Here is a 576,716-nt window from a genome sequence, read left to right on the forward strand (position 1 = left end):
CACCTTTGAATATACGAGTGTAAACAGAGGAAACTGCTTGCTCCACACAGCATAATTGATGCAAATCTTGTGAATGTCACCCAGCATGTGGGAACAAATGTCTTTGTAAATACTGTAAAATACACTTTTTTCTATGAAGCCACCACTGGGGGCGTTTAATACAAATGATGTCTCTACCCGGTGCTACGGTATCCAATTAAAAAAATGCTGGACACCCATGCAATAGTTTCCTTGTGTTTGATTTGTTTGCTTCAGGATTTACAGGACATTAGGTGTGTAATTGATTTAATTCAACATATGCACTGCCAAAGGTTCCTTTAAGCATTTTATACCACGTGTGCTGAAAAAATGTAATACCGATTATTTCTGAATGGTTATTTTAACGGCGTCACCTCATTTGACGGAGCTGGCAGTCCAAATGTTAGTGGCTCACAACCCCAGATAATTGACGGTGCTCCGATGCAACAACTGTGTGTTGTGTTGTTGTGGCTTTTGTCAGTTGTGGCTGTTGTCAGTGATGCAAAAAGGCAAAGTCAATCGACAAACGTCTCTGCTCCTGCTGCAGAGGTTTGAAAATATCCCACAGAATCTATGCACATGCAACACACCGCTAACGAGGAAAAAGCAAATGTAAGCAAACTTGATGCTGAGAAAAGTATTCCCTCTTTGCGCGAGTCAAGGCAAATAATGCAGCATTGATGCACCATCGCATATCTTTCAAAAGGTCAGATAATCATCCAGGTCATTTCATTATAACTCCTTTCCTAACTCGGACAACTACAGTATCTAAATCTATTTCCCTTCCAATTTGCATAATAGAATCGAGAAAACATGCATCTTCAAATGATATGCTTTCCAGAACTCAGTGGGGGAAACCATACATTTCAAGCATCACTGAAAAAACTCACTCCTTGTATATACGGGCACAGAAAATCCTATGTGGATTCATTTCCACTAATCCCTCAGTGCGCCTTTACATTCCATCATCTGAGAGAAGCCCTACAGCGGGGAAGACCGCGTGGATGATAGTTATAGACATACGAGTACTGCGTTTCCTTTGTGTGCAAACAGGAGAAACAAGGAATTAGTCCCTTACCAATCCCTCTGTGGAGAGAAAAGGCACCAATCGGAATTATGTCAAGCCCCTTTTTAAGATATTCAGATTCCTTGGGGAGTGCTTATTGAGGATTGAATTAGGTGTGGCAGCGATTCTTCATATTGGTTGCCATGAAATCCGGCAGCTTTCTTGTAGTGAGATGTGGAGAATGTAAGTCAGCTCTACAAGGCCAAAAACGTTCCGGGACTACAACATGAGCAAACACCTTTGAGTCAACACCTACATCAAGCTTTTATTGCATTTAGTCTCACGGTAAAGCAGGTGATAAATGCAATGACGTTTTAAACTAAAGCAAGAGTGATATGGTTTCAGTATTTACAGCCCAGAGATCTACCAATACTGACAAGTTGTGAAAGGTACTGATACGTGACTTTAATATTTCTATTTTCTGCTTCTTCTTTATGCGCCTACTTGTCAAAAGTTCAGAAGGAAATGTTGTTGACTCTTTTGCCCTCTATATATCTATATTTATCTGTCAGTTATAGTCTGTTGTGATTTTAAGCCTTTTTGCTCGCATCAGTTGTTATCACTTTCACCAAAGAGACATTTCTCCTTTTCAGATGGTTTTGTTTTAGATAAATGTTTGAACATTAAATTGGTCAATATTTCCGTTATTTTAGAAAAAGCAGGAAATCACTGGAATAAAACAACCGTGTAGCAACTGTTAAAAATAGCTCAAATGGTTGCTGCAGTAAAAAGATATTTACACATTGATGCACACATGCATCCTGCAGGACAAGTATTTTAGATGCTACATTTTACAGATAGTACCTTTGTATTTTAATTTCAGTGCAGATTTTTATTTATAAAATATATAGTATAGAGTATTTGCATTATAATAAGGTGCTAAAGGATCACTATACCTCCTCCAACACTTATAAAAAGCACTTCAGTATAATTCTGTCTCCTCTTTGTAACTTCTTTGCTTTGCATGTGATCACATTTCTCACCCTTTTCCAGACTTAGTGCAAAAAAAGAAGCTCTATATATAACCAGTTGGACCTACAAACTGACATCTGATGTATAGTGGGTGCGTGTCTATGTTTGTGGCCTTGCGTACTTCCTCAACACAGCTCCCGCCCCTCATCAACCCTGCTCCCCACGCCTCTGCTCCTCTACTTTTTTCTGTACCCCCTTTTCTGCCTTGTCCATCAGACATGACTCGAACCACTCTAAATGCCCAAGAGAGCAAGAGTTGGCGACGGCTCACTTTTTCCTCTGCTACTCTTATAATGCATTTATGCGCACAGGCATGTGCATGTGGACGCAAGTGTGTGTGAAGTTGAGGCACGTAAATCTCTCCTGGCTTCTCACCAAGGAAAGGAGAGAAGGGCAAAAGACACAAAAACATGTTCTTTCAGTGCTCTTAAAAGAGCGTCCGTTGCTTTTCATTACTTTTTTGCACAGCAAGCACGCAGAGAGACAGACTGCTGAGAAGAGGAAACCTTCTCCTGAAGGACTCCTTCTCCTGAGGTCATGCATGAAGATCTTATGAGCTCAGTTGATGCCACACTACTACACACATTCTTCGGCTCACAGAGACTGCCACCTCTGTGCTTAGTTCACTCTCTCAGTTGTGCGTCGGAGTTTCAAAAAGCAGAAACCGAAAGGCTGCACTTCACACGTCAGCACTGTTTCAAGATTTTGCTCAAAAACAGCACCTCAGAATGTTTTAAAGGGCTGACGTCTGCAATGCCTTTTTCACATTTCCCACACTTCAATCCTGTAGAGCAGTAACAGTTAATCGATCAATCGATTAGTAATCGACAACTAAATTACAGCCAACTAGTCTGATAATCCATTAATAGGTTCAGGTATTTTATGAAAACAAAAAGTCAAAATTCTATGATTTCAGCTTCTTAAATGTGAATATTTTCTGGTTTATTTGTTCCTCTATGACAGTAAACTACATATCTTTGGTGTGTGGACAAAACAAAACATCATCTTAGGGTTTGGGAAACAACATTTTCCACAATTTTATGACATTTTATGGACCAAATAATGAAAATAATCGTTAGTTGCAGCCCTATAATACACGACAAAGAATTCAACTCAAGTCTGTCTCAGCTGAGTTTGGCACAATCAGACCGACCCACTGAGAAAGAATTCAAGGTACTTGCTGCAGTGCAAACGTACAACAGCGCAGAACTGAATCTGCAGCTTACCAGAGCTAAATCTAGACATTTCACACTGATTATGTGCAATTACGTGGATAATTGAAGGTGTATTAGTTGATGGCTACATACCAGAATTGTCTGCATCCAGTCCTTCATCTTTGCTGGCTTTCTTAAAAAGCTACCATGGCAGCTCCTGGGTCTTGACAAGCTTTCCTGAGCTTCTTCCGACACATGCAGCAGTGAGTCCAGCTCTTTTGACTGAGGGCCAGGTTCTCCCAGGAAGGAGCTGTCTCTCTCCAACACTTGGACGTACCCCTCAATGCAATCGTCTGCTGTTACTATGGGTGGTCACTGCCATGTCATGAAATCTTTTGCAGTATGCCTCATTAAATTAGCTTCTTCCTGCTGCACATGTAGCTTTTCCTCTGCAGGTTGTGTTGCTGGTCATTCTGAGACACTCGTTGCTGTGTCACTGGCCACAGAGTTGGATCTGAGCACAACGGAACAATGACATTCTTTAGTGTCAAAGATGTTCTGTTTAATAACAATTTCTCTCATCAGGTATTCTCCCTTTTTCCAGGTATATCAGGTATAAATTACTTAGAATTGTTATTTATATTGTGGGTAACAGTCAAACTGAATGTCTTATGAAATAAAAAATGCAACTTCATTCATGTATCATAACACACTTGCTTTACACAGGAATCCTAATCCAATAGCTGCAGCGATACACACTGTAAATATGATCATCAAGTTATCATGAATGGTCCCACTTTACTTGAACAATGTTCACCATTAGCATTACACCAGACATCAAATAACACAATATGTTTTGAATGTATATTTTATATCTGTAACCCGAATCTCTTTATTTATCATAAATAAATTCAATCAATAAAATCACCGACATGGCTTTACCAGATTCAGTAATGATTTTAGGTTGTACTGATAACTCCCCATCAACACACACACTCTTTGATATACATTTCATTCATATTTCACTTCATTAACACGAACACCATTAGACAATAACAACGAAGGGACCCATAGCTCGAGTCTCCAAGAAGACTTGCTTTTCTATTAGCTTCCAACAGGATACACAGTCACCTGGCTTAGCCTCACTAGCACAGGCTAGCTGCCATTAGCATGCTAAACGGGCGACTATTCCTTTACAAATTTGCACCTTTGACCACATCTCACATTCACTCAGCTGTTGTGAAACTTTACCCAAGTCGTCAATGTATTAAACCGTTTGCATTTTAAACAATTTTAGAGTTTTACAGTTTACCCACCTGAGAACAACGATAGGAGGTCCCAACACTCTTCAGCACGTTCTAGAGGTTCTGGCAATGTTCCGGCCAGTCACGGGTAAGTTACACAACGAAGGGGTTTTATTTACCCAAAAAGAAGCCAAGTAAACATTTTACAAAAAAGAACTAAAGTTCTGGGCGCGTAAAGAGGTCAACTAAACTGAACTTTACTAAGGGCACATATATACTGGCTGATCAGACCAGGTTTTGACACACAGGGTGAACTTAGAAAACCAAACATTACTAATTAAACTACAAACAACAATCGGAACAAAAAACGTACTCAAAAAAAGATTTTAACTTATTCAGACATTAATCAAAACAAAAATACTTTGTCTAATGTAAATCAACAACCAACAAACATATCCAACAAAGAATGAAGCTCCCCCGTGACATAGCGAGGAGTGGTAGGGTCCAATTTGGCCCCCTGCCCTATAAAACAGCTCTTGCTCCAGGTGGCGCCCTTTTGCCCAGCCGACAGCAAGGATCCATTCCAGGAGTGTGGAACCTCAGACACTGGTGAGTTCAGAGAAAGAAAAGTTTAGAAAGAAACAGACTGCACAAAAGTGACTTAATGTACCCGCTACAAAAAGATACCTTGGCACTGTCAAACAAAATAAATGAAGGATGTGCATGTAAAACAAAACCCATTTGTCCTGTAAATTATTTTTAATTAACTGTTAATGTTTGAAATCCAAAAGCATGCATGTGTCCAAGAAATCATATGAATCAGCTTAAGAAAAAATAACTGCCTTGGCAAAATAAAAAGTGTAACGGTAATGTGTGGCCATGACTGTAAATCTTATTTATAGTGAATTCATAATTAATTATATCCATAGATGTAGATATTGGACGGATAATGAAGAAATGTTAGGTTCAAGTGCTGTAAACTGAACTCATCATAAGAAAAAAGACGTACTCTCCCCTTTAAGGGTGACAGGCTGTGACAACTCATAAAGGTCCTTTTTTCCCCTTCCTCTGTGCTTATTAAAAGTGGGTGTCACAGTGTCAAATATCATGTATTGTGGAGAATGTCAAAGACAACATGCTAATGAATGCATGTGATGTCTTTAAAACATAGCCTTTCCTTCTTCTTCTCAGAGCTGAGCCTGCACAACCCTGTCAGCCTGCTGATTCTTCCACTTTTTAGTGGTGAATTAGTATGCAAACAAATATGTCTGACCTAATATATTCCAACCGATATTATCACAACTAAGGTGATTTAATTCCAGAATAGCAGAACCACATGTTGTATACTATTACCACTACTACCTGAACTTGTTTAAAAAACACTTAAAATATAATTTCCCAAATGGTTTTACTACCATGAAGTCATTTTGCATGAGCAGTTGAGGTCGCTTTAGGTCTCCTCCGGATGTAAAAACCAAGACAACACCGCTTCCCATTGCCTTTTTCTCCGGCACGCCACAGTCGACTCTACCAAGGATGGGATCTCAGCTCAGACCTCATGAGCCCTGCACCAAATGCCTCTGGCCCTTATCCATGCTGAGGTGACAGCCACACTGAAAGCCTGTTCAGTGCTCGCTTGATCTCCTGCAGCGGCGTGATTACTGTGAGAGTGGTCGTAGGTCTCCCAAGCCCAGTCCTGCTGCCCTGATATCTTTGTGGTCTTGCTCTTAGCAGGGCCCGGGTGACCTGAATAGGATGGCCTACTCAGGACAACAAGACAGTCCTTCTGAGTAATTCTGAGTAAAAAAACAACATGGTTTTCTGGCATCGAATCGTTTGACAATTGTCTCTGTTCTCCAGGTTTGAGCTGGGGCTGAGAGATGTTTATTCTGTTGACATGTCAGTGTCACATTAGGGAGGGATATAATCAGGGTTCACCTTTCAAGCCTTTTAATCACCAACACCCCCGTAGTGTTGAGAAGGCTCATTGTAATTGTCTGGTCATGCTTGATGCCAGCCGAGCGCCTCTTAGAGAGGGCTCCCTACCTTACAGGGTTTAGAAAACCAGTGTGATGCACTAACATCATGTACATTCCTTTATATTTATATTCATTACTTTTATAGTTATATGGTTCTCATATATTTTTGTTTAAGTTTGTTACTTTTTAATTTATTTTACGATGATGCATAACTATCAATCCTGTATTAAGCACAGTATTGATAGTGCTTTACACTGTCAAGTGTTAATTATGAAAAGGCAATAAAAATAAGTTTGTCTTCCTGGGAATAACAAAGGCCAAGTGCCTCTAGTGTGTGAAAAATGTGAAAACTAAATGTTAAACTTTTTCGGTCAAGTTAAGGCACCTCAAAAAAGCTGATTGTGTAGAACACAGCGAACTCAGCTCCTCCACTAAGTCTTGTTGCCTTGGAAACAAACGGGCCTGATAAAAGGACAAGAGTGAATAATTCTGAGACATTGGGCCGGTGTTGGGGGGGGGGGGGGGGGCAACCAGTCTACAGGGGCTGAAGCATTAAGGTGTGTGTAATGCAAGTGTGTTTGTCCTTGTGTGAGCGTACATGATACATAAGCTTGTGTTGGAGTGAAGAGACTGTGCTGTTCGAAGGAGACCAACACCTTTTGAGTTGAGCTTTTTTAGTTATTTATTCCTGCTCTAAAACTCCCGCCGTCATCACTATGGGCAGTCTCTGCTTCAAAAATAAACATCACATTTTTCTTTGTTACCTCAGAGTTGAGCTTTGCATCTCAACACTCGGGGTGGGGGGAGTGGGGGGTTTCTGCGCAGAAGCATTCAGCACATTGAAATGTGAAAGACGAGACTCGGGAGGAAACGCTCAGCAGGCGCTACCGCACCTCTCCGCTTATTCACTGTCCACTTCCTGCTGAGTAATGGTCTGTCCCATCCAGTTACCCCCCACTACACACACCTCGTCCAATGTGTCACTGTGACTGCATGGGCGTGAAAATTCTGTACAAACTTGCATTTTCCATTTCGCTGCCATTGCTCATTATATAGAGATATTAAATGTGTAGTCAACGGCCATTTGTCTAGCTGCTCCAAGTGCTGGATGCTTCTCCATACGGTCACAAAGTATCTCTTCAAATCACTCTAGACAGGGGAATATTTCAGAAAAGTTGTCATTATGTTGTGGAAGTTTTTATTTTAACACATGAATAATTTAAAATGACATATGAGTTGAAACATATTCTTATTTTTAAAAAGCTTGAAGTTGCTATGGATTAAATGATTGTAACCAACAAAATGAAATTTACCACCCAACAGTAAATATTCTATCACAGTTTTGCTCCGACATACAACTTTTGTACCCATTTATGGTTCCTCTGCAAATGCCCTTTTTTTTATACATGAAACAAAAAATGCATCTGTGACAGGAGAGCCTCTCAAAACATTGGTTAAGTAATTTGAAGACAGATGATCAGGAATATACCTTTTAATTTATTTTACCCTCTGGTTTCACCAGAGAAAAGTAACACGAGCGCTCCAAAAATTTTATTTTTAATATTGCATCTGCTCTAGTAAATCAGAGCAGACTGGGGATTTTTGAGCTCAATGATGCCATAATGTCTCTGCACGTCTGTTTTGTTTTGTCTGTTTTTAATAATTCAATGACACATTTGCACATGTCATTGAAAAAAACAGACATTTAAAACAGAATAATAATAGTCACAACCTCTAATCTCTCTGTCGGATGATTAAAGCGCTGTGAATGGCCTTTTTGCATTGACCTACCAATGCCTCATCAGCTTTTAATTTGAAAACAACTCTGCATTCAAATTTCAGCATCTTCCAACACAGAAAAAAATGTATATCTAATATGTTAAAAACTCATTTGAATCCAATTATGCCTTTGCCATTTCATTCAAGTGGAGAAAAAGCTTACCGCTCAAGTGTAACAGGGCTAATGAGCTGCAGCCTCCTCCTCCGCGTGTTAGGGAGGTTCACAGGACTGTAAACAATCGGAAAGGTGTTTAGAGCATGGGGATATGGTCATGGAGTCCCAATCAGGGAACTCCTGCATGCACAATGATAGCGATCTTGCGTTGGTTACCATGGCGACAGTGATAAAACCCTATACCCTGCATGTTTTCTTGTGTAGACCCTCTAAAAATCCACAGAGAAGCCTATATATTCTTGCTTACATCTGTATTCCTGTTCATTAAGGTCACATGGGGTGTTTTGCTGTCATAAAAGATAAGGTTACTGGTTTAACTGCGTGGTTTAATTCAACCTGGCTGGCTCTTTTTAAAAACCTTTTCCTTGTCTCCACTGCGCTCTGCACGACCAGGTGGAATAATAAGACCTGATAACCTGCTTCCCTTAGGCTATTTCTTATTTCCATTGCCAAATAGAGCACTATAACAATACATTTCATGTGATAATAAAGACGTAGAAGGGTGTGCGTGACATTATTTGTTTTTCCTCTCAGAGTAAAGAGCGTAAAAAAATAGGTGCTCCGGGCTGCAAACCCATCCAGAGAAATCAATTTGCAGGTTTGAGGTAACCTGAGACATATTGAACTCCTACACAGAAACATTTCTTCAGGTAATACAGAGGCAGTGTCTCAGAGAAAACTCAGGCAGAATTTTTCAACCTCAAATGAAAAATTGAACAGAAAGTAGTTCTACAGCCCGAAAAAAAAGACAGGTACTCAGGTACAACATTGAGCGCAATCAAACTTAAAGGTCTTTGGTTTCTGATGAAGTCTAAAGCCTCATCTATCCGCAGAATGTTTGATTCCGCTTATCAAAGCTCTGGGGAGGTTACCTCTATGCGAGAGGCTCAGACCTGCATCCATTACGCAGATGGAACATTTGAACCATGAAAAAGGCTGATTTCAACCCACTTGATGTAAGGCAAGCAGCCTCTTGTGTAATGTCCAGCGCTGCCATTGTATTTCCCGGAAAAAAAGAGGACATTTAATCATAAATAACCTGCAGATATTGTTGACTCTATAAGCGAGGAAAAAAAATACCCAAAGAAAGGTCACTCTGTCTGGAGCTTGCGCTGCAAAACTGGTGAAATAAAACAATGATTGGCAGTGATGGAGGACTAAGGACTCTGCGCTATTCAGCAGTTGTGGAAACAGTCCTTTAAGGAATAACAACTTTTGACCTCATTGCTTTGTTTTTGAGTTCAATTTGAGGGGGAATGTATACTGTAGTTTCTCTGTAACATGCAGCTGCGAATTAACTCCAATAAATATTGAACTGAAGAAGCCTCTTGGATGAGAGGTCCAACGTCTTTAAGAAAGTTCTGCGGAGTCCAGTTGCGCCTGATTCAGCTGCCTGGTGGATAACTGTGACCTGGATGAATGAGAATCTCCACAGACAGCGAGGAAGAAACACTGATTTTTTTTTTTACATGAATCTGCTTGATTACGTGATTTAATCTCTGGGCCTGTTTGTTTTAGAAAGGATGATACCTCTGTGGATATTTCACTCCCCGATTAAAAACCTCCAGAACTAATAATACTGAAGGAATCCTGGGCGTGAGAGGCGAACTGCAATGACGGCAATGGGAGTGAAATAAACCCCCCACGATCCAGCGCTATACTTCACAACATCTCCAAACTCCATCTTTTGATATTGTTGTGATTGAGACCCCTAGTGGTAGAAAAAAGAAATACACATTTTGTGTTTACAGGAGCCTTTTTCTATGAGACGTTGAACAAAATTGTATTTGAAATGTCCTTAATCCATCTGCGTTGGCTTCAATAGACACAGGCATGACAAATGCCACGGAGCAAGACTCAAACAGACGCCAAGTAGAAAGCCTTAAAACCTCCTTGAGTGAGTGTCCTACACACTGAGCCAAACAAATCATCGATTTCATCAGAAATGTACTGCCTCTCTTGGCTTGATATTGATTTTGCAATTCACTTTGTTTACCAGCTACAGTACGGAATGCATTGTTTCTATCTAATTATTGTAGAGAATGTGGGTCCTCAGTGGCAGGATTAGTCCTGGCAGGTCCGTGCTGCTTTTGTTACAGCAGCCAGAGCGAAGGTCAGCCATTGTGTACTCCCCGACTTTTTAAGGGCTACGAATTGAATCATGTGGCGATTATGCTATTAAAATGGATTTTCTCAAAACACAGTGAAGTACCCTCTGCTGAGGCTCCGTGACTCTCTCCCTCCACTGGGGTAAGCTGCCTCTGAGATCATTAGTAATAATATTTCAGATGTAATCACAGAGGAGACGATTACTGAACACCATTTTCACATTGGCAACAGAATAAAATCATAATTTCCGGGACAGAGATGCAACAAATGTTTGAAGCGCTATCTGGGTCTGAGAACAGAGGATTGGAGATTTTCTTTTCTTTCAGAAAAATCACAATGCTTGAATAGCAAATATATTTGAAAGGGAAAAAACAGAAAGAACAGGGGTACAGTTAAAGCCTTTAGTTATGAGGCAGTAAATAATCTATTATGAATATTGGTTGATAACGATTTTCCCCTCCACTGTGCCTAAATCTGCAAGGGAACTACAGGGATGCAGAAACCCACCCGATGATAAATTCTACATTTCCCTGTCTGTCTGTGTTTCAAATGTAATTTCAAGTAATTCATCCGACAAAATATTTAAATACAGACAACACATTAGCCCTTTACTCTACTTTGCCTTAATCTGTGGGTTACAAGATATGCAGCTCATGCAACATGAAAACATGTTGTTGATCCAATACGGAGCCGAGAGGTGTGTTCAGCTTCACAAAGACCTGACAAATCTCTGTTTGCACAACATGCTTCCCAGTGGCACTATTATTAAAGACTGACTGATGTGACTCACATTTAAGAATTGCTCACTCACATTTATGACTTAGTAAGAATGAACCATTGCGTTGTATGGGGAACCTTATTAATGATATTGATGATTCAGTTTTGAATCACCATAAAATATAATGGGTCATTCTTACTACTCACAATGTAATTAGATTAGTATTAAATGCATACCACTACTACAGCATTTTACTGGGGCCCTTTTTTAAACAAGACATTCGTACTTGTTCTCCTTGCTGTCACGTCATAAATGTACACTGTAAAAAAAATAGAAGGGGAAAATGACTCTCAAATACCCAATACTTGGTGCGAAGAATTGAACTACATGCAAAAACAACAACAGCAAAAACCTACAAAAACAAAACAAAACCGCAGAACAGGGAAATGTTAAACTTAAATGAATCTTTAATCATAAGAGTAAAACATTTATTTAAATGTTAGGCATATTGATAAAAAAAAAAAAACTGACCTGGATAATATCACCTCTGGAGAAATGTACAGGTCATAATCTTGCCTCTTATGGTTATTACCAAAAGCCATGGCAGACACATTCACTTCAACAAGGACCTAATTAAAGTAGCAACATGAGCGTGTGTTGGCTCCTTCCCCTGTGACAGTCACATAAACAACTTAAGCAGCTAATTACAACAACAATAAAGGATTTTCCACCCAGGGTATACGTGTGAGCCATCCAGCCTTAGCTGTTGTATTTATCGAGGCACAACTTCTCGATGGCATTTGCTCACACTGGCACCTGTCCCCATAGATCAACACAATAAAGTAGCTCCTTGACAAGATGTCCCGTCGTAGCACAGCCTTCCCTTTCATTTCATGCCCGTACACTTCATTACAAAGTTTCCAACATAAGTCAGCCATGACAGTCTCTTCAATTACGTGACGCCGGCCAAGAACATGATGGATTGGTGTCAAAGCTCTGGGTGGGGAGCCACATGAATAAACCCGATAGAAAACATGGGCTGCCCATCTGTCAAAACTCTCAATTAAGCAAGAGGCACGCTGCTCTTTTATGCTGCAAAAAAAAAACACCCAAGGGTTTCTACCATGACGACGGGGGAGATCCCATTTTTACAAAGAGAAAACTGTGTGTTCAAGTGAGCTGGATTGGTCCATCCATCAGCAGGGGGGTGAGTCAAATTGAAATCTGACATTTAGAGCCTCAACACCATTGCTCACTGGCACTGATATGAACCTTAGCGAGTGATAAATTTGTTTGTATCACCTGTCCCTGGGTGATGCCTCTGACAAGGTTTAGGCACCCCTGATATTTCGCTGAAAGGTCAGGTTTTGTGTTTATTAATGCTCCCTTTTTTACATAAACTTTGCAGTGGGCATGCATGTACAATAATTGCAACAGGGGACATGGGGACATGTCTGCCCCCAATGTACAAAAGAGGGAAACACTTTTTTGAATTAGTACACTTGGTTGAATGGAGACAAAATTCATTGTGCTAAATGTAATGGCTTATACCACAAAAGGAACAAAAGAAAATCCTCACGCATACACACGCACTCTTCCCGCAAAGTCGAGCAAAGAGGAGTTCGCCCTTGACAGTGGGGATGAGGATTATTCAATCTGGGTTTGTGCCAACTCGTGAATGCTGCCTGGTTTGACTCCTCTAAATTTTGGACACGACGAGTCATGCACAGCAGAGACAGACCGTCGACTGTCAGGAGCAAGATCACAGGACGACTTCTAGTGTTGCAGTCTGCCCATTCAAATCGTGTCTCGTCTCTAGTTCTCAACTCCTTTTTGCCTTTGTACAAACGCTCCCCAAGTTGATCTGATGAGCAAATAAACAATTTGCAGTCGTCTCCCTACATTTCTACAAAGTTATTATAACAAATACAAAACACATCAGTCTCTCTATGTGTGAGAAAACCTCTGACAGTTTCATGAGATTAAACGTGTCTGGATTCATTTGCCTCTGTAGCAGGGTGTCCATTTACTGCTAAATTAAGAAACCTACTGATAAATAATTTAACGTCTGCACCAAACAAATTACAGTCCTGCATTATTGCTGATAGTGTGTTTGGCCTTTTTGATCAACCAGCTATCCTCAGGGAACAGTGGACAGTGGTAGTGTCATGGTGGACAGTGAGTACAAATAGATGCCCATGGTGTCCACCAGGTATTTCCACTTAAACTTGAGAATCTTGATTTATCTCTGTTGAAGTTAATGAAAGTGTATATAAAACGGGAAGCGATTATTTTTTTTATTACCGCAGACAATTTGTAGCTTTTCATTGAGATAAAAAAAATTGCATTACAAATAGATACGTGGTTAGCAACAATGCTGTGGTTAATTCAAGACCTAAAGCTCCTGCTGTTTGCACCGATTTACGTTGTTTTTGCCACAGTTGCATTTAATAAATTTAATAAATGCAACTTTGCAATGCAAACATTTGATTCTCATTCATCCAGCTAGATATCCACGAGGGCGTCAACACGGAATGGTTGCTTATGATTGCCTAAAATCCCAATTTTGTCTAACAAATAATAAAAATCCATTGCATTTGTGGTCCTTCTCTCTGGAACAAGCTGTGTCCACATTCAAAATCAAACTCAAAACGTTCTTATTTTCTCGGGCATTTGTTTGATTACCCTGTGCGTGTGTGTGTCAGTGTATAAATAAAATCGCCATTTGAATATCGTTATCATTACTGCAGCTGTTTGTGAAGGTTCCTCTATCTACTATGACACCCTGTCATGCCGAGTCAGCTGACTTCCGTGTCTATGAAACCTTGGCGCTTCCTTGTTTGTAGTTGAGGAATCCGGAGCCGAGCTGTCATTGGACAGTTTACAGACGCATTTGGTTTTCATTGGTCGGGAGTTACGTCAATCATCCGGGGGCGGGGCGGGGCTGAGAGCGGTGTACACGAGGAAATGGATGTTGGTGCAAACAAAACGCACAGTGTGTTGTTGTCGTCGTCGTCGTCGTCGTCGTCGTCGTCGTCTCCATGAGAAGTAGTTCGGGGTCGAGCGAGTCGAACGATGCGCGGCGCCGTGGTTCTCCTCGGGCTGGTGGGGTTCATCGGTCCCGCTGCCGAAGCCCTGGACAACGGCCTGGCGCTGCGGCCCACGATGGGCTGGCTGCACTGGGAGAGGTTCATGTGTCAGATCGACTGTGACAGGGATCCCGACAACTGCATCAGGTGAGAGGCTTCACCGGGTCGACGTCAGTCTGACATGTCTGTGGGCTTACACGCACGACAATGACTCCTGCTGTGGAGCATCACACGCCCCCTTGTATGTCACTTGTTCCACGTGAAGCCGTCCCATGAACGCAACACCGCAGCAGTGAATCGATGAGTGACTGACTAGGAAATCAACCGCCAAATATTCTGATAATCGATTAATCAGCTCAAGTCGAATTTTCATGATTTCACCTTCTTAAATGTGAAACAGTCAACTTAATATCTTTGGTTTGTGGACAAATCAAAACATCATCTTGGGGGTTTTGCAAACACGATCGATAGTTTTCTTTTTACCATTGTCTGACTTTTCTGGACCAAACAACTAGTCGAGTAACCAACAGTTGAATCGATAATGATCGATAGTCGCAGCCCTTTGGCTGATTTCACCCTAACCCAGATGATGAAAGCGTTTCCAGGGGCAGGGGGGTTTCGATTGGATCTAGGGGTGTGTCAAGGGACTTTGGGGCCCCAGGCGAAAGGGACCCGGGGGGGCTTCAGGGGCCCTTGAAAGGTGGCTATCTGAGAATTTAAGGGGCTTCTCACGAAATTGTCGTTGCTGTGATGTAACGTTCCTGGGCTGTTCCTGGGGGGCCTCACAGCTCGGGGCCCCATGCAGTTACCTGTTTTGCCTTCCCTCTTGCAACGCCCCTGGTTGGATCAAACAAAGTTACAGGTTGATTAAAGACAAAAACAGAAAACACTTGTGATAAAGGAAAACATCGACCTGCAGAGGCACAGTTGTTTCACAAAAGAAGATATCCCTAAACCTTCTTGTAATCAAAGCTCATCACCTTTCTCTATGCAATTCTTATCTCATTATCTTGAAATGATTCGATTTATCTAAGAACAGAGGATATGAAAGTAGCTATGACAACACAAGCGTGCGATTGTAACTGGCAGTCATGAGGCGGAGCCATATTGCGCTAATTTAGTTAGCCATTATTTGCTCTTTGGTTTCAGGCATTAGAAGATATTGCCATCATATATATATATAGTGTCAATGAGCAATGTAATAACCTTTATTTGCAAAGCACTTTGAGAACAAGGAAGAGGAAGTCGGAACACATTTCAAGAAGTGTTGAACAAATCTTGAAGGTAAAATTGTAATTTTCAGAGACAGAAAAAAAAATTGAAATGTAATAAGACACTTCACATTGCTGCAGCAAACAACTCTTCAGTATCAATCAACATGCTGTCTATTTTTTCCTATATATCGGTCAATCATTTGGTCCATAAAAGATCAGAAAACACTGAAGAATGCCAATCGATATTTCCCAAAAGTCAAGGTGACATCTTTAGAAGTCTTGGTCTGGTTTAACTGCCAAAACCCAAAGGATTTCAGTTTACTATAAGACAAACAAATGCTGGAACCAACAAATGTTTGGACTTCAGTGCTTGACCCATGAGTATCAAAATTACTGTTTATTTCATGTTTTTCAGGTGTCAACTCCTGATTAAGGTTGCAACTCTTGCGACTAATGATTATTTTCCTTATGGATAAGTCTGATGATCCATAAGTAACTGATTAATCCTTGAGACTATTAAATGTAAAAAGTAGAAATGCCCATCACATGTTTCTAGGTCCCAAAGTGATGTCAAACTGTTGTATTTTCATGTAATGGGATATTCCATTTACTTTCAAATATGACCCAAAAAAGCAGCAAATCCTCTCATTTGAGAATCGAGAACCATTTAGTCAGCTAATGATTGCAACTCTAGTGATGGCCAATTATGCATTTAGAGCACCAATTATGAGCTTATTGGTTGAATTGTTATTGCTTTATATTACTCAACAATGAACAACAGCAAAACTGGCATTCATTGTTACAGGAATTCCTTCTGCATGCTCACATTGGTGTCTGCCATATTGCTTTTGCACACGACATGGAACACTGGCATCTAAGCGATATCGTCCCCGCCTGTCTCCTCCTGTTGCCCTGGCAGTGAGCGTCTGTACATGCAGATGGCAGATGTGATGGTGAAGGAGGGCTGGAAAGAGGCCGGCTATGAGTACGTCTGCATCGATGACTGCTGGCCGTCCCGTCAGCGTGACGCCCAGGGGCGCCTGCAGGCAGACCCCAAAAGATTCCCCGGGGGCATCAAGAAACTGGCTGACTATGTGAGTGGTAGTAGGTACAAAGACTCCAAATGTGAATATGGTATTAAGGCCATAATTCCTCCATAGACATCAAAGTGAGAGCGGGTCAGGGAGACTTAAGGAAAGAGAGCAAGTAGCTGGAAGGACCAAATGAGAGTATGTGCTGCGATATGACTGCTTTATGATATTTTTCAGTATTTGAGCTGCATTTTGAATAGTATGCACAGTTATATAATGGTAAACCATGTCATATTTAACACATTCCCAGAGCAGTGCTTCCACAGGGTGCAGTGTTTCAGGAATCAATGGTGCAATGCATCTACTTTTGAAAATCTTTTGAGAAATAAGAACTTTGGGAAGAGCTGGTTTAAAAAAAACAGAAGTAAAAGTGATTACGTATGCATTATATATCCATCCAAGGCGACCTGCAATTATTTACATAATGAAGGGGAGAGAAGCAGAGGTAGAACCCAGGTCTCAGTTTTCATACGGATAGAAATTCAGCATCTGGAGCCGAGGGAGATGCCCGGGCATTAAATTGCCTCAGGTAGAAGTATGCTGTCGTTCACACTCTCTGCTTCAGACAGTCACAACACAGGAGTCTCTGCATTGTTGACCACTATGACAGGCTGATTGTTACGCCGGCACCTTAAAAAGTTATATACACCAGGAAAGGGATATATTTAGTCCTCTAACAAAAGCATCAAATTCTTAGCTGTGCAACACCGCCACCTGCTGGTACATGTACACAACTTGTCAAGAACTAAACTATATTATTGTAAACTAAATCAACAAATTCTGTATTATTTCTTTTCTGTTTTAAGATCCACTCTAAGGGTCTGAAGCTGGGCATCTATGCAGATGTTGGGAAAAAGACCTGTGCTGGATACCCGGGCAGTCTGGGATACTATGAAACAGATGCTCAGACTTTTGCCGACTGGACCGTGGACCTGCTCAAATTCGACGGCTGCTACATGGACTGGACCTTGCTGGGAGAAGGTGAGCTTTTAATTCAGTCCCCTTGAAGACAGTTCCTTATGACTGTGGCTGTATGGTTGGAGTCGCTGACGTGGTGCAGTATGAATTTGGGAACAGGAATCAAACGCCTCTTAGATGATATTGTGTCATGGATAACAATCTAAACATCTGAAGTGCCGAAAACTTTTGCCCTGTAGTGAACTGTACATGTAGATAAACTCAAGCTGTGGTTGATTGGAGAAGCTCGGGAAAATGTTCAGACCTCAGTGCAATTCTGAAAGCAGCTTTAGAAACATATTTCCACATGATAGAACTTTTAAATTACACATTACCACACCTAGTTCTTCTTCAATGGACAAGGTATTATAAACTGTTTAATCTAATTTCTCATAATCTATTCTGATTTAGGATACATGAACATGTCAAAAGCACTGAACAAAACTGGAAGAAGCATCCTGTACTCCTGCGAGTGGCCGTTATACGAGTGGCCTTTCAAACAGGTAAGAAAATTAGTTTGTCTTTATATGACTTTAAATTTCAATCAATTTCAATTATCAATCTCTGGTTTATTTTACACAACAATACCAGCATAACATTTAGGGTACAAATCAAGAATATTTATTAGTGATCTTCCACCTCACCATGAGATCATATGTCATATTTTACACTACATAAAAGAGCATTTCTGTGCCTGCAGCCTAACTACACAGCCATTCGTGAGACATGTAACCACTGGCGCAACTTCAATGATGTGTACGACTCATGGAGCTCTGTCAAATCCATCTTGGACTGGACCGCTTCTCATCAAGACGTCATCGTCCCCTCGGCTGGATCTGGGGGCTGGAATGACCCCGATATGGTACTGTGCTCTTCTCCAGCTCTTATACACTCCTCTTTTTGACCTCAAACAAAACATGGCCTTCAATTTCTCAGCTGTTTTATTATCGTGCTAACGGAACGGGTCACCATTTGCTATATTTTGAAGACAATGGAGTGCTGATTTGTTTCTCAACTGGAGGTCCAGTGGCACCGAGTCTCACATCTTGGAAAATTGACTTTTTTGCTTTCGTGCCGAGACTAGGAGTTAATTCCCTTGTAACCCGGACATTTATGATACCGTTTAATTTTCTCTAGCTGGTCATCGGGAACTTTGGCCTAAGTCACGACCAGCAGGAGTCTCAGATGGCATTATGGGCCATCATGGCAGCTCCTCTGCTCATGTCCAACGACCCGAGGGACATCTGCCCTCGCTCCAAGGAGCTGTTGCAGAACAGACGCATCATAGACATCAGCCAGGACCCACTGGGAAAGCAGGGATACCGCACTGCCAAGGTAGGTGACACAAAGCACGATAGCCCCCTGGAATGACAGCTGTCAGCATTTATAATTTGTTTAAATAAAAATCATAAAAACATTGATAATTTTGTTAAGCTGTTGTAGTCACAAAACTTAGACTCGAATGAAACCAAAATGGAAATGACAATCATCCGGTTGTGAACATTATCCATTTTTAAAACATAACTTGTTCTACAGGTGGACAGTTTTGAAGTGTGGGAGAGGCCTCTGTCTCAGAACCGGCTGGCTATCGCTGTTATGAACCAACAGGAGATCGGCGGCGCCCGAGGGTTCGTCATCAGAGCGGTTCCTGGCTGGAAAATCTGTGACCCCCTATGTAACGTCACACAGATCCTGCCTCAGTACAAGGAGTTGGGTGTTCAGACTCCGAAAAGCAAACTGGTTATTTCTGCCAACCCTTCAGGCACCGCTCTACTCACCGTCACTCCCATCAGTAGTAACTTTAGAAGGATGCTGTACAGGCAGGACGCAATCAAACAGAAGTACACCAATTTGTAATCCACTGGTGGTTTTGCACTTTATCTGCTTGCTCTATATTTAGTGTAGTGTAACTGTTTGGCTACATCGGCTGCTTTTCATGTTTAATAAATCACTGGAATTTTTTGGGATACTTAATGTCCAGAGGGAAATCTATCTACAGTCCAGTGTGTAGGATTTAGCAAAGATCGAATATTTGTAATCACCTGAATTAAAGAAACATGTTTTGATTCTATAGAATAAGTCCTTTTTATCCACATCAGGAGCAGGTCTTCGTCCATGGAGTCGACCATGTTTCATCAGCAGCCGAGAACAGAATGGATCTGGAGGGGGCATTGAGTTTTTTGTTGCCTTAAGGCCAGTGTGGGTTCTCCCACACTTTGAAAGGCAGGGGTTTTCAGTTGGTTGCAATATACAATTTCACTGCAAGGACAAAGCTTGAATTTTGTACATTCATCACGCATCATGAAAATAAAGGAAAACAGGACAACTTAACTCACAAGTTTGTTTCTTTTACTACATTTATTGAAAATTGTGACAACATCCAGAAGACTGGACCACAGTTTAGAACTGGATGACCTGGCCCTGTAAGAGAACAAAGGAAAACACTTTGTTACGGGTAGTTACATTTGAAAATTTATATAATACGGATATAGTTCTAGGACTTGTAAAAACAGCTTTAGTAAGAACAGGTTCTTTACATCAACACCTGTTGGTGTAACCCTACATCAAAAGAGGAAGCTCCATGATTGACATTTGTTCTTGATCTAATCCAAACATTTCAGGTTGAGGGAATACACACTGGTATAAATCAAATGTCCCAATATACACACTGTCAGTTATGTTTATGTGGCATTGATCTGATGTAATAACGAGCTTACATCATTTGACAACTCACTGCAACTTAAGTCAGCTATCAGATCTGCCTTTTTAACAGTGACCTCATTTCTTTAACAGTTTTCGTGTAGATTTGAGGGTTTATGCACAAGAGGGGTAGACTCACTGGATAACACGCTAGTAAGTTATTTAGGTAATCTTTCCAGGAAAGCACTATAGCATCTGCCCCCCTTACGCGCTATTTGAATACTAGTGTGTAACCGCCCAACAGGTTAAATATTTCACTGATATTTCATTGTATAACAGTTTATTTTGTGGTTGCTCGAGGCATTTCATTATTTAATGTTTCTGATCATTACAGTGACAAACATACTGATAGCAGGGCGTCGTCAGGTCAGAAGCTACCATACATTTACAAGGTTAATAGTATGTCAAGATGTACTTAACCATCAGTGGGTTATTGACAGGATTACATTATTTTCTATGCATGACCTGATTTTCTACTTTCAGTAAGTCATTTGCGAATCCACGGGTACAGAATAGTGTTTTGGGGTTTGCTGCATAGATTTGGACCTGATTCAGGGCACCTCTAACTACTCTGCAGCGCCTATGAAACATTGAGGAACAGAACCACAGACATGACAAAAACACAGCGGGACAACAATGACGCCTACCTTTCTCTTCTTGTCACCACCCAACTCGAAGTGCTTGCATCTCTTGATGGCCAGCATTCTCTTGGATCTGCAGTTGGGCTCCACACACTCAAGCCTCAACACAATTTTCTTTGTAGTCTTCGCCTGTAAAGAAAAAGTATAACATTTCAGATCCTACTTCTGCTACGCCATTAAAACACGCCTGGCCAAGCAGAACTCGTGCTTTACTTGCCTTTTTGCGGAAAATGGGCTTAGTCTGACCACCATAACCACTCTGCTTTCTGTCGTATCTCCTCTTACCTGCAAACACACACACACGCGTTCAGCTGCATTTTCATAACAGAGAACGTTAAACAATCGGACATCTGAGCGGCTCATCGACAGAATGTTCACCCTGTGCGTAGAGGGAATCCTTTCCCTTCTTGTACTGGGTAACTTTGTGAGGCTGGTGCTTCTTGCACTTCTTGCAGTAGGTCCTGCGGGTCTTCGGGACGTTCACCTGTAGAACGTGGGGGGGGGGGGGGGGGGGGACAAAAAGGAACCTTTGAGCAAAACATGCAGTGAGTCAGGAAGAAGTCCAGTCACGTCTCCCTGGTGTGTAGGCTGTACTGTGAGTTTAAGCTAACTCGCCAGGGAAATCACACGCACCGTCGATGTGCCTCATGAGCTGATGCTAACGCATTAGCCTCAGCGCAAATATGTGCTGATTAAACTTGTTAAAAATATCGCGGCCGTCGTGTTGAATTAAGGGCATTTTGTAATTTGTAGTTAATGGCGAGAGAAGCTGGTGTTCGTCGTTGTCCCAGTTCCGGTCGGCGTACAGGGCAGCTGACGTTAGCTAGCAGGGCTAACACTGCAGCTAGCTAACTTCATTTCAATAGGACGTGGACGTCCGGACGTGTCGCACTGACGAAATGTTTTCATCAAGCACAAAGCTGTTGTTTTTCATTGCTGCCACGTTGATATTCTACCGTTATTGCTCCTGAAAAGAAAGGCGGGTTAACGTGGAGGCGCGACTAGCATCGGCGTTCCACCATTAGCGACACAGGGCATCGGTTTTTTTTAAAGCAATCAAAAGGCGTAAAATAAACACAACATGGCAAATATTACCATCTGTACATGTGTCAAGGCACGTATCACACGTACGAGTTGACCAAATGCAAAAACGACAATTTAATCAGAGGGATTGGGTTCGATTGAGTAAAGTGTATTCGCGTTGTAATTCCCTACCATGGCGGCGGCGACCCGATGCAGAGGGAAAGAGGAAGACTCGAGCCGGAAGCACTCGTTGATATAGTGCTCAGCTGTGACCCGGCGGGATCCCGGTGTCTGCCCCCTAGCGGCAGGAAGTATGAGGAGGTTGGTAATAATGAAATACCAAAGAGCTTGAAACTAAAGTAAATGTCTTTGTTAAAAAAATTAAAATAAAATAAAGTATGATGAGCAGACTTTCTAAAGCATGCAAAAGTAATGAGTTTAAAGCTTGTTTATCTCCCTCCCATGCGGCAGTCAAATCAGCAGTTAGACTGAATAAGAAATTCTCTGAAATTAAGTGAAAGAGTGTAACCCTAACCCCAAAACCTTTCCCCTGAATATGGATCCTATGTCAATGTTTAGCCCTCAACCAGTTATCGCCACAACTGTCCAGAGGGCCGATATGAAAATGAGCAGGAAGAAAAAGAGGAAGTAAGGCTGAGTCGATTCCTCTCTGTGGGTGAGTTCAAGCTTCTTGCATCACAGACGAACACATTTAATGGAAGACGAGCCACTGCGGCAAAAGTTTCCAGCCATCGCTACAAGCCTCAGCATCTGTAGTTGTCTTTCTGCTGGTTTTCTTTTTCCTTTCGAGTGTCAGGGTAAGTGACGAAGCTCTCTGTATTTTCAGTCATGTGTTTCATTTGAATGTGGACAAAAGTAGTAGATTTGTGCAAGTGCTGGGTTAAAACCCAGCAATATATTCAGCTTGTGTGCAAATCCGAAGGTGTACTCAACACAGAATTACAAATATGTGAGTTAAATAATCATGACAATATGTACTAAAATCCAAAGATGGTGTCCTTGAATGTTGTGTTGACAGTGATGCACTGTGGTGAATTCTGCGTCACTTTGAAGGAGTTGTTTAGGAGCTGGATTGAACTCTGTTATAAATTGCACTGAACATGGTTCTTACCCTCTCTCTCACACACACACACACACACACGCGCGCGCGCACGCATATCCTACTTATCTGTCAGGAACTGTCAGGAAAAGAGAGCCTCTTAAAAGGTTCCTGTTGAACCAGCGCATTCGTGATACGGTTAAGTTTGCTGTGTCACATATAGCAAATATCACGCAATTAAACTGATTATTGTTTTCCATCCCACAACATGTTCATTAGTCCTTATGACTTGTTTAATATGAGCCTTTCCATTTCAATGCACGTATCACTGCCTTGTGCACAGGGCAATACTGACACAGTTGGCAATATTTACAGGTTTACAAAGATCTGTTGCCCATCACTCTGACAGCTATCCAGGTCAGAAATGGTTAACATTTTTGTTATGATTAGATGAACAATTGAAATGATTAATTCTTTTTTTATTTGGCTGCTCTTGAAAAGTAATAACTGCAGTTTTTGAGCTCAATTCAATTTTTATTTCTTAGAGTCAAACGAATAGATGCAGTCTGTGGAATTTCACGACCCAAAACCACACAACCAACTGAAAGTTAAGTTAGAAGATGAGAAAGAAAAAAACCCTTCTCTCCGCAAAGTGTTAAACTGTTGTTGCGCTGTGAAAATCTAAAGGAGGAGACTGTGGTGTATGGTTTTGAATGGAGGAGTGATGTGTATCAGCACATATGTAACAAATGCACGTTGAATGTCTTGATACATGATATATAACCATAACTGAGAGAGAGAGCATGTTAGGGTGAAATGCTGCAGGGCCCTTGGTTTCTTGCAGTACAACACTGATGCAACTTCCCTATCAGTTCAGTTTGTCTGTGTCAGCCACCATGAGTCAACTCCCTACAAAAAAGAAAATCTCCCTCTGGTTTCCATGATATAGTGAAATATGGACGTACAGTTTCAGTCGACTGACTCCAATTGACCCGGGATGGTACATCAGTGCGTTGATTGTCCATTATTGGACTTTATTGACCTCTACTCAAGTTAGAGATGTGAGAATTCGCTGGGTTTGCGACGAATGAGGAATGAGTAAACAATTTCGCAGAATAGGGAACACGGCTGTCTGTTCATGACGGCACAAACAAAACCAATAGGTATTGTCACTCTGGTGAAGAAATCGTCACACTCCTGGTTAGCAGGGGGCGAGAGAAGCTTCTGGTAGTGTTACGGTTCAAATGATATAAGGAAGTGCTCGCGAGCTGAAAATAGGCTGAGCTGAAGACAAACACACAGTGTGCGTTCAGCTGTGTGACAAGGGTGAGTTTGAGCATCTGATAGTCCAAGTTTGACGTGGAACTGTGGCAAAAAGAGTTTTTTCCTTTAGTGCACTGTGTTCTATCGTTATATTTTAGAACAATATGTGTCCAGAACACATTTGCTTGATGGAAATGCATCTGTGAATAATGCTTTGCGTTAAAAGCGGCGGTTGAATATGATTTGGATATTAACTCTGATTGCTGAAATTAGAGCTGATTTTATTGGTCTGTTTCACACTGACCTGTTACTTCTGCATCTATTGACGGTAAGTTCAGAGAAGTTTTTCTACATAACAAGGAACATTTTCATGAAACTCTCATTTGCTGATACTTAGAATGTTCTTTTGGGGAAGGGTGCATGTTTGAATGCGTTTACAGAGTCGACATAATTGTCTTCTATTAACAGACATTGGTGTTGCTTTGTCTCACTCCACTCTCACCTGCGATGGTACCAACTGAGGCCCTGACTTGTTTTCGAGGTGAAGGTTTCATTACGGAATGTGTAAATGTAAATGCAGAAAACAAAAGACGCATAAATCTTTAATGAAATAAGTAGAGAGACTTTTTTATTTGCATACTTACTGTTTTTTATAATGTGGAAAAATGTGATTATGTGTATGAGATGACTTGATATTTCATATTATCCAGTAAGCTTTGTGCCAAGATGAATTTATGTAACTGTGTTACTGTATTAATAACCCAGAGACTGTATCCTAACAACAGCAATCAAAATCAGGTTAGGAAAAGAAATATATATCTGTGAGTGTGAAAGAGCACAGTCAAAGAAGTTTACATTTATGTGACATGTTGGCGCAGGTGATTGTGCTAAATACAATATAATTTATCATAAATCAAGGAGGTGGATAAGAAATGGAAGAATAATTTGCAGACCAGGGACTTGTTGGACACTAATATCTTCTCGCACAGTACAAAAACAAACTGTACATTTGGGTCACGGTGACGATGATCAGGATATAAGAGGTGAGAGAAGCAGATGATGCCATGTTGGAACTGTTTGGGTACAGAGGATGTTACTGGCAGGTAACAGGGCTTATGCAAATTGCAGCTAATCAGGTGCCGATACCTGCCATGTTATGCTCTACAAAAGTATTTATTGTTCCTCGTTCCAATGTAGATCGCTTCTGACTGAATCATGTCAGACAGTATCCTGGAAGAAATCTTTTTTAAACGATCCCAGCAGAAGAAGAAGACATCCCCTTTGAACTACAAGGAGAGATGGTTTGTCCTCACCCAGGAAAAAATAAGCTATTATGATTTTGATCAAGACAAAGGGGTACGTATATGTAACTGCAAGAAATCCTCTATTCAAACACCAAGACATTAGTCTGATATAAATTTCGTTAGCAACCTTACCTGACTGTTTCCTCATCTGTTAAGCAGAAGCGAAAAGGTTTGAGAGGATCAGTCGACCTTGAGAAGATTAAGTGTGTGGAGGCGGTCCAGCCAGAGTCCAATTCACCGCTCGAGCGCATGTACGCTTTCCAGGTAGACATTTTTGTGTGAATTAGCTTCAGATAACGCCTCAGGACAGTCACAAAAAACACAGACACACCTGCAACAATGTAAATAAGCAAGAATGCCACGTATCACGTATCACAATCGTCCAATAGTTAATAATGTGAAAGTCCGTTGTTAAGAAATGAAACCATCTCTCACACTGAAATTAAGTTGGGACTTTCAGTGACTGTGCAGGTGTCGCACACATGTTGAATCCCTCGACAATCAGTAACAATGTGACATTACTTATCAAAGAGAAAGACACAGTTTATAGTTTGTGTCTTGAACTGCAGTGAAACATTTGTCACACAGTTTGCACTGTTTTGGAATACAATACATTATTGTAGAGATATATCATAGCTGCTAGCTTTTCCTTTTTTAATTTTTTAATTTTTGCCACAGATTGTTTATGATGAAGGGCCGTTGTACATTTTCGCAAAGACTGAAGATATTCGTGCTCATTGGATAACGAAGCTGAAAGAAAGTAAGTACACGCACATTGGTTTACAATTAAATCATTTTTTGGGGTAATGTATTTTGTCAGCCACAATAACGTATTTATGCTTTATAAGACGATATCTTAACATCACCCAATGCCTGCACAACAGAAGATATGCATACCTAGGCAAATTCATAAGTTAATTAAATGTAAATGTGCTTTGTGTGTGTGTCCCTGCTTGTGTATAGTGGTGCGCTTCAACAGGGATCTGATGCCTAAATACCATCCTTGTTTCTGGGTCGATGGGGTGTGGCTGTGCTGCCAGCAGGAAGTTAAACAAGCTATGGGTTGCAAGGTGCTGGATAGTAAGAACGGTGAGAACGAACTCCATTTGTGTTTGAAATCTGCAATAATCAAGAACCAAACCTTTTCATTAACTTGCGTACCTATGAAATGATGTCATTAAAAGGCTTTACATCTAAACCATCTCGACGAAGGGGATCAAGGAAACCACTTCCCCCGACCCCAACAGAGGTGCGCACCCAGTTCTTTCAGGTGTATATTCACCATTTTGAGACAGACTATGTTGCTCTGTAAATACAACCACTAATGTTTTGTTGTTATAGGAGAAGCCAGGTCGGCCTTTACCTCCACAGCCTCCTGGGCCGAATTCCCCTTCTGCTGGCATGACTGTCATAGCGGAGTATGACTACACACCCATGACAGAACAAGACCTGGAGCTGAGGAAGGATGAGGAGTACACTATCCTCGAGAGGTCTGACACTAACTGGTGGAGAGCCAGAGACAAATACGGGTGAGATTTTAAAAAACAACAACAAGTAATGCCAGAGGCCGATTACTGACAACAATCCAGCAAAGATCCACAGAGTTAAAAGTTCACAAGTTGAAGTTAAATATGCAGTGGAGCCCACATGGACATTTAAAATCCTGCATCCAGTTCACATCAAAAAACAGTGGGAAAAAATGCTGTTCAAATAAAATGAGCGCAATTTCCTCACTTGCAAAAGGGGAAATATTCAGTGGTGCCTTTGAAGAACGTCAATTAGAATAAAAGAGCAGGAGACAGGATTAAGAGGAGACATGCAGATCTGAATGTGTGTATCTGTATGGGTGTGTTTTTACTGGATTTGACCAAATTCATTTTCCAGGTTACTTTGTGGTTTGCTTTGTGCCATGTAATTGTGAGAGCAAGAAATAATAATAAAATACTGATTATCTCTCATTTGAATGAGTAAAAGAGTCCTTGGACCAATGATATGTTTGCAAGACGCAAGTAGTGTAGCTAACTAACTCTTAGCTTTTCAATGTCCAGCCAAGATACACATTTGGTTGCGTATTTGTGTGTGTGTGTGTGTGTGTGTGTGTGTGTGTGTGTGTGTGTGTGTGTGTAGAAAATACCTACTATGTGATTTGCTCTCTTTTGCAGCAAAGAAGGATACATACCTAGTAATTATGTTGTGGAAGCAGAAAGTGGGCTAGAAAGATTTGAGTGAGTATGGCTAGTATTGTTCTATCTTTATATCATTGCAAATATATCCTTTTTATGTTCTAAGATGAATATATATGATAATATGAAAATATTCATGTTTATTTTCACAGCTGGTATTGCAAGAATATGAACCGTAGCCAGGCAGAGAAGCTGTTAAAGTCTGAGGTAAACTCCATCACTGACATACATGTAGAAGGACAGCTTTGATACCAAGAGATTGCCTCAACTTTGTTGGACTTCATTTTATCTAAAAACTCATGAAATATGTGCTCATGTGTTGTTTCTCATGCTCAGAACAAAGATGGAGGCTTCTTGGTACGGGACTCAAGCAAGGCCGGGAAATACACTGTGTCTTTGTTCAGCAAGGGTGGCGGGTGAGTGTGAGTTCAGTGGTGTTAAAACACTGCTGCACGGTGCACTTCTTACAGTATAGACGTTATCCACTGGCTCCACTCATGTGTGAACGTGTCAAAAGAAGAACTGTTCATAATGAACGCGGAAACAGAGGGCGACAGCCGGAGAGAGATGTAAATTTTTCATGCAAAACTTGGACTTATCTGCCTGCAGAGGATCTCTATCTCAGAGCTCTAAGATGGATATCAGTGGGGAGATTGAATGTGATAAATGACTTGATGAAATCCCATTGACGAAAACCTGTTGACGAAATCTACTCTAAAGATACTCACCCTTTTCTCTCTACAGGGAAACGAGTGGAAGCTGCAGACATTATAATATCTGCACCGGCGCACAGGGCCAGTTTTATCTGGCAGAGAAGCATAATTTCAACACCATCCCAGAGCTCATCAACTACCACCAACACAATTCAGCAGGTTCATACAGTAGCTCTGAATATACGGATATCTAATTAAAGATGTTTGTAAAAAAAATATAGGCACATAAATAGAGTATTAAATTCATGTGAAATGTTGACCTTACAGGAAATAATGTGGTTTTGTGATCTCCCTCATTAGGTATGGTTAGCAGGCTGAAATACATGGTATCTAACCGGGCACGGCCTCCATCAACAGCAGGGCTTGGCTATGGTGAGAATATGACTATATAAGGCACAGGCCTGATTACGTTTGTCTAGAACTGCAAACAGAAGTTGAATGCACCTGCTTTCTTGGCTTCATTATATATTCCCGTCTTAATCCTAATTTTTCGGTGATTGACCTCTGTTTACTGATTATATATTTCTCTGTGCAATGTATGAACCACGAATCCTCTGAGTATATAAACGCTGCATGTATAACATAATGTTTCATTGTGGTTTGGAGGAAACAGCGCATTGGTTAAGTAATGATTGTTAAAGGAGTAGTTTGAGATTTTTGGAAGTACACTTCTTGCAGATCTGCATAGTTAGTAAATAAAGCAAATAAAAGCACCATTACCAAAAATTCTTTCAATGTGGATTCCATTCGTTCTTGTTCGCTCCAGGTGTGTGGGAGATTGACCCCCGTCACCTCACTTTCATCAAAGAGCTGGGCACTGGTCAGTTCGGAGTGGTGAAGTATGGGAAGTGGCAGGGCCAGCATGACGTGGCCATTAAGATGATAAGAGAGGGCTCCATGTCTGAAGATGACTTCATTGAGGAGGCCAAAATCATGATGTAAGCAAAACAGATGTGTCACACTGGGAAGTGTATAGGTTCTGTAACCTCTGTGAGGAAAAACCAACTCATAATACTTACCTTCCTTCTCCTTTTACCTCAAACCAGGAAGCTTCGCCACGAGAACCTGGTCCAGCTGTACGGCGTCTGCACCAAACAAAGACCCATTTACATAGTAACCGAGTTCCTGTCAAACGGCTGCTTGCTGACTTACCTCAGGGAGAGCCTGAAGCAGCACCCAACAGCCGTCCAGCTCCTGGAGATGTGCAAAGACATCTCTGAGGGCATGGCCTATCTCGAGTCACAGCAGTACATCCACAGAGACCTGGTGAGAGACATCGATCTGCCGTGTAACCGTGCACAACACATCCCACCACATTCCTGCGTTACTGCATCATGCTAATGTTGGGATACTTTGGGATTTTGCATTTGTAGATAAGGTTAGGAGTATAATGATTACACCTACCTTAATCAAGAGTGTTCTTTGTTTTATCCGCAGGCTGCCAGGAATTGTTTAGTAGATGGCAATGGTACTGTCAAAGTGACTGACTTTGGACTGTCAAGGTAAAATATTTCATGTCAATTACAGGACACTCCATGGCTACATTGGTGTTGAACAAAATATAAAACTAAAACCCTCAATGTACAATTATTAGTATTTTAGTGTTCTCTAGGTACATAGACATTGACCCCCCTTCATTTTAGAGTAAACTATTGTATTGTTTTACTCTAGTGCATTCATTTTACAGTTTCACTTACTACATATTAAGATTTTACATTCAAAGATTAACTTAACATCTGCTTAAACATAAAAAAGTACTCAAAAAAAACAGCAACTTAAAAATAGCTCCAGCTCAACAAAACCACAATATAACACTCACAGGACATCCCTTCTTCACATATTTCAAATTTTCAAACTTCTGCTTGGATTGGACAGTGTTTTTACACTGGTGGTAGTTGTACTTTCACACTTAAAAATAAAGATCTCCAACTTCTCTACCTCAGGTATGTCTTAGACGACGAGTACACAAGCTCAGTAGGTTCCAAGTTCCCTGTCCGCTGGTCACCTCCTGAGGTCCTCCTCTACTGCAAATTCAGCAGCAAGTCAGACATCTGGGCATATGGTGAGAAAACATAAAGTGCAGTATATATATTTCCTATCACATTTCTGGTCAGTTTCAAGTGTGATCTATATTTAGATGTCTTCATGAAACTAATAATTCACATCTGTGTTAAGGCATCATTTCTATTCTCTCACCAAGTGAACTATCTCTATAAATTCCCAGGGGTTCTCATGTGGGAGGTGTACACTTTGGGGCGGCTTCCGTACGAGAGGCTAAACAACACAGAAATAGTGGATCAGGTGTCACGAGGTCTTCGCCTCTTCCGCCCCCAGCTGGCCAATGAAAAGGTCTACAGCCTTATGTTGAGCTGTTGGATTGATGTAAGTAGAATTTAACTGAAATCATTTACTCTCAAGTACTTCAGAGTAACAAGGTACTTATACTTTGCTTGGGTATTTCCAATCAATAATTACTTTCTACATCTACTCCATTCCAAGTTATCTTACACATTCAGATCATTAGCACCAAATTAATCAACTTTTAAATTATGATAGATAGATAAGTCTACCTTACAGTATGTAAAGTACTAGCACAACCTGCTTACCCATTTAAATATGTTTTGTATACTTTACTTGATGCTTATACTTACTATATATTTTGAAGGCTGGCAATTTACTTCAAGTATTTCTATACTGTTACTCTGTATTTCTATTTTTACTAAATAAATGATCTGTGGACTATTTCCACCACTGACTGTTGGCCGTGTCATGACAATGAACTTGCACAAATCTCACAGTGATTCTTTGTTTTGCTCCTCAGAAAGCAGATGAGAGACCCACCTTTCAAGAGCTGGCCCTGTCCGTTCAGGATTTGCTATACGAGCTCCAGTAGATCTCAGGATATATCCTCGGACACAACCAGGCCACTTTCTGCACGTCCCTGGAAAGTGAAGACAAGTTAAAACAGCAGAGCCACTTTAGTCCTCTGTAATGTGAATATTATGAGTAATGTGAATGTCATTATAACTCACTTATTAGAATAGTTTTCCTGTCACATAAGTAGAGTCCTGTAGATCAGCATTTACAATGTGTATATTTTATTGGAGTAAAAATACTGTCCATATAATCTGTCATTATAGTATTCCCATTGTGGAATGTAGGCAACTTTGCAAGGTTTGTAAGAGCAGACGTACGACCCAAATAAAAGCTAAGTATACTCTGGCCCGGCTTTGAAATAAAAATTAAAAATCTAAAAATTATGTCAAATGAAAGTGAAAAAAACATCTAAGAAAATGACGGTAGTCATATACAAAGGTCATGTATTAAAAGTGAAAAAAACACACATTTTAATTAGGCCTTTTTATGGAGTAAAGTAGTAAATCTATTCTCGAGCTTTCAAATAATCCTTTATCCACATATTGTTATACACTTTATCAATAAATGAATTAAGTGACAGAAATTTTTTTTTTCTTATGTACAAACAATCGTACATTCTGTATATAAAGGGAAGTTGTAGGCCATGCCAATTAAGTTTTGTTTTTTTTAAAGATATAATTTGATTGGTTTCAATTTCTGAAGAATATCTGTTTGGAACATGAAATCATTAAGAAGTTTAAATTGGTAAAAAAAAACTACAGGATGAATACATTTTTTCTAATATACGCATGTATGACGACAAGCGACGTCAGAGAAGAACGCGCTCTGTGATTGGCTGAACTACTTCCTGTTTCCCGTCGTTCGTCCATACGCACACGTGAAGGTCAGAAACCCAGTCGCGCGGTGTCCATAAGTGGGACAAACCTCATTTTATCAGAACATGGACGGACAGGGGGCGACCGCCGACCCTCGGCTCCAGCAGTTCATCGAAGTCGAGTCTCAGAAGCAGAGATTTCAGCAGCTGGTGCATCAAATGACTGAGGTTTGCTGGGTAAGACCGGCTGTAAGCTAGCAGCGCCGCTCCGATGTCCCCATCCGTCTCGTGTGTGTGTGTGTGTGTGTAGCAGGAATTTACAGCTAACGTGTCTCAGATTGACGTAGAAGTTTTACTAATACAGGTTTGATTTGCTGCTGATGAATAGTGACGTTCACGTGTAGATGCATGAGACAAAACACACGGCCCCACTCGTGTCCCCAGGTGTCCGTACTGTCTTTTCCTACGCGTACCTGAACAGTGGCGGAAGAACACACAGGGTTCGAACGGGTGCTTGAGATCCTTGAAATTTGTATGGGATTTTTTTCCACAACAAACATGACACATTTTAAACCACATAACTTATGAAATCCTTGAAAATTCTTGAATTGTATGGGATTTTTTCCCCCCACAACAAACACATGACACAATTTAAACCATATAAGTTATGTGCCCTTTAATGTCTTATCCTTGTGTTATTACGAAACACGGATTTGGTTGTTTATAGCGTAATACCATCTCTTTAAATGTAAGTATTCGTAGAAATATGTAATTTACCACAGCTCTGAGGTGCTGGAAAAGCTGGAAAATCGACCGTGAAAATGCTTGAAAAGTGCTTGAATTTGACTTAGGGAAAGGTGTGTGAACCCTGAACACGTTCATTCATGACTTTAAAAAAGCACCAATAACACACTTTAAGAATACAAAAGCAAATATGGTATGTAAAATGTAGGAATAAAAGTAAAGTATATGCATGGAAATGTATTTCAAGTATTAAAAGTTCAAGTACACGAATCAGAAAAGATGGCTAACGATTGTTACACTCTCGTCATTAGATTATTAGTTGTAATTTAATGACGTATTACAGGTATTTAACTGAACGTTCGAAGTGGAGCTATGCTTTTATATAAGGCTGCAACCAATGATTGTTTTCATTAGTGATTATTAATGTGTAAAACAAATAGAAATGTGTAAAACAAAAAAAATGGACCCATCGAAATTACCCAGTCCAAGTTTCTCCGTAGTAATTTGTAGTTGAGTAAAAGTATAAAAAATCTGCAAGAATTCATGAAAATATTCAAGTAGATTTACTTCATTACATTGCACGATCATTTTTACACTCTGTGTCTTAAAATGTTTTCGTGATCTTAAAGATTATAGTACTTTTCTGAAAAACACTTCAGTAATGGTCAAAGTCCTGAGGGCGCAACAGACGAGCTTGTATACAAAATGTGATGTGCTATCATGTAGAACTGAAACTATTAATCAATCAAATCAAACCCGCAGTTTTTTTTTTTATCTATTAATCATAAATGGTTCCTTTTTGGTTTGGTTAATTTGTCAAACACAATAAGCTATTTATAGATATGATCTAAGGCTGTGGGAAATTCTGAATCATTTCCCACGATATTCTGATGTTTAACAGAACGAACTGCAGATCATTGCAGCTCTAACAATGTCACTTAAATTAACCACATATGACCTGACCTTTTTCTAAATTGTTCCGTCTCTGTCCCCAGGAGAAATGCATTGACAAACCCGGGCCGAAGATGGACTCGAGGAGCGAAATGTGCTTAGTCAACTGCGTGGAGCGATTTATTGACACAAGCCAGTTCATCCTGAACAGACTGGAACAGACCCAGAGGAGCCGGGGCTCGATCTCTGAGACCATGTCAGACTAAAAACTTCTGTCAGTTGACAGACAAGACGAGATTCAAGGCCACAGCTCTATGACAAGGCCGGTTGCCCCTGACACCGCTGTCTGAATGTTGCAGAACTGTCCAATCGTCTGCAAGAAGGAATAAGATGACGTGTTACTTTTGACACAAAGTGCCTGTGATTAACATTCTGTATTCAAAGGGGTAGGACTTTATTTGTCCTCCACTCAGTTGTTGCAACATGCTCATATTGCGGTCTGTTGCTAACAGTGACCGTACGTTGATTTTGTCAAGTCATCAAATTCAAGCTATTGCATTGGTCAGGGTGAGAAACTGAGCTTGAATGTGTTGTCAGCCACTGCTGTAACGAGTGGGACTGCAGAGAGATGGACGCATCTGAGACATTCAACGTGCCAACTGTTTTTGACAGCTACAAGGACTCAACCTCAAACACACTGCTGTTATTTAAGAGCTAATTATGTCTTGAACGAAGAATCTTGATCGACACCTTAAAGGTTCTGGACTGTACATATGCAATAAACAAAATGCCAAATACGTCTGTCCATCTCTCGTCAAGTAATGTAGTTAGGTTTTAATCAGCATTGTCATACAGTTACATCAGAGATATTTTACAGGTTGGCACATGTTGGAAATTCATACATGAAAGGAACATTCTTTGGTGCGATTTGTATGAGGTATTAAGAGTAACTCATGAATTATTCAATATTATTTATCAACAACAGATTGAATGCATTCAGGACAAATTGATATTTTGCCGTAACTGGTAATAAATGTGTTCATAGATCAAGGTTAAAAGTTCAAAACGATCAAAGGGTTTTTTTTTTCTCAAACAGAAGGGACAATGTGGCTAATGCCACATAAAATACTTTGAAAATAAATAAATATACATTCTACCAACCAAATGGGGAAAAAATGTGGATGTGCCAACAGAAATCTTCTATGGATTCCAGTGTGTTGACACCAACATTATGTTCATTTAAAGGCAACTTTGTTCTTCCAGTGCATACTGCATGGTGTTAAACAGATGTGAAGTTAAGATTTAGCAAACACACGTCACATTAAAGCATCAAAATTGCAATAAGCAACTGTCTTAGTTTAAACAAGACTGTTAAGGAGCTCTCTGGTGTGCACCCCACCCCGCTTTTGTGCTTCCTTCTCTTGGCAGCTTCATCTCATCCTCTGCTTGGATGTCTTGGCTAGGGAGAGCCACATAAGGCTGGTGGCCCCATGGAAAGCCCTGAGGACCCTTCCTCAGGTACAGTGGGAGGGAATCCCAGCTGAATGTTATGTCCTTGAAGGCATGGATGAGGAATATCCCTAAAATGATGGTGAGGAACCCGCTAATTGTCCCCACTACTTCGTCAGCAGCCATACTCAACCATTCCTTGAACAGGATAGCTGAGCAGGCCATGACCGATGTGGTGAAGAAGACGTAGTAGATGGGAGTGACAATGGAGGTGTTAAAGATGTCGAGCGCTTTGTTCAGGTAATTGATTTGAACGCTGACACAGATTACCAGGCAGATGATTAAGGACCAGAACAGGGGTTCCTTCAGCACTGCCATCCCAGCAAACAGCTCCTTAATGCCAATGCCCAGGCCCTTGACACAAGACACAGAGAGGGAGCCAATCACAGAGCAGATCAGGATGTAGACCAGCACATTCTTCTGTCCGAACCGAGGGGCCACAGCAAAGATAAGAACCAGGCTGGTTCCCACAACGCACACAGCAAACACAATGAAACCTAGTGGGAGCGTTCAAGAATGAGTTAGTACCCTGAAAGAAAATCCATCCAACCGTTACCAGGGATTTCGTTTGCGCGTCATAGTTAGGTTAATCAGATGACAAGGAAAGTCACACGAGTCAAGTGTGTGTCTCTACCTGGATCCTTGAGCTTCTCTGCCATGGAGGCGAGGGACGTAACCTCCTCTTCCTGTGGGGCGTGGATCACCATCACTGTGGACCCCAGAATGCACAGCAAACAACCAACTTTCCCATGCACATTGAGCCGCTCATTCAGAAAGTAAGAGGAGAGGACTGCACTGGAGAGAAAAACAATGAAGAACAAATAGTAAAATTAATACTTGAAGATCATTGTCATTATCATCATCAACAAAACCCAAGAAAAAACCAAAACAACAGCGTTCTCTACTTCGATGACCTGTTCCAGCGATCGTCAGATGCTGTGTGGCGGTAAAATCAACCTTTTAATGCCAATGTCACACAATACACAGTAGATCTATTGTTTATGACTTGGATTAATGGAGCGACGCTTACAAGCGAGTTCAGGCAGTCAACTGGAGCTGCACTGCTCTACTCATGTGACATGCTCTCTCCTGGAAGAGATGAGTCTTCAAGAGGTTTTAAAAGATAAGAGAGTTGGCAGCTCTTTCCACCACCTAATGACCTTACCCCTTCGCTAAAAGATTAATTAAAATGAAAAGGCTTTTATTATACAGCATTAAATCATTATCTTTGATCTTTCCGTGGAATTTGTTGACAAAGTATTATATCACACTGACAGCATGCCGTGATCAGCTACTACATCCGTGGTATGAAAATAAAAATTGAAGACATTTACCTCACAAGTACACTCAATGCTCCGAGAGGCGTCACCAGTGTGGCGGGTGCGAACGCGTATGCGGCGAAGTTAGCCGCCTCCCCAGTTCCCACTAGAACATATCAACATTCCCATCAGTGTGCACAAATTCATTGCAGCTGTTGAAATTATTCTCTTCTTCCAACCCACATGTGCAAATGAGTTCTTTGGGAGGAATGTGTGCTTCGAAGATTCGATGTGGGTCGTAGAGCTACTGCAACGTCACCGGCAAAAATACCAAACCCACAATAGGGTCATTGCTCCTTTGAAAAACAAAGGGCACAATGTTTCTGGGCTTGGCTGGTAGGCAGTGTAACCAAGTAAAACAAAAAAAAAGATCACTTACTTGAAATTAGTCCTGCCCACCACAGCCATTCCTTCAGGTAGGCATACCCCCCTTGACCTGCAGGACACAGACAAGAATACTGAAAGAGATGTTGCAGTTATATTTACAGAACTCTCACCTAAAATATTCGCTAACTGACTTTAAGTTATAGGGTCACACAGGACTTATGATGCCTACACGTCCTACGTACATCTTTAATAATCATATAGACATGTCTTCCCTTTCAGTAATATCTATCTTGTTTTTCCCTTACCTGTTTTGCAGTGGTGGAATATAACGAGTGACATTTACTTCAGTGCAGTATTTCCATGTTGTACTCCATTAAATTTCAGAAGGCAATTTTGTATTTTTTAACTCCACAACTTTCAATAAACATCTAAAGTTATTAGTTCCTTTGCAGATCAATACTCTACACATAGTGTGATGGTCAACCCATAACATATACATTGTTATCAATTGAACTACTCAGTATAAAAGGTAGCTGAAGTTAGCTCCATCTCTACCAGCTACAACAGACGCTTATACAGTTAGAGATTAGTAATAATCCAATAACGATTATGACAGAGCTGCAGTGATTATAGCTACTCAATAATTTTCCACCATTTTAATAATCCATTTATTGTTTGTTATTTTTCAAGCAAATTTGAGGATTGCATGCTTTTTTTGTCCAATGTGATAATAAACTGAATTGAATGGCATTTTAAACTCTTTATTGGACAAAACAAATATTGCAGGTACAGTGTAAGCACACGTGCATACACACACGCGCACACAGATCTACGCATGTACAAACATACACAATTTTAGCATTTTTCCCCTCTAAGATTCCCTCTAATAAATGTATCTGTGTCAATAATAAATTATGTGACTTCTCAAAGAAAAAGCTAAACATTATCTAGTTCCAGCGTCTATGATGTGAATATTTAACCCACGTCTTTTATGTCATGTGGTAGTTAGTCAACTAAAGATCTTTTGGATTCATAGCGTTAATTAGAACTCCAAATAAACCCAAAGAACCCCTTAATCTCAATTTCCATTCTGGACACTGAAATTCCAATACATTTCAATCAGAGCCCCATCTTACACCGTGATGGACGGTGGCTTCCATCACTTATTTGGACAGAGCAGACGCGTCCCCCTGTTTTTATATAAAGTTTTACCAACAGAGGCCAAAAATAAATTGCTGGGTCTCAGGATATTATAATACAACAACAGAGATGGTGACTGTTCATCTGTATAATGAGTACTTTTACTTTTAAAACGAATGCAGTGGAGTACTTCATGGTACTATTAGTTACTTAACGGAAAGTACGTATATATAAATAAATAAAGTATTTCATCCATCACGGACATGTAGGCGTGTCTAAAGTTTAGTTGTTGTTGTTGTTGTTGTTGTTGTTATTATTGTTTTAAAAAAGATATATAAATAAAAGCTTTTACCCTACCTGCTCGCATTGAGCCCTTGCTGGCCAATCGCAGGAGGCCTTTCTTCTTCAGGATGAAACTGGCACCGATGAACGCGCTGGAGCTCAGCGCCAGAGAGAGGCCGATGTAGAAGTCCAGGCGGCTCACCTCCATCTGGATGACACTATATCACCTTGCTGCGATCGTGCGCTTAAATAAGATCACTTTTTCTTCCCCGCCCGCGAGAACTTGTCAGGAGTCCAACGACAGCAGGCAGCCCATGTTCAACATCACATGACAGGAGGGCGTTCAGCTGCGAAGAGAAACGAGCGTTTGAAAAGTGACTATAAATGTGCCGATGACGGGAGAAGCAGCGAGTCCTCTGACTTGGTTTTAAAAGAGACTAATTTAAGATTCAACCGCCGTTTAACTGTACCCGTTATAAAAAAAATGTTTTGCCTCCGTTGTCAAGTCAACCCCCGTTCGTCGTCGTAGGCTGAACTTGCAGGAAGTGGAGGAGCAGCCGATTGGCTGGGCCGTCAGTTGAGGAGGACAAGTGGGCGGGGCAAGGGCGGCAACTCGGTCCTGTTCCTTATATACAGTCTATGGTCCTGTTCGGTGAAAAATTAAATAACATTTCGATAATTACGCCGTAATATTACGATATTAAAGTCGTAACATTGCGAGAAATAAATTTGCAATTTAGATGAAGAAGTCATGATATGACAAGAATTAAGTTGCATTTCGATGAGGAAAAAGACCACAGCATTGCAACAATAAAGTCGTAATTTAATGAGGTAAAATCTGTGGAATCATTGTTTTATTTTTTTTCCTCCTAAAATTATGATTTTATTCTCGTGACATTCTCAGGTGTTTGTCTTTTTACATCTTAGAAAAGTAGAAAAAAAGGCGACTTGGCTTCGACGAGGGACAATCCTCGCAATCTGATTGGTGGCTGGGATTTGTTGCTCATTTCTGATTGGACGAGCGATTGTTCACAGAAACCGGAAGTAGCGCTAACCTTGACGAGCTAGCGAAAACACATGGGCACAACGAATTCCCGTCGTTGTGATGTAACACGTCGACCAACAGCGACTTTATATATATATATTATTCCGCACTCTTGGGAGTAAAGACAGTTTGGCGGCCTTCATGTGAGCTGTCATCTTCTCGCCAGCGATGAGGTTCCCTTCCCTGTTTGTTACCAGGAGCTGTGAGGCTGTTCACAGACTGCGGCAGAGCTCGTTTCTATCACCCGGTTCAGCTCTGTCGAGGCACCAGAGGGTCTCTGTGTCGAGTCTCCTGTGCACAGAGGAGAGGAGTTACTACATAACGACTCCCATCTTCTATGTCAATGCGTCTCCTCACCTCGGACACCTGTACTCAGCTGTGATCGCCGACTGCCTGCACAGGTACAAGCTGCTCCAGGGCTTCAACTCAAAGTTTGCAACAGGTAAATCCCATTTACCGAACTATACATGTGCATGTCGCTTCTCCTGCATATGATAAACCACACACTTGGAGTTTGTTGTTTTTTTGTGTGTCATCGTGTAAATGCATTTTATTTCAAATTTTAAATCTTAAATTGTGTAATTTGTGCACAGGAAATTAAATTCCATAATAAAGCTTAACTACTACTAGGGCTGCAACTAACGATTATTTTCATAATCGATTGAGCTGTCGATTATTTTGTCGATCAATCAATTAGTTGTTTGGTTCATAAAATGTCATAAATGGTGAAAGAAATTCCCCAACTTAAGATGATGTTTTGTTTTGTCCACACACCAAAGATATTTAGTGTCCTGTCATAGAGGAGCCAGGAAACCAGAAAATATTCACAATTAAGAAGCTGAGATCAGAGAATTTTCCGATTTTTGTTTCAAATAAACAAGTTGAACCAATTAATAGATTATCAAAATAGTTGGTGATTCATTTATTAATCGATTACTAACCGATTCATCTATTAATTGTTGCAGCTCTAACTACTACTCGTTTTCCGGAAAAATGTAATTGCCATCTAACTTGTTGGCAATAAGTTAATTGTTTCAGTCATTTAATGAAAAATTGACAAATGTTCGCTGGTTCCAGCTTCTCAGATATGAAAATGTCCTCTTACTGTCTAATATGACTGTTAAATTAGATATCTTTGTGCTCTGGGAAAATTTGATTGCCACCTATCACTTTTTGTTATATTCAAACACTGGAGGATGAATTGAGAATATAATCAGTAGATATATTGATAATAAAAAATAATTGGTTGCACCTCTGATCCTGTTACCTTGCATTTCAGGCACAGATGAACACGGCTTGAAAATCCAACAAGCCGCTGAAGCTGCAGGAAAAGATCCCCTCGCCTTCTGCACCGACGTGTCTGAGAGATTCAAGCATCTCTTCAGCAGCTGCGACATTTCACACACAGACTACATACGAACCACGGAACCGAGACACCGTCGGGCCGTGGAGCATTTCTGGTCAGTGCTCTGGGACAAAGGGCTCATCTACAAGGGACATTACGAAGGCTGGTACTCCACGCAGGATGAGAGCTTCCTCACGCCGTCGCAGGTGGGCGATGCTGTGGACTCATCGGGCAAAGAGATTAAAGTATCGCTCGAGAGCGGACACAAGGTACGTCGAGCCATAACGGGATGATATGAAGCTGTTTAGTGCTCTTTATGTAGTGGTCCATCTTCATATTTAACAAACAGAGTGTTGATGTTCTCATTTGACTAAATAAGCATATTTCCTCAACTTTTCTAACTCTTCCTTTAAAACCTCTGCAGCTTGTGTAGTTTTACTCCCATCAACCAAACCCCTACACATCTCCCCTTCACTGTTTTGCAGGTGGAGTGGATGACAGAAGAGAACTACATGTTCCGCCTGTCTGCGTTCCGGTCTCAGCTGCTCGACTGGCTCAGAGGAAATCCCCGGGCTGTGCAGCCTGAATGCTTCCACCAGTTTGTTCTCCAGTGGCTGCAGCACGACCTTCCTGACCTCTCAGTGTCACGTCAGAGAAGCCGCCTTCAGTGGGGCATCCCGGTCCCTGGCGACCCCGAGCAAACCATCTATGTGTGGCTAGACGCTCTGGTGAACTACCTCACAGTAGCCGGCTATCCGGAGAAACACAATCAGTGGTGGAACGTGGTCCACCACGTTGTGGGAAAGGACATCTTACGATTTCACGCCATCTACTGGCCAGCTTTCCTTCTCGGAGCTGGACTGCCGCTGCCACAGACGATATACGTACACTCTCACTGGACAGCAGAAGGAAAGAAGATGTCTAAAAGTTTGGGTAATGTGGTCGATCCTCTTCAACGCTCACAGATGTTCACGACGGATGGTATAAGGTACTTCCTTCTGCGTCAGGGTGTCCCAGACTCAGACTGCGATTACACAGATCGTAAAGTAGTCAAGGTGCTGAACGCGGAGCTGGTCGACTCTCTGGGTGGTCTGCTTAACCGCTGCACAGCTCCAGGCCTTAACCCCGCTCAGGTCTATCCCTCTTTTTGCCCTCAGTCCTTCCCAAGAGAACAGGGAGGCAGAGCTGTGGTTGAAGACTACTGCATGTTGGCTGCTGTGAAAGATCTACCTGCTGTGGTGGAGCAGCACTACGAGAGCCTGCACGTGTACAAAGCTCTGGAGGCCATCGCTACCTGTGTGAGACAGACCAACAGGTTTGTTCAGCGCCATGCACCTTGGAAGCTGGACAAGAGGGACATCAAGGATCAGCGCTGGCTGGACACCATCATCCATGTTTCTTTTGAATGCCTGAGGATCTATGGCACCCTCCTCCAGCCGATTGTGCCAGAACTTTCTAACAAACTCCTGTCCAGACTCGGAGTGCAGCCCGGTGAGAGGAGCTGGGCCGCTCTGAACTTCCTGCCCAGCTATCGGGGAATGGAGTGTCCCTTCGAAGGACGAGCACTAGGACCCGACTCTGGAGTGCTTTTTAGCCGCTTGGGAAGTCAGAATGTAGATCAACAAAAACCTAACAAAGCAAAAAAGGCAGCAAAAAAAAAATGAGGAATTGTTATTTGTTCCCAGTAGACTGTTTCACTCACAAGTAAAAGTCCTGTGGCTCACGCCGACTTGTGTTACACGTTTTGTTTTCACTTCATATTCTAAAGGCTGGGGTTCATTATCATCCACATTTTTTAGATAGCTTTGCTGACAAATGTCAAGACAGAACAATCTGGTACCTTCAACATTCTTATCCTCACAATTTTTTTTTGACCCCGACCAATATGGATTTTTGGAGGCTTATGTCAATACTGATTTTAGGGGTAAAACTATATAGATACAAATATATTGCCCCACTTTGGATGTGAACTTCTGTTAATATCACTGGAACTGTTCTCTTCCAAAACTGCGACTTCTGAACAAAACAGTTTGGTATAATTTGCCATAATGTACAAGACACAGCTGAGAATCTGTAACATTGTTTAGCTTCAACCTTGGCCTCATGTATCCCCTTCAGAGCACGCTCTGCAGGACAAACTACGTAGTTACACAATTAAGTTTTCGCAGTTTTCAATATCTTTGTTTATCCTGTAAAACTAAATTTTCGTATTGGTGCAAACATGAATGCCGATAAGGATATATCTGCGAATGGCTCATATTGGCTGATTTAAGCAGCCAACGGAGAACCGGTCCGGTTCCAATATTAATTATTTTTTGATCTGTGAAAGCAGGAAAACAGACAGCTGGAGCTCACACAAATAACGGCTGTTAAGGCAGCGAGTGAGCGAGCACAACACTGGACAATCAAGCTGATGCATCTAAACTGTAATACAGAATTTATTATTATTGATTACACCTGTTTCTTCTCCGGAGGCAGCTCAAACTGTCGTGCCTTTGCTAAATTTCAAAGGTCAACCAATTACAAAAAAGATCCGTTTCAAACATTTTGACTCGGGTAAAAACACGGAAAACTGACTGTAAAAGATGTCTGACCATTACAATGATTTGTCTGAGGAAAAAACAGCCTGGTGTTTCCCCTGTTAGAGAAACTTATTGGAATAAATCTTGAGCCTCCTGTGTTGTTAACAAGCTGTCGTTTACATCATGATGGGTTATCATCCTTTCAGTCATATCTATTGATGTGAGTCAATAGATAGTTTAACTTTTTCCAAGTTGCTGTTTAAACATGGGATCAATATCAATTAATCAATGGCCAAAACAATCTCATCTCAAGAAAAGTAAAAGTTAGTCAACACACACACAAGGACTGTAATTTAGCATTTGTTTTTTCTGATCAACAGCAGCTTCAAACAATAGAACAAATCCATTGATCCCCTCTACTTTCATCATTAATCGTTTCATTGACAGGTTTTAAACACACTACAGGCAGCAAACACAAAGTACAAGACATAAAAAAACTGACATGATTTTTTAATGAGAAATACACGAAACTGAAAAAATTGTACAAATTGAAATAAAATAAAAAAATTGCATTATTCTTATAATTTCTGGTACTTTTTTTTACATAGACTTTTCCATTATTAACCATGATCTGCTTGCGCCCACAGCGGGATCCCTTCCTTTGATAATCCATAATTACATGACGGATCGTCGCCTCAGCGGTCGAGATGGGGTTTGGTTTGTCCGTTGTGACTTGTTCCCTTCCTAAGAGCCTAACACAGGAATGGACACATTCGTCTGCCAATCTACAGAGCTCCGCCTCCTTACATGATCCGGGCCTATTCTCTGCACTACTGTGAACGAGCACTGTCAGTAGTATGAATTGGTGCCTTGTCCTGGTTGTGTATCTGAAAAGAAAAGGCAACGTTGATTTATAAGTGTGCAATCTCAACAGCTGTGGGCCAAAACGAAATTTGTTGGAAGAAGCTTCTGACTTACTTGAAAGTTGCTGTTGCAGCTGCCTGACCAGAGCTGCAGTCTGCTGCTGCTGTTGAGTCTGCTGCATCCCCTGCCGTGGGAACTAAAGCAGAGACTCGGTGTTAGAAGAAAAGACCAGAGATTTCTCCACGTGTTACCTTTTTAAAAAGTTCCAGCCACCTTTACATTACATCACCACAGACCTTTATGCAAAATGGATACCAATTTGGTAGACCGATTTCTAACATTTAATCGGTGTCCAATCATTTTTGTATGTTAATAGAATTGACTTCGTAATTAATCCATCAGTTTCCTTTATTTTTTTCAAAACGAAAATAATGTGTGGGTAATCCTGGGCCATCCTGGAAACATTAAAACCTTGATTTAAGTTGATGAGTTGTCTGCCAAAAAGCATTTCATTTAAAAACGAGATATGACTTTAGTAAAGTGTTTCCAAATTTCCCTCAATGTAATTTTGATGGGGGCATTGTTGTTCAACTTTCGAGGTTGATTTTTTAAAAAGTACTAATGTACAAACAAAAGAGCTCTAAGGACAGAAGAAACTCGGCAAGGCTATTTGACTTCATGCCTAAACCATTACTTAAATAATACTGACATAAAAAACTTGTGTTGATAGACCACGTTATACAACAATACATATTGCTGTATAAATCTTTCTGACACCGACATGTGCTTCAACAAATAAGTGCCAAAGTCTCCGACCCGTACGGTCCCTGTCATCTGGATGGGACCTACCTGCTGCGGGGGCAGTGGCTGCATACCCAGGCCCTGGTTCTGTGCCTGGCCTGGCGGCTGCACTGCTGGCACCTGCTGCTGCTGCTGCTGTTGTTGTTGTGGAACTTGTTGTTGAGGAGGAACCTGCTGTGGCTGGACCTGCTGCTGCTGCTGCTGCTGCTGCTGTTGTTGTTGTTGTTGCTGCTGCTGCTGCTGTTGTTGTTGTACTTGTTGTTGTTGTTGTTGCTGCTGCTGCTGTTGAACTTGTTGGGCCTGTTGCTGTTGTTGTTGTTGATAACCCGGAAAAAGAGAACAGTTGCTATTAGAGACTTATGACCAAGTGGAAATGCACCATGACATCACCAGTTGGTTTGTGAACTGCCATTTTGAAGCCTCTAGTTTAGCAATTTTGGCCAGCGCCATCTTTGTTTTCTGAAACCAGAAGTAACCATATTTGGAGGAGCGGGGGTTGGGCCTGACAGAGCTGCTCATCTTTATCGTCTATTTTACTCTACATAAGACAATAAAATACAAAATAGCTTTATTGAGACTATTGGAGTCGCCCTCTGCTGGTCATTCTGCATTGGCTTCACTTTCCAGACCCGGTGACTATGTCCATTTTCATATACAGTCTATGCTTATGATTTTAGATTTTAGAATTGTACTGACTGATCTGGCCAGTGGCAACATTGCAGACCTATTAGAATTGTTGTCATAAAGACTGAAATTCTCAGCCTGAGGCCAGTGACTTTCAGAACCTCCTGCAGATGATTATGATATTTTTGTATATGTTTACATTCCCTTACATTCACACTGTAAAACTTAAAAATTAACTACGGAAGTTAAAAAGCGGAACCATCCTATTGAGTCTATCTCGAGTTTCCTCTGCTTCCTCAACACAACACAGAGAGACACAACATTTAGCTTTTGGGAAATTCACTGGCAAATACAGCAAAAATGTAACCAAACAACATGAATTTTCAGAAAGTAACAAAAGTCAAGCTTTAGGGTTACATGATTAAAAAGGTAGTGTCTACAAACGGCCTCCTTTTCACTTTGCAAGTTAATCATTATAATGAGGAAACATAACCAAAACAGAGCTAAAGGCCTAGCTAAAATATGGTGATTAAGTGACATACTCTGAGTGCTTGTTGTCTGAGGTACTGCTGCTGTTGCTGTGCTGCTTGTTGCTGCTGTTGCTGCTGTTGCTGTTGTTGTTCTGCCAGCATCTGATTGGGCCTCAAGCCCAGATGGACGCCCTGGCCTCCCATGTGGCCGAGACCGTGCATGATGGGATTTTGTTGGAGGGGCTGGTGGGCAAACCTGAGGTTTACAGGGCAGAAATATGAGGGCAGGTAGCAAATGTGGTTAACATCAATGCAGATAATACAATAAATAAATGTCAACCGCCTGGAACTGGACAGGAAACACAGTGCAGCAGCAACAGCCTTCCTTGTGACATTGCACTGACCTCTGTGCATTCTGCATACTGTGTGCGTAGCCGGGAGCCTGCTGGTGAACATAGCCACTGGGCCTCTGCTGCATTTGCCTGAGAGGATCCACCACAGCCGGGTTGGCTCCAGGATGGGCGCCCTGGAAGTTTTGGTTCCCATATGAGGACGGGACTATACCACCACCTTGGGGCGGATGCTGCTGCATCCCCATGTGTGATCCATAGGTGGTATAGCCTTGAGATATGTTCTGAACAGACAGAGACAAGGTAGAGGATTAAAACTGAGAAAGAGACTGTTACCAACAAGTTGATTGATTGATAGTGTTGTCAGGATTATTTACATGCTGAATCCAAACAAAGCCCCCAAAATGCACGTGAGCCCACATGTAACTAAGTATTTCTGTGTAGATGGCAACTGTTTAGAATGCAGTGTCTTGCATGCATTTCTTAACCAGAGAAAAGAAAAGGTGACATTTTACCTGAGATGCCTGCATTGGAGTGTACGGTTGGTTGGGTGTTATCTGTCTCATCTGTTGCCCTATCATGCTCTGATTCTGAAAAGAGAAGGAACAAGTCCACAAATCGCAATGATTCAATATCCTCTGGCCGAGTAAAAGAGGACTCTTAGTCCTAATTCAATAGCAATAGTTCTCGTCTTGAGCCTAATTTGGACAAGATTTATTTCTCTAGGGGAGGTGAGGTGATTTTAAATCCAGTGCCAGAAAGAAAACTCAATGATCCACCTGTAATTTAAATCCTGTCCGAAGCAGTTCAGTGTGAAATTTAGCTTTCGCGTGAAAACAGATGGATGGAAACATTTGGGAACTACTAAAACGGTGGAAAAAAATCAAAGTCATGAGGAAAGTAAAGCCTCATAAACTCATTAAATGGGCAGTAAGTATGATTATCGTCTTCTGGTAAGCCCACCCTGCTGTGACTGCATTTTTTATATGCTATAATAGCCCATGGAATTAATTCAATCAATTCACATACACTATTCCCTGGTACTGGAAGACAGATTTACAGTTTACGTATAAATACCACAAAATAAATTAATATATTCCATTAGTAAATGCTGCAGAATGTTTAAGTCTTTAACAGACCACACACATTCTGTATTTTTCCTAAGTTTAAAATCCTGTCCACAACAATGAGTTAGATTATCAGGAATCGCAGGGAATCCTTTTTCCGACTCTCACCCATGATGTTGGGGCTTAGGAACTCAAACAGGGAATCAAAGAAGGTGTCTCTTGATCTGTCAGTGCAGACTGACTCACCAGTCTGACCTGTAGCTGGTGGCGCAGTATCTGGCTCTGCTGCATGCTATTCTGGGGCTTATAACCCATTTGGTATTGCTTGTCCATTCCCATCATGCCGGGCATGCTCCCCTGCATACTGGGCATCATGCCTGGGTAGCTGGCCCGAGCAGGCATTTTGTTCATCTGTGGGTTGCGGGCGGGTCTGTAGGGAGGTTCTAAACCGGGACCTCCTGCGGAAAAAACAACAACAAAAAAATCATGCAAACCACATTCTAAGATGGTAAATAAGATCATTATTTTGTTTCAACCAATAGGCGGTGAACTGACCTGGAGGTAGAGGCTGGTTCTGTGTGTACATGCTCATGGCCTGCTGACTGTACTGCAGCCTGCCATACGGGTGGTTCTGCATCAGCTCAGGCGCCATGTTAGTCCCGTAGCTCACACCACCTTGTGTGCGGTTCCCATAGTCCTGGTGAGGAAAAAGTGCAAAATGATAAATATATCAACAATGACTGTCAGTAAAAGCGGGTTATTCTAAAATCATTAATACTAACTGACCTCAGTCTTCGGAGCAGCAGTTTTCTTCTTCTTGTTGGATTTCTTCTTGTTGGAGTCAGTGGGCACCGCAGGCACATTCTTCTCTGGCTTCACTGCCTCCATCATCTTCTTCTCGGGTTCCTGGGAGACAGGCGTCAGGGGCTCCTCCTCTTCGGGGGGCAGGGGGAGCGGCTCCAGGTAATAACTGCGAGGTTTGGGCTTCAGGTGGGTGTGGTAGAGCAGGAAGCGCTGCTGCTCCTCAAATTTGGTGACCTTGCGGTCCACGCGCACTGTACCAAACCAGCCCCAGGAGAGAGGGGCTGAGTGTTTGAGACCCTCAAAGACATCCCAAGGAGAGATCTTCTGTTTGGTCGAAACTTGAAGGCCCTGATGGAACAAAGACACAGCAGTGTCATTCAATTTTGACCTCAATTACAAAAAGGCAGCACTTCCCATGTTTAAACATTATCACTTGTGACCAAACAGTGCAAAACTTTTGTTTCTTAATTTTGTTTCTTAATTTTGTCGATACAACATGAGCAATGTGATACGCAACTTCACTCAAGGAGCATGTGATAAATCCGCTTTACCTCCTTCTCAAAGCCGGCGATCTTGTTACCCTTCGTGTCTATGAGCGACCCCTGAGGTTCACAGGTAATGACATCACGGGTTTGCTTGGGCAGCGGCAGCAGCTGGCGAACTTTTTCCAAACTCTCCGACTGCCGATCTCCAAGTTCTTTCTGTAGAAATGAAATGGCGACACTGAAGAACAGCAGCGAGCAAAGTAATTGGCCAATCAAGACAACATTTCGTTTCACTTTTGTTGACCTGATACTTTTGTGTTTCACACTTTTGTCACAGTTTTTAAAGGCGAATATTTTGGCAGAAGAAATTCTACTGTGTGTAGATTCATTTGAACTTGTTATTTAAACTTATTTTTAGCTGATAGCTGTAATTTTAGTTATAACCAATTAACCCCTCTTCTTAATTCAGAGCTAAAAAAAGCAAGAAAAGCAAATGGTCCTTGACTTTGAAGCACAACAAAGCCTATTGGCAGAGTCAACAGTCACGAATACAGGGAAAAAATCACATAGAGCATATATTCAGACTCAACACCCCGGCTGAGGCTGAGAAAGGCATGCGGTTATTACCCTGAGCTTCTTGACCAGGTTCATGTAGGCTCTCTTATTCTCCTCCATGCTGCCCTGAGAGATACTGGACATATCAGCAGCCAGTGTGCCATTAATCAGCACACTCAACATGTCCAGCACGGTAGTGAAGAGCTCACTGTTGGAGAGAAACGAACAGAGGATTCAGGTGGATTAAGTGACTGACAATTATTTTTGTTTTAGACAAACAACTCAAGTGTCCAATTAGAGGAATAAAGTGTGGACTGCACTTTGGAATGGGGCCTTCTCTGTAGTCAACACTCACTTGTTGGACTGCATGTCCACCGTGCCGCTGCTGATGATGTCAAGGAGAAGTACTGCCCACTCGGTTGTCTGCTGGGTGCTGCGCTGCACCGTGTCAAACATACCGCCCACCTTTGTATGGAGAGGAAAGAATGTCGTTAGTGTCCTCGTGGCGTGCTTGGGCAAACACAAAACAAAGGAGATAAATATATCAATATCTGTAGACAACTTGGTAGTGCTAGTTACCAGGGATACAAATCTAGAAGGATGCAAAACTATTTATAGACAGATTTCTTTATAAAACAAAAGATTCTGCACTGAAAAGCTAATTAAAGAAAGTCTTACAAGATTCAGGCGCAGTTTCAGAGCCTCGTGCATCATCTGCTTCGCCTTGCAGTCGTCCTGGTACTGGTCTTCTCTCCAGTTGGTGACAATCTGCTGCACTTGGCTGTAGAGTGAGGTGAGAAGACCTTCCCTCTGCTCATCCTGCCCCTTCAAGCAGGTCAGCACCAGAGACAGGAAAGGCTGCTGGCTTAGCAGAGACATACTAGGGAAGGGGGGGGGGGGGGGGGGATGAATTCAATAAAGAGGAAATCATGTTCAGATGGCTGATTCATTTTTGTTTTTGTAGCTTCCACAGCCTGTGAGAGTGACACTAAATGAAAACCTCCATGCAGCCATATAGTTTACCAGACGCTTTTTATCATGTAGAAAAAAACAGAATAAATCAAATTAGCCACTTACCTTTTCTGTTTCTGTCTGTCCCTCTCCTTGCGTGAGGAGGAGCCCAGGTGCTGTCCTTTCTCCAGCTCCTCTCCAGCTGCCTTCAGAACATGGCCCTGAACTGAGGTGGGCAGCTTGGCTATCAACGGTGCCACCAGCCAAACACCTGACCGCTCTGATGAGCTGCGGATAAAAGATCAAATAAAGAAGACGAGGAGAAGGGTTTAAGTTAATTATAACCTAGAAATCAGAATTAAAGAACTAAATTTGCTCCAATGTTTGATACGAAGAAAAGAGAGAAAGAAAAATCAGTAATCTGCTATGGAAAAAGGACAAACCTTAAAATCGGCTTCATCTTGCTTGTGGTGCTGCTGTTGTTGGATGCGGAGCCGCCTTGGACTGCTGCTCCGTTGCCTGAGGGGTTACTGGAGTTCATCTCAGCCGATTTCTGAAACACCTCGATGGTTGCCTTGGCAATGTTCTCCAAGAGTGAGTAGAGCTCCTGTTGTAAAATAAATGAGGAGTACTCAGATTATTCTGCCAAAGACAACACGTTCATATTTCATCCTTTCACCTCAAACCGCAGCTTACATTGTTTGTGCTCTGCTTGATCATCAGCTGCAGCTCCAGGGACGACTGCCTCATCGTCCATTGGTCCATGTTCTATGAAAGAGAAAGGTTTACTGTTTTTATACATGTTCCCATTTTCTTATTAAAAAAACAGTTCTGAGTTTGGACACTTCACGGCCAGGTGAGGGCAGCAAATCCCCACAGTTCTGATCCAAGAAAGACAAGGTTGGTATTATTTTAAAGAGAATAATCCAAGATGTTCAAGGCCTACATATGTATATGTCTTCATTAACTCAAAAAGGAATAATTCTCTGGCTCAAACAGAAAAAAGTTTGTGTATATATTTCTACCTGTAAGATGCGTTTGATGCGCTGTCTCTGCGGGTTGTCGCCATCATCGCTGTCCAGCTGGCGATGAGGATAGCAAATGAGCTGCAGCAGCCGCTGGGCCTGAATGTTCACCAGCACTGGGTCCTGGAGGGCACTGCTGTCTTCAGACAGAGATTTCAGGCAGCGCTCTCCCACCCACTCCTGCGGGACAGAACGACAGGGCAAAGCAGGGGAAGGAGGATGAAGTGGCAGAATGTGTAATGTGAAAGTAGTCAGTAAATTACATTTGCCATCAGGAGGACCTGCATTACAGCATCTTGATTCAGAGAGTGAGACTTCAGGGACAGCGAAGCTTATAGAAGATATAGAATCATGTAGCCTCATGATTCACGTGAAACAAGCTTAAACAAAATTGAGTGGGTGACGATGAAAACAGGGCAATGGATCATTTCTCGGGAAAATAACATGTCAGAGCCTTGCTGGGTAGAAACTGTGAAATGTGTCTGAAGTCTCTTAAGGTCTCAGAGCGGTTCAACCCTCTGAGCCGCTGCCAGCTCTCTCTCTCTCTCTCTCTCTGCCCTTCATATCCATGTGGCATAAGTAACATCTGGTGCAGAAAATGATCTCATTCACGCTTTTCATACATTTTTGGCTTACTGCACTTACAAGTACCTCAGAAAAACCAAGGGGGGCTTACATGAGCGAAAACAACAAGTTTGCTGTTTCTATGCACATTCACACAAAAGGTGTGAAGACAGAAAAATGCTCCAGCACTGATAATACTGAACATAAAAAAGGAAACGTGTGCACCGGTCCTTACACCTGTCGCCCATTTGATAACACTCATCTGTATCGTCATTTTCACATTTTCCATTTCACACACGAACTGGTGTAACAGTGCATTTCATTGCCTTAATATCTTTCACCTCATTTCAGCTCATATTCTCACCTGCTGGCAGATGGTCTTCAGAACATACTTTGCATAAACATCCAAGCTGGCAGTTTCTATAGAGACATTGCGTCCTTCAGATATGTCATCAAGGCCAGCAGGCTGCAACAGTACCGAGCCTCTTAGCTCAGCATCACCTAGAACATGAAGAAACCAGTAAAAATCTGTCAGTAAGATCCAACAGTGGCCATAAAGAGAAGAGCTTTGACCAGGAAACCCAACTAATTATTGATACAGTTTTTTGGCAGGTCCTGACCTTGAATTATTAATATGACAAACATTCTTACCCAGCATGAAGACAGCTTTTAGGACAGCAAATACTGCTCCAACAACAATGCTGTTCTGAGAGGCAGCAAGAAGGTGGCGATCACAGGACGACCGAATACCAACTGAGGATTTATCTGCAAAGTCATAACACTGTTACAATATCAATCAAGTGGAAACAAAAATGAGCTGGGGGGAAAAAAAATTGGGAAAAAGATTTTTGGTTGTGTTCGCTACCTGACTTCACACCATCTTGGGGTACAGGGTTGCGCTGTGGCGTCTTGAAAAGGTGCAACAGAATCCTGCAGGTGAGTCTGGCTCCTGGCTCAGAGTCCTGCTCACTGCAGGCTGGAGGTAAGTTCAGACACATAGGAACAGATTAGACGTGACTTTCTTCCTCTTCTTCATTTTGCATAGGATACACAATCTACTACATCAAAGCCTAAAAAAATCTAAAATTAAAAATCTAAATTTAAACTTTATCCTAAATAGACCTCTTATCAGTCAGGATGAAGTGGAATTTTCATGGAGCTGTTGTCGTGAAAGATGGAGTGAGAACAAAGCATTTAACCCAAGCCAGAGCGGCTGGCATCTGAAATGTTTAGTTGTGTTATGAAATGAGCCAAACCTGACCAAACAGCATGGCTGAGTGGAGCTTTGTCCGCGCTGTGAGAAGAAAGAGTAACAGCAGGGGGTGAGAGGCTCTTCTCTCGCCAGTGCACAAAGCACATTGATGTTTCATGGACCCAGATCAAATGTACTGCCTTTACCCTCCTCTCTAACAGAAATAGTGCATTATACAGGTTGGCGTTTCCTTTCTATGAGCCAAGTTGAAATGTACTGTTCACTCATTTATAGAAATCCTCATGGGGGGGATTTTATTTATAGATTATATAGATGCTTCAAGCAGTGGTTCCAAACCAGGGATACTCGTACCCCATGGGGTATTTCTGCAATTGACAGGGGTGTATATATATATATATATATATATATATATATATGGTGCCAGTGACTGTTTTCCACAGAAAGTAGCAGAGGGTCTGTTCAAAAGGTCTTTAGATTTGTTGCTGGTCGATAAAGGTATCAGACAATAGATACTGTTTGTGCCAAACACTTAATTCTCGGTGTAATGGTGTGACTTCATCACAACCTAACTCCATCTCTCAGTCGCTCATTCACATACATTTGGGCACGTAGCTCAGGACCACAGTCACTCCAGCCAAAAAAGCTAAAAGTTGTGGATACATGGTTGAAGAAATTAACAATAAAGGGTTAAATAGCTGAAATGTCGAGCTTCTCCAACAGGGGTAGGATTAATGCAAACTTGACTAAACCGAGATTAAATATTCTTTATTTTGCACTAATTTAATTGGCAAATCACACACAGTACATAACCCTTACCTGCATTGAGGAGGGAGGGAATGGCCACACAGCGAACCAGGTCTTCTAGGAGTAGGCACTGTCTAGCAATGAGAATTGCTACAAAGGTTGCCAGGGAATCGTGAAAGGACAAATCGCTAACCTGAAGGATACAAGAGGCGACTTTCAAAATAATGCAATAGGATGAGATGGTAAAATGTAGTATTGACATATATGTCTCAAACGCAGCAGTGGGCATCAAAAACCACGGTGTCCAAGGATTAGATAAAATTGTTCAATAAGCAAGGTAGAGTGCAAAATAAACAACTGGGAACTTACATCTACGTTACACAGCAAATCATTGAAGCCGCAGTTGCCGTTGTTAGAGGAGCAGCAGAGAGCCTTGAGGATACCGAGCCACTCGGCACTCAGGGAGCGGCAATAAGCCGTCAGCTCCGCACAGAGGATCCCGATATCGTTCACCCTGGAGGAACACAACACAACATCAACCACAGTCCCAACCATTAGTTAAAAAAACCCCAAAGCAGTCCGAGACAAACACAGACGCGACATAATCGTAACAAGAGTAAAACACCTCTCAGGGTCTCGGTGGTCCACACACACATCCATGAGCACATTACAGACGAAACTGTAGCGGTTGGCCGGGCTGTCGTTGAGGATCTTGCCCACCATGGAGTGGTTGAAGTTGTGGGCCGACGGGTTGGCGATGGCCTCCATCATGAACACGGGATCCCAAAGCATGTTGGAGTCTGACGGGTCGATGTTGCAGTAGATGGAGTTCTTCACTTTGGAGCAGAACTCACTGGACACAGCAGAGAGTAAAAGGTAAGGTTGGTGCTAAAAAGAAAACAACTAGAAATGAACAGTTGCTGGATTTGCCTGAAGGACACTGGGATGAAAATAAAACAGAAACTAAATAAAATAAAAATGTGTAGATGTATAGTGTACTATACTATTCAGTTTGTGTGTAGTTAGCTGCATGAAAAATTCCCTTTTCCAAGACAGCTGTTCCTGAGGAATCAGTCAAAAGTTTTTTTTAAGGAAAAACATTTTCAAACAGTTGGAGATTCGTTCGTACCTGAAGATCTCACCAAACTTGTTTTTGAGGTGACTGCAGGAGGTGTAGAGATCATACAGGTAGGCCAAGATGCAGCGCTCAGCAGACGAACAGTCTGCTGGGTTCACGCCTGATTTCACCACAATGCGTAACCTGTGAACACATTTACACACATGATCCACGAGCAACTACCTCAGCTACATATCTCAAGTGTATTCGCTTAGCGTTAAGCCTGGAAACTGGAGGAAACAGCCAGTCTGGCTCCGTCTGAACGTGACAAAATCCTCCAACCTCTAAAGCTCGGTAATTAAATCATTATGTCTTGTATTTTTAATCCATAGAAAATGTGGTTCAAGGCTGGCTATGTGTCTGATATTTTCTTGGCCAGGACAATACACATCCTAGCGAAAAACCCCAGCACAGTTAACTATTAAAAATTATTTTTGAACAATTTTTTTTGAGCATTAGAGATACAATTAGGAGGCTTGTGTTACTTTCTATGTTAATGCCTACATAAAAAAATACTTTAAACAACTTTAATTTCAGTTAATTTCACCGTAAAGATGAAAAAATCCAAACAGTACCAGGAATGGGATATATAATTCTATTTTAGGGATACTGTTGGCAAACGCCACAGTTCATAAATCACATACCCATCAAAAACTTGCGCTGTCTGCTCAGGATTGAGAATGAGGCAGGAGTGGTACCTCCTCAGCACAGCGACAATACACAGACAGAGGCTGGTTGTGTAGCTGCCCACCAGGCTGGACGACTTCAGCAGCAGCTCGGCTTCCACCAGACTCAACTCATTCAGAAGCTGCAAAACACACAAATGGCGACAATTAAAACGAGATGTATCTGAATTTAGCCATGTTTCAATGATTTTAGTTAAGTTGGCCGTACCTGAATAGCAAAGTCTATGAGGCCACTAATGTTGAGGGAGTACTCCATGAGGTCAAAGATGAACTGGATGTGCTGGACTAGAGGCAGGTGATAAGACATCCCTAAGGCAAAGCTGGTGATCTGTTCCAGCACATTTCTGGACACCTGCACACAAACAAATTATCAGATGATCATTAACATGTAAAAAACCCACAAAATTTCAAACCTTGACTATTGAGGCTACATCCTGCTGCTTTAACTATATCATGTGACCATTCGCGTTCACTGAGCATGTGCGTGTCGGTGTAAACAGGAAGTAGATTGTCAACTCTCCAGTTGGTTACTTACTTCAGAAAATACTAGGAGCAAGAAACCCCAGTGGTGAAAATTAAGATGAGGGGTTTCTTCTCTTGGACTGATGACAAGAAACCCGCTCTTAAAATAAGTATTTACAACATTTTGAATTCACCACGGGCACTCTCACATCTGTCAATTAAGTATGAAGCCACAGACACATTAGTTTATCTTTGCATAAATACAGGAAGCAGAGAGAAAAACAGCCTGCTTCTTGTCTTCAAGTTGAGAGTGTTATTGATTCTCTCATCTCACTCTTAGCAAGAAAGAGGGAAACCAACACAACCATAATGCCTTTGGAAAGTTGATCTTACATATGAAACTGACAAATTAACTGACAAAACAGGGCAACTCCCTGAACACTCTGAAACAAGCTTTGGAGTTCCTCTTGAGAGTTGTTGAATCTGTGTTAGTTTCATGCAGACCTGCTGACCCAGGGACTATTAGCCAGCTTGAATTGAGGGCACTTAAAATGCAAATTAAATGATACATCATTTTCAAGAGCTTTATGCTTTATAACCTATGAGATATTGTTGACTATATTGCATTTGGGATCAATTGAATTCTCGGTTACAACCTGGACTATCTAAAAATTTAAATACATTACGTTGTGCTGAGTTACAGCCATCCGAATGCATTATCCATTCAAATCGTATTCAGACATCTCACGAGAGAGAGATCAAATTATACTCAAATTACGTTTACATTCAAATGAGGCACCTTGGGAGCCCACTTGTCTTAGGCTGCTAGTATTTGCATTAATGAACCCTGTTGCTGCTGAGGATCTCTGGTTTCACCTGCGAGGTGACCTGATGCTGGTCAAAGTGGGAGAGGTGCTGGAATTTGGAGAAGATATCCTCTGCAGTTGGAAAAGCCTCCGGCTTACTTCTCTTCCTCTTTTGTCCTTCCTCCCCTCCTGTGTATGTGGGAAAGGGGGAAAAAAAAAAGAGAGATGAGGAAAAAACTATGAGAGGAAACAGTAACTCTGGACTGGTCAGCGGTATCCTTTCCAAGTCCACCAAACAGGCCAGCCGTGAAATCAAGTTCAACTCACTGGCCTGTTATCTTATTTCCAGCCTCCTTCAATTTGAAGCTTTACTGCAAAACACACTGTGATAAAAGGAACTTAGAGTAAATCAAAATGGTACTTTTTCATTTTTGAGAAACACAGTTGTGAGCTGAAGGTCATCGGGAGCCGACAGGCGTGTGCTTAGTTGGCACAAAACACTCCAATCTATGCAATTATAACTCAGAAAACCTTAAAGCACCTTAATAAGGTCACATGTATCTGAGATAAAGTGTCTGTGAACAGATGAGAGCTATTAGCATAGAAATTGGGTGGAAAGAAGACTGAGAAATGCAACCCCTCAGGATCGACATGGAAAGAAAAAAAAAGCTTGTTCTCTTAAGAAGAGCAAGAGGAAGGGAATACAAATGAAAAATATTCAAAGAGAATATTTCTTTGTAGGATAACAGCTGGATTGGCCACAGCAGGAAAGCGAGCAGGAAGTGTGTGCGTGAACAATGTTTTACCAACATCCAAGCATGATAGAGCTCATGCTTTCTACGAGGCAAAACATTATATTTAATGTTCTACCAGGATTATTCTACAGACAGCAGCATGAAAAGAATTGACTCAATAAATTTGGGAACATGCATAGAAATGTCAAGGCAATTTAAATGATGAAATAAAGTTGATGAAATGTAATTTTAAACGGGAGCTGGCAGCCAGACAAGCTGCACACCTACAGCTACAGTAATGTAAAAATATCAGCCTAATGGGAGACATAAAGCAATAAAAATAAAGCAAGAAATGCAGATAAAAATTGCGTTACCGGTCTCTGCTGTGCTTTTGCGGTTGAGAACCTTCAAGATGTCTTTGGTGATTTTCTTAATGGTGTGTCGAGCTTCATCTCTCAGTTTTCCCACACCATACAGGACCACTAACCGCTGGTTGCACTCGTGGCTGGCGCTTTCCTCCTGAAGACAGAAAGACCGAAACACCCTTATAGACTGCCAACTGTGGGAACCTGAGGAACTCTATGGTTCATATGTCCATTTCAGAGAATATTTATTCATTTAACAAGGCAATATTTGTCTTTAAATGAAAATTAAAGTTGAAACGAACAAGCTTGCCAACTTAAAAACAAAAAAAAACACAAAGGAAAAGTAAATTGTTAATATAAAGAGATAATGACCTTCATAAATGCTTTCCAATAAAATGTTTTGATAAGAGTTTTAAAAGACACTTTATTCTTTACGATACCACTAAAATGCACTATACACTATATTTCATGTATCAGGAATGGCACTTTACTGCTCTTCCACTCAATATATATTGAGTGGAAGAATATTCTGTATGAAACATTTGCTGATCCATAATATCTTATAAATGCAACTTGCTGGGATTTCTTTTTAAATGCGAAATCATGAGTGTTCTCACCTGAGGAATGGGGAAGTGCGTGGCGTACTGAATGTGCCGGGGTTGCTCGTACAGTTGAGGGAATGCCGGGTCCATGCCCTTGTCTTTACAGCCGGCCTTGCTGTCCTGCTCCGGAGCTTGCTTCTCTGGAGACGGGCTGCCCTTAGACTCGCAGTGCATCGGAGGAGAGAACATCTGCAAGAGAAAATCCGAGTCCGAGCAATGCCGAAATGTCAGTTCCAAATTATATTTATTAATGTGTCATAGCAGGACACTAAAAACTTGAAATACTGTGTTTACCTCATCAAAATTAGCACTCGAGTTGTGGTCGATTTCCATCGACTCCGAAAGGCCTGCATCCTGTTGAATAAACCGTACTCGCATGTTAACTTATTACACTGCACTGTTACACAAAAGACTCATCACACAACACCAATGAAAGATGCCTCCCAACGTACCTCCATCTTGACACTGCTGCCTGCCTCTTGCTCCTTGCGCTCTGAGTCATCCGAGGGCTCATCGCTGGGGGATCGTGGGCGCGGTAGGTGGGAGTCAGATGCCAGGTCACCGCGGGAAATGAGTGTGCACATGTAGATGTTGTGGGAAAAGACGTCGTGACGGATGAGCTCACAGAACAGGAGCACCAGGTTGGAGAACTCCACTCGTTCACTTTCATTCCCCGGCTCCGCTGCGGAGGAGAGAAGAGGATTTGAATAATTCAATAGCAGGTTTCCCTTGCCAAAAAAATTATAATAAATATGCACTGGGTAATGGAATAAGAAGCAAAGTCAAAAAGGATATAGAGTTCCTCCAATATTATACCGAGATCAAGTTGGACACATTTGAGAATCACAGCAGCAGAAAAAGAAATTGAGAAAAAAAAAAAAAGAAAGACTCACTCAGTGTGGGGGCCTGAGTATCAAGGAACTGCAGCAGAACATCCTGAAAGACTGGTAGAGTGGCAGCTGAGAGGGAGCCGGATGACACAGAGCCTTTCTCATCCACTACCTCCGACTCACCACACCTCTGCAAACACACACAGCAGACAAGACAAGACATAACACACAGCCTTTGAGTGCTCTGCCGTGTAGAGGAGCAATATCAGCTGTGGATTTGCAAAAAAACAAAAAACTAAAGAACTAAGCAGATCAATATTCAGACACGACAGTAGGGTTAATGAGACTTAAGTCAGTAGTTCCCATGGGGTCCAAAAATTTATCTGAAAAATAAGGGATAAAAAGGAAATAAAAACATAAATTTCTGCTGATAATTTTTATTAATAAATCTCTTCAGGCCTCCAAAAGTCATTTAAATCAAAATGTGAGCAGGAAAACTGAACTGTTCATAACTCATAGGCACAGTAAGGCCCAAACTTGTGACGTACAAGCGGAAGTCAAATCGAGGCTGGGAACCAATAACAGCCTCATGAAGTTGGTCACCCCTACTATTGTGGGAAAATTATTTTGGATATATGGTAAACAAGAAGGAGATAGAAGCATGTATCAGAATTCAGCTGCACATGGTTGCGTTTCTTACCTCTGCTTCTATTTCTGCCTGCCTCTTCTCCAGCAGCTTGGCCACCACCATGGCCCTGTGTCGGCCAGAGCGCTTACAGCACACCGCCCATTCACAAAGCAAGGTCACCACGGCGTCATCATCTGGGGACATCTGGACAGAAGTATGCTCGATGAGACAATGCAACTAAAAAACAGAATTGCTTGGGGGCCGAAATGTATTATCTGAAAATGACATGGTATAAGCATATAAACCTTATCACTCCACTTTTCGGTTGTGACAGATTAAAAACAATTTGCTCAACATTATTTTATCTTTATAAATTGCAGTGTATAATGTTACGTGTTTGTGCATAATACAAATCTAGAGATCCTTACTTCATGGCCATCTTTACTCTGGCCGGACCCAAAAATCCTGTTGTACAACGAATCCAGTGAGTTGTTAAAGTCAGACTTCTCAAAGCTGTGGTTGTCTAAAACCTCCAGAGTGTGAAGAACCCTTCCGATGGTGAACCCTGGCAACAGATAACAAAAATAATCTCAAACACTGAGCATGTTTCCCTCCCACAAACCTCCTTATATCGGCTGTCGGCAGGTGTCTGCAAGAGATAAAGGAACAGTTTTCTTACCCGCTGTGGTCTCCTGGCACTTATCAAATGACCACCTGAACTCCACCGCCTGGCCTCGCTCCTTAATTTGCTCCTCGATTTCTCTCAGCTTTGTACGGACCTGTGGTGAAAGACGGGTTCAGAGAACATTTATCCTGTCATCTGGAAAACAAAAACAACCCCCAAAATCAATGGAAAAATCAGCAGGGTGGTTACATAAGCCATTGCCAGAATATCCCCAGCTGTTTTCAGCAGCTTTATTGGGAGACAAATATCTCCTACCACCTGGTCCTTTCTGTCGAATTATGTTTTATCTTATTTTACCTGTATCATAAATTTCTATGTGCCTGGATTTGTTTTGTTCTGTTGTAATGTATCCTGTTTCATCATGTTTGTTATGGACTTAAAAAACTTAAATTGCAAATAAGGAACACCAACCAAGAGGCTTTTGTGCACCAAACTCACACATTTACAAGTGTCTTGAAATTAACACAGGAAAGAAAGAGCACTCTATAAATACCGATGGAGCTACCTGCTGTGTAAAGGCTGTGTTGCCTCCTGGCATTGGTAAGTTGGATGTGGCAATGGGCAGGAGGTCCAGAGGGGAGCCGGTCTTGTTTCTGCTGTCTGTTAGAGAGTAATGCCACACCAGGGCACTGGGACAGCACAACACTATGCTCTGATGTGACGAGACCGAGACACAAACAACAATGGAAAGAAAAGATGTAATAGAGGGATGATTAGTCTAGTCATTTGCACAAGCATTTTCAATTTATCAGAAAATAACAAAAAAAAGTGTCAGATATCCCATGTTTAAATCATACATCAGTCCAAAGTAAAAGTATAATACCTGTAACATGCAGCTGAGGCCAAACACCAGAGGCCTGTGCTGAGGGCAGATGTAGAAATCTGTGAAGGGCGTCTGGGGCTGGTTCCCTCCTGCTGGCTGGGAGGTCGGGGTTGGGGGAAGGGCGTTACCTTGCTGCGCCAAGATGCCATGTGCTGGATGTCCTCCTGTGCTGGGGCCTAGGCTCCCGTCGCTTAGCAACAGGTTGAGGCGGCGTGTGCAGAAGTAAGCCAGTCTCCGTGACAAGTAAGCCGACTGTACAAATTCCCCTGAGTACTGCAGGATGGAGCAGAGATTCACAGCATTACCCACAGCACTCAGAGTCCATTAACATCAGTCAGCTTTGGAAGCAGAAACAAAGTGAGAGGCCGTGGGTCACAGGGGCCACTGTCAGTAAAGGTCAACACTGTCAAAAGGCTGTGGATGGAGACATTTAACTTGGTCCATGATAAACTGTTGGCAGCTGTAGATGCCAACGGTTGTTGTAATACGGAGCAGCTGGTGTGTGCAACTGGGCACAGATGTAAGAATGTTAAGTAGGACTGTAAGTTTCGCAGATGTAATCCATCAGTGCAGGAGTGATGATGTGAGACTGATGTACAGATGTTGAGATGATAGTGAATGGATGAGAGGGTATACCTGTAGTAAAAGGGGGAGGAGGAGTCTGAGAAGCTCATCTTCACCAGGTCGAACCTTCTCAAAGCACTCCAGCACCCACGTCAGAAACTCATGTCTGTCTAACATGCCATCCTGAACACAGAAAAAAATCACATGTACATCTTCAACTCAACTAGCATTAGAACAGGATAATTACAATGTGAAATGTAAACATGCAGAATTAATTCATGGATTCATTAGATTGAAATATGCAGTGAACTCCATCTTCTTCAAAGAATCCAGTGGGTCAAACAACAGAAAAAGTAATCCATTACTAATTCCTTTCCTAAACAAATCTACCCAAATGCAATGTGATTATTTTGTTTGTTACTCAGAGAAAAAAAAATCATAATCATTTGATGATTTATGTTGTTGAAGTATTTGTTTACAAGATGCGTGTTTTAAAGCTGACATGGGCAGCATTTTCTCCAATAAGCAGCGTCTTTTTTTAAATAGTGACTTTTCAGCAACTGTTCAAAGAACGGACCTGAAACATGAACATTGCGAGCTTCTCGTTGTATTCCCACTGCTTCATGGCCGTCTCCACGTCAGCAGGAGTGGCCGGCAGGGGTGAGCTACAACCTTGACTGGGAAACTGTCTGTAAAACTCGGCCACCTTCTGAAGCTGCTCCCACAGGTACTTAGTAATGATCTGGGTCCATTCTACACACACACAAACACAAGGACACAGAAAAATCAATTTCAAAGCAAAAGACAAATCTAATGACTAGAAACACATATTTTAGTCACACAATCTAAGAACAAAAGATGACCTACATTATAATGTATTTTTGGCCAAAAGCATCAATGTTTCTTACAAAAAAAACTTGTGATTACCTTAATCACTTGCTTACCTATACAGGGATCAATGACATGCCTCTTCTTGACTTTAGTTTCTGTGATGGCTGCATGATACGCACAGGTCATCTTGATCATCCATGCTGAACGCATGACAGGGACTGAGTACTTGGCCAAGTATCCAAAAACCTCCTCCTTTTTGCTAAAGATGGGAACCTGTGACACGAGCAATGCATGTGAATCAGTAACAGCACAAATAACAAACATAAAAAGAACTTTGCCATAAAACAAAAGTCCATAGCAATTTATTATTTTTTTATTAGTACAAGAGTAGGGTTCTTTTTTTCCAAAACAGCTGACAGTACAACACATTTTAAAAGGATTAAACTGTGCTAAAATTCAGTCAAAATGCTACATAAACATGAGATAAACCTTCTAATTACATATAAAAATGCACTGATATCTGTGCATTCTGCAGTATGAGTACTGGGCGATATCAGCCTCAAGTATATGAAGTATATAGCTACATTAATTGCTTTTTAGCAACTGATATGTGTGAAGTGCGTTCAGAATGTAAATAGTGGAAACCTGCAGGAAACACACAAAACAAAAACAATGCACAGGAGACGGATGTGCAAAACATTGCAGTAATAATCCAGCTAATTCAATCTCAGTGCAGACGGTGAGATAACATATGTTCAAAAGAGATTTGTCAGTCAGACATCCCACCAGTTCGAGCAACATAGAGATCCATTGTTTAGTAAAAAGGAAGGATTTTAGTGGCGAAACACCGCGGTCTTACCTTTTTAGCCAGCTGTGTTAGGGGTTTAGTCCCAGCTAAATCCGTGAACCAGTTATTGATGGAGCTCTGGGACCTCGCCGTGACAAGCCAGAAATTATCCTTCTGGTTGACCTGTGGCTTACGCTTCCCCGTGTCTGGGAACGTGTTGTAACGCAGCTTCTCTGCGATGATGCTGCTGAAGTTGGAACTGATCTGCAGAGCGTTGAGCGGGAAACATGTGAGGGCCAAAACAATCACGAGCGCCGGAAGCATAAATACAACAGGTGATGCACGGAGACGCAAGGGGGTCCGTACCTTGGAGGGGTTGAAGTTGACATTCTTGGCACTGCCGTGCTCATCACCAGACACAGCTGGCTGGTTGTTGAATCCTTGCTTCACATTCAGTGCAGTCAACTCATCCTGAAGCAAACACAAACACACACACACACACACTTCAGTGCATATTCCCAGCAGGCCTGTCACGATAACGACTGTTTGTTGCACGACGTTTTGTCCCCGGAAGTGATTGCGATAAGCAACATCATTTTAAGAACGGCGAGCTTGCAGCACAGGCCTGCTGGTCGTTGAGACTCTCGTTTAGGTCCCAGACCAAAAACAAGCCAATTTTTTTTTTTCAAGACATGATGCCTCTGGAGAAACACAAAGAAACCCATGTGTTCTGACGTTTCATAAACCGTACGGACGGAGAGGACAGACGCAGCGAGTCGTCGCCGAGCTGTTGTTGACGTCGATTCTTTTGTCAACAAACACGCCCGTAGACAACATGGATGTCAGCGAGGAGGTCAATCGAAACACAACTGAGCTCATGTTCATGTATCTGACCTCGAGTCGATCGCGGAACTGTCGCGACGGGCCTCGTTCTCAGAGAAGTAAAAGCCACCAGTGTCTATCTGCAATCTGTCTGAATCCAGGACCAGCTAACATATTAGCATGGGAGACACTCGGGGTGTGTTGGGGGCAGCGGAGGGACCCACACCGAGTGTCCCCCACCCATTATTCGAGGCATCTGATCACCCTAAGGGGATTATTAGACCAGGAGGCGGCGGCAGCACTCGTCCAGGCCGAAGTCCCGTTTTACAGATGAGCACAGACGAGTCGGGTTTAGACGAGGGGCACTCGTACACACCACCGCGGGTTCGCTAGTGTGCGGCCGCCTCGCTAACTCGTTTGGACCCAAAACATGGGAGCTAACGACCCGCGACGCACAAAGCACGAACACACAGAAAGAACTGTCCACGTCGATTGGTAACTGCTATTTTTTTTATTTCGTCGCAAAGATGCATGGGTCGGTTGTAGTTTACTTGGCCGGGGCTAGCATCCGCCCGCCGACCAGCTAGCTTTAGCGAAGTCCGCCACCGGAGCGAGCCGGTTGTTTTCCCGAGCAGCTAGCTAACAAACTGACAAGTAGCTGCTGCTCATTGTTGTTGCTAGGCCCGAGTCGCTCGGAGGGGGCTAGCTGCTGTTAGCTCCTCGACTCCGGGCTTTTCTTCCCCCCCCCACCCCACACCCCCCTCCAAACCCCCCCGTCCCCCGTCCCCGTCCCTGCCTCTTTCCGACCGCGCATCGCACACGTCTGACCTCTTTTTGTTTCGGATCCTGAGGATAAACGTCCGGAGGGCCGAGGCGAGGCCGCTTCAATGGCCGGTGCTCGTAACTCAGGATCCCGAAAGCAGCCATCGTCCAGCGGCATCACAGCCTGGGCTTTCCTCTTCCTCAGAGACCGAGACCGAGCGACGACCGAGCGAGCACTTCCGCCGGGGAACTTCAAAATAAAATCCACGGAGAACAGGCACCGAGCACTTGCGTTGTTGACACCACTTCCGCTTTGACGTATCCACATTTCTTCAACAACAACAACAAATACACGAGTGGTGGATATATTCATTGTATAATTTTTCTCTTAGGATAATGCTCTTTTACTTAAAGTCAGTACTTGCTTTTTAATTTGCTTTTCTTCTGATTTTGATTTTATTTACTTGACATACAATTATAAAGTACTTTTACTTTTTAATTACTTTTTTTAAAATTGATTTAATGGTAGACCTGCTCCTCTGCAAGAAATTGAGTTTAGATAATAACACATATTATAAGATCACAAAAAACAAACCACAGTCTTGTCTTCTAAGCAAACAGGCTGTGGCAGGAATGGTGCGTCTCGGTGTCTCTTTTTAATTTTACAAACCGTTTGCAGCCCAAAGGTGTAAAATTATTAAATATGTCACCTAAATAGCAAAGATATAAAAAAAGATCGAAAAAATAATATTAATTTTTTGAGCAGACCCTTTTTTTTCCTCTCATCTCCCTTAATCATCTTATTACCCCTAAGATTTGGATAAAAATGGTATTAATAATCTAATATCAGATAGAATTATATTTATGTGAATGCCTGTTTTTCTGTATAATGTCTGCACTTTTAATTTCTGTAGCCTACTTTAGATACATTTCGTTGATCGGTGCTCTTAAAATACTATATTGAATGCAGTACCTGAAATATAGTTTTTCACACTCTGCTATGTTTACTTTTATGTAAGTAAAGGATCTGAATTCTTCTCCATCCATAAAATTGACAATAACATCAACAATTTCTGTGATGTTCAAAAAAATGCAGCTCCTCATTGATATAAGGATGAATAGAGGGAACATTCTGGGTTAAAATAAGGTTTAAAAAATGATTCTGTAAAATGATTTTCAGAAATAGAGAGAGAAGTAGGTGAATTCATGAAAAAGACTCAATAGCTGTTGTTTAACTTATATTTATGCATACATTATATTAACTGTGAGGTTACACAAAGACTGCTTTTGTGAACGTGACCACAGATTCACAGCAGAAAACTGTGTGAAACTCAGTACTAAACTTTCTCACGCTGTGTGTCTCGAGTACAACGTTCTCGCTGGCTCTTCTTCTTCAGATGTGAAATCAGAGCCAGATGTGTGAGCATCTGTGTTCATACAGCCACATGTATTTCTCATGCAGAGGTTTTACAATGGGTCAAATTCAACATCTGCCATGTTATTTGTGAACATCATTCCACCAGTTAAAAATCTGAGTTGATTCTTTACTTGCATAGTTATGGTTTAGGGCTGGATTATCAACTAGAAAACCTGACAACTCCAATGGATCTGAATACTCCTCATCCATAGTACCATGTCTTATGTAATATGATATAGACCTTAATTTTGGTCCTGCTTTAGTCACTCTTACTGTTTCTGTGTCAACGTTGTGTTAGGATCTCAGTATTTCAGTTTTGTGCATAGTCCCAAATTATGTTTAATCTAAATATCACAGCAAACTGTGTTTTTCCAGTTCAGATTATAATATGCGACGGTACAGTTTTATACATGTATTACATAAAAAGAAGAGCATATCAAACATTTCCCCACAAACATACTATATATGCACACATCACACATCATGTTTAGGAGCAGACAGTAAAGGAGGCAATTAGCTGCAAACTAAGATTAGGTTATGTAATGTGGTTGCAGCACCCGAGGTCAACCCTACAAAGGAATACAAAGCCTCTGAGTTTTTTTTACCATCTGATAAGAAATACTCATCAGCAAGTGATGACAAGTAGGTGAAGGCAGAATTGATACTGAGTCCACTTGTAAGTGAACTGTTTATTTTTTTTTGTCTCCCACACACACTTATCTGTGTTGCACTGCGTCACTTATTGTTGATTTCACATGTCATTTTAACCTTTAACAAGGTTACACCTATAAATGCTGATAACGCACCACATAATCCGGGGAGAGGTTTCAGTGTCATGCTGCTGGACTGTTGTTGATGACATTGATGTTAAACCACTGTTTACTGTCTATGATGCTCATACATGTGTTCATATCTTTATCTATAAAAGTTCACAAGTGAAATATACAGTATTAGACAACTGGACAACAGCATATACAAAAAATATCTTTATTGAAAACAAAAATCAAACATATATAAAAAATGATTGCAATATAACAACACCAAGTATACAAAGGCATCCTTGAAACTATATCAATGCAATAGAAATAGATATTGCACTCTTCCTGATTGTTCAGCACATGCTTGATCATAAGGCAGAAGTTTACAATCCTAAGCTTTGTGAAAAAACAAACATTTAAAGACACATCCTGATGTTGATCCGTTTCAGCGTTGTTGCAAGTTACTACTATACTGTACCATGGTTTTAAACCTAAATAAAAACTATAAAATACCTCATTCAACATCAGAGTTACCCTGCTGTTTAAAAGAAAACACCATTACCAGCAGTGTAAAATGTGCAGATTTTTAAGCCCAGCATTCGGATTTAGAGGAAATATTTTAAAACACAGTACTTGTCTAAAAGAGCTTAACTATAGGCACCAATTGCATCTGTAATAACTTACTAATAACATTGAACTAAATTCATGAAACATGATACGAAAGTGCCTCAATGGAAAGGTTAAAATGTATTTTTTTTAATATATTGAATAGAATAAACAAGAAAACATAAATTCTTGCAATAGCAAAAATGCTATGAAGTATATTAAATGTCAATCTGGTCCATACCATTCTCTCCTTAACAGTGAGTCCATGCACTGATTAGTCAACTTACAAAGAAAAAGGAAGCACCACATGTTATTCAACGTGTCCTCAAGAAAAATAAAGTGCTATTATCAGAGTCTCTGCTCGTTTCACTTTCAGTCAATTATTTGGCCTCCAAGAAATAACTCTTGTGATACGGCTGCAAAGAAAAGGAAGCTTTTATGTTCTTCTTTGCATAGTTACACTTGTTGAATCCTCCAGTCATGTGGACCATGGGTCTTTGGTGTGGAAAGGAACAGACAACGTTACTCAAAGCAGCTATGGCAAATGCCTCTGTATTACTTAACACATCACTTTCCCACCATGGCAGGATTAGGACAATTGTGTTTTTTTGTGTGCAATTCAGGTATTCCGCGGAATCTTTTATGTTGCTACAGACCACATCCAACTCTTTCACCGTTTATCTGCTTTGGTTTTCTGATGCTTCTATCATGGCTCTGAATCTTGAGTTTTCATCTGCCAACAAGGCAGAGGGACTGTCAAACTCCAAAATCTATGAGCGGAAAGATAAAACAAAATCAGCAGCAGCATATAAAATCTAAAGTTCAATGCACTCATTCTGTGAACTTGTGTAGGGAGAAGATAATCCCAGAAAATGTTGTGAAATAAGTTATTTCCTGCAGGCAGGGTATGAAAAGAAATTGACTCTTTGATGAATGACACAAACTGATGCCATTTCTGTTGACAAATTTTCTGACACAAATATTGATGCTACTGATGTGGAGACACTATGCAGTGGAGTGGCTTCCCCACAGCAGGGAGGTCAGGCAGGGTTACATGTTCGCCATGGCAACAAGTTTGGGGTAAATTCACACCATGAATCTCATTCTCATTCTATCCTGATACATTGATCACGTTCCACTCACACTGACGAACCCTTAGACAGAAATAAACTCAACTCGTTTACAGGGTAAAAGTGGATAAAAGTGTGGCAGTGAAACTGGAAATCATCTGTGTGCATTTCATGTTCACTGCTCACATCAAACATCGGCTTTTACCCAAGTAAGATGTGCACTGTCTCATCCAATCCATCACCTCAAAGGGACCAATTCACACAGCAAAGCAGGGGTGTTTCAACTTGGGAATGAATTTCAACCAAGTTGATGAATTGTGCGATCGTGCGATCAGTCATGTTACGTTTATACACACCTGGCCGTTCTCCAGGACCATAACCCTGCTGCAGCTCATCACGGTGTTGAGACGATGGGCAATGATGAGGGTGGTGCAGCTGCCAAACTCACGGCGAATGGTCTCTTGGATGAGACGATCTGTCTCAGTGTCTATGGCTGCGGTCGCCTCGTCCAGGATAAGGATCTAACAAAAAAGCAGCAGATGTTACTGGAGTAATACCAAATACTGAAGACAAAAAAACAACCTTCTGTAATAATATTGACACAAAATTAAGAAAAACACACAATATATGTTGTAGGCTGTTTGAGAGATGCAGTTTTGATGCATACCACCAGGTGTCAGTGTTATCACATGCAGGGACACTGAAACAGAGGTCTGGGTTTTTTAAATTATAAAACTGATGAAAATCTCTTACTTGAGCTGGAACTATCATCACCTGTACCAAACCAATAAATGAAAAAACAACAACAAAAAACAGCAGTTTATCCAATTAGTACCTTGCTGTTCCTCAGAAGCGCCCTGGCCACACAGAGCAGCTGTCGTTCGCCCACTGAAAAGTTCTCTCCATTCTCCGTCACCTCGGAGTAGAGGGAGTGAGGCAGCTGACTGACCTGAGGAACAAATGACAGGGTCTCATTCCATTCAAGCAGTGAATGTCATTCAGCATAATCTGACAGTGTTTGACAAGCTTGTCACTCACCATTTCTTTAATGTGTGTCTTCTCAAGAGCCTCCCATATTTGAGAATCAGAGAATTGATCCCATGGGTCTAAATTGGTCCTATTGGAAAACAAATCAGAATTTTGGTATTTATTATGACCATTTAACGTGAGGACAAGAACTCATCCTCAGAAAACCAAGAACAGTTCTCATCTGAGTTTATCTTAAAGCAAAACCTTAAGAGAGGCATGTATGTAAACAGGGTCACAGACTGACCACAAATAATACATATTGTTCTTTGTGGTGTAAAAAAAAGGACATTTATATAGTAGCATAAAAGTACAGGTTGACTGCAAGCACACCCTGTTTGCAGAATGCAATGGCTGTCTGTATGGGAAAGGAGCATTACACACAAACAAATACTCAAACAAAAAGTAGATGCCCATTTAGACCACGTTGTTGCACAACTTAACACTGAGGATTTTCCAAGAGGTTAACATTACCTGCCAAGCACCGTTTCTCTTTTCATTATCTCTGCTCTGCTCATTAGTCACAAATGCGATTTTTTTTTTCTAAGCCAGAGCAACAAGCTAGTCACAATTATCATTGGATTACCTGATGGTGCCGATGAAGAGCACAGGCTCTTGAGGAATGATGGATAGCTTGCTCCGCAGGTCATCCAGACCAATCTGCGCAATTTGGACCCCGTCAATGATAATGGAGCCTCCCGCCAGCTCCGCAAGTCTGAACAGAGCCACACCAAGAGAGGACTTTCCTGCAAAGGCATACAAAAAACCCCAACTCAAAACAGAGATACAAACATAAGCTGAAAATGCTGCTGGCTGGGGAATAGAAAGCATCGCTCATACCTGATCCTGTACGGCCCACAATGCCGATGGTCTCTTCAGGCAGGATGGTGAAGGACAGGTTCTTAAGCACCAGCGGCAGATTGTTGCGATAACGCATCTCCACATTCTGAAAGGTGATCTTTCCCTGCTGAGGCCAGGAGGGGGCAGGACCATCTGACTCAGGACTCTGTCGGGGTGCTTCACTCTCAAGACACTAAGATAAGGAACAGTGACGGTGTCAGACACTAATCTCTAAATCTCTTTGGAGTTGCATGCCCCCAGACTGATTTGTAGTGATTTTCTTTCTATGAGCTCTTCTTTGCAAAGTTGAGTTGATATTCATATCTTTGTGGTTTGATGGCTGTGTGAAAAAAGCCCTGTCATGTGCTCCGGAGTATGGAAAGACCTCATGCTGGATTTTTGTATCTGTTTCCTGCTGTGTCACACGCCACAGATATCGTACACATCGCACGTATACGATCACATGTGCGCAACTTGAGCACACAGCCCAACACTGGACATGCCAGCTGCCGCTGAATTTCAACAGCTCTTGTCGTAAGCTGGACCTGCGTCTGACGGTGTAATTCTAGAGGGTGTCTCAGTCTGTGACCTTGGACGGTATGTATGAGTGCCACATAATCCACCTCATTGTGCTGATCAATGCTCTTACCTTTACATAATGATTGATCCTCTCCACTGAAGTAAACCGAGCTTCAGTCTCTGTGAGCAGCCTCACCGTGAACTGAAACAAGCCGGTCAGCTGCACGTGACAGAAAAGCAGAGAGAGGTGGAAGGTTAACGATTAACACTGTCACATCGATTACTATGAAACACGGGGTAACATGAGCCGCTCCCCTTCGACGAATGAGCAGTAAAACATTGAAATATTTACAGCATAATAAATAGATCTGCTGATATGGCTGCTTCACCATCTAGCCAACCGATTTCGATTCTCTCCCATGGCTGTCAAGACTCTGTCGATGTTGACATACACTGAAGCAATGAGCATTCAAAAAATAAAATAAAAGCAAATATAGGAGTTAAATAACCAAGAAACTAAAAGTCCTTTAAAACATGCTGTGTAGATAGTCTTTCATGTAGGCAGTAATTTGATGCATCTTCTCCCAAAAAGAACAATGAGTAATAAAGTTTAATCTGGGTTTAACATGTTGGTTCTTTAAAGTATAGACTATAGCTGATTTCAGACATGCACTGAAATCCGGACATTTTCATGAATTTTTTTTCAAGGGGCTGTATGTGAGAACACAAATGTGTGAAAATGTTTCCCCATTATAAAACTTCACACTGCGTCAGAGGGTGTGCTGATGACTAACCCTTACCCTGACCCCAGCAGATTTATCATCACGTCCTGCCTCTTGCATGCTCTACCGAGACGCCACAGATTGTTCCGGAAATTTTCCTGTTGGTCTGAACGCGTCTGACAATCTCCTGTTTTGTTTTGTTTGGTTTTCCGTAGTTTATGTCTGAAAACAGCTTATGTGACATACATATGTTTGATTGCAAAATAGCAGTTTGGCAGCAAAAAATGTAAGCCATTGTCACAGTGGAAAAGTGGAGAAGAGTCATAAATGCAGTCAACTGAATAAGTAATGTGGATAAAAGAGCAAAATCTACCTTAAGTAACATTAACCACCATAAGCCACTGGTCATACCAGACCTTGTTAAGTCTGAGTGAACAGCAAATTGCAAATTGAACTCACTTTCGACTGAGTTCAAATTGCTTATGACTTCAACTTTTCCTTTATAAGAGGAATGTATAGTTTAAAAGTTACATAGTCTTGCAGAGTCGTTATGAAACAGAAGGCTTTAGGAGGCTTTTTTCTTTGTGCCCTTACTATCTGAAGCTTCAAATTAACAATGTCTTCAACCTTTAGACAACTAAGGCTGCCAGTGTTTCCATCCAATCCATGTCTCTGCATGTGTTTGTTTACGAACCTGCACTGCGTACGACAGGGCCAGGCCTGCGTAGGCCGGAGGTATCTGATTGTGCATGAAGACAATGAAAAGAGCAACAGCGGTGATAAGAGAGATGCTGATGAGGTCCAGGCGGACAGCCAGCCAACGCATTGCGCAACTGAAGAGGTAGTTGGAGGCCTGGTTTGTGTCCAACAATTCCTGATATCTGAAATAAAAGACAGATAAAACCATCTCAGCCTGAGCAAAAATAGCAAGCAGAACTCTATCCTGCCTTGCTTGCTGAGGGGACAATTTCTGGTATGACAGTCGGTATATTTACTAACCTGGGAGTAAACTGAAAAGCTACGAGCAGAGATAAGATGAAATTAAAGTTTAATCACCTCCATCTCTGACTCACACCAATATACTCACCTTTGGAGGAAGTCGTGCCCTCTTCCATATGCGTGGATGGTGGAGAGTCCCTGGAGACTGCTGGTGATGTGAGAGGTGAACGGTGATTGGCTGATGTTCTCTAGGCGCTTCAGCTCACGAATCAGGACCCTGATAAATGGACAAAGTGAATTGTTTAAATAGACCGTATACGCCTGCAGAAGGAATTCTTGTTTTGGCTCCAACATGGGAACTTTTCAAATAAATTACATTCAGCTGGAAACAATCATGAAGGACATTTTACTGCAAACATTTAAGTACAAAAGAGGCAGAATTTGAAAATGAATTGTGAAGTTCAAGCCTTTGTGAATCTATAAAAATAAAAGTTTTCTTGCCACAGACTTCTAAATCTTGAAAGGAGCACAGATATTACATCAGCTCTAATGACGCAGTTGTGTGGCAGACAGGTAATGATCGCACGTCGGACAGAGAGGGATTCGGTTCACAACATGGCAAACATTTCCCTGACAAATCTGGTCGTTTCCCACTCTCTGGTGCATGTGCTACATTGTGAGCAACGTCACAAACAGACGGCCGTACACTTGGCAGCCAGAGAGACACCAGACCCGCCGTCCACGAGGTAGTGTGAGCGAGAGAGGTTTATTGACAAAAGGTGGGGTCTTTCTACTTTTAGATGCCTGACCAGAATGGGTGTTGCATGCGAATTACAAGTCTCCCATGAATCATTTGGTTTTCTCATAAAAGCCGAGAAGAGAGAGGAGGGAAAAATCATGACACCTCCCTGCTTCAGGGCTATGACCCAGACAAACATGTTTATGCCATGGGCAGTTTCATTTCAGAATTCAATAAAGGCTGCTTCAGAAGTGGGTAATTTTAATGGAGTTTGATGTAACGTCCATAAATATCCAACAACATTGTGACTTTTTGAGATATAGTATTTCATTTTGTTTAAGCGGCATTTTGCCCACGGTGGTCACAACCTTTTGGTAACGGCTGGGGATCATCTCTTCCGCTTGGGTTACGTGCGGTTAATACTCTGTCTGGCTGTGTATCATTGACTCCAATTGCAGCACGTTCCAATCAAGTAGTCTCTTAAAAGATAAATGAAGATATTTTGAAACTGAATTTCTCCCTCAAGAGACAAACCGACAAATTTGATTAAAGAAGTCACGTGGGGACAAGATATCAAGTGATACAGGGAGGAGAAGTTGTGTGATTTGTAAGGAAGCGAAAAACCTCAGAAGTGAACCTTTAGCAGTTTAATGCTTTTACACTTCCCCTCTAAAATGTAGCCTTTTCAGATAAATTATTAATAATAATTTTAAAACTGTCATATGATATTTCATTTTATTTTTGTCAATGCTTCATATGACTTAATATATATATGAGAATTCACATAGCTTGTTTTTTTCTTCCGACTTTCAACCAGAACAACAATAACACAGAGCCATGTTCTTCTTTATCTATCAGACAGAGGAAATAACAAGATGCTGTGGTTATTTCCCAGGAAACCAGCAAGCTGTTATTCCCCTCGGTGGATTCACCTTTATTGCACAACTGCGGCAAAAGCGTTAATAATGACTAAAGCAGAGTCATCAGATCATCCGGGCGCTCCTACGACATTTACGCAGAGCAGAAGCTATGAAAAATTGAATCAATGACCAATAACGTAACGGTTATCAGTGCACATTTTTCACTGTCTCCTGTTTTATTCTGAAGTCAGTCTCTATTAAAGGCTACTGATCAGAAAAGGTTTTCATTACACATTATGATAATAATAATCATCATACTGTAGCACAATAGGTTGTTCTGCCACGTATACTGTTGATCAGTGATTCAAGGTGTTTTGTAGCCAATGCTCTAATTCCAAAAATACCCATCCTATTGCTTTATTTTGAACCTGCAAAACAATAAATGACCCAATAATAAATAGCAAATTAACTAATAGATTTATCAAGAATTACACTTACAATGTCATCAACATTTCTTGAGAGAATCAGCAAAGTCACAAAAACTTAATAACTCTTGTGGCTCATTATTCAGTTTTTTCCAGCTGTGCATTTACTATGGTTTTGATTGATGGTTCTGCCTGCCCAGGACCAAAGGGTGGGCTAACAAAGTTAACAACTAGAAATTAAAGGGTCCAGGGTTCGAATCCGACCTGTGATGATTTCCTGCATGTCTTCCCCCCTCTCTCTTCCCTTTCTCACTTAGCTGTCCTGTCAAATTAAAGGCGGAAAAAGTCCCAAAAATATCATCTTAAAATTTTTTTTTTTTAAAAGAACTTAAAGGAAATTATAGATCAGGCAGCTCAATGCCAGAGCCATGATAAAAACAGAAGTGATGTGAGTCTGACCTGGAGACACGGTTCACAACGCAGAGGAAAACTCCCAGCGGCAGGATGGAGATCAGGAACCATGGGAAGACGATGCCCACCATTCCCAAGCAGAACAACACCAGGGTCAGGTTCTGCAGCAGCATTTCAGCTTGCATGGTCAGACGAACATCCACTGCGGGGAGGAGACATATTATATGCCACGCACACACTGTGTTGTGTTGGATCAATCAATCTCTATGTGTGAAGAAAACTCTGTCTCTCTCTGGTTGTCTTTTTGTGTTTATTTCATAAAGGAGTGAAAAAGAATCTGCAGGTTACATAAAAAAACAACAAACCAACCATCCAAAACAGACAGCAACCCACAAATCAACGTGTCAAGCAAAGGCACCAGCGGAGTGGATAACGAAGAGCCACTCACTAGAGAAAATACTTGTCGAATCACTGTGTCTTTGCGCTACACCTTGTCAACCAGTGAGACTTCACTGACTGAGAGCCCTTTTGGTGGGAGGTGAGGTTCACAGTAAAGACAAATCAAGCCTCACCCTCATCCATGTCCCTGGAGAAGCGGGTCAGGATACGACCCAGAGGCGTTGTGTCAAAAAAGTGCATGGGGCTGAGGAGGAGCTGGCGGAACAGCTTGTCGTGGAGCGTAGAGGCAGCCTTCACCGTGCACTGTCAACACAAACAACAGCCGTGGTTCAACATGAGACCAGACACGTTTAAAAAGACAACTTTCAGAAGCATAAGGAAACCATCACGGCTACGATAAAGAGACAGTTGGAAGGAAATAGTGGGTGTGTTCAGCCTCAAACATAAAAACACAGTGGATAAACACAGTGGCACAAAACATGTTGCCTGCAGAGTTGCAAATGCTACATCACCATATGCTAAGCATGTGCACGGTGGTGGGTCGTTACTTTTTTTTCCTCGCACAAAGCAAGCTGTCAAATCTTCATTTATAATGAGCTTCTTGGAGGCAGACATAAAGGTCATGACCTAATGCACAAGAGACATTTCGCCAATTGGACAGAAATTACATGTGGCAGCGGAGAACAAATTAATTCTATTAATGGAATATTTAACACTCCCAAAGATCTCATCACAGCTGGGGGTAAAAAAAAGAGATTATCCATCTTTGAAAAATTAGCAATTTCAAGTGGCACACATTAACACGGGGACCTAACCTCTGCAAATGCAGTGTCAGGATGGGTTAGATTGAAAAAGAGGATGCCCACCCGAAGGGCCACTGACACGCACGCACATGCATCCTTCCTTTTTCTCCATCTCATTGTCTCCCTCGCGCTCACAGAGACACACACATTCAGCTATTGTAACTCTGTGAGACGTGGTAGTGGACAGATAAATGGATTTGGCCCACAGGCATTTTCAATTATAGCACTGGAACAATGAGAGCATGAATGAATGACAATAAAGACAATTAGGGAGGAGGGCTGCTAAATGTAAAGACCAAATATATCAACTTTTCGTATTCCTTTCAAAACCCTGCGATTCGCTGGTGACATGTCCATGGTGAACCCTGCCTCTCGTCCAATGTCAGCCCCTCCACGGCCCTCAAAGAATAAGCGGTAAAGCTAATGGATGGATGGATATTCCTTTCAAACATCACAATCATTTTATTACTTCATCGCTGGTTAAGAGGAGAAGGAATGTGACGGTGGGTAAGGGAAATGGTTGGGGATGACTTACCTTCACAAACACCAGCCCTCTCATTGTCTTCAGCAATAAAGCAGCTCCCATGGAGACAACGTAAACAGTTGAATAGTACTGAATGTGAGGGTTGAGTCTCATGCTGTTGCCTGCCATCGTTTCATTCACCGAGAATAATGATGTGTTCTGAGGGCAGATGGAGCAACAACATAAAAGGCTGAGAGGAGAGAAAAATCTTTTTTCTTCCCCACGTAGGAATTTTGCCTCCTAATGAAATTGAGAGAGGCACACTTTGGCATACATGAAAAATCAGTCAGTTCAATTATGTTTACTATTCCGAGCACATTTCTCAATAGCAGCCACTGCCTGCTTTCCTGCACATCTGTTTCTTCACTGCTTGTGCCTGTTTTTAATTAAGTTTACAATGGTGCCGTTACTTTTTCATTCACATTCAGATTAATGCTCGCTCATTTAACACAATTCACTGAAGCATACTAGGTATTTTTCTTGTGGGAGCAACACTAAAGGGAGGGCGTCCATTACAATAAAGCAGGATTGTCTCCTAACTCACCCCACTGCCCTGCCTGATCCAGTAGCTCAGCCACCAGTTACAGAAGGCTATGCTGCCTGTGGTGGAGAGGAAGAAGAAGACGTTGATGATGAAGACTACTGGACCTCCTGCTGCTTTGATGTAGGCCCCATACACAGACCAGGCGACTGCACCAGAGCCCTTCTCTTCTGCTTTCATCAGTTGCTCTAAATCAGATGCAAGAAATGAAGTGAAAAGGAAAGAAAACAAAGAAAAAAGTAAACTATTGTCGGAGAAAAAAAAAACATTGTTGTGCCCACAAGGATTCATTCAATACGTGGAGTATGAAAAGTGGCAGGGTCCCTCACCTCCTCCCTTGCTTTCCACCTTTGGTCCAACCTTGGCAATGTCAACACCACTGTCAGCCTTGTCTGGAACCGTTCTCTGTTGTTTGTTTTTTAAATTCTCTTTCACCAGAACCTAAAAGACAAAAAGGGAAGAAAATGAGTTTTGAAACATGCCACTGCCACAAATCCCATGAGCCGTAACAACAACCTGCAAGTCATTTAAACAGAGATATTGTTGACAGGCTCTTCAGCTGCTCACCAGTAAATCAATGCACGCATAAATAATGAAAGGCCTTGTATACATTGACATTTCCCTGCTACTTGGCCTGCCTTTTTGGGCTCATGAATTATTCAGCTTGTAATGTTGGATGTTTTTGTGTGGTGGGAGCAAAGATGCCTTTTTCAAAAGAGCTGACCTGGTGCCTCACGTGCCCCTGGCCTTACCTCCTGTTGCATGCTGCTGAATAGGGTGGCATAGTCACGCTCTTTAGCCATGAGCTGTGTGTGGGTGCCGTGCTCTGCAATCTGCCCATCCTTCATCAGTATAACGTCATCACAATCAGACAGATACTAGAGAATAAAAATATTAAAATAGCAAAACTTTAATCTTGCAGACATGTTGCAGATATTTAGAGCTTTAAAATTGAACCAGATAATTTGAGGATGCTTTGAGAACGGTCATTATTTTCACTGTGCTAAAACTACAAAAAATGTGCACATCAAGGAAAAACATTCGAAATTCACAGGCAGACCCTCACCTGCAGCTGGTGGGTTACAAAGAGCACGGTCTTGCCTTTGGTAACACCCTTGATGGCTTTATAAAAGACGTGGGAGCCCACGCAAGCATCAACAGCGCTCAGAGGGTCGTCCAGAAGAAGTATGGGGTGCTCACTGTAGAGGGCACGAGCCAGGCTCACTCTCTGACGCTGCCCTCCACTCAGGTTGGCACCTCTCTCTCCAATCTAGAATGAGAAAGTAAAAAAATATATAATACAGAACAGCAAAAACACAATACCGAGTATTTGGCCCAAAAAAAAGGAACAGATTTCTACATTCACCTCTGTCATGTCTCCATACGGGAGCTCTGCAAGATCTGGGAGGAGACAGCAAGCTTCCAGGACAGTATGATATCTGACGAGGAAAACAAAAGTGAAATTACAGGTAAATCTCAGCCTTTGTGGCTTTTGTTATTTACATCCATCATTACACACTGGCTGATCTTACTTTTCTTGTTCATACACATTTCCAAACAGGATGTTCTCCTTGAGTGAGTCATTGAGGATCCAGGCTTGTTGGGACACGTAAGCGAAGCCACCGCTGGCAGCTACATTACCCTCTAACAGGGTCATCTGCAACACAAAAAACGAAGTTTGGAAACAGGGACAATGTTCCTTTTCAAATTGCAGTTTGTTGTGTGGCATTGAGTTGGAAGGAAATCTTCGAAAAAGTTCAAGGGCTGTCCTTTTTGCCATTTTTCATGTATGTGTCTGTGAGAAGAGGAACCTTAAACTGAGTAATCAGTTGAATCTCACCTGTCCCAGTAGAGCGGACAGAAGGGAGCTCTTTCCGCTCCCGACACCTCCACAAATCCCAACCAGTGAACCCTGAAAACAGTGGCATTTTGGGAATTACATAATGCAAGCAAATGTTTATCCAACTGTTTAACTAATGAACCTTAATCCGCTTAATGTATGTTTGTGTTGTTACCCTCTTAATGGACAGGTTAATGCGGTGCAGGGTCTTTTGCAGCGGAGGTCGCATGCTTTGAGTCGAGGAGATGGTGCTTTGTGGACTCTCCTGCTCCATATTTGTGAGAAGACTTTGTACATTGGGAGCCTCCTTGTTTCCTTTGCCGTCCTCTGTGGAAATGTACAGGCTGAGCTTCTCCTTGCGTAGCACGCTCTTCATCCCCCCTCGCTTCTTTGGAGGAGGTTTGGCAGCTGGGGGACGCGCCTTTTCCCAAGCCAGTGTGGCATCTTGGAATTCTACTGCATCTCTAGGATCCTCCATTTTGGCCAAAATGACCTCTCTGTCATCCATCATGAAGAGTCTCTGTGGAGACAGACACAATTACTACTTCATGCAACATTTAGTTTTGACCACACATTGTGATAGCCAACTTGACCAGATGTCAAAAATGTGTGCTTGTAACTTGCAACAGCTGACATTTTTCCTTTTATGCATCACTAAAATTTATTGGAAAAAATAAACAAACAAAAAAACAAGCCTGTGGTTTACCACACTTGAGGCCGTGCTCTGTCATGAGATACTGGCACAAAAATACCACATCACTTAGTTCCACCTGCGCCTGAGTTCATCATGACTTTATAATAAAACACAGAATACCTCAAACCTTTTGGTACGTCCTTGGCAGACATACTTGCCTATTTAACAATAGCTGCTTCTGTGAAACCCTCTCCCACTAAGATGTGACTTTCAGTTTCTGTTTGGAATAAAGTATGTTGACAGTGCAGTGTTTGGTGTGGGTGGCTGTTTTTTTAGAATCAACAAAGCAACTTTAAATTGGCACTGAGCAGTGGCCACTGACATACCGTGTCCACATTCTCCACGTTACTTTAGTCAGTTGACCTTTACACAGTGTATGGTTCATATCATGACGAGTCAGATGGCATCATGTGCTTTGGGATTGCAGTGGGATAGTAAAATCCCTTTGTGTCTCAGATCACAAATGAAGTGTGTTAAATGATATAAATAGCAATGACGGTTGTGGCTGACAGACTTGATAATATTTCCCACCTGAAATCTTTTGACTGCCACAGCACCTTCCGACAGTGACCTCACTGCCAACGGTGTGACTTTCAGGGCAAAGGTCATGGAATTGTAAACTGCGACCACGGTGAAAGCCTGAGACAGGTTGTTTGGAGAAAGTGAAAGTTATTACTCTAATTGGTTTTCCTGGGGAGGTGAATCTCAAGCTGGAAGCAGAGATGACACAGTGACTACAGAAGCTTATTAAAAAAATTACCTCAGCTGCAGAAAGGTCATAGCCCAAAGTCATGTGTAGGGTGAAAGTGCACACACTAGCTATCACCACAACGATGGGAGCGACGCCCACTGTGAGGCTCTGGATGACCCCAGCTCTCTCCAGTATCCCCCTCTCTTCAGATCGCACCTCTGTGGAAGAGATAAGAAACAGAGAGATGATAAAAAAGGCAGCAATGAGCAGAAAGAGAGGGAGCAGAAAAAATGGCAATGGTTGAGTGACTTCAAAAGTGTTCTCCAGTGGACATTCAATCAACAACACCATAAGCGCCACTAACCGACACACACAGTGAGTAGACAGAAATAGATACAAGGAGGACGGGGCCTCACATCCATACATGGTATGAACAAGGCTTGAAAGCCTGCTGAACTCTGATAACTGCCCAGGTCTCATGTCCAAATCCTGCCCCCCTTCCTTCATGTTTGCAGCTCCCAAATGCAAGTGCACGTGCTAGCTGCTTTGTTATTCCAGCTCACTGGGTGCGAACACTGGAACAAAAAGCATTTTTGATTCAGTGTGGGCGAAATATGAGAACTCCCTCCCTGCTGATCCGTGTTATTCCCCACAGGATTCCCTTTGGATGCTGCGCATGTTTCTGCATGGATTATCAAGCTAGAGTCACAAGCCCCAGACAAAAACACTGTCATCCTCCATTTAGCAACAATAGCCATCGGAGGCAATGACATTGTAACTCTTAAGACTCATTGGCCGTTAAGTTGAAAGACAAATTTATTATTATTATAAGTAATCACAGGACAGCAGTGAAAATGAGCCCCGCCTGGCTAATTTGGAGCATGATTAAAAGGGGAAGATGATCCTTATCCACAACCTACAGCAAGGGCTTCGTGAGAAAAGGCCATTGCTAATTCGTGGATGAGAACAGCGTTGACGAGTCGTTGAGGATATCATAAGGCCCCAGACGCCTTGCAAATTAACCTTGACGCCAAGGGATTCAAACTTGCCTTGATTATAGATGATGGCACAGGCAAAGACTTACAAGGAGCAACCTAATGAAAATGGATTCAGGGTCAGGATCATCTTGCCAGTTAGCTAGAAGAATAAATCTAATTTCAGGTGACAAACCGACTATTTATGCTGTAATTTGCAACAGTGGCAGGTGTTCAAATGAGATGACCCTTTAGTCTGAGAGGACGGAAAAAGCCTGAACAAAGCAGTAAATAGCATGACGTCTGCATGTCTAAAAGAATATCTGTTCTTGACCACACACAGGAAATGAGCAGCGTGCGAGGATGTTGCTGAGTCATTGGGCAACATGACAGCCACTCACTGTGAATATTCTGTGCGAAGGCATCTTCCCAACAATACATCTTGATGAACTTTATGCAGCCCAAGATCTCGTTCATCAACCTCACGCGCCTGTCAGTCACCACCACACACTTCTTGCGGAAATACGCCGTCAGCTTCGACGCGAGCATCTGTCCAGACAGGAATCGAGGAAATGATGACCATAGAAATAAGTGGCAGGGGAGGAAATGAAAGCAGACACAATCACATTAGCCGTGCTGCAGGCCTGTCCGGGGAACCAGAGTGATAAATGCTTTTCACATCAATACCAGGGTCTCCGGCTGTCAGGCGTCAGCTTAGACTGAGTGTAACTTGAAAATAGCACCTACGAAGTTGACAGGAGATTGATAGCCCCAGAGTTATGATGCTTTTAAAAAGTGCTGGTTGTGTTCTTCAACAGCCTAAATTGATGTAAATGTTTTTAAGTGATGAGCACTTAAGTATTCGGCTAACCAAATTTCCGAAAAGTTCTACTCCAGGAAGTAATGAGTCAACAATAAAGAAATGGCTTGAGTTTGCAGTTAATATGTATGATCAGGACTTTTTGGTAATGAAATTGCATGTCACTGCTTCAATGGGTGTGATCATTGTAATCGTTTTATAAAACTATGTAATGAGACAAAGTTCTGTCCTTCACAGCAATTTACATTAAATTAAAATCATTTGTGTATTGTTATCAATTATCAAATATTCACATTTGTTGTCACAATGACAGTTTTACAAGAGCACTACAAAAACACCTCCAAACTCAAAAAGATATATCTCTTTTAGATATTCTAGCTGAAGACGTACCATTAAAGGATAGAAAATGATGAAGATGGCTGATCCCACCAGAGCAGTGGGGCCCAAGAAGTATGCGGTGTAGGACAGACCCAGTATTCCCACTAAGGGCCCCCCAGCCAGCAGGCAGCCCACCGACACAGCTTCATAGAGGCGTTGGCCGTCACTGGAGCAGATGTTGATCAGCTAGGGTGAGAGACAGCGATTCATATTACAAATCACATTAAACCATTTCACACTGAAACCTTGCCACTATGGCAATTTTACAAATTGAGTCGTCCTTATTCCCACATTTAACTTGTTGGACAATGATTCTTCTTAAGCCGTGTAATGATTAATCTTAGCCTTCCCTCCCCAGGCTGTGGGATTTGTCGAGATCTAAGCATGGTGTAAGAGCAGTAATTAAATCCATCTCAATCATCTGCATGTGGTGCCCTGCACTGAGGGATGATTAAGTTCATTTGGAGATGAGTCCCCTCCAGGGTTATGCCACCTACCTCGCCTGGACCGACGTCTTTAGTGCTGCGCAGGCGAAGGATTTTATGGAAGGCAAAAGTAAGAGCTGCGCCACGGAGGCGCGCGGCAGTGCGGTAGTTGACGGCCCACATGAGTGCCAGAGACCAGGAGCGAATCAGTTCCATGAGGAAGATCCCAGCCACCAAAGACAGGCCGTACGGCAACCAGGTCTCTGCGCTCTGGGAATACTCCAGCAGAGCTCGAACCAGGAGAGCCTGGGAACAAAAGGCAAGAAAGGGTACAAAATGAAAAAGGTCTGTAATATGAATAATAACAAAACAAAAATGAGCAGAAAACAACATGTTAAATTCAGGAACATGGAAGATTAGACGGGACAATGAGGAGGAAAAAGTAAAAGGGGATGAAAAAGAGAGGGTGCGATTAAGGAAATGCCATAGACAAATATGAGCGGGGTAAGAACCAGATGAATTAGAGGAAGGAGGAAATGAGGGGAAAATGAGAGAAAATATTTTAAATAAATTGAATAGTGATCATTTGAGAGAAGGATTACACACGATGGGCCGTGACTTAATGGCCTTATTTGAGATGGAATGAAAAGACCGACAACATTTTATGATGAATTAGACAAGAATATAATATAATTGAAAAGAATAAGATTGGAAGTTGATCAAATATATATACACAACGATGCTTTGTCAACAAGTTTACTGAACACATTTGGCAGGAATGTGAGACAAATGCATCATTGTGTAAGAGTTAAATCCAGTTAATGCTATTAGTTGTGGGTAGTAGCAGGCACATGGTGTACACATGCCACGACACCAGAGTCCATAGCTTAGAGCAAGAGGAACACTGAATAAGAAGTATCACAAACTTAGATTCCTCAGCATAATTTCCATTTAGTTGATGGTGTTTACCAAATTAATACAATAAGGAATGTTTAAAAACTATCAGGTTCTTGTTGGTGCTCATGTATGAGGCTTTTTTGAAAGGGAAATATGAATAAAGACAAAAGTGTGGCAGATAGATAAAAAAGAAAAAGAAAAAAACAATATATTTCTGTACCAAAGCATGACTGTGTACAAACCAGCTAATCTATGACATTAATATGGGTTTATCTATCTAAGGCTTTGTAATCTCCCAGTATGTTTTCATTTCAATTTCCAGACCAGCGTGAAACAGGATAAAGCAATCTTCAGAAAATACACCCGGACTCGGGTCTCCGAGCCAGCAACCGTGCTAAAAGGCACATTAGCCGAATCAGCAGAATATAAAAGCAGAGGAGGATTTGGACGGTACTCACGGGCCCAACAAAGCCTGCCACCATTGTGATGAGGAGGGAAAAGACGGCCACCAGCATGCGAGTTTGGCAGAACCTCCAGAAGACTCTTGTCAGGGATGCCCCCTCGCGCCCCCGACTTTTCAGCTCGTCGTGCCACAAAAACTCGAGCCTGGAACCAGAATTACTGACCTTAATTTGGGTTTCAACAATTGGTCCAACAAATTTTTCGTTTTTTGTTACTCAAGAATGCTATGCAAAATTACTCTATATAAAAGTTGGCATTTTTGAAGGTTGAAATTTTCATAAGTGAAAAGAATACTTTATGTATTGTTATTTTTCCTTGAATTGACTTGATTAAAAACTGGGGACTTGCACTCCCAATTAATCAGACCACCCGTAAGCACAGTGGGGCATATAAACAAACTGGCATACAATCACTGCAGTTGAAAACCACACACACCCACCCACCCACCCACCCACCCGACCACACACCCACACCCACACCCACACACACACACACACACACACACACACACACACACACACACACACACACAGACAGACACAGACAGACACAAACAGACAGACAGACAGAAATTAAGGCAGCAGTGCTAATAACAATGGAAAGGTGACCTACAATATACAATCATGAATGATGCATGACATAATTAGATTGATTTTACAGATGTGTTAATGTACTTTCATTGCTGTATAATGCCCCTTGAAGAGGGTAAAATATCTTGTTGGACAAATGCATCATGGCTAATGACTCCGTAAAGCAGCGGCAGAGCAGCTGCAGAAAGTAATTTACGCCCTAATGACTTTATTAAAAACGTATCAGAGATAGACAGAACATTAAACCAACCAGACCTTCACACAGCCCGATAATTACTACTGAAACTCAAATGGTGTTGAATCTTAGAAGCTACAATTATTTGCAGCCCGATCGGCGCGTAAAGCACTGATTGAAACACTGGCGATGAGACCTCTGTGTGAGTAAAATATTATGAGGCTAAATCCCATCAATGGAACAAGTGAGGAACAGTGAATAATGTACTGAAAGAACAGTGAAAGAGAACATTTTCAATTAATTTGTACCCAAATGATGCTGAATGCCAATATATGTCCAACGTGCATTTATTGCATACATTAATTCCACAGGGAGGAAGAGAAGACAAAATAACAATGGGCTCAAAAACTCATAAAATAGCAAAACTTCTGGGATGTGTGTAGTCACACACAAAATGGAAATGAGAGCAGCCGGGCAACAGTGTGGGAGCCAAAGGAGGAGTGATTTGCTTTTAAACAGGACTGAAATGTTCCTAACAGCCGCCGTCTCTGTTTGCCAGATGGCAGGCGAAGCTGATGTTTCGAGAGTGTGTCGGCCAGGACATCGCATTCGAGGTTCGCACCTCACTGAGCACCAACAAGTGTCAACTCTCCCAGGGTGCTTCCCCCCGCCCCCCTTCTCGCCACTATCTTTGCATTGCATCGACGTTGTATAACTGCTCTTGCTATGTAAACACAAAACCCTCCCATCTTCCTGCATACCATCGCTCAGCCACGCCAGTGCAATCGCTCTGTGCTCCTTCCCTTCTATGTGCTCTTATACTCACACAGCGAAGCAGCAGCACTGAACCCCCCCAGGCCCCGAGCCAGAGCTGTTTAACTGAACAAGTCATTTACAACCCACACTGTTGTCACCAGTTACAAAGCGCAAACTTCCTCAAAAATAGTCACCCTCCTCTGTAGTGCCAAGTCCCGGCACCGTGACTTGACAGCATGTGAGTAATGCGAAAGGCATTGGGTTTTCTTTTCAGTGAGCAGTTAAAAACTAAATTCCCCCTAATAGATTTATTCTATGTCTGTATTGTTTATTCATGGAGATGGTACGTGACTGCGATCCAAAATGGTTTGGCTGGTAAACAGCATCTGTTATCTCATGATTGGGCTCCAGCCTGGCCCCAGCCAGTGGCAGCTAATGAAGGTGAGATGGAGACACGGTGCAATGCAGGCAGGGGAGTTAATGACATAACCACCAAAGTCAGGCACTAACTCTCACTGTAATCTCTAATCCCTGCTAATCTTAGCAGCATCCCTTCCAGGCACAATGTTCCCGTGTTGGTATAGAAAGACTGAGGGGTTCATTAGTTAAATCCGACTGCACAGACTCACCACGTACTGTACTTTCAAAATCCTATACTGTGGTCCACGTGGCAGAGAATAGAATCATCATCACTGACGATTCTCACACTACTGTGAATGTACTGTAACCTTGGACTTGTATCTGTTATTCTGTTGCTGTCTACCATCAGTTTGTGTGTGTTTGTGTGTGAGAGAGAGGGCACAGGTTTATCACTTCATTTATCTTGTTCACACAAAGACCAGGGAAAGGGAAGGAGGTTTATCAATATTTGTTTTAAAAAGAAAAACTAATTTCAGGGTCAATGTGCAATTCAAACCGCAACAGTGAAGGAATATGTTGTAGATCTGTTCACTTTATACCCTGATAGAACAGGCTCCCCTGGTTACGTGAAAACAGAAATCATGACTTTTTCACCTCAATGGATCACGTGAACTCTGTATCACACGGAGACGCATTTCCACACCGGAGGACTGACCAACCAGCTAATGCAGACAACTGCAGGGAAGCCCAGGTCCCCGACATGTTACTTAGTAATTTGATTATTTCTAAATTAGTGAGGAAATTTTCTCCACCGTGCACATTATCAACTGGAGCAGGTCCTACAGTTGGTAGCCAATCTCGAGACTCTGTCCTTAAGAGTTTGCTTTATTCAGTTATTATGTATATGATGGTGCTAATCCCAAATAAAAAGTTGAGTTCCATCATGTTTGCACAAACCAAGCGACAGAAAAAAACCCTGGGACGAGGTTACACTAGCGTTAGTCAATCTCCAGGTGTGGGAGGATTTAATGTAGATGCCATGTGTAGAATGTGTATGTCAACAAATCTCATGGAAAGACGAAAAACAACTTTTGTCTCTAAAGTTTGTCCCTCAATACTTTGACTTCTGTTGGTGGCTCTAAGCCTTTTGCCAACCGGTTCCTACTGAAGATGAAAATCTCTGTAGCAAACACTAATACAATACAGACACAAATACAGGGTCCAAAAGTCTGAGGCCACTTTGACCCCCACTGGGTTTGCTTACACGACCAGTCAAATGTTTTAGAATGCTCCCATTTTCCCAGTTTATTGACATTGGAGCAGCTCCCTTGAATAACCCAGATAGATAGATGAGATGCTTCCTTGATCCCAAGGGAAATTTACTTTAAATGGTACAAAGGTGAACTGAAAACTACACAAGATTAGAAAAAAAGTAGGTCACCAAAATCAGGTGTCCCAGCCTTTTGACGATAACTTATAGATCCTGTTCCAGAAACACTGGGTAATTACACAGTAAATTTCAGCAACAACTGGCAAAATTGAGGCATTCTAAAACTTTAAAAGGGGCAGTAAGCGGCTCGAACCCGCATCCCCTGGTTTGAGAGACCTTCGCGCTAACCACAAGGCCACAACCCCTGAGTCGTAACATCTGTCGCTTGCACATCTCTTAAGGTGTCGGTGAGTGTTTACAAACTGTAGACACAGTGTTGTGCACATTGTTTTCAATTTACAGAGCCAGGGCTGTGCCAAAAAACTGGATTTTTTTTTCTGGCGCGCACACAGTACCGAAAGTTAGCGGACCTTGAGGAAATATTCGCAGCATTTTACAAAAAGTCCATTGGATGAAAATCGCTTTCTGCCCCTTTAACTGGTAGAGACAAAGACAAAAAAACAATAAGCCCAAGTAATTTCCCTAAAACAGCTGGACACTGCAGCTTTCAGCAAATGTGAAACAGCAGTAAATTGTGGACTATTTTTGGTTTCCAATTTGATGTGCAAGAGAGTATTCATGGCAGCCGCACGCTGTGCATGAGATTAGCTCAAACTAAACTACAGTGCCAATATTATTTTTAATGAAGGGCAACAGTGTGGCTTTCTGATTTTTTTTAAATAATTGTATGGAATAATGATGGACCCCCAAGGCCCTGAGCAATACCTGTTTGTGAATTGATGCATTGTTGATTTTGGTCTTTTCATTGGATTTGTTGACAGTAGGTATATATTTAGTATCACCATAATTTTCTGTTAATGGGACAGGGCCGACAGTGGTGGGGTCAATAGAGGCCATACGGCAAATTACTGCCCAGAGGACCTATCTCAAAAATCCATGACAAAGGCTGCATCTAATGAGTCAGATTTACCAATTATGAAAAAAAAACATTAAACATTTTTTTTGACTACTAATCAAAGTCAAACCTCACCATTAGTCAAATGCCTTTCATGTCATGTCTCAGCCAGGCTGATTCTGCCAAGTGCCTGCTGACCTGACACCAACATTTGGTATAGGGTGGCGAGGTTAGGGGTTAAGGTTAAGGTTAGGGTGAGAGTGAGGGTTGCTCTCTGTGATCACAAACGCTGATTGGCTGAGGCAGTTGTTGTCCCAGTAATCTCATACACATTGTTGGTGTCAGGTCAACAGCTACTTGGCAAAATCAGTACGTCCTCATGTCTCACCCCAACTATTCTGAGCATCAGCATCAAATAGACCCTTCGGAACACCGCAGGCCACTTTCATCAGGCAAACCTCAGCAGTGCCACAGTTGCCTCACCTTTGGCAGTTGATTTCAGAGGCTTCGTGGCAAGACAGTCCCCACACATCATCTATAGACAAGCTGGACGCCTTGTAGGCCTTCAGTGCCAGTGGGGAGAGCCAGTGCAGAGTCATAAATGAGAAGAGGCCAGCATTATCGACTGGGTGCTGGTGTCTGGAATAGAGAAAGAAGACATGGAAATGGGTGAGATGTCTTAAAGTGCAGGCACACACACAGAGGTGCTACTTTGGGGTAGTGGGCCCACGTCGGCTTCTGAGAGCGAAGCGGCGCCTTTGCTTGCCGGAGTTGACGAAAGGTGACTCATGCCTGCAGTGTTTGAACAGTAATTTGCACGCCCTTCACAGAAATCTGAGAGAGCAGCAAAAACGTAAGAAAAAGTTCAGGGCTGGTTTATCAGTCGGCATATGTTCAAACACGGGGCTGTATGTCACTGAGGGATAAGTTCCCGTTCCTTATCATGGCCTGCTGCTCCTCTCTACCAGTCAGCTCAAAGGAGAAGCAGCAAACACAAAAAAAGTGAACTTTTGTGTGTCTTTAAATGGCCGTCTATCTGTCAATGTCCCAGCCTAAAACTGTTTGTCTGTCTGTATGTCTACCTTTAGATAGCTCAAGGTCAGAGTCCCCACCGAAAAACTTAAATCAAGTTTTGTTTACTTGTGAGTTATCCTGAAGGGCTTTAAAAGCTGCAGGCTTTGCCGGTAGCGTCCTTGTCTCTTTGGCCCTCTCTCCACCGATGCCTCTGTCTCCTCTTCCTCCAGCTCTGGTAGCGGCTGCGGGGAGGAGAGTGGCAGGCCCTCCACCCGCCCGGCTGCTTCCAGGGCATCAGGGAACATTGCGGACCCTCTGGGGAGAGAATAGCAGAAAAACACATTGATCACAAATAAACTTCAGATAACAGCATGAAACTATAGAACTACAGATATTTACCCATTGGTACCTGGTCATTCCACTACAGACCTCTAACTCTTACATGTGTAGTTTTTAGAAAATAATGAAAAACAAGCTTGTTTTAGTTTTGATTACATCCAAGATCTGATCCCAAACTGCTTGTTTTGTCCAACCAACGGTCTAAAGACCTATGATTTTAATATTTAAAATTGTACAACACCACGAGCAAATAGTCACATTTCAACGGCTGGAATTTGACACTTTTGCTTGAAAAATTATTTACAAGTTTGTTCAATTATCAAAGTTGTTGCCAAGTAAGTGGTAACTGATTGACCAAATCAAGATAACCAGCAACCCTAACGCTCGGCATCTTCAAACAGTGGCAACACTCTGTCGGAATAATGTGTTCTACGGTTTACTATAGATTACTGAGAAGAAAAACAACAACAACAACAACAACAACAACAACAACAACAAGCCACACCCAACCTCACATTGTCAGCTAACCTCTCAGTTGGAAATGGGAGAATAAAACACTGCAATCTGCCTGTTGTGTCGTCCTCCAACCCGGAGAACCATTGGCGAAGTGCAGTGTTTTGCTGAATCACCATCTGAGACGCAGATAGGTTTGAGAAAATCACCTTGCTCACAGGTCACGGCCCCCACACAACTTAAGTACTTATCTATTTAAAGACGACCTGCCGGCTGCCCCGGGAGCTCGGGAGCAGACATCTGAGCTGCCGGTACCTCTGGACACTGTCACTGATCCCCTCTATCGCAGAGCTCCATGACTTTAGGTCGGCCTAACTCAGTGGAGGGTGCAGACTCACCGAACACGGCAGCAGTCAGCGATGGGATTCAATACAGTAGTTGGCAGCAGTGGAAAGCACAGAAGAGGCACATAACCGAAACGGAGAGATGTGCTCTGACAAATAGTCACCCTGTTGAATGTAAAAGTGTGATGGGAGGCCAACGCTGCGAGCATGAAAAGGCGTCTTGTGCTTCCTCTCTGCAGCCCTCAGTGTCTATATCATGTGAAGTTTGTCATATGGCTGCGAACGTCTCAGGGCTTTCTTGTGAGACACAAACAGCGTGGCAAGAACAGTCTTGCCCTGCATTCCGAGATTTGAATAAACCCTCCCCGGGATAGCAACTCAACCCGCTGGTCACTGCGTCTGTAGTGGACAACAACGTCAATTCCCACTGGTGCAGGACGAGGAGACACAAACTTATTAAGTTATTAAGTGGCGCTATAATAAACAGCGAACGAGCCATGTTAGCAGATGGAAGGTCAAAGACGCAGATGTTTTGTCAGCTGACCTTGGTCGTTGTGTCAGTGTTCCTAAGCGATCAGCACTGATCCGCGCTGTCTCTGTCGACGGACCACGAAGAGGTCCCTCGGCCCGAGGGGGCCAAGTGACAAGAAGCGACTCGGAGCCCCGGCGAGTCGACGCGCTCCATTCAAGCCCCGCCAGTGGCGAGGGGCTTGTCATGGGTAATACGAGCCGAAGTCACCGAGCGTTAGCTCGACTCGAGTTCCTCGCTTGACAGCACACTTACATTGACGTCGACCTTGCTCGTACTCGCCCTTTTGTCTGGCAGCAGCACAGGTCTCAGGTCTTGTGTTCATGAGCAGGAAGTGCTGATGAAGACGCGGCTGGCCATCGTGGTGTCTCTTGTTTGTTTGTTTTTAAAAAGTTGCTAAACTGGTCTTCGACGGGCAGGGGGGAGGACAGGACTGACCCCCCTCCTCCTCCGGCGGCGTTGGCGGCGCGTGGCTCGGACGGGAACGCGGGCAGGAAACACTGTCCGCTCGGACGACCTCACGTGTGCGCGGTGCGTGCCGCTCTCATCCGCGGCGCTGTGTGCGGCTGCTGCGCTGCGCCGCCACACGGAGCCCCTGCGCCGACAGGAATTCCCGTCCATCGCTGTGACGTCATTTGCGGGCCCCGACCAACCGGGCGACGGCGCCGCGCAGTCACCGTAGCAACGGCACTGGGGACGCGGAAGCGCACGCTGGAGCAAGGGGGCGTGGCGGGCGGGGGGCGAGGGGAATGCTGATTGGCCAGCCGCTTAAAAGGGTGTCCAACGTGATTGGTGACTCATCCGTCGCTGTCAGTGGTGGAACGAACATATGGGAGTGACAAGAGTTGGTGGTAGTTTCCTTCATCGGCCTCATCCGAGAGAGGTTTCTTCACTTAAGGGGGTAGTTCAGTGATTTTGAAGTGGGGAAGCATAAGTTACTTATGCAGAGTGAATATGTTACCTTGTGGAGATGGTGATCAGTGATGTCATTTAGGGGAAGTAGCGTAAGGGGAAATGGAAGTAGCGTAAGTCACAGTCCCACTGTTGCAGCGGGGACCACCGCAAAATGTCTTTTGAAATGAACTCGCTGATCACCATCTCCATAAGGTAACATATTAGCTATGCATAAGTAACTCATGCAACCCCACGTCAAAACCCCTGAACTATCCCTTTAAAGTTATTCATTTCTGAAGAACCCAGGAAGCCTGTTACTATGACCTGGATGAATGAGAATCTCCACAATCATTACGTTATATTCGTCGATGCCTTCAACTGACTGAAAGGTGACATATTATGCTCATATTCAGGTTCATACTTTTAAGTTGGGTGACCACTTTTAAAAAGGTTCACATGCTCTAATGTTCAGAAAAGCCATCAATGTTCTCATACTGCCCATTGCTGCAGCTCCTCTTTTCACCCTCTGTCTAAAGAAACGCCTGGATTTATCTTAACTCCCCCTCCCAATAAAGCCCAGTCTGCTCTGATTGGCCAGCTGGCCCAGTCTGTTGTGATTGGTCAACGGAGTTCAAAACGTGTAGGAATTGTCACGCCCCTTCACCAGAAGAGTGGAGATTCTCAGATTGCAGGTGGCGTTACCCCAAAAGAGTCCAAATGTGACATCAGAGTGGGAGAGAAAAATCTGAACAGGTTGTTCAGAACAGGTTTTAGCCAGCTCACAAAAAAACACAGCAGTTTGTGGGCTGGCGGGCTGCACAGATACACACATTTATGTGCACAAACACTGAAGAAGTGATTTTTGCATAATATGCTAATGGCCAACGCTAACAGCCGTTGACTGCAGGGGTGTGCATTAGCGAGAAAAAATGAGTTCCCGTCTGGGAAAATGGACGTGAACGCTACTTTAAATCAGAACAAAAACTTGGAAATTTGGCGAAATTTTTGGTAAACGAATTCCCAAGTTCCCAACATCAAACACACGAACACGGAGGCAGAAAGACAGCGTTTGATTGATGGTAGAATAGAAAACCTTTAGTAATGGTGCAAATGTACGTATTGCATCACTGTAATGGTTCGTTGCTGTCTACGTACAGTAGAGTGACCTAGATTATTTTAGTTAAAACCAATGATATTGACATGCCTGCCACAGAGGCCAGAGGCCAGAGGCCTGTACTACGAAGCAGGATTTGCGGTCATCGAGGTCACTTCAGCTTTAACTCGGAGTTTTCCGTCCTACGAAGCTGGTTCTCTTATAACCGGGGCAAATTACAGCGGTAACTTATGCTGAACGGCTATAACCTGCTCCAGGGCAGGAAAAGTTCAAGGTAAGAGATCAGAGCCAGTCACCAATCCAACTACTGACCAATCAGATTAACGGAAAACCAGCGTCATCATTCTACAGGATCATGACTGGGACAAAAGAGTTAGAAATAAAATGGCAAATAATAAAGCACAAAACAGTGACCCGCTCACTCATTGACGTTTCATAAAATCATTACATGAAGAGTTTTAAGCCTGGAACCCAGCCAATGAACCACAAGATGGATTGTTACCATTAACATTTAATTTGGAGCAGGGGGAAAAAAACGAAAATGGAAAAAAGGCAAAGGTACTAGACTGTACATAATTATTTTAAGAGTGAAGGAACTACTCATCCCATAAACCATTGCAAATGGCTTTCCAACGACTTCCAACCAATCAGAGGTGTCAGTCTCATTTAAAACATTTTTTTATTAAAACAATGTTGATATCATACGGACTTGTGGCTTCCACAGGTGCATATACCATAGTTTCACATTCATTTGAACCAACGTGGTATTCAAACACATAAAAACTAACACATTTTCTCCAGAGCGTCCATGTTGTTTTTTTTCCACAGTCACACACTGAAGTCGGAACAATGAGACTTTCCGAGGAGCAGGTGAATGCACAATATGAAAACACTGACGTCAAGTCAGACTCATCCTACTTCCTGTAGTGTGAGTGTGTAGAGAAACACAGAGCAACTGTTCTATTTTTTGCCGTTTTCAAATTGCTGTGTCGCAGCAGCAGGTCGTTCCTATTGTTCATTTTGGAGAAACTACACAGCTGTTCTGTTTTTTTATTTATTGAAAATTTGAGTGGTACCCTCAATACCCTCATATTTTTCTAAAACTTTTCCAGGCCAGACAAGTTCACATGAGTGTTTCGTCAAACATGAAATAAAACCGGTGTAATATTCTATAAAAAATTATTATCTTGGGCGATGGGTTAAGATATATGGCGATAGAGTCATGGAATACATCCGAGAGCAACACTTTCAGAGAGATAACTTTTGTTTTTCTTTCCATTTTATTAAGAATCATTGAGAATCATAGACTTGAGAATAAATCACAATGGGCACCATATGGCCTGGAGGTTATTACTTCTTTTACTATAACAAACTGCTGAACTAAACTGTTTTACAGCGTTCTTGCTGGAGATTAAAAAGTATAGTGTATGTGGCCACAAGTAAAAATGAGCTGCCAGAAGGAGGAGATCATATAAATTGCATCTCCTTTGGAAGAGATAACCATAAGGGATAATGGACCCATAGTTCTTAGAATAAAAATGTAGAACACATAATGCGTGTCAGTGAAAAAACATCAAGGCAATGAGGACGAATTTAATCCTCTGAATCTACAGCCAAACAATTACAGCTCTCCATCGATGCATTGCTCTGGTCTGGATTTACTCTTTACTGATAGAACTTTGAACTTACTGGCAATGTAAAACATATGGAAGGTCTCACTGACATACAATGTCAGAAAAACATAAAAAGCAGCGTTTCACTGTGTCTCACTAGAGCGCCAAAAAAAAAAAAGCGTTTTTGATTAATAATACGGTTTCACAATGGCATTCTACATTGGGTGCTTGTTATAAAACCAAGTGGAAAACAGCATTTTAATGGAAATTGTAAGAAAATAGGCAATTTATGGAACTTTTGGGTTTAGAAACATTCAGACATGCACCTAAATGTTCCAGATATTTTCCTGGTGACAGTCTCCTGCTGCGTTCTTCATATGAGAACGTCAAACTCTATGTCCAGACTCAATTTGCCGGAAAAAAAACTGCTGAAATGAAAGAGAACGAGTTGCCACGCAAGTGAGAGGATAGTTCCACCGCGCAAGCATCCGTTCAATCAGAAGTCAAGGCTTCTTATATGAGATTGATCGATTCACTTAAACTGTCTAAATGTTTTCCAATAGGAGCTGGTGCCCCGAGTTTACAAGTGCAAATTAAATTCCGCCACAACGCTACAATTGTAAATGTCATGTTTGCAGTCCAGGAGCAGTTTTTGACTGTGTTTAATCATTTCTCCTTGAGCATTTACACACACACCCGCTGGAGGTTTGATGGGATTGATCAAATCAAACTCAAGAGAATTTCATATGTATTGATGAGACAAACAGAACAATAATGGATGCAGCTCGGTATGGACGTTTGTTCAAACAGGATTACACCATCATGAAATCATTGATGAGAGAGGCACAGCACTAATGGAGTTATGAATCCAGCAGTTGTGCCGTCAGCGAATATGAGAATTCCAACATGCTTTTAGGATGTGCCTCCACTCTGCTCGCATCCGTACGACTTGACACAATGATGCAATCCCACCGGCAGCCCGCTCTGCACCGCCGACGGACAGGAGGGAGCAATTCACGAAATAGGGAAGAAAATCACTGACAGGACCTCACTGGGCTGAGCTGGGAAATTTGCCGAACTTCTTGCAATCAATGCTGCGAATCTCGACTTGGATATCAACCTCCTGGGACGTTTGTGATAAGTGCCGCGCCATGGTGGAGTCTGGAGCACAACGCGGGCTGTGGCGTGGCTGAGATGCATGTTCTGAGTGTGCAAGTGGATCTAAGGTGGGAATGATTGACCGTGGAAAAGCTCCAGACGCCTGAAGTTTCCACAGAATTGACAGCGGACGACGCGATGGGATATTTCACTGCTCTCTTTTGCACAGACATCTTCCCATGGTCCCTCGCCATGCTGAGGACTTTGCTGTAGGGGAGGACATTTCCATTATTTACGGCCTATTGAAGCTACTGTAGCTAAGGTAAATTGGTTTTTCTGCCTCCCCTTTGATTGTTGAATATAGCGGCATAATGGTAGGCCTATACAAAAAGAAACCTTCATAAGTTTCTGAGAGACCGAGACAAAAAAGCTCTGCGTTTACCACTGATGTTGCAAATGGCAAGCTGGGAAATTTTATTCCATTAAACGATGGTGCAGCAGCAGCAAAGAAAAAAAAAAGTGACTTCACATCTTCATTACATTGCCCACTTTTGACCAGTTATCCACAGGAGTAGGAAAAATACATTGACCAGCAGCAAAATACAATTAATGCAAGGCAGACTGCCAGTACATATTTGTTAACAGTATGTCGGAGGAAAAGCTCAGTGTTCTTTACCAACTCATTCCCCCTTGATGATAACTTGATTGTTCCAGCGGTTTTAATGTAGAGCACCGCTTGTTTGTTTTTCTTTGTGGAGAGTCGACGAATCCCATTAATATTCATGAATCAGTCTGTAGCATTGCACATTTTAATTACTTGGCATTTATTAGAATGCAGGATTCTTGTTATTTACATAATGCAACAGAGGGGAGTGGTGCCAATGTTGCACGGTTTGGGCAATGCAAGGAAATTGACATGAGGCAGACCAAAGGTGGAGACACTTGGCATTCAGCGCACGGGACGTCCTGAATCCGTATGAGTTCACGCTTTTAATCAGTGTGATGGGAAGGGCTCATAAAAAGTAACTGGGGCACTGGATAAACATCTAAAATAAACTTGTATAGTCAGATATATTGACGTCTAAAATGATAATGAAGCTGTCTTTTTTTCTCCCGATGAATTTTCATGTTTGTTGTGCGAAGCTTAATTTCATTTCAAAATCTTTCGTTCTGTCATGTTTTTTTAACAACTTTCCTGTAAAGTAAACTGAAGTTGAATCAATGCTGTAGTTTTTCCAGATTCAATATGTCATAAGAAATTGTAAATGATGGAACTTCACAAGCGAAAAAAACAATCTTTGATGGTACGTTTCGATACAAGCTCGACATACCAAAACAGAAAACTGAAAGCTTTGAAGAAATGCAGTGATACAGACTCACAAATAGAACTGCAACTCATGAAGATTTCTCAATTGATCAATGAGTTCTTTTGTTTATAAAAATGTCAGAAAATCGTACAATAACAATAATAATGGAATACATCACAATCTTGACATATTCAAGCATCTTGTTTTGGCTTATCAAAAGTCTGAAACCTAAAGTGTATATATTTTTTGTATCATATGGTAATATTGACAATGTTTATAACTAAGAAGACAGAAGCAGTGAATATTTTTGCCGTTTTCAGACATGAACAAAGGAAAATGTCCAGAAAATTGGGTCCAGACATTTTTTTGCTATTTTGACGAAGGACGGCAGAACGCAACAGGAGACTGTTTGGGTCGGACGTGCACACAACAGCAGGGACATTTCTCAGTCGTGGTGAATCTCCCAGAGACTTTCCTGCTGTACTCTCAGATTGGTTCACCCGGACATTTTGCGAAGTTTGGAGCAACATTTGCATACAGCCCCTCTGCAAACAGTTCAGGAAAATGTCCAGACTTCAGTGCGTGTCTTTAAACAGCTTTAATCTGACATGTCTCTGCAACTGTGTCCAAGTTATCAGCCTCGTGAATGAAATCATGGACGTTGCACGCAGCGCGTTGCACGCAGCGCGTTGCACGCAGCGCGTTGCACGCAGCGCGTTGCACGGCTTTTGAGATCTTCATACTTCCATGAGGGGACGCTGCAGTTTCTCTGGAGAACTTACCAAGTCTCTGACAGTAACTTGGGGAACAGAGCTCACATGTTGACAATCCATCAGCTTTAATAAGGGGTTAGCGATGCATCGAGTGAAAGCTCAAGGGCTGTCACTGTTGATTCTGTGAGAATGTATCCTTGGGATCCCGAACAAGCTGTGCAGCAAGGAATCAAAGGATATTAACAGAAGACTGATGCAGTTTTAATGACGATGACACACTCTGAGAAGAAAGCTTCCTCATATTCTCTGGGAAGTATATTATATGCATTGCTCATAAATAAGTAAATGATGATTAACATGAGGAGGAACCACTGGTGGCAGAGCGAAGGAGACTTACAGGAATTGCATGGAAAGATGATTTTAACCTGAATATTGATTTACCATGTAATGCTGGTAGAACTGCAATGCGTAATGAGTTATGTAAAAAAATTGCCAAAGTTGCATTCATCTTTATTGTACCCTGCACAGCCTTCAAATAAATCTTCAGACTGTATCCCCAGCTCTCGGAAGGAACTGGTTGGCGTTAAAAATGGTTTATATCATGAGAACTCGTCCGCCGGTGACGGATGATGAATCAAGAAGTGAAGGAAGCTCTCTGTGATCTTCTATTTGGACCCAATCAGAAGATAATTGTGGGTGAAATGAATCCTCACTCTCGTCCGTGAGTCACACCCACACTTTTGTCAACAGCCAATATCCGACTGTACAGGCATTTGCTCGGAGATTGTTTATGTAGTAGTTAACCAACCGTCCCTGACCGGAGGGAATTGAAGAAGTCATTTTCTTGATGACAAAATGTTCAGTACCAGCGGCAAACACAATGATGCTGTGATTAGAATGCAGACAAACAGTGTGAAATACACATTAGCCAAAGATCTACTTCCATACGTGTGCATGTGAAGACTTGGCACGCTGTCAAGCCAGTGCTCTCACTCAGCCGATGTGACATCAGCTGTTCCCCCAGTCGTCGTGTGGTTGACAGGACTAAAACTTTTCTTCTCTAAAGCTGCTTTCAGCGTTCAGGCTTCTCCTGCGCCCCTTCCTCGGGTCCAGCCCCTCAGTGTGATTTGGAGCTCAGCAGATACCCTCCTCCGTCCATCCACCCAGAGCTGAAGATGTGACTCCAGGAGGAGTTTTGTCTCCTGCACCAAGACGTCCCCAGATCCTCTATTTCTACTGATTTGAGTTTGATTCAGGCAATGAAGAACTTTACCAAAACAAAAAAAATTCCCATCTGCTGTGGCCCCATCTTCCAGAAGTTGTACCACATCATGATGAAAATCATATGTAATAGGAAGGGAGGATTTTTTCTCTCTTTTTTTTTTACATATTTACTTCACAAATGTGGTTCTGTTAGAGTTCGCTGTCCCTTCAGGCCCAAAGCACTGTGTACTCACGTACTAACTGTCAACTTTAAGGTTTCAAGGCCCGTCGGGTGTTTGCAGTCAAACAAGAACTTTGAGTGTCAACCCAACAGTCCTTTGACAGTAAGCAACGAGTGACAACGTAGCAAAGGAGAACCTCCGTGAGAACTTGGAGCAGCCGAACAGCTTTCTCGGGCCTAAAACGTAAAACTTTTCTCACGCAGGTTTCCACTGTGCAGATAATTGCTGCGTGTTTGCGGCGCGATACACCTTCGGTAAAGGTCACTCGATTCATGATGGCCGTGGGGAGTGGCCATCGCTCATTAGGACAGAGCTTCCCCCTCCCGTCTAACCTGGCATTTCAGATCAAACCCGACGCCTTCACCATCTAATGGGCCAGACTGCAGGAGCATCCTTCAAGGCCTAGGCGTTATCTTGCCGGTGACGTGTATTCACCAGCCCCCTCCTTTTTTTTTTAGAAGAAGAAGAATGCCAAGAATACAATTTTTCTAAAGAACACAAAGAGACTTATTTTCTCCAGTTTATCCTCCGTACCTTTCCCCTCACCCGCAGGGTCGGGGTGCTGATGTGCGAGATCCTGCTGAGGCGGTGCAAATAGCTTTTGGGCATTCGCCGCCGTGCCCTCAGCTCCTTCCTACTTTGTATGATGGTCTATGTGCGGGAGGGGGAGGACGAAACCCAGAACGAGAGAGTCTGTTGCAAACGATGAGATGCGTTGTGTATCATACCCCATCCGAATTCTTCCTCTCAATACCCTGCGCCCGGAGGCCCCAGGGAGCACAGTGTAAAGCAATTATTCCAGCACTGTCTGTTCACTCATGCTAAACGTGAATGCAATTCTACGCGAGCACGCCGAACGGCGGTAAACAAAAAAAACGCATAGGATAAGACATGATTTGCAACCTGCCAAACTAATAATCCTCAAAGAAAAAAGGAACCCACTTAGTTCCGGCTTTAATATTCCATAGTTTTTGGTTTCTAAGATGTGAGTCCAAGTGCCTGCGGGCAAGTGTTTCTGGAGCTCCGCTGCGTCTCTGTGCTGCAGCACGGGCCCCCTGGAAACAGAGTCAACTCTGGGAGCTCTTATGTATACATTCATTAACGAGGGGGCCATGCAGCTTTCATTAGGGACGAAAACCCGCGCCAACATGTGGCCCCGGTGCCGTGGCCGTGCACCCGCTGTCGACGCACATCACCCCCGGTGCAGGCCCACGTGCTGAGCGATTGCAGTGTGCGAGGTGCAGCTGCTGGTGCGCTCAATAGGAGGGGCTGTTGAATCGCCTCCTCTCAGCCGGCTTCTCCCCTCCGCCGCCTGTCCGGAGATGAAATCCAGTTAAAAATTGAGATATGTAACGATTCGTCTGGTGACAGCCCAAACAACAGCGCACCGCCCTGTCAGCTCCTCCACCGTGAACTTTTCAACCGCACACCTGTTGCCGCAGAGACGGAGAGGTGTGTAGGTGTGTGTGTGTGTGTGTGTGTGTGTGTGTGTGTGTGTGTGTTCCTCTAATCCATTTTAGGGGTGATAGTTTATCTTATTGTGGACCATGTGCTACACACACGCACACAGCCTGAAACCACTCACCTGCCCGCTCGAGGGAGGCCTTAATTGTAATGAAGTTAGTGAGGATGCCTTCAGGAAACAACATGAGAGGGAAAAGGTAATTAAGGGTATCTTGGGAATCCTGCTATCACCCCATAAAGCATCTGCTTATCTCCTCACGTCTAATTATACCTATCTGGGACGTGATGCATAAATGGATTCAGGAAATCCTCGCGGAACGACCCCGACGACCTCAAACTTAACATTCAGGCGGAGCAGTCACATCAGTCGGTGCCCTGAGAAGAATTCAAACCTCCCTCCCTCCCTCTCTCCCTCTCTCTCCCTCTCCCTCTCTCTCCCAGAGACTTCACAAGTTGGGTGTTGTCCTGCGGCATCGTCACCGCCGCTGAGGTGAATCACAGCCTCCAAGAGCTTTAGCGTGCACCTTGAATTGAAATAATGAGGAGGCTGCTCACTGTGTCACCGCCATCAAAAGACAGCGAATGGATACTGGCATTCACCAGGGACTGCTGGCGGATTTAATTAGTCCGTGTTTTCCTCCTTGTGCGACGCTCGCGCACCGCCAAACGGCTGTAAAGGAGATGAATTGCGCGTGCCATCGGTTCCATCAGCGCGCCGGAATGACAACTCAGTTGGGAGGTAACTGCTCGACGGAGAGACGCTTGCTGAAAGACAAGAATGCACCGTACCGGCGTTTTTGTTACCCCTGGTGAGGAAGAGAGAAAGAGGGGAGGAGAGAGGGGAGGAGTCATCGGGGAGGTTGAGCCGACAAGTCTCACCGCGTGGAGAGGATGTGCAGCGATGCGCAGCCCCGCCCACAGGAAACATCTCTCATGATCACGCAGGGAAGGAAACTAGGAAGCACAGATTTGCAGTTACGTACCTATCAGGAGCATCATCATCAACAAAACAGCGTTACACGTCTGAGAAGACCGACGCAGAGTTATTGCGTGCTGCTCAGACTCTGCTACGACTACATATGAAAAACAGTCTCTGCATTACAGCGGCAGCAGCTTCCACTACCGCTTTCTAATCATACTCGACAAGCACCTCCACACTAAGAGGGTTAGAGGTCTTGTACTGTATTCAACACGCAAACAAATCCACTCCCACCACAGATAGTTCACTTTTCATCCATGAAACCGCCTTTCCTTTTCAAAAACCACCGCTATTAATAATGGATACACGCGCAGGCAAGGGGAGCCAAGTAGGAGCTTGTAGGCAAAACATACTCATTCCCTATCATTAATTCAGGTACGAGGACTAGTACGCTGACAAGTGCGTGAATTTTTCAAATGCAATGCCCGTAGGAGATGGAGGAGATCATGTGTAATAATAAACCTTTGTTTCCCAGAGCACGCCGTCAAATAGCCCAGCGGAGGCGCATTAAGAACGCTTGACTGGGCTTCAGGGAGGAACCTCCAGTCCTGGCGGCAACAGCTCGCTATCCGGCGAGGGTGGAGAAGAAAACTCCCCTATGTGGAGTGTTGTGTAACCACTTAATATATGGATCCCGGCGGGCGGTACACAAACACACAAACATTTTGTGCATGTAGCACACGCACATCAACTGCCTCACCAATTACACGTCATTAACATGATCCCCTAGGTGTGTTTTCCAGTTAAGTGCAATGTGGATGTGCGATGCCTTCAGCCACGCAGCCAGCTGTCGAGCCTAATTGGGTTTACAGGAACACAAAATGCACTTATTTAAGGTTCTATAAAAGCAGAATCAAGCGCAGCCAGAGAGCAAAAAAATAGAAAAACAAAATGGAAGAATGGGCACAAACGTAGAAGGAGAGCGGTTGTCTCGCGCGGGGGCGTGTCGTCGCGCGTTTCAGGTCTGATCGCCGTGGTCGTCGGGCTCGAAGGTGTTTGTACAGCCGCGCACACAAAGATAAACCCAAACATCTTTTTTTTTTTTTTTTTTTTACAATAAAACATCTTTTTTTTATAATCAAAAATATCATCCAAGCATTTACAGTGTATTCCAACAAATGACTCTATGCAACTGTTAACAGCCTTTACAGAAAATGAAGAAATATATCCATTTTTGATCTATGGTACAAACCAGCAACAGCAAAAAGAGGAGAGAGAGAGAGAGAGAGGGAGAGAGAGGGGGGGGGGGGGGGGTCCAGAGGTTTGAAGTGTTCACTTCGACCCTGATGAACCTCCATGGCTCGTTAGCCCTGTCGTCCTGGGCCGCGCCGGCAGCACACGGAGCCGACACCAGGGCCCCGAGTGTTCACCGCCCCGCCCACGTGCGTGAGAGAGTCATGTAATAATCCCGCTACTGTCGTGACGCGCTGCTCCGCTGTAACTCCCAGTGAGTCGCTAGGTCTAAAAGTGATTTGCACTTTAAAAAAATTGGAGAAGAAAAAAAAAAGAATGGAAGGTTCAGCCTCATGACGACTTGAGGTCACCATGGTTGGGTCTCAACATTCCTGTCACCATGGAAATGCTCCGTTTCCTTCGCCTCGGCCACCGACGCCGAGTCCCTGCAACGCTCGTGGAACATCCCGCTCGGATCCGAGACCTGTGCTCAGTCTAATGTGTCCTTGTCCCGTCAGGCGCAGCTCACACGCTTTTGATATTTGCGGGGCTTTGTATCGTCTCCTTCACATTGCTTCAGTGTCTCTGCGCCGGGCCCCGTCGTCTCTTCCGCATCCCAGGAGTGTCACGGGGCAGAGTTTATGTGCTCTTGATGCCCTGGAAGCCGCAGAAGTTCCAGCGCTTCTCCAGACTGGCACCGACCCCCGTCAGCTCCTGTCGGAAGGTGCAGGGCAGCCGCGACAGAAGGGCCTCCACCTCACCAGGGTTGATCTACGCAAGAACACACAGAGAAAAAGATCCAGGAGCATTAAAACTGATTTGGCTGCACACGCTCATAAATCCACATTCATGTTATTGTATCATTATACCAGTATTTTCATTCCTTTGCTCTGGGGGGGGAAAATAACAATGCACTGTTGCAGTTTAATTCTGGTCCAGTTTGTGTTTGTGTTCATGCATTTATCTCTTCCAGGCTTTATTCTCATCTTGCAGGGAAAATCTTAACATCTACAGTCGGTGAAGATTCTGAGTCATCCAGGTCATGGGTATCCAAGATAAGTTCAAGTGATGGCGAGCGGCCCTGTCGATACACAAGGACGTCTCACCTCTCATCCGAGAGGCTTCTTCAGTTTCACCCCTGCAACAGTAGAAGCCTCTTGGACGAGAGGCGAAGCGTCTTCAACAAGCTACAGTCAAGTCCAGTCTAACTTTTTCTTCGAGTAACATTTGCAGCGAGAAAGAGATTTTAAAGATATTGATTTCGGGATTTCGCTTTTGATTTTTGAAAGCCTTTCTTAATCCTGTCTGGTGTCGGTGCCCAGATCTCAATCTATCACCGAAGGTGGTCAGACTGGGCCGTCTGGGCTCATCAGCTGTTTGTGATTATTTCGCGAGTCTCATCTGGGCATCTGTATGTCTGATGCAGCTCCTGTAAACTTCCCGTGAGTCATCAAAAATAACAGCCTCCAGTCAAATAAGCTGTTGACTTGTTGGCCTGCTATAAAGAGCCGCGCACAAAGAAATAACTAACATGAAACTCAACTTTTCCTGTATTGAGGCCAGCTCACTGGTCACGACTTTGTGTTAGGTGAGAACTTTCAAAGTGTGAAGCATCTTAAAAAGTTGTGCGCGGCAAAGAAATGTGACATATAATTACCTCCGTCAAGGAGGTAATGAGTGGTTTGGTTTATCGGTTTGTCTGTCTGTTAGCAGGATTACCCAAAAAGCTTTGGACATGGTTTGCATTAAATCTTAATCAAAGAAAGGCCTCAGCCTCGGTAACAGTTGATTTTTTTCCGAAGGACTTTTCACCGCTGCGATTGGGATTGTTCAGCCTTGGTGGAGGTTAAATTCTCTCTTTGTGCTAAGTAAAAAAAAAAAAAAAAGAGTAACTTCTGCACACTGCAAACCATCTATTCATTTAAATAGACAATGTTGGTCTATTTCAAGTCAGTGTGTAGGCATCACTCCTTTCCTTGAGGCCTTGTACCTACTCTCCTTCATTTTTATTGAACACATATTACAATTATTAACACTATTTTCATATTAAAAAGTGTAGATTTTTGATTTATGTAAAATGTTTAAGACTAATGTTTCATTTTCACTTTTTCTCTCTCAACCAGGTCCCCCCCCTAAATTTTTGAGGTTATTACTCCTCTCTATTCACACTCATAGAACACTCGCTCACTCAAATCACACCTCCGCTGCAGTCGGGGAATCATGGTGCACGCACATTCGTAGTGACAGCGTAGCAGCCATCTGACTAAGCGTAATCTGTCCCACACCCTCGTGTGGGCTCGGGATCATCAGTCAATTGAAATCCTGAGGTGACAGAGGCAGAATGCACTGCACGAGCTGCTGTACACATCCACACGGCGTCTTGCATTAATAACTAGATTGTTCCGAGGCCCTGTGCCGGTGTCAGGATGCATTAAGCTCCATCATGGAGATATTCATTATCATTATACACAATGGAGCTGTGTTTTGGAGCCACTAGATAAGCAGAGAGGACTGTGGCTTGTTGTCAGGGAGTCCAGCCAATGATATTGACAAAACTCTGTGGGCTGCTCTCTGTGTGTAGTGGAGAGTCGATGTGGGAACAGATGCACAGGCGTACTCAGCCGCACACAGACAGACAGGCGTGGGCGTATGCGAGCGTGCACACGCACACGCACGCACACACACACGAACACACACACGAACACACTAGACGGAAAAACTTCAAAGGCATGAGAGAAGACAGTCACACTATTCTTTGCATGTGTGAGAATGAGTAAAGGCGGTGATGAGCACATACGAAGGGTAGTTACAGAGAACAGTCATTTCTCGGGGCAGCTGTGTGGACGCGTAGAGACTCAGTGTTCATAGATAATACATTTTTCCACATAATGAGTAAGTCGGATGAGACTGAAAGTCGGAGGGTTTCATCCCCGACTTCTAATGCGTCTTCTGTTTGGTCAGTGACTGCAACTGTAAAGGGAGAGGGGACGTCTCCCATTTTTGCTGAATGTCTTCCTGTCTGCGGCGTCCAGCAGAAGAGGTCGTTAATCTCTCGGAGATGACATTGAAAGTTGGCATTTTGAAAACCTCATGTAAGTGGCGGGGAAAAGCGATTATACGTCTCAAATTCCTCCTCCGAAAGATGGGGATGAAATAGCTGCGCTATTTGTGCCAAGACAGAGTCGAAACCGAGGGTGTCTGAGGCGTGAGGGTGGTGTTCGGCTCCAAGTGTCAGGATGCAGGATCTGGTTTTAATATGTTCCATTATCAGGGGAAATATAGCCAACATTTTCATTTTTGGCTGTTACAGAATTAACGTTAATTACCTGCAGTTGATCTAATCTGTTGGCAGTGATGTCTGTCATTTCAACCAGCAGCAGTCGGCCAAACGGAGGCTGCTACCTGAACGGTTTCGATTGCCCTTTGTGTCAGGGCTTAATTAGAGTGGTTATTTTGCCGACCGGGAGCTGGATCCAAAATGGAACCAGCTATTGGAACCCGTCCCTAGTCAGGGATGATCTCAATAATTTTACTAAACAATTCACATAATCTTCAACTAGTGCCTTGTTATTTAGGGAGTATATACAGTAAACTATAAGAGTACAGCCCCTTGTCATAATCACTATATTGTCAAGTAATAATAAATCAAAATTGTATTCATTTTTAAATAGAAAAAAGAAACAAATTTGCCCAAAATACTATACTAATTAAACTATAATGAAAGGTCTGTTTTTAAGCTATCTACTGCAACAGTACAGTACACCCTTCATTAATGATATTATTATTTTTATATGTATTTATTTTATATATGATGGCAGATATGTTTTTTTAGCTGCTCCTTGCTTAAGAGGATTTGCTTTTCTTCTTCCTCTTTGACATAATCTGTAAGTTTTCTATTAGATTCACGTCTGGGGACATAGTTTGGTAAGGTCCAAGTTTCACGTTTTTTTTTCTTGTGTGATGATCACAGTTTGTTTGGGATCACTGTCATCCCTCTGAAAATCCCGCTTTAGCTTCTTGAGAATGAACAAACCTGCTTTAAAGGGCCACCTGTAAATCTCCTATAGACCTTTCGCACTAATGCAGCCCTGTACCAGCACAATCTCACCTTCATGTTCATGTTTGTCACTTTACAGTCACTGTGGTAGTCCTGGCCTGATCCACGCCATACGCGCTGGACCACATGTGATCCAGACAAATTCATCTGGCTTTTTTGTGAGCAATGGTTTTCTTCTTGGACGCCCTCTGTGGAGGTTGACTTCATGCAATGTCCTTCACACAGTCCGATCAGTCAATGAAACAACAAGTTCCACAGATAGTTCTTAGGCCAAGTCGGAAGCTCTTGTCCATCTGTTTTTCAATACAAGGTTGCATAAATGCGAAATTGTGCATGGCATTATTTTTCAAGGTTGGCCACGTGAGCTTCAGCTTATGTTCAGCGGCCTACCTACTGTCCCACCCTTTGCGTCCAATTAGGATGAAGCACAGTTACATCAGCCGTGTAGGACGAGGACTGACACCAGGACTGTATGGGTGCATTTAACCGAGAGTGATGCTGACAGTCACCTCGGCTCATCAACTCCACTGTGGAAATTTAGATTTTCTTGTGAGACTGTTACCTTGGTGTCCAAACGCTGCAGGTAGGAACAGATGTACTCGATGCTCGCTCCGAACGGGTGAACGTGCAGGAACGTTGATATGATCCCTGAAGAAGGAAAAAAGAAACGACACACACACACACACACACACACACACACACACACACACACAAACACACACACACACACACACACACAATGAGATCAATGCAGAGACGTGTCACCAGTCAAACGTTTGCAGCATTAACGTGCTGCCGAAGGATGTTTCACAACACCAGCTTATCTAACTCCTTCTCCTCTCCTCCGACACCAGCTTCGAGTGGCTTCTCCCAGAGTCCCAGTACTGTTAAGAGCCTCTTGTATATTGTGGCTCCAGATTAGAGGGAGTGTTTGATGACAGCTTTGATGCCGTTGTCTCTCATCAAAGCTGTACTCTCCCCCAGCTCATACAAACCGTCTGCTATCAGCGCGCAAATGGGGCCGGGAGAGGGATTATCCTCCACCTCTGCTAACTAACCACCTATAGAGCGTCGAGGGACCAACAGTTGAAACCAAACACACACTGTTGAAAAATCACAACGCTTCCCCCACTGGCTCAACCACGAAAGCAAGAATACCACAATCATGGGAGACACTTAAGGAGAAAATACTACTCCAAGACTTCCCTGTTGCCACCTGCAGGAGGTAGGTCCATACTTGAACACAAACTATGCGCTCGCCTGGAGCAATGAATAAGAGTCTGACTGTGAGCCGACCAGCGCATTGATATGACACCAACTAGAATTTAATGTTGATTTACTTCCATGAATTCACCCACTGGAGTGGTTTTACTGCCTGCGTTTATCTGCTCTAAAGAACCAATGAACATATTCTCCAACTGACAGTACAGACATTTGCAGTATCAACATAAACTCACTCTGTGTGTGAGTGTGTTTAAGAGCTTATTGTAAGACACATTCATTATCTTTATATGGTTTAAATGATAAAAGATGAACACCAAAACAACTATTTCATCCTTTGTGTCTTACAATTAAGGATGAATACAGACTACAATTATGAAAATTTTATCTGAATGTGATGGAAATCCCGAGTTTCTGTTTCATAGAGTAAATGTGTAGATCATTCTCAAATCGAATCTCCGGCGCAACAGCACCAGATTTATCTAGGTGAAGTAATGGCAGAGGAAGTCCGGGTCCCTCTGTGTGTGCTGTGATCTGAGCTTCTTTGTTTTGGTAGCCGGTCCAGGCGACACGTTCCTGTTAGTGCCTGTGCGTTTATAAAGCAAGATTACTTCAGCCGTCATAAAAAAAAAAAGCAAAAGGCACACGTACGTTTGCTTGTAAGTACTGTCTATGACTACTGAGGGCTTCACGGGTAAAAAACTACAGCAAATACAGTTTACGTCAAAGTGATATTGACAGTGCAAGAGGAGTGCAGAGTCGTGTCAGCGTACCCACGAGCAGTGCTTCCCTCTCGGAGTGGACAGGACTCGGTGGGGTCTTCTCTGTCGGACCTTCCTTCTCCTGACTGCACGACACCACTGTTGCTTCCTGCACATCCACAACACACACACACACACACACACACACACACACACACACACACACACACACACACACACACACACACACACACACACACACACACACACACACACACACACACACACACACACACACACACACACACACACACACACACACACTCGGTTACCATAAATGAATCTGCTGCCAGCCACGGTTTGACTGTGGCCGACGTGAAGTAAACAAGCTCATATTTAAGCTGATGCATGGCGCACAAATAAAAAGACAATTAAACATTGAACAAGTGGAATGAACCAACAACCAACACATCAACACGGTGAGACGATGAGGATGAGGATAATGAGGCGAGGGAGAATATTCATCCAGCAGCTATAATTCTGATAGAGGATGGAAGTGTACAACTCTCACACACACACAAACAAGAAGTGTAGAGACGAGTGTAAGAAGAGCAAATAGAAGAGACTTGGAAGGCAAATGATCAAGCTGTCTGTTTCAGATCCCTGACAGGTGGCAGAAAAAAGTCTGGGGAATGACAGAGGAGTTTTGGTCTGTTTGTTGTCCTACTTTGTATTGTGTGTGCCATTTCCACTTATGGTGTGGTATGCCTGGTGGCCCTTTTCCTGTTTTTAATCTATCCACAACACCCTGCGAGTGCGTGTGTGTCAATGTGTGGGTGTGTAGACATATGCGAGCCATTTTGACATTATGACTCCTTTATTTCCTAGCCCAGTTGTGTCTGGGTGATTTATTCGGCGACAAATGCAGTTGCGGTGAACTGGATTGTCCTCGTAATGATCCGTCATGTCACTGGAGGAGGTCGGCGGGGGGAAGTCAGGAGACGAAGAGGGAACGAGGACACAAACAAATATCTGGAGGGGAGTGGGGAGGGCTCAACCTTCTTCCACTTACGCTGGTTTGATGAGCGCCCTCCTCGCCGCCTCTGTCATCCTGCTTGGACATCTCCAGCTGCGGCACATTAGAAACATATGAGGGATTAGCCACCAAACAAGCTAAGTGTTAATGCAGACAGATGGCTGTGCAGGGCGTGAGTGTGCAAACAGACAAATACAGGCACTGTTTATTATTAGAACAGTGTTCGGAAATGTGCTGAATTTCGACGCTGAGCAAGCAACAAAACACTGGGATCCATGTGGATACAATCAACCCTTCTTGAGTCAGTATTGGCACAAATGATCAGCTGTTAAAGTTGGAACAATGGAAAAACCTTGTGGGTTGGACCTGAAATCTTGGAAATACACTTGCTGAAACAACTGACGGCAAATTCGTCAAAAATAACATATCCAACAGGGAAAAACTGCTTCCAGATTTGGAACCTTTCCCAGTTTTTACAGTTTATCGTCGCCAGTCGAGTACCTGCGGGGTTTTTGACCGTTGGTTGACAGACACAAGCCGTGTGAAGACATGACCTTGGACTCTGAAACTGACCTTATAAAGATTTACTGTATTCAGACTGAATAAGGAATTCAATAACGTCCACTCGTAATGAGGAGTACTATTTATGCGTCAAAAATGTTGTAACGCAATCACTTTTTCCAAAAAGTTTACAATTGAAAAAAAAAAATCAAATGAACAGTTAATTTGTTTGAATAAATTCACCCAATAACAGACTCATCTCTGCTGGCAGTGGCTAATGTCTCCCTGCATTTGATTTATTAGCTTAGCTTCCTAAAAGGTCAATATGGCAGCAATACATCAACTGATGATGGATTTTAAGGATCGTGCTCTACTGGACCAGAAGGCAAACTACTTCAGATGGTGCGTCGCCTTTATTAATGCAACATTAACGTCTATCTATTTTACCTTAAAACAACAATGCACTGTCACACACCGCCAACTCTGGTACAGAGGTCATGGCAGAGACTAAGAGACTAGCTCCCACATTTCATTTTTTGCACAAAACTTCTGAGGGGTCAGATGCTTTTTGATCAGATTCAGCCGAATCCTGACTTGACATGTGTGGACATTGTGACATGATGATTCTGTGTGTCGGTGTTTGCTGCCTCCGCGATTGATACGCGCGGTTTTTGTATGTAACGGTGGCCAGTTATACTCGGACTTCTGTGGCGCGAGACGATGCTTCCTGCCGCATACAAACATAATCCTGCGGACGCCATCAGGGTCATCAGGCTTTGGTTTGAGACTCTTTTTGTAGGTGTGAATTGTAAGCTTCATTCTACTTGGAAGTCCTGCATTACCAATTTGTATGTGCATAATTAAACATTTATCAGAAAGGTGAAATAAAACGACTGTAAGGAACAAAGACCAGATATTTCAGCTGCATCAATTTAACTTTTTTTTTTCTTTTTTTCTTTAAGGAAATGCGATACTAAATCACTGGAGTGCCCCTGTAATTAGAGAAATAATCAATAGATCAATCAAAATTGAAAAGGATTGTTAGTGGCAGCACTAAAGTATACATGGAAATAGGGCAAAGGCGTCTGTTGTGATCATAATAATAATAAAAAGGTTAATGGCTCCAGTGACCTGCACTGATGTCGCGACAGTAATGTGTGATGACAGCTCGTGACAGCAGGGACAGTGACTGGACCGGCGAAGGAGAACTGAGGGCACGAAGACATCTCAAAAGTTGGGAAATGACTCATTCTCCTCTGCGTCGTACGACACCAGTGGTTGTCTTGTACATCTCAGGGCAAAAAGACACGGAGCGGCTCCCCGCCTGTACTCAGAGCCTCGTTTGTATTATTATCCAATTTAATAGGTGATTGAACCTGAGGCTCATTTTAATGACAGTTCTTCCTCTCATTATACCGAGCCAGGAGGAACATTAACAAACATTAGCGCTTGGATACTGGGAATAGGGGACAACACCTGAAACATTAGTGAACACGACATATCTTACAGAGAAAAATGACACTCCAAACTGTTTAATAAGATTGTGGAGCACTGTATTTAGCAGTGTACTCTTCTAGTCATACAGTGCAACACTAATCAATATTAGATCGAGTTCTGTTGGGGAAAACACAAGCGTCGATATAAGCAACACATTCAATCAAATAACAAATGTTGGGATGGATGAATAATGTAGAGGGAGTGGGTCTAACTGGTGATGTGTCCTGACACAGCACCAGTTAGAGCCACTGATTAACATCACTGCAGGTATTATCTCCCAATCTGGTGATCACATCATTACTCTGTGTCCATAGCGAGATCAATATGATCGCTTAGTAACTGCCTCTTTGTCAATTCAAAGAAAATGACTGCTTTGTGTGACGCTGATGAGGCCCAGAGGACAAACAGTCCAGGAATGAGAATAAAGTGACTGGGTTGCTGGGGGTGAGTGTCACATGAAAAATCTCCGCTTCAGACAAACGCTCAATATGTTTCTAGTTTGGAAAAGACTGGATATCTTCTGTTCTCTTATTAAACGTGGCTGCAGTGAAACATTCCGTCTGGCAGAGGAGCACAAATTCACATTTAACAGCATTTAGTTTGTATGTTAACGTGAAATGGATGATTAACAAACTCTTTTTTAATAAAGCTGCGTTCAGACAAACTCTGAACATTTGGACATTTTTCCTGAACTTTTGTATGTTTGAACGTAAATGTCAGCAAATGTTACTCCAGACATTTTCCAGAACTTTTCCTGCCAGACACATAGTAAAATTGTGTCTGGCAGGATTTTCCACTGAATGGATTTCCACTAGAGAGGCTGATGCACCAGTTTAAACAGCTTTGGTGAAAATATGTGTGAAAATATCACTGATTAAAAAGGGGTCTCACTACACTCACATGCCCATAAAGCAAATTCACTTAAACAGCTTTTGCTCGATGAAATCATTCCTACTTTCCGAAATCCCTTCCAAACAGGCCTCCAATGCAAGTGATGGGAGATGAAATCCAGTCTTCCCTCTATGCAAAAGCACATTCCAAAGTTTATCCATGGCTTCAACTGTCTGAGTCAATCAAACCAAGTGAGCGTCCAGAGTAACAGACTTTTTTAAACAGAATTAAAGATTTTATACTCGTTTCCCTCACTTTCCATTTCTCCAAAAACAAAGACTAAAAGACTTTGGAAGATCCTCAATAGCTCACAGTTAAAGCCTCATATCAATATCAGATAAACTGTAGAATGTATTTTTCACAGAACAGGGTTGATGGATTTCATTTCCAATCTTTTACATTTGAAGCATATTAAGGATGACATCAAGCAAAATACATCTTCATGCACATACTGTATGTGTACATAATATTTATTTTATGATGCACTTAAAAAAATTAAGAACCTATCCTATAATTCTCGTCGCGCCAGAATCTTCTCTCCAAGATGGAACTTTTACAGACTCTTCTTTTGATGCTTTCATAATTGATGCATTAATGAGGTACCAATCTAATATGCTTTATCGTATGTTAAGCTGTTTATATTTACATATCCCCTTACTACCATCAGTTAGTCTTTTGCCTCCCTCTCCAGTATTATTCTACCTGTATGATGCCGGGTGAAACATTACGTCCTGTGAAAATGTCAAACATTTTCAAATTATTTGTTTTATCTGACCATCAATTCAAAACCCAATGATACTCCAAGTTGTTTTTATGATCATCAAAATAGTTGCTGATTAATTATCCGTGAAATGACTCATTGATTAACAAACTAATAATTTCAGACATAGTATAGCTAACACAACAGGAATGTATTAGTTTATGTGACACTGATGTGATTATGTTTCTGTCAATAAACTGTAAACTGCCTATTACGGGTTTTCGCAATGATGCAGAAAAATGTTTGAAGGACACTGAAAAAGTGCCTCACCCAAATGGAAACACCAGAACACTTCAGAAGTTAGTAAGAGAAGTTAGAAAGATGCATCCAATTAGCTTTTTGGGGGAAATCTGATGAGTTTAGAAATAAATTGCAAACCAGTTGAAATTATTGAGTCATTTTCTCCAAAAAGAAATATCACAGATATCACATTCTATCTTTTTGTTTATTGACTATTTATTTCTACATTATCTTCCACGCACCGAAACCCATCTTGAACTAATTTCTTACTTATTAAAGTTCAAATTAGATAGTTTTCACTCTCAAACAAACAAGAGTAACCCAGATACCAACTTTCCTATGAAACAAAGGTGCACTCTTCCCTTTTCTCAGCAAACAGACACATGTTTTCTGTCAGACCAACCTGCATTGCGTGTGCGTTCTGCAGGTTCTGGAGACCATCCTTCAGCGTCTGCACTTGGTTCTTCAGCTGCTGCTTGTCCTCAAAGCTTTTCTCCAGCTCGGCGTCCCGCTGCTTTAATTCGTCCCTCATTTTCAACAGTTGCTGCAAGCAAGGGAACACAATAAGCCACTAATGCTACAGTGAATTAACAAACCGTGACCAAAGTAACCTCGTACTCAAACTGCTCTGAAGGCAGAGGAACAATCGGCCAGCTGTTTTATTAATAATTAGCATGTAATCCCTACCACACATATTATTAGAACTTGAGCTTGTTACCAAAAAACAATTAGACTCTGATATGAAGTATATTTTCCATGAAACAGTTTGTGGATAAGCCAATTGTTGTGTTCTATTCTATTCCATTCTATTACGCAGTGCAGTATGTGTCCAAGGGGAGTAATTTTCCAAATCTTCAAGTAGATTAAATACTGTATGAAGGTAAAATATCAAGAGAAAATTAACACTCATTTGCGTTTTATTCTTGCTTTGGGTAAAGTGAGAGCTGGCGTTCAGAAAGCTTTGATAGATGATTTGTCCTCTGCAGTTAATCTGCTAAACACAGATGAAAAGATTCCCCACCTGCTGTGATAATTTCAGTGAAAAAAAGAGGCCCCGCAAGTCGCGGGGGTGTCTTTAGAGCCAGGATTTTCCCCCTGCACTGCTACACGTTCAGTATCCATTTCTTATTTCTTATTTTTGCTACAAAACACTACGATTCACCAAAGAGGAAAACAAGTTGCCAGAACATGGCTGATAAGATTTCTTTGCAATTTGTGTGGCTGCGTGACACAACATTTGGACCCTGCCAGGGAGCGGTATCCAATTTCAGTTGTCTTCCAGTTCATTTAATCCCTTCACCCAATCTCTTCATAAACACACCATGAGAGATATAAGATGGAAAGATATATCTGCAGGCAGCAGTGTTAATATCGTTAATGAAAACCTATTTTTCTAAACAAAAACTAGACTAAAACTAAATTAAAAGTCATCTTTGAAAGTGAGAACTATGATGATATGTATTTGATTTTTCATCTACAGACACAAACTTACTGATATAGTGAAAGATGGACAAAAGCCTTATTCAACAACGGTGGAATCACACACTGCACCTCGTGATCAGTCAAACAGTTTCCTGCGCTGCCCCAAGATGAGGATGATTGACCTGTTGGACTACTTTTAATAAAAAAAAGTAGTGTGTCTTTCGGTGATGTTATCTTGTGTCACCTGATCTTGGAAGAAACTGATTTATGGACCAAATTCATCCACTGAGAATTAGGCAAGAGGCAATTTAGACAAACCCCCAAAATATGCAGGCAGCACGATAACAAGATAACATAACTATCAAGTGCTGTGAATGTGAGGTAATATTAACGTTGGCCATGTTTAGTGTGTCTATCAGGAGGAGTACAATTCCGGGATTTATGTCGGCGGTCCATCTAAACTGTCCCCTATTAAGGTTATGCCATTAAAAAGTGTCTCCTCTCAAACTACACCCAGAAACAATATCTTAGTGAATAAGTGGGTGAATCCAGCTTCTAAATTTACAGCACAAGCAGCCGCACCAGTGCTCGGTAGCAGGGACAACTAGATAATCCTAGTGAGAGCTTGGAGTTACTGAGGGGCGTCCGTCTGGACTGCAGAGCAGTGACACCTGTAGACATGGTTGATTGTACGCAAAGATGGTGACCGCTGAGTCTCAAAGATAAGTGACTGCAAATCATGCGATTTGATATAATATTGGCTCCCAAAAAACTTAATTAACTCCAATAGTTAATATTTGGTCTTAACTTGGGTTTCTGGTTCTATCACTGAAGGATATTTTCAATAAACCCAATGAAAAGTAGTGACACCTACCACGGAGATTAAATTAAATGTGTAAATGGGAGACTGGAGACGCTCCCCGACAGCATTCGGAGAAAAACGTACTATATGAAATTCAAGGCACGTTTTCAAATAATGAAAAAAAAATAAAGTGATCCAATATTCTTCATTATCTTTCTTTGAATAAATGGTCTGAAATAGTTTTAATAACCTTGGGCTTGTTCCAAGTAGTATCTGTGCACAGTTTGAAACACAGCACACAACCCTCTGACCGCAAGTAAAAACCCATTCCAACTGAAAATAATCTTTCCAAAAAACCCCAGTGAAATCAGAAAATATAATTTTTTAGTAGCTCTTCATAAAAGACTAGCAGCTGTTCCAAACAGCTGTACTTTCTTGCCTGTTCCCAGAAAGCTCTTGGTTTTCTTTTTTAAGTGCTGGGTCTCATGAATAAATGACAGCTGAGGTTTTCATTGTTCATGGAAAACTCGACGGGTTAACCCGAGCGACCTTGTTCTTAAAAGAACCTGGTGCATTACAGACATTAATAGGAGATTACACTTACTATAGGAAGGAAGAGTGTATAAAAATATCTATATAATTGTGCGTGTGTGCACAGTATATGTGTAATAGGTCCTACCTTCTCCATGCCTTGCAGAGTCTGCTGTAGGAAGCTGAGTTGCTGCGAGTGCGTGTTGTCCTCCTCGCTCCTCATCGGTTGGTTCTTGCCCTGCTCCTGTTTGAGGAGCTCCACCTCGTTCCTGTAGGCGTCCAGTTGGCAGCGCAGTGAGTCGTTCTCCTCCTTCAAGGCTTCTGCTTGGGATACACCTAGAGATTTACACAGAAAGCCCAGCATATAACGTGGCCTCTCTCACCTTAAAAACACTGTCAATTCAGTTGTACATTTATACATTTCACAACAAATCATCATCCAGCCGGATCTGGGATTCACAGCGTGGGTTTTGATCGTGTGTTCCAAAAGCCATCTCTGATCTGGCTCTGTAAATGTAATTTTTTTCCGACAAACATCAAAACACGGTGATATGTTTGCAGTCGTGAGTGTATCGCTCCTTGTTGATTCGAGTTTGAGCACAGCGATACTGCAATGGACCGTGAGGAGGTGAGCATTATGCATTCAAATTCAAAGCATAATGGATCAAAGAGAAGAGCACAGATTTACTTTATGCAGATTTCAGGTGTTTTGAAACGCAAAATGGCAAACGTCCCGTCTGCTAATAAAAATATCTCAGACTTTTCCTTCTCGTATGTCTCAAGTAGCCAAATAGTAGGACGTGGTTGGGGGAGAGCTACAGATAATGACGCTGAGATCATTTTAGACTGATTCAGCAACGATGCCACCGAAAGCTCGTCCTGCCCTGACTTGTGTCCCCGACCTCTCCTCCATAGCAACAGTGGCTTCCGCTTAGAGGTATTGTAACATTCATGATCGTCCGACCATCCACAAATTTCCTCACACTTCCAAAATTTCAAGGTACAACGTTGTCACGCTCGCAGGAAATTGTCATTTAAAACAATCAGATAACCAAACACCTCCAGCATATTAACGCAGACTGCTGAAAGCTGCGATAATCCCAGAGAGTTTTGTCCACGAGCTCTTTACTGCTCATTTTGACCTGACCTATTGAGCAGAGAGAGGAGACAGTGGGAGTTATTATTATATGAGACCTGCTCAGCTCCAGAGACGTCCAGTATTATCAGCTCCGCTCTGCTTCTGTGGACCTTGCGGGGAAAGCTCTTTGGGAAAGTGCCATACACCGACTGGACTTGGGAGATAAGACCCATCTTGTGCGAGTCTAAGTGTGTGTGTGTGTGTGTGTGTGTGCATGAAAGCGTGTCTTTTTAGGTTTCGTGTGGGTGGTCATGAGAGCTGCCTGCAGTCTATCATGGAGGACCATTGGCAGTGTTAATGAACTCTTGCTGGGTGAGTGTGTGAGTGGGTCCAGTGCCGGGGGTTCGTGGGTTCTTTTTTTCTCGCGGCAAAATGAAGGTTTGAGGTGAGGAGAGTATTGATCTGAGAGCCTCATCAGCTAGATGTGAGGAGATGTCAACCGCTTGGCTAGATTCTGAGCAATTCCCCTTCTGTTACATAACAGGCAGCGCTATCGACCCGCAGGTATCCGTGAGCGTGAGTGCATGCGAGCGCACACACACACACACACACACACACACACACACACACACACACACACACACACACACACACACACACACACACACACACACACACACACACACACACACACACACACACACACACACACACACACCTTTAGGCATGCAGTCGCACACATGGGCCGTTCTTTTGTTTTCTATTCCTTAAGAGTCAGACGCAGAGCAGAGCATCGATTTATTGTTCGAGAGGCCGGAGTCATAACACAGGTGTTTTCAGCAGAGCTGGTTGATGTATTAACATGCCCCTTTGCTTAACAGGTTAGTAAATGAAGGGGTGTAACAGTCAGCTTGTTAACACATTAACCGAGAAGCGTCACATTAACACCTGTCACCTCCGCCGATGCCGCGGCATCGACCGAAATGACAGGTCCTTGACAGCAATGCCGGTGACTGATAGCTAAATAGCAAGGTTGCTATTTTGAGCAGAGGGTTTCAGGAGCTCGCGACTGTATTTACATACATTTGCATGCTGATTAGAGAAGCTGTCATATTAGCAAATGGCAGAGATCAGAGTGATAAATAAACGAGAGAGGGAAAAGCACGTGGAGGGAGCATCGCAACGTGGAGCGAGGCGTCGAAACGCCAGATGAGGGATGACGTCACGCGTGGCGGTGGCGGCTGCAGCATGTCGCCCTGGTGACCACTCTGGACAGGTTATAATGGGACTTGAGAAGTTAGCAGCACTGTTAGTTTCTGTTGCTTCAGCAAACACAGAGAGACTGCTCTGAGGGGAAAAAACCCCACAAGTTTATGGCACTTTAGCGGGGCCCTAATCTGAAATTAGATGGCAGCTGGCAGATCTGGACACACACACACACACACACACACACACACACACACACACACACACACACACACACACACACACACACACACACACACACACACACACACACACACACACACACACACACACACACACACACACACACACACACACACACACACACACACACACACACGTAATGCGTGTGTGGTGTCAGCATCTTGATATACTTTGAATGTGTTTCCTTTAAAAATTCATGTGAGATGGTCGTCTGGTTCTTGGGGGATGATAACTGTCATTTCAGTAAAACATAACTTCCCCCCTCACTTATTTAGCACCCTCTCTTCCGCCTCTGGAGATCTCGATCAGCGTGCGGCCTGTCATCTTGACTGGAGTGTGGCGCTGTCAATACGCGTACGCACCTGAGTCCTCCGAGTCCTCAGGGGCGTCCTCCATATCATCATCGGACATCTCCATCTCCTCCTCTCGTCTGATGCCCATCAGCTGCTCGTTGTGCATATTTCTAATCTCCTGAAAAACACGACAAAGAGAGGGGCGGGGTCAGAACTGCAACTGCCTCTCATGGGTGATGCACATTTCAACAGGTGCCAGGAGGAGGAGGATTATCAGTGATGCGCCTCTTTGATTGCACTGTTATTATTGTCAAGCATTAGGTGGAAGGGATACTCAGATCAGTGCAGAACAAAGGAGTGTAGATGACTGAAGATGAAAAGCATGGTCTCAGAGCCGGGGCTCAATTCCTCTGGCACGGCATTGGGGCAGATGGTAGCACAGGCAAAGCCAGAGGCCCACACTTTTGTACTTCATTGTTCTTGTTACTTGGGGGAAACGGCACATCAGTGCAACTTTGTGAGTTCATGACAATGTTTGCTCTTCCCAAACAAGTCAAAACATCACATCTTCAGAATTAACTTACACACCAGGACAAAGAGTAACACGTCGGCTCATCATGTCGAGTGTGGTCGTTTTTTAAGCCCACGTTTTTGCCCTAACTGAGTGCACATCTGGAAACACCAGCAGAGAGTGCAAAACACCAACCTTCCCTGTTTTCATTACACATGCACAGACAGATTTGATAACGACTACATCTGTTCAGAGACCAGGAACCAGAAGCAGGTTTCAAAATGGTTTAAAGATTAAGCACAACACACTAGATTGGATTGGCTGCAAATGAGACCAAACCCTCCAGGTCTGTGTCGAGAGAGAAAAGCAAAACATAATCTTTGTGATAAATCACACCCATTACCCCAAACCGTGGCTGTACTGTCTCGGTGAATCTGTGCTCGTATGAGTTTTTAAATAGGATTCAGCCTTCATTTCCTGTTGTGAGTAGATGTTGGGGCTACAGTGGTAAACGCAGAAAATTATCCAATATTACTGGAGCAGGAGAGAGGCGAGCACGGTAAACTATGTTGTACGGAGAAACACATACAGATACGCATTTTTTTCTTTCAGAGGGTTGAAGGTCACAAAAAATGTCAACACAATGTAAAGTAGACCACCGGAGAGTAGGGCTGACATGCATGTAAAGGAAAATAGGAATCATTTTTGGGGTTGTTTTATTCTATCAAATTCATTCAATAATAATACTCAATGTTCTCAGGTATTTATTTCCTCATTTATCTCTGTTATTTTTACTACACTATAATCTATAGCGTCGATACCTTAACAAAGCTGACAGGTTCTGCACAATCTGCAGCAAGATGCTCTAGAGGCCGGAGAAATCGAAACACGACTGGCATGAGTCAATAACATTTTTCCATGATGTTTGTCTCTTCTGCAACTCAAAATTGTGGTCAATGCTTTATTTTCCCTCAAAATGCTCAGATGTGAGATTTTTGATTTCGCACTTAACCTACCTAAAGTGGCCTTTAGTAACCTACCACAGCCTTGCTAAAGCCAACTGTACCACAACCCAACAGTGAACCAGGACATCTGGTCATTCAGGCAGATATTAAGGGGTCATACAGTTACTGTACGATGATAAAGAACACAAATAGAACAGATTGACTGTCGCAGTTTAAACAAGTGCACACTGAAAACGCACATGTATCCATGTACAAACCAGTGGATAGAGACATGGGGTCTATATGAATGAAATATTAACAACAACAGGCAGAGAAGCACTGCGAAAAAGCTAAAGGGAGTAAAAAGCTGCCCAAGAGTAAATAAACTTACCACCATCTGTCAGCTGACGTTATCAGCCTGAGCCCATGGCGGAGGTCAAACAGGTACTCGACACGCACATGCACATGTAGACACACAACCATCTGGTGTGTGTGTGTGTGTGTGTGTGTGTGTGCGCGTGTACCACCCTGTGTACACAAACACATCAACGGCATGTCCACAGGCACACAAAACACATAAAAAGCACTAATGGAGGGAGATTCTGCCTGGGAGCCGCAGCTACTCAGCACTGTGGCTTGTTCTTCCATATTTCACCTCCAGGCCAGAGAATCATACTGAATATACAATATGACTGAGAGAAACACTGGCTGTCTGTTTGATGATAAACTACCCCCGAGCAACTGCACTTACTTACCTATGCTCTCTACACTGGTCAGTGGCGGCCGGTCCTATACACTGCAGCCTGCGAGGCATGTCTGCGTGTACATGTATGATCAATGTGGGATCAGCTGATCCAGGAATATTTTGAATGGATCAATATTGGTTAAAATAATGCAGATCAAAATCAGATCAGCCTGCTGGTGTTGTGGCACCTCTCCTTTCAAAGGAGACCCATTATGCTAATATTCAGGCGCATAATTTGAATCTGGGCTACTACTTGAAAGGGTTTACATGCTCAAATGTTTAGACAATTATCAGTGCCCTCATGCCGTCTGTGACTGCAGCTCCTCTTTCCAGCCTCTCTCTGAAACACTCGGTTTTTAGCTCCCGTCTCCCCATAAAGCCCAGTCTGCTCTGATTGGCCTGCTCGCCCACTTTGTTGCGATTGGTCCACCAGAGCATGTAGCAAGCGTCGGCTTCAGGTCTCGCTCTACCTGGCTTTCGGGGCGTTCATAAATAAAACATTATGTCACCACCAGGACACTTGAGTATGTTAGCAAACAGCCACTTTATGACGCATCCAGAATAAATGAATCCATCCAGAATCTTATTGATGGGAATTAGAAGAATCCAGGTCCAATATTCACCCTTCACTTTTCCTTTTAAATCTTTTTCAAAACTACCAACTGTGGAGATTAATATCTGTCGCTTTGGCTTCTAACTGCTCCACTGTGTTCATCAGCTCAGTGCTTAATGTGCCTGCTGTTTGCTGGGCATGTAATGTACGGTGGGTTTTCAGGGCGTAAAAAAAAAAAAAAGAGAAGGTTTTTATGCCTGCAGCTACTGAAAAACTATACTGAGTTTAAGTGAGAGCGGTAATAGTGAATCAAACAGTGAAGTTGTGGGACAAAAGCAAACTGTAAAACTTAAACACTAAGCTGACACTGTGGAGTTGAGGTGGAACTGCAGAGTCCTTTTCCAGTGAACCCCTTCACGTTCAAGCAGGCATGTGATAAGAAATATATTGGATTATTGTAGCCGGGTGACAAAGATATTTTTGACCTCTTGTATTTTAATAACTTTCAGGAGAGTTTAATGATTATCAGTCGAGTGTGACCAGACCTGTCACACAGACTATTCAGTGTTCATATTCTGAGCCAATTCCCTTCTGTGTATAAACTTACTTAAACCCTAATAGACAGCTGCAGAGAAATACAGACTCAATTTCGAGCCACCGCTGAACCAAGAGTTCAAATGACTTCATCCGTCTGCTCGCCTCTCACCCTGACACACACACACACACACACACACCACACACACACACACACACACACACACACACACACACACACACACACACACACACACACACACACACACACACACACACACACACACACACACACACACACACACACACACACACACACACACACACACACACACACACACACACACACACACACGCAGAGAATGTGGTTCACTTTGTAATAGCTGTGAGAACAGACTTTCAAAGTGTAAAGAAGCCAGAAGAGGGAAGAGGGAAAAACTACAAAGAATGTTTGAAGCGCAACATCACTTAAAGGACTTTTTTCCCCTTCTTTTTTTCAACCAGGTTTTCTGAATGGGGACATGTTCAGCAGCGGAGTGTCCACCCACAGTGGCTTCTTCTATTGCATCTATGGTCACGCTGTTCTCCCTGATGAATGCAGTGTGTGTACAGAAGCTCTACAAAGGAAGTCTGAGAAAGAATGGACAGATCCCTGAGGCTGGATGAAAACACTCTGCCATCACATAACACATTTTAATGCTTCCTGCTACAGTATATATATATATAGAGAGAGAGAGAGAGAAGAAAGCCATGCTCATGTGAGTGGATCCCTGGGAGACTAAGCGAGGGAAGACAACCAAAACAAAAGTGGTCTTTACTGACGTCACACAACCAGTTATGTACTCAAAAGTGTTTGCATACAAACATGCATCATTCCGCTTTCTACTTACTCATTAAGTGCATGTTAAGAGGCCAATACACAAGCTATAATAAGCATGACAAGTCCTAACAAACAGTTGCTTCTGCGGAATGGCTGAGATTCAGATTATTTCACTATTTTCACCAGCCATAGAGGAACATTGTTTTCTTTCCGACACCTACCTTTTAAAATGGACGTTTTTGTACAAGTTCATTTGGTGCTTCTGCTGTGTGGCATTCTGTTATCATTGTGTATGTCTGCATTATTACACCTTAAACCGTTGTTTTTCCATACTGAGGTTCAAAGAAACTTACCGATCAGATATGATCATATAGCGTCCATTAGACCCAGGACGGCAACACAATCCAGACTGTCTTTCTAAGAGCTATGAGAAGGCAAGCTTTTAGATGAGAGGGGTGACAAGAAGCCCCAGGCACGTCCAGCTGCCTTCACACAGCACTTAGAAATGGGACCTGGGTGACTGGGAATTTTCAGACACTCCAGACCCTTTATTGCACACAACCCATCATCATGGTAATTAAAGATCCATTTGACAGAGAAAAATGGTGAGTAGATAGTGGATGACAAAAATGCTGTTAGATTTGAAATGAAAACGCTTTTATGTTTCCCATTTGCCTGTGCAGGGGGAGAAGGCTTTTACAGATTTACCTGTGTCCTGGACACCCTTTGATATGGAAAACTCACCCATCAGCTTGTATCCCTTCACGAGGGAAGGCAGTGGTGGTGGAGGAAAGGAGGAGGAAGGGGCAGAGGTTTGGACGTGGGAGTGTCTGGATCTTACACTGGTTGGAGTGATCAGGCACCTGTTCTGATGCTGGATTCATTCAAAGTACTTACTGTAACACGGAGTTTGTTCTTTTCACCTCAGATTTCTCTTCTCATGTTTCGCTTTGTGTCATCGTGTCTACTTGTATGTATGCATTTTAACTATCCTTCAGAAAATAAAGAACTTTACAATGAGCCAGGTGTAGAAGAAAATGACAAAAATAAAGTCTAATTTTGCATTTATCATGTGAACAAACGGAATGGAATCAAAGTGTACCAACCTCGGCTTGTTTGTGCCACATGTCCAGGTTCTTGCGCTGAGCTTTGGAGAAATGGTCCCATGCCTTTTGTTTGGAAGCGGCTTGGAATACAGACACAATCTGTTCAACTGTGGCGGGATGCAGGGAAGGACCAGAGACCATCCAGAGACAGAGAGAGACAGAAAGACAGAGGGCAGGTGGGAAGGAGCAGAGGAGTGAGAAAGTGGAGTCAACTAGGGATGTAAAGAACTGTGTGTGTGTGTGTGTGTGTGTCTTTTCTAACTGTGTGCAAGTGTGTGATCCACTTACCAACTGATGCCAGCACATCATCTTGTGTACGGTTGGTCAGACATTTGCCACACGCAAAACTTCAATAAATCATACATTCTTCCAACATACCTAAATTATCTATGATACAGTGGCGGCTCATGCAGAAGAAAGTCTTTTAACGCTGTAGCTCTGGTACAACTGACTTGATTTTTTTATTAGCCAGGCTGGTACTCTGGTTCAGACTTAAGATTCTTAAGATTGCTGCATTGGTAATGATTGTGATGATCCTCTGACCTTTACTGTAGCGCCGTCACGAGGTTGACATTTTTGGTTCTGACAACCACTTGGGCGGTTTGCCAAGAAATCTGGAACAAATATTCATGTCCCTCTCAGGATGAATTTTAATCACCCTTTTTATCCCAACACTTTTCAATTAAGCTGTTTTCAGACATGAACATGTCTGGCAAATTTGTGTGAGGACAACTTTCCATAGTTTGCTGTTCACATGTGAAGAATGCAGAAGGAATAATCGCTTGCAATGAATCTTCCAGATATATTGCTACTGTATTCTCACATGGGCTAACCAGGACGTTTTGCAGAAATGTTACTAGGGGGCTAGCGGGAAAAAGTTCCAGAAAATGTCCAGAGCAACATTTGCGGACATGTGTATTCTTACACACAGTCCTTCCGCAAAAGTTCCAGACTTCAGTGTCTGATGTCTGAAAGCAGCTGTAGTGACATCATCAGGCCAATCTCTGTTGTATCCTCAAATATCTGCAAAACTAATAACAAGCTCATACTAAAAAGCTTCGGCTGTATTTCGTGTAACGTGTGTTGGAATGGCTAACGTATGCTTAACGTACAGTGTGAAATTGACAAGAGCCTTCTACATGTGATACGTATGTAGACAGCTTTTTCTGGGTCTAGATGTTCCATGTCTGATTCCATCTCGGCTCCATCTATATGTTCTCATGGAGGTGGTCATGGAGGACTGTATGGGTGGTCTGTGTTTCCCACAGACCCTTATGTCGACAGGGGGAGTCAATAAGACCACCAGCTAAGTGTGTGTGCATGTTTGCTGAGCTGTGAGAGAGAGAACACTGCAGGGATCAATAGCATCTTCCGAGCACCATGTAATTTGACGAAGCACATCGATGGCGAAAGCAGAGAAGAAAGGAATAGTACAGACACACTTTCAGGGCTGTCAGCTTATATGCAAGTATATTATATACGTGTGTCAAAATACTTTGTATTTTTCTTGTTTTCAACATGGTCCGTTAAAGGGACATTGTTTCTGGAAAAGTAAGTTGCTTTAGAACGTCACAAATTACATATTCCTGCACATTTATTTTAGATATGCCAATATCTCAAAACCTGGGAAGATTAAATGACATCACTAGGGATATGTCTTCTAATAATTGGGTAAACTGTGTTTAGTTGTTCCCAGGTGAAACTTGTGAAATGTTCTCACACAGGGGGTTCATTAAATGACCAGTAATGTACCAATCAAGGCAAATGTGAATGTCTCACTGTGGCCTATGCAAACAACCACACACCCACATACACCCTCCATGTCTACGTGTTATTTACCTTGTAAACAGAAGAAAAAAAATCGGGGATTTTCAGTTTGCGTTCAAGGATGTTTTCATACCATTTAAAATGCATGTGGCGGGATGTGTGGAGACAAAGCGCCGGAGGCTGCAGTGTAAACCAACAGCTGCACAGCTTAAGCTGCCAAAGGTGTGAGCTGTAGGAGCAGTTAAAGTTGCCTTCAGGGTTTCATCAACTTAAAAGAGATGTGCATGCATTTACTGACCACATTTGTTCTCCGCTGCAGTCATGCAGTGAATGTGTTGGGATACTTACTACATTAATCGGAAGTTAAACTGAATAATATTGACCAACACTCTCCTCTTAATGCATGGATATTATCAAAAATACCATTATTTGTTTAATTCCCCTGATTCTTAAGAAACGGTGTATCTTTGGAACAATGAAAAAGAAGTAGGACACCACAGGATCCCTCAGAGGTTTAAAGTGAGATCAAGGTTAGGAAAGAAATTTAACTTACCTTTATAACAGCCTCCTTACAACAAATTAGCAACAAACAAGATGGCTTCTACGAGAGTATGAATCTATTATATCCACAATTTGTATTGTTTAGGTATATACATACTGTAAACCCTTGCTGTGTGCATCATGCGAGAGTTAATGGGCGGCTGTGAACAATATTATACTTACTTTTTGGTGGATTTCATAACTCCAGGCACAGTTTTGCATTTGCCAAGCTGTACAATGCACTGTAGCCTATCATATGTTATTGTGTGCTGTGAATGGTCCTACAATAAGGAAACTTACACTTACAATGATCAGACTCAATTGTATCCTCCTCCTGCACATATATGAATGACACAGACTCATTGTAGTGGATTTAAGTTAAAATGCTCCCTGTTTGATCCTGAACTCATCTTTGGCTTCACTTAAGTCTGTAGAGTGTGTGACTATGGACTCACATTGAGCTAGGATGCCGGACAGGGCCGTCTTGAACTTCTCTTTGGCCTCTTCCATCTCCTTCTCATGCTGACTCTTCTCGCTCATCAGCCGGCGGATGTGGCTGTTGGAGGACTGGATCATGGAGTAGAAGTTGTTTGCGTTCCTGCGGTTGACTTCGCCGCGTTCCAGCCAAGTGGAGAGCACACGCACCGCTTCGGCAAACTTGCCATCGTCTGGCCAAGAGGTGAACAGATATAGAGAAGAAAAAAACTTACATTCTGTAGAGGAAAGAACAGAGAGAAATCTTCCCTCTACCGTGCCAGGACATTTAGGATGTTCTAAGCTGAAAATGAACACAAATCTTTGTAAACGTGAAGATTTCAGTCCTAATACACAAGGATGTAAATTATGTCCCGCTTTTGGGTAGATCACAGTTATGTCATATGACACACGGCCGATTACAGATACATTTAAATAAATGTAGAAACACTGTCTCATTGAGTGGAGAGTAGTAGTAAGGTTAGGGTTACTATGAGCAAGATGATGTTGAGAAGATAAAAAATAGACAAGGAAACAAAGACATCTGTGATGCTGGATGAAAAGGACAAAGGACGCTAAAAATATATTTAAAAAAAAAGAAGATGTTCCCATTTAGAGGCGGTCTGAGCAAAAGATCCTCCGTGAGCATCTTGTCATCTAAAGGAGTACAGGCATATAACAGACACTGAAAAGAGGCTCAACCACTTTTTCCCTCTTGGTGGAAGATTCAGGAAAAGAGTTAACCTACATCTGCAGCAAATAGCCAGGATGTGTGCTTCAGAACAGCAGCCCAAAGTGATCAGAAACAAATCCTTGGCTTAAACAACAATGTGTTAGAGTTCTTTACACCAGGGCCAGGGAAGGAAGAGCTGAAAAAGACACACGCAGATGGTAGAGGCATAAAGTCACAGCCGTTTTGTCATCCAGCAACTGTGAGTGAGACCTGGAAGTGTCATTGCTCATTAGTGCAACGAGTTTATTCAGCCAGAAACTTGACAGAAAGCTGAGGAGACATGGGAGATAGAGCAGAGGAGGGAAAATGGAAACCATAAGCATAAGAGAGAAGGACAAGATGAGAGAAGAGGGGAGCATATGCTGAGGGCAGAGTAAACCGATATACTGTGTTTAACAGCCTTTGTGCAACGTCTTTCAAAGCAAATTCCCCGTATTTGTTGGAACATCAGAGAACTGCTTTGTCAGGTTTGCCACCTGCAGTTACGGACTGCTCCTGTCACGTCTTGGCTTGGACTGGCTGCCCCCAGCAAGCACCCGTGCATATGGAAGGCACAGACACATAGTCGTCTTCTTCATCAACAATGTGACGATTACAATTTGTTCTGTCTGTCTGTTCTGCACTTAAGATGATTAAAAAAAAAATAATGTCTTCATGTTCTTCTTTTGTACTTTGCCTCGTCTACCGACCTTTGATCTTGTCTCCCAGCTGGCTGCACTCGTGTTCCGAGTAGTGGACGATGGGAGGTGGGGAGGGCGGCCGGAGGAGATCCTCCTCCATCTTGCGCCGGTGCCTCTCCTCTCTGGCCATCATTCGCTGTTGACACTCCCACTCGTACAGATCATCTCTGGCCTGAGCGAAGTCCACGTGGAGGCGACCGGTGTCCTTTTTGTCTGTGCTGGAGCCCAAACGGATACGATAACCTGGACAGTAGAAAAAAACAGTTGAAATGTTAAAAATGAAAAAAAAAAAAAAAATGAAATGAAAGGTGGAATTTAATGTGGGTATAATGGGAAGAAGCAGATGGGACAGCGGGGAACACACCAATTAAAGTGAGTTAATCCGTCTCCTCAGACAGTTTGGGTCATTTTCACAGTGGGCTTTACAAACTGCAGGTGTTTAAATGCTTCGAAATGTTTTTGAAAGAAATCACAAAATGTAGCTTTTTAGTCATACTGGCAGCATAAGGGTCCATGGGTAGCATTAGGCAGTTGGTCCACCGATTGTGCCCAGACTGAAATATCTTAATACTTGCATGGTGGAGCCACTACCTGCAAAACTAATGGCAGTTCCAGCAGCTTCAGCTGTGTGCTGTGTGCTCACAGACGGCGTCTGCAGACTTTTAGTCCCCTTGTCAAATCTTTGATAGCGGAGAGCATAAATCTGACAGTCACGCTTATTAATCTGTGCTAATATTTCAGGGGGATTTGGCAAATCTACAGATGATAATCGCTTACAGTCGTGCACATTCTAGCCAACATGCCTGCAGGAGAGAATTTGATGAAATGTATACGTTGCATCAAAGGAAAGTAGGACCAAGAAACTGAAGAGGTGCACAAAAGATCTGCAGTCTATACCTTGCCATTAGCAAGTCACTTTCCATCACCATTCATAATTTAAGTTTGGACCATTTTACAGATATCACAGAAAAGTGACAGAACAAGTACTTTCATCGCCATCTACTTGTCTACAACATTGTCAGTGTTACGTATTTTGCTTGGATGTCTCTGAGAGGATACACTGTAGTTGAAGGGTTTGGAGGAGTAAAGTCTGCATCCTTTTGTCAACACACAAGAGAAACTTAAGGAGGGCAATTACTTACTGTAGTGGCACTGAAAGACCAACATACCCCTCATTACCGCCCTCCTCTCCTCACTGCTCCGCTCTCCTCCTCGCTCTCTAGTCCTTACTCAATTTTCTCTAATGGTCGGTTGTCGATTTAAAGTGCAATCATGCCCATTTTGTGATTTAATTGGTCGAAATGATCAGAGAAGAGTCTTTAGCGAGTGTGTTTGCGTAAACATGCAAGTGTGCGCTCTTGCCGGACGCAGTAATGATGCCCACTGCGACTCACTGACAGGCCTGACACACACTCTCACCACAGATGAAGGGGGGCAGGGGCAGACGGCAGTGCGCACAGGAAAAGAAATGAGCAAGAGCTGGGGGGGGGGGGGGGGGGGGGGGGGGTTCTGCTTCAGTTCTGCTCCGGGCTCCCAATCTACCACTACTTCAATATTTCATATGAGCAGATCTCAATGTGCTGGGGCTGCTCCAGTGTGTGTCATTACTGGGTACTGTGTTTGCACAGTACCCTAATAAATGGACCTCAGATCCCACATCTCACTGTAAGAATAGAGGCAAACGGAATAACAGGCTCTCTCAGTCAAACTCCTTTGCACATAAACACACACATTCATTTGCAGATGCATGAACACACACTTAACAATGCTGAGAATACTACTGAAATGGCTGCAGGGTCAAAACGTTTTTAGAAATGTGTGCCCAGTAGTTTGCACAGAGAGATTTAAGACATGTGGACAGTAGAGGCTGCTGCAAAACTGAAGATAAGATCAGGAACGATAAACGTTTATCAAATTGTTCACAGCTGCTTTTTTCAATGGTCATTTAATTTTTTGTACAATTCCAAACCACTGTTATTGTACCAACTGTCCTTTCTTATAAATTAACCCAACAGAGTTTTTAAAGAGGGAGACGCCACTAGTTGTGTCGGAATTTTGTTTTCTTCACTACAAATTCCCATTTCAAAATGTTCTTATCCTGATCTCCTTGACATCAAAACATGGGAGCATCCTGAATAATGCAATGATCCTTTAGGTTTGTGGTGTGACCACTACTTTTAATTATTTAAACTTTTATTTGAAAGAAATACAATACACATGGGCTTCTGCTGCTGTTGCTATGGAAAGGACAACACGCTCTGCAACAAATTCAAACTTCTTAGCTGTTTTAGTTGTGACCAAAACACGATGCCACTGATGCTGAATTTCCTTTCCCACAAAATACAACTTGTGAACTTTTAGGTGCACAGGCTTTTCCTTTGAACACTATCAAACACCTACATATTTTCTGACGCAGGCCTTTTTTTCCCCAGTTTCATGACCATCCAAGCCTTTTAGATCTCAAACTGTGAGTCACAGAAGATTGTCTATGTGGAGAATGAATCTGAGTTTTTTACTTCCAACAGCCCACTTAGCAACTTTATGTATTTTTGCTCGACATTTATTCAAGTGATACCCTATTTGCCACAATACATTGAAATATTATACCAAATAGCACTTACACAACGAGTGAGCTGAAGGTTTGTAGAGTAATGACGGCTCACCTGACAGGAAGAGCGCCTTGTCCACCGTGAATTCCTCAGCAAATCTGATATGGCAGAAGTTCTTTTTGCTTTTGCGTATGGCGGTGATATCCCCACACTGTCCAAAGACCTCCATGATGAGCTGCTCGTTGGCGTTCTCTGGCAGACCTCCGACAAACACCGTCTTACACCCTGGAGGGCGGTCTCTTGTGGCCGGAGGGGGAAGGTCTGCACAGAAGTAATGGAACAACAGAACATTAGGAACAAGAAATATAAAGACTGGGACAAAAAAAAGAAAGGACGCAGTGATGAAACTTGCATTTATGTAGAGAAATACACACAATTCAAGAAAAGACTGTCTGAGAACACTGAAGCTCGATTTTGAATGAAAAATGCGTTCTGAGAAGCCAGGAAGAAGAAGACAAAATATCCAAAGGCAAGAACAACATAGTATTCTGAATGCACTATTGCTCTAAATCATTCTGGCAGACCTGAGGAGCAGGTCTGGTTTTCTGTATTTGTTATTTGTTTTCTGTTGACTAGTAGCTTCAATCCCAAAATATATTTGTTCAATTCTTACTTTAAATGCCAACATAAATGACACCATCATAACAAAGCCAAGGTGTAGTACACTCAACCTCCCAGGTGTTTTGATAAATTAAACATGCATAGAAGTTAAAATATGTAAGAATTGGAAGTGGAAATCACTGCATGTACAAATGTACAATGTACAGTAAAACAAAGCGAAGGATGATTCAGGCCGAGAAGAAAAAGGCCTGGTCACATCAACTGTAAAACTAAAAAATCTGACTACGAAAAACAGACCACATTCTGGAGCTTGATGCTACAAAATTCAATTAGGTCATATTTAAAAGCAAGCACTTATGACCTAAAAAAAAAAAAAGATAAAGTTTAATGAATGAGTAATCATAACTTGGAGCAATATGCTCAGATCGTTTTTTTGTTAAATAAATGTTAATATGCAACCACGCCATGCATGAAAATGAAAATCCTTTTGGCTACAAAGTGATTGCAAATCCTCTCATGTGGAAGGTCCCTTAGACTGCAGAGATCACTTATTCAACACAGACGAGTGTTGACTGATCTAATCTCCAATAGATCAGGCTCCTCATCCATGATGAATGTGATTAGCGGGGTCTGTGAGGAGTGAACGAGCTAATCAGTGGAACGCCGGGGATGGTGTATTTCAGGATGTCTGCAAGAAAAGGCCTTGCAATCACCGTTACTGATGCTCCGAACCCTGTAGATATCGACACGCTGAAACGATCTGGGCTTGACCTTGGTTGGATACCCGAGCTGCGCCGTGGGGGCCCGGTTGATCGGCACCAAGTGGAGTTACTCCGAGGTCTTGGGGTCTCATTCAAATTAAAAAAGGATTTCAGCACCGAGCATCGGTCTGGTTCAGTAACAGCGTGTTAAACGTCTGCAGCGGAGTCTGGTGTCTTGAAAAATTTGATATCACCATACAAATAGCCGAGAAGAGGAAGTTTCTCTGCCGGATGACTTGACCAATTCTACAAGAGCTTTTGTTGCAGCTTGAGAAACTTGTGAGAGGGGAAGAGCTGCTAAAGTAAAAAAAAAAAAAAAAACAACATGTCAAGTTCTAACCTCTGGTCCTGAGCTGCAATAACCTGCACATCATCAATGTTTAGAGTGTTTCTTCAGTGTAATAAATGGATGGCAAATAATTCAATTCACAGATTATGAGAAAATGGGCCCCTGGACACAGACATGTAAAAGGCCACGCCACTCCTCCCGCAAAGGTGTAAGACCACCTCGGGGTCGTCTCTTTGTGGTTCTTTTGCATGTGTTTTTTGTCTCTTGATGGTCATTTTGCATCGTTTGTAGTTGTACTGTGTCTCTTAGTGGTCATACTAATGTTGTTTTATGCATCTTTGCGGTCATTTTTCGGTCATTGCGGTCATTTTTCTTGTGGTTACTTTGTCTTTTTATGGTCATATTTATCTCTTTCTGGCCATTTTTTGTCTAGTTGTGGTCATTTTTTGAATCTCTTTGTGGCCCCTCTGTCTCCTCTTTTCTTTAAATGCGACTGTTGAAGCAAACTATTGACTGAAGTTCCATCTAGTTTTGAGCTAGAGATGGCTGACGAAAAGTAAAGGTAATGCAGAAAAAGCTTGCGATAGCAAGAAACAGCCCTGTTGGCAAATGCAACAAAGAGGTTTAAAATTAACTGACCTTTTCGGTTCTCAAGTGGCTTATGGTGACGATTGGGGAGAGTAGGGGAGACGGAGGAAGCAGCACAAATGCAGTGCAGCACAAACCTAATGTGTCATTTTGTAACTTATGTAAAATTTTGAAAGTTGTGCTTAGTTTGGCTTCTGTTCTGCACTGCTGTGCTACTGGTCCCAGCTGTTCAGCACATCAGGACACTTTATGCAAATGCGCAACACAAAAGATTCATGTTAACTTTGTGAGACAGACTTCAAAGCTGTTGATTTAAAAACGCAGAGAAACTAAGGAGAGAGAGGAGGAGGAAAAGGTAGATGCAGGGTCCACATTAAACGACAAAAAGAAACTCAATATACAGGAGGGAGTGACAAGATATTGACTGGTTATGAAGATGATGCTGAGTATTTGACAACAGTATATTCTTAAAATGTTATAATAATGATAATGATATGAATATATTAGGAAAAAAAGTGTGCATATTTAGGGTAAAAAATATTGGAACAAACCAATAACAATGCAATTACTGTAACGATAAAAACAAAAAATACATCCTCAAAATTACTCCAGAATTGAATCTGTTGCAGTGGACGGATTTATGACGTACACTATTTTGTCATTTTCTGCACACTAACTTATTGTAACAGTTTTAATCAGTAGTGGGTTTTTTTAATAGGTTTTAATATGATGTAGAATCATCATTGGACTAACAAGCTGGCTGATGTGCTTCTCTTTTGACATGATACTTTGGACAAATATGGAGGCTGCTGATTCCCAGACCACTGGACCTGCCGTCTGTGTGTCCACCCACTGGTCCGCTGCTCTGAACACATCATCACCATCCATCACCTCGACTGGCTAAACACCTTTTCATAGTCCGAGGGGCGGCAACAGGGAGGGGGGCTTCAATCATGTGAGGACTGTTATTGAGAAGATAAACTACAGAAAATGAACAGATAATAAGCATTAACATGTACACATGAGGATTCCTCACATTGGAGAAACAGACACTGCTGTCAGCATATTATAACACACTATCCCATGAAGTCAGGATAATGGGCGGACAATTGGGTCCGGGCATTTTCCTTAAATTTGCCGTTCACGTATGACGAATGCAGCAGAAGATTGTCCTAATTAGATACGTCCACAACAGCAGGGACATTTCTGGAACCTTCCGTGGCGTCTGGGTAGAGCATGCAGGAGGCAGGACGTGACGAGAACTCACTGGAAAGCGGCGGATTTGTTTACAGTCATCAACTAGCCCACTCACTTCCTGGGAATTTCTACAGAGATTTTCCAGCTGTAGATTCTCACATGGACTCACTCCGACATTTTCTGGAAATTTTTACTCGAAGCTGGGAGGAAAAGTTCCAGATAATGTCTGAAGAAGTATTTGCGGTCTGGTATACAGCCCCTCCGGCAAATTCCAGGAAAACGTCTGAACTACAATGTCTGAAGGCAGCTTCTGACATCCAGCCTTCATCAGCTGGCTGACTGCTCCGTTTTCATTAGTGTCTTTAATGACTGATGTACTTTTATATTTCCAAACTTATTCCCTCCTCAGTGTTGGTCTCTGGTTCAAACACGTAGGCCTGAATTACCATTGTGCACAGCAGCACAATGTTTGTTTGTTTGATGAGCAGAGTCGGCGCCGAAGCTGCAGAGGAGCACCTCGGAGCCGGGTGGAGATAAAAGTGGGGGTGGAGTTACATACAAGCCATTTTAAGCCTGAGAATCAATTTTTTTTCTAATGGAAAAAAAACTCTGAAATAAAGTTATTTGGAGGAACAAAGAATAGCTTTTAGGGGTTTAATCAATACCAGGAGAAGAACTTTAAATGATATTTCTGCATTAGGGCAAAAGAAAAATAAATACAGAAAAACAACCCCAGAATATTCAATTAAAACAACTAACTAATCAGCTGAAGACCTCCTGTAATTGTTCGTAGAAAAAATATCTTTTTTTATTGAGAAAGAAATAGACATATTTCTTCTTTCAGCCTTTAAGAAGGGTGCGTACGTGTGCTTCCATGTATATAACACTGGTACAGTACACACTGGAATTGCTAGTATCCTCTAAGATCAAAAGGATTCTGCCTGTTTCATCTTCCCTTAAAGGCAATTTATGAAACATCTTTCGGTTTGAAATAATAACAGAGGGAAAAACTGAGTGCACAATTTGAGTGTCAAAGTGAATCCATTGGTCAAAAATGTTGAGCGTTTGTAAACCATTCAGAGAAAAAGAAGTGGAAGGTACAACACCACTTCAGCTGAGTGGGAAGAAGCGAGACTACAGGAGGTGAAAAAGGAATCAAAGCCAAACGGAGACGGTTCGACTCAACACATAGGAGAAGGACACAACAAGATTTTTTTTCTAGATTTTGATGCACACTGGCGGTTCCTGCAACTCTGCTGTGAACATCTCAGCGATATTCAACTGATCACCTTTGGGTTGAGGACAGTTGGTCACTGTGATCTCACTGTGGGCTCTGGGAACTTGTTACATCTTTTTTTGGTGCTATTTTTATTTCCAACACTCTGCAGATCAAGCAAATCATAGCATAATACAGTGAATAAACATTTCGGTAATGAATACTGAAAATGATTAGTTTAGTTCCAGCGCAGGAGACGCTGCAGAGATTACTTCTAACATTTTCTTCATCAATTGACAATCTGGTCCACAAACATCACTATTTTGCATCCAAAGGCACTTTTGGGAGCAACGCAGTGTGAAATAATGATACGCCTCTATCGTCATGTTCTCCTCCCACTCCCCCATCCGCTCTCGCCTACTCGGAGGTGACAGCTTTAGTGAGACGTGCTAAGACGATCCTCAGCAATAACACTTTACAACCGCATTTAACATCTTTTTGATGAGAGAGGCCTGGCATGTTGTCTGCTCAAGAAAAAGGCGGCATTTGCCTGTTCAATGAAGCAATTACGCAGGTTTTGTTGCCATGGTGTGGAAAAACCTGACTATCCATTTTCCTCCGCGCTCCCTGCAGGTCCAGGTTACATTAGCTGCAGAGGTTCCCTGACACATCCCAGGAGTCTTTCTCTACAGCCAAGTCTTCCACTTCCTCTAGCAGGAATCCTGAGGCATTTTCAGTCCTGGGGGGCTTTATACACTCTACATCATTTTCTGGGTCTGGTCTGGTTTATTAGCATATGTCTCACTAAAGCTGTCTCACCTCCGAGCAGGATAGAGCTAATGGGAGGAGAACATGATGATCAAGGTGGAGCATGAATTCACACTGCGTGCGCTAAAAAGTGCCTTTGGATGCAAATTAGTGATGTTGGAGGACAAAATTGTCAAATGATTGAGAAAAAAATTATGTTTTTATTCTATTATTATACAGAAACAAATAGCCCTGACAAGTTCCTAAATCCCACAGTGATATCTCTGACAAACAGAGAAGCTAGAAACAGTGAGTTTTTGCCCCTTTTTCTTTGGAAAATCTTGCAGCTTTCATTTGAACCTGTTCAGAATACCTCCACAGGGAAGGTGTCCAGGAAGCATTCGAGCAGGTGGACGATCCAACTTAACCGCCTTCTTTCCGTGTGAAAGAGTCTGAGCTTCTTTCTGGATGTAGAAGCTGCTCACCTTGCCCCTAAAGATGAACCCAGACACCAGCAAATTAAACTGTATTAGGCTGCTGCTTTATCTCTGTCTTTCAGTCACTACCCACAAATCATGTCCCTTGATTGTGGGTTTCTGGGTAATGGTAGATATATATATATATATATATATATATATATATATATATATATATAATGGTAGAATAGATCGCCTAGTGGTTTAAGAGCTTTGTATTGAGGCTCAGCTCCTGCTTTTTCAAGAACAGTCCAGTAAAAAGCATCCATCACTGCCTAACTGCACCAGTTCACCTCTTTGGATCTCATGCTCCAATCTTAAAGGAGCAGTCCTCTGATTTAGCTTTGCATTAGCCGAGTAGAGTGGTGGACAGTTATAAAAACATCAAAAGGGATGCGGCCGAACTAGAGACATTTTATCGTTATAGAATGAACGGAATAACAAAGATGATGTCTACATTACCCACAGTGCAACTAGTCCGTCAACATTCCTATCGGAGATTCGGGGAGAGCAGGCTAATATTGAGTCAGGTACGCTCACTGCTTTCTAACTCAACACCTCAAGATTTCTTTTTAGATTTGGAGGTGCAGACTTTCATCACAAACTCTTTCCAGATTGTTGAAAACCACCCTAGTGCATGGAGGTCAAGTCAACAGAGGTTGGGTCAACAGAACTACATACCTGACACGAAAAAGAAATGCAATCCAGACGTACCCATAGCAGAAATGCTTTACACATCCACAAAAAGTTACCATGAATATTACAATTTGGTGAAGAGGCCACAACCTTGCCAGAAACACACCTTTGAATTTTCTTCAAGCCCCTCAGTTGGGACCAATTTGCCTTGAGAGATTCTACCAGGAGCTGCTGGCCCCTTACGACACAACTGAGAGGGTCAAAGTTCACAAAGTTGAGGTAGTAATTCTCTGAGAGCGTAACCAAACCCCACTGGCTTCTTACATACATGACTTTCATGTGCAGTATCAAGCAGAGACAGTTTCCCTCAGATGTCGGCCAATTCAAAAAATGCTCGGCTTGGAGATTAACTGCGCCTTGTGACGCTGAAATAGGTGACAGGCGAAAGAGTTTCTTAAGTTGAGATGGAGATCAAAAGAATACGAGTAAATGGGACAGAGTAGAAAGAGGCAAGGACCTAGAAAGTAAGATCCACGGATCACTAAAGATTTAAACATTGACAGATTCTGGGGCATAAATCATCAAGTATGAAGCCATAAAAATGGAATTTCCAATTATGCATACCGGGCTACATACAGCCACAGAAAGCAGTTCTTCTCATGCCAACGAGTGACTGTGACAGGCTCTAAGGTTGTTGGGTGATTTCTTGACAAGCGGATCCCCCACTCAACCTTGAGGTTTATTAATTTATTATTCATTCATTCCAATTCATTTCTATATCTTCGCTGCTGAGGACCAGCTAGAAAGATGTACCTAGATGAAGTTGAACTTTTAATCAGCTTTTCTCCCTGCACCATATTGTGAAAGGGGCAATTTATACTGAGCACATAGAGCACAACACAAATATACAAGCATATCTTAAAAACAGCTGTATGGGTGTGGTAGAAGAAAATAAGAGACAAAAACACATCTGCCTAAGAGAATAGAAAAGTGTGTGTGTTTTGCTTTGTGAAAGGATTGTGAGCTCCCTAATGCTACTGCCGTGAGCAGCTTTTGTCTTAGTTCACTTTGAAGATGACATGTAAAGCCTGTTTGAAAAAGAAACCCCAGGCTGAAACATTTTTTTTGTGGCAGGAAATCAGAGAAGCGGAGGAGGCAAGGACCCCCCACTACCTGCTTTCTATATCTGGATAATTGGAAGGTGGGGTTGAAATAAATATAAACAGCTTCTCCCCCATGCCTCTTGTTAGAGTATACAAAATTAGTTGCCATGAAAACTCCATGGAAACTCCTACAGTTTCTAATACGCATGCAAAAAGCAATTAAAACTGCTGATTAATGAATAACTGAAGTCAGTTTTCAAGCTGAAATGCCAACAGTTCTCTGGGCACGTCTTCACAAATGTGAATATGTGCAGGTTTTCTTTCGTAATATCTTTCGGTTTTGGATACAAGGGATTTGAAAATGGCTAATTTTCACCATTGTCTGACAGCTTATAAACCCCGTTATAAATCACTTAAATTATTGGCAGATTAATCAAGAAAAAAATTATTGTTACACACAAGAATTTCATACGAAAGCGACAAAAAACAAAACCCTCTCAATGAGCAACTCCATCCATTGGAGAATTTCACAAGACGTGATTCGAAGCTTCAAAAACAACTAGATAGTTGGAGAGTTGTTTTTGAAATATTGTATCTGGATGTTTTTGTCAAGCTGCCACGTGATGTTTCATCGCCGCAGGCCTTTGACAGTGTGATTCTTTTACTTGGAGTCCCTGGTTGAAGAACATTTTGAGGGAAGTGGTGGTGGTGGGAGCTGGAGCAGTATTAGCGTGATATTATGGCTTACTGGGGTTCGGGGGGAACAGGGTGCAGCTCTTGCAGTGGATGATCTCCTTCATAACCGGTATTCCCTGGGAGAGCGGTCCAGGCACGATACCGAGGCCGGGCATCATGGGGTTCATGGGGGTGATTCCAGCCATCATACCGAGGTTGGGGTCAAAATCTGTGGGCAGGAGGGAAATGGGAATGAAATGGGAAAGACGTTAACACCTACACAGTCACATTCAGACAGAGACGTGTTTCTCACAGCTGTTCTTAGCTCAGGTGGCACTTCTGTCAACATCAGTGACACACAAGCAGCCAACGTACAATGGAATCCACTGCCATTCATGAATAAGTCATCTTGTAAACAACATGCATATTTTAAGAAGTTTTTACTGAGTCACAGTCTCTCTCTCTGTTCGCCACTCCTGCCGTTTGAAAGATAACCCTACGTAGATAATGAACACATCTAACATCTACATAACAGAGAAGCTTTATTTACTTTGTTGTCCTGCAGGTTGGAAAATATGTGCACACCTACACGCATGAGCACGGACATCCCTTAGGCATGTGCTTTTATGTGCGCAAGCATCCCAGTACGGGGCTTTTTGAAATGGAAATGACGCTGCACTCCAGTGTGAGCCTCAACGACACCTGCTAAGGATTTGGAGTTGACAATTATGCCGCTGGGTGAATAATGTTTACACACCTGTGTAAGTGCATTCGGGAGCACTACTCATTAGAACAAATCCTTCACTGAAGATCATAAAATCTGGCACACTGGCTAAAATAAATTTAAAAAATGTTTTTTTTTTTTTTTACAGACTGAGATAACTGGTGAAATAAAAAACCCTGAGATGCATAAAAAACAAGTTGAATCTGGGAGGCAAAGAGTTCAAATATTTATAATTGACATTTTGCTTCGGTTTTGAATATCAAATAAATAAAACATACATCGAGAATAGGACTTGTCAAAGAATTTATTGAACTGACATTTCAGCTTACGTCTCAATTCAAGCCTTCAAAAAAGTGAATTTTAAAGTTTTGAATCCAATTTTTTTGTAAATTTGTATGGCTGTAATTATATATCCATACGTTCAGCTAATTGAAATATGTCTATCTGCCCTGAAAATAACAGCAGCAAACACCATGTGGGTTCCATTAAGGCTGTGACTGTTTTGATGGCAAAATCCAGTGAAGGAGAAAAGATATTTTCTCTTCTACAGTACAATTTTAAGAAGTGATGGATAGAACTTTTCCTTCAGAGAGATTTCCCTCTAAATCTACTGTAAGAGAGAAAATGGATGAATTAAAGAAAAAGCAGTGAAAGAGATTAAAGCGCACATTACAGAAGACTCGCAAGAGGTCCCTGGAGCAGGAGAGGGTGTAATAAATACTCTGGGCTGATAAAAACTGGCTGAAGGACAAAAAATGAGGAAAGAGAAATAGTGGCCAGGCTGAGAAAAGAAAACAGTCAAAAAAAATAAATAAGGAGATAGCCTGGAGAACTACATTAAAGGAAAATGGATGGAAACTATATGTCTATTGATGAGCTGACCATCAATCTCTTAACTGGGAGTCAGAGTAAGAGGACCGGTGATAAGAGGGGCCCTGGTTGCCAGGCAATTGATGACTTATTGTGCATGATCGGGTGAAGGAAAGGAAGACAGATAGCAGAAGGGATGATAAGAAAAGGTGGATGGAAGATGGGAGGGTTGTGCAATAGCCAGCCTGAATATATTATAACAGCCTGTATATACAAATACACAAAGACTAAATTCAGTCTGGTGGGAGGTTGACAGACAAAAGCCATGTCTTGGGGAAAAAAATTCTGGAAATCATACTCCATTTTCCGCCGAGCCACAGCTCCACTGTTCCGGGGGTGAAATAGGGAAACATGCTTATGAGTTCATATGTTGTGTACTGGTGCACAGGAAACTAGATGTCAGCTCACACGGAGGACACGATCTGGTTACATCAGGGCATGGCTGGTGCAATTTTCACTGCAGTGCTGGTTTATGTTCCCCCCGGAGTGTGTGTGTGTGTTAGTGTGTGTGAGTGCATTTATCCTTGTCCATTAGGAGCCCGAGTCGCGAAGCAAACATGCAGCACAACCGTGTGTAATAGAGGGGATTTACTTCTTGCTAAGAATTTCCAGCTACAGCTACAGAGTTCTCTCATCTCCATTTTTTCCGACAATACAGCTTGAGGACATGTTTCATCAGTAACATACCATTACCCCCCCCCCCCCCCGTCAGTGTTGCTCATTATAGCGTACGCTGTAAAGTAGACACAGATGAAGATGCTGTATTTCATCCAATGTATGCATTTATGCAGTTTGATTTTGCAGGGATTTGTTGCTATGTTGCAGATGTAAATCAATACAGTGTTTCAGTATTTATTAGATCACATTGTATATTTCACAAAGTATTATGCTGGTGGATTTGACAGTTCATGCTTTAGTTTCTACCAGAGTTGAGGTTCCCCTTAACAGTAACAAAAAAAACTAAAACCGTCCCATCATTTTGTGCCTGTAACAGCTGCAGCTTTGAGGGAATGGAATCTGTAATCTAATCATCCATAATCAAAGTTATGGACGTCCTACAGTATAAGATTCCAGAGACATTTTCCTAAGTTGCTCAACGTTGCTGACTGGTCAAATATGGTAGTGTTTTCTGCAGGGTTTTTTATACAGCATGTGAAACAAAAAACAATTGCAAACACATTTTGATGTATGTTGCTGTCAATTATCAGGATGGAGCTTTTACAACTGCTGGGAAGGTGACAACGCTGCATGATTTGCAGAGGATGACAGAGCATGTGAATACAACCATCGTGAAGGAGGAGACGAAAAAAAAAAGCTAATTTGCTTAAACTTCCCCAGACTTTGACTGCAAATGAAATGTGCAGGAGGAACTTTCACCCCTGGGACAATACCTGGATGCTAATTCTCAGGAAATTTGAGTTCCTGAAAATATTTTGGTGGAAACAAACCTTTAGAAGTGCCGACACAAAACTAAGGACTGCTATGAAAGTCAGTGAGCTATGATGTGTCCTTTATTTGTGTCGACGCAAAGAACTTCAAGAACTACTTCAGACGTTCGAATCTGCAGCCTGTCAGATTTAAATAGCACGGGCTACAGATTCTCCAAAGAGAGATCAGTGCAGTCACAAGACTTCCTTAGATGTCAACCTGCACCACCTACAGGAAAGGAATGACATCCTGTCTGGACTTCAGACTTGCAAAAAATGGTTAAAGTAACTACAATACTCTTGTCCTGGTAGCTGGTAGCTTAAATAAAGTGCATGCATTGTAATGGCAATGCCCTGGTTTATAATGTTCCCTGGGTCATTTGTTGCCTGTCACCATCTACCCCCCCCCCCCTGTATGGTGTAAACTATCATAGTGGAAATGCCACAGGGGAAAAAAAAAAAGGTTAAAAAAAAATAAAAGCCAGGCCGCGGTCCAACGTTAACATTCAGAGAGATCAATGAGATTTTAAAATCAACCCTAAATAAAGTGGAATGAGGTCAATAAACAGTTGATGCCACCGAGCATCGTAACGCAACGGGGACGAGTGTGTCATCGTGGTACCTGAATCACAGTTGTGTTTCTCTAATGCTGCAACAAATCCAACGTCCAGACAGAAATGTTCTAGCAACACAGAGCCACTGTTCTCCACACACTTGACACCAGATGAAACTACATTTGCCCGCAGCATCATAACCTACACCAGACTCATCCCTTGTTCTCAACATGGCAACTGGAAGAGTTAAGCTTCTGACCAGAACGTCTCTGCATAGTGTGAACTGAACTTTTAAGCAGTAAGCTCTTTATTATACTTGACATTTGTGGCTTTTAAGATCTGAAAGTGAGCAGCAACAATAACAGCAGCAAGTAAATTCTGTCACAAGACAATATCTCGAGTACACAAAGGTTACCTCTGGGAAGTCTGGCTTCCTCCTACATTCTATAAAGACATGCGTGTAGCACTGATTCGTCCTAAATTGCCCCGTAGGTGTAAATGTGAGCATGAATGGTGGATGTTAGTCTCTATGTGTCAGCCCTGTGATTGACTGACAACCTGTTTAGGATGTGTCCCGCCTCTTGCCCCCATGGCAGCTGGGATTGGATCCAGGTCCCCGCAACCCTCAGAGGATAAGCGGTATATACAAAAATGGAAGATTAAGATGTCATGTTGAGCCTTAGGAAACCATTACCAATGTTTTAATTATTTTCTGATGATAAGTATAAAAAACAACCATTAATCAATAAAAAAAAGGGCCACAATTAAAAAAAAAATAATGTTCATGTGTAGCCTTACTTTGGTGTTTCCTGACATGGTCTTTTTTAATTTAAAAGTGGAACTGCAATTTTAAATTTGTATATGATAAAAACGAAAAAGTCTGACTGTTGATTTGAACAAAAGAAAGTATCTAAAAGATGTTGCTTCAGATGTACGAATGTGAGGGACATTTTTCAGTATTTCAGGCATCTTACAAATTACACAATTACTGTATTCAAAAAATATAATGAGCAAACTAAACACCAAACATTGAAGATGATTGTTAGCCGCAGTCCAATTTCGAGAGAAATTAGAATCTAGATAAATTACAATTTCTCTTGTATTTATTAAAGAATAACCTCTGCGGGAAAAACTGAAGTGAAATTTAAATAGTCTTCAATAATTTGAGAAATTCTGCCTTAAAGTTTTCTATTCAAACATATACATTTTGTTAGAATATTAATTCATGATGTGAAGACTTTTTGGAATCGTTTTGAAAGATACAGATAATAAAACATGTACATTGAACAGTTCAGCGGAGATGCAGCATATGCTACGAGCCAATGTGATGTGCACTCAGTGAGAGACAGGAAGAGAAGGTCTCTGACTCAGTAGAAACTCCACAGAGAGGTTTAGAGAGCACAAAGGTCCTCTTGAAGAAGAACAACAAAAGAAACCTGGTGCTGGGTCCACCCACACATGTCCATACCATCCGTTCTACCGCTCTCTCCTCTTTGAGCTGCAGTCTCCATTCTCTCCCATGTGGTAAAGATGCAATCCATAAACATCGCCCCACTAATTCCTCTCTTCTTCTTACAGTCACATGCATGATTTCACATGCACGCATACACACAAAGTTATGACACACGTTCTCCTCTCTTCTACTACTTGTTCTTTTCCATCACATATACTATTTCTTGAGGTTTGTTCAAAGTAATAATATTTAGAGCGGCCCATCAATCAGAAGGTGCATTGATTTATATATATATATATAAAGATTGTGTGATGCTCCTGGTTATTAATGTCGTCCTCCTCCTCTACCCCTCCGACTTTATTCCCCCCCCCCTCTGGCTTCCAGGGTAACTGTCCATTCTAGCAGACAGCGGCGGGTGGGGGTTTGGAGGAGTACATAGGCGGTTGCTGTGGGGCATCGCTGGATAATATTCTCTAATGAGGCGAGCTAGCCACGCCACCTGGAACCCGACCAGTGGCTCAAGTCTGCAGCACTTAATCTCTGCCAAGAGTCACCCACTTTGCATTTTCATAAGAACATCTCTGGCTTTTCCCACGACAACACTTCTCCCTCTGCAGCATCGAAATAGAAACTCCCTTCCTGTTTATAAACGTCTCCCTATTCCACTGCACCTAAATGAGAATCCACTTCCTTGTGTTGCCTTTCCAAACTCCGTCTCCTTCGTCTGACACCTCCCCACTCAAATATCCATAACAAATCTAACCTTTAACAATAACTAGCCTTCAATCTGCCACAGATTGAAATAACTGTCACAATGTCACATTTCAGTAGCCCTATAACTACTGCTCTATTTTTTGCCAGACACACTGTACATCCAGAGTAAGGGAGCCTTTGCCTCTCCACTCTGTCCGCCTACACGCAGCCAAACACCTCTGGCGTCGTACCAGTGCAGCTCCTGAGCAGTCAGCAGAAGAGGACACAGCATCCAGTACAAGAATTTGGAAAATTCTTGGACAAAAGGGCAAAGGAATGACTGTCATCGAATGAATTACCTGATATTAAGATGTGTGGGAATGAGAAGACCCTGATTCATATTGTTGTGCGTGCGTTTGTGTGTGTGTGTGTGTGTGTGTGTGTGTGTGTTGGGATGATTGGTTATGAGGCATGACATGAAGTCACTAAGTTTTCATATATTCCACTGTGGTTTTGTGCGCGCGCCTGTACAGCGATGGAGGGGGTTTGTGGAAACCGCAGGGAAGGGAAGGGAAGGGAAGGGATGGGGACGAGTGGGATGCAGCAGACAAAGGAGTGGTTGTTTACTCAGGGAACGGTCATCTGTCCCTGGAGCCTGCTTATCTTTTCTCCAGGGTGCATGAGTTTGTGTGCATTCTCATGCATAAAAATGTGCATTTAAATTAATTCTGATAAACTCGCAAATGTTTGTGTAAAAAGCTAAATGAATACCTATTGTGTGTGTGTGTGTGTGTGTGTGTGTGTGTGGGCGGCTAGCAGTTTTGGTTCGTTCCACACACTTGATTTAAAATGTCAGAAAACCAAACTCAAACAAACAAATCCATCATTCCTGTGAATATAGTCTGAATGTGGATATGCAATGCAATACAACAGCTCTGTCATGGATAATTTTCTTTTAAAAGTTTATTATGGTCAGTTTTGTTGACATTCTCACAAATGTGATAATTCAGTTGCATGTTTATAACTGAGGTCATAGTTAAGATAAGTACTTTTATTAATTTTGACACAACAGCACCAAAAAAGAAGCAGCGCAAGGGGAAACTTAGTAAAAATAAAATTACTAATCGGAATATTATAGGAAACAATATACAAATTGATATAAATTAATATTCTGTACATGCGATATGTGTACGTTGAAATGCTGACTGTTCATCTATTTGTGCAGAATGTGCCTTAATTCCAGAATTCTATCGTACAACAGTTTTCAGAATAATAGAAACACCTCTCGACACAATACAGTCCAGTACAATATCACCACTATCATCTCAATGCCACAACTCAGTATTGAATTAACACGTCTATGAAAGTGTCAACAAACACTGACACATCAAAATGAGGTTTATTTTTTCAGACTTTTATCTAAATGTTGCTTTTTCACGTCTTTCGATCAAGACCAACCGTACGGAGGAGCTGGCTGCAAATTCTACAACAGTGACACAACACTGTCAAGTTGTTATGGATAATAAAAGCCATCTTGTTGGGAGGTTTGCTATTTCCAGAGAAATGTAGGAGACGGAACTCTATAGCTGTACATCTGGTTTTGCTTATAGTCTGGACGTGCGAGAGAGAGAGAGAGAGAGAGAGAGAGAGAGAGAGAGAGAGAGAGAGAGAGAGAGAGAGAGAGGGAGGGAGGGAGGGAGAGAGAGAGAGAGAGAACACTGGTGAAGGAAACGGGGAAATACATGGTGAACGCTCCTGGAATAGGATACTCTCTCCGTCTCTCTGTTGCCCTGACAGACGTCAAAGATGTTGGAACCAGATGTCGATTCCTGCTCTTGCAATTTTTTTTCTCGCACAGTTAACACTATGTCTGGAATTTTACTCACCAGGAGTTTGGAGCTTGCTATAACCATATGACATACTTTGGTTCATGTTCATGACAGGACACGCTTTGAGCGTCTGAGGAGTCTTTGTCCTCAAACTAACACCAAAAATCCATGAAGCCATCAATGCTGTTATTGGTGTTTATCACAAGGCAACTGACGAATATTTTCCTAATCGATTAATCTGTCGATTATTTTCTCGATTAATCGATTAGTTGTTAGGTCCATAAAATGTCATAAAGTGGTGACAAATGTCAACCGTGTGTCCCAACACGCCAAGATTATGTTTTGTTTCGTCCACACACCAAAGATATTTAGTTTACTGTCATAGAGGAGCAAAGAAACCCGAAAATATTCACATTTAAAAAAGCTGTAATCCGAGAATGTTGACTTTAAAAATACGACAAAAAACTACTTGACCCGATTAATTGATTATCAAAATAGTTGGCGATTAATTTACTAATCGATTAATCAATCAACTGTTGCAGCTCTAGATTTAATTCACATTCACCCCTACCTCTGCTGGCCCATCAAATTCAGATTTTTTGAAGATAATGAAGTGTAAAAACACTACACTACACTTAATTCAGGGTCAGTGCATTACGTCTGTACACGGTCTGTCAAATAGCACCAATTTGCTGAAGCTGATACCGATAACGTACACGGCGATGACAACAATGAAAACAGCTAATCTCAGACTGCAGCCGCAGCTAGTATGAAGGCAGAGCGCACAATCAATATATCCTCCACAGACACAATGGACCCCATCATCCCCATCACAAGTGGGTCAGATTCCTTACGTTCAGCTGTGGACTGAAATCTCGCCTGCTCATCGACCTGCAGGTCCCTGGTCCCGCTGGTCGGGAGTTTACCCTGCTTGCCTCTCGCCATCATCTTTTTATGCTCCCAGGAGTCCGGACTCTGGAGGTGCACTTCTCTCCTGAGCCATTTTTAAAAGGCTGGTTCTCTTCCCCCTTTAAAAGCTACCCTGCACTTTATTCCACCAGTAGGTTACCCTGACTGTCAGGTTCATCATCCAAGCTGCCCTGTCCAATTGCTCTTCCCCTCAAACCTTGCCCAACCTCCTGCTTGCTGCCCTGGACTCTATGCAATGCGAAGGAACTGATGCTGTATGCATTATTTGGACCTAACATATTATACCGACATTTTACAGTTGGGTATCTTATGTCCGGAGGTTTTTTGGGTGGAGTGCATTAACTTGGAAGAGTTTGAGCGGGGTCAGAAACTGCTGCTGATGTTCGGCAACATGAGTCAATTTCATTCGTATAGCCCACAATCCAAAATTTCCCTCAGAGGGCATCTTCACAGCGTGCACAACCTACGACACCCTCTAGTCTGAGTTTGTCCCAGTCTGTCGACGCAGCACTGGTGGAAATGAAGGGTTGTCCGCCCAAAAACTTGAATCAGGCTCAACTTGGCGGCAACACAATGGGACGTCAAAAAGGCAAGTGTGGTATCTTGGTAGATTACCTGAGTGTTTTAAACAGTTTACTGCGCAATTGTTCCTGCCCGTGTGTAGACCAAACAGTTGGGCAGCGTTTTGGCGTCTTTAAAACACCTTTAAAGGCATTAATCAATTACTCAAACTGGACTTCCTGGATCGTATTTCCTTGTCTCGTCACTGTGTTTAATAGCTCGCCCACACCAATGCAGCCTAGTGTCGTTTCAATGCAGGGATGTTTTGGGTATGAATCCCCTTTTAGAACCTCGATTTGAAAAAGGTTAGACTCCAAAAACCAACTTTTTACATCAGGAATAGGGAGAGAGAAGGAATCCCTCTTTCAGGAGGGGCAGACATGCAATAGATGTCGACGATGCAGAGCAGATAGAATTAGCGACAGTCAAATCCCAACACGGAGAGCCAGAATGAGAATATTTATTAATAATATTGCTTGGAGAATCATTTCTAGGTGCTGCCGAGCCAAACAGAATGTATTCTGAGTCTGAGCCCTCGCTCGATATACACACTGTCTCTAATACGAACGTGTTATAATGACTTTCTAACGTACACAAGTCACTGCCCAGTCGATCTATAGAAATAAAACTGGGGCCGATGTGTATGTGCACAAGCCCTTGTGAGGCTGCAGCGTGTTGAACAGCGTTCTGTTTATCCAGCTGTCTGTCTGGATAAATCCCCTTGACTGGAGGTAGAGAAAAGACTCTGTGGTGAAGAAACACATTCTGGCCTCACAGTGGATGAAACAGAGGCGAGCTCTAATGTGTAATGAAAGCACAGGCGGTATATAAAAAAGGACATAAAGCCACATTCGGGAGTCACATGGACGTGTGCTCGCGCGCACAAACACACTCGCAGATCAAACAGGAGACGCTGCGGAAAGAGAGACACTAAATTCTCCTTTGTTGTTTAGAGGTGAAACAAACCAAAAAAAGAAGACAAACATGATGTTCAGTCATGATGGAGAATCAATATCTAATCCACCTGGACTACTTCAAAGGCAAAAGGCGCTCTTGGTACCAAGCACTGCATGACAGTATGGCACTGTAAGACATTAGGTTTAAGTGTGTGTGTGTGTGTGTGTGTGTGTGTGTGTGTGTGTGTGTTTTTTATAGCGACACAGATATTTCTAAAAGAATTCATTTGGAGTCTGGACTGACTTTGGAAAGCATTAGGAGAGCGCCTGCCTCCGCCAAGGTTAACGTCCTATCTCGCCCGGTGATGGAGAGTTAAATAATAATTTCTGGATGCGCCCGTTTATCCGGACCCGCTCCGAAATGAACTGGGTTCTTCCTTGGGTCAGGGTCGTGCCTCATTCGACCACAAAATTCAATGGAAATTAGTTCAGCAGCTTTTGAGTATGACAACCCGAAATGAAAAAATAACTTCCTTGGCAGAGGTAAAAAGAGAAGTGTGTGGATTCCATGTTTAGCACAAAGTGCTTCTTATATGTAATATTATAAAAAATGGACACATTTTGGGACGTTGTTCGGGGCCAACCATGAGTTGCATTAAATTGAGAAAAGGGGGTAAGTAAGAGAAGCAGTGATCTCTTACCACTCACACACTCCTCCCGGGGTTTAGCACGTAAAGTTCTCTTGGCTCGAGTCAAGTGAAAAATCCACGGGTGGAATACGTACGTCCTGTAGTCCTTTGAGTAATATATTTGAAATTCCTTTGGAGTGCATGGGAAAATTTACACATCAGAAGTCGTTTTCTTGTTCATTTGGGAGAGGAAAACATTGCCTCATCTTTTCAAATCAGCTTTCATTTACATTAAATAATATATATCCGTTATAATTACTTGTCAGCTGTTGGATCTAATACACCTTCGGTTTACAACATGAGCAGTGTGAGCCCAGATGAGCATTTAAGTGCGACTAAGTGCAGACTAAGTGCGTAAAGCAGCTCAGCTCTGTGAAGAGCAGACGAACAGCGTGCGTTCTAATGTAGCTCTGGGTAACGGCGGCTGACTCAGCTGTAATGGGACGTGAATGAGACGTTGGGTAATTAGGGCTGGTGAGGGCGGGAGGGGGATCAGGGAGGGAGAGAGGCAGGACGGAGAGGGAAACACCAGCTGTTTTCCGGTGATCCAAGAGACTGACTCTGATGGCTGAGGCTGTTAAGGCTTCCGGGTCCCACACTCCCATGGTAAACCCACACAGGACAACTTCATCACTTTGCCTGATTAGAGCTCTTCTCAGGGCTGGATGTGTGGATGTGTACAGACTGAGTTTTAACTGACATCTCCCCCAGCCTGCTCAGTTTGTTGCGCTGTTAAGGACAGAAAACCTGTAACATGAGGTCTGGTGAACACTGTAATTCCAACATAGCTGCACCAATCTTCAACCCAACGCTACGCTCATGTTGTGCCAGAATTACCGTAATCGCCAGCGTCAGACTTGTTTATGGTGTTCACTTCATCATCCGAGTTGTAATCACGTCGAGGGGAAACTCCGAGACTGGGAAAAGGATCCATCGAGGTATTTAAGGCATATTTTAGAGGATATTTTTCTGATATTCCAAACATATGGGAATCTTTCCCATCTTCAGTGGTGGAGGTATTACGCAGATATTTTTCCCCCAGTAAAAGTGGCAATAGCAAAGATTAGAAATGATCTGTTACTATTGACACATTCAATGCTTTACTTAAGTAGAAATTACATAACTATGAGAGTCAAGGTTTAGTTCTACTAATTAGCTTCGAAATAGTATGTTTATCAAATTACTGGATTACAATTATCAGTGCATTAGTATTTATATATCCCTTTAATATTTCAGCTACAACTACAGATAGTGAAAATACAAAAAGTACAAATTTCCCTCGATATGCAGATGAATAGAAATATTGACACACACACACACACACACACACACACACACACACACACACACACACACACACACACACACACACACACACACACACACACACACACACACACACACACACACACACACACACACACACACACACACACACACACACACACACACACACACACACACACACACACACACACACACACACACACACACACACACACACACAGCTGGTTGTATGTTTGACCGGAGGCCAGAGCTGGCGGTGAGTCTAATTAAGTGTAAGAGCAGTTTGATTGACCTCATAAAACACAGGTGCACCCAGTAACATCATTTATTACTGTTTTCCATTAATATGTGCCAGCGTAAGGGCTCTGGCGTTGATGACGCTGGATCACTCACTGGAATGGCTTAATAACACACTGAGCCATTATTTATGTTATTAGTTACACCTGTTTCCTCTGATGAAAAGTCAGAAACTCTGCTGTAGAAAAAAAATCCAAAATCCAAAATCTCTTTTAGTACTACTTCATCTGAAATAGCGCCTCTTGAGTGAATGTGTGTCCAGTCTCCATCTTCATCTCTACCATTAGTAGTTCAGTTCCTCCGCTCCCCTCGAGCTCTGCTACCACTTGTGCCTCCTCTTTTAGTGGAGGGGCTTTTGTTTACCCTGCTTGATATATGCCAGGCCTGAGAGAGAGAGAGGAGATGTGTGTGTGTGTGTGTGTGTGTGTGTGTGTGTGTGTGTGTGTGTGTGTGTGTGTGTGCGAGCGAGAAGTCTGTGTGCTTCCTTTAATATTTCTCGAAGAGTGCATTTGGAATACTGTTCATCTGTACACGCACGCACACACACCTCGCATATTTCAAATATGAAAGTGCATTTCAGCTAAGAAGTGGGAAGTGATTTATAAAAGGCTTTAGGGAAAGGCTTTCTACTGAGGAGGGAGAAAAGACTTGGCAGAATAACTCTTCAGAGACGGCAAGTGGGAGGGGGCTGCCCAACGTAATGTTATAGATAGCAGAGGAATCGGTGAGGCTGAATACTATATTGGCGGATCAGAATACAGTAGCTCAACCTTATGCCTACAAAATGCTCCTTGAGGTTTTTATAACTGAATAAAAATGACTGAAATGTCGTTGTTTTTTAACCACATCGTTCCAAACAATGCCATTAAATTCTATCATTTTTGTCATTGCTGACAAGATATGAATGTACTGGTTTTGGTTCGGCGAAGCTGATGTGGTTTGTAGTAAAATCTTCATTATTGATTGGAGAAAAATAATTAATCGGTAATAATAATAATTATTATCAATAATAATAAAAAATAAATAAATGGTGAAATGTATTGGGTGTTTTTATTCCCCTATCACTGTAACTTGGTGAGGACAAGCAGAGTCTACAGAGCGTCCAAGTGTCAGTGTCAACAAGGGAACTTGCATTTCATCCAAATCTATATCAAACAGCAGAGAGAGATATACAGTGGGTTTGATTTACCAACTCCAGTAAATCTTGACAGTCAACCTTGAAAAAAGGTTGAAAACAGCATCAGCGACTTTTCATTAATCCCAAATGATACTGTATTGAGTCCTATCAGCCTCTTTCTGACATAGCATGCTCGTCTGTGTACAGTACAGCAGTACAGTACAGTAGTACAGTATGCCTTCCGAAGACTGATTACAGTATCACACTCCCAGCTTGGTGACTCTAAAATACTGAATGAGCAGCACAAACTCATGGAAGAATCACTTCTATATCCCTAAATGCAAATATTCTACACTCCTGAAGGCTAATTCAGTTAATAAAGAAAGCATTGCTAATTAACAAACTCTCCACTTCACATGTCTCTTTTTTCCCCTTCAAATCCAGCCTTGCTCACAAAGAAAAGGTCCTGTTCCTTCTCTAATTGACAGAATTAAGATGTTCTATTTTAGACACAAGAAGACAACCAGCCCCTTCAGATACAACTAAATTCCGTTTAGTTGTTCAATAATTTTTTAGATAACCAACACTCACTTTAACACATTAAAAGGGAAAAAAGCCATTAAAAAAGACGATTGTAACCAGAAAGACCAAAATTATAATTATGGGAATCTAATGCTAAAGTTTTGAAGTGAATACTCTACATCAATGTTACATTATTATAGAAAGATGCAAAATTCTTTCAAATAATGAATAATGAGATAGCATGATCAACTTTCTGCCCTTACAACATCTGTGTAGAAATTTGGTAAAGATGTCTGTAAACGAATACATAATTCCTATAGCTATCGCACATAATTATTACAGTACCATGTCTTTGCCAGTAAAATATTGAAAATAAAACAGACGTTTTTTTGTTGTCGGTGTTAATGTGATGATGTTTGTGCAGTGTGGTACCTGGCATGAGTGGCTGTCCAGTCATTCCGATGGGAGGCATCCCCAGGTTGTTCATGGCGGTAGCCCAGGCGTTGGGGTCTGACATGGGCATTGTTATTGAGTTGGAGTCCATAGCCATGTTACAGATCCCTTCTGCAGAAAGATACAAAAAAATATATAAATATAATATCAGGATACCAGGTCATGCCGGATGAGGTAGAGGATTGTTTTTAAAAAGAGTGGTGCTGTCGCGGCATCTCCAGACGCCTTCTCTCTGGAAATCTTCCCTTTGAGTCGCTGTTCTGTCTCAGAGGAGAAGAGAGTGGAGGCCACCGTGACCTTGAAGTCAGTCCGAGACCACAGTGATTTCAATCACACTGTCATTTGAAACTACTCAACCTGATGTCACCAGCCTGGCCTCTTTATGTCTTATTGACCTGCATTCAGAAGCCACTGGAGAAGCAGTGCAAATGAATGAACCATCACAAAAATGTTGAATCTTGCTCACAAGGTAAAGAGTAGATTAAATTATAAGAGTGGATTCATACTCCACCAACCAGTTTACGTCCATCGTCTGTCCAGATGTATAGAATATGTGAAGTGCAGAGGTTGCCGGAGTTTATTAAAAGGCATGCTATCATAATAAGTGTATGATTGATTGAGTTATGGCTGAAATGTTTTGTGAGGTCAGTGACCTTTAACTGCTAAATTCATAGCATGGATGTTCATCCTCAAGGCCAAGAGAACTTTTTTGAAGGGATTCCCTTGAGGCTTATTTTGTGAGGTCTTGTGGCCTTGAACTTTGACCTTCGGCCATCAAAATATAATCAGTTTGTCCTTGAGTTCAAGTGAATGTTTATACCAAATTTGAAAAATTCCCTCAAGGCATTTTCCGAGATATTGTGAACATGAGAGTGGGATGGACGGAAGCGCAGACAACCCAATAAAACAATGCCTCCGGCCACGGCTGTCGCCAGTGCTGCAGAGACATAACAATACAAAATAAAAACCAGATTATCATGGCACAGAGCACAAATGCTGATGCTAAACCTTTGAAAAGTTTGAGAAACTTAGCACGACAGATACAAACACACACACACACATCATCTGAAACTCACAACCCCAGACTCATGGTTTTCTGCCAAGTGTTGCATGATAAAGCAAACAACATTAGATCCCCATAAAAAAAACAGCCTGCAGTAAAGTCAACGTGAGCACATCATACATCCACGAGCGGCTCCTTCTCCCCATCTGCAGTCTATTTCACAGCTCTAAATGCTCTTTAATTCTCTCCTCTGCCCGACCTCTTTCTCTCTGACGTACCCGTAAATTGCTGTGACTGCCGGCTGAGCCGAGCTGCCCTCTCCTCTCCCGATGCCGGCGCTAAAACTACTGTTGATAATGAGAGGCTCTGCACCCCTCGCACACTTCACACCTCAGAGGGTCCGTGGCAGGGCCCGCTGCGGAGATAACACTCTCAGCCCCGCGCCTACAAACGTGTGCACGTGTCTGTCTGCACAACAGCGGCCACAGTGTACCGGTAGTGTTGGTTCCGACACAGCTGGCGACGTGTAATAATTCTGTTTGCCTCTTTGCTTCCCTCTCTGAGCTGCTAATTTTAGAGCTTTCTGCTGTTGCTGCCATAGAGAGGCCTGATAAAACCGCCTGTGTCTGTGTGTCGCCGTGATAATGCTGCAGACGGAGGCTTTCGCTGGCTTGTTAACCGACACAATCCTATTAAGCGCCGACACGTTCGAGGACCTAAAATTAAGGAAGGGAGGAGAGGTGTGGATGGATAAGCACTCAGTTTGACAGTCGGAATATGTCCTCTTTCTTGGCAAGTAAGAGAACAACAATTAGAGCTGGGGACAAATAAATATGTTGCTGATATTGTGTACAGTTGCTATGATATGTTGATGAATGGATTAGTGGATCGACAGAAAAAAAGATTTTGTTGATAGTGACTCCTAAAGCACCAGCTGTGACGGTTATTGTATCTTTATACACTGATATTTAGGCATTTACATTAAAACATTACAATCACATCTGACACTTTCACTTTCGATAACATGTTTTTCAACTAAAAAGACTATCGATAAAGGTCCTAAAAATGACCATCACAATTTCCCACAATTCACTAAGACATCATTAAATTAGCTTCATTGGTCCAACTATTAGCCAAAAAGTAAAATGCCAAACTGGCGAGCTGCAACTAGCAAACACTTGATATTGGAGCTAAATAACATGAATGATTTTTAAAGTTGGTGATTCAATTTTGGCTGATTGGCAAATGAATGACTAAACGTTTCAGCAATAATTTAATTATCTTTTTCAAATATCAACCAGTGCAAGAGACATTTATTCCAACAAATAAATTGTTTCTCAATTGAATCTCCAGAAAATGAACTATATTGCCATTTGCACTTATGCTATCCATGCTGCTCAACCTTATTACTTCAACTCAAAAAATCCATATTTCCATCTGCTCTCCCGTCTAATCAGCTGAGTTGTGAGGGGAAACACAAGGCGGCCGTGGTTGATGGGAAACCGCTGCACAGGTCAAAGACATTTAAAGAAAACTCATTTCTGTCCCTCAATAGAGAGCCGAATACTTATTGATTGTGTGGCTCACTGCCAAAGCCTCGTGTATTTGACTGGATGGGTCAAAGATGTTGAAGTGTACAGTGGGGGCCGGGTTAAGTTAACTCCGCTATAGCAGCCTTCTGACCCACAGTCTGCATTGCAGTCATATACTCTGTAGTTCATATTCCCGGCCTGCATCGCCTCAACCGCAATCCTTTGTCTCAACTTGCACACGCTCTTTCCTCCGTGAATCAATTCGACTTTTCGGGCTTGCAGCTCTGAGCGTCAATCATTGAGGGCTTTTGATTTTTGTGCGTCAAAGTGACCTTGAGGGCAGGAGTCAGCCCTGGCTCCCCTTAAATGAACCATCCCACACCAGAGCATCAATATATAGAGCTGTGGGAGGAATAGCAAACAGCGGCTGAAAAAGCAACACAGGGATACATGCTCGTGCAAGGACACAGCTGACATAAGTTAACCTTGCCAGACAGGAGGAAGAGCAGCCAGGAACAACACTACTGCCGATGGATGGAAGCAATGTTGGTAAATGTTTTTAAATGAAAACATGGAATGAAAAGTACCCAGCATTTAATTATTTGTATTTCAAGGTCAGAGAAAGTTAAAAATCAATTGTGACAAGAGAAAAAATAAGCCAAATCATTTTCAGCTGTTGGCTCAATTTAACTTGAGCTCATAGAAATGCCACATCAAATTATATAAACAAAACAGTCTAATCATGTGTAGCCAAGACCTAATGAGACGGAGACCCAAAAGCAGAGCTCTGTAGACCTGAGCTTAATATACTTAAGTCTGGTTGAGCCTGGCTAGATTTAAATACAGCTACAGGCTGAGGCCATGTTTAGCTCTTCTAATGGGATGTCTATATTAGAGTTTCCAAATGTAGTGTGGTTTTCATCACAAAACCAACAGACTAATTGTGAAAATAAAACAGTGCACAGAGTATTAGTATTAGTATTCATGAAGCGCCATCACAAAATGTAACATTGAGGTCATGCAGTTATTCAGAATGTGACGTTTGACAATAGATGGGACAATGGGATGATATACATTTCTGGTCCTCCAAATTACCTGAAATTATTTGTCAATTGACAGAATCTCAAATTCTGATAAACTATGCCAAGGTTCCATCTTCTCAAATGTAAATAATTGACGTTTTTTTTCTTCTTCTTTACTTTTAATATATTTTGTCAGTCAAAACAAGTAATATGAATAAGTCAACTACCATTTTCTGATTGATTAATCAAGAATATATCAGACAGCGTGAGGGAAATTAAAATGCAACAGGGACAATAGGTTTAAAAATGCATGATGAAAAGGAAACAAGTACTAATGGGCATGCTGTTGTGAAAATCCACACCAGTATGACCACGATACATTTCTGTGTGGACATTGCCCATATCAATTAAAGCAACAGCAATTTTGGTTCAGCTGGGGTCCACCCCAAGCACAAAGCCGTCCTGATACTCGGTCTCTGAGGGCTGCAAACAGCTTTAGGCTTCCCTAAAAGCTCCCCCAGGAGGCAGATAGGAAATTAAGTCATTTTAAGGCCCATTGGCCGTATGCTCAAACGGCAAGCAGAGAGACGCCAGGGGCCATTTAGCCTAAAATGCACATGGTTTTAACAGCTAACTACAGGTTTATTACAGCCTCTGGAGAGCCGGGTCGAGAGGGAGCTAAAAAGATGCGGGACGGAGGCGAAAGGAGAGCAAAAAGGCCATTTAGCAGATAGATGTGATGCTGACGAGTCAAAATGAAAAGTAGAAGCAGAAAAATGAGAGCTACCTCGTATTGAACTTCGAGCATTGCAGCAAAGAAAATAGCAGCGTTTTGATGAGAGTCATTACCACAGAGACCCGGAGCGGCAAAAAAGAAGGAAAATTATTGTGTAGTATAATGGCATTGCTGAACACATTGTGGTCGAGCAGACAGATGAGTGTAATTAGGTTTCAATGCATGTTCTCCGACCGAAGGCAAACCCCCACAAAAGTCGAAGTAATTGTTGCCTACGTTCTTATTGTAAAAACACAGCATCCATAAGGATGGATGGAAGGATGTGTGACATGTCCATAGACAGCACATAGTAGGAAAAAAAGCTGTCAGTGCAAAATAGGCCTGTTTCTTTGTGGGGCTTGTGTGAGTATGGTCGGGAGGCCAGAAGACCTCCTTTCAAGGTCATCTGGAAAAATAAGTCTCATCTCAATTTGAGAAGAACCTAAGAACATTAAGATAAGATGTGCAGTATGTGTCAGTAGTACATTTTGTACAACTTTACCTCTAATCAATCATAAAACCCAGGAATGAGCTTGTGAAGATCCCTATATTATTTTTCAATTGCTGATGTCTCTAATCTACACATCTAAGCATGCGCATACACGCGCACACACACGCACACACCGATGGACTGTCTGTTTAATAATGTATGCCTGCCCTTCTCTCCGCTTCTTTGATCTGTTAATTATGATAAAACTGGTAGGGGTCTGGTGATTAGTGGTGGCACAGTAAAGAATGTGCAGAGAATTTTACTACATCACGTCTAATTTAGTACCAGGGAACAGGACGACAAAATGAAGATGTGAAGATGACAGAAGAGGCCTGAAGACAGCCTGGCCCCATGAGGAAATAGAATAAAAAAGCAGAAGTCCCTCATTTATTTTTCTGATCATCTTGATGAATTCTGACATATAAGACCGTTAACAAGAGTAGAGTTCAGGTGGGCTGACAGCGAAACAGGCACGTACCCTGTGTCACACCTCATCATGTACTTGTTGGTTGTTGCAGGTGGAAAAGCAAAATGTTAAACACTTGAAGTTCAATTCACAAGGGATTCCCTCCGCAGGAGCGGGTGTGGAATAAAAGCATTCTTTGTAATTCAGTCGCAGTTCCATACAGCATCGTGATCAACGTGAACTTCTAGAACAAGAAGTGGTCTGTAAAAGACATAGACATTCTGCTGGATGACTCACAAAAGCAAATGCCATTCTACCATGGCCTACCCGCTGGGGTCAATCCCAGTCTCTGAGGGTTTTTGCTAATCTGTCAATGAGATTAGCAAAAAACATTTCCACTTCCTCCACAAATTTTACGATGAGCTGATAAATAAAAAGTTAGCCGAGCAGCTCCTTTGGTGGATTATAATCACTGATCCACTTTTTAAAATAAAAAGAGATAAAATAAAAAAAAACATCAGGTAATAGCGACTGTAATTATTACCAGGGCAGGGGTGAAAAATAACCCACATAAGAGTTCCCAATAGGATTATAATAACTGACCAGTGCAGGTAATGTTAGAATCACCCCAGCCTCCCTAAAGACAGTTATTATGTCTGAAATGACCTTTAGGCTGGAGAAATCCGGCCGGGAAGCACAATTTTCTAACTCAGATTTGAGACATTTTTCTGCTCATATTTCTTACAGACACGATTCTTAGGACCTTGTCAGTTATAATAGGCAAACAATACTGCGACATGCCAAAAATGTGTTAACCATCAGATACCGTTTCGTTCCTTTAACACTTCCGGACGCAATAAGCCACTGTGGTAAATCCATTCGTGCTTTATTGATAGACTGATGGTTGTCCGGAATAATTACTACTAAAATTACCAATCTTGCTATATAACATTACAGGCAACGGAGGACTAACAATGAGCAATACTGCACCTGACCGTAACATAATTTCTGGAACTATAGAGGAGTGATGGCTTTATACTATAGTCGAATATTTCATTACCCTCAAAACTTGAAACAATCTCAGGCATTTCCTGCACAGAGAATTTAAATGGGGGCAGGGCCGTCTTCATATTCTCAGCTGCCTTAAAGATCCGATCATGTTGCACAGCCCAGGCCCCAAAAAAGTGGAAAACAGCTGCATGCAGATAGCAGTGTTCACTGCAATTATATTGCAAAGATGTATTGGAAAAACTAAACTAGACCAAATCCAACGGCAGAGGTGACTGAGACGCCTACAAAATTGCTACAAGAGTGATGCATATCTGACCCACATTACAGTTCAATCAGGTGCTCACGCTCATGAAGACTTGGCTACATGCAACAGTCATGATTATTATCCCGCTGAGTCACGAGTGGACAAAAAAAGTACTCGCTCCACAAAAAGTCAATTATTCTGACCCAGAGAGACCATCGCCAAAAGATGATGAATTACAGTCTTTACTTGATCCGCGATTAATAAATCATTGGTATGGATTTAAAGGAGACCTGTCAGTCTTTAACTGATCAATGGAGAGCACACCAGTCACGAAAAATAAACACCAAATCAAACTGCCAGTCACCAACAAACGATCGGCGGCATTGAAACGGTAAGTCAAGCAAGCGGGATAGCAATGCGTAAAGTGTATGGACTTGGGATGCCGCGTTGTGGACATTTTTCCAACCGGTGCTACCTCGCATTTGAAAAGAAAATCCGTTTCGCTGCAGGCTGCCTCACTCTTGCGGTGCACATTAAAGATCTCCAACTAAGTGTTTTGCGCCGTTGCTTCATTGTACTGTCGGGCTCTGTGCAGCGCTCAGCACTGCTGTCACCCACTCGCTCCCTTAAACACTTACTGTCGGTGAGCCGGTGGAGCTTCGTCACATATTCGCCGTGTCCTTTGACACCAAACCCTCCCAATTCTCGTCTCTTCTCGTCATGTGACTCTCCTGCTGCACGGACCAGGCACTTTCACTTTCAGATCATATGGGCAGCGTAAGACTGACTATTAAAAACTAGTATTTTACAAATTAGAGATTGTTTATTTGATGAAATTTAGGTTTTACATAAGTTTTATGTGTGTGAAAAAAATTACACAGACAGGGCAGGTAGGAAAATGATCTTATTGGTATATGCCTGAACACCGTGTAACACTGGTAACACCAACTACTGTGGCAACTCTAGTATTAACGACCTATCCTTGATTACAATGTAATCATTTAAAAATACTTTTATTCAACCTCTTTGGCATTATTAACCAAGCTTTCTGTCTCTGAGCAAAGAGGTGGCGCAGGGGCAAATATTCCCCCACCACTGCAGCGTCAGTGTTTATATTAAACATGATAAAATCATCCTCACATTAATACATTTCAACAAATGATCCACATTAAGAGGGATTTAATAATAATTGCAACATAATATAACCAGCAAATTAAAGCAGCTCTCTCATGACGACTACAATCTTTGCTCAGCGAGAACTAAATGCCTAATTTCAGCTCCCTAAATGAGTTTGAGTTCTCCGTTTGAAATGGCCAAATGCTGACAGTTGCCTCCATAAAAACACACTGCAAGATAAGACTCAGCTGAGAAGTAAAGACAATGCAATGCAACAGCAGAGCATACGCAAGCGCTGCAGAGCCATAAACTCCCCGATTGCACAAAAGCTTTCTTGAACTAAGAATTTTCAGTTTTTAAAAATATGTATTTTTTTAAAAAGACAAAGAAGCAGAGGGGAAATCAGCATTTATCTCACTGAGGAAGAAGACATCCCTGGCCAGATTAGTTATAGTAAACAACCTCACATTTCTATTGCCTTATCAGGAGCTATTTTTATACAAATGGATCAGAGGCACTTGTGTGCGTGTCAATGTTGTCAAGGATGAACATTCGTTCCTGGACAGGAGCATGACTCTTCCCCTTCCTTATCGGGCTGAGTGAGGTGACAGACAAGAACAGAAGAGATTACTCCCATATGGGGGTGGACGAGTGGGGGAGGGGGTGTTGAGTTGAGGTTGTCTGTGAAAATTGAGGCTGCATCCATACCACCGCATTTTCATTTTCATACTGAAGCGATCTCCGATCTTAGTGTGGATGTAGCCCCATGATACAACAAACAGGGCCTGGCTACATAGTGAAACTGGCGTTTTGCGAACACCCACTTCTAAAATGATTAAAATTTGAATGATTCGATTAGATGCTTTGAAAAAAATCAAACCTTCAATGTTGTTGACTTGTGGTTTCCATTTATACCAATGTTATATTCTGACTGCTCAGAATAACTGAAGCTGGCGACTCTTCACCTTTCAAGCAAGAAGGACAAGAACATGCTCTCATCTCTGCTGCAGAACCAGTGTAACGACGCCTTTACCCGAGTCATAGCAAGTAACGGCACCAATTCATCTACGGCTTTTTCCACTACTTGCCGGTGACGGCCACCATGTAATAACCCCTAGGATCGTGCTTATACTCTATATGATCCTCGTTGTCCCACCGACTCCAGCTGCCCAACTGTGCACAGCTAGAAAACACACAGCCGACAGTGAGGGTGCAGTTAAAATTCATATAATAGTGAGTATTGTTATTGCTAAAATAGCTCGACATTCTCGTGACATTATCTCAGTAGAGAGACGGTCTGACATCTCCCAAGGAAAAACGGATGGAAAAAATAGATAGATGTTGGTTTCTTCTTCTTCTTCTTGAGATAAAAAGTTGAATCCAGCGTATATATTCTACAATTTCTCCTCCTTCATCCCCCAAAACGCACTAGGTTTATTGGAATGTCTCTCATTTAACCATCAATACTAACAACATGCTTAACTGAGGCAGTGAAATCGACAAGCAGGACAATGACTGCATGACTGGGATGCAGGAGCTAACCGAGTGTACCATTGATCTTAATGATGTGGCAAACAGCTCCTGAGATGTTCACTCCAGACTGACCGTTTGCCTAATTACAGAGAAGTTGATTAATGTCCTGTATTTGTCACACCTGGGTGAAAAAATGCAGTAGAAAAAAAGAAAAAAAATGTTTGGCTTATTAATTTGAACATGCACAATGAATCACTGAGGCATCACATAATATAAAGCTCTATTGTCATTCGCTGGCTTATCCATTTTAAACATGCACAAAGAGCCAGTGAAGCACCACATAACACTGCACGAAGCTCGAACACAATATACGCTTCCTCGCCATTTCTTTCCAAATACCTATCTGACATTTACACTGTATCCAATAATAATAAAAAAAAATCCTATAGATCTCATTACGGAGCAGAAGAAATTGCTTCTCATTTTTATGTGCAAATGATGTACAGCATCTATTTCACTGTACTGGAGGGGGGAGATGAGCGACAGTGGTGGAGAATATGAATCTGAAATATTTATTTTTATTATGGCTAAGCTGTCACATGAGTAAATACTGATTTGTGAGGAGGCAATCTAATACACGGTGTGGTACAGATGTGAGGAAACAGACTCTATTAACAGAACAATCTACAGAGGGGGAGAAGAAATAGGACATTTTATCATTCAAAGTCTGCTGGGCAAAAGAGAAAAAAACAAATTGGCTTTGAATCCTAAAGAACCAGAGACATTAATTTAGCTGATGCACATAAAGTGAGTGCATGAAAACACACTGCTATAACCAGATGAACTATGTCTAATCCAGAGTGCATTTACCTCACAAGCAACCAGGGATCAATAAAGGATCATTTTTGTTTATTAGACAGCTCGCGCAGACAAGTCTGAAATTAGCCTCAACACAGTGAACCTCATCAGTGTTTGTCTTGACAGAATGAGCAGCGGGATCCAGAAGAGCAAGAATTGTATGCGTGCACTTTGAAAACCCAAAGATATCAGTTTACCATCACATAAAATAAAAATATGAAAGTAATTCTCACAATCTAGGAGCTAAAACATCATCATTTTTCTTTTGCTTAAATAAAAATAATGTGATAAACTTTTAGGAGAAAGCGAAAATGACTTTTATTAAAAAAAACAAAAAAACGGTAAGTGTCACTTGAGCAAATTTCCCTTCCTCTGTTTCTACTGGGCTTTACCTTGGACAGTTTTCATTTCCTTTGTTTTGTTTTATCAATTACATTTGGTCACTGAATAAGTATGACAGCGATGTCGTGATGTTCTGAAGTTTTTTTTGTTGCATCCATAAATCTGCTAACAAGAGACTATTGTGCAACTTGCAATGTTAGTGTGTACTGTTGAGACTATGTTGTCCAACTTGAAAGATTTAATGACTATTCATGGCATTACACAAGCAGAGCATTTCTGCAAGACTGATCCTGCGAGTGCTCTGTTTCTCTACAAATGCAGGGAAATGGCTTTAAGCACGGCTTTCTTATACTTCGCCATTTTCCAGAGATAATGCGTTTGGTTGGTTTATTTTACGAGAATATTGCATATCTTTTTGTAATGTATTTTCTCTTTCTCTTCCTACACTGAAGGCGTTTAGGCTGGAGAATCTCTAACAGACATTTCAGGAAAATGTGGTACATGGCCACCCAAACGTGTGCAGCACAGTTCAAGTAAAATGATCAACATGTCAAAAGGAGCCCATTCATTTCTTGTAGAGCTGAGCAATCAGGGAAACTCAGCCAATTGGAAAAGGTCCAAAAACAACTTGAGCCATTCACCGTGTTCAGACACATGATGTTGTTCCTGTTGACCAGGCTCGGTGGCACTGTGGCCTGGACTGTCATTTTGTGTGTGTGTGTGTGTGTGTGTGTGTGTGTGTGTGTGTGTACGTGTGTTGTGGCCCAGTGGCTTAAAAAAAAAACACCAACAGTTTTGGTGCAGATCATCTGGGTTGACAGGGATCAATGTGACAACCACGCAGGCAGTCATAGATCACTTATTGCTAAATGGTGCCAGTGCTCCAACACAGATTTTAGGACTCAAGGACACTTTTTATATTTCCTTTAAGTACACAAAACACATGAAAAGTGTGCAAAATTGAACTCAAGAAGAACATGTCAACTCAAAATCATAATATTCTAAAATTCTGTAACACATTTGGTCAAACATTAAGTTTAAACATGCTCCTGTGATGTGACCATTAAAAACGTATTACAACTTTAAGCATGCTAATTAGAATGGAAATGGGACTGAGCTCCTCTTGAGAAGTCACTGGGGGAAAGTCCCGCAGCGTTTTCAACAAAGTGGATAATTCCACTGCAGAATGACAGCAAGTAGAATGTACATGTCGTAATAGAATTGATAAATCCACAGGGTGACAGACTTTCGAGTGAGCTAATCTATTGAGACTCCAAACCTCGGTGATGAACCAGAAATGTCATGGTAGTGAATTTAGATATACACGGATGTTAATTTAACACGACAGCCAGGGTCACATATATGATATATTAATCTAACTGTCTCTCATCCATTATGCATAATCTCAGAATGCGACTTTTTATAAGCAATTCACATTACTTTTTCAGCTCACCTCAATCACACAAATCAAACTACAGTAAAACAACCAACAGGCAGAACAAAAGTTTCTTACAGGTGTAACATGCACTTCTGAAGTTGATATCAAAGGGAATTCAATTCCACAAGGTACCCAAACTGCGCTAGTACAATTAGTTTCCAATAAAAACAGATGCAGTGCAACACATACTTCATTTATACCACTGAGAAAACATTCAATACTTCAGTATCTACTGCTCCTCTCACAGATTCAGTGGTGGACCAGGGGAGACTGAATGCACCCGTTTAATGAGTTGCACTCAAGTCAGGGTTTTCGTAAAGGATATGAATTAACATGATGGGCAGATATGAGGGAAAAAAGAAATAAATAGCCTGTAACAGGCAGCAAAAATATATTGCCCTCATTGCTCCTCTTCTATCATCCGAGTAGAGTCAATCTCATTTCAATCAGACACCAAACAAGTACAATATTCATTACTGAAAGGAATCTCAGGGTTCACCTAATGGGGAAAGACAAATACGATAGTTGCTCCAATATAGCTTCTGTTCTGCAGTCTATCTGCATAATATTCAATCTGCATGGTGTCCCGAAGACCCTGATGCACCCTGTCGTGTTTTCAATCTAGTTGGCTGATGACGGCCTGAATGATAGACACACTCAAAAAAATGAGACTTTTGGTATTCAATAAAAGTCAGCGGTGATGGTCTTTGTGTCAGGTGAGGTAGGCTCTCTCCTCTATGAAGCACTATATGAAATTCAATGGTCATGTGTCCAGTCAAAATATCCAATAATTTAAGTAGAAGCTAAGTGCAACAACCCAGAGAGGAACAAGCACTGACAAACATGGCCGGTGTCATGAAAACTGCCAATTTCCAAAAGTGCCAACAATGTGTCTGTTTAGGTTGAAATTTTACCAGGGAGATTTGTTTAACTACATATCTCTTTTTCACAGTGTTTTTTATGGTTTAAATGTCAATCATCAAATTATTACAAGAGAGTAATACTGCTAAGATTACAACTACAACGACTAATAATACACAAATATACTTTATGTAAAAACATACAAAATGTACAGCAAGTCAACCTTGTTATTTATTGATTGGCTCAGTCCTTCATAATTCATCTGCAAAAGTCTCTCATGACTGAAGCACAACGCCAAACCCACAGAAAACAAGGACGAAGGATCAATTAAAGTTTTGGGAGCTTTGCTCGCCATCTGAGGATGGATCTGAAGATGGATCAGATGGTGAATTGGACGAGGAAACTCAATGGAAAGCCTCCAGTTTCAGGGCAAAAACATTGCATCATATCCAAACTGTACTATAGACTGTATAACAGAGCCAGTTAAATCAAAACCCAACATCTGTGCAATATAATTGATCCCACATGTAATGTCAAGCAGAGAATCCATTTTCAAACATAAATCCTTCTCTGTGCTCGGTCCTGTGAGAGGTTAGTGCTCTCCAATTCAACTTACAAGAGGGACAAGCATTGTTGGACTGAACGTTAGGCCCACTGCTATGTATTTGGAAACCTCAGTGTCGGTGTGGAGATGTGGAATTTAAATCTGACTTAACTCCTCGGTGCATTAATTTCAACCTTTAAAAGTAAACTCCACTATAAGGGAAGACTTAGAACGGGGATGTCATAGACAAATCTACAGCCGTTCCCCTAAAGATCCACAGGACGAAATCTCTAGAGTGACCAAAGCATGCATTTCTAGTAAATAATAAGAAATCTAACAACATACCAAGCAACCAGGGGAAGATCTTTATTAGATGACTGACTGTTAGAACAAAGATGATAGCGCAGATAGAAAATGGAGAACCCACACAATGCCGATTCAATCAAATACACATTTTGCCTCATAGTGCGTAATAATTTGTACATGGTGTGACACCCTCCAGCTTAACCCTCTACTCAAGTGAGGAACATCAACAAAAAACATTTTAACAAGGTATTAAAAAAAGATAAATATTGAAATACAACATTGTATTTCATACGTTAAGCTGAATCTTTGAGACTTGCTGCCAGATGGTAAAATACTTGAGCTGAATGTTTTCAGAACTGTATATAATCCAAACAGCCTGTGTCCAGTTGGTAGCCTTGTTGTTGCTGTCTAACAAGTAGTCACTACACAACCAAATCCTTGTTTAGTAAAATAGACTCAAATTGAATGTGTCTATTGATGCCTGAAGGACAGCTTGACACCCTCTAGGAGGAAAAACAAGCTGGAGAGCTTCTTTAAATCTTTTTTTTCTTACTTCTCTGAAGTTTAAACTGTCAGAACAAGAAACCAGGGCTTCGGAAAGAAAGAAAAAAAACCCTGCAGAACTGTCACTCCGTCGTGGTAAATGGAATAACAGTGCTGTCCTTACAGTCCTCATAGCTTGTTATAATATGCTATGCTTGGAGAGAAAACATCTTTGACGGTCACGGTTAATCAACAGCTGGAAAAATCCTTGAGCAAATTGTAAAACGTGTCTTTGACGGACACTTTTTCTTCCAAACAATTCAGTCGGCTTAAAAATAAAATAAATGTTCAATAAAGGCTTAATGTAGAAAGCATAAATCATTTGATTGGAGGGATGTATAATTGGAGAGTGTTTCTTACATTACATCTAGTAAGAAGTTGTTCAAGGATAAGATATGGTCTATACATTACATTTAACCAACCCTCATGACATTCATTGACAACAAGAACAACTCTTCACAAACCAAAGACTTTATGAATTCCCACCAAAACTAAACAACTTTTACGTGACTCATAGTCCTCCACCCGGAGTCAGTGGATATTTAGAGGACAATCAAGGAGGAGAACCACATCCACAGCCATGGGTCACAATCTCCTCCTATATTCCTCCACCTGTTGTAGGGGGAGAACTATCTTTTCAATTTTAACCTCCACTATTATTATGTTATGAAATAGGATACTCAAGAAGTTATGAGAAGATTTTATCAAGATAGGTCTTGGCCATGTTCACAGTTGATTACATTTTGGGAGGAATCCAGATCAGGATCTGGACCAATGAAGTAGTGAAAAATGCTTATCTCGATTCACCAGGACCAAATTTCTATTATTTGTTCAACCAACGGTATATAGAACAATACAACAACAAAAAGAACTTAAGAATATGGAAAACACATTGTACTGTATAGAAAGACAATATGCTTCCCACCAACCTGGGTCAACCAACACCCCAACACCACATGCTGCTATTTAGTGTGCATGGCAACTAGACAGCAAGCAAGAAGAGTCAACAACAGATGGGTAAAAGAAATGAATAATGGGTTCAAACATACAGCTTCATTTCAAGTGGTAGTAATATGAATATAAACTTGTCCAAACTAACTAAAAGCAACAAACGCACCAAAGAGAGACAAAATGAAGGGGCGAGTTGATTCATCAGAAACTGGTCCATCTGGTAGCTCATCTTCAAGAGGAATATACCACAGATGAGGTACGTTCAAGGTAAATCGGTAGAAACAAAACATAAGGAACGCAACAGTATCCACTTTTAAAAAAGTGTTAAATTAACATAAAGTACACTATCAGTTCAAAAGAGAACATTTGTTACGTGACAGGAGGTGTCGGTAGAGGGGAAACCCAGCTCATTCGAGAGAGCTCTGAGGATGCGTCTGACAAGTAGAGGTTAGGAACAAAATTTCTCTACCCTCTTCTGTTTTCTCCTCTCATTAACTGGCAACTCAGGAGACTGAGCAGTGGGTACAAGCGTAATTATTTCTGATACTGACACATCATTTGACAGAAATATATTAAAGACTCAACCAACTCTACTTTTAAATGTGCCTGCACACTGCTGGAGAGGCCTGCGCGCTCATTCACCTGGGAACGTTTGGACAGAGAGAAGTTAGTACTCACACACACACACACACCCACATACTTCTCCATTAGACAAACTCTGGGGACTGTAAGACTGTGGCAAGAGTTCACATGAAGTAGTTTGTCCACCAGGCAAAGGTTTCTTGTGCATTCCATTAAGTAAAAACAGAAGCATAATTACTTCCTCAAGATCAATTAAAGAATATGTTAATACCCTCTGTGCTCTTGTGCATGATACAGACTTAGGAATTATGGCCCGCAGTTGGAGGACGGAAGACAGGAAGTAAGTTGGGAGAGAAGTAGGGCCCTTTAAGTGTAATAATTACACAGAGATGTAAGCTAAGGACACAATAGCACAAAATTCTCTTCATCAGCACTTCCAGCTCAGACCCAGGAGAGCCCGGAATACTTCTGCCAGCAAAAACATCTGCTAAATCTGAGCATGGCCTGAAACATGACCAAATGGACTGAAATCTCTACAGAAACGGTGGCTTGGATTCGGCAGAGTCAGCTGTAAATAACGGGTGGGTCGAGAACTGGGGTGTGAAAGAAAAATTCATCTTTGTGACGTGACTAGTCCAGCGCCCCCGGGACGTGGACACAGCACGCTCCAGATAGTTAATGACAGAACGCGTCAATCAAAGGACAAATCTTAAGTGTTGCAATTTACTGTTTGTGACATGAAGCTTCGCTGGGGGATCTGGTGGTTTCCTTGTTGCTATGGATACCATATAGCACTATAACAAATGCATCTAATGCCAGTCAACAACAGGCTGCACTCAGTATCTTGCTGTGGCAGTTGCAGCAGCAGCTCCAGTTTACAGAGATTCATAGTGTAGTTTCAACTCGTTGATGTTAAGCCCATAACTTTATTGTTTTAATTCCCTCTCTCTGGTCTGGTCTTGCTCTAAAAGCCCACTTTACACTTCCATTTTTCTCCCGGGTTGCGATGGTGGTGCATGCAGATGCAGAACGTTGCTTTTAATCATAGTTGGCGACTTCAAGCATGCAAAATTCAAGAGTGTTTTGCTGAATATTCCACCTTGTTTACATCCAAGTTGTGGCTGCTAATGTGAGAGCTCAATCTTACCCTCAAGACTGTGCGATGTTTGTCTGCCCGACGCTGCACTGAGCTCCATGAGGAACCACGTCTCATATCTGTGTATGTAGGCAACGTCAGGCGTATGCAGTGGGAATAAAAATAAATCTGAACCTATGCCTGATCCCACCCCTAACCGGAACCTGAACCTGCTTAGCACCAAACTGCAGACAGACGCAATTAGCATCAAACCGGTGAACATGTCGGAGCATTTAGTTACTAGAGAGTCAGATATTCCCTCAGCAGTTGGTAGAAAACAGAAACAGAAGTAAAAGAGAGTGAATGACAATGTTGCTCTGTGAACGCCGGGTGTGTTGATAAGATACCGTTTCACCATATCACCTTAAAAAGTGAAGATATATCGAGGTGGTGTTCAATTTCATCAGAAATAGACCGCAGTCCCATTCAAAGTTTGGAGTGAAGTCATGCAATGATTGACACAAACGGCACAAAGTTAGTCCCGCTTTGCCATCACATATTGATTTGAATAGGGCTAAATTCTGATTGGGGCACAGAAATGTGTGACATCACCCCTTTGTAACTTGTCTCACCCTGTTTAAACTAGTGAGAAGTGCGCAGACAAAACATCTCTAATGAGAAATAACCAAACCTTCTCAAATTTTGGCATAATTAAATTGTGTTCATGTAGGTCCACATAAATCGTAAAATATAAATATAAAAATATAAAATATGATTTTATGATATTCAAGCAGGACTTTTCACGTCTAAAAGTCTGTAACAGCCAGTATGGCAACCGTTGACTGGAATAATATCTCTGGACGACAAGGTTGAGGCCCTGGATTTAGCCCTGTTGGCCCACCAACTCCTGAACTGTTGTCATCTCACCATGCTGCCGACTACTGCGGCAGCAGCAGCAGCTGACAGCATCTTATCAGCAGCTGCCAATTACAACATGGGAATCTTATCAGCGGCAGCCAATTAGAACCAGGGGAGTTGCTGTGAGGAAATGTCAACAGCTCAGTGAACTTGCCAGAGCTCTTATCTAGCCCCGCCTCTTCATCTAGGCAGCTTTCTTTGAGTCTCCTGTCACAGTAATGACTGTCAGTGCAGTGCTGTGACAAGAAGGGCAGGAGGTATAGAAAGGTCTCATAAGAGGCGTACTCCACTCTTCCTGAAAACGGCAATATTTTTGTATGTTCCTGACAGCTGATAGAAACTAGAAACCTATAAAACGCTCTCATCATTCTGTCGGCACCAGCTGGGAGTGTTTGCAGCCCGCATACGCAAGCTTACACAAGATATTAAAAACTAAATCAAAAATAACTGAGAAGTGAGGGGCACAAATGCATTCCTCAGACTGAATACAGCGTAAGAGATAAAGAGATTACTATCTGTTTATCACAGTCCTTGACATGGCTGACAAGTAGGATGCATTATTTCCACTTATAGACATCTGTTCACCAATCTCTGCCGAGAAATCAATGACACGCCTCTGCTTTTCCGCAGCGGCTGAAGACCCGTAAATAGAACAAATGCATTGTTCCTGTCTGTCTATTTATGCCGTACGCATCTGACTTTTCTTGATAATGATTTGGACTTATTTTTCCCAAAGGTTCTTTTGTTACACTCCTTTCTTATCTCATGGAGGAGCGGCGTTCTCTTCACACCGTGTTTATAATGATTGGATTAAACATGGGGCTTCAAACCCAATTAACACAGTGTTAATTTTAATGAATGTCAAAAAAAATTAACACTTGACTACTTTTACTGAAAGAAAGATATTTACTGTTATAAAATCTTTCCATTATGATCAATATTACTTTAAAAGCCCCAAAAATTTGAGGTGGTAACAAGTCATTAGGCTACTAACGTCACTAAAATGGCTTAGAGTGTCGACGGGGATGTTTCTGTCACGTGTCACCATCAGGCACATAACAATATGGTCTCACTGTTGAGACCACATACAAGAGTCTGGCAGATAGTGACCTCCACAGAGCCATGGAGCATTGAGTGAATCATGGTCTGGTGCGTTCTCCAGTAAGGCTTTCAAGAATGGAGGTCAGCGCAGCTATTTCGATGGTTCATCTTTCCTCTAATGGAGGCACGGTTGACTAGAGGCACGACAGATACCTGCAGTGAGAGCAACACAGAGCTTATGGCACACAAAAACAACTGATGCCTATTTAACCCCCCTTTTTCTTTCCGCTGGCTTGGATAGCAACAACACCAGAGCAAAGACAATTTTCTGCAGGGTAATGTGGTGTTCTGAGGCTGCACGCATTTCCACTGCACATTTACAAGAGGAGTTAACTGCCAGCCCTCAACATTATGGCTTTAAGTGGGAGCAAGGCCAAGCCGGGACTCTCCCTTCACTCTGACCAGGCTGCGCTGTTAGTGCTCAGCATCTAGGGCCCCGCATCTCTGTCTGTATGTTGACTGAGTTAATGTGTCTTTTTATTTATAAAGTTATTCTGGGCAAGCATCCATCATATGACTTATCTCACAAGCTGCAAGTTCATCGTGCAGACATTATCACGAGACCACAAGACAAATCTGTACCCACTTAGAATCATATGTAAAAGGAATTTAAAATTAATCTGATATCTCTGACAAATGACGTCTATTCATGAGTTTATTTTGGTATAGTTATCCGTTTTATCATTGTATTTATTTTGCCCCGTGTTGAGAACAAACATTGTTTGGACAAAAATGAATAAATAAATGACTATGACAGAAAAACAAAGCAAATAGTAAATAAGTCAATTATGGTAATTTTTTGCGAGACAAAAATAATTACAGAAACCATTATCTAAATTCTCAAAACTAATTTCCTGTATATTGACTCATCCACTTAATCCACTGCTTCAACACTATAAAGGGACCCTCAAACCTCAAACGCGTTATGAAGGCGTACAGCACAGAACAAATAAGAGGAGAATCAGTTGTTCTCTGCCCATATGATAGGCTTGGCACAGCCGGATGACGGGCATCAAATGTGTATTAGCAATTGAGATTGGATAGCTGGGAAAGGATAAACAGCTCTGCCTGACTGCAAAGAATGTAAGACCCAATATACTGTATGATGGAGGCCTGAGCAAAATTGAAAGAGAAGGAGTGTAAACCAAAAAAACAAACTTAGATTTCCTTCCAGTGGCTTTGACAAATGGCTCAAACACTGTTGCGGTCATTGCCATTACAACAAACTTTGAAATCTAACAACCCCTAATCATCTGGTATGCTGACTTCAGATTACACCCATTAGCCCTCTTTATATAACACCTGAGGAGGAAGTCAAGCCAGGCAGGAAAACGTCAAAAGGCTAATAACAAAGTCGTGTTGATAAAAAAAAGAAAGAAATCAACATCATCGGAAACCCTTGCAGCCTCAGTAATCTACCTTATGAGACCTGACACTTCAAAAGCACAGACTTGTTTCTTCTGTATAGTCTGTGAAACTTTATTCGGGTCAGTTACTGTACCATCTTCATCAGAATATTTCATCAGCATTGCTCCACTTGAGTCGTGTCCTTTTTTACCTGTCATAATTATTTTCGATAGATCCCAGACAAGCTTTCCCCTGTGTCTCTATTGACTTCTCCATTATTCTACTTTATGTACAAATAAACTCAATTAGGCCACATTTCCAACAGAAAATCCAAGACTTGATTCAAAAGGTGTACATCACAGCCTGTGTACCAAGTGTAACCAGGTAAAGACTCTGTCATCTCGCTCCTCCACCCACACACATGCGAAAACAATATCCTCTCTCAGACGGGAATGAGGAGAGAAGGGGGTAGATACTGAATAAAAGAAGGGCAAAAGCGGCAGCCAGAACCAGAGGACTGCTTGGTATATAATTAGACTTTGGCAGACAGAGCACATCTGTCCTTCTTAAAGTCTTGGAGATTCGGTGAGAGAAATAGAGGAACATGCAGAAATGAAGCAGACGTTGTTTAACCCATCAGGCTCCCACATTGCAGACAAAAGATGCCTGTATGATATAATTTTTCAGTTTGTCTTGGCAGCCAGAGTAAGAGCGCACAAAGATGATTGCCCTTTAGAAAATGACTCTGATTATGAAAAGGTGCTTCTATGCATAAAGACAAGATTGCTGAATTAAGGGTAGTCATGGATACAATTAATTTCGAAGCAATGACCAAAAAAAGATATCGCAAATAGAAAGAGTCAAGCCTTTTATAAATGCTGCACAAACTACCACACATATTCCAACCTTGATAAGTCAATGACTTAGTCAATTCCAAAACGTAACTGGTTCCACCTCCTTAACTGTGAACTTCTGGTGTTTATTCAGTTTTCTAGAGTACATCCAACATCCAATATATGATACAGTATAAGTGAGACTGAAGGTCTTTTTTTCACTCAGTAGCTCAAGAGTGAAGCCACAGTAGACAATTTAAAAAAAAACATATTTCTGTAAAGATAAGGTTTTAGCTACAATTCAAATATCCCAAAACAGGTTTTTGTCCTTTACATATCACAAAAGACCTGCAGACACCTACAGGTCGTATATACTCTCTATGTTTTCTTTTTGAAGGTAAAGTTTTGTTTGCTTTCTTATACTGTATATTAGTTTCTTCAAAAGAGGTCAGAGAACATGGTCATCTCCAGTGCTGCTCTCCCATGACATTTTGGAGTTCAGAGCCTTCGCTCAAAAGTAATAATAAAGAAAGTCTTGTTTGTTCTGTCTGTCAAAACTTAATTCCACACTTGACCGGTTGCGTGTAAACAGGTACATTTATTATGGGTGGGTGGCCCCCGATGGATATACCACCTGATGTCCAATGAGCATTAAGAATGACAGAATTCATCTCAAAAGCTCAGAGATACAAACTGAAGGAATATGAACAATTTTTTAAAAAAGTAGGACAACTGGCCCCACGTACGGTGTTGTGATGATTGTTCCGTTTATTGTTTTGACCCTGTTCAATCCTTCCATCACACATGGTCTGTCCCTGGCGATACTAACTGATATTGTTGTAGCAGTTACTCCTCTTCTGATGTTTTGGGCAGCCACCAAATATCTTCAAAACTATTACCACCTCTTTCTGGACCAGAGGAAGGCCAGCTTTGATTTCCATGTGGCAGAGATAAACAAAGACAGATTTTAATAAGAACACTGAGAGAACGCAGTTGTCCACCAAGGCTAAGCAGTTTTGCCCTATAAAAATTCCTGGATCCAGACCTGGATCATTGTAATCACATACTACCATTCCTGACAAAATTTTCATGCAAATCCATCCATAACTTTTGTGTAATCCTTATTATTATCAAACTAACATCAGTGTGCAACACTTATCACGTGGCTGCACTATTCCTTGAACTACCCCACGTCCCTTTACCCCTAATTAGAAGTGAAAAAAAAAGTCTATCAAAAGTTTGCATCTGCTCATCTGTCAGCTCATGGTTTGATAATACGAATCAGAACAGCTGATCTTGTCTGCACCAACACTTCTCGCGGCGCAATGTGAAATGAGGGTGTTGGAAAAAGGATGGCAGGATGATAAAGAAGAGGAGAAGCAGAGGAGATGTTCAGCACTAATGTCAGGCAGCGAGAAGCAGCTGGTGTGGATCAGTTAACATGGCTGGAGACTGATGGAGAAGACAGACGGATAGAAGAGGGGAGTGTTGGATGGAGAGACAAGTGTTGATTGAAATTGAGAGAAGCTGCCGGGTCTCTGTGATGCCTGGTCTACTGCAAATCGTGTAGCAGGTAATTTTTACGGTACCATGCCATTGAAAATGGTACAATGCCCCATTTGACCAATATTGTCGCTTAAGAATGACAGCATTTTGATAAGTGCTGAATTTCCTATGAGTTTGCGTCGATGTATCCAGATACAGTATTTAAGAACATATTTGAGTCTGATCACGGCCGATATATATCGGTTGGGTAAAAAAATATCGACTGATATCAGCCTGTCACAGACGTATTGGTATGATGTCATGTGTGTTATAATTTCAATATGTCCAACTATAGTACAGGGAAGAATTATTACAATGTGGGCCCTACAGTCTTCCAGTACAATTTATATTACAACATAACCCAAGGTTAAAAAAAACAAAAAACTAAGCTCACCCACTTAGACAATATAAATAATTCATAAGGTAATCGGACCTATCAGAGAGTGGATATCACTTAGTGTTTTGGGGCCATCTCAGACTTGTAGAAATCTGACATTTACTGGTGGCTAGTTTTCTATAAATCGACTAATCATCTACATATTACCCACATATATATAACTTTTCATGAATCAACTTTTTTATGACACGGTATAAGTTACAGAAAACCTTTACTCATGCTTTTGAGTAGGATTGAAGGACTTACTTGTAAAGAGAAGTAAATTATTTTCAGGCATGAGTATAAATGCATAAAGCAAATTGTCTTAATGTTACTGGTGAGGTATACAGCAATCTTCATGCTTATTACACAATTGCAAATTCAATCTATCTTCAAGAAAAAGAATCAAACAGCATCATTGTAATGTGCGGCCTCTTAACACCACACAGCTTATTTGTAGAACCCTAGCCAGAAGGCCATATTCTGATTGGAAATCAATTTAGCAAACTTGCAGAGATAATAATAAAAAATGGATCAGAAATATTAATGGAAAACAAAAGACAGCTCATTTGGCCGCATCTCCAAGGCTGACGGATGATGAGATAAGCTCATCTGAAGGGCTGATTGTTTATCTTCCTGAATAAGGGGAGGGAGAACATGTGCTGGATTTTGCTTTGATCAAGCAGAAAGGCAAAGGCCAGGTAACATTCCCTGTTTTGATGTCAGTCTTTTTAGATCTTGAGCCTAGCTCTGGGTCTTACCATTAGCTTTTGGGTTGACTACTTATAGAGCAGAGAAGAGCATAATAATAATGAATAATTTAGATCTCGCATGGTTGTGGGCTTTATCAAGATGGGCTGAAGTGGCACTAGACCCCTGACCACTGCAGCGTACAGAGGAGTGACGGAGAGCACTATGTTAAAATGATGGTGGTGAGAAGTGGGACAAGGGATAAATGATGAGCCTAGTTTAATGTTCTCGCTTGATAATCATCAGATCACTTGGAGAGTATACAATCTGATATCTCTACTTTGACCCGGATCAAAGAAGATCTTAGTACACTTGATATGCCTATGCAAGCAAATATCTTTATCTCTCCCAGAGCAGCAGTGGAGACAAGTGGACTGTTATGTTCTGACTGAAGCAGAGGAATCCCAGATGAATAAGCAGAGGCGGGATCCATTGCAGCCTGTCGTGCATTTCAATCACTGTTCTCTCCTCCTAGAGTTACACATGCACGCGCAGCTGCGCCTTCCGAGCAGGAAACTTGAGAATCGCCAAGTTGTTAAAAGTTAAGCTCCCTCCCACATGTCTGCATACATGCTATTGAGATAATGTTTTCATTTTCAAAATTCACTCTGTCATCCCGTGTCTCCCATCAATCAGCATCACTCTAAATCTTCCGTGTCACCACGTGGCCTCAGCATCACAAAGACTGACATCCAGCTGTAGATCTCCCCCCCCCAGCCTCAGCACACAGTAATCAGGACACTGTGCACTGAACGAACACACACACACACACACACACACACACACACACACACACACACACACACACACACACACACACACACACACACACACACACACACACACACACACACACACACACACACACACACACACACACACACACACACACACACACACACACACACACACACACACACACACACACACACACACACACACAGTGTGTTGTACCTCTCAGGGACAATGACACGGCCATATATCTCAATGGACTGTCATCACTGACAGCTTAAGTAGCCCATTACATTATTTACCTTCTAACAGCTCTTGCTGCCAGTGGCGGGTCAATGACATCACATTACTTTTTTTTATTTTTATGCTCAGATCCATTACTTTCCATAACGGATATAATGCCACAAAAGAGAAATACTGATACATGCAACATCGGCAACGCCGTCGTCCTGTACTTTCTCACATCCAGTTCACTGAAGTGCAGCTTATTTCTGCCGTTTTTTGGGGGGTTTTTTTAGAACTAAACACAGAAAAATGCAGTCTGACTGAAAACTGTTCATCATGTGGAGGCCTGAGCAAAAAAATACACACAACTGTAGGAGACCTTGTACCGACAAAAGGGTTGAGGAATACAAACCTGTACCACAGACAAGGCCAGTGAGGACTTCTTTGCTTTATGGCTGTCGCCCATAAAAGTACAGTAGCTAACAAAAAACATAGGAAAAAAAAATCCAAGGTTTTTGCTCGTGTCCAATTCAGGCAAAATTTACAGAGGAAGAGAGGAAATCTTTTGAGGACTAAAAGTTTTCCTTTCATTTTCCCCTTTTCATGCGAAAATGGCAAGCCAATTAGAATTTCAAAGCTTGTGGTTTTCCTATTACGCAATTACTTTTGAAGGCCAAGTAGAAAAACAACATTATTATGACTAACACTTGACTCGCTCGGCAGAAGTGTTCCAGTGAAAGCATATTACTGCAGTTGAAGCGACATGGGGTTCACGACTGATGGGCGGTTTTACTTCACAATAGACGCGAAGGTGCATTTTGTGTTTCTGCTAAACTGGATGTGTTCACACGGGGAGCAGCTGATGCACAGAGATGTGCATGTTGGGCTTTGTGGACCCTCAAATACCTGTCTGATTTCCCCTTCAACCTCAAGTCTGAGTACCAGACTTGAGGTTTTGAGTTGGACGAAAGGCTTGTCGAGTGTCTATACAACGTGTCTGGCTGACCACGTCTCCCAAACCTTTTTTCTCATCCAGACTCATTTCTTCTGCTATTGTTTTTTTTTTGATGACCGCAAAGCATTATTACCGATAGAGCACTGCTCCAGTCTCCAACGTGTTTGTTTTGTTTGCACAATCTTCCTCGTGAGATCACGTCAGAGAGATGAGGTGATGTGTCGCTCCCTCCGGAGCGATAATCTTAATAATATCCTGTAGTTCGTGATGTGCCATTATTTTTCAGATCTTGTAGTGTGTGCATTTTTTGAGATTAGAGAGAAGAATATCCGCGGAGCTTCACATTTAGTGTGTGATGCAACTCGATTTCCAAACCAGTCAGGATTTTTAAAACTCCTGTAGCCTGAGTCCAGATGAATCCTGCAGCGGCACGACTAATCATAACAAATCAGATACACAGTATCACCCAAACCTTAATCACATTGTTTCATGGAAATCTTTCCATTGTTTGACCACACTGCTTTCTCCTCACAGCGTGATGTGCAAGGTTGCTGCAGAATCCCGTTAAAAAAAGGCAGTTTTGGTGAAAACATTTGAATGTTAATAAAACTCACTTTGTTGTGGATGAATGCTCACAGTGGACCTTTATATGTTTTCATCCCCATTAAAATATTTCCCTGTTGGGATTGATAACATGCCTCTGAGTAAAACTTGCTACGTGTCATGTCAGGAGGTTCCAGTCGGTCGAGAAATATGGTTGCTCCCGACCTGCACAACATTTTTTACTTATTTTCCCCTTTGCTCAATGACATTAACCTTTCTCCTTGAGAATCAATAGCATTTTATTAAACACTTCTCTCTCAGCTCCCACCAAAGGTTAATGCACAAGAGATTGGATTGGCCAGAGTGAATTCTTTTATTTGCTAAAAACTACGGCTATGAACTGGCTTTTGTATAAAAAAATAAATAAATAGATTTTTATCCCAAAAACATGAGAGCTATGCGATTCATTTTATCGTGGCAATGGAAATGCTGCAGATGAATCCATACAGGCGGCCTTGCGTTTGAAAATAAGCCTTGGTTCTGATCACTACTCAATATCTTCTCTAGTCAAACAACCTCGTTACAAGGGTACATGGAACCCATTTAGCCAAAGGCCAAGCGTTCTCCTTCAAAGAGCCATTTCACATAAACATTATTTGCAACTACACAGATGGTTTCCAGTGGAAGCTGTTCAAACGATGTGATGCCTGCCCTTGTGTCACATATGTTATATTTCCTCTAGGTGCTCTCATTCTTTAATAATGAATTCACATTCATTTCTGGATACTGTTTGTAGTCTCATTCACGCCATGTGGGATCCAAAGGGTGGAGGCTGTTAGTTTGGGGTCGCCGATTTGCTATTCACAGCTGTGGGACCTTTTGTTTCTAGGACCTGAAAAATCACAGTTAGTCTTAAATACAAATACAAAGTGGGATTAAATTCCCTGTATTTAATCCCACTTTTCTTACTTTAATTTCCATTTTCTAATTTCCAAGTGTTTCTGTTACGAAGGTTTTTTAACTCTGCTGTATTTCCGTTTTGTAAATCACATTAAACTTTGTTTTGAACTGCTTCACGGATAATGATTATTATTAGTACTACATTAACATAACAGATGTGAGATAATGAAATCCAGCTTGTGCAAGTTCTAAATTACATTTATATTCATTGTAAGGGTGGACCATCCTGCTCCGCTAAAAGAAATTTGAACAGGTTTCAAAATATCATTTTCTTCACCACCTGCAGCTTTGACACAGCAGGACTTGAGGGGAAATGGTCATCTCTGGCTGTGTTATAAAACGGATAAAAAAGAATCACAATAAGGAAGAATCCTTGCTGTGTGCCTTACTGCCCCACGGCTCCACTTATTATGGACTTTTAAAATAAATCCACACGCACACGCACACACACAGAACTGAAAGAGATAAAGAGCAAAGATGGTGGCCAAGGTCTCGTCTCTTACTTTAGACGAGGCAACTTTATAAATAAAATGGTAAAATATTGAACTATTCTGTGCTTTTATCTTACTGGTTCAAAGACAGAGATGCACAACAACAGAATATTTGTCTTCATATGCCTAGGTATAAAAAATATATATATATAATGAACTAGAAATCCCCAACAAATTAAATATCTCTGGAGGCTATCTCAGGTATTTACTAAAATACCATGTGGGGCTTGACAAAACTGTAGTTTTGCTTGTGTATTCTGGTACATTTCTTTTTTCTGATGCCACTGTGAGTGTTGAGATTGAAAAACAACTCGAGAACGTTATAGAAACTTTCTCATTATTATTCTCTCCACTGCGCTCTAAGGTGAATTAGAAAACTGTCAACGTGTTGATTGTGTACCAGTGTTCCCCTGTTCACAAAGGATACACGGCAAAATTGAATTTATCTGGATGTAGCTACAGTTACACGGGAAGGTATGTAGCCAATGTTGCTCTGTATCACGCAGTAAATCAAAGAGTGTAAATAGAGTTACTGTGGTGAATATGATATTGTGTCCGTTGTTTGGGCGGTTGTTACCAGTGGGAGAAATCTCATCCTGAACAATAAACCGGTGAGCATCTATGTCAGGAGTCTCCTTAACCTCCGCTGAACAAGGCACGGAAGCAATGCAAGTGAGTTGAGCAGTAGCAATTAAAACGGCAGTGATGGGTCTTCCCTGAAACTTGAACCAATATCCAATTTACTTCATGCCCTCCTAACGGTATACATTTGACATGTACAGTAAGTGATGAGCAAATACTGTGTACACGAGGGCCAAGAGGCGGCATATTAGTTGAAAAGCAAGGATCTCATCACAGCAGCATGTATTTACTATTATGAATATACTATATATAGAATCTAAAAAAGCACTTTCACATTACACAAGAGGCCATTTCAACTTCCTGCATTATTTAATATCAGAGGAACAAAGTTGCCCTCGTCACTGATATATAAAAATAACTTGGCCCTTCGCAGAATGACTGAGAAGGGCCATGACGATGCCAAGAGAAAAACGTGATCATCCGTCTACCAGTACGACAAAACTATATTTATGCTTTGCTGATATTTTTTTGTTTTTTTAAACCTCAAGGCTTTCTGACAGGCTTTTATCTGAAAACACAAACCCATACGTTACGCTGTTCATTGTTACTACTGTTGCTGTCAATGTTTTAAAGTTTAATTATCCTCACCTCTCCTAATGTCGTATAAATGTGACAACAGAAGGACGCATCACACGTTACGCAGAGAAAAACCTGTGTGACTGTACTGACAGTGTGGTTTTCCATTACCGTAATGATATTATGACAACGGGATGCAAGAGTCTGTCGTGTGAAATCTGACAAGTGAGAACTCGTTGCTCACATTTAAATTAGAATCCCAACACAGAAAAAAAAAACCTGCAGGCCTTCCTACATTTACACACCTCCTCTTCGCATATCTACGTACATTATTATGTGGGGGGTTTGATTACAAACTGATACTTAGAGTTATTTACTGTTGAACTTCATGGGATGTGTAGTGGTTTATTTGGGTTGTTTGCGGCCTGGGCTAGCGACTGTCTTCAGGTCTGTCTCATCACTAAGAGTTCTTTGGAAAACCCAGATCAGACTATTGGAGTTTCCGACGGCTTGTGTGATGTTTATTACTGTTAATAGAGGGAAAATATTCCTGGAAATGATTGAAAATTTGTCAAAAGATTCCCTAATGTGGACTCCAGAAACAGGGTGTGGTCTGAGTCATCAGAGTGCAGCACTGACAAGCTACATACATCACATATACATCACTGGTGTGGACAATTGTGAACTGAGCTCAATTGCTCATCACTGAGCAGGAAATATTAGTTTTAATCCATCAACTGAAGAAGGTTGGTGTTTTTAACACATCTGATGAGGCGTCCGGTGACCTCAGTCCTACAGTTTCCCTGTGATATCCGGCCTCAGCAGGGTCATGGTGCTCCTCCAGGCCTCGAGTAATTCTTTGGACTCTGTTATTAAAGTCGCTGTGGAAATATCTAATCTACTAAATCTACTAAAGAAGAAGAATTTCACATCCTATCTTTTTTTATCGCGTGACTTCTAATTACACTGAGTAATGTATCTGCAATATATTTGATGTCAATTTCACTAGTTCTGTGTAGCTTTCAACATCCGTCCATGATTCGGACAAACACTGCAGGTTATCAGTTTGACAGTCATCCATGATGCATTATCTAATTATAGCATGACATGCTCAGTGATTTAAGATGCAATCTAAGCTGAAATCAAAAACGTGAACTTGTCCATGTGAAGATGTGTAGAAAAGATGAGCAGTCGATTAGGGCTGTGTTCCTGTGGAGTATTAATCCGGTCCGCTTAGTATTTCCGAGAAAGCGGAGAACATGGAACAGCACCTCTCCGTCTTAAGGGCCCTCTTCTTTCTATTGCTTACGAAGCGATTAATTAGTCAGTACTTCTTTAATTCTTTAATTAGAGAGTCCTGCTTTAATTTGACACATTACCAGGCAACGCACTGCTAAATCAAATGAATGTTTAATTATGCACATTCGCATAAATGCACATGCACACAGACACTCTGCCAGCGTGCCCCTCTCTATGTGTGACAAGTCAGAGTTTGTGCGTCTGTGTGTGTGGGGAGAAAGCTGAAGGCGTGTTGCAGTTGTGACTGACAGGTGGTGTTGGCACGGTAACAGACAGCCAGACACGCCGTCTCAGAGGAGCAGTTTCCCTCTGCAGCGGCCTGACCTCCAAACCTGAGTCAGAGCCACAGGACGTGGAGGCTAATCAAAAACAACGAAGACTGGACGGAGCTACATTTCCTTTTTTCCATACTCTTAAAAAATTGATAGGATTATGCAACGATTCCCATCACAGTTATTTAGTTAGTGGACAAAGGCGAAGACTCAAAGGAAGAAATCTAGCTGTCGTATCAAAGCGCTTGTGAGTGAAGAGAGGCATTCACTATTTAAGGCTGCAGACACCTGCATTTAGGATTCGACATGGCTGAAGGCAAAATGTTGATGATGAGGCCGTGGGGTAATCCGTGCACCTTGGGGTCAGTACGTGTGTGTGTGTGTGTGTGTGTGTGTGTGTGTGTGTGTTAGCCGTTGTCCATACCCGGAGGCAGGACGGTTCTCTTCCTCTTCTTGCTATTCTCAGCAGTGTTTTCCAGAGGAGGACACTCTGTCACCAGCCCACTGGAGCCGTTGAAGTGGAGAGGGTCGTTGTTGCTTGATGGATCAAAGGGCAGAGCGTTGAGTCCTGGAAGACACAGTTGACGCGGTGAGACACGTTTTCAGGTAAATAAAACAGTGGCTACAGACGAAAGGGGAGGACACAGTGAGACACGGCCGAGAGAACGCAACGTGGGAATCCAGCTCACTTGCGCTTTACATTTTTTGGCTTCATTAACACACACCGGAGACCTTATCAACACGTTAACTTCAGTGACACCTGTTCTGGCAGAGGAAGAACCAAACAAGCAATATTTAATTCACGCAATAATCAGGATGAATTAATACAATTCAATACAAAAAAATATGATTCTGATAGTATTTCTAAAGCATTATTTTTTTCTAAAATCAAAACCCTATACATTTCCTTCTGTTTAAGATCAAATCTACAGAACCACAAACAGAGGGGTCTTGGGTCAAGATTAAACATGGATAACCTTCGAGTGCTGTACAAAAATCAAGACATCTACTAGATCTAGAGTGCCATGACAACAGGACAACCTCTTATCAGCTGATGAAGATTGTGATGTGATAAAAGGCTTAAAAACAGATCTTGTAGTCAGTTTGCCTTCCCCATTAAAATTTATCGAAGGAATTCAATGTGAATACAAAATAAGGAGGAATTATTAAGCCAGTTAACTTGGTACTCGATTGCCAGAAAAAAAACATGAAGAATATAGAGTAATTGCATGTAATTTTTTTTAAAGCAAAAATAGAAAAACTTAAATGGTTCCAGATCTTGATTGTGAGAACTTGCTGTTGTTTCTTCATTCAACATCACAGTTCTGGTCTGTGGATCAGACGAAACAAGCAATTTGGAGATGTCAGCTTGGTGCTATGGGAAACCTTCTGCCCTACTAATCAATAATTGGTTATTAAGTAAATAATTGGCAAATTAATCCATGAAGAAAATAATAGTTGGTTGCAGCACATATTTAAAAACTAAAAAAGCATTTGAAGAAAGAAGATACTTGGAACTTAAGTTAAAAATGTGACATTTCTACTCTGCAAAATGATTTTATTTTTGCAACCGGAATACTTATCTCCCGATCCTTGGCACAGAGGAGAGGCTGCTGACCTCAGGATCAATATTTGGTGCATGCACAAACACAGTGATACGTGCACAGTTTACTCCTTTTCATACCAAAAGATAATAATCTAATGATAAAAATGAAATAAAAAATATGGTGCAGAGACTGCAAAGGATATTAATCTGAGAGAATTGAAACTGTAAAAAAACAGATGATTGATGTAAAAGTAGTTCTACACAGTTCAGTGGAGGCCAAGCTTTCCTAAGTACTTTTGTTTTTCTCACTGTTAATCTTACAGCAGCTATCAACAGTCATATCATCAATTCAACGCTTAATATACAAGAGATTAAAACAAACATAATGTGCGAAATGGCTCCTGAGTCCAAAATATATGACAAACAGTGTTTTCTGCTTAATTACATCAGCTATTCTGCGCTCTTTAGGAGTTTTGTATTTCTTTATAATTCAGAGCAGGTTCCTGGAGAGACTCTGTCTACAGTCATGAAAAATTCATGACTCTTCTTTGTGCTCAGATTGGTTTTTCCCTCCGTGGCACAACAGATCAGAAGAGCCACATCAAGGTGGCTCTTCCCGAAGTCTGAAGGACGCTCATCACTTAGTATTAAACTCAGACGCTGCTCTAAACATCAACAGCATCATTATTAGGCATGTTGTCCAGAAAGCGGAACCACCAAAATTGTAGTAATACCTGCTTCTAAAATTGTAATATTTTCATTGAGGTCTGTGCCTGTGCATGTTAATGTTTTCATGCAAGACGAGATCCAGTGAGATTATAGATTCATGTGTCAGCCGTGTCTTCACTTTTCGTGAATTCAATCAATCACTACAGCAAGACTGATTATTAGCTTAATAGAGACCGACAATTCAGACTCTCGCACAAAGAAAAAAAAAAGAGATAAAAACTTCAAACAAAGAAACATGACTTTGAAAAAGGAGTGAGGCAGCAAAAACCATTTCTGTCACATACTTTTAAAAAAGAAATCAATTAAGGTCTTCTAAACCATTTTTCCTGTCTCTGTCTGTACTTACAATCCTGACAACACACTGAAAAATAAGGCCTAAATATACATTAAACCTGTGCGTGTTGGATGGAGGCAGTGGCAACAGTGTATAAGTTGAAGTAGATTTAAACTAACACATCTCTAAAATGGATTCCTGCTCAGAATCCATCAGTCACACTTCTCCACACATGACTGTCACTATTCAAGAGAGTGAAATGCATCCATTATTGCATCATTGTCACCAATAACCGGCTACAGTTTATATTGAAAGAGGCAGCCATTCAGTCGTGAAAGGCATGAGAGTTCCCATGAACAAAAGCCAAGAGACACCATGGAAAAAATGAAACAGCCCTGCAAACAGCTGACAGGGAAATACCACTTGACCTCACCAGTTACTGTTATTCCAGTTTTAGCCAAGCTCAAGACCAAAAATTGGATTTTTTTTTCTTTCCCCCCCCTCCCCATAGTGGTGGGTTTATTAAAAAACACCACAACGTTTTCTCCTAAACAGACACTAAGAAAAGAACCTGACTGCAAAAAATGTGTTGCAACAGACAAAGGATGTTGTCACTTTAAACTGAAGTATTCACAGGTCTGACTGCATTCAGTAGATTTTCTGTGGGTTTGGGTCCCTTCTCTGGCTTTTGAATGATAGCATCACTAGGCTATAAAAAGCTGTGTGGGGAAAGTCTGGTAAAATCATTCAGTGGATTCAGCCTCAATGAACCAGCTTTTGGCTGTACCTCGCCTTTTTTTCCCACAAGGCTTAGTTCTCTGGGTTTGAGCTTAGGAACCATTGTCAGTGTTCAGAACCAGTAATCAGACAGTTATGGCCCACAGCAGAAATATCTGTTGGCTTAAAATTGAAAGTGTGGGACCGAAGCTTAGAGTGTGAGCGTGCGCATGTGTGCGAGTGCAAACCTGTATATTAAGGATGTCTTTGCTGGGTCATTGCCCCCGTCAACTGTGCACCTCACATGTCCACAGTTTGACGGATTGCATGCTTAAGTATCAACATCTGGCCAGAGGGAGGAGTGATGTCGGTGAGTATCACTCCCCAGGGGAGGAGGAAAATAAATACCAGGAGGATGGGTGGAGACAGGCGGAGGGGAACTGCAGAGTAAATGGGGAAAATATGTATGGTGTAGTTCACATCACAACTAGGCGTGTGTGTGTGTGATGCGAGCCCATCCTCAAGAGGGAGCAACACTTGCTCCAAGTGGACATCTCAGACTTCGGGGGCGACATCCCTGCTCCTTTAATTGGTCACTTACCGACCACGACCATTGATTGGCTCTTTGGTTCAATCATTGTCATGGACATCTTGGACTACTTCCGCACTCCAGTCCAGCCAGTCCAGCTGGAGAGGGTAACAACAAGAACCACACCTGCTATCTCTATTTACATTTTAGATATCCCTAATAACATTTCTCCAAGTCTGAATTTTTTTTCTCACTAGAAAAAAATGATAATTGTACAGCTTTGATTATACTACTCAAAACGAAATTTAAAGGTATTTAAAAACACCCTAAAAAGCATGTGGCCCTTTTAACATCTATTAGCTACACTGAAGTGATATTGCACATATCTGTAATTCAATTTTAAATTCTCAAAAGTCACCTTGACGAGTGAGTGAGTGTAAAGCAGCTGCGAGCACATGGGGATGGTCGAGCTTGTCACACCCCCGTGCTCCTGGGACCACAGTTCCTCGTGAGGATCCTTTTCCACTCACGGATAATGTTATATTAAATGCCATAGAAATGAAAGTGCTGGGAACAAGGAGACAAACGTCATGCCCCAGGATGGGATCCAAGAAATATCACAAATGAAACCGATCTAGCATCAAGGATGCATTAACAACATGCTCCATTAATGGTATAGCGAGGCGGGAGAGGACAGGACCATTAGAATATACAATGAAACTTAGTGGGTCATTAAATCACCACTTAACTGCCTTGGATGTGGAACCAACTAGAGCACCTAGACCATTTTGAATATGGGAAAATGTGTTCTGCATATTATGTCACCATTTTGCAATCAAGACAGGTTAATAAAACTTCATCAATAACCAAATCTATGCAAGCTTGGCAAGAGTAATAACAACACTAACAGCTTTATTTGTCCACATAAAAAGCCTGATTTATAAAGTAAATGAAAGATCCTGTGTTTTGCGTGGGAAACAAAGTATGTAATGAAAAAAAGAGGCTGACAACCCGATATACAAACTGATTTGTAAATCTTGGAAAACTTTAATGATTAATTGATTAACTATTTAGTCGATTGGCAGGCAAGCTCATCCTTCAACAGTTTTTAGTTTAACGGATTGTTTTAGTCAAAAAGATTTGAGCAAAATGTCAAAACAATTCACTGGTTTTCCACCTCCAAATTGTAAATATTTGCCATTTTCTATTGCTGTTTATGATACTTAACTGATAATCTTCTGGTTTTGGACTGTTGGTCAAGCAACACAAGCAATTATAAGATATCAGACAATGGGCTCTGGGGAAATTGGCTCAGGCGTGTTTTTCATTACTTTGTGATATTTTAGAGACGAAATGATCAATCCAGAAAAAATAACCAGAAGATTAATCAATAATGAAATCAATCCTTATATGCTACCTTAATATGTTGTATTGGAACTATGTACATCTGGGTATACTTCATACTATAAAAACACCTTTGTGATTTAAGTGAGTGAGAATCAGTAACAGACGTGTTGAATTTTTCAATGAGTAGTGTCGTATTTAGCTGAAAGCCCAAAGACTCCGAGACTCCCATCAAAACAAAAATAAGTAATTCCTTGATTCAACAGCAGGGATGGAAAAGAGTACAGCAGTGGAAAACCCAAATGGTCTGGGTCAGTTACACTAATTACAGAGCACAGAAGTAATCAGGTTTTCTGATTAAATATGAGCATCATTAAATAATGAGTTTGTTATTATTATCTTTTTTTTTATAATGACTTCAAAACACACTGGAAGCTGTGGGAATCAAACCTGTGAGATCACAGCTTTCACCAGCGTGGCACAGAGCGGAAATGATTCTCTTACTAACAGGTTTGTGTAATTCTCCTATAGTCTTTAATCTAACTCTTATCAGCTAATAAGCCCAATGGTACGGTATGCATAATGCAGAAAAGGAGGGAGTGTGCATCAGCATAACACAGTGAGTAAGTGTTAAAGTGGGGGTAGCCTAAGCAGTCGACTATTAATCCAAGATAGCACAGAGAAAAACACAGAGGCCATGTAGACCAGTGTGCAACCATCCATCTCAATCAGGCAAAGGGCCAGATGGTGGCACACAACATTAAAAAAAACAACCTCAGAAGTAAATTTGCTTCTCTGATTATTCCACTTCATTACTAAACCACAACTGTCCGTCAGCAAACTGCCTTTCAGCTCCACTGATTTGTATCATCAAACCAGCAAGGTGGCTGAGCACATTCACCTATCAGGAAAAATCTAAAGGGGGTTTATGGGATCCACATTTTTTTTTTTTTATGCTAAACAGCGAAAAGGTCACAGGGAGGGGGGTAGTAAGTGTGAAGGGCTATTCTCCAAGCTATGCATGTTCCCATCTGTCTGGAAAACACGATAAAAACTCAACTGTAATCATCTAAAATGATGACGCCATGCGTTAATCAACGGCCAGAGGAAGTGGTTGGAAGAGCAGGCAAAGGGTAAACATTGAGGATTTGTGCTGCACGATAATGGATAAAATGAGAAACATGATTTTTCTTGCTCACGTATGAAATGATGCTTCTCTCTTTGGGTTTGTATGTAAATGTTTATTGCTATCATTTACGTTATACAGATGGAAACAGGAAAAAATATGATAATGCCTGATTTACATAGAGTTTGGACAGAAGAAAGGGAGCGCTGCTGCGTTTAGCTTCAAGTGCTGCCGCTTCTTGTGACTGAAGCGATTGTTTATGAAATATCTGCGTAGATAAATCTTGTCTCACCGCTCACAAAGAGGTTTTCGTCTATTTTCATGTTCTTTTTATTTATCCTTGCACAACTTCTATTCCATGTCCTCATCAGCCGGTATAACATTCCCTCTCACAGGGTTTATTTTCCTTAGTGCCACTTTCTGTTGGTTGACATCACATGGTCTAACGCCACATTGTCATTTGTTGAGAAAGAAAGTAGCTGTAGCAACGAAAATGCGGCAGAATTAAGAAATTTAATTTAAAAGTTAGGATGTTACAATTGTCTCTGAATCATATGTTCAAAAGATGCAACGTGCACTAAAATACAAACAGAAAAATGGCTTCAGAAACATCAGTTCCATTTTGCAAGGCCATGAGACATTGCATGTACCTGACTGAATTAGTCCAAGAAAACATTATTTATGATTCTCTGAAAAAGTAAAGGGAAGAATTACAGAGGCATGTTGTCCTATTACAAAAATGAAGCCATATTTCTATGAGGTAAAGCTCCTTTCTCTCCAAACTAAGTGATTAGTGCCGAGAACTGACCAACAGCGTAAGTGTTAACACACAAATCTACTAGGAAAGGACAATGAACATAAACTGAACCATAAGTGAAAAAAATATGCAAGTATATATTCAAAGAAAACCCAGAGGTAACAGATTTTGAAGTAAAAAGTAACAGAGTAGACTTTCTGCCAAAAAATTAAGTCCAACTATTTTCCATCCCACTTTCTTAAAGTCTGTTTTGTTCAACCAGTTAAACACTTGAATATATATACATATATATATTTATATTTAGATCTAATATTGATATAAAACTGCTACAACGCAGAAAATCCTCACATTTGGAAGAATGTTGACATTATACTGCTTGATTGTTATTGAGTTAGTGTTTAAGACACTGATACAACAGGAATGCATACAAGTTGGGCAAAACCTGATTGGTGTGGAAAGGGCATATGAAGTCTTCTAATGATGGATTACCGATCATAAATAACATTGTGTTAACTTTCAGAATCATGCGGCTTTGCTATTACTGCAAAGCTGGCTGCTATGGGTCACAGTAAAGTGACAGTCGTGAGCTATAACTCTTGGCCCTGTTGGACGGCAGCTGGAAAGTCTATAAACAGGATCCCAAATTTGCTTTTGTCACCTGAAAGGTTACTGATGAAACAATAGACCTCCAATAGGTGTCAGTAAAAAAAAGTTTCTGCAAGGATAAGTCGGCACATTAAATTAGATATTGCTCTATTCATAGCCTGTAGTGTCCATTAGAACAACAGAACATAATCTTTACCAGAGCTGTATGCACGAGCTCCAAGGCTTCTAAAAAAGGTAGCTGACCGAAGTTGTGAGTGCCCTTAGCAGTTGTATAAACAAGGTGTCAGACTGATGTGGCTTGGCAATGGATGGCAAAGTATGCCAAGCAGCTGCGGCATTCTCGTGAGGCTATTAGCCAAGCTTTTCACTTCCTGTGTATTTATAGCAAAGACAAAGAGCAGTTAAAACAACAGGCAGTTTGTACAAGTGGAGGATCACTATCCTGCAGGCTTCGCTCATTTTAACAAATACATTTAATGGTTGAGAGCATTCTGCTTTATTTCTGATCCTATCATTTTGCTGGAGACAAAGCAAAACCTCCATAAATTGCCAGCCATCCAAGCTACAAATTACAGATTAAAACACGAGCCGATGCAGTACAGCATGCATTTTTACCCCAATGTTTTTATTCAGGTGGTGGCACCAACAAGTTCTCAAGTTCTAGGCTTTAATGCAAAATTTAATTTTGAGACTTCACACCTAAGGTCCATTTATTTTCAGTCATTTCTTTGTAAGTCAGGCCTTAGTATATGCAATTTATCATATCTCGGCTTTCATTACAACTACAGAGAATTGTAGAAAACCATTAGGGAGGTTGGATGATTTTGTTGAATACTGTGGTCACAGTGACACTGTTAATCCACATTGAGGTGGTACTTGATGCTACTGTTGAGTCAAACTAGAACATAACTTGCCCATAACAGATGAATAGATCATTGTAATCACAACTACGCAAAGTATGCAACTTCTCTACTATATAATTAATGGACTATTTTATAATATATAAATTGCTCATGATCCCTAACACAGAGCCTTTTTGGTTTATGTTGCTACTATTTTGCACTCTTGGAGTTCACAGTCAAGTCTTTGAACATAAAATTTACACAGTATCGATATTCGCATCTCTGTAGTTTTTTCTCTGCGCCTGGTTAAACTCTGCATTTTTATTTTAATAATATCTTGAGGCCACTTTGTTTGGAGATGTAGCAGGTGTCATCAGTCAATAGAAATCGGAGTACTGACAATTGAAGTTGCACAGGGAGCACAGAAAAATGAATCGTTAAACTGTGCAGTGATGAATATTCATCACTGACAGCACTGCCAAAAATATTAATCCCAAAGATGTTTTCACTATAAAAAACTAATCAAATGTTTACTTCCATATTTTTTAATATAAACAATAAATGGCAGTATAAAAAGACTATAAAAAGACGAAAATATTGGCAAGGAAAACACAAAAAATGTCCAATCTTTCTAAACAATTACAGATAAGTGTAACATTCCACCCAGCAAAAGGAGAGAACAAATTCAGGATATGCCATATTTTGCATCTTTAAGTAAATGTCAGAGACACCAATCATGGTTAATGTAATAATGATAAGTATGTAGGAGGAATTATGTTTTTACAGTTGGGAGTTTGGTAAAGGTTAATCTATTCCCTGTTGTTGTGATGACATTTTGAAACGATGATAACATTGGAATATCTTATTGTGCATTTACAAATTCCCCCTGCTCTGCATGTGATATAAGCTCTCCCAATACATTGGCATAGGGAGCTGGAGCACAGTGTGACACATAAAGGGCAAACAGAAAACGCAAAGGGTTACTAATGTGGAAGTAGGGCAATTAATTTTTGTTTTCTGCTCCTGGGTTTGTCAATATCATCAGAGTTCACTTCTGCTGGTTGACATGCACATTGGAGAGCACTTTCCCACCATAATCATGCCACAGCTTTTCATAAACATCAAGGAAGCAAGGAAGAAATTCCCCCTCAGACCCCCTCTGTCATTCCTCCGAGCCCCAGGGAATCCACTGAAGGTTAATTTATTTAAATCTTCCATCCACTCATCTCTATTTCATTAAACTGACTTAAAGAATCTTTGGTTTGCGGTATAATCCGCTTCCTACTGTCGAATACACGTGCCCTTCCTGCAATATAGTGAGTGAACAAGTGTGTGTTAACAAGACAACACAGCGTTGGATAAGGTCATGTTAGCTTATACATGTATGAGCAATGCTTTTTTGAGAGTAATGCATAACGTTAGACTAATAAGTCTATGAGGTGCTCACTGTGGGAGGCAGTAATGGGAAGTAAAAATCTAGGATCCTCACAGGAGAACTGTTCTTTTCTACTGTCCTCAAGGCTCAAGAATGTCTCGGCTCTTACCATCTGTCCCCTCATTAGAAATACAGTGTGGTCAGATCAAGACATCAACAATTAGACTTTGGTACAAAGGCTATTTTGGCTACATGGGAAAATCCTGTATCATATTTACAGCATGGCATGCCTTAAAACTGGCAGTAACGCGCTTGCGATAATGACTTTGGAAAAGCTTACCCCTCCCTTTAAAGAGTTGGTGAGGCTATTTGCAGTCTGTTAGAAAAACATACAGCCTATATCAATGTGTTTGTGTTCCAGAGTTATGGCTAATGAGAGGTTCAATGGCTGCAGTTTACTTCAACAATGGTTACTGAGAAGGCTGCATTTGTCTGAGTACGACCATGAACAGCTGCGAATGGTTACCTCTAAAGCACACTTGGCCTGATAACTGACAATAGTGTATGTCCATTCTTTTCTGACTATCACATCAGGGGACTTCTGAGACTTGAACAAAAATGATTCCAACTGCTGCAGTGTAAAGTGGTGTCTCTTTTGGACTGCACTCTCTGGCTGACCAACTGAAGCTCTGAATCCTGTGACACACAATTCGCAGGCCAAAAAAAAACATGGGTGCTCCTTCAGCAGCTCATCTCTTCTAATTAAAATGGGATTAGGTTGCAGAGGAGACTGAATGTTCTTTTTAAAAGTACACTCACAGAGTACCTTATTAGAAGCGCTGTACTAATACTAGGTGTAGCCTCCCTTTGCTCTCATAACAGCCTCAATTCTATGTCACATGGATTCCACAGGATGTTGGAAACATTGCTTGATTGCATCACATAATTTCTGCAAATTTGTCAGTTGCACATTTATGCTGCCAAAGGTGGAGCCCGACTTCTGCTGTTGCAGCCCAATTATCTCGAGGTTCGACGGGTAGCCCATTCCAAGATACTTTTCTCCCCATCGCAATTGTAGAATAGTTATGGTCATGAAATGGAGTGTCTATCTCCCCTTACCTTTCTGTCAGCTTATCTGACCTCTCTCATCCACAAGGCACTTCTGTTTGCACTATTGTAGCTTTTGGCTTATTCATTATTCTGAGCAAACCCTAGAGACTGTGGATGTGTTCCAAAATTCTTGGTTAGTGTACATCACCATCTTTTGGGACTGTCTGATTGTCCATTTTTTGCCACATGCCCGTCCCATGTCTTCTTAAAATGAGCTTTCCTTTTCTCCCCCTTTTTATTTTCTGCTTGTTCTGAAATCTCAACTGCTCTCTAATTTTCCTACCAATGATTTATCCTTGTCAGGGAATGGACTGAAACAGACGACACAAGAGATTTATGATGAGCAGCAGCCGTCACTGACACGAGCGTTAAAAAGCAGCAAGATGTATCCTGCTCTAGCCTTTTCCAATTTCTGTCTTTCAATACAGATTTTTTGAGGTGTTGCAAGTTACAGGGGGACATCTCAATTACCTAGGCTTACTATTATCTAAGGGAAAAATACTGAGAAAGGAGAGGGACACTGGGGAAAAGAATGCACTAAATGGTCAGTGTTTATTCTGAAATGGAAATTTCTTTCTAAGATGAAGCATTTCCATCCTTAATTTCCTGAATTGTTTTTGATTTCCTTGTTTGTGATTAAACTGAAAACAACACTCTAACTGGGAAAAAGGCCAACAAGGACAAACAAAATCCTAAAAGAACTTAAAAAGCTTAGCCAGCATGTCGTACTAAACCCACTGATATTCAGTCCTCATCTAGACATTAAATGTGACTTAAGCAACAGGCACTTCGCTGTCTAGTTCACCCCAATTCTCTCACTTAGCATTTCCATCATCTGCTTCATTTGTCTACACTTGTGCCTTGGGTGAACTCTAGTCTGAGTATTAACTGGGGTAAGTTGCAAGGGTGAATTAAGTTCTCATTTTAAATTTTGGATTGAATAATTTCATGTGAATAACATACATTTACAATATTTCTTCTTAAGCTGGGAGAATTAGTTATTTTTTGAGTAATTTCCTTCTCATTTAGCCTGAAGAGATTCAGTTGATGCATGTTATAAGTCATGAATAGATTAAATGGTAACAGGTTACAGTTAAAAAATATGGAGGACTGTACCCTGCAGCCAGTGTCAGATGAAAATTTGCATAACTGAGCTAAATCAACTCATAGCCATAGCAAGAAATTAATTTCCCTGACTCTCTGTCCCTGTCACAACTTAAGCTTCCTTTGCAATCCTTGTTGTAGTTTGGTTTTTAAAAGCACACCCACACCTTGTCAGTAGGTGCTTCAGAACATCCCGGAGGCTGTACTTTGTTTCAAGTAAGGTAGATAAGAACCCTTATTCCCTCGTGTGTCAATTAATGGGTGTAAAAAGGGCTTCTTAGTTGTTTGTATTGTTTGCCATGTGAAAGCAGCTTCCTCTCACTTCCCCTCTCTGAAATGAGTATGATTGAATATGTATCCAAATGTATCAGACCCCCTGAGTGACAATACAAGTGAGATCTCTGTGTTCTAGGAGCCACAGCCCATTTTCAAAGGACAATTCTTCGCCTTTGATGCTATTTCGGGATGTAGCTACCGTACAGGTCTGTAGAGAAGAATTACCAGATGGCTAATTGTCATTCTCCATGAGTGCGAGCTCTGAATTGTCGTCCAGGAAGCTGAAGGCCTCACAAGGCAGTGGAATAAAACTCTCAAGTCTACAACATTTGATCATGCCATCAGTTCAATTCTCAGAGTTGAAATCAAAGCAAAGGAAAATAATAAAAATATGTGTTCTGTATAGTTCAGTCCAGATTCACAAGATTCAGTCCAGTTTTTAAAATAACAAAATCTTCTTCATTCTGGGATTTCCCTGTTATCCAATAACAAAACTTTTGACATGGAAGAATCCCCAACCCTCATTCAGTTTAGTTCACTCAAACAAAAATCCAGTCAACCAAGGATTTAGAAAAGAAAAGTCAACTGGCTTTTGTCGACTCACAGCCTCACAGTTACCATGTTGATTAATTATTAAAACAGTTGCCGTGTCTCCAGAGACCATTTGGCATCAGACCCTCAACAGATTCCTGGGAATAATGAGAGGAGATGACATGGTGCAAATTTCTGGGTAGGCTGGCAAACTTCTCCCTTCTCTTTACTCGCCAGCGTCAGATGGCACACTGATTTGTGCCACTCTTCATAACAAAGGGCCGAATGTGCCAAGAGCGCCTAAATCAATTGTCACAGCTCCTATCACCATACAGCCATTTTAGTGGCAACTATTTTAGCCATCCAAGTGTTCAATTAGGGATCATCGAGTGAAATCAAATCACAGTCAGGAGTGTTTGACACCTGCTTTTATACATTACAAAAAACATTGAATTCAAATTTGTCAAAATGTAACTCAATGGCACCTTTTCTTAGGCTTCCCTGACAAGTAAAGGTCATTCTAACTAAATTTTCCTAGTTTGGGAGTAGGCATATGAAATCCCGAGCTGAACTCATGACAATCATAGGGGTCATCATCGCGACCGATAAACTGGTCTTAAAGCGTAAAAGTCTCTTTAATATTTAACTGGGGTTGACCACTCTAGTCAACACTGCCTCAGTCTCAAACACAACACAAAATGTCAAGACACAACAGTTCACAGAACACAATATAATGGCCACCTCAAGTCCTCTAAAATAAATTTCAGAATTGTCCCTTTTTGCCCTCACTTACAAAAGACATGCTAACGTCTGGAGCTGTGAGCGGAGAAAAAAAACAATATTTAGTCATACTTGAAAGTGCTAATGGACCCTGTGGCAGAAAATGTCAACACTCATTCTCTGAAATCCCTTGTTGTTTTGTCACTGGAGAATGGGAGTGAAGGTGTTTGTGGCAAAGAGGGTTTTAGCATGCCAGAAGTAATTATTCAGTGAAGCAAGAGAAAATTCTTCCTGTAATGACCAGGGAAACAAGTCAGGGGGAATCTATTGCTAAAGCTACCACACTGAAATTTAAGGCATAAATAAAATGAACAGCTGATCTGGGACACAAGAGCACGAGGCAACATCTTTGTTTTACTTCAGGGAGGCTGGGAGCAGTTGGGGTCACATCGGCTTGCACTCAGTCAAGTAAAGGCCCACTTAGGAACACAAGGATTTATTTGATTTATTCAAATGCCTTGGGTTTCCACTGATGCATGCTAAGCTAAGCTCTGATTCAGTTAGAGAGACACACATAGTGACAAAGGGTAAAGTGAGTCATGTTTTTAATGTCACCCCTGATACAAACTTCAGTAGCAAAGTAAGCCATTGTAGAAAGAACAGTCATTAACAAAAAACTGAACCAAAATGGAAACTGCACACTGATGTGAACTTGAAATGCGCTTGGGGAGATGCTAAAATGTGCTTATATATTCAACATGTGCTCCATTGTTAAAACATTGAGTATCAAAAGTTTTAACTTTTAAGCAAAGGTGAATATTAGTGATTGACTAACATGAAATTAATATAGCTTGACAAGCAGAGGGATCCAGGCCAGCAACATAAACACTGAGATTGTAAGCACAATATAGTTATTTTGTGGACCTCAAAATGTGCCAAGTTTAAGGCAAATTGGGTTAAATCTGCCCAAGTTATTGATGTGAAAGACAGACAACGCCAATCAAACACACCCATCTGCTACCACATAGCACGAGTGTTGTCATGGAATATTTACTACATTTCTAATATTGTAAAATAAGAGACTTTTAAAGCTCCTTAGCAGCAGCATTAGTGCCAACAATGTTTCCAAGCACTCCAATCAGAAAACAAAGGTATCCCTGATCAGCACTTAATACCAGAGTGGGCAAACTATCTGCATTGTGGTTATTTTTTTTCAGTGCCTCAGTCACCTGTAGAGTTCAATAGTGGTGGAGCGGTAATATGCATGTATCACGCTAGCTAGTTGGAGAGAATAACACCGAATGGGAGAAAGCATTCAAAATATTTCAACATAACTATTCATTAGAAGGTATTTTAGTAGGTATATTTTAATCATGTTGCTGTTTAAAGACCTTTATCTTGTATACATCAAGCAACATTTTTAAATATTTAGTGGTTCAGACTTTTCAAATATGAGGATATAATGCTGTTCTCTGTTGTATGATTGTAAATTGCATAAATGTGTGTTTTGGAGTTTTGGCTACACAAAACAAGCAATTTGAAAGGTACCATCTACTGTAGAATTGTGGCAGGGATGTTTTATTATCTTCTGAAATGTTATAAAGTAAATAACATTCATTAATCAAAAGGGGGGGGGGGATGTTGCAGCCATGGCATATACCTAGAAAATGTATGTACAGAGAGTCGACTGTTTAAACTGCAAATACTGTATTTTACTGATAACATCAGGTACAAAAAAGTACAAACTGTGTCATAACAGGCTGCTGCTCTTCCCCTCTAGTCACTGATATTTGATCACAGCTTTGTCTAATCTGTCCTCTTGCTGGCCATCTCCCTTGCCAACAAACACCAGAACGGAACACATTTTCTGACTCAGGTGACTTTCTGTAGAAGCCAAACCTCCCTTTTTGAAATATAAATCTGAAAGTGGACATTCTAAAAACTGGCTGTACAAAAAATAGAGCTATCGGAATGTTTTAACTACTTCTGCTTCCATGCAGTTTGTCAAAGCCCAGAGAAATGCAAGCACTACAAAACAAGCAAATCCTATATTTCTTGCAATTCATGTCAAACTTTATTGGATCAAAAAAAAGAAGAAGAATTACAAACTGAACAGCTAATATAACCCCAAGACAGAGCGTCAGCTTAGGGGGGAAAAGCTGATACTTTATTTGCTCATTACCAAGAGGACAGGCTTCTCACAGTACAGTCAGTAACAATGAGTCAGCAGGTATGGGCGAATGCGTAAATGTACAAAAATAAAAGTTGGGATCGCTACTCATCTTTCTGGCCCACATTGGATAGAAGAATAAATATTTCCTCAGCTAAACCTACATTTCTCCTTTAATTTTGACCTATAGTGCAGGAGCTGCATGGCACAAATGTTGCATCGACAGTCTTCAGTGTTCAGTTATACATACCCAGCTGTTTGTGCAATCCATGCTATTTCTCAGGGGTTAAGCTTTGATGATTTGACAAAACAATAATAATGCAATAATACCATCTGCAATATTCCTCTATGCAGTGACTGAGATTTCGCAAGGGCTTTTACATAAATAGGACAGGAAATGACCTTTGCAGGCAGTAAATGGCCTGGTCACAGAAGCGATCAGGACATAGGCAATTAGCCAGTACATATATCACACTTATCAGCCTATAGAAGAGGCAACCAAGCCCAGCAGAAGCTATTCCACCATCATAATGAATTAAGAGTCCGACTTCCATTTGAAGCATATTTCCATTAAGAGATCTAATGCACTGAATGAATGCTACGATCAGACGAAGATTTCTAGAAGCTGATGCAAGGTCAACAGTGCAGCACTTCCTTGATTTGATTTTATGTTGTATCCAGGCTATAACTGGTCCTGAGCACAGTTGTTTTGAGTTTTGTTTGATTTTGATTGAATTTAGGGAAGAATATTCTCAGTGAGCAGGGAAAAAAACCCAAAGGGGATGTTGAAGAAAATTTGTTTTTTATTCATAGCGGTTGCTGAAGAACTATGGCACGGTAAGAGCAGATTGATTTAAGTGAGGTTGTAGACTTCATTTCCCCACAAGCACATGGACGGATGTCATCAGCATTTCGGCCCATGTCTTAAAGATGTGATGTGTTTCTCTAACTGTAGATATTTGTCAGAATCATTTCTTCCCTATGCTAAAAGCATTATCACAGACACAGGCGAGTAAGGATATATTTTCAACTGCAGTGAGTCAGTGATTTCAGTCTCCTCCCCGATCAATTCCAATCTCCCTTTCAATCAATAGAGCACTTGTCTAAGAAAAGTTCAAACCCTGCCTACTTTCGCACCTCTGCCTACCTACTAAGCTGCTGCAGGAAGTGGGTGTGATATATTCAAATTCTCCAGTCACTAAGCATGGTTCCTATAAAGGAAGTTGACCAAAGTAGTTTGTTAATTCATTAGTATTTCATATTATACACACACACACACACACACAAACACGCGTGCGCATGCATGTGACAAAAATAATTCACTGATGCAATAGTGATTTGTGGGAGAGTTAGACAAATACGCAAAGACATTTTCATCACATAGACTAGCCTTGGTGAAACTCCAACAAAGTCAGACCTTTCAATGCCTTGAAACCCTCTGGTAACCACCCTGCCCCAGAGCAGCCGATGAACAGCTTGTGAACCACAACTGAACCCTAACCCTGTCTGTACTACAAAACCCAGTTCCATGCAGTTGGTCTGAACACCTCAGAGGACCATACCAGGATAATTAATGAAGGATACCAAATGTCATGATGAGGCTTCATGTCTGTAATGTGGATGGAGAATGATTAGGAAAGTGAGATCTATCATCTCTGCAAGATCGTGTGTTCATTGTGTTTTTAGAAAGGAAGAGAAAGCTGCTCCATTATTATTTGCGACCTATGATGAATGTAAATTGAATCTGATGATTTAAAAACACTGACAAAACTGCTGACTCTTGTGATTCATTTAAGACTGACACCAAACCCAATTAAAAGAAATAATAAAAGATTTCCATCTGACATACGGTTGAAATATGTTTCAAAGGACTTCAATGGGAAGAGGACGCCCTCTAAACTTTAACAAGCTGTTAATTCTTGGCTGCGTTATTCTGGACTGGCTCCAGAGGAGTTATGATTGTCAATGCAAATAAACGTGAATTATGGAATTTTATTGCACCATCACCCTTTGTGTCGTTTTATGAATGTTATAAACTATGGCCTCTGTTTGCCATTGTACCGAGGCTGTGTGAGAAGCAGCTCCTTCAATGCCTGCTGGGAGAGGGAAATATAGATATTATTTGAACTGATTCAAATGGAAATTATAAACCTATTCTGTTCCTTTATGAAATAGAAGTGCCGCTTTCCTTCTTATGCTCATGTTAAGATTAAGTCCATCTATAATGTAAATGGAAATAACTTATATTCTCAAGACTCATATCCCCTCACCAAAAAAAAAAGAGCATGGGTTGAACATACAAGGAGGAGTGTTATTATACAGTTTGTCATATTCTCATATCTTTGCATATCAAAATATCGGGATTCAGGCTGCAAACTGGTTTAAACTTTTTTACAGGTTTTGTTCTTTCTCAATGAGGATTCAACATAATTAAAACACATTTTTGGCTTTAAAGTTCAAACCTGGAAACCTTGGAAACAGCAGTTGAAAAAACAGTTTCACCTTGAGGTCCATCTCGTAACTCTTCAAGAGCTTTCAACACACAATCCTCATTAGCAGATGGGACTGCCAGTGGTTTTGAAATTGTAGAAGTTTGTATCGATTTTTTTGAAGTAAATTAGAATAAGAATTTGGGGAAATGGAACAACTGAAAAATAGAAATTTACTTTGAAAATGTTTGTATTTAACACCCGCTCTTATGTTAATATAAATTCATTTCACAAATTAGCAGATGACATGCAGAACAGAGTTTGCCTCAGAGTCTTCAGTCTGCTGATCGCATCACATCAAGCCAACTACAAATGCTGCCCATTCCAAATGCTTGAAACTAGTGTCGAATGTCTCAGCCCATTTATCAGACTAGTACAGCAATAGCGCAGTAAGGTAACAATAAAACACACTTAACCAGGACAGATTCTCTTTGAGATCTCCAACCCCTTAAGAGTCCCCTGTTTAGAAATGTTCAGAAGCCAATAACGGTTTTGGAGCCAGCTCTCTTGTCGGTTGCTAATGTTTCTCTACATGCAATCAATCCTTCTGTCATAACCTCTACTGCAAAAAGGACCTGATGGGCGACACCAGCTGCAAGCGACATGTACAAAGCTTGGTGTGCAAAGATAATTCAACACAACGCAAAACAACTAGTGTACCATGGGACTATCTCTCATCCCCACATTGCTCTGTTTACCTTAGAGCAAGTCCTGGGGATTAAGTTCTCCATCGAATCCACATTCATGAGAGTTTGTGTGGCATGTCACTCAGAGAGAAACTCACTTCACCAGACAACACTCAATGTCCTCCACACCTTGTTCTCACACAATGAATCCCTTATTCCAAAATGAATTTGCAGTTAGAAAGGCATTTTTCTCTTGAGCGCTGTGGAAGAAGTGCTTCCATCTCGCCTATTCTCTCGGTCGTGGTGTTAGCTAATGAGGGTCTGGTCAGGAGGCGGACGCTGACAGCTCTGCTCTTCAAAAGCCTTTGTTAGAATATTGCTCCAGGCGGGGATTTGAGCAGCTAGCTGCCCACCGGAGCACCTCTACCATGGGTACAGCTCTCATTTCCCTATGGCTGTTTACCTGCAGCTCCAACTATTGTAGATGACAAGCCACGTTCTGTGTGACACTTGTCAAAAACAGAAAAATAAATGCATATCAAATGTGTTCGTATCTACGGAGCTCGCCATAGTCATATCGTCCTACTGTCCCCCTGTTAAATTGCCAACAGCTAATACAATTGAACAGTGTGTGTGTGTGCGTGTGTATTGGGGGGGTGTACCTTATGTGCCGAGTAATCTCTCATGAGGGTTAGAAACAACTGTTAATTTCTTGCAGTGCTCTCTCTCTGTCTCTGAATTAGGGTCAAACTATTATTTAAAACATCGAAAATGTGCCCAGTTGTTTAAGGGAAAGATTAAAATTTTCTTCCTAAATTTTAATCTGTTTTAACGCTTTATATAGTCAATAGGAACAAGTAAGAGAAGCAATATTTCAGGGTTTTTTTCATATATTTGCTGACAATTATGGACAAGTGTAATGAATATCCATATCATTTAACCAAAACAATAACATATACTTTTTTAAATAACAATATTTATTCTAGGAATACAATATTCTTGCCAAAACCGTGATGATGACTTGAATTCAAAGTGGGATTTTAATGACTTAACTTTCACGAATTTTATAATCCGTTTAACATGTGACTAAAACAAACAATGATTATAAGGTCAGAATATTAGGATGTGGGATGAATCCTAGCAGAGAACATTCACGTCTGCTCCAGAACGATGTCTTCTGCCATTAGATGCCTGGGCAGATGCCAAATCTCAGCATCTTTGACCACCGCAGTGATGACACCCTGGCCAAGCTCTGCATAAGCAAACAAGCTGTAGGTTGAGTAAACAAGATGAATCTCTTCCATTAACAGAAAGGCTGTGGGCTCTCCTGCCATTCCACCATTAATTATCTGGTCTTAAGGGAAGATTAGGGGGGGGGCTACGCCAAGAGCCAAGCTCCACTGACTGGGCTTTCCCCATTTATTTACCAAAACAGCACAAACAAATGAAGCTCATAGATTATGCAACAGGATAGCTCCCAAGGCTATGTTCTAACTGAGCCTGCCTCCACTCCCCTGTTCTCTCTTTTTCTCTACCGTCTCTCCTCATGCCCTCCATCCATCCATCACTCATCAGAGAACACACATTGGGGACTAAAGTCGCACCATTATTAATGGCTAACGTGATGAGATGAGAAACTGGAAAGAAAGAGTGTGACAAGAACAAGGTGTTAATGTGATAATGTCATCTCACTTATATCACTTGATACACGAAAAGCCTGTATGGTGTTACATTCGTTCGCTTATGGACCCATAACTAACTGGAATTGGGCAATGTCAAGTTTTTGTAGTGCAGAAGTGCTGTCATTATATTAAATAGTCCAATAAAGACTGAGATGAAGAGACTTGTGGATCCAAGTTATAGACTGGCTCTCCTGAACAATATTTAGCTGCTCCACTGTCCCAGAATCAAACTGAGAGGTCGATCTGGATTAAATAGGTTGCTTTAACATATGAAAGCCCAAAAAATGTTGCCATTTTTCCTAATCAGTCCTTTTTTATTCAGGCTAATTGTCCAGGTCAACCTTCGGAAAATATTATTAAACCATGATAAGCATATTTTCAGTAATACTTTCTTTTATTTGCGCTCTAACACTATCTTTTGTTCTTAGGAACAGTAGGGTGCATTAAAAGCAGGAGTTTTTTTTAAATACCTTAAGGCCGATATTAAATGTGCAAAACAATATGGCTATGATTTCAGGACACATATGGAAATTATCAGGTTTAATCTTTGGGAGGGTCTGAATATAGAAATATGTACTTCTTTAATTACCTCTTTTTTCCATCATCAATAGTCCATCCAGGATCTGACATCTGCCGGTGACACCCAACTGTAACTGATTCAAGTTCATTCGATGTTTACCTTAACAAAACAGTCAAATGCTGAACCAAAATGCTGGCCACCAGGAGGGAAATTTATCTTTCAAGCTGTCAGCCAATTTTCTCTGTCCAGGCCGTTCGGGCGTTCACCCAGACAAATGCTATCGATTTATTGGCATGACATACTGGACATTTTAAGACACAATATATCAGTGTGCTTCAATTTAAACTCACTCATATACTGCACAAACCTACTAAATAATCCTCATGTACACAAGCAGACTGACAGAAGAAAATGCAGTGTAAATAAGGACTCATTTCCATTTTAGGTATTTATAACTCAAACACTAGACTATAAATCATCTTAGCCTGGGGATGTTACTTGACCAGACTTCTATGCTTGAGCCAATGCAAATCAAACTATGGAAAATGCGTCATTTTAAAGGAAGGATGGCCAAGAAAAACAGATATCATTCCACCGCAGCCCGGGGTACCCCTCCACTTCTGATACCTCAGAGAACAGTTAACCTAAAACCCAATATCCCGGAGGTTCTATTACTCCAAGAAAATGCGATAGGACCCTTGCTTTGCCTGTTGGTGGTGCTGAGCAGAGTTGCACTGAGCCGGTGTGTTACCCCTGCAACCTGGTCCAATTTTCTCTCAGCACAGCTTCAGTCCAGAGACCACACTAACAAGCTAAAGCTCAACGCTCGTCAGAAAGGAGAGACATTTGGACTCTCACTAGAGGCCTGAAAAATGCAGGCTGTCGGTGCAGCCCTCGACTTGGGCACAATAATTAATCTTTATATCGATCTACCTCCCTTACTTCTGTTGGGACAAGACAGCATGACTGAGAACCCACAGTATGAATTCAGCTCCTGTAGAGGATTCTCCTCAGCTTGTCCTCCCCGCCGAGCCTCACAGGAGCACATACTTTATCATCAACCTCCCCGTGACTCAGGGGGATTTTTATTTGTCCATAAGGGAGAAAACATATAAAAAGGAGAGAGTTTGATATGTATAAAATAAGTCCTTTAGGAGGCACATGTTCCACATAAAGTACAGAAAGAGAACATAGTTGAAGTACACAAGGTCGAGTTGGTGAAAAGGACAATCAGAGAAAAGAAAAAAACATTCCACATATTTCAGACAATTTCACCTTAGAACTATTACATTTGACAAGACCTTGTTTGGAACGGAGGTTTCATCATCCACTCTTTATTGGTGCATTTTCTTTCTACAAGTTTCTCTGAGGTAAAAAGAGAGTTGAGATGCTCCTCTTGCGCCAGATTTTTTCGTAACGATCAAGCCCTCTCTCTGAAAAACTGCCCACCAGTCTCTGAAATATGACCCATAAAGCCCAGTGTCCCTATAAACCCGGAGCCATGGCTGATTTGTGAATCCAATTACCTCCCTGTCTGTAATGGCTGTGTTCAGTGTTATGATGGTAAGTCAGCTGTTGTCAGCATATGTCCTTAAGGCCACAGCCTCCACAAGAAATGACATTTAGTATTGAGGGCAGATAATCTAAATAACCCATCTTGATCTATAGCAGCTCAAGAAGGAGGATGGGTTGGGGGGAGCCAAAAACAAAAGTTTAGCTTGCTGGCACAAACGAGAGTGAAAGGTCAAAGAGGATTTAAAGATGTATAGACCTATGCTGGTTTAGAAGATTTGCTGGCAGAGGGTGTTGAAAAAGAAGACAAGGCAAGGAGCTACAGGCTTTGATTTCCAGCCACTGATCTTGGGCACGTTGCTCATTTGTATTTTGAGAAGCTGTGATGCAACTCTACCACCAGACAGTTTCCTTTAAACTGTGAAACTGTATATTCCGGCAAATACAGTAAATAACGAGAAACTGCAGAAAAGAAATATCCAATTTATTATAATGTTTATTATTCCAACTATAAAAATACTACAAACCATTGTTTGTGATATTATAAGCCAATTAAATAGTTGTCTAAATCATACAGGGATAGTCAAATTAAAGCAGAGCCTATTGCACATCCACTAAATTAATTTACTATTTTGTGACGCACCGTTTTCCAACATTTGCTAAAACACTTATCATGTGAACCATGCAAACCCCAAGAACAGCCAAACAGGTGCAGTGGCATTTCACTTGGCTCTCGCCATCATTTGCCTCACTGTTTCCTCTAAGTGCCTGTTTCACATTATCCCCAGAAAAGTTCACTGACTCTTGCCTGAGGAGTAACAGCGTAATTTGAGCCTAAGCTACAACTACTAGTGGTGCTTTCTTAAGAAGGGTTAATGAAGAGCAAGAATGTTGTAGTATTTTTTTAGAAAACAAAACTAATGATGTTCTGGAAATGATCAGATTCAGGCACCCAGACAAGAGTAGTTATCCACATTGAAAAAGAAGCTTATTTTGTAGAAAAAGTACCTGCACAAAAGTTGCCAGTGATCATGGCTAAGACCCAAAAACTAGTCACTTATGGAAAGTAGTAATACACAGGATAGAATAAATTGAATTTACAATGTCATGAAGGTTTATACACCAAGAACAATGCATATAGACTGTTGTGGAGCGAAAGATGTGAGGAATTTATGTGATTTCAGTGACATACATACCCGAAACTACCAAAACAATTAGTCAAGAGGACTTGGATTTATGTTGTCTACTTGGATGTCCTCATTTCAACTTGCCACGATCATGTCACTGGGAGAGCAAAGTTCACCCGAACGCTGACTTCAACAGGCATTCCAGTGGTCCAAAATAGACAGAGCTATAATTTAAAGAATCCAGCTGAAAACTACACCCTGTTCCCTGGTCAAAATGTTACACTGCTGTTGTATCATCCTCCAATAAATGCTGACCACGCCCCCAGACCTCAGGAGAAGAAAAAAAACTAGAGATCTAAACATTGGCTGGTCAGATGTGCTGGGCGCAGAAAAAGCCTTGCATTTATCCAGCACCGGAGGTCTGACTCTAACCAGGCTCAGTGCAGTAAACATGCAAGTACAGGGCTTCCTTTGAGCTCAAACACCAAACCTCTCAGGGCAGTTCCAATGACATTTCAGATGGGTTTATTTTCTCCAGAGCTATGAAAGGTTCTGCACAGTGGGGATCTGTGAGTGTGACTTTGTTGGTACGAAATGGGGAGAAACACCCCAAACGAAATTCACCACAGAAAAAATGTATCCTGCAAACGGAACATTCCTGGGTTAACCCAAGTCTTCCAACTTCATTAACACAGAGGGCTAACTTATCATGTAGATATGGTTCTGAATATGCACTTTCTTTCATTTCATTCTTCCACTGAGAGGCAAAATGTACCCATAAGACAGACTGCAAACAGAGGACCTCTGCTACTCTATTAATAATGCATTGTTGGTTACATTATGTCCATTCTTTCTGCTACCATTTTGTTTTCATGCCCCCTCCCTTTAGCCATTCCTTCTTCCTAAAGTAAGAGCCCTATAAATCTGGGCTTTCAGTCTCTATTATAGTAGAGTGATGGCTGCTTTCCAGACAAGCAATCTCTGTGGATACCCCTGTTCTCCGGTCCAAACCACTGAACCATGGTCTCAGCTTTCTCCATTCTCTCTATGGGGGAAATGTTCAACATATCAATGTTTGGAAGAACAGATTTAAGCTGAGAGGGTCAACTTCTGCACAGCCATATATGCATAGGACAGCAGCAAGAATCTAATAAATGTCCCGGAACTTCCTGCAATAAATCCAGTTCCTCACAAATAAATGCACAGCATATGCAACAGCAAATTCTTATGATATTTTAAAGATACACAATGCAACTCCTACATAAAAGTTTGATTTAGTGGCTCAATTTATCATCCAGTGCTAAGGCAGAAAATGTATTGTAATATAATCTCAGGAGAAGCGGTGGACACAGGAGACTTCAGAAAGCAGTTGTGTCCTACATCGCTCTGGTGATCTATCACGCCACATGTTGTGCTACTATTAATTGCTTGTCTTTTTTCCTGCTGGTAAGGAAAACAACGACGCCACTGTAAAAACAAGAACTCAGGTTCGCGCTTTGTCACATTGCCAGGTAGGTGTAATATTTCTGTGACTGTTACACCCAGGGAGTTGTCGTGTTCTTCCTCGCGGCGCACTGAAGTGGGACAGTCCAGTGTGTGTCTGCACATTACAGTGACAGCTGTGGATTCTCTCATTACTAAAACACTAGCATTAACAAGTCCTGCAGTTTGTGGGGATGTTGCTCTTAACTTTTGAGTTGCAAAGGTCTGACAGTCAAATATGACTGTCCAGGCTGACATGATGTCTGCAAAGATTCTCCGTCATCCGTGTCACAGGATATCAATAAGGCAAAAGCGACTGGAGTTGTTTTCTAGGGGCATTTATTTGACAGATGGCAGTCTGGAGAGACACAGGAAGGGAGAGAGAAGGTTCCCCTGCTGGCAATTGCACTGTGCAAGTTATTATGTTTCTCTACCATTCGGCTACCAGATGCTAGGGTTGGCTATGGCTTGCTGCCTTTCAATGCTTATCAATTTAAAAAAGAGGTCAAATGTTTAGATAACAAAATGTGTTTAGGTTACAAAAATACTGTGTCAGTGCTCATGCCAAGGTGAGGAACGCATCGTGGTACATTGTGTTTAGGAACCAATAAGCAAATTTGGATTTTGGAGTTTGGGTTCAAGACCCTATCAGAGGTTCCAGATAATAATATTTTCTCTCTCATGCAGGAGTTTCATTCTTTTACTTTTTTACTTAACCCACGTAGATGAGTAGCAAAACATTTTAGAGATCAAGCAGCAAGAAAACTAGTAAAGTTCACAGTTCAACAAATTATACTTAAGCCGAGTTCAACTAAATCAAACAAAACAGGCCTTCCTCCTGGGAGTTATGTATAAGCAGCATACACTGAATATAAAAATGGACATAGTCACCGGGTCCAGAAAATGAAGCCAATGCGGAAGTGCCTGAAGCCTGTATTCTCTGGAATTACCAGAAGGGGGCGACTCCCTGGTTGCAGGAAGAAGTCAGTTTCTATAGAAGTCTATGAGAAAGTGACCTGACTTCTCACTTGATTTATAACACCAGTAAATATTTTACTGTATACACTGGAGCGTGGATACAGCGTGACTGGCAGGTGGTCCGTCAGCCAGAACCACCCCCAATCCTACTTCTAGTTGCAAAAACAACACGGCGCTGGTCAAAATGTGAAACTCAAGGCTTCAAAACGGCAGTTCACATACCAACAGGTGACGTAACGGTGAGGTTACTACTTTATAAGCAGTCCACCAAGAGACTGACAGAGAACAGAGTCAAAAGATAATCCATAAGCAATCTAAGATCAAGCTTTACTTCATGAATCAAAGGAAAATTATCAAATAAACCGGCTTTTTTCTCTGGAGCTCTGACGCTATGGTGCATTCATGTTGGAGACTGAATAAGCAGTAACTTGTGGTCGCAGAATTTTATTCATTTTAATGCTGATCATTTTGTGGTAACATCTCTTTGTTACACATGGTAAATACTGAGTGTCAGATGTAGAATACATGCATCCAGAGTTTGTTTAAGCCAACCCCAACACACACAGGACTACAGCTTCCCCAGAACGTTGAGAGAAAATGTAGAAGACTGGAGTTTCCATTATATGTTTTTGAGAGTACATATGAAAGTGCTTAAAAGTTCTACAGCAACTCCCCGGTGAACGCCATAATCCAGCGTCTTCATACTGCTTCTCTATTCTGCTCTGCTCAAAGGGACTGTCAGCAGGGTTTAACACTGCAGCGCCGCAGCCACAATCCAGTCTCGTATACAGCAAATGCAGAATAAGGCTGATGGTTCACTTCATCTTTCATGTAGCTACTGAACTTGCAGGCTGCAGAGTCCTTAGCTCCAATTTCAAGGTTCCCTGCGTGGTTGCTTATCATGAAAGTGATTAGAAATGAAGAGCTCTGTCAGTGATATGGTTGCAGCGCCCGAGTCGGTTGCCTTCAGGCTGCCAAGCTCTCTTAGCTACTCAACACCAGAGGGCTGGCTGATCCTCTGCCGCTGCCAACACTGCTGATCCTCACAGGGATCCCCCACACAAGCCATTATACTTTTCCTTCAACCTGAGCACGCTTGAGCTTTTCTTCATTGCTGCAGCTGTAATTCAAAAGCTGAGCAATTAGCCTGCTACAGATATTTGGGATGAACAAGTTAGAACAATAACAGTCTTATGGTGTGTTCCCATCAAACGCAAAGTGAAATTCCGTGTCGCGTTACTCACTCGAGTTTGGCCGAAGGATCATTTGTGCTTATTCGCGTGAACACATTTGCCCGATCTTCCTTCCACTTTTTCTGACAAAGCTAGACTGTTGAATGCCAATAGGAAACTCACACAAAGTGGTTGTGCTAACTGGGGCTAAAGCTAGTGTCCAACTTCCATGCTCACGACAAATTTGCGTGTACTCGCGTCTTTGCATTGACTTTGTATGTAATCGCAATGTGCGCTAAATTCTTGTCACGTTTGGTGTGAACACGGCATTAAAGATCAGCCCAACAGAAGGTGGGTCCTCTCCCCACGAAGGGAGAGGACTCAACTTGAGCAGCCAAGTATGTCATTAAAAGCGATGTGCAGAGAAGCATCTATGCCATTTAGTATTTCTAATGAATGGCTATTTTTTCGTGATGAAGGATAATGGATAAAACTGTGACTTTGACAGTGCTGTCCGCATATGGATTGCTGAACACTTTATACTTCTTCTTTTACATGGATTTTAACCTTCCAAATCAACTTCACCAGCATTTTATAAAACTCATTTTTCTAAATGAGGGTCGCTGCGGTACTGTAAGTTACGGTTACATAACTTTCCCACTGGCCCCATCCCCTTATTTAAAATTTCCAAACAGATAAATGCTCTTTGTTTTATTTATTATTTGTCAGTAACAGCTACATTCATCAAAAGAGCTAGGGAGCTTTGTCCCGGGGTGAGAGGAGATTCAACAGACAAGACCACGGTGAATGATGTGGTGTCAAAGTCAAAAGCCAAAGTACCTATTTAGCAATATTCTGGACTTCCCTTTTGGCAAAAAAAATGCCAAAAGGGAACCCGATGACATGAGGCAATGAGGCAATCTGCACACTGCTGTCTGATGAAGGTGGCAGCATCTGGAGGCAACACTTCTAATCTAACAAGACAGAGACAGTGTGCACAGACTGTGCCCCGGTAGTTTGTCGCGCAATCATCACCATGTCCTCTCACAGCTGGAGAAGGAGACGGGAGCTGCAGAAGCCTCGGCGGAGCTTATTAGATAATGGTCTATAGTTTGAGGAAAAGACAGTAAAAGGTTAATGAAACTTAATAAATATACATGTAACCAGTGGTGGTGAACAGAAAACTTCCGGGCAGGAGATAGTGAGGGTTTATGACTACTTCCTGAGCCAAATGAAATGTCTTCATTCAGCGGAGTAGGATTTAAAACATTCAGTGCTTTGCGCAGTCACGGCTCTGGAGCTGTGTGTGTGGGGGGGGGGACGACATGTTGTACTGGGAAGCACTGACATTTCAACAAAGAAAATGCATCAGTTCGGTGCACTTTGACATGAGTGGATAAAAGGTTTAAATGTGGAAAGTTGCGTTTGTTATAGTGATGTAAAACACGTCCACAGGGACTCAATAGGCCACCAAAGTCATGAGATTCCACAAGCAGCAACTCTAAACTTAAGAAAGACATGCACTGGAATGCAGAGAGCCAACTATGAAATATTAATAACATTAGCAGATTAGATTTAGGAATCTACACAGAAAATGGAATATGTTTCCTCTTGTCATCAGAATAAGTGGACGTAGGGTTATCTTTTAAGATTCAATCTAAGGTTGTCTTTGTAGCATGGGCCATTAAATGACGGCATATCTGTGACCATAAGTTTATTCTCTCGACCCATTCTGAAAGCAAGAGGTGACTTGAACAAAGGGGGAGACATACTTGCACCACAATCTGTTTTAGCCTATATCCAGTTCATATAATTACTTGGGTTATAAATTCTCCCCAACAGGGGGCGACGTGAAGCCTCCCCGTTTCTGATTTGCGTTTAACTTAATGTAGATGCCCGTATGATCAGGAATGCCCAGTCTAGCTTGGCTGCCAGAGCCTTACACCGAGGCATTTGCACTTATGAATTTATGCGCAAAACAAGCAAAAAAGGTTCCCGGATTTTTGTCAGCTCAGCTATGAGGAGTCGGGCGAAAACAACCGCGCAGGGTTTTGGGGGAGGGGGGCAGGCTGAGTCAGTGAACAGCTGTGGGAGTCAAAAGCGTGGATGAAACTGAAGTCAAGTGCTTTTTCATTTACCAAGGTGAAGTGCTTGCGATTGTCATGAAAGACAAATAAAATAGCTGATCTGCCTTCAGTTAGCAAATGCTTTTTCCCCCTGAATAACTTTATTCAAAATAACCACTGCTTGTAAGTGGGCATGTATAACTCTCAACCTTGACTATGATGCTCGATTCCAAATTAAGAGACTGTGCCGTGATAATTTTCCAGCAGATACTGTATAAATGAATAAAAAAAATGCAATATGGAATTAGTCTCTTTCGAAATAGGCACAACATTTTGGATTTCTTTTTGTTTTTTTAGGGCAGCAATTTATGGGACAAACTGTGAGGATCCTGTATGAAGGTACATTTGAAATGACCACAAAAGCAGGGCAGTTTCAAGTTTAATGGACATCCCACTGCCAATACCGAGGGTCTGTCTCACAAATACATTACAGCTCAGTGATGCTCTCATTCAGGTATAGCTGCTTTCACTGAGTCTAACAGTTGCAGGTCATCTGTGACTCATATCTTCCCATTGTTTTCTTTGTGTGTGTGCCTTTTTTCAGTTGACAGTTTTTTCTTCTTGACAGCTACTGAAATGAAAATCCCACTTAGCAACCACAAATTGTCATGCAGCCACCAATTAAAATTAGAGATTGTCCAAAGCTGTCAACTCCCCAGGTAATGTACAGTGGTCCGCTCTGTGTTCTGCAGCCCTGGCAACCTCAGCCAAAGAGAGTTGAAATATTCAAGCCCCATCTCAAGCACTCTATGTACAACCTTTGAATCTCTCCTCTCTGACTGATCTAAGCAAAGTGCGCCCCCCCCCCCCCCCCCCCCCCTCTCTCTCTCTCTCTCTCTTGCACCATTAAATGCAATCTAAAGATGCTCTACTGATTGATCAGAGAGGACTAGCCCAGCGGAGGTGAATGGCTGTCACGAGGCCTGATGGACCTTTTCTCTCCCAGAGGTCCTAGGGAAGCAGTCAGCCCCCATTTGATTTGGTACAAAGCACGTTGGTGCCGCTGGACAAAAAGAAAACAGAGGAGAAGGGGAACTGATCCGTTTCTGTCTGGGCAAGATAAACGATAGCAGAGCAGAGAAACAAAAATCTTGCAATCAGGGAAGGACAAGAAACACATTTTCATCCACTGGACAAAAGCACTATATATATTATACTTTTTTTCCACCCTCCAAGTCATACAACCAATTTGGTCCTAAACTACTTGTTTCAACAGACTGCTCGCTATATTAACGATCATGAATCAAGCAGTGTGAAGTTATTTGAAACACTGCACAGAAAAAACAATAAGCTCAACAATAGGCTTCATTACGCAATTAAACCTTCGGAAGACTGAAAAGTCGGTTTCTGAATGTGAAAAAGCATATGAAGACAATATTGTGTTACATTGGGGGATAGCAAATCTAACATACGAGGTGGGAGGTACAGGAAAAGTTTAGTCTTTATAGTCAGTATGCTCACGATGATGATGACAAACAGCAAATTAATGCCATGAGACTAATCTTTGACAAGTCATTGCTTTTATGGGCTAAAGGAAAGCAGCAATCAGGCAGCAAAAGCACAGACACAACAACAACAATGACAAATAAAAGGCTGTGGGACATGTGAATTTACCGGGACTATAAACACAGGAAGCCAGAGAACGGTGCCAGAATACAGCAGAGTAAGCAGGTTAACGTGAGAGTTCAAACAGCATCCTCTCTTAATGAGATCCTGCGAGACCGGAGACAATGTCCCATTTTAGAGAATAAAATCTGCACTGAACATCACAGAGGAACAGAAACCTAATAACTTTTATAGGCATCGTATGAAAAGCGAACAGCTCGCGAGCCCCCTGCATCATATAGGCCCACATCAATGTGACTTGCCGAGATCCATTAATGTAGCAAGAAAAATTATAGAAACCAGAGTGAATGTAGAAAAAAATGAACCAGCATATCTCAATAGCAGCGATCCGGCGTCAGCGTGGATTTAAAATCTATTCTGAAAACTTCATCCAGGAGCAGCTGCAGCAGGCGTGTCCCAGTCGAGGTGAATGGCTCCTATATCTATTGCACTGATAAGCAAGTGTAGAAATTATTCTTGCATCTTTTTTTTTATCATTATCATCAGCCTCATCAGCATCTAAAGCTCACACCGTTACACATCAACTGCTGAGACACACGGAGGAGGAGGAGGAGGAGGAAGAAGAAAAACACACACACCATCCCTGCCTCACTGGAGAGAGGCAGCACCGCTCTCCTCCTGCGGTCTCAACAGCTGGTACACGCCCGACAACCACTGACTGGGAGACGGCGAGGAAACAATCTTGGTGCTCCTTCTCACAACTTGAACCAAACAAGGTGAAAAAGATGAGGGATAAAAATGTGGCCACATACAAATACAGTGACACACACACACATATATATATATATATATGTATATATGTATGTGTGTGACCTATATATATATAACCCGCAGCAATATATAATATATAATAAGTACACATACACATGATGAATAAACATACAATACCATCTCTGCTGTCAGCGCAACCGACAGTGTGGGGAAACTTGAAGCATGTACCTGTGTACTGCAGGAGAAACATTGTCCACACGAGGCGAAGTGCGATTCCCGTCGGTCCCCTGCTGTATGAAGCATGAACAGTAACGAAAGCACCAACCTCCCCCCCCCCACCCCCCCCGCCCACCCCCCCCAAAAAAAGCAGAAATAAAAAGGGATTCCTTGTCCGGGAGACGCGGGGCTCGTCCCTCGGTCGGTCCACTCCGCTCGGCAGACTGGACTGCAATGAGAGCAGCCAGTCAGAGCAGCCAGTCAGAGCGGGACTGAGTCCGCCCACACGACGTCGCCGCCGCCGCTTCGCCGACCGAAGCGAACGTCGCTTCGCCCACGCGAGGCGAACTTCGCTTCGCCCACGCGAGGCGAACTTCGCTTCGCCCACGCGAGGCGAACTTCGCTCGACTTCGCCTCGCTCGCGTTCCCAGCGTCAGTCCCGTCTGAGGGGAGGGGGGCTGAGCCCCGGCGACGGGGGGCTGTCAAGAAGCGGGGAGGGGAATGGAATGAATGTCGTCCTCGCGGAGAAACAGGCAGACGCCGCCAGGACATATAACCTCTACCACGGCAAAGCGGCTCCAGGCGAACAAGGAGGGAATCAGCCGCGGCGCTGCTCCGCTCCGCTGCGGAGCTCAGCTGATTCCACACAAACAGGAATTTACACACAGGTTTCTTGAGTTGGCTTTCAAAAGACAAAATCAAATTTCACGACATCTTCTATTTTTTTTTGGAGGTGCAGTCGAATGAAAAGCGAGAGAGTTGGTGCAAAACTTTTGACAGCTGTGCTGCTAAGCAGGTGTCGTTCTGTGACTCGCCAGTTGGAGGAGGAGAAGCATAGATTCCTCGGTTCAGTGCCAGGCTTAGCACGCAGACTGCACGAGAGACATTCTCGTCATCCTGGAGGCTCGAGATGGACTCTGTGATCTCAAATAAATAACGTTTTTGAAACGTGATTTAAGTATTTATTTAATAGAAATCAGTGGGATTCCTCCCATTTAGTTGCAGACATAGTGAGTGATCGGTATATATTAAGTCCCTGTGAAGCCTAATTTGATTATATCGACATATGCATTCAGCCAGGTTTCCACGTGGGCTCACGGTGTTTCCTCAGAGCCAGATGTTTCTGATGTTTTTATTCCTTTTCTTAAAAGGTTATACATATAGATTTCAAACATTAATTTAACAGCCAACGGACAGCTTTCTATGTGACGATATAGTGGAGTTATGACGCTCCTGAGCAGAGAATAATCACAATCCCTCTGTGTGTGTTGTAATCCGAGCTTCTCTGTTCTTTGTTTTGGTAGCTGCATGGCTTTGCTGTGAGTGCATAGGGGAGGTTGGGCCTCCCCGCGTTTTCTGGATATAGCGCGATGGCAGAGCCCAGTGCAACATCAAGTGGCAGTGAATATGGTGTACAAGAATATATTTTTCTATTTTTTTTTTTAGTTTTCAAAAAGAACAACAACAGCAAAACAAGCAGATCAGATCCACAAATAGCCATGGGAAGTTACAGGGATTAGTCTATAGCTGCTGTCAGACATGCAACGAAGTGGAGACACTTTCCTGAACTCCTCTGGAGGGGCTACACATGAGAAGGCAAATGTCCACAAATGATGCTCCAGCCTTATCTGGAACTTTTTCCTGCCGTTCGGAAAGTGTCTAACTCGGAAAATCTCCTATTGGTCATATGTGAACTGCAAAATGTCGGGACACAATTTTGCCTACATTTTCATGTCTGAAAAAAGTGTATGTTGCAGTCAAGTCAGTTCCAAGAATTCAGCTTCAGGAGATTCCTCTTACAATAATCGGGGGGGGAAAAACAACAGGTCCAACATAATACAGGACTGCCGGGCTTTGTAGACCTGATCTGCGTGGGTATGGTGAAAGTAAGAATTTGATATAACCTATATAACCTGGCTAGCTACAGTAGTAATAGTTCTTCTCGTCCCAAAATAAAAAGACATCAGATCCATTTGTCATATATCTTTTTTCCATTTCACATCGTAAATCACCCTAATGCAATTTACGACAAAGCCATAGACAATAGGTTAGCGCACCTATTTCTGTTTTACATTTGAGACAGGAGAGAAAGTCAGGGATTAAAAGAATCCCCGCGATTATGGGCTATGTGTGGTCTATTTATAATTCTAAACTGGACCGCTTTTGTACAAGTACAGATGGATATCTTTTTGGCATAACTCACAAATATCCTCCCATGTTTGAACATCAAAAGTCACTGACAACTCCTTCTCTGTGCAGCTTTAATCCTCAGTTTATCAGCAGGAGACATGCAATGTGTTACATCATGGAGCAAACTGAGAGACAACTTCCCTGGGTGTTGAAACAGCAAATATCTCAGTTCAATCTAGAAGGGTCGTACTCCTAGATACAGTATATAAAGTGTTATTTGTCAAACACCAAAATAATGAAATAAATTATTTGAAAATATGTCTGACTTTGTTATACCAGTGCCAGAAGCCCAGAGCCAACATTCCAGCCAAAACTTCAGGATTGTTCATTATTGGGGTAAAGTTAATTTGAGCCTCAAATCCAGATGGGGAACTAATCGCTGAACAAACGCACATAAAACAGGTGGATGGAAAATATACCTTTTGTTTGGTCAAGTGCTGTTTCCAGAGTCAAGAACGGAAGCTGAACTTCAAATATTAGCTTCAGTTATAAACTTTTCTATAAGTTCGATCACTGATATAACACCACAATTTACATGAAGGTGGGATTAATTGCCTGTTGTTGACTGTTGTTGTTTTTTGATGGCATCAGTAAAGCTAGGTTTACCTAATAAACTGGCAAATGAGTGTATGTAGTCTCAAAGGCAAGGGCTGTATTTAAATATGCATGTACACACAAAAATGCACACAAACCTGCATGTGCGGGCTAAAACTGAGATTGTGTAGTTCAAATCAAAAAGCCCTGGATACTGCCAGGTCAAATTATTTTTCTTCTATGGCCCAACAATATGTCGGTCTCCACTGTCATCACAAAATCACTTCAAAAAACAAATAGAAGTATTTACCAAGGGTCATAAGTAACACTCTGACCTTTGGTAAATACTTCTATTTGTTTTTTGAGAAACTGTTCTGTTTTCCAGAACTCAAAACAGCTTTTCAATTTCCAATCCACGGAAGTCAGAAGTACACGATTATTCTGCAAATTCAAAATTGTGATTTGACAGCGACATACTACAACTATGTCTTTCATTCAGCGTCTGCAAATGCAGTCAGTGATTCTCTAAAGAGCTTTGACTCAGAGAAATATACACCAGGTTTCTGCTTCGGTAAACAAGCCTGTTCACTCACTGTTACTACCTGGGAATAAAAATAGCAAGTTTATAGTCAGCCATTGTTGAAGGATGATCAGTATTATATACATGCAATAATACATATTTATATGAAACGGTCACACAGAAATTCATCTCGTGAATGGAAAACCGATTTCAAAATGATCTTATCAGCTGCACACTGCACACACAATTCAAAGCATCTAAACTGCGAGGCAGCTCGAAAACAACTGCTGAGAAGTTTCTCTTCTCTTCTCTCCTCTGACTAGTTTCTTATCATGTGCAAACTTATTGACCCAACTCATCGTCCCTCTAACTTTTCATATATAAACCGCATCCTGAAGACAAATCAAGGTGAAATCCAACTGTTTTGTTGGCGTGTCTAAGGAAATAGCATGAAATATCTTGTCCAGGCTTTGTTACAATGAGGATACTTTGAAAGCCTTCAGAAATATTACACAATAATATCTGTCTTCCTCTAACATTTGGACTACAGCCTAGCCTTTGAAAAATATTTGGATGGACAAAGCTCTATTCACTGCTTTACATGTTGTGTGAAGGACACACACACACGTTCAATTGTAGAGACTCTTTGTATTTGACACAGCAGTTACATATCAATCCTCTGCATTTTGGAAATACAAAAACGTTCAAAGCAACCAAACTGATGGCTGTCTTCTTCACTGTCAACATTTTCACCAGAAAAGACTTGTCATAAATAAACTGAACGTTTTCCAGGCAGAATTCAATTACCCCGTTCAGCCTGTAGTAATGAGTAACAGCCAGTGCATGCTCTCAATCAATTTCAGTGTCACTAGGGAATGATGTTTGTCTGAGGTCTTGATTTATTTTTTTTCTTTAAACAATGATGTTCTTTCTGGGGCCTGGTAAGTGTAGCAAAACATTCAAATCAAACACTAATTTGACTCTGCGCCTCAGCAGAAGAAAGTGGGCTTGCTTTGCTTTCATGATGTTATATGCCCTCTTTAGTCAAATAAACTGCCCGACTTGAAAGTGAGGTGAAATATGTAATTTAGGCTGAAAGATTTCAACATTCATTTAAAAAAATTTTGGGGAAATAAGCATGTGAGCGAAATACCGAGTCCATATCGTCGGCCTCATCTCAGTTTTGTATATTAACACCGAAATATATAGAATGGTCAGCCTAGTAAAATCTAATCTCCCGCTGAACACATTTGCTTCGTTAGCGGGGAAATCTTTACGATTATGAATAATTCAAAATCAGTTACTGCATTTTAAACGGAAGCTGGGTCTCATCGACAACTAAAGATTTTAACAAGGGCCTTGAGAGACATAGGCTTCCTCTTACCTCGGAATTCTTGTGATTTATTATTTCCCTTTTCACTAAACAACATTTATGACTATTTGTCCCGCGAGGTGTTGGCCCTGTTGTGTGCCTCTATCGAGTTAATTGCTAAATCACACAGACCTGTTTTCACTTGGTAAGAGTGCACCCTGCTGATCAACATGCCCTTTGCAATCGAACAACCGGGTTTCAGGTAGCTGCTCCACAAAGCCTTCATAGAGGGAGGGAGGACGATATTGAAAAGGGTTCTGTTCGGTGGAAAACCTTTCATTTTCAAGTGTCTGCAGTGGTATTTAGTGTCGTCCATTTTGAGATCATGTGGATGGCGTTTTTGCAGCTTAGGTAAGAGTGAAAAATGTCTCAAACTCCACTGCCCTCTATGGAGAAAGACAGCTGGCACAAAAATGTGTACAGAGGAAGACATCTCTGTCTTTTGGGTTCTTTGCTATTTATCTTTGACCTCCATCTTGCTTAATCCTCCCTTCTCTAATTACCTGCCTCTCCTTCTTCTCCTCCCTCCTTACCTCACATCCCTGCCCCTGAATGATGGTTAGCAGATGATGATCTGGACAGGAAAGGTTGAGGTGACTCCCCAGCTCAAGTCACACCTCATTAGGGCGAGCTTCACAGGGTCCCAGTTCAGGTACTGGTGAATTCCAACATGGATGAATTTAATGGGTTGTAGAGTGACAAGGCCCCCATGAAAGACTATCTGGGGCCGACATGTTTTGAGATGCAGAGCTGAGTTTGCCATGGTTTTCATGAGGGTGTGAGAGGGGGTAGTGTTACTGTAGGTACCTGGGCAGAATCAAAAGGAGGCCATCCCTAAAGAATTTTCCATCAGCATGAATATTGATGGAAAAGGGTCTTAAACAGAGTGCACAGCAGCTGCTAACCTCCCTGCACTGCTGAAATGTTGTTAACAGCATTCACTGCCCCACCATCATTCAGTCAGACAATCACTTGACTAAACAGCGCTTGTGCGTCGCCACCAATACAGCCACAAGAGGAGGTGATGGCAGATTGTGTTTGTTTGTTCTATAACATTTCCACGCCGTGTTGAAATGCTTCAACTCCTCCGATACAAGCACAAGCAGTTGATGCGAGCAAGTGGGCACCGCGGCGCAGGCTGGCAGCTGTGTCTCGCAGCGAGCTGGTTGTGATTCCTGGCACAAAATGTACCGTCAGCACCGGCACAGGCGTCAAAATCACTGCCCCCCAAGTCAACATTAACACAAATAGAGGTTATGTATTACAGCCAAACGTCCAGCTCCCTTCATAATCAACGACAAAATAATCAGGCTGGAAAATGTTGGATAAAGAGAATTTAGAGAACTTAGTCAAAATTTGATACCAACTGTGTTATACCAAATTAAATGTACAAAGCAACCAAATTATATAAAACCAGCTGTAGTTATTCCTCTCTTCCTCAACAAGCAACAATTAACGGGTCTTTTTGGTTGGTCAAGTATTATTTTTATTATATGATTGTTCATCTCTCTACTGATGAATATAATTGTTACATATGTATTCTTTTTAATATCAAATCCTCACTAAAAGTCAGAGAAGCCATTTACAGAAGAAAACTTTTTTTTTTTGATTCTAAGAAAAAGAATTCAAAGTATTTCAAAGTATTCAAACTGGAATGCATGGCACCCCTAATATAACCATGTGCAAATAGCAAAGTAATGGAAACTATACAATGTATTTTTGGCACCTATACCATTTATATGTCAAGAACAGTTGATGGGGTATATCATAGATAGAAGCTCTGCTCTCGCTCCCGTCAGGAGAAAATTTCAATCATGTTTTTGAAAAGGTCTTTTTGCACATATCACCACTGTGAAGTTGTCCTAACTTGACAAGCTATTTACTAGCTTCACTGGGCTGTCATCACTTATTTGACATTTACTATTTCAAAGTAAACGAGATGAATTTCTGTGTGACCGTTTTATATAAATATGTATTTTTATTGCATGTATATAATACTGATCATTTTTTAAAATGAGAAAAACATTTGCTACAAATATCACTAGCATCCAACCACTCCTTCCAGGATGCTTTCTTAATGTCTGAAAACATAACTGTACCTACTTCTAAAACAATGAAAAACAAATGTGTTAAAAGGGGCTGATTAGCTCAAAATATTCATCTAGAATGAACATTTATCAACCAACTGCGACTGCTGGTCAACCAATCGGTGAACTTGTGGAGTAAACTACTAGACAGCTGACGAGAGAAGAGTTTTGAATCCAAAAGCTGTTTGAAATGGCATTACAGTTGAATCGGCTTAAAAGATAGTATTTACTTTATTTCGTCTTGATTGATTTCATTGATATTTTACTGTTTGCAAGAAATGTCTACTATTTAAACCTTGAAGTCAGTATCACATAGTTTAGCAAAAGGTTTGCTGAATGCATTATTACATTTCTTCCTGTTACCTGTTCAGTGGATGTTGGTGAGAACAGAATTTGATTAGTCCTTTAGTTAGTTTAGCTACTATAAAGAGAAAATGATCTATCACCCAAAGGTGCCTTTTCCTTTCTCCGTACAAAGCTGAAAAAAAGTAGGTTCCACTGGCCTCAAGTCAATGTTTAATTAATGAAGAAAGAGACGGAACACTCAACATCTTCATTGTCCCACAATCTGACCTGAGACACCTTTCAACTGCTGAACGCCCCTGAACAGAGGAAGAAGAAGATTGCCAGATAATTAAAAACGCTAGAGGAAAATATACTTGATTCTGTAGAAGACTCTGCAGTGTGCCTGGGGGAAGAAAGAGAGGGAGGCAATGCAACAGAGAGAGAGAGCAGACCAGACGAGCAGGAGGGAGGGAGAAAGGCCAAGTATCAGACAGAGCATTCATTATCACCTGACTGACCTGCATATTGCGCCGTGTGAGAGTAATGAGAAAGGACACACTCATCGACCAAAGCCCAGCAAGAAAAGCACTTTTCATTGCCCCTCTCTTTCAGTCTGTCAGTTTCTCACTCGGTTCATTTTCTATTCTCAGAAAATGTACTGTAGAATCCAATTGTTTTCAAAAGTACAATACCAGCTCGCTGAGACATAGCAATGCCAAGCCAAACGTAATGCACACTGAATACCTGACGCGTTGAAGTTGCTCTGAACATGATTATGTGACGGCTAATTCTCCCTTTAGGGTGAGCGTATCCCCCTTCTTTTGTATCTATGGAAGTTTCAGCAATAACGCAGAACTGTAAGGCAGAGTGAACGCTGGTCTGGAGATGTGGTAACAAGATTAAGGGTCATCAGCTATCTGCTCTTTGAAAATCAGGCTAAAAATCATGTAATGTGAACTGCGCGTTAGTTAAGCTTCTTAGCATACCAACATTTGATAACTAGCACGAAACCCACAATACAGTTGAGGCTGGTGGGAATGTCAGTGGCTTTGCAGGTGTTTCGTGATAAAAATGAAACAGGGTAAATCAAATATTCATGGTAATCCATCCAGTATGTTGAGATATTTCCATCTGGACCAAAGTGGTGGACTGGCTGAACTCCATCAGACCAACACAGACATCCTTACAACCATGCTGCATGGCTAAAAATCCCATTACCGTGCGTGTGCCTTAAAAAAAAGGAAGTTTAGTGCCAAAGATGCAACACGCCTTACACGGTTATGCAGTGCAGGAGAGGAGAAGCTATGAATGAATGCACGGCCATGTGGGTGATTGAGTTTGGTGATCCACAATTTGCATCTTTTAATTAGATCTCATAAATTAAAGAATGCACTCATCATTGTTGCACTTAAAACAAAACTCTGCTACAGTATTTCCCGGTCTATGTAAACTTAACCACCCCCTGCAGTTTCGAACCTCAGCGAAATGGCTTCTGTAAATGCACTGCCAAGACTGAGCCACATGATTCATGCCAGAGATCAGTGATGCTGCTTGGCACAGGAATTATTTGGGTTTTATTTTATCTGGTCTTGTGAAAACTTCAGTCAAACTATGCCAGATATCCCGTGCTGTTCAAGAGTTGTTTTTCATTTTTCATTTTTTGAGTGAATGAAAAAAAAAACTTTGAGGTGAAACTATCTCTAAATGTACAATATGAATATACCAATTGGCTTCAGATTCAAAGTATGGCATCTATTTTGAGTAGTAGCGTAATTGGTGGTGAGTCCCTACCCAGCATGTTTTCTCACAATTCCACACAGGCGTTAACAAGACCTACTGTACCAGGATCCCAGTTAACATATTGTCTTCTCAGATGTGGCTTCTCTAATGTCTTATTAATATCGTTCTGACTTTGTGCAAGTTTACAAATCTTGACTTGAGCGACCCATTACACCCAATTCCCCCTTCTAGTAGGTCACTTTTGTTAAAAAAATATTTTTGACAGTTTCCTGTTGGCATATATGTGATTTTGTGACTGCGTGTGTCACTGCTCTCTGTATATGAGTGTTACACAAGTCATATGTGCGAGCTTGAATTTGACTAACACAAGCCTTGACATTTAAAGTTGAGAGTCCGGCAAAGATTTGGATGCCTGTACAAAAAAATCTAATAATAATAATAATTTAAATCCAGGAAAGAGTGAGGTGAGTGCAGAGGTTAAGGCAAAAAAAGAGGATTAATCTATTCAGAGGTAAATAAGGACATTTTGAGGGTCACTGACTATGCCTTTTCCATGTGAAGCAAAGAAAAAACCTCTTTGTAATGTGAAAGTGGAAACACCGACATATGAACCAGGCATTCAGGCCTCCTACCTGTGACTCGGCTTGATCTGCAGTCTTTGTACATCCTATGATGCAGCTCCCCTGTGTGTGTGATCTCTGCCTCTGATCTTGTAGTTGATCTGTTTTTGGAAATAAAGACCAAGGATTCAAAAAAAGGTTCTTGATCAGTCGTTTGTTCTTTTCATAAAACAATGCTATAAAAGAGCCTCTTGCACCACAATGCTGCAAACACGACTAATCCATGCATTTATTCTGTAGTCGTTCAAGGACGCTGACTGAGAGGAGCAGTTGAGAGGGGGTCAAATAGAAAGGGCTTTGTCTTGAATAGAGAGAGAAGACAAACAGGAGAACGTTATTCAGCCGCTTCTCCAAAAAGCACGACCTTCCTGCTTTGTGGAGCAGAAGCTCATCCGAGCCAGGGAGGGCTCCGAGGCACGGGAGGGTCCCATTGACTGCACTATTAACATTCAAACTGGGGGATCAGCATAGAGGAAATATAAAAAGCTTGCCAGAGGGATGCACACAGAATTCTGTAATGCATTTCATTCCACCGAGAGGGGCCCCGAGGGTGCCGTGATGACCAGAGTAATTGGCTTTCTTCAGCTATGATAATCTGCATCAGTCATGCCACGCCAACACACTCTCGGGCCACTGAGAAGGTCACAGTTATCCCCAAATTTCGATCCCCTCCGCTGACAATAATGTCCTGCTTATGTTAACACATGGACAGGACATGTTCTGCATTCTTGGGATATTACATTTGGGTTCAAGGACTTTTTTGGACTTTAAGTAAACTTTCTGATCATGGGAGCAATTCAAATTACTCAGCAGCTTCAGCACTTGACTACTTTCAAACACATGAAAAGTTGGGCTATTCTTTTATATATATAATTGCAAATTGAATATTTTTTTAAGTTGTGGATCACTTAATGATCATAAAACATTCATTCACAATGAAAATGAATTAGCTGCAGCCAATATGTCGATATAGGATACATGTCACATGAAACACCCATTGACCACATCTCATGTCACAGCTTTGTCGGGGTTTTACTGCATCGGTTCTGCTCCTTCACGTGCCCGGCGGTGATAAGATTCTTATCACTTATCACTGCAGGGCACGCAGGTACATTTATGCTGGCACATTATGTTTATGACAGAGCAGCAGCGAGATCTGGGCTCACACACAACAATCTTCATTGAACCTTTGCAAGCCGCTACCACGCATATTCATCCCTGCTCTTTTAAAACCTACACAATAAATGAGCAGCTCGCAGCATATACAGAAAAGCCCCGAGGAGGCAGACCTTGACCTGAGCTGAGGACATGTGCTGGGCGTATAGAGATGTAACCCTGGAAATGTAATTGTCAGCAAAGCCGGAGCATACAGCGATTCTATCATCCATTGAATTCTCTGTAAATTGATGGCAAAGATATGTGACCGTTGTTATGTGGTAATCATTCCTTCCTTTTCCTTTTTTTTAAATGAACAGTTTGCACTGGCAGTTTTGCATTTTGTGATACTTTAAAATGAAGACATTCTGCTAATAAAATGAGTGCTAATAAAAATACAATTTAAGTGGAATATATATTAGATGTACTACTTAATTAGTACATCTAGGAGGGAAGATTCAAACATATTCTTACAACTGTTCTCAGCGTATTCCTTTCTTATTGGTGCATCCTGGGAACAGTTATGTTAAAAGTCAAGTCAAAAGTTGAATCAATCAGATAAAGGACTTTGTCTCGATCCATTTAATCATGGGTGTGGTCCTGCTGGACAAACTGGAACGATGCTCTGTGAGGTGAGGAAACAGAATACAGGAGAGCCAATAAAAACAAACAGAATGGTCAAAGTTGTCATATTGTCATTTAAGGTGTCTCAATTAATTCATAACACCTTATGCACCGAGAGAAAACATTCCACCTTAAAAGCTGCCGTAACTGCCAGCAGCCTTCAAGTGGCACATTGAATTAAGTTGTTTTTCCTAGCGAGCTGAGGTTAACTAGCAAACTGACGTTTTTTCTTTAAATCAGATGCATTCCCAAAAGAGACATCACACGGCCAGAATTTTAAACTCGGACCACTTGTGCTGAATCCACAACGCCTGCTCGAGATGGAAGCTTGCTTAGTTAAATTTGCATAGCCTGGCCCATTACGTGAGCTTGACCTCTGCCTGCACTGCAACTTTTCCTCTGGACATGTAATTTCCTAAAACGTTTTTAAATGCAGCTTCATTTGATCGATAATAAAAAAGAAAGAAACACAAACTGCTTTTATTCATACACCCATATTTCTTTGTGTGTGTGTGTGTGTGTGTGTGTGTGTGTGTGTGTGTGTGTGTGTGTGTGTGTGTGTGTGTGTGTGTGTGTGTGTGTGTGCAGTTATTAGCCGATACAGCCAAAAAGGTTCAGAGGCGATTAAACCCCCGTGAGCTTAACAACAAACAGTCTTTACCAGTACCAACGGTGCCATGTAACTATTAATCAATCTGTTTGTTTGTCTGTCTGTTGGCTTTTTACATCAGCTTCGCTTTGCTGCTTCCACAAGATATTTGAAGTCGGGTTAAAACTCAGGTTCAAAGGCCCAAGACTTTCTTCCCACTCGAACAAGAGCCACCCTGGGATCAGCTGCATCACACTGACTCAAACTGTTTATTACTGTTCCCGTGTCTGCTGTGGTGAATACAAAAACAGAAAAGAACAAAGGCAGCGAGGCCAAAGTCAAAAACTCTTCCCAGGTTTCTACACGTTGGAGTGCTGCTTCTTTGTCACTGGTATTTGTTGGTCTACAATCAAATGTATATCCAAGGTGTCCTTATCGTCCTCCGGTGACTTCCTAATATTCATTGGAGACAATCTGATATCTGAACATGGGATATAGTGAGGGGATGTTTATGAGTGAACGCACAGTTGTTTCCTTTTTGCAGATGGTTCCAATATGGAAAACAATGCAGACTCGAAAAAAAAATGCTTGGGGGATAAGAAATATGATTGAAAGACTGGCTTGTGTTCCGATGGGGCTCTGCAAGCATGGATATTAAAAAAAAGTTTAAAAAACAGACAACATAAGATTTAAGAACTATTCCCATAGCAGGATTTTATTTGCTGAAACACACCAGAGCCAGGTTTTAACTAATATTGGCTTGTCAGGACAATATTGTGGAAATGCCAACCATGAGAGCAATGAAATGTAATGTGATTTACAGAAACAGAGTTCTGGTTCAAGCCATCAAAAACTACTTAACCCACAAAACACAACCACAACTGTGTAAAAGATTAAATTAACTCAACTTACGTATGTCTTCTTCGAACTGTAAACAGAACTTAAGAGTTACGTTCAGCAGGCAAGAAAAGACGCAGAAGCAAATTAGTTCAAAGACTAAAAGATCAGATGATTTAAGGCAAATGCAAAAATAATCAGACTGGCTGTAATAACTGTTTTTTATTAGACATTACTGCACAGGAGCCCACTTGTAAACGGAGGGCCCTAATGACTGATAAAGTGCATCCTGTCCTTGCACTGACGGGTCTTCTGGGCCTAGAGGTGGTGCAAGACTGAGCCCCAGTGAGACGCCTGAAAATGTCAACCATTCACCACAGTAATGGCAACCACAAGGCAAAATAGAGGCCAGCAAGCAAATGCACATGTGAGTGTGCAGAGAAATACAGTCTCCTTATTCACCATCAGAATAGAGTTGCTGAAATTTCGGAAGAATAATGGCAGTAATTTTAATTTAGTAAAATAAGACTTTTCTTAATAAGGAGAGTGCAAAGAATAAATCCATTTCAAAAGTCCTTTGTGCACACAACAGCAAATGGCATTCATCCCTCCGAAGGCACAACTATCATATATGTTATTACCAGCATTTATCATTTCTGTTTCTATAGGAAGGAAGAAGCTCGAGTTACTAACTTGAGGAAGTGTGAACACTAATGATTATGAATGAAGCAGAGAAGCTGGGAAGGAGGCAATATCACAATGGCCTTTAAAATCAGTCTCCGAATTTATGATTCAAATACAACACATTAACAAGTATGCATTTATACTAATATGAGTTTCATGCAGAAATACGTGCTGTGGCATTATTAACAAGAAAGAGCTGAAACACAACTTGTATGTCAAAATGAGGAACAACACACAACACAAGTTGCTTAAAATTGTGCAAGAGTTGATTATTGCATTATACAATAATTATTGCATTATTGTGCATTATTTGCTCTAATTTTTTTCTAGCAGTCCAAAAACCTCTCGGTAGCATCGGACACACTATTGTCGAATGTTTGCTTATAACTAATGGAGCAAAAGAGAAACAATATCAGTTTTACTGCTTTGAAATGCCATTTTCTCTCCTCCTTTAACAGACATTCATCATTCAGACAATGTTCCACGTGTTTAGCCTTGAGTCAGTGTGTATGTGTATAATTTCATATGTATTTTTCACACACATTTGCCATCTTGACAAATGCACAAGGCCAAACACCTGTGTCCATAGCAAGGACTGGAAGATCCCCTCAGCGAGCAGAGGATTATCAGAGTCAACCAGCCCCTTTAGTGATGGAGAAAGGAGATAGTCCATAAAAGGGCCGATTGGTCAATTCATCATTTATCTCCCCAGCAGGGAAACAGCAGCCGGGGAAAGCACAAATCATATCACCCTCCGCAAAAAAAATTCCCAGGATTGGATTAATCATAGCGACTTCACAGGAGCTGATCTGTACTTCACAAGCAGCGCTCGTGTGCATTTTCTTTCCTGTAGCTGTCCCTCAGTTTGCATGCTTATCTCTGTGATGAAGTACCTCATCTCCCACACAGGGGCAACAAAAAGAAAGCCCAGAGGGTTTTACATTTGTCTGAAAACCATGGCATTGTGTCCAGAGTATCAAGTAAGGCAAAGCAGCACAACCTGACTGCAAAACAACGACCACGTTTACACAAATACACACAGAAATGGGTTCAAATGTGCATCTGCTCGCCCATGTTGGCGTTCTGAATCGTAAGTCGTATTTTAAGTAAGATGAGATTTTTTTTTCACAAGCAAAATCATTTATTATTTTCCTCTGGCCAAAGGCTTCTTCAATTCAAGTCAATCATTCAAATCATACACTGCTTTTCTCACATTATTACTGTGGCGGCCTGCTTTGCTTACAAATGACATTCTAACCACCGAACGGATTATATTTGTAACTGTTGATGTCAGATGATGTCAGATGACTAGCTGCCCATTTGTCTATCATTCATGATCAAAATTCAGTGATTTCTTTCTTCTTTTTGGGACCTGATTCTGATTCCTCTAAAATATTGAATATATCTCTGTACCTCTGTGATTTCATGCACCAGTGTACTGTTGAAGATCACTGGCCTGAGAAGGGAAAACAATGTAACCTGGTGTAAGCATTGTGATGTACATGTAAATATGTTGTGACTCATGAACTTTTCGTTATATGTGCGCTCCATGAAACACTGTCTATTTAGAGATGATAACATTACGTATGTTACGATGGAATAAAACTGACGACCGATTTTGCTGCTGCCTACAAAGAACTGCTTCATCATAGTAAATGAAGCCACTCATGGATTGCTTCATGTCCATGGATGTAAACACACATAATTACAAAAACCATAAGACTATTATTAGAGGAGGCAGAGCTTTATAAAGTTCTTGCTTTTCTATAAAGTTAACCAAAAAATAACAAATGACATGTACCCAAAAGCAATAAAAGCAATAAAGACAAAAGGTCAAAAAATCACCCCGGGGAAAAAGTTTCAGGTGTTTTATGCTCAAAAAATTGTCTGTTTATTTTCTTTCTGATGAATTAATCAATTAACTATTTCATAACATTTCTACTCTACATTATTACTAGTGGTAGAATAAAATATTTACTCCTTTATTCTACCAGATGACTATTGGCTATAGGTGGAAGAGATATATAATTTCCAATGTTTTATAGTCCTGTTAGTGTTGCCTTCATGCGATGATGGAAATCATACAGCATGTAAACACTCAAACTGAAATATTGACGTCAGGAAGTTAAACGCTAATTACCCACAGATCCTTGGCATCGCTGAACCAAACCCTTAGGCTACACTTCAATATTCATCTTTCTGAGAATACAACATTTTGTAATGACATTTACATTATGGTCATCATTTTCAGATTCATAACGCCTTTATGGTTTCATACAGTTGGTTGAACGCATACAGTATATGAGTAATGATGAGGGGAAACCCTGGCGGTTGTCCAATGTCGCATGTGGGCTGTGGCAAGGAAGACACCAGATATAGAAGCCTTGTCATGTTTGCAGATATGTGGTTACTTTTGTCTTCCTCCCTACAATCACAATTTGTGCAAAGTCTACAGTCAACATAATCCCCATTTCAGATTGTATACAATAAAATTGTATAGAATATTAAAAAGAAATAACTGCCACGACTCGTCCCACGCTGTTAGAAACACAGTAGTCGTGTGGTGCACTGTTTGTTTGTAGATGAGCCCCTGCTGATATGAGGAGAGATGACAGTCTGTCAAGCTTCTCTACAAAATGGGAAACAACAGGTAGGCGAGATGGCAGCACCACTTTGCTGCAATATGTGATGACACAAAGTAAAACCAGCTCTATAAAAATGTTTTTAATGTGAACAGAAACATATAAGCTCATCTGTGCCTTGGAAAAATATATTTCATTTCTTTTGTGAAAAATCATTACATTCAGAATGTAAACCGATCCATTAACTGCTTGTATAAGCAATAAAAAAAGAAATATTGAAACTCACTATTCATCGCTAGGTTACAAAGTGAAGCAACAGACGATGCACGTGTGTTGTAAATCATCCATGTAGAGTTTCTAGCAACTGATAAATTGCTTTTGTGGCCATGTTGGCGCCACACTATATATTTAACACTGAACAAAATTTTAGAAAATTTTAGAAAGACCTATAATCCACCCATCCCCGCCAAACAAAGAACCAGCTACAAGTTGGGGTGCATCTTACAATCCTTTCGACACGGCTCAGGCTGAAAACTCTGCTGTTGAGCAGGAAAACAATTTCGCACAATGTTACCTGAAGTAGCCAGAGGACCAACACAACACGATTTCCAATTACTCCAAGACAGGAAACATCCACTAAGTGCGAGGAAAGCAATAATAAATAATGTGTGAATCCTCAAATAACTGCCTTCGGTTTACTGAAAAGTTTACATAAGGCCTATGTACAGTATTGTTGTTTCACACTGTTCCTGTGAAAGACACACACAAAAGGTATTTTATTCTTTAAACTGCTGCTGCACGTTAACAGTTTTTTTTAAAGGAATTGTTAGTTATTTCCAGATTTATTTAGCTTTGAAGTTGCTGTTGCACAGTTTTATACTGTTACTTTTTATGAGCTGTGGCTGCTTTAACAGCTATTTAAAGGGAGTAATTGTCATCTATTCTTGGATGTATTTTTTGCATAAAATAAGTTTTGTGACATTCATTCTCTGTATGTCTGTTTTTCAATGGGTTTAACCTGAGCCAGGCTATACAACAATGATAGCATGATTAATTACATACAGGGTTAGTAGCAAAAAGCTGTGAAATGTTATATACATTTTTAAATGCACTGGTATTTTATTGGTACTCGCTATCGACTGATACGCAAAGTAGACTTGGTATCGGGAAGGGGAAAAATGATATTGGAACATGTAAATAAAAGGCAATATAGAAACTAATGAATCTATAGCCAGGTAACTTGTTAATACAGTCGTGGTCTCTGGGAAACAAAACTCTGTTAACGGACGGCTGTGGTGCTGGTTATAGGAAACAACCTCACTGCCTGTACTGTTTCACTGAAGGCAGTCTTGGGAAAGGCTTTGCTCCGTAATTTACGAGTGGGCTGAGCGCCAGTGTTGTTTAACTGCCGAACACATGCGCTGTCTTTGCATTCATGGCCAATGAGGAGGTTGGGGAAATCATTTTTGCTCTCTCCCACACACACACACACACACACACACACACACACACACACACACACACACACACACACACACACACACACACACACACACACACACACACACACACACACACACACACACACACACACACACACACACACACACACACACACACACACACACACACACACACACACACACACACACACACACACACACACACACACACACACACACACACACACACACACGATATCATTCAGTGGTGCCAAAAGAAACAGGATTTAATTCAAAACGATGAGTAGTAAACAAGATTTAACATCAGCTGGATAGACAGAGACAACTCATTATAGGTGGCTAAATTATTACCGTGTAGATCAGTTCCCCTCTGAGAAAGAAATCCAGAAAGGAATCTCAAGTGTGCATGCCATTCGTTTTTAGGCAAAGTGTGACAAAGTGGGAACTTAATGAGAAAATTAAGAGTAATAAAATTGCCAGACATAGGAATTAAGAAAAACAGTGGCATGTTGTTCTTAATGTCGTGGTAATTATCTTAAGCCTCCATGCTGTTAAAGTCAAGGCTTTTATTTCTTAAAAAATGGGGATATACTTTGATTAGTTAGTTTGATTAGAGTGCACAATAGTCTTCCCTCGGGATGCATGGCACATTCCTAGTTTGACCGTGCGACCGGCTGAATGTCTGGCTGCTGCTGGAAAAGAGCAGTGATGTTGAGTCAAGCAACCCAGGGTGTATAAAGGTTTGAAAAGGCAGTCTTGCATGTGAAAGGATAGATGGGGCTCAGCTCTCCCTGTCACAAGCACTTAAGTCAGGGGAGAAAGGTAGGAGGGCAGGCCAAAGCACGTGTCGAGAGGAGAAAGGATGAGACAGGGAGGCCAATACTGTTAAATGCAGAAACCCCCATTTCTAACACTGATGTCTCGGTTAGACCAATGACACAGACTAAAATATTGAACCCGTATCAAGTAGGAAAATACGCATGACAGGAGGTCGGCAGAGGACTTAAAAGGTTGGCACATGGGAAGATAAATTAGTCATATTACAAACAAGCCTCTCTGGGGAAATTGAGATATTGAAGGATTTCAGACACCAGGAAATCAAGACTCCCAACGAGCCGGCACTCTTCGGGGCGAGGATGTGTCTGACTGAAATGGTTTTAGGTGACCAAAACACAAGGCTGACTCGAGGAGGGTGTTGTCTTGTGTTACCACAAATACTATGTGTGTGGGGATGCAGCGAGTCGATGAGCACAGGAAGTAGTGTTCGTTTCTGAAATGTACGAAAACACATATAGGTAGACCTGTCATACTTTGCCCAATTGACATTAATGAAAGCTAAAACAGGCGTCACCGCCTGCGTCCTTAATTACTTGTCATGCGATGAAGGCTGAGTGTGCAGCTGTCTCACATATAACAGAGTCTGTTTCTGCCTGTGCCAGCACATCGACATGTTTTCAGACTCTGCATTAAAAAAATTAGAGATACATGAAGAGATGAAACAAGATTCTAAGTCCTCTGTTGCTTAGCACTTAAATGTGTGTATTTTATGCTACAAAGAAAGAATAATCCAAATTTGGCTGTCACTCTGTCACTCGAAATAGTACCATCCGTTCTCACCCAGCACAGCATATGAGCAGGCTTCCTCATTCATTCAGATGCTCCATTGTGCTCGCTCAAGGTCTTGACCAGGGTTCACAGCCTTTGATTGAAAAGCAGATGAATCTGTTCTGCTCCTTAATGCAGGCCCTTCTCTGAACACCTAATTACCTTGTCTCAACAATGAGGCTGCCTCCCGATTAGAGCTATGAGCCACTCAGGAGGAGAGAGAAAATGTGAAGCACGATTAAACCCAGAGGACAGTTGGGATGCAGGATAAACCAGGCGGCTTTTTTAAAGAAGATGGCATACCGGTAATATGAAATTCACTGGGGGTACAACTTACTAGTATCCTTCCTATTGATCAAGCTGTTGATTAGATCTTCTTCTTCATTCCTTTTTCTATATAGCATCACAATAAGGGGGGGGGGGGGGGGGGGGGGGGGGGGGGGCACAATCATTTCTATGTAGTGAAATGTGTTTTGTTTAAATAGAAAAATGCAACCGCGCCGATCTCCCATGAGCTTGTTGTTCTTAAAACGTTTGGCTGAACAATAACCTGGTCTGAAGTTGGTGACGCAGTGTTTCACTGTTATTTTAAGGGTACATTATCAAGATAGTGGTGTGTGCGAATATAGACAAGTAGTAGTAGATAGCGCAGACTCTGAATCAGACCCTGGGACGGATCTCTATTTCTGTTTCTGTGTCTGAGTGAGAAGATAAACAGAGTAGACAGTTCTCCCTATCCTCCACAGAGACCTGACAACAAATGCATTACTCTCCATCGTACCAGTGTATCACTCAGCCATGCTAACAAACTGCAGGGGGCGGGAAATAACATCAGTCTACAGTGCTGTCGTTGGTCATGAACATCACTTATCTCCTCGTTGGTACAATCAAACCTGTCGCACAAAATAAAAATAGATAAAAAACACAGTGAAGGAAAGCTCTTGAAGTCACGGCACTGGCAGGTGTCCAAGACGCTGCACTGTTTCTTCCTAGTGCTCTTTTGTTCACAACATCTAACGTCTCTCAGTTTTAGCTCTTTACTAATTGATACTGTGTGGACTGAAAAAAAGCAATTATATGTCTTAATATGACTCCAAGTCATAATGGGAGTAGATCCACTGTCCTGCTACCCGTTTCCTCACATACCAAGTAAGCTTGGCACTCAGAAGACTGCTCATCTCTCCCTCTGCCTCAATTGACTGATGGATTTCCAAACTCTGCATCAGCCAAAGCTATTAAGTGGTCTGCTAGAGCGAAATCACTTCACTGTTCCCAGAGTGCAACATCAGGCAATTCCTGCCCGCTATTGTTTAGGGCCACGGTGACAAAGTTAATTTCTTGCCAGACAAGCACAAACACGCAAACACACACAATAACGAAAATGTGGAAAAAACAAGAACAACATTCAGAATCATCCAAATGACTCTACTTTCTCATTTTGCTTTCAGCAATCTCACACACTGGTCACATGAGGTGACCCATGCCAAATGAGTTTCATTCAAGGCGTCTGAGTGAATAGCGTTTTATGCTTAGGCATCATTGGCAAAGTAATAGACCGATATTATGTTCAAAACCAGTGTAATACAATTACTACTTTTAATGGATTAACCATTCAATATCTCAGAGTAGGGACTTAATTCGAGGTTTGCGCTATTCAGTTAAATTAAACTAAATCCAGAAAACAGTCAGTGCAGATACAATGTCTTACTCATGGCCATATACATAGGTTCATAACCATTACTTGCCGTCTCCAAACCATGTAAAAGGGACAAGCTCTGCAGTGGAAACCTGCTGGTTATTTTCTATGAAAATCTGGAAAAGGGACTAACCCTGCCCTGCATTATTCCTGGTCATATCTCTGTGCCAGGAGATAAATCCACCCTTTGTATTCATGGTAATGGACTGGATGGTCAGGGCATCTTGTGGCACTGAGAGATTTCAAGTTTGCCTGCAATGGTTATCCAAACACATTTGATTTCCCAAACCTCAGCTGGGAAATAGCTGTGGCTATGTCCCCGCAAGGACCTGTGAAGGTGCAGTGCACATGCAATACAATGCAGCTCATGGACATTGCAAAAAGAAGATCCAGGAAGGTGATGACTAATGTGAAGTCCTTGCAAACATGGAAAAAAAGAAAGACTCTGTGCCTTGGGTTTTGAAATAATGGCTGGTATGAAATCGTTCAGTACTACTGAGAGCAGAAAGTGAATTAATTATTTTTGTCAGCAATGTGCCACAATCTTTGCAAGTCTCAGCATGTACTGAACACTTAAATGTTCTTATCAAATGAGTACGAGTATATCAACATCATTTGACTCAAAGATGTATTCATACTTGACAGAACAAGTAACTGTAGTGACGCTATACCTACAATGTAGGTTTCTATTCATACTTCAGCATCAGATCTCAGCTGTCGATAACACAACCACATCACTAGACAGAATATTGTACATGAACAAGCTGTATCATGTTTTAATTGTATTCCCATGAGAAAAATTGTTAACATACTTAAAACTAATTTTCAAAAAATATATATTTATATCAAAATACAGGAAAATTATGAAAGGAATAAACTTGTCTCATGACCAAATGAGACAATTCCCTTTTAAAACCATCCACTGTAACCACCATCTACTGTAACCTACTTTTAGGAAAATATAAATGAAGCTCTCCCTTGATGTGTTTTAATGCGGGAACGCTGACGCATGACCTGTAGACATGCTACCTATACACAATAATGTGACCATTACTCCGCTCTCAGCATAAAGCATCAGTTTGATTGGGCCATTTACATGAGTGCATAGAACTGCACGTGCTAAAGAAAGACATGATAATTAGACAGTTAATGTGTGGTCATTATATGAACAGCCTATTTGATCTGGGTGCCCGACAGCGCAATGCACATGCTTAATCACAAAATTGCTGTACACTGTACGTAGCTGAACCTGAATAGTTTCACACAAACTGGATTCTCTGAATAATCTACATTTAACACACATGGTTTACACGTTGACAACTCAGAGGCTAAATTTAAAATATATTTAAAGTTAAGTATTTAACTGTAGCAAACTGTCGAGGACTGTTAGTCATATATCTTGTTTTCTTCCCCTCTTCATTGTGGTGAGCGGGGGTCTAGCCGCAGTGCCTCTTTGTCTGGGGGCCTGAGCGCCGAGCTCTGTGCTGCCGTCTCTATTGACATGGTGATGGAGGCAAGGCCTGCCATCCCAGATAAACCTCTCTGTGTTCTCCCAGCAGCCCAGCGGGCTTCATGTTTGCTGCAGGTTTAGAGAAAATGCTCATATAGCCATTAGACGTAGCACTGCTGGCGACATGGTGGCACCTCTGATGGGAAACAGCTGGAGATGGGGGGGGGGGGGGTGGACACAGATAACATGGGGACAAGACAGAGTGAGAGGGAAAGGTTAGACGAGGATGGCTAACACATACACACTAACTTCAATGGTGATAAGACTTCTTGTATGTTCAGAACTATTGCTCAATCAACAGTTCTACCAACACATCACGCACACTCCTCCATTTGGGACCAAATCTAAATCAGAAGACACTGCATATTGACAAACTAATTTAAAAAAGAAAACAACATAACAACTGCATAGGGGTAGTTGAAGCCATGAAGAAAACAATCCCAAAGTGAAAAAAAGTGAGGCAGACCGTCTGTGGTAACCACACAGTAATGATGATTGTTGCTGCTGCTGCCGCTCCAAAACTGTCACCAGGGGGAAACACCTTGTTATGCTGAATATTCAGCAGCCATACTGTTTCCAGGTGGCAAAAGATTGGATACAAGAGGGGGTAATTGGATGCACAACAGTTTCTCTCCTTAAAACATAATTTACAACAGCACAAAACCCACTAAATGCAGGTTGGATGTAGTCACACAATGTGCTAAAAGTGGCCGTGGCAGTTTTTAAACTTTGACACGAAGAACATGCGGTCCGTCTCTGGTGAAAAGGGATTCAAAACAAATATGGTCTGAAGAAGCAAGAGCAAAGCTAAACATGGATTTTTTTTTAAACTAACATTCGAGCTTCATCCAATTGCAGAATTTTTAACCATGTAATGTGCCAAATATTTTAGGCTTGATTAATCGTCAGAGAACAATGAAATATGTCACAAGTTCTGAACATTCGACGTAAAGATATTCAGTTTATTATAATACCAAAAAAAGGGAAAAAACGCGTATGCTTTGACATTCAATAACCAATAGAATGTTTGTCATTTTTGCAAGAAAATTGAGTACTCATAATTTATTAATACAATATGTTTTCGTTCCCAGTTCCTCAAAATGCCAAGACCTGAGTGAAAACAAGTGATGCTCAGTTTGAGCCACGTTACAGCACGTTCTCTAATGTGCCGACCAGCTAATTAAAGATCCAGTGCCTCGTGTAGAAAAAAAAGTATCTTTGAGGCCATCGTTTAATCAGTATACAAAACCAGTGCATCTGAGGCCAATGTTAAAGTGAGGACGAACAACCGGCCACACCACCTCGCCAGTCAGGGAGCAGGGCACCGGACTGGCCGACGAGACCACCTGGCCCTGCCAGACTGTCGGCCTATTTATACCCGGGACAATAATTTACACCACGACTGCCCAGTCACAGAGAAACAGGGACCCTGGGGGGAGGAAGCTCTCTGTGTGACGTTCCCATGACAAAAAAGAGCCACCGTGATGAGCCTCTCTGCCTTCTCTTTCACCTTGTCTCTCCCAGAAGAATGAACTAATGTCACTGTCCTCCTCTTTTAGTTTGTGCCCCTTCAAACACGAAAGAAATGTGTAAATGAGATTCATTTGATTAAACTGTCACTGAAGAGAAATATTTCAGGACGACAGACATTTTTCCGAGCTGAATATAGCCTGTACTGTATACACCAGATGCCTCACGGGACTAAAATAAGCCTTTGATTAAGCTCATGTCAGAGTTTGATTTGTCATGCTGTCAAAGTTGCTCCCACTCATCCCAAAAAAATGTCGGACCCTATAAATGAACAGCAGCAGCGTGTCTACTTTAATGACTTGTGAGTAAACAAGGGTATTACTTGGTGTCGTACTTTTGTTTTGTAGCTGCACTGAAAAACTGTGCCAAATTGTAAAAGTAGTAATCCAACAGTTTTGCAGTAAACTACAGAGAGATTAAACCAGGCAAGGAGTTGCTTCACCTAACAAAAAAAAAACCTAAAGAGCTCTATTTTCACTCCTCAGACCCATTATCACAGTTCATACACCCCTGACTGACTGCCGTTACTCAGCTTTGAGATGTACAAATGTCTGATGTCGTGAACTTTGCAATCTCTCGTCATACGATAACACACATTTAGTCTCACGCAAATTACACAGCTCAAAATGATGGGCATGACTGCGATATTGTGATTAGAGAGGAAAAGCACTGAAAAAGCAGATTATGAGCAGAAGTAAACAAGTGGGAAATGCTGGGCATCGTTAACTGTGCTTTTCGGCTACGTGACTCGCAAAGAAATGGGGAAAAACTGCACATATATTTGCATGATACAATCAAACTCGCACTCTGGAGATTCCCAAACTGCATCGTGGGATGTGATTGGTCTCAGTTTGTGCATAAGAAACATCTGGTGTCTCCGGATTTTGATATCAAGTAGAGTTAATTTTGTCAGCTTTTTTCAAAGAGAGAGAGAGAGAGAGAGAGAGGGACACAGAGAGCAGCACACAGCTCGACAATGAAGCAGTAGCACAAAACAGAGAGCTTTGACCAATCTTGACCAATCAGACATGTTCAGCGCTGCAAACCCCACCCAAAAGGTTCCTGTACTTTTGTAAAGTACCAACCCGCCAAGCAGGGACTTTGTGGACCGTGGTCCAAATTAAGTTCCTTTGGTGGAAAGTTCCTGCAAAGGTCCCCAGTTCCTGGGGAATGTAATTTTATTGGCCTTAGTGGCAGTGTTGTTCTACGTGGTGTTACAGTGATTAGATTGTACACTATACCATTGAAATACATTTGCAAAGAAAACATTTGAGACCAAACAACAGATGTCATTCAGCTCAAAACATTTGCCTACATGATCAAATGTGCATTTAAACAACCAGTAGATGTCACAAATAGACGACATTTAATCTATATACATTAAAATGTGTGTGGCAATGACTTTCATAAGCCTAAATATAAGTCTTCATTTACAAAAGGCAAACTCCAGACGATATCTTTCACAGAGTGAAAGGTCCAAAAACAGCTATAAGACTTTATACAATGTGCAGTTCATTGTGAATAAAACTTCTGTTGGCTCCATTCAAGACTCCCACATCTCCCAGCAGCCGGACGTGGAGAAGCTGAGAAAGGTTCAACTCTGTTTGACCTTCCTCTGACTTGCGTGAGTGACGACTGTGAAACAACCAATCGTGCTTGTTTGGATTCCTTCAGAAAACAGCAGCGCCGCTGTTAGCAGCTGAGCTGTTAACTGACTGTGGCTCAGTAAGTGGAGCGCGTTGTCCACTAATGTCCAAGTGTGCTAGGCCAAGACACCCAAATTGCCCCTGATGGCGGTGCCATCAATGTGTGAATGGGATATATGAGTAATAGCGCAGTATGAATGTGTGTGTGTGAATGGACGTTACTCGGAGTGTAAAGTGCTTTGAGGAGTCGTTGAGGCTAGAAGAGTGCATTTACCATTTAGCTGCAACACAATTATGTAAAAGCTGCTGAAAAATGTGTGAAAATATGGTAATTTCCTCATTTAATGTGATCGATTTTTAACATTACGGAAAATAAAGTAAAGACTCAATGAACTCCTCTTTCAGTTATGGACATTAACAGTGTTCACACTGTAAACCTTCTGCTCATCACATTCACCACTGACTGAATCCACGTTTTGTGAGGAATACGAAGCATGATAAAGCCTGATCATATACAACACGTACCTCTAGCATTACAAAGGTGATATCAACCAACTATAAATCACATCAACATTTGCTGTAACTACCAATGACTGGACGCCCATTCAGCCCGTGTGTTGAATACAAATCGAGTTTAGATATCCCCAACATATAGTTTGTTCAAGCTCAACACTAAGTCTAAAAGAAAGAAAATAGTTGTGAGCTAGATTACAACAACAACATATTAGCCTGATTGCTTTTGAACGTGGACATCAGTGAGAATCTCATCGCTGATTGGTTACAAAAATCTTTCGTTGGAGTTCAAATTTTTCAACTTGAGCAAATGAAGTGAATAACTCCAATGAAGCAAAGATGCAAATTTGCGTCTCCCAGCACGAGTGACGAGATATTTGCGACTTTCGTTGACACTTGCAAAAAAAAAATCCAGCACTTTTGGTCTAAAGGCACCTTAAGAGCCACTTATGAGGAGTTTCTAGGGAGCCAGCCACTTTCCACCGACTCTTCCATACATGACACCAAAAACATCTTTGACAAATGCTTTGCCGATTGTCACAAATGCTGCTTCAAAAAAAAGAAAATAATAACAGTCCAGATACTTTACTCTATGTGCATTTACATGTGTGGAATAGCACTCTGGACTGTGTGTAGGTGCTACAATAGCCATTTTAGGCGAATAGATACCCAATCCCTAGCCTTCTTTATGAAAATACAAAAGGCTGCAGGCAGAGACAAGTTCAAGATATTGTAATTAGCTACCAACATCACAAAACTGGTGCCATGGAAAGAGAGAAGAGAAAAACACATTAGAGATTTTGATGTTCTTTGAACCGAGTGTTGACTGCTAGTTTTTAGACTGGGTGATTCTGCCCACTTATTTGACATATTGTGCAGGGACCGAATATCCAAAGAAAAAGACACAGGCACTGGGTAGGCAGCAGGCACTAATGATGATACAAATAGATAAATATATATAATAAATACGAAGTTTGTTTGAAATGGAGACAGAACTGCACATGGACACAAAAGTATTGGTTTCAGCAATAAGGTCCACGTTTCCTGATGCTATAAACTGATTTAGTGCTATGAATTAAATTACCATGATTCACAAGTTGTTTTTTAGCATCATAACAATGTGGCTGTATTAGTTGAAAGGGGGGTATTCTGGCAATCACATCTGATAGGCTCTCTATGGGCAGAGAGGTAAGAGGCAGATTAGTTCTGAGCCTGGAAAACAGGTGGATTTTAAGTGGAGCAAATTTACTTCCTCGGTGTGTGTGCATGTGTGTGCGTGTGTGTGTCACGACAGTGAAAAAGACAGAGCAAGACAGACTGACACGTGGAGCACAAAGGGACAGCTAATATTGGTCTGTGGCTGTGAATGGCATGTTGGTTTAACAGCATGAACCACAATAAAGACTCTTGTTCTCTCTGTGAATTTTGCCCCAAAAAAGAAGTCAGTGGCAGTTACAGCAGCTGAAATTCGACCAGGTTTACATTTCACCAGGACAGAATTGGCTTGTTTGTGCAGTTTTCACCAAATTACATTTAAGACTTATTTTATATATAAATATAAAATAATCAAAGATTTTCAAGATTGATGATTCAATTTTCAAGGTCCAACAATGTCACAGAAAACGAACATTAAGGCAGATAAATATATGAATGTAATGAGATTTTCAGGACTTTTGTCAGCAGTCCCCAGCTGCACGTAGTGTAATTCCTTGTGATATAATTAGTCAAATAATGTGAGCTGGACCCTACTAAGCAGGCCAACAGGGCACAGGCCCCCGGGGCCCCAAGGGGTCAGGTGGGACCTCTGTTTGTGTTAACGTTTAAGTTATTTCATTCAGCAAAAACCCAGGACAATAGCATTAGTATTTTGAATATGATTTGTATGAAAGAAAACATAGGGGTTTCTTAGAAACATGGTTGACCAGAAGCTTGTTTGTCACTGCAAGATACACTGCAGATATCTTCTGTGTCAAGTTAAAAATGGGAGCTTTGACCCATTTGCCTCCATGCTGGGCATTAAAACTAGGACATTACACTGCCTACTGAGTGTCACATGGAAATCTAGTATGTTTAAAACTTAATCAGCAATCGGATAAAATTGGAGTTCAGGATCCCAATGTCTTCACATCAGGCAACGAATGACAGACTCTGAAGTTGTGGGAAAGGCAGAGTGAGCTCCATTTGGCAAGGCTGAAAAGTTACAGTAACTTAAGCTAAATGTATTTCGTCTCAGTAGAATAAAAAGGCATCACTGCCCCACAGACCCACTGAGAGAGGAACTGGAGCTTATTCTTTTCCCCCCGCTTATATGGTATCATTTGTTTCGGTCCAGTAAAACAGAAAATACATTTTCATACAAACAAACATTGCATAATTACCAACACACTATAAGCTCTCAAGAAACCCTTCTGGGTATAGTAAAGCAGAATCGTTGCTCCTCATTGTTGTGCTCAATACTGTCAAGTTCCCACTTGGCACAATAATGAACGAGACTCATATTATCGAGTCGTGCTTGAAACAGGTAACAAGCATTGTTGACTCTAGCTCTTCTATAAATTAGCTTGATTGTGTGTTTTGGATGAGGACAGGTGTATTGGCATTCGATGCTCAGTCATTAACTCTACCATGCTGCTAAAATGTTCCTTTCCTCTTCGACACGCTGGTTGATTTGCTGGATCATGGTCAGACACAGCGACAAAAGTGAAGAAACCATAGAATCTTATAATCATTCAAATCTTCAGGGGGGTAATTTCAGGAAAAACGTGAAACCAGCAACAAAAGAAGCAAAAGATCCAACCAAATTTTCATGGCCAAATTCAACTGCAGTCCTTGTAATACAGTCGATAATAATATAATAATAATATTACGGACACCACAACTGGAATTCACATCAATCATACTCAAGCCACAATCACACTACTAAATTTTAGTTTTAATAATTATCAATGCTGCTACGTTACGCATAAAGTCCACACTACTCCGGAGTATTCGAATACCAAAAACTGAGACATTTGGAAACGCTGCTCGGCCCCATTTAGGTTTTCTAAAACGATGGGGCTGCATTATAGTATGGATGGGCAAAAATGGAAACATATGGAAATGATGACACAGTATTCTGCATTCGTGCATTCCTGTAAACAGTCAGGGCTTGACGACCAGCCGTGAATGCAAAGCCCAACTTGTCATCAGCCCAATCTATTGTTGTTTCTCTTTCGTAGTATTTTCTGCTACTAAACACCCAACTGCAGAGTAGACAATCTGTTTGCTGTTTACACATGTAAGCACATGATATACGTTTTCAGGTGTGTTTGTGTGGATGGGAATTGTTACCGATAATGCGCTAAATTGCTTCGGTGGACAGAGATTGTTTTGGTTATAAAACAGCTTTTTAAAACAAGAACATATTGGATGTAGCCTGAGAGGGTTAGCAGAAAATTGCATTGCATTTAAAAATACAAATGGGACGACATAAAAAAAAAGCTATATTCCCTGTTCAGTTACAACTTAATTCGAATGGTTATTTAAATGCCCAAGCAGAGTTTGCCTGCTCAGTACTGTTCAGTAATCCTGACCATGTCTTTTTTTAGGTGATAATTTGAAGAGATATTACAGCGATATGCCTTCGATTCCCAAAAGGAAAATCGAGCTCAGATAATTATGCCATGGGAAAAGAAAATACACTGCAGTATATTCAAATGAGCAGGTCTCTAATTTGTGTATGTGCCTTAACGCAGGCACAAAATCTAGTTAAAGAAAAACCGTTTGACATGCAGCCCACATCTCCAGTAGTTAGTAGTTCTTGGGCAACAGACAATTAGAGGAGATACCGCTGCTGTTATCTGCTGCTGAATCTGACGGCAGACTCCAGTATTAATAGCCTGAGAGACAGGCAGCACCTGAGCCTCCGGGACAACAAAGAACAGCAGATATCCTGCAAGCAAAATGCTTTAAGGGGTTATTCTGCCGCCTTAGTACAACTCTCTAGCTCAGGACATTGACTTTTCTGAACGGCTACAAATCTTTAACATTACATTAAGACATCAAACCTTCTCTACATCACCGCTGTTTCCGTAACCACTCTTGGCTAATGTCAATTTGCAGGTAAAACTTCTCGAAGAACGATAAATGCAAGTAGCAAAATATTAAAAGGAACTGACATAAATTCAAGTGATTATTCAATCCATGCATGATTTAGTTTTTTTTTTTCCTCTCTCAACAACTGTTTTTCTTTTAAAATTCTAAGGTTAATTAACACTGTGCTTTAGAGAGACTTTGAATTAAGATTTATTATTGGAAATTTTCTAAATTAGAGAGAGAAATAATGAAAATTCATGGTCGCTAATTGGAGAAATATTACATTTCTCTAAGCATTTAATTGCTGACAGGAACTTCTCCTGAGAGACATACTGATAAAACTAAGAGTTGAAGGAAAAATACTCTACGAGAGGTCGTGGTACCTATGATGCGGCAGTCACCGACCAGCCTGTATCAAGCAGCAGGCCCCTTCCTCCTGGCAAAGATGATGTTGCAATCGTTTGGCTTCATCTCTGAGCCTGCAAAACACAAAGAACAATATGAAGCCAGTGCTGATAAAATCAAGAAAATATAACTCCACCTCCATTTAGGTTTCGAAGTATGGAACAAAAGCAGCCACCATAAAGATCATTTTCATGAGGCACGTTTCAGTTTTTTGGATGCCAAAGCGCATCTTAAAGTAGCTCTCACACCGACAACAGCACTGCTGCAGGAGCTCAAGCCTCTTCACTCATTTCAATGAGAATGTTGCCTCAGCACAGCCGGGGGTCCTGTCGCTGTCGCAGAGTATTCAGGAGAAGCAGTTGGCTCTGGCTCTTTCTGTTCCTCAGCATGATGTGGGGCCATTCGGCAAAACGCTGTGTTGGCCAATGAAACTCTGACAAGCACACATATCAGCCAGATTACCTTGCAGTCTGCAGCTTTTAGCGTTGTACTAATTTTCAGGCTACCTGGGCTGCATTGAGACAAAATAAATACTTTCTTACCTCCGACAAGGCGGTTGTGATTGGTTTTGATTTGTCTGCTTGTCTGTCTGTTTGTTTGTTAGCAGGATTATTCAAAAAGTTATTGACAGATTTGCATGAAAATTTCATTTAAAATAGGTCTCGGCCATGGTAACAGGTGATTACATCTTGGTAGGATTTTTGAAGGATTCTCTACCATCTCCACCAATTTTGCATTGCACTCGTAATAAAAATTGTCAGATTCATGATAGAAAATAAAAAGAGGGATCAAAATCGATGCAGCAGAACCAGAGATATTCTCTCTTTATTACACACATTCTTCTTCCTTGTCAGAACCCGATGCCTACATTCCCCACAATGCAACTTGTCTACAGACAGTTCAGTCGGACATTTGGGTTCGTTTTGCTAGAAGCAGTTAACGTCTTCTCACACCACTAGCCTCAGGCTGAGATGAAGCGTGGGCTACAGAGGTCTGGTAAGATCATTACCTTTTAAATCTACACCTGAAAACTTTTTCAAATTTGTAGTCTACAGCCAACCCCATCTTTCTATTGAGCCAGAAATACATACATAATACAACATCACGTATAATGTGCTCCCCCATCAATAAGACGACTTTCATCCTAGTTTGCATCCTTTCTTTGTCCCTATTTTTCATGAAGGTGACGTCCCCGTCCTTAATCCCATCTCCTGAACTGTGACTGGCCTGACAGTTCCTCCAACTGGATGAAACGCCTGTCAATGGGCAGAATACCAGACCTATTTGAATTGCTAAATAATTCAGAGATGTTGGTCTCATCTCAGAGGTCTGTAGCAAGGCTGATGAAGATAATTGCAAAATTAGCCTTGTGATTTTTAAATTTGCCTACTTCCTGTGAGGTTGAAGAGGTGCTTGTGATCAGCACTATGAAGACTCTGGCACACCGTGTTACAGGACTTGGTGCACACACTGAAATCTGACACTATCTCAGTCATTCCACTTCCCGGGCCCATCAAAGGATGACTCTGCCCGTGGCCAAAACAGAACTACAACCATGCCCACCTACACCCTCTTCAACACCCAGCTCACACTAGCAAAGAAACCATTAACAGTAATGAGGATCGATGGGGGTGTTAAAGTATTGGCAGTCCAGCCACAGGAGCCGTTCTCTGTGCCATCTTTATTAGTCTAGAAAAAGAGAGTTGGTCGCTAGCCTGCCAGATCTAAATAGGAGGGCATTGATCAGAAGGTCAGGCCAGGCTGAATCCAGCCCTTTAATTGTCTGTGTCACTCCTCATTCGCGTTGCAGCAGCTGTCAGTCGTTTTCCCAGGTAAACCAAGGCCACCATAACACGACAGTTCACACAAAGAGGCTGCGGCTACAGCTCAACCAGAGAGTCTCTCGGCAAATGAAGCACACCTTTAAACCCCTCAGTGTGGAATTTCCCAACATTTCTTAAATTAAAGTCCCTTCATCGACAAAATCCTGACTATGACCAGTCTTTTAATTACTTCTCCCAGTTCTCCCATGGTGGGGACTTAATCTCCTTTATGGACATTAGCGTAACATCATACTACTTAGTTTGCCAATTACCATTAGCTACTAAACCTCGCAAGAACACACTGCAGGTTAAATATAACATACATGCTGTGTATTAAATAATGAATTGAATGTAATTGACTGAATTTTTAGAAAACTTTAGAAAGCTGGAGAAGATTTTTATTTCTTATCATGTTGTCGTCGAAACATTTAGCTGTATAGAATATATAGTAAACCAGCAGAAGTCTGCTATGATGGATTCAAAGACTGATGGCAAAACAGCTTTGGGATTTGACAATAAGTGCCAATTAAGATGGACTTTTTCTTGATTTCAGATTTGCCAATCCTGGCCTATACAGACCTAATGCATTTCATCCCATCATACCTCGTGCATTTTTGAAAACTTGTAAAATATATTGGTACCAAAATTATACATCAAAGATTTACCCAGAAGAGAATTGCAGATTATGGTTTCAGGATTTTACTGTTTATTAATATATTTCTTTTAAATGTTTGTTTTTATTCACTAGGCACATACAAGTTTCATCTTGTTACCTGCCCAAGAAAAAGGACAATAACTATGTTGGAGTAGTTTATATATATCTCTGATTCCATCACTTCCTCTGGGGGAGTAAAACCAGTCAAATTTTTTCGCACATTAATCCAGATGTCTGGCTGCTTCAGACACGCAGCACTGTCAGAAAATTGTATCCTGGCTTCAGAGCTGGAGTCATTTCAAATGACTTGGCAGGTAATCAGCGGCTATCTTTCATCAAAAAGTCTTGGTGACGGGGGCCAAGCCTGTCTTTACAAAATCTACCAGGGCAAGATTGTGTTTCCGTTGTACAGTCCTTCGAAGCTTTACAGTTTGATAGGTTTTAGAGCAATCTAAAATCCAGTGTGTGGAATACGTCTGGGGACCAGCCTGCAGCAGAGTTTTTACTAGATGCACTGAGGGTAAATAAATGAGTTAATTTCTTATGATTCTCTCCATAAATCCTACAAATAAAAGCATGTTCACATGAAATCAGAAAAGTAAGAGAGAAGCCGACTTGTAAAACATGTAAACATTGGATAGAAGTGTTTGGAAATCCGTTGCAAAATCTAATTCCAGGTCCCATTAGTTTGAAGTATGCAGATGTCATTCATACAGGATAAGATAGTCAAAGGTAAAATATGCAATGATGCTGTAGCCACTATGCTATAATCAAAGTCTTCACAGCTCATCACCACAACTGGAGATTTGGTTTAATCACTAAAATTATAGCCCATCATCAGCTCTGCCTGATTAAAAGTGTAGCTTTCATATTTTTGAAAAAATATGAAATCCACAAAGGTAAGCACAACAACAACAAATGATTTTGATTGTTGATTATGATTGTTCTGACTATTTCGAACCGGTTCTCGATTCCCAGCCCTACACCAGATCAACACGAAAGTACACCCCCTCCCCCTCAACTTGTCGATGGAGCTTCCAGATTTACTGGGCTATGAAATTAATTTACTTCACACCTTTTTGGAGACTTCACATGAGATCAACATCCTTTGAGATCTCATGAGGAGATTTATCCTATAAGCTGAAAGCCACAAAGCCTAAATAACTGACCGAAGGTTGTGATAAAGGATATTGTACCGAGGTGGTTAGACCAATCTCAACAGCAATTCAGTCTTCCTGAGGAAAAAAAAATAGGCTGTGTATAGCAGGTTAGTGTTTAGGATTAAATGGAACACGTTATCAGGCACTGAACTATGCCCTGAAAGTAAAACCAATGCATTGCACTCCTGTTTATCCTGAGTGGTCATGGCAAGGTCACCATGGAATTTTTATTCACCTTCTATGTTACATACGTAGGCCTACAGCATTTCCCATGTGACACTTGGAGAATGAGCGAGTCCATTGCTCTATTTTTACGCCTCCTGGGAAGTGTATAGCATAAGCCATCATACTGTCATTTAAGCCAGTTTATTTTTGGAACAGAAAGGTAGAGGAGGCTTAAACTTTTGAAATAAATTTATTTTTATTAGCCATTTGAATGAGGTACAACAGACGGTAACATAAGATCTCTACAAGGGTTGGCCTATAATTATGTCATAAATGGCTTCATCTGTGTTTTAATTTTGCCCTCTTACACCATTGCAGTGTGCATAAAGTCATGAATATTTAATGATTATACTTGAGTAATATTGGAGTATTTCCAGCAGAAAAGCATTCAATTAAAAAAATCCAAACTCTCCCTGACTGACAAACCTTACACTGCCATACAAAGGGAACATATTTTTTGTTATTTTAAGAATGAGAAGTGGCAGCAGGAAAATGGTTTCTCCTGAAAAGATTTGAGATCATCTAACCCACTTTGGGTTTTAAAAAAAACAGTTGTTTTGCATATTAGTGACACATTTCTGACTGAAAAACGGCACTCAAAAATTCCTGCTCGATAAATTACAAGGCGAAAGTCCGATTTCCAAGGATATTATGTACAATGAACAAGGACCAATGAGACAAAATACTATTATAACGTGGAAAGAAGAAAGATTAACCTCCAAATTTTCTTAATTTAATTTTTCAGCAATCAAACATGTCTACAGTGTTTTACTGATTTAAATAAAGGCCCCCTTGAGGCTAATTGTGCACAATAAAGCTTCATAATATAGAATTATGAATATCAGGTTGAACTATTTACTGCTACTCAACAGGACAGGAGTTAAATCAATGTAATTAAATGTACTTCAGGAAATTAAAAGCTGCCAGAATAGCGGTTAAAGACACCATTCTGGCATTAATCATGTAAACAAAGACATTTGTTTAAATTGCCGTTCACACTATGGAGTTTTCAAGAGCCTCAAAGTGAGAAAGCAAAGCATTGTAAACACTTAGTCTGTAACAATTACACCTCGGCAAGCAAGCACTCTGAACTGCCTGCTGTATGAAAAGTGCTATACAAATAAAGTTGCCTTGTCTTGCCTCGGCGTCGACAGAATTAAAAGAAATCCCTGCTCTTACATTTCACCATTGGCGTTTCCTCGTAAGTAGTATTTTCTCTAACTAAGCAACCAACTGCAGACGAGACAACCTGCTTCCTTATTACACTGGCATGCACATGCCCAGAGAAGGTGAATGTTCATGTGATACTCATTTTCGGGTATGTTAGTATGGACGGAAAATTCTTTTGATATGGAGCTAAAACACTCATCTGGACGAGGATTGTTTTTAGTTTTAAAATGCTGCCTTAAATCACAAACGCAGTAGTATGGATGTAGCCGTAGAGGTTATCTCATTATTCACTATTCCACTCACCCAATTTGTATTTTTTTTCATGTACTGTAGGCACCAGACCAGAATATTCACAAGTTTATTAATTCACTGATGGCACCCTCTCGCCACCTCCCTCTTTTTTAGTGCGGCTTCCAAAATCCCTTGTGGGTCAAAAAAAAAGAAAAATCATTTCTTAATGAGAAATTTCACCTTCTTGGGACGAACACAATTTGGTCCAGAACATGGGAGAGGTTCTCAACACGGTGCCATCCACTGAGCTAAGTTTAGTAATATTGGCCTCGGGCAAGAGAGTCTCGTCAGACAGATTTAGTCAATGAAATCATTACAGTGCCGGGGCAATTTAACATAGGGACGCAACAAAACAGAAAAGGACACTCTTAAATTAATAACAAACAAAACAAATAAAACTGGAGCAAGCAACAGCATACTAACAATAATTGACATGTCAGCGATAGGCCATAATAGTGTTTACATTTACTCTAATGATGAGATTACTGTCATTAATCATCTTCAGGAAGGTGTTTAATATGTAAGGATATCAGTTCGTATTACGAAAAACAAGCCTAAATGCGTTTGCAGGACAGGCTCTCACTTCAAATGTAAGGTTATTGAATTTTTATTCAGGCTTGGGTCTGTTCCGAGCAGCCGGGATCACCTTCCCATTTTAGTGAACAGACAGACCCGAAATGTAGGGCAAATAAATGTACCTGTAATTAAACCTGCAAAGGCAGTTCACTACAATAGCATACAATACTGTATTGTATTTAAAAAGTTCAATTCTTTTTTAAATGGCTGTTGAAAGGCCTTTCTGACAAAGAAGACGGAGAAAGACATTCATGATGTAACATTTGCAGTTTTCCAAAGAACCTTCAGTCTCTCAGTATTTATTTCATTTTGTTACAGATGATGAAGTTCAGGAATACGGTTATGGTTTGAAGGCCAATGTGTCCGTGTTGCAGAGTTAGTTTTTCTCAGGAATAGGTTGGACGAATAGGTTCACGATAAAATTATTGTTGGTAAAAATATGTTAATGGCATAATGTGTATAAGGAAAGTGACCTGAAATGACTTCTGTTTGACATTATATGTAAAATACAATTTTTACACAACATTTAAATACAACATTTTTTTTTTTTTATTAAAATTGATTTGACATCTCAGGGGGGGGCGGGGTCTCCAGTTGGGGGGGTGCCAATTCAATGGTAGGGGAAACACTGGATTCTATATTTCGTATTGAGTATAGAGGTTTAAGGGGGGACTGGTCCATCACTTTTTCTGCCATTATCACTTGTGATACCTTAAATCAGATTTGGTCGATTGGTGCATCTATGGTTCACAGACAATTAGCCGTTCAAAATCCAACATTTCTCTTCGTTTAGTGAGTATAATTTAAAACTTCATCCTTTCACAAAGAGAGATTGGAAAATGGAGGTTGTGCCAATCAAGCATTGCATTTAGGTTTTGACTCTCAAGCTTTATTGTGTTTTAATCCTCGGTGATTGTAGCTACTGCTGTAAATCATTAAATAAAGTAAATCATTTAAAACATTCTAATCGCCTCATCATTCATTCTTAATGTCTCCTTTAAACTATAATAATCATACGTGAATAATTCAACAGAGCACAATGACTTTAATCTGCTTCCACCATCATTACATCATAAAATAACAATAGGCCTCCTCTTGTGTTGCACTTAAAGAACCCCCTCTGCACTCACAGCTCTGCCGTTCGCATTTGTCTCTGTCCTGTGCCTTCAATAAGTCAAGCGTAAATCCATCAACCGAGCAAGTAGATCAGGTGTCACTGGCATGGGTGCAGTTCTTATTTGTGCAAAGCAAGGTCATTGACCCACATGGATGCTGGATCAATCAGACAGATTAATGAAGCACAACCTGCTGACATGACGAATATTGACACCCTTATTACATCTGGGTCCTGCAGTCCTCAACACTGCTTAAATAAATCAGGCCCAAATAGAAGAAGGCAGGTACTGTAAACTTCTGAACCTAATCCTTCACATGATAAAACTAGCACAAGAGGGGATTAAATATTAGGGGCATGTTACTATCCCGGGAAAAACTGAACTCCAGAATATTCAATTATTAAACTCTTTTTCTGGTAGTGGCTCCGATCAATTTAAATGTTTATGCTGAATATTTATAAAGATATAAAAAAGTGAAGATAAGCTACTGAAAGCAAACTCATCCATATTTTGACCTACACCAAATGAAGTTGGGCTTTCATTAAATCGTTAAGTATGATTTATCATCAATTATTTATTTTTATTTTTTTAAATAATCATTTAATTATTTACCCAAACAAAAGTTTTAAAAAAACAGCGTTGATCAGTTTTGTTTTTTAGTAGCTTGCTTATTCCAAAGTAAGAAAAAGTGCCAAATATTTTTTGTAATATTTTGCATAAATTACCAGATATTTAATGTATTGAGGTTTTTGACTTTATGTAGGACATAGCAAGCAAAGGTGTCAGATCACTGGGACTTCTGAGAAGTTGGGAATGCCTTGTTTTCTCCATTATTTTTTACAATAATGATTATGCAAGCAAATAAGTGCCAGATCAATCAGCAATGAAAACAATCCTAAGCTAATTGCCTACAGCGGATGTTTAGTGCTTTGCTGCCAATTAAATTTCTGTTCATTGATAAATCAACAGCATAACAGGATATAAATAAAATTATGAAATGGAACATCATGCATATTGGTCGACGTCTATGCGGTAGCTAAAAATAACTATGCAGTTGTTGTTCTTTTTTACTTGAATGAACTGGCTTGCTCATATGTTTAAAGCACTTTTAATGTCCCTTCTCCTGCGAAGATTCTGGTTGTGTGTCTGACAACAGGGACTCAAATGACATCCTCCATTTTTTAATCAATAGGAAGATTAACCTTTGCTATCAGTGTCGTCTCTCTAAGCAAAAATGCGGAGTCAAGATTGAGGATTATACCTGTGAAGACATGCTTTAGCTCATTATTGAACTTAGATTTTCATACCTGTCTGACACCTCATATATCACAAGCATTAGGTTACCATTAATGACTCAGTAATCCTTCAAATCTCCAAAGAAATGCACCTCATCATGGGCCTTTCTGGAAATGAATGTATTTAGAGGGGGTGTCTTCAGTAATGATCCTTCATATTTTTAGAGGCAAGCTCTCCACTTTCATGCCCTTTTCAAAGGCTGGTCTTCTGAATGTTTAGATATTTACCACAATGGTGATTCTTATTATTCCCACATAACCCCCACAGTGCCCAAAACTACCTTACTTGACAGCAGACCTGTGACTCTCAAATCTTTAACAGCACAATGATTTTACTTCAAACTTTTCTGCAAACAGTTTTGACTTTCAACTTGACCCCCAATAATGAAAAATTTGTTGAATTTGTTTATCAAGTTTATAATGAATTAATCATTATCTCAGTTCAACTCATCTTTATTAATATGGCACTTAACAGTGCGCAGAGAAACACATTCTCTGGTTGCAGCTTCTCAAATGAGAAATGTTTTTGCTGTTTTGTCCATTTTGGATCATTGCAAACTGAATAAATTTGGTTTTTGGACAATCTGAATAAAAACAAGTCATTTGAAGACCTCACCTTGGGTTCGAGAAAGGTTCTTGCCATTTTCAGCTTTTTATCAAATTCTGTAGAATCAACATTTAATTGTTATATATAAAAAATATATACAGACTGCTCCATAATGAAAATATGAATTGATTCCAACAATCTTTAATCATCAAGATTACCACGGAGATGTTTGCAGGTCTCTTAAGACAGAAGCGACCTGGCGCAGCATCATTTTAGCAAATTTTGAAATACAGCGATAAGACAGATAACCGTCAAATTATGGTCACTATAATGGTGATCATTTTCACACTGTGTAATCTCTAAACATGAGTATTTATTTATCTGTCTATTTATTAGAACCATGGTCGAGTACTAAAATGGTGCCATACAACTGTACTTTTGCAATGAAGACAACAGCCCACATAGCAATTCCACTCTACTTTCTCTCAACCCACATACACCAAGAATATGTCATTCCACTGGATGTCCATATCAGGACCATAATTATTATATCAGCCAGTGGCATGACCCTATAGCTGGTGCTCACAGACCCGGACGAGTCTCAGAACTGTGACCAAATGTCAGCCTTCAGTAAACCTCCACCATACAACATGCCAAACACTGTCTTTACTTTTCCTGCCTGGATCAAAGTTGTCTCATCAATCGCAGTGTTTCACATATTAAGCATGAATATTGTCACAATACCATTGCATCTTGGTTCAGCCAGTCCTCCACAGTGCTTTAAACAAATAAGGCCCAGGTGGAAGGAAAACATCTGAACCTATTCCTCCACATGATAATGGGTGATGATCACCCATTAAAACATTGACCCCTAAAACGTCACAGACCTTTGGAGGCACCTCATTATACAGCTGTTTTGATGATATATGGGTGATATATAAATAAAGTTATTGTTAATATTTTGGTAGCTGTGGCCACAATCAGCTTCATCTGCCTTCTTAATTATTGACAAAAAAAAAGACATGAGGGAGGGTGTCCACTTAAGATTAGTTTGGGATTAAAGATTGTTTGTTATCAATTATTCTGTTGATTAATTTTTTGATGAATTCTTTTTAACTAGTAATTCGGTATGCATTAATGCAAAATGTCACCTTCACTCTCCATCCGTTGGCCTGATTAAAATGGCCTCAACAAAAGGGTCGTTTTACATATTCATAATAAATTTTTTGGCTAATGTCATGTCTTTATAATCAGTCAGAGCATCAACTCCAGGTATAACAATCCTTGGTCTCATTCCTGGAGGCACCTGCAAACTTAAAAAAAAACTGTTAAATTCATCCACGGTGTGTGAGCTATGATTGGTGCAATCAACTGTTGCCTGTGTTCAAAAATATCGCTGCCCCAAATTACATGTGATATGATAGTTCCGCCTGTAACGAAGAATAACTTCGCTGGAAGTGGAGGAGGAATATTTAAACTGCACAAAACCTCCTCGTTCGAAAGCCAACCAGCAGTAAGACGGACTTACACACGAAGGCACAAGAAAAGAGTTCTACCTGTCGAGACCGAAGCTGTCACCCACTGCCCGGTTGAATGAATGTCAAGTCGGCAGTTGCTCACTCAGCGTCCCGCGTGCAAAAGGTAAGACAGAAACAACTTCTGACTACATGACTCGAGGAAACAAAGCCACTTCATACGAGACAGAATATGAAATGCTCCGCCAACTCTGACCACATTTGTGCCTCGCTGTAAACTTCCCGCTGCGGCTGCACAGTGACAGAGGCTAACGCTAACCGGAAGTTAGCACCGGCGAAGTGAAAGAGTAAAAGCGAAAACAGGAAGTACGAAAAGTACCTCGGTACAACGGTTTCTGCCCTCCCTCCTCCGTCTCCGTGTGCCGCCGAACAGCTTCCTACATATCCATGAGAAACGAGGAAGTTTGCTGCGGGTAACCATGAAGACGTCTGGTTAGCGACGCGACCTGCCAAACAATGGCGCGGGCCAAGTACGGCAAGCGGGAGGGCGACACGTGCTTTTTGTTGACGTTTTTTTGTTTTTTTTTGGGCGGCCTCATATAAGCACAGCTTCTAAGGGTGTTGTCCATGTTCTGCATGTCTGAATTGGCTAAATAATCTAATGTTATAATGACTGTACCAAACACACATGAAGTATGTAAAAAATATCCAATAATAGGAATGAGCATGCTTTCATATCCAGCATTTATTCAACAGTGTAAAAATCTGAAACTTTATTTTTTTGGTGTTGAGGAATGATGTTTGTCCAGACATAACAATACACACGGTCATGGTCATGGATACTGGGCTGCAGGATAACAGTGTGTAAATGTTTGGGCCAGAAAACTTTCCCAGAAAACCCAGACAGGGCTCCGATGGATATATTTAGTTTTTAATTCCTCATGTTATTTTACATGAAAGACATTGGAGGGCTTTCTTAAATTACACAGAAATATGTAATTTTAACTTCCTGTTGTTGGCAACTCACATATTTCTTTTTAGTTTTAAATGTAGTGGGGGGGGGTTAACGACCCGGAAAACTAATTTCTGTCTATCTGCTGCATTTATCAGAAATTGTCATCCCCTTTTACATAAGCGATTATTCTTCTGCAGTTATTTAATGGTTTCCCTTCAAATTCAAATTCAAATTTTGTCTCATATGTTTTACACACAGTGAAACTGAATTTTCATTGGTGACAGTGATGAAAAGTAACGAAGTGCATGTATCCAAGTTTTAGAAGTACAATATTATTTTAATTTACTTAACTATTTCCATTTTATATTACTTTTTACTTCTAGTGTGCCATGTTTTGGAGCGAAATTCTATGTAGTGACAAGTAGGAACAGATGATAAGCTTATAAAAAACAATGTACTGTTGAAGATTAAATCAGTTTCAACCTTTTGGCTTGTCTGGGGCCCCTTATGATGTTTGAGGCTGTAGAAGCGGATATTGCACTGCAGGGTCAGCTCTTTTGGTCTAAAACAAACGTGTTGTCTGTTAACATTTAACTGATATGTTCAGTACCAATGTATTTGCCAAATATTTAAAAAATACACAACACATCCTGATTTTGTTTAAAGAAAATGTAATCTGGCAGCATTTACTTTTCCCACAATTTCTTTTAAAAATTGTTTGGGGTGCAAAGAGGTAAAATTACCTATTAGTTATTTTTCACACAAAAAAGTAAAAAGTAAAATGCAGTTTATGCATTCATCCAACAGCATTAACAATATACTACATGTAAAAAAAATTCAGCGAAAGAAGTTGCTATTTCTTCTGTATAGGTTCAGAACTTTTGATATCTTTTTGAGAACATTTTTTCAAATAAAACTTCTGTACTTTTACTTATGCAGGACTTCTTATGTGGAATGGATTAGTTTTACACTGAAATTCATTGGTACTTTTTATTTAAGTAAAGGATTTGAATACTTTTTCCCATGATGTGATGGCAACTTTTCCGTCTAAGCCGACCTGAATTAGATCAGGGATGAAAAGCCGGACGCTAAATATCAGGGTTTTTGTGAGCTGTTTATCCAAACTTCTCATTCTCCATTTTGTTCCTGTGGAACCCAGGCTTGGGATTTGCAAGGCTTTGGCTTGTCTGCCTCCTAATCCTTAACAACTAAAATAGCATAGAACTGATACTTCTTCCCCTTCTCACCACTTGAAATAGTGCATCCTTGTTAAGAGTTGACAGTGACAACCTGCCCCTCGTCGCAGAAATGTATTAATTTAATCATCCAAAAGCAGTGAGGAAAAATAATGGTCGTCTTTTCAAAGCCACTTAACGCCACTTCATTTTTTTTGTGTGTAATTTAACTTTGCTCTCTATTGTATTCCATGCCATCTCCCGCTCATTGTTGCCGTTCTAGTTGCTAAGCTTTTTCAGAGATGCTGGTGCACGAACAAAGCCAATGATATCTAGTGAATTCTCATTACAAGGGGATTATCATATGTGCCAGCATACATTCCACTCCCACGTCATCAAGTGTTTTGGACCATTTACAGCCAATTACAGCAATGCTTATACTTTCTTTGAGCGCTACCGCCCCCTCCCCCACAGGCCTATGATGATAGTTGACATGTTTTGTCTACTCAGCATGAATTTCTCCTCCTTCGTCAGTTTGTGCTGGATTTGACTACCTGGCAATCACTGTTTGTTCCATGGCAGATGTCGACGACTTCTTTGTGCCCAGACTCCAGTGCCAATTGCAGCTCTCTATGTCACATGTCACAGCTAGAGGGGAGAACTTGGAAACTGGCACAGTGTAAATACTGATCTGAGAGATCTATTAATACTTAATTATCCATTAATTGTCCCGAATGAGCCATAATCCCAGTTAGCGTGTCTCCCCCAGCTGGAAAGATGCACCGTTGCCTGGTTCACAGCAGGTTGCTTCAATTAGACACCTACCGCACAGCCTCAGCTGCACAACACAAGCCTGGAGTCTTGTAGTGTGCCTATATTCTATAGAGCACAAGCAGTTTTTCTGCTACTCAACCCAAGGCGTTCTACATAATAGACGCAACATCTTCCCCTAAAATACAGGAAGCAGCCGACTGACAAGATTTTAAAATTTTCGGTTTGTGTCGTGCCTCCTGGAATAATTGGAAAACTTCCCTACTTTGTCGACTACAAATTTGGGGCCTATATTATACATGAGTACTTGAGCCTTATTGAACATCGTTATGATCAATTTTACATACACACACACACACACACTTGGTCAAAGATAGCTAAACACTGTGGTCTGAAAAAAGTCAAGTGACTTCAGACACGACATGTTCATTTACATTGAACCAAGACCACGATATTTCCCTTATCCCCTAATGTGAAGCTGCCGCCATACTGCATGTCATTTATTCAACAACAAAAAAAATACTGCCTCTGCATGTTATTCAGCCAGTGATACCTACAAAACACTTAGTTGTTATTTCTTGACTCGGACCTGTGTCTTTCTGAAGTATGTCTGTACTGTGTGGTTGACGGACATCCAGCCGAAGGGTGATCTGAAAAAATCATTATAAGATGCAAATATTTGATACCTAAAATAGGCTTCTGATAATAATAAAAAATTGATATAAGAAATTAGTGAAAGGACAGGGGCAATTGAGATTCTGGATCTACCCATGCAGTAAATGTAAATATATATATATATATATATATTTAAGTATATGTACAACGAGTATTGTTAGTTAGTCTAGTGTGATACAAATGCTAACATGTCTCCTTCAGCATTGAGGGAATGAAAGTGGGCAAAAACATTTGCACAAGCTTTTTGAATATTTTAAGCTGCCGATTTGGGCTAATGGTGAATATCCACCTTCCAAATATGTGTTAAAAAATGTTTTCTGCCAGCTACACTGTACTGATGGTAAAACATCCCAAGAAGAATATGGAAACATGGATTACTCCTGCAACGAAAGTTGTTGTTGACCAGAGAAAACGTGTCGTTCCTCATCAACAGTGAATGTGAGAGCTTTCAGTATCAGCCCTCCTGCAGGCATCCAATCTCCTCCCAAGCTGCTGTCTGCGGTCCCTCCGCCCGTCTGTTCAGCTTTTCTCATTAGATTTCCTACTCTTATGCATCCCAAGTATTTTTTGAAGTGCATAGTGTGTGGAGTGATGCAATGCATTCAAGTGTCAAGCCTGCGCAAATCTCATCTTGTCCGGGGTGATTCACATATGGAAAGTTTGGTATCCTAGCAACAGCCAATAAACGCCTGATTGGGTATTGCCCCGTGGACAACATCGCACATTAAGAGTCAACAGGGCTACTTCTCTGTAAACTGATGAGAAAGTGTTTATGAGCAATCGGAGGTTGTTTTAATCACATCGGCTGGTTGCATACCAGAGAAACGATGGCTCTTCTTGTCCTGAATGAGAGCTGAAGTGTGTGTAATCCCCCCTCTCACCAAACGGCTGATATTTACATGAGCGCGGACAAAATGGACCCAATCCGGAATTTGAGCTGGGTGGTGATTGCTGAATTAAACCATCGGACTGTCTTTCACACACTGAAGGGTCACATTCACGGATAGGTGTCATTGTGTACCACTGCATGTGATTGTGGCTTGATTGCCAGTCTTATGAGTGTGAGAGGGATTTCAAAGCAAATATATTCGTCTTTTGTGGATTTGTCTCTCTCTCTCTCTCTAGGCTGCTACGCCGTGACACTGAACTAAGAAAACCCAGCAGACTCTTTCAGGCTGGAATGCTGGGGGTGCTGAATTCATATTTTACCACTTTAGTATGCATCTGTATCGTGTTTACACATATGACACTTAATTTATGATGAGACAATAACTTTTACAGGGGAAAGCCATAAAGACGCTTGTGCAGGCAACACCACTCTAGCAGCGTGCCACGGCGAGAGAAAGCAAGCATGCTTTTATGACACAGTCAGTACTGACTCTGGATTGTCTGTGGTTTTCTACCTTGAAGCTGCACTAGGTCAGAGTCTTGTATATAATTAAACTTGTCCTCTCAGCTCAACTGTGTTTTTGCAAGAGGAAAACAGTGTCCCACGACGTCTGAGTGAAAGTCTCGAGGCTCGCCGTGTTTGTCCAAATTAAATTCTGGCGTTAGATACGGACAAGAAGTAGCCACTAAAAAAATTTAAAGTTTAATTCAAGTTTGCTCCTAAAAAGCAGGAACTGAGCGACCATAAAAAAAAAAGTTTGAATGCCAATTAAATCCTTTCCACATCCCGTCCCTCCGGGATTCTCTGGGAAAGAGTAATCACGGACCAGCTGGGCGGGTAAACATGTGCTTTGTGGATTTCACACTAAACTGAATTTCAACTCTTTCAAAGTTGCTTCGGTTGAGCAGCCAGCTAAAAAATAGTTTGCCTAGTGAGTGCTTGTATTTTTATGAAGTTTTATCTTTTCTACTGATAATGAACATTTGCATAAATATTGAGCACTGGATTTTGATTATATTTGATCTCAACTTGTCATTTTTACTTGCCGGTATATGTAATTTAGTTAATATCTAAGAACGATTTCCTGAAAACTTACACAGGTAAGATGTGCCTTGACAAAATGTATGTTGTGCTTTGACGCTTTACAAACAAGATTGAATTGAACAGATTTGCGTGGCTTGGATATTAAAACATTTTCCTCGCTGATTGAAAGTGGGAATACCACAATGGAACCAAAATATATGGATCCCTCTTCCATTTATAGCAAAAAAGGTCAAACTAATCCTAAAAATGTGTCAAAAATGATATATGTTAACTACTCATAGTAATGTGTGACTCCAGTATTCAGTTTTCTGTTCTCTATCACCTTAAATGACCTGACTGTAATGCTGATTACACACAAATCATCTCCCTCTATTATGGTGAAACTTTCTTTTTATTTAGACTTAGAACAAAGTTGCCAATAATCCTTGAAAAATACAAAAATACAGCAATAACTGATCAAAGTTGTTCGAAATAAAGCAAAATATATGTGCAAATAAACAGTTTTGGAACAGAATAAACTCACCAATCCACTAATGGAACTCATCTCATCATTTTGTTTTGCTTTTTTGAGTTTATGTAATTTTCACAGATAGTTTTTTGACACTAATGGTTTACAAACACGAAGCAGCAAATGAAAGATGACGCAGGGTCATACACTTTTTCATGTTTTTATTAATTTAGTTTTCAACTTAACTTCGATATTATTTGACTTTCATCTCATTAACTATGTGAACGTGTCATTATATATCTTTAACTTTATGCATTTTATTGTCATTCATATTATAATATTGACATCAGCACCTCTGTGTCTTGTACTGTGTACTTGTTGTATAACTTACATCCTTTGCACCCTAGATCTTGTCTCTATCTGTGAATCTTCACAAAGACATATCAGCCAAAAATGCACACGTACATCACATATTTTTACGACGTTGTGTTTATCAGAGAATTTCAAAAGACAATAAAAACAGAAATTTGATTGGGAAGAAATGGATTGCCTTACTTTAAAATGCATGTGTTAGAATATTTAGTAAATATCTCACTTTATCTCAGTTTGAATCAGCGCTTCAAAGACTTTGTAAAGACCTGCCAGTTTGTTATTCTCTATTTCTATCATAGAGAATTATTCAGGACTATAACATTTTCACACACTTCTCTATTCATTTTTTTCTTCACATATTCAACTCTGGATTGAATGCTCAACTCTGCTCTCCAGATCTGACTCTTTTGAAGAAGAACAGCTGTTCCGGTGAGTTATTTGAAACCACAGAGCAGCAATTTGCCACCCAGCACGAAATCGTTTTCAAGTGACCAACCACATGATTAGTTGTAATTGGGCTTATTGTATAATTGGCTAATTACACAGAATATCTAGACCGATCAAAATTTCTCTTTGCATTTGTTCTGCATGAAGTGCATTTCATTCAAGTAATCGTATAATTGGAGATCAAAAAAGGTCGAACACTATTAGGGGCTCATTTGTTTGGTTTGTTTGTTGGATAAAAATAATCATATAGCTACGATGAATAATGTAACATTAGGACTTAGTTTTGAATAATTTTGAATGTTATCAAAAAAACTATAATGTCATTCAGTGACAGAAAGGTATTGCTTTGCTCTTCTATATCCTGCCGAGAGATAAAAAATATTGTTATTTTGTTATGGAAATTTTTAGATACATATTTTTCACGTACAAATGTGCCATAATTATAAATCAAATTTTATAGTTAAACATCCCAGTGCTGGGAAGGCTAATAAAAGAGACTGCATTAGAGGCACTATGTATGTTTCATACAAGATGCAAATGATACACACAGGTGCAGCGATATTGTAAAATTTGCAGTAAGTAATACCCTGTTGCATAATTCCCACAATGTTGAATTCAAAATTCAACGGGGCCCTTAAGCAGTGTGACAAATTGTGGATAATATGCTGATGCTAAGCATGGGGAATATAAGAATCTGAGAGCAGAGAGCGTTTCAAGATGGAACTCCCCCAAAGGCCTGGAAGATAAGTCTTTGATGAGGACACCACAGCGGAGATCTCGCACCTAGACGCAAAAAAAACAGATGACAGATCCGGAGCTATTCAGCCATGGCATTTATCTGCAAGTGGGCCCATGATGAGGTGAAATTCGACCTACGGCCACATTCAGCTCTGTGAGCGGACGAACAACACACCAGGAACAGCAAATGACTGTCACTGAAAAATCAACCCCTGGGAGATTTGCCATCGAGGAAGGTGCTGCAACTGAACAATTCCTCTGACAAATCACTTTGGAAAATATGTGCTCATTCCTGACAGACAGGACAAATCAGATTATAGCTCGCTGTGTCGTGCTCTCTATTGGATAACTGTGTAGAACAAAAGATATTGGTAAACTCATTTTCCGGAGCTCAACTTGTTTTGTAGCCCGGCGCACAGTGCACACACATTTTTCATCTTTCATAGCACAATAATGCACTTTTTGTCTTATGTATGTACAGTACAAGCAGCAGCAAAATGAACTTTGAGACGAATACACACTTCCTCCAACTCTGTTATCATGAACTATGAGGACACATTTTTAATTATGACGTCTGCCAAGTTGTAAAATGTTCTCACTGAATTGATCCGCATATCCTTCATCTGACAACACATTTCATTTGTTTTCCTACAGTTTATGTTTCTTTCTCTCCGAAAATATCAATACTGTAGCAAGCGAAGCTTAATATTAGGTTTTATGGTTATGTTTTGGAACGCCGAGCACTCGGGCAAAGGTTCCCTGTGGAGTTTTTGTGTGGGCTCGAATTCGATTGTGAGCTTGTAAAGTGATGTTCACAAACAATTTCCGAAGTTTGGAGTTGTAAATCAACCATTGTGTGCCTATAATATAAATATACATCAAAATTGTATGTCTGTAAGAAATATTTATTGTTGTAAGATACTGTGTTGGTAAAAATCTGTGGAGTTGATAGATCATACAAAGACAGACAAAGCAGAAAGCTCAGATTAGGCGATTTGGTGACCACGGGATGTTGATGTTGTAGTAGTGTCCAAATCCGTCATCCGTCTCCTTCGAATGTGGACCTGGCACCGGATCAGTCTTTTTCATTGACACCAAAATTCATGGACATACAATAAACTATGTGGGCTTTAAGGGTCCTGAAATATATTTGTTTATTAGAATGGAATTTAATTAAAACTCAACTGTTAAATAACCACAACTAATAATCATCTTCGTAAATGTTACTTCTGTTACTTGTTTTCACTATATGATTATGTCTGTCCCAAGATGTTAAAGGTTACTCAACTTGCTTTAAAAAGAGATTTAAGCCCCTTGGGTAAATCCAGTAGTAAATTCAGTGCCACAAGGTGAAATAGGTAACAATGACAGAAATAACATGCATTTGCTTAGCTTTTAACTCATCTGATGAACATTTCGAGGCCCTGGCGACCTGTCAGCTGCGATTGGCTCCATCTGACTGGTTGCCATCTATAACAGGGCTGACAAACAACCATTCACACTCACATTAACACATACGGGCGATTTAGAGTCATATGTCTTTGGACTGTGGAAGGAAGCCGTAGTTCCCAAAGGACACCCGCGGGCACTGGGAGGCCAGCCGGCAAGTTTGAACCAAGAAACTTCTTCCTGTGGGATGACAGTGCAAACCACTTCACCATGCCTGAATTCATTTTCAAAGCAGTTACAAAAAATCACTAATGCTGTTAGACTGAATAAAGAATCCAATCTTACAATCATTGCCTCTGGATTACAAATAAATCCCTTTCTCATTTATTTAGCCCGGCGTTTAAATCCCGGTGCTACATACCAGTTAAACGGGAGACAAGTGAATTCCACAACATGATGATTTCATTATTTTTAGATGTGAGACTGAAGAGAATCTGATACAGCACATGCCTTTACCTGAACACGATGTCTTAATGTACAAATGTAGCTGCTGTGCATTATTCAATAGTCGAAGCTCGACTATTTGTGCAGGAGACAGACTGTGAGGAGAGAATCAGCAAAGTTTCATGTTTTCCATAGCGCAGCTCCTCAGAGAAATCGATGCACTTAGATGTGATGGAGAGGCTTTTAGCGATACAGAAAGCATGCACAGCACAGTTGTTTTTTTTGCAGTATAGAACTTAGTGTATTAGTAGAGGTGATGCATCTTACTCCTAAAACACATTGAATTTAATATGTCTAGACACAGAAATGGCACAGGAAGTCATCCACGGTGATTTAAATGCTGCAATCAGACTTCTAATGGCATTAATTAAGTCTGTGGCATTGAGTTTAAAGGAAAAGCTTGGCATCCTGTGAAATAAACTTATTATGCTTTGTTGCCAAGAGCTGAATGAGACGATTGTTCCCACTCGTTGGTCTCTACGATGACTATGACACTACAACATGCAGCCAGTTACCTGAGCTCAAAGCTACGATCGCAAACGGTGAAACAGAAGGTCTGGCTCTGTCCGAAGGTTAAAAACAGCCCTCTAAAGCTAATGAACTGTTATATCTTGTTTGTCGGGAGGCTGACCAGTACTTGATGGCGAGGTTATGTCTCCGTTTGAGGTCAACTTGGGAGAAGGTGGAGGGAGCCTGGTGGTGCAAAGGAGACCTGAACTGCTCAGCAGTGCTTATGTATTGGGTGAGTGGGGTTTAAGGGATAAGACGCATCATCAAATTCCATGATAAAACTAATAAAGTTTGGTCCTTTTGCTACTTGCTCACTTCCTTAGTGTTTCCTGCTGAAGATATAAATCTCGGAAAAAAATAGGTCATGAAAATGTAGCGTTAGTTGTCACAAGCTGAGTAATCTCCTAAAACAAAAAGGCACTATAGATTTTTGCAAACATAACTCAAACTGAAGCAAATAGTCTATTTGCTGGCGACTATTTTCAGACGGCGTTTAAAATACAAAGTGCGTCAGCAGGATGTTGTGTGTAGGATACACCGAAAATAAACTACGGTGTGTGTGCGTGCATGTGTGTGTGTGTGTGTGTGTGTGTGTGTATACTGCATGTGTATGTGTGTGTGTTCATTGTGAAGAGGGAATGTATGTTTCTTTTACTCTTTTTTTTGACAAAAAGCTTCATCAGGCTTTGCATACACAGGCAACACCTGTTTTTTTTTTTTAGGTTTGTTGACAAAGTTTAAAATGTCACTAGACAATGTTCCCAGAAAAGCTATTTTTAATTCATGACTATTGTACTGTGATGGCAGTGATGTTCTCAATATTATGTTTTATCTATCTTTTCAACACTTCTTTGCACACAAAAAAACACAGACTAATGGTGCAGTTTGATAAATCTGAAGGTGAATGTTTTGTGTGTGGCCTTGTCTCCATCAGTGTTATTGATATAGATTCTTTTCATAGAGCCTATTTCTATATTTGCTGCCCGCTGTTTCATTTTTCCTCCGAGTTCATACCAGGCTGGGTTTGGAGATTTGTCAAAGCTGACCTCAGAAGAGCAGCATTTCCACCGCCTTGGGCTGTAAACACAAAACTCAGCCCCGCAGACAGCATCTGAACGCCAAAGACATTTGTCCCATTTATCACCCATCCTGGCCAAAATTAGTTTTTGTCCTTCACAGCGAGGGTCTGGCAACATTTCCAATTACCAAAGACACTGTGTCGACCCTCAAGGGCATTGGCAAGACGAGGAAAGATGTAGATTTGAGGAAGTACAACTCTGTTCAATCAATATGCTTTTCATAGACCGCGCTTGTCTGTCAGGAGGAACAGCAGCATCTTCAGCCTCAGCAAAACATCTCTGACGCAGACTGAATCACGACACGCTATCTGTGGATCAGAGCACAGGCACTTGTTTCATAGCTGAAATATGTTTCGCAGAACCACAGCGCCGGTTTCCATTTTTGTAACTTCAAAATCCCGTTTGATTTCCCCACCTCGACCCATTTCAGTTTGAAAGTGTCATACATTGGTCTATGAGAGGCTGCTCAGCCCTATTAATGTGCCACAGTCTACTGTAGGAGGACGAATTCTTGTGTATAGGAAAACTGAGCACCGCACTTTAATTGGTATCCCACTGGTTATTATGGATGCCTTTTGATTGGGTGATGGAGCGTTGACTGACTAATTGCCTGGAAGGCAGAGCTTTGAACCTGGTTAGCCTGACAAAGGACCCAAATGAATCCCTGTTAAACGCTTGTGAGCCAGGATGACAGAGGCAGATTTGTGGCAGCAAAAATGTCAAACGCTTATAGAATTTTAAAGAATTCCACTGAGTTACAGCACAACTGAATGACTCTCAGTTTCTCCACGCTGTTGTTCTGTGTATATGAGAAAGGGTCTTTAACACAAGATGCAGATGGAAGAAGATTTTTTATTTATTTAACTCTTGTTATATCATTGGAAAGATGTAAACAGTAAGTATAATGTTGCCAAGGAGTCAGCGAGTGAGTGAACCTTGTTGGCCTCCATTTGCTGTTGCTGTTCTTCTTTATTAATATTTACATATATAAATGTTGTTTTATATTTTACTCCAGGGGCCTAAAGCCTAAAGCTATTGTGCACATGAGGGGGTTAACATGTCTGCATGAGCCCGCAGCCTCCCTTGACGGTGCATTAAAGGTGATCATCAATCCAAAAGGCAACTGATAACAAATTACATTAGATAAGCCACAGAGGGAGCCTAACATCCAGCACAGCCAGTAAACAACACCTCTGGTAGAGGAGGAAAAAAGCTCTTTTAATAGTCATTTAAATAAGATGTGTGGTGAATTAGCGAACCCATTACTGATGCTTTATGAGTTCAGACGAGAGCTATTAAATATTTTCAGTGTAAGACCCATAACATGTCAATTGAGTCCATATTGAGTCTGTTTGTCATCGCCAGGCTCATAAATTGAGTGATGCGAAAAGCATTTTCCCAAAAGAAGCGTTAAAGCTGAAGCCAGGGCCATATCGTCACCGGCTAAAGATATGTTGATATAGGATCACATTTTCGACATGTGGTAGACTCTAATGGCGGAACCTTCATCCTGTCCATCCATGTCTCCTTCATGTTTTGCCTCTAGATCATTTGGCTAATCTCTCGCCGCGCTGCAGCTCAGCACGGCTCGGCTGCGTGCTCACACTGAAAAAGTGCCCAACGACGGCTACTCAAAGGTGTCAGTCCGCCCACTGATTTGCTTAATTTTTCATGTTTGAGGCTGGATGACACTGCCATTCCACAATGCACTGGACCGAATGAAATGGAGGAGCGGCTCACGGCTAGAAAACATGAAAACAAACTGCAGATTGTGTGGTACAGTTCCAAGATCGATGTCTGTAAGGGCATGACTTGTATCATTGAATAAGAATGAAAGTACACAGATGTCTTGTGTACTAACTGCAAAAGCAGCAGGCTTGTGCAGGCAGACCTGCCATTCTGCACCTGTGTCGTCTGGGCGTTCAAGCCTGTGCTCTCCTTTACCTGACTACCTAATCTGATGACCTTCTCCACATTTCCTCCGGATGGAGTCTTGTAGCTGGGTTAGCAGAGTTGCAACTGTTGTTGCAGAAGGCTGGCTCCATTTGAACTGGTTTTACTCACCATGGCAACCTACAGGTATAACACAGAGCTAACCGTCTCCACCCAGAGGAAGTTTGTTCCAGGGAACCTCATGAATATAAGGAAACACCTACAAATGAAGTAATTAACCTTCTGAAAAGATTGAGTCTTTAAATGTCATTTCCTCATGACGACATTTAGAAAAAGGAAAAAGAACAAGTCGACAGCGACACATTTTCATATCAGTGAAATCACTTTTGCATTATGTGTGCATCATATCAGAAATATAAGTAGTGTTTGTCAGCATCAAGACACATGTAATATCATGTATTTATAGTTTGCAACAACAACAACAACAAAAAGCTAAATTTGAAAAATGTCTGCATGTGAGCTAATACGCACAGGACTCTTTTCATTTTTCGTTTCTGTGTCTAACCTGAGTCAACCAGTCAATCAGCTTTCATTCAAGAGACACTCGAAGTTTCATCTTGAAACCTGAGATTTCCAGTGACAGTCATTTCCCATTAAGTTGGATATATTTCACTAATGGAAACAAGTACAACAGTTGTGACCTGAGTGTGAGCCTGTCAGAGCCACACAAGACTCAAAAAAGGCTTCTGCACTTTGTCACCGACAAAATGGCCCCCAGGTTCGTATGAGGTGTTGTTGAGATTTGGAAGGACTGCACATCATCTCCTCTGCAAGCCCCTGTGCTCTACAGTTACCCATCACACACTTGTATCTGCAGACTTTTGGAGGGTTGTCAATCCAGCCTAATTCTAACCAGTTAGCTCAAGTCAGATAAAAGGCAGCCCCTAAAAATAAAAGATGACAATAAAAAAGAACACACAAGGGAGAAACGTCAGCCTCCACAGGAAGTACAAATGCTCTTCTTGTAGAGTCCATGGAAAATGAATGGATAAATGATACATATATATACACACATTCATTTTGGCACAAACATGTCCCAGACAGAGCAAAAGCTAGAAAATCTGTTGATCCTCTGCTCCCTGCTGCCGTCATGAGCACAAAAACACACAGACACACACTGGTAGCATTATGCATCTCCATTCCAAAGATGACACAGATTCTGCTCATCTTCCATCTAGTTCAGCCAATATTTCCTCCTTCAGTACAAAGTTTTCCGCTGCATATGCTGCAGGCAGCCACACGCCACAAGTCCTCCCATCAGAGCTGAATGGCCACTGATTTGAGATGAAGTCTGGGAAGAGGTGTGAAGTAAATGAATTTCATACACCAGTAAGCCTGAAAACTCAGTTCTGACTGAGCAGTCACTCTGATTGAGGTTGACATGTGGGTAACTGTGCTATGCTAATCCTGCGCAGTACAGAAAACAGGTGTATTGCAGTGTTATGCACACCCATACATGTTTGAATTCACTGAACAGGGATGTTCATGAGTTGAGACATTGTGCTTTCATTTTCTCCCCCTTTGCCGATTAGCCGTGGTTGGCCTAAACGCTGTGAGCTATTTAACTCAGTTACTCCTCACCATAACCCTGGAACTTACAGGCCCCGCTCATAAGCACCATATTTTTCACACAGACAGCTGGTCAATGTTGGCGCTGATTGTATTTTTTCTGCTGGAATTGAGCTATCAGTGGCAGCGGTGATGAAGCGTGAGCTGTTTGATATAAACTAGTGAAAGTGACAAGGAGATCATTGCTGGTTCTTACCTTGGTCAATCTTGCTGGTCGTAAATAATCTGAAGGGCATCCTTTCAGCGCCTAGGCTAATGGGAGTTAGATGTCCGCCACACAGGAGAGAACCTGCCACTCTCTTACGACATGATCACTGCGCCGCTGTTGGTGCAGTGAAGTGCATGTTTTCGAGCTCAAAGTGCTGGTATTGTTTTATTTCTTATGTATGTGAGACCCGTAGATCTCTTGGGTGGTGTCAATCCCTTGTAGGTGGGTGGTGTACATCCATTACATTACATTCAACCCCCACTGGTTCAACACCTGGTTCTCTTGACTGATTTTTAATTATTGTATTAAACTAAATCATCACCAAATATATGGTTTAACCCCCCAACCCGCCACCATCTGGTCTATCACACAGATTTCAGCATCTTTTGCATCAAGTTTTCTTTGGGCAGCTGCACAGATAAGCTCTGCACACCCCCTCAAAAATGTAACTCCAGGTTTGGGTTGCAGCTGCTATGGAGAGACCATGTGGGGACTGCAAGAACTGGGACCATATACAGTATTACACCCAGTGCAATTCAGTGAGCAATTCAAGTGTCATTGCTAGTTTCAGACCAATGCAGTTACCAAATTTTACTGTCGGAATATAATTAAAGCACAATAAAAGAACTGTAAATTGTGAAGATGTCGGAAATTCAGCTTCACTGGTCATGCTGTACAATAAGGTACACAAAATCTAAACTTCCAAAAAAAACTAACTACACATGAATGAGCGAGGATAGGATCAGGGATAGGCAGAGGAGAAGATAGGGGTTTTAAAGAGCGACTGAAAGGTAGTGAGGGACTTGGAGTTGCAGATCTCTTGGGGGAGGGAGTTCCACAGCCCTGGAGCTGCCCTGGAGAAGGCTCTGTCCACAAAACTGCAAAGGTTGGTTTTATGGGTGGAAAGGAGACCGGCAGAGGTGGATCTGAGGCACCGTTGGGGTTGGAGCGGAGGTCAGTGAGATATGGGGGAGCAAGATGGTGGAGGGCTTTGAAGGTAATCCGGTGGGAGACAGGAAGCCAGTGAAGTTCTTTTAGGACTGGGGTTTGCACATGACATTGGGATTTAGCCAAGGGGCAAGGTAGGGTTAGGCTGGGTTAGGGTCAGTGTTGCTCTCAAAGACTCTATATAAAAATGGACGTAGTCCCCGGTTCCAGAAAATGCGGAAATGCCTGACACCAGTACTCTCTTTAAGGCAAAGGAAAATTCCACAAGCATTTGTAGTTGACGGCAGCGATGTTCAATGCGAAGTCAGGTCCAGCTGGCTTCAGCCATGACCTCCAGCAAAAAAAACCTCCAGAGTCAAAAGCCCTGATAATGGTTGTTCCAGGCTGAGGAGGAACAACATCCTCAGTCAACTCAGGTGCCGATGACGTGCAGCATAATCAGTCTTAAGTAGTCTGGCATCTATTTGTAATGACCTTCAAATATCAGTGTTAAATTATGCAGAACTCATGTTAGTTTGTTTACAGTCCTCATTTGTTCATGTTTGACACACTGTCTAAGCATTCAAAGACGATCAGGACACAAAAATGATCCCCCTTGTGTCAAGAGACAAGAGTTAGGGCTCATCATCCAGCGAGGCATCTGAATTCCACATCGCTCCGATCCTCATTTGAGTCAACATGACTCAGATAAGCAAAGGCTCGGGGGGGGGGGGGGTGTGAAATGTAAGAGAATGACAATGAGGCTTTTGAAATGGCAGTCAGCCATCTGGATTAATGCGGAGAAGGATTCGACCTGTTTTCCTCCCTCTGCGATGCGGGAACATTGAGGCTACAGCTGAGAGATTGACACATGGCTGACTGTCATCTGCCTCTCGTCGGCTGTGAAGAGGAGGAACATGTGTGGCTGTCATGACCAACAAGACACACTCAGTGTTCACCTCTGTCTGTGTAAACACTGTGCCACCTGATTCAAGTTGGGAGCACATTAGACACAGCTGAATGTCCCTAAGGGCCGTGGCCCAGCATGGCATCAAGCGCCCCGCATGGCATCAAGCGCCCCGCAGAGGAAGAGAAACACAAGACGGGATCACTGGAATGAGAATAGATCAAGGTCTGGGCTGCGTATGCATGCACAGTATTCATCAAGCTGACAGGCTCATTACTGATGCCTTTTACTATTTGTCGCAGTGAGCAAGGTACTGTAATGGAATTCATATTAGAGAGGCAACAAACTCTCTGGCCCCTGGTCACTGTCGTAAAGACGCCGCAGCAGCAAGGCACCGGTAGCGACGCAGGTACTTTTTATTCCTCAGAGCCGACTCCTTAAATGCAGAACCCCAGGTCTGTCCTTTTTCTCCCCTCTGAAGTCTGTCCTCAAAATTATCTTGGCAATAAACTGGTCCGACTCTGTAATCAATGCCCCGCCTTAAGGCGCTGGATGAGGGAAGACCTGCGCTCCTTTCACAGGTTCAGAAGGGGGGGCACGAGGAGATGCTTCTGGGTCGTGCTATCAATGCTTTTTACACCCACATCAATTCTGCGCCCTGCTCGAGGTTCCAAGTCCTCAGGTTTAACCTGCTGCTTTTGGTGGAGCATGGGTTAACAGGAGTGCAAACTCAGATTTCTGGACAGGGTGTTTCTTGGCGTTCGCGTAATGATGTAATACTTAATAATGCAACAGGCCATGTTCCCTGATACTTCCTATCCCTACAGGGCTCGCAGACAAGAAACCAGGTATATGCCAGCAGTTATCATGCTCAGAATAATGAGGAAGCTGCCTGCATTTGCATATTTGTAGGATTATCCAATGAAATCCTTCAGCTCCATCCTCGGAGATGTTGCCAATGTGATATGCTAAATAAAGGGAAAATGAAAATGAGCAGCCCCCTCTTGTTAATTCATTGAAAGTATTCTCCCCCTGCAGTGATTTTTAACACGCTGTTGTTCTCCCCCCTCTCTTACTGTAATAAATAGCACTGCATTTTTCACTGGGCTATGGTACCGAGTGTTACATTGCTCCCTTTGGCTGTAATTAGTGGCTGGTTGAGAGAGAGGAACGTTGTTACTTTGGGCGGAGCGTAGTTCTTCTGTTGTTGGGTTTAGGCAGGAGAAGTCACAGTCGCCTGTATCATCGTTGAGCTCTACTCTCATGTTTCGGAGCACTGGGTTTAGAGTATCATCTCTAACCCATGGTCAAGGCTGCAGCACTGCTCAGTGAGGACACAGCTGTCCTGTACCGATGAGTGACGTGTTTGCTGAAAGGATCTGGTTGATTGATGGTCACCGTGCCGGTCTTTGTTTTGTAACAGGATCATGACGTGTGCTGGCTGGAAATGGCTTTTCAAAGCGGTAGATCCCTCTGTTCTCGGGTCTGTCCGTTCTGTGCTTTCTGAATTCGAGCCACCTCGTCTGTATGTGAGCCTGTCAGTCTGACCTTCGACTGTCTGACCGTCTGTCGTTGCAGCCCTGTCTCCTGAAAAACTACATTTATCCCTTTTTTCTTTTATTCTTTTAAGACTTGATAAATGTAATGTTTTGTTGATGCCGCCCAGATTATTTTTTATCAACACACGAAAACACTGTACTGCATTTATGTGGTTATGGCTTTATGGTTATGTTTGGTTAAATTAAAACAAAAGACCTTAGGCTCCAGTAAATTTGAATGTCCCTTAAGAGTTTTATCAAGTCTTATTTTGAAAAGACTTGATAAATGTAATCTGGAACAGCAGAACAACATTTTCCCTTTTAGATAATAATCCTGTACATTTCTCTCCATAACATCTTGATCAGTACAGTTATCACTGCACTGATCCCGCTGCCATAGAGTCTGACCTCGCCAACAACAACAGAAAACTAAAAACAAAAACTTGTAGAAAACTGTCAGAGATTATTAATGAAGTTTATTTGAAGGCTGGTTGTTTTGTCTCACCACAGTGGATGTGGACAAAGGCCTATTCCAATGACAACTTACTGAGTCTGGACGCTGCCGTCCTCCCAGGATATCATCAACTACATGAGTTGATGCGATTGCCTCTCCGGCCAGTGCAACCGGAAGGCCTCTTCACTGCGATTCAGTCGAAACTCTCTGGCAAAACCATCTCCCCTGATTTCCCCTGCGCCCGTGAACCACACCGCGAACGATGCCGGCCATGCCAAACAGTGTCCTTAAACTTCACATTACCTTTCATCCCTTCCATAAAACCATTTTTTACATATTTATTCCTCCATCCTTTCAGTGTTAATAGATTTTATGCTAACCATGTACCTGATGCAATTTGCATTTCATCACCTCACAGATTGGGTCTTTCTTCTTAATTCCCTTTCATATTGCCTTCCCGTCCTTGCTCACTGTTATTAGCCGCAAATGTTGGGTCCTCAGTCTTCCACAGTGACCCGTGCTCATTACACTGAACGCACATCAATAAGCTAATATTTCAACCTGTGTCCTGATGGATGCTGATGTATGTACTAATCACCTTTGTCCTGATGTGGAAACTATTGAAAATCTGTAATGTATTCATTGACTTAATTGTACACATAGTCCAATTTTATCCATCCTTGAGTATGATCAATTATCATTTAAATCTTTTTTCCCCTGTTAAATTCTATTGAATAATTGATCATGATGTCATTATGGCTCGACTATGATATGAGATATTTAATTGCACATGCACAAAAGCATGTTTTTAAATCGTATGTAGTATTTGTCAAAACCTTGATGAGAGTCACTTGACTTTGTACTTTCTAGTCTGTGAATTTTCTGCCTAAAATGATGACCACTCGAAAAGATTATAATTACATGACCATAAAATGAATACCTAGACAGAAACAACTTAAATTACAAACTGGAATGAGACACACAATGCACTACAGAATGCTGTACTGAATCATTTTCTAATCGAGGGTGCTCTGATCAGAATTTGGATAACTGATCGCCAATTGTTGGAATCACAATCTGAAATGCTTTATTGATCCACGGGGGGGAAATTGGTTATGGTATGGTTTCACAGTCCGATTTACTTTTATAAATCAGAATCTGAACTGATCTCGGAGTTGAGATTGGGTCACTATGACGTTTCTCCAACAGCAATTAGAAAAATATGAAATATACTATACTATTATTTTATATATTTTGTCGGTTTTGCGCGACTGCTGTTGCTTTTGAGTTTGGTCTCATATACTCCAAATGTGCATTCTTTTGTCTGTAGCTGTATTTTTAAGTCTTCCAAATGCCACCAGGTACTAAAGGACAGCAATACTGTATTTATTTTTACACAGGAGTTATTGCTTTCGATTGATTTTTCAATTCATATTGATTCTTAACTGAAACATCTTCAATACTCATTTCCCTGCTTTTTCATCTGCTCTTTACTTCGCCCTGAAAGCGACAAGCACGCGCGCACACACACTGGAATGTGTGAATTGAGTTTTCTCACCTTGGGCCGAGTAGCATAGCGATGGCGTGCAGATTCAATGTCACGGAATCTGTTCTGGACGGCTTCCAACAATGTGGCTGTCAAAGTATTTACACCGTCCTCAGTGTTTTGCCTTTTAACGCGACATCAGATAAGGCTCTGCTGTTGTCCCCTACAGGAATGTTTACACGTGTATACGTTGTGTATGCGTGTGGTATAACTGCGGCAGGCATGCATCAGTGGAATATTGATGCCCTGGCAGAGTGAAGACTGGATCTAAGTAGGACATGAGTCATCTAAACCCTTTGTCTTCAACAGTAGAGAGTAGCTGGTGATCGAGGCAAATGTGTTTCTTTTTGTTAAATGTCCTTGCTGTGGGGTTGCTGTTGTTGTAATGTTACCCGCTCTCCATCTCTTCCTTGGCACCTGGGGTTTAGCTAAAGTCTTATTTCTCTTGGATATTTTGTCGATTATATAACATGGCATTCATCAACTTTATATTACAGCGATAATATCAGAGGGGCATCTGTGGAGGTAGAAGGCCGGTGGTTCACTTCTCCAGCTCTTCCAGTCCGCATGTCCAGGTGTCCTTGGACAAGACGCTGAACCCCAAACTTCCCCTGAGGGCTTTGCTGGCAGTGTGAGAGCGGGATGTGTGAGTGATGGGCAATACACAACGTATAGCAAGTGCTGTTTGAATGGGTGAATGTAATCTGTAATGTAATTCTGAAAAGCCCTAAATAAATGCAGTCCAAATATACACACACATTTAATGTTCATTCCAGGATATTTTTGTAGTTACCTCCGGCGTAAATGCCAAAAAAAAGGGAGAAATATAGGAAATGAAGGAGGAATTCTTTCCAAATTGTAACTCTCGCACACATAAAGCAGCCAGGGTAGGTGTGAGTCAGCAATTAGCGTGATCAGGGTGTGTTTTATGGTGGTGTTGTTGTTGTGGGACTGTTCCTGAAAGCCCCCCTGCTGCCTCCTCATCCACTCATCTCCCGTCCTGACTCACTGATGCTACCTCTGGGGTGCACGAGCCGCGGAGGCCTCTCAGTAATGAGTGAGGCGCCGAAAGAGGTTGCAGAAGTGCACAATGTGTTGCCATTACTGCCGCAAACAGCTCTGGCGGACCTGCTGTGATCGTTTGGAAGTCAATCTGCGAGCAGCCGGCAGGGCTGAAGTTGTTCCTCTGCGGTCGGTCAATATGGCTGGTCCGCCTCAACAAACCAATTTAGCATCGACAAGTGTGTTCTCTGAAAGTCAGATATCCACAGGCGGAAAATTGAAAGTGACACCTCGTCCTATGGAGTGACTGATCTCACAGAATCAATTATAAATACACCCGGCATATTAATTATAAAAGTGACAAAATATGCTTTGATTGACATTCGGTATAGTGTTGTCTTTCAAGTGGAAATGTTCACTATAATAATTTGTCAAAGTGACATTGGTTTGGTACTAGTGGAGTTGTAATTATTTCAAGATAGTGGATGTACTGTCTTATTGAATGTCATTATGTAACACAAGTCCTACGTCAGATCTCAAGAGACCATTCTTCACAATACACTGTATGTTACACACTCATAGAGGCATACTCCTTGTAATAACCTTGTGCTGCATCCCTTAAGAAATTAGTTTTATATGGGAACGGCCGTAAAACCATGTTCTTTGATGAGTGTTCAGTGAAATTGAAATGGCCTTGGAATTGACTGATGAATTATCGCCACCTAATAGTACGTTACACTCCTTTATCGCAGCACTTTCGAGCTGTCCCATAGTTGTCTTACATGCGATGGGCACCGTTTCAGCAGTATACTCAAAAAGAACATCCTGCTGAAAATAAAAGCACATGTGGATTCAAAATGGACGGCACGGGAATTCATTACTTTCATTTTCTGGAATTAATCTGCACTTGAGTGAAAGCTATAACCATCTCTGTGTTCCTCTGTGGGAAAACGCTGACCCGTGTCTCCAGTGAGTGTGGGCTGGCTACGGCTTCCTGATGAATCACAGTGGCAGCAGTTAAAGAGACGGGTCTTGCTTGACTGATCACAACATGGAAAATCCAATTCAAATGATTCCCAGATGCAGTTTGTCTCATGGTGTGATCTCTGGAAACCTGTAAACAACCCTTTTGTCTATAAATTATCTGAAAGAATAACATTTTCTGGGATTTGTGGAAAGGATCACATCTGATCACATCATTCTGACTATTTGCTGTTATATTCTTAAGACTTCTTCTGTAACCTTGGGTGACAACATAACAAAGGAATAGAAATGGTGTATTTAAAGACAAAGGCAATGTGTTTATGACCGAATGGATGTCATTCAGGCACATCCAGCCGGCCAAGACACACATTTCACATCACGGCCGCAGAGCAGGGAGACGGGATAGGATTTAGGTGGGGAGAAAATATTTTAGATTAAAAACAGTAGAGCACAAATCAAGATTTACACAGTAATGAAAAGCAGGATTATGGATTTGTTCAAAAGCTTTGGCATGTCGCACAAGTAAGCAGTGCCGTCTGTATCTGGTGGAACAATGTTCAAATGCTTATTGCACGTTATCACCTGATGCTGTTTCAGTAAGTGCATGTTTGTAGCTCTTTTCTTTTTTTTTTTTTGGTTTTCCCTCATATTGCAACTGATTCCCCATGGTCCACCGACAAATCTCCGTCTTAGTTGCGTCAGCCGGCCGGTATCCTCAGATAGACTTTCTGTAATGTGTCACGGTCGATCACACTTCGGTGTTGACCAATTTCACAATGGCAAGCTCACTGTGACCGGGGGGGAAAAAAAGCAGTTAATGAAGTAAATCGCACCCAATTTTGCTGGGAACGAGCAAAAGGAGACGGATGATTCATGTTTGAAATTCCAGGAATTAAAAACCATTTTGTAATTATCTTAATTTATTCTTTTTACCGTCAAAAGTAAAAACAAAAGACCTTTCAGCGGGCAGCAAGTCATACTGATCATTCAGGGGCTAATTGGTATTTTTGAACATACACCGGATGCACTTTGTGCTTAGTAATGATGGTGTACAAACCCTCAGCTGGCTGTGAGGTCTCCTAATGATATTACATGCTGCGTTAACCACGCTAGTTAAATTAATCATGCCCATACCCAAAACTGCCTTTTTAACAGCCTCCAAAAAATGACTTTAAGACACAGAATCCATTTTAGTAGGTGAAGCTGCGCTCATCAGCCTCGTAGTTGTAATCCTGGACTGTGGAAATCCTGAACTGTAGCATCTCTCACACGGCTAAATCTAAAATCAAGTCAAATAATAATAATTCAACACCAACACTAATAATTCAAGTGGACTGATGCGTTGTTTGTGTCGTGGTTTGACTTGCCGAATATGGAACATGATAAAAATAGATGGAGCGCAGCGCTAGTTCAGGAAGAGCGCCGAAGCTGCCCTCGCGCTTGTCGGTTGACATCGGCTACCTTCATTCATACTTCACAATCACTGGCTCGTTCATCGGCTGCCTGGCTACCAGCTGGCGGGCAACATCCAATCACATTCATGCAGGTTTAATGTGCACACATCATAGCTTTCACTTTCTCATTGTTACTTTTGCTGATTTCGGCCGTGCCAGAGCAATTTGCTGCCGATTTAATAGCCAGGTATGTTTTTTTTGAGGGGGGGCGGTCATAGTAGTATGAAATATGGTGACGGAGTAAGTGCTTATCGTACGAGATGAGTCTGGGCCAGAGTGCGATCACGATCCAGGTCCACTGCTCATCATTCAAGACACCATCAGGCTGATACTGTCTAGATAGATAGGTAGATACTTTATTTATCCCAAGCTGGGAAATTCCGGTGTAACAGCAGCACGTTTCACACAGCACACTTTAAAAATATATACAATATCTACGCAAATAAGTGTTGAATGTACGAATAGCAAAAGAAAACATAGAGAATAAGGATAATACATTTAAAGAACTTAAACGACATATCAACAGTGGAAGTAGTGCAGGAGGACAATCGGTTACCAGTCGTGTGCAGGGGAACATGGTAACATGAAGGTGCAAATGTGCCGGGATTTATGTTTTATGTTTAGCTTAAACAGCGTCCAGAGTCTTTCTGTCAGCCAGAGGTGAGGCGTCGTACAGTCTCCTGGCTTGTGGCAGGAAAGATTTCCTCTAGCTGAATCAGTCTATTGGAGAAGGAGCTCCGCTGTCTGTCCAGTGTGTGGTGGAGAGGATGCTCCGGGTTATCCATGATGGATAACAGTCTGTTCATAGTCCTCCTCTCCACCACAGCTTCAAAGGTGTCCATCTTGCAGCGTATTATGGAGGCAGCAGCATCAGTTTGTTCAGTCTGTATATCTGCGTCTCTGTCTGATTCTCTCCCTCTCTCTCGTCGTCCGTGCATTACCAGGCCCGGCCGAGGCCGGGGAGAGAGTCGTGTGGATTTGAGGGCTTCGAGCCAAGCGCCCCTCCGGGGGGAATTACCTCAAGCTTGCTGGGCATTTAATGAGGTTCACAATGATTTATGTTGCCTTGTGCGCAGAAAATAGAATCAGGGACCCACATATTGGTTTGTTACTGATCAATTTCACCCTGTAATTTTGCCCTGGATACATTTCAATATTACACCGACGACACAGTGATGTCTTGTACTTGCTGCTTTACAAGGAGGGAAGTGTGCGTTGGACAAAGTTAAGCACGTGGATCCCTGTCCGAGAGAGGATTTGCAGTGGTCTGTCTCCTCTTTTTCTGTTTTCCTTTGTTGGGGAGAATTGTAAGGTGAAGAGGTTTTCTGGCAAGTGGACCGGAGTTCGAGCCTGAGGCCCCAGGCTTGACATCCCCTGCCTTTCTGCCTCTATTTCTCATGTATCAACACAAGTCAATGCAGTCTCTCTAACAGAGACCCCCCCCCCCCCCCCCCCACACACACACACACACACACACACACACACACTGAGCTATTTGCTGTCAAGGTTCCATTGCACTTGCAGAGTTGCTGTCAAGTTTTAATTCATTAAAGCTGTCAACTTGTTAGTGGCGAATATTCTGAGCCCGTCTCTGGAGATACATTTTTTTCACGCCCTCATTTCCACCTGCTGTCTCGTTCAGCCGGGTGATACCAGGCCTGCTGGCTGCGTTCTAGCTGCAGATGAGGCCAGGCAGTCAGTCTTGTGTCCAGAGGGAACAATGGATTACCTAGCAACAGCTCTGCTCCTTTCCCTCTCAATTTAAAAGCCAACAAGTCTATCTGCAAATCAGTTAATAACATGGCACTACTCCTTCGGCCAGATCCTTCAGCCTGTTTCAATTAAGGTTCCTCGTATTGACCCGAGCTTTGAAAAGGACCCTCTCTTGCGGCAAGTCCAAGCCAGCATGCCTTTCAAAGCAAGCAAGGGTTGGTTGACCAAGATTAGCCTCGGCTCTGCCATGGGCTCAGATGAAATCTTAAAAAGTTTTTCCTTAAAGGAGCGAAGTCTTAACGAAAGATCTCGCCAGAGAGGAAAACAACAAAAACGCTCTTCACTTCGTTGAGATTTTGTCTCCGTCACATCCTTTTTCTCCAAATCATCTTTGCCAAAAACAAAAAGACGGATCTCAGTTTGGTCTGTGCAAATATTCTCACAAGCAACTGTCAGCAAAATGTTTGACTAAGGTTCTCTTTCGTAGCTCATGTCGACAAAGTGCCACTGCAGTATATCCAACGGATTAGCTTTCTTTCGATACGATCACCAGCAGTGACACAGACACTACTAGAAGTAATATCTCAAAGGTACCACTTTAAAAAAAAAGTCACCCTTAAGAAAGGGTTTATGAGTTGCAATGTCATTAATAGTTAACAGACAGTTTATTTGATGCTTTGTAACTTAGTCACTATCCCCTTTGTGTTTACAACCCTCCTCCAGAATAACCCTGGCTAACCAATAAACAGAAGGATCGAAATCTGTTTACACAGATTTATAATGCATTCGTAATTTCTCTGGTGGAAATTTGCCATGTGAATTTACTCAATGGGTCTACTAAAGTACATTTTTTAGGTAGCTCTATATGAGTATTTGGATTTTTCAGAATCTTATGCTATTTATACAACTCAAAATTTCATCTTCCCCAATCAGCACCTTTCGTTCTATGGCATATTATGATCTCAATTTCTAATTGACATGGTTTTGGAAGAGACTTCTAAAATTACTTATACAACATGTTGCTTCCTCTTTTTCGTAAATTTGCAAATGTCATTCTACATGTCCGTTTTCACAGAAATCAGGCGAAGGAGATACAAGCTGTTATTAATAAGTGACTCTACAGCTGGATTTTAGGACCTTTTCCACAGAGACAGTATTTATGCTACGCTACGCCAATCGGCTGCTGCCAGTAGCTTCACATTTAAGAGCATCAATCTTCTCATCTAACTCTTTCACCACAATGTCAAATTATTTTGTTCTGATTCATAGTTTATAGAGACAGATGTCTAGATTTGTAGAGTTTTAATTTCCTGTCCAAATCATTGCAATAACACAATGTACATCCACTTTTCGGTTGGCCCACAGTGACACTTACAGCTATAAATACTAACTGTCACAGGAACTTCGGCGGCAATATCTCCAAATCGTACTTTTCACCGATGCTGGCGCCTCTGGTGTTCTTCGCCCCGATCGCCGTCCAGCACGGAGCCTGAGGGGGAACAGAACTTTACAAGTGTCCCGATATCAGGCATTAGTCCCACCCTGTCTGCCAACACTGCATATGTCGCTCCTTTGCACTTGTGCGCCTCTGGGGCCCACAGACAAACGCATCAACACGTGCACAAACACACACAACCTGAATGCATATTTTTATAATGGCACCTGTGCACACGAGCCCGTGCACACACGGACGCGAGCCTCCCACCTGTTCTCGCTGCTCAACGACGCTCGGCTCCCTTCCCCTCCTCTCTGCGTAGCAGACGTGGCTGCCAAAATGCTCCCACAGCCACACCGCTACTCCGCTCTGTGCAACATTGCTGGTATTTAGATCAATTTAGCCGAACATATGCTGCTCTGTTACGGGATCGTGTTTGCTAGTTTTCCCCGGTTTTTTTGCAGCCTTGTGAGGAACTTTGCACTTTTTTTCTCGGCACAAGTCACAAATTAGATAAAACAATTTGGAAATGGGTTTTTTTGTGTCCATGAAAATAAGAAGGTCTCTTTGCGCCAGCAGAAACCTATTGATTTATTACCACGGAGGTAGAAAGGTTTCATTGATCTGAGGGGCAACCTCTGTTTTTCCCATTCTGACTTAAGGATTGTGGTGATGGACAAGCCAAAGGCAGACAGTCCAACACTATCTAAAACTGCCCTGACTGTCCTGAGGGGTGACAGAAGGCAAATAGACTAATGTCACCCACCCAATGAATATCTCACGGTACGCTGGCCGACAGCGTCCGCTGCAGCATGCGCCTACCCACTCAATAACTAATTACAATGTCTTTAGCCTCCTCTCCCCCTCCATCCTTTTCCTCTTTTCAAAGGAGAGTCAAAGGACAGGATGTCTATTCATTAAAAAGGCTGACTAATGCCGGCTCCCGCAAATACTTCCCCTTTCCACTCTATCACTTTAACACATTAAAGCTGCTGTCGGGTACGCGCTGCAGTCCGGACAATCTTCAGACCGTGTTTGCGCGGCTCCCAGGTCAGATCATTTGCGTACAGGTCATTTTGGAAGTCAGTGATATAATCTATTATGATATAATCTATTATTTAGTTCGTGCGTTTTGTCTGATGAGGACGATTTTTCAACAGACGGTGATGTCATGGTTGCCAGGATGTCGCAGTTGCATGTGACCGCATGTGATGCGATAGCATCATGCCACGAGAACAACTATGAAACATAAACTTCACATACCATTATGTATTTTCTTTTTGGCAAAACAACTGAGTAAAGTTTGTGTTAGCCATCAAACGAGATCTTTGTTTGAGATCCTGTTTTAAACATCACGAGCTGTCGCCCCGATGGCTCTGGTGCAGGAGGTGACAGCAGGCGCAGGAGAAACCGCAGTCACCGGTTTACTCCTGTGGGAAAGCCTCGCAGGGGGAAAGACGGCACAAGGTCATCTGGATCTATATTAAATCACTTTTTCCTCACCATGGTAACCCCACCTCCCATCTCTGGCTCTCCTTGTCATTGGTACTGAGCAGTCCTGCAAGTTATTGTCCTGGGTATAAATAGGCTGACAGTATGGCAGGGCCAGGTGGTCTAATCTGCCAGTTCAGTGTCGTCCTCGCTGCCTGGCACAGCGCTGAGCCGCTGAAGTGGATGTTTTCCTCGTATTCACAATGACCTCGGATTTTTCCACAGAGGGCACAGTTCCCTGGCTGACTGCAGCAAAGCAGCTCCTTTGATGAATAGATGATATCTATCTATTTATCTATCTATCCATCTACTGTATCTATCTATCTATCCTTCTATCAATCTAACTATCTACTGTATCTATGTATCGATCTATCCATCTACTGTATCTAACTATTTATCTATCTATCCATCTACTGTATCTATCTATCAATCTATCTATCTATCTATCTATCTATCAATCTAACTATCTACTGTATATATGTATCGATCTATCCATCTACTGTATCTAACTATTTATCTATCTATCCATCTACTGTATCTATCTATCAATCTATCTATCTATCTATCTATCTATCAATCTAACTATCTACTGTATCTATGTATCGATCTGTCTATCTACTGTATCTATCTATCTATCTATCTATCTATCTATCTATCTATCTATCTGTCTGTCTATCTATCAATCTAACTATCTACTGTCTCCATCTGTCTATCTATCTATCTATCTACCTATCATGTTATCTATTACCGATACCTTTCTAAAGTTGTAGAGAGCGATGAAAAATACATTATGGTTCTGATACATTGACTTGTAGATGATCCGTTACAATTTGCTCTTCCTTTTGTTGTCCTGGGAGTTGGTTTTCCGGTTTGAGCATGTCTGCCTGAATTACTCTTATACAACCACTTTCATCACGTACAGTAAAACGGACAAGACTTTTAGAAATCTTACGAAATACGTTGAATTTCCTGTTTTACGTGAGCGTTGTGCTGCTTCGTTGAAAATATTCCATTTTATTCAATACATTCGTGATTATTTGGACCGTTTTACTATTTTAAACTTCTCCTTTTAATTGTGACTGCACTTGTTAGAAGGTTGTTTCATCCAAAATGGCCACACAATTTTGTTCATGACGTTTCACCCTTGTGTGAGGAAGATAAATTGGGCTGACAGTTTACAAGTACACCTAATAACCAATTAAATGAGGTCTAGTTATTCACTTAGATGCTTGTGTCTATTTGAGACAAAGTACTGGTACATGTGGTACAGTCTGAGGTCATGTGTCTTTCAACATGAAGAATAGACAGATCAGGGAAGGCAAACTGTACTGGAGCAGTATCAAAGTGCCATTATCGGACCAGTAAACAAGGTTTATGATTCTAGTTTGCCTGTTAATTGTTTCATAATGCTAAAAATGCCCTTTACTTTTAGCTTTTAGAGGTGAAAGTTGATGGGAGGCAGCAGCCTGGCGCGTACAGGCGGGTACGGGTGAGGCCACACGCTGACGGCACCTTTTAGAAAATCGCTCTTGAGCGACAGCTGCCTGGTGTTTACTCCTGCAAAGTCTACAGGGTCATCGAGATGGTTCAGATGCTGAAACTGGCATCGGAATGAAGGCGGACACCACCCACAGAAGTTATGTATAATTGCTGGAATGTGAAGGTGGATCTGAAGCTGAAGTGTGTTGTTGTGTTGAAAGAGGATGATTACGATTCCCCTTCTGTCTCCTCCTCCATCCTGAACTCTCGGGGCTCCCTCTGTCATCCCTCACCGTTCTCCATCGCACCTCATTATGTCTGTCCTCATTACAATATCCCAGTGGGTTTTACCTGACATGCCCCCTTTCAGAAGCCTAAAAAGTCCATTACCCCCTAAACCCTCACAATGTTTCATCAATCATTAACAATTATAGGCAAAGCATACCATCGTATTGTGTTCTTCTTCTTCTTCTTCTTCTTCTTCTTCTTGTTTTAACCTTTTTTTTTTTTTAACTTGCACAACGAACCACGTTGTGAGGCGTGAAACTGAAACATTGAAAAAATTTGACAAAGAACCTTCTGTAACAGAAAGAAATCTTGTTTTGGCGTAGCTTTTCATTACTTACCTGTAATGCAATGCTAGAAATTTTCTCAAAATGGCCTTAAGCACAACCTGTATTCAATACAGACCGTTGTAAAAGTTGTCCAAGAACATTCGGCTGCTGTAGCTGACCCGAAGTAACCTGATGGAAACTGTTGAGAAAGTTTTGGGATAGACAAACAAATTGACTTATGGCTGTTGGTAATATGTCTTCATTGTGCCTCCATCAATTCCCCAATTCCCTTGTCCTAACCCCCCCCCCCCCCCCCCACCTGCCATCTGTCGACCTGTTTACCCGCTTCCTTTCCATTTCTCCTCCCTCCCCGTTCTTTATCTCCTCCAGTCATGGAGGCCAACTTGTCACCAGCAGACGTGTTGATGTCTAATGGTTGTGGGAGCATTAATCGACAACGCCCGCAGCAAACAGGAAGCCTGAAGGGCTGCAGGGAGAACAGAGGGGGGGGTTATCTGGGAAGGCAGGCCGTCTCTCTATCACCGTGCCAATGGAGAAAGCAGCGCGGAGCCCGGCGCTCCACGGCCAGATAAGGCCCCCAGACGGAGCAGCGCAGCAGCTAGACCCCACTCACGACAACGGATGGGACAGAGCAGACGCGGTGCGTGACCGACAAGTCTGCCCCGCTTCTCGCCCTCTGTGCTTCTCAGACAGCTTCTGCTAATTCTGTCTTTTCCACCGAGGACCTCGGCCGTGCACCGTATGTGATAGGAAATGCCGAGATGCGCGCGATTATTGAATTATTCAGAGGGAAGAAAGAACATCCCATACTGGCTAAATTTCACAACATGGATTTTTATTGTAACGTCTGTAGATGAACTCAACTCACCAACTGAGGGGGTTGAATGAACGTGTCCAGCTTCTTGACCTCTCGCTAAGAAATTAAAAAAGAAAAGATAAAGCTTACTGATTGGCCTAAACATTTAAATTCCTGAGTATCGACTCAGCTCATAACATTGATATGAGATATAACTTTAATAGAGCTATATAGCTAGGGCTATAGACAATACGTGCACTAACAATCAACACATTTAATGTTACAAATAAAATACATGACAGAGAGCTTCTGGGCTTGAATTCAGAAAAATAAAAGAATAGGTGTAGCTGGACTGACCCTTTTTTTTCCATTTCCCAATTTTTGTATTTTATATTAGACAATCTCCATCAAATCGATTGAACAACTCCTTAACTTTTCCTTTCCCTCTTCAACCTCCTTTGGTTCCCCGCTTTTTTCTCTGACTCTCGTCTCGTCTCTCCTCGGAGTTTGAATCTCAACGTCTCGATGACGCGGTGGTTGGCTGATTGGCGTCACATGAGATGATTTACAACACGTGTAATTGGTCGTGTGCGTTTCCCCGCTCTGCCACACCGGAGCAGTAAAAAAGGGAGAAACGCTGCGCGCCGCGATTGTCAATGATTTATACCTCACGGCTGCAGGTCCGGATCGGACGGCATCTGGGTTCAGATCCAGGTTGCAGTCTGCCCGTTAGTGACCTTGAGGTATTCAGGTTAATACACGAATCTGCCTAATTGATGTTCTGGCCGCCAACGTCATCAGTCTGTGAACACAACGCGGAACAAATGATCACCTCACACTGCAGCATTAGCATTCATTTGGGGTGAGTGAGAGATAAAAAACCAAGATGCGGCGTAAGGCTGAAGGGGGCTTCGGAGTCGGGCGACAATTCTCTGTCGGTGAGCAACGTCTTCAGCACCTGAAGTGAGTTTCCCACTGCTGCTGTGAAAATACCGATTACAGCAGTTTTAGAGTCAGGATAAGAAAGTTGTGGCTTTGGTTAAACACCGGACAGGTTCCGGCCTGCGCCTCAGCCCCCCAATCGCCCAACCGCGACCGAGAACCGTGACATGCCTCAGGAGAAGGGTTGAATTGTCAATGACGTTTTTGAAAGTTGTCATCCGCTGTATGTGTATGTCATGTATGCACCAGAAACTGAATGTAGATTTTTTTTTTTCCCCGTTGTAAAGGCTCATTGTTAAACATTCTGTATTTCAATAATGAAGGAGAGTTGTTTTCTTACCTGCTGTACTTCTTTTGTCTCATCACAGTTGCTGCTGTCCCCTGTGTGTGTGTGTGTGTGTGTGTGTGTGTGTGTGTGTACAAGGTCTTATGGGAAATAAGTGCATTCAGTGCGTTCTGTACTAGAAAATCCAGTCCTGTGTTTGACCAACCATGTCAGGCACTTAAATCACGAAGGGGCCGGAATTCCTCTGGGCCGTTGCAGCCTGTCACCGTGAATGTAAAGACAGGCTTTATCTTACGAGACTCAAATATGACCATGAATAATGTAGAGGCATGGTAGAACGAGTGCGTAGGAGGGATCGGAGGAGCGTTACTTTCTCCGTGACTCTCTCCGCATATCGAGTCAGAGGCACGGTGCCACTGAATCATCCAATCTGATTTACCGCAATCGTCTCAAAGTGGGTGTGCGGAAGACAGCAATCAAGAATCAACAACAAAAAAAGAAACATCACGAGCTTGGAGATTTCACAAAAAGATGATGGATGAGGCCTGTAGCAGATTCATAATAGAAGAAGGTGTTGCAGCGTGAGACGTGCAGCAGAGGACAAAAAAAAAGACGCTCTTCTGAGGGGGATTCATTGGGTGTCGGTCACCTCCTCCTCCGTGCTGATAATGAGGGGGAACAAAAGACTTTCCTGTGCCTGTTATTTGTGTGTGTGTGTGTGTGTGTGTGTGTGTGTGTGTCAGCATATGCATGTTTGTTCTTGTCTGGCAAGAAATTAACTAAGTCACAGAGGTCTGAGACAATAGCGGACAGGAATGGCCGAGCCAATTGCGGGCACCTCGGCAACGGTAAAGCCATTTCGCTCCAGCAGAGCACTTAATAGCTTTGGCTGATGCAGAGTTTGGAAATCCATCAGTCAACGGGGCCAGACTGAGATGAGCAGCCTGCTCAGCCACAGTCCCAGTGGCCGAGGAAACAATGGCTCCGTCTTCATCATGAGCGCAGGCCGCTCGGTGTCAGGACCTCGCGCTCGGATTTCGATTCCCGTGATTACGCTGTGGGAGCGCTGCAGCGGAAGGCTTTGCAATTTGCATAGACAAACACCGACATTAGCCTCTGTGGGAACAGAATGAATGTGTGAAAGTGTCAAACTTGAATGCGTGGATACGTTTTCCTTAAACAGTTTCTGATTTGCCAAACGCTTTGCAGCTGCTCAAACGTTTGGAGATTAGTCTTATACTCTGTGAATTAACATTTTGGCTCTTTGAAGTTGACACCCCAGAAAATCAGCACTGCGTTTCCACGCCATAAAGTTTGGGGTTGTTCGCAAAGGGACGCATTTTTGCTTTCCTTTGTGAGCAGATTGCAAACACCAGGATGTCGGCCCTTTTAATTTATCTGGCTGCAATGGTGGCTCTGTTGATAATCCTGTCGTCGGAAATATTTCATGCGTTACGGATCATTTTATGCACATTTACCCAAATGTAAAACATGATATATTTCTTAATAATTCGTTGTGACGGCTCACAGGCTCAGGTTGGGTTTGAGAGGACGGCCCTGCGTCCTAGACGTCACGTATATAATATTTTAGGAAAACATAGTTACTGCCGTGAGTGCTGCTCGCAATGCACTGAGCCGTGGTTGGGGAGGATCCTCGGTGCACAACGCCAAAGCCACGCCGGACCTGCACGCTCGGTCCTGCGTGTGTACTGTGCGAGGGGGGGGAAAAAAAAATGGTTTTGATTGAATGTTAATAAAGTTAACTTTATTCATAGATCACTTGTTCAAAAAGACCTTAAAAGTCACCTTGCCCTTCGACCTTCTCCATGGAGCCGAGGTGCTGCAGCGCCACAGCAGTGGTGGGACACGGACACCTGTTGTCCCTTTAGCTAACAGAGTTACTGCCCGAGGCTGTCTGTGTGTGTGTGTGTGTGTGTGTGTGTGTGTGTGTGTGAGTGAGATGTCCGTCTGTGTGTGAGCTTTTTGTGCTGATGCGGGGGGGGGACTCACACAGCAGGATGTGTGTTGTATCCTGCTGGTATTAAGTAACGTCTGAGTAGTCGCAGCAGTGTCGCAGTAGCAAATATCAGTTATCATCCTGTCAGGATATAAATACTGAACATAGCTCTTTACATTTGGGGATATTAAGACGAAATAATGTCCGTGTCTGTGTCTGTAACTTGTACAAGCGAGGACTTCATGAATGAAGCGCGGAGGGAAATTCCACAATGGAGTTTGACTCGGAGGCATCTGTCAGCGCCATCGTCGGCACAGTCAAACTTTGAAACCCTTCATTTTCAAAAGCAAAAAGAAACCATCCACCATCCCAGTCCAAATCAGAATCAGATGTGTGCGGTTGACATTAAACGCTTTCAGTTGGCAGGAATCAGCTATTACTCATGTTTTGTCTTGTAAACTGGCAATTAACTCGCAGGCTCTTTTTTTTTTTTTTTTTGAGGTTGTTCAACTTGATTGTGAGGTTACTGGAGAGGGACTTCAAAGTCTTGGTGAGTAAAAGAATGTATATTTCATAATGCGTATTCCAAGTCATGCATCTTTTCTTCTTCTTTTTTTCCATCCCAGTCTTCAGTTAAATTTGAAAAGAACGTGGCGAGAAAGTGTTGCCTTTGCTTTCAAACAGTCAAACTGTGATCCCAGTTTCTGTCGTTTGGTAATTTTGGATGAAGCCATTCATTCAGTGTAAATGTCATTCTTTGGTCTGCGGCGCACGGGCGATGCCACGATATTGTACAGAGGTTTCAGACGCTCAGACGTTCGGTGGATTAACAGTCGCCACCAGGGTCAAATGTCAAGGGAGCTCACGTAGATGCTGACCGACAGAGGCTATATAAATGAAAGTAGATCATGGACTATGGTTCTTGGTCGGGCACGTTGCTGCGTTGTGTCTGCTGGATGTGTCAGGCGGCAACTGTTTCTGACGCATGAACCGAGTTCATACGGTGATGCAGCGCCAGTGTTGCGTTTACGGCAGGCCATCAAGTGGCTAGGAAATAAATGAATGCTGGTTAAAGTGTCGCTCAACGTATTATTTGCGGCACGTTAGGAAAGTGCGACTGCTCCCCCCTTTAAAGCAACTATTTTCCAGATGGTGCTGGTGTTGCAACTAAAACCTCTTTGATGATGATGACTATAAAAAAAATTGGGGCAGAAAATAGGACAGTCGGTTGGTTAAATTGTATAATATTCGATTCTGCTTTATTTCTTTTTTGTATTTGTTTACCCCTTTGCGTCGAAAGTGAACTACATTCCAAGCGTGGCACTGCTGCGCGGTGTGTATGATGCTGCGCTCCTGACTACTCCAGTCAGAGTCGGCCTTCGAAAGGCTGTTCCCCCATTTACAAATTCAGCGGCCCATGTAAATCGTGTCCGCGCATGACCGGTTGCCTCGGAGGTCCCTTCTGCTGCTCCTTTTTCTGGTGTTCAAAGTCGAAGCCTATAGCCAACGCTAACAACTTCATCTCACGGCTCCGCTCCGGGTGTGCGCTCGTCCTTCCGCAGGGCCGAGTCTGTATTTGAACTTGTTCCGGCGGTCGATGGCAACCGAGTCGCCGATCCCGAATTCACTTTTGGCAGAGCAACGTCCACCGTGGTCAAAAATGATTTCTTATACACTCATTTGTGTGGTTTGCATGTAAGCGGGCGGACGGACGGCTAAACTGACCCCGCCGCGATACATTCCCCCTGTCACTCCCAGCGATCGACTTCCCAGACGTGTCAATGCACTGCGCTCATTTGTTTTTTAACATCAAGGAGTTTTCCAGTTCCCGGCTCACCTCGGTGTCCACGGTCCGAAGTGACCGCTTAATATTGCAGACATGCCGCCACCGAAAAACATGAATGTGCTCAGGTTATGAGGGGAATTGGTATTCATTGTGTCCACTTCAAACAATGAATTATTTATGGTTTCGCTCGGAGCTACTGCTGAGCTGGTGTGGAGAAGGAAGCGGCGAGAGGGAAAGACGCGAGAGCGTTGAGGGCGAACGAGAAGCTTTCGGCATCGACGTAAACAGACATTCAGTCCATTAGGGGCTATGGGTGGTCTCCATTACTGTTAGAGGTGACACATTATGCAAAAATCACTTTTCCAGTGTTCGTGCACATGAATGTGGGTATCTGTGGGGGCCTGCCACTGTTTGACAGGCATTTTTTAAATTTTATTTAATGAGGTCAATTGTTCAGTTTTCCGCCCCAAAAGATTGAGCTGCAATCTCGTATGCACAGTCTGTGATTACGGTACAGGGAGCCTTAAAGCTACAACCCACTGCGGCTACATTGTACGGAAATGTAACGCATTCAGGAAAAACACGGCTTTTCCCGAATGAATCTCCAGATGGTGCTTTTTCGTTTTTCCATGGAAACTTTGCTCCGAATTCTGAGGTAATAAACTTGTTAATCCGGACAAACGGGGCAAAACACTAACTTCTTTTCTCAGGTGAATGTGTTCCGCTGCCATAAAGAATGGCTGGGAGGCTCTCCAGGACCCCCATCGTCAAGCAGCCCGGGCCAGAGGTTGTATGTCTTGACGGGCGGTGATATGATTGCCCCGTGGCTACAGGCGCTTTTAACTGTAGCTGATTTAGAAAAACAAAGGGATTTTTTTGGCGGGGTGATGAGTATATTTACACGGGCCGCCCACCGAGGCAGCGGCGGGATCTGAGAGTCAAATGTCATCATTACTGTGATTCTCTTCGAATCGCTGTTTTCTCCCCTGCACTTCAACGTACTGACTGAGTATTGGTGATTGAGTATTTATCCAGAATCAGGTTATTTGGCAGTAGCTCCACTGTGAGTAACATCACACGTGTCGCTTGAAATGTGAGGAACCTGGTCTTCGTCTGTTCTCGTCAACTGAATGAGCGGATTTTTCTTCATTTACTGATTTTTTCATGGAACCATTTCCCCCAAAATCTTTTGACGTACACAGATTCAAGAGTTTGCAAACCTACATCTCTGTAGGTTGCAAACGGAGACATTTTTTTTTTATTTTTCCTGAGGGTGAAGGAAAAAAAGTTCAACGCAGTTGGTGGAGAGATGTACTCCTCTTTGAAACTGGATTTCTCTCTGTATGCTTGTTAAAAAACAAGCGGTGCGATCGATCTCCTTCGATTGAGGGCGGCTCACACTTTTAAATCTTTAACGTTCATTGATTCTTTCGCAAAAATAAAAAGGCCTCGGTTTGCAATTCAGCTCCCTCGACCCACTGTGCTGCCGCACTGTAACTTGATGCGGAGCCGCTTTCATTTGCAGGATCAATAAAATCCCCCCCCCCCCCCCCGGAAATTCAAATTGCGCGTGCGTCGCTATAGTGTAGCCGCGCGTCTCCCTTTGTCCTTCCTCCTGTGTTGTGCCACTCTTTCAGTTTGTCCGGACGGTGTTTTTTGTCAGTGACGACGTCCCCGGCGTAATTGGCAGACACAGGTGAAGGACGTGACTCTGCTGTCGGCTCCCGTTTGTAGCGTCTGTTGTGCCAGAAACTGCACAAAAAAGAATCGCTCGGTAATGTTGAAGTGGCAGCGGCCCCTGATGAACCGTCCCCCCCAACAATATCATTGGCTTGAACCTCCAATCGGATTGGAAGAAGGATTCTGGCGTCACTGGTGTCGGGACAGGAAGTTCCTTTGCCTCTGTGTGTATACTTTGTAAGCAAAGAACCGCGTGAGCCTTACTTAAGAGTTTAAGTTTTATTCGTCTGATCAATCAAACTGCGACTCTGCTCCACAGGTACTTCTGAAACTAAATCTTTTTTTTTTTTATTTCCCTTCCTTTCACTCCCCTCTCTCACTTCCTTGTTACTTCACCGCTGCTGTCAGGCGTGATTTAAACTTTTTTTTCACCACTTCCCTTTCTTCTTCTCAAGTCGGTGACATTAATTTATTCCCTCCTTTCTTTTTTGGGAATGGAAATCTGAGCAGGTGCTACGGAAACTGCGTCCCTCCTCTGACGTGGGTGATGTATGCTCTTGTGCGCGCTGAGAAAATGAGAACGGGGGGGGCTCGGAATGATTCCCCCGGAATTGGATGCAGGGAGAACATGCGAATGTGTGCCGTTGGACAAGGCGCGGCAGGCCCCAGCGATGTCATCAAATAACAGGGGGGGGGGAGCGCCTCTCCAGGAGGAGCCGTTTGGTCCAGGACCTTCGAGTCCTGCATCAACATGTGCGGCCCAAATTAGTTTTTTCCATCACTGTCATATTTTGGTCTTTTTCCTGATGATCTGTAGAAGATGAGGTAACTTTCATCAACCAAGCCGAAACATGCTAGAAAGCCTACTCTCAATGTCGAGAGTCGCTGTATTTTAAAAAAAGGCGACAGATTTTTCCAGTGTTTCCAGGTGGTGTTAATGTTTGGTCGCGAGCAGTTGCAAGGACGCAGGTACTTCTCCCCAGAGTCCCGGAGCGAATGTCAGCCAAGGTTCACTCTTGTTTCATCTCTTTTTCTATTACTCTCCCTCTTTGGATGCCATTTTTGCCCTTTGTCGTCATTTGTCTGCAAAAGTCACTCCCCGGTGGTCAAGGGGAATAACACGGTGAAAGCAGGGCTCACAGGGGACCGACGTAGGCGCACGAGGTGTTGCTTTCCTGTCGCCATCACACTGTGCCATCAGTTTTAACGTCACGGTGACAAGTCCAAGCCAAAAACACTTGTTGCTATGCCTTCGTCTTGTTGTCAGTAAATGTAGAGACAGACAGGAAAAAGGCAGATTGGATTCATACCTGAGCCTTGACACATAGTTGACCCACTTGACCAGTTGCGGCACTGGCTCCCCAGTTCTGCCCTTTTTTTTTTTCATGTTCACAGTTCACAGCAAATACAAACATGAAAAACCTGAATTGTTTGTGAGTGACATTGGCCCCAGACGGACACGGACATGTTCAGTTGTGCTTCTCCCAGCCGGGTGCACCTCGGGAATGATTCACGCTGCAAAACCTTGATTAGGATTTGTTTTAACTGGGGATTGATCATTGTTGTAAACCTAGCCAACGCGTTACACATCTCTTGCTCCAGTGTGAGTCGCTTTTCACTCTGGAGTAGTCTTCCGGTCACAAACATGTGATATCCTCTGCTCACCAAACACTGGACTCGCTCGAGTTGTCGTCCCGGCCCTGATTTGATCAAACCTCGAACCGAGCCTTTGTCTTTCAGCTTTTTTACGGGATGCATTTGCTGCGTCTGGGCATCTGCTCGGCGGCGTGGAGCCTCTGCCAGCTTTCGAGCCGACGCCTGCTTCTGGCACTGGGCTGTTGGTTCCTTGAGTGAACGAAAACGCATGACAGTGCCTGTCATGTGTCAGCGGGGACTCATTAACCAAACAAATCTGTGCCATCACCCCGCGGTCCAACAAGACTTCCAGCCACGGTGAAGGAGAAGACGACCAGCTGCTCTCACAAGCAGCCCTCCTCCAAAAGAGAGATGGAAAAAAATGCGCTCACCATTCCATCTCTCCCATGTGAACAACTGATCATATTCAGATATTCATCGGCCCGGTCCGCGGAGACTAAATATTGAAAAATCACAGTCACATTTAATTCAGCTGACACAAGAATTCGCTCAAAGAGTCAAACTGCGTTTGTCCTTATTTCAAGGACTGCACCGATGTTTGGTGCAGGTAAAAATGAAAGGTAAGCGACACGACTTTAAATTGGGCTTCATGCAATATGTATCTTTAAAGGTGCTCCTGTTTAGAAGTGCAAAATACGGGAGAGGGAAGGGAAATTTGTATAAATAGCTGCTGCACCCGATTTATCACGGTAGACTGCGGCACAGGACGTTGTGCCGGAAATTTAACATCTGAGGAAAGCAGGTAAAGTCTGTATCACGCAAGGTGGATGAAACACAGAGAGAGAGAGAGAAATGATGAAGTCAGACGGGGAAATGCTTCACTCACACCAGTCAAGAATACTGCAAAAATAAAACGCCAATTGGAAAGTTATTTTCCAGAAGCTCTTAATTCAAACCACAAAAAAAAAAACCCATAAAACACAGAGCAACAAATTTGATCGTTTGTCGTTTTTTTCCCACTTCATCTTTCGTTCAGTGGCCTCCTGCTTGAATATGTATTCTCCTGACCTTTGGTGCCTCATCACTGGTCCAGTTTAGTGCAATACGATTGCAGCAACAAATAAAACCAAGCAGAATATTTTATACTAGCTTTATCTGTCTGCAGGGATTTTTGCCAGTTTAAAGCAAAAAAGTTTATTCAACTCTCGGTTATTTAACTCTGAATGTGCAAAACTGCTCCGTCTAAACATTGTGACGTTTCTCTGGTGTGACACGAGAATAGCCATCGAGACCTTAGTGTAAATTCCCCCGACGGGATTGTTCCCTCACACTTTGGTGAGGGGAGGAGACGAGAGGAGAGGAGACAATCAGAAAATGTCTTTCGAACCACTGGCGGTAGGAAGTAAATAAGAAGTTCCTTCCTGCTTCCCAGTGAAAGGGATGGGGCGCTTCATCACACAGATAAGAATGCCGACTGAGGCGCCGCCACGGCAAAGGAAAGGAGCCCGGGTCTTTCTTGTGAAGTATGGATTAGTTCTGGTAAAGTTGGTATGATTAATCCAATGCCGGGGAGCTGCTGCGGAGTCTGTACCTCGCTGTGCAGCCGGGCGAGAGGAATGGACTCCTCCGATATGTGCCGGTGTTGATTCATCTTTTTGATTGCGAGGAGCTGCTCGCGCATTCTTTAACGATTAAACCAATAACGGACTAACGGAATAATGTGCTCTCCGATGCTCTTCCGCACATTTTTTTTTTTTCCCCCAGCTTCGCGCACGTTAAACCTGGTGAGAAATTATATAAATGCTCCATGTTTTAATCCTAAACACATGCTTTAGTGTGACTCACTTTCCCGTCCAGGAAAAAATATTCCCCCGCACAACTCACAAAATGGGATCTGCTCTCGGCATGCTGCGCAGCTTTAAACCAGAGGACTGAGAAGATATATGCCGCTCATTTACACACGCCGCAGTTCTGTAATCGTATTTCATTTTCAAAGAAGACTACATCTAATATCTTTACATTTCGAGAAGGTTATATCCCTTCGCTCATGGTTAATTTCAATTTTTAATGGAATATATTTCACCTCTGAAAGACCTTTACATGGATTCTCGCTGTAGCCATAGCATGGCCTACTTTCATACACTACTCTGTAGTCGAAGATGGATTACAGAGGCACATAACCATGCTGGAATTCTCTTTTCCTATGTCTCAAGACATTAATAATCATTACACATTCGCCCATTCAAGCTGTCCTCATGTGAGAAGGAAAGGAAAAAACCTCAGTGGTGTTTCCATGAAGAAAGCTGGTATTTGGGCTGTGATGAATGGATGCTGCGCAGCACGCCGGTGCGGTTGTTAGCACCGCGGCCTCGCAGCCGCCCCCTGCGGAGTTTATCTCCGCATAGCCATGATCAGACTTGATCTCCGAAAAAGTGTCCGGAAAAAGTGGGGTCCGGCGTTTGCCTTTCTCACGTATGAAGAACGCAACAGGAGATGGTCCGAGTCCAGGAGCATCCCCGGAACATTCTGTGGCGCCTGGGTGGAGCATGCAGGTGAGTCATCAACACGCCTTTCTGTTGGCCCCGTGAGGAGCTGCTGACCTGCCAGCCCCCCCCCCGCTCCTAAAAGATAAGCAGTATAGACAATGGATGGATGCTACTGATGTCATTTTTCTATAGTTTTTTCTGCGCCGCCTTTCCATAACAGCCTTCGGCATGGACACTGATTTTCACGAGGTGCTTTTATTTTTGCCATACGGTATTGTATATATCGTTCGCTTCTCCTTTCCTACAAAATAGAAGATGCTGTGTACAGGTGTGGTGGGAATCTGTGTTTTTTTTTTAAAAAGAACATTGCCGATACCGCGGCTGCTCCTTCTGAAATGTGCTCGTACTTCAAATAATGGAGTATCAACAATTCTTCATTTGCAAGTCAGTAACATATCAGATCATAGGAGGATATATTGACTACTGTAAAAATCAGTTGTCAAAACTGATATCTAAAAGTATCCACCTTGTATCCTATATATGTAATTCTGAATGTGAACAATGGACAGTGATGAACATTTGGAATGATCTACTACTTATTAGTATTAGTTAGTATTATGTGTATTTGGGTGAAACTGGAGAGGAAAGTGCAGCGCAAAAAACTGTGCGACCCAGGCTGTCATAGGATTAAGCGTCATCACTGTCATTCTTTAATCTGACACCAAATATAAATATAGTTTTATTTTCGAGTTAACACAAAGACTTGCATTAAAGGTTCCTGCGGGAGCCAGGGGTCCGAACAGATGTGCGTAAAATCCCACACTGAGTTGAACTTGAATGTCTGTGATCCCTCTCCTCCAACACATGTGCCTTTCCAGCTATTGGGAGAAGCGTTTCATATTTTCTGTATTATAATTGAGAGCACCTGGGTCCTCCTCCTAACTGAGACGAACGCTTTTAAGTTCTCTGCCCTCCCATGATGATCTTGTTTTCTTGCAGCTTCCACTCATTAAATGAAATTGGTTTCGGTGCCGCGTGTTTCTCATAATCGCCATCAGTGTTAATAGCCACAACAGTGAAATGCCATTTCCTCATGGGTTGTTTGGCCATTAAAAGAAAACATGTCCGGGAAGTCACTGTCAATCTCCCAGCTTGCACGGCTGACCCTGTCTCTCACACAAAAGGAAACTTGTTTGGAGTCAGGACTTTTACAACGCCACTTGTGCTCTCGTCCTGTTGGCCATTATTCACTGTGACAAGCAGGCTACATGTAATGAACAGCTTTGGCTCCGCGCTCGGGCCGAAGCGAGGCCTGTCCTTTATTGGAGATAAAGATAGGTTATTGATCAATGGTCCTCAACCGTTAGCTCTCTGCTTGAATTTCCGGTATGCAACAAATACGACGGGCAGGATGCTGAGGCTGCGAGAAGAATGGCAGCGGGGAACGGGGAGGCTGGTGCTTCAGTTGGACAGATCGGCTGGCGGGAGCAGGAAGTTAATTCTTTTTCACGCAGCTCATCTTTTTCTCCTTTGCAAATCGACAATAGAGATGGGTAAAGATGAGCAACACGACAAAGGTGTGAAAAGGGTTGCCAACCATAACAATGGTGTCTAGGGATGGTTTTCAGACCAGCACTCATGTTGTTAAGAATAAAGCCAAGTCACTTGCAGCCATTCCAGAGCCCGTGGTGGGGTTGGTGATAAAATGAGCTCCGGTCAGGTGCATTGTTGGTGCAGTGCCGTCAGGAGGCATTAATACCATTTGGTCAGGCGTACGACACACATGTACTCGGACGACACACACTCTCTTTGCCCGTGAGCGGATGTGTTACCTCTGCGGAGAACACCGCAGATGCATTTCATTAAAGGCATGAAAATAAAAAAAGATCCTTATCTATGCCCCTATACTTTATCGCATTCAGTAGGCAAGGGTGTGAGGATGCCTTGTTTTGTTCAGAAAAATTCATGTTTCGCACATCTAAACTCGAAACAGGTCACAGTAGTACCGGCCTCCAGAAAACTATTTCCAGTTTGAGAGCTGATCATGAAGTCGTCGTTTCCTGCCCAGTCCTGAGTGCCATGCCCCCCAGCTCGGAGGAGCTTCTGCGACGCTCAACAAGGAGGTTTTACTTTGCAGTGCAGCAAACGGAACCCAGATAGTGTGTCGTCTTAATTTTGAGTGTGGTCTAGACAGAACTGAGACCCTTTATTAACCAATTGACTGACTCCCTTTGAACAGTGTCGACAAATTGGAGCTCCGTGGTTCATATGGTCTGTGGATGAGTTCAAGGGGGGCGAGGCAAGTTTGTTTCGCAAAGCGCATCTCGGCAACAAGGCAATTCAAAGTGCTTTGCATAACATGAGGAATAAGAGGACACGAAAAGGATTTGGATTAAAAAACCCCCTGTTAAATAAAGACAGGAAATACAAGAGTAAAAGTTAAGAGTGTAAGGGATGTAGACTTATTTGATTTGATAAAAGGCAGCGGCGAACCAAAGAGTTTTAAAATAACCGAGTGTCAGTGGGTCTGCAGTTCTCCTGGAGTTTGTTCCACAGATGTGTCCGTCTCCGACGACAGGTGGACTGTCGAGGCTTTCGCCGCACGAAGAGGATTTTTTTGCCGGCAACATTTCTGCATGACACCCGACGACGGTGTCATTGTCCCCGACGCGGACGCCTTCCCTCGGTCAGATCTGAGAGAGAGCTTCGACAGAATCCGGGTTTCTTTTTCTTCTTCTTCTTTGCAGACATCAAGACCTGCTGCTGCTCCACGTTTTTGTTTCTGTCCATCTAAAAACAAGCTGCGGATGTGGTATCATCAAAGCACACCAGCATGTGGGGGTAGATACAATAATACAAAAGAATATCACACAATCCCTCAAATCACACCAAAGTGAGGCCGTTTTCATTTTTTCGGTAAAGATGCAAATCCATGCAATCTGCTCTTTTGTCTGAAGGCCAGCAGGCCAGAGATGAAAAAAAACCAACAACCCCAAAACAACAAAAAGATCACAAGCAGGGTCTGTCCATATTGAATTGCTGAACAACTACAGGCTCACAAAAGTGAATGGAAAATTACAGGGTGTGTTAACACTTCATTTAGGGCTGACACGCTACCGCACAATAACAGGCTCACGTGCGTGGGCACGGCGGAGATTAGCATAGTTTGTAGGAGAGGGAAAGATGGAGAGACAAAAAGAAACAGAGAGGGATGAAGGGGATGATGAGAGGGGGGCGGGGGGTGCATTAAAGATCAAACAAGAAATAAAGAAACGGGTGGATAGAGTTTAGAAATGAGAAGCTCCCTGAGAGAGATTGGATCACGTTTGAACTCTATATCTTCATTTATGTTAGCTGCATCTCTTTTTCATCAACTCGTATCCTTCCCGCCGTTCAACCCCAATCCCTCCAATCCTCATCCTCCGTGAGACGGTTCATTTTCATTCATCCCAAACAGCTGAACTGCCCATTTGGCGTTTCTTGATGGATCCTGGCATGTGCGCTGGTGACGTCACCCCGTCAGCCCTCTGTCTCCGTCGACTAATTGGACCGTGTCCTCTCCGTGGCCTTCAGGGACCCGGGCATAATTAAAGCAGAGAGACCGGAAGTGTCAAGTTCAGGGCTGCTCACCACTCCCGTCTTAATTGGTGAGAGAGGGAGAGGTGGAGGGCAGGGCAGGGGGCTGCGGGAGCGGGCGGGTTCGCATTGCCTCGGTGGTTGTGACTGGCACTCGAATGTCGCAGGAGGAGGAAAGTGACGGTAATGAACCTGGAGTGTGTCTGATGCATAATTACCACGGAGCGAAGCGTGCTGAGCCATAAAGAGACGAGTTGCTTTAAATAAGGTCATGTAAATGATGGTTATATTTTAAGGAAGGGTATTTTAAGTCATTAAAAGTTGGGTCTTATTTTCATAGTTTTTTGCCACAAATTTTGACGACATCCCATTCTTAAGGGTTTAAAACATATTTTCTTCATGCGCTTGTTTTTCCATGAATGAGGGGATTCATTTTTTCGGTGCACCAATCAGGATAACGCAGCAGTTGAATCAGAATCTGACGACAGAATGATGATTGATTGATTGATGATTACATTTTGAGGCCACTGTCTCTCACAGAGTCTGGAAGAAGCAAATTAGCTAAGTTAAACTTTATATGAATATAATAATAAAAAAAGTCTGCTTGTTCTTTAAATTTTCAACTTGATTAGAAGAAGACAGGTTGTAAACAGAACTACAGATCTGACTGACGATACAAAAAACTTCATTTGGAAATAAAACCGAAAGTGCCTCGAAAGTGACTAAATGTCACTGATGATCTTTAATTGCACCAGCCTGTAAAATGTGATGGACAATGCACAGTTAAGTTATAGATTTTATTATTCATTCTTGTTTTGTCTTCACAAAAACTTTGGTGAGCCTTGGGGCTTTGAATGTTTCTATGAACTGCTCTTGCTTCTTTCCCTGTCTCACTTCTATTCAGTGATGTGTCAATGACCTCACATCTCGGCATTTGACTTGGAAAGGACCTTACTGCCATATCAACAGAAGTTAAACCCCATGTTGCGATGACACAGAAATACTCTTTGAACAATAAAGAATCCTCCTCTGATCGCCTTGCGCTAACATTGCATTTTGCTTTTTTTCTCCTGCTGATCCTTAGCACAGTAAACACAGACTCTGTTGGCCGTGTGTTAATGTTGTCCAAGGGCCAATGTATGTGATGCTTATCTGCACAGATGGCGCATTTGGTGCCAGATATCATGACCAGCTCGCCGCACAACACAGCTGCCAAAATGCATTAGAGTGCCCACTCACTGTTATGGGGCCATTGCTGTTGTGTAGTGGAACAGGATCCTTGTGGCATTTTAATGGGACTCTGGACTCCCTTGCGATGGAAACAAATAATTTAGCCCGTCCCCGTCGCTATATTGATGACGGTTCATGTTCAAATGACCTCCCGACTTTGAGGAATGGTTTTGTGGCTTGCACTGTTGACAGGGATTCAGTGACAGAGTGAGCTGTTTATGTGCCCTTCATGAGACCCTTGCATTAGTATTCAAGTATTCATGCTGGGAGGGGACCCTCTGGAGACCGGCCGGCCGGCCACCGTGTGCATTTATTCCAGTTTACCACTAACAAAATGGCAATGCCCCCCCACCCTGCCCCTCGAGAAAATAAGTGACCTCAACAGAAGGTTCCTGGCACACGAAACATCTCAGCCACACCTTTTTCTTTCTTGTCATCACTTCGTTCACTTTCCCCCTGAACATCACAGCACACTGGTGAACTCCAGCCTGTTGACTGGGAAAACGAGGCGCTCCGTTAATGAGGCGTGGCTCCGACAGGCTGGAGAGTGGCGCCAACCTTCCAGGCCCGAATGATCCCTCTCTAATCACTAATGAACGAGGAGGTACAGAGAAGAGTCGTAGAACAGATGATGGGAAATAATGAGAATTAATGATGTTGCGGCGTGAAGGACAGATAGCACAAATATACAGATGAGACGGAGAGTGGGAGAGAGTGGGGGGCGGGAGTGAACAAGAGTACCGAAGAGATATAGGGAGAAATGGATGAAAAATAACAACTGAGGTCAATAGAGTTAATGAAACATCATCGTCATTCAAATGTGACATTTTCATTTCTGGCTGAGATACAAATTGATTTCACAATGGAGGATGCCACAGTTGTCGTTTTTAAAGGACAATTTTGTAAATACACATACTTTGTCGAAGAGCTATGTCACATCACAGCAAGAAGGTTTCTGGCTTCGAACCGGACAGCTGGACGGAGCCTTTTCATGTTATCCCTCCGTCTGCGTGGGTTTGCTCCAGGTACTCTGGCTTCCTCCCACAGTCCAAAGACATACACGCACTCTAAATTCCCCAGTGTGAATGGTTGGGCATGAAAATTGGGTATGAATATGATGACCGCAGCTGTCAGAGAAGGAAAAGTTCCAGAAAATGTCCGTCGCAACATTTTGGCATTTGTGTTCACGCATACAGCCCCTCCGGATTTTACTGAAAGTAGCTTATGTGTCAGCCCTGTGTTGGACCAGCGGCCTGTCCAGGGTGTGCGTCACCTCGCCCATTGTTAGCCTTGCATTGGCTCCGCCCATGACCCTCTGAGATTAATTGGTATAGAAAATGGATGGATGGAGTTGTATAAGAATATACCACTCTCATACAAAATAATATATATGTATGTAATAATATATGTATAGTATAATTTTAAAAATATATGAGAGAGGCATTTTGTCTCTCATCAAACCAAAATGTCAGACTGACGACTTTTTTCTACAGAGGGCCACATTCCTGAATTCTCTCATGTGATTTGAAAACCATGGACATGGTCCCATATGGTCTAGCGGTTAGGATTCCTGGTTTTCACCCAGGCGGCCCGGGTTCGACTCCCGGTATGGGAACTAACATTTAATGTTTCCCAGTGAATGTTCATAAACCTCCTGAAGATTACCGTAATCTGCATATGACTGAGGTGCTTTTCCTTCCATGGAAGGCGACTCCCATCGTTGACCTCTCCATCACCATTGAAACCTCTGGTGGGACTCCAGCTCAGACTTCAAGGAACCTGAGTGTTCCTGGGTGCAACCCCTCCTTCAAGTTCCTTGAAGGAGGGGTTGCACGACCAACCCCTCCTTCAGATTCTTGCTCCACAACATCAGGAGGATACGTCAGTTTCTCACCAAGGAGGCAACGCAGGTATTGGCGCAGGCTCTTGACCACTGCATCTCCCCCCTAGCTGGTCTGCTGGCATGTGCCATCCGACCTCTGCAGCTCATCCAGAATGCAGTAGCCTGGCTGGTCTTCAACCAACCCAAGTTCTCCCACACTACACTGCTCCTTCGCATCCTGCATTGGCTCCCGGTGGTGGCTCCAATACGATTCAAGGCACTGGTACTTGCCTACCGCGCTGCCAATGCCTCAGGCCCTTTCTACATCTTCAGAACATGTTCAAAGCTTACGCCCCAGCCCGTCCACTACTGCCTCACTGCACGGGGTGGGCAGCCACCGCTCAACTAAATCCTGTCCGTTTGCTGTCCTGGTTCCACAATGGTGGAACGAGCTCCCTCTTGACATCAGGACAGCAGATACCCTGCTGTCCTGATTTCCGTCACAGACTGAAAACTCACTTGTTGACTACACCTTAGTCCATGAATCATTAAAGCAGAAAGGAAAAAAAAAAAATCTAAAATGGAGGCTATTTGATCAATGTTTATGCATTGGTATGCTACTTACACTTTTTGGGTAATATATTCATGGTTGAATGCACTTACTGTATGTCGCTTTGGACATAAGCGTCCGCTAGATGAATACTTTAGTAGACATTTGACTTTGTTGTGCACTTTGCACCATGTGGGGCATCACACACTGATGCAAAACACAAAAGGTAGAAAAACACAATCTGAGTGTGTTTTTTCTGCTCAGAGAAGGATGTGAAGTGGATGTGGAGACCCTGTGGAGTGATTGGAGCCCAACTGTGATTTAAAGCTCACGCTATGTGGGAAAGTACAACAAGTGGCTTTATGTGATCTACATAGTGTTGAGAGGAAAAAAAATCTATTAATCTACTGCAATTCTTTTATTTCATGATGAAATGGCCATAACACTGGTGGGAGGACACCAGGAGGGTGTGATAGAGAGATCATTAATCAGTCAAGATATGGGTAAAATATCAGTGGGTTGCTTCCGCCTCCTGAAGTAAGTTACATTAACAATCAAAGTTTCTAAACTTTATTACAAATTTACATGGGGCTTTCAGGAACGATCAACTCATCTGTAAAGTTTGCCTTATGGGCTGGAAAGAGCTTTTGCCTCTTCGACTGACGAAACTGTCACTGTGACCGTAGAGATTTTTCCTCATTTCAGAGGGAAGTGAAAATTTCCTGGCAGGAATTACTTTGATTTATTATTACCCCCCCCCCCCCCCCCCCCCCCCCCCCCCCCACACACACACACACTCCAAAGCCACCCAGATCAGTTTGCTGTGGAGGACTGTTGTGCCGTTAATGCACGCTCCCATCTACAAAAGCCACACAAGGTCTCCTGCATCTGCGAGGTTTTCTGTCAAATTACCATTTGATTAAAATTCATTTTATGACTAAGCAAGCCGCGGAGAGCAAACCGCTGTCTGGGAATCGGAGGAATCCAAACATCATAACCAAGGGACATACAAATAGAATAAGAGCACATACTGGCTTTTATTCATTCCTGTTGGGTGACAGAGGTAATTGAATTCGGTCTGGAAACCATTAAGATTATTTATGACTGCCTTTCTTCAGAGGAAACATGAACAGTGCAAGGAAGCCTTGTTTGGCTGTACAAATTTTTTCCATGGCCACTAGACACCAATGCAACCAACGCAAAAGCACATCTAGCTCACCCAGTGGGGGGCGGGGGTTCAATCTCTTTTCTTGCTTGTTTTTGTATAAAAATAGATTTTCTTAGGCTTCAAAACATCATGCAGAAAAGAAGCGACTCTCTGATCTCCTTAGTGCTTCAACTCGACCGTGTGTCCCTGTCAAGGCAGCCGAATCCCACTTGGCCTTGTTCAGCGACATCGGCGTCAAATGATCAATACCGCTGTTTAAATTTGGCTCATTCAACACTTTTACACAGTGCAGCAACTTAATTGAGCTCTTACTAACCGCACAGCACAGAACACGTCTCACTCTGTCTTAACATTTCTCAAAGCCTTCCACACCTGCGGTCATACTGGCCGTGGCAACCAAATGACCGGATACAATTGAAATGCCTTATCTGAGATGCTTGCACTTTTAGTGTTTTTCATTTCATAGACTTTGTCCTTCCAACTTCTATCGTTACAAGTTACTTCAAAAACAACTTACCGACTCAAAATCTCCAACTTCAAAAAGTATTAACAAGCAAAACGATGCGATTAGAATTGAACTCTGTCCTGAAACCAGGACTTGGGGCAGAAAGCAGTTTAAAGAGTTTGATAAAATAACCAAATGTGTATGGCTGGCTGATTATCAAGTCGAGGATCTGAAAGTCCTCCTCTCTGGTCCAGTGTCCAGTCCAAGAGCCAGATTCCAGAGCTGAACCAGCAGACAGATTACCAACACGAAAAGTCCGAGCAAAAGAGCAGGGGCAGAGTGGAGCAGGCTGAACGTGGAGGTATTTCAGAATTAACTGATGGGAATTCCATCTTTTTTAAGTGATACCAGATCATTTGGCTCAGCTCAGCAGTAAGAACCTGCTATTTCAGCTCCCAACAGGCTCTTAATTTAGAACCCATTCTGACTCCTAGATTACACACAAATTTCGCAGTATCATGACCCATTGTTGGTATGTGTGCACGTACACCACTCAATGTAATTATACTAAACCCGGTAATTTCCAGAATGAAATCGTTTCACATTATGTTGAATATAAAAACATGAGCGTGTAAAGAGGAATCCAGACTCAAATTAGCGCAAACATCGTCAAAGGCACGAACCGGCCATTTAGTCATGTCCAGCTTCCAGCATCTGTTGGCAGCAGATTCCAGACCTGCATTAGCCGAAAGTGCCGCCGAGCAATCACAGATGTAACCTTGCAGAGAAAGTGTTCAAAAGTGCAGTCCGTCTGTCCTCTAACTTTGGTCGGTTTTCAACAACATTTTTGGAAAATGCAAGCCAGTTTCAACTTTTGCGTTGGTGCCTTTTCTCTTTAAACTTTAACTGTAAAGCGAATTATGATGAATTAACAAATGAAAAGAAATTGGCTCTCGAGGGGGGCTGGCTCCAATGGTTCACGTAAAGGAGCCGGCTCATAGGACCGACTGGCTTGACCGCCCACCCATTGCAAATGGCAAAAGAACTCCAGAGCATGATACAGAGACTGTAAGCTGTAAGAGTCTAACCACTAATGTGGAATGACGAGGCTGGTGGGGTCTGGTTGTGCGATCCGGCTGGAGAGTCTATACAGAAAACAGCTGAGGAGTTGATGGCTTGAACATGGTGTGCAGGTAGTTTTGGAGGGAAGCAGCGAACCGGAGCGCAACGACCAGCCAACCTACACACATGCAGGCAGACAGGGACCAAACAGGGATTTACAATACACAAGAGGAGCAAGGCAGAGGTAAAGAAACAGAAGGGGAGACCTGATCGCAGCTCTGCTATCTAATCTTCAATTCATAACACTTACACATGACCGCATCAGTACCAAATAATCCAGTGGTATAATATGCAATAGAATAACACTTACAGGGGCCATTTTTTTACACAATGAGTTTTACTTTTCACACTTCCAAGACAAACCAAGGTAACGTTCAGAATCCAAAAGTCTCAGATATTTCAAAAGAATTTCAATCTCCAACATTTAGCTCATCTGTTTCTTCAGGACCCTGTGGTCATGGCTGAATTAGATGTGATGGATAGTGTTGGCAACACAAGAAAGGCATATGTACGTCACTTTAAAGTCCCACAGACCAGCGAATTAAACAAGAAGGACGAGGAAACAAAATACAAAAATGTCAGTGTTTCCTTCTCACTGTAGGAATCTGATCAAGCAACTGCTGTTTTTAGGGCCTTTAACCACATTTTGTACATTTTCTAAAACTGCAATGACAGGGATTGGTGTTGTACATACAATTTATATTCCACTTGATTTTTAATAGTTGTGTATGCTATTTATGTGTTGACCGCTGTATTCTTGGCAATTGTTTTTGTAAAACAATTGCCAAATGTGTGCGTAGACTTCTTAATACAGTCCCTTACCTGTTATATGTGCAGTGGGATTTCCCTGCAAAATTCAAGCGCTCTTGCCCTAAGTCCTAAGAGATTCTGACAAATCCTGTAGTTCATTTAAACATTACAAATTTACTAAATGTGAAAGGTCAAACAGGACCTTTTTAGAAAAGCATCAATTATGCTCAAACCTCCTGTTCTTATTTTATTTTGCCCTTTATGCTCCGCGTGCAGCGCATTAAGAGGGAAACTCTATTTCAAGCTACATTGTCCGAAGTCAGATGATAAACGACTTTGCTGTTTACATAATATACCAAGTTACAGCACTCTTTGACTTTTAATGTATTCATGGAGTACATCAGGTATTTTACTACTATGCATGTCGTATGCAGCATTGCTTTGACATACAACCGCTGCTGCAGCATTGCTTTGACATACAACCGCTGCTGCAGAGACTGGCTGTAAACAGGTAATGTTCAAATCCAAAAAATGAGAAATCAGAATTAGTTCACCGTGAACAGCGGATGCCTCATTTATTTCTAAAATTAGATGAAAGTTGTTTATAAAAACCCAATGCTGAGAACACTTTGCTGGGCAGGATGGATGCGGCATGTGCCTAATTCCTTTCCACTCCTTTCCAGTGGATATGGATACTTCTGACATGATGTAAATCTCTGACCTTTTCATTTCCTGGGTGAAAGAATAGTTTAAAAAAACAATTATTGTCCAATTATCTAAGCTCACGGGTTCGACTGGTTTACTGCGACCAGGGTCATTTTGAAGAGACGACGACAGAAGAATCCGGAGCAGTTTTCCCCACAAAAGCTTTTCCCATGATAAAACCGTCCATGAGCAAATATACAGTACACGAAATGAGCAGATAACTCCAGAAGAGATAACACATATGTCTAACATGTGTTGCTCGTGGGCCCGGACGACTGTTTCCCACCGCGTGAAGCGGTTCAGTGATATTGGGGCAAAGAGCCAACCAGAGGTTCCTGTGACAGGAATCAGACCACCTCTTGTTCTGTTCCTAAAAACAGCGTTGGCATCTTTGAGCAAGAGTGTGTCGCCACAGGGGAGGGAAGATGTATGAATGAATGCATATCCATCCAATGAAAATACAAGTTTGCTGATGCAAAGGCCCCGTGCTCCACAGAAATAGATCCCTGTCTCCTGCTATGAAGTAGGCTAAGGAGCACTAATGAGGACAGTAACAACCAACCCAGTTACCCACTGCTGTGACAAATTCCACAGTGTCCTCGCACGCTTGGACAAAATCAAACAAATATCACATTTTGCATCAAACTCATCTTTTCAAGACTTTGGAACGAAATCTCGATTTTGGATGAGGCATTCTGCTTTTGTTGTTGTTGATGATGCTGTTTTATTATTATTTCCATAACCATTAGGGAACTGATGTATTCTCATACTCGAGGGGCATTAACCGGGGCTGTCTCTCACACTACAAACACTGGATCAAAATAAAGTCAATATCAACATTTATAAAAAAGCCTGTAGGCCTAAACACTCTTTGCATGTATCTGTTTGCACTTGATAATGCACAAAAAGCTAATTTAAGCCAATCCTCTGCGGTGTCTTACATGTGTCTTTTACTTGGACGTCTCCACATGTACTCAGACCTTGTTTTTCGACCGGGCTCGCGAGGCAGATGTAAAAGCATCTTTACTTTGAAAAAAACAACAGTGACAACAAATCCAACCAAGCACGTAAAGTACAAAGGGTCAGGCTGAGGCAAGATCCAACAAAACACAAGCAAGATCCAAAACACGTTTCAGGATCAAAATAGGCAGAGCTGGAACAGATTAAGTGCTGCCTACATATAGTTATATATATATATATATATATATATATATATATATATATATATATATAGCTACACTAGGGAGATAATCAGGGAATGTGGAGCAGGTAAGTATGGAGTATGTGTCGCTCCCGTCTGAGTGCCAATACGTTTTTCTTTCTTTTGCGTTAATTTGCCACAATTTGTCTCGCTTAGAGTCAAAGGAGAAGGTCACAAACGCAAAAGTTTCAAGGTAACGGCCGAATCTGCCGTGCATTTCCCCAGAAGGTCGTTGAACAACTACCAAAGTGCAATGATAGAGAGACCAAGATTATGAAACGCGCTCTCTCCACAGCTACCTCAGTGACGGCTCAACAGACGTTGGCACCTGGATCCGACTGAACGGCTGCTTCGTGTCCTGAAGAAGGTCTCTGACCAAAGCTTACAAATTGCACTAATCTGAGTTTGTGGATGCCTTTCTCCACACTGATGTTTTTTTCATATGTAAAATAGTGTGATTTAATGTTATTCAGGAAAATTAAAAGGGTGTTGTATAATTACATTGAATGACCTCAGTGATGCACGTGCACACAGCTGAATTTTATTTGCATAGACAACTGGCATGAATAAAATAAGACTAAAGAATTTGCATCAGAATACAAAAAAAAACTACTTGAAAATTTCTGAATAATATATATACATTTGTATTATTATCAATAGCTGCAACTTTCTACCACTGACAAATTGTGAGATAACAGTGTCAGCCATTTCCTTCTGGGCCTTATTTTTTTCATTTCTCTTCGGTGTTTAAACTTGCTTAAAAGTTTCCATTCCTCCAAAACTTTATAACAGGATTAGTTTACTTCAATTCACAATGAAATGCATCTTTGCTCATTTGACTTTATAATGTCCTTCATCCCCTTTTCTCATCCTCTGCTTGATGGGCGACTGTGGGCGAAGTGAGAACCGACTGTTGAAAATCATTTGATTTGGCCTGGACAGGGATAAACAAAGTTTAAACTTCATCACACTCTCCAGCCACAAATCTGATAGGCATGCACGGCTTGAGGATCCCAAACCTTTTCCTTTTTTGGGGGCCACTCAGTCCAGTTCCATAACAACGCATAAGAGAGAATTTCCAGGAAAGAGGCATCTCTATACTTTTTGTCATTACCCTCTCGGAGTTCCTGATTATTTTTTTCTTTCTGGGGAGGAACGCTGTGGGCCTCCTGAGCTCCCTTTGGAATTGACTGGACTCAGCCTTTATGGGCCTGCTGGATCAAAGTCCTTTCGTTTAAAGTGGACTGCAGCTTCTCAGCCTTATTCCAACACTTTGTTCACCGTTTTGGCTGCCGCTGGTTCACAGAGCTTTGATTTTTTCTCATGACGCATAATGACTCATAAGTGCTCATAATTTAACGATTAGTTCCCCCACTAACTAGCTGGCCATGTGCTGAGAATATGCAAGCAAACCTTTTTTTGGGGGGTGGGCCATGCTCTGTGACGTTTAGCGACTCAAAATGAGAGGTTGTTGTACATGTGGACTTAATACCTTATTTGAAGGCAAATGTTGTTTAAGGAGCTAGTAACTCTGAAAAGTCAAGAGGGCTGCGAAATATGATTATTTCCATTATCAGTTCATCTGCTTGAAGGTGCACTCCGCTTATTTCACTTGTCCCATACTGTTTTTACTGCTAAGCCTTTGAAAATAACCCACGTAGAGACTTCAAGTTTATACCAGAAAAGCATGAGTTACACACTGAGAGGGTTCAGTGTAGAGATAAAGGCAGAATAAAGCAAAAAATATTATTGGTATCTGTACTCGGCAATGAAATCCGGATATATAAATGTATTTATCACATTGAGAATTGTCTATCTTTGTCCATCAGAGTGATTTTTTGGTGAATTGTGAAATAATCAGCGAGTCGTCGATAATGAAACTAATTGTCCGAAAAGAAATAGATCTTCCATTTTTGGCAATCTGGGATGGGTTAATTCGCTTCAATATTTCTTTTAATAATCGTCCAAACGAATTGCCAACACTGTTTAAATATTGAGTCGATTCAATAAAAGATGAATTGACAATGGCTTTAGTGCAAAAAGAAGCAGTTTAAAAAGGAAGCGGAACAGTGAAGCGGCGGGTGACTTACTGTCAGCCCACGTCCGGAAAACAAGGCAGATGAAGTGATCTCCAAAGTTTGTTTAGCGTAAATTTTTTTCCTCTCAGCATTGGGACAAACTCCTCCCCATCCTCAATGTGATGGGCGACATCCTTGCATCCATCACTATAAGTGGAGGCTGAGTGGCCTCAGGAGCAGCCATGGTTGAGTTAAGGCCCATCATTCCCTGTGACAGCCATTTACCTCCACACTGCACCAATCCCCTCTCTGATCAATGAGCAGGACATTGTTGGATTGCATTCACGGGGGTGGGGCTGTCAGAGAGTTTGGCAGAAATACAGAGAGAGAGAGAGAGTACTGGAAATCTGCTTTGTTTTGAGTTCACAGTGCCCCCCCAGGATAAGGATTCTTGTAAAGCTAAATTAAAGCACAACCGACCGCAGAGTGAGATATCGTGCAGTGTTAAGAGATTTGTCAGCTTTGGAAAAAAATCTCCCCTTTTTAAATGAGGAAACGGTAAGCTCAGTTTTGCTAACAGCCCAGCGGTACGTCTGTGTCTTGTAACAATGGCTGTGGGGGGGGGGAAAGAGGCAGCATAATGCAATGTGAAAACATATGAGTCAGAGATAGAGGAAAAACTCTCTCTGCTCCGAATACCGCTGGCAACATCGCTGCTCGCAAATGGAGGATTGGGGAGGGGTTACGCCGCTGAAGGCTGAAGATGCTCAGCTCTAGTAACCTGGTTATGGATCATTCAGCATCGCCTCGAAGGCCCAGGAAGACGTGGAGTCTCCTGGCTGTTAAACTGCGCAGCTGGGCTGTCTGTAGCTCGGGGATCCTCGGAATGTCTTAATGTAATGTGGTCTGTTCCATGAGCAGTTGTTGCGAGTCAAGGGGGCGAGGTTAAATAAATGATGCTTGCAAATTGTGTGATTTGAACCTCATAACACTTTTTTTTTACTGTCTCCACTGAGTTTCTTTGAGACACAGAGAAGTGTTGAGAATTCAGCCTTTCGTGGAGACAGTGTAGTCAATAATTAGACGTGGGAAGGATTTGTGCCTCTGGAATAGTCCGTCCACACTTACGTTTTTATGCTACTGTAAATGAAAGGATGACAAAGGCCTGTCCACATTGGGTTTTCTGTCTTGCCTCGGTACAGCTCAACTTGTCGTCCTCTAAATTTATGTGTTTTTAGCTGAGAGCTGCACATTTTATATATGATTTTGTGAAGATTGGCGGTACTGGTATTTTTTTTACATTTACTCATTTGGCCAATGCTTTTATCCAAAGGGACTTAACCGAGGGACAGCACTAAAGCTTCAGTACAGTAGAAGACCTTGAAGTAAGTACTAAGCTCTAAATCTGTTCACTAAGACAAAGTGCAGTTGATCCAGGAAAGAAGTGCACTGACAAAGCACAGTAAGTGCTAGTTAGGAATGTTAGGTTGTTAGAGGAGTTAAGGGAGGAGGTGCCTTTGAATGAAGACGGAGTGGGAGCCTCCTGCTCTGACGGGCGCAGGGAACCACAGACAAGAACTTTCTTTTTTCGGATTTAAAGACTTTATTGAAAGGACAGCTGGTAGAGTGAAAGTGGGAGAGAGAGTAGGGAACACATGCAGCAAAAGGCCGGATCGAAACCGAACCTGCTGCCTTTTGATGGAGGATCCAGGCCTCCATCCATGGGGCGCCAGCTAACAAGAACTTTCGGAACTGTGATTACCCTGTGTGCAGGGATGCCAAATGTTCCGTGATTTAGTTCAAGTAGATGTTCAAGTTCAAGTAGGCGGGCGCAGATGCAGTGGTCGCCCTGTAGACAAGCACTAGTGACTTGAATTTGATTTGGACGCCCATGAGTAGCCAGTGGGGGTTGATGAGCTGTGAAGTGACATGTGCCCTTATGGACTGATCGAAGACCAGACGCACCGCTGCATTTTGGACCAGCTGTATGGGTTTGACTGTGGATGAAGGAAGGCCCTGCCACTGGGAAATTGCAGTAGTCGATGTGAGAGATAACCGTGGCCTGTATTAACAGTTGGGTGGCATACTGAGTCAGATGGTGCCTGATCTTTCTCATAGTGCAAAGCGGCACGACCGGGAGACAGATGCAACATGATCAGAGAAGGATCATCGAGCATGACACCCAAGGCAGAGGGTAAGTATTTGAAGCAGAATCTGAGGACTCACTCTGAATGAAAAAAGCAGAGCCATAATGAAATTTGTTTCTTGGGAATACATTTTTATAATGCATTTGAAGGAAGCATTGATAAATGCAGTTTGAACCCCTTTGCATCGTCTTAATGAAAGTCCTCTCTTCAGCAGGCAGCCTGACAAGGAGCTGAAGTGAATCCCTCGACAGCCCTCCTTATCTTGCTATGTCTCGGTTTCAGGATGAACATTTTAGAAAGCTTATTCCTGAGACACTTGCCCAGAGAGCTCATTAGAGTAATCTCATTTGGATGCGCGCGGACAGAGAAAAACAGGTTAAAGGATGATGTCAGTTTTGGCGGAGGCAGTAAGTCATGTTCATGGCTTGTTTGGCACTAAATGACTTTGAACTTTCCTCTCTGCCGCTCTTGTATTTTAGCACCTCATGCTAATGCAAAAGCAATTGTCTGGAAAATAGTTTTTGTTCCTCGTTTTTTTTGGTTGTTTTTTTTAAAAGAAACGTCCCTGTTATAGCTGCGACGCTTTTGTGTGAGGATTTAATGCACAATGGTGGTTCTCCAAAATTACTACTACTGCAGTGAAGAGCTGTGCTATTGAACACTACCATTGTGCATTCACCCTCCTGGTAAACTGGCTGTTTGTGGGTGGTGTGAGAGTCATTGATTGGATCTGTGCGGTGGTTTCATGCCTTGTTCGGGACTCGTCTTGGATCATCCCCATTATGCGAGGTTGCTATAGTTATCGGTGCCCTTTTGCTTGGATTTTAATGGAATTGAAATGCTCAGTTATTGATGGAGGCAAGTTGGCAACTGTTCCCTAGTCATTGTTTTTAACACCTGTATTCTTGCTGTCTTTCAAGGAGAAATAACAGGGTACCAGGGATTTTTTGAAGGGCTGTAATCATCTTCACAAAGAAATCAGCACTGAAGGGAAAAAAAATTCCCTGGATTTCTGCTGATTGCAGAAAGATGAAAAAAGGTTAGCTGCTGACAACATATCTGGGCCAACATGCTGAGTTCGGCCAAATTTCTGAGCTCTGTCTAATCATATAAAGAATTTTCAAGTACGACTACAAAACAACTACTAATTGAGCAGGTGGAAACCCTTTATTTGCATCACAGCATTGTCTTGAGAGCATCCCCCCTCCCCCAAAAGAAAAGGTCAGGCATGATGGATCTCTTGTAAGAGAGGATCCCCCTTGCCCGACTCCAAGCTATGCGCTCGTTGCTGATCCACAGGAGTTTGGACCAAATAGCCTCCTATGACGGAGGAAGTATTTGCAGCTGCAGCTGCTCCCAAAAGTTGACATTTCAAATCACACCGCAATCCAATTGACAATTCAAATGAAAAACGGTGACAGAAACGCTGGCACAAAAATGGGAACGAGGTTGAATGAGATTTTTGAGCAGCTGTACAAGTTGATTGAAAGTCAGATTTTTCAAAACAGCCCCCAAATCTGCATGTTTTATTAATCTGCATGGAAGATATCAACTGCTCCTAGTAACCAGCAGCGCAGTCCAAATAATAGCAGCAGGACATCAAAAAATAAATCATGAACAAAGTAAAAATCCCTTGCTAAACAGAATTTCAAACATGAACACAGTGTCAGATTGAATAAAAAGGTAAAATGAGAATTCAATCCGGGGCCTATGGTAACAATCCTGCCACATGCCAACAATGATTTGCAACATATAATAATTTATTTATTCCCGCTAAGTTGAAATGTTTTGCTCATCAGAACAAAATACATACAAATGTATCTGTATGTGGTGTGTGGTAAAAATGACCATATCGACCGTTGAGAGCAGGTCAATGAGGTTGTAAAGGTCAGGGGGATTGCTGGGGTTAGGGTGACATGACAGAGAATGAGCACGATATTTCTTTACAGAATATAAACAAATCTATTACACAAACTTGACGGACTTACCAGGTCCACCACTGCTTCAAAAATGACCTACGTATTTGGGCGTTTTTATGTTGTTGTTGGAGGAAATGCTCTAATTCTCCCGCTGCTGGTTGCAGCTTTATTTTTCTCCGATGTCGGTATTTGAATATTCATTTGCGTCTGTCTGGTGGCTCTTGTTGCCTCGTCTCCCAGGTGACACGTTCGGTAGCTCGAGGGACTTTGTGCGGTTACCGGAATCAGGCTGTTTGGAGAGCAGTGTGAAGGATCGTGTGGTAGAGTGCTGTGGGTGTCAGCGGAATCAGCAGAAACTTGGCAGCCTCGAGGTGTTTTTTGGATCAGCCTTCAGATCACTTTCCGGGGCTCCGCCGCCTGATTGATAGAGCTTCGTGTCCCTAATCACTCCAGAGAGAAAGCACCATGCAAGGAACGTTGGACTCTGCACCAGAGTCTGGGCTTGCACCTCAGATTGCCTCATTGCCTCACCGCTCATCTCTCTTTCTCCCCGTGGCTTGCTTTTGTTCGGTGATGGCTGTTGTTTCAGCTTCGCGCTAATGTTCATGTGTATGGGTTTGCCAGAAACTCCATTTGGTGTGGTCTGAGGGCTCAGCTTTGTGGCCTGTCGGAGGTTCACAAGGCTGAGCAATGAGTATTTGGTAGTGACTTACGTAATTAGGCGGCCATGTCAATTTTAGCAGAGCTGCTATAAGTTGAGCTACAAAATTTTTGTGGTAAATCCAGAAATGTTGTGTGTTTGCAAATAGTTCCCATCGAGTTTAACGGGGTAAAATGAAAAATGGTTGCAGAAGATGGCAAATAGAGGGCTAGTTTATGATAACAACACGCTGGAGCTGGGTAAACAGGGAAGGAAATGAGCACACGGTTCTGTGCTGAAGGGAAAAGGTGGAAAGAAAAATGTGAAGATGGGACAAGAATAGACGGAAGAAGCTGGATTAGACTGTTCGCGAGGGAGCGAGTCTGTGATTACACCTCAGCAGATTTTTCATGTCTCATCTCACAATTCATCCTGACGAAGAAGCTCGCACTTTGCGACATCTGTATCAGGATTCATCTCACCTGTCAGTATTTGTGTGGTAGTTGGGACAGACTCATCTGGAGATGGATTGATAACGTACTGTAAAATTGCTGCATATCAACTGACAACTTACAAATCCCCCACGCCACACCTCTTGTTAACTGTGCTGTTTGAAAAATGTAAAAACCTGTACTACAACATAGAAACCACCCTCCCCAATTCCTCCTTCCCTCCTGAATGGAGGAAGCGCCGGCAAACTGTTGTTATCGCAGTGGAGCAGCGACACTGTGGGAAGTATTACTTTGACTATCGCCTTCGCTGCACAGTGGCCTCTCTCAAGAGACAAAGTGATGCTGAGATTTTGCTGCGATTCCGGCATTTCTCTCTCTCCAGCAGTGCCAGGATAAACAATTGGAAATAGCACAACACAGGCCGTGATGGATCAGTGTAGGGATGAAGCACACTTCATCAGAATGCCTGCATCCACTGCTGCCGCTTCTGCTGTGGACAGCACAGTGTAGTATGTGGGAATATGTGGGCACTAGATTACTTAAAAAACTGTAAATTAAAATATAATCAAAATATAATCACTGTCTCCCATATGGTCTAGCGGTTAGGATTCCTGGTTTTCACCCAGGTGGCCCGGGTTTGACTCCCGGCATGGGAAATGCTGATATCCTATTGGATTGCTTAAACACACACATGCCTCAATACAAGAACTATTAATCAGATTCAATCTTTAGTCGTTGTTTTCTGGATTGAATGGTACCTGCAGATCCAGCTGCTCCTTCCCGGCAACATCTGGGTTTCCAGCCCAACAGGCATGAAGGAGTTCTTGGATTATTGTCTCCTCGACCATTATGGTCCAAAAGCTCCACTCAATAATTAAACGAGGTAGTTTGTGTTTTCGCACTCTTGAAATGAAATGAGTTGAAATATATGTTGAGCATGAGGAGTTTTATGAGCTGATTTGCTGTGATGAAATGCAAATGTGAACGACCCACATCAACTCAGTCAGACTGAGAAGAGCTGTATAGATGATGTGTTGTGCCTGCTCTCGCTTTGTTAAGTACAGAGGCATTTTGAACTCTCCTATGGTTGTGCAGAACCAACTATTATCTTTTAAATATAATTTTATGTTAATGTGAATCACATGTAATCTGGATTTTGATAAGATAATTATTATCTTTACCGCAACAACAATCAGGTTATACCTGGGACTTCTTTATCAATTAAAATGACTTCTGCCTATGATAACCAATTGAAAGAATTTCACCTTGTGCCAGTAGGGCATGTGAATTTACACTGTGTTTCGCTCTCGTCATCGTATGCTTATTATAGTCAACTCTGTGGAACTGGCAGCCTGATCCGATAAATTGCCCCTTGGCTGCTGTTTTCTTTGTTGCCTACTTAGCTCCCTCACATCACAGATATTTGATCATGACACCAGTAAACCAATGAAAACATTGTAGTGGCCACCACCAACATTTCACATCTTAGAACCAGAAGGTGCTTATTTCCTATGCAAGCTTCGGATCACAGCTAAAAAAACCAAGGTTGATCCTCTTTGATCCATTTTTAAAGACACATCTGAAAAACAGGAACTTTTTTAACACATTCAGTATGTTTCCTACTGCAGTTCTGCTCAAGATTGGGCGTTTTTCACAATTGCGCGTGCGTCCCAGCAAACTCTGCACACTGGCCTGTCTTTCACTTAAACAGAAAAAAAAGCAGAACATTCTTCTTCTTTTTTACATGATGCTTGCCAGCAATGATGCGTAACTGATACATGCTGTTGTGTGCACTCTGATTGTGTCCTGACAGTCAAACAGCAAGGAGGGACCGCAGTGTTAGTCTACTAGTCCAAACTCTATATATTAGTAGTTATTTTAGCATGACGAATTGCAAACGGGACGGAGGCCTGAGGGACCCCACTGCTGAGCAGCTTGTGAGATTTCATAAGGAGAAATAACACTTGACTTGAGATAATAAAAGCATTAAAATCAAATGCAAAAAAGTGATTATTATCACTGACTGGCACCTGGAAGCTGTGTAACTTACCCAATCTGCAGAAGCCGTTCTCTCCTCAGCTCACAGGAAGGCCTAACAAAGCCACGAGTCGACTGTCTGACTCTGGCACATGAACTCATCTGGCGAGCCCTGAAGTCGCCGAGTGACAGTCTTTGGCACACGCGGAGCGTGGAGGGCATCGGGTATGTATGTGAGCAGGTGGCCCAGTCGAGTCGGGTTGCTAATGGTTTGTTATACTTAATGGTCTCTGCAGCAAACGCGCACAGCCACGGCCACAAGAGGAAAACTTCCTTTATAGCACTCACCACTCCACAGCTTAAAGCAAGCGTGACCTAATCACACAGTAGTCAAGTCAAATTGTAACACCATTATGAGTTGTAATGCTTCTTATTTATTTTTCTAGACTGGTGGGAAATTTCCTTTTGCCATACCGGCCCCAAAAAATATTCGACTTGGCTATTCCCAGTCCACAATGTTGATAGATTTACCGATGATGTTGTTTTGTAGAAAATCCCATTTTCTGCCGACGTCGGCACGCTCAAACCTTTTCCCTGCGGTGACGGTCGTGGAACGCCGAGGTAATGTTTCCGTGGCCTGGCCCAGGAAATAGACAGCTTTCCGCGGAGATTGCCTGCGTGAGAAGCAGCCATGTCTCTCGCGTAATGGACACAGGATGCCTGGAGGGGGAACTGATGGAAGCTTCAGGAAGGACTTGAACACTTGTACGACACGAAATAAAATAGAAAAATAGTGAACCATAGTGGTGAAGGAGAGGACGCAGACTTCTGAGCACAAACACATCAACAGTGTGGCTACAGCTCTGTGGAAGCTGCGTGATGCCTGTCCTTAGGGCCCGTCTGGCTTTGAATAAAGATCATCCCAAATCCTGCATTTCACCGAAAGAATCCAGCAGAGTCAAATCACCACCGAAGGGTTTTGTTGGGAATCAATGCTTCCTCAGATTAGCCGCCAGCTCTCGGTAATTTTCCATCCACGCGTCAGAGGCCTACCTTTTTCCGGGAGTCACATATTGGATTTTTTGTTCTGTTTGCTGTAAACATTCTCACTCTTGACAGTCCCCCACTGTTGCAGAACCCCTTCACAAACACAGAAGAAAGCTCCATCTAATGTGCGTCCAGGGGCGAGATGAAGGATCCACTGTGCGAGCTCTAAAAGGAGCCCTGTACTTGAGTGTTTGCCGGGCCGGGCTCGGGCCAGAGTCGGGCCCCGCATGTTTGGATAACTCCGTGCATTTCTCTGTGTGCGTTTTTTTTCGACGCATCGCGCTGAGCAATATTTGTTTGGTTGCTTCTTTTTGAAGTCTTCTCGCAGGAATGGATTTGTGGTCAGCATTTACAAGCCAGAGATACATCACGGGCGCAACACTTCAAGGGGAAAGCAAAATCAGCTTTCATTTGAGTTGTCAATGTACGGCTCTGTATATTTACGACCAGGAAAATGCACCTTAAGCTGTATGTTTGTTCCTCGCTCGCTCAAACGTCCTCTGTCCGAGCGGCAGTTTCCTGTCCGCGAGGCTTTTTCCTGTTACCTGCTTAGATCGTCCGATTTGTTCGCTCGTGGTTAATCTTTTTATTTTTTTTAAGCTGTTTGCTGCTGTAGCTGTGTTGTGTTTCTTTTTTGTCATCCCCGGTGTATTTGCTCACGTTTGTATCTCTGTTTAGGATCCTTCTTTCTCTAAGATTGTGTCTTACCCTGGAAATCACGTGCTGCAGTCTATTTCCCCTGAAGTCTTTAGTGCACACATAGGCTTTTTTTCCCCAGGATATCTGATAGTGAAGGTGATAAGTGGCGACAGCCATTGATCACGCAGCCTTTTTTGGAACAAATTTTCACTGGATTTGGACTCAATTGGATAAAATGTGTGACCAAGCGGTGCTTATAAACCTAACTTCAGCCTGGTGTCTGACCCGCAGCGGCTGATTTTGACCGATTGGCTCTACCGTAATTGTAAAATGGAAAAAATGAAACAGAAAAATCAGACCTATGCTGATGCATCTTATCCTGATATCCATGTAGTTATTATACTACTATATATATATATATATATATATATATACTGTAATAGGTTTTACTGTACTTTTGCTGCTGTAATGTGCATGGGAAATTTCCCCATGGTGGGACTAATTAAGATGATCTTATCTTATCCTGTCGTATCTTGTTAGATGATAGGTCAAACAACCATGCTCGTTATATATGTTTTTTTCACTTGAGACAGGGTGCCCCAGCTGTGTGAAACACTGAAGGAAACCCTGCACACTGTAAATGTGAAAATCTCATGAACTAAAAGTTGCATTTGTACATTGTAATATTTTGGAGAAGGGATGTCTTCTCCAGTTTTTCTTACATCGTAGTGATAAGGTCCTGCTTTGCCCAAACTAATGATAAGTTATAAAATCAAGAAACATCGGCACATTGTCTCATTTGTTGGCGAAAAAAGATCAAACCGAAGAAAAGCACAAGATGAAATGGAAGTAACAAAAATCCATTGTGAGACATCAGCTCCTACAGATTCTGTCAGGGCTCATTTATTCACCTCTCATGCCCGTGTGAGTCGTTGCAGCCTCGAATTCCCATCTACATTCACATCCCTCCTCTGGCCGTGGCTCCGCATCCGAACGCCTTCCTGTCGGGGTTTGCTGTCTGCATTTCACCGCATCCCTCATTGATTCGGCCTCGTCTGTGCGCTGCGGAGACCTCCACCTGGGTCAGCCCAATCTCTCCCTCTTCGGCCTGCAGGTCTCAAACAGTTCCGGTGCCCCCTCTGATTATTTTCTGAGCCTGAGGACATAAAAACAGTGTGATAAAAAATTTAAAAAAAGACTCTTTTACTGTGTGTGGACAATTGGTCAGTATCTTCCTCGGTGCACTTGGCCTTTTGACAAGACCTTCAGCGGCACAGCAAGAGGGTAAGACGGAGAAAACAGCAAAATCAAAGCTCTGACATCAAGTTAGCCATTTGGTGCTTTCAGACACAAATATTATGATGAAAGTGCTGCACACTGCTCTTTACGTTGGTCGTGGATTTAATTCGATAAATCGTAAATGACTGAAATGGAGCTCAAATTATTTAATTCTTCCAGAGGCAGGGGGGGAAGCTGAAGAACAATGACACACACAGTAGGATTCTGTCCTTTTCCTCTCATGCCAGCCCCTCCCTCGCTCCCACACTCAGTATTTCTCCCTTCTTTTCTTTCAATACACTGACCGTTTGACATCAAACTGGCCTCACCGTGCCTCCTGAAGATGACAGATGACCACGGGGTGTGAGTCGCCGCCGCCGCCGCCGCCGCCGCATTTATTCATTTCGCCGGTTGTGATGCATGTGCTCGCCGCCTCTCTGTGTCGTTTAGTGCGAGAGTGTGTGCTCAGTGAGAGGAACGCTGCAACGCAGTTTGCTCCGTAATTTCAACTGGATCTGTGAAAGTCCCCGCTCCCCAAGGAGCCTCGCGGCTGCAGCGGACAGCTCCCACTGTGCCGCGGCTCTGGTGGAGATAATCTCCCTGTCAGCCGCCTGTCTCTCCTCCAGATGTCAACTGATGCCAACTGTTGTGTGCCTTCAGTTTGCGTTGACAGCAAGTGCTCCTATCACCATTTTACCATACTTCCACACGCCAAACCCGCCGCACACCCCGGTGTCCGCGCCACAAATGCAACAGAGGTGCGAATGTGTTTAATTACCTCTCATCGTAGGTGTTCGGTGTTGCATAAATTACCAGAATCGTTTTGAAAAAATTAGTAAAATTAGGGAGACGGTACAGAGATGAGAAGACGGGCATTCCAGTGTGGAGCCACGCTGTCTGCTCTGTGGGTCTTTTCCATTCAACACAAAGCACAGGTGTGGCCAGAGGGAATGTCGTTAGTTTTTTTAGTCATTTGGTCATAAACCAAAGCAAATTCAAATGTTGCCCTGATGATGATGCAAGTAGGAAGGTAAGCGGTCTGCAGTTCCTTCTGAAGGAAACATGAATGCTTTTTCTAAATTCCAGAGCAGGGTCAACTTTGAGCTCCAGGGTCACCAGCCGACTGACCGAGCGTCATCGCCGTCTCTGTACTTTGCTCAAAGTTGTACAGTTTTTCGTCCTTACGCTGCGGTAGCTTCCACAATTTTTTTGCTCATCAAACTAACATAGCGCTTCTTTGTCTCCTAATGTTCCATGAATGTCGCGGATGGCGCGATGGGCTACGCCTTAAAGGGGATGCTATAAAGTCGATGGTCAGGTTGTCCGTCCCGGGTGCTGCACGTCGTTCCCTTTAGTTTAGAACTCTTTAGTTGACGGATGACAGGGGAAGCCGACTTACATCATGGCACTGAACACACCCATTACAGAGGGGAAGGTAATTGGATTCACAAATCAGCTGTCAGCTCCGGGTTTATGGTGGCATTGAGCTTTGTGGGTGATATTTCAGGGGCCGTGGGGCGTTTTGTCAGTGGTGGTTTGTGGGTAGCGAAGAACTGACACAGGAGAGAACACCAGGGGGGGTATCAGCATTCATTTCCTACCTTTTCGTAAAGCTCTCACTGAGCAACAACCAACAACTAATCCCGAAAAGGTCCAAGCGCTTGACTTGAACGATGCATGCTTTTGAAGGCAAATAAACCCTTTGCCTTGTTGTCTAAGAGGAGGACCTGTCTCAGTAATATCTAACGAGTCACCCCCTTCAATGAAAACGACCTTAATTGGCTCATTTGTTTGGGTTACAAATATGCCACAGGATCAGGATGAGTCATTCGCCCTGCAAACCGCGAGCTCAGTCCACTGACAAGGGCTGAGCGGGGAAGATGAAAGACATCAAGAGGAATGTCATCCGCAGAGTTTTTGTACATCATAAAACCCGAGGCCATCTGAACTGAATGAAGAGGTCAGAACATATGGCTTTGCACAGTATGAAGTGACCTGCCCCCCCCCCCCCCCCCCTTGTCTTGTGCTCTTTGTTATGGCAGAGTGAGCTGTCTTTTTCTGCTGCAAGAGAAAATGCTCTCACCGATTCTCTTGGGCCACAGGAGAAGAAGGAAAGGCCTTGATGTGAGAAGCAGCCAAAGAATCCAGCTGCACCTTTTCATATTTTCCTCTTTGTCCTTCGTCTCTCTCTCTCTCTCTCTCTCTCTCTCTCTCTCTCTCTCTCTGCGCTGCTGCTGCTGACAACGGTCCAAACAAGAGCCACCGCGGAGGAGAGGAAAGAGGATTAATTGTTTTCTGCAGGTACAGAGGCCAATCGCAGCAGGCTGCTTCACTGGCCGCCTGTTGAGATTCCATATGCAGGGTGAAATCTGCTGTTTTTCCCCTGAATCGGCTGGAGTGTGTTTGTCTGCACACTACAGAGCGGCACGCGGTGGCTCGCCTCCCGGCAGGAAGGATCATCCAAACCCAGAAATCATACCATCCACTTAGCCTAATGCATTTGCAAACATTTGAATAAAGTATTAGATTACAGTGGGATTGTTGTTGTTGGGACACACCAGGGTTTTGATGTTTGCCATCCTGTGAGACTGACCTTTCCCTCAAGAACATCTTTTATTACCAAGAAACCTGGTCCGTAGCTGGATTCAAAATAAAAATATATGATTTCTGTTCAGGATATTTGTGTGCCTGAATGTAGACCGGCCTTGAGGGCACTGCTTTGCTTACTTGGTCAACTTGTGACTGTGTTTTCCCTTATTCAATTTCTGCTTGTCCTTGCCGTGAAGATTGGTTTGTGACAGTTCCAAGATAAATGGCTTGTGTCCCGCAGAACATATTTTATTTTGCTATGTCCAGTATATCATGCCAATAAATCAACAGTATGTGTGTAACCCACCCCACCGTTGCCAGCGATGCTTGGGGTGTGCCAGATTTGGTCAACAGCTGAATGATAAATTCCCTTTCTGAAGGCCACAGGAATACGTGGGGGTTGCCGGGCTGATTTATTAAAGACAAAACCGAATGTGAGTGGAGGAGTTTCGTTACTGATGGGGTCGTGAATGATATCTGTTGTTGCCGCTGGCAGATATGGAGGGGGTGAAGTCACTGTAGGTGTGCACGGCGATGTCTGATTGGATGGACTGTCGAGGCAAATGCATCAGGATACAAACAGCATCCAACTCGCTCCCTCCGCTGGAAACTGAAGCCCAATCATAAGCACTTTGCCTCCTCAAAGTCTCCTCATTCAACCTTTATTTCTCTTGATCAGTTTTATACTGTAACAGCATTGCGTACAGGCTTACAGTAAATCCCACTTCCAAGCACTGACTAATAGTGCATCCTTGCCGACAGAAATTCAGCTCAGTGTTAAAATCGTAGCAGAGGATTCGTATTCTTAGTTGGATATAAATTTAATATATAGTGCAAACATAACAGGAGGAGATGGAAGCTCTTTCATGACACAGTTTTGCTCAGTCAATAAATTATTTAAAGCCAAAGATTGTTTCCGTTCAGCTTGATCCTGTAATGCAGTCTTTTGCGTTCACATCAAAGACGTCATTAGAGGAACTCTACTCTTATCCCTGCACCACATCTGGGGATACCTTCAGGGCTCCCACACATGTACAAAGTACGGCAAAGATATCCATCTATATTAATAGATCTATAGTATGACTACATAGGGTTGTGAATACAGAAGGCCCCCCCCAAAATAAAATGCGCAACGCTGGGGAGGACCCTTGTGTAAATGTGTATATTTCTGCAGTTTGTCCGTGTGCTCTGAAAAGAGAGTTTTTCCCCATGCATACAAACAGAAAAATACAATGAGAGGGTTTTCATTCATTGGCGATGATTTTCTTTGTGTGGATACAAAGAACCCAGTTCTCATCAAGTGTGGGAGAGAGGGAGACGGAGAACACGCCTGCCAATCCACACACATTTACACTCTCAACTTAATATTACAGCTTTGGACTAAAGCCTCACATCTGTTACTCCCTATGGTACATTAATATTCATACAGTTCCTTACATTCAATTATCCTACTCACTCGCGCACACACACACACACACACACACACACACACACACACACACACACACAGTATACTGTATATACACACCATCCTGCAGATGACCTTCAGCATGCCATATGTCTGTGTGTATACTGTAATAGCCGTCCTGGAAAGCATACCGCTGAGGTTGTGACAACTTCACATCAATCCCCTGCAGTGGGATTAAATGTTTGTGTGTTCCTGTTTTGATAAGTTGAACGTTTAGGAACCATGGAAACATGTCACTCCATATTCAGCCTTTCGCATGCGGCGAGGGACAAGATAAAGGAAAGAGGAGGTGGAGGATCAGGAAATGATTTAATATTGTTGAAGGTGTACTCCATAAAGAGGCATATGCTCTCATGCGGACTATTTACTCCCATTTAGCAATCTGGCCAATAGCTGGCAGTGTCAGAGAGCTCACGGTTTCCTCTCTTGAATTGATGCTTAAATGCTTAAAGGAACATTTTGACATTTTTGAAAATGCAGAAAACAAAGGGCTCATTCTCCAAAATGTAAACATATGCCTTTTAGAGTTAGATGCTTGGATCAAATCAATTTTCAGATTGTTGTAACAGCTAATTGTAGATATGTCACATTGTTAGAGAAGCTTTTTTTTCTCAACAGACTCATTTGTTATTGATGATGGACACATATTTTTAGATTATTGATTGATATTGTACAGTAGCTTGAATACGGGATTCATGAGGTCTACTGCAAGTTATGTTTAAGCCACCATGTATAAACATGATAAATCCTCTTCATTTATTCACTTATTAACAAATGTCATCATCATTTAAAGAGGATCTCAGACACTTCATTTAAAAAAAGAAATACATACATTTTGCATTAAAAATGGAACCAGAAAGAAACTGAGCTCCAAAAGGTGTAAACTATTGAACCAGTGCATAAACAAGGAGGGGGCTGCCTCCAGAGCAGCAGTGTTGGAGACCAGCAGAACCGCATTGATTTATTACATCAGCGATATAATAAATGTTTGCCATGCTTCCAGGTCATTTGCCCAGTTTGGCTGTGAACCAGGGCCTCTTAACAAATAGCAGCTTATATTGATCGTGGGTGTCAATAATGAGGGACATTAACCGTTGCTTATTAACAGAGCTGAAATCATTTCATAGTATTTCTGACAGTGATTGATCTCGTACACTGTGTTTGCACCCTCGTTACGTTCCTCGACTGGCCTGCGGAAAAAAAGATGAGATGACTTTGAAGATTTCTTTTCACAGCCTCAGAGTGATGACACACCATCACATCAATAGAGAGTTTGCCTCACGTGCCTTAATGCTGTGGCAACATACCTCGAGGGCAATGATAACCCTCTCCGCTTCCTCTTGTGTACGATATCCAGAGATTTCTGATTGCCTCTTTTCTTCTTCCCGATTTCTTTTAGAATGTCTGCAGACTTATTTTTGTTCTAATGCCCATTTGTGGTTTCAATAACATTCAGTTTTAAGAGTCGCCTAATTGAAAAGATGCCCTTGGCTCTCGGAGGCCAGGTTTAATAGAATGGTTCCCCTTGTTGATGTGGTTTTTGCAGGTTACTCCTTCCTCCGAGGTCCACGTTTGTTCACGGCAACTTATTCTATGCAGAGACCCCCTGTTTCCCCAATAAAGGGTTCCGCTTCACTCATCTCAAAACACTCATGTGTGTTGAAAAATCGCTCGGAAATGTTTTAAAACTCAGTGGTATGAAATGAAGTAATTTCTCCACAGATACGTGTAAATGTTTATAGGACAGTAATAATTAAACACAGGCATAAATGACTGGAGAAGGTTGGTCATGTTGCGGCTTCGCGAGGATCGCCAGTCTAATTAAAGAGTCACCTCCAGGCAGTAGTAGCTGGCTTGTTATTTTCTCTCATCTAATCTCTCTGTAAGACCAGATAATTAATGGTGGTGTGGCAGGGGAGCCGGCAGTCATTAAAGGAATAGATTCAGCTTGTTTACCCAAACCTACTCCATGTCCTGCACATTCTTAATGGGGGAAGTGGGCAAGGGCAAATCATCACCGCGGCTATCAGATTTGCGGAGCTGCGGTATCGGTCAGGAGCTCCCTGTAAACAATCGCACAGCTCAAGACAGGACGAATGGTCATGAACTACACATGATGGGATGCAGGGGTTATCTCTGTGGACCAGGAGCTGCAGAGGAGAGACAGAACCGTTCTCCATTTAGATTAGCCTTGAGACTCTAATGCTCTAATTATCCAACATTCTCATTAGGGCTGTGCGATATGATGAAATACTGTATATCATGTGATGATAGAAAAGGCTTCTTTGTTATGCTCTATCATTTGTTTCTTTGCGGCAGTATGTTTTCTGCTTTCTTTGACATGGCACAGACGCATGCCAGAAATTTACATGAAGGCAACACAAACAAACAGACCAGGGTAATTCCAAACAGGAGGAGAACTCTGACTAGCCAAAGGCTACATCCATACTATGTTTTCATTAAAAAAAAACTAATTTTGTTTAAAAACTAAAGCCAAAGGCTATATCCATACTATTTTTTCATTAAAAAAAACAACTAATTCTGTTTTAAAACTAAAGCGATCTCCAGACAAGCCAGACGATCATTTTAGCTCTGTACCAGTAGTAATCCCCGTCTATACTACCACACCTGAAAACACATTTCACTTGACTTTTCATGTACACTGGGCCTGTGAGCCGGTGTTAACCAACTAAGCAATGTTACTGAAAATAATAAAAAGCGCAGGAATTTGACAGTCAGTGTTAACAACATGTTGAATTCTTGAATTCACTGTTGGTATATTTGAGATAAGATAAGAACCAATCAGGAAGCGAATGCAGGTGACTGTGCCATTGCTTCCACACATCCCAGTTTTTTTTGTCTGAGTTTTGAACCACGGTCGAAACAAGACAATCTGAGATGAGTCACAGTTTTTATGCAGGAGATAACGAGCTAGACCGGTGTGCAGCCCAGAGAGGACCTCAGGAAGACCACGCCCACTGACCGACACACACAGACACATAAAGTCGTTTTTTGTTGATAATGGTGTTCGCACTTGTCAACAATAATCTATTGTCACCACGACAGAACGCACTTGCACTCTAAATAAATAAATAAATAAATAAATTCCTCTTGCCCTGGCTGTAACAACACTCACTGGCAGTCAGACTGGCAATCTTACAGTTGGAGCTCTTGCTTTGAAAACCACCACATCCGGTCTGAGAATATGAGAAAACGGGCATATTTGTCTGTTTCCGTTTTCTTGTTATTTCATTTTTTGTTATTCAAAATAGAAAATGAAAATGGAACCATTTTTAAAATTTCGCTCATCCCCTTTTGACCACGAAAGAGTCGAAGAAAAACGGCTTGTTTTTCAATTTTCAATTTTGTATTTTAAAGCTAAAATCAAATAACCACTGTTTTTTTGTTTTTTAATACCCGTTTCTGAAAAGAAAATCCAATGACCAAAAGATACAGGTTTCTTTCTGCAAAAGTCATTTAAATTCCCGTACATGTCTCTGTAATGAAGACAGGTGAGCATCTGTCTCTCCATAAACGATCTTTGTAGTGTGACGTCATGTCGTCAGACCTTCGAACAGACTCAACTATTGTATCTCAGCAGCGCATTGGTCGATCTGGGTGATTGACGCGTCTATAGAACCGCGAGAGCCAGTAGAATCGACGGGCAGCCATTTTACATGCGACTTCCGCCTGTGTAGTCGAAGTAGGACCGACCAGGCGGAGTAATATCTTGAAATGACGAGCGGTCTTTGTGCTGAGCTAACGGAATTGGATTTCTGGAGCAAAACACAACTTTTCCGGCAAATACTTCGACGGTAAGACGTGATTTATGCATTTTTGCTGTGTTGATACAATCATTGGTCGGCGGCTGGTGAGCTGAATGTTTGTCTGAGAGTTAGAGGAAGGAGAGCGTTGGAATCTGCGGAGGCTGAGGCGTTAGCATGATGTGTAGCTTGTGTTGTTAGCATGTTGGCAGCAGCAGCTGTCAAGTCTGTCATCGGTGATTTATTATAATGTAAACCTTGTGGTGTTTAAGTGATATGCCGACTCAGTTGCTCGGTGTTTTAATTGCGTGTCGTGTCGGTGAAGAGGGTTGACACTGGCGTGTGGCCGAGCGTCTCCCCGTCCTGTGCAGATGCCGTGTGGCTTCATAGCTTTGTGTTTAGCACGTAGCACATGTGATTCCAGATATCATTTTGTCACTTCTTCTTCGGCTGCTTATTCAATGACAGTTGATCAGAGAGTTATAATATAATAATCGGAGCTTTCCATTGATATGTAGCTTGTGTCGTTAGCTCGGAATATCACGACTGTCACGCGTGGACATGTACAATTTTCGTGTTTATGCGATCTGCTGATTTAGTTGCGTTTCATATCTGTGTAACTGGTTGATGTTGAGGCGTAGTTCTGTGAAGATGCTGCGTGGCCGTGTTGCTTCATGTTGAGAAAAATGATTGGGTCCAATTGCGCCGGAGCCGAGGGCCCGATCAGGTTCCTGTGAAGGAGGGCGAGTTTTAAGCCATACTTCGATTAAAGAGACAAATGAATACATTAAAAAAAATAGTTTGAAGAACATATGTCATTTGAAAATGATCTGTATTGTTTTGGCGACGCACGCGGAGCTTTGACAGTGTCACCAAATCTGAAAACCCTTCGGGATGGCAGCAGTCAGTGGATGCGGGGTTGCCGTGCAGCGTTCGTTCAAATCAATAGATGGGAGCCATTCGTTCGCTGTGTGTTTGTCGACAAGTGACACGATCGTTTCCCCCGACCGCCGTCAGGTGACCAGACCGGTGTGGAGAGATGAGAGACGTGCCCGGGTTGCACTCGCTCCTGTGGGGGAGCTTGTTATTCAAATCCTCCCACAGAGCAACCGCGGCTGACAGGGAGCCTTCGAGGAGACGAGCTGTCAGACGCCGGGACAGTCTCACATTAGCCCTCGACACGCCTGAAAGATGGGAGCACGCGCAGACCTTTGAATCAAGGCAATATGAGGGAGAGAAAAGGGGGCAGTGTCTTAGCCTATAAGCCACCTCTTATGCACATAAGAGTGCATTACAACTAATATATCGGAGGATGATAAGTAGGCGGCTGTTGTCTGGATGTTAGAGAGGTGAGCTCACAGTCTAGAGAATGAACAGGAAGGGAATAAGAATCTTTCTTTTTTTTTTTTTTTTTTTTTCATACCTGAGTGGTCGCTGCTAAGATGGAGGAAGGCAATTCTGAGTTTCTCAAGTGGAATTGCTCAGTGGGCAATAATGGGCGAGAGCAATTTCTCTGGCCATTTCTCTCATCTTACTGCTTCGGATTGAATTGGAAAATGTGTTTATTCCGAACATGTAAAGAAAAAACAAAACAATTAAAAGGACAACGAAAGAAAATAATGAAACAAGTGGACAGATATAGAAGAGTTATATTCACAAACAAATAACAGCACAAAGCAAAAGGAAACTGTCCAACACTTGCTGCTTTACATGCTAAATCATTTAAAGACTTTAAAGTCTTATTCACAGTTCTTTATGTGTAAAAGAAAATATTGTATACAGGCCATGATTCTTCTACTCGGATACTCAATTATCCCGATGTCTTGTGGAAGGTGTGTATAATTTATATAAAATTTTTATACAACTGGTTTAAAACAGTTCAAAAGGTTTTGGGTTGTTGATGGATGTTGTCTGGTTCAATCTGATGTTGATTGTTGCAATTTTAGATTTTTAAACAAAACTTTAAAGTTTTTCAGCCAGTGTCTTGACTCTGAACCATTATAAGCTGGGCCGGCATAATACGCCTTTCTCTGCTGCTTCTCTTGTTTTCCCGGGGACGTAAAGAACTGGGGCAAATTCAGCCTAAACGAACCTGCTCCTCTTCGAAAAAAAAAATCTCGATATTTTGCAGGGAAAATCTTTAAAAACCAGAAACGATAAGCTTCAGTGACTTCTCAGTAATGGGCTCCCTGGGCCTCTGCAGCGGGATGTTCCGGGCTTTGCCAAATCAGGTGGCCTACAGATCTTCAGCTGACGGACACAAATATAGAGTCAGACACTTGATCTGCTTTTATGTTGCCTTCTCGTAGCCGGTGCCTGGCAGCAACGTCCCATCACTCCTCCTTCTAATTGGCCGAGACGTTTGCCTCTTTTTCACTCATTTTAAATCTGTTATGTTGGCGCGGGTCAGTGGACCTCGCACTGCGCCGCCCCTGGCGTTGGCTTGATTTGACCGGCTCATCACGGGGTGGAGCGTGGTTGGGGAGAAGTGTCTCTAAGGCTTGCGAGCGCAAACCTGCAAAGCCTCCACGCCGCCTCCTTATTTAGATGGCTTTTTGTCACTGTTAATTATCTTGTTTTCCTGCCGCAGCGCCACTGCAAAAAATAAAGAAGCAGGGGTTTGATGCCAACTGCTGCTCTTCCAGTCTTCGCTCGCGACAGCCTGAAGGGCCCGGAGCACTTTTTCTTCTCTTCTCCTCTGTGGTTGCTAAGATGAACAGTTTCAGAGAAAACCAGGTCAATGTACTGTGACTGGCTCTAAGGAGCTGAAACAACAAGATGTATTTCCTCTCAGTCCGCTGTTGTGCAAACACATCTGAAGATTTTACAAATGCAGACGTATGAAACCTAAAGCTTTGGCTTTATTCAGTAACAGTACAATGAGCTTCATTCACATCCCTTTCTGTGTCACTACGGAAAAGGGTTTCATTTTGGCTCGTTGCCACGTGTGTTGGCAGAGCCCCTTTGCTCCTGTGCTCGGCATTTCCTTTAATTTTTACAGGAGTAACTACTGTACACGAAAATAAATAGTCAGGCTGGCAAAAAAATCACTGGTTCATTCGCCAATGACATGAATCATTTAGCTCTCAGCATCTTTATTTAATTTGTTAAAAAAGATAAAAAAAATTCTCCTTCTGTTAGGAAATCTGCCGTGACAACCATGTCAGATTACTGTGGTCGAATTCTAGCACTGCTCCAGTAAACTCAACAGCGAAATGTACAGCGCTACACCATGAATAGTCATACCGGATGGAACTAGAAATACACAGAGGACATATATCATTGTTGTCAGGGCTGTGAAAAGTGGAGATCAGACGGCAGAGGTGTCACACGAACAGTGAATGCTGCATCGAAATGCATAAAACATGGTGGATCAATCCCAGATTTTTGCCTTGTCCCCTCATTTTTTTTTACATTTTTAACTACAGTTTTTTATTCTCTTTCTGGTTCTGTCTCATAAGGCATGCAGTGCCTTGGTGGTTGGAGGCTATGGTTTATAATGGCCATAAAATGGCGCAGAGGGCACCACTGGAGGGCTTTCCCATGAATCACTGCTACATTAAGTTGCATTGACCGTCATAACTCCTACAGAGGCATTTCAGTGCTTTGCTACAGGGAATGAGCTGAAAGATGCTTTATATTAGAGTTCAGAGGATCAATTCCCTGGAGAGGATCAATTCCCCATTGAGTCTCCATGAAGAACACTCAACAAATGCACATTTTGGACTTTGAATCTGAGGCCTTTTCTGAAATGAACATTTTTTTTTTCACCAACATATTCATACAGTTATTTCAGTCCTTTCTCAAATAATCATCTTGCATGATTCACATGTCCCCTGGTGATCCTTTTGGAGTGAAAAGAGGTTAAGCTGCTTAAGCTCTCTTTTTATATCAACACTCTTCTATTATTATAGTTTTGATAAAATGAGAAATGGGCCTCAAGTAATCCTGAGAATAATTAAAACTGTACAGCTCCGATTCCTTGGTTGAAGTAGTGTGACTTTCAAGAAGCTGAGTGCTGAAATTTCTCATTAAAATATTACTGGAAATTATGTTTTAGTGGAAAAATTGTGTTATTAGAGAGAAATGCTGCTCCCTGAATTGTACGGATTAAATAAAAAAAATAAAATCCACAGCTGCAAAGAAAATGATTTTGAAAAATCCGTTCTGTAAATCAGAAGCTTTTATCCAGAAAATTATTATTATGTGCTCTAAAAGTTAGGATTAATCATGAGACAAATAGCGATGCAGAGTCCGATCTGATGGATCCTGATTTATTGCCTTTAAAACCGTTTCTTTGTCAGTTCAGCGTTTCACTGCAGGCTGCTGACAGTTTTTGGTACATCATAATAACTTCACATGAAAATAATTTCCGTGGGTTTCATGCACTGAAGCGCTATATTATTTATTTCCAATGCAACTTATAAAGCACTTTGAACGGCCACTCTCCATGAAATGTGCTATATGAATGAAACACTTTATGACAAAGACGTTGTGGTACTATTTGGATTCCTAGTTGTGGTATCCCAGTTGGTATTGGGAGAGAAACACTTGGATCGCTGCAGGCCTAATTACACCTGATTTAGTAATGATGTTGGCTATAAAAGATAAACAAATGTTTTCTCACATATTTTTCATTGCAATCTTCTTTAAACTAGATATGAGCATTTGTTTCGTTCAATATACCAACTAAATACATTTTGTACAACATAAAGCCTGTGTAAATCCTGCTGTGATGTTTAATTGTTTACATTCATTTTCCTCTGCAAACACCTCCATATCCATTCAGTAAATACAGTCTTGCTCATTTGCAACAATCAAGTTTGCTTCAAGGAGAACAAATCAAATCAAAACATTTCATGGCTGTCCGCTGACAGTGTTTGTGGCGTCCCAAGGCTGTTTGTGGTTTGTGATGAATGCTAAAAAAAAGTCACTGCACGCGTTTGGGGAGAAGACAAACTGTACGTCCGCGGCACTTGGTTTGTGATTCCACCGTGACCCTTTTGCAGTTCCTCCAGTGGAGGTCAAGTCAGCGATATAATGGAGGTGGGCTTGTGATGCAGACAGTGTGAAGGGGTCTTCTAGGGTCAACACACATAAATAGCACACACTGTTTCCCAGCTGCCGTTGGACAGGTGTGGTTACAGGCGTGCTGCGAGGCATTTAGAAGGCTGAACATGTCTGGGTGTCAGTGGGGTCAGTCCCCCATAATAAGAAATTCCTTGCTAATCTCTCTCCAATGTCTCCACAAATCATTAACGCTGCAGTGATGTCCATTATTCCAGCCTCTCAGCATGGACACCTTTGAAACCTTGGTTCGCCTGGAACTAGTGAGCTACTCTCTCCATTATTTATTCAACTTTTTTGCAAGGTTTTTTGTGCAGTCTACAATTTCTAGAAATGATGAAATATTAAACTGAATACCTGTTTGAAACTCCCGTTGTGTCAAAGAAAGCAAAGAATCAAATAATTCAGGTGTGAAATGTCAGACCAGCCTTGATGCCAGATATTATCATTTCAATCACAGGGTGTTAAAGTGCAAAACATTGGTGTTGCAAGGTCCTGTGAAATGTTAGCTAAATGTGCCTTGGCTGGTTTGGACACATTTTTCTCAGCAGTTAAATTGTAATCTATGGACGGGCTAATTATCTGTCTCCTTTGCTGCAGCGATGGTGCCTGTGACCGGGTCATTTCCTGTCTTGAAAGGTTGATTCTCTGAGCGCCATCCTGCGAATGTGGCGATTCATTCCAATGCCACTTGTCTAGCTTGTATTGAAATTGTAATGTATTCCCGCTGTGAGTTCTGTTTTAATCCTTCCCTCTAGTTATCCATCACTTCTGAAAGAAAGATATAGTGAAAAAATACTGTTTTGAATTCAAAACTAAGTGGTCTCGATGGGAGTCTTTTTCATCGTGCTGCCATTCGGCATTTGTACATTTTATTCAGCGGGTCAAACTAAGAAGAGGAGGAGATGGGAAGGACACAAAAGGTGCAGCAAATTCATGTTTTTTGTTAAGCAGAGGGACACAGTGAGCCTGTGTAGACTGGGGATTTCCTATGTGCGTTCTGTCCCATTACTGTAGCCTCCACAGTCCAAATTTTATTTTACATTGCGCTAAACATTTGAAATGTTGATTACAAAATCTCTGAGGACAGAGTGGACAGCCATTAAGGGAGGAAGCCATCTGTTTGTCCTGCAGCAGCTCTGACTCACTGAAGAACTGCCACTTGGTTTATTTCTCTTTGTTACACAGCTACTTAAATAATGATTCACTTTGCCTTCTGTTGTTGCTGCAATGAAATGACTCACTGCTTTCCCCCAGGATGTATTCTTCGAAAAATTTCGGGCATCTGAATGATCATATAAATGAGAGTCCCTATCTGTCTGTTCCATATAAACGAGAGACCATCTTGCGATGTGATCACAGCAGCATACTCAATAGTCATTACTATATTAATACATGAGAAGTTAGCACTCACTGGTCAGGCCACAACCATCTGTGAACACCTTGATCTTAACTACTCACCTGTCAAATTTTGTGACAGTATCATGCACGTCTGTGACACTATCACTTTGACAGAGACTGTCAACTGTGATGAATGAGTTGTTCTATGGAAAGTACTGTTGGAATAATTTTTGTTGGTCACCATGACGCAAAAATGCTCAAGATTTAATGGTTCCAGCTTCTTTAATGCAGCGATTTCCTGCTTTTTATTACTGTCAACTGAAAATCTTTGGGTTTGGGACCAATATTTGTACAACGTTTGGCAACTGATGACATCACCTCAGTTTGGTAAACTGCAACGGTGATCCTTTGCAATAATCTGACTTCTAATAGACTGAATTATTAATCAAGAGAAGAAAATAATAACAGATGAAATTACAATGAATTTAACTTCTGAGATTCAAATGATGTATATATTTGTCCCCCTTTTGCAATACAACAGTAACATTTACACATGGAAACAAAAACCTCAGCAACAAATTTTATTGGTTTGTAAATAGTTGCCCAGTTTCCTTTAACATATTTGAGCTGTAAATAAGGATTATTGGTTTCTTTAAATCTGCCAATTCTCAATTCACCAATTCATCTCTAAAAATATTGGTAAAAAAATCAATCTTAATATCCCAAAGCCCTCACATTGGTTAAAATAAGTTAAACGATTAACAGTGTTGAAATAATAGCCAGATATTGAGTAAACCAGTCATGATCAAAAACACAATTCTAAGTTGATGAAAGATAATATTGAATGATCAACCGACAGCAGAAAACATGTGATTTGAATTCAGATTTTGTTGCTTGCAATTTGATTAAAAATGTGTAATCACAGTGTTAAGTTAAGTTGGGGTGTATAATTGTAGCTTGCCTGTCAAAGAATCCTTGTTAGGTTTGCAGAAATGAAAGCTCTGACTCACAGCGAATGACAAGCAGCCATCTGGCAATCCTTCTCCTCTTGCTTATTCACTAACTGCATTCTGGAAGAGCTTTAAAGGAGAACGTCTCTGCTTTTGAAGGAAAGGCTTTTGGCACTAAACCTCTCCCTTGTGTCAACACTCAGGGTTATAATTCATTCTGATTCAGATTCAATCATACGTAATCATGACACTTATATGGGGGGGGGGGGGAAAGAACTTAAGCTCATTGTGCTTCCTGCCTGAGTGACAAAAATGCCATAGAGGGTCTAGAGTGGAAGAGATGCTACAAATGGGGGATTAGAACTTTGGTAACGGCAAACTCGGGCAACAACAGTGACTGTGCTGGTGGCATGCTGCAGGGTGGTCAATCTCAGAGGAGCATCAGTGCTGAGCTTTTGGTGCAGTGGCCCCTGTCGAAACTCCATGTGATGGAGGTTTCTGATGTGGTCCAGAAAGATTATTTTTTTCTCATACATTACCATTCAAAAATAACTTGCTTGAAAAGAATGAAGAGAATTAACTCCTATTTTGGAAATTACTTCACAAATTGACTTTTTCATTTTGATTTGAATTTGTCTAAATCCCTATTGTTACTTGTGTGCAAGAGTGTATATTAAAGTCCCCAAAAACCTGGTTTGATTCTAAAGTGTTGTTTCCTGACATTAAATATTCAAAACAAAATAAACAGGGTTGAAAAAAAAGAAGAAGCATCCTTGTTAATTAAACATTTAAAATCAGAAACTACTTTCCCAGGGCTGTGTGGGTGCAATTTGGAAGTATGTGACATCCCGCCCACTTGAAACCAGTGTGATGAACATAAACACAGATATCTCACAAGTGAAATAACTTTGGCTGAAAATTCTATAGAGCGATTGAGAAAACAGGTTTTTGGGGGCGATCAGGGACATGTCACTCACGAAAAACGCCCACTCAGCCTCGAGAAGGGGCCTAATCAGTCAATTTTTAAAACCCAAGTGTCTATGAGCAATGTGGAGGAGCTTAAAAACTATGTGATTGGTTTTGGTGTTGTCCTCATCACCTGTGCATTGAATGTGATGGATGGAAATACATCCACAATTCTTTGGGGAATGTCAGCATTGCAAAATTAGTTTTATTGTCCATTCATATTGATGTCATAGAGATGTTGAAAATGCCATGTGACTGATGTGACAGAAACGGTTGCAGCAGAAAACAATGGACAAAGCAATAAAGGAAGATTGAAAAAAAGGAAAACTCCCAGGTAGTATGGTGGGTAATATGAGAGTCGCATGGTAATTCTAGTATTTTGAGCAAGCGTAGCTTTATTCAAGTTTCAAAGCGGATATTTGACATACGGGTGCCATTTTTGCTTTCCCATGTGCTGAATTCAAAAATGTTACGAATGAGCTTGGGGCATATTTTGAAAGCAGAGGCCTTTTCTACGGAATACCGACTGTAATAGATTTGCACTCTCGCGTGTTCCTTAATTTTCAGGACAGCTGTTGTCGTGTAGCTAAAGCTTGTGTCAGCAGGTGTGATTGTCAGCTTTCCATCAGAAAGATGTAGTCACATATATGTAAACATGTTTCTACATTAACTAACATTACCTGTAACTGCTGAGGTTACGAGTCGCCACGCGGTGACGCAACCGGTCGACAAATGCACCCCCGAAGGAGACCCCTGAATTGGTCCACAGCTATTGTATGTTTAGACTGCAGCCTGTCCAGGGTGTACCTCTAAAGTCAGCTGGGATTGGCTCCAGCCCCCCTACGACCCTCAAAGTATAAGCAGATTTTGGATGGATGGATGGACGGACATTTAGACTGTACAGACATTCTCTACCAGGGCTGAGGCCCTTTGGAGCCAGATTCCTGGTTCCTAACCCCTCTGCTTCTCCGAGCCTCTGGTTAACCAAACCTCTCAAATACAAAACCCACGTTGACATCAATGAGATGTCCTATCAACAGACTGCAAATGGCGTCACCCACTATTAAACCAACAGCTAAGCCTGTTAACCGTCATAATCATAACAGCATCTGTGTAACGCTGACATGTCATGCTGTAATAATGACACATCACTAGTTTGCATAGCCAAGGTCCCCTTGTAGCTCCGACTAATCGTTGCTATCATAACCACAGAGGTATGAACATATTCTTTATTTTAGGTTAAAAACAGCAGAGATGGGAAATTCAGACCATAGGATTAGACTTTACAGGACCTTCGGGACACAGGAGCTGCACAGAGCTTTGAGGGTTCAGCCTTTTGATTTTGTTGCCCCCTTCCATGGGCTGCACTTAGATTAATGAAACCAGGCTTTTTGGCCACGTTCAAAGGGCAGATGTCCAGGCACTCTTACATACATGTCTTTAGACCCTCTCTCTCACACACACTTACACACAAAACATGACATCGACTGATTTTAAACGTGACCTTATCTGCTGCCATGTTATCTTTGAGCGCAAATCTACAAGTATGCATGCGGAATGCAGCTGAGGCTCGGGCCGTTGACAGTGGAAAACAGATTACATGGCAAACCAAAGATTTATTAGTAGAGTTTAATGGAATAGAGATGAGTGGATGGGGGATTTAAATAAATTAACCTTCAGTGGATTCCCTGAGGCCTGGAGGAATGACAGAAGGGGGTTGAGAAGGAATTTTCTCCTTGTCACCAATGTAATGAATACTGATGACATGATACTAGCCTGAGTGCCGTCTGATCTTGTTCAACCTATAAGTAAACATGAGTGTGTGTGAATGAACTGGAGATACCTAATGATAAATGGGAGACTGAAATTGAGAAAAAAACTTTCATATATTCAGGATTTTGAATGCCATTAAAGAAGCTAAGCATCATTCATATCTGTGCCTGTGCATGTGTCTGTGAATGCATCATTTGCCTCACAAAACGGATAAAAAACTAGAAAAAACTAGAACATGTGGCAAAGTTGTGAATGAATGGTGCTACTGATGTGGAATCATAGTGGAAAAGGCTTGTTACAGTATAATAGGTGCAGTGTATCCAAAGCATGAGACATTCGAAAAACATGCATGCAGAAATGTAAAATACCACATAGCAAGTGATCTTAAAAATATAAAATGTCAGTGTGAATGTGGTATCACTTGTATGAGTTGCCAAAACTATATTCACCTGGGTAATACTGAAAGTAAAAATGATATGCTCCTACCAGGACCTGTTACTGTATATATAATACTTTTACATTTTCAAAAACTACCCTCTCCGCTGGGGATTTATCACATTTACTGGTAAAAAGGAAGCAACCTTTTGTTTTCTTTTTCCGAACTCATTAGTAATATTAGAGAAAAAAATGTTGTATTTCTCTTGTGGTTTTGAATTAAACCATTAGTCATCTATTTTCAGTTTTTACACCTTTGTTATCTGGATAACATCTTCTCTATTCTAACTACCTGTATTTTTTTTCATGTTGCAGTCGTGAGTACGCACCATGTCTGCAGTGTCAATGAAAACAGGAGCCTTTTCAACATTTTCTCTCTCCGCTCTTTACTTTTGCTGAAGCTGTACAAATGAGGCAGTCTCACACCAGCAATCTCATTCTCACAGCTTCTGCTGTCTCAATAAATGGCCTGATACCATAAAATCTGCAATTGGCCTCTTTGTACGAGGACGTTACCAAACAGTCTGCACAAAGGACAGTTTACAGAAAAGCAGGCAGAGTGGTTTCACTGTCTGCTTTTAAGCCTATTTTCACATAAAGGTGCCGGTTTGATAAGTCCCCACCACTGGCATAGAGGATGCGCGGCTGTTTCACTGTTGCATGCAAAAGTGCGTGTGGCTGAGTGTGATACAGCCACAACAAAGAGAAAGCGTAGGCGTGTGTTTGTGTTTATGCATCCCCGTGTGCACTTTTGTGTCTCAGTTTACTCGGTTGCATGCTGAAGTTTGCGTACACTTCTGTGTGTGCGAAATGTCCCTCGTTGCCTCGCCGTGTGTGTGTGTACAACATAGAGCTGACAGCTGGCACAGCTGAGATCTTCAGTTTTTATGCATTCAAATCTTTGTGGAAACACTCAAATGTACAACAGCAGCTGGCAGCAGTGCCAACAGATACCTGTCACCACGGGTTACGGTGTCACCATGGATATCCAACTCAGCAGAGCCAGTTGTTTAAGCCTTTTTGGCACTGTGCAACGCTTTTCAGCGTGGACCTCTTTGCAGGAAACCTTGATGCCTATTCGAAAAGAGAGCCTTCTCTGCCGTTTCCCTCAGGGCCTAACAGAGAACTGTATGTTTAACAATTAGTGAGTGCATTGTACCAGTGGGTTATGTGCACAGCCAATATTAACGGACATGACAAAGGTCAGAAATCACCTGGAGGAGCTGGTGTAGGCTACTAAACTCAAAGTAAGCTCATTATACCAGAACGTAAACATCACATTTTCCATAGTCGCAGATGCACAGTAAATCTCAGCTAATACTTTAATGTTTATCATTGTTAGTGTAACTCTTCTTCGCTGAAGGCAGATGTTGCGTGGGCCGATTGGGTCCAAGTATTGTCCTGGTATACAGGAAGTAGCCTGCCATGTGGAGATTGACTGGATGAAAGCTGTCCATTCGGTTGCATTAGTTCATCTGGAAACTAAATGCCTGACGGCCGACTGAGTGTCTGTGATGACAAAAATTCATGAAGCACTAAAGAAATTTGTCAATAGGTCAATACTTTGATTTTAAAATAATAACAATGTGTTTGTTATGTTTACTTCCCCTCTTATTATCTCCGCTGCTAATTAAAATATTCCAAAGGCGAGGTAAATATCCTTCTGACCATGCTTGGCGTGCCCAGTGTGCCGAACCAGCAACTGCTAAGCCGCATCCATCAGGCGCCTTGTTTATTCCTCAGTCTCGACTTTAAATACAAGCATGACCTTCATTACTGTTTTTGTTGCTGAGTCTATGTATAGGGCAATGACCAGTTCCAGTGGTTGACTTATCTATTGGTATCTCTTCTCACTCAGAGACCCTTAGCGGTCTCATGGCTGGGTTTTCATGGGCACACCTCTAGATAATGGAACGTAGCTGGTAGCCAGTGCCAGGCGGCCAATCTCGGGGTTATCGCCATGCGTGACAGAACCAGAAATATGTCACTTAAATTTGACCAATGGCAGCCAACTTGGAATTTGATTATCAGCCGGCAGATTAATTTAAGTGGCCGCATTGCACCCTGAACTCTCAGCTGTGACTGAGTGTGACATATGGCCTTTATGACTGATATAACTTTTTGTAAAAAGCACGAATGTCATTGGCTCTGTCACCCTCTGCCTGGGCGTATTTGTTCAGTGGGCAGGAAGTAGCTAATTCAAGTGATGACAGAAAGGTCATGGATGAATGAAGTTTCATTTCCGTCTTTCTGTTAAAGGTTACGACCCCTCGGAGGGACCCGTTGCAAATAGTAGCCGTCGGACAATTGTGCTGATTGAAGAAGATGATCTGAAGTTTTAATTCATCATTCTTTTTCCTAATAAAGTCCTGAAATAAAGAATGGCTGGAGAGTCTAAAGGTGATATCTTGTAATCATGTCCTTTTGTCTGTGTCTAAGGGGTATAATAACAAATTAGTTCCTAATCACATTTTAAACTAATATGATAACTAAAGTGCTGAAAAGGTGATGACTGTGTGTATTGTATTAATCATTTCAGTTTTAGCAAGTAGAGCTCATTATAGCTTCTGTTTCAGAGCAGTTTCCATAATGTTCAGATGTGAGGGGAGAACATAAACTGTCTGATTGCAGGCAAAGACACAGTGTCTAAACTGGAGACAACAGGGTGTCAAGTGTTTATATTATTTATGGCAATATAAATTAAAAATACAAGCTATAACCTTGCACATCAAAATTACTCATTTGAGAATAAAAGCAGCTGAGGAAAAGCCTTCTGTAGTTGACTTGGCTGTCTAAGGAGCGTGGCCACTGCTGTGTATTATTCAATATTTTCATTACAGAAATAGCATCAAATGAAGGTTTGAAGTTTTGAAGCAGATTTGTGTTGACAGCTCTTTTCTCCCTGCATCCACTCTTGATATGTGTCTATATGGCTAAACATATAATTATCTCCAGGCCTAAATTACCATCCAAATGTATGCCATGATTGAATTGGGTTTAAAGGGATTTATGATTTGTATTTATGAGGATTGGGCCCTGCATGGAGCATGCTCCGTCTCTTACTGTATTTTTTAAACACAAGTCGAGAGAAGTTCATGCATTAATTCAAATTCCTCCACTGCCCTTGATATTTTTCATTGTCATAATAGTCCAGTAGTCTGAGCTGCACGGGCAAATGGGCACGGAGGTTGCGTAAGAAGTTAAAAAAAACAACCCCCATTGAATTCACTCCATCACGTTTTAATATTTTATATTAACGTAGTGAACCGTTATCGGCCTCAGATGGATGAACACACAGTAATCTACATGCGGCGTTTCATGGTTGGCTGAGGCAGTTTGGCTTTACTGCCTCTCCGACATAAATCCCTCTCTCTTGGACACATACTTACGGAGTGCACATGGGCTCACCTGCTAACATGGGCCAGTTTTCTGCCGTTAAACCACCTCATATGTTTATAACAAGAGCCAATGATCTATGCGTCCACACAGTTAATTTACTCCAAAAAGACATGGTTTTGCAGAGCGGAAACATTGTGTAGTAGAGAGAGGACGGAGCAGAGGAGAATTATGAATCATTTAAAAAATGGACAAGGGAAGAAAGAGAACCTGGTGTAGTACTACGACCTGACACTGGCTCTCTCAACATGTTTCAGTGCAGATTTTTCTTTTGTTTGGTGTCCAATAAACAAAAGCTGAATATTACTGAATAATCTTTTTTTTTTTTGTGTGTGTGTGAAAGTGGCCATAATGAGTTTTCTTTGCAGGCCGGATGGGCTCACCCTCGCAGATTTTGTCAGGGAGCTCAGGGCAGTTTGTTTTGGTTCCCCTTCACACCCGGGAGGCTCAGATGCCTCCTGATAAGGATGCCTCACTTTAGAGGTATAGCTGGGATGAGACCGCAGGGCAGACCCCGGGCACGCTGCAAGGATTATATCCCATCTAACCTGGAAACACCTCATGATCTCCCAGGAGGAGTTGGATGATGCAGGGAGCGCACAATGTCTGGGCTATTTTGCTCGATGTGCTGCCACCACGACGCATACCTGGAATATTGGTTCTAGAACTCAAAAGTGTAATAATGTCCCGATAACATAAATTACTATACCAATAATTGAATAGAATGTCTTAACCAATAATAGCCAATACGTATATGATCTTCATACTCAAAATTATAGCTGCTTAATCGAGAATAATGACAAATTTGCAAAAGCAATGCCTTTTGCGAACACAGTTCGTGGCATGCTATGATAAAATAGGCCAAGTTATCACAATATTGTGTTCTGCAAAAACAAGATAAACCCAATAATGTAATAATCTCTGGTTAATGTAATAATTGATCACATCATCTTAGTTACATTTTTTGGCATTCACATGTTATACATAAGGATTTCTTTCAAAGGAACTATCTTCTCCACCATCCCTGCATCTTTCGGGACGGACCAACACAGAAGACATATACTAGGTTCCATGAATCCTCCACATGCGTGAAATCATGTGCTGGTGCTCGTAGTAGTCTGGCATCGACTCATCTTACTGATAAAAGGGGGGTATCATTTTCAGCAGACATTATCCTGTGTTGTCCGTGGATGTGTGCTACCCATTAGCCAGTTTAGATCCATTATTATTACAGGGAGTATTTAATGATTAGAGGCTCAAATGTTTTTCTTCTTCAGCGCTCATCTCTCTCTGTATGGAGTTTAATGTGTCTCCTTCCCGCAAATGCTTCTAGGCGTGCGCTCGCAGGCAGAGGGATGTTGCTGATAGAGCCGGAGCAGTTTTGCAAACAAGAATTGTTGGTCAGATGTCAGTGTCGAGATGTGCAGACCTGATATTGACCTATGCATGTAGACTCGGGGATGCAATTTCCTGCCGAATATGTTTCAGTTAGTCTTGTTTGCTTCCTATTCCGTATCCTCAAGTTTCATCCCCTTCACTGAAATTACCCATTATGTGTTATCATGGTATCTCACAGGTCCAAAGCGCATGTTGCTTTGTCCTCATTATTTTTGGTTTTATTTTTTACTCCTGGCCCCAGCAACTTTCTAGACATCATTTCACTCCCCACCTCGGTTTGTTCTCAGTGTGGTAATGTGAAGGAAAATACCATAAATGTCATCGGAAATCAATTTTATGTGAAATTAGCTCAGAGCAGAAACCATTAATCAATTCAATTAATCAATGAGCTTATTAACTATTTTTTGATGATATATCAATTTACGAAAAATGCCAACGATTACCTTCTGGAGTAAGAGCCTCTCGGACTTAATTATTTTTATGTCTTCTGAACTGAATATTTGGATTCTGGTCTGTTTAACTATAACAACCAATTTTCGGTAATTGTGATTTGACAGTCTACTAACAGCGTAACTATTCGATTAAGTCTCTATAAGGTGTGGATTTAGGCCCGCGTCCTTCCAATAATGAAGTTGTGAACTTTTTGCATACAAAAATTAAAATGCCTTATTTCATTTTTTATTACGTGCTTAGTTAGAGTTGGAGGCTATCTGACTGTAAACTGTTCAAGGACTACACAAGAGCAAACCTTCAAGAAAAAAAGGAATCGGCCTTTACGCTGCTGCATTAAATATTCATCAAGTGTGCTACTTTACAATTTTCAACACAAAATCTTTTCTGCCTCAAGGAGCTCAGAACTGTTTATGGGACAGTGAGTCATCATTTCTATCAGGACTTGTCATGTAAACCAGCCCAGCACTCTAAATAAATAAACTAAATGTGGCATTAAAATGCTTGGATGCTTGTAAAAGTTGCTTATTTCTAATGATAATTATACAGCCCAAAATTATAAATTGGGTCAGCGTGTAAACCAACCACAACCTTATTTTGCTCCCTTTCAGAGTATTTGTGAAATATCTTTGTATTTGTGGCCATGCTGTCCCTTTCAAGAAAACAATACACACGTCCATCTGCCTGGACAAGGACAGAGAGAAACACAGATTTGAGCTCAGCAAAAGCGCCCAGAAAAAAACAAAAAAAACTTCCGTGGGGTTGTTTAGAGTGGCAAGGAGTTGCTGTTAGAGGAGATTTGGGTGGGGCGCACACCGCCACATGTTGTTTTGGAGCCCCAGAGTCGTCATCTTCCCCCCCCCCAGCCTTTCTCTCCTTCACAGACTCTTGCTCCCTCTTGTTTCCTTTCTTTACGCTTTTTTGTAAGTGGATAAAAAGTTGACAAAGATCAGCATGTAGACTGACAACGGTAATATCAAATCAGCATCAGAAGATGAAGTGACACCTTGCCGGGTCTGTCATGTGGCAGCAGAGAGAGGGAGAGAACGCAGACAGATGGATGTTGACAGGCTGAGGACGTCTCAGGAAAGAAAGACTGATGCACACAGTGAAAAGAGTGTGAGCCCGGGTGTGGTTGATGTTACTCCAGACGTTACACAGACGGCAAAGTGGCGCAGGACTCTTTTCAGCGGAGAGATGCAGATGCAGGCTCAAGCATGTGTGAACATTAGTATTCACGCGTGCTGTCAGAGGGAGGTTTTGATAAGGATTCTGTTTCCCTCCAAAAATGGGGAGCGGCACAGTCGGAATGAAGAGCATGTGTTTACAGGAGAGGCTGAAGGTAAACATGTTTTGGGTGTCGCAGACTCCAGATTACAGCACGGCTGCTCTCAGGTGACGGTTGGAACAGAAGTACCTTCAAAGACGAAGGCGTTTCATTGCCATTGATTTGTTCATTCCACAATTGTTGGTGTGTCTGTACGCTAAACGGGCAGTCAAGTGATGAAGCTGTGACGGTGTTTACCTAATTTTTTTGTAATCATTTTGGCATGAAATTGCACCAGTGTTTCCGCCTGCTGAGACTAACTCTTATCTAAAACGTTTGCTTTCTTCATTTCATGGCTGTAGTTTCGCAGGAGTCACATATGGATGTCTTCAAATCACTCAGATCTGGAGTTTTTCCACTCTTTCACTTTAATACAAATTTTGGAGGCTGTTTGATTAGTTGCTTAAAGGTTTCGTCTGTCAAAGAGATATTTTTTCGGCAACAATTTTATTCCAAAAGAACCTTTATTTACTAGTCAAAGTTTGTTATCAGGTGTTGAGGAAGGGGGGGCTGTACATTAGATCATTAGATTAGATAAGCATTTATTGTCTCCCTTAGGATACATTTTTCTTGGGGCAATCAAGAGATATGAAGTTTGATAAATGTCCTTTAGTGATGTCATTTAAGTCAGTGTTGGTTGAATGTATCCACCTTCAGGGCAAAGGGATAAATTATCACCCCGCACCCAGAGCTACAAAAAGAAAACATGTCATCTCATGCATATGGATCTATACCAGTGATTTAAAAAGCATACTTGGGGATTAGGAGAGTAACAAACACTCATTGTCAGTGAATTATATTTTATGTAAATGTTTCCTGGTGCAAAAAGACAATGTTCACGGAAGTTACATCAAGCAGGTCCTTTTGTGACAAAGGCGGCTCCAAAACTGTCTTCATGTTACAACCCTGAAGGGGCAGTTGGGGAGATCAGGCAAATAAGCTGTGGTGATTTCACAGTCCTTCTCTAATCAAGCAACAATAAATTGACAGATTGATGAAACATTAACATTGCCCATGGTACTTTTCAAACGGAATGCATATAACTGACAATAATGAGCTCGAGCAAGGCAGAGAGAGTTATCACATTTGACTGGATAATTTTGACCTTTCATTGGAATAAATTATGTAAATTGTCCATTTTGATGATTGTCGTAATCATGCTATCATTGTCGTGTTAGTTGTCACTCACTCTCTCACACACACACATACACACACACATACACGCACACACACACACACACACACACACACACACACACACACACACACACACACACACACACACACACACACACACGCAGCTAAACGCAGAGGTCAACCAACACGCAGACACAGAGGCATCTTTCAAGGGCAACGTGATTACTCTTTTAAAGAGTAACCTATCACTAAATTAATTTTTCGAGGTAGTTTGATACATGAATGGCTACTGTCATTTACTACAAATGCATCCTGGTTCCAGTGTATAGTAAACAATACAAGGTTGCTCCAGCAAGAGTGTCATGGTACTGAAGTGTGTAGAAGCCCGACCTCACTAGTTTTTTTCCCAATAATGCACAAGTACTATCTATATAGAGCGCTTCACAGACCCTGCCGAGAATTACAGTTGCTCACGTCCTCTGGTTGGATGTTGCTTGAGTGAATGTAAATGAAATGCTACCGACATCAAATAACTGCTGGTGAGAGATAAACCATAATCCTGTTATTTTGAGACGGTCTGAAAGAGGTAGCCTTGTTTGGTCTTTGCAGTTTTTTGATTAGCTTGCTGTAGCCTGCGGCTCTGCTTGTCTGGACTGTTTGGAGGTCACACGGCTAAAACCGGGAAGAAGCTGCACGGCGGAGATTTCACATGTGCCTGCCTCTCACCACGCCAACAGACCCATCAATCAACAAGTCACACGCCTTCGGCTCGCTCGCGCATACTCACCTGTTATGCACAAACTGTCAAAAAACCAATTGTGTGTATGTGTGTGTGTGTGTGTGTGTCATGTGCAAACACTCACCCAGTGAGCTTAATTTCAGTCAGGGCAGTGTGCTGTCTAATTAGAGAATGACTTTCTAATTAATTTCATTATGAGCAGTAGAAAGAAGAGGGCCCTTAAAACAGAGAGGTGTTACTCCATGTTCTCATCTGTCGGGGTGACACTAATTGGGCCGGATTTACAATTTGCCAGAGACACATTAACTAATATCAGCACTGGAAGGGCAGAGCTGACTCACTGCTGCTGCTCCTAGTTGAACATGGCCTGTGGATCCTTGCGCTGGCCATGTTAAAAGGCTCTTTTTTTCCTCTCCTGTCAAAGATAGTCGCCAACAGCTCCGTCTTGGTGTTATTATGAATTTAATTCCCACAGGTAGAGATGAGACAGTCCACCTGGGGAGAATCTGCACATGGCCCATCTTTCTTTTACCTCCCACTGCTGGCCACAGTGTTACCAGTTACCTGGGTCAATTGTGTTTCTCTCATGTCAACAACAGGGTTGACCTTGAAAGTGCCACCGCTTTAAACCTTCAACAGAAAAAGGTTGACTTGTGTGGGCAGCTCAGATTTCTTTTCCTTTCAGACAAAAAACGTATTTCTCCAAAGTGAAAATAAAAGGCTACATGACTATGATAATGTCATGCACACATTATATTTTTTGTAGCAAGCTAATTTTGTCATTTGGTTGAATCAGCGGGTGTTGGAGAAATCAGAAGATTTTTTCTTTTATATTTGACTATATTATAGTACAAAACTTGACAATGACATTCAAAAAGGAGTTTTAATGTATGATACTAACCACTCCAGCTAGTGCTGTTACCAGCAAGGATACATAAACATATTGCTATAGCAAATGTGAACATTGTCAAATATTTATATTGATGGATTTTGTCAGTTATTAGTTCTAACTTCAGTTAAAATGATAATTACATTCGCCTATATTTTTTTACACTTTGTCAAAATGGCACCATTATTACTGAGCTGAATTAACTTTTGGCTGGTCTTGTTTGCAATCGCTGCAATTAACCTTTAAAACGTGATGATTCCCAAGCAGACTCTGGAATCTTCAAAAAGTGTGTCATGTCTTTGGGTTTTGATTTGACTGTGCGTATGAGCAGGATTTCTGTCACTTGTCACACATAATAATAATTCAACCAAAGTTCTGCCCAGTTAATGTCCAGTTGCCAGTTTAGCATTATTGCTTTATGCATAACCACTTCTTCCAGTGTTATGTCCGTCTTTTGATCACAAATATGAATTTGAAGTAGACAGGCACCTGTCATGTCCCCCGTCTGCCACCTAAGTTATGTGTTCAGTTATTTGCACATCATCAGTCCAATTTCCTGTTTTATTTTGTTGCTTACCTCTCCTCTCATTCCAGGCCTCCACTTCCGGCTTAGCTCTCTTAATGTCTTTGTTTGCCTTACCTGACTGCTTACCTGTATACCGACCTGAGCCTGAATTTAAAGGACATTGTCATTTTGTACAGCGTTGTCTGTCACGAGTCCCAGTTTTGTGTGCCAGCATTGTCTGCACTGTGGTAACAAAACCAATGGAAACAACAACAACAACAAAATGATGCAGACCCATTTATGAAAACGTGACCTTTTCTGTACAACAGCCATAATCACAAAGCAAAGTCCCAGAGAAACTGTACAGTATGACTCACCATGGTGGGTGTGAAATATAAAACAGATGAGGTTAACTTGGTTTTACACTTCAATTTCCCTTAAAACCCCCCCCAAAAAAGATCCTTTATTGTTAATTATCAACCATAGTGTTCTGTGGAAGAGCTTTCTGCAGTACCGTCACTGTACTGGTTTCCCCAGAACCACAAACAGACAGTTGGAAATAAATTTCAATCCATTTTTGTATATTGTTGGCTTCAATGAAAAGATCTATCTCTCCCGCTCCTGCTCTCTCTCTCTCTCTCTCTCTCTCTCTCTCTCTCTCTCTCTCTCTCTCTCTCTGTCTCTCTGTCTCTCTTTCTCTGTCATTGTGTGTGTGTGTGTGTGTGTGTGTGTGTGTGCGCGCGCGTGCGTGTGGTCTGCTCAGATTAAAGCCTGTCAGAAAGCCTCAGGATCAAAGTCTCTGTGGAGCAAAAAATATGAGCTGTCACTGGAAAAGCCACCCAGTTGTTTCTCCTGCCATCTTAGAGCGCAAAGTCCCTCACCGACTACTTTTTCCCTCTCCGCCATTTAGTCAAGTTACGAGCACTCGGGTCATATTAATGCAGTGTAAGTGTACAACTGGTATTATATCTCCTGCTGTTGCTCTTCTTTTACTCCCAAGTTCGACGGGGAACTCTTTTAAAGTAATACTACTCACGTGATATTCATGTACTCTTACTGAAATCAATGTATTCATGGTGTATGGTGTCAAAAGTTTGTATTTTGTCAAACAAAATATTGTCCAAAATGTTGACTTCATATTGATTCAGTGTAAATCATATAGTAAACATTATGGGATCATGCTGTATTCTGCAACCTTGTTTACTTGATTCATCATGCTGGTCGCAAGGCTGCTGACTGACTTAGATGCACAACTGTCTGAACTATTCCATTATTTCTCATTCTACTGCCATTGTAGTTCTTGTTTATTAATGGTGTGATGCTCTAATGCTTATAATGCCAGTATACTTGATCTATCTGCCAAAACTTTGATAGTCTCTGGGCTTTTTACTGCTGGACTCTGCTTGACTCTAATCTCTTTCGCACGGTCAATACACAGCAACTGCTCTTGGTGTGGTAGTGATAAATATATATTTTGTTTGCTGTAAAATAATTCCACGGAAGCAACAAAGCCGTGATGCAAATTTAATTTTAGTTTTTATTGTTTGAATAACTCCGGTTTCTTCAGTGATCGTTTCAGCCCCATACGACTTGTATGCTGTTGCCAAGTACGTAGAGCTTGTGCAGAGAACACATGTTTAACACAGCAGTAGCTTGAAAGCTCAATAACAGCATCCTGCAGAGCAATTGTTCCATCAGGCTAATGAGTATGACCAAGCAATGGCAGATCAATGATTACAGATGATTAGTGTTTCCCTGTGTCGGCCATGACTCCCGTCTCTAATCGGTGTGCTGCTCGCTAGCTTTGGAGTCACTTCCTGAAGGACCGGCAGCTGAATGATCGAGGTCTACAACAGCTGGAGCTGTGGATTTACTGGCTTAGAGGGTGCGATTCTGTTTGGCTCCAGGTCATCTCCATCTTCAGTCAGGTCCCCCAGCTCTCGGAGGACGACTGATGGAGCACCAACTCATTAGCAGCCATGTGGATTTAGTCTCGTTAGAGGACCCAACTGGATAGATTTATCTCATTGCATTTGGAGCTTCATTAGATACACATACTGTAGGACAAAAGGCATGTGCACCTGCAGAAACACACACACACACATACACACACACACACCACATGATGAACTATTGTATTTCTCACATACTGTGAAGTATATCATTAAGACAGTGTAATTACCCAGACCAGTCCACTGTTGTTATAATGTAATCAATGCCAACAAAAATGTAATCAAGTGAGTGCAAGGAAAATGTTAAAGAGACCCTAATGTTTCTCAGCCTGCTCAGACTTCAGATGTCCCAAAATGCATGTCACTCCAGCGGACATTATGGCTGAATCCACACTTATATGTTAAAGTTTTAAAATGCATCACTTAAGCTATGTTTACTGTACGCCTCGGGTCCATACTACTTTTCATTTTTATCCTTCTATCCTTCATAGGGCCATACAAGGTTGAGAAATCCGAGTCTGATAGTTATTGATTAAAGGGGCAGTATGCGATTCTGGAGAAAGCTTATATCTCTCTTTGGTGTTGTTGTGATTTTACTCCTCTGGCTGGGCCGCAAACCCGCGACCTCCGGTTTAGGAGTCAGACGCACTAACCACTACACAACACTCAACACTAATTGTCATTATGCTTTGATTTGAATATGAACAGGTTTCCAATTTCTGTTGCCAAGGATACTTTTTCAATACAGCAACATAATTTAAAAACCTGAAGGTAATTAATTAAGGTATGATGCATATTGTAATAGAAAGCTTTGCATCTTTGGATTCGTGACTCAAATATAATTTTAATTGTAAACCCATTGTGGTTCATTTATACGGGTCGCATTTAAAGTGAGCTACCACATTTTCACTATCCACTTCTCTTGACAGTATCTGTTTTCAAAAGGTGCATGACAAAGACTGCCTCAGGGCCCCAAACAAACTGCTTGAATTATCCTTTTTCTTTTGGTATCAGCATTTCGCAGCACTCCAGCGTGGCCTTCTCCGCACTGTTGCGGTTAAACAAAAGCAAGCGGAGTGAACAGAATGAGCAGTGGTGGAGAAACACAACTCCATCGACTGACTGCCTCTGTAGCGGTTACATGTGACGTGTTCTCGGTTAACTTTTCAAAATCCGCACCTTTAGAATGATGAAAGTTAGAGCTTTGAACTCAGTATCAAACTTTATAAACTTTATAATGAGCCCTTTTCCATGACAGTTGAACATGACATTGAACTGGAGCACATTTTAAATACACCAGAGCTGCTATATTTGAACCATAACTGGATGATTTAGTAACAAATGCCACGGTCAGTCACACTATACAAACCTCACATGAGTGTCTATTAATTTATTTAGAGATTACATAGCATTTCAGTGCCGTCAATGAATTTCTAGTGTAAATAAAGTTGTTCATTAAAACCCGAGCAGGGTATTGTTTCCCCCCGATTCAATTTCTCAGTTTGAATATGGGTTGTTGTGATTCAAAGGTTATGCTCTAAATTATTAATTTTCCTCTTTTGAAATTTGAGCACTTGCCCCCTTGAAGGTCTCTGCACAGCCCTGTACAGTGTACAATAATATAACATTGAGATGGCCCATTTGTCTGCATAAAGACTACTTTTAATTTGATATTCTAAGTATGGAAGGTTGCTGTCCTTGTTCTGCGAAGCGCCTGATTCAGCTGCACACTGCTGGAGGATGTGCTGAGAACCCCGTTTCCAACAATATTATCTGTAGAGCTGTTGTTTATTAATTATTTTTTAATAACCTCTGATAGCTCTAAAACAATACTATTGTTTAATGACATTGACCATAGCCTCCCATTCATTTTCCACTTGCTTCCTGTTTTCATTTTGGAGTATGCAATTATCCAGGTCATATCATTAAAATCTCATTCCATGTTTGCAAAACGCAGAATTTAAAATCCTTTGTTTTGCAAATTGCAGTTAATTTTTTCTTTTTAATCACTGAGTTCAAGTCAAACATCAGACAGTAGTGATCACTGACTTTTCCATTATGTCAACACACAACATTGTCTAACAGTATCCAGTATCCACATTATCCAAGCTCTGTTGGAGATCTACAGCGGTGATGGGTGACACAGACTGACACGCAGGTACAGGCACTGATAGATGGGACAACCAGAATGACACCCTGGAGTTTCACAGATTAAAGCATTTCAGAATTCAACTATTGTGATCTTTCTCCCTGTCTCTCTCATTTTTCTTTACACATACCTAGAAAACGAGATAAAAACTCAGCTGTTGTATTTGACAGGTGAAATGACCAAGGGGGCTGAATTTTTGATGCCATCATTGGGACAGGGGCTGAAGAACGGAAAGAGCTGTTCGGTGAAGTTACAGCCGCTGAAGGAGAAGATGTTCACTCTGGCATCGACATCGTAGAAGGAAACTTGACCCTCCTTGTAGTCCATGAACACCCCGACCCTGTGAACCTTCTTCCTCACATCGAGGTTAGTGGCAGGGCTCGTATTGACTGTATACTGAAGTCCTTTCTTAAGGCAAATTGTCCAGTAACCAATCTTGGGGCTTAGTTGTAAATCCCCCTTTCTCTTGATGGACTGGTTTACAACTCCTAAAATCCAATGGGTTTTGTCCTTAACTTGGACCTCATAATAAAACATTCCTGAGGAGAAACCGTCCTTTGCCAAGACATTAAACACTTGGTCAAACCTCCCCGGTGTGTCTGAGAGATTCCTGTTTTTGGCTCCATGTGTGACTTGTTTCCCATCGGCAGAAACTTTGAGATAGGGGTTTGCTGTGTCAGGATCCAGAGTTACATCTACAGCATGCCGCTGCTTTTCTTTCAAGTCAGGATCACATAACATACGTACTCCTGTCATGACTGTTGTCTCCATCTTGGCCAAGGCTTCCTGCATCTTTTCTTTTTCGAGCTGGGTTTTTATCATTTGAACCGCCTCCTCTAGGGTCACTAGCTTGTGTGTTTTATGATCCCTGTTTCTACAGGCCTCACATACAAACTCTTGATCCGCAAAGCAAAACAGTTCCAAATACCCGCCATGAATGTTACATATCTTGTGCGCCAAGTTCTTGACTGGGTTGATCAACTTGTGCTTCTTCAAGGTTGAAACTGTCTCATGTGGCTCCAGATGTGTTTCGCAGTATGAAGTGACACACTGTAAGCAGGACTTCAAGGCTTTGACCTTTGCCCCTGTACAGACACTACAGAGCACTACAGTTCCTGCTTGTTTGACAGTTCCAGGGGATTCTTCTGGGACAGTTCCTTTGGTCTTTTCAGTCATCTCAGCAATGAGAGTGTTAACATGAAGCATCGGCCTGGTGGCAAACATCCTTCTGCACACTGGACATTGGACATGAGGATTGCTAAAGCCCCAGTAATTTGTTATACACTCTAAACAGAAGTTGTGCCCACAGGGAAGTGACACGGGCTTCTCGAACACACTCAGACAAATGGAACATTTAAAAGCCTGTTCATCTGCTCGACTTCCTGCTGAAGCCATGTCTAGGAAATATTGAGAGAATTAATGAAAAAAAGTTAGAGCGGCATAATTTCAGTCACGATACATAGTTACATAATGTTTTAAGCTACCGGAATAAAACCAGTCCACAATAAAGACAGGGCTTCAATATTGACAAAATAGACCTTTACCTGGTGTATAAAGGCTTTGCTTGAACTTTAAATGAAATGAAATAAAAGTAAAAACAAGCGGCGCCTCTCCTTGTCATTTAGTTTCTCTTTCAGCAGTGATGTCAGAGTACCAGTCCCCTCCCCTGCCTTTGTGTGAATGGAGCAAGTTAACCCATTATTTGCTCAATTGACTAGTGACACAAATATAGAATGTTTCTTTTTTTCTTTCCAGTTCCACCATAGCTTGGTCAAAATTTGAGATGTCCACAATCTTGAATTCAAAGGCTTGTATGCAGCTATATGAGTAGTGATTTCTTTACGTGCCTTATTCTTGTTCTTCTTATTACTTGTCGATTTATTCAGTGTTGGTGTTCAAAAAATCCTTTTCATTCATAGTATCAGTAAATAATATAGTATTCACAAATAAAATGAAAGTTCTGAGACATCACAACATGCTAAATTTTAAATGAGCTGTGTGCGCACACGTGTGAGCATTTGCATTACATAAAAGTGCTTGGTGAGGATGTATGCATGATGGAATTTAAACACACTTGAGGAAACAAGGCTTTGAACACAATAGCTTCCCTGCGCCCTTGGAGGCCAACGTCGACACTGAAAAAAAGTGTTTGAGCTACTTTCTGTACATCCATGAATGAATGGACACACACACAACCAGTCAAACGTTTCGTTATTTTATTTAAATTGACATAATTCGATGTCTCAGCATTTCTTATATCAAAGCATATAATTAATGATCATGGAATCTTCATGTTGGCCTTAATGTCATCTCAATTTGTGATTCATTCATTAGCTGGTCACACGTGGCATTCCTCGTTCCTTGTATTTCACCAAGTTTGCTTTGCTGTCCCCCTATGTCCAGTTCATCCCAAATCAGCTCCGTGGAGTTTAACTCAGCAGACTGTTCTGCTCTGCCATGATGAAGCCACTATTCTTCTCTAGGACGAAGCCCTGACTTACCCTGACTTTGTCTCCTCTGATAGGAATAGACAGTCGCAATTTGAGTTGTGCAGCATTGTCCAAATAAGCCATCAGAGGGTTTAGTAACAACGTTTGTCCTAGCACGACCTGTGTGCAAAGGGTTAATAAGTAATCAACTAAAGTTGGGGCGCCTGTAGGGAAGTTTGCACACATTTTCAAGGGTTAATTCACTTACTTTGTTCCAGAAAACCTCTAAGTCAACACATTCCATGATTACTGATAGGACTGTTTTATATGATATTTTTATTTTCAGTTTTTGCCAATCTAAACTTTTGATTTTTTTAATTTTTACCATGGGCTGTTCACCTTTGTGCCATTTAAGGTTATTCACTGTGTTTAAACTGCTGACATTTCAAAAGAAAGTGGTAAAATGCAGGTGTTTTTAAAACCTCTGATCAGTTGTGTTGATGTGAGCATGTGTGATACAACATACTTAACCTTTAGTCCATTAGCACCGATGCAGTACACCAGTTACAGTGGATATATGTGTGTGTAAATATGTGTTTGTCTGTGTATGGTGTATGCTGCATGTATCATACCTTGCATACAGTATTTCAGTGCTCCATTATTCAACATGCATGTATTTGCTGCAGTCTTTATTGTGTAAATGTGAACAGCTGATACAGCCTCAGCAGCCGTTGAATTCAGTGATTGATGATATCTAGACATAATGTAAAGGGAATGTGACTGTGAAAATCCAATCATATGACACATAGATATATATTTTATCATTATTTTTGAATAATGTATGTATACAGTTTATGTGCTGAGGGGAAAAAAAGCGCCACAACGTGATGTTCTCATCTGAACATGACAAGTCATCTCTGATCTGATCTCTCTTCAGCCACGTCTTCCTCGAGCCTCACCTCCATGCCGCGGCTACCATAAAACATTCAAACGACATTGGATCAGATGGGGATTCCCTTTGATCCTGGTCTGTGCGGAGCTCCGGGATCTGAGCCTTTCTTCTCCTACGCAGGAACCAATGATAGGTTCACTGAAAGATGAGAGGGACTCAGGGCTTCTTCCCTGTACTTTTTTCCCCCTTACCCACCCCTTCCATCTCTTAACCACCAGTGCTCTTCTTTGCCCCTTCACCCCTGTTCCCGGACCCATTGGACTCTCGCTTGTAGCTGCTCTTCTCTTCTCTCACCTTCAGCGCATGAATAAGAGATTATAGGAGCTCAGGGTGCTGGAGGACACGGACCTCCCTCTACTAGAATTGAATTCCTCCTGAGAGGTGTCTGCTCAGTTTCTGACTAAATGTAAGTCTACAGTAAAGCCTGAACTCAGCAATCACATTCTCTAGCCCAAGAGATAATCTGTAATACACTCTGAAGGATGGACTGCAGGTTCAACTGAGTAATTAGAGGTCAATATTAACAAAACCGCATGATATTATTATTATTTCATGATGCATGATGCAGCCAATGAGTTTAAAAATGGTTTCAAAGAAATGATTTCAAAGATGGCGGACTAAACCACAACCACTGTTTTATTCCTGTGCAAACATTTTCAGCTGAAGTTAATCAAGCTTCTGACAAACCTGTGTAAAGCTGTTTTCAGAAATGAATTCCTTTCACATTTGACGAACCCAGCGGGAGATTTTTTTCGAGTCAGACGTGTTCACACCAATAAGAAAGTCTCCGGGTCATTCTGTGGTGTCTGAGTAAAACCGCAGGAGGCAGGACATGACGATAATAGTGTTTTTGTATACAGTCATACACACGCCCACTTGCTCGCCAGGAATGTTCCTTCTGTATGCTCACTCCGGGGGGTGGGGGCTGGCAGGAAAACTCCTGGAAATTGTCCAGGTGTATTATTTGTGGCCATTTGTGTTCTCGCATACAGCCCCTCGGGAAAATTTCCAGAAAATGACGGGACTTCAGTGAATGTCTGAAGCAATCTTAGGTATATATATAATAAAATTTTGCTCATAACAAGGATTGTGCAGATTGTCTTGTTATGTTACAGTGTTGTGGTGGAAAAAGCTGTTGCTATATATCTGACCAGTACAAACGGGTGGAATGAAAATGGAAAATGATTATTCTTTCAAGATCAACTGGCATGTAGTGTTTGTACGGAATTAAGATTTCAAAAATAAACGCGAGATGCTGTAGACTATATTGTGCTTCTGACTTTATGGCAACAGTTTGGAAAATACAACAAGACAGTCCCTGAGCGCTTGGCTGCTGCAAAAAGCCCTGACCCGCTGGTTACTTTGGTAAATACGTGAGCTTTTACAATAGCTTTTTTTTTTATTCATAAAAAGGTAGTTGAGAAAGTCTTTCAGTATTGGCAATGTTGCTGCTGTCACTACTTATAATCTGTGTGAATTCACAAGGTATTTGTGCAACAGGCTGTTCCTTATGCTCCAGCAGGGGGTGTTGATAAACTGTGGGGAGCGTCAAGCTCTCCAAGCAAGGCTTTTGTTCTCTTCAATAACACAGAGGGGAGATGTGAGGGAGATGGAGAACTTAAATTAAATCATTTCAAATCAAAAACGTGACTGCCCCAATTGGCACCAATGACGTTAAAACCTCATGCTGAATCCAATCACAATAAAATAACCCTATTCCTAATGTAAGGTTATTTGTGAAAGTAGATATGTAACCTGCGTTGCCAGAGTTGGTCTGTGGGCGGCTTGTGTGGCAGCCTTGTTGGACAGTGTCGGGGGGTACAAAGAGGAGACCGGGTCACCTTCGTCACTAGGGTTCGTTCACTGCTTGGCCAGAGCACAAGGCTGTGTTGTTTCCAACCCCAGACAGACAACACTTCTGGAGGGAAGATAAATAATTAGCCATGAGATCCATCAGCCTGGGGAACATGGCTGCCATATATAGCAGAACTGAAGCCGAATGAGAGTCCTCTCCCTCCAGTGTTTTTGTTCCGCAGACACTCAGCTTTAGAAACCCCTCCTTGATAGGGCGACTTTGAAATGCTCAAAAGCTCACAAGGACAACTCCCCCGCCCCGCGGCTCTTGTTAAAAGCAGTGCTTTTAGCATCGGAAAAGAGGGAGTGGAGATACTTCTTTACCTTTCCATCAAAAACACTGGGAAAAGTGAAACGGTGAACTCAAGTCCGACCACAAGTACATTTTATAACATTTATGTAACTTGACATCTCTCTTCTTCTCTAGTAACTTCCTTTTTAGGCTTTGTTACGTCCTGTAAGGAGGAATGGATAATTGGGACACCAGCAGTTGACAAGTGATTTGATCTGTGAGATTTCAGCAGAGGTGAACAATCAAGTATAGATGTTACTGGGTCAGAGTAAATGAAGATGGAACACAACATAAATGAAAGCTTTCACGTTCGCCTGAATTAAATTGTTTTCAGTGTGAATATCTCCTCTGTATAATTATGAAGATTAATCCCATTCTCTTGAAATCCATAGAATAACATCGCGACATTATCTGTGCCAAATTTCATGATGACAAAGTGAAGCAGAGCAAAGCTACAGGCTTTAGTAGGGACATGGACAAGGCTCTCCAAATTGGCGCAACTGTTTTAATGAAGACGAGTGATCATCTGTCTCCATATAAACGATCTTTGTTGTGCGGCGTAATGCCGTCAGAGCTTCGAAACAGACTACAACGTGTGGCTCAGCCGCGCATTGGTCAATCTAGGTGATTGACACCGTCCGAGCCAGTAGAATAGCTATAGCTAACGGATGGTTAGTGGATTTATGGATCAAAACATAACTTTTCCTGCAAATACTTTGACGGTAAGAAATCATTTATGTATGTAGCTGTGACAATATTTGTCTGAGAGTTAGAGGAAGGAAGCTGGGTGTTAGAATGATATGTAGCTTGTGTTGCATGTTGGTAGCAGCAGCAGCTATCAAGTCTGTCATCGTGAACCTACTGTCATGTGCAGTTATTGTGTTTATGCGATATGCTGATTTAGTTGCTTGTTGTTTTAATTGTGTTTCATATAGGTGTAACCGGTGGATAATTGTTTTTTAGCCGAGCGTCTCCCCGTCCTGTGCAAATGCTGTATCGCTATATTGCTTCATGTTGAGAAAAATGATGTGAGATTTGGTCCAATTGGGTCGGAACCGGGAGCTTTTCAGGTCAGGTCCATGTTGGATGTGCCAGTTCATTCATTTTTTGCCATTGATTCCTGTATGTTTTAGTCTGTTTGCTGTGTTTTAGTATGTTTTTTTGTGTGTTATTCCCTTTTTACATATGAAGCGTTTTTATTTCATTGCTGCCCATCTGGACCAGGACTCTCCGATCAAAGATCTTCATGGGACCTTCCTCGTTAAATAAAGAAATATATATATATATATATATACATTTTGTAAATGATTGAACAGACTTTTGGTAGAGTGATAGATTTGGTGTCTATATACATGAGTGTGGGAAAGGTTTTGTGTGAGGTGTTTTGTGAATTGTATCGGTGCTTCTCTCCTGCATTGAAGTCTAAGTAGACATTTTCTTGGACCCCGAGCGGCGCTTGGAGATTTAAAGGATCAGGAAGCTTATTTCCGAATGTAAAGGCTGTTTGGCTGTTTTATCTACACTTTTATTCATTAAGCGCGTGGCATCTGTTGGATTTACACTTAGTATCTGAAATGGCCTCTAAACGCCAGAGGAGTTAGTTTCTCTGATAGGCTGCGTCAGCCGTTGAATTATTCATTCTTGCTATTTGCCAGACTCGGTGTCCGTGACTAAGAATTTGACAAGGAGTGTTGAAAAAACTCATTGAGCTGATGACAAATATTTTTGATGTTACAAATGTCAAAAACTCCTGTGGCTCTGCTTGTCTGTAAAAACTGGTAAAGTCAGAATTCGCTGTTATTTGTTTTCATCGTTAAGTCAGATTGTATGACATGAGTTCTTTCTTTGAGTATATACTCTGAAATGACGGTAGTGCTTGTTTGGCAGAATGCCCCTTGGGGGTATCGCAGAAGCTAGGCTTGAACTGAGGACACAATCCCAGGAGTCAATCCCAGCTGACATTGGATGAGAGGCAGAGTACACCCTGGACAGGTCACCGGTGTATATAGGCCATTCACTACGTTCAATTAAGAATCTCCAATTAACCTACCCGCAACCATCCCTGGGGACTGTGGGAGAAAGCCAAAGTACCACGCAGAACCTTCTTGCGTCTATGACCACCGCACCACCAGGGTCCAGGGTCCCAGCTTTACAATTAGTTTGCAGCACTTTCATTTTCAGCAAAACGTTTTTGGAAAAAGGAGTAACACCCAATATCAGGTGACAGGCTGCACAACTCCAACTCCTCAGTGTGGGAATAAACTGCTTTTTCTGTGTCCTGCTGTGGGAAAAATCACCCGCGCACTGTGTGCAGTGTGAAATCAGATTGCAATTATTGTTATCAAGCAACTTCTTCATTAAAAGAATGAGTTTCATTATTGCTCTGAGATACATCAGTTACTCCGCTGTTGTGCTTTTGACAAAGTAGATGCTCAAAGATTGTTTGCTGCAGCATTAAATTACAATTTTGTAACCGCAGGTGCCGCCTCATCAGCCAGGACTGAAATATGTGTGATGCTCAATAATCATGTCAAGCACAATCAAAGTCAAAATATTGACGGTGCTTGTGTGTTGTTTTTTTTTGCAAAGCAATAATTATTTAAAGTTGAAAGGAAATCTACAGTTCACCTATGTTATTTTTTTTATATATATTAACGTATACTGTTTTTTTAAAAAAAAAATGTTAATACTTGAAAAAGCAGGTATGATAAAAAAATAGTTTTATTAGGATAAGGTTTTAGTTTCCTACAATAGCACCTCTACCGGTGACAGGAGGTACGACACAAATACTTTTTCCGGACTTTATTTGCAACGCACGATTAATGCGCTTGTAAAGGTTAGGGTGATGGTTAGGGTGACACGGCAGAGAATCATCAGCATGATTACTTACAGAAAATTGGCAAAACCATTGAAATACACAAACTTGATGGACTAACCACGTTCACCGCTGACCTCTAGCGGCCGTGTACATAACTACCACAAGAGGTCTGCGGTCTTTAAGACGACCACTTACGACGTGTGTAACACCTTTCAAAAACAACCTTTCTGCTCTTTTTTTTGGTGGAGGACAGTCTCAGATGGTCATCAATTGGGAATCAAAATTATAAAAAAATTATATATATTTTCAGTGTTCCAGTAAAAGCTGTGGTTGAAGTGGAGAGCAGTTTCAATTTCACAAACTGATTGTTGGTGTTTGTTCCTCTGTCACATTCTCATTGCTTTTCCAACATCAGTTATCTAAGCAAGCCAAATCTCAAACTTGCATTTTCCAACCGGCGCTCCTCTCTCTCATCCATCCCTGGAAACCCTCTATTTCTGACTGTGCGTGTCCCGACTTCAGCCACATTTAATGGCTTAGCCAAGGAAAGGCTGCACCTTTATCACAGACGGGCTTTTTTAACAAGGTGCTGGTCTCCTTTTGCTCTTTCCTCCTCCTTTTACCATGCTGCCCCCTGCAATTCTGCCTTTCTCTGGTAGTTAAGCGGACTGACAAAAGTAGATGGAGGGATGGGACGTTGTTAGAGCCCATCACAGTTATAGTGAAGAAAAATTGCCAAGAATTGGCTTGATGTGCGTTCACATATTGAATGAGAATTTTTTATATTCTGTTAATTCCTGAATTTAAAAAGTCTTTATAATCTTTAAGTAACAATTATTGGTGAATAAATACTATAATTATCAATAATTGGGATGAAGGATTAATCAATGAGTGAGTGAAGATTTGTACATTTTCTTTGTTTCTTTGATATTATACTGAATCTCTTTGGGTTTTGGACTATTGGTCAGACACAACCAACCATTTGAGTATGACAACTTGCTTTCTGGGGAGTCGTAATCAGCAAGGCTGACATACAAACCGCCCACATTTGCTGTCATTTGATTTTGTATCTAAGCTTAAGCTTGAATTTGTATTCATAACAAACAAGGAAATTAAAGCCAACTAAATCACCTCAGGCTCCCTGCATTTCAATTATAGACAGTATGAAAGAGTTATTGATCCATAGCAGAGGAGACACGCAGGGAGGCAGAGAGATTTTTAAATACTCATTACACAAATCGTCACACCCCTATAATGTTTGGTAAATCTGGTCTTTAATTGATTTTTCGGAGGAAGCAAAAGTCAGTGAGCTCTCAGTGGACAAGTGAAAGGGTAGAAAGTAATGGTGTGCTCGCCTGAAATACGTTCCCCTGCGTATCTCTCTGTACTGTTTCCCCCAGTAATCTATACCTTCCCAAGTGGTTTCTGGTGTTCCATCATCTTTAAGCTGCGGTAAAGAGTAGGGTTGGGTGGTCGCTTAGGTTCATTCACTGCTCCACCTGACCAAGATAAATGGGACAAAGGCTCAGTTCACACCTAAACCACTGAGTGTCCCTAATTCACCCCTTTCCACCACCTCCAGCTCCTCTTTCCATTTGATTTGCAGTAGGATCCAGTGTGTTCAGCCGGCCGTGCAGTGCAGAAGCTTGAGAGGTCAACTAGCCTTCTCCCAGATGTGCAGTAAGACCCTCCATAGTTCCATGGACAGATTACTGAAGGGGCTGACCATGCACAGGCTCAAGGGCCCAGGGGGCCGGGGTGGTGGTGCGGACAAAGCCACCATAGACCCAGACAAAATGACCTTAAAAAGACACAATTTCAACACAATATGCAAAGCAATCACGAGGAGACACAAAAACAGACCAGAAACACCTACACAGAGACACAAAATGACCGCAGAGAGACACAAAATGAACATAGAGGTGCAACGCAATCACAGACACAAGCAAAGTGAGCATAAATGGAGCACAATGCGACCACTGGGAGACCAAGAGGAAGTGCAAAATGCGAAAAACAAAACAATATGAGAGACACAAAACTACAACACGGAGAAATGGAAAAACGCAAGATTGATAAATAGAAACAAAATGAGTAGCAACAACACAGCCTCCCTTTTTGGAGTCGTTCTGTGTCTCTCAGTCTGGGGGCTTTGCTCTCGTCTATGAGGACAGAGGACAGTCGGCACCCAGGGGCCGACTCTCTCATTATCCATCCTTGTCTAGTTCCTTACCTCATTGTTTCTTCCTCAGTTTCTTTCTTTCTCTCGGTCTCTTTATTTTCTGTGTATATTGTACCTTCCCCTTTGCGCCATCTGTCCCTCCCCCCCCCCCCCCCTTATTGTCTCCCTGTAACACCACAGACACTCTTTGTGAAAGATGGGAAAGATCACAGAGGATTTCTATCTACCTGACCCCGCCGTGCCCTTCATCATCCTCTCGCAGCTTGATCTATCATACACAAGTGCTTCTCACTGTGTTTTTTTGGCAGCCCGCTCTTGGCCCATGGCTCCATTCGTCTCTCTCAGCCCCTCTCATTATGACCGTGAGCCTTCCTCTTTTGGGAATAAGCCAAACATATTTGCTCTGCACTACGTTTTTTTGCTGTCTGCGAGACACCCCTCAAGCTCAAAGACCACGTTCTTCCTGATATTCCGACACAGGAGCTCTGTGATTAGGGTAAAGGTCATTCATAAAGAATCCTCTGCCTGCATTTCTTGAAATATTTATTATGAGGATTTATAAATGGCTTCCACCACACTAAATGAAATTTGCAGTACCTTACATAATGTAGGCAGGATTTGAATTCTGATGCTTTGGAGGTGTGGTGGTTTTAAATCAAACACACACGGCCTGTTCCTTGATACTTATTTTTGGCTGCATCTGTCTCTACATCTCGCTCTCCTTGACCCTTTCAGAACAACAGATTCCCACTGTGCTGAGAAAATGACAAACGTCTCGGTTGGAGAGAAGTGCAACATCTCTTCTTCCTCACTCCGTTTTCTGCTCTTATGTTCTCCTGTACAAGTGACTACATGTCCTAACAGACTGTCTTATCTTGCTGCTCCAGTAAAGACGATGTACACGGAAAGAAAATCTCGTGATCTAAATTTTATTTTTTTATCTGTGGTGTGATTGTTTTATAGATAAAACGAGATGCACCTACATCATTTACAATATATTATACTGGTGGTATCTTCAAAATGTGAGTAGCAGTTAATCTTAGGGGAAAACTATGAATCATTTTTATCTGGCCCTGTCCCAACACATTTTGATTAAGCCTCCCAATAACAACAGGAGTTCCAATTAAAATCAACTGATGCACATTGTCCTGCATACAGTAGATAGATAATGGTCTGGTGTACAGTCACTTCTTTGGCAAATCTCTCAGGCGACTTGGCAGTGACAACAAGTCTCATCTCTTTGAAGTGTCAGATCATATATATTATGAGGACCACAGGGTATTGTAGCGTTGCGATGTTTGCATCAACACAGCAGACACTTTGTTAACAGCCTTTTAACAATCCCCTGCCACAGCTTCTGGGTTTTCTTTCCCCCCAGGTCTTTGTATAATAAGGAGAGGTTGTTCATTTCATCTGAACCCACTACAGCAAATGATTAGACGGTTAACTCTTAAGGGTGGCTGTGTGTCTGTTGATACAGTATTGACTGTGATTTAACAGGCTATTAACAGTATGTGTATTTAATCTGTGCCATGATAGAAGACATTGCATAGGTTTCCCCATTATATATTTATATATATTATATATATAATTCATGGATATTGACTCAGCTTGTCACAGATTACCATCGAGGGGGCGCAAAATCTTGTCACCACAATTTTTTCGATTTAATGCGGTGCTTCCCATGAATAAATGTCACAGGCCATTTGATTTCCATCAACTGCCACTAAGTAAGATCTAATGTCGAGCCGTTTTGGTGAGTGTTATAGAGGAAATGTTGGCTGAGGGGAAGACTCTTTGGTACTGCTAGTGTGTATTAATCTCGCAAAGGGAAGGCTAGATGAAAATAACCCTTATTTATAAGCAACAAGGAGTTTGGAGTAGGTAACTCATTCAGTCATTTATGTTTTTGCTTCAGCAGATGAATAGAGACATACTGTAAATGAACTGTGGAAACTCAGATTTAGAGAATACACAGGAGACTAAGGTTTGAGATAAAAGACCTATTCCTTAGTGGCAGTCCACTTAGTCATGCATATGAAGTTAGTCCAAGAAAAGCAACCAAAAACACTCCAAAAGTACTATCAAGGGTCATTCACGAAAAAGCCGTAAGAACGCTGGAATTCTGCACGAGGGTAACAGGAAAATTTGTCAAAGGAAAAAAAATGAATGGGCAGAATGTATTAAGGGGTTCACTGCCATGGCATAATATCAATGACCTTGATTCTGACGGCTTTAATAGATAAAGCAGCTGACCATAGCTACATACCTTAGGATTCTTACCTCTGCGCCTGGCGGCGCCAGGTGGTGTATCACTCTGATTGTGATGATGGACTGCTGAGATTGATGGACTGACCTCTGTGGTGGACCATGTGGAGGTCACATACATGTTGTATGTTTTTCTTTCCCCCCCCATCCTGTAGAAGCCTCTGTGTAGTGCATCAGGTCAGGCTGTTGAGCTTCTCCATCAATTATGATGACACATGACAGTGTGTGACATGCCTCTGACACGTCTGTCTCTGCTGATGAACACTTGTGTGTGACCATGTGTGCCACTGTTGCCTTCAGGGACCATAAAGTGCTGCTCACTCTCTTTGTCTGACCCTCGGTAGTCTCAGTGAATGAGAATACTACTCTCTTGTAACGCTAGCTGTGTTTTCTAAAATGAACTCTGACAATTAGCTTTATAAAGAAGAAACAGCACGACATGATACCAGCAGTAATGTAGATGTGATGACACGAAAGGCTGGGTGTGGCTTCAAATGGAGGTCAGGGTGAAGTTGCAGGACAACATGGAATTAAAGGGTTTTGGTCCATACTGCAGTTTTGATTTTTTTAAGATAGGATACCAGAAAGTCCAACTGACAACCCACTTTGTCATTTTTTATGTACTCTTTGTATGCTCTCTTTCCTCTCACCTAGGTGGAGATTGAATGTCAATGTTTGATTTAAGATTGTGGAAGATAAAAGCTCTGGTTAGTTCACATTAGTTGTTGACACTTTCTCCAACAATGTGTCCCTGGTTTCTTCAGATTGTTTTATCCATGTTCCTGTAATTTCCTGGAAAGTTCCGAACAGTAGAGAAGGATTATCACAGCAGACTTGACTCTTTTTTCTGTAAAGCAGTTTGAGTTCAAGTTGTGACAATTCCTCATAATAGCAGAAACTTGCAATACACCTTAACTTTTTTCCACATGCGGCTGCTTAAATCCGTGGTCCCCTTGTCACTATAATATTATCGTGGCCCTTGGGGCACTGGGCAATTTCCTACGGAGTCATTCCTCTACCATGCCATTTGGAGTTTCTCCATCTGGCTGCCTGCTGAGGTTTTTTTCCTTAAGATGGTCAGTTAGATTATTCTACCCTTTTCAAGGATGTATTAATAGATTTAAAAGGAACTTTCTCCAAAAAAAAAAAGAAATAGCACCAACTTTTGTATTTAGGCTACCAAAAGGGTGGTGGGTCTTTTTCTAACAGTTTCCATCCCCTCTGTTTTCTGTCTAGCTGTAATGTCTTTCCATTACACAAATACATTTTGCACCAAGTTGTACTTGGATATCTCGTCGGTTGCAGGAGATGGCCGGATAATGAGTTAACTGATCTTATGAAAGAGCGGAAATTTATTTTATTGGTAAATGGATCGCAAAGGGGTCAGTCGGTGGAAGACGGGTCCATTACATCATTACACCCTCTGCAGTCCAGGATGCCTAACTGAGTGAGGTGTCTGTAAAATGTTTGGATCTATTTGTCACGAACTTTATGTGAACGGGGGAAGATGCAGTTCCGTGACTAGTTGAGGCCTCCACCCATCATGCATTACCACACGTGTTGCGGCTCCTGCTATGCCTGCTCCTCTATGGGGCTCCAGAGGATTCATGTTGTAGTGAATCAATATCTGAGGAAGTATCTCATTTCGCTCGTCTGCTTTTGTCTTTCCTCGCAAACTCCTGGGACCTGGACAACTCTGAGATAGACACTGCATCTGTGGCGTATGGTTCAAATAGACATTCAGTCTGCAGCGTTTCCTTGTTTCCTTGTAAAGTTGCACCATGAAACATGATGAACACCAAAGCTGGAGTAACTTTTCCCAAGGTCTTGCACACCCTTTCGACATCAATCAGCATTGTTACCCGCAGGGTCTGAAAGTAAAAGATGGAGAATACTCCAGATGACTTCACCTCTCCAAGATATCTTACCTTACCCACTCACAACTGATAAAAGATGATTTATATTGCTCTCGACTTTGATGAAGCAATAACACACCAAATTGATGGAGGCCTTTTAACAGGTTTCTATGCAGTCCATTAAGCGTCTAGGTGGATAACAAAACTCTAATGACATTTTTTCTGTTTTTTCCAGGCCCCTTGTTTTATGTAATTATGGAGCATGGCTGAAGATTTAACTGTAATTCCCAACTAAAATATCACAAAAATGCCAGCACTGCCTTCCCCAAAACAAAAAAATAAGGCCTTGATGATTGAGTTTTCATGAGCCCCAAGACAAAATACATATTTCCCTTTGCAGTAGCCTGGCATCGCCAAACCATACATTTGTGGATGGGTCTGGAACCTCTCTTCATTTTCGATTACCAAGGAGTGAAAATCCTGGGGTCAAGAGCTAGTTCATTGGTCTGAATTCCAGGGCATTTCTCATGGACACCGAATCACTGGTTGCTGGCATTATGTCTTGAACATGTTTCCTCCCCCTGTAGGACAGTGTTTCTACTAACTACGCCTCCTTGCGTACAAAGGTCACAAGAAACACAAAAATGAATCAAAGAACAAAACAACAACGGATGCCTCTGCAACAGTTTAATTGAACACGTGAACCTTTTGTCATCTGGCTTGACCTGTCAGTCTCATTCTTTTGGCTGTGTTTCTACAGGAGGACCAAGAGACTAAAGGTTGTCCTCTGCACAGCTGGACTCTTGCAAGATCATATCATCAACCACTGAACCATAACTTTGTTATGGTACATTCATTACAGGATTCTTGCCCTTGAAGGAAAATTGTGCCTTGCTGTTTTGCACTTTCTAACTAACCTTTGAAGCATCTGTATAACTTTTTAGCTGATGTTTGCCGTGTGTCATTTGTGTTTGCTCTATTTTCATGCTCCTACTTTATTGCCATCCATCACTCAGCAAGCGCTGCGGGGAAGATGCCCTAATGTCAAGCATATGTGCGGGGAAACAATTGATGGATAACTGCTTGAAATTCAGCCAATTAGTGTTTGACAGTTGCTCATAAAAACGCTTTATGGGTATGTGCTGGAGCAGCAGGGACTGAGAGGAAACTGCAAGTGTCAAAGTGTATTTCAAGCATTCTGTACTGTATTAGTTATTGGATTTGAAATTATACAGCATCTGGAGTTGAATTACCAACACTCAGCCTTATTTCAGAAGTAGTTTACATACATATCCACAATGATGGGGAACCAGCCCTACCTGCTGTTGACTACTGAAATACTAGCTAGCCAGTTTAAGTGTGTTTAAGTATCTGGAGTGATAAATATGATTTTTTATTTTATTTTATTTGAATTATTATTAGTATGATGTGGGCAGATGAAGTTGGTTTATACTTCATGATATAACAATTTAGCTAAATCTCGTGAGGTGTGAGGCGGATTGGAGCATCCAAAGATGTGGCTGATTAATAAATCAGAGACATGGCTGAAGCATTACTGAATGTAACATTTTAAGAAGCAAGAATGCAGCTTTATCAAGACTAGTGTTGTCTCTTACAGTAACACGAACAGTGGAATAGTGACAAAAACAAATTCACTACAAATGTATTGCTACAGCCAAGTATTAAATATTTTAAAAACCAAACTGTAGAATATTCACCATTAGTGAAGTCACAAACTTTACCTTGACCCAACCAGGCTGGTTCTCAGTTGCTTAAGATTAAACTAAAGACTTTAAAGCAAAAGTACAGGCTTGGCATATACCAATTATCTGCTAATGTCTCTGGGTTCATCTTAATTGAATGTAGTGTGCAAACCACATTGATACCAAGCTTCCTGACTGTAGGACAAGATGCCCAGTGTGAACAGTACAGCAATCCGACTTAGAAAGTCATGTATATAGCAATTATTCCATTGTACGAGTGATCATTATGTTTGGCATTGTGGCTCCGTCTCATCTCCAATTGGTCAAAAGCTGTGCAAAAAATAAATAAAAAATGTATCAAATTTGATTCATTATGAGTCTGAGTTTCTCTCAGTATGGTGTCTGTGACTTTAAGGGCAGATTTGACTTTTCTTACTTGACTAAGATGCAATGTGGCATCTTAAGACACAGCAAGATGATGAATGCTGTATATTTTTCACACCAAAATCAATTGCCATTGCTGAACCATCATTTTCTATTTCTATTTTTGAACCCTTTTCTTTCCCCCTGTGAAAAGTTTAAAGATTGACGACTCACTCTGAATTCAGGAGAAAATACCTAACTAAACAGAAATCAAATGAGATCTGGAGTAATGAGCTAATCAAAGCTATATTTGATAAATTAATCTTCTTGAGCTTAACCTTTTGTTCGAATCCATGTCCATGATACTCCCACCACACAGAAAGTTTCATTCAGCAGTGCATCACATTATAAAAAGTAAAACATCCTCCAACTGCTGCTTCACTTTAAACGAGTTGTGTCCCCAGATCTCAGGGAGTTCAGCTTGTCCCAAAGTCGAGCCTGAAAACTCAAAGATCCTCCTCATGCTGTCGCAGCTTGTTGACTCAAAGTCTCAGTGAGGCCAAATATTTGATTTAATCTTGAAACCCATTTATTTTTATAACACTGCGGCTCATACATTTGTTTTTAACTGTTTTATATATTCTGTCTTGTACCTCTTCTTTTTGCCACGCCTGTCTTCTTTTTTTCCTCAGGACTTTTTGCAATTCGCAAACTTACAAATAGTGCGGTTCCCTTTGCTTTACTAAGCAATTAAAGTTTGCTTGTAAAGCTGTGTAGTTTAATTGAAAGGTAATTTGAGTGGGGAGTGCGGAGAGACAAAATGAATGCTTCGCTCTATCGCCATTTGTTCTGGAATTAACTCCTATCATTCATCTTGATGCAGGGAGTTCAGTGTTTCCCCTAGGTTTACTGGTGGGGGTGGGGGGGGTTAGGGTTAGTTAGGGTTAGGGTTCACAAATCACGCTAAGTTTCATCAACAATCTTTCATACAGGAATAAGGTCAATTTGACATTTCAGGGGGGCAGGAATTGGGGCCCAATTCAATGGTAGGGGAAACACTGGAGTTAGTGATTGAATAGTCTGACTGATAGATGAGACATTTTTGTCTTTCCTCTGCAGCAGCGTGGTGCAGGTTTACGATCAATTTGTCCCTAGGCTTAGTTACTTGCCAAAAAATAGAAAATGATGATGCACTTACTGAAGCTCTGCTGCCCCGGGACATCAACATTGTTGAGTGTGTTTAACACAACCGTCATGTACTCGCATGCATGTTCATTTGGTCCTCTTAGCGACCCCCTGCTGTTTTGTTTTCAGACACAAGAGTGAGGGGGCCGTGATTGCCGGATTTTAAAAAGGCACTGGCCTTTTATAAATCAAATTAGCATGTGACTTTGAAGAGAGCATCTTCATGTCTTCAAAGGGGGAAGTCAGCCAGCCAGGCAGGGAGGGAGCGAGGGACAGAGAGTAAACAAGGTAAACAAAGAGAGAGGTTTGAGATTTAAAAAAAATCCCTCATCGTCGCCTGCATCTCAGCGATGCAGCAACTGTTCCTCTCACACTTAGATAGAGAAGAGGCCCGGTACTGGTCGACGTGGAGCCTTTTTAGTGGTCATTATGTGACACATCAAAGTTCAGACGTACTTTATAATACCCTGTAAATACCTTAGTTCACTCTGTCTTCCATTAAATAGTCCCATTGTGAAACCCCGTGGTCTGATTATAGGTGGGCCCTTATAAACTGAGAAGTTGTTAATCGCTTCATATCTCACATACATTCCCACAACTCATTAAATCTTTTTTTCTTTCTATTTGAGTCTTTTGGTACAGTGGGTGATTTATTTATAATGGCAGCGCCCTGCTCCCACACCACCGACCAACAATCACACCCCCCAAAGGACGCTGCAAGGACGCCCTAATCCTTAACTTCTCCTTATCAGAACTGCGAGATTATCACACAGGCTCAGTCTAATTCTTGATGTCGTAATCCCAAATATAATCTTGATTTGAAGTCTGTAATAAATAATTATTCGTCTCCATTTTGTTACAGTGGTGGTCTTGGTCTACGGTGTATGTTTTTGTATTTATCGTCAAACTGTGTTTTACAAACGGGACTTTGACCCTCTTCTATACCTGCTCCACTGTAAAGGAATGTCTGCCACTTAATTTAATCAACAGCTCACTCTGTCTTGTTGTCCTTGATGTTATTCCGTCTGAAGAAGTGTGCGTCTGAGTGACAAGAGGACAGTGAAGTATTTTTCTGAGGGATTGTTTTGACTGACAGCTCTCTATGGCAGATTCTTTGACAGCCACTATTCTTTTGACCTTACCTACGTCTGCTCGAGGCTGTTTTGTCTTCGTGACTGACTGAGCAGAAGGTCTGGACGTCATTGCGCTCATCACGCCGCTCTGATGAATCCCCAACTCACATTCTGACTCACTGTATAATGGATGAGCCTGGTGAATCACATGAGAGGAGGTTTAAGATGCTTTAATTTAATTATAACATCTTTTGAGGAATCCCCCCCCCCCCCCTCACATTGCACATTTTGGATTATGGGGTAAAACTTTAATTGACACGATTTACATTGTTTTAATCTCAAACCTAAGCCACACGCCCACTTCTCTGTTCCTCTCACTGTGCTTCTGCATACTTCCCTCTGATTATGGAAACACAACAGGAACTTTCTCCAATTACTTTTTTTCTATTGGAGGCTTTTCCAGCCATAAAGTAATTACCTGCGTGCCTATCTTTGTTCATGCAATATCTTCTCATACTGAGCTGTGACACATTTAATGGGTGTAGTAAAAACAATTTTTATTGCTCTTCTGCAGGATTAGATTAGTATTTGATGTACCATATGGTGGTTAGAGCCTGTTCTTCAGAGATGAGTTGAAGAAGTCTTTTTATTGACTATAAATAAATCAATTCTCACTCGTCCATCACCTTTTTTTTTATCCGCAAAATGAAAAGAACGAAAGAAAGAAAAGAAACCAAATGAGGTAGGATGCATGGGGTGGTGTGTGTGTGTGTGTGTGTGTGTGTGTGTGTGTGTGTGTGTGTGTGTGTGTGTGTGTGTGTGTGTGTGTGTGTGTGTGTGTGTGTGTGTGTGTGTGTGTGTGTGTGTGTGTGTGTGTGTGTGTGTGTGTGTGTGTGTGTGTGTGTGTGTGTGTGTGTGTGTGTGTGTGTGTGTGTGCAGCTGCCTATTGATGTTTGAGTCAATGCTTAATGACTGTATGGAGGGAGTAAGGTGCACTGTACCAAGCGACGTGAACCCAGTGAGACCCCTGTTTGTTTCCATTGTCTTTGTCACAGCTCTCTTGATCTTGGGTGTGTTTCTTAGAATTAAGAACACACACACAACAGCAAACATGCAATCGCCGCCAGAGACCAACACCGAGCCACCACAGCCAGTCGGCAGAAACGGCTCATAATCCGAGCTCGTCCAAGGGGAGCTGGAGGACAGGAGGGGGAGGGGGAGGGGGAGGGAGCGACAGCAGCAGGAAGAGGCTGACCAGCCTGCTCTTCCTTGTCCCTGCTGCTCGGTGTCAGGATTGTTGACCAGCTCCGGGACCTCAGGGCTCTTCCACTTAATTACCAAACACGTCCGTGGCTCGATAATCATGCACAAGCCTGTGAAAAGGCCGCGGTGTACAAACGTCCACTTCAATGCTTCTCCTGCACTCGCGTGACGATGAGAACAGTTAATGGTTTTACTGGACTGTAATCTAGCCGACAAGGACACATACGGTATAGGTACGATGAAAAACACAACCATGAAATAGCACATTGCCATCGTGCTGGGATCTTTTCCAGTTTCCTACATGTATATAACATTCACACCATCATCCAAGTTGTGCTTCGATTATCCAAGACGTTTTTACATGTCTGACCTGCCAACAAAAAAAACAAACAAATGTGGTTGGATCACATCAGACATCAAACCCACATTTATTGTAAACGATGTTTATTGTCAGTGCAAAAAACACTTTCAACACATCACCTTTGCTTTCACTCTTTTCGACTCTCTTATTCGCTCTCTGGATTCATCATTGTGTTATTATTCCTTTGGCAACATAATATTGAATGCAGTTTCTGTGCTGTATTGTGCATTTTCACAATACAGTTTGATCTTACTCGCCAATATATTACAATCTCTTTCTAAATTTGCAATCACCGGAATCTCTCAGAATGAGAACAGAAGAGGCCTTTAGAGAAATGTATCGACTGGAATGTAAAAAGGGACCTTTCTTGTAAGCTCCTGCGGTGATAGTCACTACTTGCAGGATTAGTAGTTGTCAATGACGCTTTTTCAACGCTTGATCTAAAGTAACGACACAGGTGAAAGAGGCAAAATGTCGCCTGCAGCTCCACAATTCTGTACTCCTTGTTCATCTTTGAGCAGTCAAATCAGAACCCTGTCCAAATTTTTTCTCACACATCCCAGCAAAGAGACCAAAGATGCTTAAACTGCTGCTTCACTGCGCCGTCAAGTGAACAAGAAAACACAATATCCGTCCAATATTCAGCTGATCCACATGCTAGTGGTGGCTAATTTGCACGGCCGTAATTATTTAATTACACCTGTAAAATTTGCCTGGACATTTACACACTCTGTTTGGCCCTCGAGCAGCTCTACTGCAGCAGCAGCCGGTGATGAGGTTCCTTCATCAAGGCCTAATCGATGGTGCTTCGGCGGGTGAGAGTGTTAGTCGTTGGCTCTCCCCTCCCACGATTTCCCCGTCCGGTCTGAGGTTTAAGGGAAGTGGCTTTCGGTCAGTTCTTAAATCCCCTGGTTCCCACCGCCCCAGACATGTTTTGTAAGTCAAACCAAACACATTCTAAATTCTTTCCATCGTCACTGTCATACTGTCGGCAAGCAGTCCTGCGTATTTCTTGTTTTTATACAGCAGGCTGAGCATTATGAAGGACAGAAAAATGACATTAGTATAAAGAATAATAATAAATATAGAAATAAACAAATACAGAAATGGCCTTTTTCATCACAAACTATTCCTTTTTGTCATTTATTTATTAATGTGTTCATTGATTTATTTCTGCATTTATTCATTGATTCATTTTCTGTCCTTCATAGAGAATGGTCGCGATTCGTCAGAGCTCACAGACGTCCTGGAAAACCAGAACATTTTTCTCGAAAATATTTATGGAAAGGAAATGTCAAAACACCTATAGTCCCAAAACACAGATGTTTACAGGTTCTCAAATTATTCTTGCGTCGTCTGTTTGTTTTTAAAATATTTGCGACTGCGGCATTCGCACAGTTTAAAGCAGTCGTAGGTGGTGTCTGCTGTCACTTGTTCCTTACCGCATTTCCTGAAGGTATCAGAGAAAAATAATCTTTTTTTTAAGATGCTTCTTGGTGTAACTCATCAAAGACAAAACAGTGAATGAATCCATCAGAATTACCTGTTCACATTGCCTCAAGCCATGTTTTGCCTTGTCTGAGCCGATGCGGGGGTGAAGTGAAAATAAACCCCGCAGGCCAAGACTGCTTCAGTGATACAAACAGGCTGCTTGTCTGTTTGTGTTTTTAAGAATAGTATGTTGATTCTGCTGGAAATGAATGCTTTTTGACACAACCTGAAATGTGAAATGTATTTGTATGTACTGTATGTACTGCATGTTTAGAAATCCTCCATCTGTGGTATTATTTCCTTGTAATGATTCTACAAACTGTCTGTCAATGATTAAAATGAGCGTCCGCTTTGATAAACTGATGAGGACTTGCTCATTTGGGTAAATACATGGTTTATAATGTGGCAGCGTTGGAGGTTGTGTGGACCAGCAGACCAATCAGTATTTTCCCTATTTGATTATTCATCAGTAAACATTCTTTTCATGCCCGTCGATGCTGCTGCCATGATAATGGATGCTTTTATTAAGGCTGATTAGATTAATTGTAGGGGACAAAGACACACTTTCCGTCAGCACACCCTCAAGGAGAGAAAGAGGAAGAATCACTCAATCAATCGTGCTCATCTCAAATCTCATAATGCGCTGCTGATTGTTTGAAGTGTGGGGCTGGAAGAGATTTATATGGATGTAAGAGAGACCCAGGCTTTACTCTCCCACCTCTATTATCTCTCTCTTTCTCACACACACACACACACACACACACATCTAGGGAGTTTGTAATTGCACCCTCTCTGCCGCTGCAGGTAAATGAGAAGGAAAAGTATTACTTCAGTGTCTGAACCAATGCTGCTTCCTGAAAACACAAAACAAGAAGGGAATTTGTGTTTGGGTTGTTTACAACTGCAACATTATTCGTCTCAGTTTACAACAACTCTAAAAGGCAGCTTTTTTTCTCATAAAAACTCATTTAAATAGAGAATCCATCGATCCATCCGTCCATTTTCTTTCACTTATCCGAGAACAGGTCGGGGAGGCGGGTGTTCTAGACATCCCTCTCCCCAGCCACGCTTTCCAGCTCCTCCTGGGGGATCCTAAGGCGTTCCCATCCCAGATGGGATATGCAGTCCCTCCAGTGAGTCCTGGGTCTACCCCTGGTTCTTCTGCCAGTTGGGTGTGCCCGGGTTAACTTCCAAAGGAAGTCGCCTAGGAAGATTCCTGTTAAGATGCCCCAACCACCTCAACTAGCCCGTTTCTCCTGACCCTATCTCCAAGGCTGAGCCCAGCCTGCCTAGAAAAGCCACTTGTATTTGCGATGTCAATCTTTTGTGACGGGGAATGTCCTACGAATGAGATCATGAGACATTCATTGTAACTAAATGAATAACTTGCATTATGTAATTTGGGGGTATTTTAATTTTGAGTCAGTTTGGGAGCTGATGCATTACATTTGTCTAATGCATCATGCAACTGTTGCATGTTGTGCCATTAGATGCAATACAATATTTTATATTTGCTAGTCTGATAGTTTTAGTTCTAACTGCATTACATACACCACACAATAATCGAAAAGTCATACTGCAACAAAACCAGAGTTGTGCTGCCCAGGTTCTGAAGGAATCCTTCCTGGTGACTGGATTTAAATACATAATTACATACATACTTAGCACATGTCCAAATAAGTTTACTCTTAATGGGACTATATCACATCCATGTCTGAAGATTTCACTTATCCCTTTCCTAAATCATGTTTTCCTATCTCATGTTGTAGAACTCAATTACATCTGTCCCACTGAAAGAGACTTACTGAGCGTAAGGCACAGAGACACAGGCTGTTGGTAATGGCAATCTACCTTATCGGTATCTCCACAGCTTTCCTAGAAACAGACAGTGAACTACTGTTTATAGTGAGAGGCAGGTGTGCGTGACCTGTGTACAGATATTTCCTAAGAGAATGCAAAAGGAACATAAACCTAGGAGTAGAAATTGTATTCCTTTTAAATGATGGTAGTATTTACTCCTTTCATGACAACCATTGTCTTTTTGCCCCTTGACTGACTTAAGTGTAAGCAACACAGCTTTGTCTGGCCCCCGCTGGTTTTATTGTTTGGGGAAGGGGAGATACAATACATTATTATTAATTGTATGTTTTTATTTGTCTTTGTATTGGTCCCCCAGGTAGGAAGGCTGGTTGGGTGTTTGATTGACAAGGATATATAGTATGATGTGTAGGAGCAGATGTGTTTGTACTATTCCAAGGTCTGCGTGTAACACAATGTCTTTCGTTTTACTGTGAGCAACTACTTTTCAATAGCGTATTACGTGTGGGAAATGTTTACTGCCAATGTTTTCCAGTTGCATATTTCAACAATATCAAACTAATGCTTGTATAAAAGTGTAGTAAGCTGTGACCGTATGGTAAAGGTTCAGGAGAGATTAACTGACTACTGGTATGAGCCATCAATGTTGAGGACAAACTAAAATAACCATGACATCCGAAACGCCGTCTTTTTTATTTGCAATAAATGTTCTGGATGTGTATGCATAATTTTACAGTAAATGCAAAATTATTTTGTGAGACTTCCTTGCAGTTGTTTTTTTACATGGACACATTTCACGCTGGCTCCAGGTGAATCTTATGATAGATTGCTCTCGGTTGGGACGATCCAAATTTTGTGCTGATGTAGTTCCGCTTGCCTGGTTGTGCTGATGTCGTCTGTAGGTGAGGAGGATGTGTAACGACGCACATGCACACACACCCATGCTCGGTAAGGTCAAAAAGCCATCCACTACCAGGAGGCAGTTTTGCAATCCATGCATTTTATTGTGCCTGCTCTGTGTTTCCATGATTAAGGATGCACTCGTTCTGTAGGGTTTCTATTTCCATGTAAATGATCAGATGTCAGTTCATACACATATCAAATGAAACTGATATAAAGTGTAATCCCATCCATTCATCCACAAATGATGTAGCCAGCCAACTATTTACTGGTAAATTTCTTTTAAACTATACAATAAATTATATGACAAATGGTGTTCCAAGGTCATAGAATAAAAATTGTCTGGCAATTTTTTTTTTAGCTTATACGTACAATTATGTGTTTGTTCTTCTCAAACCAATGGCAACTGGGCAATATATCACTAAATGTAATTTCAAACAACAAAAAGAGATATGTCCTGTTTTTTTAAATTATATACTTCTCATACTTCACACATCAGTTTCCTAATCTCTTTCTTTCTCCCTGTCTCAGTCCAACTTCTCCCTCTGCTCTCATGGCTTGCTATTGAAAGCTTGCTCATTGTGGAGGAAATTGTCCCCTGGCTTCTAATTCAGCTGGGTGGTTTACAACTAATAGGCCCTAAAACGGCTTCATTTCCCATCAGCAACACCCCTGAGGGAGCATTTAGTGGAGCTAAAGGCCAATCAGCAGAGGCCAGGAGATCAGCAAAGCCTTGGCCTGAAATCAATCATCAGTGTTCACAGGCTCATGACTGTGGGGCACAAGGGGAATCAACCTCCCATTGACAAATTCATTTTCGACCAGTTCCTTCAGGTGTTCCAGTAACCTCCAATAAGTCAATATCAATTAAAAAAGGCATATGACCAGATATAATAACCTACTTGCACAAAATACCAGGGACACCGTGATCAGCCAGCCATAATCCTGTCTTTTTTATTTTGTTAAACCTGCCAGTCTCAAGAGAACAGAAACATAAAAGAAGGATTTTAAACTGTTGAGTTCTGGGGTGCAGATTCATCTGAGGAATAGTCTACTTTGTTTAATTAAGTGTTTAATTAATGCTGCCTCTACTGGCTGCTGGCAACCAAACGGGAGCAAAGGTTCAGGCCAAATTAACAAAAGCTGTATCAGAGGGTATGCTCTGGCTTTAAAATGGAAATCAAATTTCATCATCAGAGGCGGAGAAATGCAATGTAATATGCTGCAGGAAATTCCACCACCACCTCCGAAAAGATTACACTGCCATCGGCCCATTGACTTGTCCTCCCTCTTTCATTACCATTTTCACAAATTTGAAAATACTTTCCGTACCTTCCAAAATGTAGCCAAGATGGCGACCAATGAGGACAAGAGGTGCAACTAGCAAGTGCAGACACAGCAACTGTCATTGATAGTTTGGTTGTGTCTGACGGGCTTCACCACTGCTTAGCTTAAGACAAGTTCACTGGAAATCTGAACAACAATTTCTGTATCTCAGCTGAATAGAATCTCTCTGAACACAGTGAAACCTGTAACATAACAGTAAAAATAATAATAGGTCATCAGGTCTGATACAATAATGACGGAAAGGACCAACAGGCAGGTAGGGACATAAAAAGGTGACCCCTGTCTATATTTCATTCTTTATTCATTTGAAAATATTATCTGACTTCAATCAGCTACTGTGTCACTCCTGCAGAGTCTAGTTAACTTGATATAACTTCAGCCAGCTTAATGTCTTGTTCAGTGTCTGAGTCACAACTCAATATAGAATCAGTCACTCATGACTCGCAGGTATCATTTTTCTGGAGCAGCATGGTGCCGCATGTTGAATTGGCCCTTGGACAAACCAAGCTCAACCCGTGGCAACCAGCTGAGACTGATCAGATGAGAGTTGTCCCAGATGTGTCTCATTGGTGCATTCTCATTCATTATTAGCAGCGAGCCAGACTTCCCCGTAACCTTGACCCTGTTATGATAATCTCCCATTAAAAGTAAGGGCTTTTAACTGTGACTCTGCTAATGAGACATGTGGATTTACAGAGCCATGGTGGCTCTCTCTGTGAATGGGTTTGCACATTACTTGGGCCCTCTATTATTTTCTGACAGATGTGAGAAGGATATGAGCACAATGAAATGAAAACCAAACATCGGACAGACAAAATTACATCAAATGGATTCTGATAATTTGCTTTTAGGGATGACTGTCGTGGTGTGGAAACAGTTTAATTATTAATGTAAAACGCTTTGTATCTGTAGATTTAAAAAATATCTGTTGGTTTTGTACTAAATCAATTGTTGACTTTTGATCGAAAATAATTTTAGAAAAATACAACTGTAACTTTGCATTGCTTAATTATTCACTCAATCTTAAAGCCATTGGGCATTAGGATTTATTCTCAAAAGACAGTTGATCCAACTACTGCTTGGGGGCAGTATCTAACATTAAGCCAGAGCTCTTTTACTACGTGTCATGCAGACATGGATGCCAAATATACAAAGAATAATGATCCAGATTTCATAATTGAAAGATGTACCAAGATCTTATTTCCAAGCAGATAAGCAACAACATTAGAGAAATATAGAAGTGTTGAATGAAGAATACATGTAAGTGCTGATGAAAACCACAAGAATAACACTGGACATTAATTCTTTTCAGGAATTTTAATGAATTTTAAATTTATTATACAAAATTTTTCCTCTGAAAACATATACCACAGTAAAAAAAAACATAATAGTCATTACTAAGTCCTTGACTCCTTTACAGGTATGGATAGGCAACAAGAAAGAGAAGCATCATATACAGCATTAAGCTATCAACAAACTGCTGAAGCAAACAGCACTAACACTTGTTAACATTCCTGTGATTCAGATTTCAGATTGTTTTTTTTTCTTCCAGAAATCAAGTAATGTTTTGTCAAAATGTCCTAAATCACATTCTAAAGATTATGATTCAGATCAGTAAACTCAGCTGTTTCCTGCTGTCACGTTTAGCAGGATCTCGTCATGCAGATGGACGGCCATGCAATAGCGCAGTTATTATTGGACCAACCAGCTGAAACAGAAAATGTTTTTTTCATTAATATTACCCGTGATGATGACCATTCCTGGGTTTATAAAACATTTGATTGATGTGACTGATGGAAATGCAGTCTTACCCCTGGTATTAACATGAACGCATTGGTAGCGGCTGACGGTGTGCTGTGTACTCCAGAAGTTGTAGTTGAAGGTGCTCTGGTCCATCCACCTCCAGCCCTGGAAACACATCACATGAAGTTTAACAATCAGCAGAATTTTACCTGACTTTTATTAGGTTTGAAATTCATGTAGCCTGACTAGGATGGTGAATCCTCTGTTACAGGTAGTTTGATGAAAAGATGTGTGATGGTCTAATAACCTGGAAGTAGAAGCCTCCCATCCAGGCGACAGTGCTTCCTGTCCTACTGGTCAGGTCCTGCAGGAAACTGTAGTCAAACACATCATGGACAGAAGCCAAGGTGGCTCCCAGACTGTTGCAGTAAGCCTGAAATGGACGCAGAGGTTATTTTCAGGCAGTTGAATTATTTGTTACAGAAAGTCAGGTTGTCAACTGAGCAGCAGAGAATTAAACTTCAAAAGCAGCGTTCTAACTCCAAGTGCATCTTTGAGTAAAGAATTGAAAATACCGCAGCGCTGCTCCAGGATCTGCCAGCGCTCACATACAGGTAGCAGCTGCTCTTGTATCTGACCCAACCAGTGGGGCAAGCATAGAAACGACCTGCAGAGTAGAGAGAAGAACACAAAAGAGAATGATTTGATTCTATTAGACTATAAGGACAGAATCAGTGTTCAATGATTAATTCATAGACAATATACCTTTATTTGAAACAGTCTTCTCTCCAAACTGCTCAGGCTCTTCCTCTAAACCAAAGGAATGAAAAAAGGTCACATTATGATCACAATCTTCTGCTAATAAAACACATGATAAAATTAATCATTCATCCAGCGTTTTACCTTCAGGAGCAGCCACTCCAACTTCAATTTCTGCCACTGATATAAAAACAGAAAACAGGAGCTGTGTTACTATCTGATGTGTTGCAGTCTGTTCAAAAACGTCATGTTTCATTATCAGTCAAACAACATTCAGTGTAAGTGTTAGGGCTGTTTTCTGTGTGAGAGCGGCTTACCCTGGTTTTCCTCCTGTAGCTCCAGTGGTGCTTGTGCTGGTTCAACAGCTTCAACTGAGCAGAGAACAAAAGGAAGTGGCCGTATCATGTCAATGGTCTCTGATTTCCTCTATTGACTTTATGACCTACAGTATTTACTTCAAAACATATTCCATAGGTTATGATTTGTGTTTTATTCCTGTAACTTCCAATGGGAGGTTACAGTGGTTGTGATCATGAAAATTCAAATATGGATCCACAACCTTCAAAATAAAAGGTTTGGATGGGATCACATTGTGTTAATATAATGGCAAATTCCAAATTAATAATTAATAATCAGTATCTGAACAAAGAGCTCACTGAAACTTGGGTTCAGGAGATGACCACATAGGCAGTCATCAGCCAATCAGAGTAGAGTATACATCAGAAACCTCATATTCTATAAGATAAAATTTGCACTTTAAAAAAAATGAAAGACACATGGAGCTGCACAACTGTTACTGAAGACCTTAAAAAGTTAGTGAAAAGTTAATCTGACCTGCTGCTGCTGTGATGGCAAGCACTCCGCTCAGCAAAACGGTGAGGAGCAGGAAGGCCTTCATGATGAAGATGTAGAAGAATGATGAAGAGACTCTGTGTCTGCTTGATGTCAGAAAATAAATAGAACATACATTTAAACAGTTAAAAGTCAATTTTACCTCCAGGGAATGAGACCAAGAGCGAGCAGGAGTCTTACCTGTCTGGTAGATGTGCGGTGATTCTGTTCAGGTTTCAGCTGATGCTGTAGTGATGATGAGGAGGTTGCTCTGCTCTTTATATACACACCTGAACCACAGGTCGAGCACAGAGCAGCACGTGAATGATGCACTTTGATCTCAATGTGTTTGTGTTCAATATCTCAAGTCAACATTCTTTAAAATCACATGAGGTCAATAAGGAAATGCTGTTATCAATAGTACTGTTATGATTATTAAATTGATAAAACACCCATATCAATGATGCTTTGACCCAGAGAGGCCGATCTGACAACTCCCACTGAAACATGTGCTTGACAAAAAATTAATAATGGCATTGGTAAACATTAACGAATTGTGTTTTTTATCTAGGTCATTTTGATGATAACAACGATAAACTTTATTTATACAGCACTTTTAAAAACATTTTACAAAGTGCTGCACGTGGTTGGACCAGGATTTAGATATTCCAGGACTGCAATGAGGCAAATCAAATTAGACAATTACAAATAACACAAATAAAGTGAATATAACGGGACAACTTAAAGGCAATTCAATGAAAACAGTATATTGTTTTCAAACCAAAGATTATTAACATTGTTAGTAATTAATGAGATATCATTCAACTGTCTCTTTTCTACTATTTTAAAACATCAACACCTACCATTATCAGATAGAGCGGAAATGCAAATCGACCAAAATAACAGTGTGATCTTTTAGTTCACATAAGTTGATTTTACATGTTCTCAACCTCAATTTGAACTGTTGATTTACTAATCTGATGATTTATACAGTTAGAACAAACCTTTAAGTTGTAAAACATTCTTACATACGTTTGACCTGATGACAGACAAGACCATATCTACTCTGTGTTTCAACACACTGCTGGGAAGATATTAGGACCATATCTGACCAAAGATCAGTTGCAAAATTAATACAAAAAAGGCTCATCCAATGGTTTCATTTTATAAATGATAAACATAATGGGAGGATGTGAGTTTACATCAAAACTGAGCGTCTAAATTGGAGACGTTTTAATAGATGTGGAAAATCTTCAGGTCTGAATGGGTTAAAATATGAAAAGTACAAACCTAAATGATTCTTGTTCACTTTGTATCTTTCAGTCTTCAAAGTGTTTACTATTCATAGATAACACATTCCCTTATTGTTGAAACAACTAATTCAATTAAACTTTACACAGCAGAACAGACACAGTGATGAGATGCCGAAAGAAAAACTGTTGTGGTTGTAAAGAAGTTACTTATCTATCAGGTTTATGAATCACTTTCCTTAAATGTGCCAATGCCCTAAAATAAAAACAAACTGATAACATGATAAGGAAAACAGCAACAGCATACCTGTAGACTGTAAGTGCAAGCACAGGAGACTGTTGATCTCAATGTACAAATATGAACTGAAATATAAGATCTGCATACTTTATGTCCCTTAAAAACTTATTGCATAGTCCTATCATCTGTGTCAATAAAATACTGGTCTCATTTCAATCATCAATTATTCTTAGTTTGTTCAGTTACAGAACACAGGGACACTATAGAAAGATGTTAAAGTGCTTCCATTTTGACATTTCCATTGTCATTTAGAAATGCGAGTCAGGCGGAAGATGTGGAAGAATCTGACAGATAAAAGAAACTTTCTGATAAAACTGTGTCTGCTGGGCAGATAGGCAAAGCGAACCTTGAGTTAGGATCAACCCACCAGAATAATGTGCGAGTTGTAATGCATTATGACCACATGAATATTTCTATTCAAAATATATAGAGGCAACCCCACATCTTATAAAACTAATTTATAATGGGATCCACGTATGGAATAACATTGCAGTTGTGCTTATCACAAGTGGGTATGATTCCAAGGAAGAATTAGGATAGTTTAATATTGGACATACAGTGTAAAGTATGGAATTTGTTCTTTTTTTTTAAAATGCCGTAAAAAAAAAAAAACAGGTTGCAGCTCTGCCAAGACTAAAGGCCCATCTTGCAATTTTAAAGAAAGTGAAACATTTCATGGAAATCAGTTAGTCGTTTTTTGCATAATCCTGCAAACTAACAAACAAATGGCAATGAAAATGAACTGTCCCAGAGCGGATTACTGATGTGGCATGAAAAAAAAAACTCTGAAGGACACCACAAGCAATTGCCACATTTTCTCTCTGACGTTGGATCCCTCCTGTCTCTGCGAGCCGTTTATTGCACTAGCAAATGTGAGGATTTGTTTGAGCAAGTTGTTTTGGCTAAAGTGAGCTGTAAGTCGCATCATCATCTTCGTGGTGGTTTCTAGCCAGAAAGGGTAGTGTGATATACTGTATGTGTTCAATGGAAATGGCCCTTTATATGAAAGAGGTTACCCAAATCCGATCTATTGCAATGGGAGTGGCATAGTGTCTTTGTAGGCCCACATTACAATCTTCATCATGTAATATTGAACGATAAAATTCAGACAATATTGACTTCAGACCAGCTGAAGTCCATCTGTTATTCAAACAACATGGGATACTGGATAGAAGGATTAAAACTTCATTGGTCTAAAACAATCACATATACTTGCAATGCACTTGACACTACTTTGTGCCAGGTATAAGTATAAGAGAACATTGTGTTTCACTGCATTGACCCAGTGACTCTTATCTCTGAACATTAAAAGAGGAAACCCCACACATTATAAAATCTGATCCAGGGAAAAACACAATACAGTTGTGTGTGTGTGTGTGTGTGTGTGTGTGTGTGTGTGTGTGTGTGTGTGTGTGTGTGTGTGTGTGTGTGTGTGTGTGTGTGTGTGTGTGTGTGTGTGTGTGTGTGTGTGTGTGTGTGTGTGTGTGTGTGTGTGTGTGTGTGTGTGTGTGTGTGTGTGTGTGTGTGTGTGATTACTGAGACTGATTTCAGGCCATGTTTTGGATAATTCACATCTGAAGCTGAAGAACTATTTTAATCTGTATTGCAGAGTGTCATGCACACATGGCAGTCAAATGTACTGAGAATCGTGATCCAGATTTCTGAGGTGAAAGATTCCAAGATGTGGTTTCCAAGCAGGTGTAACAATATTCAAGGGGATGGCTTAGATCTTGATATATCATCATGCAGTGTACAAACTTAATTCTCTCTATTTTAACAATCTAAATACATGTGGATTTAGGTTGCCTCCAAAATGCTTGCAGATGGTTTAGGTGGGTATACCCGAGATACAGGTATGACTAAAGAACACATAGTGATGCTACTGAAAAGCACAAGAAAAACACTGTACGTTGAACATATTTTTTCTAATTCATTTATTCAATGACATTTTTCTTTCTGAAACACATTTAAATCTGGAAACATATTGCCAAGTAAAAGACAAAAGAATAACAACAACACAGAGTCTTCGACCACTTTAGAGATTGTAGTATTTGATTTCAATGCATCAACAAAGAAGCATCATATACAGCAGGAAGCTATCAACAAATCTGTCACTTCTGAAGCACACAACACTAATACAGCAAACTCCTGTGATAGGAGAGTCAGATTATGTTTTCAATGAAAAAAGGGAGGTTTTGTATTCTAACACTCATAATGTGCTCCATCACATTCTCAAGATGAAGATTCTCAGTAAACACAGCTGTGTCCTGCTGTCACGTTTAGCAGGTATCAGATTTTGTCATGCAGATGGACGGCCAGCCATTATTGCAGTTATGATTAGACCAACCAGCTGAAACAGAAAATGTTTGTCCATTAATAATGTGTGTAGATAATACAAGCCTGATATTACCTGAGATGATGACCACACATAGTGAATAGTTATTGTGTCTGATGGAAATGCAGTCTTACCTCTGGCATTAAGGTACATGCATTGGTAGCTGCGGACAGAATTCTGTGAACTCCAGAAGTTGTAGTTGAAGATGCTCTGGTCCACCCACCTCCAGCCCTGGAAAAACGTCACATGAAGTTTGACTTTTATCAGGCTTTTATAGGTTTGATGTTCCTGTAGCCTGAAGCAAAGTTCACACTGCATAACATTCAAAGTTGTTGGATCGCTGTGCAGTTGACGCCACACGACTTGCTGTCTTGTTATCAGGAGTCTTGCACTCATTGCGTGTTCATACTACACAACTGCCTGGCTACAGGGAGTCAAACACTACACAATCATCCTCTTGGAGAAACCCCAGGGTAGTATTTCTGGTCTCCCTTCCAAAAAAAGGAGAAAAATCAAAGCTTCTGCAGTTCTATGTCATCATCATCTGATCTTCCCTTACGCTCTACTCTGCTTGCAGATGATTTGCAAATTCCTTTGTCGTCCAAACCTCACGAATCGGGGCTTTGGAAAGTTTAACAAAGTTTTTGGCGACGGCTGTTTGGGTGCCAATTTTGGCTCCGATCTGGGGCTTAAGTTGGCAAGTTACAAAAATTGTTGGCTAGTAGAAAACAGGCTAAAATGTGTGTAGTGTGAAATAGGATTCACTAGGATGGTGAATCATCTGTTACAGGCAATTTGATGAACAGATGTGTGATGGTCTAATAACCTGGAAGTAGATGCCTCCCATCCAGGCAACCGAGCCTCCTGACCTCCTGGTCAGGTCCTGCAGGAAACTGTAGTCAAACACATTGTGGACAGAAGACAAGCTGGCTCCCAGACTTGTGCAGTAAGCCTGAAAGTGACACACACACACACACACACACACAAACACACAGGCGCAAATGTTATGTCCAGGTGATAGAATTAATATTTTAATGTGAGAGATGTTGTCATTAAAACAGCAGAAAACTGAGCAGTGTAACTGCAAGTGCACAGTATCTTTAAGTAAAGAATTGAAATTACCGCAGCGCTGCTCCAGGATCTGCCAGCGCTCACGTACAGATAGCAGCTATTCTTGTATCTGACCCAACCAGTGGGACAAGCAAAGAAACGACCTGCAGAGTAGAGAGAGCAGCAGGAATAAGGATGATTTGATTGCATTAGATAACATGGACATAAGCGTTCCATGTTTCATTCAAAGACAATGCACCTTCAACTGATAAAGCCGCCTCTCCAGACTTCTCAGGACCTTCCACTAAGCAAAAAAGAGAAAAAAAAGAATTACATTAGCATCATAATATTCCACTAATAAAATACATGTTAAATTTAATAATTCATCCAGCGTTTTACCTCCAGGAGCAGCCACTCCAACTTCAATTTCTGCCACTGAGACACAAACAGAAAACAGGAGCTGTGTTACTATCTGATGTGTTGCAGTTGGTTCCAAAACGCCATGTTTCATTATCAGTCAAACAACATTCAGTGTAAGTGTTAGGGCTGTTTTCTGTGTGAGAGCGGCTTACCCTGGTTTTCCTCCTGTAGCTCCAGTGGTGCTTGTGCTGCTTCATCAGCTTCAACTGAGCAGAGAACAAAAGGAAGTGGCCGTATCATGTCAATGGTCTCTGATTTCCTCTATTCCTCTCCAAATTACCCCATTGTGGGACGAATAAAGGTATATATTATCTCATTTATACTATGATGATTAGTAATCAGTATCAGAACAAAGAAATGACCACATAGGCAGTCATCAGCCAATCAGAGTAGAGTATACATCAGGAACCTCATATTCTATAAGATAAAATTTGCACTATAAAAAAATGAAAGACACATGGAGCTGCACATCTGTTACTGAAGACCTAAAAATGGTGTGAAAAGTTAATCTGACCTGGTGCTGCTGTGATGGCAAGAACTCCGCTCAGCAAAACGGTGAGGAGCAGGAAGGCCTTCATGATGAAGATGTTGAGCAGGATGAAGAATGATGACAATGTCTGGTTGGAGTCAGAGACAATCAAAGGAGTTAAAAAGCACAAAGTCAATTTTACCTCCAGGGAATGAGACCGAGAGCGAGCAGGAGTCTTACCTGTCTGGTAGATGTGTGGTGATTCTGTTCAGGTTTCAGCTGATGCTGCAGTGATGATGAGGAGGCTGCTCTGCTCTTTATATACACACCTGAACCACAGGTCGAGCACAGAGCAGCACGTGAAAGATGCACTTTGATCTAAGTGCGAGTTTGTTTGTGTTCAATTTCTCGAAGTCAAACTTCTTTAAAAGCACATGAGATCAATAAACAAAAGGTCCTCTGATATGGTCTAGACTGATATGATAAAGTGATAAAACACTCATATCAATGATGCCTTGACCCAGAGAGGCTGATCTGACAACTGTCACTGAAACAAGTGATTGACAAAAAATTGATAATGGCATGAGTAAACATTAACAAATTGTGTTTCTATCAAGGTCATTTTGATAATGAAAACCATAAACTTTGTTTATACAGCACTTTACAGCACTTATACAGCAAATATTTGTATGTGGTTGAACCAGGATTTAGATATATTCCAGGACTGCAATGAGGCAAATCAAATTAAACAATTATAAATAATACGAATAAAGTGAATATCAACGGTCAACTTAATATCAATGAGAACAGTATATTGTTTTCAAACCAAGGATTATCAACGTCCTTAGTAATTAATTAGAAAACTGTCTCTTTTCCACTATTTTAAATATCCTGCCATTATCACAGGGAGCGGAAATGCATATCGACCAAATAACAGTGTGATCTTTTAGATACTTAAATCACTTAAATTCATTTAACATATTCTCAACCTCAATTTAAACTGCAGATTAACTAATCTGATGATTAATACAGTAAGAACAAACCGTTAAGTTGTAAAACATGTTTATATATGTTTGACCTGATGACAGACAAGACCATATTTACCCTGTTCGTTTCAACACACTCTGCTGGGAAGAGATTAGGACCATATCTGACCAAAGATCAGCTGTAAAATTAATACGAAATAGTTTCATTCAATAGTTTCATTTTAGAAACTTAAAACTTTTACAAAAAATCGTAGACCTATCCCTGTGTAGTGTGTAGACTACAGCTGCCCTGCATAATAATATAAAATGCATAATAAATGTTGGATATGAGTTTACATTTAAACTGAGCCTCTTAATGGGAGAAGGTTTAATAGAAGTAGAAAATCTTCAGGTCTGAATTGTTTAAAATATGAAAAGTGAAAACCGAAATGATTCATGTTCACTATATCCTTCAGTCTTCAAAGTGTTTATTGTTCATAGATAACACATTCCCTTATTGTTGAAACAACTACTTCAATTAAACTTTACACAGCAGAACAGACACAGTGATGAGATGCCGAAAGAAAAACTGTTGTGGTTGTAAAGAAGTTACTTATCTATCAGGTTTATGAATCACTTTCCTTAAATGTGCCAATGCCCTAAAATAAAAACAAACTGATAACATGATAAGGAAAACAGCAACAGCATACGTGTATACTGTAAGTGCAAGCACAGGAGACTGTTGATCTCAATATACAAATATGAACTGAAATATACAATCTTGCATACTTTATGTCCCTTAAATCTGTTATTGTATAGACCTATCATCTCCATCAATGGAATACTTGTCTCATTACAACATCATCATGTTTCAGTTTGTTTTAAGAGAATTTAAAAGTTGACGTACAGTGTAAAGTCCAGAATTTGTTCTTTAGCTATTTTAATGCTGTTAATAAGGTCGAAGCGCCATGTGCGTTGTTTGTGTCCTGTGTTTCGTATATGTCTGCCAAGACTAACGGCCTATTCAAAAATTCCCTGATCTAATATTTCCTTGCGTCTTGTGCTACTCCTTTACAAAATTTCATAGAAATCAGTCGAGTAGTTTTTGCATAATCCTGCAAACAGCAATGAAAACATGACCTCCTTGGTGGCAGTAATACGTAGACAAGCATGTCCTTCAGGATGGTTCTCCCTGTCAGGTCATGGTCAGAGTAAACTAAAACACACTTGTAGCTGTTACGTATCATTGGTGACAAGCATCATGGCAACTCAAGGAAAGTAGATGTGGGATCTTTTTTTTCAGTCAGCGACAAGCTAGGGTGCTGAGTTTGGGTGTACTATACACATTTGGATGAAATGACTCTGAGCATCATTACAGCTTGCAACATGCAGCTAAGTGGATTAGTTGCAAGGAAAAATGTGCTTGGATAAAGTTAGCAGCACTCATTGGTGGAGTTTGGGTGGTCAGTCAGCAGCTCATTCTGAAGGATAATTTGTAAACAATTGTCTTGTTGCCACCATGAACCTTCTTGACAAACTAAAATTGCTCTAGAGTGTCAGATTGTCTTAATGAACTGTCCCAGAGCACATTTCTGATATGGCACAAGATATTGAAAGAAACACTAAATGACAACACAACTAATTGCCAACTTTTCTCTCTGATGTTTGATCACTGCTGAGTTTTCTATGAGGTACGAACTGCTGTCTGTGCGTGCCATTTATAGCACCACCAAATGTGAGAATTAGTTTGAGTGCATTGTTCTTGGCTAAAACCAGATGTAAGTCGCATCCTCCTCATCACTACCATCTGACATCAGACAAAACTGCTACAGCAGTTCTAGCCAGAAAGGGTAGTATGATATACTGTATGTGTTTAATGGAAATAGCCCGTGATAGGAAAGAGGTTACCCATCTCTGATCTATGGCAGTAGGAGGGGGCATAGTGTAAACATTCCGTGTACCTCACGTTTTAGGCCCACATTACAATCTTGATCATGTAATACTGCGCGATTGGATTCAGACAATATTGACTTCAGACCAGCTAAAGTTAATCTGCTATTCAAGCAACATGGGATACTGGATAGAAGGATAAAAACTGCATTGGTCTTAAACTAGCAAATGTACTTACAACGCACTTGACACTACTTTGTGCCAGGTATAAGTTTGGGACCATTGTGTTTCACTGCATTAAGACCCAGTGACTCTTATCTCTGAACATTAAAAGAGGAAACCCCACACATTAAAAAACTTTAAATCTGATTCAGGGAATAACACAATACAGTGACCATATTTTGGATAATTTAACCTTTGACATCTGAAGCTGAAGAACTATTTTAAACTGTATTGCAGAGTGTCATGCACACATGGCAGTCAAATGTACAGAGAATCGTGATCTAGATTTCTGAGGTGAAAGATTCCAAGATGTGGTTTCCAAGCAGGAGTAACAACATTCAAGGGGATGGCTTAGATCTTGATATATCATCATGCAGTGTACAAACTTCATTCTCTCTATTTTAACAATCTAAATGAATGTAGATTTGGGTTCCCTACAAAATGCTTGCAGATACTTTAGGTGGGTATATACGAGATACAGGTATGACACATATTAATGCTACTGAAAACCATAAGAAAAACACTGTACGTTGAACATATTTTTCTAATTCATTTATTCAATGAATTTTTTATTTCTGAAACAAATTTACATCTGAAAACATATTGCCAAGTAAAAAACAGAAGAATAACAACACAGAGTCTTCGACCACTTTACAAATTGTAGCATCTGACTTCAAAACATCAAGAAAGAAGCATCATATACAGCAGGAAGCTATCAACAAATCTGTCACTTCTGAAGCACACAACACTAATACAGCAAACTCCCCTGATAGGAGAGTCAGATTGTTTCAATGAAAGAAAGAGAGGTTTTGTATTCTAACACTCATAATGTGCTCCATCACATTCTCAAGATGAAGATTCTCAGTGAACACAGCTGTGTCCTGCTGTCACGTTTAGCAGGTATCAGATTTCGTCATGCAGATGGACGGCCATCTGTTACCGCAGTTATGATTAGACCAACCAGCTGAAACAGAAAATATGTATTATTTATTATTATTAATCTGATGACTAGGCACATATGGAGATAGCTGAAAACAAGTTAAGAGTTATTGTGTCTGATGGAAATACAGTCTTACCTCTGGCATTAAGGTATATGCACGGGTAGCTGCTGACAGAATTCTGTGAATTCCAGTAGTTGTAGTTGAAGAGGCTCTGGTCCACCCACCTCCAGCCCTGGAAACACGTCACATGAAGTTTAAGTGTTATCAGACATTAGCCTGACTAGGATGTTGAATTACATGTTACAGGCAGTTTGATGAATAGAGGTGTGATGGTCTAATAACCTGGAAGTAGAAGCCTCCCATCCAGGCGACAGTGCTTCCTGCCCTCCTGGTCAGATCCTGCAGGAAACTGTAGTCAAACACATTCTTGACGGAAGCCAAGGTGGCTCCCAGACTGTCGCAGTGAGCCTGAAAGTGACACACACATACGGAAATGTTAGGGTAATAGATTGGTCATTTTCATGCTAGAGTAAGTCAGTTTGTCATTTTGAAAAAAAACCATCTTCTAACTGAAAGTGTATCTCTGAGTAAAGAATTGAAATTACCGCAGCGCTGCTCCAGCTTTTGCCAGTGCTCACGTACAGATAGCAACTATTCTTGTATCTGACCCAACCAGTGGGACAAGCAAAGAAACGACCTGCAGAGGAGATGGAAAAGAAAACAAAAGAGAATGATTTGAATTCAATAGACTACATTGGCAGAATCGGTGTTCAATGTTTCATTCAAAGTCAATGCACCTTTAACTGATAGAGCCATCTCTCCAGACTTCTCAGGAGCTTCCACTAAAAGAAGGAAAAATAAAGGTCACATTATGATCACAATCTTCCACTAATATGACACATGATGAAATGAATCATTCATCCAGCGTTTTACCTTCAGGAGCAGCCACTCCAACTTCAATTTCTGCCACTGAGACACAAACAGAAATCAGGAGCTGTGTTACTATCTGATGTGTTGCAGTTGGTTCCAAAACGTCATGTTTCATTATCAGTCAAACAACATTCAGTGTAAGTGTTAGGGCTGTTTTCTGTGTGAGAGCGGCTTACCCTGGTTTTCCTCCTGTAGCTCCAGTGGTGCTTGTGCTGGTTCAACAGCTTCAACTGAGCAGAGAACAAAAGGAAGTGGCCGTATCATGTCAATGGTCTCTGATTTCCTCTATTGGCTTTATGACCTACAGTATTTACTTCATGACATATTCCATAGGTTTTGATTTGTGTTTTATTCCTGTAACTCCCGATGGGAGGTTACAGTGGTTGTGATCATGAAAATTCAAATATGGATCCACAACCTTCAAAATAAAAGGTTTGGATGGGATCACATTTTGTTAATATAATGCCAAATTCCAAATTTCCCCATTGTGGGACGAATAAAGGTATATATTATCTCATTTATACTATGATGATTAGTAATCAGTATCTGAACAAAGAAATGACCACATAGGCAGTCATCAGCCAATCAGAGCAGAGTATACATCAGAAACCTCATATTCTATAAGATAAAATTTGCACTATAAAAAAATGAAAGACACATGGAGCTGCACAACTGTTACTGAAGACCTAAAAAAGTGAAAATGTGAAAAGTTAAACAGGATCTGTGTTACTATCTGATGTGTTGCAGTCTGTTCAAAACGTCATGTTTCAGAATCAGTCAAACAACATTCAGTGTAAGTGTTAGGGCTGTTTTCTGTGTTAGAGCGGCATACCCTGGTTTTCCTCCTGTAGCTCCAGTGGTGCTTGTGCTGGTTCAACAGCTTCAACTGAGCAGAGAACAAAAGGAAGCAATGTCATCTATCTGTGATTCACTTTATTTAGTCCATAACGTTTACAAATACAAGTCTGGAGGCTCTTAGGGATTCACATGGTAGAAAAATAATTACTGACATGGAAATCCATACGTGTTTGAAAAAAAAGATGTGAAAGTTAGTCTGACCTGCTGCTGCTGTGATGGCAAGAACTCCGCTGAGCAAAACGGTGAGGAGCAGGACGGCCTTCATGATGAAGATGTTGAGCAGGATGAAGAATGATGAAGAGACTCTGTGTCTGCTTGTTGTCAGAAAATAAATAGAACATACATTTAAACAGTTAAAAGAGCAGAAAGTCAAATTTGCTTCTTTGGAATGAGACCAAGAGCGAGCAGGAGTCTTACCTGTCTGGTAGATGTGCGGTGATTCTGTTCAGGTTTCAGCTGATGCTGCAGTGATGATGAGGAGGCTGCTCTGCTCTTTATATACACACCTGAACCACAGGTCGAGCACAGAGCAGCACGTGAATGATGCACTTTGATCTAAGTGCGAGTTTGTTTGTGTTCCATCTCCCAAATGTGAGACCAATAAACAAAAGGTTCACTGATATGGTCTAGACTGGTATGATAAAGTGATAAAACACTCATATCAATGATGCTTTGAACCAGAGAGGCGGATCTGACGGCTCTCGCTGAAACAAGTTTAGTAATGGAATCAGACATGAATAGATTTTAATAATAATCTTTATATTTACAGGACTTTTTATAACACTGTTACAAAATGTTAAATGTGGTTGAACCAGGTTTCAAACATTTCAGGACAAGATCAGATGATTACAAATAACACCATAAACTCATTTTAAAAACTTAACACATTCAAACAAAATCTTCAGGTCTGAACGGGTTGAAATATGAAAAGATCATCAGCTTTAAAAACCCCAAGGATTCCTGTGTACTATCCCTCTTCAAAGTGTTTACTGTTCATACAGTAGATAACACATGTCCTTATTGTACGAACAACTCCCACAATTAAACTTTACACAGCAGAACAGAAACAGTAAACACTCCGCAAGAAAATCTTTTATGGTTGTAATATAGTTAATAATTTAACAGGGCTAATGTGATTAAACGGTTTCCATAAATGTGCAAGTGCCCTAAAATATGAACAACCCGATAAAATGAGTAAAGTAAAACAACAACAGAACACGTGTGAATGAACAAGGGCAGGAGACTGTTGAACCTAATATACAATTGTGAACTGAGATATAAGAAAATGTTATTTTTGTCCAATAAACTCTGTCACTCTGATACTGATTATATATAAATTGCTGTATATATTATATTATGTATACTATATATGTCTTTTTATATATGTTTTTTGTTGATCCAGTAAAAGGAGCTGATTTCTTTTAATCAATTTCCATTACACTGCGAGGACATAAAAAAAACAACATTTTCATGTGATTTTTTTGTGTAGATACAAATAACATGAATTAGATGTTGAACCTCAGTGAATAACCAAGGACAAGTTGGACATTTTTAGCTTGACTAAAATTTGATGTGGCAAGTGACGCTTCAGTGATCCAAAGTGTGAAAGTTATTTTCTTTCACTTCATTAATTTGCCATGCAAAGCCACATCTTGGAAGGTGCTCTATAAAAAGAACACGTTACACAGGTGATTGTCCAATGACTAGTTGACATCTTGCAACGATTTAAGCTTGTGTGGGAGTTACTGGCTTCACTCTTTGCCATTGTTGGCGCGTGTACGAGGCAACGGTTGGAGCCATGTGGGACTCAGCCAGCTCCGAGCGCCTCATTGCTGACAAGCGGTCGAAGCGCCATGACGACTGATTCACCATTTTCCAACTAATCAGTAGCCGATGTGTTCCCCTGCTTTGTCATTCAAAGTAAGGTCCCCCGCAGACATGCCACACTACTCTGACTTCACTCTGAGCTGGCACACTCATCTGATCGGTGAAAAGAAGCTGGGATGATCACAGAGAAAACACCAACAGCTTCACCAGGCGAGAGATGATGGACACTCTGTGACTGCTCTGCTCGTCCACATCTGAACCTCTCCTCTCCTCCCACATGCATCTCTCCTCCGACTGTACTGCCACCCAGTCAGCAGGACAGCTAATGGGGTTGTCGGCGCTAAACAGACCTTTGACGCTCTTGTCGGAAACATTAACATTGCAACACCGCAACAACAAATGTGTTATCGGGCCTTGCCATGGCAACATACAGGCCCCTTTTAATGAGGCACACTGTTGCTGTGTTAATGGAATTTTTCTGAGATAATTATAGAGAGAATGAAGAAGAGAATGAAAGGAAATGCAAAACAGTCCTGTCGCTGGTAGGACGGTTTCCCCTTTGTCAGGGCCTCTTAACAGTGTGCAAGGCTATACAGCATTAATCATTGAAGTTAAATACAAACAGTCAAGCTTTGGCAAGGCTACATGAAAAATTGATGGCGGAAATGTCACAACCCTGTTAAACAGCCATAGTGTCAGACATGTGCGAAAAATGTAGCTGTTTTATTAATAAAACCCGAGCCCATTTTCCGCTGGTCAAAAAACCCCGGTAACATCTGGCTTTTGTCTGCAAACTGAGCACAATGGGCATTCACTTCAAATGACCCTTCAGAAGACGCAGGATCTATCGGCTCGGGCGCCGATCGGCAGTGATGGAGACATGACGCCCGGGGCGATGCGCTAATTTCTTCTTCTGTATCATACACTGACGCTGCACCTTTTCCAGCGCGACTTCATAACGTGCGTTGGACTTTGGGACGTTAGTTCTCTTAATAGCCACGAGCGTTTGTGTACCAACATGCCACATATTTTTCGAGGCAAAATGTGACACTGAAAAAAACAGCGAGGCGATTCGAGGCGAGGGAGAAATAAGGAGGCAGGTTTCTGGCACCGCGAGAGATAACTTCTGCGACTCTTTGTCATCCCTTCCTCGAATTCCATCCGTCTCTATTCAAGGACCAATCCGAAATAACTCAACGGCCACTGAGTTTGAACGAGGGACTGAGATAAAAGATATGAAAGTGTAGCCACCATGACAATGTCACTGGTCTCCTTGGTGCTTTCTTCTGTTGTCTCCCACTTCTGACGTCGGCAGGTTCTTAGTATTGTTCTGTTATAAAGAACAGATTTTAGGAATAAAACCCCAGTGCATGTTTGTGTCACCACAGTTAAACCTGGTGTCAGGGAAGAGGAGGACAGGCTTGTGGCTCAGCCAGCCGCCGCCGCCGCTCGCTAATTTACGGGTCTGCCAGGGAGAGCTCGACCGGCAAGAGTTGTAACAGTATTTAGAAATGTGAAATGAACTGCAGATCGGGATTGAGCCACCGGTGGATGTATGATTTGTTCCTGTTTACTTTACTGCAGGGTCTCTTTTTTTTTCTGTGGGGATATGAATACATTTTCTTTTCTGTTGGCAGAAAAACCATGAGCCGGAGGTTCTGTGTGGCAGCTTATGTGTGGGTTTGCAGTAGTCGGTCGGAGAATTTTCCTTGTTTTAGTTCCTCAGAAATTGTAGCGCGCTCTGAGCTAATATTATATGAGACTACGGTATGCCCGTGTGTATGCGTGTCAAGATGAACTTTGTTCAGGGCCTGTATTTATCACACTTCTAGGGTTACATTGCGGGATGCGGCAAAGAGCCCACTTTGAATATAGAGTAAAAAACAAACAAGTTTCCATTCGAGAGGAATAGAACATATTTATAACATGTGATATTTCAAGAGCAGCTATTAGGTAATTAAATAAATATTCAGTTCAATAATTATTGAAATTGGAATAACCAATTGGGCTCTAAAATAAATGAATTATTTCAGTCAGAGATTTTATTGTGAAGCCTAAGCGGGGAAAAAAATCCTTTTAAAATGTTCAAATTTGAAATAAACAGGTTTTACTGTCGGAAAAGTAGAAAGACTTTTATCTTTATCTTAATCAAAGTCCAACATTTCTAAGTTATCTGTCAGAGAAATAAGGGCTCATCTGTTCTCACACGGTGGTTGTGAACACCGTGTGGAAGGTGTTTGCGTGTCAGTCTTTGTCTGTACACGTGTCGCAGCATTTTCATTTACAGCAGCTGCAACACTTTGGGGAGAGATCCCGGGTCTCCGGGACGGCACGTGCCAAGAGGTCAGGCAGTCGAGTCTGTGAGCGCAGATTGAGCAAACAACCGTGTGAGGACAGATATGCTCTAAATGACAGTGTCGTAAAAGCCAGCATAGAGTCAGACTCACTTCAGGGTCACCTTGACCGCGCCGGTCCTTTCTCCTGTGACAACGAGCCAGATTGAAATGACAGTGGAGATTACAAAGCACTCATATCAATAAAGATTTTGCCATAAAAATAGTGAAAGGTCTGACAACCTTTAAATGTAATTCTAGTTTTGACCTTGGGCCCTCCGTTTGTTCAGCTAAATCAATGCACATCTTATCGTTGCAGCTCAATAATGATCCCAAAAGAGAATAGAGAATAAAAAAAATTTGTGAGTCTCTCTCCAGATGGGAGCCATAACATAACTTCATACCTTAACTCCACGACGATGCCCATGTCAGACCAAACACCTGGGCAACAGCCATTAAAGACATCTGGGGATGGCAGCTAGTACGAGGTACCATCTTTTTCAATCTACTCCACAGCCCACAAAAAAACTAATATGTTCTTATTCATGTTTGCAATTCAATGTGTTAGAAACATTTGTCAGACTTACTTAATTCACACAGGTCTTTGTGGTGAGCAGCTATACTGTGAGGACGGTATAGCTGCCTACACGTTCAGAAGAGGGAGAAACAGTGGCCTTAAAGGTTGCAAAACCTTTTTTGGTCATTGGCTTGTATTCACAGACTGGCTGGAAAAAAAGATGTGTGGGAGGACAGATGAGTAACAGTGGTTCCTCCCCCTCCGCTGCCCTCAGAGTACCCTTGAGCAAGTCAGGTCAGCATCATACCAGGCAGCTCCTGGTGCGTCAGTGTTTGAACGTCTGAAGCCTCTTCTCCTCTGCATCTCCTCCCCCAGGCAGTTACCATCAAGGATGTGCTGCGAGTCCATTTTCCGTCTTGAGTAAATGTTTTAAAAATGCCAAGAGAGTTGGGAGGATGATTACATGCCTTTATACCTGTCTGGTGCCACGATGACAGTAAGTCATCCCTGTTTGACTGTGCAATGACCAGCTGGAGCTCAGCGTGTTTACAGTATATGTGGGAACTCCATTCCAGAGTACTCTTGCTTATTCACTATCCACTGGAAGGTATAATTTCTAACTCCAGTCCTCTGCAAGAAGATGTCTAGAAATGACTAGATGTAAGTTTTTACATTTTTTTGAGTTGTGTACTTGCGTTATGCCAAATCTTTTCCAGAAATTTAACAAAAAGGTCCGGGTGTCATATTCCGTAGCCCATGTGTCACGGTGGTGGTTTTCTTCCAAAAGGCGGTCCAATGAGATGATAGAAAATAGACCTAGAGTTGGAATGCATAGCTTGGCACCCGCTTTGGTTCAGGTCGGCAGCAGAAAATAAGACGCGCGTTAGCAGTGCGTGTTTGTTGGCATATCAAACAGGCTGCGCAAGGTTTACAAGCAAAGGGCTTTAGGAGACGGTAGTGCTCCTGCATGCTGATCCCTACTGTATAACCTTGCTTACTTAAAGTCAAGATATGTAAACACGTCCACATCCGTTTAATCCCTCTAATGCGTGGTTTTCTTAAACTGTGGTTCACAACCTCAACTGAGACATGAGCTGACTTCTTTTTGTATGAAGCGCGTGACTCGGCGTACGGCTGTGCCCTGAAAACACACGGTTCAATGCAATAACACGGTAAACTATACGATCAATGATTCATAGGGAAACCATAAAACTTCAGTAGCCTACACAAGACGGACGTTCGTGTTCTCCTCCATAGACACTGATGCTCTCACCGAGAAGAGGCAAGCATGAACAGCTCCTATCATTGACACACTGTATTGGGTTATTATTCTATTAAAAATAAAGCTATTATTGTAGTGATTCATTTGGAGTTTGTTACATCTACAAGTAGTGTTTTACCGGCAGCCTCAGACTAACAACTGAATTGGGTTTTGATAGCTTTAATCCAGTAAAAAAAAAAGTGCTGAATTGCCTTCTAATGAGATATTTTCTCTCAGCATTTCATTTTGAAGGGCGGGAATAGTATTTTAGCTGTGCTGCCTGTTTAAGCAAAAAAAAAAACATTCACAGTATTGGCTACATCCCCTGCACTTTTTTTCAAGTCAAACCTTGATGTGTTGATGATCAATACAAACAAAGCACCGAGCAGTTATATTAACAATCAATTCAGACGCTCGACTGTCAAGGGATCCAGCTTTTCTGATGTTGCAGTTAATGAGGTTATGATGTGGAAATGAATCGGCCTCCTGCCACTTCCTATTCATTATATTGTAACAATATGTGCCTCGTTAGCATAATAAACTAATGGACACTAACCACTTAGAGAGGTGTGTCACTGAAGCATCCTTAAGAGACCTGGGCAGATATCACGTCATCAACATGACTTAAAGAAATACTAAATAAATATTTCAGACGCAAAAGCTTTGAGATCTATGACGCATTGATGTGTCCATAGTGTCCATTATTTTACATTGTCATTACAACCTCAGAGAGCACTTTTATTTAAGTATTCCGCATTATGAACATTGTGTCCGGCCTTTAAAATTCCCCTTTTCGTTTACAACACGACGTTGGACTCCTCCGTTTTATTCTCCATCTGTGATTCATCTTTTCTACACACAAGCTTAGAGTCGCCGGTGTGTGAGTCTATATGCCGGTGGACGTTGCTGCCATTCGCTACTATGGTTCTTGAATTTTCACTGCCCTCACACTCAGAACAGCCTCCGCCAGCTCCCTGTTCAAGTGTGTCATAAACATTACCCACAGAGTGGGGAGCCGTCCAGCGTGATGGAGGGGGAGGAGGCGTTGGAAGGAGGAGGTGTGTGTATAGCGGGGACTTGATCTGTGTGCCAACAATGGATTAAGCTATAGTTCTGGTGATATATCTTCATTAAAGTCGTTTTCGCTGAAGCGGTTTCTGAAGGTGGCGTGGAGAGGAGAAGGACGGGGAGGAGACGCAGAGCGGGAGGGAGGAGTGTCAGGTGAAGAGGACGGCTGTGTCCCCCCCCGCGTGGATCATCTGGAAAGGCAGCTGGTGCTTCCCCTCCCATTGCCTCTTCCTTCCTCCACTGTCTCTCCCTGCCCCCTCGGCAACCCCAATTACCTAACATCTTCATTAATGTGTCATTACAGCTGAGTCAGCCAGTGTAACCCACCGCCACATTAGAGCGCGCACTGCTCATTTGGTTTTTAGAGAGATGAGCGCTTCCACAGATCTAGCCTGCGCGCTGTCGCACTGAAACGCTGCAAGGTATTAGATGCAAGGGTGTGCCCTGGTAATCTCCTTTCAAAATCCTATTTTTGTCCCCTCCACTCATTGTTACTAAATATAAAGTAAATAATATCCACCCACAAACGTGTTAGCGTTATATACATATTCATCTATACCTGAATATGGTATGCATAGTTGGGCTACAAACTAAGTACATATTCATCTGGGTAATTAGAAAATAATTACCTAGATGAACTTGATCCAAGAAAAAAGAATTTAAGAGCGCATGTGACTACATATGTTTAAGACTTGAATTAAGCTTATATAAATATACATTATTTTAACTTAAAGAAAGCACCTTAAAATTTTGTGCAATACATATCTCACTTTGTAACAACACACTTTATTTCTACGCCCATAAAATAACAAGTGCGTTGTCTTTGCCGTCCCATCTACAGACAGACAGACAGACAGACAGACAGACAGACAGTTTGCAAGACAATATCAAAATAGTCCGCCGGCTAAATTTCTTTACCTCCACTCCTACCATCTCTGTCTTCAACTCCCTTCAACCATTTATGGACAGGATATCTCAGGTCAACCAGAGTTGACTGCTAAGTGCAGTCGGAGTTACCACTGTGTCCATTCTCCCTGATCTGCCTCCACTTTAACAGGCAGCTGAAAGGACTCCTCCTAGCAGCAGACCTGACCTTTGCTGAACTCGATCCATAATCCATAGGTTCGGCAGACTTTGGCAGGAGATGCACAGTGATGTTTCCAATCTGTTGGCTCTGAAACATCTTGAACTTTGTGAACCAGTCCAAACACCGTCAACACATGCAAATGCATGCCTTTCCCCCAGAGACTCTCAGACTGGAAGCAAGAGGAAACTACCAGGAGGAGAGATGCAGCTCAACAAACAGCTCCAGTGTTGTTGCAGAAACATTCTGTGTCTTTGGATCTAACCATCATTACATCCGCGCTCAAGGTCTGCACGGGTCCAAAAGTCTGAAACTCATCCATGAACCCTGAACCTGACCTGCATTGGCTAATTTTCCAAAAGCTAAATGAGACATCATATGAAAGAGACCTGCCTGATCCATGCAAAACCGAGGATAGCTGGTTTCACCTTAAAATGTGATTGAATCCTCCACCAATCCATCTATTTTTCTGCTGCTTATCCGGTGTTGGATCGCGGTGGCAGAAGGTCAGGCAACGTAGCCCAGATTTCCCTCTCCTTATTAACATTTTCTAGCTTCTGGTGGGGGGCTCGTGCAGGCCATACCAGGCCAGATAGAAATATATAATCTCCCCAGCATGTTCTGGGTTGAATCACTCAGACCTAAAAAGCAAGAGCAACACATGGCTTGTGTCAAAATATAAATCGATCTCATCTGATGATTTCAAAACAGCACATGAACGCAGCTTACAGCAGATCCACAGTGATCCACGAGAATGAACTCATTGGAACTGCCATGACTCTAGCCCTTTTGGGTCTCCGTAAAGGAGACAAGGAGACCCCTGGAGATCTCTAATGATGGTGCACTTGGGTTGTGTTGATTGGTTATTGTAGTGTTGAAGTCCAGCAGTAAAGCTATGACTTTTTTTCCGGCACTGGCAAGTGTAACAAAGGAAACCGGAGAGTAAGGAACATGTCAATCAATCAAAATCTGTACAAACCCTCGCAGTCCTAAGAAAAAGCTTTCATGAGGCACAGTAATTTATACCTGTGTGGGTGCACCATGGCTGTGCACAGCCTTCAAATTCAACATCACTGACAGGACCTTTGACAAGCTGCACATAACCAGTGGGTGAAGTAAAATACCTCTTGTACCGAATGTCACGCAACTGCTTATTATACTGCACCACGTTGCCCTCATTTCTCTTCCTACACCGATGAGAGTCCAGACCGAAGCCAGGCTTAGCTACGTGTTGCACCTGTTGGCCTACTGAACGGACATGGGTAAAATTAAAATTGATCTTTTATTATCTAACTGCTCGAAAGAAAACAAAAGGTGTGTTTCCCTGAAATGTCGAATTTTTCCTTGACTTTATTATTCATCTTTCACTCGCAGTTTGCATGGCGCAATGTAAAGCACTGCTTTAAGGGAAACTGGCTCGACCAATAACCACGAAGATTGTTGTTGTGAGAGTATTACTGGAGTGGCCCGGATATTGTGACAGACTGAGCCGAGAGTTCTTTCTGCCGAAGTATGACTAAAAAAGGGAAAAATAATATCCTAAAGTCACTCCCTATCTACTGTTTTATACAAATGCGGAGTTTGGATTTCGAGCTCTAATTAATTCTCACACAGGAACTGACATGTGAAGGAGCTGGTGCCGTGATCACTGCGCTTCTCTGTTACCTGTCACCATCGCACAGTGTACTGTGGTGTATTTCATAGATGCGTGTTACAGTCATGTGATCCTACACTTACACGCAACTGACACGGGAGGATGATTGACTGCTCACTATAGAGCAACACTTGCCTCCACCTGATGGCGCCGTATGCCTCTCAAATCCAAGCAGACGGATGCGACCTGACACCATGATGCTGTTGAATTTGCTTTGGCCTACTAATGGGTGTCTCTCTTATAGTGTCCACCCCATTAAATAGCAATAGCCAGGGTGGGCTGAATGAATAAATAATAATGTGCATAATGTGTGTTATGCAATAGAGTTCGACGTCACCACAAACCACGTCCTCCAAAATGACCATGAAGTTGAATCTTTCTTTCTTCTTCTGCAGAGGTTGTGTTGGACAGGTGTGACTTCCTGCGGCCGGAGTCGAGGCGCTTCAGTCAGCAGAGCTCAATTTTGTCGAATCAGTCTAAGACACTTTATCTCAGAGGTATAATTTAGCTTTTTTTCAGGGGTTTACACAGGACTTTCGGACTCATAACTCACATTCTCCTCCGAGGAAAGATTACAGCAGGGTCTTTCTCTTTGTACTTTTTCCTGGTCCAGATTACATCCCTGCACCCACGTGCCCTCTGTTCAACCTTGCCGACAATTTCTTGAAGGCAAAGGCAGCTATGTGCAGGCCACAACTAAGACTTCTTTAAATGAAATCTCATTTTTTGACCATTTAATTTGACAATCTTGAATTTAATTACCTTCATTTTCATTGTCCGTCCATGACTACCTCAGTTCCTGTTTTTTCTTTTATTAAATTACCATTTGAGAAAAAAGGTATTTCTAACTTTGTCTGCTGGCACCTCATTGTTGTTCTCATTAATCCTCTCAACAGTTGTTGAGACACTATGTCACTAAAAAACAGTTAGAGAGTTAAAGGTATATCCCCATAGGTGCTACTGAATCACAAAACAGTTATAATTCAGTCTTCCTACAGAGACAAACCTTTGCACATGCCACAATTACTGTATGAATTGAAGTCCAAGTAACAGAACAGCAGTCGCGAACAACGAGATATGTATTTTTATTTCAGTTTCTGAAACAGACAGGGGAACTTGGTGACACCTGAAACTTTGTGACACCTGAAACTTTGCGCTCGATGGCTTGCTGAAGTTTGTTGATGCCCTTTTGTATTGTCTAGTGCTGTTCAGAATATCCCTGTTCACGAAGAGGCAAAGCACTGTCCTATAAAAAGATATATTTTTATTCCATTTTCGTTGTTCAATGTTCCGCTGCATCGGGAGGTCAGACGTCAGAGTCAGCTGAAGGGGACGAAATGTGTTGCAGTTTGACAACTTGGAGCCTTTTAGTAAATAAAATATAAAGTTAAATGCAAAAGTATTCACAGCAAGACGGCAGTTCAGTTAAAGGACAATAATGGCATTTCTCTTACTGTTGGCCCATCTCATAGGCAAAGATGTTTCTGGCAATACTGGCACTGATTGGCCGGTTCGGACTCTGAATAGACGTGTTGTTGGACAGAGGATAGAGAAGACATAACATTTTACACAAACACACAGGAGTGGAATTCACCTTGTTTTCAAAATGTGTGAATTAACCAAGAAACCGTTGGTGGAAAAAGTTTCACAGAGTTTAACAGCTACTGGCTGTATCAGTACAAATGTGATATATATATTATATATATATATATATGTATATATATATACAATATGGAATTTATGGTTAATAGAAATTGATGGATGTTCGAGAGATGTCTGGTGGAGATTAGGGGGAAGTGGAGATGCAGATGGGAGCACAGTTGGCAGCAGAATGAAAGGCTAAGTTCCAGGAGGTTTGAGCATGAGTCTGTTCATTAAAAAAATATTTCCCATATTACTCAGCATGCCTCACAGCGCCCATTCGTGTCCCCCTGGCTGCACCCCATCGCCGGCTGTGCTGAGAGGGAACATTTTCCTGTCGAAATCACAGTTTGAGATGGACGACAGGGGAGGAGAGGTGTCATGGTGGACAACTGAGTAAGACAAAGATATCCGGGATCCTGTTCTAATCCAATTTTCTAATTTTCTGCAATCTAATTGAATTCCCGTGCTTCGTACTCACAGGCTGGCTGGAATGAAATTGCATTCAACAAATCTCCAGGGAAGATGATTAAAAATAAAAGCATTAAGATGAGGGTGTAGTGCATGTGCCATGTACAGTATTGAAGGAGTACTGTACACAGAGAAATAGGTTTTTCTTTTTAAAGAAATAAAAAGGCCTGAGTCAAACAGTGTGTTAGAGAAAGAGCGATCAGAGATAAACAGACGCAAGGACTGGCGGCCTTGTGTGGGTGGATGACCAACGATAAGGTTTCTCTTGATGTTTTCCTTTTTTCTTTTTTTAGGTTTAAGGGTACTTTCATGATCTGGAGGTCTCACAGGAGTTTTCTCACTACCGGCCCCCTTTTGCACTGAACACACTCGAACTCACTGGGTCAAAGCCCCGTTAGTGATGAAACCAAAAGAAAAAACATGACTTCTGGACCAAAGTGCCACCGTTGCCATAGCTATGAGCGAGGCAGGAGCAGCGGAAGACCTCCTGGAAGAAAAGGCGATACATAATGTCTCTTCACGCTCATCTGCAGCTGCGGCAGGTTACATACAGTATCCACTACATGCACATGCCCTGGCAGGACTTCTAAGATCACACTCTTTGGTGTGTTGCTATGGACAGTTGTTTCAGATGAATATTGTTAAATGTACTTACTTATTACTTATTGTTACATGTATCACTCTGGCCAAATGTTATTAAGCACTTAAGCAGAATGAGAAATACTTTATTGATCCTCTGGGGAAACTGGGTTTCCGTTACAGTTGCTCCAACCAAGAATAGAAACATATTTAGACTTGAAATTATAATGAATGATAATATCAAATATGAATACAAGTAGGTGAAAATATGTGTATGATACAGTATATACGGTTAAAGTGCTTAATGCACCAATAAACAGGTGTAGATGGTTGTGATAAAAAAGATAATTGTGATGAATTGATACATGAATGAATAAATAAAACAGTTGTTAGCTGCATGGGGCTACTGGAAAAGTTATTTGTTTTGCAGGTATAATGGTATTATTTGTTATGGTCGTAAACCCAATTAATGGACAAATGAATTATGACACATTAAGACAACTCTATAAAAAGTTAAGGGATCATCATTTGTTACAGACAAGAGTTTGTTGGAGATTTCATGGAAATCCCCCTAATAACCTAAAAGTAAATGGCTGACTGACCAACACTGACGTGCCTGTAGTTACGCTCTCATATTTTTGAAAAACTTATAGCAAAATAATAAACAAACTTTGGCCCTGGAGGAGGGAGGTGAAGGCGTTAGCAGCCGGTGAAAAGAGGGAAACAATGTCAGTTTGTGTTTCAGCAGTAGCGTTACACTAGGGGTTATATTTTTGGATTTTGGTCCTGACTTTCTGACACTAATCAGAATTTTGATGCAGCCCTTCACCTCCAGCAAAAACATAACAAAATATAAAAGTTCCTGAAGAGAGTCGAGCCTACAACGTGTGTCTTTTGTGTGTCTTCGGTGTCTTTTGCAATCAATCGCGACCACTGCGTGTGAAGAAATGTCTATTTTTTTCTTCCCGTCATCTATCATGGATTTTGACTGAATGATGTGACAGTGTGGTCGCTGACTGTTGCTGCAAAAGAAAGAAACCCTCGGCCGCAGATTGTGACGGACTCTGACGGACATGACATGACATGACACTCTGTTTGATGGTTCATATTTTAGTTCTTTCTTCTTTAACTCTATTCTGCTCCGCTGGAGACACAGTGTTTCAACAAGAACTGTCACTGTGTCTGTCTGATCGGCAGAAAAAAAAAAAGAGAAACACAATATCCCCAGAAATCCACTGTGCTTCACTACTACACATTACACAGTATGTCAGTTTTAATTCACAATTTTAATTCTCCTAATACATGTTTTTGTCATCTAATTTATAATTATCAAATTGACACATCAGTGAACTTTTTGCATTTTTTGTCTTTATTGGATTAAAGAGTCGAACGTTATATCTTCATTACGCCTTCAGGCTCCAATGACGTGAATCGGCCATGCTCTTAATGTGATTAGGGTTTTACACAAACTGAATTTGCCCTCAATCAAAATTTCTGTTGCAAACGGGAATAACAGATTGTAGTCCAATCGGATTACCGTGACAAAGAAAGTGGAAAGTGAGGATACAGAAATGTGCAGTCATAGAGGGAAGTAGATACTGTACATACGCAGTTACCGAGCCCGGACCGGTCAGATCATGTCTGTTGAAGGCTGCGTGCCGACCTGGCTTCGGTGTGAGGCACGGATGAAAAACCCATCGAGGCGATTGTCAAACTTTTTCTGGGGGGTCAGATCGAGCAATTTCTCTTCCTGTGTACAGAAAATACAGCAAACCAGACACACTGACACCAACAGAATCACATTTTGACCGATGAAGAAAAAAACAAGTACATTAATGATCAAACATTTTTTTTATAAATTAAAAAAACACGCATAGAGCCAGTGTGTAGGTGAATAACAGACAACTGCTCATATTTATTCAGGATGTAAGCCATATCCCCCGCCAGCATGACCTGTCAGTGATGCTGAGAGATGTCATGCGTGAATAGAGTAACAACAACATCCGTGTCCACTTCAGTCTTCTCCCACTTGGTTTGGAAACATTTCTGTTACCTGCATTTGAGTTTTGACCGGACTTGGGCTGTTCTTTTACTTCCCCTTCTGTTGTACCACTGCAATGGCCAACAAATAGTTATAATAATTGCAATTGCAATATGAAATGAAGGACCAATTTTTATTTTTTTATTTAATTTGTATTTGCCATGGTTGAAGATATATTCTATCTCAGTGGGACCTTCCTGGTTAAATAAAGGATTTATTTAAAAAATAAAACCTAATGAAAAATCATTGATGTTGATTTGGGTATTATTCATCAACACTGAACATTTTCCACTCATGTAGCAGTCTTGAAATGTCTTTACTTCAAGGCAACCATTGGTTTCTATCCAGTGTAAAAATGTAAAAAAATTACTGTTTAGTTCAATATGTAAACATTGTTTGTTTTATTTTTGTTATAGTTTTTTGTATTTTTTACTATTGCAGTATAATGCCAGAAAAATACACTTGGTTATTAGTCATGCGCATTCACGAAGACAACCAGATGTGTCGTGAGCGTAACTGTTCACGTACTCACTGTGAACTGCGCGTCTTCTACGAGTATTCCACTAGGGGGCACACCACAGAACTCCGACCCTGATACAACTTCTGGATAACGAGTACTTACGCTACGTCCTCACATTGACGAGACTCACTGATGAGCCTGATTCCAAACAGAATCAAACCCAGAAGAAAGACACTATGAAAACACAATTATTGTGAAAATGCTACATTGCATAACAGTGTTGACATAGCCTGCAATAATCTCTCTGCAACACGGATAAAAATGCAATAAGCATCATCTGTGAACAGCCCAGACAGATACAGAGATACTCTTTTAATGGAAAATAGCACATTCTGCTATGCTGTTATAATAATTGGCTTAGATTTCATGGCTCTGTTCCTCTTCTGCTGCCTCACTTCTGCATCACTTATCTCCCCCCCCCCCCCTGTTATCCATCTTCCTCTCCTCCACCTCACCTGAAGAAGCCCTTCATCGCTCTGGCAATCGCATAGTGTTTTCATTATTGCCTGCCTCCTCTCCCTCTGTCACCTGGCTAAAGACAGATGCCGGGATGAGCAACAGGAGACAGAGGAAGCCACCGCAGTATCACATCTCCTCATCTCAATGGCGTTTAGTTCAGCAGCATCGTGCCCCTGATTACTTTTTCCATTCCTCACTCCGCTGCATAATAGCTTATCCACCTATCTCTCTGTTGACTCCTCCAGGGCAAAGGCCCACATTTCGTCAGTGCATGTTTTGTTGTTGTTTCTTCACTTCAGTTTTGCCTAAGACAAGTTTTTGCCACTCATCAGGATGGAGATTTGGCATCCACGTTCATTGTATGCACACACATTGGCATCCTTTCTCTGCTACAGGTGCAGAGGAGACTCGTGGGAGAGGGCAAAACCTGGAAATGTGTGTGAGAGAGCTTGAGTGTTTCACACACACACACACACACACACACACACACACACACACACACACACACACACACACACACACACACACACACAGTTTTGATGGTAAGGGGCTAGGGAATGCAAAATGGCAATGACAGACCTCCCAGTCTGTGTGTGTGTGTGTGTGTGTGTGTGTGTGTGTGTGTGTGTGTGTGTGTGTGTGTGTGTGTGTGTGTGTGTGTGTGTGTGTGTGTGTGTGTGTGTGTGTGTGTGTGTGTGTGTGTGTGTGTGTGTGTGTGTGTGTGTGTGTGTGTGTGTGTGTGTGTGTCTGAATCTGTGTTGTCTAAAATCTGTTTGAGGATGTCACAGGTGAAGATACAAAGACAATAGCGGAGGGGAGGGGGGGAAGAGAGGAAACGAGGGATAGAGGGTCTATTTGTGTGATTGAGAGATTTAAAGAAAGAGAGGCAGACACCAGAAGAGAACAAGAGAGAGATGGAGGAAAAAGACACACACTAAGTAAGAATATGCATGTTTTCCATTAGATGATTTATTCATGAGTAGTTGAAATATGCAGTTATTTATAAACTGCCTGTATATCACTGCTCTCGACAGAAGTGTTGCTCCGTGTCCATGGATGAGGTACACAATGTAAAAAGGAACATGAATCAACCGCCGTTCGCTCAAATGATGCCACAGTAAACCACAGGTTATCTGTGACCCAATAGCAGTGTGGAAGTAGGAAAAGCAATTTATTTTTATTTTGTGTGTCATGGCAGCTGCTGAGTTCCTTGCCATGTGTTTCTCTCCAGATTTTGACCCCAGTCTTGGGGCTGATGACAGGTATTGCCCCCCCCCTCTCCCAGGACTTTCCAGTTGCCAAGGAGGTCAGCCATTCCAAGCTGTTTCCTCCCAACCATCACCGCTGCAGTAACTGACAGAAACACTGTAAGCTGACCCAGCTTCAGCCCGGCGCATGTTTTATTTATGGATGCGGTACTGTGCATCATCTACGACTTATCTCTGTCTGGATCCTCACGCTTGAGCTGCGGAGAGACTCATGCACCACCCAGACAGATACTGTGTGACCATGACGTGGAAGTGAGCTGTTTGATTTTTCCTTAATGTCACCTTTCAATCCCTCGGGTTACCTCTACACCCAGCAGGGCGTAGCCAATTTGCATTTACGTATCATCAGGAAGGAATGAAGGGGAGGGAGGAACTAAAGGCAGGTTTTTAGGGAGTGGGCATCTGGGGGTACACTTGTGTGTGAATGTATAATTGGTGGAGTGACCTCTGAACACAGAACAGTGCAGCTGGCTTCAATATGTCGAGGTGATGGACTCTGTCCTCCTCTGAGCTCATGCTCACCCTCATCGCTGTGTCTTCTCTTAATCTCTCTTTAATGTCTTATTTCTCCGTTTCTTACTGCACCTTCTCTCCCGCCGCCTCACGTCGACGCGGTCAAATCCAGTTGCCCCTCAGTCTTTTTACTGTGTATAAGACAAAGCATGTCAAATAAGAAGGGTTTTCATGAGCAGCGGTTCGCACGCGGGACGTGAGCTTCAGGACTCCATCTCCTCCGTCTCCTGGGCCCCTCACACTGAAAGTGTGAGCGCTCACGCCACTTTTAAAGCACTTTGGAATAATGCATTCACCCGGTGCCGTGTTAAGATATAATTTGCCATACCCATTAAGCAGCGTGAACGAATCTCTGACTCTAACCCTTCTCACCGTCTCTTTAACACCTGCACCTCCGCATGTGTGAATTGTCGCATTGCCTCCATTTTCTTCCCCCTGTGTCACGTGTAAAGTAAGAAGGGCGTCACAGACGAGATGGGTCCAAAGTGTTGTCTTCACAGGGAGCCAATTTACTCCCATCATGAAAGGCTCGCCCTCTTTATTTTTTGCTTCAAAAAGTGTTTCTGTTGCCTTCCACAACAGACCAAGAGGCTGTCAAAAGTGTCCTTTGAAACCAACACTCCCCAAATAGCAGCATTTTACCGTCGGAACATAGCGCAACAATTTATGTGAAGAGATGGGCAGAGTTTCACCCAGAACTAAACAGAGCGATTTATCTGCTTTTGGGGTCAGTTCTATGGGTTTTACAGTGCAATTGAAACCGCTGGGGGGTCGTCCTGAGGGGCTACGGCGTGATGAAGCTCCACCACAGGGGACAGCGCAGGGGTTCACAACAGAGGCCGACATGCATCATTCTTCATTTTTTATTTGTTATGCGTCTGCCAGGCAATAACGGTGTGTGTGTGTGTGTGTGTGTGTGTGTGTGTGTGTGTGTGTGTGTGTGTGTGTGTGTGTGTGTGTGTGTGTGTGTGTGTGTGTGTGTGTGTGTGTGTGTGTGTGTGTGTGTGTGTGTGTGTGTGTGTGTGTGTGTGTGTTTGTGTGTGATGGGGATAGAGGGCAGCAGGTTACATATGGTGGCGATCACAGGAAGCGGGACCCCCAGCTTCCTCCTCATTGACCTTTAACAGAACTGCACAGACACTCAGTGACTCTCTCTCTCTCCCTCTCTCTCCTTTACAATGTAATATGTTTCTCCTATATATTTTAATTTACATATTCATGGCCACTTTTGTTTTTTAGCTTTAATTATTTTTTTTGGGGGGGCTGCCCCAATTAATTAATTAACAAATCAATTAGTTAATTCCAAGAAGATTCATTTGCAACCATATTGACAATCCATTCATTATATGAGTAAATTAATGAAGTGCATAACTGCCAGAATTTTTAATGGTTTCAGCTCTTACAGTAAAATATCAGAATTTGCTGCTGTCTGTCATCGCACATTACAGTAAATCGAATATATTTCATTGGGCTCTAGTATAAAAGTGTGAGACCAATATATATTTTTATCATGCGGAGTCTTGGTACGTAATAAATAAAGGATTATGGAATGTGTCATAGTGCATATCAACAGTGTGGCTCTCATTTTAATGCTTATGTCTTGCTTTGTCTTCCTTTCTATGTAAAACTCAGACTTAATGCTCTGTTCCCATGGTTGTGGTTTGCAAAATGATCTTTAAAGTATTGATTCATCATTCTAAACCTAACCCTAAAGTGATTAGATACTTTAGGATCACAGCAGCATCGTCTCGGTTATTCTTGGTTCCTTTTCTTTCTCTCTGTCCGTGATCCCCATACACACAGACACAAATCCATTTTTTTGGTTTCTGGCCCCTTAAATGCCGAAGACCCACTGTGCATTTAATTCACCGCTTCAGGGAATTCTTCTGTGAGTGTCTTTAATGGTCATCACTTCCCCGGGCTCTTCTTTTTCTCTTTACTTTTTCATCAATGTCAGGCTTGTCTGTAATTACCCTCAAGAAACAGACCAAAGAAGCCCTTCAGCACCTTCCTGCCTACGTGCCTACATTCCCCCCCCCTCCCCCCCAAAAAAAGAGCCCATTGTGGATTTCATCCTTCCCTGAAAGCCAAACATTTGGTAATGCAATCACATCTCTCTAGTGTTGCTGCAAAAATTGTTGTTGTTTGAACGGCAGACTTTTTTTTTCTTTTAACGCAGCAAGGATGTCAGCCAACTGTCAGATTGTTACCTTGTTGTCCTTTAATATCGTCCTCCTCACTCATCAGCCCAACTCCTGTCAGAAATTGTAATTTAATGCTGAATCGTACAATGAGCCGTGGCATGTTTTAGCTGACTGCAAAGTAAAGACACCTTGGTGCTGTCCTAGAGTCACCGTGTGTGTGTGTGTGTGTGTGTGTGTGTGTGTGTGTGTGTGTGTGTGTGTGTGTGTGTGTGTGTGTGTGTGTGTGTGTGTGTGTGTGTGTGTGTGTGTGTGTGTGTGTGTGTGTGTGTGTGTGTGTGTGTGTGTGTAATATGCAAGAGCGAGAGCAGCAGTGTCCATGTTTCAGTTTTAATGTCATCATCATCGGCAAGGTCAGGGGACGGAGGCATGCGGGCCATGTTCCACAGCGAGCTGTGACATGAGGAGGACAAAGCCGTAAAGTACCTTTGATGTGTTTTACCATAACTTTGCTCCAGGCTCTCCAGCACTAAAGGGGCACGATGGGATAATAGCTCCTCTTGGGCCTATCATTTTAAATTTCACGTCTAACCTTTGGAGTACTGACTGAAAAAATACACTGCGTTTTTCTCATCTGGTGATTGATGGGAAGTTGTATGATTTAGGCCACAGCTAAACACCCATGGGAATCGATTACAGCCACATGAATGAGTCCTATATTTCAGCTCTGCTGTAAGAACTTTTCACATAACTGCTGCATCCAATCTTTTCAGTCAGCCGGCAAATGTCACTGTACTTTTAAGAAAATATTAATATTATTATTATTTAAAATATGCTCTACAACAATGACCTTGAGGTGTTGTCTAAGGCTTCTTTGACCCAGAATATTTGAATAACCTCGGCAGCCGTGAGATCTTAAGGTTTTGAGCGAGCCATGCCTTTCTAACCAATCAGAGAGGACCAAAGTGACAGGTAGGAGCACAAGGCCGTCAATCAAGGCATGAACTTGCTTCTATTCAACTGCTCCTCTCGATAGAGACTTCAAGTTATACCACCCAGCCTCAAACTACAAACAAGTTGATTTATGCTATTTCCACTACGAACCTTTAATCCATAGTGGTTTTGAATTTGTGAAACTTACCCAGAGTCAAGAAAAGGGACGATTTGTTTCTGTGACATCATCTCACTGTAAAGTGTACGGGCCGAGTGGGAGTTAAAATATGCATGCGCAGTCGGCTGCACAACCCAGAAGCTAGAAACCTTTTTGGGCTAATGTGATGAAGAGGTTTATTCAGGTGACTGGTTGCCATCTTTGAGTGTGGTATCCAGTTCTTATTGGGGCGTCCTAATCCGTAAGGGAAACCTGATTTGTTTGACGCATTTGCTGTAAAGATTTAATCAGATGGTTTGGGAAACCGTTATTGTTGTATGCACATGCAAAGAACAAACGGAGATTCTAGTACGGATCAGGCAATGACACTTTGCAGGGGGCGGGAGGAGCCTTGGGCCTGGTTGTGGCGCAAATGCCTGGATCATCTACCATATGGGGCCTTCAATAGTAGTTTTGCATAATAATCAAATCTCCCAGCTCGGCCAGCTGTAATCAACCGACGCTGCTTTTGGTCTCTTTTGCTTTCACACATCAAAAGAACCATGTTTGAATGATGGATTTCACACCAAGCTGAATAAACCAACAAACAAACAAAAAATGGGTAAATGTGCAAGAAGAATAGCTTCAATGTGAATGCACTCTTACTGACCTTGATTTGAAAATGGAAAAGGTCCTTTCTCAAAGCACCACACAAAGTGTAGCAATGTCATTCATTTATTTGAAAAAAAGACAACACATGTTCAGCCCTAAGCCCAAACTTTACCCAAACACTCTGAAATTTATATTCCCTCAATAAACACAGAAGGGGAAAAAAATATTTGGACGCTTGGCCAACCAGTGTCACACCAAATTTGAGTTAAGCTTTATTCCATTCCATTTTTTGGGGTTAGATAACAGTGCTAACATCTAAAGCCAGATGATGTCGAAATCCATCAATTTCCCAGTTGCCTCTGTGCAGACTTAACCAGTCACTCATATCATCCATGGAAAGCCTGATCTTCCTCCGATTGGATCAGTCAACATTTATCTTTGTTCAGTCAATAACTTCCTTCATGCTGTGGACCAATGTCAGGAGAGGAACAACCCCTCTCTGGCAAGAAGGATTTGATTTGCATGTTAGACGCGATTATTTCTGTATTATGAAAAGGATTGAGGCACATTCTTTCATGTTATCGCTTATCATTCTATATTTCCATCATGATGTGCTCATCTAGAAATTTCTCAACCTTTTAGTGGGGGTTTTATTGGTTTCCAACGGAAAATTCTCAGCCCTCAGACCATGCCATTGTAAGGTAGGAAAATATTTAAATTGAGTTCCACTGTGATATTATTTATATGCCATATGCATTTCCATAATGTGGTTAAAATTCAAGCACTCAGTCAATGACTATGTATGTGTTATATCATTCACATATATAGAGTGTATTCAATTATGCATTTAAAACTCTCTGTCTGGCTTTTTCTTTCTGGAATCCAGCTGTTTAAAACAAAAGGGAACATCAAAAATGTCCTAGTACACTCCTGAGGCGACAGATTCTAATTCAAATTGAAACCCACCGAGATAGCAGGAAGACGATCCCACCCTTGACATAGTTTCTTTGAAAAAAAAAAAAGCATGTCTAAAAAGAAGGATGCGGCTTCTCTTTCCCCTCTGACAGCGCCAACTTGACCAACATTGTGGTTGTTTTCAATTAATGGAAAGCAAAAAAATAGATGATGCCACAACTCATAGCGGATCTTTGAGGACTGTCTGTCCTATTCTGAATATGTGAGAAAGACAAAAAGTATTTATCTGCTTGGATTAACACATCCCACTCAACTGGCCTGAAATAAGGAAAATAAAGGCTGTGGGTTTATATAGGTTAACTCTCAACTATTCTGATGTACAGACGCAATAAAGTGGTTGTGAAATTTCAATGTGTCAAGATTTCCTAACACTGGGCCTGTTTTGGCAAATTTGCAACATTCGGGGTCTGTGGTATTTTGCGACGAGATCATTTCTCCTCCCTCGTATCAATTTGTCAGGTCTTGTAAGCACACGCAGGCTTTTGGTGGATTTTCATACGAAAAAAAATTGTATGAGGTTGGAAACTGCTGTCATACTGTACCTTCAGTTGAAGTAGCCTTTCTTCTCTTGTCTTTCCTTCTTCATGTGTGACAGAGCCATGAGGGTCTTTTTGACAATGTGGGGGTATCACTGCCATCACAAAGAGCAAGATGAACCTCTGCCTTATCAGATAGTTTGTTTTTTTCACTTTTAAAACCACTGTAAGCTCTTATCTCCAGTCTCTCATGTAGAATTAGTGTGATAAGCCATCTGTCCCTCATATTGTTTGATGTGCTTTTACCAAATCCTCTGCTTCGCAGAACATCAACAAACTCTCAGCCTCGTTTTTGTAATGGTACTTATTGGTTTGGGCTTAAAGGTCAGAGGATAACAGTTTTCTTTCTTCGTCACCAAGAAAATAGTCAATCTGTTGAAACTGCTTGTATTGCCAGTCCACTGCCATCGGAGCACCCGACCTTCCCACTGTGTCCCGGCACTCCTTCAGCCCGGGGAGGGGTTGGGGGGGGGGGGGGGGATGATGAGCTGTTAACCTTTACTGTGATGGAAATGAAATGGCTCATATCTATCACTCAGAAGTACAGTTCTCCAGCCTCACACGTTCACTTGGGACCATTTGACAAATGGATAAATAGACGGAGAGATGAGTGGACGGGCAGATGGAGTGTTTGCTTGACTCCATACAGATTGTTCAGAGGTGGACGACAATGGGTGTAATGTAAAGTTGAAGAAACAAGAGAGTTGTGCAGACCATTGGCCTAACTACTATATTAACATGATGATGATGTAGTTGCAGTTTGGTCAATTCATGTTTTGTTTTGCAAATGGTGCCTAAATGCTGGATTGTGTAAATTGAGTCAATGAACTGCAATTTGACAGGTCAAACTCTTAATGCACTATTTATAATAAATGGAAATAATTATGTCATAGGGAATTAACAACGACTTTCTACCGAGTGTAAATGTAACTCAATTTGGCCTCTTTTCGTTGTGTTTAAAGCATTCATCTGTCTAAAAACTTTGCTTTCAGTGTGAACAGCCTTATATTGGAAGAAACTTCTCACTCCAACAATAATTATGTGAGGCAACCAAATACAGTATGTCTCCCTTTATGCAAAAATTGTTCAATTATATTAAATTATCATAGTCTTGTCTTATCAGAATCAGTCACAGACATTCTAACATCAGTTAATATGCCACTTATGAATTGAATTTTAGCATAACTTTTTTTTTCGTGGTCAAATGAATTTTCTCACATTTAAATCCCTCGTCCAGCGGGTCACTGCGTCACGTCCTCTGTTAGAAGAAAAGGTCTTTCTGTTCATCATGTGACTGCAGCTTTTCTATTTTATCTCCATCCAGAAGCTTCTCCTGCATGCATGCCTTCAATGTGAAATGCTGGCCATCTATTCCCTCCTCACAGAGCTCATTTAAAACACCAGCCTCTGCAATAATACCCTCTGCATTATTTAATGTGTGTGTGTGTGTGTGTGTGTGTGTGTGTGTGTGTGTGTGTGTGTGTGTGTGTGTGTGTGTGTGTGTGTGTGTGTGTGTGTGTGTGTGTGTGTGTGTGTGTGTGTGTGTGTGTGTGTGTGTGTGTGTGTGTGTGAGTGAGAGAGTGTGTGTGTGTGTGATTTCATCTGCCTGTTCCCCACAGTAAGACTGGAGGTATAAGCCCATATATTAGCCACGCGACAGACCTCTGAAGCTTCCTCATAAATACTATCTGTACACTGTGGCCTCTGCTCCCAAAACACACACATGGACACACACATCCACACGCTGATGCTGCCGCCCCGGCACTCTAAGGTTTCCCCTTCATGCAATATTGATGCAAACTGACAGCCTTAAGCACAGCGAGCCGACTCAAGGAGCAACCCAAAACTCTTTCTTCTGCTCGCACCGACATCCAAGTTTATCTCCTTTTTCCTCTGATGAGAGTTATGTATTTGGAAGACGATTGTTTCCTGATTTTTTTTTTGACCGCACACGCCCTGTCCTCTCCTGAGGGTAAGGTGCGAGAGTCACCAAACAATGATACCACCTGGAACCGCCAGGGGCATGAAAATTGTCTTTTGCCTTTTCAAGATGAGATACATCAGATCAAATAGAACTTTCCTTCCACAGATTATTTTAGAAAAATCTGAAGATGATGTTTCCAGTAAATAATATTTTTGTTTCACATTTACAGCATGTGGGGGGGGGTTCCAGCTGTTCTCAGAGCTCCTGGGGGCTGACAGTGTTTGCCCAATGACACACTTTTTGCAGCTTAACAGTATCATTTTTCATTTCTGGTAAAATTGTAATGCTGTGAATAATTTTCCTGCAAAGAGTGACTGCGCTGTGCCATCTGTCCCCTGTCAGAAAAGCTGTGACTTATGGATGGAAAAAAAAAAACGCAGAGAAACAAAGAGCCAAGAATCGGTTTATTGGGTATTAAAATCTGATAAACAGAGGTAATACATTCTTATATGCGAATTTGTGTACTTATATTTTGGTAATGTGTCATTACTAAACCCATTAAATGAGAATCCAAATCTCTCTGGCCTTCGCTATATTGTCATTGATCGAACACAACTAATATTCCTGCAGATTGATCTATTAATAATTATGCTGCTGCGGGGGGTGTGGGTATAAACCTGAGTATAAACAAACAGAAACACCTCAGGGATTCACGAGATAACACCATGATTCAATATCTGTAGCCGTAATAGATCATCATTCATGCCAGCCATCAGAAGGACCCCACCCACTGTGTGTGTGTGTGTGTGTGTGTGTGTGTGTGTGTGTGTGTGTGTGTGTGTGTGTGCGCGTGCGTGCGTGCGTGCGTGCGTCTTTGTCCAACTGGGCTTAAATAAATGCAAGTCTTCCCAGCTGCTCAATCTGTAAAGACGCAAACTATGTTTATGTGTGTACATGACGTACGTTTTGTGTGTTTTTTGGGTGTATGTATGACGTCTGTGTGTGGGAGTGTGTATTCTCTCCAATGCTTCTCTGACTTGTAAGCAGCACATAAAGGCAGGAGAGCACAGGACAACCGCAGTGGAATAATAACCATAGAAATCAATAAACTCATCTGAAAACAGTGTATGTGCAACACGTCGCTCCGATTTGTCGAGGGTTTCTTACCACAGATATTTATAGGAACGATGGGAGCAGCTCATTGACGTTACCCGAAACTGTTCTTCTCATTTCATCTTATGATCTTTTACGTTCGTCATATAAACGCTGACAAATATTATTTCATCTTCAATCTTTTCTTTTCATTCATTCTGTTCTTTTCCGACGGAGATATTTGCGTCTCGTCGTCTCCATGTCCTATTTCTCTCTCTTCACAGAAGCACGCGGCTCGTGACCCGCAGACAACCCAGCAAACTTTGAATTTGGTGTCGCCAAGCCAGCAACAATAAAAAGTGATGCACAAACTCGTATAAAGCACAGGTACATATAAAAAAAAACTAAAAACGAGCCGTCGTCTGTGAAACCTTTGTAATTGTGCGAAGACTGTGAAATGGTTCCCTCATCTGGGCTGAACTCGGTGCCCCCTGCGTCTTCCTGATCATCAGATAATGAGTTCCTGCAGACGCGTCTTTCCCTTGCTGTTGGTGACCCCGACTCTTTCCATCTGTTCCCTCTGCAGACGGAACTTGAGTTGGCAGAGTAGTGAACTTCTGTGCTATTGATTTTGGCCTCATTTCTCTGTCTCCTGCTTTTCTTGTTTTACTTTCTACTTTTTCCTCCTGTGCTGGTGAGATGACTGAGAGTTTGTAAAGGCAACAGTCCGCGCCTCGTTCCTTCACACTACCCTAACCAGACGGCGGAAAATACTGTATACTGTATGTTCATATTGACCCAGACTTGTTCTAGCCACCTGCTCTCCTCCCTGTTTTCCCAGATGACGCAAAGTTTCCTGAAGCAGCGCAATGCGCGCGTGACCTGGCTGTAAGCGGGTGAATTTCGTTCAATCCCGCTATATCTGCAGAGTTTTGGATCCAGTAATGTTGCTACCGTACTTTTTGTTCCCAGAATCTCACAGGGTCCTGAGTTTGCAAATTGGGTTCTCCAATGGCAGTTGGGCTCCGGCCCTCAGCCACATGGTCAGGGAAACAGGAGGAACCAGAGTATTAACAGGTAAAGGAGCACGTGAGCTCTGCAGAGTGAGTCTCACGTGGTCACACACACACACACATGCGCTCTGTAAAACCATTTATCCTTAGTCACAGCCCCTGGAGAATAACACTGCATCCTGCAGCGTTTACCATTCGGTTGGCGCTATACTCGGATAACGGGTGCAATCGACCACACCGCGCTGCAGTAATTCCCTTGACACCGCAGTCTACTGTTTTATCGCAGGTCACCGCTCTGTACACAGCACATCAAATGCTCGGATATCCAGTGAGAAGTACCGTGACATGAATACACACTCCAACCTGCACATTTCACACACAGGGACTTTCTCTTGTCCCTCTGTCTGCCTTCCTCTTTCACACACACACACACACACACGCACACACACACACACACACACACACACACACACACACACACACACACACACACAAATCAAGCAAGAATGATGAGCTGTTAACCTTTACTGTGATGGAAGCAACACTTTACATTTATTATTAAAAAAGCAGGAAGGCCCTGGTTGGTTCGAACCTTCTTGCCGGGGGCGACAGCTCTTACCACTACAACACCGCGCCGCCCCTAGCTTTTTCTTTTTTTTTTATCAAAGGCACATATCTAAGTGTACGTATTAAGCATACTACTGTCAAATATGAAAAAAAATATTTACATCTTCTATTGATTCAAGTTGTGGGTAGTGAACACTGTTCTTCGTTTTTTTTTTTTCCATTTATCTGAGACATTACGGTTTAAAAAAAAAAAAAATTCAAATGAAATGAAAATGTAGGAAATGAAACAACAAACTATGAATAGTTCGGCTGAACGGCAGAAAAACAACAACAGTGAGGACGCGTCACCTGAGATCAGGTCGTCACCGTGCCGCTCTGTTCGATGCATATTTATATTGATACGTCTCATGTTGTATTGGTTCCGAAAAGGGCCGATTGGAGTGGGTTTCAACCCCGCAGGACTTCCTTCTCTCTTTGCCTCTCGCTCATTGTGCGGCTCTGTTGGTCCCCGTCACTCATCCTCACTCAATCTGGTCTTGCGTTCCGTCTTTCTCTCTCATTAAAGGCCCCTTCCCATCCAACACAATAATCCACACAAACACTTATTTCTATTCATGAGTTTGTCTTCCGCTCACCGTAGTTGCAACCGTGCAAATGTCAACACTGTGATTGGTGTCCCATGAAGCGGTTTTCACACCTGCGAACAAAAGACACATCCATATTTACCAGGCTCCGCGTTCGTCGGGGCTCCAGGCTGCCGTCCAAGGGTGCGTTATTGTGAGCATTCACGCTTTCTGTCACCTTGAATAGAATTACCTTTATTGAAAAGACCCGGGAACCGTCTCCGTTCCGGTGGGTGTGCCATTGTGCACCCGACACATTCTCACCTCCATTATCTTCGTATGAGCGGTATATGTCTAAAAAAAGTATTTGTTTGCATTCATGAAGCATGATCATTCACTGAATGGATATAGGAGTGCCCTTATTTATTCATAATCATTAACAAATTAATATTCACTCATGCTTTCCATTTGGTATTGACTTTTTATCCATGGACAAAGCAAAATTGGTGTTTTCTGTGTTTGCCCAGGAAACGCGCACAAATATTAACACGAAACCTTCAGAACAGATTGAAGATGCTCTGTTTCTTCCAGCAGACGTTCGATCCAGTTGACATTGTTGTGTCGTTTGTGCAACTGTTGCTTGATGTGTGTAACGCACATAATCCCGTACATTGAATTAACGCAATGGATTTCCACCATTTCATGAGTCATCGACAGTATTTTCTGCGCCAGACAAACAGCAGGCCAGCATGAAGTAGTAAAGGAGTATACAGTTGAGTATTGGCAGTACTGGCACCACTACTCTCTCCCCAGACCCACCGCTGGGAGGCGAAGCGCTGACTGGCCATTTCCCACCCGTCTCCGCTAATTGGTCAGGGAATACCAGGCTTTGTAGCTCTGTCCTTTTTAGCGGGGCAAAAGAAAAACCTAACCTGGAGCGTTGCTGCTTGTGCCTTGGCCCTAGTTTCTGACATGTGTTGCTAAGCTTGACTGCCTTCCATCAAAAAACACAGGGGAGATCTCCTGGGTGCTTCACACTCACCGGGGAGATATTTTCACCTCTCGGAGCTTTCGGAGACGAGGAGGAACAAGAGCAGTCAGAGCATCCTCTTCCTCTGTTGTCTGAGTCTTCCTGTCATCTGTGTGCAGATGGAGGGGAAAGTGCTCTGTATTGGCTTTTGTCTGCGCAAACCCTTTTGACTGAAACCGGGACTGGAGCAGTTGTATAAACACATGAAAAAATGTGCAACTGGTTCAGTGTCATGCAGTTGGATTTGTCTTTTCTTTTTTGCCAGTGTCAAATGCTGGCCTCTGACAACTGACTGTCTTTCTAAAAGTGGTTTTCGTCATTTCTGGTCGACAATACTGATTGATCTGTCGGTGGACATTGAAATGTCAAAGGTCTTCTTAAAATGAAGTATTTATTAGCATCAAACCGATTTCAGCCTGTGTAGTAAAGTCTTAGACATTTTGATTCTGTAAAATAACATGAAAATATAAGATTTAATCGGAGCAGTAACAAATGAGTGGACATACTTAAATATACCATATTTATGGAGCACCAGCATATATCTAATGTGTTTGCCTTTTTGTATTTTTAAGTCCCATAATAATAAACTTAGAGTCCTGATGTCGTTAATATTAGAGATAGAGATAACTGTAGTACTCTGCGAAAATATGGATTTTCAATAAGGCAATCAATGGTAAATGGTGAATGGGCTGTATTTATATAGCGCTTTTGTAGTCATATAGACCACACAAAGCGCTTTACAGGAAAGTCACACACACACACACACACACACCTAAGACAAATATTTTTCCAATGCTAAACTGTATGGTCCAATATACAGTAAGAGCCTCTATACACAACAACAACGTTGGAAAATTGCAATATCAATACACCATGAAGTTTGTTCAGAGCTCACGCAACCTTAACCTTAAACACATCAATAGTAGAAAGGATGCAAGATGTGATGGTGATATATATAGAGAATGAAATTTTGATATGTGTGTGTGAACATAGTGTCCATAAACATTTCCCATTGTTTTTCTGACTGATAAAAAACAACTAGAAAACATACAATGATAATTTGTAATAAATCTAATACATAAAGGTACATTAGGACTCTGGATGATAGCTGAGCATAGTTAAAAACCACTCAGTATTTTGCAATATAGTATTTCCACTGTCTGCCTCAAGTTTTTTACTGTAATTTCAATAATCCTATTTACACCAAGTATTGACATGCAAAATGTAAATGCAAGCTGTGAATGCATGCCAGACATTGTATTCAGAATGCTGTCATGATGCATGCTGAATCAAAATAATGACAACTACATTAATAAAAGATGTAAATGGAAAGGCTTATGATTGGATCTCATTATGTGGACAACATATCTGGATACAAATTGCATGTTAATACTCTTTAAGTTGCAATCTTTTTTATGAGGATTTGAACTCTAAAAGTTTCAATGAGCAGGTAATTTAAGGTTCGAAATGAATCTTTCCTGCTCTAAAATGCTTAATTTGCTGCTTGTGGCAATTTATGTACAGACTAAGTAAAACGCATGTTTGCCTTTTTTTTTGTCTGTGCAGGAAATGAATTGTCCATCTCTTTTAGAAACTTTTTTATTAACATTTATTGTCAAACAAATGGCACATTAATTATGGGGAAGACTTGCGTTCAATGGAGTCTGTGTTGTACGTGATACAGGTGCAGATTTTAATTAGAAGTTTTGATCATCAGAGAGTCTCTCATTGCCTGAGTATGACAACGGTTGAGTAAGCCGCTGCAATCAACAACATTTCTCCCGCACTCGCACAAACACTGTATCATTTGGTGGAGCCATACACAGAAAAACACACATCACCGCAAATCAAGCTTTGTCACAGCATGTTGCGGAAACATTTTCTGTGTTGAATGTCAATGAGGCCGTATTCTTTGTGAATATTCATGTACAGTATCAAGAGGGAACCGTGTTCATTCGACTCAATCCCCTGCAGAACTATGAAAATGCTAATAACCTTCCAGAAATAGACCTATGACATTAACACGTATTCAGAACAGCTTCTGGGAGCTGTCCACATTACAATCTTCATACATTAATCACACTTTACACTTTGACCCTCGGATATGGATTTGCTGTTAGGCGGAGTGCCCCGCAACTACACACTGCCGTCGACTCCCCAGTGTCGGAGGTTGTGGCTCGCAGGATGAGTGTATGCTCACATCCCCAACAAGAGCCTCTCGTGTTCAACATGAGTGTAAAGAGGCTCCTGATTCACGATTGGTGCCTCAATAAGGCTGGGAGCTGTTTCTAACACTGTATCCGTAATAAGATGAATTGATTTAAATACAGAACATTCAACATTTTTGTAAAACATTTTTCCGATGCTCAATGACACTCTCCAAAAATTAAGACAATGCAAATACGACTATGCATAAGACCTGTTACATTACAGAAATAGTAACGGTGAAAGCTCATGGCTGGAGGAGAACTGGGAATAAGTTTGAAAAACTTTTCCCACATTTCCGTCCCAACCAGAAACGTTGATCAATCCACCAATTCGATCCTGACTAAAATATCCAACAACTATTGGATCAATTACCATGAAAGTTGGATACTCATGGTCTCTACGGGCTGAATTATAAGAAATATAGTGAACCTTTCCCTTTTTTATCTAGCAGCAGCATCATGTCACCATGTAAATCTGTCTATTATCTTTGCTCATGAACAAAGACAATGACTTGCCCATTTAGCATCAGCTCTACTTTGTGATTAATACTAATAACAAATGTTAGCATGTTAATAGTCTAAAACGATGAACATGGTCAACGTCATACCTGCATAACATCAGTGTGTTAGCATTATGCATGTGAGCATGTTAACATGCTGACATTAGCATTTAGCGCAAAGCACCAATGTCTCCAATTCTGAATCAGAATCAGAATCAGAATCAGTTTTATTGCCTGGTAGATAACATGTTACATACGAGGACTTTTTTTGTTGGTGTTATTAAGGTGCAGTCAACATATATACACACAATTATAAAAACAATATAGGATAAAATAAAATAAGATGAAATGAAATAAAATTCACACTATTTACAATAAATGTACAATAAATATCGAAGTCACAGATGGTTAAATGTAAATGTGGCAGTATCTTTCTAAGAAAAAGACAAAAAGACTTAAATAAATCAGATCATAAGACCAGGTTTATGTCATCAATTATGATTTGTGACTGTTTTGGGAGGCAATGTCACACTGACACAGATTTGATTTTCTGATCTAAATGTCTGCACTTTCTGTAATAAGTATGCATGCAGATGATCTACTGTGTCATGAAACAACATTTGGACATGATGGACTGTGTACCAGACTTTTAATATTATGTACAATTATACAGGCTTTCTACAGCAGAACAAAACATGTCACTGAAGTGAAACCCAGTCGTGTCTCTTTTGAGGAACACATCAGTTCACCAGATTAAAACAAACACGTGTGTCCACCAGATGAATTGCAAATTGGAAAATTTGATTCATGACGACTACTTTGAAACACTCTTCTGGCATTTGGGTGTGTTTTCCATGTTAACAGCGAGGCATTGGGAAATTGGATTCATGACGGATTACAGTGCCCTTTGATCTTTAGTTCCTTAACATGCTCAACAGCATTAATCCCACTGTCCTTTCTCTGATATATGCTTCCACGCTGCATTACGCAGAGATGAAAGGCCTTGTGTCTTACAACAGGGTAATAGGGCTCATTCTGTGTGTGTGTGTGTGTGTGTGTGTGTGTGTGTGTGTGTGTGTGTTTGTGTGTGTGTGTGTCGTTTTATGAGGAATTTTCTTCCTTATGTGGACAATAAGCTACTCCCCAAAGTCATAAAATAAGGGTGAGGGTTAAACAAATAGTATTCATGGTTAAGGCTAGATTACTTTAAGTCTGTAGGAAATGAATGATGTACTGACGTGTATCATTCGTTTAGTTTTTCATGCCTTTATATCAATGTGTCTCACCATGAAGTCATTCTCCATTTATGTCTCAAACAGTCCCTGCAGGTGCCCATATTTTTTAACTTCTTGAAGCCCCAGTTTGCAGGCGACACGGTCACACACAGTCTGTTGGTGGCGTGCGTTTCTATTTGTAAGCGTGTGTGTGTGTGTGTGTACTTGTGCGTCTGTCTTTGTGTGGGCCATGTGGAGTCAGGGCATTTGAGGGTTAAGACTCAGTTTTAGGGTTTGGGTTAGAATCAGGTTTAGGTTAGTGTAAGGGGTTGGGTTCACTTCTGATGGTTAGAGTAGGATGCTAGGGAAGGCATAATGCCAGTGAGTGTCCACACAAAGAATTGCGGTCGTTAAATTGTACTGTATGGGCGACGGAGTTAGGAGACCACAGTGGATTTATTCATCTGGTGTTTGTTGAAATATGCACTATGAGAAGCTGAGAGAGATTAGGGGGAGCGGAGGAGATGGCCATATCAGTGAATAATTTATATGTTCTGTACAGTCCTGTACAGTCCTGTATGTCTGTAAGACTCCACAACTTACTGTAAGTCTGTTTTTCTATCTTACTGCAGATGGATGTATCATGTTTGATTCCCCAACTCTGTAGCAGAATGTAAAAAATGTGCAACAGTTAAAGTGCAGTAGTGATAAACCAAGTATTGCCAATCCTTGCAAAATATTTGTCACAAAGTTGCCCCTGGAAATCATAAAGAAATCATAAACCACACACACACACACACACACAAAGAATTGGTCCTGTATTACCTCTGAAAATAACTTAAGTAATCTGATATTAGAAGCAACACAATACAAGATAAATAAGATGCGCGGAACAGGAAACATCAGTCATGCCCGTTTAGGCTTCATGTTGGGAGAGCTTTGTTATTATTATGACTGCAGTGAATCTCTGTGCTGATAAATCTGATATAACAACCGAAAAATTGAAATGGGGCGAAACGCAAAAATTGCAGAAGTTTGCTGGAATGAAACTTTATAAATTATGTAGCTGGGTACACAAGTACAAAGAAAAAGAATGAGAGGATAAACTGTTTTTCTCCCAGTGTGTGTGTGTGTGTGTGTGTGTGTGTGTGTGTGTGTGTGTGTGTGTGTGTGTGTGTGTGTGTGTGTGTGTGTGTGTGTGTGTGTGTGTGAGAGAGAGAGTGTGTGAACGTGTGTTTGTACAGGTAGGTAAACATGTTTGTTTGTGTTGATAACTCTCCTCACTGGGGAAATTCAGGAGGAATACTGAGGAAATTGGATAGAATCTGGCCAAACCGCTGGCTCTCCCTGGGCAGTGAGTTAATAAGACTTGATAATCAATACTATCCTCACCCCTTCTGTGTCTCACTGAATACTGCTGGGAGAAAACACACACACAAATATACCTGCACACGCGCTGGGGTATCCATATCTTTATATTTCCATTAGTAAGACATTTAATCGTGTTTCCACACACCTCGAGGAGGAGAAAAAACACAAAAACATATATTGAATAATGAGAGTATATATATATATATATGTGTGTGTGTGTGTGTGTGTGTGTGATTGTGTGTGTGTGTATTTGAAAGACACCGCCATGGCTTCTTTACATGATTCACATAATTGTGGGGTTGAAACTGAACACAATTTAGGAGGCTGTTACCATCTTTATCGTCATTTGAGTGCAATTCTGGATGAAATATCACATTATCATTGTAACTGGGCTCAAAATAATTTCATTAACAGAAAATGTAAATTACTTCATACCTCTGTGCTTCATCTGAATTAATCAGTCACTGCACATTTTTGCAGTATATTTTTTTGCTTTATTGCAGTGCTGCATAGAATGAGCCGTATTCGCACAACCTGTCTCAAAACCCTTTTTACTTTTGTTCTAGTCTAAATTGCCCTTGAAATAAAGCAACTCTGGGATGAAGAAATATGCATTAATGACTCCCAATTGTGCAACTTCACTGAATTCCTGGAACACCCAAAACTTGTCTGTTGACTTAAGGCATATACCCTGTACCATGGATTTTAAATCAAGAATATGACTCAACGTGAGTGGAGGATATGTGCTTGTTTCCTATAAATTACACGAATAAAATATCAAAATGTTTTCCCAGATAGGGAGAAAAAACATAATTGCTGCTTACATTGTGTTCAGAGGCACGATTTTCTTTTTCCTTTTAGTAAATGAAGCCCTCCACGTATGTTCTGCACCAGAGCTGCATGGAGGCGGTCGGGCCGGTGGCCTTTGATGCCATGCACCTCATATACTCGCTGCACGGCCGTCAGACCAGAGACCAGGGTTCACATCGCCGTCTTTGTTGGGTTGAGGCAACAAAAGCATTTTTGTTATGGATGGGAGGAGATTGTGGTTTCAGTTAAATGTTACTGAAACACGTTATGTCTATGTCACTGTGACATAGACATAAATCTCAATCGTATCCGAGGCTGTTCGCCAGAAGCACGGATTCATGAATGTCTGTCTGTTCCAGTTCGATATATTTATTTGTCACCAAATCCAACACGCAACTCCTAATAGATATCAAAACTTGAGGAGAGTGGCTTTTTAAGAAGTATTCCTTGTAATGTGCCATTTAAAGGCTGTTGAGGTTAAATTCTTCCATTTTAACCCACTCGATGCATAAAATGTAACGCATCCTATACACTTGTTATGGGCCAAACCTATAGTTGGATAGTACTTCAGAGTTGTCACCATATTAGACTGTTGGGCCTCTGTGATTCTACAGAAAGATAACATTTGGGGCGTATATTAATGCTTTCATTCGCTCTTGGGTCATAGTAAGTTTCGAATTATCTAGGAAAGTTGATAGGAGTGAAAGAATGGAAATAAAGAACTGTGTCGGAGTCAAGAGCTCAGAGTTAATGAGCCTGCATGGGAACATCATTTCTAAAAGGCTCTCAGACTCTGCATCTGGTTTAGAAATGTTAAAGGATGACAATGTTTCTTTGTCTCCTGGGAGTTTCTTTGCACTTTTCCCGTTATTGAGATTAGACAAAAATATCGACTGACATGACGTCTCTCCAGGTTTGTGTGGTTTCTGCTTCTGAACAGACAATCGTAATATTCCAAGTACCTTCTGAACATTTTGACTTTAATCTCGATTGGTCAAATTCAAAAAAAGAAGTTTATTCCCAACGCCTGGCCCAATACTCTTCAGTATGTACATGATATTATAAGCTCACAGGAAATGGAGGGATTCTTTCTGTGTAAATCATTACAGGTTTGTCTCACTACAGCCGACAGTAATCTGTGATTCAAGGAAGGATAGAAATCATTCTTTACTTCACTGATGTGCAAAAATTACAGATCATCTTCAAACACTGCAGGATTATCTAAATGTAAAGTCACGCGCTTACCAGAGACATGAGGCCGTCATAAGACTACAGCTGAGGCGGAATGGTCGCTAATAGAAAATATGAACTTCTCTCTTGAAGAAGTAAAATGGTTTTACAATATTTGTAAATTTAAATCGGATTAGTCTGAAACTTTCAAGACAGGGGAAGGGAAGAAAAGCTTTGTCAAAGTGGATATGAGAGATGTAAGAGTTTTTTTTGTCATGCTTTAAGTTGTATAGTTGTAAAAAAGGACATTTGCCCCTTTAGTATTTCGGACTATTCATCTTGTGCTTTTTTAAAAATATGTGAGGTCACCGAACTTCATGCAGCAAGTCAGGATGACAAAGGTGTTCACTTTGCAGCCCCGCCAGGTAAACATGAGAGCGACGGAGATGTCAGTCACGCGCGGTTTGCACAGGAACCCACAGTCCTGAGATCAAACTCTAATCGAGGTAGATTAAGAGAAAGAAACGGCGGTGGGGGCAGAGCACGACTTAGAGGCCGTTGCTCCGGAAATATGTTCCCCCGCAGTTCAGGATTTAAGACGTGCTCAAACCCACTGTCCCGGGGAAGTGTGGCGTTAATGACGGCGGGAATTAAAGCCAGTCAAAGTCAGCTACTTGTTCAATTGCACGACAGAAGCAAGTCTGTAAATTTTCCGAGGAGAAAAGTCTGAACGTTGTCTCGATCCAGTTTCTCCATTGTGAGGATTTTTCCAGATTTTCATCTGTTTTATGTCTCCGGAAACTGATGCAGATGTAATCTTGCGAGCTGTTGCTTTTACTTATCAGTAAAGTAGCTACACTGAATATCTTTTGAATCTATATTTTAGTAATTTGGACAAGACGTGGAATCTAAATATGTTTCTGGAATTTGTGATCTTTGGCATTTGTCACTTTTCTTTCTGACTTTTTCTTTTTTTTTTTCTTTTACACAAAACAGAGACAGTAACAGTCTAGGTAATCTATAAGGGAGAAATGATCAGTTGCAGCCCTTGTGTTAATGAAAGCTTCTTTGTTTGGATTGACTCACAAAGGTTGGCATTTAGACAGAAATGACTGCATTAAGTCTCTGGGTCCTTCAGGGCATATTTAATAGAATATTACCCTGAGGAACAATGAGTAAGTCAATTGAAAAAAGAAAACACTTCCTCAGGCGGCAATCCACTTTTCTGATGACCTGCTGTGTTGTCAAATAGCCCCAGTCTGCAGTTAGTCTTCCCCAAGCCGACAGATCTCATAGAAAATAGAATTGTCATGGTTGTGGCACTTCCTTCCTTCCCCACTTCCTTCTCGTTTGACACGGTTGCATTGTGATTGCCTTTATTTATTTAAACGTGTCTCTCACCTGTAAATGAAAACATCAGCTGACAATTTGAACATTTTTCCTTGAAAGGAAATTGTTCTCTGGTTAAGTATCATCAGCAGATAAATGCACGACTCCTCTTGAATGATCTGCGGGAGAGAACTGATGTTCACTTTGAAACTTAAAACGACATTTATATTGTTTCTATTTCAACCCATTCCCTTGAGCCTCTCCTGTGACGGCGTATATAATATTAACTTCTCTTTGCCAGATGCGTAATAAAACTTATGACACCGTGGTTAACTGTTGTATAATAAAAACTAGTAAAAAGTGAAGAGTGTGGTCATGTTTTCCTCTATGATTCCTTTTAAATAATACATATAAAACACACAGAGTGTGCGTTGTACTTTGGATATTATTAAACCTTCCTTTGTTTGCCTTCTCCTTTATCAATCACAGTCATCTTCCAATGATTTCGGCCAGGCACTTTCTCACCAGACCTCCATCCACTGTGTTGCCAGATATGAAAGACTAGATTTTTGCACCGTCCACACACCTCTGCAATTTGCGTGCTAAAAATAATACATAATGCAGAGCATAACAATGCATAATGTAGAAAAATATCAAGGTGTAATTGGATCGCAGAGAACAATTCTTATTGTATGATATTCAGTATGAATGAGAATGAGGTCCCAGATATGCAGAGGAGCTCATTATGTACTGACCAGCTGAATCTCTCCCGGCTCCCCCGTCTCCAGATCACTGCTCGGATTTCACCTCACTTGACTCGCACAGCAACGCTGTAGCTGCTGAATTGTTCAACATCACATCTCAGAAATAAAAAAAAAAGGAGGCTGATGAAGGAGACCTTATTCTTGATTTTTTGTTTTTTGTTTTGTTTTCCTTAAGAAGAATTCTATCTTTTGATTCACCAGAGCCAAGATTGTGGCTCTAGTCGTTGCAGTCCTGCTTCAGATGATGGACTTCTGTTCCCTTTGGAAGGAAACTGCCGGGGAGACGCGGCTGGCACGATCTTCAACGGCTTCACTGTCTCTCCTCCTTTGTGTTTAGGGTGGGAGGCAGCGATTCGGAAAGAGTGTGGAGGACAGAGAGTAGCCGAAGAACCAAATCCATAACCTCGAGGCAGGACCACACAACACACACACACACACACACACACACACACGCACACACAAAGTCAAGTAAAAACCCTATGTGTTAATGTGTTTGTTAGTGTGCCAAAATGGAGGTACTGACACTTTTTAAAAAATGTGCCTCATTTGTGGTCTAGTTAGAAAGAAATGACTTCATAATGAGTCTCTGTGCATGGCAAATATCGCATATTGGGAAAGCGATTCGGCGGCACTGCCTGTAATAAGATTTGGGGCGAATTCAGAGCGGCATCTAATGATTTGTCTCCGAATCACCCCGGCGCAGTAAATGAAAGGTGGACGTTTTGCCCTAAAGGAGCCGATAATGAACGAGTAATCAAGATCGTAGGTGTTAACCATGACTTTACAAATGGAAAATTAAAAGAGACAGATCGTCCGGTGCACCGCGAAAGACCCGGTCATGGGATTTGATCTATTATAATCTAAGTTTCAAGACAGAAAGAAAAAGAGGAAAAGATTATTGTGCAATTATAGGTTTAATAGTCTGACTCACTGGGTTGTACACTTTCAGGCAGCGTTCTTCTCCCCATCTGCTTCGGGCCTGTTCCCTTTTTTCGAAAGATGCCTCTCGGTGCAGGAAGCGACAACCTCCGAGCTGGCCACCGGCACGGAGACGTCTTGATGAGGATTTGTGTTGTGCGGTCACACTGGCCTGTCCAGACCTGGTATTGATATCTCTCTCGTGTGAACCCACCCAACAGGCGCGTGAGAGATCTGATCCCTCGGACCACATTCAGAGGTGGTCTGGGACACAACTTCTCAGTTTTTCCCATACATTGATTTATTTGCGCCGTCTGCCAAAATATCATTGCCCGCCACATCTTTCCTTTTTTTTCCTATTTCAAATAAGTACAAATCTTCAATAATTCAATTTTAACCGTGTCTGGGAAAGGTGGACCCCCCCCACCAATTACTAAAACTACAGTATATCTAGAAGTAATTACTGAGTCTGGATGCATGGAATGGATACTGCTGAGAAGATTTGATAAATAAATGTTATCAAAAACGGTGTTGGATATGATTACAAATATGAAGGATTCTAACTCTAAAAAGGAAATCACATAACGTTTCTGAGGGGGAAGTCTCACATGGTTATACAGTATATTGCACAACTTCAGACTCAAACCGAGTGTGAAGTCAAACCTGAACGTGTCCCCCGTGTATTTGCAGTCGAAGGTTTGAAGGGGAACATGAAATCCTTGAAAGAACTTCTTACACCGAGATGAGATTTATTTTTACAGTCTGCAGATTTTCAAGCCGGGGAAATTACTCGTGGAGCTTCTGTCGCCATCGCCGCCATCGGCTCCATTCGGTCCTTGTGAGGCGCCATGTTGATATCGGACCGTGAAAAATTAAGAGATTGGACGCGCACTTTTTTTCGTCCCGGTTATCGGGGAGTGAACAGTATAGGACAAGAGGAATTTAGAGGAATCCGAGCAGAAAGAAAACGGATTATGTGAGTGTGAAGATTTCTGTACGTGTGTGATAATCTGTTGGCCAGTTGTGAAGTGTGTGTGCCGTCCTCTGTTTAACAGGGGCCATAAAGGTGCTCCACTGCGCCGCTCCTCCGCACCCTGCATAAGATCTCATTGTAACGAGTGCGAGACTCTAATGAGCCGCCATGCTGCAACCACATCTACGCGGAGCAGTTGGCCGCCGTGCGTGTGATGCGTGCGACTTTGTGACCCCGTGGTTTCGGCACAGACACAAGCAATGAAGAGACCGAACTGTCCCGAGCCTCCCGGTGGGGCGAAAAAACTACTGACGCTCTGAGCTTTTCATCTCCGCAGGAGGCAGGAACATTTTTCATGTGCTGCTGAGAAGTCATTTCATTACAGGTCACCCACTGAAATACGGCCAAGATCTCCGTCGAGTGCCGTCGAGCTCCACTACCTCTCATGTTCTCCCAATTCCTGCTGCTAGAGGAAATCCTCCTGGTTCTGACGGCCCCCCCATCAGAATACATTTGTTGAGCGCATTTGCAACGTCTTTTCATTTTTGAGGCGTCTACGTACGACGTCCTCTCCTTTTGTCTGTCCTGGAGTGCCTTCACACTTTCCACAACGTGCCCCCCGTGCTGGTGATGAAGACGTCTGCAGCTTCGCTGACTTGCAGAGCCACGTTTTTTCCCAGCTGACAGCTGCTGTTTTGTGGGATGTTGCCCCGAGAGGAGCAGTTTGTACAGTTTGTCTCATCTGTACGGTACTGGAGGTGTACGGAGCTCCGTTATTTTAGGTCAATTCAACTTCTTTCTTTTTTTTCCTCTTCTTCTATGAATCCCCTAGACAGAGAAGTTTTTTTTTTATTAAGGTTCACTTACAATTAATTTGTCGGGGTTCGGGTAAGGCTGACACACAATTCACTATAGTTCATTAAAAGATATTCATCCAATAATTAGATCCAAATCACAGAGTTCTTCGCTGAAACCTCCCCTTGTTATTATTAAGAAATTGGAGACCTATGAAATGAACGTTCGTTCAACTGTCGCGAATTTCTATGGCACTAGACTCTCTGTCTCTGATGCATTGCCCCCTTTGCAAAGGCTTATCCACAGTAAAATACCAAGAAAAACAACACTGTTTCTGAGATTTCATTAACAACTCAAAGTATGCAGTGGTAGTACGGACGCGTACTAATTCGCTCATCCGTGTGCTTGATGACCGGTGTTGACTTTGCTCTTTTCCATTCAGCAGTTGTGCCACCACAATGCATTTAAGCACGCACATATGTGCACTAAGACTGATGCCACATGTTACGTACGTGGCCGCGGCCCATCTCATAGAACGTGACAGTGTTTACACTGGATGGTAGATTAGACATGAATCTGTCCAAACATCCGTTCACTGTGTGCGTCCATGCAGGACAGTGGCTGTAAGCGCTGCGTTATTCCCCTCACACTGTGCGCGTCTCTTTAATACTGTAGTTACCATATCAGAGCCACAGTTTCCTAAATCCTCTCTCGCCGCCTCTCGAGATGTCATCTTTCATCATCCACCTTCCAGCGCCGTTGTCTCGTTATCGCCACCGTCAGCCGCGAGAGCGGAGCTGCTTCATCGCCGGGTCATCTAAACCTGCCTGTTGGAATTCAAATGCATTTTTTTTTTTTTTGTGTGTGTTGTGGATGTGACTTTGATTAGATAAACCAGCGACTCCCCACGCAGAGCAAATGGCTAATTGTTTTTGCTTGCCTCGCTTGCCCTTTATCCACGCAAACTGTTTGACTCTTCTTTATGTGACTTTTGTCCCCCGACCTCGAAGAGAAAACGTCCCCTTCGGAAACTGGGCCTTGTTCACTCCGCTGCTGACGCCGTTCGTCCGTTCGTGTGTTTCGTGAGCGAGTCGGGGAGGGATGCAGCGAGAGCGCTCCGGCGTGTCCGATTGCATTAGTGGGTGACTTGTTCCTCATTGACGTTTCCTCTCATTTTTCTAAGTGACTCCGGTCAGGGAGACGTTGCAGAAAGATGACAGTGGGAGCGAGCGGAGTGCTAATCAAGTCAATGTAAGCAGGGGGGGGAATAAAAAAACTGAGCCCTCACTTTTCCACGGCAAATGTTTGTCTTCCCACTTTTTCTTCACTCTTCCCCTCTCCTCCTCCTCCTCCTCCTCCTCCTCCTCCTCCTCCTCCTCTCGGCGTCTCCGCTCTCCTCCCTTAATTCTCCCACTGACATGACACATCATTACAGGCCAATCTTCACAGGGACTGTACTTGTCACTGAATAAATCAGCCAGACACAACTGGGTTAGAACAAGAAGGATCCGTGCTGCAGCACACAGAGTCACGTACAGTGAATGTGCACACGCACATTCGTACTCGCACGCACCCCTTAGATCGGACGAAGGCCACTTCCGCCCCAACTTGTCGAGGTGAGACCGGGAAGTTTGGAGGCCGCCGTCGTTTCAGGAGCTTCGCACGCGCAAGGAGTCGCACGTGGCCTAAAGTCTTTTGCTGCTGCATTCACACGTCTTCTCTCTCCGTCCTCTTCTTTCCTCATTCCTGTGTATGTCACCGACACCGCGGTAAACAGCAGCTTGATCCTGAGCAGCGTTTGCACTGTGATCTCGCCCCGGCGCAATCCTCTCGCGCCTCCATCTTTTGCTCATTTGTCTCGTCCTTCTTTCTATGTAGATCATTGTTGTGTTTATGTTTTTTTAAATTTTTTTTGCACCTGCTTACTGTGCAAAGCTTTTTTTTTTTAATGCTTACTTGAACATTTTTGTGCATTTGCATTGCCAGGTTAAGAATTGTTCTGCCTCGAACGTGAACCAACCGAGTCCTGTTTAGATTTTTGCAGCAGCACTCGTGTTTAATGGAACTTCCAAAAACACACATGGGCCAGCCTGACCCATTCTGACCCATCTTTTTTTTTGCTTGTTATGTCCATGAGAGGGTAGAGACGTGGTGTTCCAGATATTAGGTCATCCCCTCGGGGGTACATATTTTTGGGGTGACAGTTTTGCTGCTACAGAGCACAAATCAATCTGTCAGCGGCTGAGCTGGGCTGTGAACTCGCCGCCGTTATTACCATCGCGCTGCTGCTGTTGTTCAATTTTTCACTCATTTCAGCTTGACCTACATTTCATTCACTCCCGTCCGTCATGCAGTGCAGCGGCCCAGACACAAGAGTTTGTGAGGCAGTGGAGCCATGGAAGGGCACAATTTATTTGTTTTCCAAATTGAAAGTTTGGTTGTTGTTTTTTTTGTCTATTTAGAATATTTGCTGTCTTCAGGATAAAGCTCACGAAGCCACTTATGTTACGGTCAGTGTCATAAACCACAAGTACAGCTATGAACGTCCTGACAGAATCTTTTCATCTTTTATTCAAAGAGTTTGAGGCTTTTGACTCTGGCCAAACAAACATGTTCTTTCTAAAGTCATTTATCCCAAATTAAGTTGGCAGTTTAAGCCATGTTAGCAGTTTGGCTCTAAGGATTGTGTTATACTGAATCAGTCCACTACTTTGCTCTTGATCTAATTATCTTTCTAATTTTTGGATGGTAATTTGGACTGATATTTTTTGAGATGGTGATGGTGCTGTGATATCATCCTTTAAGGTGATTTGTGCCTACTTCGTGTCTACGGTTCAAACTGGATAATAAAGTTGTCATACTGTTGATTCACGCTAAATAATTTTACACCACCGAAAAAGTTAGTGATGATGTATATGGTGACGATATAAATATATCATCTCAATAGTCATCTCAAAGCATCCAAAAGAAAGTGTGTAAAAAATAATGTGGACACCTTGCAACATACATATACACACCAGGCAAACAATCGGATGGTCTAAACACAAATTGATTTTACAGAAATGGTACTAATTAATTAGCTCTTGAATTTCCATTTTTTTTCACTCTCCATCCCTTTTATAACATAACTGCAACATTACACCACCAACGCCGCCTCGACCGCACTTGAATTCCTCTGACTGCTCTGCCTCACTTTGAGGTAATAACTACGCATAATTACATCGGCATTCGAGTGAGAGAAGAGGAGGAGGAGGAAGAAAACGAAGAGAGGAACATCACGTTACTCATTAGATTACATAACACAATGTGACTATCATAATGGAAAAATATGGCCAACATCTAGCCCCCATGTGCGTAATAAACTACATTATTTATGGACGTAAACAAAGCCCCGTCCTATTTTTTGCCGCTTGCGTTCCGGAAAGCTGGGGGTTTTTTTTCCGCATCTTAATTGTCAAGGACATCTGCCAGCTCCAAGCATGAAAGATTAAAAACTGGTTGCGTCTTGTTAGGGAGGGAGAAGGAAACGCGAACTGTGCCGCGGGTCCACCAGTGAATACCAGTTTCCTCGTCTGTCCGTCGGGGTCCAGTCGGCAGGAACAAGTCCACTGTCCTGGAGCAGCAGAGTGGCCGTGTGATTGGCTCACAGGTAGTTGGGCAGTTGATGGTGCTCGTCCTCTGTTCATACCCACGCTTGTGGTCCGCTGAGACGGAGGCGGATCACAGTGAAAGATCCCGCCACCTTCTCTTGTCAGAGTCACTCTGTTTGATGTTTTGTTTGATGCTGAGTTGAAGTAGAGAAAACTCAACAAAGAAAAAAAAAGAAAAAAAGCTGGGGACACTTGGAGGGAAATGTTTCATCAGAAAACACAGGATTGAATCTCTTTGCCTCGTCCCTGCCTGTGCACTGTGAATGTGGAGGAAGTTGCATAATCTCTGAACTTTTTTCCACATGAAGAATGAGAAGCAAAAGTACAGAAGAGTCCAAATTCCCAACAACATCAGACTTTTTTTTTTTTTTTAAATGCCACCAGCCAACTCATTAAAATGATATTAGCATTCAAAATTTCAGGATAACACAATTTCTTTCTTTTTTTAACTGTCCAGTTATAGTTTCATCTCCCTGCAACTTGGTCCAAGGTTTTTTGTCTGAGCGTTCTCTATGCTGTCAGGTGGACCCATGTATTTCTTAATCTTGTTGAGTATTTATTCATTAATTGAGAGAGTTCATTTTATTTTGTGGTATCTTTTCATAGTTCTTTGGGGGTTTTGTCTAGAAAGGGAAAAGTTTTAAAATATTCAATCCAAAATTATTTTTCAAAAAAACAAAACAGTCAAAGGTGTTAGATATGTGTGAATGTATAAAATGGATATATTAGGTATAAGGGCCTTATCGAAGAAAAAAATAATTGTAGGATTATGAGAATAAACTTTTAATTTAATGAGAAAAAAGTTATGAAAAGGGAAAGAAAGGGGGGGGGGGATTACCAGCCATTTCCTCCTCCACAAAAGAGGCAATTTTCCATGTGGTTCTTTTTTTGGAATAGTCGCAGTTCCTTGCAATAATCTGGTTAATCTGGTGCTAATGGTGCCAATCAAGAGAACGTATTTATTAATTTTTGAAACTGATACTCCACATTCCTCGTTTTAATGCAGGCGACAGGCTGATCTTCTCATATTCCCCCACTAAAATGACACTTATCCATCAAGTATGTTATATTCTCATAATAGTAATATTCAGACTTTTTCTCATAATATAACAATTTTATGTTTGAAATCTACGATTTTTTTTCCCCTTTAAGGAAATCCGTCGTACGTGTAAACCCAGTCGCATGTCATTAGACCAATCACATTTGATCTTGACTTTGTCAACAGTAAGTGTTCTTCTCCTGGTGACATAACGACAAGCGGAGGTGGAGGATTATCTCCCTCTTGGTCCCACCAGAGACCTGAGAGCAGATGGTTCTGTTGAGCTGCTGGAGAGTTTCGGACGCACGCAGCGTCGACGGGAGACAACGGCATCGAACACTCCCTCTACTCTGATGCCACGATATACACGAGGCTCTTCGCAGTGACGGGAGCGTGAGATAAAAAGCAACTTGATGCGTCTGCCTTCGCTCGGCTTCAGACGCGGGGAAGAATAACACCAACTGATTCCTTTCAAAAATCCGGCTGTGGTTTAAAATGCACAGACGACACTTGTTGTCTGTGCAGCTCGACAGTTCAACCAACACGTCTGCGTGACCTATTCGTTCAACCCCAGGGATCATTTCAACCTTGCTGAACGTCCACCCGTTTGGAGGCAGCATCGAGAACATCTGTTCCCACCTGCAGCATTTGGACAGCTAGGTAACAAACACACACACACACACACACACACACACACGCACACGCACACGCACACATGTCCTAGACACAGTGACATAGATTAGATCTCCCCGCAGGACTGACATACGGGCTGCTGTTTGCCAGGGTCTTGCTGTGCCACTTTAGATTCCTGGCACGCAAACAAGACTCGAGAGCCTTCGTCTGTTACTCTGAAACTTCATGGGGGCTGTTATTTGCAAAGGTTGGTGAGCACACACACGCCGAATTGAATGCAGCACCCACACTCATTACCAGGGGTGTACTCAACCAAACAGACTATGAGCGTTCTTGTGGGGCGTTCAGATACACTCCTCCTCGGTACATTCCCATCGATGTCCCCTGATGTTTGACAGATGTTTTTCACAATCACAAAGCAGACACTGAGCACATCTTCTATTGATTAAACCCGTGTTTTGTGCACCCAGCCGGCAGCTAAACATGTGGATATGCTTGCGAGTATGAGGAATAAACAGACCAGATCATTTCTCTCAGCTTCAATCCACACAAGTCACATCCACCTCTTTGCTCCACCTCGAGGATGTAAACGGACACAAGTGCAGATAGCAGCTCTGTGTCTCGGTGTTGCAGCCGCGGTGGTCACACAGTCACACCGGGCGTCACGGGATTCAACCATCATCACCTGTTGGGAGCAGCCGAGCTGTCGGAGAAGGACGGCAGGTTTTCCTACGGCTGCAGGACAAAGCCCTGCTGACCTTCCCTGGGGTCAGAGAGTACCGTTCCCCTTCGACCTTTTAGGCCACATCTGCTCTTTCATTCCGCAGCTTCGTACTCAGCGAGTTTGTGTTCGCTCCGCCGGTGCCTCTCTCCCTCTGTGCTATTGCACTCATCGCCTTCTAATTTTTATTACACATCGCCACTTACATAACTCGTCGATAAATATATTCATGTGCTGCATCCGTCTGCCGCTGCCGCCTGCCACCGCCGGCCTCCGTTGTTAGTCAGCCTGAACTCTTTGAAACAACAAGACGTTAACCCTGATCCCTGGTTTGTAAATGAGCCGATTCTCGGTTTGCCTGATTCTTGTTTCTCTTCATTTTAGTAATGACAGTCAAGCGTTATTCACCAGGCGGTGAAGTCAGTGTCTCGGATCTAATAGTCTGAAATCCTTTGAAAATTTATTTCATTTGAAATACAGGAATAGAACTAGTAAAGACTAGTTCTTCATTCTCTGTGTGAAAATAATTAAGAACAAAAAAATGAATGGTTTAACCAAAGGAGAAGAACAGGGCAAGTGGGTGCTTTTTGAATCACGGCAATGAATAGAAGAAAAAAAGGAATTTCAGATCTTAACTTCCATAAACCTACAGAGTGAAAACAATCCTAACGAACTCTACTGATGAGACAACCCCCCAAAACATCCTCAGTGCCAAGAGAGAAAAGATCAACTCCACTCTCGTGTGTGTGTAGCCACATTCAGTCAGCTTGTGTGCAGATCAGAGAAAATGAGACGTGCGGATTGATGAGCTTAAAATGTGCAAGTGATCAGATATCGATAACTTGAGACGAGCTGTGTTGCCCCGCGTTCTCCAGCGTTGGTGGCGAGCTAACCAAGCCTCATGTTACGGAACAGATACAAGTAGTGATATCGATGTTCTCGTCCGACCCGCTGCATGAAAAACAATGTGTTCTTGCCCAAATGCCAAACTATTGATTTGTGTGTGTGTGTGTGCGTGCGTGTGTGTGTGTTTCTGAGTTAGTTGTGAAAGTGTTTGCCAGTGTGTCTATTGCCTCAACACTGATTCTGCACATCAAGCGGCCCACAGAGTTCTGTCAACACCACCGCCCGGACTCGCCCAGCAACAACGACAAACGACGAAGCCCGATCCTCCCTGCCTATCTGCCAGCTCCACACCCACCCCCCGGCGCCATTGTCCGTGATGACACGCCAGTTTTTATCTCGGCGACGGACCTTAACGCATCCCGACAGCAGCGCGGGGCTCGGACAACCTGGACGTTAATGCGAGGCACCGGCGGGTTGTCTGCGGCCGCTCGTTCATTGGATTCCTGTCTCCACTGGCGCCTTGTGATTCTCCCCAGCCCACCCGCCCGGTGTGCGTGAGCCGGCGCAAATCCTGTCGCCGGCCCCCGACGCTTGGTTCCAAGTGAAGGCGGGGGGGCCGCGTGTGAGCGCAATGCAAATGAGAAAAACAGAATTAAGAGCAGTGCTGTTCATCTCTGCTTCTCCTCCACCTGCACATTCAGACGAGCGCTGACCGGAGTCGGGGCACTTCTGGAGGAGCTCAACTGCAGCGAGAAACACCGACCCTTCTGGGGGGCGGGGGGGGAAGAAACTAGGGAGACAATAAAAAAAGTTTCACAGAAGACAGTGGGGAAGGAGCGCCCAACTAGCTCCGTACGCCTGCCCAGACGAGAGCAGAGACAGTTCCCCACAGATCTCCGATCAGGAGGGGGATGTCTGTGTGGGCGGCGGAGTGATGAATATACGGGATTTTGTGACGGCAAATTCATTTCAACAGCATCCCTATGGTGACCAAGGGGTGGATGTATTTCTATGGCGACCGGCGATTCATTTCTCACTTTCTCATCCTTTTTTTTTTTCCTTTCTCTTTTTCTACCGGTGGGATTGAACAGAGTTCCTCCAGAGAACGGGTCCCAGCAGGGTGGTGGGATCGGCTCCGTGTGCTGGGGCTGACCCGGACCAGAGGGCCACACGGCGAGGTCACCGTGGTGTACCTACGACCGCGAGGCCCCCAAAAGAAGGGCCACATCTCTTTATGCACTCATGCGGAAAGTCGATTCGTACGTTTTCATTCTACTTTTCTATGTCTGCTATTACGAGATGTGTGCCGTAATTGGATCAATTTGTAGTCATTTTCTTTTTCACGTCTCCCGCAGATGAATTATGCTCCTATTTGGTGCCATGTAATGGCACTGTCAGTTCTCAAATGAACAGTGAGCACCGACGATTAATCAGGCCCAACGTGGGAATCTACAATGCTGCATTTTGAAATGAAGAGGACAGTAGTTGATTGTTTGTCAAACGTGTATTTAAAAAGAAATTATAGAGGACATTCAAACCAGGTCTACAGGTTCGTTTTACAAAGAGACAATTTATTTGAAATTTGAATTATTGAATTTGAGCAGACACCTTACTTCTTACGTACGCCGAACGTCGTGGTTGTTTTTTTCATCCAACCGTCTACAAACAGTAATCTTGTCCACTGCTTTATTGTTGCACACCGTCAAAGGGATCTTCATTTTCTTTGTCATCGGGCTTTTTATTCCTGGAAATATATTCAATCCACGCAGTTGAGACTGTTAAATCAATACGCAAATCCTTGAAAAAACACTCGTGAGGAACTAGATGATACATGAATAATGGGGAAACAAACAATGTTGAGAAAATGCATCTAAAATATGAGCGTGACTTTGGGGATTTTACTTATTTGTGTTTTATAACTAATCTACTTCAGCCCATCTTCCTACTTTCCTCTACAGTGTGACGCGGATCTGTCTCTGTCCTCCTCTGTATTGTTCTTGTGTGTACTCATCCATCATCACACTGTCCAGAGGATGTGCTTCTACTGCCATCTACTGAGGGAACAGCAGCCGCCCTCCTCACCAGTGCTGATGCTGTGTGTGATGGTGTTTTAGCAGGTGGTGTCACCTGTTGCCCACAGCGTCAATGATGGCAGCATCGTGGTGAATGTAAAGTGTTCCTGTGGCTTCACACACGATAACTTGGATTCATACAGCAAGGTATAATCCAAGGCCATTTTACAGAGTTAGGAAAACCACCAATCGAAATAAAACAAGCCGGAGGATGGAAAATAATAGTAAGCAAATTCTTAATAGTTAATTTAGTGGTCAAAAGGCTTTGTGGACAGTTGGGTGAGAGTGTCCAGCAATGGGGATTTGCTGATATCCAAAAGGATGGGGGCTGGCACACTGATCGCCCTGTCACCACAGACTGGTGTCGGAGGACCGTAGGTTCCGGGGTGTTGCGGCGGAGGAGGTCAGACAGGTACTGGGTATTCAGACCCCTGCACCTTTTGCACACGATTGTGTTTTGGCCGTCATTGTACACTCAATAACCCAGAACAAAGTGAAAAGATGTATTTGGATTTATTTCTTTTTTTCATCAGTTATCCTTACGTTGCGTCTCGGACAGAGCGAAATGACCGGACGTGGTTTAGAAAGGGTAGACACATATTTGATGTATGTTGGGTCCCACTGAGTAAACCAGGCAAGAAAAAGCCCTGGTCAGCGATGTGACAGCGGCACAACAGTCACCCTGACAGAGCTTTGGCAGCCCTTTGCGGAGACAGGAGAACCTGCCGGACGGCCCCATCTCGGCAGCAGTCCATCAATCAGGCCTTGATGGTTGAGTGGCCAGGCCGAGGCCATTTGTGTAAAAGGCATGCGACAGCCCGTCGGCAGTCTGCTGATGGCCCCTGAAGGAGTCTGAGAGCGCGGGGAAAACGACTCTGCTCTGATGAGACGGAAGAAAAGAAATTAGCTCCAACCTCTTTGTCTGGAGAGCGGCAGACGTCACCAGCCCAACACCATCGCTCTACCGAGGCACGTTGGCGACACAGGCCGGTCACAGTGGAGGGAAATGACGAACGCAGGCAAATGCAGAGACTTGTGCGGAAAAAAAGAAATCCAGGGTGCTGAGTCGCGGGACACCTTTCAGCACCAGCGGGACCCCGAGCTTAAGGCCGAGACAACGCCGGAGTGGCCACGAAACAAGTCTCTGGCTGCCCTCGAGTGGAGCTGCCGAAGCCTGGATTTACAGCAAACCCCCTTTGGAACATCTGTGGAGGGAAGATGAGGATGGCAGCTCACAGACGCCGCCCATCCAATCCGACAGAGCTCGAGAGGATCCGCCAGGAAGAAGATAGAGGAGATGAAGAAGGTTTCAAAGTTGTAAATGCTGCCAAAGGCGTTTTCTATGAAGGACTGAGCTCAGGGTCTGAATGTAAACAAAAGTTCATGAAAGAAAATAGATTGGGATTGAAATATTATGGAACGAGATTAAAGGGCAAATATGTCATTTTTATCCGTGTACAACCAAGTCCACGACCCGATGAAATGTGCAAAAACTAATGGGGTATGTTTCTTATATAAACACAATAAGCTGGTGTGTCCAACTATTCTACCTGACTAACTACCTGATATGAGAACAAAAATGTGTTTCTTGTAGAAAGTATTTACTAAAAGACTTCAACCATCTTAAGGGTCTCAATACTTTTGTTAATGTAATAATTCAAAAAGTTTTTATTTTAATGCATTTGGAATAAAATATGGATTTTCTTGGATTATGGAGATTATGCAGTGATGGGCAAAAAATGTCAATTTGACCCGTTTACTGTCGAGTCTACAACACAATTAAAAAATAGTGAAGGGCTCTAAATATATAGAAACCCCTGAAAAGTTCATTCATTTGCTTTAAAGGTCTTTTATTTGTTTCGCAATAGTTTTATTGAACAAGTTACATTCATAACAACATCCTCCATCATGTTATGTTCTCAACTGAATGATTATAACCTGAATCTTATGAGAAACCGGGCTTTAGTGTCGATGATCTAAATGTTTCCAGTGTGAGGCGACACATTCAACTGTGACAAATACGTACTTCTTTCACTCCAGTTGAATGATTAAAGGACTTTTGAGTGGTTGAATTACTTGGACTGATTTCGCCACGTTTCTATTCACACCATCAACAAGCTTCTTTAAACGCAGGTAAGACGCAGGCTCTTTTAAACATGGTGCCTGAATTAATTTAAAGCATTCACGTGTACCTTTTTTTAAATATGAAAAAGAGAGATGTCTGACTTTAACTGAATACCTGTCAGTCGTCATGTGTGTTTGTGAAAAGGAGGGAAGAAAACAGAACTAACTCCTTCATGACTCAAATTTTTGAATGCAACAAAGATGCAGGAATGTTACATATTAAAAATCGGCAACACTGATGAGACAGGAAATGAGAGGCGTGAATGGTCGTCGAGTCACCAGGCAGAGTGCTTGCACTGAAATCTTGCAGGCCAAACGCACTTCGTTCAGTCACTGTATCAACACAATCATTAAGTTCGTTTCATGAAGGTGTCACGTCGTCCTACATGTACTGGGCGTCCATGATATCCAGATACTTGGGGTCGATCAATTTTGGAAGCAGACTGGTCCTGAGAAGAAGATAAAACACACAGCCAAGTCAAACGCACCGTTTAGATGGAAACAGCAGCCAAAAGGAAAAATCTATGAAAGACTCAAAACTAGTTAATTAGACAGTTTTTAAAAAACGCCAACACAATATGAGCAACTACTCAGCACCGCTGACAATTAAATAATCGCACCAGGATTTACATTCTGAGCGTAATGCAAGACACTTTTAGACACTTTTTTCTGCTGCACTCATTAAAGGAGTAGTTCGGCCATTGGGTATTTGATGAATGATCAAAGTCAATACAGGAGAGTCCGAGCTCCATGAAGACAATTTGAATTTAAAGTAACCTGATGGTGTTTTTCTGGCCTGTCTCAAAATTCCCTCCCACAGTTTGTAACACATGCTTGCATGAATGTTGGACTAATGTCACGTCAGTGTAGACGCTGTGTTGGTTCCCGCGGTCCCGCTCGGGCCGCCCGTTGGTCTGGGGTCGTCTCACCTGACGGGCACAAGGAGGATCATGAGGAGCGGGAAGACCATCTTCATGTAGGGCAGAGGATACATCCCGAACGCACACAGGATGATCAGCTGGACCATCTGCAGCCCCGTGAAGAAGTGGACCTTCCTCTGAGGCACCCGGCGGATGTAGTGGGTGGGAGGATACGACGTCTGGACGGAGCAGTGAGGAAAATGATACGGTTAATATTCTTGCTGTAAAATATGTTGTCCGTGTTGTATTAAACCTGTGATAGAAAGAATTCGATATACAAATACACAGTTATGCTGCAAAATAAATGATCCCATGGGGAGAGGTGTGCTTGTTTCCCTGTAGCTTATTCATTTAGCTATTTGCTCAAATTAAAAATTTCTCAGAAGCATATTTCTGCTTCCATGACAAAAATTAGAATTTTTGATATATTGATATAGTTAATGTTATAATGACATATTTTCAACATTTTCCAATATATATATACACATATATATATACACATATACATATACATATACATATATATACATACATATATATATATACATATACATATATATATATACATACATATATATATATATATATATACATATAAGTAAATAAAATATGTAAATGAAATTGGTTTAAATGCTTGGATGAAAGACGGACACTGGTTGTCATCCTGGGCTTCTAGCATGTCAAGTTTAATCTACAACTCCGAACCAAGAGCAAGACAATAGATACAAACTGGCGCACTAACTATTAGCAAAGCAAGCGACCAATCAAATGCGGTCTCTTCATCTGCTTCCTGATCACCTGTTCTTTAAGCAGCAGGGCCATGCGGTCCACCATCTGGTTCCCGTCCAGCGAGGTGGCTGCGATGTAGAGGAAGAGGCCGTAGAGGACGGGCTTGGGGATCCACTGCAGGGGAATGGGCAGCATGAAGGCGGACAGGCCGATCAGGATGTTGGCAGCCAGCGAGGTCAGACGCGTTTCCTTCACACTGACGATACTGTAGCACACGGAGGCAGAGAAAAGTTTGGTGTGTGACTAAAATAAAACCCTAAGCATGACTGAACAACAAATAGATTTTTTTCCTTCTGTAATTGTCCTTCAACTCCAAAGATGCATCTTGGGACCAGTTGGGGGGACTTGACCCTTAACCTTTCTTTATCCGGCTTAACCAAAATTTCCTCTACCAAATTTAATAATTAGTTAGACCACAACACCTTACCTCATTATCCTCTCTTCAGGAGATCAGACTTGCCAGAACTGCTCAACCATATTAGACACTCATCGCGGTCTTTATGATCGTCTGTCAAGCTCAGCGTTCGGTGGTGCTCAGGTTCATGGTAAGGTTTCTTGACCACTGAGTAAACCACATCTGCTGATGAAGGTCACTGTGTGTGATGTGTATTACTGTAGAACCTGTGAGTACAGTAAGTGCATGGGCCTCGAGCTGTTTTCATGCTGTTTCCAATGTAAAGCCTGAACTGTCACACTCAATGTGTATGTGTAGTTTTCAGTGGAGCTAATAGACTGTATTGCAATCATTTTACAATAAGTTTTGAAACAAATAGCAGCATAGACATTACAAACTACACTTCACTTTATTCAATACCTCAATTATTTAGTGACTGACTGTCTTCTCCCTTTTTTCCCTGAGCCTCAGAGGTTTTTGTAAGTTGCTAAGTTCAAATAGAGACCAAATATCTTTGTAGTTATTCGCCCTGCATTTGGACTTGCAAAAAACCTCCAACGCTCGGGGGTGAAACGAGCGCAGACACACCGGTGTCTTGCGGCTGTCTCTCAAAGCCTCCTGTCCTCATCTCAACTTCACTCACGTCGTGTAGAGGTGTCCGTTCTCTACGTGCTGTTCCACTTTGGCCAGCTGACGGGCGTGTAGGGAGGAATGTGGGAAGGCAGCGTGCATCCATGGCAACCCCAGACAGGACATGAGGATGTTGATGAAGCCAGTCAGCACTAAGTCCCAGTGGAAGGCTGTACCTTTCAGCAACCTGGTACAAACGTTCACATACACGAGTTCTTAGCAGTTTGTCAATGAAAGACTCCCGCAGTCACTGGGACTGTTTGCCAATTCAAATGAACATGAGGATACAATAGAGCCCTGTAAAATAGACAAGACATGCTGCCGTAAAGGAGTGCGCTTACAGCACAATGTATGTTGAACTTGCTAAATCATCTATTGGCCAACATGAAATAGTGGTCTTACTTGTGCTCTGGCACGTGTGTGAGTGAGATGACGATGTTCTGGTCGATAAAGATGAGCAGCGCGAGGAGAAAACCCAGCCCGACCGCGCTCAGTACGTTCATTCCCGTCAGCTTTTCAAACGGAGGGTATCTGAAGATCGGGCCGTCGTGGACACTGAACACGGGGACTGACAGGGGCAGACATAAGACATATTGACATATTAGCATTTTAACACATTTCCAATGTTTAAAAAAGCTGAATCTGAGGAGGATAGTAAGCTTTTGTTCTGTGATAATATTTCAACCCGTTGTCTTTGACCCATATTTCATTGAGAACCCACACTGGGTTGAAGCCTCACTGGAAAATGAAATTTCCCTCCTGGAGAGGATTCATGGACAGGTGAAAGACGTTCTGTGCCAAGGCTGAGACTTCAAGTCACACAAGGGTATTCTCCTCTATCGATTCTGATATTCTGACAGATCTGTACTCACGCTGTATGTCGAGGAAAAGGTAGGAGCCAATAAAGGAGCATATCACCACAGAGATAGGCAACGCGCAGTCAGACACCACCTCTCTGATCTTGTGATTCAGATACGGGCTGCAGGGGGAGAAAAAAAGAAAAAGAAAAGGGACACTTGAGTATTTGCAACTCTGATGTAATAAATCCTGCGAGTTTTACCACAGTAGTTTACAGTAGTTACTCGCTCAGTTTGAAAAATGTTCCATGTCAAGTACTGAAAGTTTGCCACTGATGGGAAAGAACAATGACGTCCCAGGAGTCAGACACAGGCAGTCGCATTCATCTACATCGTGTATCACATTGCTACACCCGAAGGGTGAAAACCACTGTGCATGATTTGTAACCTTCTGTCCGACTCCTGGGATTTTTTATTCCTTTTCAGCTTCTCTTATCTTCATACAGGAAACAGGCAAAGGTGGAAAGTAACTGATCACATTTACACAAGTAATAGACCTAAGTACATTTTTATGGCACTTACAAAAGGCTGTCGTATTCTACTCCATAATTTAAGTCAAGTGTTCAGATCCTTTATTGAAGTAAAAGTAGCAGGACTATAAACAAATGAATAGTTTGGAAATATGATGCATTTTTTATTATACATTAACTTCCCCAACAGTGTGTTCAGTTTAAATTATGCTGTTTATTTAGAACAATAAGGACTTTTTCTTTTTACTCTAATGCTCGTCTTTTATTTCCTTTTCTTTTTATTTCCTCCTCCTAAGCAGATCTCTGTTTGGAAAAATATCTTTCCTGCCATCAATGTGCGTGAATTTTCGCCAGGAAAGGGAATAAACGTACTTCCCTAAAAGAGTGAACGTACCTCCTCTTGATGAGATAGAGGGCGTAACCCAGCCACAGAGTCCCCAGCATGAGCAGCAGGCAGAGGATGGGCCTCTCTCTGGCGCACAACACCAAAGACTCTGGCAGGAAGACGGACGCGTGTCCTTCGTCGTGGCCCAACAGCGAACCAGTCTCATTTTGATGGCCGAGCGTGTTGCCCGTCTGGTTCTTTGTCCTCTCCAGAATCTCCTGAATCTGCTGGAGCACCAGCGTGCTGTTCGTGGTCGCCAGTGTGGGGCCGTGGTAGTAGTGTTTGAAAACTGGGAGGTGTGGAGGAAAGGAGATGACATTACAGACAGACTAGAAGACTCCTCATGACAGTATTTACTCTTGGTGTCGACACATTTACCATAACCTTCAGAAGAATACCCCAGTACATATCATGAATAACACTTCTATATCATTTCAGACACTGGATTATTCCCTTTTTCGTCGTAATAATCAGAATATTTGCATGCATTCAAGCACATTCAAGCATTTTAAGCAATGCACCGGATACAGAATTTGCTAATTTTGCCGCAGCTGCAAACAGCCTGAGATTTCAAGAGGAAGAAAGAAAGTAAGAATCCACCATATGCTCATCCGTTTATTTCCTCTCTAATGACAAACCCTTGTGTGAAAGCCATAAACAGAAGCAACGTGAACAGACTAAAGTATATTGAAATTCTGAAACACGTTGAATGTAGTCGGGCCTCGGCTTTACTCACTTTTGACGGTGCCTTTCACTGCATCCCCGACAAACGCTATGGAGATGAACAATGCAATGACTTCTTCTGTTGAGCTAAGAGACATTGGAAGGCAAAGAAGCACGGCGTGATCATTCACACAGGCACAGACGCAACAGTCAATTCAAGGCAAAATGATAATCAGTTGATGATAATGGCTAAAAATAGGGAGTCATAACACGTGTCTTTCTTTTCGGTGACGTCGGCCTCAGTGCTGTACACGGCCACGCGGTTCAGTGTTCGACTACATCTTTTAGAAGTATGGCGGTAATGAATGGTGTGTCTTGTTGTCCACTCACCGTTTGAAGAGTTTCATCACCAGGCTGACATTGAACAAGCCTCCGAGGATGAGGAAGAAACTGTTCCATAAACCGATGCAGGCGTAGAACGCATCAAAGTCGAGGTTGTAGTCGTCGCAGATGCCCCGGATGACTATAAAACATAAAGACACACAACCACACACACACAATCTCATCATCAATAACAGTTTCATAGTAAATTTACTGCTACCATGTTTTTCAATGAATCATTGTCCAGGATACTAGTGTACAATTTGAAATGTCCGCTCCTCCTAGTGAAAATCCACTAGAAAAGAGTGTGCAGGCAGATCTGCTTTGTCAAATGAAATCTTTATTCTGACTACCAATTAATAATTCAAATTAATCTGAATGTGATGCAAGAAGAACAAAGAAGGGGCCACTGGAGAAAAACAGGTGCAGACACACAAGCCCTGGATAACAAAGAGAGAGTAGATCCAGTATTCAGCCTCCAGCTGTTCGGTGCACAGCAGTGAACAGTGGGTTCGATAAATGATGTCGACGAGTAGCGAGGTTGAACTTTGTTTATTAAGAGGATTGCTAAAAAAGTTATAGTTCGATAAAATGAGAATTTTTATCAAAGATAGGTCTCATGGTAACACGTGATTACATTTTGGGAGGAATGCAGATTTGGATCTGGATTTTGAAGGATTCTTCACCATCGCAAGATATGAGGACAAAACTTTTAACATTTTGCATTTTGAGTCATAACAGCATATGGGTGGGGGGTTTCTCAGCCTTGACGGAGGTCTGCGCTCTCTGAGTGATCTTGTTCTCTGTGGATTAGTCTTTGTGAGTGACCCCTTGACATTGAATAATTTATTATCAGTGATTTCATTTAAACTGATTTTCATTTAAATTCTCTTCCTCAGACACCGACAGTGAGGCGAAGGAGGACAGAGGTGAAATAGAGTGACCTGCGTCCATCGGCTGCCTAATGATGAGCGCAAATATTGAATTAAATGGGTTTGTTTTTTCATTTTAAGTTTGTTTCTTTGGCAACTGTCATGCATGTAGTTTCTCTGCCTTTTAGCAGATCAAATGAAAAGCTCATTAGCAGATGTGCTTTTTCTTTTGAGCAGTAGAACACAACACGCACCACTTATGAAAATGGCCAGTGGCGCAGTGGTCAGCGGAATGACGAGCGGCGAGCCGGCAAACAAAGCGTAGATAACTCCTCCGATGCTCTGGCCCACAATGGTCTTCTGGACATCTGTCAGCAAAAACACAAATTAACACAAAATTCAAAAGTGACGGTGAAAGTTTTTTACACCCTTTCCTCTCCTGCTTTGTTCGCGTATATGTGTCAGGTGAAAACTTGTTGTGCTGATATCATAAAGGCCGGAGTCTTTACCTATCTCGCCTCTTGTGCTCTCATCGTTCAGTGAGCCGAAGGCGATGGCCGGCAGTAGAATGGCAATGTAGAGAAAGATAGCGGTGGTGGTGTACTTCAGCAGGGAGCGGTCCTTCCCGGTGATTCCTTGATGGATTATTTAAAGGGTTATTAAAGATATAAAAACTGAACCAACAGCGTGGGGCTTTGAAGGAGAAGTCTTTTGATTTTGTAGCAGTAAGGAATCAGCCCATCTGACACATGGCCTCTCAGGAAGCAGCATTACAAGATATCGTTAGTACCGTCTGTGAAGTCTGAGGGGTAGAGGGGGAGTCTGCGACGGAGGTCATCGTAAACACCTTTACCAGCTTTGAAGAAATCTCTGCACTGTGAGGAGAAAAAGTTTAGTCAGGGCCACTGGATGCGTCAGTCAGTCTGAGGCTCTGGAAGCGATATTTTTAATCACGTACTAGAATGAATAAAGGGTGGGACCAGATGCAGAGTCATGATGAGCACAGGAGCATTAACATCCAGTAAGCAACCAAACAAATAATAAAAGTTAAAGCACATTTGTCCCCACATGACCCCTGAGGCCATTGTAACAGATTAGCAACAGCATCAGTCGTATCAGGTCAAATTGCAGCGCCACATGAAACATTGCGGCGTGGGCACATAGGTGATTTTCTTTTGCAAACTAGCTCAAATCGATATCCTTCGTGATGCCTCCGCCAACACAACAGCAGTAAAGAATCTTGGGTTCATGGATCTGGATTTATTTTCATAGATGTCCATACTGAATAACGTGTCTTTTCAATATAGAGCATCATTTCAAATAATTGAAGAACTGGCACCGTATAGCTTGTTTTTGTATCATACAAATTTTGGACAAGCAAAGTAGGATAATAGTAGGGTTTCGTATGTAATAAACCTACATTCAAATGCTGTTTTGAAGCTGTTTAAGAAAACAGGTGCAGCCACAACAACTTCACTTCGGCCTTTTACAACCCAAAGACACAACGCTGTCTGAGATGGCGGTATTTGGGTGTTCCCCCTTCTCCAAACCCTCCTGCTGCGCTCGCGCACACACACACACACACACACACACACACACACACACACACACACACACACACACACACACACACACACACACACACACACACACACACACTTCCTCTTAATTTAAACACGGGACATAATTAAGTACTTCATCATTCCACGGAGCTGCACACAGTCTGCTGCCAGGACCATGGCAGACCTGGCAGCCTTCACCAGTCTGTTGGCCAGATGCTCCTCGTTCCTCCGGCCTACATAATCATATAATCAGACTCGTCTACTTTACTGCACCGCATCTTTTACGTGGCTGGATGTGGAGTGGGAACACAACAAGGGTGGTCTCCACATGTGGGGAGACCTAACAGCTGGTAGAGAGTATAAATGTTGGTTTTACAAGGTTGTATGCTTTGTTAGCTACAGTTATATATCCTGGTTGTACAAGCTGTTCTAGGTTACTGCTTTTTGTCGTCACCATTGTTCTGACATACTGTAAATCATCCTCCGCTTTCGCACCTGAAGTGTTTTCCCTCGACGTGGATCTGAGTCCTCCGCTTCCTCCGCGACCGGCTTGTCGCTGGCGACAGAGAGCTGCTGGCGCTGGCAGACCAGCTCCTGTTTGAACTCCTCCTGGGTCTGGGCCTCCAGAAGCTTCTGTCTGAAGGAAATGTCAGAGAACATTGTGGCAAATGTTCGACCCAGTTCAATGGCCGTCTTGGTGCTTTTCTGAAAAAAAGGGGATGATGAGAAAGTTAAAGTTGTTGATGCATTCTGCTCGTGCCTGAGTATTTAATTTTTTTTTCCGGCCAACAGAGCACAGAAGCACAATTTTCTAAAGCATTTTTTGCTCAGTGTTGCAGAAAACATGAGGATACAAGTGATGGAGCAAAACCTTGAACCAAAGCTATGTATCTCTCAGAATGCACTCGAGAATGGAGGATTCTTTCAATATCCAGTTAATCTGCTGATTAACATCTCAATTATTCAGTTTATAATCATAGTTTATAATCACAAGGTAGGAAACAGCAGCAAATATTCACATTTTAGAATCTGGAAGCTGTAAATTTCTGAAGGCAGAAATGTTGCCCTTTTTTTTGCTAAATAAATAAAATAACATAAATGTCTGTTGGTCCACTAATAAATGAATCAACAAATTTGAAGATCTATCGGTTTGGACCTTACCGTTCTCGGAGGGGCCAGGATGAGGATGACGTAGCGAGCCTCGCAGCAGTTGACTCCCCAGTTCTGCGGCCTCTCCAGTCGGGTCACACACACGTGGCGCCTCTGCAGGCTCCGCACGTTGGAGCTAAATTGATGGGGAAATTATTTGTTTTGAATCGGCGGCGCATAGATGATTGATTGCGCGGCACTCTGCATTGGCAGGTGGCAAAATTAGAGGCCACTTATCAAGCTTTCACAAAATGACTTTTCCAATGAAAAGAGTCTTTTTTTGTGTTTCGCCCCTGTACAGTCGAATGACCTCAGCAAAGATCAGGAGGGAAATTACCACATAAATTACTCACTGATGTGGAAACTGGTTCAAATAGCTCCCGTACCCATAAATATTATCGGAGATAAACTCACAGAATGCAAAGCCAGGACTGCTGGTATCGAACGCCGGTGGAAGTAGCAGTCACGCCCTGAATGGTCTCTGACAGGAGGTGAACTGTGAAGCACAAAAATGTAACGAACAGCCGGAAAAAAAAAAGCTTGAATGCGGATATGCAAAGCAGCTTTCGGAGCAAACGCTTCACATCTCAAAATGATGCGAGTTCCCTTCTAAAAAAATGTTGTGCTCACCGTTAAACTCCTTTCCTCCGGCATCAGTGAACAGCGAGTTCATGACCTCGTCCACATCACATCTCCCGAGGCCCTCGTTCACCACGTGGGTCAACATTCGCCGCAGGACCTCGTCCAGGGTGGCAGCCTTCTCATCCAAAATGATGCTCGCCTGGGCCAGGAAGCTGTCCAGGTCCCTGTGGGCACGCACTTCCTCCTGGAAGTTCATCGGCTTCACACACTGGTGAGAGGCAAGAACAAAGGAAATTCTGATCGTAATTCGACTGTGAAACAGGGGGATAGTAGATTGTGTTATAGTGTTATAGGCCTGTCGCTCAGTCCTCCCATATTAAAGAATGATTTTTAATTCAGCACAGTTCTCAGTCAGTCAGTCACGGTGATCTGACGGACATGTTAGGGACCCGAGGGCACAAGTGGGAGCTGTAACCAAATCAGTGGGGTTATCTTTAAAACATACAGTAGACGGAGCAGAACGATACTTTCTGGTCTGTATATTCCGTGGTAAGAAAGAAAGATGTGTAATGCAGCTTTTCAGCGGGAAAGATTGTGACCGACCGGGGGAAGCAAATCTTACTTTTCTTGTCGTATTTAAAAGTCCAAATGCAGGCCCCTCGAGATCTGCACATAACAGAGAAACACAAGGAATCACTCACTACTTGCACAACACTTTTTGTATTTCTGAAGTTGTGAATATAATTAGTGTTCTCTAATATCAATAGTTAATATCAGTCTGCCCAGTTCATGTCCACGAAGTTGATATTCATGAGTGTGAGAATTATTCTCAGATAGTGAAAGTGGCTGGAGTAGAATACAATCATCTGTTCTCTCTCACTTATATTTATTCTTAAAACAAGTCCTATGTAATATACAACAGCTGACTCATAGAGCACACATACGCACCCGACACACTGATCTTGATCGGGTTTTCGTAGACGTGGTCCTTGTGAGAGGCAACGGGGGAATTTTGCCCAGAATCCTCCTGCTCCCCATCCTGCAGCTCTGTGGATCAAACACAAAACAGTCACCGTGGAGTATCAACCAAATCTCCGTCGACATTATTAAATACAGCACTTTAATTTCCTCTGAGGAGTTTCTGTGTCGGAATAACTGTTCACATAAAAACAATATCAATAGTGGAGGCCATTACAGCCTCGGTTGTCGACTCGCTGCAGTAAGTCACGCTGAGATAAACTGTCCCTTGTATCAAGGTTAAGATGCTGTGCTATTCACACAGGGACAGTGTCTCCAGTATAGGGGACAATTTATTTTTGCCCACCCACCACTATGCCATCTGTTGACAAGCGCACAGCAAGGGGGAGGGAGCAGGGTAATAAAGTAAGAAAAATCCTCCCTAAACCAGACGCGCGGCAACATAACAATAGCAGCGCCTCGTAAATTACTTCATCGAATAGAAGATAAAAATGGCATCTCGACTGTGGGTTTTATGAACGCGGAGCGAAGCAGACCCAGGATTAGAGAATTAACCATAACCCCTTCACAGGGCAAAGCTTTGAGCAATGAATATTCCCTCTCCCCGTCATTGACTCGGAGATCATCTGCCTCGTTATTTCGCCATTAATTAACTTCTCAACACACAGCGGAGGGACTGGCTGTGCCCACCAGTATGTGAAATGGGTCATCAGTGAGCAGCAAGAAGCTTTGGCAATAAATGATTGGGTGTTATATCCAGTTTTCCTGATGGATAAAAAAAAAAGGAACCTGAGTTATATCGTGCGAAGGGTTTCTTATCAAGTACATGAAACGGCAGAGCCCGTGCTGGGAAAAAGCAATCGGCGTAAACTAAATGCTGTGTCACAGCAGCTACGCACCCATCTCTTGGAAAACGTATCCATTCTTGGACCTCCCAGTGGACGGAGCATCTGCAAGGGAGAAAAGACAAACTCAACTTCTTGCTTAGTGATTAGAATTCACATGAGAGTATGTGCTACAGTTTACATGATACATAAGGTGTTGTCCGACACACGATTTCCAGAAAATGTCCCAAAAAATTGGGTCTGGACATTTGCCGGAGTTTGCCGTTCACATTAGTGGAACGCAGCAGGAGATTGTCCAAGTCAGATGCCTTCACAATAGCAGAAACACTTCAGGAACATTCAGGCGAGGAGGTAGATCTGAGATAGATCCCACCCGCTCTGACATTTTGTGGAAATTTGCATTTGCGCTCTCATACACAGCCCCTCCAGAGAAGGTCCAAAAGTCCAGACGACAGTGCAGTTCTGAAAGCAGCTAGTGTAAATTAAAACCACAACTTTTTAAAACACATTTTATGCCATTAGTCATTAGCAATAGAAATTAGATTTTTCTTTAATGCAACAAAGCCTCGGCCAGACTTAAACCAGACGCCAGGTCTTTCATGATCAGTCCCTTAAACCCTCAGACCACCAAGGCACACCAATACCATAACATTCTAAATATTAGAACATGGATAAAAGCATCGATCTCCCTCCATTGCAGACCTGTTGATTAATATGTTGCCATTGGAGAAGTTCATGTGGAATGATGCACTTTTTCAGTCTGTCAAAAGGTCAAACCTCGAAGAGATTTAAAGGGATCTGAAAACATTATATGATTTAATTTAAAGAAAGTGTAAGTCACATGGTCATATTGACAATAAAAGAAAATTGAAAAACCCCCAAAACGTGCTGAGAAACTCGGACAAAGAGAACCCCTTTCGCTCTCAGTTACAACATGAATCTGCTGCCGACTGTGTCTGATGTTTTCACAGGCACTCGTGTATCTGTGAGACCCCGCTGTGGCTGTACACATGAGCTTTTACTTGCCTGGGGCAGAGTTTGGCACCCGGGGCTCCCGAGCAAGGCTATATCTCAAAGCAGATTAAAAAGAACATTCCCAGGCCTCCTCCTCTTCACAGGAGTCACAGACAACAGCGGTGTCTCGCAGCTTTATACAAATAAACTGCTTGAGCCAGACCTTTACGGTCTAGTCTGATAAAAACAAAGGTCAAGTTTATTGTTAATAATCTCAACTTTATCCAATCAGCAACGTGATTGATAATAGAGACTGGCGGCCAGGGAACAGCAGCGCCTCACACTCGTCTCATCAGATCCAGCAGAAAAAAGTGAGAAGCTGTAAATAGACATTTATGCTTCAAAAGACGAAACTGACGAGTGAGAGTCAGTGTGGGAGTTTTTCCACATGGGGAGAATTTTGACATTGAAACTACTCCTCGGCACAGTCTTGGCTTCCTGACCCCTTGGCCCTGCTTGTGAACTAGGTTTTGGTGAATTCTCTGGATGTAGTTTAAATTAAAGAAAGATAAAATGATTACAGTAAATAATAATTCTTTTCTTATGCCCTGTGTTCATGTTAATGTCGAAATCCTTTTTTTTTCTCTTCCTGTGAAATATTTCTTCAAAACAATATTTAAACTCATCTTGAACATCAGTGTATTTGTACATAAATGTATCCTGTCAAATGATTATGAAAGACAAACTAAACCCACTCTTCATATAAAACAACTCGAGCCAAGCAATATAATTGAGGTGTGTGTGTGTGTGTGTGTGTGTGTGTGTGTGTGTGTGTGTGTGTGCGCGCGAGCGTGTGTTTGTATCTCAGTCGGTAAAACTGTCACTGTTTACTTTTCCAAGAGCGCACAGTCACACTTTAATTTATTAATTTCTCCCTTATCCTCCTTCTCTTCAGATGACTTAAAGCCTTAGGGATGTTGTACTAATCCCTGCCATCCTGCTAGCTGTGGGATAAGGATGTCCTTGAGCTATAGGAAACAGAGGAATCCTTGTTGGGTCTCTGGAAACAAGTTCTCAGAGTTACAAAGTTGTAAACTCCGTTGAACTGTGCAAGGTCAAACCGGCAGACGGGTGATGGGACATGTCGTTTCGGAAAAATAAGGGGTCATTGTAGATTTTCTCATGAATATAAAGGCCTCTCTTTATCGCCTGCTTTGTAGTGGGACATACTGTCATGTGCTGAGTTACAATCAGCCGCCGAACCTCAGTCAACCTTATGAAGACCTGATTTGACCATGGTGGATGCGGACAGCTGTACCATGAACTTAAGGTCACACTGTACACATTCATATATTGAAATAAAGCAAATAACCGGAAAGAGGAAGCACAGCTCAGTCCACTTCAACACCTCAAACGCTGCCTGGTGTTTGTTTATGCACCGTGGCGGATATGACCACTGGACCAATAGTAAGCAGTTTGTTACCTTTTACTCACTGATGTATACGTCTTTTTGGTCTTCTCTTTAGACATTAAAGAAGTTCATTATGCATCATGACACTAATCCACAAAGAGACTGAAGTGTCACAGCACAACAGAACAACATTCATTTCTAGAGCACATTTCATACCAGCAGAGATTCAGTTTGCTGCAAGTGAGATCAAAATCAAAATGAAACCTGTATATGCAGCATATACATTTACACACAGTATGCAAAGCATGCACGTAAGTGTATAAAAACATCACCCTGACTCTCTTTTTGCACAATAAAACTTATCAAATACATATCTGCTTTCAAACGCTACTAATGTTGGAGCACATCAATATCATGTGGTCAGATTTCACCAGATTTCGATTGACAGGCCTGCACCTTTAGATTTAAGAGTTCTGATAGGTTAATGCTGAATGAGGAGGTTGTTTAGTAGATGTGAGTACCAGTATTGTGCAGTCAAATTATTATTATTATTATTTTGATTGCATAATACTTTTGTTATAAATTTGTCATGGAAGGGTGAGAGCAAGTGGATCTGCTAATATCCATTTCCACATTTCTCAGATTTTGAGAGGACCAGCAGAGCATTGATGAGGGGCGATGGACCGGGGAGCCGGTCAAAGGGACAGTACGCGATTTTTGGAGAAAGCTCGTCTCTCTCTTTGTTGTTGCAGATGATTTTACTGAACTGACCAGGCCACGAACCTGTAGCCTCAGGTATGTGAGCGCTTACCACGAGGCCAAAACCCCTGTTTTGATCTGTAGTTGAAAACTGACTGACCCGCTGAAGCTCAAATAGCAAATTCTTACTAACTACAAGAAAATATGACTAACAGAGACACGGTAGGTTTGATAAAGCCTCTATATAATCACACGATCATCAGCTTCGGCCAGAGAATCTCCTTCAACAAGCTTTGAAATTTGCCAGATTAGAATATTGGACATTTTTCTCCAAGATAATCTCCTTAATCCTCGACCTGAGAAAAAATCAAGCAGGACTGTTTAACCACTTAATGGCACTGAATAGAAAACACATGTCATATTCTGTGTTTAAGGGCAGCAGGCAACGATTGTTTTCATTTTCATTTAATATGCCATCTATTGGTATGAAAACATATTTTAAAGAATTGTGAAACAATTTTCCTAAAGCTCATGTCCGACCAGCAATCCAAAACACTTCCATGTTCAATTTACTGTCACACACAAGAAGACCAAAAATATATAATTTGGTATTTTTGTATAATTCAACAAATGAAGAAGTCGCCAATTGAAGATTCAGTGATAAAAGAGAGTTTTCTAGAAAGGAAAATGAGTGGAATATACATTTCATTAATCAATAGGACTGAATCAATCTTTCCCTTCCTGTCACTGGTGTGGTGCTGTAGAGCGTTCAAACAGATGCTGAACATTATTTGCAGGTCTGTCGTAAAAACAGAGAGGTGTATTTCATTTATTGCCGTGTCGTAAATATTGACCCACATCTTTTGCTTTTGGTTTTCTCCCTGCTCTGGACAATGAAAGCATCATATTCTCTGTCTTTCAGGTCAAAACTATAAAAAAAAAAATATATATAGATAAAAATAAATAAATAGCACCCAAACAAGGAGGCAAATTAAAGAGAATAACAGTATTGTGAATACTTATGGTACAATGCAATATGAATCAACCCTTTCAAACACACACACACACACACACACTGCTATAGAGAGGGCTTGACACAGATGTCTCATGTTTCACCATGAAAGACCTTCTCACCCAACTCCACCCCTGCACAACTCACCAGATGGCACAAAATGGAGGACCTTTTTAGATTCCATGTTCTGCAGGTTTTTAGGGGGTTTTTTTTATAGGTGAGACGCTTTCCAAAGGTCAACCCATTATCATTCTCTCTGCTCCCTAACTTACTAGTGATCCCTTCTCAGTATGTACTCATACACACACACACACACACACACACATGCTGAAGTAGAATCACCTCCCTGCACCTCCTCCAGCAGCACGTGGGTTTTGGGGGGAGGAAGTGGCAGGGGCAGGAACAGAAGGCACGGAGGGTGAGAGGGCTGTTTGTTTCTGCTGGGTCCTTGTGCCTATGGATTATATACCTTCAAAAGAATTAAATAACGAAATAGCGTTTGTGCATTTGTTATTGAACTTTTTGTCACGTTCTCTCTTATTATTACTCTAATAAAGTCTTTTATTTTGACTTTACTCTCAATAAAGTCGTAATTTAATAATAATAAGAAATAATTAGAAAAAAAATGTAATATTACCAGAATAAAGTCATTGTTTAATAAGAAAAAGTCATAATATTTTGAGGAAAAGAAAAAAAACAATACTGCCAGCCATTACCTCCTCCTCAAAAGAGCCAATCCTAATAGCTGTGATAACATGGTATTGATGTACTGAAACTCCACAGCATAACGTTCACTAAAAATACCACTTCAGTGAGTTTTTAAAGGTAGACTCCGTGGAGGGCAAAGGTCACCCCTTTCCTCGTGTCTATGCATACAAACAGCCTCTTCGGTGATTCGTCTCTCCCCTTTGATATCACATTTGCACAGATATGTGAAGACCTCATACCGGCTGCGACCGCTAAATCAAAATAAGCGCAGCATGAGGAGCAGGATGCACTCTGCTCTGTCAGACTCTGTCAAGGTTAGACAGTGAGGAAGTGGGCTGACGCAAGCCAGTTGCAATAAGACATGAACAGAGCCGGATAAAGTAGTCGAAAAGAGGCCTGATTCAAGGATCAAACTAAAGACACACCGCCCCCAGCGGTCAGAAGCTAAAACTCAAACTCAGTCAGACCAGCTGCACAGGAAAATCTAAAAAAGGTAAAAAATATATATATATATTCCCCTGGTGATCATGATTCTCAGGGATATTCATATTTATTAATAATAAAAATGTAAGTAAGTAGTGGAGAAGTAACCACGAATGACACAACTCTAAGATTTTTTTTTTTTAATAGGGGGAAAGATAGAAAAAGTCATATGAAAAACAATTCAAAAAAAGTAATGATCGGTTATTGGTATTGTGCTGTTCAATAAAACATTGAGTAATTGATCAGTCTGCAGGTTTACCGATCTACATACAAACATTAGATAACGTGCACTATAATATTTAGCCAGTCGTTCTCAATTGTCTCATCAATTTCTTCTATATTACAGCTGGAGTTACAACAAAACTGCTTAGCTATTGTTTAACTGGCTGTTACTTCCTAATTTTTTCTTCTCTGATTCCACACGTCTGCTCCAGAAAGTTTGCACCTTAAACTGAAATGTTTCCATAACGGTAAAATAATAATTATACATATGTTCATATAGCATTTTTCAAATGAGAAGCATATGGTGTTTTCCCAGGAAGAAAATAAATAAATACAACACACACACACACACACACACAGACAGACACACACAGACACACAGACACACAGCAGATGTCCTGAATACTTTTGTATTTATTTGACTGAATAAAAGTTAAGCGGTGGAGGCAGTGGTACGACTGTCACCTGTTTACTATTATTTGTTTTCACTCACTGGGATTTTTCTTGATTGAGTTTGACTCCAGCGAAACAATTTAATTCAGCCTGAAGGAGCGAACTCCACTTATTTCTATTGACAGGCACACGTAGGAGGAAATCGTATTGCCGTGTTTTTATCTGACAACTTGGGAAGCATATTTCATTGCCACTGTGGAATATTAATATAAACAGTACAAAAAAATTAAGAGAGGACCTGTGCAAGCGTAGGTGATTTTCTACGGGGAAATATATTTTGCATCCAAAACAAATAGTGCTTGTACAAGCTGGAGACTTTCTCCCTGTGGATTCTTTCTGTTTAATTTAAAAACTGCATGATGGAATTACTCACATTTTACCTGCTGGTTATTTTTTGTAGAAGTTGCAAGCCAACTTTAAAGACTCTTTTATTAATTGACACCAAAGGCAGACACAAGAGACGCTTTTGTTTACAAGTATGTTTTAAAAAAAATTATACAGGACAGCTTTTTTTTCCGGGGGGGATGGATGCAAACTAAATAACCCAAGCCTCCGTCTAGAAACCGTTCATGGCAATCATATGAGAATACGATAATAAAGGGACACAACTTTCAAAACAATCACCACTTTGGCCCAAGCCAAAAATAGAAGAAACATAGTGCAGATGTGGCTTTTCCTTTGTCTGCCATGAGATGGCAGCACAGTCTGATGCTAAAAAGCATCTTCTTATTTACTTTTACATTATGAAAAAAGCCAAATGTAGATCTTATTAGATTTTTTCTGAGGACCTTTCTTTAAAGAAAATCCAAACATGATTTACAACACCCTAGAGCAGAAAGTCAATGTTTTGAGTGATCTTTTGCTTCTCTTTTTAACAATGCCTCTTGCGTGAAAAAAAAACCCTCACACTTTTTGGGAGATTATATTAATCTCATGAAAGTTTCCTCAGCTGGACGCAGGAAGAAACGGACAGACAACATGAACCGGTCAGATCTGAGCCCAGTGAGCTCATACACCACTCCCCGCGCTCTCTGTATAAACATCCAAGTCAAATAGTGACCACACCATCACTAACAGAAGCCAGGAAAGCAATGAAATGTTGCATTAATAAACTAATGTTCTGTGGTCAAAGGGTTCAGTGCAAGAGCACAATGAGTTTGGCTACTGTGAAACATTAATCAAACTCCACGAGTGCCTGAGGGGCATAACTGAGGGAAACACAAACATAAGAATCACCCGAGGGGCATTGTCAGAGGAACACACACAACACGCAAGACGTTTGCATTGTTGGCTGTAAAAGCCAAACAAGCACACTGTCTCTTCGTGATGGATATTCAATTAAAATCTGCACAAAGCACTGTTATGCACAGTAGTTTCATGCGAGTTAGATGAGAGCTAATGGGTGAATTTGTTGACAATATTTGACTGACTGGAAGCTAGAAATGTGTAACAGGGTGAGTGTCAAAGCCTCCAGTCAAACATTAAATATTGTTTGCATGTGTGTAGAAAGACTGTTCAGAGAAATCTGTCATTTTAAGGTTCTTTCATGGCGTTGTTTTTCTTACTCGTATATATATATAAAAGCAATAACTGTGATTTTAAGAAGTAAAATGGATTTTGTTGATGATCAGTCAATTTGATATGACTCCTGTGTGCAAAATTACAAACATAAGTGTTTGTTACTTAGAACATATGGTCATTCACTACATGCTACCGATGCAACAATTAGGGTCAAACATTTACACTTTTCTGTGCTGATTTAGTTTTCCCGCTGAATTTGCAAAATCTGTTCTGACTAAATTCCTGCTCATTGTGTTCATACTTTGACCTCTCTCCATGAAGGTCATCACATCTCCAGCCCAAATCGTTCACCGCATATCATTCTAAACATACACAATAAACCTGCGTGTAATCATAGACCCTATCTAAAATCCACGGCCATTATTTCATCACACATTTTTCACATTTTATTCTTCTTGAATAATACTCAAGTGAGATTTTGTGCTATGGTTCATTTTAAGTATTTGATGGGTATTGTTTTTTAATCATGGACCAATTCACAGTGATAAGAAAGTAAATAACAGCCAAACTTTTCCTGGTTCGGTTCAACCCTCCCATGTGGTGCTCCCGCAAAGAGAAGAACAAGAACAGATGATCATCCACAGATACACGTTTTATGGCCCTTACCTTCTGCAAAACGATTCTCAGTAACTCCGGGCATCTCCTTGGCTTCCTCTTTGGTCTTCATCCGGATACTTGCAATGCGACCAACAAAAAAATCTGTATAATTTTGGATAGGGCAATGGAAACTCAATTAAAGTACAGAGGTGAGTGTGGTTCCTGTGTGTGACTTGCAGCATGAGTGATCTTGCAGGCAGGCTCACAGGTAGATGGGACGGGGTCCCAGCCAATGAATAACACTTTAATGTCCTCTGTGCCAATCACAGTGAAGCTGACTTCAAGCTGGGATACCGGGGGAAAAGGTGACGAAGAGAAGCAGGAGGATATGAAGAAGGGGGTGGAAGGTGTGAGGAAACTACTTGTAACCCATGCTGGGACTCATTGATATTTTAATGCCACTCTGCTGTAAGGCACTTACCATTGTACTGTTTTGCTAAACCATGAATGCAACCATTGCATAGTATCTCATGGAGAACTGTTTACCTGTTCAGGTATTCATGTAATTCTAATGGCTCCCTAACACAATCTCTAAGTAGGCATGTACTAGATCAACCATTACAGCATTTCCCCAGCTGCTGAAGTTGCAGTCTTGTGTTGTTTTGTGATGCAGGGATACAAGGTACAATACACCATCTATACATAAAGACTTCTGTTGCTCCACAGGTTGCTCACACAGTCTCTGTAAAGCAGAGTGTGTGGATATTCTGTCTGCACCTAACTGATTATCATGTATACCAGAATATCTGCCAGAGGACATGAAGAATTGGTTAGTGCTCAAAAAGAACTAGTTCCGGTGACGTGTTATCCCACGTCATCGGAAGTCAAAGGTGTTTGAAGCTGTTCCGACTGGCCACACTTGCAGCCGGGTTAAAGGTCGGCCGTCACAGAGAGGGACCAAACATGACAACATGAGAACTATGGTGCACATTTTCAGGCGGTGCTCTCTAGAATTTTGTTCATTTGTAAACATCAAAAGTCACTTTCTCACCTCTGCACAGCTGTCCAATCACTGTGTGCAGTGGGTGTGAATGTTGGATTGTCTGTGACACAGCCACCCCAATTCAACTGTCAGGGAAGGATAAGGGGAGGGGGTTTCAGCCAGGCTACCTTCCAGCAGCCCTGCTACACAATCTCATTCTCCCTGAATGAGTATACTCCAGAGATTTAAGCAATCTAAGTGTATGTTCTGAGGTGCATGGGGTTTTAATTTAGTTGAACTGTGAACCAATCAGTGCCGCATTATATTAACAACACTACAAGTCCACAGCCGTGCCTGGCTGCAGGGTGCAAATCCACTTTGGCACAGCAGTGATTAGAGCTAGATGCTTGCAAAATATAATATGCTCACAGTAACAATAATATCCTGATGTTTACCAGGTATGTTTCCCATGTTCACCATATTGGCTTAGTATCTTCAATTTTGCAAATTAGCCATAAAAACCAAAGTAAAACCAAAGCTGACTGTAATGTCATTAAAAAATATTGGACTAATTAAAGTTTTGCCCTCGTGATGACACTTGGAGGAAAATTCAAAGGCTCAACAAAGAGTATGAATGTCGGCACCAAATTTCATGGCAATCCATCCAAAAGTTGTGAAGAGATTTGACTCAAACTCGCACATGAGAACCTCAAGGAGTTGGAGGAAAAGTCAGGGATTTGTACATGTAAATTTATTAGTATGAAGACTTTAAATTCGTGCATGTTTTATAATATACAGTATACTTGGTAACAAATGCATGATAATAAGGACACACATTTGCACGAAATGCATTTACACATTGTAATACTGGTTCTCTGGCTACAAACTTACAGAGTCTAAATGTAACTGAAGGGATGAACAGGTCCTCTGTCAATAATACTGGCGACATGCAGTCATCAGTTTGTATGTAGGTAAACAAGTACCTGAATTATACAATTACATATGTTTCATCATTAACATACATTTCATACTTTCAATTTCTATTGTTTGGATATTGTCAAGTTTTCCTGCCCCTGAATCGGATGATTTATTCATTGAGACACATTTAAACTGTCTCTGGGAAGTGACCTGGCATCAAACAGTTTGAGGCTGTCAAATAATAACAAACCCAGTTGTTATATAATTAATTGACAAATGACTCCTCCAAGTCCTAGTATAGGATTAAGTCATTATAGTTCATTTGAGTTCACTGGTGCAGCGCGACCTGTTAAATCAGAGGTATAGCACAATGAATCTCAACAGAGTTTTGATTTGCAGTGATTTCCATAGGGCAGTGGGATTTCCATTTTGTTTCACAATCGCAACACTATGCTATCCATTACTTCCTGTATAGGCCAGGCCAATAATATCAACAAACCAAATCCCTCAGTGTACGGAATTTCACATTTTATAATTTTGGGCAGCAATTACAGTAGATTTAGACAACAATAAAATGATAAACTCTTGAATATGCATGCACAATCAAATCAATTCTCAGTGTTTCAGTATTTGACAATATTGTCATTATATCTTTGTTTGTGCTGACAACTAAACACAGTAAACGAAGTCTCTAGAAATGGTTAATCTGTATATGACTGTTCCAGGCTAAGCATTGACTTATTGTACTAACTGCTTCCTTCAGCCCCCAGTATCATAGTTCACCGGCAAGGTATTAATCCATCGTACCAGCACTGTAAGGTTGCAAACAAGGATTTTCATTATCAATAGCCTACATCTGACCATTTTTTAACTGATTGTTCAGTGAATAAATATAATAATTCCCCCTGAAGCCAATATTTGTTTTGTCTGACCAGCATCCAGCCTTTTTGCTTTTACAATTGAAATAAAAATCCATTATAAAAACAGTTGTTGATGAATAACTAATAACTTAATCAACTAATCATCGCTAGCCGTAGTTTAGGAAAATAACAAAATTGCCACGGATGGAGGGGGTCAAAAAGGGCCCAACAACATTGATTTGCACATTTCTTTCCACCAAGATTGACTGAAAAAAGCACCAGCAAAATAGTCCAGCTATACAGTAAAGAAGCTTTAAAAAAAAGAAGAAGAAACAAACCAACCAACACACTTGCAGCGATAACAGTTGTCTGCCCATGTTGTTGCTTAACAGTTTCCGGCCACAGGTGGCAGTAGTGGGCTCCACCAGTCCAGTGAATGAGCATAGGAAGCGTAGAAGAAATTACGCGCCAACTCTTGTATTTCAAAGCGGGTTGTTTTGAGTTCGACGGGATTTACTTTTACACTACAGAAACAAACCTTGTTCTTCTGACTTTTCACACGCACGTCTTGATTACGTTGAACGGTGCACGGTCACCGGGAGCGGAGCTAATTTACTTAAGCACTGGATAAGCTAGCAGTGCCACGGGGCGCTGCAACCATCTGTTTCAGGCCGGCGACAAATGAGTGCAACACCAACGTTGTGGTTTCTCCTTCTGTCGGTGACTCCACTCCTCGCATCCGGAATCGTCAGGATGTAATAATCGTCATGGCAACTCCATCAACTTGACTGATACGCTTGAAACACACCGGGTCCAGAGAGGATGTTCTCCTGAAGGTAAGAGCCGTGTTACTTTAATTGTGTGTGTGTGTGTGTGTGTGTGTGTGTGTGTGTGTGTGAGTGTGTTTGGCTTGTTTGTTGCAAGCACCTGATACTTGTTGTGAGTCATAACTGCACTTGACTCGCACATATCACATTGTCCAGTGGTTGTCGTGGCTTCTCTTTGCCATGATGTTACCTCTGTTACGCTTTGAGTTAAGTGGAACTGTTTAAGTGCTGTATTTTTCGATTTATTACACATTAGCTGTGCATGGGATGATTGTTATCAGAGCAAAGTGTCATTGGTCATTGGCGCGTGGTTTGACTAGGTGTTTCAGATTGCACTATTGATTAATGATCCCTTCGAATTGAATTTGACTTTTTATCCAGGCTTTTGGTCTAAACCACTAGTACATTCATGAAGTCTTAACTGGTTAGTTATAGAAATGTTTGTAAATCTATGGCATGAATATTGTAGTAATCCAGACAGATTCTCAGCCCAATGGCACCTGACCTACAGGTGCCAAGAGGAGCCTGACACAAGCCTGAAGCTCCTCACTGACAGAGGATACACGTGGTTTTACACACCCTCCCCAGCCATAGATCACTACAGCATTCATTTGAATTCCTATGTAATGCTCCCATCCCCAAGATCCTACTGATATAACACAAGCAAGTTTGAAAAGCCAGTGAAGTAACTGTTCCAAAAGTTACTTAAAGTAACGCGCGGCCCTTGAACGTAATTGCTTTTATCAAGGTCAATGGGTTTCTGATGCTGAACTACTACTGAGGAGCTCGCCGACAGTTGCTTGATCTTTAATTTCCACCACAAACTACAAGCACAACAATGTGTTTGCAGCTGCAGGTAACTTTTCTGTGAGGTCAGTCCGGGACTTTCTGAAAGTAGTATCCCAGGAGCAATAAGGCTGTTGTGCTTTGAACATCTTCTTGACACTGACTCCTCCGCCGGAAACAGGGAGAGCGAATGTCCTTCCATTCCACAGTTCCCTGCTAAGAGTTGTGACAAGGTTGAAGCTGGGATTCTGGAAAGAAAAATTCATTGCGCGAGTCCGTAATGGCAGACGATGAGCTTGCACGCATTGTTAAAGCCGATCACATAAGTATGGAGCTTGTGAGATCAGCAGGGGGTTGAAATGTGTTGCAACAGCCCAGGTGCATCTTTTGCCTCACGTTGGATTTTGGGCATAGTGATAAGGAAGGGCTTTTATGAAGAGGTCACAAGTGCTCTGAACTGAAGTTAATGAGCAACAATTAGGTAATCAGTGACCCTGGATACTGTTGACCCTGCCAGAGATGTTAGTGCTCTGTCCCTGGCAGTCTAGTTCGAACAGGACAATAGACCCCAGCGAGCCTGAGGCATGAACTGTGAGCCTCACAAAAAATGGTGGACATAATGATACAGATAGATAACATATTTTCTGGATGAGCAGGCCCGAGGCAGCGGGGTAGCACTAATAAGGTGACAGGGAAAACTTGGATCAAGGCAGTTTGACTGGGTCTTTTGTCTATAAAGTAATACACACCATGGAACATATCTAAATTATTTTTTTCCCTTTGCAAATATAACTTCATTAAATGTTACATATTTCATTCATTGTTATTTAATAAAATCTTTTATTAATTGTCTAGTCCCTAAATTTTGAAAATATTGAACATTGCCTTTCCCATTTCCCAAATCCCAGCTAATATCAATTTAATTGCTCAGTTAAAACATTTATAATCATCCCATTTCTAGCAAAATAGCCACAAAAAAAAACCACACTCAAAAGAATGTGGAAAGATTCAGAACATTTTTCTTTGAATCTTGCGAAAGCCGCTGCTTAATCCCCAGACAAAATATTAACTTAACTGTGGCTTTTTGTATTTCTCTTCATTTACATATTTCATCATGAAAAAGAAGCCTCCTCCCTCATTTGGGTGTTCTTTTTTTTCTGATTGCAGTCTGCAAGTTTGTACAAGGATAACTTAATGGATGACATTCGCATTTGCCATTTTCTAATTGGTCTGTATGAAAGTTTGGCTTTTCATCATAAGTATGTTTGAGCACCCGTGTGGACTCTCAGCACGTTTCCGTAACAGCAGAGAGCCTCGGTCACTGCAGGTTGCATTAAAAGCTCTGTGTGTTTGACCCACAGTAAAGATGTCTGCTGTACTGCTTGTACAAAACACAAGGGGGCAGTATAACCTCAGTCTTGCCTGTAAGTCCTTTATTGTATAATCTCTGCTGTTACTCAAACTACAAATGCCTCTTTTGTGTTCTTTCTTCCCTTTTCCTAATAGTCAAGGATTTACATAATGTTTTGAATGGAATGAAATGAAGATATATGCAAATAAGACTTTTTGCTGTAATACTGATGAAATGGCTGTGGCCTGAAGTGGTACTGAACACTTTGCTAAGCACATAATTATGTCAGGTCCTCGACTGATTGCCATGCCTCGGCTTTTTGATTGCTAATTAGGCCCTTCACAACGTTTTTTTTCGTTTCTTACATACCTCCACCTGGGTTGTTTCTGGTCAATCTTGTTCAATATTACAGAATTGGCAACTATTTTGATAGTTGATTGAATTTCAGTTTTTTCAGTTATTTTTTGTACATAATAAGTAAAAAATGATAAAAGTCTCTTGTTCCACCTTCTCATATATAGGATATATTGTTCTTCTTTGTTGTATATTCTAATATACATGATTTACAATTAACTATCAACTTGAACATGGACTTTTTTTCATATCTCTCCCTCCGACAAAGTGCCGAAGTAAGGCACCTGGGCATGGGTGTTCAGACTTAACCTAGTATTCAAAATGTCAAATAAGTTGGCTTCCACTGTAGGCCTTCCTTTTTTTTTGTCTATCTGTGCCTGTTTAAGTAATAAACACTATGACGTGTAAATCTGAAATTATACATTTCTTCTTCCATTTTTTCCCTATGTCAACAAATAACAAAATACTCCCTGGAAATTTTTAAGAATTGTACTTGACTTATTCATTCTAATATATAATGGTACAGAAATGTCTACATTAAACATAGAATTGTAATAGATTGCATCGCACTGACTTGAAATCGTCTTCCCTGAATCATCTTGTAGGGCCACAATGCGAGTTGGCCATCACTATCTGTCAGGCATTTAATCATCAAGACAACAGCCAAGGACAGGATATGTGAGTAACAGAGAGACTGGCACATCGACATGACTGCTCTCTTTGTGGACTGTGAACCCGTGCGTGGGATCTACCACCGCACTGCTGACCCACGACACAGTGCACGCAGGCATCAAAACTGAATAACATATAATTGTATTGAATTGATCTGCTCTATTGACACCGATACCTGATCAAGCTATTTGGGACAGCAGGGGACTGATATCCCATATCGCTATTGATTGGTCCTTCCCTTATTATGATGCAGATTTTTTTTCTATATTATTATTTTATATTATCTGGCAGATTAATAAACAATGGACATAATCATTATTGCAGCCCTAATATGGAACTTTCTGTGTTTTGCATGTGTTTAATAGTTTAAGTAAAATACTCAATAGGGAGAGGAACAGCATATCTAAGATTTTGTGCATGACCTCTGATGATGTTTTTGGCAAAGTGGAGTGAAGCAAAGGTGGATTTATCAAGGCTGACTGGGTTAGGTGATGTGCTACTAATGGGCAGGACTTGGCTTGACTTTACATCTGGAAGTAAAGTTGCGGAAAAGTTGTTGTTGAGCAGTTGGTGGGTGTCTGCAAAGAAAAGGCAGAGACAGAACGAGATCATGCCAACCTCATGCCCATATCTTTGCCCATGCAGAGACATTTCCTGAGGGCGAATTGCAGCTTGGTCTAGTCTGAACGGCTCCCCTCCAATGAGAGTGACTGAGCGAGGGCACGGCTGGTATACAGAGGCGGATGTGAACTGACATCCCCGTACACTCAGCCCACCAGCCTGTTGCCTTCCGAATGTCTCATTCAGCAGTAGAGCAGAAAGACAGACAGAGATGCTCTGAAGGATTACTGTCACAAAACTGCTCCACATTCAAGACAATGGAATATGTTTTGAACACTTGCGTATGTGCAACTGTGAAGCTATACGGTGCATCATCATGACGCAGTGTGGATAGTAAGGGGTGATTCAGCAAGTTTAGCTCTGCAGTGTCAAACAATTGCTTTAGTTCATATTAGTCTGGGAATCTATGCTTTTCCATGCAAAAGTGATTCTTTCTAACTGGAAACTAAACTGTCAGGATGAAGAGCTTTCCAATTTACAGTGACTCTCCACATTTTCAGTTCAAAGGAGAGAAAATCTGGAAATACATCAAATGTACATTGGTCCATCTGCGAATGTACTGACGGAAGCAGAGGAACCACTAGACTACAGCATTAGTTAGGTTGCCTTTAAACCAAGGTTAATGCTGAAAGAGTATGACAGTTCATTCTGTAAAGGACATTGTACTCTCTGAACATGGGGTCACACAAGTATTTCTAAGCAAACACGCTCCAGTGAACAGGCGGGTTTCAACGAGCAGTGATTAGTGATCAGTTACATGGTTGATTTAATATTATTTCCAACTTAAGTCAGAAAGGAAATGGACAGAATTACATGAAGTTTTTAAAAAAATAAAAGTTTTGCATAGTGTAACTGAACAGAAGGTTTCTAAGTTCCTGATATTTTGTACACTTAATTTCTCTGCTTGATGTCGCCATCTGCACACACACACACACACACACACACACACAAACACACACACACACACACACTGCAACACTGACTCACTGTAAGCCGATGTGGGTGAAGACAGAAGCTGCAGATTTAATGACTAAAATGTGAAAATAATTATAGATATCTGTTTATGTTCTACAATTCATGGTCCTCTCACTAAGTTCTCAATTGCATATTTGGTCAGCTGCTCTTTCTGATCCCCTTCATTATGAATGCATGGTCTTAAATGCAAAGTGAAGTTTCCTTATGTTTGAATTTTTTTTCCCTTTACACAGATTCAGTTCTTTAACAATAAATCCCTTATGTAAAACAGCCGTCCTGTAAAGATTAAAGGGCAGCAGTGACTTCATGGTGCTGGGATATGATTTAAGCCAAGCGATGATTTTGGATGGCATTTTTGAAATGTCAAAAGGGGTGAGAAAGTGCGGAGCTGCCGGCCGGTGGTATCACCCCATCGGGGATACAGATTTCATTTCATGTGTTTGTGCAAGGAGATGAGGGGTCAGTGCCTCCTGCTGCAGCTGTTGGGGAAACAATAGGGAATATCAGAGAAACTGAGCCTTTGTTTGAGCGCAATTGAACATTAAGAAAAAGAGTAGCAATTTTTTTCCCATTTATTGTTGTGGCAGAATAGTTAAAGACGTTGGACTGGGGGTTAGTTGAAGTCAGTGCGAGTCCAACACCCTCCTGATGCTTTGAGATGCCTGTTTACCACAATGTTATTGGCGATCTGCCATTTTCCGTGTGGTGGTTCCACTTTGTATTCACCAGACGCAAGGGAACATTATTGTTTTGGTACAGACCCCCAGTCAAATTCATCATCGTTTTTGATATTCTTTATCAGAGAAAATGTGATGGTAAAATAAAAAACCCATTCCCACTAAAATCGTGACTCATTCTGCAATTACAGTATCTGTCAAAATCACAAGAGGATTTTTTAAAACATAACTCAGCCTTAATTTCGTGTTATTGTCTATATTGTAGTTCTTGCACATTTGAATCTTTGAAAATGTTTTCTACAGTATTTGCACATGGTAAGTGCAATTTGAGTAAAACCTCTTCTTCACCAGATTTTGCGCTGTTGCTCATATAAAAACAAGCTATTTAAATAGATCAACAGGTCTTTTCTTCCATTTCTTCTTAATTTTTAGGGCCGAATAATTGACCCTAACCCTAATGAAAAGAATAAAGTTTAGTTAGTTAGTTTAAACCCTAATGCTAATGTTACTTCTTCTTTATTGGATGTGTGTCTGTCGTGCTCCCCCCAATTGGCACGAAATGGCTTATAGAAAATTGATTGGTGATGGGAGCCCTGCCACGTTTCTTTACTTTGAGGCAGTAAGTGAGCTCTGCATTTTGCTGTGATTGTGATTCATGGCATTGTAAACAAGTTCCAGCCACCTCACCATTAAATACTGTGGCAATGATTGTGAAAGCGCCTCTGGAGGAGGGCCGTTTGCTCAGAAGATGACCACCACAGGGATAATTCCAAGTATTGAACAATCTAGTGAGCTCCCGTGAGGCTTCAGTTGGGCCAGTAAAGGATTTGTGTATAGTGGGCAGTCATTGCCGTCCAGCTGCTCCCCCACTGACACTGTCCTGCTCAGGGACACGAAGGCGTCTTCTACTGTGCAGCTGCCGGCAACTGAAACAAGAACTCATACACAGTGTGTGAGTTAAACCTACACGCTCGCACGCACCTGTAAACTCAGAAGACAGCATTACTGTAGGTACACTGAGTCTTCTGCCTGCCAGAAAACAAACAGTAGGATGCGGAGAGAGAGGGAAAAAAAATCACCTTTACAAGACAATTTGTTCGTTCATGCAAACACACAGAGAAGACAGAGATATGCATGGATACACTCATATCACCGACACAAAAACAGATGGAGACACACGCCTACATGCTTCACACACACACTCACACACACATGCATGACAACGCAGACGTGCCTCCAAACACAGATGTGAGAAGACTTGTACATCTGGAGGATCTTGAACAAACAGTTTTTCGACTCATGGAGACACTTGTTGGTGATGGAAAGGAAAAGTACACAGCTTTGTCCTACAAATATGTGCCACTGCACGTGAAGAATTGGATCAATCCATTAAAGGGCAGAGGGAGGTAAAAAAAAAAAAAAAAAAAATATTAAACAAGAGAAAATCTCTTGACATAATTACACATTACCCCATGAGAAGTCTGCAAAAGCCATACAAAACACGATCGCTGCCTTTCTGCAATATCCACGTTTTTGAAGAAAGGATTATAAATGTCACACTGTCTTGCAGTAATGACTTTGTTAGATTCGCCTCGCTGCGAAAAGACTGGACAGCAGCAGGATGCGACCCTTGCAGGCAAACATGGTGATGCCCTTCAGACAGATTATTAGCACCGAGTTACACTGATTAAAAGCCACACTGAGTATACAAGCTCCTTTCTGGGGGATTTACAGGCTCCAAAACAGACACAGTTTACATACTGTACCTATTTGTTTTCTAAGGTGTAAACCTGCTGCGGGTTACATTTGGTTATTATAGTCTTACCCATTTTCAATCACCTTGTTAACAGATCCTATAAAAAGGCTGTCACCTTTACCATTGTTTTTAAGCTGAAGTTGATATTTGTGTCAAAACAATTTTAAGTCACGCTTTATTTTTATTTTTAAGTAGCAAGTCGTGATCCGCTCCATGAAAAAACTATTAAAATGAACAATCTGATTAGATATCTTGCTACAACATCAATTTGTTTTGCCTCAGCTCACAACTTGCAGTGAACAGTTCAAAGCCTCCTGTCACTCTGCTCTTTAATCATCATCATTACTCATTTCCCCAGTACATTTTTGAGTTACAGCTCATACTGTATTCGAAGGGTGAGCAATGAATAGGTTTTTGTGTTTTGACTGCAGTGAGTTTTTAATCACGTTAAGCATTGGAAGAGGAATCATGCCGTTGCTGCTAACAAGTCATTATATCGGTGAGGAAAGCGGTGAGAAAATTAAGATGACACACGAGCCCTGGCTCTACCTTCTTGCAGTGTTTACAGCAATTAGTAGGAGGAATCAATTTCAATTCCTCCTCGCAAACACGAGATATGGAAAAAACCATGGGAAGTGAGTGGAGTCTGAAAATACTTGTCGTGAAATGTGCTGATGTGTTCCAGGTAAAAGGATCCTGTGGTAAATGGCAGGAGGCTTCAACACCCCAGAGCAACATTTGATTGTTGCTATTGATCGGCGCAGGATTCAGAGCCACCATTGGCTAGAGAAGTGCGGTGAATGTAGGGGCAAGGACGATGGGGGTGAATTAATCCGAGTGATCGTCTCTAACACACACATAAATGGAATTTATAGCAAAATAGAAGAGCACATTTGAAGGGAGTGAAGCAAAGACAGTGGCAGTGGACAACGTCACATTTCTTCTCTTTGTTTTTTGGTTCCAGGATATTTTACCTCCCGAATCTATAAGGCGGTTCCTCCATCTAGTGCTGATAACCTAAATAAGCAGTGCAACGAAAAACAATTGCTTCAAAACTACAAAACTTCGACCTCAAGGAAGGTCATGGACAAACCTAAACACTGAATCTTACAAGATTTATAGAAAGCCTCTCAAAGCCAGCACAGGTATTTGTCATAAATATTTGAAAGACCTACACCTCGCAATATGAGTCCATACTAGCATCATACCACGGAACACCCAGTGAGAGTAGAGGTTTACAGATATCTGTCCAGTGGATGCAAACATCATGATTTAGTCATCAACAGTATGGTGGATATGACAGCTGAAGATGCAGCATGTACAAAGCTTCCCCGTAGTTATCAGTAAAGTTATGTTCAGGACATACTTTAGATGCATTAACGCGCGCAGTTGCTGTCTCATTTCATAGCGGACATGATTTGAAACCCCTGGTTAATACAGGTGACAATTAATTTGTAAATATTTCATTAGGTCTAGCACATAATGCCTTCCATCCATGCACTTGTTATTCATATTTGCGAGCACCGCGAGTCACAGCAATCTTTAATGGCGGCTGTTATTTTTACTTACAATGTCACAGGCAATGTTCTTCACACGACTGATTAAAGCAAGATATGTTATTTGTTCCTATCCGCTGTCTGAAGTAATGGTGTTTTTTTGTTTTTTTTATTTCCTGAAAACTACACTCACATTACTGTACATTAGGGACATTTCACTAAAACGATGCAGTCTAATAGAACTGTCCTGCAGTAAATCCTCCGTCAAGAAGGTTTGTAGTTAAATTGTTTTCGAGAGCTGATTCAACTACACTAAAAAATAACACAATAATTTAAAGGATGTAGCTTGAGGTGCTGCTGAACTGCATTGTACATATTTGTATGTTATGTAATATGCTGTTAAGCCCACCCTCCTGGATGTAAATGGGGTAAACAAAATTGGATGGTTTCTTGTTCACTAACAGTTAAGAGCACTGTTGTGCTCACTGTAGTTATTCTACATATAACATATCGAAAATCCTGCTCTTTTCTCCAAACATGCTAGGCACTGAGATCATGGAAAAAGACTTTACGCTTACACACAACAACAGGACACAATATCCACCCAAAGACATCGGTCTGCCCCAATCATCACTGATTACCGAACTTAAACTCTTAACACATTTCAAATGCAGAATATTTATTATTCAGCCTTAAACACACAGTAACAGTGGAATAGCTTTCTTGACCTTAAATCTGATGTTTTTTTCTGCAGTTTCTGTGTGAAACCATCCACACTAAGCATCCGTACGATCCAGACCTCTGACTAACAGCTAATTCTGCTCTCTGAGCGAACAGGCAGGTTTTCATCTTGGCATAAAGAACATTTTTCCCCTCTTTTCTATCTCCTTTTTTTATTCACTCACAGTATTGAGTGAATAATAGAATTCACAGTAAAGGCGTCATTTCACAATGTTTTCTGCCCTCGGACTGTGCACACATCTCACTTCACTATAGGAAACCTGTCTATAACGCAATCAAGTCAACAGCATCACAATTACATATCGACCATAAATGTGAATCAGGACTGCACCAGCTTTAGGTAGGTATTTTTTTTTGTAGGCCATAAATATTGAAATTAAAACAATAAATGCGTGTAACATTTGTGTAATGAGTGCAGGGTATAGTAGATTTTCAGTTTCTTAAATAATTGATGAAATATATGGAACTTTTCAGAATATAAAAAAAAAAAAAAACATTCTGTACTATTAATATACTGCCAAACAAAGTTGTTGGAAGAAATATAATACTGCCAAAATTATTTTGTTTTTTAATCAGCATAACACAACTAGGAAAGGTTTTTATTATTTTTGCAAAAATGTCCCTGACATTTGTTTTCCCTACAGTAACCACTTAAGGGAAATAATTCATGATTATTATTTATATGGTTATAGTTAGGCGACTCTCAGCGCTTAAATTCAGTGAAAGATCATGGTTAAATATTGAAAAGGTCAATGCTGACTCGTTGCAAAACACATCATGTATTTGCTGTTTCAGTATTTTACAGAAGCCTCACTTGACACAACTATCCCCCAAAACTTAACCAAATTTTTTTTAGTTCCCAATTTAACACAAGGAACGCAGGGCATACTTGACAGATTGTGAGTCCAACATCCACCACTACCACTTCCACTCAAATGCTGTGTGGTAGAAGAACCAAGGCTGTGTTTTTGTGATGAATATGCAGCTTTATAGGGCAGAATGATATGAAAACTGTGTTCATTGGTCACATTAACCTTGAATTTCTTTCCAAGCTGTTGCTCCTATATTTAAAGCATTTTAAATATCAATTGAATTGTTAATCGCTTGTCATTCAGGCTGCCTCATTTTCCCAATTTTTTGTTGTCGTTCATAAACTCTTTATATTGTTCTGTTAACATTTAGTTTCATTAACATATACAGCACATTTATGAAACACAAGTAGACCTCTTCTTGTATTATGTAATTCTGGGTGTAATGAACCATAATCACTTCCAATGAGCGTGACGATATGTGACAAACATGGGAAAACTGGAAATGGTCTGATGCAATAGTTGTGAATTTGACCTTCAACAGACACTTTCAAATCAAATTCCTTCTTATTTACATATTACTTGACCTGAATTTTGTTGGGCAGATTTTTTTAATCCTCACTGTGGTTGTAATTGTATTGGCACAATTTGATGGTGGTGAACCTCCAGTTTGATAAATTGTGTCATGGGTCATCAGCAATAAGATATGACTCTAAACTAGGTTTGTTTTTTCCAGAACGCTGCACAAGGAAAATGAAAATGCATCACTCATGGAGTGATGAGTCTGGTATAAATCAGCTTAACAGATCATATTTGTAGCATTCAGATTCATCACAGCAACCTGTTTCTCATCTACACTTGTAGTATAATGTGCACAGTTCCTCTCTGTGGGGTTATAAGTCACTGCTTTGATTTCATTCTCAATGCACATGGTGCAGTTTCAACAGGGTGCAAACAAAGTGTTGAATTCTTGTCTTAGTTTCGATAGAAACCTTTGTAGACCTGATTCCCCACTTTTCCCCCATGCTGAGTAGGAGTGTGAATATTCTCCATAACCACAAGTCACTTCAGGCAAAAATTCTTTCTGTATCAGAATTTTAGATTGACCATTTCACAATGTGACTGCTGCTACGACCCATCTCTCCTAACCAACCAATAGGTCATTGTGTAATGCAGACAAAAATGCAATTTCTTTTTTTTTGTGTGATCATACTGTGATATGAAGGGATGGCAGTGTTGGCGTGATGATCGGTTGGTGCACCATGTTGGTCCAGACTGAACTAACTCAATTATTTGATAGGTAAGCATAAAATTAAAAACATAAATTACTATGTCTCTTACACCTCTGGCCTCTCTTTGGCCTCAACTTACCCCTCCCTTCATTGTCTCAGCAACATGTTGAAATTAATGATAGTGGCCCTTAAACAAACTACCAGAAGCACAACTGAACAAAGTAACGCTGTGTTCAGGGGACCCAACAAAAAAACAGTCAAGGTATCTGCTGGGCAAACTGCTTAAATGGATCAGTAACTTTTCACCACGTATGAGCTGTTGAGTTGTGTGACAAATGGTTAAAGTTGTCAGGTGAAGGTAATTAACTTAGATTATTATTATTATTATTTTTTTTAGATGTACAATACTTGTAAGGAAGCATGTTTCATGGTTGTCATGGTTGAAATTTGTTGTGGTCCACATAAGCAAGTTTTAGTTCACTTAGCGCTGAAATGAAGCAAGAGGGTGAACACATCAATTTGCTATATTATGCTGCAAATCCTGTTACTACTGGAGGTTGAGTGATTGTTAGAAGTTACCGAGAGGGTTCACTTCAACAGAACCAACCAAAGCATTTGTCAATAAAAATAAAAAAAAAATTTGAAAAATGTTAATGCATAAACACAATGGTCTGAGAACTTTTATTTGCTGCACCTCTGGTCCTGTTCAGAATTCAGAATGTTTGCAGAACAGAAAAGACTGTATCATTCATAACGGTCTGATCTCAAATAGGCTCTGCACTGTTGGTGGCCACACTCAGTGCGCCAAAACCGTCACTGTCCTCTCTGGAACAAAAACTCAAGAGCCCCATTTTAACAATATTCATATACACAATGAGAAATAAAAGGGTATCATGTTCACAAACACATAGTACAGCAGCTACAGGTTAAGAGTTACTGCTTTTCTGCTTAAGTCCAAGAACTTGTCTTTGCTGATGAAGACCACGGACATGTGCCTTCTATGAACGGCTACTGTATCTTTAGCAATAACAAATAAAGAGATGCGAGAGAGTTTGACAAAGGTAGAACAGTTTGATGGAGAGGACGATCACTTTGTCAGGGTTGATCTTACATACTCTCTGTGCTGCGGTGCATTTTAGAATCAGGGCCCTTGTCTGGGATATCGGAGCAAATTGTTGCTCTATTGTCTCTCTGTCACTCCACTCATCCAGTATCGATCAGACATAATGGCCCTTCAGTTTCTTGAGGAGAGTGGCATTAAAGCCCCATATACACCAGCAGCTCTCTAATCACTTTGAAGTCAGGTCGAGATCAGACTTTGTTTACTCCACTTTCTGTTACAGTAGTTCAAATAAGAGCTTCTATTGATAATACAAACCTTCACCGTTACCGACATGTTCCATTCTCCAGTCTTTGTATCATACATAACTGCTTCAGTTTTTATATAATGACTCTTGGAAATGGATACTGTTGGATGGCTGAGAGCTGGGTTAGTCCACAAAAGCGGTACTCTGACTTCATTTTGGCTCGACTTGATCGCAATGGCAATGTACAAATGTACAGACTGGCTTTCGATCGCGCTCACTCTTGAGCGGGAACCCTAGCAGGCGGAACTGGACCACTGAGACACGAAAATAGAAAAACAAGAACTGCTGTACATATGTAGAGGGAGGAGTAATGGCACGCGGTCCGTTTTCTTCTGAACTGCAATGGTCCTCCCGTCTGCTCGGTACAAGGAGGGTCCTCTGACCGTTCCTCTGCTGTCTTTAGAGTCCATTGTTTAGCAGATGAAGAAACAACAGAAGGCCGAAGGCAGCTTGAAGCATTAGGCAGGGAGGCGTAGCAGAGTTTGGGAGGCTGTTGGACGCCAGGGTGGACTGGCCCACCAGCAGTTCATTTCCCAGAGCCTAGAAGGAGAAGCAGAGATCAGTTCATGGCGTCGTGCCAAGAGTCTGCTCATATTTTATAATGTTAGAAACAGACCTTCAAGGTTTCGGGCGATCATCATTACTTACCATGTCATGGCAGTCAAGACATATTTTATGTTAAGAGTTACTCTTAAAACTGGAGGTCAAGATTAATAAAGGGGTTTAAGTAAAGGCTGAGGCGAGGCTAAGGTGGAGGTGCGTGCTGGTCGTATCAGACACCTGTATTTTTGCCTAATGAGATGGTCACTGTGTCAGTTTAGGAAAGTCATCAATTCTTTCTATGTCTTGGCAAAGAAAGATGATTAATGGAACATTGAACCTTTAAGTAATCATTGCTCTCTTTTATGTATGTATTATGTTTGATTCTTCATGTTTAGACTTGAAAAAGGAATATCACAATGTGATCTCCGATGAGCCAGTGTCAGAGACGTTGTCAGGCTAGGTGAGTGAAGAAAATACATTTGGACATAGTCTTTTCCTAGTGTTTTTGTTATGATCTCTTGAACCCTCCCTGTTTGTTGCTCATTTTTATTCCTGACCCTTTATATCTGTTGCGGTGGGGCGATTATCTGGCTGGGGCTGTGTAGTTTGATCACAGCATTGTAGTTGTTCCACCAAGAAGTTTTCGTGAACGTTATACAACAACATTATCGTGAACCAATGTTTGCAAAATTGCGTTGTAAGAAAAAAGTACAGTAATTAAAGCAACTCTGTGTAGAAACCGGAAAATGTTCTCCTATTGATTCATCCACCAACACTGAGAATGAATGGCTGACCGCATTACACAGATGGCACCAATTTTTATTTTTAAGTACAAATTCCACACATGGTGGATTTAATATTTAGAAATAGCCTGGTCTAAGTGTCAGAAACGGTTTCATTGGTGGATGTATGACTGTGTGAAGCTGCTCAAGTAACCATTGACCCATGACAGAAGAAACGCACACCTGTGTTGGTATGATTGTATCCAGAAGGTTCCCCACAGTTTCTAAGGTTTCTGGTGGAGCAGTGACGCTCCTGTTCTCTCTGATGCTGTGGCCGGGGCTGGGTGCACTGGGCTGGCTGAGTGTCGGCTGCTGGTCTGATTCGCTTCCAAACGCCAAGAGAGAATTCCCTGAAACATGAGACAAAGCAGTAAAAATATATATATATATAAATATTAGACCTCAGCTACATTGTCTTATGTTCTTCGAGTTCTACTCATGTCTTATTCAATCATGGCAGATGCCTCCGGTCCTGAATGGTACATTTTGCATGAGAGCTTTTGCTAGGCCAGATCTAGTTTGGATTTGGTCAGCGGCAGAGAGAAAAAATAGAAAATAATCAGTATTCTATTCAAGTAACCAGCTGCACCTGCCTCTCCACATCGACCTCATTAACTCATAGAGCATTTGCACTGGCCAAACAACCCTGAGACCTCTCTCTGTATCTCTTCCAGGCTTGGGACCCAAGGAAAGACTGCGCAAAGATTTCCCCCTCCCCTGCAACAAGTAAACATGATATGTACAGGCTGGAGTTATAAATGTATATGAAATAAATTTCAAACATTATTGACAAGAAACAGTGTACAGTATATATGCCATACTCCGTGAGGGCAATAATAAGGACCATTATTCATTCACACTCCAGAGCAGGTTTAATAAGAGAAAAGGTGTTAGGTTGAGAATTTGAATAAAGAAACTTGGCAGTAGAATTGAAGACACAATCAATTTCAACACACACGTGGGACCACGAGATTAAGGCTGATGCAGCCCTCATATGAAATGACCTCTCGTGCTCAACCTGTAATCTACTTTATTGTTTCCATTATTTATCCAGTGTCATTTATTGTGTACTGATATTTCATCTTTTCCTAAAATGGGCATCTTACATCAGGTTCAGTACACTCATTGTTTTCAAGTACACACACAACTCCTTGCTGTATTCTAGGTTGGCCACTTTGGTACAGACTGAAAATACAAAAAAGATAATAAATTAAATAGCGGATGGTTTACCGTTACATTTTATACAATCATTCATGGTTCCCAGATGGCAAATCTGACTAACATGTGTTACCCCTTGACTCTTCCTAGGTGGGGGCCGTATGGAGGCTTTTAAAAAAAAGGTCATAGCCCTAATAAATGAGTGTTGCTAAAAACAAATCCGCAAAATATGTACTTTTAAACTTCATGCTACAAGTTTTAAATTTCCAATTTCTACACCATTAGGGTTGAGATCCAGTGACTGCTACCATTTTGCAAAACACCAATAAGTGTAAGGGTTAAAACTAAGAAATTTAAAGTCCAGAATAACCAGTTTTATGAAGAAGCTGAAGGTTTCCATGATTTTCGCTCTCTAATTTTTTCTATCACAAATAGGAAAGATAAACAAAATGTACATCAGGCATTTGGAGCTGATTTAATAAGTACAAAATTACCAAACAGTCATTGGGCCAGCATACTTATAATTCAGCACGAAGCGACTGTCCCGGGCAGAATTACATAGGGGACAGTGTGAAGAGGATGATTATTAACAAGAGTCTATGAAGTAAAATAGGAGAGAGGGAAACAGAGAGGGGGAGGGCACTATTAATTCTACAAAAAAGCACAGCATCTCTGAGTTAAATACAGATTGCTCTGCTGCTGTTGGAGCATGCTGGGAAACATCTGTCTCACTGAAAACACACAGCTCCGTCCTGTCAGTTTCTTTTATGACAGAACGTTGCTTTTCATAGCTTAAGTGTTTGAATTCCCCCCGTTACATCATATCACTGTAAAATTGTTGTGATTGGAGAATGGAATGAGAGTGGATTTTTTTGGTGTATATTTTATTTCATCATGAAATTACGCGCTTGGTAAAATGTCCCTCTACATCAATCCGTCCTAAAGTGAAGATGTGAAAATACAACTTCTACCTCTTCACCCTAGTGGATCAAACAAACTGGTGGGTCAATGTATTGTTTTCCTTAAGACAAAGTGAAGCTGGACTCCACAGCACCAACATTCTATTCCAAATCTCAACTGCACAATCACTTGTATATAGTATGTATTTCTATTTTATCTTATTTATCTTAGATACTGTTTTCTATTCTTATTTTAATTCTTATTCCTTATTACATTGTCCCCTTGTGGTTCTACACTTGTGTGCTGCTGTGTCGAGTTTGAATTTCCCCTACCGGGATCGGTAAAGGGACATCTCATCTTACCTTATCTTATCTTATGTCATCCCCTGTTTCCAGTCTTAATTCTTAGCTAAGCTAACTGGATGCTGGCTTACATTTATGGCACAAATATGAGAACAGTATCGATGTTGTCATCTAACGCTAAAGAGCAGTGTTAACAAACATACTTCTCAAAATGCTGAACCGTTACTTTAAAGATGCATGACTGAGGAAATGTACATTGGACAAACTGTTCATTGTTGTAGTCCGATCATACAGTTTTTCCCACTCTTGTTGGCCTACTTTTCCTGACTCTTTCAATGAAACAGACCTGGGGGAAAAAAAAACTGAACATGAAGTTGCCTGAACAGAAAAGAGTGAGGGAAAAAAACACATCTCTTTCCGCTGAACTGCATGATACCGGCTAAACAGGACACAAAAACAGCAGTTTAATGTTTCACCTCCCTGTCGTAGGAAAGCAAATACCTCAATGTAAACGCAACCCCTCGCCCCAAAATCCTGAGTCACAACATTCCAGTGGATTGAGGACAAAGGTGGACTCACGGAGACAGATGTTGCTGGCGAAGGACCCCAGGAAGTTGTCACACTCCTCTCTCTGGCTCCCGCTGGCTGAGCAGGAGCACCACGGAGCCACGCTGGATGTGGAGTTGTCAACATAGTTGGGAGTAATCGTACTTCCTGCGGAGAGAGAGCGCACCAGGCCTCAATCAGTATTAAATATTCATTCCTCATTGAGTTGCTACACTGTAGTCATAGTGCCTTATTTTCCTGAAACATCAATGGACGCTGCATTTCCTGACATGATGGAAAGGGACGATGACGTTCTAGTTTTGCAGAATAGACCGACACTAACGTATGAAACACCGCAATATTTTACAGTTTAGATCACAGACGTCCTGGGCCATGCAATTCTTTGTAGCTTTTTTTCCCTTCTTTTTTCAATATAGTGGAGGTTGCACTTTGAGTGCTTTAATAAATACAAGACAGGAATCAAAATGCCAAGTGCCTGTTTGTGCTGAGGGGCACCGTTCAAGCTTTTGAAGTGCATTACATTTGCACGTCTCTGCAGTGTGTGGGTAAGGAGTGGCTGTTCTTTTACTTGTACAGACAAAAAACAACAACAAGTCAAACAACTTGCATTGCATAAAGAGCCTTTGTTTTTTGAAGGCTTTTGTATCTTAAACTTTTTGTGTTTGGAATGTGTTTCATATTATTCTTCCACTCACTTCTTACCTGGTCTTTATTCATTTACCCTCTAGCTGCCTTTCACTCATTCCTGCCTCTCTGCCATCGCATGATTTGTTTTCTCTCTCCTTCTCACACACAGCATATGGCACCTACCTTCTTTCACATCCCCCCCCCCCCCCCCCCCCCCTCTCTCTGTGTGTTACCTTTCAGGTGAACACCTACCTATGAGCCCCGTGTAGGCGAGAAGGCAGGCTCCATAGTTTCCTTGCTTGCAGCCACTCGCAGACGTTTCGGAGGGTTCGCAGTCGTACTGAAACTGTGCCAGACGAGACCTACAGAAACAAGAACATGGTAGACCCCTGTATTATGAGAAAGTTTGCCGTTTCTTATTTATTCCTCCCTCATGCCATAACTCGGCCATTTAATTAAGAGTTTGCCTCTCTGACGTAAAGAAATATTGTTGGCTGTGGTGAAGACTGAAAGCATTGGACTGTAATGTGAAAGTGATAGAAAGAGTAATATATTTCATCCCCCAGACCTGGGATCATTAGCAAAGCCCTCTGAGTGTAATGGGGCTGTGAAAAATAATGGCCATGACCAGAGATAGCAATGAGCGATAACTCTGATCCATCTGGCTCTTTATCTGCGCTAAATATTTAATGTGTTATTCCAACAGGCTCTCTGGGGTGTTCTAACCAATGGGGGTAGAAAGCTTTAGAGTAAAACAGCAGGCCATTTTGTTGATTGAATGGCTGTTTATTTGGTTTCAAAGAGCCATAATACTGTGCAACGCTGGCCCAAATATGTACGGTGGATAAATCTAAAATCTATATCCAAGGAATACTTGAATCAAAGTGGGCTTGATGAAACATCGGCATTGCTGATTTGGGATGCCCTGAGTAAAGAGCTGGATCGTAAAGCAGGACCAATTTGGGGATTATGATTATATATTGGCAGATTATTGGTGAGATTAAGTGAGAAATATTTTTAATAACTGTCTAAAGAATTGAAATAATAGACCAATGGAGACCAATAAAAAAATTGTTCTTTAGCTCCGTTCTAACCTGCAGACGTAGTCAGCTTTGCAGATCTTCATCTGTGCGATGCAGTTGGGTTTCTCCAGGCTTTCATAAGAGCAGCTGGGCACAATGGTCTGCCTCCGACGCTCTGCGCATGCCGTGTCCGTACAGGGGCAGAAGAGCAGCTCGTGTGTATAGTCGGCGGGGACGCGGTCGAAGAACCTGCGCAGAGCCTTGTTGCACTTAGGCCGATTGCACAGGCCCGACTTCGCAGTGGGTTTGATACAAGCGGAGACATATTCCGTGCGGAGCTTCTGGCACAAGTCGTCCACGTTGCAAGCCTTGGCTGCATCAAGGCAGCGATTCACAGTTGTCATGCCAACATCTGAGTCTGTGGATGGAAGTAAGGTCAAAGACAAGTTTCGATATGACCGGGAAGATAACAGTAATGGAGCAAAAAAGATTTTCTGTTTTGTGGACCGTACTCAGTTTATTTATTCAACAAGCTTAGTTCACATAAGGCAGTTTGGAATAAAAGTTCAGCTTCAAAGCAGAAGTGTCTGTAAATAAACATCTTATTTCTTGGGGAACAGAAAAAACCGAGCCGTCTGGTGTCTGTTCCAACATTATTAAAACGACACAGAATAATGAAAATAAGGACACAAATTTACCAACATCTCATCGCTATTTCTATACTTTAAAAAAAAAAACTGCTTTTAAAATGTTTCCTTTGTCAAAGTCAGCACAACAACCAGTTCTCTGCTCCACTTCTCTCCCTGCTACTAATTCAAATGATCATAGTTTGCTGGCTTATTGCACGACCACACTTTGAACTTCAGCTGTGAACCTGTGTGCCACTTTGCAGGAACACAGGCTGCATGTTGGGATTCATACAGATTGACGTCTGTCCACTGTCTGTAAAACTTCCCTCGCTGTTGTCCTCCATCTATTCAATGTGCGTCAACAGTATGTTACTGTGGCTTTCCTTCCATTTGTTTTTTCAAGGTGACTGTTGGCACCTAATCACATCTGACAAAAACAATTCGCTAAGATAATAATTTAAGCGGTTTTCAGGGAGACATTCTGAAAGTCTATTAACAAAACAAATGAGTCTTTTTTGGCACTAATGATAAAATTGTCCACGTACATTACTGATGTGTCTGTTATTAACTGAGTAACCGAAAGAGGAACTGTTCTAAAATCACAGATCAATGTTACTAGCAGTTGAGAGGGGGATAGAGAGCAAGAGGAAGTGACACAGACGCTGATTTAAATCAGATCCAGGAATTGCATCAAATATTTAATATCCGATTATCTGGAGAATCAGAGCTGAAGTGAAGTGTAACTATAGCTGTTGTCAGTGTTATTTAGTCTGCAACCAAAACAAGAAAAAACTGCACCAAAAACATCAAGACAGCGCCCTTTTCTTTTTTTCAGCGAATAGATCTGTATTGCATTCATGAATTCTCATGTTTTGTGTGTTTGTCTGAACCTCTGCACTTTGTGAGGCATCTTCTGAATGAACCCTTTGTGTACATGTTGACTGAAAAATGAGCAAGTCCCTGAAGTCTGAGCTGTTTGTTCCAGCGATGAGTCATTGGTTTTTCTGCTGTGTCTTTATAGGTTGGTGATACAGCCAGGGGTTGTGGTTGTGTTAGATTCCTAGACTGTACGTCGCCTACATGTGACTTTGACTCTAGCAGCTTTGAACGAAGCTCATGCAAATACATTTTTAAAGGTAAGTGACTATTTTATTTCTTAAGCCTAAGCCTGGGCATAAAGTAATCAATTAAACGATCAACAGAAAATGCAAGGGCAACTCATTTTTAAACCAACCACAAGGCACAAGGGATTAGACAGGGGCATAAAATAGAAATAGAAAGAAAAATTATATTTAAATTTAACTTCAGCTAATACTGTCTTACTTGCTTAAACACACGTCCTTCAGTAAATGTTTCACTTGTTTAACATGTCATTTTTAGAAAAGAAGATATTTTTAGTTTACTGTACATTCTTGACATGCAACACTGTGCATTATTTGCATTTAGCTTTTCCGAGTTTCAACTTGTTTTGATGAATTAAATGAGACTGTATAGATGTTTGAGCCTGGGGGCATTTAGTGCAGCGAAAAAATGCAGAATTTGGGATATTTTATCATTTTATGCAGAAGTATAAAAAAAATCACAGCATTAGTATTCATTGATGTTCGCGGATTATGTTATTTCAGCTGAGTCTGGGATATAAATGAGTTTGCCATCCAACAACTTGAAGACAAAGTCACAATTTCGGATGCTGGGATTGTGTTCAGATGAATGGTAATACATGTGTAACAGGAACATCAGGGACCTCTTTTTGCCTTGGGCGTGCTTCCAGGAAAACTTCACTGGAATCATTATGGCTAGAACAAAACATCTTCAAAGTGAACACTGGTATAAAATAAGGTGAAAATGGAAGAATATGATTGAATTTACCAGCTGTAATTGAGGCCAAGCGGACATAGTCGTAATCCCTCTGCACGGTCTCATAGGGATAACGCTCGACCAGGTTGAGTCCTGAAAGAATTATAGACACGGATAGAATCATCGGCTTGAATGTTGTAACATTTTAATTCCTCTTAACACAAATAACGCTCTCATGTAGTCGTTTTTATTTAGCCACAGAGGCTCCAGTTGACTCGATCATAAATTATACATACACAAAAGTCTGCCAATTATGCATTTTTAATGATTAGAATACATAGAGTGTACTGTATATGCAGTTCAGACAGCTGCTGTCAAGCTGCTACTGACCGTGAACGAAAGCCTGATGAAGGCTCCAGTAGATGCTCAGGCAGTTCTTCTCCTTCTTCATCCCTCGTCTACACTGGCAGCCATGCAAGGGGCTGGACAGTAGGGCGGACACTGCGTTGGCACACTGGCTTTTGGCACCGGGGCCCAGCTTCATGTTGCCGTTACCCGCCACACACTGACGCAAAGTCCGCAGGCGTGGACTACACGTCTCGTCGCTCGAGCACGAGTCACCTGCCACCAAGCAGTCTCTGTCGGCCAGTATCACCTCCAACAGGGCTGTGAGGGAGGAAATCAGAGCACAACCGGGTGCAGAAAGATAAGTGGAATTGAGATAGCAGTTAAGGTGTAAGGTCATTAAATGAGATGGGGAAATTAAGAATAAAAAAAAAACTGAAATGCTAAAAAATAAGAAGTGAATGTCAGCGATGAGATAGGAGGAGAAAGTGAAGAATATTATGAGGGAAAATTGTGAACAGTTGTAAGGGAATATTGAGCATTATGGTTAATATACTGGCTGGGCCGTGGGGAGGTGGGCTTATTGTGTTATTCTGTAAACATGAGAATGCAGAGGTCAATATCAATACAGCATCATACCCAGCAGTGAAATTTGTATGGATGTAGATTGTGCCTCTCATTGCTGTGTTGCTTCAAAAGTTGGAATGCATCATGCATCTTAAGTTTGGATGCATGATGCTGTAGATAAGCTGTTTTCAGCTCACTGTTTCCAGGGTGAGGGACAATGAAGATTTACTGTATGTTTTGTATGACAGTATTTCCTTTATTGGCCTCAATTACGGCTTCTCTCTCTGCATGGAAATGGCCGTCCGACTGTCCACTGCTTTAATCGGATGGGTTGCCATGGAATTTTGTACAGACCTTCATGGCCCCCTGAGGATGAACCGTATTTACTTTGGTGGTACCCTGCCTTTTCAGCTAACACCACAGGGAGGTTTACATTTAAGGAGAATACCTCAATACCTGTTGTACGATTGCCATAAAAGTTGCCGCACACATTCATGTTCCTCTCAGGATAGATTTTTTAGTACCTTTGCTAATCCTCTGATATTTCACCTAGCACCATCATCAGGTTAAAACCTTAATTTATTGAGTAATTATTTTACCAAATATCTGCAAAACTAATGATTAACAACTAATTCCCACATGCTTTGCGACTCCCCCGTATCTTTTAACTGGGCCTGCAGGTTACAGCATTTGCTGCTCGGAGTTATGCGGTTGCAAATCTGTGTTCTCGTTGATTCACTGACAAACCTTGTCCTCAACTGGTTTGACTCTTTCAGTTCCACTGTGTGACTCAAGCCTATTCAGTGAGCCAGGGAACTTGAATAATATGTGCATGGCACGTATTGAATATAGATAGAACTTTAACAAATGAAATAAACTTAGATCTTCACCTATTGTCTTGGTAAATATCCTATGCAGTGGCTTGTCCATTCACTGAAGTCTATGACAATATGCCACTGTAACAGCTGGTGCGGGCTGGTTTCCTTTTGCATCGTTGGGTTTTGGGTGGCAACATGAGGGATGAACAGAAAAAAGTGAAATTTATGATATAGTGTCCAGTTGTTGTTAATCGTATGATTAGTGAGTACTAATTGACGTTCATTGTGACTATGGCTTATTTGCTGTAATGTCCCATTCTTATGAAAACAACTGACACTTAGAGGCATACCCATATGGAATTTACAGCTGTGCCCTTTATATCCCTCTGCGTATGCTGCGTTTGAGTCAAATAATCTTTGACATGTCATTTTGTGCTGCTGGTTGAGACTGCTCTCACACACTAAAAGTAACTCAGTGTGCAGGGATATACACTGATACCCTTTTGGGGCTTGATAACAATCTAATTCTGCAGCATATGGCATCATAACAAATCACCAAAGCAGCATAGATGAATAAAAACAAACTATTGTGACCAGTGGGGAAGCAGATCTTTACAGTATATACAGTAACATACGGCACTAGGAGCTGTTATTAATTGGAGGAAAAAATTTGGAAAAAAGTTGTCATTGAGCTCATAGGCCACATTGAATACAGAACATTAACGGAGTTCATTGCATTGGAAGTGATTATTAGTTAAAAAGAGCCGTCACTCTTCTTTTGAACTCTAGTCAGAAAACTATTGCTATTAAAAAGAAGACGTTGGTTATTCTAAAAACAAATCCCTAAGCATGATCTGCAATAAGGCAAGTGGATCCTATGATTCAAACAATGTAAATTCATACCACTTCTGTTGTTTCTCGTATGACTGTTACCCCATCGGTTTGAATCAAAAATTTCCAATTTCATGCTGCTTTCATCAGCTCACACTGGAAATTCTGTGGCAAAAAACTTCTCAGCTATTGTTTTGCTCTCTCTCTCTTACATACACACACACACACACACACACACACACACACACACACACACACACACACACACAATCAGGAAGAATGAAAGACTGAAAGTCATAAAACAACATATTTTCAATTCTCCATGACTGTTCCATCAATTGAATCTGCTTTTGAAGTTGAACTCAAATCCTCATAGGTGCATTGAGTCTCAGTCACATCAGGAGTCATCCAAGCTCTAATCCTATCTTAAGCACGTCAGCTAAACACATCCAAGACAGACATGTGAATGCTCGGGGGGAAAAAAATTCCAACCAACGCCAACGTTCTGGAAAGCCAGATGGTCAGTTGAGTAGTCAAGGCAGAGATCCCAGGCCTTCCCCCCATGGCACGGTTACTCATTGTGCAGCTCACCAAGTTTAATCGGTGGAAGCTATATTCATATGATACCACAGCCAGTTTGCATAGTTTATGGTAATACATGAAAATAACACATTTGTTCACAACATTGGGCAAAATAGTTGGTGACCCTCTGGTGCACCACAATGATGATAGTGCTGTTGGAGGGGTAAAAAAATGGGCTACTGTAGAAATTTGGCATGATTTAATATATATCCTATACATACAATACACTGCACCATGAATATTCAACATTTTCACATATTTGGAGTTTAATCATAATTCATTTATATTGCTGAAGGGGTGGACACTTGCCCCATCTGGCAACACTGTACACTTACTTATTTAGTCTAGTGTTCATTTGTGCAACGTATCTGCTAGCTCACTATAGTGAGTTAGGGTTAGGTAGCTGGATTAGTTAGGTAGCCGGAGAGGGCAGACTGCAGGTGTTGTGAGTAATGTTGAAAATATAAAGGTAAGAGTAATACAAGATGAAAATAGGCCATTTCAAGTAAAATGGAAAATTACTTTGTCCCCCAAGCATGTGAATGACATCAGGAAAGTCAAGCAAATGCATGCCTGCTTTCGCTCATCGCTTTGACTTAGTATTGTATTGGCTGCATTATACATTTGTATGTTGTGAGATGATAAATCAGTAGACAGATATACGCTTTAAGGTTTGGTGGCTTTCGTTGTTTTGTTCCAGTTCGCCTGTAGACTTTGTCGAGCCAATGTGGCTCCCATGGACAGAACAGTGAGGATCACTGCTCTATGGCTTTGTGTGACAGTTTGTGCTGCCTGGGCAGAAGCTGGAATAGACACCATACATCATGAATGCAAATGAGCCGCTTGATTTGACATTTCCAATAAGCCTGTCTCAATGTACCAGTGGGTTTAGCCAATTAACCATGTCAGTAATCAATGTGTTGGGAGCCTCAGTTAAGTCCTCTGTTTCCCTGTCACATAAATCACAGGAAGATTAGCTGATCAGTTACCCTTGCGCACCAACTTAATGGTCCACTACAGGAGAGATAAAATGGAAAATGAAACTTAATGAAGTCAGCTGGAATGGTAGCCTCATTCCTATATACCTACAAAGCAGTGAGGCCAACGGGGGCGGTGGTATTGTAATGTATTGGTGCACTTAATGGGTATCACCTTTGTTTCAGTGCTCTTTAAATTTTGTAATTTATCTTGGAGGGTTGGACTTAAGCAAACAGCCTCACTTTAAACACCACCGATGGCAGTCGAACAAAGACACTTAGGCATCACAATACAAGCCATTTCAGCGTGAGAGCTGATTCAGCACACTCCGTTTTTATCTCTCTGTTATTCTTGTCTGAGATTTTAGCATCTGCCTCTGAGGGCTCAAACTTCAAAGATTAATTTCCGACATCCAAATGTTGAGATCATTTGTGATATTGCAATAACTTTAATTCCTCCCATACTATGACTCTACAATTGTACTTTTCCTGCCATATATCGTGAAGACATTCAGATATTAAAATCAATTAAAATGTAAGTTGTTAGAAGTGGCACACTTTAATTAAAACCCAAGAGAATATTAGATTTTGTCTTTATTCTCTGTTGATATCTTGCTGGTCAGATTAATGTTCTCAAGATTAGTACTTATCCTTGGAGTGAAAGTGAAGTTAATTTTGTGAAAGTCGAAAATATTTTTCTACGTGTCCTACACAGTGTGCTTCATATTAGTAACTCATAGGAGCAAAACATTTAGGTAGTGAGTTCAAGTAAATGCAGATTGTCCTTTCAGTGCCTGAATCGTCTTTGCAAAGATGTATCCTTATTTTTTTTTCTGTTGCTGTCTGATGCATAAGACATTATTTGCTTCTATGGGACAAAATGAGCAATTTTAGACATCAAAGCAAATTATATTGAATTTGGAAAATTAGACTGCAAAATATCCCTCTACATTCATACTGCATGTTAGACATCAAACAATAGCACATGAGGACCCAGAATAGCAGAGCGTTCTAGCATCAAAGTTTAGTGAAATGAAGCCTTCATACTTTCAGCAGAATACACAAAAAAAAAAAAAATCTTACAATTAAATTGTCCTTTCCCAACTGTGGCTAAATTCAACTTCTACAGAGAGAAAATGCTGCCTAGTATATACCCAGAACTTCAGACAGAGAGAGTTCATATGCAGCTGTCTTTTGCCAAAAAAGACACCTACTGTATATTACAAAGGTTTGAGACATACAGTACCTGAGGCACAAGGCAAAATATGCCACCAAAAGCAGTTAGTAAGAAACTGGAGCAGCAGATGCTGTGGTGATAGAGAGTCGACCAATATGCACAGAGGACTAAAGAAGTCATAGTGGCATGAAGGATCGGATCTGACAAATAAAGAATCTGAAGGCTACTACAAAATCTACCTGTATGCATACTTGTCTTTATTTGACTGGACAGGGCAGTGCCCTCTCCAGTTAATGCTACATTGCATATTTTATTGTGGCACAAAGGAGCTTCAACTTTTTACCATGACAACACTGCCAGAGCCTTCTACTTCAGTAAACCATCATCAAAATGAAGAAAGGCTTTTTCGTGTTTTCAAACAGTGCTCAACACAGCGTTTCTATGCATGAACTGTATATAGAAACAATCTCATAGACCGTATAGGTTTACTTGTCACAGTGAATAACGAATAAGACAGTATCCCACCCAGTACGAAGTGTCACTCAACCCCTCAACACAAACATTATATTGTGTGCTGCTATAATCCAAATGCTCTGTAATGAATTCGTAATAAACCTAACGTCGTGACCCCCTTATTCTCTCAGCCATGTCTCCTTAATTATTCTGCATGTGCTTACATCGCACCCTCCAGGCACCTACATTGACAAATATTTGAATTATTAATCACCCTTCGTTACTTGAGGCAGGAGCATGATCTTTTTTCGAAACATTTCATTTTTCCCATTACTGTCCTCCCATACTTTTACATTTTACATTCCCACAGTGCAGTTTGAAAAAAACAATCGAAACAAAAATACAAATTGATCCCATAATGCAAGGGCTGCTGTGTGAAGGCAGCGAATTGTAAACAAGAGATTATATCTGCACGCACCAAAGACGGTGCTTGTTATTCGCGACTCAAATCGGAGTTCCGGGTGAGCACCCGTGTCAGCTTGATCCGAGGGCCACATGCCGTAAGACTGACTGGCACGGTTGCGAAGGTCTCGTAGCATTAAAGTTTGTTTGTGTCTTCTGAGTAAGCGCTGACTAAAAACAACTTGAGTGTGTGTGTGTGTGTGTGTGTGTGTGTGTGTGTGTGTGTGTGTGTGTGTGTGTGTGTGTGTGTGTGTGCGCGCATGTGTGTTTTTGTTGTGCTGCCCATCTGAGCCAGTTGGTGCTGTTAGTCCTTGAATGAGAACATGTGTGCACCGTGTGGAGGGGAGGTTAAGGGGCTTGGGATTTAAAGGAGCATGAATTAATTCATGACATTAATCAAACTCTATCAGAAACAGCTTCGACAGGACGCGTTCAGTAAAAGTCACATGAGATCATATCACTGCCAGGATGAAGTGTTCTCATTGCCACAGGGTAAGAAAGAAAAAAAAAGAGATGCAAGAGGCATTTAGTGAAGACAATATCTCTTAAAGGAACCCATATATGCATAATTGCATATATTTTATAAACCCTTGTTTGGAGGGTTATAAACTAAATCCTCATTAAATCAATATCCCCTTTCTGATGTTTGATGGTGATGAGTAATCATTGTGCATTAGGAGCACAAACCCGTGTAGAAGGTAAAGGCGTATCATTTCACTGATAGATACCTGTAAACACTGAAATTCAACCTAACTTGCAAAAAAGGCCGCCTGAAAATATCAGCCATCACCGCACGCTCGGTAATTGCGGCGGAAGTGAAACAGAAGCGACATACTTCGCCGTATGTGTGCGTTTTCTGTTAAAGCTGAATAACTGTTCCACCTCAGTGGGTCTCTGAAGGCTTTCTGAACCACCTGTGGCTTACACTGAATCACTGGCAGGCTGAAATAGTCTTAAAGCACTGAGCCAGGTGCTCAAATTCAAACCAGCTGAACACCACCCACCTGCTGACACAGACATGAACACAACTACAAATCCACAGCCGGTTTTGTTCCTACTGGGCTCTAAGAAAGACTAAAGGACAAAGACTCTGTTGGAGCAGGCCCGACTCCTCTGGCAATCCATAATTAATGTGCCCACAATGTGGTACCTGGAACAGTGATCAGATACTGGCATAGTCGTTTTGTTGGGGCCAACGGGTATCAGATCCCAATGCTTACGGCAAACAGCCCCCCCCCCCCCACTGAGGAAAACGCAACTAGACATGCAGACACAGTGGGAGGGAACTGACGTAGATAACAAGCAGCCACAATTAAGGCCATCTCCGGAGGCTCAGGTGAGTGGATTAGCATCTCCAGAGCTACGGTTGAGGCCGTGTTTCTTGGGCGAAAACCAGCTAAGAGATCGCAACGTGATTATTGTTAGTACAGTCTTCTTTGTTGTTTTCAATGGCGATGGAAACCATCGTAATAGGCAACCTCATTCTTATCTGGGTTGTTGGGAAAGTGTTCTCGGCCACAGACATACCTCCATCTTCACACGAGCCTTCTGCTTGGTGTTATCTGAGACTACATGTACATCCGTGCTACATGTAAGTCATGCATCTAAAACTGAATGGTTATGTGAGAGAGCAATGTCCATTCATATTATCGTTTTTGGCCTTCATAAGATACATATTGTCCACAAATGTGCAACGAAAACACGAAATGAATTTCTTCTTTTCCTCTCCCCTTCTGTGTATTTAATGCAGTCACACTTACCATTTAATTATTGTCAGTGAAATAATTTTTCTGTTTTTGTTGTCAAATGAACCAACATAAAGAAGTAATGAATCCGACCTCTTTGCTACTTCAAAGTGGACAGAAATTGAGGTATTGATCAAAACATTATTTGTTGATCCCAGACTTTTCTAGTAAAATAAGCAGAACGACAGATTCATGACAATACTTGTACTGTGTGATCATTTAAAGTAAATGATCATGACAGAAAGTAAAAAAAATTAAGGAAAGTTGGTTTGCTAAAAAAGTCATCAACTGTCGCAGCAACTTTTGACATTTTTTCCCAAATCTCCACTTTACTTGTCAACCGTAAATCTTTTTTCCGTGTTTTCAGATTATTTACTCTACTTAAAAAAAAATTAAAAAGATGTTTTTATATTAGCAAGTGTGGATGCGGTCTGAACCATATCCTGTATGTGTTAGAGAAAAAATGCTTCAAGCTAATATGAAATAGAAATATGGCTAAACTATTTATCATTGGAAAAAGTGTAATTATTGAATGTATCCACACATTTATTATTATTCTGAATTGCTTCAGAGACTGTTTTCTTGTCACAACCAAACAGGCGGCAATCGAACATTTATATGGACAGACGAGATGCAACTTTTTACAGATAATGAGAAAGGAAATTATAAAAGATTTTCTTTTGATATGCACAACAGTTTCCATCAGACGCTGGAAAGTTAAATTGAATTCATTTTCACAGATGTGAGTAAAATAAAGGCTGTGCAAGGCTGAAGGAATACAACTATTGTATATTTGTGTGTGTCTGTGCACATTTGTGTGCTGGCCTGTCAAGTTCAGTTTCAATGTCACACCACAAAGACTGCGTTATCGGCACTTTGAAATTGTGACATTATGAGTATGACTATAATGACTATTGGTATGTAATAGTTGCAATTAACTTATCAGCATTTTGTCCTTTGCTTGCAAAGGGGGCAGAGTGTGACACATCATGCTTATCTTTCAATGTGAAAGTGCCGGCTGTCTGCAGCACCAAACAGGACTCATGCCAGCCACCAGGGTTCACAAATGATAGGTCTTCTCGAATACAGGGTGGAGGGCAGATGCAATGTCTGATCCTGAGTCATTCAAATGTGTCTGTCACACTGCAGGTTGATTGCCAATTATCTCTGTTATATAAATGACCAGGATGTCCAAAAAACACCTTGTTGACACTGCTATTATTATTGCTATTGTGACAAGATTCTAAGAAAAACCTGTTGAACACCAGTAACCTATAGTTTCTGTGTTTACAACAATTATATTTTTTCTCCTTCATTTTAAATAGCAATCCCCTTCACGAATTGAAAACAGTAGGGGCTTGTTTATGGTCCATTACAACTCGGTCGTCAGACATTTTGTGTGACCACGTCGGAATTCTATAGTGTTTCTACCTAATCCCAACGGCCACACGGGAAGACACATTGTCAGACATTCACTCCTCGATGACGATGATAGTGTTGCACTTGGTTGTGCACATGACAAGTGCCATAAATATTTGTGTAACTTACGAAAGGGCAGTGGGCGTGATTTTGGTTGTGGGCTTCAGAAAGTTACAGACATGGTTGGTTTCTTGTTTTCTAGGTGACTTTATTAGCTGTAGCTGGCTAGCTAAGCTAGTGTTACTTTACTGTTACGATCAAACATGGGACAAAAGGCAAAGCTTGTACCTAAAACTAAGGAAACTTCTGTCGTATGGACATACTTGTACTTTTGTACGATTTGCTTTGCAAATGATGTCGCTGACTGGTCCCCAAAACAAAAACAACACCACCGACCTTTTACCACCTACACGAGAGACATGTCAAATGGAGAGTCTACAGATCAGAGCCAGGTTCAGAATTCTCACAACAAACACCAGACTCAGACGTCACAAGTGGCTTTTGCCCACTGGAATAACCCAAATGCAAATGAAAAATCCCATTGTTTTTTTGTTGAGGGAACCAAGGTGTTGCTAACTCCTGGGTCGGCCTGCAGAAAATGCTTCCTCCCCGTTGCACACAATTAAAGAACAGTCAACACACGTTGTCTTCTTTCTGTCTTTGTATCAAATCTTGACTTCAGGAGCTGTGAGTTCCACTTACTGTACTAACTTTTCTTTACAGAACAGTAGCAGTCCTGAGATGAAGTGTTTAACCTTCTGTCGGGTCTGATGTTGTGGCCAGGCCGTAACACCTGCCAGCGGTGTCTGTCACTCAATAGTCATTACAGGATGGGGAGGGGCCATACATTCCAGTACACTGATTGATGGGCACTTTTACTGATGAGGCTCTTTAACAGCAGAGTCGTCTGTGTCGCTCAGACTGCCAGCATGCTTTCAGTCCCCACGCCCGTCTGTTGTGTTCCACAGCAGCAGAAACGGCCGCAGTGAGAGCAGCTTAAACATGAATCTTGCGATAGGGCTTTTCAGCTGATTGCCTCCACTTGCACCCATTGCGATAAACAGTTGCAACATAGCAATTTCCAGAGTGCATTGTGTTTTTAAGGTAATAAATCTGGAGGCTTTTGTTGTGTTTTCAGGTTTATGGCGCTAGATGCACACTACACCAGTGATGTACAACAGTCTAGTCAAGTCTATTTTAGCTGTACCTTATTTAAAAGTGTTGCCAACAGCCAATGCTTTCAATCTAAGTTTGATTTTGTGTCTCTCTTTGCCTCCGTGATCTGCAAGTTGTTTCTCTCTCCACACACGCAAACACTCGCTCAAACCTCTTTGTCAAATAATCTCATTGCATGGAAATTATCTTTCACCTAGAGCCAACATTAGATGATAAAATGTGAAATGTAGGTCAGCATGACCAGATGTTAGCCTATTAAGGTAGACTCCAGAGCAGAGGACTCTGTCAATCATGCAGGACCCGTGGGACTACAACAGTGATCTGCAGTAGCTCAGTTACACAACGTCTTTGGGCTCCTTTGTGATTCACTGTTTTAAATCCTCAAATGAAAAGGTCAAAAGGGGATCAGAGTTAACCAAAGGGCATGGTCTGGAGATCAAAAGGAACTGCAAGTCCTCAGTCAACACAAACTTGAGTATGAAATCACACCAAGTCGCAACTGCGAAATAAGCAATTTCTTGCAAAATCTTAAATTGTGTGTCATAAAAGGGCTCTTTTGCTTTGTGCGACTTCTGAGTATGATTGAAAAGGATATGTGAAAGTCATTCCTCAAGGATCTAAATCCAGGCCACCTATTTTTCATTTTCAGAGCTGTCAGTTATGCTTACAACACTGTTAGTGATAAATGAAATTTACAGCGAAGTCTATAAAAATACTTGGAATACACGGAGGATAGGGTGACAGGGAAGCCTCAACATTTCACTCCTCTCAGTATCATTTCACAGGAGTGATTCATGACATAACATGTGGCCTTGCTGGCCATCTGGCAAACCGGTGGGCCGACATGGGTCAACACAACTGTTGTGGCCCATACAACAGTTAAATAGACACATTGTTTTTTGTTCGTCTTAATTGACACTGGGCTGGTCCAATCACAACATTAAACTCCTCCCCCTTCAATCATTAAACAGCATATCTGGCCAATGATAGTGGTGGCCAGCACAGTGAGGAGGATGAGAAGTAGAGTAGATCTAAGCAGAAGATAACAATGGGCTGAAAAACAGATGTTACGTGATGAGAGATGGTGATGATTAGCATTCTGCTAGAGTCCACGAGCTCCCCTTTACATCCCCTTGATACAAAATTTATGAAAAACTAACTGAAAAGAAATTCCGCCCGCTTTGTTCTTATTCAATTCCGCTAGCTTGCAACTTTTATGAACGCAGGTGGAGTTTGCTAAATAGCTGCCTATCTTAAAGTAGGCCTAACCGTGTTGTGAGGTCACAGTGGCTAGTTAAGGCGTTTTGCACACAGACTGAGACAGTTGGAAAATATTTGCCACCAAGCTTGCTCTCATATGTTTCCCCTGGTGAGCTAAAAATGGATTTTCTTGCAGAGGGCTCTAATACTTTCAGAAGAACGTCGTCCTTTTGTTACCCACATTTCATCAACACTTACATCAATGAATCCTTTTTTTTTTTATTTAACCACAATTTTATCAATACCAGTGTGGTATTGTTAGCCTGTTCGCACGTCTTCATTAGGGAATCCAATAATTCTGGACCTGATTGGGTCAGTTGTCTCTTCGAGTCATTCAGGTTCAGAATTCATTGCTGTGGTTTCATCAAAGTATTCCATTTAGCAATGAGGAGCAATGACTTTTTGAATGTGTTCTTAATGTTTCCTCTCTCTTAGACTCCTTTGATTCCCTCTTACTCATTACACAGCCGTAGTGTTTTTAGGGATTGGTACAACTGGTACAAAAACAAGTCCAGGGGAGCACGATGATGGGTGGTGTGTGTTGGTGGGCTCGTCTGGGCCAAAATGCCAGGGCCCTTTTTTCCCCTCATACCTGCAGTCTGTGGTGCTGCTTTTCTTTGTCTCAATTAATTTGTTGTGCATTTTAGAGAGACCTTTTTTTTAAAGATATTTTTTCTCATTACTTTGTGTCACTGTTCTGTTTTATCATCCTTATTCACAATATTGAATGATATTTTAACTGTTTATTTCTCTTCAAATCCTACGGTGAATATTGCTTTTCTACTAATGCAGCTTTACCCCAATTCATGTTTGTTGTAAACACAAACGCTGAGTCTCAATGAAACAGTTATCCATTATTCAGACCAAAATCCCATCCCATTAAGCATTTCTGTCATCTTTGTAGAACAAAAGCAATACTGTTCATGAAATGATTCCAATTTTCTTTTTCAGTCACTTCAATTTAACTTTCACTGGCAATAAACCATGACAATTTCTAATTAATTTCAGCTCTGAAATTCATAGTAACTCAGTCAAACAGACTACATGGACTATAGCTTGCAGGGCCAAACATGACTAAAGCTAAAGCATAATTGAATAAGAGGGTTCATTAACCATGTTTGCTGTCTTCCAAAAATGAATCTAAAAATGTTCAGGCAGACTACATTTCCAGAACGACAAAATTAATATGACAAATATGAAGGTCTGTGCAAACACAAAATGTGACGTTACATTATGGGTGAGGGAATTCAAATACCAATCCAACAGGGCAATAGGACATGGTCTAAGGGTTATCAAAAAAGTTATCAAGATAAAAGACATTTCACAAATTTCAAACAATTATGTTATAACACTCACCGTGATTACACAGTGCATAACTACTGTATCAATATTGTTATTGTTTAATCACCCAACCCTAAATCCAGTTTCCATCGGAGGGAATGTTTTGCACGCTCTGCAGAAGATACATAAAGACAGGTTTAACGCAGCCTCCGACAGCCTCCTTTAACCCATTCTCTTACTTAAGAGAAGAGGGCTTCCAGAAAACCAAAACAAAAAAAGTCAGATCCCCTATTGTGACACAAGCGTCAAAAGTCTATCTGAATAGGGTTGCAAAGCAGGTGGTTCTATTTTGGACCCGCAGGCCCCAGATCTTGAAGACACATTCATTGTCTCCATACACAATGTTAGCTGACTCAAAGCTGGAGCACTTGAAGGCTCAGGTGAGCGTGGAGCTCCATCCCAGCTGAGGTGCATGTATTTGAGGGTACTCTGTACTCTGCAGACTGTAATTTCTGCTAAAAGTGACAGCTAGATTAACCTGTAACCACTGTCTTGATTAGACCCAACATCATATGCACACTTTCTGCACAAAAAGGTTTTAGTGACTGCAAGGAACAATGATGCTGATAAAGACAAAGAATAAGTGGTAAGGATGGCTGTTCCCCTCTTTGTCATTACAATGCTTTTAAGCTACTATTGTACTTGGAATAGAGCCTTTGGAACTATTCCCCAACAGTAGGTCAAATGGTTCAGTTTCATTGTGTGCTACATTGCCATTTGTATGATAATCACATAGATTGCTTTCCTTACTTCCATGTGTCCCTGAACACCACGACTTTGAAGGCTAACTCATGATGAATGCAACACATGTCCCTTCCCAACAGCCTGCTCAAGGATTCCTGTTGTGTTCATCTGTTTAAAATGAGTATACAAGCAATTTTTGTTTTGATTAACCTATTTAAAAAAACAAACATAACTTAATTGTTTTATAATGATAGAACTGAAAACAGTGACAGTATGATTAAGAGAAATGAAGCATATATCATAAACCACCTAAGACCAATGACCTTATAAAAAAGATATTCGTTTTTCTAAATTTATAATATCTACACTTTTAAAATGTCATGGTGTCATGTTTCCTTTCATGAAATGCCATATAAAAATAAAGTCTAAATTAGTTCTATAAAGAGACTTGCACTTGTACTGTGGCTGTTCTCCTGATCGCAATTAGCTCAATAAATTCAGTGTGTACTTGTTGCCTTGCCTCGTCTCTCTTCGTAACCTTTTGAGTGGCAGAATTACTCAGCGCAGGAGATTATTCCTGAAATGACCTTTGTTTTATAAGGCCTTGTGGCCTCGTAGTGACTTAAAGATGGCAAAATCTGCTTTAACGTGACCTTTTGTTTTGTACAACATCCCCATATGTTGTTTCCGTATCCCCAGGACAGGTGCTCCTCTGAGGTTCAAAGGGCACGTTCAAGACTACAGACGCAGGTAATGTCGAGGAGCGGCTTGCTCTGCAAACCCCTCAAGGTGCCCTCCTCCTCCCCTCTCCGCCCCCAGCCTGGCTCAAAAGCCCCCTAACTTTTCTGCAGGCCAAACATGTGATGCTGCGAGAGATATCAAGCTGAGTCTCGTTACGATGCAGACCATGAGAACCGTGGGGCCATGGATCAACATCCCAAACGCAATAACAATGCTGCAGAAAAGTTAGAGCAAAGATTTCTTGGTTTCCCTACCTTCTACTTCGCTTAAATAAATTCTGCACATGAATGTTATTAAAAAAAAGTAGGTTACAAATGAAGCTGGATTAAATGAAAATCATTAGGATTGCCATGGTTTTATTGTTATATTTCCGAGTACATTCTGTACATGTTTATAAATTGTAGCATAATGCTAACCATCATGAAGATATATATATATATATAGCACGGCACACAGTGTTCAAAGGAGGGACTCACTGTATCTCATCACAGCAGCAGTGTTGAGTCCCTCAGGAAGAGTGTGGCAGAGAGTCAATGGAGCTAATATGGAGTGATTCTTCTCCAGGGGCATATCCATGGGAATGTAGTTCTGGTTTCACAGTTATCACTCACAGAGAGCTGTCGGACGCTTATTGGCATTCCCTTGATCCAATTAATTAGGGCCTAACAAGGCACGGAAAGGGAAGGGATTTGGATCTACAGGGTGGTGACCGAGTCAAAGGCTTCCACAAACGAGGCCAACATTTCGTTACACACTGTCCATTAATGAGACGTGTAAGCACTGCTGTGTCAAAGAAGGTTATATATATATATATATATCTATATATCTATATATACACACACACACACACACATATATCTATATAGATACACATATCTATATAGATATATATCTATATAGATATCATTCTAACTGAGGTTTCTCTCCTCATGTTAACATGTAGAAAAGTCTGTTTTCGTAACTGATCTTCCTTTGGATGCCAATATCGTTGACCTCAGTGCCAGAGGAGGATCCTCTGCGCGCACAATTTGTTGGCGGCGCCGTTCTCCGAGTCTGAAATAATTAATCAAGTTGTGGTGAACGGAGGTGGCATCCTCTACTGCATGGAGTAGATGTTGTAAATCCACTGCAGCTCACAGAGACAGGTGCCCTCCAGCCGGTTCCTGTCTGCTGCTTTGGTAATGGTGTGTTTCCTTTCCTGGAACACTGGAGGAATCGAGCAGCACTCAGTCCAGCCTCTATAATCGCCACATTACAAGATTATACAGCAGAGCACAAGTTGACTTATCACCACAGGATGGTGGTTGGTGGAACAAAATGTACAGAACACAGTTCAAGTTTTGAATATTCAAAACAAGGCAGAATACACGAGTCATTTTCATTGATCGGATACATACATAAGATGCTTGCAGTAGCAGGCATTTCAGTCTCTTGTCAATCCAAAGATATTCAATATTCAACCATCCATCATCTGTAGTTAGTTGTTGGCGGTGTCATGGGGGAGGTGGAGCATATTTCAGCATACACAGGGCTCATACATACATTACAGAAAAGAATACATACAATATTTGCATTCAGACCTGGGGGAAATGTAGTTTCCAGTTCACTTGTCCTGTATGATTTGGCATTGTGGGAGGAATCAGAACAAGTGAAACGAGACCACCAAACTTCACGTAGAAAGGAACGGGACCAGGATTCCAAACCATATTTTTAGGTGCTAAGCACCTCAGGAAGCCTCAGTGATGCTCGGACATGCACGTGTTCATTATTTCCACAAAGAGCTCTGGCGGATGACTGTTGTAAATGTGCAGACATCAGTTATTTTAATATGGGCCGATTTCTGGCACCTCTAGTTAAGCATGTTTTGGTTTATCTTCATTAAACTAATGGGAATCAGTTAGTGATTTAGTTATTACGCTGTTCACCCCACAGGTCTGTGGTTTACCCACAGTGCACATGGTTGGACTGATGCTTGGTCTTGTGGGAAGCCGTACAAAAGTAACAACAGTACTGGGGATGTAGTAGGAGCGACATGGTTTAGAGTGAGGACAGTTGGCCTGCGAGGGTCTGAAGGTCCGAGGGTTGCTACTAGGTTACGATCTTATTGCCACTCTGCCATTTCCTGTATTTTATATTTCATATACCTCAGCCTAGACAATAATTCAATTTGTATAAACAAGCATTTCCAGTCATTCTTTTTTATTGTGGCCTCGGTGGGGCCACAAACCGATTTCACCGATTTGATTAACTGAAGAGCTCCTCCTAGGCATAAAAGAAGCCAAATTAATTTTAGTGAAAAACTGTGTGGTGCCATAGCTCAGCTGGTATACGGTCTAGTCTGGGAACGCTGATAAGAAACGATTCCATTTGCAGGCTGAACTGCAGTGTAATTCACTCAGTGCATGTAAACAAACAATGAAACAGTAATTAAATACTATAAAGTTTGTGGCTGCACCTTTTTTTAATTAAATAACAGCAATAATAAAAGCACATATGCGCGTATGCACAGCCGCAGACATAAAAAAAATTCAGTTGCTGAGCTCATTCATCCTGCCTGTCATAAAACCTGTGCTGCGACCACAACGATACAAGGTATCTACATTCATCATTTGCAAGCAATGTTGTCGAAGCTCCCTTTCTTGGTTTAAGGTTGGTTCATAAACTTCTCTTTCACTTTTCTTTAGGTTTTGGGCTCACATCGCTTCAGACTCAAACACATTGGATAAACCTATGAGGTAACGTAATAGGCCCGTGTTTATGGAAACAATTAAGTTTGAGAAATTATACAGAACCATGAGATGCAAATATTTTCGTAGGCCTGTAGAACTCGAGCAGTAATTAGTGCCGCTACTGTAGAATATACTATTGCACAATGCTGCCCATAAAGCTGACCTCAGTATGATACAGTGGTTCTTTACCACAGGGAAACTGGAACGGGGAAAAGGAAAGATTATCAACAGCTGTCATCTCTATTTGGAAGACAGTACAGATGACTGGTTCATCAAAAAGTCACTTCACTCTCTGCACTCTGGCTATTAATGCCAGCGAGTCAAAGAGGACACAGAAACCACAGTATATTAATACAAATTGATTGAAGGTTTATTGGAATAAGAGAGAAAACTCATATTTATGCAAAATAAAATAAAAAACACTTCTGCCAATCTTATTATTTTTAAGAGGATTAAGCCTGTCTGAATCTCAATAAAGTCTAGAAAAACTGCAGTCTTGCAAGTTGTTGCTGATATAACAATGAAAAAATCAGAATCCGAGTAAAATAACTTACGCCTATACCCACTCGCCTTATTGTGGAAATGAAAATACTAATTTCACAGGCAGCTAACTGGAGAGGGGAGACCAAGAAATATGTTCCTGGACCTTTGTCCCGCATGTTCTTCCAAGATTTGTCTTGCATCTATCTTCATGAAACTTCCCTCAACCCCGAATAGATTTAGTGTGTCCCAGAAATTCAGCAAGAATGCAGGGAGAGGAGCTTAAGCCCTCTATTTGAAACTGTGTCACAATGGGGCTGTGCCTACTTGTCTGGAACAGTCTTTCTCTCTGGATAACCACTTTGAGAAACTGAGCTAATGAGTATTTGTTTGGCCCTTGGAGGCCACTGTATGTCTATGACCTCAGTGCCGTCTTTTGAATTTCGTAACTGGCCTAAAAGGAGAGCGAGATTCCGCCCTACTCACTGTCAGTACTGCATTGTTTTCATCCTTTATGTCTAAACTTGGTGATCGGTTTTCAAAAAAAGTGTCAAGTATATTAAAGGAATCTGTGAGATATCAGTGTCACTTTAGTCAGGAATTATGATCACAGATGCTTCTTTTTTTTCTGTCCTTGAGCTATAACCAATAACCAACCAGTGCAACAGAGGACACATTCTTAAATTAAACAGATAATCAGACTCTGACCTGAGAGATGACAACTGAGGGTAATGTTTTCTCAGCCAAAAGAAGGGGGGATGGGTACAGTATTTAGTATGTCCATCCCACGTTTCACTGAGTTAATCCTGAAGCCTCTCCAGGGATCATAACGGCATCATCTGTCTGTATTGGTCGCCCTTGTGCATTATTTCCCCCCACCAAACCCCCACAACGTATCATCCAACGATGCAACTAGGTGAGAGTGGGGTACCCAAACTGCTTGCTCAGCAGTTCACAGAAAACATTTTGATCAAACAAAACAGAATGTACTGTTGGGAAGATTGATTTACAACCACAGAGACAAAACATTTAACCACGAGCTAGATTGTTCCTCCAATTTTAAGTACAGTTGGGGTTTTTAAGCCCAAAAGCGTCTTCAGTGGTTACTGTTACATGGCCTGCATTGCAATGTTTTCTTGCATTTTTTCTCGTGTAATCCAAGAGGAAAATGCTTTTTGGTATAATTATTTATGAAATATAAAATATATCTTAAGTCAGGAACAATATATCAAAACATAGATGGAAGTCTGGAAAGGAGAATGCTCTTTTACAGGTTCTACCATCTATTTTAATTCCAATGCTATTTTTTATTTGCACATGCAGCCACTGAGCCTCCAACAACACAAATTGTTTTCGCGTTAATGGTCACTCCTCCCGACAGAATGCCTCCAATCACATAAATCTCAAAATGTAAACACCTACTGTAATCGGTGAACAGTGATATATCTGGAGGCACTAAGTAATGGATTAGGGCTTTAAACATGGACTCATTTATTTTTCACCCACATACATCACACCTGATCAGAGGCATGTCTTTGGCATCAGCCCAGCCCCAGCAGACTCTGACAGCGTCGCCGCTGGCCTCTCTCTTTCAGACGTTTCAACTGTGAGCAGCACTTTCACCCCAAACTTTATGTACTGTCTCAAGTTGTTGTAGTTTGATATCGCGCGCAGGTAATTACTTGTGAAAATTGAATATAGTCACCATTAGAGGTCAGAGCCGTCAGACTGACTGATATGAGATCGATGGCGAAGTGCCAGATTTTTTAAACTGAACACAAAGACATTTCTAAGGGCTCTGACATTGGCTGGAGAACCGAGGCGGCCCACAGGAAAAGTGTAACAGCCATTCTGTCTCTAAAGCTTTTAAACCTCAGATCCGTCAGTGAGTGAATGTTACTCAAATGTATTGACAGGATTGAGATGGAAAACGCGTATCCTGTGTAGAGTTTTATTTCCTGTAAACCAGGATGCTCATAAGATGTAGCACTGACTCTTAAGATTTAATAATCAGTTTCCTCGCCTGTTTCACTGCATCGTATCCAAGGAGTACTTCAGGTAAAGATTCACAGTTTACCGCTGAGACTGGGGCTACATCCATACCACTGCGTTTTATTTTTTAAATTATGTTTAAAAAAAACCCCGATCCTCGTCCAAACAATAACTTTGTTCAAATGTAAAGGATCAAAAAGGTTTTATATGTTATGTGTTCATTGACCAAATTGGGATTCATGTAACTACAGAATCGCTGTAACACTTTAATAAATATTATTAGTGATTTTGCTGACACTATTTTAGGTTCTAGGTTTCTTTAAAAATGTTATGAAAGGAAATGAAGGAAAGGAAATACTTCAGAAAGTAGTGACCTGTGTGTGTATATATATCAGAAATAATTAGCTGCTGTTAATTTTCAGAATTTGTTGACAGAAGAAAATTGACAGAAATCAATTTTGAAACAAGAGTTGCTGTTGATTCGACTTTATAATCATTAGGAGGCTCCAGTGCTGTATTTCATTATAGAGACAGCTATATTAAGTTTATCTTCATTAATATAAACCGGCAACTGTTAGTATAGTTAAAGGTTTATGTTCTTTTGATCTGGCTGCTTTTACCTGTAAATAATACGACTCAGAAAGTATATTTCCTTTTATATTTTTTGTGTTTACCTGAACTGCCAAAAACTGAGTAAAGCATAATTAAATGGGAAGTGTGTAGAGTGCACTAAATGAACACTTCATTTTCTCAGCGCTGATAATCAGACTCGGTTGCCATTTTGTGTTACTTGAGTCATTGGAATCGCTGAGACGTGGAAGGCAATGCAGAGGTCTAGAACAAAGTGTATATTCTGTTAGAGGACAGTCTCCAGGAAATAAAGAAAGTTAAATTGTTCCTCTCTTGGAACTTATTTGGAGACCGCAGGGCCCATAAAACAAAGTGCCATGAAACCCTGATTCCTTTTTTTCCTCTCAGACATGAAAGTTTGCTGCTGTGTTACAAAAATACCTTTAAAAAAAATGGCCGCAGAAAGTGAGTTGTGGCATTAGATTTACAAAGCATTTTATAGAGTAACAAATGTACAATGAGTTGAATGTCTGGTGCCAAACTCAAGGCTTCAGAAAGGCAGCTCAGACCAATGGGTGACGTCATGGCAGGTTGCCACTTGACCCTGACCAACAAGCAAGTTTGATATTCAAATACATATCTAATGAATGGATTATCCTGTCATACATGGCGTTTCTGTGGTTCAGTGGTATTTACGTCTTGGTAGAACTCACAGCACTATCTCATCTCCCCGTTTTACTGGGGTTAAAGAACTGACCTGGCTGTGCCACGTGAGGAGAGCATGAACATGTGATGGGTTGTCTGTTCACCTTGGGTGCTACCTGCGCCTCAAATGAGATTCATGACAAATCCACTACAAGAGGCGAGCCAATATGCTAGGTAATAGCATGCCTGGCAGTACTTATCTGTCTCCATTAAAGACACAGGTCATATCCCACAATGTCAAAACCATTAAATCAAAAAATATAGCTTGATCACCGGCTGGTGCTGGGCACTGTTGCAGTTAAATAGCAGGAGGAGGGCGATTAAAAATAGGTTATCTTGCATAGTATAATAAATAAAAAATCTAAAGACAAACCAAACAGCTTAGACAGACCATAATCAGAATTATTAGAAGCGTCATGACGAATTTACATATCCTTGTCACCTGCTGGTGGTTTTTCACTTCAACCATTTCCAGTTTGATCGTCTCTGGAGATCTTAACCCATTAATATCAAGCTCCAACACCTGGCAATACAATTGGGACTTGCACCTTGAAATGAAACGGTCGTGATGTGACTGTGGTGCACCTTTTGCCATTTAATACTGCAGAAAAAAGCTTATCTAACTGAAGAAAAAAAAGACTTGGACTAAGCAATTGTGCTTAATTCTATACCACTTCTGTGTGGGTGTGTCAAAATGAGCCCCGCTGCACATTTATCACACAGATAGGATCAAAGCTTGGACAGTCGACTACTTGCCTTGGATTCATTTTATTTTTCATAACAGTGGAGGCAACGGGGATTCAGCTTGAACCCCACACAGCTCCTGTGAATGCATAAAGCTGACCCTCAGTGAGATGAATGTCTTCATCAGGAACCCGCAGCCCTGGTCTGAACATCATCCCTGCTCGAGGTTCACGTCTCAACTCACACCAACGTGTCAAGAGAGACAACTGCCTAATGAGCCAGACTCAATACAACGAGCTTGGGGCATAAATACCGTTCGGTTCGCATTCGGAGTCAAAGTTGACGTCATTGCAAGTCTCATTCTGTCCGACTAACAATCAAAGATCCAAAGATGTTTAGTTTGCAACAGGCAAAGCTGCAAATCATCCACTGTGGACGTTTCGTATTTTTCCTTGGAAAAAACAAATCTCTGTCCATCTATTTATGGACTAATTATTTCAGCTATAAAGTTTTCATTACTAGATATTTATGATATTCACGTGGACCCATAAAACTCGATATTTTGAAGACAAGAGTGCCTTCGTTTAGTACAAGCCCTTAAACCCCTTCACTGTCTGATAGTTGCAAATATAAAATGAAGATTTACAGCCTTGTAAACTGAACTTGTTCATTACACAAATATTGCGCACGATAAAGTGAAGGGGATTTTTTTGGGATTCTTTATGACATGATTTCACCCGACAAAGAAAGGCATCACAGAAAGAAAGAAAAAGAAAAAAGCCATCTTTTTGATGGCCACTTTTTCCACAGCTGAGATGTGACTCCTAATGTTTGCCCTGAGAGCTCCAGAGTTGGCTTGCAGGTATCTGGAGCAGTCAGGGGAGCTGAAAGAGGGGGGAGCTATAAGCTTTTGTGTCCATATGAGCGTTGGATGTCACAGAATCTGCGCAGAATGCTGCATAAATGGCGTTGAGTCATCCGAACAGCCCATAGTTTCTGACCTTTTCGCAGTTTGGTCTTCACTAATTCATTTGTTGAGATCACTGAAGAGGCCATAGAATCAACATCTAAACCTTCTGAAACTGTGATGTTGAGAACAAAAGGTATTTCATCAGTAATTTCTTTAAATATGCAGGTTTGCAGAAAAATAGCCTGGAGAGTTTTTCTGTTTTGTTTTGGGGTTCTTTTTCTGCATATGGCTGGCGAACATCACTGTCTCATTATGAGCCAAATTGTTCCAAATAAACGCCAGCCACTGCCAAAGGTCACGACGGAGAGAAAAAAAGCAGATTTTTAAAATGCAAACTGTTTTCCTTTCTATTCAGCATAGCTCACTGGCGTCTCCTTTCATTTCAACCAATGAAGACCTCCAAAGAGGATGATATTAATAATGAATAGAGGTAATATGCAATGCATATCCCTGCCCTTGTTAAGCAGGAGAGCTGGTCCCAATCAACGTGATGACCCGTTGTCCCGGTCAGTACTGGCTATATTGATGTTTGCCACAGCTCGTGTGGCGGCATGATGCAAATTGACACATTTGTGTATAGTGACAGAGAGACATTGAGAGCTGACAACACGCAGCTCTCCGCTCACAAGACTGTGGATAGTTGCCACATACACACCAAAAAAAAAAATCAATATTCAAGCTTCGTTCAATTACGTGGAGAGGAGGCGGCTCGGTGACACTCGCTGCAGTGACAGATGTACTGCTGGCTGAGGATGGTCAATTTACTGAGAGGCTTTACTAGAATCCACAACGAAGCTGCTGTGGAACTTTGAATTCATGTAGTATAGGTAAATGGCTGAGATTATGGTGTAGGTAATGTGCTGAGGTAAATATATATATATATACATGCTGAGTATCACTATGTGATGAATGTTTTATGATGAAAACATTTATAATATGAATATAAATGAAACGTGGACATGGGATACAGCCCACTGCAGTGAATTGAAATGCGTAACCTGGAAGCCGAATACATTAACCACACACATGCAGAAGATAAAACGGCGTTTTTATAACACACACACACACACACACACACGCATACATTTAAGCATGTAAGCTCATTATACAGCCCCCACACACACACACACACACACAGAGTGTGTGGTACAACTCGGACAGTTTTAAACTGGAAATCCGCGCCCTTGAGTTATTACTGACTAATAAAAAAATATACAAAACTGTATTTTTTTTCAACGTTCATGTTTGAAATATAGCATTTGTCAGCTGTCACATGATATAACCTACAGACTCATATGGCAGAATGCCAAAGGAAGCAGCGACGGACGAACTCATTGGATCTGGTTGGATGAATTTACAATCTAAGACGAGTCTTTACTCACCCAAAGTTAAGAGATGGAACAGATAAACTCCCCACAGATCCATCTCTGCGTGAAACGAGGAGTCAGGTAACAGGCGTCGGTTCTACAAGTACAGCTGTGCGATTACACGGCGAGAGGAGGGAGTCCCGTTCTGCATGTGGGGGTCATCATTGACACAAGGGCGATAATCTCTGGTGGGGAGAGAAAAACAAAAATCCTTAAACCGTCTATTGAGCCTGTTGTGGCTGTCTTTTAATTTGCTTAGAATCCCCTTAGTTTATTCCAAGACGGCGTCACAGTCGCGCTTTTGCGCAAAAAGCCGGCGCCGTGCGTAACGACGTGCGTCAAAGTTGCCCCGGCGCACTGTACGGTCCCGCTGCACGTGCGTGAAGTGAGCCCCGTCTGTTGCGCGTCGATGGGGTCTCACAAGTCCTCGAGGTCCGCTGCTGGAGAGATGCTGAGTGCTGCCGGGAAGAGGGAGGGAGGGAGGGAGGGAGGGAGAACTGTTTGTGCAGGGGGAGGACATTAAACCACCTGGTTACATGCTCTGTGCTTCTGCACCGCCAATAAAGTGTGACACGAGGTTAGAAACCTTATTATGAATTTTCCTGCAGGGACTCATAGTCTGTGTTAGGAAGTTTATAATGGTTGTTGCATCTTGAAACCATTTTATGATGAACATCGTGCGCGTTTCTTTATTGTTAAATCATGTGTAAAATCCCAGTGAAGAAAAAAAAGTCCTTTGTGAGATAAAAACTTGCCTTTTCATTTATTCCCATTTCCCATGTTCTCAACCATCAGCCTAAAGATCTAACGCTTGTCATTCAGTATTCTTGTACAGCAAAAGATGTTCTAAGACGTTGATAATAAAAGCAGCAAGAAAAAATTCTGTGGCTTTGAGCTGAAGTTGAGGATATACAGTGGCGCTGACAACCTTCATTTGGTTCATGTGTGTCTACATTTCTGGTCCTGACCCCGAGTCACCAAAAAAAAAAAAAAACTTGCACAATTTATTACGGCTCCTGTAATGCGAAAGTCACGATCAAATAGGTTACAGGCCTGAGGCTGAGAGTTACTGTCGAGTCAAGTTCAGGGCATTGCACTTTTCAGTATATATCAATTCAAGAAATCACAGCTCAGTAGAGGCCGATTTTTGGACGCTCTCTCAACCAGAATCCCGTTTCATTTTTAGTTTTCTGTGCACAAAGGTTGAACGAACGCGGTCCAAATTCATGTCGACAGCTCACCTCTAAATGGTTACACCACGAAATACATACTGGCAGTTGGTCCCTTCTTAAGTCAGACAGCTTTGGGTGGCGAGACACCCAAAGTCACTTGGAGATCCTGCGTGTAGGTGGAAGTCTCCCTAAAATATTTTGGATAAAAAAGAACATTGTAGTGTTCAGAAACTGTGACAGGTTTTTTCTTTAGTTCTCATAGAAAAAAACAACAAAAAACAACAAGAAAGTGACTCCAGTTTCTGGTCACAACCGACTACCAGAGCCTCAAAGCCCCGTTCTCTGAGCCGTCCACTGTTTCGAAACGGGCAGTTATTGATTCTTCTGCGTTAAGAAAACAATGTTCACACCATCTGTTCATTTTATGGTTCAGCAGAGAACATCAGTGGGCCAGGATGTGCTTTTGGAGGTTTGTTGACTCACCCTTTTAGCATGTCTCCAAAACGGCAACAACAAATGGAGTTTCCAGATGATCCATGCAAACAAAGCTGGTGAGGAGCAGATAACAAAGGGTCACTGTGTTGGATCAGCCGGACTCAGTGTGTGTGCTTTACTGTATGTGTGTTTGTATCTGTAAAGCAACCCTTGGGTCCACAAGGATGATCCAGTTGTGTGCCGAAGACAGAAACAAGTCCTCTGAAGAGCCTGCTTGTGTTATCTTTGCTGCCATTCATGGCTGCCTGACTGCAGCCTTTCACTGGACTTACATGAGCTGGCAATAATATTAATTCAAGCATTTGTTTAAAAGCCATGGTTGTTTAGTTGTGGTGTTTTTTTGTTTGTTTGTTTGTTTTGCTGAGGCCTCAGATTGGAATGACGGTAACTGTAAAGCGTCTTTACGCCTCAGCGATAATTTTGACTCCCTAACAAGCTTGCAATGAGAATGTTTGAAACAATACATTAGCCATCTCTCTTGGGAGTTGGAGTACTTAAACGTTGGGAGATGAGCTCAGAAAAATGCTTTATGAATCTTTAAAGAGCAACTCAGTGCCATGGGGATCTTCTGGTAAAGTAAATATTTGCAATGCGCTTCCGCATTTGTAATTCAAATCAACATTAAAATTCTGCAAAGAAAGAAAAAATCCCCGACAACGGTTTGGGGAGAATTAGAGGGAAAATGTTTATTCTCCTCGTAACCATTAAAGTCTTTGGCTCCCTCCCAATGGATTGTGGGTGCAGAGGGGTTTGTCTTTCATAACCCGCAAATTGACTAACGCGAACCTGACGTGATGTCAATCACCTCAGCTGTGATTTATCCCGTAGAAATGTATCAGTCTCTTGAGCCAGTGCCTGCTGTCGTGAAATGCTTTTTTTTCTTCATCTGAGTAAGTTACTGTCGATAGGTTGAGGATCTCTGACTTCTGTAACAATCTGTCGATATGGAGAGCAGGTGCTGTTAAAACATGGAAGATGGACAACTCTCAGCTGTTGCTTCAGGCAAAGGTACATTGATTTCCTATCTCAGTGAGTTGGAGCAACGGGGACAGGCACAACATTAATGAGAGATTAGTTATTGTGTCAGATACTGAACTGGGTGATGAAGAGCGGCTTGAACAGCTTTAACATTTTACAGCAGTAGTCTTTGCCAAATGCAGACTTCTGCATGATGAACCCAAGCAGAATGACCTCATTTCCCTTTGTTCAAAGTACATTTGTCCCATTTGATGCATGCCCATTTCTTTTTTTTTGGGGGGGGGTTGTTTGTCTGGGGGATTTTCTTTTTTTTGTCTTGTTCTGGGATATTTCAAAGCTCCTGCACACTGTTGGCACAGCCACACAAGATCTTTCATTAATTTTTGCCTTATGAGACCTCACTCAGGTTGAAGTTGGGGGGCCCATGCTGGGATTTATGTGAGGGCACGAAATACCTCGTTCAAAGGGATCGGCAGACATTCTGGCTTGACATAGTAGGAAATGCACAAATGCACCTTACAACATAATGATGGCTCCCTCACAACAAAGTGTCTCAGTAAGCCATGCCAGTGATCTAGCATGCACAATGACATATCTCTACACTCACGCAGCTAAATGGAGTTCATCCATCTTTACTATTATTATTATTTAATACACCTGGCTGTGTAAATGAACCTTGTGCTAGCTATCGCTGGGAGCAGGTGGTGGTGACGGTCACTTGCCAAGCGCTATTTAGCCATTGTTGCAAGACAAGAGTTTATAATCCCTTGTCTCTTCTGATTAGAGCTGCAACAGTTAATCGATTAATCGATTAGTAATGGACTACTAAATTAATCACCAACTATTTTGATAATCGATTAATCGGTAGTTTTTATGAAAGCAAAAGTCGAAATTCTCTGATTTCTTAAATATGAATATTATCTGGTTACTTTGCTCCTCTGTGACAGTAAACTAAATATCTTTTGTGTGTGGACAAAAGAAAAGATCGTCTTGGAGTTTTGGGAAACACGATTGATGTTTTTCACCACTTGATGACATTTTATGGACCAAACAACTAATCGATTAATCATGGAAATAATCTACAGATGAATCGATTATGAAAATAATCGCTAGTGGCAGCCCAACTTCTGATAGAAGTGATGGAAATATGTATTTGTAGATTGGTAATGCAAACGTTGGCAGAGTAGCAATTGAAAAACCTTTCATTGCCCATTCAATACAGTGACACTATGCATCAAAATTGATTGAATTGCAATAGATATTTTAGAAATTTGCAAAAAGATTGGCTTTGGGGGCAGAAAAGTAATTATGCAGAATTTTTTTGCATCGACTTTTATGAACTTACAAATTCAGTCTGTTGACCTGTAGCAAACTTGTGCTACTTGTCCGACTGTAACAGGTCACAATGTAATAAAAAACAAACCATAATGTGACTCAGTAGCTCGAACATTCCCCAATTTGCCCTGTGAGTAGTTAACACATCACCAAGCTTCTACCAGCAGCTGTATCACACGCGCACATGGATAAACATGACTGTGCTACTTTCCGGTGTAACCAGGGGTTGATAATGATAAAGTTGTTCATTGTCCTGCCTTGACTTTTGCACAAAACAGCAGACTCAGGGAGATGTCAATCAAAGCAGTCTGTGTACACCCACACAAACCTCAGTGGGGGTCTAATCAGGTGAAGCGTTTTAATTATGTGGCGGTTGTCCTGTTTCTCCTCTGTGCTTGTTACCATCATTTAAGATATCAGAGCTGTCTGTCTTTCTTTCAGAAGCCATTAGCTGCCATTTGTTCTTTCGGTAAACAAGTTTCACAGACTTGGACATTTCCCCGGATGGATAATCCATCAGAGTAAACATAAAGTCCTCATTTTAATGGTGTTTTTTAAACTGCCCACGTTGAGAAGTTTTGTATCGGGCTGTGCGTGGTGCCACTCTCCTGCGTCTGCCACTCATGTGACAACCACAGAAAAACATGGTCTCTCTGGGGGCGCTGGGTTTCAGCAGAACAAGTCTGCAGCAGGAAATAATTGTATAAGCATATAACCCCATAAATCTTATTCTCTGATCTTTGTCGTCATATTTCAGACATCTCTGATTGCTTGCAAAGACAGACGAATAACCACAAGGACATCTCTCTCCTTTTAATGAAGACCATTAGGTTGGTGATGAAGAAGAGAGTTCATGTTGCATTGAGCCGTAATGAGTCTGGTGGCATGTGTCTCAGGGCTTCATTCCACACCTACAAACATTCAGAGTTGACCAAAAAGGAGGCCGTGCTTACATTCTGGTCCCAGGACGGTGACGTCATGTCTGTTCCTGATTGCGAACAGAGTGGTAGTTGTTCTGGGTGAACCTTGGGGGGGGAACTTCCTCTTTCTCTTTCTTACGGTGGCCCTGAAGCTCAAATCACAAGGACAAAATGGGAACGCGTGATGGCAAATCCCAAAACACAACAGCAAATTACAAAACACGACATAAGAGGACACAATGGCAAATCACTAGACAATAACAATTTGCAAAACGTATTAGAGAAAACAATGGAAAATCAGTGAACAACCAAAAACAACAACAAATAAGACAACAATGGCAAATGAAAATCACAACGACAAATCACTACATAACGACAAAAAAGAACACACAACGAAAAAAACACAAAGACACCGAACATCAAAAAACTTAATGACAAATAAGTTAACAACAGCACATCAAAAAACACGACATAAGAAGACACAATGGACAAAAAACACTAAATAAAGACAATTTGCAAAACATAACGACAAATAAGAAAAGAATGGAAAATCAAAAAAAAACCAGGACAAAACACAACGACAAATCACTACGCAACGACAAAAGAACACAAAGAAAAAAACCACAAAGCAACTGAACACCCAAAAACTTTCTTTCGCTGTCTAACAGCCCAGCGGGTCGATGTGGGACAGACCAACTCAAACAACCTGTTTTGTCACTGTCTCGTTGTTGAATATTTGAAGAGGCTCAACGTGGTGTGATGAAGCTTTAATTCCTGCAGGACAGCCAGTGTTGCCGGTGAACTTTCTTTTTTAAATGTCAGACGGGAAAATCTACCCCGTCGTCTCCGGTGTGTGGCGGGGAAAAAAACAAAACAAAAGAGGGCTTCCAGAGTCTGTCAAGCGCGCGGGGAGGTTTTGCGGCGCGTGGTCACGGCAGGCCGAGACGCGCGTTTCACCGCCGGTGCCGTTCCAAACGGAGCAGTGCTCAAAATGGGGCGAGACTGCGTGGCGGCCGGTCGCCCAGACGCCGACTCTCCGTTACCTCGCACTACAACAGATGGCGGGTGTCTCTCGCGCACTGTGTGGAAGGTTACGTCACTGCCCGGCGGGTGTATGCTGGTGGTGTCCTAAACCTAATTTTGAATGTTGAAAGGACGGCGATGATAGTGTGTCTAACGGCGTGCACAGCGGAGAGTGGCACCACATGCTGCAGCACCAACGCAGACATAAGGGTGGGGGCTGTTTGTGTTTTCTCTCTTTTCTTCAACAGCAGACTGTCGGACACATGTATCTGCTCCTGACTAGTTTTCACTGGGGTCTATTCTCCGTCTCGAAACACATTCCCTTTTTCTTTGGCCTCACGTTTCACTTTAGTAATTACAGATTAGTCGAGACTTCAAAGGAAAAGAGCGAGAAGTTCAGGCTACGCTGGCTTTGACGGATGTTAAATTCATGAGTTCTTTCTTCTTCCCCTTTTCTTTTTCTCCAGGAGGGGCTATCTATCTCTGTGGTAGGTTTAGGGAGGTGATGAGGTTATCCGAGAGCATCTATCACGGATTTCCCGACACTCCTGGTGGCCAAAAATAATCAGATGGCACCTGGATCAACAGCTCCGCGCTTTAAGATCCATAACTCATCTCCTGGGATTTTGTGAATGTGAGTACGCGCACACCGAACTATGTGTGGGTGAGCGCAAGTGTGTGTCTGCAGATTTCGGTGTGTTTAGAAATGGCTATTTGGTTCCTCTCTCTGACATTTTGATGAGAATTTATGCTGTTCACCACACGACGTCTTTCTACGCTGGGAGCAGTGAGCAGATGTTGCTGCGAGGCGCCGCCGCCGCCGGAGACAAGTTTGTGGCAGTCTCTGCTCGAAGCTGAAATATTTTCGGCTTTTAGTGCTTTTTTCTCCAAATACTTAAGTCATAATCTTTTCCCTTTTTTCTTTTTTTTTGTTCACTGCTCATGAGCGGATCCTGGAAAAATCGCTTGAATGAGGACGACGTCTGCGCAACAATGCAACGTTAAAGATAGAAATGATGTGTGGGAAGTTGTACATCAGGTAACATCGTGGATTTGACGTAATTGTTTTCTTCTGCGGTTTTTCACGGCAAAGCCTTCTTTGTTCCCCTTATTAGAATAAAAATAGCCTTTCAGTCTCCAGGATTTAACAATGGCAGGGACCTCTGCAGCTGTGGTCTGGGCTACTACTTTTTTGCCCCATTTGTCCAGTTCTATCATCGCAGACTTCCAGGGTCCGACTCCAGGCTGGTGCTCAATGTTAGGCGCTGCATACCTGTATTGTTATGAGACCTGATCCGCTGCATTTTAGTGTTTGTCGTCACTGGCTCTCCCTTCAGCCGCCCCTACCGACTGACGCCTTGTTATTGTTACATCGCTTTGTTCACGTTCTTGGACATTGATTTGGCCGAGCTGCAGAGCATCGATGGCGGCGTGCTGTTAAGTGAAACTTGTGTGGCTCAATTAAAATGTGCATACTGTGGTCAATCTGAGCTCGTGGCCCACAGGTTTATCTGATCAGCGTCCTGCCTTGTGTAATATCGAGTTGTGTGTCAAAGAACTCGTTGCAGCTTATCAGGCTAAATCCCAATGATCTTGAAGAGCTTGTTTAAGGAGGTGGCCAGAGTAGTTGCTTTCAGACAATGAGTCCGGACGTTTTCCTGAACTTTTCCGGAGGGGTTGGATGTGAGGAAGCACATGTTGCTCCGGGCATTTTCGGGTACTATCAGCCCCCCTTGCAAAAATGTCCAGATAATGTCCGAATGAGAACATGTGAGAGTACAGAAGCGACATCTCCAGAAGATTCTAAGCGAGCGAGTCGGTATCGGACGATATTTCAAGAGCCTGACCGATATTATCGGCCAACTGGTTTGAGCCTTTAAATGTGCATTTATGTTTACATTTTATGTAAAATAAATGTTTGTTATAAGTTCTGGTTGTATTTGTATTCTCAATTTGTAGTTATTCATGATAAAGTTCATGGTTAAACTAAAATATCAAGCCTCAATTACATGTCTTTGTCATAAAGGTTTGATAACGACATCGTAGGAATCATTGACAGATTTTAAAAATATATATATCGGCCAATGTATCGGTATCGGGAACCTTGTCCTCCCAAATTTCGATATCGGCATCGGCCCCCAAAAATCCATATCAGTCGGGCTCTAGTGAAAACAGCTGGTGAAAAACAATGCCAGTTCCTTGAACAAAGGTTGTGCCTTTGTTATTAATACTTCATGTTTTCCCGTCCAAAATTTGTCACATGAATCGAAATGCAGATAATTAAACCCAATCCAAAATGTGCTCGACCAAAAAAGCCCCGAAAAAAAGAGAAGAGAGCAACAGCGGGAGAAGCTCGAATATCATGCTGGCATCACGACACACATTTCACAGATCGGAGCTGAGAGCGGGTCCATGCTGAAAGGCTCTGGCTTTACCTTGTGTAACAAAGCAGTATAACAGGACCTGACCTGTTTAGTCTGAGTGTAGAGTGTAGCCTGACTGTGGTGCAGGTTCAGCTCTTGGACAGTAGTAGATGAGAACGAGGTTTGACAGCTATATGAAGCCTTGGTCAGTTCTAAGTGGCTGTCGGATACATTAAGTAAATTCCAAGCTTTCCCAACCTATTAAAGGGCTGCGTATATGTTCACGGTACCAGGGCTGTCGTACGCAACCTGGGCTTTATGTTACGTCTAATTAAGCAGCTATGTTTAGGTAATTAGTGCGCACAGGGTTAGGGGTAACAGAAGCCTGAAAATCTAAAACCAAGTGTCCCCCAGAGAGAGAGAGACCCTGCTACCCCTCACATGTAGCCAGACCAAAGTGGTTAGAGCGGAGGGACTAAGCGACCAACCTCGCCTTGTTAACCGACATCTACACTGACTGCATTGCTGAAGCAGCACATTGCAAATGTCTGATTCCTGAGAAAGCAGACTTGAAGCATAAAAAAAAAGGCATTTTAAGATAGTGTGAAAGGGCCTGTGTTCCGGGAGATGGACAGTCGGACAACCTGAGAGATTTGTGGACAGTCCCTTCCCCCTTCGGACCTCTGTGTTCTCATGAAGCAACTTTACAGATGGAGTTTCCAGTGAACATGCAGCTGTAACAATGTTGTGTGACGGTGAGAGATGAGGTTCCTTTTTTTTCATCTTTGGTATGTTTTAACATTGACCTGACCCCGGACACCTCTTCATTGATGCTGTCCATGCCGGCAATGTATGCGTTTCCCTCGGGAAAAACACAATTAGCCAAATTAGAAGTCGAAATCTGGTGAGGCCGAAGGTCAGAGGGGAGATCCGCTGCTGTTTTCCAGACTGGTTGTAAAGTCAACAGCCCAGCAGCAGAGTTATTTCTAACAGTCTAAAGTGGACACCCATTACTTTGGCCGTTATCTCGCAGTTAACTCGCAAATTCTATACATTTCATTTCATTAACATACAAAAGGACGCTGAAGTGCACAAATTTCTTTCTCGTTTTCCTTTCTCGTCAAAAACAAGCTGAAGTAACAATTTACCTCGTGCGTTGATTCAATACGCTGCAGAGTGAGGGAGTCGGGGGGGTCTTGTCCCCAGCGGGAAAATGCATTTGCAATTCGTAACGAGCGCCGCTTCCGTCCAAGTGGTTATTCATGAAATTAGCTGTTCGGCACTAGCGGCTGGGTGCGACTGTGAAAAGCTGTCGCGGTCTTTATTCTTTGTTGGTGTGATTATGCTACTTGTTGAATCCTGTTGACGGGGAATCATCTGCCTATTGGGGAAGGGTTGTGAACAAGGGATCTGTTGTGAGTTAAATCATAGTCTCCATATGTGATGATTAATATTCTGTACTTTCATTCACGTGTCAGGTGTAGTACGGTCGGCATATGGGACGTGTCAGGTGATGATACACTCTTTTGGCCCCGTGGGCAAAGGCATTTGATCCGGCTCATGCAGTATTCAGCTGTATAGGTTATTCACAGTACCTCACATTGCTTATGTGCACATTTACTGCACATACAGCCGGAGGTTTCCATGAATTTTTTTGCACTGTGCTGTGCTCTAAGGTGGAGTCCATGCTTTGTGCATTGTATCCCGTTACTTAATGAATGATGGATGAAGAAGATGGCAGAGTTCAGTGTAGTGCGGATTCGGGATTCGTGATCACGTTTCTCCTCAATACTGATTCCAGATGCCGAGCACCAATTATTACTTCTCTTTAATAACATCTCAGTGTAAAATGTGTAAACCCCCAAACCATGTTCAATACGTGGTTCTTAGATCTGTTTAGTGTCCTCCAGGATCCACTGTTACTTACTGTTGCTTTAAAGGGGCAGTAAGCGATTTTAATCTACTACAATTTTTGTAAAAATTCTGCGAAAGATTCTTCCTCACCTTCCGCTAGCTGCCGAGGCCTCGGCTCTGTAAATTTATTAAAAAAAACAAAAAATGGTGCGCACCACACCAAACAACGCTATCATCAAGATTTTGTGTATGTATTTAAATGGCTGAGGGTACGATTTCATGCTAAGTTTGATGACCTGGACAAGGAAAGGTTCAGGCGTGCAGTGGAGCGGGTCAAAGTGAGCAACCTGTTGGCTCTTTGTAACAAAACACCATGACTGAACTGACTTTTTTTTACGATCACTTAGAAAGTCAGTTTTGTGAAGCATCGAATAATAAAATCAGTATTTGACAAACTGTTGATCAGTCCTGCATATCAGAACATATTCTGTTTTAGTGCAGTACGTGGTTTCAAAATACTGAGAGGAATTCTCTCGAATTATCATCAACTAGGAAGGATTTGAGCCTTGCATTACTTTCTCAATCAAGATATGGTGTCTGATTAAATCATTTCTCTTCTGTTTTGTAAAATTCAGAGTGTAAAATGAATCCGAAGCACCTTCACCGCACACACAGTAAAAGTCACACACAAATAAATGACCTGTCAATGAATGTCACAGGGGAATTTGTGCCGTGATTTTAACTTAATTCTCTTCACAGCGGTTCTCTTATAAGTTGTCATTGTAAAACCTCTCACATAACGCGCAGCAAAGCGTTATAAATAATAAGGCAATCTGCTGCAGATGTCATCCCCTCCTGCTTTAAAAAATAACTGCTCCTACTCCAGGTCCCCAGATCTCACAGGGCCTTCACTCCATAGTTAAGCTGGAAATCACTGCAATATAAAAGGCTTTACTCCGTCTTCTCAGAGACAGGAAATGTAGAACTGTTTATTCCTTCTTTGCCTTCCAGTGTCCCCGCAGACTCATTTCTCTGGAGGCTTGTTACCTGGGCCTAATTTAGCGTTTCAAAGTAAAGAGCAACATGTTTCTTTTATTTTTCTTTTCTTTATGATTCCTTCATGTGCAGTAGATGTGGAGTGGGTTATGAGTGCTCCCTTGTTGCAGAAACATTGAGTGTGTGGTGCAGGATGATGCGGCTCATGAAAAATGTCCTGTTCAACTAAATGTTTAACAGAGTGCGAGCCGGTGAAGTGATGAGCTCCTCGGGTCTTTGACTGTGGCAGCATGATTGGCGGTGAGCTGCTACTTGGGATCAAACTGTAATTTGTCCTTTTCAAAGATTTCGTTGTTAACCTCTGCATCGTTTGTGAGTGGCCCAAGGGAAACATGCCAACAACTTTACCTGAAGCTAAGCTTCATTTGACAAGGTCATTTTCATGTCCCATCACCTCTGATTCCTGCAGTCCATGTGACTCCTGCTGCTCCATCCTGGATCTCACCCACATTCCTCCTTTTTTTGGCCTTTTCCGTGCAAATATCACTGCACATAAACAGAGCAAGCTGCCGCTGGCTCTGATGTTTGTTGTGGTATGAAACCACAAAAACCGTTGGCATTCACACAGGATTTGCAGGATCGTCTACCTGTCGAGTGTATTGTACTCCGTCGTGAAGTTTATTCTCTTTCCTGATTGAAAGACTAAAAACTTGTTACCACTTGATAGTGGTAACAATCTTTATGTGTGTTTTGTTCGATTTTTGTGGGGTCCTTCTAGCCTTCAGGCTTGTCCCAATTTTAAGATTATAATCTTTACGTATCACACACTACATGACTTTATCCTAAACGCTCCAGCTGGAGCCTGACTGGAACAGAACCAATCCGATCAGTTATCATAACCAAATCATATTCAAAGTGAGCCAGTTGTGTGTTTAGCCATTTTGGGATGGAGTTGATCACACGTCCTTTTTTATCTTTATACACGAATAAGGGACTGAACAGGATGTCAAACTCTGGGTTTAAATTGTAAAACCAAACCTGTTTCCATATATATATATATATATTTATTTATTATTTTTTTAACTTTCTTTGAGATATCTGTCTCTTTAGGTGTTGACCACTGTGCGGTTCTATACGGTGATGAAAAGCAGATTCATCACACTGTGAACTGCAGCTATTCGACCTAACTGAGACTGAGTACATTAAAAGGTAAAACACATCTTGTCCATTAACAACTGCACCATTTTAAGAATCTCTTTTTTCCAACGAGCAAAACTGCAAATGCATGACACTTGAGGTTTTTCTTTTCACCTTCACCTCAAAAGAACCGCGGCAATGCTTTATTGAAGTGCTGATAGAGTGGAGGTTCAATCAAAGCTGATTAAATTAATTGTGTAATATCCATCGACTTGGGTGATAATTGGGCTCATTATGCTGTTGAGAATTGAAAGAAGGTTGGCGACTGCACCAGGTCAAAAATAAATGCTGCAAGTTACGTCTCAACTGCAGCCGAGTTTCACGAACAAATCCAATGAAAATAATATACCGTATACCGTACATCTAATTGTTTTACTTTGAAAACTAATCACTTTTTTTCCCAAATGTGTTATTCCGTTTGTTTTCTGTGAGCAATAGCTTGTTACTTGAATGGAATTTAATCATTTGCTTTATTTAATCTCAAGTAGTAATTGGGTTAATTCCCATAAACAGCACTCTGTTTATTTCCCAGCAGACTGTGTAAGTCCCCGGGGATTTGTTCACCTCACGTGTACATTGATGTCAGTCGGGGAATTATTACCGAGGGAAATCAGTGGAAAGGAAAGATGAACGAATCACTTGGTCAGTGACCGGAAGCGGAGGGTTTTGAGCTTGATCAGCCATGACCAGTGACGATCAGTCGGAGACATGTTCGACTCTGGGCCGGTCAATATCTGGGCAAAGTTCCTAACCGTGAATAAGACATACAGCTCGCGATTTTTAATACCTGTAAGCCCAAGATGTTTAAGATGTGGAGGAACAACCACACAACTAACTTAATCAGAAACCTAAAGAAAATTCGCCCCACTGCACATTTTCAATTTCAATAAGCTAGAAAAGGCAAAGGGGTAAAGAAATGAAGCTGGGGAGAGTGAAGAGCAACTATATCTTTCATCAGCAATGGAAAGACCAAAGCCAATGCGAGGAACATTGGATGATCAGACATTTTCCGTAGTCAAGGATGAATTGTAGTTCTCAAAAAGAAAATTGCAGGCTTCCAAAATCGGAATAAGATTTGTTTTTAAAAAGTCCGAAAATTGTAATCCCCTGAGAAAATAGCAATTGTTGCAATTCAACTTGAAAGTCACAGTTGAACAGAGAGAAAAAAATCACAGCATTTCATCTGATCTGAGCTTGAATGTAATTCCCAACTTCATGAGACACAAGTATTGAAGTTGATATGTAATTCAAGGGCAAGCATCTAGAAAAGAATTTTCGCAGAGGGTCATAATATGTGAATAGTTACATGATGCGAATCTGACCCGCATCATGCGTTCCTCGCAATTTTATGGTAAAACCATCCTGTGATAGATTGTACAAACAGCATGTGCAGTTATTCAGTTCCATGGGAAATGTGCGCCTGTGTCCCCTTGGGAACGAGGGTGAATGGGAAGATTGAGGATGCACTCGGCTTGATAAGGAGTACGTCCCAGAGAGTCTCGTGGGGAGAAACGCACAGATGCCGCATTGATCCCGCTCATAATCTCTGAATGGCTGGAAGCTCGGACGGGTGTCAGGTTCCACGGACGGAAATGCCGAGACAGCCCGGGTTGTTTGGAGCAGTGCATGAATGATTTGCAGATAAGTCTGCAATATGTGCAATTAGCACATCTAATGTGTGCTATATGGCAATAATTTACATAATTTTCCCATTTGCGATGTAATGGATGGAAAGTGACATGTACTTAACGAGAGAAGGGACTAAGTGATGTGTCTCTTCCTATGCAGTGTGCGGTGTGTCTCAAATAATGACATTAGGTCAACATCAAATATTTATTTGATTGACAGACTAGAGCTACAGTGATTATTTGATCGCGATGAAAACTTCAAATGTACATGTTAAACAATGCAGAAAAGATTTATATTTACATTTTTTAAAAAATATATTTTCATTAAAGGATAGATACGATACAGCTGGTGTATTGTATTACATTTCCTTCCACTTTTTTCTTCTCTTTTTACAATTATATTTGACTTCAAATAATTTCTTAATTGAAGTTCTTTATTTGTGTTTTTCTTTTTAATTCAAAGTTATTCATGATAAAGTTATGGTTCGACTGTGAAATATCAAACCTCAATTACTTTTTCTTTGTCATAAGGGTTTGATAACAACATCTTCGAAATCATTTGCCATGCTATTTTTTTGTTAATTTTTATATTGGCTGATATATCAGTATTGGAAATATTTGCTCCCAAATATCGGTGTTGGCCCCGGCTTGAAATTGATATTGATATTTCATTGAAATTTATTTAATATCAGAAACGTTAAATGTGTTTCAGTGTGGCCTTCATGGGAATATTTTGGGGATTGTTAGCCAAATTGAATAAACGTATGTAGTATTCCAGGAAATAACAAAGTAGAAAGGAGTAACACAACCCTATTATTGATTATGAGTCATGTCATCACATATGACATGAAAGTTGCCCTGTTCATCTTGATTGACAGGAAAAACAAATGTTTAGGAAAAGGACATAAGATAGAAACTGAAAGGAATTTACTATTTTAAAGCTGAAGCATTTTTATGATAATGACCTTATGTCTAATCATACAATTACATAACACATCTTTGCATGATTTTCTAGTAATGGTCTCAGCACTGAATCTATTAATTTTTTAAAAATCTATATATTTTCACCAGGATAATCACACTATGTATTTTTATCATATCAGCATTCGCTTTGAAGCCGCGCAATCAAAACAAAACAGACACCGCCGAAAGGGAAGCGAGCACAAATTACAGAGAACACAGCGAGGGTCCTTCACAGCGGTCGACGAGTCACCTGACCTCACAGGAGACGACCATTCATGGACAAGACAGGATGTTACACGGCAGAGGAAACAAAGCCATCCGACCCCTACTGGGTTTTTATTATTTGCGCAGCATGAAACGACTGTCGTGTTTGAGTGAACAGGCGTGAGGGGCCACCCATCAGGTACGGGCTGTGGAGAGAGGACCAAGAGGGCCCTTGTGAATTAAGGGGTGCATTCATAAAGTCTCCGGGGAGGTCCGCTGATTGCCTGCAGCTCTACTAATTGATTTAGTGCAAGGTCGAAGCCTGAGTGACAGAGGGTAAAGGGAGGAATTTCCTGTTTCTGCATCTATAATTCAGTGGCTTCCTGTGTATGTGTGTGTGTGTGTGAAGAGTGTGCACTTTAATGTGGACGGAAAATAAGGGCTCACCGAAATATCTGCGCCATACGACATAAGTGCAGTTACTGTATAATCAAACAGTCATTAATCATGGTGTGAATTACTGGTTGTCCACAGCCCTGTCAGACAAACTCAACAACTCGACACCGTGTACCAATTGTGTTAACTTTTGAACGGAGTGTTTATTGATAATATAAAAGTTTGTACTTGGAATAATTATGTGCACATAACCATCTGTTTTAAGTTTGGAGTAGCCAAGTTGGCTTTCGTACAACAACGACCTTTGTAACAGCACAATTATAAATCCTTTACTTTAACCTTTTTCATCATTTGTTAATAATAATTGAACCTACTTCAACTGTTTACCCATTACTTATTGCAAACCGTTTATCTATCATCTAGTTGAATTGTTTCATTACTTAAGGCTTATTATTTTATCCACAACTTTTAAGCTTGTCACCATTTATTTAGTCGCCTAATTTTAGTGGAGCCATTTCAACCTGTCACTTTGAACTATTTTGACTGATCACTTTAACCAAACCATTGCCTTTTGTTTAAACCAATCAATAGCCTTCTTTTAGCTAAGGTCAGCCTTCTTCCATGACAAGCTAAAATTGGCAAGATTTGGTTTTTTTTTCATGTACCCCAGTCTGGGAATAACTCTTGTAAGAGTAAATATGTTAACATGCGTATTACTTGCTCGTCCACAATGGTGTGCTCATCTGTTAACTGGGGTAGTGTTGTATGGTATGCAAGCTGTCCAAACCAGCAATCCGCCAACACTCCCCGCTGCGCTGTCCTTTGAAGGTCTGGTGGATTTCCCTCTGGTGTCTCCAGGCTCTTCAACCAGCCACACAAACACATATACACACACACACACACACACACACACACACACACACACACACACACACAGACCGACAGCTTCATGAGAGAAGCCTTTGTTTTTGTCCTCTTCCTTCACAATGCTTGAGCCACCGCATTACAACTGAACAAACACTACAGTGTCTCTGTGATATCCGTCATACAACGTCCTCGAGTAAGCAGATGAAGATGGACTGTCATCTGAAACACGGAGGAAGGCCATTTCCATTCAAGGCAGTTTTATTAGCTAAAAAGTGTTTTCACAAATCCCGGAAGCAATTCACTTAAATCAGAAATTACCCATGTGAACATAGAACCCATTCAGAGTGCATTTTAGGGTTCATTTTACTTAGTACGTGGAGATATTTCATGTTAAGAGTACTCTGCTTGAGCCTGCAAATGACCCTTAACTCCTGAGTATTTGAAATCACCAAAAAATCCCCATTTTCTCAACCTGTGGACCGATTGGGAGGAAAGAACAGACTGTGCCATTTATTTGCTCTCTGAAATGGAGAAGGTGTTTTCCATATCAACATGCAAACCATTTTGCGAGAAAAAGACTGCATCAGCCTTGGATTTCCAAACGCCCAAAGCAAGTTGAGCATCTCTCACTCAACCCCACAAATACCCCCCCACCCCAAACCCCCCCTACTGAAAAAAAATGACTTCCCATCACATTAAAGAGAAACATCTGTCACTTCAGGGGACTTCATCCCATGTCACGCTTAACAGGTTTATGTCTACAAAATGCTAAATGTCTCCTGAGGAACCACGGCAGAATTATGGTGATGGGTTTGGGATTTGTTGTGTGGATCCCCTACCACAGAGGTTCAGGCCTTAATCACGTTTCCAGCTTGTGCTTGGATCCAACTTTCCGTCCTGGTGGATTTCGCACCTCCGAGCCCAATCACGAAACTTTTTTTGGGAACAGCTCAGATTCGTACCACGGGGGCCTTCGGAGGCACCTCCATCTGGAGAACGAGACATTCAGAGGCACCTGATCAGTCAGTGATTCATCTGGACTCGGCTGGACTGGTCTGTGGAGGATTGTGTGTACGTAACCACTTGCTGAGGCATCTGGGAAATTCTCCATCAATTTCAGCACATTGATGTTGTCACGTTGTTTGCTTTGAAAATGGTCCCATGTAAATGTGTTATCTGTAAATGAAATTATCAGAAAGTCGATAGGAACGAAGGCAGTGGTAGATTTGATGCTTATTGTTTCTTCCAGCAGTTACATTCCTTATTAATTAGATGATGTCCTGAGGTAATATTGATGACAATGAAAGGGGCTCTGCCTGTAGAAGTCAGAAATTATAACTATAGGTATTTTTGAAAATTATATATGTTGTTGATTATTGAAGTGAAAGCTGTGAATACAACCCCAGCAGCAAACATGCATTAAAAATGTACTGTTGCACACTGTTATTTTTTTGTTTCATTATCTTAATTTTTTTCGCATCTGGAAAAGATTGGACACCCTGCTAAGTCAGTTCTTGGTAACCGTTCCTGTTTGGCAGATATGATAGCCTCAGTCTTTTCTCGATTTAGGAATTTTCACCATCTCTTCCTTGCAGAACACCTCTTCACGAGGTTCGAATTAAGATGTTCGACCACAACGACCAAAGGCATGTTTGGGTTGTGTGGCAGCCAGTGGCACAGGAAACAGACAGAGTGAAGAATGGTTTCCATTAAAAATAATAGCATATTCTAGATGGAGATGTCAGGCAGTCAGTGAAGAAACTGCAACAACGACCACAACAGCGCGATGATCCAGAGCACACTTAAAAGAATCCCCCGTGAAGTTCTTCAAGAAACACAAGCTGAAGCTTTTGGAACTACCCTCACGGTCCCCTGAGTTTGAATTCATTGAGAATCTGTGGGAAGATCTTAAACATGCTGTGTGTGCAACACAGCCTGACAAATCGTGAGAGTGATCTGAGAGTGAAAATGTATAAGTCTCTGTGCTGACTACACAAAGTAGATGTAAGGGGTGATATCTGTAAAAAGGTCTTGAACTTTTGCTTATGTCACACTGAATGTTTTGGACAAAAGGCTTGTACAACTTTACAATGGAACGCTGACGTACGTACAGAGGCATATGGTCAATGGACTGTCTCACCGTGAAAACATAATGAAGGAGCCTTGAGAAACCTATGTGGTCGTTTCATGTGTAATCAGTAGAAGTTGTGCGGACCTCAAATAACAGCACAAGGCATTATGTCTGTGCTTCCTTTCCCCCCACACTGGTCAAAGTGTGTCCTGAGGGTATATGGTGATTAGGGCGGGGGGGTTCGGGGGGGCACACGGGGGGGGGGGGGGCACATCCACTTTCACACGCAGGCCATCTCATTTGGGACAGAGCTGTAAAATTCCAGATGAAGGATCATTTTCTTTTGAATTCAATTCAAAGGGGCTCCTGCCTCTCGCAGGCGCATTTTCATCATATTAATGGGATGACAGAATTCTCACGGGGCCCACAAAACAGGGGCCCCAATGTAGTGATCAATATGTTAAAGCCAAAGGGATCAAATTTACATTTCTTCTTTCTGCTTGTTTTATTCATAACCTTCAAACCAGAGCTGAAGTGATTGAATCATTTGGTCTAAATGAATGATCAACAGAGTAATAATTGTTTGCTTCATAGTTTTAAAAACAGCTTCTCGAATGTGAGAATTTGATGATTATTATAGAAAAATAAACATGTTCTGAACAGCTGGTTGGACAAAACAAATTCAATACGTCGCATTAGGCTTTTGGACATTATATATGGCTTTTTTTTTTTTTTTTACATTTTTGCATAGATTTTTGAGGCAATCCACACTATTGCACTAATTTCTAGTTAACGTTGGTCCTATCTTAGACTCAGTCAATTCAACTAAATGATTCATTCATTTACCAAGAAAAAACAGGAGATCGATCTATAATTTAAAAAAAATGATAATTAGCTTTTATATGCAGCCACACTTTTAAAAGATTTGTGGTGCAACGTTATCCATTCTTAGCAGGTTCTTGTTGTACCAGGTTCCATCAGGACTCATAAATAACTTCATCTTACTGTTCTCAGCTCCCTTCTCTCCACACTGGGAAAAAAATATTCTGACTTTGTGGAGTATTTTCTTATTAAAACGTAGCTCGTATTAGGAATTGTAAAGAATGTGAGCACTCAGTAACACATTCAACTTCAAAATCGTCAGGAGCAATTAGCAGGCGTCACATTGACATGACACGATTTGCGGTTTGAAAAGACATTTTATTCAGGTTGGAAGAACCTTGTCCTCAGTCATCTTTCCTTTTGATTTTGCTGATCGCTGTTGCTCAGGCCAAATATTCTAGTCTTTCAAAAAGGGCCATTGAAATATAAAGAATATGTGTTTATAGTTGAATGTGTCTAATTGTCATGAATACATACTACATGAAAATGACGTGTCTCTTTTTGTTCCTGTTGTAATTGGTTCAAGAATGTGACCTTTTACTCCAACAACCCACAGGATGCGAGAGAATCTCTTGGTATTGAAAAGTGTCTCATCAGGCCAAGCTATCTCGCTAGCATGCTTATGATTCTGACTTGCAGGAATGAGATGAACATAATTGCATACTGCTGCTCCTTTGCATCCCGGACTCTGAAATGCCACAGCCAAGCGAAGGCATTAGCCTCATCCAGAAAAGGATGTGTTGAATGTCCTGCAAAAGATGGGAACGTGAGATAGCGGGAGATGAAGCTGAATAGCCAGAGTGTTTCAAATGCCTCATTTGCACTACATGAGTCAGACCATGTTTGGTCTCAGTGAGAATTTCTGGCTTGACCTTAGAGAAAGAATTCATCTGGGCATTCACAGTTGAACACAGTCGACCCCTTTAGCATATGGCACAATGGTCTTACTTTAATTGTCCGAGTCCTCAAACTGAATGACCAGAGAGAAATTGTTTGTAGACCGACCTTGGTCTAAAAACACAGCTTAAAAGAACAATAATTCAACAACTCAGGAAAGAATTAAAAGCTCCTTAGTTGTGATTTCAAAAGATGTTTGCTTACGCCAGCGGCTCTGTGAGGCTCTTATTAGATGAAATAGCGTTGGAGCTAAATGCTAATGTGAGCATGCGAACATGATATATAGCATGTAATGTACGTGTTCACTATATTTGTTAAGCATTTTAGCATGCTACCATTTGCCTATTAGGAATGAACACGATGTAGGATGACACTTGTGGAAATTTTAACCCTAAATTTGACCAGTTTGAATTTTGGCCAGATGGTGGCGCTAAAAGAAAATAATAGGTGGTTTCAAAAGTTATCACCATTTAGCTTGAGTGTTGGACCAACTTTCATACCAATTAAGCAAATACTTGTTGAGATGCTCACTTAAAACATTGTCGGCCTCACGGTGTCGTTAAAGGAGGAGTCTGACCTCAGTAGGGTTTATCCTCTGGGGACCATCAATGACTGAAATTTTGCGTGAATCCACTTTGTAGATGTTGAGACATCTCAAAGGACACGTAAAAACCCCCCACAAAACTTTGACCTTCTGGTGGCATGAGATGAGAAGCCAGGGATGAATATTCAGTAGGCATCATCATCATCTGGGGACATTCAATGTTTGATTAATTGTTGACATGTTTCAGTCTGGAACAAAGTGGAAGGTCAGACCCATGTAGCCGTTGCTGTGATGACTAAAAAATGTATCCATGTATTCCTAGATGTGATTGACAGATTAATTCAACTCATCATCTTATTTTCCAATTAACAATTGTTGGTTGAGCAGTCCTGTGCTTCGCAGTAAACGACTCACATTCTAGCTCATTGTAGAAAGGAAGCAACTAATAAGTCACTTTATCTTTTTTATTCCAAACCCACTTCAGGAATCTGAAATAACGTTTTCTCTCAGACAGTTTCAAACACAGTGTTTTTACTGTAGTGCCCGTTGTAACATTTAGTGATGCTCAATGCTTCTTTGGGTGATTCACAACTCAATTCTTCATGTTCTGTTCCACTGGCTCAGGCAGCGCCACAAGATTTATACGACGCCGCTGAGGTCTTAAACGCTTATCCCTGGAGATGAATGCCGGCCTATTGGGCAGCCCACAATGTTTCAAAAGTATCCCAGATGACTACGTGGCAGAGGTACTGTTGACAATTTGTACCGTTTTGATTTTAACCAAGGGAATAACCACGGAACTCTCAAACATTGATCAGAACCAGCATCTTACTCTGCAGCCATGTTTGTGTTCTTAAAAACTGCGTTTCTCTCTCTGGTGTTTATTCTCATGCAGGGTGAGCTAAAGTGCAGTAACCTCACTTAAGGTCGGCTGATTTCACATGAAGCAGTCGTTCATCACCTCAGTTCTGGAGTCGCCCTGCGTGGCAGCGGTGGTATCCAATCTGGACAGCGCGAATGCAAGTTGGAGATTGTTTCCATATGGGCCGTGTTTCGAGCAGTGTCGCTCTGTTGCGTGGCACGAAAAAACAACGGCTTTCGTTTCGTAGTCCGCCCACTACAAGCACGCAACGTGAAACAGTTAGACAACGTTCACACCAGCAGCCGTAAACAACACAGTCCACCTTTAACCTGCGTGAATAAATCAACAGCAGGTTGCTGGAAATTCTCACGAGAACCACAGTTCACGATGTTAGGGTCAAAGTACCTGACCAATTATTCATATCACCATCATTTAAGATTAATGATATAAAAATACAAAGCCAATTAGGACTTTACAGGAGACTATTAAAAATCAGGGACAGGGACATTAAATTGTAAAAAATAATCATTTGAAATGGAAGAACATTGGGATACAAACATACTGGTAAAGATTCCAAATAGAATTTATAAACCTGAACCTATGAATCAAATTTAACATTTCTCTAACTCCTGTGTGACGATTCACCCCTTTTTTCTGTTTTATATCATTTTGTAAAATTTGAAAGTGCCACTTTGCTGTAGGGGTATGACGGGTATTCTGACATTTTCAACAACTTTATAATTAAAGTTGATATTGAATTGTCTGGATTAGAACATGTCAGAATACCTGTCATACGCTCCTAGATGCGTTCTTTACTCAGGAAGTCAGTTGTGAGAAGAGTTATATATTGCCTAATTTAAAAAAAATTGATTTCATATCTTACTACCCCTGACTGAAAAAAACAATATTTTTCCAATATCTTATTAAACCCAGTACAGATTGCTTAAGCAGCATACCATGAGCATCTCACTCTGAGATGTTAAACCTCTGATATATGTGTAGTATTTGTGATGTGTAGTCAAGTCTTACAAGAAATGAGTAAAACTGCACATTTTCTGCACTTAACATTAACATTTTGGGGGAAATATGCCATCGTTTATCTCCTTAAAAACAGTCAAGTGCTCCCTATCTGCATAATAAGGTGATGACAGTAATAGGCCACTTTAAGATCACTGTAGTATTTGAAATGTATATTTTGTGTTTTGTACTTAAGAATTAAAGACTCTTTCTCTGCATAACAATAACTGGCCTTTGTTAAGCTCGCCCCTTTTTCTTTCCTCAAACACTTGCCTCATTTCCTGCCTCCTCAGGCTTCAAACTATAGCTCCTATCTGGCCCGTTTTTTTGCCAGCGTGGCCTCTTCGACCCCTCCGCTTTCCCCACTTGAAACAGACATGCTGTGTGATGTGAAGGACCGTACTATATGCACGCATGCCCGAGCTCGACCCCTGCAGCGGGCTGCCGTGCCAAAAGTCCACGTCCCAAAGTTACAGAGCTCCGGCGGCAATTCTGGCACGGCTTCTGAGGATGACAACTGCCGGTGGGAGAGCTTCAGCTCCAGGATGTGTCAAGAGGTCCGGCCTCCTGCCATGCTGGGTCCCAGGTGAGCATCCTTTCATGGACATAATGTGTTCATTTTTACATTTCTCTTTTGTGCCGCCTGGGCAAATTAGCATTTGATGACTGGGGACTGGAGTAGAGTAAACTGGTTAATGGAGAAATGTCAACCATATGGGGAGTAGAGGGGGGGAAAGTGCAGGATAATGCTTAACTGTGCATTATCACTGTCGTGACTCACTGGCATGTTGAGCACCTCATTTAATCCACTTGCTGATTGATGATATGAAATGAGATATCTGCCATGTTAAAGCGCCTGCAGCAAAACAGCTGCCTGGAGTGGAGCAGCCATTAAAAAAAAAAGGAAAAGTAATGATTAGTGAAAACTCAAAGCTCACTGAGGAAGACAATTTTGACTAAGGCTCAACAGACTGAGCAAATATTTCACCAGTACAATCTTCTGTTGAAAAAGGCGGGAGGTGTGTAAAGCAGATAAACGACTCGACAGACATCCAATTTCAATGGTTTATGCCGGAGTAGTAAAAATGACAACTGCAAGGCTTCTGTTTGCTGCTGTTGTAATATTTAAATTCTACTCGTGTGACTTACACTGCCATGTTCTCCTGTACCGTTGAGCCGAATGCCAACTAAAAAAAGAAAAGAATAATAATGGTATTGCTCTTTCGATATTTCCAATCTTTGCGGAGCAACTGAAAATATTGGGATTTGTGATTATAGTCATTTTTGTGATATTGATTCATGTGTGGGCGGCAGCAGCAATTCCACTCATGCGGAACTGCGGTATGAAATACAGTTCTCAACAAAGGGCAAACAGTATCTGACAAAGCAATTTTCCACTCAAGGTCTCCATAATACATTAAGTAAGGTTTAACTTAACCCCATAGATCATGGTCTGAGAATCAAACTATACTTTACTGGCTGGATGCCTCGTGTGGCAGGACTGTAATTACAACGGAATATGAATTAAAAGCCTCCTCAGTACAGTGTGCATAGTCTTGTATGAAACTCAGAAATAAAGCAAAAAAAACACCTGAGAACCAATTGCCCTTTGCTTCAGCGTTTTTTTAACGACTTTTCGGGAACAATAAATAATCACTGTTATTCTGAACTGTATTAAGTGAACGTAGACGCCAGTCGGTGCGGCTCAGTAACATACGGGGACAAAGGGGGGGTGTTAACTTTCAACCGTAATTAAAAGGTGCCCTTATCTATATTTTCTATATATCTGAAACTGCTTGGGCCATTCACAACCATTTTATATAAAATGGGGCGAATTTGATTCTACAGCCGACAGAGAAGTGTCGCCACATTTTCATGAACCAAAATGGCTGCTGCTGAGTTCTGATAATGGCGACAAACTGGACAGTATATTTTCTCTAAAAGTAGAACAACCATGCTTGGAGCGTTTGTTGATTCGCAAGTTTATCCCAATTGCATTTCGAGGCATTTTGGTTTGAGGCAGTTGATGAACGCACTTTGGAAAATGAACTCTGCCGTTTCAGACCCATTCACACATGCAAACTGGTCTGGGGAGGCCATGCTACCAGTCCTCAGCTCTATGGAGATATTTTAGCATCCACTTCGTACCGATAACCTGATGCAAACCTCAAAGACTATGAAAACTTGAAAGTCAGGACTTACAACTCATATTCTTTGACGTATTTAAAACCCCAGTGTACTTAAGTAGAGCCAGGACAATAGAAACATATCGTCCTCATACTGACACACGCTGCAGACATGAACCTTTCTGTTTCTCTACATGAACAAAGTGAGTGGAATGTGTTGATAACAGGATGCTTGAACTGTTCCGTTGAAATGCAGATCATGGTTTGAGCTGCTCTCTATTCTTCTTTAGGCTTCGAGGTCGCTGAGCGCGGTGGCAGCAATGGGAGCGGCTGAGAACAATACCGGCAAGTCTTTCATCAGACATCTGTCATCTCATCTTCCATGTCATCCCCCTCTGTTTCACCTTCTGCCTCGCCTTCTTCTTCCTCTTCCTCCTCTGATGTCGCATCCAGCTCATCCATCTGGGAGACGCACTTCGGACACGAGCAGACAAACAGGTAGTTCTCCCTGGGAAGAAAAAACGTTTCCGCCAGTCACATCGTTGCGAGGGCTGAATTAATTGGAGGCGTTTTACACTCACTGCTGTTCAGGAAAATCTGGTGGTGTTCAGCAACCGCTGTGCACTGGAGCAAGTGAATGTTTAATACTGTAATTAACACTTGTGGTGCAATTAATACATCCAGCTGGCATGAGATGTGGGGGCGCAGGGAGGTGCCTACTTCTTGCTGTAGTGGGCTGAGTACTATCATAGGATGCAGCAAAAAACTTAATGCATGTCAGAGACTTGCAATAGAAACCTGCCCGCCCTGATCGGTGAGATGAATTGACATCATGTTGATCAATGCGAAGCAGGGGGTAGCCATAAGACCCCCAACATCTCCACCACAGGCTTTTTTTTTTTATTGATCCTGATGGTATTTGCAGCAGTATGACCCACACTCCCCGTTCAAGGGATTAATCCGAGAGATTACAAATGTTTACCTCAGAATTTTGTGTCTGCTGTGACGGCTGCGGTCCCGCTGACAGCAGTCCAAATAACTGATGCAGATCTCCTGAAAATTGAAGAAAACAAACAGTTGAACTGACTGGAGAAGTCCAACATTAATGAGATGCAGAGTCCGAGAGTTTAGTCCAACAAGCATGATGCTGGCCATTTTTTTAACATGTCTTTTTTCCACTCATGCAGGAAGTTGCTGTGTCCCTCCATCTCTCTCTCCTGGTGAAGTGTGTAACACTCCCGTCTCAGCCAGCATTCAAAGGCGATCTCTGCTGGGTAAGTAAACGCGGCTGCTCTGACATTACTGTGCCGCGCAGATGCAAGGCGTCTCAATCTTTCTGACAGCTTGACAAACCCACTCCAGTCCTCAAAGTCTCTGCCTTCTAATACTGCCTGACAAGGGAGCACACAAAGCCAGAGAGGGATGTTCCGTCCCGTCTATCCCAGGCCAGAATTTATCACCCAAAAAACAGTCGTGTCAGCTGACCTCTCCTGGCTTGATGTCACCAAGGGCACGGAGGTGAAGCAGGAAATTGTTGTCAGGGAAGGACGCCTCTGCGTTGGGTGAGCAGCAGTGGTTACCTGCAGGGGTAAAAAGAAAAGGCAAAACGGGTTGTCAAGATGACCTCTTGACCAGAAGGGACGGCACTCATGACACGCTGTGCAACAACATCTGCCACTTACATGAGCTTTGAAGCAGAAAGAGTCCAGAGCCCTCACAGTTTAAAAAGTCTCCCGTTTCTACGGAGAGAAGACGACACATTCAGATCTGCACACAGTTTTGCATAATAATCGCAGCAATGTCATTGGGTAGAAATGCTGCAGCACAAGACCATAATAAACGCTCACTCATATAATGTGACCATTACAAATCTGCTCAGTTGAGACAAAAATGATTTACTCAACAAAAAAAAAAAATACTGCAAGACAGAGATAAAAGTGTGACCTTTCTCAATGTCCTTGTACAGCTGGTCAATAAAGGAGTCCAACTGCTCCCTCTGCTGGGCAGGAAGCTCAAGTGCATCACAGGCATGAACCCACTGACTCAAGGAGCTGAAATTACAGACAGAGAAATAAATAAATAAACCATGAAAGAGAACAGTTTGAGATCCAGAAGGGGATTAGTTAAGAACAATAGAAGAGAGCGTTTACCTGGTGCCAATGCCTTGACCGTTGGTTCCTACCAGAGCGAACAGCGAGCGGAAACCCTCAGGAACAAACCACTGCAACGACATCACACCTTCACTGATGCATGCAGGGAAAATTCCTCTCCTAATTTCACCCTTTTGTGCCAAATTTAGAGGTTGCCAGGCACTTAAGCCGATTTACTAGACATATGTACATTCAACTTTACAGTTACAATCGCATATAACCATTGTTCAGGATTAGTCAAGTAACAAGATCAGACAACTTGACAAACTTATTGTTTGATTTTCAAATAGTTGCTGGTAGAATCTGCTGCTTTTAAATCACTTTTATATGATTATAAGTTAAATTGGTGCAGCATCTTGAAATCCGTTTTCATAAATCAATTAATCTCTGAAATATTTCTGGAAGCTGTAAAGGCTTTTTGGGGAAAAAACAAACAGAATATGACGATTACTGAAAAAGCATGCGGTGGCAACATGTGAAACATACTTACTCGACTGAGATGATCATCATGAAGTGCTGCTGTGAAAAGGCTGTGTAACAAGACCAACTGCCCCTACAGAAACAATGTCACGAAAAGACTTATTACAGTTTACATAAGCGAAAACATGCATCATAAGTATCACAGGCCTCAGGGGGGCAGAGATACTGCGGCACTTTGCTAATTGACCTGTATTTTATTGCAATTGCCATGGGAGCATGATACCGTCTTTGAATTGACAGACTTTCAATACATTTTTCACCTGAACAACTTCATGTTTCCAGCAGAAATAACTCACTCTGAATTTCTCTCCCAGGAGCTTGTGGGCAATCTCCTCTTCCTCGTTCGCTGTCCGGCTGCAGAAGTGAGAAAACAGCTTCTGCCAGTGCGCTTTGTCTTTATCCTGGACACAACCAACATCAATACTGTGTCACTTATTATGTCATATTTCTTTTACTGCACACCGTCAATGACAGTACTGCACATGGCTGATGTTTCGCTGCGTATTATGAAGAATTATTGAACTGAGAACTGGTGCAAACTAAATTAGCGCCAGTATCTACACAGGAGAGACTGTAGATTCAGAGCTTGTTTTTAATCCTTTAAATGTTACCAGTCATTTTTGGTTCAGTAAAATATCTCAGCTTCCATGAACTTGATCATTGCTAAATAATATTTCCATGGTACATATTTGGTTTCTCTTAATTTAAACTCACAGCACATCACATTATAGTTTATATAAATATAAATCCTCTTCCATATTCTCATTAATTTTCACAACCAGCTTCCTTATTTGTAATAGTCATGGCAAAGTTACATTAAAAAAACCATAAACTTGGGGAGTGGGCAATTATTAAAGATTATACCCAATAATTTAGGAGCTAAAAGAATCAACGACTCACCTGTTTGACCACAGCGACCATTCTGGCCATGAGCATGATGCTGGAGGTCTCTGGAGGATAATGCATACTCCTGAGGAGGACACAAATTAGCATCTTTGAGGCGTATGGAAATTTAAAAGAAATAATAATAATGAGTGCACTCACACATGAGTTTGCAATACAATAAAACGCTTTCAGTGGCCACTTCAACAGATACAACTTTATAATCCACTGTGTGTGTAAATATGTAGGGAGAAAAAAATAAGAAACACTTCTGAATAAAAATCGGTCTGATACAACACCACCTTTGACCAAGACCTAGGTAATAAACTTAGAATTGAATTTAACTCAGACAATCTCAACAAAAATAAACAGGATTTATAGGGTAGAATCTATGGCGACACGTTCAACAGGTGTACCTAATAAAGTGACCACTGAGTGAATGTGGATGAAAAGTTACCTCACCTCCAAGCGTCTTTGAGCTTGTTGATGGGATGGTCCGGATCCTCCTGCGAGGGACCCAGACACAGAACCCGATGGTACTGATCTGCTGCCGCTAGTCGACACTCGCTGCTGCAATACATCACCTGCAGAGGGAGACAAGTTCATACCGATCAGAAAATAATGAAAATAACACTCCATGCAGCATCATATCCTTAAAAACTTATTTGGAAACCAAAGCTCTTGAGGCATATGTCATTAGGAAATTATTGGTCTTATTGGCTTCTTATTCCTGAATTTCCCAGTCTGGGATTAATAAAGTACATCTATCGATCTTTATCTTCAAAACAGTAATCAGATTTGTAGTCAGGGGCGTCTCACAGATTAGATCAGACCAGAACGCACCTCCACAAGAGTTACACACATTCTGAATATACATTATTGTGTGAAGTGCGATGATTGTTCATCTACATTATTGTTCTGCATTTTGTTATTTTATTTGACATGGACCGACGAGTCTGAAATAAAGAAAAAAATGATTCCATGTAGACTGTACAGAGAGGGCGTTTTCCATGTTGTCAGTGACTACAGCAGTTTTTTTACACTATGGTGAATTTAAAAAAAGAAAAGAAATACAGACTTATTACTGATCCATAGCTCCAATAACAGCCTCTAAGAATTGATCAGCTGGTCAAGTTCTCTTCCACTGACACAGTGGAGGTTCTGTCCTGACCACAACTCATTTAAAATCAATAGGTTTTTTGTTTTGTTTTACAGAATATTGATCTGACCACTTTTTTTTTTTCCTTCCTTTTGAAAGCCTAAGTGGGAACTCAGTTCCTCGGTTCACGATCAAAGCGGCAGACCTGGCACTGGGGGCAGGCCTGGTGCAGCTCTGGTCGAACCCGGCAGAGCTCAGGGTGAGGGAGGCTGAGTCCGGGGATGCCGCTGAGTCTCCTCGCATTCTCCTCCGCAGTCTCCAGAGCTCGCAAGCAGAACTCACAGGCTGTGAAAGGACGGAGAGCGACGGTGGAGCCGATGAGTCGAGGTCAAACAGTCACAACAGACACAGTCAAGCTTCTTTCTCAAACTTTTCCTCAAACCCTGAGTCACACAGAATGTGTCCAAGTCATGTTGTGAACAGATTGTTGTATAAATTCAGCGTGAGTTTATCAGGTACAACTGGATAAATCAACACCTTTGTGAAACAGTTACATCACAACCTGAACATTATAATTCACGAAGGAGAATCAACTGCAGGACATCTGTATTAGAACGCATTAGCTGTAGTGAAGTGTCTCTAATAACCTAGAAAATCTGAGGATTATCAATACAGTCTCATTTCTTGTCAACTGGTGACAGAAAAATCCTTCACAAATCTAGTTAAGATGCGTAGGAGTAATGTAATTGGACAAAAAATGATTGGATGACTGCACTCTTACTTGCAGTGATGTATTTATCTGCGGCATTTCGGTGATCAAGATCCTCATCAGATGTAGTGTTTGTTTATTGAAGTTTCCTTTAGTGTTCAAATACTGACAACAAGCCGGTCTCACCTTTATATTTATACAAAGAATTCCACAAGAACTGGGAGGAGACAAGGGGCCGCTCAATGAAAATGGCGTCTCCCTTCTTGATGCTCCTTTTCGCAAACAGCCCCTTGCCCTGACACACAAAAACAAAAACAAAATGATCCCGTGTAATCACATTCATACAAACTGGTCACAACCTGCGGCTAAACAAAAGGCTACGGGGCTGATATCACCCAAAGTAAATTAAATAATAACAACTTCATTCTTTCATTTGTCAAAACAGCTACAGAATAATGACATTGTTTTCTGTCAATCACACACTTGATTAATGAACAAGTCATTCCAACTCTGAAAATCACATTTCCCCTTCACAATAAAAGTTCAATACAGTACAGGACTAAATAAATAGATCGATATTATTGTACATTATATATCAATATCTCAATCTGTATCTCTCGGTGCACTGCAGTAAATCCCCTGAAACATCAATATTAGAAGGAGAGTAATTCGTTATGGGGCATCAGATTTACTGTCGTGCACATTCATAATGCAACAATATACCTGCTATTAACATGTGCACACTTTTCATTAAAGTACAACAACAAATGATGATGATGTCCCCAGCAGATTAGAACAGTAACAGCTGATGGTCATTGTGCAGTCGTGTCAGACGTTTTTAAAAGCAGCTGATGGATTGTGAAGTAGATCCGGTCCTCGGTGGCCACACGGCGGTGCGTGCTCCCGCTGCTCCCCGCTCACAGAGACCCGCCGGCCCGCCGCGGAGACCCGCTCGGCCTCGGGTTCGTTCAAAAGCCCGTCGCAGTGTGACATCATTCAACCACCCTTACCTTTACATTGTCTATAAATCGGACTTCCACGCCGCTGGCCGCTTTGCCGGGGTCCACGCAGAGGGAAAACATGTCATCCACGGGAGCGGCCATGTTTCTTCTCACGACCTTTCACCTTTCAACCCTCACGCGTCACCGAGCGAGGGAGCGGCAGCGCCGACAGCGACCCCTGCCGGCGAGAGCTGCGGCAGCGCCGACAGCGACCCCTGCCGGCGAGAGCTGCGGCAGCGCCGACAGCGACCCCTGCCGGCGAGAGCTGCAGGAGCGCCTGCACCCGGTCACGGCTCAACATATAACAAATACAAAATAAATCCCTTATAATCTATCTAGGGTTAGGGTATGTATCTGTCTATTTAGGAGAAATCTCTTATCAATAAAAAAATAGAAATAAAAATAGTTGTCTATGCTGGTTACAAATGTCTGAACCTCAAAGACACATTACAGGTTTAACAAATACTTTTCTCATCTATAAAAATAGCGACAGAATCATGCTATAATTTTCCGTGTCAATCAACTAATCAATAAATTGACAAATCATTACTGCATCATTTCCCCCCCTTCACAATAAGGTACAATACAGAACAGTACTAAAAAAATCAAGGACTAACAATAATGATGCAAATAAACATTTACTAACACTTTGACATTAGCGATGTGACTTACTGAGCATTGATTAAAAAAAAAACTATGTAATGTAAATGGCGCACAGTAAAAATGATTGTCCCATGTCCTTTATAAAGTATTCACAAAAGAATGTAAATGGAGAAAGTGTATTTATTCTATGTTTTCAAATATCATTGATACGTGTTTCACACTGTTTGAATAGCAAACATTTAATAAACTTGTAGTAGCAGCAAAAGTACTATACAAAGAATTAAAAATACTAGTTCATCATCAGAAGTATAATATATACTGTAGGTTATAATACGTTGAAATACATGTTTAAAATACAAAATAACTATTTCATTAAGGAATACAGCAGAGGTTTAACAAACAGTCAGTATTGGAGTCAAACGCCCTTCATACTAGTTAATACACAGTATTTGGCTACTGGAGGGGAAAGATGTAAAGACAGTGAAGAGCTGAAATTCACATTATTTAGGTTAAAATATGTGACATTATATATAAATTACCAAATCATGTGATCTTATAAACACCTACAGTACAGTCTCCATGTGCCCTCATACAGAGCCACTGACAGAGGGGCTTTATATTGGTAATATCGTTCCATAGTGATCAATCCCTGTGTCATTCTCTCAATCAATATACATAATGCAGTTTATCTAATATCAGGTTGGAGCACCATTTGAAAAAAACAATAAACTGACTATGCAGATACATCAGTGTGTATTAGCTTATTGCAGATATATCAGTATCAGCATATTTTGTCGGCAGATAATAACAATAAATTGCTGTGCAGGACGGCCAAAGATAATTCAGGGTCACTTACTACATGCCTCGGCTACAATTCATTCATATCATATTTGAAGGGACCCTAAAGAAAAATACAGCATGGCAAAAAATGACAGTTGACGTACAGTAGCTAACCTCCCTCTGTGTCGTGCCACAAATCCTGGCCTGTTTACAACACGGCCACCTCCACCTGAACAAAGTGCAGTCAGTGCACGTACACATCCGTGGAACAGCAGGTCTGGTGACATAAAACCTCATGGATAGTATTGAAGCAGCTAAAAATCAATTTTCTTATATAAACAATAAGTCACGTGGATATGTGCACGTGAAAAGAGCTGTGCACAGTTCCCCTCAGCCCTTCTGAGCTTTATTGTTTTTTTCACCTCACTATTTTTGTTTCTCCAGCCCACGACTTTACTGTTTTGCTTCAGTCTCCGTTTTTTGTCTGCACCCTGCAGCTGTTTTCGGTGAAAACACTCTGATAAACCCACCGTACTTGGCAACTAGCTGGTGAACACAGTGGAGCATTGAGCAGCTGAAGAACCAGAGATATATCTCAGAAGTCGGTGGAGACAAAAAACAAGAGTGGCTTGTGAACTTCAGTTCATTTGGTGGCAAAAAAAACAAACTCCAATTAGATAATGTTGCTGCGAATCTGCCGGATGTGTACATGGGCAACGGTTTGCAAACAATTTTGCAATCACACAAGGTTCGACCACATCGACAGGTCGTCGTATGTCAATGTTGTGTTGTCATAGCTTGTTTCAACAGTCAAAGTGGACAAAGTTGCAGGTTCAAACTGCATTGAATATTAAATGATATATTAAAATAATTCTATCAATGCAAAAAAAAATATTTTCCAGTAAATATATAATCATTTCTATATACAGAGCTGCTTATTTGTTGAAAACAGCAAGGAGAGAAAAGACTAATCTGTCCCATTTTCAACATCAGAAGAAGCCACGACTCAGTAGTTGCTATAGGATGATGAGAGAACAAAACATTTTTAGAAACCCTGGTTTAGTACACGATGATCTACAGCCTCTCCTCTGACACTGCAGCAGAAAGGTCCTGAACCTGTCGACAGTAGGTTCTCCCTCATCTCCGTCCTCCTCTCCTCTCCATCATAAACCCTTGTTGTAGGTCACCACCTTGCAATCTGTTGCCATGGCAATCTCTGGTTCAAGACGAGACACCTCAATCTGCAAAAAAAAGAAGAAAAAGGGGATTTAAAAAATGAAATTAGCTCCACTTCTTTTTTACTTTTAATGAGACGTGGGAGGAGACATCTGGAATAAAAAAAAGCAAACGCAAGCTTGTGGGTCGGAGCTGTGCAATGTGAAGTGGTGTATATGTAATTTGATTTCTTTCTTTCTTCCCAGCTGCTCCCTGAGCCATCTGGCCTTGAAGCAGCCTCAGCGGAAGGTCATATCTGACAGGATATATACTGTACCTGAGACATCTGTGGGAACAGGCTGATGGCCACAGGCAGGGAGAGGCCAAAGGTAACCAGGCACACAACGCTGTGGATGGGCAGCAACAATCTGCGGCTGCTCTGCACGAATCGCAGCCTACACGAGTCAAGACGGGGATAAAAGGGAAATGTGAGCCTGTGTGGATCGATTGTTATTTTTAGATCTGGAGAAAATCATCATGTGCAGATTTGGGGGGAGCTGTTTCGCACAATTAGTGGGTGGGAGGTTTATCTGTCTCTGTGAATGTTCCAATTGTGGGTTTGTGAGTCAGACTGCAGATATATTCTTTATTTAGTCTTACAATACAATAACAAATTCTGTTTTTGTAGGGTTTTTATGTTATTGTATTTCAATTTACACTATATCTATCTTTCTATCTAGTGACCTACATGCACTACTGAATGAATGCTGCAGGAAATCACTAAGCACAACATATGCTCAGTACACACAAATATCTACTGATTATTTCATATTTAAGTATTTATGAAGTTGTTGTTTTTTTTTAAAGATAATTTGAGGTAGGATAGCAAAACAATGGAACAGAGAAATTGATAAATTACAAATGTAATGCATTTTCACGCAGCTTATCCTACTTTTAGCAGCAACTCTAAAGTATGATAATCATGTTCCAAGAGTAGTTTATGCTGTGTCCTGGTTAGGATTAATTTATATTGGATAAGAAATTATTAAGATGAATTATTAATAATTATTATTTATCAATAAAAATAGATCAAATCAAAGTTAATTTTTCAGTTACAGTAGAGAGGAAAGACGAAGAACATCTATCTGTCTGTCAGCAGCTAGCATTAACTTAGCTAAATCTGTAGCTTTAGTTGTTTTATAGTTTTTTACAGAATGTCACATCAATTTCTTCTTTGTGATTTATTGAATATCTTTGAGTTTTATACATAATGCATCAAAAAGCTTTACATTCGGAGCCTGGAGCTTCAGATGGGGATTTTTTCACGATGTGCTGCCATTTTGTGAACCCAATGAATATTTGGATATTGGGAAAATATTTGTTGATTCAAGCCTATAAGTTGGTTTTTAAAAAACAACTAATAATATACTAGTGTACAAACCTCTCTAGGTAGGACATGATGATGGGGGGCAGGACAAAGATCGGCATCGGGAGAACCACACGTGTGAAGGCCGTCTCCGTGATTGCCTGGGGGGGAAAGATTAGAACATTGTGCACACGCTTCATTTCAAATACTGCAATGAGTTGGATTCCATTTTCCCTTTCATGAAATCAGATGGCAGCTGAATTACAGGAGCCGTGCAGGAAGTTATTTTTTTCTATCATCACATTTACAATTCACTGAAAAACATCAGAAATTCAAACATATTCAATGCAGTCGAGTAATAAGTTTGGCACAAGTTTGGTAAAGAAAAAGAAAAGCCACTTACATGTTTTGCAGCGATCTTGGAGGATCCTACTACATTCCCAGTGTTGTCCAGGACATCAATCCCTTCAGACAGCTCGTTGTGTCTCATCAGACCCACATTACAGATGTTTGCACTCGCTGGACGGGGAGATAAAGGCACCCCATTTTATATCATTTTTTAAAATACATTTCCATGAGATTCAAATAATTTAAGTAAAATAAATGTATTAACATTTTTGAATTGGTACACAGGGTCACACGGGGAGAACCTACCTACAGCTGGGAACGGCACAAGTCTCTGGATTATCATTCTGGTGGCAGGGCTCAACTTGTTGGCCTTCTGAATCAGCACATTCAGTCCCACCTATAAAATACAGAATCAACTTATAATATAACAAATAAATGTAAAAAACAAAAATATAACAACTTAGGCTTTAGACATCAGGTCAATCTCAAAGAAATCATATAAAAATATATTATCAAAACCGACTCTAGTAATGTTGAGAAAATATTTTTGCGGTATTACTAGTTGTTTAAATTTAAGTTTACTGTAGTTAAAACAATGTCATTGCTACAGTATAGGAGAACTATTCCCCCAGTCCTGCGGTTGATATGCACTGTTTCTGTACAGCGCAGATGCAAAATGCTCATGACTAAATCTGCAGCTCTCTGACACAGGCAGGTAATATTCAGGAAAAAACATTCTTAAATAGTCTAAAATATTTTTCTGCTCAAACACAAACTTAATAAATGAGAAAACTCACTGCAATGGAGACAGCACTCGTCACGGCTCCGACATAGCCTTGAAGAAACTTGGATGTTGGTGTAGGCTGAAGAGGGACAACAGAAATACTGTGTCGCAGCTTATTACTGTACTCTCACACTAGACTCCCTATTGTCGAACCCTGCATTTTATATTTGTCTTGATTATTAAATTAAAAAAGGCTACAAGTCAAAACATTATTCAATTTGTATTATGGTGATAACATTTTTTTTTTAATCACCATATTAACCCTATCACTAACCCTAACCCTAAACAACATGGAGTCAAAATTATAAGCAACAAAAATGACTTCATATCATTTTGGTGTGACCTAAAATCTCAATAGTGTGAGTACTTGTTTTGTTTTTTTACCTTTGTGGCATTGCGGTTGGCATAATTCACACAGGCATTGTGACTCTGGTTCAGCCACTGGAAGGAAGGAAAAAAAGGAGAGATGACAGGAAGATGGAGGGAAGGGATGAAGGAAAGAAGAGCATAGCAAAAGGATGGATAGATAGATAGATAGATAGATAGATAGATAGATAGATAGATAGATAGATAGATAGATAGATAGATAGAAATCCCCACAAAATGTGCTCACCATGTGTTCATAAATGTACAATATGCTAAAAGCAATGTTTTCACAATATGTAATGTTTTTTACAGTACCTGCCAGATAATGGTAGACACCACAGTCTGATTTGGGAGAAGAAGGCCAATGACCTAGATGAAACCGGGGAATAAGATCTTATTTCTGGGGGAAAAAATGAGTCCACAGTCTCATTTCATCTGTCCCCAAAACATGAGCATGTGAATGGATATCTGCACAGCCAAGTTCAGCTCTATGACATGCGCGGTTGAAATGTGCGACGTGGTTTTTGCACGCGGGACTTACAATTGGCGTTCCGAATGGTACATAACCTGCACAGTGAAAACATGAAGCTCTGTGTCAAAAAAAACCCAACGGTGACCGAATGGACAAACTTTCAGCAAACTTCAGCACAAGATCTTCATCTGAGGTCGTACCTGACATTCGAAATGGCATGAAGATCTTCTCCCCTGTGTCAGGATGAATGATGGCCTGCGTGCAGAGAGCATTGGCATCATCCTCATGCTGCCGGGAGCGCACAGGCTTGAATGTATGGGAGTGCAGCGAGCTCACTTACGACTGGTCAGTCACTTACCTGCTTGACCTTCTGTGCGTCCCACAGCTGCACGGGTTCGCGGTGAAGTTTAAAAAGAAAAACTACAGTCAAACATTTTTTTTTTTTAATCGTGATTATTGACCGTTTTGCTCTGGCAAGGAGTTTGTTTACCCGACTGTTACCGTGGACTTTGTGATGTTTTCTTCTCCGTCATATTTAATCAAAATGCACTTCAGGAACAGATGTTCCCACATGACTGCAACACACTGCACTCACCTGAAGATCAGACACTCCAGGTGGAAGCGTGCCGCATTTATAATCATCCAGGAGTTTGATGCATTCTTTCAATCGCTTCTACATTGAAAAAAAAAAGGAATTGTTAGTCTAAGAATGTATTAAAATTTGGCAGTTTAGCATATTCAGAAATTTTTGGATACTGGTGCAGACACAATAACTCCTTTTTTGATATTGCATTTATTGAAAATACTTACTGTACATTACTTAAATAAACCATTTTTAGCAATAAACAAAAGAGGTCAATGGTCAAAATCAAACAAATATTCACAACACTGAATACTACTCGATACACACAATTCCTTACACATAAAAGACTAACTAAAGAAGTTTTTACCTCGGACACAAACAGGGTGCTGGGGTCGATGATGTCAACAAAGTGCCTCAGACGACCGAGGAAGGAACCCTGGAGAAGACAAAGTTAATTCTTAATGTCGGTAGACGCCATAAAAAGCATCAGACGCCCCCCCCCCCTCGAATGAATAATTTCCTCTGAACTGATTTATTGCTGCTCACTCCTGCAGAACATGGTTTTATCTGTGGCCCACAGCCGCTTTGAAAAAGGAAGTACTCAGTTATTTGTGTTCTCATAGTATCACATGCGAGCACAGTTTATTGTTTCATATCCACAGGGCCATAGCCAGGATTTCAGACATACTGTAGTACTACTACTTACATTTTATCGTATCACATTAATTTAATTAACTGCCCCGATTACATTTCAACTGCATATAAGATGGTGTAAATTCAGTTTTAAATAATTCTGCTCACTGCCAGAAATATATTGTAAATCTGGTGATGAATTGCAAACATCCCTTTATTTCATTTTTACTTATAAGATAGTGACTGAAAACTGTGAATGCAACGTGAACTCAGGTCATTAAAAGTTGAGGACACGACCTCGGCGCTCACAATGGTACTGTAGCTGCTGTACTGCCCTGCTTACACCATCTGTGGTCACTTTGATTCATTACGTTTAAATTCCCTGCAGGAAAATGAATTACCGCTCGCTCAGTTCACTGGAGGAAGATCATGAGACGCAGCTGAAAGCACTGAATCATTAGTAAGTGGAACTTTGAGCTCAGATTCTCTTTTACAAATATACAGTGTTGTTCACATGAGGTCAAGAAAGTAACCTGCATGCAAGAATCCTTCGCTGTGTTGACAAGATCATTTGTGAAATAAGCTTCTTTTTTTTTTGCCAAGATGATGAGAAAATTGATAACGCATGTACTAAATATGTCGTCACAGGAAGCAGCTGGTTAGTTCAACCCACAGACAGGAAACAGGAAATAGCTCTGAACCTGGCTTGGTCGAAAAGTTCCCTTTTCGTGAATTAGTGAATCCCCCCCCCCCCCAAAAAATCTAACTATTCCTTTATTCCTTAAACTTTGAGTTCACATGCAGGACAATAATTTCTCGCTTGATCTATTAGCTATAAGCGAAGACCGTGAGACGCAAATAATGCGTAACTGGGACATCTGAGTTCAGCCCCTTTTCGCGGCCTGTCGTTGCCTGAGGTCAACCATGAACATACGCACACAAATCATTGATACGCAAGTGAATTCTTAATAGATGGAATCCTGTGGAAGGACAACACGAGAGAAAACTGAATTGTTTCATGCTCAGAAAACAAAACACAGCCGATTTAAAGTCTCTGTCGTCCGAACTGCCCAAGGGGAACGAGCTACGGCAGGAATTTAACGGCAAAGACTCTTTAGAAAACGCGCCGGCCATCGAAGTTTAGTTCACATTCACCAAACACATTCTTCCGAGCGGCGCGTGGAGCTGCCGGTCGAGCTCTCTGTTTTTCTGTTCCCGTTGCCGTCCACCTCGGCATGCCAATTGCTAAGTGCGTGAGCCAGCAGTCTGAAAAGGCCCAATAGCAGTTCATGCCAAGAGTCTCTTTGGCAAGCAAGATGGGGCGAAAGCATGGCAGGCAGCTTCTCTCCGATTCTATCAGAGACATTTATCAGCGATGACGCGGCGGAGGGAGAGTGGAACTGACAAGCCCCTATTTTAATAATCTCTCCAGCAACGAGGGTCCTGGTTGAAATGACTGGAAACGACCTCTTGTCCTCCTAAAGACCACAACACCATATGTGCTGCAGTGCAGTTTTGTACGAGTCGGGTGTAGAGAGAAGATCCGTGTCTTTAATTATGCATGAGTTTCAGCTCCCTGGAGAGTACACAACAAGGCTAGCAGAGATGGAGCGCAGCAGAACGCACGCACACACACACACACAGACACACACACACACACACACACACACCAAGCAGGCTTTTAATGCTGATTCAAGGAGTGGCCTAATTTCAACTGCTTTGACTGCACAGAACTGAAAGTATCGCAGCACCTTTATCTACCCGACGACATTCGCAGATCGCTGATGGGAAAAAGAAATGAGAAAGCGCTGCAGGGCCTCACGTTGAAAAGACTTTGCCTGTGATTACGGAGCTGCTGACAACCGGCGACCAATGACTCACTTCCCTCAAAAAAATGACGGCGATCAGAAAGCGACTTTGTGATGGCAAATATCATCACGTGTGACAGAGGGTGATAATAAAGTGTCGGGTAGACGTCCTGTGTGAGCTGGTGTGTTCATGAGCGGAACAGCTGATCCCTGGGAGCGAGACACCTTCCTCGTGGGAGCCAGACCCCCAGACGCTCTCGTCGCGTTGCATTTCTTTGTGGTTGGTCATTCTGCATCTCTGGGATCTGTTTGATTTGCCTTTGTATTAGTTGTGTCTTCTTGGTGGTTGTTCAGCGTCGCCCTGTAGTTGTTTCGCCGACTGTATCTCTGTAGTGGTTTTGCAACCATGTCGTTTGCAGTGTCATTGTAGTCATTTTGTTTCTTTGCTGTTGTTTTGCAGTTGTTTCTAAAGCCAGGCTGATATGGATTTCCGGGGCCGATAGCAACATAATGGAATTAAAAAATGTACGATACCGATATATCGGCTTATTATATATATATATATATATATATATATATATATATATATATATATATATATATATATATATATTAGTTTTTTAAATGGCATAGAATGATTCCCATGATGTTGTTATCAAACCCTTTGTTTGAATTTCTAGCGCGCTGAGTTCACATACAAAGTAATTTTTGCGTCACTCGCGGCGGGAATGACGTGGATGTTGGGAAATTCCTGCGTCATTCGCTTCATCTGCTGAAGTTGGAATATTTGAAGTCGAGCGAAAGATCCGCGTGACGCGACGTCGCAAAAGCCAATCTAGCGTTGAGATTGTCCATGACGTCGCTGACAACACAACTAAACTCATTTTATGATCCTACATTTAGTTGTAATTTAAGGCAATTTACACAAATAAACACAATGACAACCAAATATATAGAGCTTGAATTAAGTAGTATTAAATAAATATACCACTTTTTTACATAAAATGTAAATATAAATGCACATCTTTCATACTGGCAAACATCGAGGGCGATGTTTCTGTGAAGGCCGATATTTATTGGCCGACACTTCAATCTATTTGAGCATCGCTGTTTCGATGTTTGATTGACTTTCCAACAACAAAAGTTAACTGTGTCCAGTTGACGCGTTCAATCATCGATGTTAGTGTGAGAAGAGAAAGTCAAAATTTCATCAATAAGCAACTTTCTTTCGGTGGCTTTTCGTGCTGTTCCATAGTGTGAGATCAGGACATGATGATAATAACCCTGGAAACTCTCCCATCATCCCAAACAGCAGCAGAACAGAAACACACACACACACACAGTGACTTATTGACACAGACTGAATAAGGACTTTGCTCTGTGCAACACCATCAGGTGGTAAATCATCTTCCTCACAGGCTGCTGTCAGAGGGACAAAGTGACGTGAAGGTCACATTATCTCTCAGGGCGGACCAGTGCAAATCCATCTGTGCGGACGGAAAACTGAGTAATGGGCTTCAGATAACGGACGAGCAGCCCATGACCCTCGACCAGAGGTGGGACAACCAGTCAGTCTGCAGAGAGAGGAACATCCGGGGAGTAAATGAAAACACTTGAGGGTGTTGGAGTGAGGTCTGGACTATAGATCGATGGGACAAGCTGGTGCACACATGTTAGAGATACTGAATTTAAACAAAGTGCAGACGAAAGAGGGAGAGAGAAAAAACCCCCAGAATGCAGTCGAGATAAAGTTGCAAAAAAAAACAAAAAACAGAAGACGACTGATTTGAGATCTGCACAAGATCTCAACACGGACACGATCATCAGCTCCGAGTCAGTCGGTGCAGGCGATCATTCCTGCACAACTGCAGAATAAAGTCAGAGCCGGGTGCAGAACACACTCGGGTCGTTGTCGACGTGAGACTTGTTGAGGTCTCATCGAACACGACAGAGAATCCAGGCATCGCGGACAACTTTGTTTCCACAGAGAGAGAGTGAGAGATGGAGAGAGATGGAGAGAGATGGAGATCATCGGGGCGGAGGATGGAGCCGAAAACACCCGAAACAAAAAAAGAGGATAATGTGATAAATAACGCGCGGAGGAAAACGACTCACCTGGTCGTATCGGGCTCTGCCGAGCTGGAAGGGAGGACACGCTGCGGATTCCGCCATGACACCCAACTGTTTATTTATTAATGAACCCAATCATGAGCGGATTTCACAACTACAGTCGGTGTGTGTGTGTGTGTGTGTGTGTGTGTGTGCAGGCGACTGCTTGGGGCCCCCAGGTCAGTAGGGGGGCCCCCGAGGGCTGACAAAAATTTAAAAGTACAGCAGTGACAATGCGCAAAGTTTGCAATGACAGTAGGAGACCTCCCTGAGGGGGCCCCACCGGACTCTACTCACTCCATTTTTTTTGTCGAGTGGCCCCTGTGATTTTTTGCCTAGGGCCCCAACATACACTGGAATCGCCTCTGTGTCTGTGTGTGTGTGTGTGTGTGTGTGTGCGTGTGTTTGTGTGTGTGTGTGTGTGTGTGCGTGCGTGTGTGTGTGTGTGTGCGACCAGTGGAGTCCTCCGTGGAGCCGCGTGACGTCACGTCCCGACCAGTCGCTGTTGCGTAACTGCTCGGATTGACCCGATCAATCATCGGCCCGGGGAAATAAAAAGGTGTCTGCATGTGGAGTAACGATCAGCCCTGTGGAAATACACTTTCTAAATAACCTCGATAAATAATGAAATAAAAACATGATGCATGTTGTGCCACCGGACACTTTCATTATGCTCTGGTCGTATAGTGGCCAAGCGCAAGAGACTGATGTTTTCAAATTGACCAAAATCTCTAACATTAAATGTGCATCATATACTACTAATAAAAAAAATAATGACTATACTTGGCCTACCACTAATAACAACAACAATCATAACAACCACCATAATAATAAATCATTTTCATTTTGAACACTTTTAACTAATATTTTTTATTATATATATTTTTTTTATATATTTGTATTATTATTTTACATATTTTATTTATTAGGGTTTATTTGACAGAGACAGATCAACGTACAGTATGCACAGACAAACTGAAAACATCTGTCCGGTGCAACTATTACAGTGTTTAATGCAGATGCTATACTGCGACACCCGTCCCAAGAAGGGTTTTTTATGTAAATATTAAACAGAGAGAGGGATAAAAGATAGAGAGAGATAAAACAGAGGAATTAAAGGGTGACGGACACATAGAGCACACATCAGTACAGACTAGACATGTCTGTTAGTCCCATACTCATATTAAGGTGGAGCAGCCTACCACTGACAACCTTCTGTACTTTGTTGTTACTTTATTTCATATACGAAACATATAAAAGTGTTAATGTTAATGGAGAAGTAATCTTATTTAAATAACACTAATCTTTAAAAAAAAATACAATTGACAATTCTGCTTCCTAATGAGCATGCTTTTAATTATTCAAGCACATTTTGCTCATAACCCCATTACACTTTGACCTGACTTTGAATTTTGAATACTGGCCTGTTACTTATGGTGGGATTGTTTTTGATGAAGAACAGGATCTCAGCACTTGGTGACAACTTTTGCTGATATGTAACAAATCTTCTGCGTCTTCAATATATTATTCTGTTACATTTGACTGTAAACCAGCATTTAACAATCTGAAATCAGTGCTACAAGAGAGACAAACCAGAGAAGAGTGGCCCGCAGTGCACGGGAAATCCAATGGACTCCATTCACTACATTATCTCTAATAAATCACAATTCATATTATATAGCATCATACATGAAAATCCCCGGATGCACAGCAGAGGTCCAGGTTTTCACCCAAACTCTGAGGTAAGGAGTGCTCTCTAGTGGAAGGAAATAAGCATTGCTGCAACATGTCCGCTCAATCACAACTCGGGAAACTTCGACTGATTCATGTGCACTTTTATTTTTATCACAGTACAGTACTGCGGTCATCTAAAGCATTGCAAGTAGCTACAGTGGTACTGGAGTGGTGTTAGAGAATATATTATCATTAAAGTATTTGATAGAAATAACTTAATTCTTATTAACTACAATGATGATTTGGTATTTATTTTGTGGTAATATGCTGCTTTTTCAACAAAGCAAAATGGCAGAATGGATAAAAAACATAAAATATATTAAAACGTTCTCTTAGTTTTAGTGTAACAAGAAAATAAAAATTTAAGAAACTGAGAAAAAATGAAAACAAAACAAAAGATGCAAACAATAAATCTTCATCCTCTTTAGCCTTTGCTAGCACAAACATGAATATTGTTTTTATCATACAGCAATGTTAATTTTGGTATTGCAGAGCAGCAGTTTATGATGCATTCTTTTTGTACCATTTGCTAAATTCTACTAAATATGTAATTAGGTCAAGTTAACCTTTGTGCACTTGGCATCTCGTGAAACTGGATGAGATTAAAATCTTGTGTCAAAATGTTGTTTTCGCGCCTCAAAGGCTGCTTTATTAACTGGAACTGACCTCCTGTTTTACCAGCAGTGAATTTTTAAATCCCTGAAGAGCACATTTGATGCACTTCCCAAGAAAAAGTTTTTTTCTCTTGATAGTATCTATTATGTGAAAGCAGCTTCAACGAAAGCTGGCTACCTTAAATATTCTAGTAAGCATGGGTAAAATAATAATTTGCATTTGCTCCGATTCAAGCAATTCTCTTCGTCCGTGCCAATTTGAGATACAGTAGTAACCAGCATGCATGTTGGGTAATATGGCGTCTACATCAACAGGGCAGTATTAGCAGTGAGAAGACCTGGATGATTTGTGGAGCATTTGTTTGACTGTGATCGACTCTAGAACCAAGATTCCCAATCTTCGACAATGACCCTGTTTCCAACCCTTTCACTGGGGAAACTGAATTCTTGACGATCACACGTCGTGTGCAGTTCACCGCGCACACGCCGCTGCCTCTGCGCTCACTTGTGTCTGTTTCGCACTTGGAGCAGCGTGGGCGTCTGCTCCATGATCCGCAGCAGGAGATTATCGATGTAGTCCTCCAGGTCCCGTACCTGTGCCTTGACCTTCTTCAGCTCGGCCTCACATTTCCCCAGCTGCGCCTCCTGCTGCTCGGAGGCCGCCTGCTGCTTCTGCATGTCCATCTCCTGCTGCAGCAGCAGGGAGATCAGCTCCATGTTGGTCAGGTGCTGGTACTGAGCCGAGGTGTCCGCACTCACCTCCTGCAAGAGGCGAGAAAAGATGGAAGCAAGTCTTTACGAACGGCTTGTCAGTGTCTCAATTATAGGAAATGTATTTATTCACCTTCTTGCTGGGAGTAACGGTACATGAGGAGATCAGCGCGACATTTATTTACGTCTGCTTAATTTGAAAATTACAGCCGAGACAAGATTACCTTAGCCTATCTTTTTATATTGTCCTTTTATGTCTTCTTTTTTTTCATACAGATACTTGACCTGAAAACCGTATTATTGTTGGAATGCTGATTGTAATTCTCGGTGATTTGTATGTTTTTGTGAAAGCGCGTAGTGAAGCTACTTGTGAAAGGTGCTATATAAATAAAAATGATAATACATTATTATTATATATCGCATGAAGACTGAAAGCTGGGGAAAACCGCTAGCAATGCGTTTGTCCAAAGATACTCATCAGCTTTTGTACAAATTAAACAAAAAGATGAACAGCTTGTTCATTAGTGCGTTTTGGAGGTGATGAGGGAGCCCGGCTGGAGACAGGAGGAAGCGGTTCTCTTCCGTCCCCAGTCTTTACTCCAGGCTATAAGCTAAGCTAACTGTCTCCTGGCTGCAGTTTAATAACAGGCAGACGGAATCGTCCCATATTTGATAATTGAAGGTTGCGTACCGTTTTGAATTGATCATTGTACACATTTAACTTGTATCTTTCGCTTGTAGAAAGATACACATTTTTGAAACTAATTTCTCTCCGTACCTGGCAGACATTAAACAATATTGCCTCCGAAAAATCAAAATACATGACATGTTTTACCAGAAACAAGATCTTTTCAATCAATATTTGCCACTTGTCGAAAGGTGACATCATGAATGGTTATGGTAGCCTGCACACAGCTCAAATATTAATCGTGCCAAAATATAATGTCGCGGGAATTTAAATATGGTAGTTATTAAAATAGCTGAATGCCTACGTCAATCACAGACATGAATGTTTCACTAGTTTCAACCCCCATCAGAACAGACCTCACTAATGCATCTGCAATAAAGAAAAAAAAAGTTCATATCATTGTAAGAAGAAGTTAAAGGTATTCAACTATTCTACACTTTTGCAGATTGCCAGGTTTGACTCATTTCTCCCTGTAAAGCACCAGAGTCCAGCCATATCAGCTCATTCCTTGGCAGTGCGACATGACACACACGACGACAAGAGCATCATTTTAGGACCTGAAATCTGTTATCTGGGCCAAAAAATGATGTCACGCTGGAGAGCAGTAATGGGATCAACGTTTTTCTCCCCAGCGTTGAAAGCAACCTCAGCCTCGCATTGAGCTGGGAGGTACAGCAGCTGCACACGTTCATGTTTTTTCGTCTTCTTTCTAGTGGAGGACTGTTTCCCATCACAATTTCTGGACCCGTTTTCTTCTTCTCATCGTGTCACAGTACCTGACTCCTCTCAGCCTCCGCCACGGCCGGCTGGGTGGCACGTCCCGGGTGGATTGTAGACTTGAGCTTCTCCAGGACCGAGCGGCCGTCTCTCTTCTCCGATTGGCTGGAAGTTAATGGCTTCACTGGGTGAGGTCTGCAAAGTAAAGAGGTCAGCGCTCACATTTCAACATGGACATGTTGTATGTTAGCCGTGAGTGCACACACTCCTAAGGACATGTAAGTCACTGTATGATCTCATCTCATTCTGCGGTTATATCTGACTTACATATCAACATATAAAACTGAATGAAATATTTCATATTTCTTGAAAAGGCTCAGCACATTTAGACAACTCAGAGAATCGTACTCCGTGAAGGAAGAGTAAAAACTGCAGAAAACATTTTTAAAAAAAAAACATCTTCTGTTCGTGAAGCATTTAAAACTGCAGCTGCATCTGTCAAATTTCGAGAGAAGAAATTTGCGAAAAATGGTCGTTGAAAGCATTGACTCACTAACAACTGGATGATAAAATCATCTTTGCGGGAAACACAGGGTTTTCATTACAACAACAACAACAACAACAACAACAACAGCAACACCAACAACAGCAAGGGAACATTTAGAAACGGAAAATTAGAATAAAACTTGAATTCAAATTAAAGCTACTTTGCGGTTACAGCGGAAACAAATAGGGGAGGATTGAATGGCCTCTACTCACTTTCCTGTACAGCATATATTATTAACAGGCTTCACTTTTTAATGGCCTTGTTCTCTTGCAAAAGCAAAATCTAACTCTCACATTATACGCATATAATAATTCCTACGCATGATATAATTCGACCACGTCGATATCCTTCTAAACGTTAAGCTCTCGTTAGCAGTTGGCCGACCAGCAGCAAAAGAGGCGAAGTTTAGGCGGAACATTGTATAAGAAGACAACAAATTACAGAAGCCAAGTAACGGAAACATGAGATGGAAAACATAAATGTGAAGCAAAGCCAAGAACAGTGCACATCGCTTTATCATCCAACCAACCAACGCTTGGATGAAAAGGCAGAACTTATGAATGCATAAATGCGTTCTACAGCAAACAAGCCAGGCCGACAGGGAACAAAGCAGCCAGAGCAACAAAACAGGAAAATGGCAAAGCATTTACTGCATGTGATTCGTAGAATACGTGAAAATCTCGTCTCTAATATTCCGAGTGACTCCAAGTAAATGACCTAGTGTGAGGATTCTCACCTGCTCTCCTGACGGGGCAGGTTGCTAGCTGGCTGTGTCTCCTCAGGCAAAAGTGTGTGCCGTGCAGCGACCAGGGGCTGGTCAGTGGTGGAGGTGGTGGAGGAGGAGGAGGAGGAGGAGGAGGAGGTGTAGGGGGCCACAACCACAGTGGTGCTGGCCCCGGCACTGGGCCCCGTGCTCGAGGGATGTATCGAGGGGCAACAGACAGGGGCGGGATGGAGCTGAGCCTGCGCGTCTGCCGACAGGGACGGCGCAGAGGGCGTGGCGGGAGAAGGGGGTTCAGGCTCTTGCAAAGATCTCTCAATCTTTGACTCAGGCGGGGATCTGGGGTTTGGGGCCACTTTAGCGTGGAGGTCTTCAAAACTGATCTCGGGGGGTTTTCCTGTTAAGCAGAATTTCGTCAGGAGCGACCTTGTGCGGTCCTTCGAAGGTATTCGTGACCTCGTATTGCCGCTGTCTACTCTCAAGTCTGTCGGTTTATCTAATGCCGGTGAGGGCGATTGAGTGGGCTGGTACGACAACGGTACGTCGTCTGAAATGTTTTGCACGAGGGACAACAACTGCTCAAACTCTTTGTCTCCGCCTTTGCTCTGGCTGTTCTGTCGGGACACTCCTTTGGGTCTAAAACGTGCGCTAACCACCCCGGAGAACAACTCCGTCTGCTTGAGTGCCGCCTGTTTAGCTTGTGGGTTGCCGTTATCATCAAAGTCCTCTTGTGTCCTTTTAAAATCATTGCTACCGCTTGTTTTATCTGCTCTGGTGGCGGTTTCAAGATCGGACGGTTTGGGCGTTTGATTTGACAATGCCGCGACCTCTCTGCCGTTTACCCTGGAGCTCAGCTCACATTGACAGTTGTCCTGGCAGCGGTCTGTGCAAACTGGAGACACTTTGCACCGTTTACTCGATGAGGCGGTTATTTCGTATGAAGAGTTCGTCTCGGGAATGTAGGTGTCCCTCAGAGTGAATATCTCCTTAGGTTTGGTCTCCGCGTGGTAAACCGCCGTCAGTGAATCTTCTGTTGGCCGTGGGTAAAACCCGCCTAAACTACCGACGCCCTTGAGAGTATCGACGACCTCTGATGGAGAGGAGCCATCAGAATCAATAAAACTAAAGTCTAACTTATTCACATTTCTGTTCAGGTCTCCCGACGTTAATGGGAAAGGTGCGTTATTGTTGATGCATGTGGTTTCAGCTGGATTAGACTCGACTGCCTCCGCCACTGAGGCAGAAGTACAATCTAGTAGCTTTATGTCTGGGATAGGGGCGCTGGTGGTTGAAAGGTCCTTTACAGAGATCTCACTATCAAGGAGCATTTTAGATCCTGAGTTCTGAACGTGTATGCTATTCACAACAGTTTCCTCAGTGTTCAACGACAAGCGATTATTGTTCACGTTGGGTTTTCCGTAGTTTCCTCGACACATGCGTCCGTACAGATCTTGCTCGAACAACATCCCTCCCCAGCAGTCGGCGTCATCCTCCAACGGTTCATATTTGAACCTTTTGAGCTTTTCTTCCGAGACAAATCCTGGCGACGTGACGTTTGCGCAGGGCTGCGACTGAGCGCCGACGGAGTCAGAGGTCTCGCTGCTCGTGTTCGGGTCGGGAGATGTACTGTTCCTCTTGCAGTCGCCCTCTCGGCCACGTTGCAGCGAGGCCACGCCGGTCTGCGAGAGGAGGTAGGCTTCTTTGTGGACAGCCAGCTGCTGACCTCTGTGCAGCCAGCCGTCGGAGAAAATCTCATGCACTGAAGTTCTTAGAGGCCTCCTTGGAGGCAAAGGTGGAGGCTGCTCTTCACGGGTCTGCAGCTCTTTTGCATGATTACTAACTGCATAACCATGGCGTTGAGATGAAGTTGGACTGGTTCCGAGCTGTTCATGAGGAACACTCCCTTTAGGTGAGTTGAGCCTGCTGGAGGCAAAAGCATCGAAAAAGTCATCCCATTCTCCTGCTCTCTCTGACATGGGGCGAGGGGCTGGGTGGTTTGGTCCGCCTACTTTGGGTAACAATGCAGGGAGAGATATCTGTCTAGCTACTGACCTGGGGCGCTCCCGCCTGATGGAAGCCACATTCGCGGCATTTACATTGTGAGCAGGGCCGGGTGGGTAGGGCTGGGAGGGCAGAGTGGTGTAATGAAAGGGGGACGAGCCGGAAGAGGAGCAAGGTGCAAAAGGAGGGGACCTCTGTGACTCTTCGGCCATGAGCTCCTCAAAGAAGGGGTTGCGCTGCATATGGGGGAGGAAAGGGTTGGAGGGGGGGGTGGGAGTGGAGGTTGGAGAGGAAGAGGGAGTGAGGGGATGAGACTGATTGCAGTCCCCAGGTGGGACATGACCAGAGGGGGAGGCGCACTGAGGCGGGGCAGGGAAGTGAGGATGGAGGGGAGGGGGTACATCTGAGCTGCTTTCTACCTTAGGAGAAACTTCCAGCCTGTGAAGGAAAATAGGGCACCTCTTAGTTAATGAAGTGCCACGTTACCAAGTGGCGACATCTTTCTTACACAAACACAAACAGCGACTAAAAGACTATCGGTCCCAAAACAACTGTGGATTTGAGGTTGGCCAAATCATAGAATCATGGAAACAATAACACAAATCATTTTTTTTTTTTTTAAAAAAAAAGCAAAGCACATCTGCAAAAATAATCAAGCAAAGGAAATAAATAATGCATCGAAGCCATTCAAGACCATCTGCGCTGGCAGTTGCTCTGTTGGGTGAGCTCATATCAACATGGAATGATTCTCTTCACAACCTTCTGCCAGAGAAGTTTTTCTAAACCGCAGTGACGTTGCATCTTTTAAACGTAGACACACACACACACACACACAGGTAAAGAAAATAGCAATGCTGGAGAGCTGTTTGTGGAAAATGTAGTGCGAGGTGATGACACAGCATGGTCATAAAATGGAGAAAACTATGCTCTAAATCAATTCCATTTTCGAATAAGAGGGGGAGAGAAAACGATGCACTCAGGACACCCAACTCAATACAGGCCTGCTGCCTGATGTTGTGCCTGGACACGAGCTTCAGTAATGGAACACTTCGGTTCCCAGACACGAGCCCGTGAACGACCCCGACTCACCTCGGCTTGTTCTGCGAGTCGCCGGAGCCGAACCAGCCTCTGAGCCTCCCCTCAGATGCTGAAGCAGCCTGGTTCGGCTCTGACTTTGCCGGGAGAGATTCACTCCTCCCTCCAGAGAATAGCGACTTTCTCAGCTTCCGGCCTTTTTCCGGCGAATCGGCAGCAGAGGAGACTTTCAGCACCTCCGCCGGCGTCGGGGGACCGCCCGTCTGAGCTTGCTGATCTGGAGGGAGCGAAGCCCGAGCTCCCTTCTCTTCCTCCCTCTCCTCTTTCCTCGTCTTGTCAAAGGACCAGCGGCGGCCCTCAGCGAAGGAACCTTTGTCCTCACTTCTCCTGGTGAGGTTCTGCAGGGACCGAGAGAGCGGGGAGCATTTCTCCAGCACCATCTTGGACGGGAGGGATCCTGCGCTCCTCGGAGACGATGGCTCGGAGTCGTAGACGTGGCTTCCGTTGATGCACAAGGAAGACTTGGACTGCGTCATGGTCTGACCCTTGAGCGACTCCACCGCGAGGTTTGTTCGATGGAGGGCTGTGCTGATCTTGCTAGCTTCGTCGCTCAGGGCTCGCTTGTGCGTGAGAACCTTTGTGGTGTGCTGGCTGGTGAGCACTGTGGGAAAGGAGCAGGAACTGGGTTATTAAAGAACTGAAATGTTCAAAGACGACATCTTCTTTAATTGGACACATGAATCTGAGAGAAGCCATCAAATCTGTATTGAGGACGGCGACACTCGGTTCTTGGCAATCGCTTTTCTCTCAAGTACTTCATCCTCTGTGAATATGAGAAACTTCTTTCACATTACATGGAGTCATTTGATCCATTGTTAATATAAAAATATCAATGAGTGCAGCTATAAAAAAGAAAAACAGCTGTTTCTGCAAGTCATGATGACCCGAGTGCTCTGTTTGCACTCTTGTAGTTCCTTCATGCGAGTTGTGCTCTAAAATGAATCAAATCTAATCAGTGTTTCTGTTCCTCGTGGTAACTGCTGTAGTGGAGAAGTCATAAGCCTCATGAACATGTTTAATTTGTCCATGAAGGCCGACGAAGGAAAAGCTGAGTTTGGCTCTTTTGGGAAACAAATGCCCTCTTCGGTGCTGATGCTCATTGTATTTGCCACAGGGCATTTGGTTCAGTTCAACATCCCATCGCTATAGCAACTACAACTGACACCATAGCAGCACTAATTTGTTGCTTAAGCAAGATTTGACTCTACGTAACTGTAATGATTTAATGTTGGACGAAAGTTGTTTATTTATCTTTTACTTTTGTGGATTCTGAATGTTAAAGCAGCTTTAACCAACAACAAATCAGTTACCTTACTAAACAGTTTTCAGTTATTACACTTCAGTTATTACTAATTTTCAAACAGCTTCGCCATTACATCATTTGTCCACGACATGGAACTGAGAAGTTTGTTTTTAACTTGGACACAATCACAACATTTTAGAGGATAAAAATGTTAGGTCAAGTGTTTGTTTTGATAAATAATAAATAATATAATGCTGACCTATATATTTTAATATTGATGTTTTTTCATTTTAAGCTAGGAAATGTTGTTGTTGGACCCACAATCCAGTATTTGGGGGAGTACAACGGTAATGATAACTCTTTATCCATGTTTTCATATGAAAGCCACCGAGAGCCTAATCTTAATGTTAGTTGTTTTTTTTGCAAACTGTCCTGATGTGTAATGATGGTGGTGAAGGTGGTCTTCAGTTGCAGCAAGGTGACCCACCTTTGCTATAAAACACCTTCAGGAACCCTGATTTATCATGAGACAACTCCCACAGACACCAGCCCTTATATCAAACACATAGATGATTTCAGAGCTTACCTTTTTTCGCTAAATCTGCCTCTCCATAGTGGGTGTCCACTCTCACTTTGCTAGTGTAGATGGGCGAGCTGGGGGGGTCTGACAGCAGATCCAGACTGGGCGGAGCGCCGGGGTTATCGCTGGCCATGGAAGACAGACTACTGTCTGAAGCCAGCGATGAGCACGACCTGGTGTCGGACGACTTGCGCAGCTTCCCTTTGAAGAAATCTTTCACCTTGCTCCTCCTCTCCCCCGCTATCTCCGCATCTCGTGCCTCCACCACCAGCACTCCTCCTCCTCCTCCGCCCTCCTCTCCAAACGGCTGCCCCAGGGATCCCGACAAGGCGGCGTAGCGGCCCGGCACGATGGCCGACGAAGACTCCACGTCCCCCCTCTTCCTCCCCGTGACGCGATCCTTGAGCTTCCCAAAGGCGGAGCGCGGTTTGTCCTTCATGGTGAGGTCGAACATACTGGCTGTCATGTTGTTGCGGGTGAACTGGACGGTCAGCTGGAGTTCGCCACGCTCCTTCTCCTTCCTTCCCGCCTTAGAGTGGAGCTTGAACCATCTGGAGAAAGAAGAAGAGAAGAGGCCGTCTTACATCACTGCCCTGAATCAATCATTGCTTCAGCTGAAGCATACGGCTATTTGTTTAAAGATTGAAGCAGAGGTTGTGTGTGTGTGTGTGTGTGTGTGTGTGTGTGTGTGTGTGATCTGGCAATTGAATGAGACAAAATGAGCAACAACAAAACACACCGATTGCTTTTTGGCAATGCTTTCCTCACATTGCATGATCTGGAAATAATGCTTGGGGATTATACTTGGAAAAACAAACTGTTTTTTACAATTCTCGGAGCAGGAAAAATACACAACCCAACACCCCAAAGTCCGCCCACCTTGACCCGGTGTGTGTGTGTGTGTGTGTGTGTGTGTGTGAGCCGCATGTGTAAGACATGAACAACAAGTGTGCCTCCTGTGTCCTTTGAGTGGACCAGAGAACTTGCTGCGGAGCCAAAACTGCCAGCAGGAATTCAGTGTGAGTTTCACTGAGCGCAGAGAGTCGGAGGGCGGAGGAGAAGTCACAATTAAAGCCAGATGTGTTGTATCGCTTCGTTTTGTTTTTTTCCTCGGCCCCTCTGTGTGGTGGAAAATGCTTCACATATTGCTGCCGAGTCCCGTTTCGTCACCTGTGGCCCAACCGAGGCGTTCCAATGCTCAAAATAAGGACAATTCGATTAGAGTCAGAGAGGCATTTTCAAATACGCACTGTAAAATAAAACAGTGAACAAAAGAGCTTATTCTTAGTCTGTAGCTCAGTCACATATAGCGACGGTAGTAACAGTAAGAGCCATTCACGAAATTCAATGAGCGGTTTCATTTGTAAATTGAATTTAGGTGCAACTGATTATCAGGAGATTCTCACTAATCTGAATGAGAAGTTTGGTGCTGTGATAAGTTATAAATAAAAAAGCTAATATTCTGAATATCATACAAGGTCTCAATAAAATCCATTTGTGAAGATGCGGGAAAACTGCTGCGATCGCTCGATTCATTAATGTTGAATGAGAGTTGATCAAACTCATTCGGGTGTGTAATATGGTTTTTTGTTGTTTAATTCATGTGAAATTACAGATCGTTCATTTCAAATCCTGCATGGGGTCAGCCAGCAGTACGTCTAATTCAACAGCTGCTAACCTGAAGGAAACCTCCAATGAATATTATCTACCAGCTCTCTGAACGTCTGTCCCATGATGGCAGCAGTCGGGTGCTTCTCCAGGTGCTCTGTGGCTCAGCCCAGCTGACACTCGCCTGAGCCAGCGGGTTTCTGTTTTGCCCTCACAGCAGCTCTACGTCTGAGGAAAAAGCCAGAAAAGCTCAAACTCAGATATCTGCGGGACAAGTTACTGAGCCCTGCAGACTGCACAAAGACCACTGCGCAGGCTAAACTACAACTCCAGACACAGACAGATGTGCAAGCACTGAATCGGAGGAATTCCGACCTTGCATGACGAACGTTTGTTTGCCGTGATCGTCCATCGCCCTGCAGTTTTTTTTAAAGCTGAAGCATCATGGGTCACCGGTGGCTCAGTCCACGTCCCTGTGCTATGTACAGGTATATCTGACCTGGGATACCAAGTGCGGCCTTCCATCTCACTTTGTAAAGGCACAGCTGGACACAGGGCCTCAGTGTGGGATAATATTCACCTGTTCAGATGTTTTGCGGACAATATAAGAGGACCAAGAGAGGGAAGGACACCGGTCTCCGGTAAGCTCTTGAATGTTTGATCGATAGATATTAAAAATACATCCGAGTCTGAATGAACTACAGATGCATGGTGGGAAATTGTGCATAACGTGGAGACGTTGTGGGTTAAAGTCTCATCTTGTTGACCTGCAGTGCATTGTGGGTTGCCGCTGCTGGAGTACATACAGTCGAGGGACAGACTTGAATGATCCTTTAATGCATTTAGGTTTTTAAAACATTGGCGGATTTCTTAATTCACCAGCTCACCCGACTGAGCATCCTCCCTGGAGGGAAGTGACCAGCGCTGAGACTTGCTATCGGTCAACTCAGATGCTGTGGTTTTGGCTGCAGCCATCATGAGGCACATGGTTGATACTTACAGTGCAATATGTCAAGAGATTGTCGAGCGGGGAGGGAGATGAGTGGAGAAAAACTGTCGTGAAATGACCGAACGATTTCAGGATAGTTGTCCGCACGAGGAGCCGCGCGTCGCTCTCCTGTATGGGTTTATGAATAACTATGAACAATATGACACATCACTCATGTCTCGTGCGCGTGAGCGGGGACAAACAGGGAACATCCGAGCGCGACCTACTCGTCTCTCGGACACGTCCCGTCGTGGAAGATCTTGTCCAGGGGGACGACGGTCTGCCCGAGGAACACGTCCAGGCCGATGAGCACCCGGTGCATGACCGTGAGCACCAGGTCCCCGCTGCCCGGCGGGTACGCGCCGCGGCCGCCGTCCTCCAGGATGCCGGGCAGCAGCTCGAAGCAGCACTCCTCGCTCCACTCGGGCACGTCCGCCTTCTCCACCAGCCCCGTGGTGAACTTGTCCTTCGCCAGCTGGATGACGGTGTACAGGTAGCGGCTGCCGTGCTTGCCCTTGGTGCGCAGTCCGCGCGCGCGGAGCACGGTGACATTCACGTGCGTGGGCACCCATCGCTGCTCGTCGTCCAGGTCGATCAGTGACATCATCATCATCGTGGCCCCGCTAACGCGCAGGGGCGCAGCGGACGCGTCCCCCGGATGACGGTGGAGTCGCTCGGCCGCCGGCCGCGTCACTTCATCTGGGCACGTTGCGCCAGACTGACCCTCCGTTCTGCGCAAAAACAACACACACACACACACGCACGCACCTCTGCAGAATCTCTCCAAAAGTCCAACGAGAGTTTACCCGAGGTCAGTGTCCAGGCTCGGCCCTTCCCCCGGTGCCATGCGCAAATTCAATTGGTGCAAACCGGGTTAGGGGCGCTGCGCAAAAACACCCGCGTCAGGATCCGTCGAGGCTCCGCGGCGTCATGTCGCATCAGTGAACGGATTCTGTCCGAGATCCGCTCGGTCCTTGTTGTTCACGGCCCGCCCTCCTCCCGCACACAGCCGGGGAGATGCCGCAGAGTTTAAAGAGAAACACCCAACCGAAAAAACCCGTTCACACACACACATACATACACACACACACACACACACACACACACACAGTCAGCTGGTCCTGGTCCCTTCTCGTCAGCAGAGATTTGATGTGTTGTCCAACGTTTCTGTGCAGAAACTTAAAAAAAATAAAAGATTTAAATAAATGACTCTCCAGCTCATCATGTCAAATCTTAAACCCTCTTGACTGCAGAAAATGTTCTATTTAAATGTTTAAAAACGTATCCAACGTTAAAAAATAATAATAATAACTATTGAATTAATTAAGGTCTTTTGTTTTAATGTTTTTTTTTTGCTCTTAAGGCTGATTACTCATTTGCAAAGACACATTTCTGTGCACTCGCCTGCTCCCTTTCCCGGACAGGCCTGTGCATTGACATAAATTACAGTAAATCTTTTACAGCAGAGCAGATTTTACTGTATGACTCTTGACTACATCAGGTTGCTGCAGTTTCCCGAAACTACAGCGCCACCTGGTGGAGACCAGAGAGAAAAACAGCACAAAGGAAAGGAACCAGTGTAGAGAGTGAATATGAAAGGATGGACGGATGGATGGATGGATCAGAACCATTAATGCACGTTTCCAGCTTCAGTACTTGTTTTATTTATTTATAAATTAAAAAAAACCATAAACTATTATATCTGTAAAAATCAGACGGATGTTTCACAGTGTTGATAACAGCCACTTTTGTGGAGTAAATACAAATAAATGCTCACATTCAGTACAGCAACACAACAACAGAATCCGACTGCTTCAAGGTTTCTGTGGCACTTTTCTACTTGGCTTGTTAAAGAGAGAGAGAGAGAGAGAGAGAGAGAGAGAGACACACGAGAACTGTACTTTATAATACACATTTACACGGCACACTGTCCACGTGGCAGACGGACCTAATAGATCTGGTACATTCAAACACAGAGAGAAGTTACTGAGTGCAGAATAAAAGGAAACACAGAGTCAAAGGATGGAAACGCTCAGGTTCGGCTCATCTAGCTTCAGCCGCAACGAGACACAAAAAAGTGCAAAAACAAGCTTCAGTGAGAAAGAAGGGCTCCATTTTTTCCCACTGATATTTGTATGTCATTATCAAGAAACTTCAGCTGTGTAACTCAAAACTTTGAGACCCAGACAACCCACATTTCATGATTTCTGATCGTGTGGAGGGTTTTTTTTCTCGAACAGGCTTTATTATAGGGCAGCTGCTTTAAACCAAAAAGTAATGTTCAAAAAAACATCTCCTCAGAGAGCTGCAACAAGGTGACTACAAAGAGTTTGTAGGGTTTGTAAAATACAGTCAATTCTGCTTGGACTTGACTGTATCTAGAAGATTATTTTGTGTGTTAAAACCATTTTCTTTGAATCTGTTTTATTAATTAGAAGGAACAAATATCAGCTTGACATCACTGCCATGTACATTTAGGAGACATCATGTTGTGAGGAATTCTGGGAAGCCAATTATTGAACGTTTGCTCGAAATAAAAAAGTGCTCTGCAATATGACACGTTTCGTATTTGTTGCACAACCATGAAATCTGTTGTACAAAGTCCAGAGCAGAGCAATCTGGACCAATGCAAAGTTGCATCTGAGCACATTGTTACGTGTTTCTTTTTAAATGCAGTTTTCAGTTTTAGAAATAAACCTGGACACGTCAGAAGTGGCTCAAACGAAGACAAACGTGCGGATGCAAAGTGCAAGACTGCAGGAAACAAAACACGACTTCCTCAGAGACACTCCTGTAGAAGGGCAAAGTAAAAGTGCTCTCACCAATGACGCGGAATTTGGCATTTAAAAAAAATATGAAATGCTACTTACCGTAATGTATGTGATGGAGGCTGAAATGTCACTGATGGATGTAACAAGACTTTACACAAATGACCTTTAAATATGCATGAAAATATTAAACAACCTGTGTACAAAACAACCTCCATCCCTCCAATCCTTCAACTGAATGAACAGAAATATTCCATTGAAACTGCTCAAAATATGAAACCATCGAAAAATCTGAAAACGGAAGACTAAAATTCTGTTGAATTTAAAACGCACTGAAAAAGTCAAATTGTTTACGCAACAAAGTCATAGGTATAAAAATGACAAAAAAGCTAGAAAACTATTTGAAAAGAGGAGCGCAGCGATATTCTGCATGAGAAACCTCTTCTGGAATGTTTTCTTCGTTGTGTAAAGTGGCGGGATAAGGATACGGTCGGCGTTTTGGGATATGTTGTTGTGTTTACAGCTACATTTCTGGCATTTGTCTTTTTAAATTTCCTCCCGCTCGGCCTCAATCTGACTGGCCGTTCTGGCAGCCCTTTAAATACAGTTCGTCCTGCGACAGATGTCCGTCAAAGTCCATGTAGAGGCTGCTGGTGCTGCTCCCGCTGCTGCCGAGGAACGTGCCGACCGCCCGGCCCTGGCGAGCGTGACCCACGGCGTCGCTGAACACCTTGTTGATCTGCTCCTCCGACGGCATCCACCAGTCTGGGTTTGAGGCACAGTGCATCCGGATGAACTCTGACAGGGAGATTTCAAATGAAAGATGACAAAAGAAAACATATTTATCTTTAATTATTGGAAATAAAAGATGGTTTTGAAGTCAAACTCAAGTCATGTGAACACAAATGGGATGTGAATCAGATCTAAGACCACAAGATCTGAAGATAATCAATGCTCAAAAACATCTGATCTGTGCCAGATGTGAACCGAAAAAACATCC

At 41.8% G+C, this 576,716-nt stretch overlaps 18 protein-coding genes, 2 long non-coding RNA genes and 2 other non-coding genes across 51 annotated transcripts in view; 8 read left to right on the forward strand and 14 right to left on the reverse strand.

Annotated features, from left to right (window-relative positions):
- Positions 1 to 14,175: 14,175 nt before the first annotated feature.
- On the forward strand, positions 14,176 to 19,896 carry gla (galactosidase, alpha). Of its 2 annotated transcripts, none has more exons than XM_035649741.2 (7): positions 14,176 to 14,450; positions 16,437 to 16,611; positions 17,415 to 17,589; positions 17,977 to 18,068; positions 18,266 to 18,427; positions 18,703 to 18,900; positions 19,102 to 19,896. In XM_035649741.2, exons 1-7 carry the CDS (start codon positions 14,290 to 14,292, stop codon positions 19,420 to 19,422), a joined length of 1,284 nt encoding a protein of 427 aa, XP_035505634.2. In that variant the 5' UTR covers positions 14,176 to 14,289; the 3' UTR covers positions 19,423 to 19,896. The 2 variants fall into 2 exon arrangements, with proteins under 2 accessions (XP_035505634.2, XP_035505635.2); XM_035649742.2 differs by having other exon boundaries at positions 14,313 to 14,450; positions 16,323 to 16,611.
- An 8-nt stretch (positions 19,897 to 19,904) lies between these two features.
- rpl36a (ribosomal protein L36A) lies at positions 19,905 to 22,272 on the reverse strand. 2 transcript variants are annotated; one of them, XM_035649744.2, is made up of 5 exons: positions 22,122 to 22,272; positions 21,285 to 21,390; positions 21,124 to 21,191; positions 20,913 to 21,035; positions 19,905 to 19,986 (listed from the first exon to the last, which is right to left on the reverse strand). In XM_035649744.2, exons 1-5 carry the CDS (start codon positions 22,122 to 22,124, stop codon positions 19,966 to 19,968), a joined length of 321 nt encoding a protein of 106 aa, XP_035505637.1. In that variant the 5' UTR covers positions 22,125 to 22,272; the 3' UTR covers positions 19,905 to 19,965. The 2 variants fall into 2 exon arrangements, with proteins under 2 accessions (XP_035505637.1, XP_035505638.1); XM_035649745.2 differs by lacking the exon at positions 22,122 to 22,272 and adding an exon at positions 22,002 to 22,024.
- Positions 22,273 to 22,590: 318 nt separating this feature from the next.
- Positions 22,591 to 31,674, forward strand: btk (Bruton agammaglobulinemia tyrosine kinase). Of its 6 annotated transcripts, none has more exons than XM_035649737.2 (19): positions 22,614 to 22,747; positions 24,721 to 24,793; positions 25,450 to 25,608; positions 25,716 to 25,820; positions 26,235 to 26,316; positions 26,520 to 26,645; positions 26,741 to 26,805; positions 26,898 to 27,085; positions 27,719 to 27,781; positions 27,892 to 27,946; positions 28,076 to 28,155; positions 28,484 to 28,611; positions 28,753 to 28,824; positions 29,219 to 29,390; positions 29,499 to 29,718; positions 29,890 to 29,954; positions 30,396 to 30,514; positions 30,677 to 30,834; positions 31,274 to 31,674. In XM_035649737.2, exons 3-19 carry the CDS (start codon positions 25,468 to 25,470, stop codon positions 31,343 to 31,345), a joined length of 1,911 nt encoding a protein of 636 aa, XP_035505630.1. In that variant the 5' UTR covers positions 22,614 to 22,747; positions 24,721 to 24,793; positions 25,450 to 25,467; the 3' UTR covers positions 31,346 to 31,674. The 6 variants fall into 6 exon arrangements, with proteins under 6 accessions (XP_035505626.1, XP_035505630.1, XP_035505628.1 ...); XM_035649735.2 differs by lacking the exon at positions 22,614 to 22,747 and adding an exon at positions 22,779 to 24,315; XM_035649736.2 differs by lacking the exon at positions 22,614 to 22,747 and adding an exon at positions 24,322 to 24,580.
- A 373-nt stretch (positions 31,675 to 32,047) lies between these two features.
- Positions 32,048 to 34,575, forward strand: timm8a (translocase of inner mitochondrial membrane 8 homolog A (yeast)). Its single transcript, XM_035649746.2, has 2 exons — positions 32,048 to 32,380; positions 33,883 to 34,575. Exons 1-2 carry the CDS (start codon positions 32,270 to 32,272, stop codon positions 34,042 to 34,044), a joined length of 273 nt encoding a protein of 90 aa, XP_035505639.1. The 5' UTR covers positions 32,048 to 32,269; the 3' UTR covers positions 34,045 to 34,575.
- A 12-nt stretch (positions 34,576 to 34,587) lies between these two features.
- Positions 34,588 to 38,962, reverse strand: zgc:101583 (uncharacterized protein LOC494104 homolog). The gene is made up of 6 exons (XM_035649743.2): positions 38,826 to 38,962; positions 38,431 to 38,702; positions 36,986 to 37,042; positions 36,622 to 36,712; positions 35,922 to 36,082; positions 34,588 to 35,784 (listed from the first exon to the last, which is right to left on the reverse strand). The coding sequence occupies exons 2-6, from the start codon at positions 38,561 to 38,563 to the stop codon at positions 35,150 to 35,152; spliced, it is 1,077 nt and encodes a 358-aa protein (XP_035505636.1). The 5' UTR covers positions 38,564 to 38,702; positions 38,826 to 38,962; the 3' UTR covers positions 34,588 to 35,149.
- Positions 38,963 to 39,119: 157 nt separating this feature from the next.
- On the forward strand, positions 39,120 to 42,468 carry mars2 (methionyl-tRNA synthetase 2, mitochondrial). Its single transcript, XM_035649739.2, has 3 exons — positions 39,120 to 39,842; positions 40,680 to 41,014; positions 41,231 to 42,468. Exons 1-3 carry the CDS (start codon positions 39,569 to 39,571, stop codon positions 42,407 to 42,409), a joined length of 1,788 nt encoding a protein of 595 aa, XP_035505632.2. The 5' UTR covers positions 39,120 to 39,568; the 3' UTR covers positions 42,410 to 42,468.
- A 1,292-nt stretch (positions 42,469 to 43,760) lies between these two features.
- On the reverse strand, positions 43,761 to 65,520 carry med12 (mediator complex subunit 12). Of its 2 annotated transcripts, none has more exons than XM_035649731.2 (43): positions 65,355 to 65,520; positions 64,071 to 64,175; positions 63,777 to 63,968; positions 63,031 to 63,190; positions 62,664 to 62,839; positions 62,159 to 62,269; positions 61,523 to 61,795; positions 61,205 to 61,351; positions 60,694 to 60,793; positions 60,443 to 60,579; positions 60,087 to 60,218; positions 59,450 to 59,576; positions 59,009 to 59,238; positions 58,851 to 58,910; positions 58,572 to 58,745; positions 57,964 to 58,108; positions 56,926 to 57,044; positions 55,796 to 55,939; positions 55,546 to 55,709; positions 54,914 to 55,045; positions 54,410 to 54,637; positions 54,154 to 54,298; positions 53,857 to 53,977; positions 52,693 to 52,803; positions 52,479 to 52,592; positions 52,192 to 52,328; positions 51,264 to 51,443; positions 50,935 to 51,006; positions 50,682 to 50,845; positions 50,365 to 50,526; positions 49,966 to 50,167; positions 49,643 to 49,752; positions 49,360 to 49,495; positions 48,799 to 48,948; positions 48,230 to 48,595; positions 47,999 to 48,140; positions 47,699 to 47,901; positions 46,892 to 46,966; positions 46,431 to 46,660; positions 46,099 to 46,282; positions 44,981 to 45,238; positions 44,246 to 44,327; positions 43,761 to 44,154 (listed from the first exon to the last, which is right to left on the reverse strand). In XM_035649731.2, exons 1-43 carry the CDS (start codon positions 65,451 to 65,453, stop codon positions 44,117 to 44,119), a joined length of 6,537 nt encoding a protein of 2,178 aa, XP_035505624.2. In that variant the 5' UTR covers positions 65,454 to 65,520; the 3' UTR covers positions 43,761 to 44,116. The 2 variants fall into 2 exon arrangements, with proteins under 2 accessions (XP_035505624.2, XP_035505623.2); XM_035649730.2 differs by having other exon boundaries at positions 47,690 to 47,901.
- A 2,156-nt stretch (positions 65,521 to 67,676) lies between these two features.
- wu:fb13g09 (ATP-binding cassette sub-family C member 5) lies at positions 67,677 to 92,141 on the reverse strand. Of its 3 annotated transcripts, XM_035649732.2 has the most exons (29): positions 91,928 to 92,135; positions 90,374 to 90,562; positions 89,717 to 89,872; positions 85,064 to 85,211; positions 83,781 to 84,014; positions 83,296 to 83,469; positions 82,487 to 82,634; positions 81,181 to 81,329; positions 80,952 to 81,059; positions 79,902 to 80,246; positions 79,727 to 79,798; positions 79,419 to 79,543; positions 79,253 to 79,325; positions 78,953 to 79,156; positions 78,639 to 78,764; positions 78,216 to 78,327; positions 77,890 to 78,074; positions 77,358 to 77,504; positions 76,193 to 76,322; positions 75,669 to 75,822; positions 73,334 to 73,462; positions 72,941 to 73,127; positions 71,655 to 71,744; positions 71,006 to 71,198; positions 70,752 to 70,911; positions 70,178 to 70,256; positions 69,975 to 70,088; positions 69,496 to 69,660; positions 67,677 to 68,839 (listed from the first exon to the last, which is right to left on the reverse strand). In XM_035649732.2, the coding sequence occupies exons 1-29, from the start codon at positions 92,098 to 92,100 to the stop codon at positions 68,747 to 68,749; spliced, it is 4,362 nt and encodes a 1,453-aa protein (XP_035505625.2). In that variant the 5' UTR covers positions 92,101 to 92,135; the 3' UTR covers positions 67,677 to 68,746. The 3 variants fall into 3 exon arrangements, 2 of the variants coding, with proteins under 2 accessions (XP_035505625.2, XP_047190234.1); XR_004795974.2 differs by lacking the exons at positions 67,677 to 68,839; positions 69,496 to 69,660; positions 69,975 to 70,088; positions 70,178 to 70,256; positions 70,752 to 70,911 and adding an exon at positions 72,325 to 72,478 and having other exon boundaries at positions 71,146 to 71,198; positions 91,928 to 92,141; XM_047334278.1 differs by lacking the exons at positions 73,334 to 73,462; positions 75,669 to 75,822; positions 76,193 to 76,322; ... (16 more) ...; positions 90,374 to 90,562; positions 91,928 to 92,135 and adding an exon at positions 72,325 to 72,478 and having other exon boundaries at positions 72,941 to 73,079.
- An 11,651-nt stretch (positions 92,142 to 103,792) lies between these two features.
- enox2 (ecto-NOX disulfide-thiol exchanger 2) lies at positions 103,793 to 257,987 on the reverse strand. 5 transcript variants are annotated; one of them, XM_035649138.2, is made up of 17 exons: positions 257,831 to 257,987; positions 247,098 to 247,193; positions 226,219 to 226,307; positions 185,260 to 185,403; positions 154,738 to 154,869; positions 140,530 to 140,685; positions 132,262 to 132,468; positions 129,608 to 129,841; positions 128,167 to 128,379; positions 125,405 to 125,511; positions 120,261 to 120,369; positions 117,520 to 117,707; positions 115,020 to 115,160; positions 110,764 to 110,820; positions 109,764 to 109,860; positions 108,332 to 108,417; positions 103,793 to 104,483 (listed from the first exon to the last, which is right to left on the reverse strand). In XM_035649138.2, the coding sequence occupies exons 3-17, from the start codon at positions 226,250 to 226,252 to the stop codon at positions 104,352 to 104,354; spliced, it is 2,037 nt and encodes a 678-aa protein (XP_035505031.1). In that variant the 5' UTR covers positions 226,253 to 226,307; positions 247,098 to 247,193; positions 257,831 to 257,987; the 3' UTR covers positions 103,793 to 104,351. The 5 variants fall into 5 exon arrangements, with proteins under 5 accessions (XP_035505031.1, XP_035505029.1, XP_035505033.1 ...); XM_035649136.2 differs by lacking the exon at positions 257,831 to 257,987 and adding an exon at positions 257,533 to 257,758; XM_035649140.2 differs by lacking the exon at positions 226,219 to 226,307.
- A 47,573-nt stretch (positions 257,988 to 305,560) lies between these two features.
- trnae-uuc lies at positions 305,561 to 305,632 on the forward strand. The gene has a single exon. It is a non-coding gene; the product is annotated as a tRNA-Glu (tRNA).
- A 13,908-nt stretch (positions 305,633 to 319,540) lies between these two features.
- trnae-uuc lies at positions 319,541 to 319,612 on the forward strand. The gene has a single exon. It is a non-coding gene; the product is annotated as a tRNA-Glu (tRNA).
- Positions 319,613 to 331,568: 11,956 nt separating this feature from the next.
- Positions 331,569 to 360,787, forward strand: LOC118319064. Its single transcript, XR_004795900.2, has 3 exons — positions 331,569 to 331,769; positions 356,363 to 356,558; positions 359,559 to 360,787. It is a non-coding gene; the product is annotated as an uncharacterized LOC118319064 (long non-coding RNA).
- Positions 355,419 to 357,946, reverse strand: LOC118319060 (E3 ubiquitin-protein ligase TRIM39-like). Its single transcript, XM_047334484.1, has 2 exons — positions 357,737 to 357,946; positions 355,419 to 357,589 (listed from the first exon to the last, which is right to left on the reverse strand). The coding sequence occupies exon 2, from the start codon at positions 357,585 to 357,587 to the stop codon at positions 356,343 to 356,345; it is 1,245 nt and encodes a 414-aa protein (XP_047190440.1). The 5' UTR covers positions 357,588 to 357,589; positions 357,737 to 357,946; the 3' UTR covers positions 355,419 to 356,342.
- A 22,859-nt stretch (positions 360,788 to 383,646) lies between the features above and the next one.
- On the reverse strand, positions 383,647 to 391,896 carry LOC118319063 (ladderlectin-like). 12 transcript variants are annotated; one of them, XM_047334485.1, is made up of 10 exons: positions 391,740 to 391,896; positions 391,545 to 391,647; positions 391,183 to 391,236; positions 385,164 to 385,217; positions 384,991 to 385,026; positions 384,853 to 384,897; positions 384,663 to 384,754; positions 384,395 to 384,520; positions 384,156 to 384,252; positions 383,647 to 384,052 (listed from the first exon to the last, which is right to left on the reverse strand). In XM_047334485.1, the coding sequence occupies exons 2-10, from the start codon at positions 391,606 to 391,608 to the stop codon at positions 383,988 to 383,990; spliced, it is 633 nt and encodes a 210-aa protein (XP_047190441.1). In that variant the 5' UTR covers positions 391,609 to 391,647; positions 391,740 to 391,896; the 3' UTR covers positions 383,647 to 383,987. The 12 variants fall into 12 exon arrangements, with proteins under 12 accessions (XP_047190441.1, XP_047190448.1, XP_047190444.1 ...); XM_047334492.1 differs by lacking the exons at positions 391,183 to 391,236; positions 391,545 to 391,647 and adding an exon at positions 385,681 to 385,781 and having other exon boundaries at positions 385,164 to 385,214; positions 391,740 to 391,842; XM_047334488.1 differs by lacking the exons at positions 391,183 to 391,236; positions 391,545 to 391,647 and adding an exon at positions 385,681 to 385,781 and having other exon boundaries at positions 391,740 to 391,842.
- A 3,217-nt stretch (positions 391,897 to 395,113) lies between these two features.
- LOC118319061 (ladderlectin) lies at positions 395,114 to 397,851 on the reverse strand. Of its 3 annotated transcripts, XM_035649142.2 has the most exons (10): positions 397,723 to 397,851; positions 397,507 to 397,616; positions 397,280 to 397,333; positions 396,624 to 396,677; positions 396,451 to 396,486; positions 396,315 to 396,359; positions 396,123 to 396,214; positions 395,860 to 395,985; positions 395,653 to 395,749; positions 395,114 to 395,540 (listed from the first exon to the last, which is right to left on the reverse strand). In XM_035649142.2, exons 2-10 carry the CDS (start codon positions 397,568 to 397,570, stop codon positions 395,470 to 395,472), a joined length of 639 nt encoding a protein of 212 aa, XP_035505035.1. In that variant the 5' UTR covers positions 397,571 to 397,616; positions 397,723 to 397,851; the 3' UTR covers positions 395,114 to 395,469. The 3 variants fall into 3 exon arrangements, with proteins under 3 accessions (XP_035505035.1, XP_035505036.1, XP_035505037.1); XM_035649143.2 differs by lacking the exon at positions 397,280 to 397,333; XM_035649144.2 differs by lacking the exon at positions 396,624 to 396,677.
- Positions 397,852 to 448,925: 51,074 nt separating this feature from the next.
- Positions 448,926 to 469,019, reverse strand: LOC118319058 (solute carrier family 4 member 11). Of its 2 annotated transcripts, none has more exons than XM_035649134.2 (20): positions 468,827 to 469,019; positions 460,752 to 460,802; positions 459,823 to 459,921; positions 459,497 to 459,540; positions 458,923 to 459,142; positions 458,707 to 458,788; positions 458,305 to 458,428; positions 457,639 to 457,848; positions 456,372 to 456,456; positions 456,091 to 456,216; positions 455,836 to 455,949; positions 454,719 to 454,851; positions 454,402 to 454,475; positions 453,675 to 453,954; positions 452,826 to 452,932; positions 452,356 to 452,521; positions 451,967 to 452,140; positions 450,939 to 451,134; positions 450,150 to 450,319; positions 448,926 to 449,669 (listed from the first exon to the last, which is right to left on the reverse strand). In XM_035649134.2, exons 1-20 carry the CDS (start codon positions 468,885 to 468,887, stop codon positions 449,603 to 449,605), a joined length of 2,583 nt encoding a protein of 860 aa, XP_035505027.2. In that variant the 5' UTR covers positions 468,888 to 469,019; the 3' UTR covers positions 448,926 to 449,602. The 2 variants fall into 2 exon arrangements, with proteins under 2 accessions (XP_035505027.2, XP_035505028.2); XM_035649135.2 differs by lacking the exon at positions 468,827 to 469,019 and adding an exon at positions 464,921 to 465,131.
- A 2,687-nt stretch (positions 469,020 to 471,706) lies between these two features.
- LOC118319421 lies at positions 471,707 to 540,828 on the forward strand. 2 transcript variants are annotated; one of them, XR_004795988.2, is made up of 5 exons: positions 471,707 to 472,353; positions 490,301 to 490,441; positions 492,733 to 492,847; positions 538,993 to 539,114; positions 539,264 to 540,828. It is a non-coding gene; the product is annotated as an uncharacterized LOC118319421 (long non-coding RNA). The 2 variants fall into 2 exon arrangements; XR_004795986.2 differs by having other exon boundaries at positions 538,993 to 540,828.
- Positions 484,482 to 518,034, reverse strand: gfra4b (GDNF family receptor alpha 4b). Its single transcript, XM_035649802.2, has 8 exons — positions 517,599 to 518,034; positions 493,899 to 494,174; positions 493,581 to 493,661; positions 491,155 to 491,500; positions 490,313 to 490,422; positions 489,446 to 489,580; positions 486,690 to 486,856; positions 484,482 to 485,721 (listed from the first exon to the last, which is right to left on the reverse strand). The coding sequence occupies exons 1-8, from the start codon at positions 517,639 to 517,641 to the stop codon at positions 485,581 to 485,583; spliced, it is 1,299 nt and encodes a 432-aa protein (XP_035505695.2). The 5' UTR covers positions 517,642 to 518,034; the 3' UTR covers positions 484,482 to 485,580.
- A 472-nt stretch (positions 540,829 to 541,300) lies between the features above and the next one.
- On the reverse strand, positions 541,301 to 548,832 carry smyd5 (SMYD family member 5). Its single transcript, XM_035649803.2, has 13 exons — positions 548,704 to 548,832; positions 547,880 to 547,988; positions 547,190 to 547,329; positions 546,348 to 546,469; positions 545,904 to 545,973; positions 545,300 to 545,404; positions 545,014 to 545,076; positions 544,524 to 544,594; positions 544,318 to 544,424; positions 544,056 to 544,112; positions 543,859 to 543,953; positions 543,356 to 543,426; positions 541,301 to 542,881 (listed from the first exon to the last, which is right to left on the reverse strand). The coding sequence occupies exons 1-13, from the start codon at positions 548,794 to 548,796 to the stop codon at positions 542,731 to 542,733; spliced, it is 1,254 nt and encodes a 417-aa protein (XP_035505696.2). The 5' UTR covers positions 548,797 to 548,832; the 3' UTR covers positions 541,301 to 542,730.
- Positions 548,833 to 549,459: 627 nt separating this feature from the next.
- On the reverse strand, positions 549,460 to 559,874 carry sfxn5b (sideroflexin 5b). Its single transcript, XM_035649804.2, has 14 exons — positions 559,708 to 559,874; positions 555,519 to 555,587; positions 555,164 to 555,241; positions 554,927 to 554,953; positions 554,769 to 554,823; positions 554,638 to 554,663; positions 554,412 to 554,465; positions 554,115 to 554,171; positions 553,744 to 553,809; positions 553,253 to 553,343; positions 553,002 to 553,117; positions 552,674 to 552,759; positions 551,570 to 551,687; positions 549,460 to 551,318 (listed from the first exon to the last, which is right to left on the reverse strand). Exons 1-14 carry the CDS (start codon positions 559,762 to 559,764, stop codon positions 551,241 to 551,243), a joined length of 978 nt encoding a protein of 325 aa, XP_035505697.2. The 5' UTR covers positions 559,765 to 559,874; the 3' UTR covers positions 549,460 to 551,240.
- Positions 559,875 to 561,519: 1,645 nt separating this feature from the next.
- On the reverse strand, positions 561,520 to 573,988 carry LOC118320070 (rab11 family-interacting protein 1). The gene is made up of 6 exons (XM_047334613.1): positions 573,176 to 573,988; positions 570,359 to 570,903; positions 568,524 to 569,130; positions 565,449 to 567,872; positions 564,225 to 564,360; positions 561,520 to 562,811 (listed from the first exon to the last, which is right to left on the reverse strand). The coding sequence occupies exons 1-6, from the start codon at positions 573,559 to 573,561 to the stop codon at positions 562,551 to 562,553; spliced, it is 4,359 nt and encodes a 1,452-aa protein (XP_047190569.1). The 5' UTR covers positions 573,562 to 573,988; the 3' UTR covers positions 561,520 to 562,550.
- A 600-nt stretch (positions 573,989 to 574,588) lies between these two features.
- Positions 574,589 to 576,716, reverse strand: part of LOC118320071 (BEN domain-containing protein 4) — a 10,358-nt gene continuing 8,230 nt past the window's right edge. The window contains exon 6 of the mRNA XM_035650857.2: positions 574,589 to 576,514. Coding sequence (XP_035506750.2) covers positions 576,285 to 576,514 — 230 coding nt within the window. The 3' untranslated portion in view covers positions 574,589 to 576,284. The remainder of the gene's footprint in view (positions 576,515 to 576,716) is intronic.

The sequence above is a fragment of the Scophthalmus maximus genome, chromosome 9 (genome assembly GCF_022379125.1).
Source record: "Scophthalmus maximus strain ysfricsl-2021 chromosome 9, ASM2237912v1, whole genome shotgun sequence".
In the NCBI taxonomy this organism is placed as follows: Eukaryota; Metazoa; Chordata; class Actinopteri; order Pleuronectiformes; family Scophthalmidae; genus Scophthalmus; species Scophthalmus maximus.

Coding starts and splice junctions, on each gene's coding strand:
- btk (XM_035649733.1), top strand. CDS start 25,468: ATGTCAGACAGTATCCTGGAAGAAATCTTTTTTAAACGATCCCAGCAG. Junction 27,947..28,075: donor AGAAGCTGTTAAAGTCTGAG/GTAAACTCCATC, acceptor TCTCATGCTCAG/AACAAAGATGGAGGCTTCTT. Junction 29,719..29,889: donor AGTACATCCACAGAGACCTG/GTGAGAGACATC, acceptor TTTTATCCGCAG/GCTGCCAGGAATTGTTTAGT.
- LOC118319058 (XM_035649134.2), bottom strand. CDS start 468,887: ATGAAGACCAAAGAGGAAGCCAAGGAGATGCCCGGAGTTACTGAGAAT. Junction 457,849..458,304: donor TCCTGGCCCCTCCGAGAACG/GTAAGGTCCAAA, acceptor CCTTTTTTTCAG/AAAAGCACCAAGACGGCCAT. Junction 454,476..454,718: donor GTGATGAAACTCTTCAAACG/GTGAGTGGACAA, acceptor AATGTCTCTTAG/CTCAACAGAAGAAGTCATTG.
- timm8a (XM_035649746.2), top strand. CDS start 32,270: ATGGACGGACAGGGGGCGACCGCCGACCCTCGGCTCCAGCAGTTCATC. Junction 32,381..33,882: donor AAATGACTGAGGTTTGCTGG/GTAAGACCGGCT, acceptor CTCTGTCCCCAG/GAGAAATGCATTGACAAACC.
- gfra4b (XM_035649802.2), bottom strand. CDS start 517,641: ATGGATCTGTGGGGAGTTTATCTGTTCCATCTCTTAACTTTGG. Junction 494,175..517,598: donor GTTCCATCTCTTAACTTTGG/GTGAGTAAAGAC, acceptor CCTCCCTCACAG/CCCTGTTGGAGGTGATACTG. Junction 493,662..493,898: donor TCATCAGGCTTTCGTTCACG/GTCAGTAGCAGC, acceptor TAATTCTTTCAG/GACTCAACCTGGTCGAGCGT.
- mars2 (XM_035649739.2), top strand. CDS start 39,569: ATGAGGTTCCCTTCCCTGTTTGTTACCAGGAGCTGTGAGGCTGTTCAC. Junction 39,843..40,679: donor CAACTCAAAGTTTGCAACAG/GTAAATCCCATT, acceptor CTTGCATTTCAG/GCACAGATGAACACGGCTTG. Junction 41,015..41,230: donor CGCTCGAGAGCGGACACAAG/GTACGTCGAGCC, acceptor ACTGTTTTGCAG/GTGGAGTGGATGACAGAAGA.
- LOC118319061 (XM_035649142.2), bottom strand. CDS start 397,570: ATGAAGGCCGTCCTGCTCCTCACCGTTTTGCTCAGCGGAGTTCTTGCC. Junction 396,487..396,623: donor GCTACAGGAGGAAAACCAGG/GTAAGCCGCTCT, acceptor TTTGTGTCTCAG/TGGCAGAAATTGAAGTTGGA. Junction 395,541..395,652: donor CATATACCTTAATGCCAGAG/GTAAGACTGTAT, acceptor TTTCTGTTTCAG/CTGGTTGGTCTAATCATAAC.
- zgc:101583 (XM_035649743.2), bottom strand. CDS start 38,563: ATGGAGGTGAGCCGCCTGGACTTCTACATCGGCCTCTCTCTGGCGCTG. Junction 37,043..38,430: donor CAAGGGCTCAATGCGAGCAG/GTAGGGTAAAAG, acceptor TGTGTCCTGCAG/GTCAAGGGGGGTATGCCTAC. Junction 36,713..36,985: donor GTGGGCAGGACTAATTTCAA/GTAAGTGATCTT, acceptor GATATGTTCTAG/TGGGAACTGGGGAGGCGGCT.
- med12 (XM_035649730.2), bottom strand. CDS start 65,453: ATGGCTGCTTTCGGGATCCTGAGTTACGAGCACCGGCCATTGAAGCGG. Junction 64,176..65,354: donor AGGATCCGAAACAAAAAGAG/GTCAGACGTGTG, acceptor TGTTTGCTTCAG/GATGAGTTGACTGCACTGAA. Junction 46,967..47,689: donor ACCAGCTACAGGTCAGACTG/GTGAGTCAGTCT, acceptor TTCTCTTTTCAG/AATCAGAGCATGATAGGGCA.
- gla (XM_035649741.2), top strand. CDS start 14,290: ATGCGCGGCGCCGTGGTTCTCCTCGGGCTGGTGGGGTTCATCGGTCCC. Junction 18,428..18,702: donor GCTGGAATGACCCCGATATG/GTACTGTGCTCT, acceptor AATTTTCTCTAG/CTGGTCATCGGGAACTTTGG. Junction 18,901..19,101: donor AGGGATACCGCACTGCCAAG/GTAGGTGACACA, acceptor CTTGTTCTACAG/GTGGACAGTTTTGAAGTGTG.
- LOC118319060 (XM_047334484.1), bottom strand. CDS start 357,587: ATGGCTTCAGCAGGAAGTCGAGCAGATGAACAGGCTTTTAAATGTTCC.
- enox2 (XM_035649138.2), bottom strand. CDS start 226,252: ATGTACAAAGACTGCAGATCAAGCCGAGTCACAG. Junction 185,404..226,218: donor CAGATCAAGCCGAGTCACAG/GTAGGAGGCCTG, acceptor TGTGTCTTCCAG/GACTCAACGCTCTGCCCTTT. Junction 117,708..120,260: donor TGAGGACTCGGAGGACTCAG/GTGCGTACGCGT, acceptor GTAAATCTCTAG/GTGTATCCCAAGCAGAAGCC.
- LOC118320070 (XM_047334613.1), bottom strand. CDS start 573,561: ATGATGATGATGTCACTGATCGACCTGGACGACGAGCAGCGATGGGTG. Junction 570,904..573,175: donor GGGACGTGTCCGAGAGACGA/GTAGGTCGCGCT, acceptor TTCTTTCTCCAG/ATGGTTCAAGCTCCACTCTA. Junction 569,131..570,358: donor GGCAGATTTAGCGAAAAAAG/GTAAGCTCTGAA, acceptor CCTTTCCCACAG/TGCTCACCAGCCAGCACACC.
- sfxn5b (XM_035649804.2), bottom strand. CDS start 559,764: ATGGCGGAATCCGCAGCGTGTCCTCCCTTCCAGCTCGGCAGAGCCCGA. Junction 554,664..554,768: donor CATGCCATTTCGAATGTCAG/GTACGACCTCAG, acceptor TTCACTGTGCAG/GTTATGTACCATTCGGAACG. Junction 554,172..554,411: donor TGTCTACCATTATCTGGCAG/GTACTGTAAAAA, acceptor CCTTCCTTCCAG/TGGCTGAACCAGAGTCACAA.
- LOC118319063 (XM_047334485.1), bottom strand. CDS start 391,608: ATGAAGGCCTTCCTGCTCCTCACCGTTTTGCTGAGCGGAGTTCTTGCC. Junction 384,521..384,662: donor GATCCTGGAGCAGCGCTGCG/GTATTTTCAATT, acceptor CGTCCATTTCAG/GCTTACTGCAACAGTCTGGG. Junction 384,053..384,155: donor CGTTCATGTTAATACCAGGG/GTAAGACTGCAT, acceptor TTTCTGTTTCAG/CTGGTTGGTCCAATAATAAC.
- rpl36a (XM_035649744.2), bottom strand. Junction 21,036..21,123: donor AGCCCATTTTCCGCAAAAAG/GCAAGTAAAGCA, acceptor TTTTCTTTACAG/GCGAAGACTACAAAGAAAAT. Junction 19,987..20,912: donor GTGGTGACAAGAAGAGAAAG/GTAGGCGTCATT, acceptor GTTCTCTTACAG/GGCCAGGTCATCCAGTTCTA.
- wu:fb13g09 (XM_035649732.2), bottom strand. CDS start 92,100: ATGACAAGCCCCTCGCCACTGGCGGGGCTTGAATGGAGCGCGTCGACT. Junction 83,470..83,780: donor AAGACGTCGGTCCAGGCGAG/GTAGGTGGCATA, acceptor CTCTCACCCTAG/CTGATCAACATCTGCTCCAG. Junction 71,745..72,940: donor CCCTGTCGTACGCAGTGCAG/GTTCGTAAACAA, acceptor TGTCACGTGCAG/CTGACCGGCTTGTTTCAGTT.
- smyd5 (XM_035649803.2), bottom strand. CDS start 548,796: ATGGCCGCTCCCGTGGATGACATGTTTTCCCTCTGCGTGGACCCCGGC. Junction 545,974..546,347: donor AAGCTCAAAGACGCTTGGAG/GTGAGGTAACTT, acceptor TGTCCTCCTCAG/GAGTATGCATTATCCTCCAG. Junction 542,882..543,355: donor AGCAGACACAAAATTCTGAG/GTAAACATTTGT, acceptor TTTTCTTCCCAG/GGAGAACTACCTGTTTGTCT.